This window comes from Crinia signifera, chromosome 3 (assembly GCF_055691185.1).
Source record: "Crinia signifera chromosome 3, ASM5569118v1, whole genome shotgun sequence".
NCBI lineage: Eukaryota > Metazoa > Chordata > Amphibia > Anura > Myobatrachidae > Crinia > Crinia signifera.
Genome location: NC_139219.1, coordinates 190,498,960 through 191,075,675, shown reverse-complemented (window position 1 = coordinate 191,075,675; position 576,716 = coordinate 190,498,960). Strand labels below are relative to the sequence as shown.

The 576,716-nt window shown below is 43.3% G+C and overlaps 4 protein-coding genes across 10 annotated transcripts; 2 read left to right on the top strand and 2 right to left on the bottom strand.

The window, feature by feature from the left end:
* Positions 1–248,785: 248,785 nt before the first annotated feature.
* UBE3D (ubiquitin protein ligase E3D) lies at positions 248,786–430,454 on the bottom strand. Of its 4 annotated transcripts, XR_014471739.1 has the most exons (12): positions 430,160–430,454; positions 417,723–417,919; positions 396,122–396,212; positions 364,285–364,510; positions 361,521–361,590; positions 360,169–360,238; positions 357,359–357,467; positions 352,045–352,211; positions 351,000–351,132; positions 347,045–347,150; positions 321,175–321,313; positions 248,786–249,901 (listed from the first exon to the last, which is right to left on the bottom strand). XR_014471739.1 is itself a non-coding variant. In XM_083177138.1 (10 exons), exons 1-10 carry the CDS (start codon positions 430,312–430,314, stop codon positions 249,881–249,883), a joined length of 1,245 nt encoding a protein of 414 aa, XP_083033264.1. In that variant the 5' UTR covers positions 430,315–430,433; the 3' UTR covers positions 248,786–249,880. The 4 variants fall into 4 exon arrangements, 2 of the variants coding, with proteins under 2 accessions (XP_083033264.1, XP_083033265.1); XR_014471740.1 differs by lacking the exon at positions 347,045–347,150 and having other exon boundaries at positions 430,160–430,449; XM_083177138.1 differs by lacking the exons at positions 347,045–347,150; positions 351,000–351,132 and having other exon boundaries at positions 430,160–430,433.
* Positions 430,455–430,464: 10 nt separating this feature from the next.
* On the top strand, positions 430,465–508,911 carry DOP1A (DOP1 leucine zipper like protein A). Of its 4 annotated transcripts, none has more exons than XM_083177134.1 (38): positions 430,465–430,754; positions 444,149–444,339; positions 456,228–456,409; positions 456,528–456,698; positions 457,405–457,594; positions 460,523–460,621; positions 461,258–461,357; positions 468,312–468,394; positions 468,964–469,072; positions 469,721–469,841; positions 471,008–471,127; positions 474,156–474,270; positions 476,090–476,119; positions 478,547–478,780; positions 481,301–481,922; positions 482,711–482,985; positions 484,503–484,655; positions 486,690–486,790; positions 487,525–487,781; positions 489,217–491,179; positions 491,423–491,534; positions 491,826–492,008; positions 493,384–493,509; positions 493,811–493,945; positions 496,591–496,646; positions 496,963–497,067; positions 498,257–498,323; positions 499,701–499,845; positions 501,844–501,926; positions 502,020–502,129; positions 502,706–502,855; positions 504,354–504,415; positions 504,612–504,764; positions 505,091–505,227; positions 505,686–505,741; positions 505,875–506,039; positions 506,864–506,993; positions 508,439–508,911. In XM_083177134.1, exons 2-38 carry the CDS (start codon positions 444,202–444,204, stop codon positions 508,742–508,744), a joined length of 7,344 nt encoding a protein of 2,447 aa, XP_083033260.1. In that variant the 5' UTR covers positions 430,465–430,754; positions 444,149–444,201; the 3' UTR covers positions 508,745–508,911. The 4 variants fall into 4 exon arrangements, with proteins under 4 accessions (XP_083033260.1, XP_083033259.1, XP_083033261.1 ...); XM_083177133.1 differs by having other exon boundaries at positions 468,285–468,394; XM_083177135.1 differs by lacking the exon at positions 476,090–476,119 and having other exon boundaries at positions 468,285–468,394.
* Positions 508,912–524,217: 15,306 nt separating this feature from the next.
* Positions 524,218–546,347, bottom strand: PGM3 (phosphoglucomutase 3). Its single transcript, XM_083177137.1, has 13 exons — positions 546,218–546,347; positions 541,071–541,275; positions 540,806–540,990; positions 538,074–538,141; positions 537,280–537,413; positions 536,680–536,875; positions 535,596–535,753; positions 534,803–534,886; positions 533,930–534,028; positions 531,037–531,153; positions 530,724–530,846; positions 525,852–526,025; positions 524,218–524,510 (listed from the first exon to the last, which is right to left on the bottom strand). Exons 2-13 carry the CDS (start codon positions 541,272–541,274, stop codon positions 524,421–524,423), a joined length of 1,632 nt encoding a protein of 543 aa, XP_083033263.1. The 5' UTR covers position 541,275; positions 546,218–546,347; the 3' UTR covers positions 524,218–524,420.
* RWDD2A (RWD domain containing 2A) lies at positions 546,166–567,224 on the top strand. Its single transcript, XM_083177140.1, has 3 exons — positions 546,166–546,431; positions 553,477–553,714; positions 565,893–567,224. The coding sequence occupies exons 2-3, from the start codon at positions 553,514–553,516 to the stop codon at positions 566,559–566,561; spliced, it is 870 nt and encodes a 289-aa protein (XP_083033266.1). The 5' UTR covers positions 546,166–546,431; positions 553,477–553,513; the 3' UTR covers positions 566,562–567,224.
* Positions 567,225–576,716: the final 9,492 nt, after the last annotated feature.

The following is a 576,716-nucleotide window of genomic DNA, read 5'->3' as shown; positions in this document are numbered from 1 at the left end:
CAGCAGGAACATTGAATTCCAGCTGTCGTGTTACTGTCAGGAAAAAAACGAAAATGGCCTGGGATTCTGACTGTTGTGATGTTCCCACAGTTGGAATCCTGCATTGAATACCCCCCATAGTCATCTTTAACATCCACTGTTTTATTTAACTGTGAGATATTATCCGAAATTAAACTATTAGGGCTCTCAGATCTATTGTATATGTAATGTACATATATAAGACACAAGCTTCCTTTCTATGTATACGCAAGCATCAGGAATGTGTAAGACTTCCTTCTGTTTTACCAGATCAGTCCTGAGAATTATTAATTCACAATACTTCCCCATGACTTATATTTCTGATGAACCCATCGCAACATGACATATTAAAATAAGCTTCTTTAGCTTTATCATTTTTGAGACATAAAAGTCATGTATAAGTCGATGTTATAACCTGAATGAATGCATATAATCAAAGCTGGGTTGGAAACTGTTCGAACATTTTTATTTTGCAAAAGTGTCAGCTAATTACTTGGCATAAAACTAGTAAAAGCATCCATTTCTGTGACATTATTTTATATTTAAACCAAATTATTTTTGTATTGTTATTACAATATGCAGATATGTTCCTGCAATTTGTATGTGTTGCATATTCAGCCGCCATAGAGACCATTCATAAACTCCACTTTAAATATCTACACAATCAGTTTCTCACAATTTGCTGAGAGAGATGCAGAAGTCACCAATCTACTGACACTGATAGCTCACTGTGTTGGGAAACACTACATAACGGCAAGATACAATGCTTCTTGAAAATTCCATTATATAGCTGTCATCAAACAGTTCATTCCTTAGATGTATTACCCATACTCTACATGTCTTCTCACTTATCACCCATGCATTCCTGTGACACACTCTGTTTCTCAACACCTCAGTGTGTACTGTATCTCATTTATTGCTTAGAAAGTAGCTGTAAGTAGGGATGAACTTAAGATTCCTTTTTTCCTATTAGAGTTTTATTATGGATGTCGGGCTGAAACTGCAAAACAGAATACAAGTACTGCAATGAAAACCTCAATACTCTAGCTCAGTGACAAAACTTGTGGGTAGTGGGCCCAGGTGTAAAAATAGAATTTGGGCCCCCCTCCTCCATCCCCAACCGAAGATCACACTATGCTACACAGCAGTGGGTGACAGGGGGAAGCAAAGAGTGACAGGAAAAAAAGTGGGTCGGAGGAAGAGGATGGCAGGATCAGCAGTGGAGCCCTTGGTCCTTAGGTGCCCCGGTGCAGTGCATCTGCTGCCCCAATGGGTGGTCCGCTTTTGCTCTAACTGTTTCGGCACATGCCAAACTTTCTTGATTTGACCTATGAATAAACCATCAGTCAGGCGGTAAACCATGCATATGTCCAATCACGTGAAGGCAATCTACCAGGAATGTTCAATTTTTCAAAATTCATTACATTGGAGTGCAACTTATAAGGTAAAAATTATTACTGATTTTCCTTTTTTTTCTTGTGTCTGTGTCAGCCATGCTTATTGCATGTAATTGAAAATGTAATTTAAACCTGAGCTTTGTCTTTCAACAAGTGTATCTATTAACTGTTAAAGTATCTCTCTCCATATGTCTATTTTTTATATCTACAGAGTGAACCAGCAGGGACAACACCAAAAATAGCTGTTCTGATTAAACTACAACATAATCTTAGTATGCAGCTGAAAATGGTGTGGCTATCTGGGATCTGGGCTGTGACAGATGCCATCTGATACAGGAAAAGATTGAACACAGATTCATCTTCACAGATCTCTGGTTGATTTCAGCACTGTGAGCCTTGCACAAAATTCTGGTAATACCCACATATGTTTTAGGTGTACAGAATTGCTAACATTTACTGAGGATGATGCAAACGGTTTGCTGCTGTGCAATAAATGCTTTAGTGGAGAATATATGAAGTAGAGACATTTAACAAACAAAATTTAAAAATACAATGGTGGCATTCAGGAAAACGTTTTCAATGACGTTGTTCTACCCAAGTCTATGATAGAGGCTAGTGCTAATCAACGTCTAGCATATTGTGAAAAAAAGAGTAGCATGTATGATATGTCAAAAATCAATATATTTAGTGAGCTGTACACAGAACAGCTCATAGCCTGGAAATGACCAAGCATAAATATTTAACATTCATAGGGCCAGATGCATTAAGCTTCAAAAGTGATAAAACGGAGAGTGATAAACAACCAACCAATCAGCTCCTGTCTGACATTTTTCAAACACAGCCTGTGACATGGCAGGTAGGAGCTGATTGGCTGGCTGTTTTGTCACTCTCCATTTGATCACTTTTGAAGCTTAGTGCATCTGACCCATAGAATGGCAATGAAAGAAAATGCCTCCTCATAAATAGATCCATTTACCCCATCAAGTCCATACAATGAAATCAGTTGCATTCACATTTAATAAATTGGTCTATTTATCCCTGATCTGTCCAAACAATTAATAGCATACACACGTAGGTATATTTATAATGGGTGTAGGGCATGCAGGCAGAGCATATCTATCTGGTGGCAAGTTGGTCAGCCCTGCTATGTGGTGCCATCTTCCCTGTGACATCTAAAAAAAAAATGGTGTTGCACAGTAAAATCAATCAAAGATTTTGGCACCACGCCAGAGCATTTGATACCTTGTGCGCATGTGACATTTTCCTAAATATCACTGGTAAGAAGGAGCCACAAAGGTAACAAGGACCTCCTTGCCAGCACTAGGTACATTGTGGTGAGGTGTGGGGGAAGATAAGGACACTGCTAGATGAGAGGAGTCCATTACGCACAGGCCCCTGAGGCATTAATACACCCCTACATGCACATGTACTACAAAAACAACCCCCCTCCCCCCAGGGCCAGATTAACAATGGGCCTGATGGAGCTACAGCTCCAGGCCCACTCTGCAAATAGGCCCATTTTGTAGATGATGACTGAGGCTTTCCAATGAGCCCAGCCCTGTGTTGCTATCCCCCCGGGAACCGGAGATACCGCCAGGCAAACTAGGAACGTTTTCCCCATAGGATACCCTGGGACAGGCTAATTCCGACCCCCACCCAGTTCCTCCCCTGGCATCACAGAAGCTTGTGGTTGATCTCATTCAAACCCAAATCACTGGGCCTTCAATTCAGGCTAACAGGCTGGTTCATATGGATTAATTGGTTCCAGAAATTTTGCGGATAAACCAATTTTTTTATTTCTGAAATGTAATTTCATGTCTGTTCTTGTTCTTTGAGGGCAGATTTCTCTGGAACCAAAATAGCCCAGTTTCATGGGACCAAATCATTCGAAGCCCACTTAAAAGTTCTTCAATATGATACTGGTCCCATGTAAATGGGTCAGTTGGATCCGAAGATATAGCTGGTTAATCCATATAGCCGGTTAAAAAGGGGGGAGGGAGGTGGTTGTCTCTCCCTTTCACACCAGAAAATGCAGGGACTAGGCTGGTTTAAAAGTGGCCAGCCCGGGAATGTCCCCTCATGATCGTAGGACCATATTCCTGGGTAAATCCCTGCATTTTCTGGTGTGAGAGGGCTATTATTTCAAATAGCTGGGACCTGTAGTGCTCTGAATATAGTCGGGCAGCCCCCCTGCTCTCTGCCCGGCTGTCAATGCCTGTCACTTCTGCCCTGCGGTGGTTGTCCCCCAGTTACCGTGAGTATGTATGCCCCCTTGGCAATGAGCATGTAATCCAACATGGCAATGAGCATGGAACCCCTGACAATGAGCATGGAACCCCTGGCAATGAGCACGTAGGTAAGCAGCACTTATGTAGCATACATTATGGTGTTTGGCATAATGCATAATGGAAATTATGGTGTGTGGCTTAACATGTAATGAGCATTATGGTGTTAATTTTGAATGCGCACCTTTAGCGTGCAATGTCCCTGTTTGTGAAGCATATTGTGAATTTTGGCTCAATCCATGTGGCAAAATGTGAATTTTTCCCTTAATCTGTGTGGCATAACGTGAATTTTTACTCAAATTGGTGTGAATTTTAGCTCATTCCATGTGGCATAATGTGTAAGAGGCAAGTACAGTATAAGGGGGTTACTATTGTGTTGCATGATTTGTATAAGGGGTGTATGGTGTGGTAAATTTAGGTGACAACATAAAAGGTGCTGAAATGTTGTCTACCAAGTTTTGGCTTTCAGTATTTTTTTTATGACAGGAATGCTGCCTCATCCAGCAAGTATTTTAGGACATCGGCGTCCTGAAGGAGCACCTTTGGTGGGCACCCGGCAATATATCTCCCTGCATCCTGTGAGTGTCAGAATTTGTATATATATATGCATTAAACTGCACCAGCACTTTTCTTAACAAATTTGGAGCCTTATGTGTGCTGCCTACTTTGCTTCGGCCACAGGCCCTAAGGGGGTAACCCAGATTTGGGACACCGGAGTGCCGGGAAAGATACACACCCATGAGCAGACCACCCAACCACAACATTGGTCACGCACCCACATTATTAGGTGCTGACCACAACCTGTATTATTGTGCTATTATGCCCTTAATAATTTTCAGCTCCAGGCCCATTTAGACCTTAATCTGGCACTGCCTCCCCCATTATAAACCTCCTACATTAGTTAATAGTTCAAATCAACCTCAGATTACATTTATAGCCACACACACACTCACTCACTCACTCACTCACTGTGGTTTTAATGTGAGAGCATCCATAAGTCAGCAGAATTCGGGGGGGTGGGGGGGGGGGTTAGGGGGGAGCAAAGCATGATAACTGTGCATAATTAATATAATCTTCTCCTTTTTTAATCCAGATATTATAAAATGTTATTGGTATTTTAAATATGTAAATGGTCACCATTTACATATTTAAAATACCATGAACATTTTATAATATCTGGATTAAAAAAGGAGAAGATTATATTTATTATGCACAGTTATCATGCTTTGCTCCCCCCTACCTCCCCCCCCCCCCCCCCCCCCGAATTCTGCTGACTTATGGATGCTCTCACATTAAAACCACAGTGAGTGAGTGAGTGTGTGTGTGGCTATAAATGTAATCTGAGGTTGATTTTGCTGTGATACCATACCTAGCATTTACTGAATGGATCCTGCATCAAATTGTATACAGTTTGCACTAAATTGGGTGTGCTACCAAAGGACAAATAATGAAATAATGTACCATATTACAAGAAAGAGGTGCCATGGTGTGGTGCACCTGAAGAAATTTAAATGTAACTTTTAATGTTATTATTATAATGCATTAAAATTTTCACAGTATTTACAGAAAAGGAAAGTGCAAGAATATAGAAATAGTGAAAATAAAATACAGTAAGAATAGGTGGCCCATGCAAAAATTTGGCATGCGAATGGGCCAAAAGTCAATGTTTAACTTTGATTTTTAAACAAGCAATACAATGTGCAATTCTAAATGAACTTTTCGTCTGAAGCAGCAGAGAACTTAATCTTTACCTCATTTATCAATTTTGGTTAAGTATGAAAGGTGAAAAAAGGATTGTCACCAAAAATCACCTTCTAGAAATAATATATATAATTGCTTGTGTCGTAGTGGCAGAGCATATTATTATTCTCATTGAATGATAAACATATATGAAATCGAGTCGATGGGATGTTTCTATGGGCAACCAGATACTATCTATTAACTTCTAAAAGGATCTAAATAAAAAAGAAGTACATTCTGATTGGTTGCCTATAGCAACATCCCTTGTGAAACTCTCATCTTAGTAAATTTCCCCCTTAGGGCAGTATTCAACTGCACGTCGAGCGCAGGGCAGCGTACGCGGTTTTGGTTACGCCGTGTGCTCGCCATGCTTCCGCATTCCTCCCTGTCCACCGCCATTCCTCCCTCTTACCCTATTCAACTCGTGAGGGGCTCTCTGCCCCTGACGGCGAAAGTGATAAATTCCGGCGCACACAGCAGCAGGGGGACATCGGAAGGCAGGGGGACGACGGCAGGCAAATGAAGGCCTCCCTGCAGTGCATGAGGCGCTGGCAGGGAGGGGGAGCGGCCAGCTCAGAGGATCCAGAAGCTCAGTTCCCGCAGACCTCCGGTTCCTGCTCTCGGCAGCCCCAGGTTAACCCCTGGCAGAGAACATGTTAACCCCTGGCAGAGAGCATGTTAACCCCTGGCAGAGAGCATAACCCCCTGGCAGAGAGCATAACCCACTGGCAGAGAGCATAACCCCCTGCAGAAAGCAGGTTAACCCCTGGCAGAGAGCATGTTAACCCCTGGCAGAGAGCATAACCTCCAGCAAAGAGCAGGTTAACCCCTGGCAGAGAGCAATTCAACCCCTTCTGGCAGTGAGCATGTTAACCCCCTGGCAGAGAGCATGTCAATCAAATGCATAATTGGAGGGAAAAAAATGACAACAAAAAAATAAAAATATATAAATGTGGCGCTTGTAAAGAAATAAAATAATCAATATCCTTCAAATAATAAACTGACTTGTAGACAGCAAAAAAAGAATAAAAAACAATTATTTTATAAATACAAATTTCAGTTCACCTAAAAAAGATGTCGAGAGCAAAACGACGAACTTCACCAAAGGGAAAAAAAAAAAACACGAACACTTTTGGCGAACTATGCTAAATTTCCCATAGAAAAACAAAAGAGAATAGCGTCGACTAAAAAATAGCGAACAGGCCGATGTTCGCTGTTCACTTTTGCCGAACAGGGAGTGCTGAATACAGCGCTGTTCATTTTTGGCGAAATAGTTCTCCATTTTGCCAAAAATCAGCCCTGTTCGCCAAAAAAAATGGAGATTGAAGATCATTGAATACTGCCATTAGTCTTCTTTGAGCCACATGTGTTCACAAATCCTCTGCAAACAATATGAAATGTATCAGGTAGGTCACACACACTGATCAAGCACTCTATGTACTCATGTGAAATACAGTATAAGGAGATTTAATTCATGGGAATAAATAAAAACAATTATAAATGACCCCTTCTCTAGTCCTGCATTATCTCTCTGCATGCTTCCAAACTAGGAATGGCTGTCAGCATTCTGCTGGATAGCTCCAAACATCCACCAAACATACTGTAGCTCCAAACATCCTCCAAACAGAAATCTGACAGCCATACCGTGTCTTACTGCATCCTGGAAGGCAGGTAGAGAATTTTGCCGGGCCTCTATTAGGTGTAATGCACTTGCATGGGATGCAGATAACCTCTCACCCAACCCACTTGAAAGGCTCCTAGAATCATGGGGCCTGGAGCATCTGCACAGTTTGCCTATCTGTAAAGATGACACTGATTTTGAGGAATGGAAAGAGTAGGATACTGGATGCAGGTGTTGCCAGACGCAGGTGGCACATGTGCAGCATGCCTCTACGGCCATTTGCTTATATTCTGTCAGGAACAGGAAGCTCGCTCTGAAGAGGGGAAAAAAGTGCGGCAAAGGGGATTTCTTGGTGTCCACCCCCCAAAAAATCAGACAGGAAGAAAGCTGTAGATTAAATGAAAATGTAAATACTATATAGTGTAGTTTGTAAATTACCTTTAATCATACTAATTATGCAGAAGTAAGTTTTGGGACCATGGCAAAGTGTATATCTTCTATAAAAACTGGATGAAATGCGAAGATCCTCAAGCTAATTAGTGGGCACACGTTTTGGCCCTCAACGGATTGTTATGCAGATTGCCATTTGTGCAGATTCAATTATAGTAAACACCCCCAGGAAATTAAATCGTATGGGTTTTATGACACAGACCTTTGTCATTAACAGAAATTAGGTCAAAAATAATCTTCAGATACTTGTTTCATGCATCATGTAAATGTTATTTCCTCCAGGGACTTTTGTATGAAACACAAATATTTTATTTTGTTGGTGGTAAATAAATGTATTTGTTCAGTAGAATATTATCTCTTCCAATATAACATGACTAAATGAAAGTCCTTTCTACAGCATACATATACCGTAGAGTAGAACGTATAGTAGACCATTGTTTACACAAATTATGTTCTGTTTTACAATGGCAAAAATTATTGGTGCATCATGTCACTACAATATATAATGGGAATACATATTATAGCAGCGCTTATTGCACCAGTTTAGCACTTCCTGCTTCCGAGGGGAAGCAGGAAGGGACAATGACAAGATGTATTAACATCGTACACCGGAATGTGGGACAACTCCCCCCTCTGGCGATGCCTACTTGTGTGCACAGTGCATCAGCACATGCTAACATGCTGTCTTTGCTGGCCCGGCCACCAGTGGTCCCATCTGACAGTTCAGCACCGGTGGGTGCACAATTGCTTGCTGCAACACAAGTGGTGGTACCAGGCAGGAGCCATCATGTCTCCTATTGGGGATACGGTCAAAAAGTCGACTCTATTAAGGTCGACCTGCATTGGGTTGACCATTGAAGGTCGACACCTGAAATAGGTTGATATGGCTAAGGTTGTCAGGGTCAGAAGGACAACACAAGTATTAGGTCGACAATGGGAAGGTTGACAGTCAAAATGTCGACATGAGCCGACAGGCTGTATTTCATGCCCTACCATCCACTACAATGTGGTAGGAAAATAAAATGGTGTGCCAAGCGAGGGAATGCGGTACACTTAGACAGTGTCCATGTCAACCGAATGCATATGCCGACCTTCCGATCCTGTCAACCTTAGCCATGACCTATTTCAGGTGTCCACCTAAGGCCTCTCGACCTAAATTATCCCATACCCCCCTATTGCATGTGTCAGTAGGGCCAACTAACTCTGCAGCAGTGGGTGTGCCGTAGATCTCCACTGGAAGAGCATGGCACACTTGGATCCACATAAGTTCTGCTCTACATGCAGGTGCCCTTTCAGGGCTTGGAGCCCTAATGCAGATGACTCCTTTGCCACTGGGAGTTATGCACATGGCTGAGATAAAGACAAACTTGTAGATCATTTAAACTGCAAACGATGACAAAGCTGCTTTTCAGATATTTTCTTATCAGTTTTAAAACTGATAGATGTATTAATGTGCTAGATTGCATAAATTGCTAATTTTCAAAGTTCCACATGACATATCGTCATCGCAATTTTTTATATGGGAGGAATACAAATTGTGAAATCTATAAAGCTACAGTTTGGCAAATTGCTATAAAACCTACCAGGAGTCCAGCCATTTGCATGTGATGCCTGTATCAGAAGGCCCCAGATCTGTTTGCAACTGTTTGTGGGTGTGTAAATAATAAATATAGTATTTATTGGGAACTTCAATGTCACTAAAACAAGAGTCAAAATAAAAATGAATACTAGAGAGCCATTACTTTTTATTTAAGAAAAAGTAGTCATTCTGAAATGGGAGTGGTCACCATCTAAACGATTAAAGAACAACTATTTTTAATTAAGGGTGGTTGTCATCAGTTTCTGTTGGTATGAGTGAAGTAAAAATAGTGGTGTGAACTTAATTAACAAAACTTACATAAACTATATATAAATATATAAATTAATACAAGTATAACCTTATGAGGTATAACATAATTAAAAATAAAATAAATAAATAATAATAATAATTCAGCATTCCTAGAGCAAAGATGTATTCCGTAATTATGGAATCAATTCCATAATTCTAATCAAATAGATATAAAGAATTCTTTCCCACCAAGGAGTTGGGGTGGAAGAAAGAGATAAGAACTTGGCGGGAGAGATAGATGAGATATAAGGACTGGGGGGTTGGAGAGAGAGAGAGATGAGTACTGAGGGATAAATGGGGAAAGTGATAAGGATGGGAGGGAATTGAGTGTAGCCACTGAGTCCTGCTGCTGTCTACCAGTACCACTACCATGTAAATCCCAGGATTTCAAAACAGCCTTGCATTGGCCACCCTATGTAAGATATTTCCTAAAAAATGCAATCATAATTTTGAGTATAGGTAAATATTGGCCATTAAGACAAAAAAAATCAGTCAGAAGTTCACGTTATATCTGGTTGACTTGATTACGGATCTGAATTTCCCCCAGCATAAAGTGTACTGATGGAAAATATGGACTCCCACTTATAAGCAATTTCTTGGACAATATTAATGTTAATTTTGGCAGAGATCTGTTGAGTTGAGACATCTGTTCTTCCTCTTCTCATCACACTTTGTCTCTTTAACTTTTCTGAAAATCTTCCAGTAGCAAATTCACGTTAAATGCTTTAAGACCTAAGAACATTAGCACATTGCACATCTTTTAGTTGCAGAAAATAATATTCTCTTTCAGACTCCCAGTCTCCGCTGATATCCAAGTAACATTGCTGTATCATTTCCTTTACTCCTAAGGAATAATGTGATGCAACAAAGCATGTGGTCAAATGGAGAATCTCACCAGTCCCCTGCATGAAACAGTTCATTTTCTACACTCTGACTTATTTTCCCTTGCTAGCATATAACCATCTGGTGTGAAAGAGCCTTAATGAGGGTTGGAACGAACAGGTTAACAAATACTGCTGAAAGTGGAATAAAACTGTGCCAGACTTAATGATGCTATGCCATAATATTCAGATATACCAATAAGTGAGCTAATGAGAGGTGCCTCATGCAGTGTCCTCCAAAAACAGTGCAGAAAATTAACAGTCTGTGAAAAAAGCCTTTGTACCTAATGGTTTAAATTAAACATATTGTACTAAAATAACTAAGAATGGCAAAAAATCAAGGCGTCTGCATTTTAATGACAAGGTTTAAAGATTTAGATGCTGTTTAAATGCTGAATATTCATCATCAAACAAGTGGACGTGTATTGCATTTAGCTATGCCAGACATAGCTGCTTCTTTCCAGCAGTTGAGGCTTCTTGTTTATGTAGTTTTTAGTTTGTAAGCTGAAAAACTGATACCCTTTTAAAGTCAAATATTATTAAGGCCTACATACACTTATGCGAATTCACCCCATTAGAAACGGAACGGGCTGAAAAATCGGGGGTGAAATCGGGCAAAATGTGTTTGATGTCCCATCCAATCCGAAGTGCAGTCCCATACGCATAGGATTGAATTAAGAGGTTGGACCTGCCTGCTCGTCAAACCTCGGACTTGGACACCCTCCCAGTATTGGGGTCACATGCGATACATCACATTTACAAAAGGAATGCATGCCATATATTGCAAGCGATCCTGCCATCCGTGGCGGCTTATGGAGGATCGGATGGCCATACACTGCTGCAAACAGTTACATGGATATTTTAATTTATAACCTGGGAAAACCCCATATACATAATACTATAAAATACATCCGAGATGTTTCACAATAATGAAATGTTTTGTCATATACCTAATGCATTTTGGTAAATTTTTAGGGATTTCCCAATTAATTTGAGGTATTATTTATATTTTCCATGTATTCTAAATAAATGTGTTGATGCTTAATTGAACAGAAACTGTAGAAGCTGAATCTGAGGGGTAAATTTACTAAGAATACAAATTTTTCGTATTAATACGAATGAATACGACTGCATACGGCTGTTTTAACCGTATGCAAATTCGTGTTCCGGAGGGTAATTTACAAAGCAGTCAAATACGACTGCTTTGTAATACCCGATGGAGTATTCATTCCTATTAGCGGCCGTATATACGGCCGCTACTACGAAATCGTATAGGTAGTCTGCACGGATCAGTCAGATCCGTGCTGACTGCAGTGTGTAAAAAAAATAGAAAAACAAATAAATAAAAAAACGTCCGGGGCTGGTATTAAAAAATCAGGAAACCGGCCAAATAGGGACTCCGCTGATTTTTTAAGACCAGCCCCAGGCTCCAGGGCCGGGTCTGGTTCCCAAAATACAGGGAACAAAATGACTAGGGTTCCCCCGTATTTTAAGAACCAGCCCCAGGCCCAACCAGCCAGCAGGGTAATGCCACAGCCGGGGGGGACGGGACGGGACTTTTTATACAAGTCCCCCCGCCCAAAGCATTCATCCCTACCGACCAGTCAGCCTGGCCAGGGGTCCTGGGGGAGTGGGGACCCCCCCAATAAAGGGGTCCCCTCACTCCAGGACTTACCTGGCCAAGCTGAAGCCTGGTGCTGTCCGACCTCAATGCCCCTGGGCGGTGGGCATCGAGCTGATAAAATGGTGTAAAAAATAGAATTCAAAACTATTGTCTTATACTGTGGAACTATGAGTCCCAGCAAGCCTCCCCAGCAAGCTGGGACTTGGAGAACCACAAGTCCCCGCATGCAGGGCATTAAAGGGCCCACTGGCACTTGTAGTTCCACAGTAAAATAAATAGTTAAATAAACACACACTGACACCCATAAAAATTAAAGTTTAATACACACATTACACATATATACTGAAACTTACCTTTCTTGAGCCCGTAGGTAGGTCCCTGGGTCCGGGGTTCCATGATCCGGGGTCTGGGGTTCCAGGGTTCCAGGTTCCAGGGTCTGGGGTCCAGGCTCCAGGGTCCGGGGCTCCAGGATCCAAAGAAATCCATTTGGGGACCTGTGGAAGAAAATCCTACTCACCAAGATTCTCCAGCGAAGATCACGACCTCTTCATTCCGCTGTAGTCTGGGTCTTCAGAAAATAAAAAAACGCAAATGTCCCGGCCGGTACCCTCGCACTAACAGGAGAGACGCTGGAGTTTCATCTTTGAACTAACGGGAGAGACGCTGAAATTTCATCAGTTTCATCGAATTATTGTATTGGCCGCCTAGCGGCCAATCAGGAGCCGAGAAATTTGGCTCCTGATTGGCCGCTAGGCGGCCAATAGAATCATGGAGCCCCAGACCCAGGGACCTACCTACGGGCTCAAGAAAGGTAAGTATCAGTATGTACGTGGCTGGTTTTAAAAAATCAGCGGAGCCCTATGTCAATGGTTTCCTGATTTTTTAATACCAGACCTGGCTCTTTCAGCCTGGTGCTGGTTACGGCTGTGGGGGGGGGGGACCCCACGCGGTTTTTATTTATTTATTTTTCTATTTTTTTACACACTGAAGCCTGCACGGATCTGACTGATCACAAAAAAGATAGATAGATAGATAGATAGATAGATAGATAGAGTGGGTCCAATGGTGGCACTCCTATGCATGTAATAATAGTCCCGGTGCCAGGTCCATAAAGCAAGTAATATAGTACACTTACCCCCCATGGCATGGAAGGAATCAGAACCAACACTCTGGTATGAAGACAAACATGGTTTATTCCATGAAAATAGAAAAAGGTAGCAGCAGCAGCTGTTTCAACTGAACTCTGTCAGTTTTCATCAGGGGTACAGCACATGCTCAGACTACAGTTTATATACACACAAATTGTTCCAAAAAAACATGTAAATTCACCCCTATTAACCTCTACTGCAGGCATTCCCAACCAAGGTCCTCAAGGCACACCAACAGTGCAGGTGATATCCAGGCTTCAGCACAGATGGATTAATCAGAATCACTCAGGTACTAATTAAGTCACCTGTACTAAAGGCTGGATATCAAAAACCTGCACTGTTTGTGTGCCTTGAGGAGCGTGGTTAGGAATGCCTGCTCTACTGTCTGCCTCTATCATACACCAGAGGGCAGGGAGATCCCAGCATCCAAGACTGCAATAATAAAACAAGGACTTTACCGCAATAATAAATCGAGGACTTTAATTCGTACCAATGAGTTATTACAAATAATTTAATTGGAAAATGTATCTGGTTTACATAGGTCATTAAAAACGAAAAAAAAAATAACCAATAGGAACCAAATATGTAGCAGCCAGATATAAAAAATTAAAAAATGTAAGATAAAAAGACCCTCTTTGAAAACTGTCTGTTACTAAATATGCAGGAGCGGTCAAAAGATTCATAAAATCTTACCTAAAGAAGAACACCTGGCCTTAAAACAGCTAGCCCAATATAATGACTTTATAATAATTCAGGATTGCAACATCTATATAAAAAACATAAATGGTATCCTGAGTGATACTGGTACATATCAGCAATAGAGACATCACCCTGTGGAGTCATTTAAGAAAGATCTGGATTGAATCTTATTAGAAGCTTATTCCAGTAGCCACTTAAACAAAATAACATATACATCTTTAATTAAAGATTTTTTAATAACTCCTGTCCTTTATGCAATACCTAAGCTTTATAAAGATGCTATCAAACCTCCACTTAGACCAATTATATCAGCAGTGGGTTCATTATTACATCCAATCTCATAACTACGAATTTCAATGCTCAGACTTACATAAAGAAACATCCAAAAAGGAATAATACAATTATTAAAATAAATTAAACAATTTGCAACAAATTCCAAAGGAAACAATATTATGCACATTGGATATAAAGAATCTTTGGTACTTGTTTCCTAGCACGGCGCCCATCTCTTTGATTGTATGCCTTAAGTTTAAGGTACTTAAGGCATACAATCAACGCGATAGACCCGATTTTCTGTCAATCACCAGCTAATTTGCCGGTGAAAGAGAAAATCGCGTTGATCGCGTCCATCGCGGCCCTTAATAAGGGGCCGCGATGCGACCGACGCGATCAACCCGATTTTCCCATAGGGAACAATGTTAAATTATTTTTAAAGTGAAAATCGGGTTGATTGCGTCGTTCGCGGGCCATTATAATGGCGCGCGATGCGATCAACCCGAGTTTACATAGGTGACAATGTGAAATGGGCCAATATGGCCCATTTCACATTGAATATGGTTAAAAAGTATGTTTAATGCCCCCATTGTTAACGCCACCCCACTATTGACGCCAACCCGAATCGTGGCGAGCGCAGCGAGCCCGTGAGGGGCGGCGGTACGCGTCCTCCCACCTTTTCATACCCCTACTATCCACGTTGGCGTGGAGTTGATTTTATAAAGTGTGGCGAGCGCAGCGAGCCACCGAGTCTGAAGCGTGGTGAGCGCCGCGAGGGGACGCGTATACCTGTAAAGTTATGCGCGTCCGCTCGCCACGCTTCAGGCTCGGTGGCTCGCTGCGCTCGCCACACTTTATAAAATCAACTCCACGCCGACGTGGATAGTAGGGGTATGAAAAGGTCGGAGGACGCGTACCGCCGCCCCTCGCGGGCTCGCTGCGCTCGCCACACTTCGGGTTGGCATCAATAGTGGGGTGGCGTTAACAATGGGGGGGGGCATTTCAAACATGAGGGGGGTTTGGTATTAAAATGGGGGTTTTGGGCCTTTTTACATTAAAATCAATGTAAAATCGGGTCTCAGAGACCATTTTACATTGATTCGAATGTAAAAATCGGGTCGATCGCGTCGATCGCATCTCATGCGATTTGGTTGGCATGCGATGCGATCAACGCGATTTTTCCGACCCGATGGATACAATTAAAATCGGTGGCGCCGTGCTAGGAAACAAGTACCGAATCTTTTTTCAGTGATCCCTCACTCTAGTGGACTGAAACCAACGTAGACTTTTCTAAAAAGCAACTGTATTGATACAATCCTCATACCATTATATTTAGTTATTGGAAATCACCTTAACCCCAAATTAATTTATGCATAATGGTGAATATTACATCCAGAATATTGGCTTTGCTATGAAATCTCATATCATATGTTCCAACATGAACAAATTTTTTTTTATTCCCAAATCATTTGTATTAATATTTTATTATACACATTGATGACCTTCTGTCATTATGGACTGGTCCAGAAGAAGAATTTACTACAATAATCAATTATATCAACCAGAGAGATCATCCCATAAAATCTACACATGAAATGAGCAAAATCAGTGTAGATTATTTGGATGTAACAATCAAAATCGACCATGAAGAGATAAAAACATCACAATTTACAAAAAAACACGGATCGCAATACGATTTTATTCAATAGGGCATGCCATCCCCCTGCGTTGAAACAGGGGTTACCAAAATGCCAAATGTTACAAGCATCGAGAATTTCAACAGATAAATCGGAACTAATGAAGGTATTGGACAATATGATCATTACGTTTTCTTCAAAGAGGATATCATTATTTTGCACTACAAAAAGAAAAAAAGAAAACCTTTAGCATTTCCACGATCACAGCTATTGATACAAACCAACAAAAAGACCTCACAATTAAAGATTCCATTCGTGATCACATTTACTCCCACAAGTCCAGTTCTACCTCAAGCAACCAAAGGCCCTTTGGCCAGTAGTAGCAAGTGGTAAAGAACTTCCATGTTTTAGAAATACTACCTTAATGAGTTACAAAAGAGGTCGTAACTTAATATATATATATATATATATATATATATATATATATATACACACACACACACAGTCTATAGAATCAGGGCACTCACCAAGCAGCAGTAAGACAATGCTTTTTTTAATTCCATTACTCCACACAAAACATAAGCCGACGTTTCGGACCTATCCAGGCCCTTAATCATGGCGTCCACGATCCCACAAAAAAGTACAACATTTTTCCCTTAGCATAAATTTATTTTTTTACACTAGACCGACTTTATAATATTAGGTTAGCACTAAGACTTCACAAATTTTGTAATAGTGCGCCCCAGTAATACTGTATATAGACAAAACTGTTGACAAATTCCTATTGTGCTAAAATTCATATTGTTTATACCTTTTCTACCTCTATATAGTAAAATTCTATTCAACAGTATATGTACATACATTTTCAAATATTGAGAGCAAAATTAATTTTATTTTTATTTATATATTTATATGTATTATTATCAATATGGACAAAAAATCCACCAAATGAAGGGAAGGAAGCAAACCAGAAAGAAAAATAAAGAAGGCACAAACATAAGGAGGTCAGACATTATTAAGTTCGATATTATCATTAAGGTCAGCTGTAAAAAAGTGTGCCCAATGAAAATATCCGAAAAGCTTCTCATGCACATAACCTATCAAATCTAGCACCACCTCTAAATGTTGGGATTACATGCAGGGGTGCCGAGAGGGGGGGGGGGGAGCAGGTACAGTTTACCTGGGCCCGGGCCTGTCAGGGGGGCCCTGGTCTGGAGACACAGTTTTTTTTAACTAGGTGGCGAGTGCAACAGGTCTGAGTGCGCCGGAGTCAGCTGTTCAGCGGTGGCATTGAGAGTGCGGATGTAGGCCAGTGTGGGGGCAGCAGCATTACATAGGTCCTTCTGAGCATTTTTCCCCTCTCAAACTCCAGGGTCTGCTGAGAGCCAGCCACGTGGCTTGGGAGTTTACCGTGGCTTGGCGACAGGAGGATACTTAGGGTAGCTAGTCCCTGGGTGCCGGGAGGAACTGGGTCAAAAAGAGGCCACCTTCTGCAGGAGTACCACCCAATCCGCAGAATCCAGTCTGCCCCGCTCCCCACATTCCCATCCCAACCAGCAGTAGCAGGTGCCAGTGCCATATCTCCAGTCTAGCAGTCCCAGACCTGGTTCCCCTCCCATGTCCAGGTCACTGTGTTCCAAGGTGGAAGGTGGGTGGCTGGTTGTTCTGTGTCTGCTGCCTCCCTGTATGCTGCTGGGGCTGAGATCCAACTCTGGAAGTCAGCATGTAACCCCTGGCAGAGAATGTTAACCCGTGGCAAAGAATGTAACCCCTGGCAGAGCATGTTACTCCATGGCAACGAGCATGTTAACCCCTGGCAGAGCATGTTAACCCCTGGCAGAGCATGTTAACCCCGGACAGAGCATGTAACCCCGGGCAGAGCATGTAACTCTGGGCAGAGAATGTTAACCCCTGGCAGAGCAGGTTAATCCCATGGCAATGAGCATGTTGACCCCCTAATATGCAATGAGCATTACGGTGTGTGGAATAACATGTAATGGGCATTGTGGCATGTGGTAAAATATGTAATAGGTATTATGGTGTATGGCATAATGTGTAATGAGCATTGTGGCATGTGGTATAATATGTAATGTATGTGTGATGTGTAATAGGCATTACGGTGTAAATTTTTGTCCCTGTATCCACCTTGGAAGCAGTGGCGTAACAGGTCCGCGGAGTGTGCAAGGAGCTCCATCCATGGGGGCCCCATGAAGTTGTTGTACCGGGGCCCAGGATTTCTCTTGGCGGCCCTGATAACATGCTCAATTACTTGGATTTTTTAAACTTTAGGATTGCCTTTATGTTTTGTTTTTACATGTTTCGATAGAGAATGGTTTATAACGCCTTTAATTGTGTTCTTTCGATGCTCTAAGAACCTAGTATTTAGGGTTCTAATAGTGCAGCCTACATACTGTGACCCACGAGAAAAGAAAGTGGGCGATTGCGCTAATTAGTAATAAACAAATAAAATACTTAAATTAAGTAGAAATGGTCAGGTGTGGATAGTAAAAAATATTTAATTGTAACATATAAAATATTATAGGAAATATAACATTAGACATATATATATATAAAAAAGAAGAAATATTTTTTGGCAAGGAATAAAAAAATATTAAAAGATGGACAATGAATCAATAGTCACCCTTGTATGGAGAGGAGTATGCCAATCCTTTTAGGCCACAGACACAGGTGATCAGGTAAACTACATAATTTGTTTGGAAATTTGTATGACTATCACATAAAATAACAGAATTATATTTTTCAATCAGCAAACCTAGGTACATCGTATGTGAGGAAAAGTCATACAAATTGCAAAACAAATTATGTAGTTAATCCAAGTGATTAAACATGTAATCCCAACATTTAGAGGTGGTGATAGATGTGGTTATGTGCACAAAAAATATGGACGATAGTGTGTGTGTGTGCGTATATGTATATATGGTACTTATATGTTAGTTGGGCGCCCACTATAGTTAGTATGCTCATTCCCCCACTATCCATGTCGGCGGGGAGATGATTTTGTATAGTGTGGCGAGCCTGAAGCGTGGAGAGCGTAGCGATTCCCGCGAGGGGACGCGGAAAACTAAGCAAATAGCTTAGTGGGCGCCCAACTAACATATAAGTACCATACACATATATATATATATATATATTTAATTTTTTATTATTATTTTATTTTTAAATACATCCTGAGGTTTATTTTAGTTGTTTCACTATCAGAGGAAGATAAACTGCCAGTTTACCTATGCAAATAAAAGGTAAAATTATTTGGGAAGACAGGTGTACAGGATCGCTCCCATGTTATTACTTCTGTTTGTGGAAATGCAAATTCCACGTCTTTTAACAAAACATTTTACATTTATTTTGAATATTTAAATGAAGTGAGCACAGAATTGTTTTTAGTTTTCATCAGACATATTTTTAAACAGTAAATGTCAGGGCTTTATTACATGTTAACCAGATGGACTGTGACCAAACAGGAGCCCTGGGGTGATCAGCACCCCAGCCCACATTTGTCCTTACAGCTCATTCCCTTGTTCACTGGTTGGTTCATAAATGTGTACAGTATGTCTCTATGGCTACAAGTGCTGCCCTACATGCTGAGCAGTGGCTGTATTTTAAGATTACAGTGTTGTATTTAAATCATGGCTTTGAAAACCATTTGACCAAAATGTATGGATCCATGCAAGCCCATTACAAATCTAATGCACAAAAGCCATTGTGGAAAATGCCTGAATTCCAGTTCTCTACTCTAATACCCCTTTCACACCAGAAATGCAGAGACAAACCCGGGAATTACATTCCCGGGACAAGCAGGGACATTCCCGGGTTGGGACCCATTCACACATGCTTTTGAAGCAGGGACAACCCGGGTCGGCACCTTTCACACTGAACCCGGGATGACCCTGCATTTCTATGAGAATAGCATTGAAAATGGCCTTTTTTAGGATCACATTAGATTATTGATTATTAATAATTAAGACACAAAACATTTGTAGTATTTCAGCCTCTGTTTACTTGTGTAAAACAAATTAAAAGGCTTATGAAAGCATCTTCACCTCTAATGATTAATAGCTCTCTGACCTCCTCATTTGTCCAAGACATGGCACACATTGCAGGCTTTCAGGGGTTAAAATGCACTTCTGGGGTATGTCGTGCTACAGAACATGCACACTGTCTCCCTGCACGCTGTATGCTGCCTCTGGGCAAGTCTGTGAGCGTCACCACAACAGGAAGTTGCCCTGATAGCAAATCAGCATTAGCAGAGGCAACACGGGAAGCAGGGACATGTTCCTGCACCTTTCACACCAGCCAGTAACCCTGGAAGGACCCGGGAGCAACCCTGCTACCTAGCAGGGTTGAATTGCCGGCAAATTAACCCGGGAATTTGTCCCTGGAACCTTTCACACCAGAGCTAGTCCCGGGTTGTTCCCGGACTCAACCCGGGAATTTAGGCTGGTGTGAAAGGGGTATTAGTGCCTGAGCTATAGTTTTCTAGTCTGGTAGTGGCATCCCTGGGGTCAGTGACACCCAGTGCATCAAATAGACCCCCCCACACACACACACACATCCCTCCAGACATAGGGAGTGGCATCCAACCAAAAAAGAGTGTGGCCTTATGCAGTGGTTTAAGTGGGAATTTTAAAGTTGGGGTATGGAATTTGAAAGGGATTTAGTGTTCATCCTATAGTGAACTACAATGCACCGAAGGGAAAAATGGGGTGTGGCCATTCAAAAGGGACAGTAGGGAGCAAACAGGCAAATGCCGGGTAATAGAGAGACAGGGGTAAATTTACTAAGATGGGAATTCTATCGAAGATGGGATGTTGCCCATACCATCCAATCAGATTCTATTATCTTCTAGAAGGTACTAAATGAATACTGTAAGTAGAATATGTTTGGTTGCTATGGGCAACATCCCATCTTCAATCATCCCATGTTAGTAAATTTACCCCCATAAGAGGAGGTAGACAGGGCATAGTGAGATTCAGGATGGTAGGGAGGATATCGTGCGATGCAGCAGGGGCACACACGGGCAAGGACAGAAGCACACATGAGCAGAGGCACACATGGTGAGAGGCACACATGGGCAGGGACAGAGGAACACACAGGCAAGGACAGAGGCACTCATGGGCAGGGGCACAGAAGTGCAGGGACAGAGGCACACATGGGCAGGGACAGCGGAACACATTGGTAGGGACAGAGGCACACATGGGCAGGGGCACACACAGGCAGGGACAAAGGAACACTTGAGTAAGGGCACACATGGGCAGGGACAAATGCACAGATGGGCAGGGACAGAGGAACACATGGGTAGGGACTAGGGTGACCAACTCATCCCTTTAATCCGGGACACATATTAATTACACAGGTTCTGTGGCAGTTTAAAATCAGGTGAAAGCCAGCCACAGAACCTGTGTAATAAATATGTGTCCCGGATTAAAGGGATGAGTTGGTCACCCTAGTAGGGACAGATGCACTAATGAGCAAGGGCACACACAGGCAAGGACAGAGTAACAAATGGGTAGGGACACATATGGGCAGAGACAGAGGAAAATATGGGCAAGGACAGAGGAACACACAGGCAGGGACAGAGGCCCTCATGGGCAGGGGCACACATAGTCAGGGGCAGAGGAACACATGGGTAGGGGAGGGGCACACCTAGCAGGGACAGAAGCACACATGGGCAGGGGTGCACATGGTCAGGGGCAGAGGAACACATGGGTAGGGGAGGGGCACACATGGCAGGAACAGAGGTACACATGGGCAGAGGTGCACTTGGGCAGGAACAGAGGCACACAAGAGCAACGGCACACACAGGCAGGGGCAGAGGCACACACGGGCAGGGGCACACATGGTCAGGGGCAGAGGAACACATGGGTAGGGGAGGGGCACACCTGGCAGGGACAGAAGCACACATGGGCAGGGGTGCACATGGGCAAGGACAGAAGCACACATGGGTAGGGGAACATATGGGCAGGGGCAGTGGCACACATGGGCAGGAGCACACATGTTAGGGACAGAAGCACATATGGGCAGGGGCACACACAGTCAGGGACACAGGAACATATGGGTAGAAGCACACATGGCTGGGACACTGGCAAACATGGGCACGGGCACACATGTCAGGGACAGAGGTACGCATGGCCATTGCACAATGCTCCTCTCCTCTAGCCCTGCAGCAGCCCCCACCACAGCAGACATAACCACACTGACCTCAGTGTAGGTGAGACGTAGTCCAGCCTAATGGGGAGTACAGGCAGAGCCTCTTGTTACCAGCAGAAAGGTTGAGATGGTGCAAGGACCGGGCAGAGGCCGGCATGATGTTGGCATTCTGCAAGCAGAACTGTGGGGGTACCCTGTATCCGGGCCCAGAATGCCACTGGGAGGAGAGATACAGGTGTGAAAAAGAAAGGGGTTCCAACGGCCTCTCGTTCACTGCTGGCCACAGGGATGAAGGGTAATTTAAAAAATAATTCAGTGCTTGAAGTGGCTGTATGCAATACAGGCGTATACTGGCCCATTTTGAGCACTGGCCTTATGGTAAATGGCATTGCATGATGGGAAGGGCATAGCCCAGAGGCGGGCCTATCATTGGTGCAGCAGGTGCATTGCACCAGGACTAAGGGTCCCACTGCTGCCAATCACTTCTTTGTTGCATATTGTTAGCTTGGGCTGGAGTGTGAACGGGGGCCCAAATTATATTTTTGCACCTGGGACAGCCATTCACAAGTTCCACCACTGGCATGGCCTTATGGCACACCCCTGTTTTTATAATGTCAGAGGCATGTCTAGTATTGCCAGAAATGTTGCTCTGCCCCTAGAGACTCTGCCTGAACTGCCAGCTCCTCTTTAGTGACAGTAGTCGGGCGCTGTATATAATGTCACAGTTCAGCGCTTGGCTGCCAATCACAGGGGAGGAGCCAGTGCTTTAATGTCACCCCCTAAGAGGGTAATATCTGGTGCAGTGATGACTGTCCTATTGACACCAGTGCAGTTTAGGCATAGTAGTTTCAAAATAATAATCTCCATGGCGTTTTTGGTGGCAGATGTTGCTACCACATCTTCTCTAATTTGTGCAGAACAAGAGGCTCTATGTACAAGAGCATATAAGATGCCAAACTAGTACTGTATAACAGACTTTATGCCGAAGGATAAGGAGCACTTGTCCAGCAAGAAACATTTAGCACCAGCATGGGATGTTGTATGAAATGTTGAAAATTCTGAATGTCTACATGGTCTGAATATATGCATTGCCGTTATGTCAAAATGTCAACATGGTCATCATAATGTATACAGTGTACATGCCGACATTGTGCGTTTTTACAGTGTTAGAGCCCTATCCCTTAGAGAACCTATAGAGACCTTACCATTAACCCCTTCCCGACATTTGACGTACATTTACGTCATGGTCGGGATGTACTTCCCGACACATGGCATAAATGTACGTCATGAGTTCAAACTGTCACCGCGTCTATAGACGCGGTGACAGAGGGACGATGTCTGCTGTCCCTGACAGCAGACATCTTCCCTCATTGCCCAGGGGGGGCAGCGATGCCCCCCGCCATTGGCGATCGCTGTGATTGGCTGTTCAATGTGAACAGCCAATTACAGCGTTTTCTGTGTACCAGCGAATAACGTTCGCCGGTGACACAGGGATCGTTGGTGATTGGTGCTGTTAAGTACAGCACCAATCACCACCGGGTGTAAGGGTGACACTGGTGTCACCCCACCTCACCCCACCTGCCCCCAAAAGGCTGTGATTGGTCCGTCGGAACGACGGACCAATCACAGCCATTACACCACATAGAAAATACCAGAGACAGCTCTGCAGCCGCCATTCCGGTCAGGAACAGCGTGCAGAGCGGTCTCCGTGCCCATCTGTGCCCTATTCTTACCTGATCAGCGTTGGTGGCATCCGTGCCAGCTCCTGTGACTTCCTGCTTCTTGTGTTGCTGCTGCTGCTGCTGCAGCAGCGTCATTGTGTCAGAAATTGTGTGATATCATTTTGTATCTGCTGCCCCCTGCTGCCCCCATTTTTTTTTTTATATATATACCCTGTCAGGTTGCACCCACAGTTGTGTGCCTGCTGCCCCTCACTGCTAATCAGTTGCATCACTGATCAGCAGTTTTTTTTTTTGGGGGGGGGTGTTGTGGTTTTTTTTTTTTAATTTTTTTTTACACCCACTGTGATTTTGTGGGTGTCCTGTGGCCGCAGAGCGCTGATCAGTGACGTACATCACTGATCAGCATTTTTGGCACAGGGTTGATCTATTTTTTTTTTTTTGATCAAATTACTGTTGCCTTTGACTCATCAGCATTTTTTTTTTATTATTTTTTTTTGGACGGTGCTGTGGAGTCTTTTTTTTTAAAATTTTTTACACCCACGGTGCTTTTATGGGTGTCCTGTGCCCGCTGAGCGCTGATCAGTGACGTACATCACTGATCAGCATTTTTGATCTAATTTTTTTTTTTTGGGTCAAATTCCTGTTGTCTTTGACTCATCAGAAGTTTTTTTTCATTATTTTTTTTTGGAGGGTGCTGTGGAGTCTTTTTTTTTTTATTTTTTTTACACCCACGGTGCTTTTGTGGGTGTCCTGTGCCCGCTGAGCGCTGATCAGTGACGGACGTTACTGACCAACATCTGTGCTCAATTTTTGGCGCAGGAGTTTTTTTTTTTTTCTTTTAACTTACACGTGTTAAAGCACTACATACACACTACATACCCCCCGTGTTGAAATAAAGTTTGTACCCCCCCCTACACTATACACGTGTTGAAACACTACACTTAAAAATAATAAAAATGTCCCAATCATCGCAAAGACTGTTTTCAGCGGAAGAGGCATATGCCCTTCTTGCCTCTGACACTGACACAGCCAGTGAAGTAAGCAATGAATTGGCATTTGTCTTAAGCTCCTCTTCCTCCTCTAGTGATGAGGGTCCCCCTCAAAGACGCCCCCGTAGAGCAGCTGAGACCCCCCCCCCCAATGATTGATCTCGTATGGACCCCACCACCAGACAATTTTGAGCCCCAGGTTCCTGAGTTTTTGGCCAACCCAGGAATCCAATTTGATAGTACAGGCCTCAAAGAAATTGACTTTTTCAAAGTCTTTTTCTCTGATGATTTTATAAATTTAATGGTGGACCAAAGTAATTTATATGCCCAGCAGTTTATTGCCCAAAACCCCACGTCATCATTTGCTAGGTGGACCCCTGTAGATGCAGTAGAGATGATGACGTTTTGGGGTCTGGTGTTACATATGGGCATAGTTAAAAAGCCAGAAATTAGGCAATATTGGAGTACAGATGTTCTGTACAGCACCCCACTTCATCGTATGGCCATGACCCGGACTCGTTTTGAGACGATCCTTAAATTTTTGCATTACAACGATAATGCACAGTGCCCACCCAGAGATGATCCCACCTTTGACCGGCTATTCAAAGTCAGGCCGGTCATTGATCATTTCAGCGCCAAATTTGCTGAGATGTACATCCCCCAAAAATTAATTTGTGTAGACGAGTCACTTATACATTTTAAAGGAAGGGTTAAATTCCGCCAGTACCTTCCCAATAAGAGGGCAATGTATGGCATAAAAATGTATAAGCTGTGCGAAAGTACCTCAGGGTACACCCACAGGTTTAGGGTATATGAAGGGAAGGACACAAGAATTGAACCGCCAGAATGCCCCCCCTCCCTCGTAGGTGTTAGTGGAAAGATTGTCTGGGATTTAGTGCACCCCTTCCTGGATAAGGGTTATCAACTCTATGTGGATAACTTTTACACCAGCATCCCCCTGTTTAAGGCCCTTGGTTCAAGAGGTACAGCAGCTTTTGGTACTGTGCGCAAGAACCAAAGAGGCCTCCCAAAAACGCACGTTGCCCAATTACTGAGAAAGGGTGAAAGCAGGGCACAATCCACCGAAAATATGTTGTTGGTCAAATATAAGGACAAGAGGGATGTCCTTATACTGACAACAATTCACGGAGACAGTACCACCTCCGTCCCTGTACGATGTACCAGTACCCACACCTCAAAACCTATTTGTATCCTAGATTACAATAAGTACATGGGCGGAGTGGATCTTTCAGATCAGGTACTGAAGCCGTACAGTGCCCTGCGGAAAACAAAAATATGGTATAAGAAGCTGGCCGTGTATATCATCCAGATGGCACTGTATAACGCTTACGTACTATTCCGTTCTACCAGCCAGACGGGGACATTTATGCACTTTCAAGAGGAAGTCATAAAGGGCCTAATATTTGGGAACCAGCAGGCAGAGGGCCCCAGTACTTCTAGTACTGGCCCCAGTACTTCTAGTACTGGCCCCCGTATTGTATCAGGGCAGCATTTTCCTAACGAAATCCCCTCCACTGGAAAAAAGGGCAGGACACAAAAAAGGTGCAAAGTTTGCTATAAAAAGGGAATACGAAAGCAAACTATTTTCCACTGTGAAACTTGCCCCGACAAACCCGGCCTATGTATGAAGGAGTGCTTTAAAATATACCACACATCTATGGATTATTAGGTTCATCATTTCACCGTGCTTCGGGGGTCTTGCTAATGCGACATAGCACCCACCATTCATTCCACCAGAATGTGTGCTGCAAAATCCAAATATCACTCCTTCCCTTCTGAGTCCTGCCATGCACCCAAATGGTATTTTTTGGTCACATATGAGGCATTGCCATACTCGGGAGAAATTGGGGCACAGATTTTGGGGTGCTTTGTCTCCTTCATTCCTTGTGAAAATGAAAAATTTTGAGCCAGAACTGCATTTTTGTGTAAAAAATGTAATTTTTCATTTTCACAGCCCAGTTGTACCAAAATTGGTGAAACCCCTGGGGGTTTGAAATGTACACTATACCCCTAGATGAATTCCCTGAGGGGTGTAATTTGCAAAATGGGGTCACTTGTGGGGGGGTTCCACTGTATTGGTGCTTCGGGGGTCTTGCTAATGCGACATAGCACCCACCATTCATTCCACCAGAATCTGTGTGGCAAAATCCAAATATCACTCCTTCCCTTCTGAGTCCTGCCATGCACCCAAATGGTATTTTTTGGTCACATATGAGGCATTGCCGTACTCGGGAGAAATTGGGGCACAGATTTTGGGGTGCTTTGTCTCCTTCATTCCTTGTGAAAATGAAAAAATTTGAGCCAGAACTGCATTTTTGTGTAAAAAATGTAATTTTTCATTTTCACAGCCCAGTTGTACCAAAATTGGTGAAACCCCTGGGGGTTTGAAATGTACACTATACCCCTAGATGAATTCCCTGAGGGGTGTAGTTTGCAAAATGGGGTCACTTGTGGGGGGGTTCCACTGTATTGGTGCTTCGGGGGTCTTGCTAATGCGACATAGCACCCACCATTCATTCCACCAGAATGTGTGCTGCAAAATCCAAATATCACTCCTTCCCTTCTGAGTCCTGCCATGCACCCAAATGGTATTTTTTGGTCACATATGAGGCATTGCCGTACTCGGGAGAAATTGGGGCACAGATTTTGGGGTGCTTTGTCTCCTTCATTCCTTGTGAAAATGAAAAATTTTGAGCCAGAACTGCATTTTTGTGTAAAAAATGTAATTTTTCATTTTCACAGCCCAGTTGTACCAAAATTGGTGAAACCCCTGGGGGTTTGAAATGTACACTATACCCCTAGATGAATTCCCTGAGGGGTGTAGTTTGCAAAATGGGGTCACTTGTGGGGGGGGTTCCACTGTATTGGTGCTTCGGGGGTCTTGCTAATGCGACATAGCACCCACCATTCATTCCACCAGAATGTGTGCTGCAAAATCCAAATATCACTCCTTCCCTTCTGAGTCCTGCCATGCACCCAAATGGTATTTTTTGGTCACATATGAGGCATTGCCGTACTCGGGAGAAATTGGGGCACAGATTTTGGGGTGCTTTGTCTCCTTCATTCCTTGTGAAAATGAAAAATTTTGAGCCAGAACTGCATTTTTGTGTAAAAAATGTAATTTTTCATTTTCACAGCCCAGTTGTACCAAAATTGGTGAAACCCCTGGGGGTTTGAAATGTACACTATACCCCTAGATGAATTCCCTGAGGGGTGTAGTTTGCAAAATGGGGTCACTTGTGGGGGGGTTCCACTGTATTGGTGCTTTGGGGGTCTTGCTAATGCGACATAGCACCCACCATTCATTCCACCAGAATGTGTGCTGCAAAATCCAAATATCACTCCTTCCCTTCTGAGTCCTGCCATGCACCCAAATGGTATTTTTTGGTCACATATGAGGCATTGCCGTACTCAGGAGAAATTGGGGCACAGATTTTGGGGTGCTTTGTCTCCTTCGTTCCTTGTGAAAATGAAAAATTTTGAGCCAGAACTGCATTTTTGTGTAAATTTTTTTTTTCATTTTTCACAGCCCAGTTGTACCAAAATTGGTGAAACCCCTGGGGGTTTGAAATGTACACTATACCCCTAGATGAATTCCCTGAGGGGTGTAGTTTGCAAAATGGGGTCACTTGTGGGGGGGTTCCTAACTTTTAGCATCTTATGGTGCCTAGAAACCTACATGGTGCCTAAAAAATAATCTCATAAAAAGGAGGCTCCAAAATCAAGTAGGTGCTCCTTCTATTATGAAGCCTGTGGTTTGGTCAACGTGCACACTAGGGCCACATATAGGATATTTATGAAAACAAAAGAATTGGGGGAATCAATTTTTAGTCACATTTCTCTAGTAAAATCTACTGTGTTCCTTAGAAAAATGTATTAATATTGAAAATCTGCAAAAAAAATGAAATTTTGAAATTTCACCTACACTTTGTTTTAATTCCTGTGAAACACCTAAAGGGTTAACAAACTTCCAAAATGCTGTTTTGAATACTGTGAGGGGTGCAGTTTTTGAAATGGCATCATTTATGGGGGTGTCTCACATACAAGTCCCTCAAAGTCACATCAGAACTGAACTGGTCCCTAAAAAAATCAGTGTTTGAAATTTTCTTGAAAATTTGAGAATTTGCTATTCATATTTTAAGCCTCCTAGTGTCCAAAAAAATTAAAAGGAGGTTGAAATAATGATGGAAACATAAAGTATACATATGGTCTATGTTAGTTAATAACTATTTTGAGTGGTATGATTATTTGTCTCACAAGCAGAAAATTTAACATTTTGCAAATTGCTAAATTTTCTATTTTTTTACAACATTTTGGTATTTTTCACAAAAAAACACAGACTGTATCGACCAAAATTTACCACTAACTTGAAGTACAATGTGTCACGAGAAAACAATCTCAAAATCACTGGGATAAGTAAAAGCAAAAAAAAGTTATCCCCACTTAAGTGATACATGTCAGATTTGAAATAAAGGGCTCTGTCAGGAAGGCAAAAACAGGCTGCGTCGGTAAGGGGTTAACCTAAGGGCAGCCTAACCCTAAACGTAAACCAAACTCTAAAGGCAGACTATCCCTAAACCTACTACAGTATAACACTGTCAGAACTGTCAACATTGAGACTGTTGTTGATATTCACAATGTCAGATAATGAAAATGTTGGCCTTGTTGATGTTGATTTTTTTTCTCTATTAATATTTCAACCATGTCGACATTCAGACCATTTATTAACTTAGCCATTCATGTTAATTTATCAAATCGCTAATTGCTTCCATAAACAAAACGTCTCTTAAGCCGCCCATCCACTACACAGACATATCTGAAGCCGTAATTCTCTTCAGATTTCCCTTGAACTGTTCCCAGGACAGCTTCAGATCAGAAGGATCTTTGGTGCAGCATGAAGATTTTTTTTGTTAGATGGATCTGAGACTCAGCCGCACATCTGATCTAAAGGGAGTTCAGATTCGTCCTTTTTTCGTCAGATGGGTCAGTCAGATGCATCTGAATCTGAAGAAAACAGGCCAAATCTGACTAGTGGATGGGGGCCTTGAGGGGATGTACTCATGGTGTAATGCACTTTCTATTCTATCCCAACTGAATCGGGATTGAATCAGGATTGAATTGCACGGCGCAATGTACACATTCAATTTAGACTATATAGTACATATCTGTCTGCACGGTCTATTTTTCTATATGATTTCGATGATGCGGGCCGCACATTGGTATCAAATCGAAAACGAATGTGTTAGATTTCCGTTCAATTCGATTTTGCTTATATAGGCAAAATCTCATAGAAATCTAGACAAAATCGAACAGTGTGTACACCCTATTAATCCAAACCACGAGGAAGCCTTGAGCAGAGTACTTTGCTTTTTCAGAATTGTCCTATATTAGCATGTTATTTTGTGTAGAAACAGGAGTGTCGATTATTGCATCCATTTATTTAATGATATTGGTTCCTCCCTGCCGATGTGAGAGGTATTTATCTGTGGAGCAGGCTTCGAAAGCTTTTGTTTCTTTGTTGTAAATTAAATACTGTAGATCCACTTAACAATTTACATCCTGTAACACTAATTATGCAATATCATATGCTAAATAAAAAATGACTCTAAATCATTCCAAGATTGCAACGTAAATTGTAACTTAATTGACACATCAAGCATTTTAACTATGTCACGTATTAAATAAATTGGTTTGCAAGTCATTCACAACAACACCTATACCTTACAAATTGGGATCAGCTTTCCACTGCACATAAACAACGTTCAGAGCTGGAGTGTGTATAATAGATACAATACATTAAGTAGTCAATTTACCACGGAAAATGGTAGCGCAGTGACAGGTTTATTACTGTACTCTTATTCAAATCTGAGATCGCTGTGTCTGTTCTGTGTTCTTTTTGCTAAAAGAAAATCAAGAAAGCAGCAGATTAATAAATGGAAGTGCAATGGTATTTTGCACCTCATATATCACTCCAATCACAAAAAAAATAGAGAATCAATTAACTAAGTTCAAATAGCTGTAACACTGTGGCAGAAGAAATAGCTCTTATTAAGGTAAGTCAGCTCTATATAAATTCATGGGTCATCAAACCTAGTCTGAGTTATTCCACTTCCACATTGCCCCAGGCATTCACTTATACTATTTCAAAGTTTCCTTCAGATACATCAAATTTATATATATTTTTTCACATGGTTTTGTGATCTCAATAAATTTTAATTAATTGAAACTATTTTCCATCTGTTTCATTTTGAGCAGGATAATGTTACATTTTTAAAAGTCACTATAGAAAATATCAAACTCTAATGTTGAGGACAATTTGTTATTAAAAATATGAAAAAAAGTATGAAAAACACACACATATACATACATATTCATATATATATATATTTTTATTTAGCAGGTCACCATAGCAACCATGACAGGGATGCACGGCAGTCCCGATGAGGTAATGACGTTGCGGAGAGCTGTCAGCAAGGCGGGCGGATTGTTGTGTCCAGCTCATTGCTATAGTAACCATAGGTGCCGATTTATGTTTTCGCTGGTGGGTGCTCAAGCCAAAAATGTAGGGGAGTGGCTTCATGGGAAATGGGCGTGGCCATAAAAGAATACTTATTTATATTACGTATCACAGTTGTCTCCAATATTCAAATTATGGCAACAGTGCCAAATACATAAATGCCCACACAGTGCAGGTACAAAAATCCCCCCCCACAGTGCCAAATACATAAATGCCCCCACAGTGCCAAATACATAAATGCCCCCACAGTGCAGGTACATAAATGCCCACACACTACCTGTGCCAGCGACAAGGGAGGCGGAGTGCAGTGGGACACGGGCGGGTGGGCCGCTGCTGAGTGGGTGGATGCTCATCAATTTCCGTGGGTGCTCGGGCCCTCAAGCACCCACAGAATCGGCACCTATGATAGTAACCGGCACTGATTAAGCACGTCACTGCTATGCGTGCTAACTGGGACCGGAAGCAGGCGGCCTGCAGCACGTGGGGGTGAGTTGGTTTGTTTTTATAAATTTGGTTTGTGTACACTGCATTATATATCCTGATGAAAATGCAATAAAGCATCGAAAACGTTTGATACTAGCTGCTTTACTTTGAATTATTTTGCCTCTGGGTGCTGTCCTCTACAAAATCCTTGCATATTGGACTACACAGTCGTTTGGACGGGCACCGGAGCAGGTTTACAAGCTATGGGAAGTGCTACCCTTATTCTTCTTCTACTTTGGTGATAGCCCATATGTGCAGCAGGGGTATGTCTTGGGTTGCAGCACCCCTATTTTGAAAGACGATTGTAGTATTACTAACTACATCCCTCTCGCATCAGTACTTTTGTGATTATGACTGAGACGGAACATGATGATGTACTTGGATGTATGGATAAAGAAAATCTTGCACTGTTAACGCAGTTGAGCACATTAACCTTCTCGGAGGCCGAGGCGGAAGCCATATTATTTAAACAGCAACTCGTGGACGATTCTGAGCCGATCCCACTTAATTATCTTTATAAGGAGTGGATACGTTTAAAGCAAAAAGAGATTGATTTTCTCTATCACAGGATCACCTTGAGCGGGTACCATAAAGATAAGAGGATACCTAGAGGGTTCCGCATAAAAAATTCTCCCACCATCGGCCGGTTTAACTCTGTGTTTTGTAAAAGGTAGATTGCAGTGCTGAACAAGTGCAGCTTTGATTTAATACTCCTGGTAATTGAAGAATCTGCACGCGAACTTGCCATCGCCAAAGAGAAAATTATAACCTTTGAGAAACAATATCTGCCCGCCTTTCAGCAGGACAAGTCCCAGGACTGGTCTGATAAATTACAAACACAGATCGCTAAGTACAAACAGGACTTAATCCAATTCAAGAAAGAGAAACTCACCAAGATCATTGCTGACTATGACCACAACAGGGTCTATCAGTGGGCCTCTAATAGCGACTGCCAAAGAACACGATATAGGAGACCCAGAGACTATCAGCAGTTGTGGCAGTCTGATTCATCTCAAGAAGTGGGCACCAATAGTGAATCTGAGGGTACTAGTGAAGCTATACCAACTACCAGTATGACCCCTTTAGGGGTTGGTTCCCGCCACAGACGCGGTGGCCAAACAGGCGTACCCGCAGAGGAGGGGAGAGGAAGAGGTCGAGTAGGGAGACCCCTGCTGCGACCAAGGACCTGATATTCAACCTGTCCAACCATCCCTTGACAACCACTGAGGAACAAGTCTTGCGTAGAGGTATGTCATTTGTGCTGACTGTTAAATTTGACAACATGCAGTGGTCGATTGAGAGATATAAATTGGGACGTCAACTTAAACTACATGAGCATTTCAGGGGTACCAAAGCAATATCTCGTGTCAATTTAGAGGACAATAATGTACCCTTACCTACAGCATTAAAAAAATTGCACAAAAAATCGCATTTTGATCCTCTGTCTAATAACCCTTCCATTAAAACTTTCATTCGTCTGCTTAACCACAATGTCAAGGTTTCTGTGGAGGAAGATTGTCTCCAAACTGCTGGCTACAATAACATGAGCCAATCGGAATTACGAGCATTACATGATCTTTCTAAATACACTGATATAATTATACGCCCCACCGACAAGGGCGGGGCGATTGTAATACAGAATTTATCGGATTATTCTGCCGAGCGCAATCGACAATTTAGTGATGACAGGGTTTACAAACAATTGGATCGTGACCCCACATTGGTCTTTGACAAACAAGGCAGGACAGACTCCAACTGGCTGTCAGTCAAGGTGACATTACACCAGCTTTGAGGACTGCCCTCACCAATGATAAACCCACGGTACCCATTATCTATTCATTGCCAAAGATTCACAAATCTTTGATAAATCAGCCTGGACGGTCGATTATATCAGCCAGAAATGGACTTTTTCACAAAACTGCTACATATTTGGACACAATTTTACAACCCTGTATCCAACACCATCCTAGGTATCTATTGGATATGACGGCATTTCTCAACAGACTACAATGGGTCGGTGATATCCCTGACGGTGCTCTGCTTTGCAGTCTTGACATTTCCAGTCTTTATACCATCATACCGAATGATGAGGGACTCAGGGCGGTTCGCTGCCTTATTGAAAATAATCCCCACTACACTGGGCCTGATCTGGGACTGGTAATTGATTTATTACAAATGGTATTGTCATGCAATTATTTTATTTTTGACAGCATGTTCTTCCTTCAGGCATCAGGGTGTGCGATGGGGTCCAATGTGGCCCCATCGTACGCCAATGCCTACATGTTTCTTGTTGAGGATGAGGTGTTGATGTGTAATCACATATAATGTACTTATGTACGAGCGGTACATAGATTACTTGTTTCTGGTCTGGAAAGGCAGCCAAATGCTATTGGAACAATTCATTTCTACACATAATTCAACTGGGCCAATTTACATTTAACATTAGTCATGATATCATGAATTAACTAGATGTGCAGGTTAAGTTGGAGGGAGGTCAAATCAGTACAGAATTATTCCGAAAAGCGACAGACCGGAATACTACCCTTCATGCGGCCAGCTTTCACCCCAGTAAACTTAAGTACTCTTATTCACAGTTTTTGAGAGTGATTAGAATTTGCTCTAGTCATGAGATGGCCAACAAACACATTGATAGAATGATTGAGGATTTTTTGTTGAGAGTGTATAGCTTACAGCAGCTCCAACAAGCTAAATACAAAGCTTTGGGGATGTCAAAGAGAGGATGCTTTGAGACCACAGATCAAGAAACCCCTCACTAATCGTATGCCCTGGGTAAATCATTATCATACATCTAGTGGCCAGATACAAAAAATTACCAAGCAACTATGGCCTACTGTAAGTACGGATCCTAAGCTTAACTTGAGAGACACCACTGTCATGACATGTTATAGTCGGGTAAAAATATTCGAGATTGGGTCATGAAAACTGACATAACAGGAATGCGACAAGCAGATTCCACACAAAATCCTTTCATGCAATTAAGGAAATGATGTTTTAGATGTCTTAATTGTGTGGTCTGTCGCTCTTTGGCCACAGGTACTGATTTTCCGCATCCCCATACAGGACAAAGAATTCCTATACGTCATCGGGTTACTTGCACCACGAAGTATATTATTTATCTCATTACATGCCCTTGCGGACTTGGGTACATGGGCAATACCGACCGCATCTTGAGGGAACGCATTGCTGGCCACAAATCCACTCTGAGGGCCGCGTTTGCAAGTGGTCATAGTGACCAGCCTGTGGCTCGTCACTATGTCAACCATGACCATGCCATTGCGACTTTAAAATACACCATTGTTGATCATGAACCTGCTAGACTCCGTAGGGGTGACGATCCTTACGCCTCCTTCAGAAGGAAGCGAGATGGATACACCGCCTTGGCACATTGGCCCCACGAGGCCTCAATGAGGCAGCTGGACTTCATTGTTTTTTGTGATACAATGTTTTATTGTGTGGCATGTTTTCCTTAAATTACCATAGCTATATACAAGTTGTCATTGGCGCTATTTCCACTAGCCTCCGTATCTGGTTTTGTTTTGTTTATGAGATGTGTAACTCTTATCCATACGTAATCTGATACATTGTGTAAGTACCACTAATTAGCGCATATTATGTACATGAGTATTCAAGCCTTTATTACATTGTTTATATGAAGTTTCTCAGTCATGCTTTTTCTTTCTTTGTTTTTATTTAGCAGGTCGCCATAGCAACCATGACAGGGATGCACGGCAGTTGGCGGTGACGTAATGACGTTGCGGGGAGCTGTTAGCAAGGCGGGCGGATTGTTGTGTCCAGCTCTTTGCTATAGTAACCGGCGCTAATTGAGCACGTCACTGCTATGCATGCTAACCGGGACCGGAAGCGGGCGGCCTGCAGTACGTGGGGGTGAATTGGTTTGTTTCTATAAATTTGGTTTGTGTACACTGCATTATATATCCTGATGAAGCATCAAAAACGTTTTGTCTCTGGGTGCTGTCCTCTACAAAATCCATATATATATATATATATATATATATATAGCAGGGTGATCCGATGAACGGAGGAGATGGAGCGGCACTCAAATGGACTCAAAAATCACAGGATACAGCAACAACGTGCGACCAACGTTTCGGTTTATTAAACCTTTGTCAAGATCGTTCAAATATTGAAAAAACATACCTTTTATACCAGACACCGTGTGTTACCCAGCGTCTCCTTCTTCCGGGTCCATCGACGTCACCAGCCGGCGACGCACGCTGCGGGGTGCACGTGATGACACTCACCGCTGTGCTGATGCACAGACAGGGACTTCCGGAGTCAGGGGACAGGTTGCGTAGCAACCACACTACAACAAACAAGACAAGCAAATGTGTGAATACATACACTTAAAATACATGTAAAAATCCAATCACCAGAACATGGAACATGCGCTGCGGGACAGAAATTAAATAGTATGCGCGGCCAAAATCAAAAAATAATCCTGTGGCCAATACACGTGAGGGGCGCAACGAAGCACCACTGATACAAAGTATACCAGTGTGCATATAGCAACATGCGACTATACATAATAGCCAGTGTCTAAATACTATGCACTGGGGCTGTCCACCAAGAAAAAAAAAAAAAATATGCAGGCAAAGAACTCTAATCAACTGGAAAAAGCAGAACCGTGTCCAAAAAAAGACACGTGATGTGCCTAACTGGCAGTAATCAGATAAATTGAGTAAACAAAAACACATAAAAAGGGCATAATTCATAGAAAGTAAATGGGGGTACAAGGATGCGGGTCCTCAGCAGAGTAAATGCAAAACACTAAATGGATGAGCATAAAGTCCAGGCATGATCACAAAAAGCACGATAGGGGTAAGTTCTCATTCAGACCCTCTGGAGCTACGGTTCTTAACCTGAAAATCCACCTGGATTCGTGTTGCAAAAGGGTTTTGGGCCTATTCCCTCCTCTGATTTTTTTGGGCACCTGCTCAATGATTTTATACCGTAGAGTGGATAAGCCGTGGCCACACTCACGAAAGTGGCGTGCCACCGGCTGTTCGGTGTCGATTTTTTTGCCACTTAATGACTGGCGTATCGAAGAGCGATGCATCGCCATCCTCTCCTTGAACTGCCTTGTGGTCTTACCGATGTAGTATAGACCACAAGGACAGCGAAGGAAATAGACGACGTGCGTCGAAGTACATGTCACCACCTGCCTAATGGGAATTTTGATGCCCGAATGTGGGTGGTTAAACGTCTCACCCACTTCCATGAAGCTGCAGCAAGTGCATCCTGTGCACCTGTAGCAGCCAGGCTTTTTGGTGAGGAAGTTACCAGGCTGGGGTGCTTTGTAAGCAGAAATATCATTGTGCACAAGCCAATCTTTGAGGTTGTGGGTACGAGCATAGCTGGGCATAATGCTGTATTCACCGAGGCCTCTGATGTCTCTATCAGAGGTTACCATGGGCCAAAAGGATTTGATCTTGGTGTTAATATCTTGACTACCCGAGTGAAACCTCTGAACAAAGGGAAGTTTTTTGCCCGTACTGGTTTGTCTACCCTTAGGTTTGAGGGCCTGTTCTCTGGGTACAGATAATGCTTTGTTTTTGGCCAAAATGAGATCATTCAGATGATATCCGCGTACCCGAAATTGGTCGATCATAAGATCAATTTCTCTTTCGGTGTTCAGGATATCATCCGAAATCCTATGAACCCTTAAGAATTGCGAGTAAGGTAACCCTTTTTTGGTGGAAACCGGGTGAGAGCTCTGATAGTGCAGAATCGTGTTGCGATCCGTTTCTTTCTTGTATAAACTGGTATGTATGCGGTTCTCTTTAAGGGAAACACACACATCCAAATAATTAACACTGGTCCTGCTCATACAATATGTGAACCTGATCGGAGTGTCCGATAGGTTGACTTTTTCCATGAGGTCCCGGAAATCAGTCTCGCTGCCCACCCAAATGAGCAGCAAATCATCTATGTACCGGATGAAGGATGGGATCTTGGTGGCGACATCCGGGTCCGACAAAAACAATCCATGTTCCACATCAAACATGAACGTGTTTGCGAACGCCGGCGCCACACAAGATCCCATTGCACACCCCTGCAATTGGATGTACCATTTGCTATCGAAAAGGAAATAATTCCTTTTAAGTGTGAGTTCTAGTAATTGTATAAAGAACTCGATCTTGGGGCCCTTGTACAAAGGATGGTTCGTTAGCAATCTGTGTGCCGCCTGTACACCAGCATCATGAGGGATACTGGTGTACAGGCTGACCACATCCAGAGTGCACAACCAGCAGTTGTCAGGTAAAGAAGGTAACTGTTGAAGTTTTGTAATCAGGGTAGTAGTATCCTTGAGGTAGGTTGCCTGAGACTGCACTACTGGCTGGAAGAATGAGTCCAGGTACTTAGAGATAACATAATAGATTGAATCCCTGGCTGCTATAATGGGCCGCCCCGGGGGTTGGACGGGGTCCTTGTGCAGCTTAGGCAAGGTGTACAAAACCGGGGCCACTGGATTTTCCTGGAACAAGGCTCTACGGGTGTTGTCAGAGATAATGTCAAGGCTAACGGCCTGTCTGAGTAAGGTGTCTAATTCCATGTTGAACTTGGTAGTCGGGTCTTCTGGGAGACGTCTGTAGACGGTTGAATCATCCAGCTGGCGGTAGATCTCTAAGCGATATTGCTCAATGTCCTGTATAACAATACCGCCCCCCTTGTCGGCGGGGCGTATCGTTATAGATTGATCCTCACTAAGTTTCTTCAACACTTGCATATCTTCTTTGTTGAAGTTGCTGCGTTTAGTAGGTGGGGAAGTAACATTCCCTTGTTGTTCCACCATTCGCAAAAAACATTTGAGAGAAATATTGTTATTGGGGGGATCAAACGTGGACTTTGGTCGAAAAAGATTGTATGGTTCATCAGTGGTGGTCAGGTTATTTGTGGCAACAGAAAAATGTTCCTTGAGGCGAAGGTTACGGCCCAATCTGTAGGTGTCTATCTTCCACTGAAACTTATCAAGTGGGCACGAGGGCACAAAGGACAGGCCCTTGCTGAGGATGGTCATCTCAGCTTCAGACAATGTTCGTTTAGACAGATTAAATATTATTTCGTTTTTTTGCCCCTGGCTCTGCCTCTGCCAGAGCCTGCGGTTTTGGCCGCCTCTGCGTGTCTGTCTTTGGCGCCTGGTACCCGCTGTGCGCGGGTTCGAACCCCTTCCAAGTTTCAGTGGAAGATAGACACCTACAGATTGGGCCGTAACCTTCGCCTCAAGGAACATTTTTCTGTTGCCACAAATAACCTGACCACCACTGATGAACCATACAATCTTTTTCGACCAAAGTCCACGTTTGATCCCCCCAATAACAATATTTCTCTCAAATGTTTTTTGCGAATGGTGGAACAACAAGGGAATGTTACTTCCCCACCTACTAAACGCAGCAACTTCAACAAAGAAGATATGCAAGTGTTGAAGAAACTTAGTGAGGATCAATCTATAACGATACGCCCCGCCGACAAGGGGGGCGGTATTGTTATACAGGACATTGAGCAATATCGCTTAGAGATCTACCGCCAGCTGGATGATTCAACCGTCTACAGACGTCTCCCAGAAGACCCGACTACCAAGTTCAACATGGAATTAGACACCTTACTCAGACAGGCCGTTAGCCTTGACATTATCTCTGACAACACCCGTAGAGCCTTGTTCCAGGAAAATCCAGTGGCCCCGGTTTTGTACACCTTGCCTAAGCTGCACAAGGACCCCGTCCAACCCCCGGGGCGGCCCATTATAGCAGCCAGGGATTCAATCTATTATGTTATCTCTAAGTACCTGGACTCATTCTTCCAGCCAGTAGTGCAGTCTCAGGCAACCTACCTCAAGGATACTACTACCCTGATTACAAAACTTCAACAGTTACCTTCTTTACCTGACAACTGCTGGTTGTGCACTCTGGATGTGGTCAGCCTGTACACCAGTATCCCTCATGATGCTGGTGTACAGGCGGCACACAGATTGCTAACGAACCATCCTTTGTACAAGGGCCCCAAGATCGAGTTCTTTATACAATTACTAGAACTCACACTTAAAAGGAATTATTTCCTTTTCGATAGCAAATGGTACATCCAATTGCAGGGGTGTGCAATGGGATCTTGTGTGGCGCCGGCGTTCGCAAACACGTTCATGTTTGATGTGGAACATGGATTGTTTTTGTCGGACCCGGATGTCGCCACCAAGATCCCATTCTTCATCCGGTACATAGATGATTTGCTGCTCATTTGGGTGGGCAGCGAGACTGATTTCCGGGACCTCATGGAAAAAGTCAACCTATCGGACACTCCGATCAGGTTCACATATTGTATGAGCAGGACCAGTGTTAATTATTTGGATGTGTGTGTTTCCCTTAAAGAGAACCGCATACATACCAGTTTATACAAGAAAGAAACGGATCGCAACACGATTCTGCACTATCAGAGCTCTCACCCGGTTTCCACCAAAAAAGGGTTACCTTACTCGCAATTCTTAAGGGTTCATAGGATTTCGGATGATATCCTGAACACCGAAAGAGAAATTGATCTTATGATCGACCAATTTCGGGTACGCGGATATCATCTGAATGATCTCATTTTGGCCAAAAACAAAGCATTATCTGTACCCAGAGAACAGGCCCTCAAACCTAAGGGTAGACAAACCAGTACGGGCAAAAAACTTCCCTTTGTTCAGAGGTTTCACTCGGGTAGTCAAGATATTAACACCAAGATCAAATCCTTTTGGCCCATGGTAACCTCTGATAGAGACATCAGAGGCCTCGGTGAATACAGCATTATGCCCAGCTATGCTCGTACCCACAACCTCAAAGATTGGCTTGTGCACAATGATATTTCTGCTTACAAAGCACCCCAGCCTAGTAACTTCCTCACCAAAAAGCCTGGCTGCTACAGGTGCACAGGATGCACTTGCTGCAGCTTCATGGAAGTGGGTGAGACGTTTAACCACCCACATTCGGGCATCAAAATTCCCATTAGGCAGGTGGTGACATGTACTTCGACGCACGTCGTCTATTTCCTTCGCTGTCCTTGTGGTCTATACTACATCGGTAAGACCACAAGGCAGTTCAAGGAGAGGATGGCGATGCATCGCTCTTCGATACGCCAGTCATTAAGTGGCAAAAAAATCGACACCGAACAGCCGGTGGCACGCCACTTTCGTGAGTGTGGCCACGGCTTATCCACTCTACGGTATAAAATCATTGAGCAGGTGCCCAAAAAAATCAGAGGAGGGAATAGGCCCAAAACCCTTTTGCAACATGAATCCAGGTGGATTTTCAGGTTAAGAACCGTAGCTCCAGAGGGTCTGAATGAGAACTTACCCCTATCGTGCTTTTTGTGATCATGCCTGGACTTTATGCTCATCCATTTAGTGTTTTGCATTTACTCTGCTGAGGACCCGCATCCTTGTACCCCCATTTACTTTCTATGAATTATGCCCTTTTTATGTGTTTTTGTTTACTCAATTTATCTGATTACTGCCAGTTAGGCACATCACGTGTCTTTTTTTGGACACGGTTCTGCTTTTTCCAGTTGATTAGAGTTCTTTGCCTGCATATTTTTTTTTTTTTTCTTGGTGGACAGCCCCAGTGCATAGTATTTAGACACTGGCTATTATGTATAGTCGCATGTTGCTATATGCACACTGGTATACTTTGTATCAGTGGTGCTTCGTTGCGCCCCTCACGTGTATTGGCCACAGGATTATTTTTTGATTTTGGCCGCGCATACTATTTAATTTCTGTCCCGCAGCGCATGTTCCATGTTCTGGTGATTGGATTTTTACATGTATTTTAAGTGTATGTATTCACACATTTGCTTGTCTTGTTTGTTGTAGTGTGGTTGCTACGCAACCTGTCCCCTGACTCCGGAAGTCCCTGTCTGTGCATCAGCACAGCGGTGAGTGTCATCACGTGCACCCCGCAGCGTGCGTCGCCGGCTGGTGACGTCGATGGACCCGGAAGAAGGAGACGCTGGGTAACACACGGTGTCTGGTATAAAAGGTATGTTTTTTCAATATTTGAACGATCTTGACAAAGGTTTAATAAACCGAAACGTTGGTCGCACGTTGTTGCTGTATCCTGTGATTTTTGAGTCCATTTGAGTGCCGCTCCATCTCCTCCGTTCATCGGATCACCCTGCTATCCAGTAGCCGACCGGGCTACAGAGAAGGCACCAGGGCCATTACTGCTTCATTACTGGAGTGCCGGGTCATCACCCCATATATATATATATATATATATATCCTGGAAGCAGCCCGGCACTCTCCCACCTGGGTGCAGATAACCCCGGTTCCTTCTGGAAACTGAAGATAGTAACGAGGAAAACAAACAGCGGCACTCGGAGGAAGTTTTCAACATCTATTCAAAAAATACCATTCCAACGCTTCGGGGCCGGTGTGCCCCTTTGTCAAGGTGTAGGTGAACCAACACTTAGACAAAGGGGCACACCAGCCTCGAAACGTTGGAATGGTATTTTTTGAATATATGTTGAAAACTTACTCCGAGTGCCGCTCTTTGTTTTCCTCGTTACTATACATACATATATATATATTTATATATATATATATATATACGCCGTCTAGGCTCCGGCACTCCTGCTGCCCGCCCCCCTCGGGGGTATCGTGCTCCCGTGCCTTCCCAGGGACCGCGGTCCTGATATACACCAGACAAGACAAATGAGGCGGCACTTGGAGACTTTGTAGAAAGGTTGAAGCAGTGTATTTCAAATAACAAAGTGCATCTACGTTTCGGGGAACGCACTCCCCGTCATCAGGATACATACAAAATAAGCAGTGAGACTTATATAGTGTGTCTTACCACACGTGAAGGACAAACCACATTGAGCCAGAGAACACAGCATGGGTCTAGTCCAGTGGTTCCCAAACTGTGCGCCGTGGCTCCCTGGGGTGCCTCGGGACACATGCAGGGGTGCCCTGGGTTGGTGGTCCAGGACCAACTCAAATTATTAATGGTTAATTATTTATAAGCAAAACCAGTGCTGGTGGCTGCCAATCATAAAATGTGTACAAACAGAAGCAACCCCTGCCCTTTTCCACATAACTGACCCTAAGTATCACAAATAAACCCAATCTAATTAAAATAAATTTGGCCTAGGGGTGCCGTGAAAAAAAAATCTGCTACTCTAGGGTGCCATGATTAAAAAAAGATTGGGAACCCCTGGTCTAGTCCATTAAAGTATTCCCAGTTTGATAGGGGGACCTATACAGATAGAAATCCATCTTTTGTTGAGGAGTCAGTCCTGGTTTTTAATATGTCTGTCATTTGTCCGTTATTTCTATATCTACCTATGTTTGTCCAGTTCTAGCACTTGCTTTTTTATCTTGGTACAGCAACAAAATGTTATCATGCACAATGCACTTTAATACCCTTGTCCTATTTTCAGGGGTTCTTATGATTGTATGATATAGTTTTTGCACAGGTTTTCACCTGTCCGTTGTTGTTGTCACAGGGTTGCCAAGGCAACGCCGCCGGGCGCGCCACCATCAGCTGAACCGGAAGTGGAAGGCCAACGCCGGTCACAGACGCGACGGGGCCGCGGGCGGCGAGGCACTGGACCTGATGTCCTTCACGTGTGGTACGACACACTATATAAGTCTCACTGCTTATTTTGTATGTATCCTGATGACGGGTAGTGCGTTCCCCGAAACGTAGATGCACTTTGTTATTTGAAATACACTGCTTCAACCTTTCTACAAAGTCTCCAAGTGCCGCCTCATTTATCTTGTCTGGTGTATATATATATATATATATATATATATATATATGTTAACCTTGGATGAGTGGCGCCACTTTATGCTTAAGTAGATATATAAAAAAACAACAATATTCCCTTATTTATATAGGGTGTCAGCCCGTCTTAAAATGACAAAGTACCGGTATAATACTTATAGAAAAATGTGCAGGGAAGGAATAAGACCTTGGCGACTAATTGTTGTGAGAAGTAATAAATAGTATATAAAATATATATATAAAAAAATTATTTATTTGTAACAATATAAGACAAATACACAAAAGCGATCAGAGGGGTGCAGACTGCTAAGATATCAAGCTTAAAATATTAGGGAGTCAAGGATACATAAAAAAATTTTATGAAAGAGGTTGTTATATATATAAAATGGGGGGGATGGGATATATAAAAAAATACAAAATACAATGGATAAAAAGTAGAATAGTAATAGCAGCAAATTCAATAAAGAACGCTTATCTTTTTGAGAAGGTAGGAGGTCAGATACCCGACGCGTTTCGTCTATGTGACTTCTTCAAGGGGTAGGGAGCAACTGAACTCAGGCCGGTTTTTATACCTGTATGCCTGTCAGATACTCAGTGACATCACTTCCTGTGATTCACTGGCTTAATTAGTGGTGTAAAAAATCAAAAGGAGATATTAGGGATAGTAGGGGCTAAATGAACATATGAGTTTATACATGAATATAATGTCCAGCTAAACGCTATATATAGAGGGATAAATACGTTTTCAAAACATAGTAAATAACGTATATTAGATGAAGTTGCGGCACTTCCGCCACACTTCCTGTGTCCTTATAGTGCGACTGCGCATGTCCGGCTTGTTATAAGTGATTGCTGAGCGACGACCTCCTTTCTGTATGCGCATGTGCCAGGAGGTCCCGTTCGGAGATACGGGCGTCTCATCTTCACATCCATAGCTCTAGTGGATGTGTCTGAAGTCGCGAGTGCCGGCGGCCATTTTCTTGTGGATCACGTATAGGAGAACATCGTAATTTGACTGGCGGCCATCTTTTCGGGGGTATTTCTTATCGTATGAGGCATATATACAATGATAAGAACAAAGAAAATAGTAACTAAAAAATTCTGGGTTATATTTAGCAGCAGAACGAACGGGGATAATTCCCATATTATCACTATGCGCTGATAGTAAACAAAGTATGAATAATAATCAGAAAGACGTATTTGAAGCATTTGCATATAGAAAGGTGATTTTAGATACATTGATTGACGCAACAGAATAATCTGTGAAAGTGAAGTGCTAGTGCTAATATAGGTATAAAGTGCTAGTGCTAGTATAGGTACAGTAGTGTCAGAATCATTGGTGACACATTTTAGAGAAGTATTAGAAGTGACAGGATTAATAGAATTTATTAGATATCTAATAAATTCTATTAATCCTGTCACTTCTAATACTTCTCTAAAATGTGTCACCAATGATTCTGACACTACTGTACCTATCAATCAATGTATCTAAAATCACCTTTCTATATGCAAATGCTTCAAATACGTCTTTCTGATTATTATTCATACTTTGTTTACTATCAGCGCATAGTGATAATATGGGAATTATCCCCGTTCGTTCTGCTGCTAAATATAACCCAGAATTTTTTAGTTACTATTTTCTTTGTTCTTATCATTGTATATATGCCTCATACGATAAGAAATACCCCCGAAAAGATGGCCGCCAGTCAAATTACGATGTTCTCCTATACGTGATCCACAAGAAAATGGCCGCCGGCACTCGCGACTTCAGACACATCCACTAGAGCTATGGATGTGAAGATGAGACGCCCGTATCTCCGAACGGGACCTCCTGGCACATGCGCATACAGAAAGGAGGTCGTCGCTCAGCAATCACTTATAACAAGCCGGACATGCGCAGTCGCACTATAAGGACACAGGAAGTGTGGCGGAAGTGCCGCAACTTCATCTAATATACGTTATTTACTATGTTTTGAAAACGTATTTATCCCTCTATATATAGCGTTTAGCTGGACATTATATTCATGTATAAACTCATATGTTCATTTAGCCCCTACTATCCCTAATATCTCCTTTTGATTTTTTACACCACTAATTAAGCCAGTGAATCACAGGAAGTGATGTCACTGAGTATCTGACAGGCATACAGGTATAAAAACCGGCCTGAGTTCAGTTGCTCCCTACCCCTTGAAGAAGTCACATAGACGAAACGCGTCGGGTATCTGACCTCCTACCTTCTCAAAAAGATAAGCGTTCTTTATTGAATTTGCTGCTATTACTATTCTACTTTTTATCCATTGTATTTTGTATTTTTTTATATATCCCATCCCCCCCATTTTATATATATAACAACCTCTTTCATAAATTTTTTTTATGTATCCTTGACTCCCTAATATTTTAAGCTTGATATCTTAGCAGTCTGCACCCCTCTGATCGCTTTTGTGTATTTGTCTTATATTGTTACAAATAAATAATTTTTTTATATATATATTTTATATACTATTTATTACTTCTCACAACAATTAGTCGCCAAGGTCTTATTCCTTCCCTGCATATATATATATATATATATCCAAAATAATCTAAGTATTTGGTACTTAGACACAGGAGAGTACACACCTTCAGGAGCCAGCAAGGTCGTATTGGACCGAATCTTTACTCCTGTGAGTCACAAGAGGACTTTATATTCCTTGGTATAGTTCACCCCCTAGCTTCATCTAGGTGGAATTACACCTTAAAAACTATATTAGGAGACGTGATTACAGTCCACCCATTAATGGTACCCACAAAACCAGAAGAGAAATAAAAATAAAATAGAGGTAGCCTTCAAGCAGTTATTACAGCTAAAACTTGGGCCCAATATCGGACCAGTTGATATCAAAATCAAAATCTGATAAAAGTTTTTTTGATGTAAAAGACCCTTAAAGATCTATTTCACTAAAACTATTCACACCTGATGAAGTCTCATAAAGAGACGAAACGCGTCGGGTATCCGTTGTGATCCATAATCTAAGGAATACACCTTTGTCACAAAATCCTATTCCAAGAAAAAGTCTGGTTTATTTGATTTAATTGTTTTAAATAAATGTTTTATATTTCAAAACGTTGTATGCTGATTATGGTACTATAAAACTAAGGAAAGACAGGAAGTATCCTGAAAATTTCATAGGGCGCTATATAACACTATTGTTTTGGATATTAGTGTTTGGATCTCTCTAGTAGGGGATCTAGTGTTATTGAGCGACCAATTTAGCTTAGCGCAAACTCTAGAGATATTGTGTATATATATATATATATATATATATATATATATATATATATATATATATATATATATAACAAATAATCCGGGACCCACAATTTGAATATTATATAACCTGTGTGCCGTGCCCTTGTTGTATTTTAAATAGGGGTTTTTTTTAATTACATTTTTTATTGAGGATTGAGCATAGCATGAATATTGACAGTTTACAATATGGTCCTGCAGAGCAGGGAACAAAGTATTAAAAATCAATTTAGCTAAAGAACAATTGCATATAGTTTTAACAGGTGTTTCACATGTTACTTTCGTCTGTAGGTCTTTTTGGATGGACGCGACTGGAGAATTACATACAATTAGGGCCGTGTACGGACGGGTCTCATCCGTTTTCACACCGACATCTTCCGTATATCGGTGTCTGGCCTTTTTTCAATGGAAAACTCAGCGTGTGTCACCGATCGTGAGAGTGAGCGTACGTCCATGCACGGTGGCTTACCCTTCACATATATGGCACTGCAAATCTTGCCTTTCAGCAATAATTAAGACAATTAATTAATTATTCTAATTGTTATTCAATAATTGTTTTCTATTAACTCAATTGTGTACCTTAATAAACACCCTAATAAAACAACATTTTAAACCTCATTTCATGCATATTTATTATGTTCTAATGTTGCATTTTAATCACTATCTATGTGTCCCCACATTGGTTTTACTTTTAAATAAAGTTATGTTGGTGTTACAGTGAAAAAGTTGACACATGTCGACTTCTGTGAATTGAGTGTAATGCTTGTAAAGTATACAAAAACACTTACTGAATGGGTGTAGATGGTTATAAAATAACTACCTTGGCATATATAACCAGGTATTAGAATAAATCTTACCTAAAATTAAACCAACCTTTACATGTAGAGAAGTGTAGAAAGATACGCTTCCAATGTGTTTGAGGGCTGTGTGTGGCTTGCAGGTAGTGAAATAATGGTTTTCACATAATAGGCTGCAGCATTGCTTATTACATTCAGGTGTAGTAATCAGCGTTAATTAGCAGACCCATGCGTCCGCTCTCATGCAGTATTTCTAGGGGTGGTCTGGAGCTGTCTTTGGCATCTTCCTGTTTTTGGCCCAAAATGCTCGGTGCGTTCGCCGATCGAGCGGTTGTAGCAGCGTACATTTTTTGTGCACACCCCCATGTACGCCCATGTTTACGCCCAGTTTTCCTCATTATTCCGGCAGCTCTCCTAAAAACGCCCCGATGCCGCCCACAATGACCGTACTCTAGCGGACAGGTTTTTTCGCACGTAGAGACCAGTCCGTGAGCGGTGTGAGGTCGCCGCACATGTGCATTGTGAAAGCTACGCATGCGCAGATGAAAAAAAAAACCTGATCCGCCCGTATACGGTCCCACCATATCGAGCAGAATAAGGCCCTTAGTTCTAAAGTCAGCTAACCTGAAGAGCAATTGGTGGATTACCTGAAACAAATTGGGTCTCATACCATTGCGTTGAACCAAGACATTTATATATTTGTGTCTTGAGCACAGTTGATTAAATAGGGTTTTTTAAAGTCAAATATTTACAGTATCACAGTATAATGATATACGTTACATGGCATGCATGGATTCCCATTTCAATTGCAGCACTTCATCCATTCTCCGAATGCTTTGTTTCAGAGCTCCTTGCTCCTTTCTCCAAAATGTTAGGCTGACATGTAATACCCCATTCACACCACAAATGCAGAGACAAACCCGGGAATTAAATTCCCGGGACAAGCAGGGACATTCCCGGGTTTGGACCCATTCACACATGCTTTTGAAGCACGGACAACCCGAGTCGGCACCTTTCACACTGAACCCGGGATGACCCTGCATTTCTATGAGAATATCATTGAAAGTGGCCGTTTTTTGGCCCACGTGAGGTAATCAGGGAGAGGGGTAAAGGGAGAGAGGGAGGGTGGGTCTTTGCAGACATTGCAGGCTTTCAGGGGTGAAATAGCGCTGCTGGGGTCCTTTGTGCCACAGAGCTTGCACAGTCTTCCTGTATGCTGTGTGATTGCCAATGCAGACATTCTTGGCTTTCAGGCTGTCAGGGGTTAAATGGCACTTCAACGGGTGGTGCCACAGAACATGCACAGTGTCTCCCTGCACGTTGTATGCTGCCTCTGGGCGTGTCTGTGAGCGTCCAACACAACAGGAAGTTACCCTGCTAGCAAATCAGCATTAGCAGAGGCAACATAGGAAGCAGGGACGCAGCTTTCACACGAGCCAGTAGTCCAGGAAGGACCTGGGAGCAACCCTGCTACCTAGCAGGGTTGAATTGCTGGCAAATTAACCCAGAAATTTGTCCCTGGAACCTTTCACACCAGCGCTAGTCCCGGGTTATTCCCGGACCCAATATCTTTATTGTAAGATCAGAAGAAAATTAACACATAAGGTCCATGAAACATGCATATAAAAGCATCCACATCTTGATTTTAATCACATTTTCAAACTTTTTTTGCACATCTATACTATATTTTTTACTAAGAAGGTGCAAACAGTCACCTTTTTTAATGAATGTTCGAATAAAAGTTACATTTTAAAAACAAGTAAGGTACTTGTGTACTTTCACGGCTCCCATCGCATGCCATCGCATGCCATCGCATGCCAAATGTAGTGGCATGCGATGGCATGCGATTTTTGCAGGTTTTTTTTAGCATTTTTGAAAAATCGCATGCGATCGCATCGCATTCGATTTTTAACAGAAATGCATCCAAATGCATTGAAATTAGTATCAAACATGTTCAATGGCCCCCAAATGTCATTTTTGAGGCTGTACCACCCCCACTATCAACGCAAACCCGAAGCGTGGCGAGCGCATCGAGCCCGCGAGGGGGCGGCGGTACGCGTCCTACAACCTTTTTATACCCCCACTATCCACGTCGGCGTGGAGTTGAGAATAGAAAGTGTGGCGAGCGCAGCGAGCCACCGAGCCCGAAGCATGGCGAGGGGACGCGGACACCTGTGAAGCCCGCAAGGGGACGCGTATACCTGTGAAGGTAGCCGTGTCCCCTCGCGGGGCACGCTGCGCTCGCCACGCTTCGGGCTCGGTGGCTCACTACGCTCGCCACACTTTCTATTCTCAACTCCACGCCGACGTGGATAGTGGGGGTATGAAAAGGTCGTAGGACGCGTACCGCCGCCCCTCGCGGGCTCGCTGCGCTCGCCACACTTCGGGTTCGCGTTGATAGTGGGGGTGGTACAGCCTCAAAAATGACATTTGGGGGCCATTGAACAAGAGGAGCGTCCCTGCTGCCCTGCTCATATGAGAAATATGAGCGGCTGCAGGACGCTCCACTTCCGCCCACACTGGCACCTAGCTTTTGCCCTTTTGCTCCGTCCTATACCCCCGAACCAATACGGGGATATTATAGTAAATCCACACTATCCACCTAACCAATTACGATCCAGTTCTTTTCCGTGGCACATGACCACTATCCACCAATGAAATATCTCTCTTGTACCACTACATTATCATCTATTTTAGCAATGCTATTCAGCAAAATACTCCTGAATAAACGTGAATTACATGCATATGTTTTCTTCTGCCTCCTCTTCATATTTTTATTATGTTTTTTTACGGATTGGACCGATTATGTGTTTTACTGTGTACCATGTGACCAAATCTACTTCCTGCTTAGTCTGGTATAAAAAAACCTCTGCCACACCACCCCATCACCTTTGATAAAGCCGCTGAGTCGGCGAAACGCATCAGTTGTTGTTTACCCCCACTTTTGGACTGTTCCAGACCAGCCTTGGACCTACTTGGATTTACCTAACCGTGGACACTATACCATCTTGAAGGACCCCAGCACCATCTTTGGGAGTGTCGACTCTAGGTGTCTCCCCTACTCTGGACGGTGACTCGGCCCCAACACCAACTCGGGCCTTGAGTCCCAGGGAGAGAAACTACACACCCCAGCTTTGTCTACAGGTGGATGGTAATCCCTATCCAATTGATTTTGCATTTGCACTTTACATGGTCCTGACCCCAGGCCTAATAGGAATGCACAGTCCCTCATTGTGACCCAATTTTCCCCAAAAAAAAACCTTTACAAAGTACCAGCACAATTTGGTCATTTATTGAATAAAATGTATTATTGTTTTTAATTGTACAATCAGTCCAATCCTTTATTAGTTTTTCATGTTATTTTAATTAACCATTTTAGCGCTGCTACCCCCCTTTTTTTCCATATTTGAAACATGTGCCACTTACCTACATGCTCATTGCTAGGGGGTGTTGCTCGATGCCAGGGGCATCATGTTGGATGCCAGGGGCTTCATGCTGGATGCCAGGGGCTTCATGCTGGATGCCAGGGGCCTCATTCTGGATGCCAAGGGGGCTTCATGCTCGTTGCCAAGGGGAAATACATGCTGGTTGCCAGGGGCGTAACTAGAACTTGCTGGGCCCCATAGAAACTGCAAACATAGGAGACTGCAGGGACACCATGGGGCGCTCAGCTAATAAAGAGGAGAAGCGCTGTAAGCAGCTGTGACAGCCGGGCAGAGAGCTGCATGCTGCCCGGCAGTATATTGAACTGAAAGCAGGTCCGCGGCTATTTTGAATTCTCCCGCTGGACCGAGAGACAGTAGGAGCTCGCGGCCAGCAGCCAATAAGAAGCCCCCATTGCCGCTCCTTATTGGCTGCCGGACCGCAAGCTCCTATTGGCTCGTGGTCCAGCAGCTGCAGTAGCATTCAAAATAGCCATGGACGGTGGCAGACCTGCTTTCAGTATACAGCCGGGCAGAATGCAGCTCTCTGCCCGGCTGTCATAGCTACTTCAAGATGTTCAAGTACCTTGTCAGCGCTCCTTAGCCACCGGTTATGCAGAACCGATCGTATATTAGGTATCGGTTCTGCAGAACCGGTGCGAACCGGCTGAATCCCACCACTGGTGCAGGGTCTCCGTCTGCATGTGGATGGAGACTCTGCACCCCTGTGGCGCAGCCCCGTCTCCCATCCGTTTCTCTGTGCCTGCCGGCCCCGTCTCCTGCTCCCTGCTGCGTTAATTGCATTCAAAATTTGAATCGTAGTTAATGTGCTTGTGCCAGTGCCAGATTAAGGTCTAAATGGGCCTGGAGCTGAAAATGATCAAGGGCCTATTATGCGCAATAATAAGGGTTGTGGCCAGCACCTAATAATGTGGGGGGGCGTGACCAGTGTTCTGTTTGACAGGGTGAGGAGGCATTCCAGTCATAGAAAAACACTGAAAGCCAAAACTTGGTAGACAACATTTCAGCACCTTTTATGTGGTCACCTAAATTTACCACACCATATACCCCTTCTACAAATCATGCAACACAATATTAACCCCCTTATACTGCACTTGCCTCTTACACATTATGCCACATGGAATGAGCCAAAATTCACACTATAACACACAGATTGAGTCAAAAGTCACATTATGCCACATGGATTGAGCCAAAATACAAACTATACCAAAATGATTGAGCCAAAATTCACAATATGCTTCACAAACAGGGACATTGCACGCCAAAGGTGCTCATTAAAAATGTACACCATAATGCCCATTACAAGTTAAGCCTATTATAAAGTATGCAACGTAAGTGCTGCTTACCTACATGCTTATTGCAAGGGGCTCCATGTTCATTGCGAGGGGTTCCATGCTCGTTGCCATGTGGGATTACATGCTCAATGCCAAGGGGAATACATGCTCGCAGTAACTTGGGGACAGCCGCCACCAGACAGAAGTGACAGCCATTGACAGCTGGCAGAGAGCTGGGAGCTTGCCCAGCAGTATTGAGAGCATTGCAGCTCCCGGCTATTTGAAATAATACCCCTTTCACACCAGAAAATGCAGGGACTTACCCGAGAATATGGTCCCAGGATCATGCAGGGACATTCCCGGGCTGGCCCAGTTTACACCAGCCTAGTCCCTGCATTTTCTGGTCTGAATTGGAGAGAAACCCACCCCCCTTCCCCCCTCCGTTAACTGGCTAAATTGGATATATCTTTGGAACCAACTGACCCATTTACATGAGACCAGTATCATATTGAATAACTTTTGAGTGGGCTTTGAATGATTTTGGTCCCATGAAACTGGGCTATTTGGTTCCAGAGAAATTTGCCCTGAAAGTGCATGAACAGCCATGAAATTACATTTCAGAAATAAAAAAAATAGGTTTTCCCACAATATCTCTGGAACCAATTAACCCATATGAACCAGCCTGGTATCAGATTGAAGGCCCAGTGATTTGGGTTCGAATAAGATCTTTTGTAATGCCAGTGGGGAACTGGCAGCCGTTGGAACTGGGTGGGGGTCAGAATTAGCTGGTTCCATGTTATCCTATGGGGAAAATGTTCCAGGTTTGCCGGCGGTATGTCAATGGGGCTAGCGACGTAGGGCTAGGCTCATTGGAAAGCCCCAGTCCTCATCTACAAAATGGGCCTATTTGGAGAGTGGGCCTGGAGCTGTAGCTCCATCAGGCCCATTGTTAATCTGGCCCTGGCTGGTGCGTTAACGCGATATTAATGCGTTAACGTGCCTAGCACTATGAAAAATACATTCAACATTTTCAAGACCTCTGAGTACCATTGCATTTATGGAAGTAGATACCTAGATAGATATATAGATAGATAGATAGATAGATATACTATATATATATATATATTTATTGATGAGTGCAAATCCAGTTCTTAATACAATATGTGGCAGATCAGGCTTGAGTGCTCCCTGCTGTGTCATTCAGCATCTCTCCCCAACGGAACAAGAGGAATACATATGAATGTTGTATTTATTCACATATCAAGTCTCGTTTGGAATATCTTAGAATATTTTACAATAGGTGTCAAGAAACAGAAATATATCTTACAGGTAGTGATGGATTACCATTCTATTTGAGATATTTTTTACATATTACAGGTTTTTTTATTTCCATCAATTGCCACTGAGAAAATCATGTCTTGCAAGTCAAAACAACATTTTGGGTTGTGATATTATTTTTGTCATATTCATCACAGCAGTTTCTGCTCTTCTCCAAAATCTTAAGAAAAAGTTTTGGCAGATTTAGACAACTTAGTGAAACAATACAGTTAGATAAAAGCATTGTTATATATTGCAATATTGTCACTCCCTTATTTCCTATGTACAGTATATGATATACTGTAGAAGACTACAGGAGGTTGGTTTGTGGCCAGAAAATAATGTGAATTACATTTTTATGATATAAAACATTGGGGATTGGTTTTAAACCTTTACTCCATAACATCCTGGGGCCACTTTTACCATTTCAATACTGTAGCTTCAATATCTTACGCAAAAAATTGTTCCATTTTTCTTTTTTGAGTAAAATGATAATCTGGAGGCAGTTAAAGAATGGTAAGTCAAATATTAAAGAATGGGCATATTTAGTTGGCCTTTTCTCTGCACAAAAAATTGAGGATTAACACAAGGAGGTTCAATGATTATGTGTAAACTGGGAATCAATGGTGGTTCACCATCGTGAACCCCCTGATTGTGCCATTTTCTAATGGGGATTTTCTAGTAGCTCCTGAAGCTGCATGGAACAGTAAACCCTCAGGGATTCACACATGGGTGATTCCCCACTAATTGGATTGGAATAGCACAGTAATTACCAGCAGGGTATTGAATATGCCCCCCAAAATGTGAACAGTTATAATGTCATGAACTAATGTTCAATAAAAATGTCTTTCCTTGGTGGCATTCTAGTGCATTATAAGTAATCACAATGAACAGTGTTTATGTCTTCAGTCAACCAACAGTTATTATGCAAGTGTATCTTTAACCCTTTGAGTGCCAATGTTGCTGTGAGATCCTCAAAATATCTGCTAAAAATGCCAGCATCACTCACAGCGACTGTTTTTTGTGTGTGGGTGCAATATTTAACTAAACTTCAATTAACTGACTTGGCTGTATTTGTATTAATTTATACTAAGAGATTAGTCGCTGTGAGCGATGCTGGCATTTTTAGCAGATATTTTAAGGATCGCTCACAGCAACGTTGGCACTCAAAGGGTTAAAGTCAGGGCACCAAGGGCACAAGGTAGAAGGAAAGGGTGTTTGAATATAAAAGGACTGGGAGTTTGGATAAGGGTAACTAGAATGAAAGGGAAGTGGTGGGAATGGAGTGGACAGGAATGGGTGAACGTGGCAGTCATCTATGGACACACATATTGGGGGACTCCACACAAACATTACCTCCTGGTTAGCCGCAAACATTACCTCCTGGCTAGCCCCAAGCAGTGTTGCAAGACATCACATCATGTATGCTGCTGAGAACATTGCAGACTTGTACTACAGTGCAACACTGACCGTAAGGGGTATAGTGGCAGCCGGTGTGTGAATAGGAGATCCATTCTATTGGTGGGAGTCTGCACAACATTGTTGCCCTGAAGGCCTTATTCCGGCCCTGGTGGGGAAGATAAAGCGGAGTCAGTGGTGTAAGTTCGTAACAGTTGCCCGGACGCAAGATAAATATTGGTGCCTCCCCAAACCACCTTATATAAATATATGCATGCATGTATGTATTTTATGATTAAAATAAAGAGAGTGTGACACCTATGGTCCTGCTAGGTGGGAGAGTCAGCCACAGAAGTGATAATGATGGCATTCAATTAACTGATTTGAACTCGCAGTGGAAGAGAGGTGCCCCCTTGGGAGCAGGAGCCCGGCGGCAGATGACTCCATTGCCTCCCAGAGTTACACCTCTGAGCGGACTGGCTGGGGTGACCCGACAGATGCTGGGTCCATTTATTTATTCATACAGTAAATACATCTGTTAAAAGTATAAGAGCATGAATAAAAATGCACTCATGGGCCCATGTTGTACTATACACCCATCTGCCATTGTGGATACTCTTCAGAACTTCAGCTTCTTCCTTGTCATGACCTTCGTCACTTGTTTTCCTACTGAGATTCAAACAGTCTAATATGAATTATGTTACTAAATGCTACTATGTGAATAATACTACTTATTTATCATTATAAATGAGACACATTGAAGAATATACTTTTTTAGATTATGCTCTTACTATATATCTTTATTCTTGTCGTTTCAAGTGAATAGTCGGTAAATTATACAGAACAAGTTCTGTTATTGGTGCATTTAATATAGATTACCAGTCTAAGTTTACAAAAAAATTATGTATTTTGCTGGATTGTTGACAATATAATTCAATTTAGTCTTCTAACGTGGTTACGCTACAGATTATAAATCTAATTTTAACAATTCCATAGTCAGTCTCTGACGCTTAAATAGCAGACACAATCTATCAACTGAAATATCCATCTATGAAAAGCAGAGAATTGGGACACAGAGTACTTTTTCTCTGGAGTGTATTTGATAAATCATCTCCTTTCGTAGTCTGCATGTGAAAGTACCTGCAATCTGTCTCTTGAAAATCCTTGGTTTTTCACAGCATGTAGTCAGTCGCTTGCACTAACTGCATTGTGTTGTAGCATCCGTCTCTTATATTACAAGTTTTATCAGTTATATGTCTTACATTGAGGAACATTAAAATGCAGTCTAGATGATTAGGTATTAATTACCGTTCAGATTTTCTTGTAGATAGTACACTACAGAAAAATAAAAAATTTGGTCTGGATTCAATTAACCGTGATAGGAAAAGAGTGGTATTGTAAGGCTTTAACGCCCGGGGCTATTCAATTGTAGCCCTTTCCTTTGCAATACAGTATAAATTACTTGCTGGGCAACCAATAGAATCTTGGCTAAATTCACAAATCTATGGGTTAACCTATTCCCAGGAAACCCAGTATCAGGGCATTTAACTCAGATTTCTACCTCCCTCAGACTTCAATAAAAATCTGTTAAAGGCTGTACACACTGCGCAATTGCATTGCTATTCCATCCCAGATCGATCCCAATCAAATCAGGATCGAATCGCACAGCAAGGCAAATGCATTCGATTTGGATTATATAGTACAGATCTGTACTATATAGTCTTGCCTGCAGTCTATTTTTATATTTGATTTTGATGCAGCGGGGCTGTGTACCGGGATCAAATCTAAATTGAATGCATTCAATTTATGTTACATTTCAATTCAATTTTGATTACATTTTGGTTATATAAGCAAGATCAAATAGAAAAATAGTCCACATCGAACCGTGTGTACCGTCATTAGTGCTTGGTGCAACAGGCTCTAACTGAATAGCCCTGGAAGATCAAAAAGTCCATGGTAATTAACCCTGGCTAATAAATCTGTCATTTTATTGTCTTTCTCTGACGGATTGAAATACATTGCTTACATTGAACACCATATCAACATAAAAATCAATTTTAAAAAGTGTATTTTATTCCATTCTAAAATAAAATGTAGAGGTTTGCATCTAATCCAGTGGTTCCCAAACTGTGTGCCGTGGCTCCCTGGGGTGCCTCGGGACACTTGCAGGGTTGGTGGTCGAGGACAAATTATTTATGATCAATTATTTATGGACAAACCAGTGCTGGTGGCTGCCAATCATAAAATATGTGTACAATCAGAAGTAAATCCTGCCCTTTACCACATAACTGCACATATAAGCACATTTAAACTCAATCTACTTAATTTTATATATATTTTTGGGGTTTAGGGGTGCCGTGGAAAAATTCAGATACTCTAGGGTGCCGTGATTTGAAAAAGATCGGGAACCCCTGATCTAATTAAAGGAATATCAGTGCAATGTTTCTTCTGAGTGTTCCAGTACTTTGGCTCCAGGTTCCAGTGTGCTATCCTGCATTCCTGTGTCATGCAATGTGCTATCCTGCTTTACACTCTCCCAAAGCCCCAGCTATCACAACTAGCCCAAGGAGTCCTGAGCCGAATCCCTAGCCTCCTAGGGTGTCATTACTAAGTGTAGACTGCATTTATAGAGGACACATGGTATAGAAAGTTATGAGTCCACTTGTTCCAGACAATAGGAGGAAGATGTATCCAATTTTGGAGAAAATGGTGGGGAGAAAATATTGAGGAGGGGATAGAGAAAGTACAGTAGGGGAGAATAAAGGAGAGAGATGGAGTGAATAATAGAGTGTAAAGGCCAAATTTGTCCCAGTCCCCAATGGTGGGGGTCTGCGCATGCGCATTTGGAAACTCCCACAGCGTGCGCCTTCGGGGAATTTTTTATTTGCTGGGGCACTCGCTGCCTGATTGAGAGGCTGGAGGCGTTCCAGGGAGGGCACCAGGCGTTTCATGGGCGTGCCTACAAAAATGGTGGGAGCGCATATAGAAACGCTGGGCGGGCCTGTCAGAACACATGCTCCTGTCTACTCGGGGCGGGCGGCTGATGTCACATGACGTCAGCGCCACCTTCAAATCAGCCATCAGAGTTCATCTAAACTGTAAAGCTGGCCATACATCAGAAAGATCGATCTTAAGATCGATTGCGCTCATGATTGTGTACAATTTCCCTTGAAATCCCAGGCAGTCCTTGGTGGTTTTTGGACACACAATCTACTCACAATCCATCATACTGTACAATCAGTCATACAATCCATCTGCTGCATGATTATGTACACAAGATGTGCACACAATCTGCATACAATCCATCATACAATCAGTCATACAATCCATCTGCTGATCGATTGTATGATTGTGTACACAAGATGTGCACAAGATGTGTCTGCATACAATCCATCTTACAATCAATTGAGATTGTATGATTGGGTACAATATCTTTCTGATGTATGGCCACCTTAAGTCCTGGCTTACTTTCTAGAGTGAACACAGGAAAAATCACTTGATGGTGAGTGTGGGCACATGTGAGTGGATGTGTAGGCGTACACACCCACTCGCAGCGTAGAGCATGCAATTTCGGACGGTGGGATGGGCGTGCATTCGGCGAGGTGGCATTTACCTGCATTTACCTGCTCACTAGGCAAAACAATCATAATGAACTGTACAATCTAACATGGTTCCTTGTACAAATTTGGTACCACAGCATGATTACCTCATCCGGTGGGACCCTTACATCCCAAATAATGGCCATTTGGACAAATTGGTTAAATCCGTTTAATTGAACACATTTATCTAAACAATCATTTTAGTCTGTTCCCCAACATTTGTTATATGCTTCCATACTGTAAATTAGCAGATTTTTGTTCCCACCAGACATTTTGTACAGATAAACCTTTAGGTGTGTACCCAGGTTTATAAGGTAACACCTGGATGAGAAAATACATGTGTTATTTTGATTTAAACATTGGTATATCTGTTTTTGTTTTTTTAAAGAAATGTTGTTGCTGAAAGGATATTAGAAGATGATGATCTTGTTTTCATAAATCAAACAATAGACCTCAATTTTCAAGTTGTTACAGATAAGACCATATTATTATCAAGATGAAAAATAATGTGCACTGATAGGAATAACTTTGTATAACTCCGACTAAAATCTTATTGTGTACTTAGCATGTACTATATATTAAAGCTTTCTAATCAATTCAACATGATGACTAACTTTCAGTGGCATAACTAGGGCTCTGCAGCCCTAGCAGTGGCGAGGGGGAGCCAGCATCACATGGGCGCAGTGTCAGGACAGGAGACTGCCGGGGGCTGCAGCCAGAACCAGCTCTAGCTGCTCAGCAAGAGCTGCTCCCTTGCTCAGATATGGTGCGCTGTCACTGCCGGGTTGCCCCAGCCTATGTCTGTCTGTGACAGCCAGCAGGGCCAGCTTCATAAAGATCGCAGTCTCCTCTGCCTCAACCATGCTTGATTTATATAGACTGTGGCAGACTTTATAATCAATCTAAAATCATTACAGTAAAGCACATTACAGTGAGGCTTTAGATTGATTATAAAGTCTGCCACAATCTGAGTGAGCTGAGTGCTGAAAGAAGCACATGAAGTTCCCAGCTGTGTGCAGACACCTGGTCCTGGAGCCTGCCTACCACCCACCACTGGCATGTCAGGTCCAAAATACTTAGTTGTACAGTATGTTCAATGGCACAGGAGGCATAGAAAAATAATAGTTTTTTTTCAAGCGCTGGAGGGATGAGGGTGGGCGGGTACCGTAGTAGGAATACAAGGTATACTGATAGGAGCAGTAAGAAGAATAGGTAGAAATAAAGGTAAAGCCAGAAAAATTAAAATACAAAATAAAATAAAAATAATTATAAATAACAATATATTTTAAAAACAATACAAACAAACTAAAATAAATGTATCAGAATGAAAAATAATAAATGGTACTCTTTACCTAGAACGGCGCCAGCGATTGAAATCGCGGTCGTCGTGGGTAAAAATCGCGGTCATCGCGGTCATCGCGGGCATCGCGGGTAAATCGGGATGACCGCGATGCCCGCGATGACCGCGATCACCGCGATTTTCCCATAGGGAACAATGTTAAAACGGCAGATTGACCGCGATTTTACTGTTAAATGCCTCAATGGACCCGATTTGGGGCCAAAAAGGCCAAATTAACCCTTAAATGTCCCCCCAAATTTTTAACGCCACCCCACGATCCACGCCAACCCGAAGCGTGGCGAGCGCAGCGAGCCCGCGAGGGGCGGCGGTACGCGTCCTCCGACCTTTTCATGCCCTACTATCCACTAGGGCGTGGTGTGAGAATATAATAGTGTGGCGAGCGCAGCGAGCCACCGAGCCCGAAGCGTGGCGAGCGCAGCGAGCCCCGCGAGGGGACGCGGATACCTTCACAGGTAGACGCGTCCCCTCGCGGGCTTCACAGGTGTCCGCCTCGCCACGGACACCTGTGAAGCCCGCGAGGGGACGCGCATAACTGTGAAGGTATCCGCGTCCCCTCGCGGGGCTCGCTGCGCTCGCCACGCTTCGGGCTCGGTGGCTCGCTGCGCTCGCCACACTATTATATTCTCACACCACGCCCTAGTGGATAGTAGGGCATGAAAAGGTCGGAGGACGCGTACCGCCGCCCCTCGCGGGCTCGCTGCGCTCGCCACGCTTCGGGTTGGCGTGGATCGTGGGGTGGCGTTAAAAATTTGGGGGGACATTTAAGGGTTAATGGGCTCTGTGGCCCATTTAACATTGATTCCTATGGCCAAATCGGGTGGATTGAGGCATTTAACAGTAAAATCGGGTCCATCGCGCCTTTTAACATTGATTCCTATGGGAAATCGGGAGCATCGCGTCGCGGGCATCGCGGGTACATTTATGGCCGGCCGCGACGCGACCGACACGATTTTCATGTTTAACATTGGTTTCAATGGGAAATCGCGGGCATCGCGTCGGTCGCGTCGCGGCCATACATAAATGTACCCGCGATGCCCGCGACGGGCGCCCTTCTAGGTAAAGAGTACCTAATAAATAAAAAATAAAAAAATAAAAAAATATAAATAAAAATAAAAATAAAAATAAAATAATAATAAAAATAAATATAAATAAAAAATAAACGTGACCAAATAAAATGTTTACACTCCTTCTTGGAGTTTATAGAAGCAGTCCAGTAATAGGAGAGAGTATGAGGCTGGCTTACCCTGCACTAAATTCTGTACTGCCGCAAGACGCAGGCTGAGTACAGTTCTGCCGGAGTTCCGGAGTTTGCAAGTGACGTCACCTGCCGGCTTCTGCCTGGCGGGCGGCTTGCTCTAGGTCTCTGTCTCCGTCTGGGGGGCTTCCTGGTTCATCCAACGCGTTTCACACATCAGTGTCCTTGACAAAGCACGTATGCAAAGCAAAGTATGAGAAAGAAACCAAGGCAGACAAAGGAATTACTCCTGTTCTGAACACCAGATTACAGAGTCACACGGTGACCGATTATTAAAACAATGCGCATGCGTACGATTCGTAGTACGCATGCGCGAGGCTTTTTCTATTTGCAAGCCGTCTCCAAGGGGATTAACAGATAATAGGGGCCTGTGGGTGGAAACCGGCCATTTATTGGGAGTGCTAAGAAAAACGCAGCTGTGCCTGAGTGATATAAGGTAGGGTGTGTGACATCTCTTGCTACTCGGATACCCCTTTCAGACATGCTCTAGAATCCAGGGTTTTTGCACATGAACGTGCGTTGACCCGGGATTTTGTACCGTCATTTGCTGGTGCTACAAATGATGGTGGCTCCATCTGTATGTCTGAAATGGGTATGAGCCTGCAATGACTTGTGCCCGGTGTAAAAATCGTTCACTGGCGAGCCTGTTATGATGGGATTTGGACATATACGCTCAGCTGCGAATAGGTTTGTAGCCATACACATCCATTTGCACAGCGAGCACATTAATCTGCAAGGTGGGATTTCATTCTAGCAAGACGGCGGCTTAATTTAAAGCTGGCCACAGCAAATTCGCGGCCATGCAATCCAGTCTGAATCGGCCACATAGCTTTGTAGCATAGCTTTAAATCATACTTGCCTACTCTATGGGAATGGCTGTCATTCTCCCAAAAATCATGTGGACCTCCAGGGCTCCCTGGTGAGGCTGACAAGTCTTGTGCATGTCCCTGGAACCCCCTTACACACACACACACATACACACACCCAACCACACACACGCCGCATGTGTCACTGAATTACTGGTAAGGGGAGTGTCTCATGAGCTCTAGAGGGTTCTGAACGGCTTCTTTCAGTTAGTTGTAGGTAAAGGTATTTTATGTTAAGCTGTGATAGAAAACTTGCCATCAAATGGAATAATATCTGTGACAGCCACATTTCTCATAAATTCTGGGGAGTCTGCTTTGACATTCACTATAAAAATTAGTAGTGAACCAACCCTCAGGCTAATATCACATTGTGTCTCCTCACTCTGTAGATTTAGCCTGGGGAATTCAGTGCTTCAGCTCTGTGTTTTAAGATAGATAACTAGCAATTTAATCATTGAGTTCCTGTCTCACACATTCAAAAATATGTGCTGTGAACTCAGTCGGCAGCATTTATATCACATTTATATCAGCATTTATAGCAATTCTATTTATAAATCATTTCAGGACCTTGGCTAAAATACACTGACACGGATAGCATCTGTGAGTCATTAACCTGGATACAACGCTTCCTCTCATCCAGGAACCTCTTGTAGAATATTCTCCTTAAGGCCTAAAAACTACAACTTTGACATGTGGAAAATGTCAACACGTGAAATGGTTGACTTGCACTAGGTTGATATTGACAAAAGGTAGACAGGAAAATAGTCAACAATTTAGACCCAATACAAGTACTTTTATGTTTTATTAATGTAGTATTATAGATGAATTTATTGTATTCTTTGTGTACAACTGGTTGTAATAATTTTCAGTGTACATTTATTGAATAGGATCGCTCCGTGTGTTTGCCCTGTAAAGCGATGTCGATGTGCGGTCTCGAGCGCCGCTATTGCCCGCAGGGAAAGGTTTCCCCTCGATTGCGGGGCATTACCTATTAAAAGTAGGCAAAGCCCCGCTCAGCATGATCGCTCCGCGCACAGCACCGCGGAGTGCATTGTGGGCGCACCACGATGTGTGCTGAGCGATCTTTCTGAAGCACATCGCTTAGCTAGTTGGCCAGGTCGCCCCAGGTGTACGAGGCTTGTCAGTATATAAAATAAAGAAATACATCTATCTTTTTTTATTATATGATTAGTCCTGCGGTACTTTCTGCACATGTCAGACTTCATGGTGACAAAGATTAGCACATGCTCTCACTTACTTGTAGTTCTCTTCTTATACATCAACCATCAGAATGATGGCTAGAATAAAATTTGCTCACAGGCTTTTTTCTGCTGCTGTGATTGGAGATACATGTTTTTCAATATATGATTAATATGTTTGTATCAACCAGTAGGAAACGATCAACAAAGGAAAAGGTTGACTTTACCATTCAATTATAGTTGGATAGTAAAGTATAAAAAAGTTATGTGAAAAACTCATGTCGACCATTGCCACGTCAACATATTACATGTGTCAACCTTTTGCCAAGGTTGACCTAGCGTATGTCAACATTTTGATCATGTATTTAACCAATTGATGTTAGTTTGTACCCTCTAGAAGGGTTCTCGGCAGGGCCGGATTTATGGGTCAGGCCGCCCCTAGGCACATCATTTTTGGCCACCCCCTGGACCTGGAGGGAGGTCCCTTTTGGCATTTTTAAAATAGGTCAGAGTGGAGGGAGATCAAGAGGCTGATCCCCGGAGTTACCTCTTGCACTTCTTCAGGCACCGGCAGCCAGGACACCATGCTCCTCCTCCTCCGCAGTCACAGACAAGCGGGCAGGGGGAGGACTGAGACACCCGGGCGGCAGAAGCAGCGGCAATAGCTGTGGTGGTGAGCACCAACTGTAACACTGGCAGCCCGGTCACCATGCTCCGCAGCAGCAGTCACTGGTGGGCAATAGCAGTGTTGGCGTTGGCGGGAGCAAGGAGCGGGGTCGCTCAGCCTGACAGGACTGAGGGAGGGGGCTGCAGCCCATAGTGCGTGTACAGGCAGACACTCTTGGAGCCCAGAGACCCCGGCAGCACTGACCCCAGCGAGTGCTGTTGGGATGGATGGCGGATGACAGCGGGAGTGTGTCTGTGCATGCAGGAGGAGGGTTGCGGGCTCACAAGCTACAGCAGCTGTTGAGCCACATATGATGCCGCTCGCTCTCACCTGTCCAGCTTCCGCTCCCTGGACATGTTAGTCAGGCTGCTGCCAGAGCCTCCCAGATCACCAGCTCCTCTCCGGTCCGCAGTAGCCCCGGATCCAGCGCAGCTCTTGGTCTGTGTGCAAGCAGCACCACAGCCCGCTGAGGTGCTGTAGACCGGCGGGATGCTGCTCTGGGATGAGCCGTGCAGCTGCACAGCTCGTTACCGGTAAAAAAGTCCCTGCTGGCTGCCGCCCCTAGGCCCGTGCCTCACGGGCCTAGTGGCAAATCCGGCCCTGGTTCTCGGTTTAGCTTTCCGCCGATAACATACCACAGTAGACTATTGTGTCATTAATCACATTTTCCTGTGGCATTACTGACTACTGTGCTATTTCATTATTCCTGCGGAAACAGCCAGATTCACTAAGTTTCAAAAGTGAAAAAATGGAGAGTGATAAACAACCAGCCAATCAGCTCCTACCTGTCATGTCACAGACTATGATTGAGAAATGTCAGACAGGTGTTGATTTGATGGTTATATCATTTTATCACTTTTGAAGCTTAGTGCATCTGGTCCTTTGTGTTAGTCTGGTCCTGTTCCAGAATCCGACTGTGCAACGCATTTTGCCAAGCTGCTAATGAACACAGCAAATTTCTAAGTAGATGGAGCGATTTTATTTTCTAATGGCACAAAATAAAATAGGAAATTGTATTCCTGGCACTACTAATGGGCCGTCTGGGAATAGAAGTTTGCAGGTCTTCTATGATGGTTCAGCCTTGCGGGAAATGTAGCTGTCATGACTCCAGAAACCATATCCCCAGATCCAGGGCTGGTTCAAGGCACCTAAGTGCCCCAGGCGGGAGGACGCCCCGGCACTCACGCTTCACGGGGGGGGGGGTGAGGTGATGCGGCCACTGCCGCCGTGTCGCTCCACAAGAGGGGGAGGGGGTTTGGTGCTGGGTGACACTGCGGTTGACCAGCAGGGGGGGGGGGGCGTATTACCGCTGACCCGCTTGGTGGGGCAACGGGAGCCAGCCGTGGATTACCGCAAGCTCGCTGACCAGCACTGGGGGGCTCCAGGGGGGGTGTCGCTACCCCGCACATTGCCGCTGATGATCAGCGGGGGGGAGCAGGCAGTGGGTGCCACCCGCAGATTAGCACTGATCCGCGGGTGGGCTCCAGGGGGGAGCGGGGATACGGCTCACCTGCTGCTCCTTGCTAGGAGGATGAATAGTACTTGGGCGGGCTTGGCAGCTGCTTTCTTTTTCCTGCTCTCCTCTGGTGGGAGCTTTCCTGCTGCTGCTGCTCCTCCAGCAGCTTTGTGCTAAATAAATAAGACGTAGATTCTGATTGGTTACCCATAGAAACATCCCATGTGGAATATAACTTCCATTTTAGTAAATTTCCCCCTAAATCTTTATTCAGATAACCAATATTCCCTCAGTAATGATGAGCAGACTGTGGACTTGTGACTTTGTATTTTGTTCAATTAATTAAATATTGGGGGGGGGGGGGGTTGCCATTGAGACAGATAAGCCTGCATGCTCCATTGAAAAGTAGATATAATCTGCAACTACAGAATAAATACAGCAGGTGCTGATCTGAAAATGAGAGGGTGGTGTCAAACCGAGTCGTTGCCCTGGGTGACAGAAAGCCTAGCGGCATCTCTGTGTACTATACATATTAGTGATTATTCTGGTTGATTCGCAAGGCTGCGAATGCGCAGCGCCTTGCTAGTCTACCAGACGCCGCCCTGCGAATGTCGGAACCCCCCCTCCCCGCACACCGAGTACATATGCCCTGACTGCGAATGGATGTTTAACATAAATATCCATTCCCGGGACATGGGGAAACTCCCACATCATTCGATGGTTTGCTGACCATCGAATGATGTGGTGAGTGCACACATATCTAAAGTGACTCTCAGGTCACATAGATATGCGTGTAAACTCAAGAGGAAATATCCATGGGAATGCCCATGAAACGCTGGGTGTTCCCATGTGTGCGACTATTCGCCGCTGCTCCATGCCCCCCCCAGCCTGCTGTCTTGGGTGTGTGCACCAGGCAAACAATATGTTCGCCGTGTCCGCAGGCACGCGGCATATTCACATGCACAGAAATGTGCATATACTGAACATCGGTCCCTGAGCGAACGTACGGTCCGTGCAAACGGACCAGAATAAGGGCTATTGTCCAGAAACTCAGACATTTCACTTGTTAACAAACAATGACAAATAATTATTATGCTAATCTTACCGTTTTCTCTTAGAGATCATTTGCAAGGTCTAGAGGATGGAGCAGAGCCACAAAGCTGTGAGCAGCACAAGGTAATGTCAGGTCAGGTAACTAAATACTGCTGCTGCTGTCATTACGCACGGCACAACTGGGATATTTAATACAATGAACTACAGGAAAATGATGATGATAGAAAGAGTGTATTATCACTTAATGTTTAACAAGTGAGAAGACTGAACTGCTACCACACTGTATTTACTGCTTAGTAGCTGATCAGGTGATGACAAGAAAACTCTATGTACCCACATTATATTTACTAATACTTAGTTGTACAGTATGTTCAATGGCACAGGAGGCATAGAAAAATAATAGTTTTTTTTCAAGCGCTGGAGGGATGAGGGTGGGCGGGTACCGTAGTAGGAATACAAGGTATACTGATAGGAGCAGTAAGAAGAATAGGTAGAAATAAAGGTAAAGCCAGAAAAATTAAAATACAAAATAAAATAAAAATAATTATAAATAACAATATATTTTAAAAACAATACAAACAAACTAAAATAAATGTATCAGAATGAAAAATAATAAATGGTACTCTTTACCTAGAACGGCGCCAGCGATTGAAATCGCGGTCGTCGTGGGTAAAAATCGCGGTCATCGCGGGCATCGCGGGTAAATCGGGATGACCGCGATGCCCGCGATGACCGCGATCACCGCGATTTTCCCATAGGGAACAATGTTAAAACGGCAGATTGACCGCGATTTTACTGTTAAATGCCTCAATGGACCCGATTTGGGGCCAAAAAGGCCAAATTAACCCTTAAATGTCCCCCCAAATTTTTAACGCCACCCCACGATCCACGCCAACCCGAAGCGTGGCGAGCGCAGCGAGCCCGCGAGGGGCGGCGGTACGCGTCCTCCGACCTTTTCATGCCCTACTATCCACTAGGGCGTGGTGTGAGAATATAATAGTGTGGCGAGCGCAGCGAGCCACCGAGCCCGAAGCGTGGCGAGCGCAGCGAGCCCCGCGAGGGGACGCGGATACCTTCACAGGTAGACGCGTCCCCTCGCGGGCTTCACAGGTGTCCGCCTCGCCACGGACACCTGTGAAGCCCGCGAGGGGACGCGCATAACTGTGAAGGTATCCGCGTCCCCTCGCGGGGCTCGCTGCGCTCGCCACGCTTCGGGCTCGGTGGCTCGCTGCGCTCGCCACACTATTATATTCTCACACCACGCCCTAGTGGATAGTAGGGCATGAAAAGGTCGGAGGACGCGTACCGCCGCCCCTCGCGGGCTCGCTGCGCTCGCCACGCTTCGGGTTGGCGTGGATCGTGGGGTGGCGTTAAAAATTTGGGGGGACATTTAAGGGTTAATGGGCTCTGTGGCCCATTTAACATTGATTCCTATGGCCAAATCGGGTGGATTGAGGCATTTAACAGTAAAATCGGGTCCATCGCGCCTTTTAACATTGATTCCTATGGGAAATCGGGAGCATCGCGTCGCGGGCATCGCGGGTACATTTATGGCCGGCCGCGACGCGACCGACACGATTTTCATGTTTAACATTGGTTTCAATGGGAAATCGCGGGCATCGCGTCGGTCGCGTCTCGGCCATACATAAATGTACCCGCGATGCCCGCGACGGGCGCCCTTCTAGGTAAAGAGTACCTAATAAATAAAAAATAAAAAAATAAAAAAATATAAATAAAAATAAAAATAAAATAATAATAAAAATAAATATAAATAAAAAATAAACGTGACCAAATAAAATGTTTACACTCCTTCTTGGAGTTTATAGAAGCAGTCCAGTAATAGGAGAGAGTATGAGGCTGGCTTACCCTGCACTAAATTCTGTACTGCCGCAAGACGCAGGCTGAGTACAGTTCTGCCGGAGTTCCGGAGTTTGCAAGTGACGTCACCTGCCGGCTTCTGCCTGGCGGGCGGCTTGCTCTAGGTCTCTGTCTCCGTCTGGGGGGCTTCCTGGTTCAGCCAACGCGTTTCACACATCAGTGTCCTTGACAAAGCACGTATGCAAAGCAAAGTATGAGAAAGAAACCAAGGCAGACAAAGGAATTACTCCTGTTCTGAACACCAGATTACAGAGTCACACGGTGACCGATTATTAAAACAATGCGCATGCGTACGATTCGTAGTACGCATGCGCGAGGCTTTTTCTATTTGCAAGCCGTCTCCAAGGGGATTAACAGATAATAGGGGCCTGTGGGTGGAAACCGGCCATTTATTGGGAGTGCTAAGAAAAACGCAGCTGTGCCTGAGTGATATAAGGTAGGGTGTGTGACATCTCTTGCTACTCGGATACCCCTTTCAGACATGCTCTAGAATCCAGGGTTTTTGCACATGAACGTGCGTTGACCCGGGATTTTGTACCGTCATTTGCTGGTGCTACAAATGATGGTGGCTCCATCTGTATGTCTGAAATGGGTATGAGCCTGCAATGACTTGTGCCCGGTGTAAAAATCGTTCACTGGCGAGCCTGTTATGATGGGATTTGGACATATACGCTCAGCTGCGAATAGGTTTGTAGCCATACACATCCATTTGCACAGCGAGCACATTAATCTGCAAGGTGGGATTTCATTCTAGCAAGACGGCGGCTTAATTTAACCCCTTCCTGACAGAGCCTGTTTTTGCCTTCCTGACAGAGCCCTTTTTTTCAATTCTGACATGTCTCACTTAAGTGGGGATAACTTTTTTTTGCTTTTACTTATCCCAGTGATTTTGAGATTGTTTTTTCGTGACACATTGTACTTCAAGTTAGTGGTAAATTTTCGTCGATACAGTCTGTGTTTTTTTGTGAAAAATACCAAAATATCGTGAAAAAATGGAAAATTTAGCGATTTGCAAAATGTTAAATTTTCTGCTTGTGAGACAAATAATCTTACCACTCAAAATAGTGAATAACTAACATAGACCATATGTCTACTTTATGTTGACATCATTATTTCAACTTCCTTTTAATTTTTTGGGACACTAGGAGGCTTACAATATGAATAGCAAATTCTCAAATTTTCAAGAAAATTTCAAACACTGATTTTTTTAGGGACCAGTTCAGTTCTGATGTGACTTTGAGGGACTTGTATGTGAGACACCCCCATAAATGATGCCATTTCAAAAACTGCACCCCTCACAGTATTCAAAACAGCATTTTGGAAGTTTGTTAACCCTTTAGGTGTTTCACAGGAATTAAAACAAAGTGTAGGTGAAATTTCAAAATTTCTTTTTTTTTGCAGATTTGCAATTTTAATACATTTTTCTAAGGAACACAGTACATTTTACTAGAGAAATGTGACTAAAAATTGATTCCCCCAATTCTTTTGTTTTCATAAATATCCTATATGTGGCCCTAGTGTGCACGGTGACCAAACCACAGGCTTCATAATAGAAGGAGCACCTACTTGATTTTGGAGCCTCCTTTTTATGAGATTATTTTTTAGGCACCATGTAGGTTTCTAGGCACCATAACATGCTAAAAGTTAGGAACCCCCCCACAAGTGACCCCATTTTGCAAACTACACCCCTCAGGGAATTCAGCTAGGGGTATAGTGTACATTTCAAACCCGCAGGGGTTTCACCAATTGTGGTACAACTGGGCAGTGAAAATGAAAAATTATTTTTTTTACACAAAAATGCAGTTCTGGCTCCAAATTTGTCATTTTCAGAAGGTATGAAGGAGACAAAGCACCCCAAAATCTGTGCCCCAATTTCTCCCGAGTACAGCAATGCCTCACATGTGACCAAAAAATACCAGTTGGGTGCATGGCAGGACTCAAAAGGGAAGGAGTGATTTTTGGATTTTGCAGCTCAGATTCTGGTGGAATTTTGGTGGGTGCTATGTCGCATTAGCAAGACCCCCCAAGCACCAATACAGTGGAACCCCCCCACAAGTCACCCCATTTTGCAAACTACACCCCTCAGGGAATTCATCTAGGGGTATAGTGTACATTTCAAACCCCCAGGGGTTTCACCAATTTTGATACAAGTGGGCAGTGAAAATGAAAAATTACATTTTTTTACACAAAAATGCAGTTCTGGCTCAAAATTTTTCATTTTCAGAAGGTATGAAGGAGAAAAAGCACCCCAAAATCTGTGCCCCAATTTCTCCCGAGTACGGCAATGCCTCACATGTGACCAAAAAATACCAGTTGGGTGCATGGCAGGACTCAGAAGGGAAGGAGTGATTTTTGGATTTTGCAGCACAGATTCTGGTGGAATGAATGGTGGGTGCTATGTTGCACCAATACAGTGGAACCCCCCCACAAGTCACCCCATTTTGCAAAGTACACCCCTCAGGGAATTCATCTAGGGGTATAGTGTACATTTCAAACCCCCAGGGGTTTCACCAATTTTGATACAAGTGGGCAGTGAAAATGAAAAATTACATTTTTTTACACAAAAATGCAGTTCTGGCTCACAATTTTTCATTTTCAGAAGGTATGAAGGAGAAAAAGCACCCCAAAATATGTGCCCCAATTTCTTCCGAGTACGGCAATGCCTCACATGTGACCAAAAAATACCAGTTGGGTGCATGGCAGGACTCAGAACGGAAGGAGTGATTTTTGGATTTTGCGGCTCAGATTCTGGTGGAATTTTGGTGGGTGCTATGTCGCATTAGCAAGACCCCCCAAGCACCAATACAGTGGAACCCCCCCACAAGTCACCCCATTTTGAAAACTACACCCCTCAGGGAATTCATCTAGGGGTATAGTGTACATTTAAAACCCCCAGGGGTTTCACCAATTTTGATACAAGTGGGCAGTGAAAAAGAAAAATTACATTTTTTACACAAAAATGCAGTTCTGGCTCAAAATTTTTCATTTTCAGAAGGTATGAAGGAGAAAAAGCACCCCAAAATCTGTGCCCCAATTTCTCCCGAGTACGGCAATGCCTCACATGTGACCAAAAAATACCAGTTGGGTGCATGGCAGGACTCAGAAGGGAAGGAGTGATTTTTGGATTTTGCAGCACAGATTCTGGTGGAATGAATGGTGGGTGCTATGTTGCACCAATACAGTGGAACCTCCCCACAAGTCACCCCATTTTGCAAAGTACACCCCTCAGGGAATTCATCTAGGGGTATAGTGTACATTTCAAACCCCCAGGGGTTTCACCAATTTTGATACAAGTGGGCAGTGAAAATGAAAAATTACATTTTTTTACACAAAAATGCAGTTCTGGCTCACAATTTTTCATTTTCAGAAGGTATGAAGGAGAAAAAGCACCCCAAAATATGTGCCCCAATTTCTTCCGAGTACGGCAATGCCTCACATGTGACCAAAAAATACCAGTTGGGTGCATGGCAGGACTCAGAACGGAAGGAGTGATTTTTGGATTTTGCGGCTCAGATTCTGGTGGAATTTTGGTGGGTGCTATGTCGCATTAGCAAGACCCCCCAAGCACCAATACAGTGGAACCCCCCCACAAGTCACCCCATTTTGAAAACTACACCCCTCAGGGAATTCATCTAGGGGTATAGTGTACATTTAAAACCCCCAGGGGTTTCACCAATTTTGATACAAGTGGGCAGTGAAAAAGAAAAATTACATTTTTTACACAAAAATGCAGTTCTGGCTCAAAATTTTTCATTTTCAGAAGGTATGAAGGAGAAAAAGCACCCCAAAATCTGTGCCCCAATTTCTCCCGAGTACGGCAATGCCTCACATGTGACCAAAAAATACCAGTTGGGTGCATGGCAGGACTCAGAAGGGAAGGAGTGATTTTTGGATTTTGCAGCTCAGATTCTGGTGGAATTTTGGTGGGTGCTATGTCGCATTAGCAAGACCCCCCAAGCACCAATACAGTGGAACCCCCCCACAAGTCACCCCATTTTGCAAAGTACACCCCTCAGGGAATTCATCTAGGGGTATAGTGTACATTTCAAACCCCCAGGGGTTTCACCAATTTTGATACAAGTGGGCAGTGAAAATGAAAAATTACATTTTTTTACACAAAAATGCAGTTCTGGCTCACAATTTTTCATTTTCAGAAGGTATGAAGGAGAAAAAGCACCCCAAAATATGTGCCCCAATTTCTTCCGAGTACGGCAATGCCTCACATGTGACCAAAAAATACCAGTTGGGTGCATGGCAGGACTCAGAACGGAAGGAGTGATTTTTGGATTTTGTGGCTCAGATTCTGGTGGAATTTTGGTGGGTGCTATGTCGCATTAGCAAGACCCCCCAAGCACCAATACAGTGGAACCCCCCCACAAGTCACCCCATTTTGCAAACTACACCCCTCAGGGAATTCATCTAGGGGTATAGTGTACATTTCAAACCCCCAGGGGTTTCACCAATTTTGATACAAGTGGGCAGTGAACATGAAAAATTACATTTTTTACACAAAAATGCAGTTCTGGCTCAAAATTTTTCATTTTCAGAAGGTATGAAGGAGAAAAAGCACCCCAAAATCTGTGCCCCAATTTCTCCCGAGTACGGCAATGCCTCACATGTGACCAAAAAATACCAGTTGGGTGCATGGCAGGACTCAAAAGGGAAGGAGTGATTTTTGGATTTTGCAGCTCAGATTCTGGTGGAATTTTGGTGGGTGCTATGTCGCATTAGCAAGACCCCCCAAGCACCAATACAGTAGAACCCCCCCACAAGTGACCCCATTTTGCAAACTACACCCCTCAGGGAATTCATCTAGGGGTATAGTGTACATTTAAAACCCCCAGGGGTTTCACCAATTTTGATACAAGTGGGCAGTGAAAAAGAAAAATTACATTTTTTACACAAAAATGCAGTTCTGGCTCAAAATTTTTCATTTTCAGAAGGTATGAAGGAGAAAAAGCACCCCAAAATCTGTGCCCCAATTTCTCCCGAGTACGGCAATGCCTCACATGTGACCAAAAAATACCAGTTGGGTGCATGGCAGGACTCAGAAGGGAAGGAGTGATTTTTGGATTTTGCAGCACAGATTCTGGTGGAATGAATGGTGGGTGCTATGTTGCACCAATACAGTGGAACCCCCCCACAAGTCACCCCATTTTGCAAACTACACCCCTCAGGGAATTCATCTAGGGGTATAGTGTACATTTCAAACCCCCAGGGGTTTCACCAATTTTGATACAAGTGGGCAGTGAAAATGAAAAATTACATTTTTTTACACAAAAATGCAGTTCTGGCTCAAAATATTTCATTTTCACAAGGAATGAAGGAGACAAAGCACCCCAAAATCTGTGCCCCAATTTCTCCCGAGTACGGCAATGCCTCATGTGTGACCAAAAAGTGGCAGGACTCAGAAGGGAAGGAGTGATATTTGGAGTTTGCAGCACAAATTCTGGTGGAATTTTGGTGGGTGCTATGTCGCATTAGCAAGACCCCCCAAGCACCAATACAGTGGAACCCCCCCACAAGTCACCCCATTTTGAAAACTACACCCCTCAGGGAATTCATCTAGGGGTATAGTGTACATTTAAAACCCCCAGGGGTTTCACCAATTTTGATACAAGTGGGCAGTGAAAAAGAAAAATTACATTTTTTACACAAAAATGCAGTTCTGGCTCAAAATTTTTCATTTTCAGAAGGTATGAAGGAGAAAAAGCACCCCAAAATCTGTGCCCCAATATCTCCCGAGTACGGCAATGCCTCACATGTGACCAAAAAATACCAGTTGGGTGCATGGCAGGACTCAGAAGGGAAGGAGTGATTTTTGGATTTTGCGGCTCAGATTCTGGTGGAATGAATGGTGGGTGCTATGTGGCATTAGCAAGACCCCCGAAGCACGGTGAAATTATGAACCTAATATTCCATAGATGTGTGGTATAATTTAAAACACTCCTTTATACATAGGCCGGGTTTGTCGGGGCAAGTGTCACACTGGAAAATAGTTTGCTTTCTTATTCCCTTTTTATAGCAAACTTTGCACCTTTTTTGTGTCCTGCCCTTTTTTCCAGTGGAGGGGATTTCATCAGGAAAATGCTGCCCTGGTACAATACGGGGGCCAGTACTAGAAGTACTGGGGCCCTCTGCCTGCTGGTTCCCAAATATTAGGCCCTTTATGACTTCCTCTTGAAAGTGCATAAATGTCCCCCTCTGGCCGGTAGAACGGAATAGCACGTAAGCGTTATACAGTGCCATCTGGATGATATACACGGCCACCTTCTTGTACCAGATTTTTGTTTTCCGCAGGGCACTGTACGGCTTCAGTACCTGATCTGAAAGATCCACTCCGCCCATGTACCTATTGTAATCCAGGATACAATTAGGTTTTGAGGTGTGGGTACTGGTACCTCGTACAGGGACGGAGGTGGTACTGTCTCCGTGAATTGTTGTCAGTATAAGGACATCCCTCTTGTCCTTATATTTGACCAACAACATATTTTCGGTGCATATTCCCCTGCTTTCACCCCTTCTCATTACTTGGGCAATGTGCGTTTTTGGGAGGCCTCTTTGGTTCTTGCGCACAGTACCACAAGCTGCTGTACCTCTTGAACCAAGGGCCTTAAACAGGGGGATGCTAGTGTAAAAGTTATCCACATAGAGGTGATAACCTTTATCCAGGAAGGGGTGCACTAAATCCCAGACAATTTTCCCACTAACACCTACGAGGGAGGGGGGGCATTCTGGCGGTTGAATTCTTGAATCCTTCCCTTCATAAACCCTAAACCTGTGGGTGTACCCTGAGGTGCTTTCACACAGTTTATACATTTTTATGCCATACCTTGCCCTCTTACTGGGAAGGTACTGGCGGAATTTAACCCTTCCTTTAAAATGTATAAGGGACTCGTCGATACAAATAAATTTTTCAGGGATGTACACCTCTTCAAATTTGGCACTGAAATGATCAATGACCGGCCTGACTTTGAATAGCCGGTCAAAGGTGGGATCATCTCTGGGTGGGCACTGTGCATTATCGGTGTAATGTATGAATTTAAGAATTGTCTCAAATCGAGTCCGGGGCATGGCCATACGGTAAAATGGAGTACTGTACAGAACATCTGTACTCCAATATTGCCTAATTTCTGGCTTTTTTACTATGCCCATATGAAACACCAGACCCCAAAACGTCATCATCTCTACTGCATCTACAGGGGTCCACCTAGCAAATGATGACGTGGGGTTTTGAGCAATAAACTGCTGGGCATATAAATTAGTTTGGTCCACCATTAAATTTATAAAATCATCAGAGAAAAATAATTTGAAAAAGTCAATTTCTCTGAGACCTGTGGAATCAAATTGGATTCCTGGCATGGCCAAAAACTCAGGAACCTGGGGCTCAAAATTGTCTGGTGGTGGGGTCCATACTAGATCAATTATTGGGGGGGGAATCTCAGCTGATCTACGGGGGCGTCTTTGAGGGGGTCCCTCATCAGCAGAGGAGGAAGAGGAGCTTAAGGCAAATCCTTCAAATTCCCCGCTTGCATCACTGGCTGTGTCAGAGTCAGAAGCAAGCATGGCATATGCCTCCTCCACTGAATACATTCTCCTGGATGATTGGGAGGACATTTGGGAGGACATTTGGGATGCCATTTTTATTTTTGTGTTACCGGTAGTGAAATGTTTCAACACGTGTATAGTGTAGGGGGGGGCACAAACTTTATTTCAATCCGGGGGGTATGTAGTGTGTAGTGTGTATGTGGTGCAGAAAAAAAAAAAATACTTTATACCAATAAAAAAAAAAAAAAATGAAGGGGTTAAAAAAAAAAAAAAGGAAGGGGTTAAAAAAAAAAAGGTCCTGCGCCAAAAATTGAGCACAGATGTTGGTCAGTAACGTCTGTCACTGAACAGCGCTCAAAGGCAACAGGAATTTGATCAAAAAAAAAAAAAAAAATAGATCAACCCTGTGCCGAAAGAGATGATCAGTGATGTACGTCACTGATCAGCGCACAGCGGCCACAGGACACCCACAAAATCACAGTGTGTGTAAAAAAAAAAATTAAAAAAATACCCCACAGCACACACACAAAAAAAAAAGGTGATCAGTGATGCGACACTGATTACCAGTGAGGTGCAGCAGGTGCACAACCTTTGGTGCAACTGACAGGTATATATAAAAAAAAAAAAAAACCTCTGTACCCCCAAAAAAGTTGCTGATCACCTCAGATATAGTGATCAGCACAAAAGGCGGGGACAGCAGACACAAAATTTAGCACTCTCTATCACTATCTCTCTCTATCTCTCTATCTCTCACTATCTAACACTATCTAACACTCTATGACACTGCAGCAGCAGCACTCACAGGTATATCTATATATAAAAAAAAACCTGCGCCCCCAAAAAGTTACTGATCAGTTAATTTATACTGATCAGCACAAAAGGAGGGGGCAGCAGTCAGTTATATAAAAAATATATAGCACAATCTGTCACTATCTCTCTCTATCTCTCTCTATCTCTCTCTCTCTATCTCTCTCTATCTCTCTATAACTATCACACTGCAGCAGCACAAAATATAGCACTCTGTCAGTAGGCCTCTCTCTCTATCTCTCTCTCTCTATCTCTCTCTCTCTATCTATAACTATATCACACTGCAGCAGCACAAAATATAGCACTCTCTGACACTATCTCTCTCTCTATCTCTCTCTATCTCTCTCTATCTCTCTCTATCTCTCTCTATCTCTCTCTCTCTATCTCTCTCTATCTCTCTCTATCTATCTCTATCTATCTCTCTATCTATCTAGCTAATACTAATACAGTGCAGCAGCACAATATCACAGTATGGCACAATTATTGCACAGGATCCAGGAAGCAATCAGCAGCGATCAGGTAAGTATTGCAGCAAGTATTTCTGGTCAGTATGGCGGCAGGGGGGTACGGTGACCGCACTGCACGCTTTCCAGACCGGAATGGCGTCTGCAGTGCAGTCACCGTTAGTTTAAATCTCCCTCCTTGGCTGTGATTGGTCCGTCGGTCCGACGGACCAATCACGGCCTTTGGGGGCGGGCGGGGTGAGGTGGGGTGACACCAGTGTCACCCTTACACCCCGCGGTGATTGGTGCTGTACTTTACAGCACCAATCACCTCTGATCCCGTGTCACCGGCGAACGTTATTCGCCGGTGACACAGGAAAACGCTGTGAATGGCTGTTCACACTGAACAGCCAATCACAGCGATCGCCGACGGGGGGGCGGCATCGCAGCCCCCCCGGGGCATGCACGGACATGTCTGCTGTCAGGGACAGCAGACATGTTGAAACTGTCACCGCGTCTATAGACGCGGTGACAGTTTAAATCCATGACGTACATTTACGCCATGTGTCGGGAAGTGCTTCCCGACCATGACGTAAATGTACGTCAAATGTCGGGAAGGGGTTAAAGCTGGCCACAGCAAATTTGCGGCCATGCAATCCAGTCTGAATCGGCCACATAGCTTTGTAGCATAGCTTTAAATCATACTTGCCTACTCTATGGGAATGGCTGTCATTCTCCCAAAAATCATGTGGACCTCCAGGGCTCCCTGGTGAGGCTGACAAGTCTTGTGCATGTCCCTGGAACCCCCTTACACACACACACACATACACACACCCAACCACACACACGCCGCATGTGTCACTGAATTACTGGTAAGGGGAGTGTCTCATGAGCTCTAGAGGGTTCTGAACGGCTTCTTTCAGTTAGTTGTAGGTAAAGGTATTTTATGTTAAGCTGTGATAGAAAACTTGCCATCAAATGGAATAATATCTGTGACAGCCACATTTCTCATAAATTCTGGGGAGTCTGCTTTGACATTCACTATAAAAATTAGTAGTGAACCAACCCTCAGGCTAATATCACATTGTGTCTCCTCACTCTGTAGATTTAGCCTGGGGAATTCAGTGCTTCAGCTCTGTGTTTTAAGATAGATAACTAGCAATTTAATCATTGAGTTCCTGTCTCACACATTCAAAAATATGTGCTGTGAACTCAGTCGGCAGCATTTATATCACATTTATATCAGCATTTATAGCAATTCTATTTATAAATCATTTCAGGACCTTGGCTAAAATACACTGACACGGATAGCATCTGTGAGTCATTAACCTGGATACAACGCTTCCTCTCATCCAGGAACCTCTTGTAGAATATTCTCCTTAAGGCCTAAAAACTACAACTTTGACATGTGGAAAATGTCAACACGTGAAATGGTTGACTTGCACTAGGTTGATATTGACAAAAGGTAGACAGGAAAATAGTCAACAATTTAGACCCAATACAAGTACTTTTATGTTTTATTAATGTAGTATTATAGATGAATTTATTGTATTCTTTGTGTACAACTGGTTGTAATAATTTTCAGTGTACATTTATTGAATAGGATCGCTCCGTGTGTTTGCCCTGTAAAGCGATGTCGATGTGCGGTCTCGAGCGCCGCTATTGCCCGCAGGGAAAGGTTTCCCCTCGATTGCGGGGCATTACCTATTAAAAGTAGGCAAAGCCCCGCTCAGCATGATCGCTCCGCGCACAGCACCGCGGAGTGCATTGTGGGCGCACCACGATGTGTGCTGAGCGATCTTTCTGAAGCACATCGCTTAGCTAGTTGGCCAGGTCGCCCCAGGTGTACGAGGCTTGTCAGTATATAAAATAAAGAAATACATCTATCTTTTTTTATTATATGATTAGTCCTGCGGTACTTTCTGCACATGTCAGACTTTATGGTGACAAAGATTAGCACATGCTCTCACTTACTTGTAGTTCTCTTCTTATACATCAACCATCAGAATGATGGCTAGAATAAAATTTGCTCACAGGCTTTTTGCTGCTGCTGTGATTGGAGATACATGTTTTTCAATATATGATTAATATGTTTGTATCAACCAGTAGGAAACGATCAACAAAGGAAAAGGTTGACTTTACCATTCAATTATAGTTGGATAGTATAAAAAAGTTATGTGAAAAACTCATGTCGACCATTGCCACGTCAACATATTACATGTGTCAACCTTTTGCCAATGTTGACCTAGCGTATGTCAACATTTTGATCATGTATTTCCCCAATTGATGTTAGTTTGTACCCTCTAGAAGGGTTCTCGGCAGGGCCGGATTTATGGGTCAGGCCGCCCCTAGGCACATCATTTTTGGCCACCCCCTGGACCTGGAGGGAGGTCCCTTTTGGCATTTTTAAAATAGGTCAGAGTGGAGGGAGATCAAGAGGCTGATCCCCGGAGTTACCTCTTGCACTTCTTCGGGCACCAGCAGCCAGGACACCATGCTCCTCCTCCTCCGCAGTCACAGACAAGTGGGTAGGGGGAGGACTGAGACACCCTGGCGGCAGAAGCAGCGGCAATAGCTGTGGTGGTGAGCACCAACTGTAACACTGGCAGCCCGGTCACCATGCTCCGCAGCAGCAGTCACTGGCGGGCAATAGCAGTGTTGGCGTTGGCGGGAGCAAGGAGCGGGGTCACTCAGCCTGACAGGACTATAGTGCGTACAGGCAGGCACTCTTGGAGCCGAGAGACCCCAGCGAGTGCTGTTGGGATGGATGGCGGATGACAGCGGGAGTGTGTCTGTGCATGCAGGAGGAGGGTTGCGGGCTCACAAGCTACAGCAGCCGTTGAGCCACATATGATGCCGCTCGCTCTCACCTGTCCAGCTTCCGCTCCCCGCTCCCTGGACATGTTAGTTAGGCTGCTGCCAGAGCCTCCCAGATCACCAGCTCCTCTCCGGTCCGCAGTAGCCCCGGATCCAGCGCAGCTCTTGGTCTGTGTGCAAGCAGCACCACAGCCCGCTGAGGTGCTGCAGACCGGCGGGATGCTGCTCTGGGATGAGCCGTGCAGCTGCACAGCTCGTTACCAGTAAAAAAGTCCCTGCTGGCTGCCGCCCTTAACATCTGCCGCCCCTAGGCCCGTGCCTCACGGGCCTATTGGCAAATCCGGCCCTGGTTCTCGGTTTAGCTTTCCGCCGATAACATACCACAGTAGACTATTGTGTCATTAATCACATTTTCCTGTGGCATTACTGACTACTGTGCTTTTTTATTATTGCTGCGGAAACAGCCAGATGCACTAAATAAGTTTCAAAAGTGAAAAAATGGAGAGTGATAAACAACCAGCCAATCACCTCCTACCTGTCATGTCACAGACTATGGGGGAAATTTACCAAAATGGATTCGTAAAAAATAGGTGTATTCGTAGGCAGAAATACACCTATTTTTTACACATTTGTATTTTCGGGATTTACAATCCCGAAAATACAACAATTCATATTCCTAAAGATGGAACATTCGTATTTGTATTTACAAACGGGAGCCAGCCGTGGATTACCGCGAGCTCGCTGACCAGCACTGGGGGGGCTCCAGGGGGGGTGGCGCTACCCCCGCACATTGCCGCTGATGATCAGCGGGGGAGGGGGGGAGCAGGCAGTGGGTGCCACCCGCAGATTAGCACTGATCCACGGGCGGGCTCCAGGGGGGAGCGGGGGTACGGCTCACCTGCTGCTCCTTGCTAGGAGGATGAATAGTACTTGGGCGGGCTTGGCAACTGCTGTCTTTTTCCTGCTCTCCTCTGGTGGGAGCTTTCCTGCTGCTGCTGCTGCTGCTGCTGCTGCTGCTGCTCCTCCAGCAGCTCTGTGCTAAATAAATAAGACGTAGATTCTGATTGGTTACCCATAGAAACATCACATGTGGAATATAACTTCCATTTTAGTAAATTTCCCCTAAATCTTCATTCAGATAACCAATATTCCCTCAGTAATGAGCAGACTGTGGACTTGTGACTTTGTATTTTGTTCAATTAATTAAATATTGGGGGGGGGGGGGGGGGGTTGCCATTGAGACAGATAAGCCTGCATGCTTCATTGAAAAGTAGGTATAATCTGCAACTACAGAATAAATACAGCAGGTGCTGATCTGAAAATGAGAGGGTGGTGTCAAACCGAGTCGTTGCCCTGGGTGACAGAAAGCCTAGCGGCATCTCTGTGTACTATACATATTGGTGATTATTCTGGTTGATTCGCAAGGCTGCGAATGCGCAGCGCCTTGCTAGTCTACCAGACGCCGCCCTGCGAATGTCGGAACCCCCCTCCCCGCACACTGAGTACATACGCCCTGACTGCGAATGGATGTTTAACATAAATATCCATCCCCGGGACATGGGGAAACTCCCACATCATTCGATGGTTTGCTGATCATCGAACGATGTGGTGAGTGAACGCATATCTAAAGTGACTCTCAGGTCACATAGATATGCGTGTACACTCGAGAGGAAATATCCATGGGAATGCCCATGAAACGCTGGGTGTTCCCATGTGCGCGACTATTCGCCGCTGCTACATGCCCCCCCCCCCTCCTGCTGTCTTGGGTGTGTGCACCAGGCAAACAATATGTTCGCCGTGTCCGCACGCACGCACCCGGCATATTCATATGCACAGAAATGCGCATATGCTGAACATCGGTCCCTGAGGGAACGTACGGTCCGTGCAAACGGACCAGAATAAGGGCTATTGTCCAGAAACTCAGACATTTCACTTGTTAACAAACAATGACAAATAATTATTATGCTAATCTTACTGTTTTCTCTTACAGATCATTTGCAAAGAGTCTAGAGGATGGAGCAGAGCCACAAAGCTGTGAGCAGCACAAGGTAATGTCAGGTCAGGTAACTAAATACTGCTGCTGCTGTCATTACGCACGGCACAACTGGGATATTTAATACAATGAACTACAGGAAAATGATGATGATGATAGAAAGAGTGTATTATCACTTAATGTTTAACAAGTGAGAAGACTGAACTGCTACCACACTGTATTTACTGCTTAGTAGCTGATCAGGTGATGACAAGAAAACTCTATGTACCCACATTTATTTATGTTATTATTTATTAAGTTTCTTATGCCCCTTTCCCACTGCAGCTAAAAAACGGTAAATTGCCGATTTTCAGTGCAATTTACCGTTTAAGGCTGCAGTGGGAAAGTGCCAGAGTTGAAATACCGTTTAAAGCTAAATGGTATTTCAACCCGTTTTTAAAGCAGAGTCCTACACGGCTAGGTTTCCAGACAGGTTCCCAGGTACCTCAAAAAACAAGGTGTTTTTTGAGGCACCTGGGAACCTGTCTGGAAACCTATACACCGGGATCAGCTTTTGGAGAACCTATGCAGGGGTCCACCCGGGTTATTACATCTGACCCCCCCATATGCTCCTAAACCGGCCTTTGGTGAAAGGCCAGACACGGTACCAGGCTTTGTTTGTTCTTATATTCTTTATTGTGTGTTTTTTATTAATAAATTGGTTGATTACGCTATGAGTGTTTCCCTTATATATCTCTGAGGAAACGAGAGAACAGGACCTAAAAAGGAAATTATTCCCTGAATCTACCAAGTGACCCCAGACCTATGCTTGATTTCTTGGCCTAAAGGAGAGGCCCACACATGGTACGAGTACCCTCACTTTTACGTTATTTAATGTCGTGTGTGCACTAAGTATCCAGGAAAATCTGCACCATTAGATTATTTTCTTCTTTTTCTGAGGTGAACCATATTGAAGAATTCAAGCTAAAGAATAAGACTTATCCATTACAAAAGAAGACTACGGAAAGGAAAATATCTTCTTTCATTGATTCCGTTTACCCCAATAGGAAGCGCAGGGTTCCCATCCCCATTTATTCTTCTAGCATATATCTTGTAGTAGGTGGTACTACTGGGTGCCCACCATCTTAGTGGACGCGCAGACTATTTTCTTTTTTCGATTTCTATTAAACGCCTAGCGGCCAATCAGGAGCCGACTTTCTTGGCTTCTGATTGGCCGCTAGGCGGCCAATAGAAATCATTCTGAGAAGAGGCGCAGAGTATGAAATATCTCTGCGTGTCTTCTCAGTCCAATGCGGAGAGTGTAGGGAGCGCCGGCAGCTTGAAGAATACCTGGACTACGGTGGATCAAGAGAAGACATCTTCACCACAGGACCAGGTGAGTAGGATTTCCTTCCACAGCTCCACCATGGATTACTTCGGACCCGGACACTGCCATGGACCTGGAGGACGACATGGACCGCCGACATGGACATGGAGGACGACACAGCACACCGGACACCAGGACCGAGGGCTCAAGATAGGTAAGTATCAGTATGTGTGTAATGGATGTATTAACGTTTTATTTTCATTGTGTCAGTGTGTATTTATTGTACTATTTTTATTACTGTGTAACAACAAGTGCCAGCGGGCCCTTTAATGCCCCGCAGGCTGGGCCTTCCGGTTCTCCAAGTCCCAGCTTGCGGGGGAGGCTTGCTGGGACTCATAGTTCCACAGTTTTAAACAATAGTTTTTCATCTATTTTTTTACACTGAAATCAGCCCGGTGGCCACCGCACAGGGCCACCGGGGACAGCACCAGGCTTCAGCCTGGTCAGGTAAGTCCTGGAGGGGGGGGGGCCTTTATTGGGGGGGTCCCCACTCCCCCAGGGCCCCTGGCCAGGCTGACTGGTCAGTAGGGTGATGTTTTGGCCGCGGGACCTTATATAATAAGTGTCCGCCGGCTGTGGCATTACCCTGCTGGCTGGTTTGGCCTGGGGCTGGTTCTTAAAATACGGGGGACCTCTAGTCATTTTGTCCCCCGTATTTTGGGAACCAGCCCCGGACCTGGAGCCTGGGGCTGGTTGTAAAAAATCAGGGAACCCCTATTTGTCGGGTTCCCTGATTTTTTATTACCGGCCCGGCTCCTTCAGCCTGGTGCTGGTTACAGCTATGGGGGGAACCCCACGCTGGTTTTTTATTTATTTTTTTTTTCTATTTTTTTTTTACACCTTGCAGCCTGCACGGATCTGACTGATCCGTGCAGACTGCCTGAAAAATTTGTATTAGCGGCCGGATATATGGCCAGCTAATACGAATTAATACGACATAGGAGGGTTACAAAGCAGACGTATATGACTGCTTTGTAAATTCCCCTCCGGAACACGACTGTGCATACGGCTGAAACAGTCGTATGCAGTCGTAGGTAAAATACTAATACGAAAAACTAGGTTTTTCATATTAGTAAATTTCCCCCCTTATGTGTAATTGGTATTACAAAGTTCGCTAAAATGTGCAATGGGCATTACGGTGTGTGGTATAGTGTTGGGCCGAACCCACTTTTCACTGCGCAGGAGCCTCACCTACTACAAATTGGGGGGGGCCGCGAAACATGCCCTTGCTCCGGGCGCCGTGGCAGCTAGCTACACCACTGGGGGTACCTGTGGAAGAAAATCCTACTCACCAAGGTTCTATGGCGAAGTTCACGTCCTCTTTTTTCCAACGTATTCTCTCGTTTTTAATTCCATTAAAATCTAAGAAATCTATTTCCGGGAACTGGAGATATCTGCAGTCAAGCAAGCTATCCTCCCACCAGAAAATTCTGAATAATAAGCCCACTCCACTATACACCCCTCCTCTGCATATTAAACATCCGCTACCACCCTGGAAGTTATGTATCAGGGCCCCTTCATTCAGCCCAATGCCCCCTTCTCCCACTTCATCTCCCACCATCTGTGCAGTAAAGGGGTAATTAGTGGAAATTACTGATCCAGACCCTACATGCTGAGTGGTTGATATAATACCCCGAGTCGCCCATGAGAGGTTAGAAAGCACGGCTCCACGCGGTGACGTTACGGAGCTCCATGCGGCTACCCTGGACAGGAGGACAGGAGCGTGGGTGTGAGTCAGCGGCGTCAGTTAGCAGCGTGGTCCAGAGTGAGTGGCGACAATGAGGGGTTTGGGCTCTACCTGGAGGCATGCTCCTGATCGGTGCAGAGGCATGCCTCCAGCGGTGACAAAACTGGACCTCCGTGCGTGTTCCCCAGGCAGGAATGTATTAAATGATGTATATGGCACTTGTGCAGGGCCGGTGCAAGCCCACCACCCCAGGCAAAAAAACCCGCGCCGCCCGTCCGCTGGGGGGGGGGGACATGGGTGCGGACGATACTGCGGCACGGGAGGGAGGGGGTGCGGCGGGCGATACTACCCCCCCCCCCCCCCGAGTATAGGTGGTGCCGCGCTGAAATCCCCCCAGCAGGGAGCGGGGAGCGGGCGGCGCGGGGGGAGCAGGGACCATGCCAAGGGCGGGATAGGAGAGGGGAGAGGGAGGATGGATCACACAGACTTACCTGCTCCCCGCTCCCTGCTTTCGGGTACCTCTTTATGGTACCTCAACGGCTCAGTACCGCCCTCCAGCAGCCGGCGCCCTAGGCAAATGCCTAGTCCTGCCTAGTGGTGGCGCCGGCCCTGCACTTGTGTGGCGGGCTGCTCCAGCTATTCTCTTTGTGCAGATCATGGTTCCGTGCTCTGGTGCCCTGCTGCAACTATACTGTGACTGTGTATGACTCCGCCCAGCGTTATACACACAGTCACATAGTGACAGTTCTGCGCTATTATATTAGAGATTAGAAACAGTGCAATTATATGAAAAATGCAATTATTATGAACTATTACAAAGAAAAAGAAAATGGGCCATAATTAAGGCTTTCGGTCCTGCTTTAGCCCCCCTTTCCACCTTTACCCAAACCATTCCTGGTTCTCACACTCCTACGTGAAGGAGTAGATGGAGACGTACTGATTGGGGTGGTGCATACACTACTGATTGTTGTAGAGGCAGGAATAATTATGTTTTCGGTTTGGGCTGTAAGGTGTGTGTCGAGACACTAAAGCAGTTGTTTGGGCCATAATGTCTTGTGTTTGTGCACCACACTTTCATTTAGTGTCCTAAGGGAATCAGTTTGTGCCCTGACTGATAGGCAACTATAGTGGCAGCCATGCGTATTTCTGTCCCAGCAGTTACACGGGTGCCGTTTGCTACCTTGCGCAATTACTGGCACATATTTCTAAGGTACCCTGGCATTGTTTGCATTTGACTAGTTTGATTAGCCATGAACTCAACCTGTTTGGTTTAGAAGCTGTCTAAAGATCTTGCCAGATCATCAGCCGTAGGGGCTGGCTGTGTTACTGGTGTGAGTTGGGGTGCCATGATGCTTGGTGGCCTTTGTGTGATTGATTGTTGTGTTGGTTCCTCCACAGGATCAAATGTGTCCACTGTCTCGAGAATAATTTCTTGTTCGTGAAACATCCATCCATACACACACAAACATCATTCAATAATACTTAGCAAGATATGATAAATACACTAATGCTCCAGCCAATCAGCTCCTAATTGCCACATGTTTGAAAAATTACAGTTTGGAGCCGATTGGCTTGAACACCATTTACCATATGCAACAAGTTTTACATTGCTATAACTTGTTGATAAATGGGCCCTATGTATGTAATGCTGGGCATACATACATTCAGTTTCCAAGGCTTAGTACATCTGCCCCTTTATCTGGCAGCCTCAGGTCCTGCAGATATTCTGGACTTTTAAGCGGCCAGATGCGCCAAGTTTCAAAAAGTGATAAAGTGGAAAGTGATAAACAACCAGCCAATCAGTACCTGTCAAACCCAGCTTGTAACATGGCAGTTAGCGGCTGATTGGCTGGCTATTTATCACTCTCCAATTTATCACTTTTTGAAGCTTGGTGCATCTGGCCCCCTGTGAGATATCTCACAAGGGGCCAGATGTACTAAGCTTCCAAAGTAATAAAATGGAGAGTGATAAACAGCAAGCCAATCAGCTCCCAACTGTCATGTCACTGAGGCAGGCAGAAGCTGGTTGGTTGGCTGTTTATCACTCTTCATTGTATCACTTTTGAAGCTTAGTGCATCTGGCCCAGTGTATGGCCATTATATTTATGCCCCTACCCCCGAAGAGGCGATCATTCCCCATTCTTTCCTACAGTATATGAAGGAATAGGAGAAATATCCATTAGTCGGCCATGTCAGGTCATACACTACCCAATGCAGCAGACCTTTTACTGAGAAAACATTGAATCAGACAGACAGGCTAGATGACACGGAATGGCCAACCAGTTTATATTTTTGGATCAGTTGCCGATATGCACGCTACAATTATCAGAGCAATTCAGTGATATCAGGTGATTTGGCCAGCTACTGTAATTGTGAGAGAGAGAGAGAGAGAGAGAGAGAGAGAATATATAGTCTGCAAATAGCACTGTGTACTGTAATGGGAGCCCAGACATGAAGATACATCTATTTCTATGTACAGTATTAGACCAAAGTTAATACTTACAAATTAGATGCATGAAGTGGAATTGAACACCTGGTCCTCATGTGCTTTACAGGTGTAGGATGTGACTATATTTAGCTTCAATGGTAATTAGAATCAATGCTTAGTTATAAATACATACAGCTAGTATACTAACATAACTTCAACAGCTGTGTAGCTATGGAGCATGGTGCAAACAAATTGTGTTACATACTATATACAAACTTTGTATTCTAAAAAAAAAACAATGCATCCTGAAGGGATGTAGTCAAATGAATGACCATGAAAATATTCATACCACAATGTAAACAGTTATGAAATGTCGACATTGTCAGAATGTCAACAATAGGGTTAGGCTGTGGATGGAGGCTAAGGGATAGGGGTAGGCCTTGGTGTGAGGTTAACTTAGGCTGCAATAGGGTTATGGTTAAATAGTATATAGGAATGGTTAGGGGCAGGTATTAGAGTGTGGGATAGTTATTATTATTATTATTATTATTATTTTAATAATATTTTAAGTGTTTCGCAGCACCGTACAAAGAAACAGTGCAGGGAGACAAAACTTGGCATAACATTGAATAAATAACAAAAATAGAGTACAAATAAAGAGCACCACAGTTCAATACACATTACAGCTTAAATATAATTAGTGAGGACTCAATCAACATACTATAAGAGGTTTGAGGCCAATGATGGAGATGAGTATGAGGACAAAGGTGGTTGCTGAGTGTTTGAGAATAGAAGAGCTGTGAGTGAAATGTGAAGAGAAGTGGGCTTTAACAACAGGAGGGAAGAGGGCCCTACTCGGAGGAGCTTACAATCTAGTAGGAAGGGGAGACAGACAGATTACAAGAGGTGCAAGTAAGTGGGTGGTGGCTAGATAGCAGGATGTAAACAGGCAAGGGGTCGGAGAACCAGCTAGTTTATGCAGGACTAGTTCACACAGTGGAAGGGTACGCTCTGATGAATAGGTGAGTTTTCAATGCCCGTTTGAAGCTTTGCAAGGTCGGGGAGGGTCTAATGGAGTGAGGGAGTGCGTTCCACTGAAGGGGGGCAGCCCGGGCAAAGTCCTGTACTCTAGCGTGGGAAGCAGTGATCAGGGTGGAGGAGAGACGACAGTCGTCGGCTGACCGTAGAGGGTGGAAGGGTGTATGAATGGAGATGAGGTTAGAGATATATGGAGCAATGAAATTAGAGATGGCCCAGTATGTGAGTGTGAGGTGTTTGAAGAGGATTTTGTAGGGGATAACAGAGAAATACTTACTGGTAGGATGTGTAATCATAGGTCTGACATGGAAGCGACGGTCACATGATTGCCGGGACCCACAGGATGCAGCTGGAGCCACTAGGTAGGTAACAGCTGGGCTACCTACCTGCACGGATCTGAGTGATCTGAACAGGCTAAAGCTAAATTCTCCTGGAAATTGAGTTTTATTTTCCAAGCGTATTTTCGCAGCAATTAGCAGCTGTATATTATACTACATTCGGTCGCTTAGTAAATTAGGAATCTGCATTCAGCTGAATGGTGATTCCTACTCATATTCTTTCAATGGCTTATGCATTCATATTCGTAAATGTGAATACGATTGTGCCATGAATACGAATTGGTGTATTTATAATACATATATATATATATATATATATATATATATATGCATACGTATAGTCATATTTGCCTATGAATATGCCAAATCCAGGCGTATTTAGCTTATTAAATTTCCCCCTACAGCAGGGGCGGATTGGGACCGAAATTCAGCCCTGGACCGAGGGGAGGGGGGGTGCTGACGCTACAGCCCGGGGGGGGGCTGACGCTAAAGCCAGGCGGGGGATGCTGACGCTACAGCCTGGGGGCGGGGTGCTGATACTACAGCCCAGAGGGGGGGGGGTGCTGACGCTACAGCCCGGGGGCACTACTTACTTCGTCCGACGCACCGCCGCGCTTCAGGCTGCTCGGTGGTGACATCATCCGAGAGCGACCAGAGGCCGCAGCCTGGTCACAGCATACAGTGCAGCATAGCCCAAAACAAATATGGCCGCCACATATGTGCATATAATATATGCATATATGTAGCACCCATATTTGTTTTGGGCTATGCTGCCATTTGTGACCAGGCTGCGGCCGCTTGCATCCAGGATGACACCAGCCCAGGAAGCACAGTTGGCGGCCCTGCCAGAGGGGAATCTGAACCTGGATTGCAGATGTGGAGTGTATGGTGCTGAGTGATTTAACAAATGAGAATTACACTTACCTGTATTTAGATTCAGTTGAGGGGGACAAAGGTGTGGTTTAGGAGGAAAGTGAATTGTGGGGGAAGATAGGAGAAGGGGGTAGGGTAACAGAAGGGATGCAGAGAAAGATGGGATAATGTGACAAAGAGAAAGTGACGGCGATCAGTAGCACATATGGTGGGGAGGGTATAAGAGGCTCTCATGGGGACGGAACAATTTAGAGGTGCTTATTGGAAGAGGCCAGAGGCAATCATGAGAAGGGGGGCTGTGGTACACATGGGAATGTGAATGAGGGGCAATAGCATACATGGGAATGTGAATGAGGGGCAATAGCACACATGGGAATGTGAATGAGGGGCAATAGCACACATGGGATGTGGAATGGGAGTCAGAGACACTCATGGTGAGAGAAGATTCAGATAGAATCATGTAGAGGGCAGGAAGGATAAGCTCTCATAATGACTATCAGTCTTTCAGAGACTATCGTGGAGAGTGCAGGGGTCAGAGGCACTCATGGGAAGTGGAGGAGCCTCAGAAGTAGGTGGTGTGAGGCAGAATGTGTAAGGGAGGAGACAAAAACAAAAGAAAGGCATGGCAGTGATCAGCAGAGCACAGGCAGCGATTATAGATGGATTTATTTATCTATAACCACTGCCTATGCCAATGCACTGATCTACAGGGCACAGGTAGCAGTTATCAGTGGCACTGAGTGGGTGGGGGGGGTTAGTACTCTTTACGCAGACAGGGGGCTTCCTGCTACACCCCCTCCCCACACTGCAGGTGGACTTTGCGAAGGGAGAGAGAGGACTGGGTGCTGCAGAAGCCTCTCTACCCAGCCCAGCACATGACACAAACTGCTGTATGCTGCACTGGGAAGAGATGCAGAAGCAGTCAGACCTCTCTCCCCTTGCATGATGTGCAGAGGGAGTGATTGTACCTGCCCTCCACCACCACTTCCCCATCATCTGCTGCTGCTTTCCTAGGAAGGGAGTTCTCAAAATACCTCCCCCCACTGGCTAAGCCACCTTCCATTACCTGAGTCTGGCAAAGCTGTCGGCACTCCTTATCTTATAGATGACTTATCTACACCCACTGTACTCCTTTTTGGGTTTGCTCCTTGTTATTCCCTTAACAGCTAATGCACAGACACCAGTGCCCCCATTGCCTCCAGTACCACAATTGCTAGGGACACTATGATCCAATTATTAAGATTTGGGGTTTTTTGTAGTTTCCTTTTCTATTTAATAAACAAGTGAACTACCCTCAAATGTATGCCACAATGCATATACTGGACAGATACTTTGGGGGAAATTTACTAAGAATACAGTGGCGCACGCAGGGGGGGTTCTGAGTCCCATCCAAGCCTGTTAATTGCTCTTCCCAGTCAGATATTTCAGGTTCTGTCTGACTTAGAGTTTTTCTGAAGGTATATTCAAAAAGCTGGGACTCTCCCCCTTTAATGACACTAGTAGCTTGTCTTTACTTTTCCCAGAACCAGAGATATCAGCCTTCAAGCAGCTGGTTACTGCTCCAGCTCCACACACCTGGTATGTAGTTTTATATTCTTGTTGGCAGATTGCTCTGCCTCCTGAACTCTGATCCCCTAGTCCCCAGTACCATTTGGTAGGTGGGATTCTCTAGTCTTTAATTGAATTAAAATCTAAGAAATCTATTTCCAGGAACTGGAGATATCTGCAGTCAAGCAAGCTGTCCTCCCACCAGAAAATTATGAATAATAAGCCCACTCCACTATACACCCCTCCTCTGCGTATTAAACATCCTCTACCACCCTTGAAGTTATGTATCAGGGCCCCTTCATTCAGCCCAATGCCCCCTTCTCCCACCTCATCTCCCACCATCTGTGCAGTAAAGGGGTAATTAGTGGAAATTACTGATCCAGGCCCTACATGCTAAGTGGTTGATATAATACCCCCTACCACCTGCGGGACATCAAAGCTTCGGCTCATAGCACACCCCCCCCCCCCCACACCCCTACCACTGGAGGATCGGTAGGGGCCCTAATACATTGCTATGCTCAGGAGTCTACACTGCTGTTGACCCACCCCCTGTATGTATATATATATATATATATGTATATATATATATATGTATATGTGTGTGTGTGTATATATATATATATTTATATCCATTTGGTCTATCTATAATACTTTAACTGACCCGGCATATACTGGGTCACCTAAGTGTCCATCTCCGTGCTTTGCTCCGCCCCTCTCTGGAAACCCCCTTCTGAAAATCCTGCGTTTGCCCCTGGAATAGAAATACCATTGGTTGTATTCGTATTCTTAATACAAATGTTTTAGCCATATGCAAATTCGTATTCAGGAGGGGAATTTACAAAGCAGTCAAATACGACTGCTTTGTACTCCCCAATGTTGTATTCATTCGTATTGATTCATATTAGCGGCCGTATATACGACTGCTAATATGAATTCGTATAGGCAGTATGCACGGATCAGTCAGATCCGTGCAGGCTGCAGTGTGTAAAAAAAAACAACCCATGGGGTCCCCCCCCACGGCCGTAACCAGCACCAGGCTGAAAGAACCTGGCTGGTATTAAAAAAATCTGGAAGCCAAACATATAGGGGTTCCCTGATTTTTTCAAACCAGCCCCAGGCTTTCGGGCCGGGGCTGTTTCCCAAAATACGGGGGACAAAAGGACTAGGGTTCCCCCGTATTTTAAGAACCAGCCCCAGGCCCAACCAGCCAGCAGGGTAATGCCACAGCCGGTAGGAGACTTTGTATACAAGTCCCCCCCGGCCAAAGCATTAACCCTACCGACCAGTCAGCCTGGCCAAATAGGGATCCCCCCCTCCAGGACTTACCTGGCCAGGCTGAAGCCTGGTGCTGTCCTAGATGCCCCTGGGCGGTGGGAATCGAGCTGATTTGAGTGTAAAAAAAAGAATAATAAACTATTGTATTATACTGTGGAACTATAAGTCCCAGCAAGCCTCCCCCGCATGCTGAGACATTAGCATATGGGAATGCCCAGCATTCTTATGCTAATGGAGCCATGACGGACATTTGGGGGGCGGATAGCTGACATCACCGGATGTCAGCTGTCCACCCACTTCCCCCCGAGCGTACATGCATATGTAAGGTTGCTCAGAACAACCTTACATATGCGTGCACATTCCACATCATTTGATGGTTGGCGACCATTGAATGATGTGGGTGTTCCCCCCGCATTCTGCGAATGGATGTTTATGTAAAATATCCATTCGCAGCTTGTGCAAACGTATGCGCCTTGCGAATGGTGGGCCAGCATACTCAGACTCTAATGCTCATGTGCAGATCTCTGGAAAAATGGCATGCCCATTTTCCATTGATTTCTGTAACACTACTGCATTGTCACTGGACTCTGGAGGGTTAATACTTTTTGTAAAATGAGTGTAAAGTGTGCGGTGTAAGCCACCTTGGACTCAGGGGCCTGTGTGCTCAGCACGCACTGCACCCATTTATATATGCCACTATATAGAATGTACTTGATAAATGCTACCCTTACAGCTGATTGGTTGTTATGGGCAAGTTCTGGCACTCTACAACAAATAATATAAAGACAAATACGTGTCAGCATACACAGCATAAGAGTTTGTGCCTAATCTATATATAAAAGGTTAACTGCTCCTCATCTTTATGAGGTGAAGTACCACCCCTGAATTTATGGAAAAAAATTACTCCTTTGTGGGCTAAAAGATGTCATAACAGTAAGTGAAAGCAATTTTTGCAGGGCCACTTACCTGTTTCAAACTTGCTGGATATGGAGAGAGGAAGCTGTGAAGACAGAGATTTGAGGTATAGTAGGAGCAGATAGGGACTGGGGGTGGGATGGAAAGTTTGTGGGCTAAAACTGTCACAGCTCAAAGTGAAAGTACATTGCAGAAGCCGTCATTTTGATGGGCATTTAACTACTATATACTATAAATTCACCAGCCCACATTAAGGCATTTCCTCTAGTTGAGCCCCTAACCTTTGTAACAAAAAGTGTAAAAATGTAATGTACTGTAAAGTGTACAGCAAGCATAAAGAAATGGGTCTGACTCACTCATGCTGCTTTCCCACCGCAAAATCTGCTTAGACGCGGTATTTAAAACGTTTCTCAAAAGGGTCCATGCAGGTTAATGTCCCTTTCACACTGCACATATTACCCGGTATTATACCGGGTATAAGCAGGTTTGCGGTGTGAAAGCACGGGGCCACTGATCGTCAATGAGGCCCTCTACCTGAGGTAAGGTTTCCCCAGGAACATGGCGGAGTCCGGCAGTGGGGAGTATGGAGGCAGGCCCCCATTGGAGCTGGCTAGTGGCGGTGACACTACGGGAGTCCGGGGGATCTGGCAGGCAGAAAGGGGTGTGGAGCGGCTGGCGGGCTCCGGCACACTTATCACCACTGAGGTCCTGCTCTGTGCATATCTAATGAGCGGGTCCCCACCCCCTGCATATGGAATGAGTGGATCCGCTCATTCCATATGCAGGGGGCTGGGAACCGCATTTATTAAATATTCACTGCACTGGGTCCCGCTCATTAGATATGCACAGAGTGGAATCAGCTCAATGCTCACTACTGCCAGAGTCCTAAATATCATTTCAGACTGCAAAAAAAAAACAGGTCTGAAATGGGTAGGACCCTGCATTTTTACCGTTTTGAAATACCATTTTTTTTTAAAACAGTAAATTAACTCTGGACCTTTCAGACCGCACATATTACCATTTTGAAACAGTTAAAAAATGAAAATATAACGGGTAATACTGAAAGTGCGGTCTGAAAGGGGTATCAGGGGCACTACTTTTAGTTCAACCATTATTTATTTTTGCAGGTTTAGCATAATCTGTGATAACATGCTATTTACTGTTTAAATATGTTCTCTAATACCCCTTTCACACCACCGGCCCAAAAATCATTTTGCCGGTAAGCCTGATCCGAATTCACACCAGAAGCAAATTACCGGGTTAAAGCTTTTCAACCCGGTAATTTGCTGAATAACCTGTGTTTTTCTTTGACGTGAAAGGGTCAGCCCAGGTCTTAAATCCCAGGTCACCGACTCTGGTAAAGAGCAGGGTCAGCGACCTAGAATTTAAGACCCGGGTTGACCCTTTCACACCAAAGAGAAACCCAGGTTATTCAGCAAATTTCCGGGTTGAAAAGCTTTAACCCGGTAATTTGCTTCTGGTGTGAATGGGGTATTAGTTGTTGTTAGATTTGTGAAAATTATAAAATGACTGATAAATGTTAGGCAGTTAGGGGGATTCTTTTTTTAATCTTCATTATGCCAAAGTGCAAATCACAGCCAAACTGAGAATTACACAGTTAGTGTGTATATTTAATAAGCTTAACAGAGATAACAAGTGGACAGAGATAAAGGGCCTTATTCTAGTTCACTCTTTCTGACAAAATCATAGAAACATAGAATTTGACGGCAGATAAGAACCACTTGGCCCATCTAGTCTGCCCCTTTTTTAAACATGTTACCTCAAACCATATTTGATCCTTATTTTTTTGTAAGGATATCAATATGCTTATCCCAAGCATGTTTAAATTGTACTACTGTACTTGTGTCTACCACCTCTGATGGTGGGCTATTCCACTTATCTACTACTCTTTCTGTGAAGTAATTCTTCCTCACATTTCCCCTCACAAATCCTTCTTAGAAGGACAAAACCATGTGCACTGCAGGGGCGCAGATGTAAAATGTGCAGAGATAATCAGATTTGGGTGAGTTATTTTGTTTCTGTGCAGGGTAAATACTGGCTGCTTTATTGTTACACTGCAATATAGAACTCACTTTGAAGTAAAATCCCACCCAAATCTAATTCTCTCTGCACAAGTAACATCTGCCCCACCTGCACTGCACATGGGCCCTTATTCCGATCTAAGCGGTAACGGCCGCATGCGGCCGTTCCGCCGATGTTTTCGCTCTGCGCATGTGCAGAGGGCACTCTGCGCATGTGCAGGCGAAATCGCCGCACAATTTTTTTTACCGCCGCAAAGGGGGTGGATAGGGGCGTGAGGGGCTACTTAGCCTCATTTCCCTATGCATACGCCCCGCGTTTCATGGGCGTTCCCATGCAAACGCGGGGCGTACGCATGGTAATGAGGCTGTGACGCATGTGTTGGGGGCGGGCATCTGACATCGCCGGATGTCAGCTGCCCGCCCCCATACATGCTTTCACACGGACAAGTGTCCGTGAGGTCTATGGTTGCGGGAGCTGGTGGAGCGTGCGGCCCTGCCTTCGATGGTCGGCGACCATCGAATGCAGGGGGCTGCTCCAAGATGGTGGAGGCGTATCCCCCGCCATTTTCATGCGGACCGCCACATGTCCGCGTACGGACGGCCGTGGCGATCCGTATGGAAGGCGGGGATTCGCCTGCACGGTCGGAGCCGCATATGCGGCTCCGGCCGCACCAAGCAGAATAAGGGCCATGGTTTTGTCCATCTAAGAAGGATTTTGTCAGAAAGAGTGAACTAGAATAAGGCCCAAAGTTCCAGTCATCCAGCTCCTAACAGCTTGTAAACATGTCAGTTAGGAGCTGGTTGGCTGGTACTTTATCTCTGTTCACTTGATCTTTTTCCAAGGTTTAGTAAGTAGACCCCCTGGTTTCGTATGCAATGTAACATTAATGTTTCAGTAAGGATTTATATTATTGGTATCCTGAGTATGCAGCTGCCGGGATTTCATATTTTATTGCTTAGCGATGCTTTAAATGTGGGTTCCAAGAATTTCAGAATATGAACCGTTGCTAATTACCAAAGAATGTCAGACAAATGTCAACAGTATCCAGCTTTTATCTTTACCCCTGGCATATAAATAATTAGAAAGAAAATGAATGAAATTGTATTACGCCCATTGTAACATTATAATTACAAGCTTTGTTCCAAATTGTATGGCTCAAGTATATTTCTTTAATATAAATATGATTACAGTATTAATGATTGTATTAATGTTTGGTCTAGCTCTCAGACTTACAATTATTTCTATTTCCTCAGTGAAAGATCTGCATAACCTGGACTTTGGGGGCCATGTGTGACTAGGGCCCTAGGGGCCTCTTCTTACTAGACATAGAATAGGCAGCAATTCTATATTTGGTAATTGTAACAAGCTATTGTAATCTCCAAGGGCTTTGGGTACATAGTAGGTGAATCAATCAAAAGTTCACATATGTCAAAAAAGTACAAAAAAATACATAATTAACAATAAATTGGTATTCAAGTAAATACCTTTCTGAAGGTAAAGTATTTGCTAAACAAAAATCAATGTTTACACTATATCTGTGAGTAAATACTTTGGTAGACACTAATCAATTGTTTTTGCTACAAAATATGGGGCATCAGTACTATGCATTTTAATTTATGCAAGCCGCACAAGGTGCTAAACTGCTATGACCGAGGCGAAGATATACTATGAAAAGGAAAATCTGCAATAGCCAATAACATGCATTTAGGTTAAGACTATCTAGAGATGACCATACAATATATTTCACACAGGTTTGAAGATCCGATAAAAGCAAATTTCATCTTCCACTTTTGCTTTGCCACAAACGCTCATCGCTATTATTGTATATACTGCAGTCGTTTACAACAACCGTTACAGGAAGATTTCTCTCTGGTGCGCTTGGAATTTAGCAGCAACAAGATTAATTTCCACAAGAGAAATTTGCTGAATTTTGGGGTTTTATCTTAATGTGTCTCTAACCTGATAACTTAAACCTGAATATATAATGGTGTGGTATGACTGCCTGACAATCGGGATCCCGACAGTCAGTATACCGACATCGGAATCCCAACTGCTGGTGCTACGACAGGGGGGCAAGCAAAAAGAAGCCCATTGCAGGCTGGGTGGTTTGCTCGCTTTGCTCACCACAGGTTCTATTCTCCCTCTATGGGGGTCATGGACCCCCACAAGGGAGAATAACCTCTGTTAGTTGGGATCCCCCCTGTCAGAGCACCTCCAGTCAGGATTCCGATGTCAGGATACTGTTGTGATTACGATTGTCAAGCAGTCACTGACAGCAGGGCTGCCAAAGGCAGAGGAGCAGCAGCTGCGGCGCCTAACATTACACTACGAAACGGAAGGTGGGCACCACTGGCACCACATTTTATTAACCATTGTGCTTTCCTGCTCAGTTGAATCTAAGCTAATACCAATGTAAAATTACATACTGTAAGATATATAAGACTACACTCACCACATGACATACAGTACAACACTACTTAAGTATTCCGACATCTGTATTCTGACCGCAAGTCAATAGTCTGTACCCTATTGAGGGCACTATAATGTTACACAATAAGGACTGGGGCACTGCAATGTGGCACAAAATGACACAAAGGCACTATATTGTAGCATAATATGAACTGGGGCACTGTAACATGGTATAATTTGAAATGGAGAGCACTCTACTGTTGCACAGGACACTGTATGTTATCATGTGAATTAGGGATACTGTGTGGCATAATGTGTACTGGCAGCCCTAATATGTGACATCATGTAAACTAGGAAACACTGATGGCTCATAAAATGTACAAGGGCACTACTATGGTTCAGAAAATGAACCACGGCACTATTATGGGGCATACAATAACTGTTTCGGAGAGATATCTCTCATGAAGCATTAGGACAGGGGCCCCTTTAGTATGTTACTATATGACCCACAACATTCTGGTTATGCCCCTAGAGGGACCTACTGCCTGAGGGCTCAGCTCCTTCCTCTAGGGGGTCAGTAACTTGGTGGGTAGGATCATATATGAAGTTGGGTGTTTGGTTTGGTTCTATGAAAACTACACAAAGATTAGCCCTCCTGCCAATTAAGGTGTGTGGTCCTGACGCAGCCTGTCCCTTCCTTTATAAATAGGAACTGTTCTTTGTATGTTCTCTCTGATGATTAGCCAAGCCTTTGTGGTGGCTGACTACACCACATGATGGCTGGCCCCACCTGTTACGATTTGGCCACTGCCACTGCATTCCCTGGTTGCCATTTATGCCCCAGACCTCACTAGTTCTATTTTATAATGGGCTTAACTGGGCTCCAAGCCTTTCACCAGTTTAGTCTTTATGTACTGCATGTTCCCAGGGCAGGCGACAGGGGGGGTCAAAGGGGACACTCGTACCGGGCCCTAACCAGTTAAGGGGCCCCAAGGCTTTGAGGGACTATGGGGCTGTAAGCATGGCTGACTAATCACCTGTCTGGCTACTCACACTAATGAGTTTAGTGACATCACGCAAAGCACCAAACCACACGATACACAGTGCTGTGCCCTCCAATCTGCCCTTCCCTATTATATTGCATAGTAAATATTAATAATCTGTTTATTTCTAATAATAAAAAAAAATACATTCAATATGCAATGTAATAACAATACGCGTGCGGTGTTGAGGGGGGCCCAGAGATATCAGTGATCCGGGCCCCAAGATTTATGTTGCCAGCCCTGCATGTTCCTGGTTATTTCTGGAAAGATCATCCCCTTCCAATTGTTTATGCTACGCCAACAGTATCTCAGATTCTCATATGTTTCACAATAACAATATAATTTCATTAAAAAAAATTGTGTGAAATGTCTACTGTCAACTAATTTCTATCATTATCATTATTCTATCATTATCATTATTACCTTCTAGAAGGTGCTAAATAACTAAGAATTAGAATCTGATTGGTTTCTATGGGCAACATTCCACCTTCAATACAACTCCCATCAAATGTACCCATATGAGTTTATTGTGTATTCCACAAATTCAAAATTGAATTTTGAAAACGAAACTATCTAAAGTGCTATTTCCAGGAATTTGTATTACTGTAACAATGTAAACTGTGGTATTGTTTTGCTATTTTTGGAATTGTGCTTATATATGGCTGGAACATTGCTGGTGAAATTTCCCAGGGATCTACTGAGTTATTGCTAGTATATATTCCAATATATGTTGGAACAGTGCATATGATGAAATCTGCAGCTAATATACAGTGTAATAGAAGTCTTGTAGTATAAAACACATTCATTTTCTGTGTTTGTAACCAAATGTATACTCAACATCTTAAGACTCAACTCACGACAAAAAATAGTCATAAAAATAACTAAAATTGAATAAGTAAATTAGTAAGTAAAAATAAATGACTGTGTATGTGATGTATCTGATAATAATGTCATGGAAGGGGGTTTGAGGCATTTAACTGTACTTTATAAAGACAGCATCAATTGTATTCCATTTCTTCAACCTTCTAAGTCCCACACTAAATAGTAGTATGGACCGCTCGTAATGATCCAAATTCATTCCCAGCCCGATGGTCTTGCATATGTATTTCTTTGCACGTTCAAATCTCAGCACTGAATGGTTTCAGCGAGTCACACACTCCCCAGGCCATTTGTGGTGGGGAGTGCGAACGGGGAGGAAACGAGGCTGGAGCGGGGAACACAGGCAGGCCGATGGCTAGCAGGGGTGGGCAGCTGATGCCAGAGAACATCAGCGCCCGCCATGTCTTCGCAATTAGTGGAGGAAATCAAAGTCAGATCAGACTGACTTTTTTTTCCGAAGGCAGGAGAAATCGATGGCTGGTCGGCGACCAATGAATGACTTCTCCTGCTAGCGGCCGCATGCAAGGGGATGTGTTAGCGAACACATGCCCTTGCATGGTACCGAGGGGATTTGGCAGTGGTGTTTGGCCAGGCAGTGTTTTGGGGCACAGTAAGCAGCTAACAACCGCTATTTAGCGAGCCATGCGAAATCAGACCCTAAGTGATATTTTAAACAATATCGCTAATTTCGCAACTTCTGAGCGATATTGTTTAAAATATCGCTTAGTGTGTATGCTAAATACCAGCATGCATACACGCTCTAACAGGTGTTCAGTGATGCACGCCATCGCCCTGCTTGTTCGAGGAGGCAGCGCATTGTTCACAAGGCCACCCCGTTCCTCCTTCCCCCTGGCATTGGCAAGTGTGTATGCATTTGCACTGCGCCTGGTCGCCGCCAATTTCGCAGGGTACATATATCACATAGCGTGTACCCAGCCTAAGACAAAGGGGAAGTAAAACACACCCCTGCGATCTGAAACTTCTGAGGGTATAAGTAAAGCTTTCTGCTCCTAGGCTAAGAAATGATATTCTGTCAGGAGTTTGTGGAGGGAATTGTTGTGTGGAATTGGATTACAGAAGTGCGGGTAACTGGCTCTCATCCACCACCATCCCTAAGTGATTTTCAACCCGTATCTTCACAGCCATGATGCCTCAAGTGTATCAAAATGACCCGCACCACCCATTTGACATACAGTGGTAATTTTATTAAAAAGTGTGACTTGCATGGGGACATCCAGCATTTCCTGGACGCACCCACCCTGGCCGCCTCCATCATGCCCCCCTATGCGAAGCCTTAGTGACTAAAATGTCAACCTGATAAAAGTAGACACATGACAAGGTCAAGTTTTTCATGATTTCTTTTTTAAACTGATTTGTTCCCGTTTTGTCATCCATGTCGGTATAGAGAGAGAATATATTAGTGTGACAAGCACAATGAGCCATGGGAAAAACTTTTGAAAAACTCCTGTCGACCTTTTCATGTCTTCCTTTTCACCCTGTCCTCCATTTGAGCCTATCCACCTAATGCATGTTGACCTATTGGGGTCGACTTATTGACAGTCTATCTAGACCAGGGATGGGGAACCTTTGGCCTGCCAGCTGTTGTTGAACTACACATCCCAGCATGCCCTGCTACAGTTTTACTATTTGGCCATGCTTAAACTGATGCTGGGATGCGTAGTTCAACAACAGCTGGAGAGCCAAAGGTTCCCCACAGCTGATCTAGATACTGTGGGGAAAATTACTATGATGGGAGTTCTATTTAATATGGGATGTTGCTGTGGGGAACCTTTGGCTCTCCAGCTGTTGTTGAACTACGCATCCCAGCATCAGTTTGAGCATGGCCCTCAGATTTTTTAACACAGCAAAACGTGTATTGAGAAAGCAAGCACTTCAACGTTTCGGAGAGAGTTTCCCCTTCATCAGGAGGCATCCTGATGAGGGAGGAACTCTCCCTGAAACGTTGAAGTGTTTGCTTTCTCAATACACGTTTTACTGTGTTAAAAAATCTTTGAGTGCCGACTGATCATTACCTACTGTTACTGGGTTCACCATAGCCCTTCAGGAGGGCACAAACCCCATAGAGGGTGGCAGGAGTGCCGGAGGCTGCATCGATTCATTTATATATATATATATATATATATATATATATATATATATATACTGATCAGCCTGATGTTTTATGTATTTTTAATGTTAGCACTGATCCGTGTGAGGGCGGCAGCAGATACTGACAATGGGCGGAGTCACGTGCCGGGTTAGGTGTCTAGGAGATGCACGGGCATTGTTGCCGCGTCTCCTTGGTGACCGGCCCGGATGTGACGTATCGCAAGCCGGTTCTGGTATCTGGGGCTGACTGTGTTGTTTACACGTCACATGGGGGACGGTCTGCTTCCGGTGAACCGGATTGGCGTGCACATGGTGGGACATGGGGATATAAGGTGAGAAATGTTTATATGTTTTATGCCTGATGACAAATAAAATTCGAAATGTTGCATAGCAGAGATTGCTGTTTATGGTCATTTGATTCAGAACTGTTACTGCCTTGAGCGGCAGTGTACATATATTTTTATATATATATATATATATATATATATATATATATATATATATATATATATATATATATATATATATATATATATAATATATATATATACACCTTAATTGTCTTAGTTTTGTTGCATCTCTAATGCATTTTACCAAAGACATTGACTCAGTAAATGGATATATTTCTACTGGGATCTGAGTAAACTGCACATTTTACGAGGACAGTGGGTTCCAGTACTCTACTTAATCAATGATGTCTAAATGTAGCAACACAGTCCATTAGATTTGTCACATACAGTGTTGGACTTTCTAATTGCTAGTAAAGTCTAGAAGGATTAGAAGGCTCATTGCACAGAAAAACTATTAGTAAAATAAATGTTATGACAACATGTTCCCAAAACCTGTTGTTTTTTTTTTCTTTTACAGAAGGCTGAATAACTGTCTTATAAGGGACGAAGGAACGGCAAACCTGTCTAATGTATGATAACTTATTGCCTGATTCAGGGCTGCCATCCGAAATTGTGTTGTCACTGGCGGAACTACTCCACCTCTACATTGCTTCAAGGGAAATGTGAACTTTATTTATGACAAATTATACTTTTTTTTGCATGATATTTTTATTAGCATTAGAATACAAATGAAAGGTTACAACAATGGGAACATTTTCTTTTCATTTTTTAAAAGCTCAATCTTATACAATCTCATCCGTCAAACTGAAGAAAGTGCTGTTATCAAGTATAAAACAAAAATATGACATAATGGGTGGCCTTACATTTGAGTATAGTTCCCAAAATACATTTTAACAATAAACTTGTTTAACAAAAGATATATATCAGCAATACATTGTGAAGGAAAGAGAAGGGGGAGAGAAAGAGAGAGGATAGAGGGTAGGGGGAAAGGAAGGGTGGGGGCAGGGCAGCCGAGAGGGGGGGGGGGGAGTGGGTACTATTTACCCGGGCCCAGGCTTGCTGGAGGGGCCCAGCAGGGGCCCTGGTCCAACCCCTACCTTCCCCTTCCCGGGTAGCAACAGCAGCACACACTTCTACAGCATGTGCTGTGCTGACAGCAGGCTCAGCATGAGTGTCTCACTGACAGCGTGAGAGGTCATGTTGAGCCTGCTGTCAGCACAGCACATGCTGTAGGTGTGTGCTACTGCTGAGATTACAGATTTTAGAGTTTTCTTTCACCCTCCTCTAAACATTTTGGGGGCGTGGCTTAAGTGTGGGAGGTGCCAACACCCCCCACACTTAGACCACGCCTCCAAAATTTTACCGGGGCCCGGAATTCTTCTCGGCTGCCCTGGGTGGGGGAACCATCAGTAACGTCTAGAGGAGATTGTGCTGTTTTCTGTTGGTATTCTTGGGCTCAGGATGGAGGTTCGTGCTTGTTAGCAATACTTTTATATTTGTCTGTTTCACAGAATTCTAGCCAAGGGAGCCAAATCATGGAGTATGTTTGGAATTTGTCAGGTGTGGACGTTATAAAGTCATCCATTGTTCTGTAGAGCTCTATTCTTTGGAACCAATTTAAAAGGGATGGTGGGGATAACCTTGAAATGGGTTTCTAGAGTAAGTATGTTTGTGGAGCTGCCCCATAACTTCTCAAAGATTTTTTTCCACTGTGACTCACTAATACCCCTTTCACACCAGCCTAAATTCCCGGGTTGGGTCCAGGTACAACCCGGGTCTAGCTCTGGTGTGAAAGGTTCCAGGGACAAAGTCCCGGGTTAATTTGCCGGCAATTCAACCCTGCTAGGTAGCAGGGTTGATCCCGGGTCCTTCCAGGGTTACTGGCTGGTGTGAAAGGTGCAGGGACATGTCCCTGCTTCCCGTGTTGCCTCTGCTAGTGCTGATTTGCTAGCAGGGCAATTTCCTGTTGTGGTGGACACTCACAGACACTCCCAGAGACAGCATACAGCGTGCAGGAAGACAGTGTGCATGTTCTGTGGCACCACAGACCCAGAAGTTCATTTTAACCCCTGAAAGCCTCCAATGTGTGCCATGTCTTGGACAAATGAGGATGTGAGAGAGCTATTAATCATTAGAGGGGAAGGTGCTTTCATATGCCTTTTAATTTGTTTTATACAAGTAAACAAAGGCTGAAACACTACAAATGTTTTGTGTTTTGTGTCTTAATTATTAATAATCAATAACCTAATGTGAGCCTAAAAAGGCCACTTTCAATGCTATTCTCATAGAAATGCAGGGTTATCCCGGGTTCAGAGTGAAAGTGCCGACCCGGGTTTTCCCTGCTTCAAAGGCATGTGTGAATGGGTCCCAACCCAGTAATGTCCCTGCTTGTCCCTGGAATTTAATTCCCGGGTTTGTCTCTGCATTTCTGGTGTGAAAGGGGTATAAGTGTCAAATTCAAGTCACTCTCCCAGTTTGTGGAAAATTTTGGTAAGGTGGAGAAATGATTTTCTATTAAGTATTTGTATATGTGTGATGTAAGATGTGTTTACATGTTCTGTGAAGAAACTAGTTGTTCAAAGAGTGTTAAGTCTCTGGAGCCTGCCAACCTCATTTCCTTAGACTGAAGGAAGGAAGTGTTTAACTTGAAGGTATCTCCTAATGTCCCTATTGGGGAGAAACCATTTGGTCTGGACATCTGGAAATGACAACACACCCGAAGAGTTGTATAATTGGCCTATTTTCGAGATACCCACCTCATACCATGACTTGAAAGCCATTTTGGAGCATCCTGGTATGAACTTCGGATGATCAAATAGTGGTGTCATAGGGGAGTATGTTGACGAGATGTATTTCTTAATTCAGTTTTGTTTCCATATCCCAAGGGTTGGGCCTATGGTTGGGTGTAAGATATTGGGTATGTGAGGAAGCCATGGCACAATCCCCAGGGGGGCTTTATTAAATGTGTTTTCTATGGTCACCCATTGTTTTGTTGTTTTTGGATTGGCCCATTCGTAAATTCTACTTATCATCGTAGCGTCATAATAAGTTTCAAAATGTTGAAAGCCTCCCAATTGCTTCCTTCTATATAAGTAGTCATGTCTGAATCGGGGAGATCTTCCACTCCACACAAAATTTCGGACCACCCGGTGAAGTTCTACAAACCAACCCCTAGGGATTAGGACTGGTAGCGCTTGTAGTAGATAGAGGATGCGGGGTAAAACATTTCTTTTTATTACATTGATCCTCCCTAACCATGATATGCCTTTGGAAGATCATGAGGAGGGTTTGTGTCGGAGTTTGGTAGTTGTCGGGTTAAAGTTTAGAGAGCAAACCAATGTAAAGTGTTTCGGGAGCAAAACCCTTAGATACTTGATGTAAGTGGTGTGCCATCTAAAGGGGAATGTCTGTTGTAGATGAGTGTGCGTATCTGAGTAGATGGTGAGGTTAAGAGCAATCAATTTATTATAATTGATTGTAAAATAGGATAAGTCTCCAAAGACTTTGAACTCCTTCATTAGATTTAGTAGGTAGATTTTTGGATTGGTGATAATTGCTAGGAGGTCATCAGCAAATAAAGCTAACTTGTATTCCGTGTCAGCTATCCACAAACCTGTAATGTTAGGGTTTGCTCATATGGATCTCGCTAGGGCCTCCATGCATAAAACGAAAATCAAGGGGGACAGCGCACAACCGTGACGTGTTCCTTTAGAGATAATTACTGGGTCTTATAAGCTTCCATTGATCTTAATTCTGGCTGAGGGATTTCTGTAGAGTGCCAGTGTACTATGTAGGGTAGTGGGCTTTAAACTTATGTGTTCTAGTAGGCCTTTCATAATTCTCCAGTTTACCCGATCGAAGGCCTTTTCTGCGTCGGTAGATAATAGTATTGTATGAGCGGGGGTCTTGGTTGACTGGTGGATTAGGTTTAACATCTTGGTGTCACGGGCTTTCCGACCCAACACATATCCCACCTGGTCAATATGGATTAGAGCCGGTAATAGTAGCATTAGTCTATTGGAGATTAATTTGGCATATCATTTTAATTCTACATTAAAAGGGAGATGGGTCTATAGCTGGGGCAGAGGGAAGGATCTTTATCTTCTTTAGGGATTACGGTAATATGGGCTTCTAGTGACTGTCCTGAGAAAGGTATTTTATCGGTTATGGCAGTGGTTCCCAAACTGTGTGCCGTGGCTCCCTAGGGTGCCTCGGGACACATGCAGGGGTGCCGCGGCTTGGTGGTCCAGGACCAACTCAAATTATTAATGGTTAATTATTTAGGAGCAAAACCAGTGCTGGTGGCTGCCAATCATAGAATGTGTACAAACAGAAGCAAATCCTGCCCTTTACCACATAGCTGCTGCTAAGAATCGTATAGAAACCCAATCTAATTATTTTCTTTTGGACCTAGGGGTGCCATGAAAAAAAATCTGATTCTCTAGGGTGCCGTGAATCAAAAAAGATTGGGAACCCCTGGGTTATGGCATTAAAGGCTTGGAGCATAATGGGTGACAAAGATTCACTATAAGTTGCTATCTGGTCTAAAGCTCACAGCAGACTATGCTTTTAAAGGTGAGGTACCTTTAGCAGTAAATCATAGTCTGCTGTGAGCATTAGACCAGATAGCATGCATGGAATCATACATTAATGTTATAGCTATATGTATTGTAGCCATTTTGAGCAATATTGTTAGGACCTGCAGAAAAGTGGGGGGCTGCAGGCTTAAATGCATTGATCAATTCATGAACTAAATCTCGACTATTTATTAATATCAGTTAATGTAGTGAGTGCAGAGCCACTACAATTTCTGTTTAAACAATGTGATAACAAGCCATAGGGCACCCCAAAACTAGGAAAGGTGAGTGCCGATGTTTAGTGTATAATATATATGGTAGAGCTGCTACAGGATTGGCCGAGGCTGAGCGTTTGTAACCCGCAGCCTTCTAATGCGACCTGTCCTGAATATATATATGTGTATCACAGAATGTCCACTCTGTGAAGGCATCAGTTGGAAAGTGGTTTATACGTGTTCTGAGAATACGATGCTCTAACAAGTACGTATGGATACTGGTCACATTAATCCTTTGGTTTTATCCATATTGGGTTTTCTTATCGTTTGAAAAACTAGTGATATACTGATACCCCGTTACCCCTGAAGAAGTCCCGTATGGGACGAAACGCGTAGGGTGATTTCAGGAAAACAATGGCTTTAAGTGGTATCAAGCTCTGGACAAGTTGATGTTAATACCTTGTATGAAATACTTGTGTGTGTTTTTTATATTGCTATATGGAATAAATTTTATATATTTTATACTGATGTGTATTTGTTCCTGGTGGAACATCGATCAGCACACTTCTATACCCATTCTTTTTCATCTTATTATGTACCTTTATTAACAGCGAGGTACATAGAAGTGCTGCTACCGAAACAGCGCAGGGAAGGTCACAAACCCCTTTTTTTTCTCTCATGTATATATATATATATATATATATATATATATTTGTATGCAAAAGAACAGGACCCTGACGAAGTCCAGAAGAGACGAAACCGGTCGGGCGTGTTTCTGCTGTGACATACTTGGAGCTGGGAGTCTGTTTGATGGGACGTCGGAGGCTTTGCGGCTTCAGCGCTGTTTGAGAAGGAACATCCACCTGTTGCTCCTTGTGTATACATGCTGGCAAGCTGTTTATCTTTTACCTAATATGTACGTGAGCTGCTATTTCTTTATAAATTTTACCTGAATATACTGCTCATTGTGCGCTATCTCTTATTCTTTTGCATACAAAACTCTATCTGTGGGATCGGTTTATTGGAGAAGCTCTAAGGACTAGCGCAGCCTGTCTGTTTTCCTATATATATATATATATATATATATATATATATATATATATATATATATATATATATATATGTATGGAAAAAAGCATGAACCTCTGCGCCAAGTGTCAATCAGACAGATTCAACAGTCAAACTTCCCCTAGTATGACCACATAGGGTTAATGTGCACCAGAGTCCATATAAGACCCGCAGCTGCTTCTCTCACTGTAGTGAAGGTCTCTGGAATCCACAGAGGAAATATTATCTAGAAAAAGGCAGAGAGAAGGCGCCTTATGGTGCAGTATCACACATACAATTTATTGTTCAACAATAAAATCCAAGGTACAGATCACATAAAGACTCGTACCATAATAAAAAGCACTGTGGGCTGGGTACCACAAGGTTTAAAACAATAGCCAGGGGCTAAGCTGCTCACACTTTGCGCAGATACTGGAGTCCACAGGAAAACGCCGCCGTGCTGGCATGCAGGGAAGCGTCCAGGGATGACCAGGATCCAACGTCAGCAGTGAGGTGGGCGGGAGCGTAGTAGGCCACGTCCTGACGCGTTTCGTCGTAAGACTTCGTCAGAGGGCGTGGCTACTACATACGCTCTAGGTGTTTAAATAGCACTGGCGCTGTCACTCACACTAGCGCTCGGCTATTCCTATTGGCCGCTAAGTCAGTGTGGGCGTGGGTCACGGCAACATCACATTGACCGCGGCAGCCAATAGGTATACGGGGGCCAAAACAGAGGGTGTAGCTGCAGTGGAGACGGCGTCAGAAGGCACGTCCCACCTGTTGGCACGTAGCACCCATGACGTGTGACGCGTCCAATGACAGGGTAATACCGTATATGCTGAAAAAGGCGGACGTGTACCCTGTAAATACATCAAAAAGGGGTGCGCACCTGTGCTCAAGTTCCCAGCTAATACCGAATGGGCTGTATAATAGGAAAGCCTCAGAATATAATGAATGACCAGAGGCACGTAAAATAAAAGTTTTACCGTAAGCACAGGTGGTCACCCTCACTAGCTTTATATGGGCATTGCATGCACCCGTAGTTTTATATACACCGGGCAGGGGATGGAGTCTTATTGGGCTGCCCATAAAAATGAAAAGGTGAAAAAATGTATTAAAAACTGTATACCCAGACAATGCAAGGCACAAACTAGACAAATCCAGCCAAATGGGGAAAATAAAAATGGGAATAAAAATAGTAATAGCAAAGTCAATGGAAAAAATAATAATGGAAAAAAGAAAAATTATTAAGGGGACCCTCGTGGTGCCTGATGTGCTGTGTTTGAGCAGTTCCGCCCCGGACTTTACAAATACAATACTAGACATGCATATAAAAACATTTTTTTCCACTCATATATATAAAAAAAAAAAAAATTCTTATAAAAGAGGAAGCATGCAAAATAATACACAAACTTTTTAAGTGGTGAGGTTATATTACTGGTTGATGAATGGGGTTATCTCGTAACCTTCATTTAACCCAACAGGGGTCAGGGTATTAAGTCTTAAAATCCATGTTGTCTCACGTTTTAATAAAAGTTTTTCATGGTCCCCTCCCCTTTTGTTTCTATGTACTAGCTCGATGCCCTTAAAGGTGAGCGACCTTGGATCACAGTTGTGGGCCTCCTTATAGTGCCTCGACACACTATGATTGAGCACCCCATGTCTGATGTTCCGGAGGTGCTCTAAAATTCTAATTTTTAGGCACCTCTTTGTTTTTCCTATATATTTTAACCCACAGCCACATATTAAAAGGTAGATTACCGACACAGAGTTACAGTTAATAAAATCATTAACCTTCAAATCTGTTCCATCAATGGACGGCCCTTTTCTCATGTGTGGACACACTTTGCAATGCGTACAGGGAAAGCATCCTTTTAGGCTTAGAAAGGTTTCAGAGGGGCCTCTTGTCTCGATGTTCTCTAATTGGCTCTTTGACACAAGGGTCTTGATGGTTTTGGCCCTTCGAAACACCATTTTGGGTACATCAGAAATGTGCCCCTTCAAAATGGGGTCTAGCTTGAGAACACCCCAATGTTTCCTAAAAATACCACTTAGTTCTTTTTCATGGGTACTGTACTGGGTAATGAACATTGCATCACTATTGGTATTCAAGGCGACAGGTTGTTCAGCCCTTTTTGGTTGAAAAAGTTGTTCACGATTCAGGGCACGTGCCCTTCGAAGGGCCCGCTGAATAATACCTACAGGGTAACCTTTTTCAATGAATCGCTTCACATAGACCAGGGATTGTTCTTCAAAGACCAGTGGACACGAACAGTTTCTTCGAAGCCGTAAAAACTGTGAGTATGGGATGTTATCCTTCCAGGCCTTAAGATGGCAACTGGAGTACTCAAGATAACTGTTCGCGTCCACCGCCTTGAAGAACGTGGAGGTCTGAATTTTCCTTTGGATAGGGAAATCCTTCACATTCAATGTGATATCAAGAAATTCAATCTTGGTTTTATTAAAAGATGATGTAAATTTCAAATTGTAACAGTTGTTGTTCAATTTATCAACAAAGGACTCAAAAAGGGTTTGATCACAATTCCATATGATGATAATGTCATCAATGTACCTCTTAATTAGAACAATGTTACTAACCATGTCACCATCCAAGGTATTGGTCTCCCATTCCGCCATGTATAAATTGGCAAGACTTGGCGCACAAATGGTGCCCATAGCCGTGCCACAGGTCTGGAGGAACCAGTCCCCCAGAAACTCAAAATAGCTGAATTGTAGCACGAACCTCAAACAATCACAAATGAACTCCCTTCTGGCACTTGAAATGTTTGCATCGAGGCTCAAAAATTTCCGCACTGCTTCGATGCCCATGTCATGAGGGATGCTAGTATAGAGGGCTTGCACGTCAATGGAGGCCAGGCAAAAACCCTCTTCCCACTCCACACTGTCAAGTATTTGTAGTAAGTGTGAAGAATCGCGGACATGGGTTTCGATACTCGGAACATACTTTTTAATAAAAGTGTCGACATACTCTGAGATACGACAAGTGAGTGAGCCCACCCCGGCGACAATGGGTCGTCCGGGGGGGGGGGGGGGGGGCACCACTCCTTTGTGTATCTTAGGCAGATGGTAGAATGTGGCCAGGTTGGGTGTAGTGTTAAAAAGATATTTAAATTCATTACTACAGATGATTTTGTCATTAAGCCCTCTCTTTAGGAGTACTTCAAGCTTGGTCAGGTACTCATTGGTTGGGTCACTGGCCAGTTTTGTATATGAATTTACGTCCAAGAGCAGTTTATAGGCCTCTGCCACATAAACCTCTCGGTCAAGGAACACCACCCCTCCGCCTTTATCTGCGTTCTTAATAACAATGGATTTGTCTTTAATGCGACCATTTCTTTATGGCTCAGATTGGGGTTTTTTATATCTTTTTCATTTAATTTTGAAAGATCCTTTTTAACTAATTCTGTGAACAGATCAATATAAGGCCCACGTGACTCCAGTGGATAAAACATAGTTTTAAGTTTAAGGTTTGAATTTAGGGGGTCAATCTCTTGGCTATTTATCTGCTCGCCACCTGTTTTTCTTAAAAAGTGACATTTCAGGGTAAGCTTACGTGAAAAGAGATTTAGGTCAATTTGGAGATCAACCTTATTGGCACCTTTTGTCGGGGCAAAGGATAATCCTTTTTGGAGAACGGCAATCTCATGTATACTTAATTGACGTTTGGAGAAATTAAATATCCCCTTGGTTTTTTCCAGCTGAGGGTTGGGGCCTATTTCAACAGAGGTAACAGTAGAGTTTAAGGTTATTGGACCATCCTCTGTTTTGGCTCCCTTCATGGAAGTTCTTTTTCCTCGGCATCCACGAGTCGTCTTTTTACTCATATGGGCGTTCTGTTTGGAGTCGACATTTCCAAATTGTTGCCCTGACCTACCCCTAAAAAATTCACGTTATCGGGGCGGATGGCATCAAATCTATTTCTATAAGACCGATTATCGGGTTGGTTCCGAGAGAACACAGGTTCATCCCAATAACGTTTTGGATGTTAGTTTTTATTACCATAATTGGACCTCCTATTCCTATATGGCACTTTCTACCAACCCTCATTTTGCCTCAACAGGTTTCCCACTACGTCTATTTTGATATATTTACAGTTTCTTATATAGCGCAGCAGATTCCATTGTTCTTTACAGTGGTAGACAGTGATAAAACAAACTGGGTAACGACAGACAGACTTGCAGGTTAGAGGGCCCTGCTGCAAGCTTACAATCTATAGGGATATAGGAGGGAAACACAAGGACAGGCATCAGTAATAGCATAGCAGTCCCACCAAGTTACAAGTCCAGGAGGGAAGCTAGATAATACAGTAGTGCCTCAGAGGGTTATGCGTGTAAAACTTAAATATGATAGGCTTGCATGAAGAGGTGAGTTTTCAGGGAACACTTGAAAGTTTGGAGGCTAGTGGAGTCTTATTGTGCATGGAAGGGCATTCCATAGGATGGGAGCAGCCCAATGAAAGTCCTGTAATAGTGAATGGGAGCTAGTGATCCGTGCAGAAGAGAGACGCAGATCATGTGCAGAGCGGAGTGGTCGAGGTAGGAGATATTTTGTGATAAGTAAAGAGATATAAGCTGGTGCAGTATGGTTAATAACGTTATATGCGAGTAGAAGTGTTTTATATTGAATACGGTAAGATACAAGCAACCAATCAAGGGACTGGCAGAGCGGATCAGCAGACGATGAGCGTCTTGTAAGGAAGATCAGCCTAGCAGCAGCATTTAAAATGGATTGCAGAGTCTGTTCTTGGGAAGACCAGTTAGGAGACTATTGCAATAATCAATGCGGGATATAATGAGTGCATGGATAAGAGATTTGGTAGTGTCTTGTGTGAGATAGGGTCGTATTTTGGATATGTTTTTTAGATGCCTGTAACATGATTTGGAGACAGATTGAATGTGGGGAAGAAAGGACAGTTCAGAGTCGAGGATAACCCCTAAGCAACGAGCTTGTGGGGTAGGGTGGATTGTCGTGTTGTCAACAGCGATGGAAATGTCAGGATGGTAACTGTTCTTAGTGGGCAGGAATATAAGTAATTCCGTTTTGGAAATATTAAGTTTGAGTTGGCGAGAAGACATCCAAGATGAGATGGCAGATAGACATTCAGAGACTCGGCCCAAAACCACTGGTGACAACTCTGGGGTTGATAGATAGATTTGAGTATCATCCGCATATAAGTGATACTGAAATCCGAAAGAGCTGATTAGTTTGCCAAGAGAGGAAGTATAGATTGAGAAAAGCAGACCTAAGACTGAGCCTTGCGGAGCTCCGACTGACAGAGGTAGTGAAGAGGAAGCAAACACTGAAAGAGCGTTCAGATAGGTAAGATGTGAACCAGGAAAGGGCTGTATCATTAAGACCTAGGGAGTGTAGTGTTTGTAAGAGAAGAGTGTGATCCACAGTGTCAAATGCAGCAGAAAGATCTAGAAGAATAAGTAGTGAGTAATGGCCTTTATACTTAGCAGTTACCAGATCATTAGCCACTTTAGTCAGTGCTGTCTCAGTGGAGTGTTGAGAGCGAAAGCCTGACTGAAGCGGGTCTAAAAGGTTGTGAGAGTTAAGAAAGTTTGTGAGGCTTGAAGAGGCATGGGAGCTGAGAGATAGGATGATAGTTAGAGAGAGAGTTAGGGTCAGAATTGTGTTTTATCAGAATGGGAGTTATCACTGCATGTTTGAGCAGAGAAGGAAAAGTACCAGTAGCAAGAGAGAGATTGCAGATTTTAGTTAAGGTTGGAATAAGCACAGGAGATAGATTTTTAATGACTTGTGCAGGTATAGGATCAAGAGGGGAGGTAGTAGAGTAGGAGGATAAGAAGAGTGTGGATACTTCCTTTTCATTTGTGGGCTCAAATGAAGAGAAAGTGCCAGAGGGTTCAGGTGGGGAAGAAAGAGGGTTAGAGGTTGTGGAGTATACCATTTCATCTCGGATGTTATCAATCTTGTCCTTAAAGTAGAAGGCAAGTTATTTTGCACTGATGGTAGCCGGTGGGGGAGGAGGGGGAGGGTACAGAAGAGACTTAAAGGTGTTAAAAAGTCTCTTAGGGTTGGAGGCATGAGAAGAGATGAGAGATTGGTAGTATGTTTGTTTGGTAGTGTCCAAAACATTGCAGTATGAGTGGTAGCTAGTCTTATATGTGAGGAAATCAGTCATACTACGAGATTTACGCCATTTACGTGACTGATTTCGTAGTTGTCTGGTTGTTTTGGAGAGCCACGGTTGGCATCTAAGCCTACGTGGGTAGCTGGAGCCACTTCATCAAGGGCTGTTTCAAGAGTCTAGTAGAGGTGGGAAACTCCAGAGTCAGGAGAGGTAAATGTTGAAATTAGTGAGAGCTGTTGTTGCAGGAAGGTGGAAAGTTGTGGAAAATGAATAGCATTAGTATTTCTGCGGGTTAGAGTAGGCTTGCATGATTTCTGTGTCAGTAAGCTTGAGATAATGGAGGAGAGTGAGAGGGTAATGAGATTGTGATCAGAGAGAGGGAAGGGAGTGTTAGTAAAATCAGAGACTGAGCACAGCCTGGTGAAAACAAGGTCAAGGCAGTGGCCTTCCTCATGAGTAAAGGCGTCGGACCACTGGGATAGGCCGAGAGAGGAGGTTAGAGAGAGGAAATTGGAAGAATGCAAAGATGGTGGACTGTTAATAACAATATTGAAGTCACATATAGTCATATATATGGGGTATGGGGGTCATTAGGTCGACCCATATTAGGTTGACATGCATTGGTTCGCCCACTGAAGGTTGACATGGCTTATGTGGATACATGCAATAGGTTGACATGGCTAAGGTAGATAGGGTTGGATGGTCAACACAACATTAAGTTTACAAGGGCAAGGTCGGCAATCAAAAAGGTCAACATATGCATTTCGACCTTCAGTGGTCGACACAATGCATGTCGACCTAATGACATGTGTTTGAATGATAAAAACACCCACTTACAGTACATAAATACACCATTACTATATCTGGGCTGCTTTTGCATGCTGCTTCAGATAAAAGTGACGGGTCTGCATACAGAATTAAATATAAACTTTATTATAGTGGGCTTATCAAACAAGTAATTATCCGCTCAGAATACATCCCTACATCTCCAGAATATTGCTCTAGCGATGTGTAAATCTGCCTTTGCAACATGTGATATTAGGTATCGCCACTATTGTCTACCACTGGACACATATGTGCAGGTACCATAGTATTGTGGGGGAGATCCTCTAAAGCAAAAATGCCGTAAAAACCCCATTATTGGGGTTTACCGCATTTCTGTATGCTCTGTCTCCCCTCCGCAGTGGCAAAAGCTGGCGATTCCTGCAGAAGCCTATGGGCTTCTTTCCACAGCGCTGTCTGATCACGGATCCCTCCCAGCATGCCCTGCGGCCAGCGCCATGCTCTGCACATGCGCAGATGGACTCCCGGGTCTCAGACCCAGAAGTCCAGCACCGGTGCCGAGCTGCCTCTTGCATTAATGATCGCATATGTTAGAGCATATGCGGTCATTAAGAATGCGGTGGCCGGCGAAGGGGGGGGCAAAACAGGGCTGCGGATGTTAGAACATCCCGCCCTGTGTCTGGTCACAGCAGTCTACACTAAGTACAGTAGGACAAATTAAAAGGACAATCGAACCACAGAGCCAATGTGATGCTCGCATTGTTGGGTCTGATAAAGGTGTTAAAAAGGTAGGTTGTCCGATTTACTATTGATTCCTATATCTTCTAGACCAGTGGTAGCCAACCCTAGCCCTCGAGAGCTACCAACAGTTCACATTTTCCAGACAACCCAGCTGCTGCACAGCTGCACTCATTAATCACTGACATATTATAAATGAGCCACAGATGGAGCTAATTAGCTCACTTGTGATTCTGTGAGGAGACCTGCAAAACATGCACTGTTGGTAGCTCTCGAGGACTAGAGTTGGCTACCCCAGATCTAGACCTTTCAATCACCATATGCATAGAACTCATATTAGTGAGCTTTTTCCATTAACATGGTTGGCAGGTACTTTATATAAAAGTCCAAAGATATAACTAAGAAAAAGAAGGAAAGTTATGGGCCAAATGTAATAAGGTGTGAGAATCAGAAAGTGAGAGATTTTGGCAGAGTTTAAACAATTTTTTAAAGCGGCAATCAATTAAATGGCAAAATGAACCAGGTGAAAAGGATTGCTGTTTTAAAAAAAAAAAAAAGGGAAAACTCTCCTAAAATCTCTTACCTTCTGATTCTTCCACCCTATTACCTATTGGCCTATGGTATTTAAATGGGAATGATGAGGGATGGGGGGATGGGTAAATAACAATGCTGGTTTTCATGCTGTAAAACGTTAATAACAGTAAGAGCACTACATCTGTGTACCGTGGGTAACCTCACAGAATGCACTCAGCTTCTTATGAGTGCTTTGGAAAAGGTGATGCTATAATCTTGTTATGTTATTTTATTGGCTTTTGTTATTCATGCTTCCTATGGTTCTTACTAAGAATATTGAGATAGAATATTCAACCTGCTTTACTCCAGGGACAGGAAACCAGATTTCTGTTAAGTGCAAATTGTCCTCATTAGCAATTTTGCTTGTTACATACACCGCGTAATCTTCTGTGTGTGAGCCAAGACACTCAACTAAGTCCCAGAAAGCTATACTAAATACTGCAGAGTATATATTGATATTGTGCCTTGTGAATAATATTCATCCTTTTTAGATGGTCATGTCACCTTTGAACTCCTTATACATCTTTTGTCAGTATTACATCTTGGTTCTGGAAAACTATGATCTGAACATACACGCCTGGATAGGTGACGTTATATCTGCAAAATTGTATAGAGGTCAAAGGCCTAGATTCAGTAATCATTCTCTGTTAGCAGTGCTGCCATATATTTTCTTTTGTCAGCATAACCAACACTCTCACACTTCAGCTCTCTTTATATTGAGCTTCCGAGCAGTCAAATTGAAGTTTGCAATATCCAATTCTATCTGTGCTATAAATAAAATAACAACACCTTACCTATTTAGAAGATTATCTTTTGACTCAAGCTGTTCCTGGGCTAACACATTATTACTAGACAGTAATGATGGCCCCCTTCAGCTCTGGGCCCCATAGCAGCTGCACCCCTTTCACCTATGGCAGTTACGGGATATTAGAAACATAGAATTTGATAGCAGATAATAACCACTTGACCATCTAGTCTACCCCTTTTAAAACATGTTACCTCAAACCATATTTGATCCTTATTTATTTGTAAGGATATCAATATGCCAATCCCAAGCATGTTTAAATTGCTCTACTATATTTCACTCTACCACCTCTGATGGGAGGCTATTCCACTTATCCACTACCCTTTCTGTAAAGTAATTCTTCCTCAAATTTCCCCTGAATCTTCCTCCCTTCCACCTATATTCAAATAGGTGTGCTAGTTTTTCAGCAACAAAAAAATGGACAATTTTTTGACGGGCTGTTCAATTATAGAATTTTGTTTGGCAAAAAAAGTCCCATTTTCATGCAATCACATAAAGGGTCCAAATAACACATGGCTGTCGGAGCTAACTGGATATCTCCGTCAATTCCATAATCCGCTGTAATTTATCCAGCTATTGAACCATCATATTTCATCTTGGTACTTTAGCCGTTTATTTTATTTATTTTAAATAATTACAGAAACAAAAAGATTTATATATGAAGTCAAATATGGAGGGAAGAGGTACATATACGAAACAGTTTCCAAATAATAATGGTTCGTCATTTTTTCAGGTTTTGGATTTAGGATTCTATGTTCTTGGTGAAGAACTTAGATATTACCCTTTAGATCCTATCTTCCTGTGGCTATATACTTAGGGTGAAATGTAATAGGGTGTGATTTTCTAGATACAGTAGCTAAAAATATCATACCATATTGCACATGTAATAGGGTGCAAATTCTTAGACAAAGAGGGTTATTCTTGTTCACTCTTTCTGACAAAGGGCGAGATGTATTAAAATACATCGCCGCCCTTCGCGCCCCCCCGCCGCGATGCCAGCGCATATGTACTAACATATGCGTCTGGCATCGCGGTGCGGTGACGGAGCCCCCCCGCGATACCCGTACTCTGGTGTGCGGGGGTCTCCTCCTTGCTGCCTGGCTCTCCCCTCATGCCGGGGACAGCTAAGCAGGCTGTCCCCGGCGCCTCCTTCTCCCCCCTGCAGCCGGAAGGATGTCCGGCTGCTTCACTAGGGGGAGGAGGGGTTTACCTTCCAGGGTCCAGGAGGACCCTTCAGGAAGGTAAGCCAGAGGGGGGGTCGGCGAGGCGGTGGGTTTGCGTCAGCGGCGGCAGGCGGCGAAAAGAAGCCCATAGGCTTTTATAGGGTATCGCCACCCAAAGGTGGCGATACCCTTCATTGCGGTATCATGTTTGATACATTGGAAAATGCGGTAAACCCGGGGTTTTATCGCATTTTCCGTTTGATACATCTCACCCAAAATCCTTCCTAGATGGGCAAAACCAAGTGCACTGCAGGTGGGGCAGATGTAACATGTGCAGAGAGAATTAGATTTGGGGGGGGGGGGGTACTTCAAAGTGAGATCTATTTTGCAGTGTAAAAATAAAGCAGCCAGTATTTACCTTGCACAGAAACAAAATAACTCACACAAATCTAACTCTCTGCACATGTTACATCTGCCCCCCCCCCCCCCTGCAGTGCACATGGTTTTGTCCATCTAAGAAGGATTTTGTAAGAAAGAGTGAACTAGAATAAGGCCCAAAGTCAGAAGTCACATGAGAGGTCTGGCTATTTTTTAGAAATGTGAATGTGCAATTTGTTTTTGTAAAAATATGGTTTTTACAAAAATAATTGCAACTTGTTCCACAGCCTAACCAAATGTTACATTTTTATTCTATGTTTTTACCAGAAAATAATCAGCCCGGTGACCACCGCCCAGGTGTCCATCATAGTGGCTGCCGCAGCCGTCATTTGCATACTGATGCCATGATGCCGCTATAGTGGCCGCTATTGAGACCGCCCCGCAGTTTACATTATTTCCAGGCAGCGCGGCCGGCCACCTTACAGCTAGCGCCGCCCAGCCCCATCTTTACACGTCAATTGCCCTGCTGTAAGTCTGCACAGCGCAGCGCCCAGCCCCCATTACCAATACGTCATGACGTGGCGGCCGGCGCTACCGAGCCTGCCCTGCTGCCTCCTATCTTGGCCACACTCTGGGCTGCCCCGCCCGGCATTAACATTTTGGGGAGCTGGGAATGTGGGATTGCAGCAGGAGTCCTGCTGCGGTCCCTCATACATACATTCAGGGGATACTTAATATGCGGGTCCCTCATACATACATCCATGGGATACTTTGCGTTTAACCCTGAAAATGGGTCTTTTTGGGGAATAAATGGGACACTTTGGCTTTATGCTTCCTGGCTGGCACTGTAGCACAATTTATATAAAGTAATGGTTCCATCAGTAAGTTACTGTACAATGGCACAGCAATCTGGCAGTCACCTTAAGAACATTATTCATCACAGCACATCAGGGCAGGTGATAGCCGACAAGCATGGAATAAATTATGCCTTTATTTTATTCCTCGGCTGTCACCTGCAAAGCGCGCCTCACAGTCATGGTGCCTTAAGCTGCAGCCTAATCAGCCTTTTGGTTAATCAGGCACTGCATGGGGGGTCTAGAGTGACACAAGGATTCTTTCTATCTTTCCTTTACCTGTGTTGTGCCTGTTGCTCACTTTCCCCTGCCTTTACTTTCTCCATCTAGTGCACCAGTGTCTGTTGCCCACTTTACCCCTTGTCCCAGTGCTTCTCAGTCTCTGATGTCATGCAGAGAGGTGGCATAGGGATGTTTAATAGTATAGTGTGTAGGGTATAGAGGGGAACACTGGACCTTATTCTGATTGATTCACAATCTCCATGGCAACTCCAGCAGCATTCCGCAGGCTGTTTGCCCCCTGCAGCCACCATCCCCAGGGGTAGGTTGCCCCCTCTGCATGTTTGCGCGCTGTCAATTTAAAGAGTGACAGCGCACTTAGCAAATAGCAGCACACAGACTGCTCACAGCAGTGTATAATACGCGATCATTACCAATGCAATTCAAGAGTAGATGCTTAACACCTCCTGCCTGCATTTGCAATCGCAGTTCAAGAGGAACATCACAAACCTCAGTTGCAATGCTCCTCTGAAACTACAGCCTACTGTACATGCCTATTGCATGGCAGTTTACAATGCCAAGACAAAGGCACCTCACGGAGCAGTTCTTGGCCTGGCCACTTCAGGAACACCAGGGAGATGCAGAAACACAAGGCACCCTTGCCCCTCTCCCTCACCGCTTATGTGTCTGTTTGACAATCAGGCAGAGGCATTGGCTATTCTGCACTGCTATTGCGCATTTCACAACCAATGGGAAAAATGCAGGTTTGGATCGCTTATGTGGTCCAACCTGAATTAGCCCCATAGTTGTTACCACCAGGCTCTTGATTGAGTTTTGCAATGACTGCCTTTCAGTAGCGCACGCAGGGGGGGTTTCTGAGTACCCAGAAACCCCCCCCCCCCAGGAGTCTACGGGCCCTCAGCTGAAAGCTGAGGGTCCCCTCTTTCCATGGGTATAAGAATTGTCAAAATCAGCCCTTGGGAACCGGAGATATCTGACTTCAAAGCAGTGGTCCCCATCCAAGCCTGTTAATTGCTCTTCCCAGTCAGATATTTCAGGTTCTGTCTGACTTAGAGTTTTTCTGAGGGTACATTCCAAAAGCTGGGACTCTCCCCCTTTGAGGGACACTAGAAGTTTGTCTCTACTGTGCCCAGAACCAGAGATATCAGCCTTCCAGCAGCTGGTTACTGCTCCAGCTCCACACACCTGGTATGTAGTTTTATATACTCGTTGGCAGATTGCTCTGCCTCCTGAACTCTGATCCCCTAGTCCCCAATACCATTTGGTAGGTGGGATTCTTTAGTTTGTGATTCCATTAAAATCTAAGCAATCTATTTCCAGGAACTGGAGATATCTGCAGTCAAGCAAGCTGTCCTCCCACCAGAAAATTATGAATAATAAGCCCACTCCACTATACACCCCTCCTCTGCATATTAAACATCCTCTACCACCCTGGAAGTTATGTATCAGGGCCCCTTCATTCAGCCCAATGCCCCCTTCTCCCACCCCATCTCCCACCATCTGTGCAGTAAAGGGGTAATTAGCGGAAATTACTGATCCAGGCCCTACATGCTGAGCGGTTGATATAATACCCCCTACCACCCGCGGGACATCAAAGCTTCCCCCACCCCTACCGCTGGAGGATCGGTATGGGCCCCAATACATTGGTATGCCCAGGGGTCTACACTGCTGTTGACGCCCCTGTATGTATGTATGTATGTATGTATGTATGTATGTGTGTATATATTTTTTTTATTATTTTTATTATTATTATTATTATTATTATTATTATTATTATTATTTATATACATTTGGTCTATCTATAATACTTTAACTGACCCGGCATATACTGGGTCACCTAAGTGTCCATCTCTGTGCTTTGCTCCGCCCCTCTGGAAACCCCCTTCTGAAAATCCTGCGTTTGCCACTGCCTTTGGGTACAGATGCGTTTGCAGAGAGCAGATAGTGGCGCTGGAGCTTGCTGCTGCTGCTGCTGCTTCTCCTGAGATTGTGCCTGGTAGTTTCATTATCACTTGCCAGGCTGGCTGCTGTTCCTGCTCCTCTGACTTGGCTATGGCAGGTGGGAGATAGGAACACACCTGGGAAGAGCCAGCGCAGTTTCTCACGTAACGATGTAGCGACATCGTTCGTATTAGCGCTGTTGGGGTTAATAACTGTGGGGTTGAAAATCGGGTAAACTAGATTTAATAATCTGCTTTCAATTTTCAAATTCATTATAGTTGTATAATCATCAACTATCTAACAGTAGCTCAATAGTCTGCTATAGCTAAAAATGTGATATGATCACTGTTCCGTCCTCCATTAACCCTTTGAGTGCCAACGTTGCTGTGAGAGATGTGCAAAATATCCGCTCAAAATGCCAGCCTCGCTCACAGCAACTGTTTTTTGGGGATGCAATATTTAACTAAACTTCATTTAATTGACTTCAGATCCTTTTCTGGCAACAACTAAAGTGATTTATATTCCTTGACTACGGCCCTGGCATTTTTAGCGGGTATTCTGCACATCTCTCAGGAACGTTGGCACTCAAAGGGTTAATATGCAATGGGTCACATGCAATATCTTCCGGTTGGCCATGCTATATGGCCGACTGGAAGATATAGCATGCGATTGCAGGAGCATCCAACAATGTGGGTACACATTGTACAATCCACCGAATACGCCATTCCGATTCAACCAGAAATGACACACAGCGCTCAGGTGTGCTTCCGCCATATGCATTTATAGAGCTACAAAAGGCAAAAATGGCAAATTACATCTGATATCTCTCATTGTCTCCCTGCCCTCCTTACATTAGCTACACATTTCCTCTGTAGCCCAACACTCTGATTGACAGTTTGACATTATGGGGGTAGTTTAATAGGATGAGAGATTCAGAAAGTGAGAGATTTGGTAAGAAATCTCCATTTTTTTTTTTTTAAAGCAGCAGTCATTTACACTGCAAAACTAGTTTGATTTTGCAGTGTAAATGATTGCCACTTTAAAAAAAACCTGGAGATTTCTTAACAAATCTCTCACTTTCTGAATCTCTCATCGTATTAAATTTCACCCTTTATCTTCAGAACATACACATGATAGTTCACTAATAGCTCTTATATGAGTTAAAAAGCATAGAAGATAAGGTACTATAAATCAGGTAGACTGGTTGAACAGTGGTAAGCATTGCTGTCTCACAACTCGGGGGCCATGAGTTCAACTCCCAAAAAGGACACTGCAAGACAAATTTACTAAACCTTCTAAAAATGAAAATAAGTGATGTTGCCAATAACAACAAATCAGATTATTTATATCATTGTTCTATTGCAGTCTAGAAAATGATAGACAGAATCATATTGGTTGCTATGGGCAACATCACCTCTTTTCATTTTTAGAAGCTTTGGTAAATTTACCTGTATGAGTGAGGAGTTTTATGGTCCTGTTTTGTTTGCATAGATTTGCTCCAAAACAAACGGTAGGTTAATTGGACTGTGATAAAATGAACCTGCATTTTACTGTAAATTCCAAACGGGCAAAGACTGATATTTCTTATTTATTAACAGTTTTTTATATAGCACACACATATTCTGCAGCGCTTTACAGAGAACATTCTGAGAACATTCACATCAGTCCCTGCCCCAGTGGAGCTTACAATCTATATTCCCTACCACATGTACATGCACACACAGACATTCTAGGGTTACTTTTTTTGTGGGAGCCAATTAACCTACCAGTATATTTTTGGTTTGTGGGAGAAAACCAGAGTACCTGGAGGAAACCCAGGCAAGTACGGGGAGTATATACAAACTCTGCACAGTTAGGATAATGGTGAACCCATGACCCCAGCGCAGCGAGGCAGTAATACAAATAATAATACCATTACACCATCCATGCTGATATAAATGACAGAGCGATAAAGTGACTGAAGATGAAATCTCAACTTACCAACTCCTGTCATTTTCAAATACAACCTTTAACATGACATATAGGAGCTGATTGGTTGGTATATTATATACTTTTACTTTATCTCTCTCCAATGCCTAGACCCCTTAATTTCCACTGAGGTATACTGTAGACTGACTGAATGATTAAATATTTTTATGTAAAGTGCAGTGTGATATGTACTGTATATATCACAATAAATAAAAGATATGAAAGTAGACAATGCACATAGTGTTTTTGGTCTATACTATCATTACATATGTTTAGTTGTCAGTTTTGCTTTCTTTTTATATTATTGATGAGATAGTTCAAGTCACGAAGTTGTGTTTTTTTCCACTAATAATTATCCCTTTTAATCTCCAGACATTAGATGTTAAGGGCACCAGATGTAAAAGAAACAGATAATTAGGTCCCATCTAGCACTCCACAGTGAAATCCCTATAATGACACAACTCCATTGGAGGCCTGTACTTCACGAGCTAGTCTAGTGACAGTACAGTAAATAAAATAATTACAACTGCTTTATAGGCAAACTGTGGGAACCCTGATGAGCTGTGCTTATTAGTGTTCTCTACTATGGCGGTTAGCTGAGAATAACTAACATTTACATGAATATACTTCAAGATGTTATTTTGAAAAACTGCCATTGGTAAATTATATCAAACCTGTACTCAGGTTATTATTTATTATTATTATTATTATTATTATTATTATTATTATTATTATTATTATTATTCTGTTTGTCTAGATTTCCATAAATTAGCTTGTCTATTGTGTTAGTAAATTCACATATATTTTGTTAGGTGGGTAGTTTTTGAAGCTGAATTGTTTTTCTTTCATATTCAAAGAAGACACAGAGGCAAGTCCATTGTCACTTGACTAGCTATGGACCAGAGGAGAAGCAATGAGTTCCAGCATTGAAACCTGAGTATTGGAGTCCCTTGATTTAATGTACTTGAGAAGGTTTTTGTTAAAAACTGATAACCTTCAACCAAGTGCGATGATTAAAACCTGAATTCGGATAGAAAAAAAACATCTTCCTGTTATCTGCCATCTCATTAATAGAAAAGCATTAACGTTGCTAAGTAACCCTGTAATCATACTATTCACCTAACACTAAGCACATGAGTTCAACATTGGTCTCCAAGCTCATTCTCAAATAAACAATGATAGGGTACATATCCTCCTCTACTTTCTAAATTTGCTGGTTATAGGGCCTGATTCAGACTTGGCAGCAATTTTGCAAAACTACAACCACTGGCGGTAGTCTGCAGGGGGGGTCCCAGCACAGGGCAAACAAGGGTCCCTCCCTACAAAAATTTGAGGGAACATTGCTATTGTGCATGACCGGCAGCTACTTGGTACGTGGCCTAGCTGCAAAGCCAAGCTGGCCATGTTCCAGGTCAAGCGTCTGCGTATGACATCACGTAGCTTATCTGGCCTCCCACCGAAGTGGCCCCGGCACATCTTTGCTTTCTGGGCCACTCCCAGATAAGGCCACATCCCACCCCCGCAATGCCGCTGCGCCACCCCAGTCACAACTTAAACTGAGGTCACAGCAAGACCGCAGTTTCAGTTCTTGAACGTTGTGCGCTCCAGCGAGTACATGCAAAGAAGTGCGGAAATCGCTGGATATTGTTTATGAAACAAAACAGGTGTACAAAAACATAAATGGAAATATCCTGATTATTCTAAGCTGCACAGTTTTCATCATAATTAGAAACCTGTGTTGAAGCAGAATGACAAATGTAATAGTTTTAGTCTTCAATTTATAAAAAAAACACATAAGAGGTTTAAAGCAATAATGAAATGTAGGTTTAAGAGTACAAAACAAACATTTAATTTGTAATTAAATACAACACAGTAGGCAAACAAGAGAGTAATCATTTATTAAACAAAAGTATTGTCTTCACTAAGACAATAATTTATTGTGTATGAAAACAATTATTTCCGTGCCTTTTATAAGGTTATTTGAACAAGAGCAGTTTTTGGAAACAGGTTTTCCAGTATCTGCCAAAAGCCTTGGGCCACTCGTATTTTATTTAGAGCAGCTGGATCACCTTGCCTTTAACACATCTTTCAGAGCATTTTTCAAGCCAATAGAGGATTTTAGAGCTTAATTTGCTATATTACTGTATTTCTTTTGTAAACATTTGGATAGCATTATAATAGATGGTAGCTGCTATAAATCTAAATGTTTATTAGTATTACAAATACTCTTTTTAAAGTATCTCTTAAACAGATAATATTATTTTAATAATACAGCAACCCTCAAAAATAGATAGATAGATAGATAGATAGATAGATAGATAGATAGATAGATAGATTACAAGAAAGTAATATAAACTTGCCAGAATTAAATATATTTAAAGCAAGAAATTACTCACTGTCCCTTCTTAAAAACCCTTACACCTTTTGTGTACAAAAATGAGATGTTTTGCCTCTGACAGGCCAGTTTTTCAGAAAGAAGCAGATAAAGGGAAGTTTTCATCTAAAATGAGATTGTGGTAAGAAAGTAGTGGACCATGCATTGGGAATAACCAGTACCATAATTCTGTGATTTGGAATTTATTAGTGGCAGGGAAAGTGATAAGTGAAAGTGAAAGACATATGCTTGCCTACCCTCGCATAATGGCAGACAGACACCTAAAAATTGTGTGGCACTTCCAGCCCCCGTAACCCTTCCTCAGCCATTCCAAAAGAGAGTACAAGTGGGTGGTCCCAATGACAGAATTCACACTTAAGCAGATCATTGTAGCCCCGCTCCAGGCTATACAGGCTATACATGCTATACAGCAATGCCAGGTTTTTGCCACTGTCTAGAGGGGACAAAAATGCCTAACTGTGAAGTTACAGCAGGGTTGCCGACCCTCCCGGAATTTCCGGGAGTCTCCCGAAAATCGGGTACCCCCTCCCGGCCCCCGGAAGGGTGGGCAACCCTCCCGGATTCAGGGGGGACCCCCGGATCGCGGCATTAAAATGCCGCAATCCTCGGGTCTCAGAGGAGGGGGCGGGACTAAAACGGCACAATCGCGTCATTTTAGCCCCGCCCCCTCCATGGAGATCCCTGAATTCGCTGCTTTTAACAGTATGGGGGCGGGGCTTAGTGATGTCACTCGTAAGCCCCGCCCCCTGAGCGGCTGCTGAAACTCTCCTCTCCGGGCTTCTCCCGGAGAGGAGAATGTTAAAGTCGGCAACCCTGAGTTACAGACTGTTTGAAAATGACAGTTAGGAGCTGATTGGCTGGTTATAAAGTACCAGCCACTTTATCTCTTCACCTAACTTAATAAATTTGCCCCAGTACCTTGTTGACAAATTTGTTAAGCCAGGCTTCTGGTCAGCCGATCAGTCCGGCCTCACCCCCTATCTCCTACTGTGTTGCCCCCTCGCAGAAGAGGAGTCAGCAAAGTAGGCAAGTATGTTATAATATTATATAATGCACATTATAGGCCATTGGAAATACTGCAACTAAAATAATGAGTACAATTCTGCAGTCATATATTAAAAAGGAGCAGAACTAAGTTTTAGTGGTAGAGCTTGGCTACCAATGTCACATCGCCATGAATGTAGGGAAGTGTTTAGTGATGGAGCACTGAAAGGTACTCTTTACCTAGAACGGCGCCCGCGATTGGCATCGCGGGCGTCGGGGGTAAAAAATTGCGGGCATCGCGGGTACATAAAAAACGGGTGCGACGCGATGCCCGCGATTTTCCCATAGGGATCAATGTTAAAACTGTGATTGGACGCGATTTTACTGTTAAATGCCTCAATGCCCGCGATTTGGCCATAGGAAACAATGTTAAATGGGCCACAGAGCCCTAATAGTGCCCTTGAACTGTGAAATGGCCCCCACAATTGTTAACGCCACCCCACGATCAACGTCAACCCGAAGCGTGGCGAGCGGCGGCGGTACGCGTCCTCCGACCTTTTCATACCCCCACTATCCACGTCGGCGTGGAGTTGAGAATAGAATAGTGTGGCGAGCGCAGCGAGCCACCGAGCCCGAAGCGTGGCGAGCGCAGCGAGCCCTGCGAGGGGACGCGGATACCTTCACAGGTAAACGTGTCCCTTCGAGGGCTTCACAGGTGTCCGCGTCGCCATGGACACCTGTTAAGCCCGCGAGGGGACGCGTATAACTGTGAAGGTATCCGCGTCCGCTCGCCACGCTTCGGGCTCGGTGGCTCGCTGCGCTCGCCACACTATTCTATTCTCAACTCCACGCCGACGTGGATAGTGGGGGTATGAAAAGGTCGGAGGACGCGTACCGCCGCCCCTCGCGGGCTCGCTGCGCTCACCACGCTTCGGGTTGACGTTGATCGTGGGGTGGCGTTAACAATTGTGGGGGCCATTTCAGACTTCACGGTGACTATTTGGGCTCTGTGGCCCATTTAACATTGTTTCCTATGTAAAAATCGCGGGCATTGAGGCATTGAACACTAAAATCGCGTCCAATCTCACTTTTAACATTGATCCCTATGGGAAATCGCGGCAATCGCGGGCATCGCATCGCACCTGTTTTTTAGTGCATTCGATGGCCGCGATGGGCGCCGTTCTAGGTAAAGAGTACCCACTGAAATGTACCCTGTACTTGTCCTCTACTGTATTCAGCTGTAAGGCACTGTTGCTTACAGTATTTGTTTATGTACTCTGTAAATGGGCGCAGCAGATCCCTTGTGCCGCCATAGAACTAAAGGATAATAATAATAATATGTATTAGCAGATGTGTGAGGTCAGTGCTGACAGGCTTTCCTTTACATGGATAGGTAATGTGTTAATCATACATGGAAGTTAAGGTTAGGCCGGGATTCGGGAATACATGTGGCAGAGCAACTCATCTCATGAAAGTAACAATACAGTAGATTACAGTTGTGGAAGTCAGTGATTAATGACTGATGCTTCAAGCACTTCTACTATAAACTTACTTCAAAGGGGTGCTTACAGTAAGCGGGAATGCATGCAAATATACAACTGTGTGGGGATCGATTTAAAACACACTTATGTACAGAAGATTTAAAGTGAATGATCATTATTACAATGATTACTAACCATCAATGTTTTCCTTATAATGGCAATGGACCATCAATTACATTTACTGAGTTGCAACCATCTGCTGCTTCATTCTGATGCCTGCTTTTTCTATGCTTAGTGATGTCACCTCTGTATGTAGTATGTACACTATATATAGGAGAAAATCTGTGTCATAACAGGCTTCTTTGCTTATGCACAAACTGTATGTGTCCATGCCAACTAGCATACAGATGTGACCTCATGCTGTATACCTATTATGTACCAGGTAGTAATTTCCATACTGTTACTTAGGGGCAGATTTATTAAACTCGGTGAAGTGATAGAGGGGGAAATTTACTAAAGGAAATTTGTAAAAAATAGGTGTATTTGTATCCAGAAATACACTTATTTTTGACATTTACTATCCCGAAAATACGGCAATTTGTATTCATATTGATGTGCTATCAATACGAATACGAATTGCCGTATTTTCGGGATTGTAAATGTCAAAAATAAGTGTATTTCTAAATACAAATACACCTATTTTTTAAAAATTTCCTTTAGTAAATTTCCCCCAAAGTGTCTGGTGTCACAAACCGTGGGTCTCAGCCCCGTCTGAGACCACGTCCATTACCTTCCTGGTGGTCAGCGTTGAGAGTAAGGCCTCTGGTCGCTGTCAGTGTCTGGCGAGATGTCCCATGTTTGGCTGGTGCTGACCCGTGTAATCGACATGCCGGCACGCTGGACTCCGCGCGTCATGGGCGCCGCCATGACACATGCGCTCAGCTGACCAGAGGGTCCAATCCCGCTGCTCAGCCAGGGTAACCTCTGACCCATACACCTGCATACCTCTCAGGTATGCTCACTCTTTCCCTGTACTGATTGGTGCTGCTGCAGCTAGCCAATCAGTACTCAGCGAGGGGGATATATTCCGGCCTCTAACTCGCAGTCATCGCCTTGAATATGTGTTCATCTGACCTCAGTACCTCCTGTGTTCAGCTGTTTCCAAAGGCTCCTGGTTATCCGGTCTCCCCGTGTACCTCTCGCAGTATCTACAGTTACTACCTGGTTTGTCATCTCCAGATGACTCCTGCCATTCCACTCTGCAGTCGAGTAACTATTCCTGTTACCATTCTCACCTGGCATACCATCTCCAGAAGCCTCCTGCAGTTACCATCGTGCAGTTGAGTGATCCCATCGACCCTGCTGTCGACATCAGTGTTGACACTTTCCTACTGTGCCTTCCAGAGACTGTTTCACCTACCCGTGTCTCCAGTGACATTACTACTCTCAGCCTACGTCCAGAGGGCCAGGGCAGAGGGCCGCGACCTGCCTGTCAGACGCAGCGAAGTCCATATCCCCTTGCGGGGGTCCCTGGTGAATACCGCTGGCAGGTTAGACTCCGCGCCTCTGTTTGTGGTCTCCGCCAACACTCTGGTACGCAAGGCCTTGCTTCCGTGCATGTCATTCATCAGGCCTCCAGCCTTCCGATACACAGCGCCCTCCACTGGTCCACCACGGTCAGGGTCGGGAACACAACAGACCCCAGACCTGACAGTATATTCAAGGCCGATGGACTCGGCTCAAGACCCAAGTGTGGGACCAGCGGTTCTTCAAAATGTTGCTGCCAGAATGGAGACCCAAGAAGCTACTCAGCAGCAGGTGATTAAATTCCTACAGGATGTGTCCAGTCGGTTGGACACCCTGCAACAGTCCCTGTCGACTTCTGTGTCAACCTCTCCCGCAGGTTCAGCAACACCAGCTCTACCTTCTCGTCTCCACCTGCCAGCACCCACCAAATACGATGGTGACCCCAAGACCTGCAGAGGGTTTATCAACCAGTGCCAAATTCAGTTTGAATTGATCCCTCATAACTTTCCTACGGCCAGAATCAAAATTGCATACATGGTGTCGTTATTGACTGGTTCTGCCCTGAAGTGGGTATCTCCCTTATGGGAAAGAGCAGATCCTCTGCTGGCAGACTATGACCAATTCATCCAGACCTTCCGCCGCATATTCGACTTGCCAGGTCGACCCGTGTCAGCAGCTACCGACATCCTCCAGATTAAGCAAGGGTCCCGCCCTATGGGGCAGTATGTAATCCACTTTCAAACTCTCGCGTCTGAATTACAGTGGAACAATGAAGCCCTGACAGCTGCCTTCTGGTTAGGAGTCTCTGACCGGATTAAAGATGAGTTGGCATCTCGCGATCTTCCTGACCAATTGGAAGATCTTATATCTCTCTGTGTCAAGATGGATCTACGTCTTCGTGAGTGAGGACTAGAAAAACACAAGAAGTTAATTCCCAAAGTTTCCCCCAAGATTCGTTCTGAGTCTCCTACACGTGAAGAACCAATGCAAGTGGGTAGATCACGACTGACTCCCGAAGAACGTACCCGTAGGCAGCGCAATCGTCTGTGCATATATTGTGCTGCTCCTAGCCATTTCATTAACAATTGTCCCGAGCGTTCGGGAAACGACCGAGCCTAACCTGTAAGGGAGGAGTCAGGTTGGGTCAAGTGGCGAAATCTCCTCCAGAATATGACTTTGTTTTGCCCGTATCTTTGGATACCCCTGCCGGTGCCCATTCCAGCACCGCCTTGGCAGATTCCGGTTCAGCCGGGAATTTCATTTCTCAAGACCTGGTTACTAAACTGAGGATTCCAATGGAACCATTAGTTCCACATCTGGCTGTTACAGCAGTTGACGGCAGCAGAATCCCAGGCAGTGAGGTTCGTTTCTGTACCAGCCTCCTTACCCTTAGAGTCGGCATGCTGCATCAGGAGCAGATCAAATTTCTCGTCATTCCCAAATCTTCTTATGAAATCGTCCTCGGTCTTCCCTGGTTTCGTCTTCATAATCCCAACATCAATTTGAAGACGCTACAGATCGAGCAATGGAGTTCTCATTGCCAACAGCAATGTATCAAGTCAGTGGTACCCAGCCAATGTAAAAATTCTTCCTGGGCTCCCTGAAGTCTACAGTGAATTCACTGATGTGTTCTGCGAGCAGTCTGCTGATACTCTTCCTCCTCATCGTAATTGGGACTGTAAAATTGATCTCCTCCCAGGGAAATTCCCTCCTAAAGGTCGAACTTATCCATTGTCCGTTCCTGAGACCCAAGCCATGTCTACATACATACAGGAGAATCTTCAGAAAGGCTTCATCCGGCGCTCAAGTTCCCCAGCAGGCGCAGGTTTCTTTTTCGTAAAGAAAAAAGATGGAGGCCTTCGCCCGTGCATCGATTACCGAGGGTTAAACAATATCACAGTCAAGAACAGTTACCCGCTTCCGTTAATTACCGAACTTTTTGACCGAGTGAGAGGTGCCCGAATCTTCACCAAATTGGATCTCCGTGGGGCATACAACTTGATAAGAATTTGTGAAGGTGACGAGTGGAAGACCGCATTTAACACCCGGGATGGTCATTACGAGTACCTGGTAATACCTTTCGGCCTTTGTAATGCCCCAGCAGTATTCCAGCAATTTGTAAATGAGGTCTTCAGGGACATGCTCTACGTTTGTCTTGTGGTATACCTCGATGACATCCTCATTTTTTCAAAAGACTTATCCTCTCATCGAACTCAGGTCAAGGAAGTATTGTCTCGTCTTCGCCGAAACAAACTATATGGCAAGATTTCCAAATGTACCTTCGAAGTTCCTTCCGTGCCCTTCCTGGGTTACATCATTTCTGGTTTTGACTTACGTATGGATCCAGAGAAGTTGGAGGCTATTAATGGGTGGTCACAACCCACTTCCCTCAAAGCAGTCCAACGCTTTATAGGGTTTTCCAACTATTACAGGAAATTCATTCGAGGCTTCTCCACGCTGATTGCACCCATCACCGCACTCACCAAGAAGGGGGCTAATCCAGCCAGCTGGCCTCCAGAAGCCGTCGCAGCCTTCCAGTTTTTAAAACAAGCCTTTGTCACTGCTCCTATCCTGTCCCAGCCTGATGTCGACAAACCCTTTTTTCTTGAGGTAGATGCCTCTCACATAGGAGTCGGTGCTGTACTATCCCAAAAGAACAGTGATGAAAAACTCCACCCCTGTGGGTTCTTCTCTCGCAAGTTTCTTCCAGCAGAAAGAAATTACTCCATTGGAGACCAAGAATTACTGGCCATCAAATTGTCCCTCGAAGAATGGAGATATCTTTTAGAAGGTGCCAAGTTCCCCGTGACGATCTTCACAGATCATAAAAACCTGTTATACCTCCAGTCTGCCCAGTGTATGAATCCTCGACAGGCTCGTTGGTCCTTGTTTTTCTCTCGTTTCTCTTTCAAGTTATTATACTGCCCAGGCACTCAGAATGTGAAAGCTGATGCTTTATCTCGTTCCATGCAAGACGATTCTGACCTGCAGGAGAATCGGCCCATTCTTGACCACATCGCCTTTGCTCCCACGCAAGTGTCGCCTGTGCCTCCTCCTGGTAAAATCTTCGTCCCCACTGAACTGCGTCAGAAGCTTCTCTCCTGGGCACACAAGTCGTTATTCTCTGGGCATCCTGGCGCCCAGGGGACATTAAAAATTCTTCAGAGATCCTATTGGTGGCTGCAGATTGGCAAGGAAGTGAAGGAGTTTGTGGGCTCATGTCCAGAGTGTGCACAGCACAAAGTGTCCCGACAAGCTCCAGCCGGCCAGCTCCATCCTCTGTCCATTCCATCTCGTCCCTGGACTCACATTTCAATGGACTTTATCTGCGACTTACCCAAATCTCAAGAGTATAACACCATATGGGTAATAGTTGACAGATTTTCCAAGATGGCCCGATTCATCCCATTACCCGGGCTACCGTCCGCTCCCACTCTGGCTCAGCTGTTTGTACAACATATCTTCAAAAGTCATGGCTTGCCTAATGAAATTGTGTCCGATCGTGGGGTACAATTTGTAGCACGGTTTTGGAGAGCCCTGTCTGATGCATTCCAAATTAAATTAAAGTTTTCCTCAGGCTATCATCCCCAGTCCAACGGTCAGACAGAAAGAGTGAACCAGGATCTGGAGACCTTCCTACGTCTTTATATATCATCCTCTCAAGATGACTGGTCGAGACTCCTCCCGTGGGCAGAATTTGCTCATAACTTCAGGTACCACACTACCACTACTGGTCATTCCCCTTTCTTTATAGTATACAGACAAAATCCCCGGGCCCCCAATTTTGAAGCTTTGCCTGCGATAGATGTACCTGCAGCCGCAGCAGCCGTTAACCATTTCTCTCAAATCTGGCGAGAGGTTCATTCCAACATCAAGAAAGCTTCAACAAGGTACAAATTCTTTGCAGATCGCAAGAGAAGAGCTGTCCCTGAGTTGCGTCCAGGGGATAGAGTTTGGCTTTCTACACGAAATCTCAGACTAAGAGTCCCCTCTATGAAATTTGCTCCCAGATTTATCGGTCCTTACACTGTTCTACAAAGGATCAACCCTGTGGCATATAAATTGAAGTTACCCAAATCTTTACGCATTCCCAACTCATTCCACATCTCTTTGTTACGTCCTCTCATCCTGAATCGCTTCCATACTTCCTCACCATCATTACCCAAAGTTCGAACCAGCAGGGGAGTAGAATTCGAGATAAACAAAATTGTTAATTCTCGTCGGAGGTATGGGCGTCTCCAGTACCTCATTGATTGGAGAGGATATGGTCCTGAGGAGAGGAGTTGGGCAGATGCAGAAGATGTGCATGCCCCCCGTTTACTCAAAGTGTTCCATGAAGAGAACCCGTCCAAGCCTAAAGGGTGTTCGGTGCCCACCCTAAAAGGGGGGGGGTACTGTCACAAACCGTGGGTCTCAGCCCCGTCTGAGACCACGTCCATTACCTTCCCGGTGGTCAGCGTTGAGAGTAAGGCCTCTGGTCGCTGTCAGTGTCTGGCGAGATGTCCCATGTTTGGCTGGTGCTGACCCGTGTAATCGACATGCCGGCACGCTGGACTCCGCGCGTCATGGGCGCCGCCATGACACATGCGCTCAGCTGACCAGAGGGTCCAATCCCGCTGCTCAGCCAGGGTAACCTCTGACCCACACACCTGCATACCTCTCAGGTATGCTCACTCTTTCCCTGTACTGATTGGTGCTGCTGCAGCTAGCCAATCAGTACTCAGCGAGGGGGATATATTCCGGCCTCTAACTCGCAGTCATCGCCTTGAATATGTGTTCATCTGACCTCAGTACCTCCTGTGTTCAGCTGTTTCCAAAGGCTCCTGGTTATCCGGTCTCCCCGTGTACCTCTCGCAGTATCTACAGTTACTACCTGGTTTGTCATCTCCAGAAGACTCCTGCCATTCCACTCTGCAGTCGAGTAACTATTCCTGTTACCATTCTCACCTGGCATACCATCTCCAGAAGCCTCCTGCAGTTACCATCGTGCAGTTGAGTGATCCCATCGACCCTGCTGTCGACATCAGTGTTGACACTTTCCCACTGTGCCTTCCAGAGACTGTTTCACCTACCCGTGTCTCCAGTGACATTACTACTCTCAGCCTACGTCCAGAGGGCCAGGGCAGAGGGCCGCGACCTGCCTGTCCTCCCTGGTGAATACCGCTGGCAGGTTAGACTCCGCGCCTCTGTTTGTGGTCTCCGCCAACACTCTGGTACGCAAGGCCTTGCTTCCGTGCATGTCATTCATCAGGCCTCCAGCCTTCCGATACACAGCGCCCTCCACTGGTCCACCACGGTCAGGGTCGGGAACACAACAGACCCCAGACCTGACATCTGGTTTTTAACACCGGTCAATCACTACCTGTGAAGTTACAGGCTTGGTTTGAAAGATGACAGGTAGGAGCTGATTGGGCGTGATAAACAGACACTTTGTTATGATTATATCTATATCTTTCAGTTTTGTACTAATTAATATCTTTACAGTGGGTTCTCCAATTCACATTTGAAACAGAATTTCAACATGAAATTGGGGCTTGTAAACCTGAGATGTGGCTGCTGCTTGTTTTTGGCAGTCCGTGTACAAACAACTTAGCAATTGTAACCATGGAAATAGTAATTGTTGTCCACAGTTTACTGCCATGATTACAGGTTTCAGATATTCATAGATCTGCCAAATGGCACGGTTGAATTTTGGGTAGTAGTCTTATTTCGTCTATTGTCCTATTCAAATATTTGATCATCATCTTTGTAAGCTAGGATCATCATTACTTTCTGTATTAGGACTGAGTACCGGAAAGTTAAGCTTACGTGCCTCGTGGGTCATCAGAACATTAAAAGCAATTCAATTTTGCCCTTTTTTTGCAGTTTGTAAATAACTCTCATTCAGATAATTTTGTCATACTTAATTTTTAGTTAATAACAATAGGGTCGTCTCCATTTATGGATCATTTTTGTACATTTTTAATTCATATTACCCGTATGTTTTGAAATCAGAGTCAGACAAGTCTGCATGTGCAGACTGGGGAAGCCTAAGCAATAAACCTGACATTTTAAAAGGCTAGGTTCTGGTCACAGCTCTTCTGAAATCCAATAGAGAGCTCTCTGTAACACAAACACTCAAAACAATATCCAATTATTGTACTATTATAAATGCTTCTGGAATAACATGCTGTGGACAATGATCTCATTTTCATAATACATCTGAAAAAAATATAAATATAAATGCTTTAACCCCTTACCGCCGCAGCCTGTTTTTGCCTTCCTGACAGAGCCCTTTTTTTCAAATCTGACATGTATCACTTTATGTGGGGATAACTTTTTTTTGCTTTTACTTATCCCAGTGATTTTGAGATTGTTTTCTCGTGACACATTGTACTTCAAGTTAGTGGTAAATTTTGGTCGATACAGTCTGTGTTTTTTTGTGAAAAATACCAAAATGTCGTAAAAAAATTGAAAATTTTGCAATTTGCAAAATGTTAAATTTTCTGCTTGTGAGACAAATAATCATACCACTCAAAATAGTTAATAACTAACAAAGACCATATGTCTACTTTATGTTGCCATCATTATTTCAACCTCCTTTTAATTTTTTTGGACACTAGGAGGCTTAAAATATGAATAGCAAATTTTCAAATTTTCAAGAAAATTTCAAACACTGATTTTTTTAGGGACCAGTTCAGTTCTGATGTGACTTTGAGGGACTTGTATGTGAGACACCCCCATAAATGATGCCATTTCAAAAACTGCACCCCTCACAATATTCAAAACAGCATTTTGGAAGTTTGTTAACCCTTTAGGTGTTTCACAGGAATTAAAACAAAGTGTAGATGAAATTTCAAAATTTCATTTTTTTAGCAGATTTTCAATTTTAATACACTTTTCTAAGGAACACAGTAGATTTTACTAGAGAAATGTGACTAAAAATTGATTCCCCCAATTCTTTTGTTTTCATAAATATCCTATATGTGGCCCTAGTGTGCACGTTGACCAAACCACAGGCTTCATAATAGAAGGAGCACCTACTTGATTTTGGAGCCTCCTTTTTATGAGATTATTTTTTAGGCACCATGTAGGTTTCTAGGCACCATAAGATGCTAAAAGTTAGGAACCCCCCCACAAGTGACCCCATTTTGCAAACTACACCCCTCAGGGAATTCATCTAGGGATATAGTGTACATTTCAAACCCCCAGGGGTTTCACCAATTTTGGTACAACTGGGCTGTGAAAATGAAAAATTACATTTTTTTACACAAAAATGCAGTTCTGGCTCAAAATTTTTCATTTTCACAAGGAATGAAGGAGACAAAGCACCCCAAAATCTGTGCCGCAATTTCTCCCGAGTACGGCAATGCCTCATATGTGACCAAAAAATACCATTTGGGTGCATGGCAGGACTCAGAAGGGAAGGAGTGATATTTGGATTTTGCAGCACAGATTCTGGTGGAATGAATGGTGGGTGCTATGTCGCATTAGCAAGACCCCCGAAGCACCAATACAGTGGAACCCCCCCACAAGTGACCCCATTTTGCAAGCTACACCCCTCAGGGAATTCATCTAGGGCAGTGGTCTCCAACCTTTTTTGGGTTGGGAGCTACTCGCGACAAAATAAACCGCCCGAAGAGCTACTAAAGTAAAAAAAAATTAAAAAATCTGCATAATATCCCAAAAAATGCCCTTTACACATAATGCCACAAACTGTAATGCCCCTGACACATTATGCCACACACTGCAATGCCCCAAAACATACCTCCCAACACTGGAGGCAGAGGAGAAGAGTCATCTGCGCGTGCCGAAGGCACGCGTCAAAAATTAGAAGGTTCAGCTACTACCGTGGAACTCCTGCGAGGCTACATCCCCATTTTTTCCGCTATGGGGGCATAGTCAGCTCTCTAAGAGCTGTAGCCACATGGGGTGCGGCCATGGAAAATGGGGGTGTGATACACATATGCCCCCAATAGTGCAGTCCAGATATACATATGCTCCCACGGTGCCAGGTATGCCCCCACAGTGCCAGAAACAGGAATACCCTCACATTGCCAGGTATGACCCCATGGTGCCAACAATGCCCCCACAGTGCCGGTTATGCCCCCACAGTGCCAGCAAGTATGCCCCCACAGTGCCAATAAATATGCCCCCACAGTGCCAATAAATATGCCCCCACAGTGCCAATAAGTATGCCCCCACAGTGCCAATAAGTATGCCCCCACAGTGCCAATAAGTATGCCCCCACAGTGCCAATAAGTATGCCCCCACAGTGCCAATAAGTATGCCCCCACAGTGCCAACAAGTAAGCCCCCACAGTGCCAACAAGTAAGCCCCCACAGTGCCAATAAGTATGCCCCCACAGTGCCAATAAGTATGCCCCCACAGTGCCAATAAGTATGCCCCCACAGTGCCAATAAATATGCCCACACAGTGACAATAAGTATGCCCCCACAGTGCCAATAAGTATGCCCCCACTGTGCCAATAAGTATGCCCCCACAGTGCCAATAAGTATGCCCCCACTGTGCCAATAAATATGCCCCCACAGTGCCAATAAGTATGCCCCCACTGTGCCAATAAGTATGCCCCCACAGTGCCAATAAATATGCCCCCACAGTGCCAATAAATATGCCCCCACAGTGCCAATAAGTATGCCCCACAGTTCCAAGTATGCCCCCACAGTGCCAATAAGTATGCCCCCACAGTGCCAATAAGTATGCCCCCACAGTGCCAATAAGTATGCCCCCACTGTGCCAATAAATAAGCCCCCACAGTGCCAATAAATATGCCCCCACAGTGCCAATAAATATGCCCCCACAGTGCCAATAAGTATGCCCCACAGTTCCAAGTATGCCCCCACAGTGTCAGGTGTTCCCCAGCAGCACACTTACCATTGTTGCTGCTGCCGCCGGGGAGAGAACTATTCGGCCATCCGGTGCCCCCTGTGGTGCTGCTGGCACTGTCTGTGTCCGGCGGTGTCCTCCTGTGTCGGCGTGCTGCTTCCCTTTCAGGGGAGGAGAGCACAGCGCAGCACGCATCTCTCCTTCCCCTCACTTCCTTTTGACTGCGCCGTCTGCCAGTCAAAGCTCGCAGGCCGGCTGCTGATTGGCTGCCGGCCCGCGAGCTCTGGTTGGCGGACGCCGCAGTCACAGGGACCTGGGACGCACAGGGAAGGGTAGGAGAGAAGCGCAATGCTCTCTCCTCCCCTCAGGGAAAAAGGGAAGCAGGGGCGGACGGCGGCGGATAATGGAGGGGCGGGCGGGCGGTGACAGAGTGGTCGAGCTACCCCGATCGCTGCCGCGAGCTACTGGTAGCTCGCGAGCGACGGGTTGGCGAACACTGATCTAGGGGTATAGTGTACATTTCAAACCCCCAGGGGTTTCACCAATTTTGGTACAACTGGGCTGTGAAAATGAAAAATTACATTTTTTTACACAAAAATGCAGTTCTGGCTCAAAATTTTTCATTTTCACAAGGAATGAAGGAGACAAAGCACCCCAAAATCTGTGCCGCAATTTCTCCCGAGTACGGCAATGCCTCATATGTGACCAAAAAATGTCAGGACTCAGAAGGGAAGGAGTGATATTTGGATTTTGCAGCACAGATTCTGGTGGAATGAATGGTGGGTGCTATGTCGCATTAGCAAGACCCCCGAAGCACCAATACAGTGGAACCCCCCCACAAGTGACCCCATTTTGCAAACTACACCCCTCAGGGAATTCATCTAGGGATATAGTGTACATTTCAAACCCCCAGGGGTTTCACCAATTTTGGTACAACTGGGCTGTGAAAATGAAAAATTACATTTTTTTACACAAAAATGCAGTTCTGGCTCAAAATTTTTCATTTTCACAAGGAATGAAGGAGACAAAGCACCCCAAAATCTGTGCCGCAATTTCTACAGAGTACGGCAATGCTCATATGTGACCAAAAAATACCATTTGGGTGCATGGCAGGACTCAGAAGGGAAGGAGTGATATTTGGATTTTGCAGCACAGATTCTGGTGGAATGAATGGTGGGTGCTATGTCGCATTAGCAAGACCCCCGAAGCACGGTGAAATGATGAACCTAATAATCCATAGATGTGTGGTATATTTGGTACTTGTTTCCTATCTGGGCGCCCACGATCAAAATCGCGGTCATCGGGGGTAAAAATCGCGGTGATCGCGGTCATCGCGGGCATCGCGGGTAAAATTGGATGGTCGCGATGCCCGCGATGACCGCGATCACCGCGATTTTCCCATAGGGAACAATGTTAAAAAGGCTGATTGACCGCGATTTCACTGTTAAATGGCTCAATTGACCCGATTTGGCCATATTAACCCTGAATTAGGCCCAATTAACCCTTAAATGTCCCCCCCAATTTTTGACGCCACCCCACGATCCACGCCAACCCGAAGCGTGGCGAGCGCAGCGAGCCCGCGAGGGGCGGCGGTACGCGTCCTCCGACCTTTTCATGCCCTACTATCCACTAGGGCGTGGTGTGAGAATATAATAGTGTGGCGAGCGCAGCGAGCCACCGAGCCCGAAGCGTGGCGAGCGCAGCGAGCCCCGCGAGGGGACGCGGATACCTTCACTGTGAAGGCCGCGAGGGGACGCGCATAATTGTGAAGGTATCCGCGTCCCCTCGCGGGGCTCGCTGCGCTCGCCACGCTTCGGGCTCGGTGGCTCGCTGCGCTCGCCACACTATTATGTTCTCACACCACGCCCTAGTGGATAGTAGGGCATGAAAAGGTCGGAGGACGCGTACCGCCGCCGCTCGCCACGCTTCGGGTTGGCGTCGATCGTGGGGTGCCGTCAAAAATTTGGGGGGACATTTAAGGGTTAATGGGCTCTGTGGCCCATTTAACATTGATTCCTATGGCCAAATCGGGTGGATTGAGGCATTTAACAGTAAAATCGGGTCCATCGCGGCTTTTAACATTGATTCCTATGGGAAATCGTGAGCATCGCGTCGCGGGCATCGCGGGTACATTTATGGCCGGCCGCGACGCGACCGACACGATTTCCAAGTTTAACATTGGTTTCAATGGGAAATCGCGGGCATCGCGTCGGTCGCGTCGCGGCCATACATAAATGTACCCGCGATGCCCGCGACGGGCGCCCAGATAGGAAACAAGTACCGTATATTTTAAAACACTCCTTCATACATAGGCCGGGTTTGTCGGGGCAAGTTTCACAGTGGAAAATAGTTTGCTTTCTTATTCCCTTTTTATAGCAAACTTTGCACCTTTTTTGTGTCCTGCCCTTTTTTCCAGTGGAGGGGATTTCGTTAGGAAAATGCTGCCCTGATACAATACGGGGGCCAGTACTAGAAGTACTGGGGCCAGTACTAGAAGTACTGGGGCCCTCTGCCTGCTGGTTCCCAAATATTAGGCCCTTTATGACTTCCTCTTGAAAGTGCATAAATGTCCCCCTCTGGCTGGTAGAACGGAATAGTACGTAAGCGTTATACAGTGCCATCTGGATGATATACACGGCCAGCTTCTTATACCATATTTTTGTTTTCCGCAGGGCACTGTACGGCTTCAGTACCTGATCTGAAAGATCCACTCCGCCCATGTACTTATTGTAATCTAGGATACAAATAGGTTTTGAGGTGTGGGTACTGGTACCTCGTACAGGGACGGAGGTGGTACTGTCTCCGTGAATTGTTGTCAGTATAAGGACATCCCTCTTGTCCTTATATTTGACCAACAACATATTTTCGGTGGATTGTGCCCTGCTTTCACCCTTTCTCAGTAATTGGGCAACGTGCGTTTTTGGGAGGCCTCTTTGGTTCTTGCGCACAGTACCGCAAGCTGCTGTACCTCTTGAACCAAGGGCCTTAAACAGGGGGATGCTGGTGTAAAAGTTATCCACATAGAGGTGATAACCCTTATCCAGGAAGGGGTGCACTAAATCCCAGACAATCTTTCCACTAACACCTACGAGGGAGGGGGGGCATTCTGGCGGTTCAATTCTTGTGTCCTTCCCTTCATATACCCTAAACCTGTGGGTGTACCCTGAGGTACTTTCGCACAGCTTATACATTTTTATGCCATACCTTGCCCTCTTATTGGGAAGGTACTGGCGGAATTTAACCCTTCCTTTAAAATGTATCAGTGACTCGTCTACACAAATGAATTTTTCGGGGATGTACATCTCAGCAAATTTGGAGCTGAAATGATCAATGACCGGCCTGACTTTGAATAGCCGGTCAAAGGTGGGATCATCTCTGGGTGGGCACTGTGCATTATCGTTGTAATGCAAAAATTTAAGGATCGTCTCAAAACGAGTCCGGGTCATGGCCATACGATGAAGTGGGGTGCTGTACAGAACATCTGTACTCCAATATTGCCTAATTTCTGGCTTTTTAACTATGCCCATATGTAACACCAGACCCCAAAACGTCATCATCTCTACTGCATCTACAGGGGTCCACCTAGCAAATGATGACGTGGGGTTTTGGGCAATAAACTGCTGGGCATATAAATTACTTTGGTCCACCATTAAATTTATAAAATCATCAGAGAAAAAGACTTTGAAAAAGTCAATTTCTTTGAGGCCTGAGGCCTGTAGTATCAAATTGGATTCCTGGGTTGGCCAAAAACTCAGGAACCTTGGGCTCAAAATTGTCTGGTGGTGGGGTCCATACGAGATCAATCATTGGGGGGGGGTCTCAGCTGCTCTACGGGGGCGTCTTTGAGGGGGTCCCTCATCACTAGAGGAGGAAGAGGAGCTTAAGACGAATGCAAATTCATTGCTTTCTTCACTTGCTGTGTCAGTGTCAGAGGCAATAAGGGCATATGCCTCCTCCGCTGAAAACAGTCTTTGCGATGATTGGGACATTTTTATTATTTTTGTGTTTGTGTAAGTGTAGTGTTTCAACACGTGTATAGTGTAGGGGGGGGTACAAACTTTATTTCAACACGGGGGGTATGTAGTGTGTATGTAGTGCTTTAACACGTGTAAGTTAAAAGAAAAAAAAAAGCTCCTGAGCACAGATGTTGGTCAGTAACGTCCGTGACTGATCAGCGCTCAGCGGCCACAGGACACCCACAAAATCACCGTGGGTGTAAAAAAAATTAAAAAAATAGACCCCACAGCACCCGCCCAAAAAAAAAATAAAAAAAAAAACTGCTGATGAGTCAAAGGCAACAGGAATTTGATCCCCAAAAAAAAAAATTAGATCAACCCTGTGCCAAAAATGCTGATCAGTGATGTCGTCACTGATCAGCGCTCAGCGGCCACAGGACACCTACAAAATCACCGTGGGTGTAAAAAAAATAAAGTAAAAAAAATAAAAAAAAAACCCCCACAGCACCCTCAAAAAAAAAGAAACTGCTGATCAGTGATGCAACACTGATTAGCAGTGAGGGGTAGCAGGCACACTACTTTTGGTGATACCTGACAGGGTATATATAAAAAAAAAAAAACCCTGCACCCCAAAAAAGTTGCTGATCAGTTAATTTATACTGATCAGCACAAAAGGGGGGCAGCAGGGGGCAGCAGAGACAAAATTATATCACACAATATTATATTCTCTGACACAATGACGCTGCAGCAGCAGCAGGAAGCAACAGCAACCACAGCAACCAGGAAGCACCAGCAGCTGGCCAACCAACGCTGATCAGGTCAGTATAAGGGACAGATGGGCACGGAGACCGCTCTGCACGCTGTTCCTGACCGGAATGGCGGCTGCAGGGCTGTCTCTGTTATTTTCTGTGAGGTGTAATGACTGTGATTGGTCCGTCGGTCCGACGGACCAATCACAGCCTTGGGGGCAGGTGGGGTGAGGTGGGGTGACCACCAGTGAGCCCTTTACACCCGGTGGTGATTGGTGCTGTACCTAACAGCACCAATCACCACCGATCCCTGTGTTACCGAGCGAAGTTATTCGCCGGTACACAGAAAACGCTGTAATTGGCTGTTCACATTTGAACAGCCAATCACAGCGATCGCCGATGGGGGGGGGCATCGCTGCCCCCCTGGGCAATGAGGGAAGATGTCTGCTGTCAGGGACAGCAGCCATCGTCCCTCTGTCACCGCGTCTATAGACGCGGTGACAGTTTACATTCATGACGTACATTTATGCCATGTGTCGGGAAGTACATCCCGACCATGACGTAAATGTACGTCAAATGTCGGGAAGGGGTTAACCACAAAATAAAAAAGTTTAGAATGTAGTAAATAAATAGATAAAATACAATACACTTGTGTACACACGGTGAGATTCCTTTGCTATTCGACTTGCTATACAATCTTTGCTAACTCATGTGCTATTTAAAGCGCTGCGGAATATGTGTGCCCTATATAAGAAACTGTTAATAAATAAATATATTTACATACAATTCATGCTAACTGCTTTAGATTTGCACTATATAGTCATTACTGCCCTGTCTATCTGGGTTTCCATTTGTGCTGTCACGGGAGCACGCATCTGGATCGCAAGGTAAAAAACCTGAGCGATCTGCATCTGATTTTGACTATATAGTCAAAATCTCATGCTGGATTGTACCGTGTGTACACACCATTACATATAAATTGGCCTGATAGGATGAATCTTATGCAAAAACGTTTATTATTTTTTGGAAAGTCAGTACAGATCTTACATCAAACAACTTGGTAAAAGCAGTAGAATGAAGTGGACAACAAAAAAGTTTTAAAAAATAAAAAGACAAACCTTTGAGTAATGTAATTTTTTAGTTATGCTGGCAATATATTGGTTGGCGGTGCGGAATATTGATTGGCCTGTACCCAGGGCCGGTGCAAGGCTACTTGACACCCTAGGCAAATATTCTGCTTACTCCCCCCCCCCCCAATACCTTCCTTATCATAGTGCAAGGAGGTAAATCTACTGAGGTGGGAGTTCTATTGAAGATTGGATGTTGCCGATAGCAACCAATCTGAATCTGTTATCTTGATTGGTTGCTTTGGGCAACATCCCATCTTCGATAGAACTCTCATCTCAGTAAATTTACCCCTAAGAGAGAGATGCTGGGCACACAGTAGTAAATATATCTAGAGATTGATCAGGCACAGTATTTGCTTAACACACTGCCCAATCCATCAGGACAGGCACATCTGCATTGAGCTGTTATTCACCGCCGGCTGTAGTGCATGTGTAAGGGTGGTTGGCGGATCAGCAGTCAGGTAAGTATACCCCTGCCCCCCTTACCCTAAACCTACCTCCACACAGACTAACACTCCCTGTTAGTGCCTAACCTTCCTACCCCATAGCCTAACCCTCCTGCCCCGCAACCTAACCCTAACCTTTACCCCTTCCCTGCAGCCTAACCATAATTCCTCAGCTAGTGCCTAAATTAAAACCACACCTAACTCTAACCCAGACCACACACTTAAGTTGGGATTCTGGCACTGGTCCTCTGGCTACATGTTGGGATGCTGGCATCAGTTTTCAGACTGACAGTATCCCAACAGCTGGAATGTTAACTTCATTTTATATATATATATATATATATATATATATCTGCCATTGCCTCTCCAGAGCTGTGGTGACATTAAGCACAATCCTAGCAGAGCCATCTGACATAACAACATTCAGCATTCTAATTATTACAGTACCTCTTCTTGCAGAGGTGAAGGACCACAGCACCGTGTTCCACACTGAACAGGGGCCATCACTGCTGTGCTGCAGTCTCCCTCTCTAGTCTCTACAGCTGTGTGTTACGTGGGGGAGACCAGCCTGTGCGGCACAGGAAGCAGAGGAGGATCAGTGCTGCCGGGAGCGCACTTCCTTCTCCTGGGTGCTCACCGTGCTTCCCGCAGACAACTAGCAGGGGGGGTTGTTTGGGCGGCGGGTGCCGTGGAACATCAATGACCAGCTGGAGGTGGGTGGCGGCATCCAGGGTGCAGATTGCCGCTGACGACCAGCGGGGGCACGGCGGGTGCCGCAGATTAACGCTGATCCATGTGTATGCTCCGGGGAGGGTGGGAAGCGGGGGCGGGGGTACGGCTCACCTGCTCACTGCTAGTATTTGGCAGCTGCTTTGCTTTCTTCCCCTCTCCTCAGGCAGCAGCTGCTGCTCCTCGCGCAACGGGTGGCTGTAGCTCACTACTGCCCTCCAGTGGCCGGCGCCCTAGGCAAATGCCTAGAGCTGCCTAGTGGTGGCGCCGGCCCTGCCTGTACCTGTCAATCTCAGGAAACATTTATTTCTTGGCATATATTGTAACATTTAGGGGGAAATTTACTAAGAATATGAATACGATATATCGTATTTGTATTCTTAATACGAATGAATACAACTGCATATGGCTGGGATATTTACAAAGCTGTCAAATACGACTGCTTTGTAAACCTCCGATGTCGTATTGATTCGTATTAGCGGCCATATATACGGCCGCTAATATGAATTTGTCTAGGCAGTCTGCATGGATCAGTCAGATCCATGCAGGCTGCCGTGTGTAAAAAAAAATAGAAAAAAAATTAATTAATTAAAAAAAAAGTGTCAGTGTGTGTGTTTATTTTACTATTTTTAATACGGTGGAACTACAAGTGCCAGCGGGCCCTTTAATGCCCCGCATGCTGGGACTTGTGGTTCTCCAAGTCTCAACATGCGGGGGAGGCTTGCTGGGACTTATAGTTCCACAGTATTAAACAATAGTTTATTACATTTTTTTACACCAGTTAATCAGCCCAGTGACCACAGCCCAGGGTCACCGGGGATAGCACCAGGCTTCAGTCTGGTCAGGTAAGTCCTGGAGGGGGGCACCCCTTTATTGGGAGGTCCCCATTTCCCCAGGGCCCCTGGCCAGGCTGACTGGTTGGTAGGGTGAATGTTTTGGCCGCGGGACCTTATATAATAAGTGTCCCCCGGCTGTGACATTACCCTGCTGGCTGGTTGGGCCTGGGGCTGGTTCTTAAAATACGGGGGACCCCTACTCATTTTGTCCTCCATATTTTGGGAACCAGCCCCGGCCCTGGAGCCTGGGGCTGGTTTTAAAAAATCAGGGAACCCCTATTTGTCGGGTTTCCTGATTTTTTATTACCAGCCCGGCTCTTTCAGCCTGGTGCTGGTTACGGCTGTGGGGGGGACCCCACGCCAATTTTTTTATTTATTTATTTTTCTATTTTTTTTTTATACTGAAGCCTGCACAGATCTGACTGATCCGTGCAGGCTTCTACCAAATACGACAGGAAAATAAAGTGTATTTTCTTGGCCATTCGCTCGCATTTTAAGCCAATTAGTATGGCCGCTTAGTAAATCAGGAATCACCATTCTTTTGAATGGTGATTCCTGTCGTATTCTATCGATGGTGTATTCATTCGTATTTGTAAATACAAATACGAATGTCCCATCAATACGAATACGCAAAATCTTATTTTTGGCATAATAAATGGCAAAAATACGAATATGCCCCAAATAATTTTTCCACAAATTCATCTTAGTAAATTTCCCCCTAAGAATCAGAATCAGTTTTATTGGCCAGGTATACTTGCGTATACTAGGAATTGGATTTGGATTGCTGTGCAACAGCCGATTAGGTGACAGTGACAGTACAGATATACATAACACATACTGTACATAAATACGCTAGATGTAGACTGGGAATTACAGATGCAGGGAACATATATTCGCTGAGCTGCACAGCGCTTAGGCAGCCATCATTGCAACAGCCAGGTAGGCAGTGGCGCACGCAGGGGGGTTTCTGAGTACCCAGAAACCCCCCCTGGAGTCTAAGGGTTCTATCCTGAATGCTGAGGGTCCCATCTTTCCATGGGTACAAGAATTTTAAAAATCGTCCCTGGGGAACCGGAGATATCTGACTTCAAAGTAGTGGTCCCCATCCAAGCCAGATAATTGCTCTTCCCAGATGTTTTAGGTTCTGTCTGACTTAGAGTTTTTCTGAGGGCATATTCCAAAATCTGGGACTCTCCCCCTTTGATGAACAATAGTAGCTTGTATCTGCTGTGCCCAGAACCAGAGATATCAGCCTTCCAGCAGCTGGTTACTGCTCCAGCTCCACACACCTGATGTGTAGTTTTATATACTCGTTGGCAGATTGCTCTGCCTCCTGAACTCTGATCCCCTAGTCCCCAATACCATTTGGTAGGTGGGATTCTCTAATTTTTTATTCCATTAAAAGCTACGAAATCTAGTTCCAGGAACTGGAGATATCTGCAGTCAAGCAAGCTGTCCTCCCACCAGAAAATTATGAATAATAAGCCCACTCCACTATACACCCCTCCTCTGTGTATTAAGCATCCTCTACCACCCTGGAAGTTATGTATCAGGACCCCTTCATTCAGCCCAATGCCCCCTTCTCCCACCTCATCTCCCACCATCTGTGCAGTAAAGGGGTAATTAGTGGAAATTACTGATCCAGGCCCTACATGCTGAGCGGTTGATATAATACCCCCTACCACCCTCAGGACATCAAAGCTTCTGCTCATAGCACCCCCCACCCCTACCGCTAGAGGATCGGTAGGGGCCCTAATACATTGCTATCCCCAGGGGTCTACATTTGGTCTATCGTTAATACTTTAACTGACCCGGTATATACTGGGTCACCTAAGTGTCCATCTCTGTGCTTTGCTCCGCCCCTCTCTGGAAACCCCCTTCTGAAAATCCTGTGTTTGACCCTGGTAGGTAACAGATAAGCAGAGACAGTACAGTTATCAACAGAGAACACATACCTGCTGAGCTGCACAGCGCCTAGGCAGCCCTCAGTGTCGCCACTGGTCAATGCAGCAGCCAGGTGAGCAACAATATAAGCAGAGGACAGTACAGATATAGATTGCTGAGAAATGTACGAGACAGGGGAGACACGGGGGTACATATGGCGGAGTGGCACAGTTCCTAGGCAGCCATTTGCGGCGCCTTCTTATCATGCTGCTCACAGGGCAGCAGTGAAAGGGCTCAACAGAGGTCGTCCTGCTGTGGGGCAGTGGGGGGTGGGGGTGGCAGCATGTCAGCGGCCCTGGTTGGAGCCACATCTGGAGGGAAAGCCAGCATGTGGGGTGGAGAATCAGTGAGGCCTAGGGCCGGAGTTGGGCCCTCTATGGGTCGAGGTCCACCGCTGTTGCCCCCCAGTAATGAAGCCATACCTCCTCCTTGTGGCTTCTCTGGGGAGAGGTGGGTGCCATTGGGTTCAGCCTGGTGATGAGGGCAGCTGGGATCTTCCACCACCAGAGGTAATTTTTGGCCAGGGCCCACAGGCCAGGAGTCCGATGTTTTGGGGTCTGAGTGTAGCAGTCGTGGCCAGGGTTTTAGACTTATTCTTATTTATTTAGCACTTTTTAGAAGATAATAGAATTGCCTTGCTATTTGCCATGCCATATCCCATCTTCAATAGAACTACCATCTTAGTAAATTTAACCCGTAGTACTTTTGTATCTTTCATCATATCTGCCCTCCACTGTTTTGGTATGTAATAAGACACTGTAGATAGCAAAATAACTTAAAATAACTTTTATTGTATTCCCATTTGTAATACATTTTCAAACTGTTCAAAAATGTGTGTGTGTGTATATCTATATATATATAGATATATATATACATATAGATATATGTATGTAGAAGTATAGGTGGCACTCACGGATTTCATGTGGAATAAATTAGTGCAGATTATTTTATTAATCCGACATGTTTCAGGCATGCGCACGTCCTCAGTGATCGATCCACATGCATGCGGATTGGCCCACTGGGAAACCGGGCCATTTCACGGTGGGCTGGCCCAAAACTCATTAAAATGGGGCTGGCCACGCTCCCTCCTGGGCTGGCTGGGCTGTGGGCAGTGGCCGCAGCACTTTGCCCAAATCCAAAATGGCCGCGGGAGGGCTGCTGCGCATGTGTGCACAGCACCTCCCAGGCTCCCAGCTCCCATTCCCCCTCAGCCCGGCCAGCAGAAAAAAAGAAGAAGCAGCAGCAGGTGAGCCGCCCCATCCCCTCCCCCCGCTCAGGTGCGCATTACATACCACCGCCGCCACCCCCCCCCCCCCCCTGCATGCATTACATACCGCCGCCACCCGCCGCTCCCAGGCCAGATTCAAGTCCCAATCCGCCCCTGCACAGACTCATTTGCAAGTGCTGGCAAGGTACCCACAACATATGGTACCCACCCAGCACACCACACAATTAGACCGCAGACACCCTTTTGGTGCAGCGGTAATTGTGAGACTTCTATCATCTCCCTTTTTTTGCAATTTCACTTGTACTTTACGGCATTGTGACCAATAAAGAGTTTTTTTTGCACTAAGACATTATTGTCCTTCATCCATTGTAGCCTATAGATTCTGATAGTGTCATACTGTCACACACACACACACGTCCATCAAGCGCAGTTCTCCATTATTCCATACACGGTACAAGATCACATTGCACACAGCCAGAGGGGGGGGGGGGATGCAGGGCCAGCCACCCTAAGCAGCACAGACAGTGGCAAGGCAATCCCGAGAATTTTTGGGGTTTGCCAGTCTGGGCACTGGAGCATAGCACAGAAAATATTTAGGAATGCCAGAAGAGGGGTTAAATAAGAGTATGAAAAGCATATGAGGGAAGAGGGCCCTGCTCGGAAGAGCTTACATTCTGTCTTCCAATATCAGGGAGTTAAGAAACAATTGGGACTAGTGAATAACATATTGGGAAACTCAAGTTTCTTGTTGAGTCGTGTCCTTGCATGACATTTATCAGATTTGAACCTTACTTTCCAGTGTATGCATTCCAATAATCTCTGCATTACAGACACCTCTGTATTCTCCCGCATCTTAGGAACAGTGTTTCAATGGGATCTGATGCATGCCACGCAGCTGAGACATTCATTTGAGTTGTTGCGAAATCATTGGCACTGCCTGTGTACAGGGCCGGTGCAAGGCACCGGAGCGCCCCAGGCGAGTCGGGCTGGGGGCGCCCCGGTGCCGGGGGGGGGGGGGGGTGACGGTACCTGGCGTTCGGCGCTGTCTAAATCTGGCGGCGGAGGCAGCGGGGGTCCCTGCAGTCTATTAAAAATCATGAGCGCTATCCGCCGGGCTATGCGGAAGCGCTTCTAGTGTGAAAACACTGGCAGCACGCTGATTGGCTGCCAGAGTTTTCACACTAGAAGCGCTTCCGCATAGCCCGGCGGATAGCGCTCGTGATTTTTAATAGACTGCAGGGACCCCCGCTGCCTCCGCCGCCAGCTTTAAATAGACAGCGCCGTAGCTAGGTCAGGTACCCGGGCGGCATTTTCCGCCCTCCAGTGGCCGGCGCCCTAGGCAAATGCCTAGGTTTGCCTAGTGGTGGCGCCGGCCCTGCCTGTGTATGAATCCACCAATACACCGTGCACTCCCAACAAGCCAGTATGCTTCAGTTAGAGAATCTAAGTAATATTTGCCCTTTCATAGACTTGAAAATTAGTGGTGTTACTTGATCTTTAAGATCCAATAAATAGTGCCAGGTTCCATATCTCGGTAATCTCAACATGACATTAGAGGTAAAGTACCTCTCTGATCCTCCCCCTTCAGGTCAGCAGTCTGTGTCACATTTTCCACCACTTCAAAGAAACGAGTATATTTAGGAAATGTGCCAGTACATTATGGTTGTCCCTTTTATAGACTTTGTGCACAGCTATGAACATGCTCCTCTTTCCAGGTTTAATTAATCCTTGTGCTGTAGAAGTAAAAATGATTATTTCATACGAAGATAGATGAGCTACCTTGTGCAGGAACATGGAGTGAAAACAGATTCCCACAAGGCTTTTTGCCCAACATAACCCACTGTGCAAGTCATAATAGCAGCACAGAATAAGTTTGTTTTGCAGATGGTAATGGTGTCTCGGTTTCATAGCCAGTGGATTGTCTCGGTGTATGAAGAGACCTGGAATGGAAGCTTGGAATAATCACAACGTCTCTCGTTCTCATTTGTATCTACAGTGCCCACAGGGTATATTTCTTCTACCATTGCCTGTAATACTGGTCTGCTTCCAGATTATAATACTGTGCCTGGAGGAAATAAACTAGCTTTTTACAATTTCTTGTAATTAATTTCCTTCGTTCCTTCACACTATAGAAAATGAGCCCGGTGTAAGTTACCAGTGGATCAGTTCAATTAGCTGTGCATGCACTGGAGAGCATTTACTGTTCTAGGTCCCTGTGTTCTATGAAGCTCATTTTCTCATTGTAATTTATGGATGCATTCACTGTTCACAGCCTCAGCGCATAGATCATTTTCATCTTTTCAGTGGTTTGTTGTGATTTTCTACCAAAGTAGAGATTAATAGCAGATCCAATATTGTGACATTACCGAGTGTTTATATAAATTCCCTGGCTATCGTGTCAGTAGTTAAAAGAAAGTAACAGACAGAGTGAGAGACTGGATAGCTTTAATAAAAGTGGGTGGAAAGAAGAGGAAAGATCGAGTCCAAGTCCAAAACCACTAATTATATACAACATCTAAATGAAAAATATGATATAATCATCAAAATAGTAATATTTATAATGGAGCTTTTATTTCTTTCAGTAAATTCTCAAGGATGACTAAAATGGCAGCTATTAATATTAACTGTAGATCCTAATCACTGCACATGACTAGCGGTTTGGAACAAGCATATTTAGAGTTTAGAAATGATAGTTCTCTGTCTACACTGATTTCTGGATGTCAGGGCTAAAGTGACTTGTATAAATAGTGTCTTAACCAAGCCTGGCTGGGATATTAGCCTAGGACTCAAAGGGCTATAGAGAAACCTCCTATAGTACAGCCCAGTGGCGTAAGTTCGTCCCAATTGCCTGGAGGCTAGATAAATATTGGTGCCCCCCCACACACACACAACCTTATATAAATATATGTGTGCATGTGTATGTATGTATGTATGTTATGGATATTATGTTTAAAATAAAGAGAGTATGATGTCTATGGTCCTGGTAGAGGGGAAGTCAGCCATGGGTGCTATATCAATGGCTTTCAATTAACTGATTCAAACTCACAGTGGAGGAGAGGTGCCCCCTTGGGAGCAGGAGCCCGGCGGCAGATGACTCCATTGCCTCCCAGAGTTACACCTCTGGTACAGCCCCAATCATTGTAGCATGACAGAATGGAGATGAATATGGGATCATTGCCTGTTTGTCCCAGACTTTTCTACAGTAAATTGATTTCTGAATAGCACTAATATTGGGCCCTGATTATAATCCGTTCAGTACCCCGCGTATCATCAGTATAGTGCATGTGCAGGGCTTCTGTGCATTGTTGCCGTGGCGCTCACACAAGGGGTGCGGACGGGGGTAGTGGTGGCGTTCTGACATGGGAATGCCCAATGTTCCCATGTAAATGTGGGAGTGACAGGGTGTGCCAGGGGCGGGTGGCTGACGTCACAGCTGCTCGCCCTGTCTTCGGGTCCAGAGCCCGCAAATATAAGTCAGTCTACACTGGCTTATTTTTGTGAGCCCTGGAGAAATCATTGAATGATTTCTACAGCAGTGGGCACGTGGATGTGTTTTCATAACACATCCCATCGCATGGTTGTGCAGGGGATATGGCTGTGGAGGCGATTCGGCGGGGCAGCGCAACAACTGCTCGGTAAGTTGTGAGCTTATCAAGCAGATAAGGATCAGGGCCATGGTCTAAAATGGTGATGATGACATTTATTACTGTATGTAGTCCAAGTGCCAGTGATTAATAGTAAAAATTTGTGTCCGTGTATAATAAACATTTTTATTGATCTTAAAAGATTGTCCAGACTTCCACTGTTCCTAATCAGTACACCAAACCAAAGAAAGCTCATTGCTGCCCAAGTCCTTAAGTACAGCCAGCCCTACATCAGTATGCATAGCTGTGTGTAGTGTTAAGGTGCCCATACACTGATGCGACCGCGCATCGGACCCGACGGCATGTCAGGGAGGGGCGATTTAATGGGCCAATTGGTCGCAATCGGCCGAAATCCGACCAAATCGCCTCAGTGTATGGGCACCTTTAAGCTCAGCCAGGGCTGCATCTGAGACACCTATGACAGGCTATGAGGATGCAGCAGCATCCACATTACACCCACTATAGGATGGTACCCTTGTACCGCCACTCCACTGGAATGGGCCTCATGCTGGCAATGCCTAGCAGTTTCCTGTTTCTTTTACTTCATAACTGTGGTTTGTTACAGTGGTCTTGTTGTACTCTCCACTGTCAAAATAAAAAAAATAAAAAAACTTCAAACATTGCGGATCAAGTAGCCTGTGTGCGATTTCTAGAGTTCAGAAATAGGCGACCACCAATAACCCTGAAGCATAATCATAAAGAAAAAAAATCAAGCAATAAAAATAATCATAGGCACTACATGATTATGTGAAAAAAAGTTTGTGTATACAATACGCTCCTCTTATGTAGTATGGATCATCTACATAGTTGTGTACTATGGATTTGTTTGTGTATACAACACGCTCAGTTTATATACTATGGATCATATACTTGGTTGTCTACTATGGAATTCATCCGTCAAATTTCACCTCCGAATAAATGTGTAGCCTGCACCAATAAAATATAAAAAAAAATTGAAAAAACAATGGACGAGATGTAAAAGGGTGCATTTTTTTTTAAAATCGCTAATGTAATAGGGTGTGATTTTTTTAGACATGTGCGATTTTAGTACTGATAATGTGCAATATTTCGACATGAAAGTGTGCGGTATTCCTGTGCTTAACCAGCCCCAGGCTAAAAAAAAAAAAATGTTAACATTCTTTTTACAGGTGAACTACTGTACAAGTCTAAGGGGGCCCATTAATGTCCGGCATGCTGGGACTTGTGGTTTGACTGTAAAAAGCAATATTAATTATTGTAATTTTACACATATCAGCCCGGAGGGGTGAAGCCTGAGGGGTTACCACTCCCCCCAGTACCCCATCCCAAGCTGACCAGTCACGGCCAGGGGACTTTACATAAAAAGTATCCCCCCGGCTGTGGCATGACACCACGGGCTGTTGGAGCCCAGTGCTGGTTCCAAAATACGGGGGGGATCCCCAGATTTTTTTGTCCCCTGTATTTTTAGAACCAGGTCTGGTCCAAGAGTCCGGGCTAGTTTCAGAAACACGTGGGACCTCTATGCTCTTTGTCCCCCACATTATTGGAACCAGGTCTGGCTCAATGAGCCCAGGGTTGGCTATTCTCAAGAGGGGGACCCCACGCCATTCCTAGCATGGTCCCTGATTGATTACATTTGCAGCCATCTTCGTGAAAAAGACCAAGTCATTTTTGGATATACCCATGCATAAAATCTTGGGAAAGAGCCGTTTCCACTGCATTGCATTGTTTTTACGCTAAAAACCCTGCTTGTTACCCAGGAAACAGTCCCTGGGATTTTTCCCTGTGTTTTTTCGGCAGTGGAAAAGGGGAACTAGATAAAAATTAGAACAAGAGAGCAATACAGCATTCTGTGTAATTGTGCAGGTGCATTGATAAAACATCATTTAGTTAGTAAAAAAAACTGTAATAAAATTAAATTGAATAAAATAAACATTCTAATTGACTAAAATGTAGAATAAAACACAGTTCCTACTATAAGAACCAAGTGGATTCTGGGAGCTTCAACTAATGTTCTGTCTGCCCCACCCTAAACAACTCTTGCAAGGTGAGCCAGGCAACTATCATATCAATCGGTCCTTCCAGCTGTGAGCACCCATTAGCCACAAAGCATTACTCATTTTAATCAAATGAACCTGTAGTAGTAAAATCATCTCTTTGGTTTGCAGTTACTGTAAGTGCACCACTTTATCTGACATACAAAATCACTGACTCAGACAGTTAATTACTATAAGCAAACATTTAAAAACGTATAGCATGTATAAATATTCTTTGGGTAACTTAGCTGCCATAGAGAATTTACAAATCATATTGGCAACCAAGCATTAGCTTCGTATAATTATTCTTTAATTTTTTGACCACTAGAGGTCATCACAGGAAATATTACATTTACTGTCACAAAGTAGCTGACAAGATACTATATAAAGGCACGCTGTTAAATCTAATTTCCTTGCTCAGTGCCCAAAATATCCATCTATGATAATTAGCATTTTTGACCAATGAAATATTAGATGATATAAATAGACATTCTAATAATTAATAAATGCAGCCTGCCAAAAGAGGAGAATCATTTTGTAGTTTAACTGTATGAGTGCTGTCTGCCACCACTGACACGGGCACTGTGATAAAATGTATAATCTTTCGTATTGTATCTGGAAGAATGAGTATTTTAAAGAATGCATTGATTCTAATCAGCATATACAATGCAAAATGGCTTCAAAATGCCTAATGCTATTACACATCTATTAAAAGATTTTAGCAATTGATCAACTTCAGCCTGTGGTCTTTGTGTCCCTAACTGCAATTACGAAGATCTGCAGTATAACAAAAAGACAATTACCAATCAGAGCGCATATATTGTGCTGTTTTACAGCTCCGCTAACCTTTTGCTTCTGCGTTCCAATGTATAACATGACATTTTGCTTCTCCTCCTCACAAACATGTCTCTGCACATTTCTAACAGAAGACACTATTGGTACATGATGCGAATATTGATTTTTAGAAATGTTCACTGTCAGAAGTACAGATTGAACTAAATAAAACCAATTCCTAACACTGTTAATCTGTGAGATGAATTAGTAATTGTATTATGTGAATCCTTAGCAAATATGTTCTGTGCAGGGGAATACTTGGTGGGTAACAACCATGTGCGCACCCCCCCCCCCCCCCCCCCCCCCTTCCTTTCTCCAGTAGTGACACCCTAGGCTGGACTGGCCATCTGGTAGATGCCAGAAGGTCCGATGGCCAGTTGGACCAGTCTGACTAGACAGAGAAACGGGCTGGCTGAGCAGTGCAGCCTCCCAGCGCTCTGGGGTATGGGAATAGGTCAACATGGCTATGGTCGACACAAGCATTAGGTCAACAGTGGGAAGGTCGACAGTCAAAAGGTCGGCATGAGTTTTTCAACTCATTTTGTCCCGAATGTCGACATAGTCTACATGGACATCTTCTAAGTGTACCTCGTCCCTGCGCATGGCTTGCTGCCCTCACCATGCTTTGGGCATGGTGCCTTCCCATGCTCAGCACACTCTTATATTCTACCACCACACTGTAGTGGATGGTAGGGTATGGAATACCACCGGTCGACACAAAACTCATGTCAAGCTTTTGACTGTCGACATTCCCATTGTTGAATCCTAATGCTGGGTTGACCTTCTGACCATGTTGACCTTAGCCATATCGACCTATTTCAGGTGTCACCCAGAGCCATGTTGACCTCCAGTGGTTGACCTAATGTATGTCGACATTCATAGAGTCGACCTAGTGGTCGTATCCCGCACACTGCTGGAGATGGGGCTGTCTGAGCGCTCTGTTAGGCCAGTGAGTATACAGAGGCATGAAGGTGTACCGAGAGGCCAGACCCCTGTGAGAAGGGACCTGGCATTTTTCTCACACATGCAACATCACATCATTGCCAGGTCTCGGTGACAACCCCAGTCCCTCCCTGTTGATGCCATTGGTCCTGCTGTAAAATCTGGCGACCCTCAGGTGACCCTTTGTTTGAATCAGTGACCCCAACAGGTATTTGAGTTATCACTAGTAACCTCTATGACTACAGGATCACGGCAGGTCTGTTTCCTCAAATTGGCGGATGGATCTAGGTGCTCCCAAATATGGAAAACAGACACAAATTGGTCCTACAGACAAATTAGTCAATTTAAGGCCCATACACACTAGAAGATATGAAAGATGAAAGATATTAGTGAACAATTTCCCTTGAGCTGATCATGAAAGATATTGTGCATCCACACTGAACACTGGGCGCAAACGGCAAACGGCATAAGCAACATTGGCAGAATTACTTGCATGTCCGGAAGATGTCAATATCGTTAAAAATGAGCAGGGGGGGTACGCATTGTTAAAGATATTATACATATACATAGAAGCCCCTTTCTTAACGAGATTGCTGCCAATATCTTCTAGTGTGTATGGGCCTTTATGCAGATTACTGCCTTTGTCCATTTTTTAGTGTTTGGGAGCAAACAGTCGATTGTAATTTGTTCCCAGAAATTTCCAGATTTTCATTCCAACCAGCCAGATTGGAAACATAGTCTTCTAGTGTGTATGGGCCTTTATTGCAGCAGTCCTACACAGCTCGTCATTGCAAGTACCATCTTTCTACTACCAGACACCGATCAGAGAATCATCGCCGTTACCATTGGTAACTGTCATCACCAGGTGTACTCTATATTGTGCCTGTGTTATATGTGCCTGACTTGAGAAGTGCAACTTTATCTATACTTACCAGCGGACTCCCTTTGGAAGATACTTACCTCCATGCCTAGTCACACCATCGATAATCGAGATGACATCCATTCTTCAGTTCCCACTAATTCCTCATTTTATAGCAGTTCCATTTCGGCCAACAGACTCTACTCGGTTATTACCGAGTCACAGACTATACAATTATTACTAATTATTTTCCTGCTGAGTCAAAGGGGTAAATTTACTAAGCTGGCCATATATGATCTGAAATATGAATGGAGAATACAACAAATTTACAAAGCTGTTGCATTCTCCTCATTACATTTTTCTGATGTCGTAGCCGTTTGTATTCGTATTCATTCTTATATGTCTTTGGCGGCCGTAAAATAAGTACGAAGCAGGAGCATCACATGGATTAGTCAGATCCTTGCAATGCTGTCCTGTGTATAAAATAGAATAAATAATAAAAAAAACAGCATGGGGTCCCCCTCCACCGACATAACCAGCCCTAGGCTCAAAGAGCTGGTCCTGGTTTTAGAAATTCAGGGGCCTAAAGAAGTTGTGGGTCCCCAGGATTTCTAAAACCAGCACCAGGCTCATGGGATGGTCCTGGTTCCCAAAATATGGGCGACAAAATGAATTACGGTTCCCCCATATTTTGACAACCCGCACCGGGCCCAAACAGCCAGCAGGGTAATACCAGGGGAACCTTTTTATACAAGTTCTCTTAAAACCCCTAACTGGTCAGCCCGGGCTGGGACCCTGGGGGAGTGGAGTCCCCCCAATAAAGGTGTCCCACCTCCAGAAAACCCCAGCCTGGAAGACAGGGACTGTCTTTGGTGCACCAGGGCGGTGTGCACCAGGCCTATTTTCAGTGCAAAACTAAGAAAATAAACTATTGGATACTTGTGTATTATCACGGCGCCCATTACATAGTTTGCATAGTGGTGTATTGAGAATACAATACACCACTATGCTGGCTACGTAAAGTACGTAAATTACGTAACTTACGTAACTTGTTCAGGAGCTGTGATAATACACAATGGTTCATATCCCCACTATCCACGTCATACCTCCAGTATCCACGTGGGCGTGGAGTTAATTTTATAAAGTGTGACGAGCGCAGCGTGGCAAACAAAGTGAGCACCGCGAGGATAGAGGGGATATGACGTTGTTATTGTTAGTGTGTGTGTGGTGCTTTATACTTACATGTCCCCGGCGGCAGTGTTGCGCTCCCCCTACTGCGCTTGTCACTCTGCCCCTAGACCAGTCACTGTGCGCTGGTGCCAGATCCCCGCTCCCCAATGTACGCAATTAGTGTAGTGCCGCTTGGGGAGCAGGGAAACCATGTCATGCTCCCCCTGCGGCACTACGCTGCATTACGTACATTGCTTGCTCCGTGTGCTGCTTTCCCATCCTGCAGTCTCCCATCCTGGTGTGTGCCCTTGAGTGTCTCGCCGCCTGCCCTTCAATGCCCAGCCACCTGCCCTTTAGTGCCCCGTCGCCCGCCCTTCAGTGCGCCGCTGCCCGCCGAGTAAGTATAAAGCACCATATTACCAGGTTGCCTGGCTAGGCTAGGCCTAGCCTAGCCGGGCACCCTTTTAATACATTAGTACCAACTATTGTGTTTTGTCATAGAACAACAAATCCCAGTAAGCCTGCCCCACATGCAGGGACTTGGAGAACCACAAATCCCAGTATGCACGGCATTAAAGAGCCTGCCACTAAAAAAACACACATCATTCATACATACTCACCTATGGATTCCAACGTAGGCCCGTCCTCTTCGCCAGTAGAATGCGATCGTGTACATGCAGAAGGAAATTATACTTACCAAGGCCTCCGGCATAGATCGTGTCCTCGATCCATAGTAGGTATCCAGGGGTTTAAAACAACAAAGCGCATTACACAGACCATAGTATGGGAGCAGCTGTAAGTGTTTGCTTACACTGGTGCTGGTTTTAAGAATACGTGGTACACTATTTTTTGTCCCCCTGAATATCTAATACCAGAACAAGTTCAATGAGCCCGGGTCTGGTTATAGCCATGGGGAGGACCCCACAGCGTTTTTTTTTATTATTTATTCTTTTTTTTACACTGAGAAGCCTGCATGGAACTGACTGATCCATGCAGGCTTCAGTCAATTGCAAATTAAAAATATGTTCTATTCGTATTTACTGGTAAATTCGTATTCGAATTCACCAGTACAAATTGTAGTAAATTTGTCGATACCATTGAAATGGATGTGGTTTTACAGCCATATTCTATCAATGTTGTATTCATTCGTATTATTATAACTTCTAAAAAATCTGAACACAAAAAATACCTTATTAAATTATTCAATGTGTGAAATATGTGTGAAATATGTCCGTATTTCACATTGAATGGGTATGAATATGACCATTCGATCTTAGTAAATTTCCACCAAAGACTCAAACATTCATTACAGTGTTCCACCTGTCTCACTGTTTCAATAAAACACAATTGTATTTTACTTCGTTTCCCCCATCATTGGTCACGCCTTCGGGCGCCGGACTCTGGCCCTCCACCTCTGTTTCCTACACATGCGTGCTAAGTTCCTAAGGGAAGCCAGCTTCCATTACATTCCAGCTGACAAACTAACACAGACCTCAGTGACAATCTGCTTGTTCAAAGAGTTGTCATAAATATTAGCCATGTACCCAGCATTGCCTACCTCCCGGAATGGCCAGGAGGGTCCCGGAAATCGGGTCCTCCTCGCAACCCTTCCTCAGCGTTGTCAGTCTCCATAAAATTGCCCCTCGATGGAGGGGGTTCCGTGGGTCAAACAATGCGAATCGCGTCATTTTAGATCTTCCCCCCACAGTGCAATGCCTAATATACCAGCACTCTCTGACGGGAAGCGTGGCTAAAATGATGCAGTCACTCTTGCCGCGCCCCCAAACAAGTCAGCCCTCCTGTGGCTCCACCCCCCACACGCCTATTTTTTTCTCCCAGCGATGGCCCCACCCCCCTACCTCGCTGAGCTGGCTGCCCTCTCCCAGAGAGTGTAGCCAGAAAGTCAGCAAGTATTCATGTACTGGTGCAAGGCATCACTCTGCAATAAGATATCGCTATACTTATTGGCTTTCTCCTCACGCTCAGCAGGGACGTGCAGTCAGGGGAGGCAGGGGAGGCAGTGCCTCCCCTGTCATTAATGATTAAAATAATACAAAGAAGATACTTATGACACATATTCTGTGTCATAAGTATTTTCTTTATATTAATTTAATCCTTGTCATTGTAGCATAATGTGTGGAAATGATTTTGGAGGCACCGAAAGCGGTGCCTCTAGCTGCCCCTTATAAAAAGCTGGAAGCCGGAGGTGAGCAGTGGGCGGGGATAAGCAGTGGGCTGTAAAAGCCCATTTGAAAAACTAATAAAAGCGGCACCTTTCCAAATGCCTCAGTGACAGGGTGCGCTTTCAGCCAATATGAAGACATGCCCCTGTCACTGAGGCCATCGAACAGCCCCCCGCCCCCTTCGCCGTCAGTGCCCACCCTGCACGGCACCCTCACATACCTTTAGCAGCCGGCGGCTGCAGCAGAAGCCGTGTCCCATGTTGGAAGAGGGAGCCCACCGCCGGTAACAGCAGCCCGGGAGGGTCGGGGCGCTGGAGTCTTGTGCCCGGTGTGCAGGTCCTATAAACCTCTTGGCGGGCTGGTCCGGGCTGGCTGACAGGCAGGGGGCTGCTGCTCCGCGGCCGCTCGTGGAAACCGAAAGCTGCTCCGGCTATCCGGGACTCAGGAGCAGCAGTACAGCAGCAGGGGAGAGCGGATCGGCGGCCGGGCAAGCAGGGTAAGTAACTGCAGTCACAATAACCCTGCTGACGCCCGGTCCCATCCGCTGTGGAACCGCTGTGGGGGGAGGGGGGGGGGAGGGGGTTTGCGGGTGCTGCAGCGAGAAGGATCCCTGTGAGAGAGGTGGGTCGCCGGGTGCTGCAGTGAGAAGAGAGCCTCAGCCGCTGTAGATGGGAGGGGGTTGCTTCATGGATAAAGAAGCCACTCTTGGGAGTCAGAGTGTCAGTATATGTATGTATGTATGAATGAGAGCGTCAGTGTATGTATGTATGAATGAGAGCGTCAGTGTATGTATGTATGAATGAGAGCATCAGTGTATGTCTGTATGAATAAGAGCGTCAGTGTATGTCTGTATGAATGAGAGCGTCAGTGTATGTGTGTATGAATAAGAGCGTCAGTGTATGTCTGTATGAATGAGAGCGTCAGTGTATGTATGAATAAGAGCGTCAGTCAGTGTATGTATGTATGAATGAGCGTCAGTGTATGTATGTATGAATGAGAGCGTCAGTGTATGTATGTATGAATGAGAGCGTCAGTGTATGTATGAATAAGAGCGTCAGTCAGTGTATGTATGTATGAATAAGCGTCAGTGTATGTATGAATGAGAGCGCCAGTGTATGTATGTATGAATGAGAACGTCAGTGTATGTATGAATAAGAGCGTCAGTCAGTGTATGTATGTGTGAATGAGCGTAAGTGTATGTATGTATGAATGAGAGCGTCAGTGTATGTATGTATGAATGAGAGCGTCGGTGTATGTATGAATGAGAGCGTCAGTGTATGTATGTATGAATAAGATCGTCAGTGTATGTATGTATGAATGAGAGCGTCAGTGTATTTATGTATGAATGAGAGCGTCAGTGTATGTATGTATGAATGTATGAATAAGAGCGTCAGTGTATGTATGTATGTATGAATGAGAGCGTCAGTGTATGTATGTATGAATAAGAGCGTCAGTGTATGTATGTATGAATAAGAGCGTCAGTGTATGTATGTATGAATAAGAGCGTCAGTGTATGTATGTATGAATGAGTGTGTTTTTTTATGTAATGGGCATCACCATGTGTGGCATAATGTGTCATGGGTATTATGGTACAGTATGTGGCATATTGTGTCATGGGCATTACGGTGTGTCATAATGTTTAAGGGACATGCCTCTATTGTTATGTAGCCGGTCCATCAGCTGTGTGTAACCACACACCCTCATGACACTTGACCACGACCATTTTTGGTACCATGTAAGAAAAAATGTCTTCTTGCACCACTGCTTACAAACTAGGGTAGTTATGTATTATCTGGACTCCCATGTTAATTGCACCCCATTTTTTTATACCCCTACTATCCAACTACGCATGGAGTTGATTTTATATAGTGTGGCGAGCGCAGCGAGCCACCGTGCCCGAAGCGTGGTGAGCGCAGCGAGCCCCGCGAGGGGACACGGTCTCATAAGAAAAACGGGAGTCCAGATATTACATAAGTACCCAAACTAGTGCCTCACTAGCCACTGACCTCACCGCACGTCACTGACGCTCAGTACTGGACAGACAAACAGAAGTCTTAGCAATGTATATACATTATATTGAACACCTAATGTAAGATATTCTATTGTGATGGTATAACAAACAGTTGCTATGGTAAAGAAGTTATCTTTTATTTTTCAAAGAGTGTGTCGCCAACCTTTTATGTGGAGAGAGACAAGTATACAGCTGCAGACAAGTGCCCAATAATACTTGACCCCTTTGAATGACTGACTTATCAGCAGGTATACAATGTAAGGAAATGGTATGCAAAGGGAATGTGAGAAATTTCATGACTAAATTAACCTGGCAAGTAATGTAAAGCTGATAGAATAAAATGGAAATTACTCCAGGTGTTGTTGATAAATGGCAGCAAATATGCATCTATTAATTTAATGTTCTCTAGACAAATCTTTTAGTTAGTAGCTTATCAGCCGTTTCTGACCCTCTCGTAGCAGCCTATTTCGGCTCCTTCCCTGAAATCTGGGGTATGCAATCCCCAGGAGCTAACGACTCATCGGGCAATTACTGCAGCGGGGGTGGGGACGGAAAAGGGGCGACTCCATAAATTTGATGGACATTCCCCTGGGAACGCAGGCATGGCGTTGCATGGCAAGCAGCTGACATCCTGTATTCGGCGATCAGCAGCGGTAATAAAAGTCAGTTTAGACTGACTTTTATTACCGAAGAATGATTTCTCTCCCCTTCAGCTGTATGCTAACGGATGTGTTCGAGTACACATCCCCTCACATGCTAGTGAGAGGATTCGGTGGGGGGGCACACATTCGGCAGGGCGGGACTTACCTGTTTGCTAGGCTGCGAGTACACGCAGCCTAGCTAACAGGTCTGAATCAGGCCCTTTATTTTTAATCACTCAAAAAAAATTCATCATTTTAATTTAGCAGATGATGCCCTAGGTTTGGTAGTAGTCCAGACTGAGCTGTAGTAGGTAGAATTTAGGTTTTATACTGTATTATCCTCAGTCCCTAGTCAGTATGAGATTGTTTAAGTACTGTATATTCACCTGGCTTACCACAGACATGGAGCAATAAGCCTAAATAATATACATTGTTGTTGACTGAGCTAAGCGACAGTAGTGGGCAGCATAAACACTTGGCTGTTCAACTTCAAACATGGCGTCTATAAGGCCCCACACACTGTAACCAATTATGTTTTAATTAAACAAGAACTAGATCAGAAGAAAGGATTGATTTGTAAGGTAATTTCATTTACTTCTTTGATACTAAGATATTTAATCAAAGGGGGACATTGGAGATGGTATTAAACATTTAACAATTATTGCCTTTTATCTTTTCATGTAAAATTCTACAGCTCTCAAATGAGACTTCACACATGTCCATTTTAATCAATCATTTTAGTGTTCTGTTATGGGCTTTTCTCTGTTGCTGCAAAATAATAATTTTAAAACTATTAAAAAGACATGCACAGTTAACCAATCAAGCATTTCAGTGACAGTGACTGCCACTTTTGTGGCTGAAGTGCTTGGTTTGTTGGACCCCACAAAACTATTGGGGAGGTTGATGATGAGAATCTTAATTACCACAGATTAATATTAATTAGTAAAAAAAAAAAATCATAATGTTACCATAAATTATATAAAAGGGAGGAAGTGCCCAAATGGTTAATGCCCCCTGGCCCCTGGCCTGATGGTGAAGACATCTGCTTCATTTATGTGGCCAAGAGTTAGTAGACATTCACTAACAGGCCAGAGGCAATATATATATATATACATATATATATATATATATATATGTATATATATATATCACTACCCAGAATCTGTACCTTCTGGGTAGCAATATATGTAACCCAATATGGACTGTTGCATTGGTCTCCTTCAAGACAGTCAGCATTTTTGGGGCATTTTCAGCAGATCCCATTGGAACGGCCAGACCCATTTAAATCTGCAGAGATGATGTGCCCGACAGCTGAGGATCTCCAAGTCACAGCTTGGGTGGCAATGCCATTATTATGCCACTGGAGGGGGGCAGGTCCTGTGTATGCCTCAAGGGAGTGGCTGTGAGCAACATGCAGGGAAGACCCAGGTTCAGTGTAATACCCCTTTTCCACTAGAAGAAATAACCCGGTAATCTCCGCGGGGACGCGCTTCTACCCGGGTTTTTCTGCTAGTGGAAATGCTCCCTGTCAAATAACCCGGTTTGGATTCCCTGGCAATCCTACCCAGGTCATGATCAGGGTAGCACCCGGTTAGCACCCGGATTCAAGGGTAGTGGAAACGCTCCCTAACCGGGTTATTTGACTGAGCATGTTAAAATCTTCACTGATTGGTGCTGCTGGGGCGCTGGTGAGTGATGTCATCACTCAGAGCCCCGCAGACTGCGCACATAGCATGGAGGACAGTGTTCTGTGCGCATGTGCTGCATGTCTGTCCTGCTGACTTTCCCCTGCTGCATAAGAGGCTGCTCCAGCAGCCACCTTCCACTCTGCCGTCAGCACCAGATTTAATTTTTGGTAGTAAAAAATAAAAAAAAAAGTTATTTTAAAAGAAATGAGTGTGGTCTCTTCTTCTAATATCGTAATATTTTTAATGGTGGCCCTTTTGGTGTAATGGTGGCCCTATTTTGTGACCTCCCATGGTAAAGCCCTTTAAAAAGGCTTTTTCTTATGTAATCTATAGGGAAAAAAAGGCCTTACCCGGGTTAAGTGTAAAAGGGGATGATCAGGCAATTTACCGGGTAGCACTGTAGTGGAAATGTGCTTCTTACCCATGTCCAACCCGGGTTCGAACCGGGTACAATTTACCGGGTCCGACCCAGTTTGCTCGTGGAAAAGGGGTATAAATGTGGTTGACCTTGGAATAACATGGGTCCAAGGTGCAGTGTACATGGCGTCTGACCCAGGTAGGACCTGGGTTGGAACCGTGTCAAGAAATCTGGGTGACTGCAGGTGAGGCAGGTGTAAAACCCCACCCAAATCTAATTATCTCTGCACAAGTAACACCTGCCTCACCTGCAGTGCACATGGTTTTGTCCATCTAAGAAATATTTTGTCAGAAAGAGTGAACTAGAATAAGGGCCTCAGTTCCTGCTGAAGCCTGCTGAAAAACAGCCCTGATTATAACTCTGGAGCAGCTCAGTGAAAAATGGTTAACTCAGGTCCAGTGACCCATGACTCAATCCCAGCAAGCTTGCATGATTTTTCCCTGGCAGGATCCGGGTCAAGGTGCAGTGTACAGTAAATAGGTAAGTCAGGTCAATGTGACCTGGCACCCATTTACAGCATAGGGAAAGCTAGTGATAGAAGATCATCCCATCTGAAAGCATAGCCCTGGTCATGTGTCCAGTGATGTTGCTGGTCTGGCAATAAGCTGAGTCCAGCCGACACTCTGACAGGAGTCCCAGCTGGATGGCATTTGTGATGGAATCATGTACAAATCCTGAGTGAGACTCTGCATTTTAGTGTAAAATGGGTATCAGCTGATCATCAATCCAGGTCTCATACCAGCTAGCGTGCGTGCGTGCGTGCGTGCGTACGTACGTATGTGCGTTGCTCTTGCACCTGTCATTGTCAGTCCATTTAAATATTCAGGGGTGGGTTGAAGTATATTGCGCTGCTGTTTTTTAGAGAATAAATTGTAATACACTGATTGGCTGGGTACAAATGAATGTTGGACACACTGTTGTATTTTTAAATTTTATATAGAAATATAGAAAATTGGCGATATATATACATACATTTATTACCTAAATATGAAAAATAAAAGTAAATATAAAAATAAAAACAAAAGGTATATATATATATATATATATATATATATATATATAAAAAACAGCAATTTTAAAATGTCGCATGAATTGGGATCCCAAATAATAATTTGTGCCGTTAATTGCAGACCTTAAATAGCAACTTGTTTTAATATAATGATGCAGTCAATTTGTACTGATATCAGGAGGAGGTTTTATCCAGATCATATAATGTTGTATAGAGTGTATCAATTAAATTAATTCGCAAATTATTGAGATGCAGTCACCGATAAGGTGGTATGCTCACCCTTTCTTGTGGCACTTGCTTCGTGCTGATTTTGATGGAGAATATGAAGGAAGGGGGGAATTTCTTCCAGCAATCGGGTTCAGATAATAGGAGATTGATGGCTCCCTTGCTTGTATACCTAACACTCCTCTCGGCACTAAGCCGGTGTGGCCTGCATGCGGTTTTACGTATGTATTCACCACACTGACCGCAGCAGTGAAGGAGTGAATAGGATAATTAATCAGAATCACCGTTTGGTGTGGAAGTACTGCTCCCCTGTTGTAGCGTGGAGAGCGGCTGTTTGAAGTAGCTGATGGCCGGCAGCGGGGGGATTTTGCTGCACTTCAGCTGAAGCTGGAACACGGAGTCGGTGGTGAGCCGGCAGATGGAACTGCGCTTCCAGTGAGATCACAGTCGGCGTGTTGCGGCTCAGATACCGGCAGCGTGGAGCAGGTGTCTTTCTCCTGAGAAATCAAGTTGAGGTCTGCTAACGTGGATCACCAGTTCAGATAAGTAATGACGTCAACGCGTTTTATCCCCTAGGTCAGGTGGGAACTTTTTCAAGACGGACGGATTGATCCGTCTTGAAAAAGTTCCCACCTGACCTAGGGGACGAAACGCGTTGACGTCATAACTTACCTGAACTGGTGATCCACGTTAGCAGACCTCAACTTGATTTCTAAGGAGAAAGACACCCGCTCCACGCTGCCGGTATCTGAGCCGCAACACGCCGACTGTGATCTCACTGGAAGCGCAGTTCCATCTGCCGGCTCACCGCCGACTCCGTGTTCCAGCTTCAGCTGAAGTGCAGCAAAATCCCCCCGCTGCCGGCCATCAGCTACTTCAAACAGCTGCTCTCCACGCTACAACAGGGGAGCAGTACTTCCACACCAAACGGTGAATCTGATTGATTATCCTATTCACTCCTTCACTGCTGCGGTCAGTGTGGTGAATCCATACGTAAAACCGCATGCAGGCCACACCGGCTTAGTGCCAAGAGGAGTGTTAGGTAAACAAGCAAGGGAGCCATCAATCTATTATCTGAACCCGATTGCTGGAAGAAATTCCCCCCTTCCTTCATATTCTCCATCAAAATCAGCACGAAGCAAGTGCCACAAGAAAGGGTGAGCATACCACCTTATCGGTGACTGCATCTCAATAATTTGCAAATTCATATAATTGATACACTCTATACAACATTATATGATCTGGATAAAACCTCCTCCTGATATCAGTACAAATTGACTGCATCATTATATTAAAACAAGTTGCTATTTAAGGTCTGCAATTAACGGCACAAATTATTATTTGGGATTCCAATTCATGCGACATTTTAAAATTGCTGTTTTTTATATATATATATATATATATATATATATATATATATATATATATATACCTTTTGTTTTTATTTTCATATTTACTTTTATTTTTCATATTTAGGTAATAAATGTATGTATATATAGCGCCAATTTTCTATATTTCTATATAAAATTTAAAAATACAACAGTGTGTCCAACATTCATTTGTACCCAGCCAATCAGTGTATTACAATTTATTCTCTAAAAAACAGCAGCGCAATATACTTCAACCCACCCCAAATCTTTTTTTGTTTGTGTGAGTCGAGGCAGACTCACAGAAGTGCATGCTGCAGCTGTATAAAATTTAAAACTATATAACAGAATTTGTCTAAAATATTTTACAAGTACTGCTAAGCGCCAGGAAGTGTGTCTTAGGGTGATCCCACTTGTCGGAGTCACCCTGCTACACACCCACCCCCCCAATACATTTAAATATTCAGTAGAAAAAAATTGGCTTCTCCCAGAGAGGATACTTTGAAAGTAGGCAACTCTGGATTTACCTGGAAGAATATCACACTTTATAGGTACCTACTTTCTTTTTGCTTTCTTTTATTATAGACATTTTGGCAGTTAACTTCTTATACCATGTAATTAACATAGATTGAGTCAGGAATGCATATCACCACTGAACAAAACAAGTTAATTCGTAATGGAAAATACTAGAATACTTTTTGCTCATTCTTCGTTACAATATTTCTTGGAGTTACATCAGAGCGGATGGGGACTGGTAATAAACAGCAGTTTTGTATTAATTCCAAAAAAAACAGTTGACGTTCCCTTGATAATTGACTATGTGAAAGATGATATGCCTTCTGGAGCTGACTGAGAGAAACAGCTCCAACTGTGCCAAGGTCAGATAACAGAAGTAATATACCGTATTTATCGGCGTATAACACGCACAGGCGTATAACACGCATCTTCATTTTAAGAGGGAAATTTCAGGAAAAAAATTTAAATTTCTAAATAAAAACTTTAATTTTATCTGTTAAATTGTTAGTTCGTTGTTGCGCCGTACACAAAACCCCACTTTACTTCACTACTTTACTTGTACCTGATGGGTACAAGTTCTCCTACCTCAGACAGCGAACTCTCGCAGTGCAGAGCGTTGCCGTGGTTACGCTCCGACGGCCGCGAGAATTAGACGTGAGGAAGGCGCGGCTTGCCGTTGCCTACTGATTGCCTCACACTCCACACGCTGCTACTGATCCACGCTGCTGTGCGGTATGTACGAAATATTACCGGTATATCGGCGGTGTATATGGTAAAAACATGGCTTCTTAACATTATATCGGCGTATAACATGCATACATCATTTGCCCCCTATTTTCAGGGGGAAAAAAGTGCGTGTTATACGCCGATAAATACGGTAAGTTAATATGAGTAGTATCAGTAGACAATGAGGAAATAGAATATGGAGCAGAAATCAAAATAAAAAGAGAATATACAGTAGCATAATACAAAATTCATGGCCTTTTATATAGAGCCAGGAAGCATAGATGTTTCTAAAATCTGCAGGGGGCTCACAATCAGAGGCATAGGGAGGGCGGAGCCACCAGAGCTCATGCTCCGGGCGGAGATTGGTTGACTGGCGCCGCCGGCCCGCCCCCCCCCTCCGCAAATGATCCCGGCGCCTGCAGTGCTGCCTCCTGCCCTGCTCGCCCGGTCCCTGCCGCCAAGCGTCACGGGCGGTGAGGCCGGGCGGCGGGCTGACACCGAGTCGTACCCTACCCCTAGGCTATGTCCTCCGGCTCCTCCAGGCTCCTGTCTCTGAATTGCTGCTGCTGCTCGGTCCGGCTTCCGGGCAGCGCAGGCAGCGTAGCAGCACTGTCTGACAGTGACACACTGTACAGACCCCTCCCAGTCCCAGCGGCAGCCAGAGTCACCTGTCTCTGACCCCCTCCATGGCTACAGCAGCGTCACTCATCAGCCTTCCCAAGCGCTGGCTGTAGCCTGGAGGAGGAGAAGGTGTCTTGCTGGCTGCCTCCCGTACCTTATCCTGTTATTGAAGGTGGAGTGATTTTTATTTCTTTTAAAGCTAAAAAAGTTCTTACAATAAACCTAGAAATATGCTTGTTTTTTTGGTGGATTCGTGGAGCCCGAGGGGGGTGGGGGGGAGAGTGAATCTCTGGCTTCTGCTGCTGCCCTGGCCTGCTGTGCTGTATATATCTTTATTTATGCTGTGTATATCTATCTTTATGTATTTATCTTTATTTACAGCTGTCAGCATGTTATATAGCGCAGCAGATTCCGTTACAGTGTCTTATATAGCGCAGCAGCTTCCGTTACAGCGTCTTATATAGCGCAGCAGATTTCATTACAGTGTCTTATATAGCGCAGCAGATTCCGTTACAGTGTCTTACATAGCGCAGCAGATTCTGTTACAGGTTGTCATATAGCGCAACAGATTCCGTTACAGGTTGTTATATAGCGCAGCAGATTCCGTTACAGCGTCTTATATAGCGCAGCAGATTCCGTTACAGTGTCTTATATAGTGCAGCAGATTCCGTTACAGTGTCTTATATAGCGCAGCAGATTCCGCTACAGGTTCTTATATAGCGCAGCAGATTCCGTTAGCCACGCCCCCAATTAATTACCGGGGGGGTACAAAATATGCCCTTGCTCCGGGCACCATGACACCTAGCTACACCGCTGCTCACAATGAACACACTGCACCTATGTTTTCATACTTAATTTTCCAGACTTCCATGTCAGGTGCTGCACACGTAAAAATTGCAACCAAGATGCCAGACGCCCATTCCTGGTAGTGAAATTAGTCTCTGGACTATGGAGAGCAACCATGTTTCCAGAGATCTGCACATGCACAGTAAGGGCCTTATTCTGGTTGGTGCGGCCGGGCCGTATGCGTACGTTCCGGGTTTTTTCATGATCTGCGCATGCGTACATTCGCTAATGCGCAGGCGCGAACACTCCACAACGCTTACGGACGGGTCTCTCCGTGCGAAAAAACCTGTACGCGAGAGTACGGGCATTGGGGGCGGCATAGGGGCGTGTTGAGGGGAGCGGCCGAAATAATGAGGGAAAATGGGCGTAAACATGGGCGTACACGGGGGTGTGCACCAAAAATGAACGGTGCTACTACCGCACGATCGACTAAAGCACCGTTCATTTCGGACACAAAACAGGCGGCCGCCAACCGCCACCTCAGACCACCCCTACAGATACCGCATGCCAGCGTGCGCCTGGGTTTGCTAATTTACGCTGATTACTACTCAAACACATACACCTGAATGTAATAACCAATGCTGCAGTCTATTAAGTCCAAACCATGATTTCACTACCTGCAAGCCACACACAGCACTCAAACACATTGGAAGCTTATCTTTCTATACTTCTCTACATTTTTTTAATGTTTGTTTAATTTAAGATAAGAATCTTTTTAAGACCTGCTTATATATGCTAAGGTAGGTATTTGTTAAACAGTTATACACATTCACTACGTGCTTTCATAGACTTTACACAGTAGCACACTCAATCTACACAAGTCGACATGTGTCAACGTGTTCACTCTAATACAAACATAGGTTTTGTATTTATGATACAATAACATAAACCACATCTAACACCTACAAAGGATGTTTCAGCAATGTTTTAAGCCCATGCCCACTATTTTGCACATTAATTAATTCAATCAATTAATTAATTTTCATAATTATAGTTGAAAGGCAAGATTTGCAGGTCCATATATGTGAAGGGTATGCCAGCGTACACGGACGTACGCTCACTCTCACGAGCGGTGACATAAGCTGAGTTTTCTATTGAAAACAATAGGGACCCGTCCGTGCAAGCTGGCGTACGCTCAGATAGCCGCAAGAAGTCGGTGGGAAGACGGACGAGAGACGTCCGTAAACGGTGGCGTACGCTCAATTGTACGCCAGTTGTCGGAGTGTAAGGGCTGGTCCGTCCGTATACGTTGGCGTACGCTCAATTGTACGCCACTCCCCTTCGACGTTGTTTCTGCCCGTACGTATGCGGCTGATTTGTGGGTGGACTTAACCCCAACGGCCGCGTACGGATAGCGTACGTTAATAGCGAACGTACGCACGTTTGGCCGCTACGATCAGAATAACCTCCTAAATCTGGCACAATGCCAGATGCCAGAGCCTACCGAACCTTGGAGTTGGCCCATTCTGATTAGGCACACGGGCCCACTTCTCTGCTAAAACACTTCTGTCTGGAAGTCTTTAATGACAAAACAAATGATCAAATAAAAAAAAATATTTTTGAAGACTCACATATAACATATGTAGAACTAGTGGTTGCCACAAGACGAAAGATCTAAGATTAGGTAAGTTTTTGGAAAAATCTATTGGGACAGCTACTATGCTGTATGTCTTGCAAATTGTTAACTGGCATCTTTTAGCTCAGGGGAATGTATGGTGCCAAAAGATGTATGGGCAAGTGGTGCAGAATTTGTATCTAAGCTTAGTAACGTACTAATCTTAGTACTAAACCAGCCTGTTTCTTCTCAATGCTTCATGGAAAATGGTATAAGCTGAGCAGAACTTAGGCACAGGGGGGGAGATTTACTAAGATTGAATAGACATGAATGCACCCATTCATACCAATTTGATCTAAAAAATTACCGGGACCCGGTGCCTGGATGATTTACTAAAAGCTGAATTCGCTTGACTTGCCATTTTTATGAATGGCAACTTCAGCTGACTTCAGCTGTACGAATGAATACACCATTGATAGAAATCAGTTGTAAATGGCCATGAGTTATAACCTCAGCAAAAAATATGAATGGAAAATTCGACAAATTTTTAATCTGTATTTGGCTGAAGTGGGAATGGTTCATGAAGATCTGTGGAGGCATCTCTGTATAATAAAAAATAATAATAATAAATTAATAAAATAATGTGGGTACCCTACAAGTATAACCAGCGGGGAAAAAAGACATAGTGTGCCCCTGTATTTCTATAACCAGCACCAGGCTCTTGAACCCCCCGCCTCCAAGGCACCCCGGGCTGAAGCCTGAGGGTGTCGCCGGCACTCCCAGCTGATGGTATCAAAATAAAGGGCAAATAAAAGAATAAACATAAGTATTGGGTTATTTGTACAACTAAACCACAAGCACACTTAGTAAACCACAAGTCGCAGCATGTTGGGCATTAATGGGCCTGCTGGGACCTGTAGTCCCACTGCAGAATGTACACCCCTACAAATAAAGAATAACACGTACTAGTTGAAGAAGGCTCCATACATACAGATGGAGCCTCCAAATAGCCTTCTCTGTAGAGCCATGGTGAGCCATGGCTCACCAAGGCTTATTATCATCTATTGTTCTCAGCTGCAATACAATACAGTAGGGGATCAGCAAAGGATTAAGTCCGACAGCTCTGGCTCACTTAATCCTAGTAAAGGGCTAGATGAGGATGGCTCTATCTGTACTTACCTAGCTTGATCCCGTAGGTTCAGTCCAATTGGCGGAGATTCTCTAAACTAAACATGTGGTAAACACCCCGTTATCAGGGAAATGCCCCATAGAAGCCTATGGGCTTCTACCGCGACCCACCACCTCTCCGCACCGCCCCCCCCCCCCCTCACCTTTGTTCGGGCAGCACAGAGCTGTGTTGCCCGGGCCTGTGACCTCCTCCCTGCACTATGGTCCTCTTCCGGGTGCAGGGAGGAGGAGAGTCCGGCGCAGCAGCAGTGCCGGGTAAGGGAGGGAGGGGGGAGCCACCGGGACCCAATGGGACCCGCTGACTCACCGCAAAGGACAGCTCTTAACACAAGAGCTGTCCTTTTCCATAATTATGGCATTTATTAGAGCATATGCGATAATTATGTATGCAATGGGCGGCGAAGGGGGGCAGAGCTGGTGTGCGGAAACTAAATCCATGTGCCCCCAACGCGTTTCAAGAATAAATTTCTTCCTCAGGGCAAATACTTTTTGTTGTAACATAAATTGACAATTTCATTGGAGGGTGGGTTGCAACGAAAAGCACCCAGGCAGCTACGACACCATTAATGCCATTGCAAATTCCATAATACTGTACTTCAATAATTTAGTATGCAAAATTAGCAGATCTGTATACAACTTTTAGAAAATTACTGCAGTTAGGCATACAGAAGTTTAAATGTAGTGCATTATGTTTTATGATTTTATAGGTTATTTTTCTATTAGTTCATGCATACAGATTATTCATTAATAAAATTGATAGCTACTCTCTACAGTATACTGTAGGTTACCTTATATTTACATTTCTGTATTTCTGGTGTGATTGTATTGACCTCAGATATATTTATAGTTACAGTATTAAGTAGGTCACCTCTAAGGTGCGTTTTTGCTCACAGCTAACAAACCTAGTTTTTATAACCTTCCCTTTTAATCTAAACTTACCATTAATTTTATTGTGCTAGCTAACCTCTGAGCTCTCGGGAGTCTCCTATATCTGTCTTACAGCAAGGTTCCCAGAACTGATGATGATATTCAATATTATTATTTCAATCCTGTGCATTTCATTTTCTTTTAGGGGCTGATGCACAGTTGTACAAATGCCAATATACAGTACTATTTTTCTGGAAAAATAGGTCCAGGAACTCAGGGTCTGGGGGTGGATCAGTTAAATAAAAAATATACATACAATAGAGAGAGGAAGGGAGAGATAGATGTATATATTGTATTTAGAAACAAATGCACTCACAGGTGACTTTAAAATAAAACGTATCTTATGGAAAGTACATTTTCAGTTCCTGTATTTAATTAGAGGTTCAGGAACTGAGTTCCTGCTGGTTCCTGCTGAAAAATAGCACTGCCAATATATATACGTTTTCACACTACTCAATTATGCCCTATTCAAAGTTGTGCGTATTTCCTTTGCATCACTTGTGACTAAAGGGATGTAACTGAGCTTAAATAAGGGTGCTCAACATGTCCTCTCTACAAAGTGCAGAGAGGGTGCTTCAACGGAATTGACAGGTGATATTTTAAAGGTGAATGGATGCATATCGCCATTGTATCTTAGGCACCAAGTATAGAATGAGCCCAAGCTCCAGTATGGTGCTCCGGTCACATCAGTGGCCTCATTGACTTCATCAAGAAGGACACATTCTGAGCCTAGAGCCAGGAAAGTTTCCAGTGACTGCACTGCACATCTGATGTCCATCTGCTTTCAGCAGATATGTGAGGAAATATGCCATGATGATGATGATGATGACTATTAAACTATAAGCATGTAGTTAGGGGTGGTCTGTCTACAATGATGAATACAATTTTGTGACTATACATATTTTGTTCCATGCACCCAATATAGGAGAATTACAGCTACCTCTGCACCAGTTTGGTAATAAATTGGTCTTTAATAAGGAGCAGTCCCATACTGTGGTGGGTGGAGCTAAGTTAAAAGCGCTGGACCTCTTTGTGCAATACTGTAGACAGGCAGTGAGAATAGGGGATGGCCCGCTCCAGGGCAGTTACACTGTGTGCCAGGTACCAGCATCTCATACAGAAGCATATATGTGTATGAAAATTGTTCAAATACACTGCACCCATCACCTATAGGAAAGGAGCTCGGACAATGTACCCTCTGATTCTACTATATGCACCTCAGACTGAAAGCAGTAAATAGGGAACAGCCATAGAGACTAAGGGGCTGAATATGCGCTTTTGCAAACGCCTTCGGAGAGTATCACACTTGCTGAGGCATTCGCACAGTAAGGGGAGGGCCGGGGGAGGTATCATGGGAACGGCCAGCATTTTATGTATCCCCCCACATGTCAATGCATGACTGGGGTGGGTTATGTCACATGATGTCAGCTACCACCCTGAATTCAGACTGCAGTAGCCAACTGAAAAGTTTCAGTTTTCAGAAATCATTCGATGGTCAGTGACCATCAAATGATTTTTCTGTCAGGCGGCTGCATCCTAGGGGATGCTAGCATGCGAGAAGATTCGAGCAGTGGGGGGTGGATGGGGTTTGGCGTGGTGGTGGGCAGGGCTTACCAGTTTGCTAGGCTGTGAGTATCTGCAGCCTAGCAAACAGGTCTGAATCAGGCCCTAAGTATCACTTTGGAGCCCTACAGTAGGGCTAAATGATTCCGCTCAGGCTATATATTTGGATTATAGAGCCCTTTTACTGAATAGTAGCCAGCTACCTGGGGGCTAAATATAATATGTACAGAGAGAGTTAGATTTGCGGGAGTTAGATTGTTTATGTGCAGGATAAATACTGGCTGCTTTATTTTTACACAATTTAGATTTTAGGTTCAACACACCACACCCAAATCTAATTATCTCTGCAAATGTTACATCTGCCCCACCTGCAGTGCATAGGTTATGCCCATTTTGAGAACAAATTTGCCCTGCTATCAAATCTGAATTAGGCCCAAAGTTTATACACATTGGATGTACTGAAGGTCACCCAACATTCTCAGTATGCAGGCGGTATGTGATGAAAGCATGCACATTATGTGCTCGATTGTGAGTTGCGTGCATCTGCAGTTGCTTTCCATCCAGCCTAAGCAAGTTACTTATTTCTTTATGTTGATATTAGAATCCACCTGTGTATGCCAAAGATCTAAGCATCTATACTGCCCACATTTTTTTGTGTGTCTGTAGCCAAAACAGTCATCATTAGTATCTGGACTTGCACCCACTCAATCCTGGGTGCAAAATATTCAACTGAAATAGGCATCTAAATTCCATCCACATGTTATGATCGAGCATGGACGTTGGCTTACATGACCACTGCACTTCAATGACACTCCCACAAGGAAAATTATGTGATCAGATGCTTGATACCCACCCAGTTATATTTCTTAAATGTCCATTTCACAGAAATTGCGGTCTGTAAATAGATGGATCAATCCGTACACACTAGAAATCTATGCCCACATGTGAATGCATTATCTGGCACAATGAGGATTATTCTGGTTGTGTTGTAAAAGAAAACTCCTTCTTAAATGGACAAAACCATGTGGACTGCAGGTGGGGCAGATGTAACATGTGCCGCTCCTCATGCAGAACCAGTGATTTTGCTTAGGCTGGTGTTGGATAGATGATGAGAACAAAGAGTGAGGGGTGCCCCTTATTTTTATCTTACCACTTCTAGGCTTGATAATTCAGTAAAAACCACAAATTGTTCACCTCCAGAACTTAGCCACAAATTGTCGGACGCAATTTCCTTGGGCAATCCATGCAACAGAAATACTTCTGAAATAAACATTTGAGCCAACTTAGGATCAGAGGGAAGGCCCTTCAGATAAATGAAATGAGCCATTTTCGAGAAGCTATCTATGATGACCCAAATAGTGTTGAAACCCTGAGAGGGTGGGAGATCGGTGATGAAGTCCATTGACAAATGAGACCATGGAGATTCCGGAATAGATAGAGGTTGAAGAAGTCCCGCAGGAGACTGATGTGAGGACTTATTTTGCGGGAACACTAAACACAGGATGAAATAAAATTGACCACATCGGACCTCATGGAAGGCCACCAATACGACCTTTTGATGAATTCAAACGTTTTCTTGACTCCAGAATGCCCTGCAAAAAACGAAGGTCTGAGATTATGGTCAACAAAAGTCTTATCCCGGGGAATGGATACTACTTTAGTTTCTGCAAAAACTGTGGGGCTGAGGACTGGATTTACAGTTTGATCCTCTTGAGAAGATGAGAAGGATCTGGAGAGAGCACCTGCTTTACCATTTTGAGAACCAGGACTAAAGGCTAAAACAAAGTAAAAAGTAAAAAAAACTCCCATCGAGCTAGTCTTGGATTTAGACACTGAGCCTTTTGTAGATAAAGCAAATTCTTATGATCCGTAATAACTGAGACAAGAAATTTGGCACCTTCTAGGAGATATCGACACTCCTCAAATGCAAGCTTGTTCCCTGATAGGATAGTTTTTTCTGCCGGAAGGAACTTTCTGAAGAAGAATTGGAGCTGAAGTGAAGACCAGTTTCAACTTTTGGAAGACTGCTACAGCTTCAGGTGGCCAAGAAGATGGATTTTCCCCTTTATGAGTCAAAGCAGTGATAGGGCTGATAATGGAAGAAAAGTTCTTGATAAGTCCTGTAATATTTATTTTTTTTATTAACAGTTTCTTATATAGCGCACGCATATTCCGCAGCGCTTAATAATTGGAGAAGCCAATGAACCGTTGCATGGATTTATGCGTAGAGGGCTGTTTCCAATTAAGGACTGCTTGAACATTGGAAAGATCCATACGAAGCCCTGTTCCAGAGATTATGTAGCCCAGAAATGTAACGGAGGTCCTCTCAAACTCACATTTCTCTAGCTTGCAATACAGTTGATTAGATCTTAGGCATTGGAACACCTCCTTAACGTGCTGGTGATGTTCGTGAAGGTTCTGGGAAAAAATCAGAATATCATCAAGATATACCACTACTGAATAATACAGAAGGTCACGAAAGATTTAATTAATAAATTCCTGAAAGATGACTGGGGCACTGCAGAGACCGAAAGGCATGACTAGATATTCATAATGGCCGTCTCTGGTGTTAAATGCCATCTTCCATTCATCTCCTGCCTGGACGCAAATTAAATTCTTGATGTAAAGCCTCAACTTGAATTTTCAAAGGACCGGTTTGGTGTGTGATGGAACCTTGAGGAATGAAACTCCCATCCACTGCCGACAATTGAAGTTTATGTGAGTTCAAATGATAGAAAGACAGGAACTGTGAAGATACGAGATTCCCTGCAGCACTGGAATCCAGAAGCGCCTGCACGGTAATAGGGCCATTGGACAAAAAAAATTGTAATGTAAGTAAGGAGTATGATTTGATTGGAGAATTATGATCTTCTCCTAGATTTGCTTCTCCAAGGTCACCTAGGACCAGTAGTTTAGCGGACGATGGGAACAGCTGGCTAGAAGATGACTTGCCTCCCCGCAGTATAAACATAAGTTCTGCCAATGCCTTCGCAGACATTCTTCAGGGGTTAATCGAGCTCTGTTGATCTGCATAGGTTTCTCCTGAGAAGCAGCAGAAGGTGGTGGAAGAGGACAAGGGGCAGAGAATTGTTTGACCCGTTCTTGACAAGACTTTTCAGACTATGCAATGTAGGATGATGTGTAACATTCAAACGTGCCTTTCCCCCGGCAGCCTGAATACATTTTACAGCCGGTTCAATCGGCCGGCAAGCAATATGTCAGCAAAAAAGTGGGTTGGAAAAATATATGTAACACAGGCGCTTAGGGTCAGATGTTTGAGAATAGCAAACCAGCCAATATTTTTAATAAAAAGATTTATTTCTATTAGGTTGTATTTTTAACAATCCTAATTTTTCAAAACCTTTAGCAAGAAAAACATAGACAAAAAATATATATATATATATTTTTTTTTTAAATGGAAAGAATCACTCACAAAAACTCAGGTGAATGTATCAAGATCAGTCCGTCCCATATGATTAGTTCCAGGATATGAAGGGTGAATCTACACCTCCCCCTGCCTGTCCTCACGCTTCTTTCAATTGTTCATGTTGGAATGTAAATGTGCCGTCTGACTCCCCACCAGTTACGACGGGATCTTTGTCAAGGCCTTGACAAAAATCCCGCCGTGGATTGAAACACATTGGCACGTGGACATGGTCACTTTTTACCTTCTAACCATCCATTTAAAACGGTGCCGCAAGCAGGGCCGGCGCTACCCTTTTTTTCAAGACTTCTCAGACTGTCTTTCACAATTACAGGGATCCAATTTGTTGCACAGGGATATTACCCTGGGGGAGGTGGGAAGATCCCGGGTAGCCAATTCATCCTTCATACGTTCGGACAGGCCTGCCAGGAAGGTAGAAACTAGGGCCTCTTCATTCCACCGTAGTTCAGAAAACAAGGTTTGGAAATGAATGACGTATTGTGCTAAAGTTCTAGATCCCTGACGAATCCGCAAGATTTCGGTAACTGCACAAGTCACTATTTCCGGTTCATCAAAGATTCTTCTAAACTGTGTAATAAACTCAGTATACTTGGATAGTGGAGGATCATGCCCAGTGCCATCTTTACCATTGGGCATAATGGGCAGTTGCCCTGGGGCCCAAGTGTTCTAGGGGTCCACCCCAATTGGAAAGATGGCACTAGGGGCAGTGGCTGGGAGGACGTGGCTGGTGGCAGATGAGCCGGGGAGCAGGTGAGGACAGTTCAGGCTGTAGTAACCCTATACACCCACCCGGCACTGTGCAGACATATCTCCTTTGGGAGCTGCAGCGGTGGGTGGTGAGCAGCACCACAGTGGGGATAAGGGTCAGTGCCGCAGCAAGGATTGGGGCAGCGATGGCGGCTCGGGGCTTGTAGTAGTCCGCAGTGTCCTGAAAGTCCCAGGGAAGATATAGCTGCACACTACTGGGTGGGTGTATAGGGTAACTACAGCCCAGAGTGTCCTCACCACTGCCTGGACTGCCTGGACCCCACCCTGCACAGGTACCACCTGCCTGCCCCTGTATCCATCACGGACTTGTGGGGGAATGGGGGTGGGTAAGTGAATTTTTTGTCCTGATTTTTATTTTCATCAGAGAATGCCGAAGAAGGGGCTGGCGCTGATGTCACATGACGTCAGCACCAGCCCCTTCTTCGGCATTCTCTGATAAAAATAAAAATCAGCTTAGACTCACTTTCATTACCAAAGGGGAGAAAAATGATTTGATGGCCGGGGACCATCAAATAATTTCTCTCCCCTTCAGTCGCACGAGAGGTGGTACTGAGGGGATTTGGTGGCAGGGGGGTAGACGTTTGGCCGGGCAGCGTTTATGGGCACTCTAGGCAGTGCTTAGTGAGCCAAACCGAATTAGGCCCTTAGTTTCTAGACACAATTCCTATCTCTCCAGAATAATATAAAATATCACCATTGTTTGCTATAACATATACTTGTGAGTTCAGCATCATTGCAGGAGAAAAAGGATTCAGACTTTCCAGATAATACAGTGAATCACATAATCATTGACTCTGTTCTGCTGACTAGCACATGCATGCTATGTTCCGATGAAAGGACAGCATTTGTATCTAGAAAATCAAGTGATTAACACACTATGTTAGTATTAAATCCAATATCCTCTCCACCCTTTAATTAGATGTACTACAGAACAAATTGCAAAATGTAATTATGCTTCAGCTGTTCACGCAGATTGCTATTACATATAAATTCATTTTACACAATTTTGCTGTGCCGCTGCCATAACATATTACACATTTTACTTCTGGAAACAAGAATTTCATTTAATGGGCAAAGTCAAGATGTCTAGCTTACCAAATTGTTTAACTGCAGCATAAATAAACTCATTGAACAGACAAATGATATCATTTCCTAATACTGTTTATTTAAGTTCTAGCTATAGGAGGTTAGACATGCCTACTGATATATAAGGATATTAGAAGGAATTAGAAGTCACTGAGGATTTATGGTGAACATATAAAAGTACAAGGCTGAAGGAGAATGCTTTACATAAGCAATGTATCTTCTAGATGATGTTTATTATTCTTATATTGCCAATAATGCAACATACAGTAAGCCAATAGTTTTGTTTCGCCATTAATGATGCCAGCGATTCCATACGTAGCAGCATCTGGAGTTGTATACGGTGTCGGATTGTGGCATGAAGTACCCACCTGTGGAACATAATCATGGGGGCCCGCTAAAGGATGTGGACAGTCTATGGAATGGGTGTGGCCAACTACTAGAGAGGAGTGGCCACCCATTATAAGAGCATAGTGTGAATGGTGTGAAGAATGGTGGCGCATGAGGACATATTATAGCTTGCATAAGTGATAAAAGTGGACATCTATATTCTTCCACATTCGGCCACACAGATGTACAAAAGGAATTGAGTTTGTAATGCATGACAGGTGACTAACAGAAATGCTAAGAGATTTCCTTTGTGATAAAAGGACTTCCAGGTCACTGGTAGGGATCTGATTGGATCCCACATAGGGCCTGATTCAGACCTTTTTGCTAGGCTAGCGAACAGGTAAACATCGCCTGACCAAATGCCCGTCAACCACCCCTGCCACTCGAATCCCCGCATTTGCATGCAAGGGGATGTGTACGCTTACGGGTAAAAAAATCATTCCATGCAAATAAAAAACCTTGACCCTTGTCATGTCGACCATTTGAACCTGTCACCCTTTTGTACCTGTTGATATTAAGCATAGTTTCCTGGCTGATTTACATGCCACCAAAAAATAGGAATCCTAAATGATAACGTTTCTGTATGAAATAAAACCCAAGTTCTAGAACTTTTTAGAAGGCTAAATTACGGATATACTGTTATTTAACAATTTTGCTGAATAAAAATTTTGTTGAATTATTTTATTTTATAATTCATTAGCACTGCCTGTAATCAGTTCTCAGTACTTATCGTAGTATTTTCCCTTCCAACACCAACTGTCAAAAGCAATTTTCAAGAGAAAGCATCTTTCTTTTTAGGTATTTATTCTGGCTGTAGGTCCGTCTCACCCCCTATGCATTCGGGAGGGTGACATAACATTATTTAAGAAAATTAGGTAATATGCAAATATAGTAAATTATCACTGCACACTCAATAATAATTGGTTATAAAGCACCGATTAAAAACATGTTCCGGTAGCATTAAGATGTGGTTAAACGGCACTTTTCTTGTAAAACTTGATTCTAGTCCAGCTTTGTTTGCTTTAGGTCAGTTTGTATCAAATTCATTTACTCACAGCTGTCTTCATATTTTATTATGTAGTTCCAAGAGAACCTTGGAGAAACTGTACATTAGAAATATATGACACTCCCAATTTATTTTTCTAAGGACAAAGATAAAATATCATGGAGTGTAGTATATCAACAGTCAAATGCAGAGCTTGGAGAGAATCCAAAAACATATTTGCTATATTAGTAGATAAGGACTGCCTTCTAAAAGAGCAAATGTGAAAGAGATGAAATTCAAAGTGTTAGCACTATTTAAAGCAAATTGGTTTTCATACCAGTAATTAATCACTGTTTGTCACCGCTCAGCGGAACGTTTAGAGCGTCTTCTGGGAGCTATGGCAAGCAGTCAGATTTCTGGGTTATGAGTCTAATGGTAATGTGGTGACTTTTCCATTTGATGTGCTTTCATTTTACCAGGTAATTAAAGGGCCATAATTATAATGCCTAATCTATCGAAGGTAGCCCTGATTATATCTCAAACTTTTCCACAGAGGGATATGTTGTAAACTGCTGCCAATGTAAAGACCTTTTTCTATTTCAGATTTGAATACTAATGTCCTCTATTTATAAAAATTACACAGCTCTGTGTACAAGCAAGACCAAACAACCAATCATTGTGAAAAGGGATATCTTCGCAGGTAGAAGATAGAAATTATTAACACAATGCACTTGTCAATAACATGAGGCTACAAAGAGCTGTACTCACGCAGAAGTTGTATGTAAGAAAGACCAATGACTGAGGACTGCTTGTGTAGTACTGTGTCCTAAGGGACCAAACTAGCTTCTACCATACATGAATGCAACTGTACGGTGTTCTGGAGACATGGCACCAAAGAAATGACTTTTCTAGACCTGCCTCATGCCTTCAATCTGAGCAATATGTTATGTTGCTGTGTCCCACACACTATAATCAAGTGATTGCTCTGCTAATTGCTAATGCCACGAGATGACAAGAGGGCTGACTGGAACAGAAGAGTGGAGGCTGGTGTGATCCTCTGGGATACTGAACTGATTGTAAAAATAGTCATTAGACTATTGGGGCACACATTGTTCTAAAGGCTTTCAGTGCAGTATTATTGTACATACTGTACATCAGTGGTCCTCTACCCCTCAAGGCACACCAACAGTGCAGGTTTTATGGTTTTAAGAAGCATGGGAATGATTTTCCCTCTGCGCATACACAAATCTCTAGGAAATGAGAGGGCATATAATTTTCCTGTGATTTCTTCAGCACCAGACTCCAGAGAGGGACGCCTGTATATGTGCTTTGTGAACGGAGGATGCACACTGGACCTGACTGTGTGCACCACACCTCCTGCAACCATTATAGATATGTCTATGCAAGTATTTGTTTCCCCTTACAATATTTTAGAAGCAGCTGTTGGATAGAGTGGCATGTTAATGCGAAGATGCACAGTAAAACTGATGTTTTATTCAATACTATCCAATACAACAGTGTCAATTGTAAATATAGTCCTCATTACCACAGTATTATTTATTTAAATAGCAACAATGTATTCCCTATAAACTGAACACATTTATATGGAAAATGGTAACACAGACCATCTTAAAAGCGTGTTACTAGAGTGTCACTGGCATGTCGCTGAAAGCAGTTCCACACCTAGATGCTCAACCACTCACTCAGAAGGACCCACTTGGACCTGCCAAGTTCTGATGGCGCAATCTAAAGATGCACCAGTTGGTAATTCCGCATCTACAGATGCTGACAGCGGCATCTTAACTTACTGAGTTTCAAAGCCCTACATGACCAAGACCCAAGGTACCTCAAGCAGCTTTTGATTCCATACTCTCCCATCTGATTACTGCAATATGAAGATGAAGAACTTTTAGCAGTACCTAGGATCTCCCGTAATTCATCTGGGGGTCGAGCTTTTAGCCATTCAGCTCCGACTTTATGGAACTCACTTCCGCACAGTTTGAGAGGCACCCACTCTAGAATGCTTCAAAAACTGATTCAAGACTTTCCTATTTACTCTAACATTTCCTTCACTCCCTTAAGTATTGTTAATGAAAAGATTTTCTGTACTTCATTGTTTCTGTACTGTATTACATTCATTCTATCTGTTAAGCACCTATTGGAGAAAGAGCGCTATATAAATAAAATTATTATTATTATCTCATTCCTTGCATATGTCTAACTCAGTAAGTAAAAAATCCATGGTTCCCCCCTGCTCACTGAATGGTATTAGTAACCAGTCTAGAACACTACATGATAATATAATTCAGAGATATTGGTTACATATATTTTGCACAAAATTATGTGTATGCCCCCAAGCCAACGTCAAGGCTTCTCTGTATGTTGGGGGTCCCTAGCGCTATATCTAGGTGCAGGGTGCGGCACCACAAAAAAACAAGCATAAGCTAGAAAGCCCAGAGAAGCCAGTGTATATACTAAAGTGTTAATAGAGATTAGTAAGAGGAAGCCAAAGCTATAGAAAGTTAGACAGAGAAGAATTTTTTTTTTAAAATGTCAATAAAATATTAAAGAAATAGAGTTAGTGAGAAAAAAAAGGTGGTAAGTGTTAGAATGTAAATGTGTGCCACACTAGAGCCACCCAGCTTAACCAGTCCAGGGGCATCCCACCCCACACCACTGTTGGGCTGCCGCACTAGGGACCCTCAATATACAGAGAAACCTTGACATCCAGCTCAAAAGCCGTCCAGTGTTTATGGGCCAGTGGTGAGAACTCATGCGCGCTCCTGCATCATCACTGGCCACCGCCACTCAACTACCAGCAGATGAGAGAAAGGCGATTTTCAGCCCAGCGACTTTCCCCATCATTGCTGTCCATACATGCTGGGCAAAATTGCCCAGTGGGTATGGACCTTTAGACTACTACAATGCTATCTACATATAGTAAAATATTTGCACCACCTGCAGTGGGTTCAAAATACAGCTGAAACATAGCACTCTAGTACTCTGAAGCACTGCCTTCAATGGCTGCCTATGAGATGGCAAATATATAAAAAAAATTGGCTTATTGTTATTCATAATTCTGCTGATAATTGCAACAAATAGATAAGTAGAGGTTAATATCAGATTGTTCTAAATATCAATCCAGTCCCTTCAATCTTCCATCCCTAATCACATCTGCCAATGTCTCAACTACAGTGTTTTTATAAGATCACATTTGAGATGGTTAGATGATTGAGCAAGTCAGTGGGATGAGTAGCATTAATAAAATCACAGCAGAATTAGCTATTGGGGGGGTGGGGGATTGGATGTGGTAAGTTCTTCTTACTGTTCTAGATGGCTTTTCAGTGCATTCGCCTCAGGACTAGCAATTCCTTTCAGCTCTCCATGATATATTTTATATTAATCCATATTAGCTTTGATGCAAATATATGGTCAGCCCAGTAATGGATTGTTTATTAAAACCTATTTAATCATATATTTAAGCAACTTTTAAATATTTGACTTCCTCTTCATATATTAATTTTAAAATTACTGAATGACATCTTATCTCTCTCTCCAACAAGAAAATGAACATTAACTGTATGAATCTATTATTACACTATCAAACTAACAAGTTGCAATGTTTGTGTTGCCGAATGTGGCAAATAGAAAAGCGTGCCTGATTTAAAAAAAATAAAAACTCTAATATAACAAAGGAAATAAAAATGGTTATATAAACAGCAACATACAGTAGATCATAAAAATGAAAAGGGTAACACTTTCTCCAGTCCAACAAATCATGTAGGGGCAGATTTATTAAGCTCAGCGAAGTGTCTGGTTTTTATCACCGGCCAATCAGCTCCTAACTGTGAAGTTACAGGCTTGGTTTGAAAAATGACAGGTAGGAGCTGATTGGCCGGTGATAAAAACCAGACAGTTTATCACTTCACCGAGCTTAATAAATCTACCCCTTAATCTTTTACTTCCAACAATAATAATCCTTCTTTAATAGCACGTGGCATTCACTTACTTTAATAAAAGCACAAATAGATATATGTAATGGTGTTATGTTTAGCTGGTTGCAGAAAATAATCTATAAATTTATATTGTTCATCATATATTTTTTTATATGGCTTCTAAACTGAAAGTTTATGTTAGTTCCATGAGCCAGACAGGTGGTGACAGAAGCTATTTGGAAAGTAATAATATGTGTCAGTTCCAATTTGTTTCCCAATTAAAAGTATCCATCCATTGAAGCACACATGCCATAACTTTTGCACTATTTGTCATATAAGCACTCCCTGCCTTCTAATAAAGTATTTTACTTACAGACAAACACAAAAGGCGAAAGCTAACAGTCAATGTGGTGAATATGTTGAAGAAATAGCTCATTAATCATTTAATATTTGTTCATGTGGACCTTTATCAGCAATGAGTTGTTTAGCGAAGGAAATTGTTTTAATGGATTTTCTCAAGGGTGCCTGCAGTCTACACCATTTATAATTTATTAGAGTAATATTATTTAGCATATGTATTTGGGAGTTTTCAGGACAAACAACTACAAAATTGTTGATGTAGATGTATTGATTGTTTATTATGATTACTAATATTTTTCATACCTTTGCATTTATAATGCATGGATAAATACACAGCACAATACAAGCAAACTTTTTCTAACAAATAATTGCATGTATTTGCTATAAAATTAAACTCCAAGAGAAATATATCATTATAATTAGTCCTCCAATGAAAAGGCACTCCAATTGCAGATAAAAAACTTTTAGTAATTGAATGTCGCCGAATACATTGTATTTTCGGGGTCAGCGCCCCTTCTTCAAGGTACAATCCAAAACTGGAAACAGCAGAGTAACAACCGTCACCCCCCCACCACCCCCAATAAATACCTGTAACTCCATGTGTCCACACCTGCCGCCCGGGCCACCTTCGCCGGAAGTGACAGCCTGAACTTCCTGGGTATCGCGGGGAAGGATCATCTGTGCGCACTCCCTGTGCGTTCCAGATGCGCTCCACGCATACTTCCGCCTCCCCGCTCATCAGGAAGTCCTGCACTTAGGTATAACCAACGGGACGCCGGCGCGCAGCTGCAGAGGAGAAACAAGCTTCATTATACAGTGCAAGAACACACACAAGAACAAAATACATACAGAGAATATGGAAACAAATACATACAGAGAATATGAAAAATACATACAATGACTAAGGATGCATATACAAAGACGAAAATGGACACATAGCATATTATAGATAAACGGAGAAGCATAGGTATGATTTACACCAGGCTGTTCCAATTTATCTTTTCGTTAAGTCCCATAGGATTAATGGTGTTTAATCTGAGGATCCATTGAGACTCTCTGATTAAAAGAGTCCTAGACCTATCCCCCCTTCTCAAGTTTACTGGCACATGATCTATCATGTAATAGCGCAGGGATTCAAGAGTGTGGCCAGCAGATTTAAAATGCCTAGAGACCGGCTGATCGATATCTTTACCCCTAGATGTAAGGGTGATTGCCGATCGGTGGGCTGCCATTCTCTCCTTGAGTTTCCTTGTGGTCTGCCCTACATAGAACAGACCACAAGGACAGACTATGACATAGACCACAAAGGAGGAATTGCACGTGAGCACGTGGCGGATGTCATAGGACTTGTCTTGGTGTGGGTGTTTAAATCTTTTGCAGGTTACCATAAAAATAGTGGGATATATCATTATAATTAAATATATATTTTTCTAACAAATATAATATTAAAGAGAAATAACTGTAATTAGTACTTTCATGGGTTTTTTCCAACATATTCCAGTGGACTGCAAAGTTACCATGTGCAATCATAGCAGCCCAATTTGTTGAGTAGTGTATTTAATGGTTTGGTGCACAACTATATCAAACACCAAGTATTGCTACAAACAACCTACAAAAGAAAGTTAGTAATCAAATATCTTATCAATGCAAGGTTCAGCATCTATGGTAAAAAAAAAATAAGTACCTTAATTTAAGGTACATCTTTTGAGTGTTCCCAGTTTTTTTGTCTTTTATATGTAGAAAAAGTTGAGCAAGCACATCCAATGAGATTATCATGCTAGTACCTGAACTGAAAAGGAGACTCCTATTCTGTGAATGTTGTACAGTGTTTCTTCAAACAGGAAGGTGGTGATTTTTGCCTATTGAGTTCTTTATAAGTAAGTAACATAACCTTATTTGCATATTTCCCCAGAGTGTTACCACTGGGAGCTATGGAGGGTATTGCAAGAGTAATTATTGGTAACCCATTCCTCTTCCTTCCTGGGCATCATTGTCATGTGCTGTAGGAGTCCAAATTCTTGGACTAATTTTGGTGGGAGGTGTTCTTAGACATACTGTTTTAAAAAGGTCTGCATGGCTATTAATGATGATTAAGGTCTGCATGGCTATTAATGATGAGACTGACAATATAACACACTTACAGACTCTAAGGGGGCAAATTGTGGGAGGGGACAGACAGGTTGGTGAAATGGGGGGTGTCCTCACAATTGGTAGGCCGTGCAGGGGCATGGATGTGTGCATCATTGCAAGTGGCATGGCGGCACAGCAGACGGGCAGTACAAGGGATGGATGTCTGTGCACATCATCCTAGTCCTGCCCCTCGCTATTCAATGATAGATTACCAGCATTTTGAATCGCCTCATTGGCCTTCCAGTTTGACATCTCCAGGGGGACTTGGGGACTTTGGCCAGCTCCAGACTTACCTTCCTTTCCAGAAGGCCGTGAGTGGCATCTGATTTTCTGGCCAATCCAGGACAGTGAGCAAGTATGACAGTGGCATAACTATAGCCACGCAGCCCCTGCGGTGGTGGGGAGGCGCTGAGGTGTGGGCGCCGGGGGGTCTATGGGGCTATAGTTACCTGCTGCCCTCTGCCCCTGCCACCAGCCAGTACCCCGAGCCCTCCCCGTGCACAGTACCTCCTGTCGCGGCCGGAACTTCTGTCAGGTCCCGGCTCCTGCACAAAATAAAAAGTGGCTGCCCCCATACAGCAGACCGCCTACTTTAGCATCCTCAAAAACTGTCTTCATTATGGGGGCAGCCATTTTCTGAGAGTCACTTTTTATGTGCTGCATGAGCCGGGACCTGACATAAGCGCTGGCCACGGCAGGAGGTACTGTGCACGGGAAGGGCGCGGGGAAGGGGGGTTGGAGGGGTATTGTTAACCCAAAATGGGGGGGGCGAAAATGTTATAGTTATGCCAATATCCAATACTGTGATATCCTGCGTACCTTATCAAGGTCCACTATTGTTTTAAGTTCAACATTTCTGCTGTAGTTTTTAGACTTTTTGCCAAAAATGTGATGCACCAATTTTACAAATGATAAAAAATATGCTTTAAAAAAAAATCTTACCAGAAATACCCACTGTAACTTTACAATTTCATGTAAGACAGTCAAACAGTACACATTTTGTTCAATTATGCGTAATATGTATTGTGTCAACATTAAAAATTAAATAGGTTTTGCAGCCCTGCACTTTTGAAGGAGACATTAATTTGCAATGTAAGGGCATAGAAGAAATAGGTGAATTTCTGCCATATTTGTGAGATTAAAAGTAATATACAAAAAAATAAATTTTTAAAAACTTGCTATCATACTCAAGCGCAGCGAGCCACCGAGCCTGAAGTGTGGCGAGCGCAGAGAGCACGAAGTGTGGCGAGCGCAGCGAGCCCCGCGTGGGGACGCGGAATACATGTTAAGTCATCCGCGTCCCCTCGCCATGCTTCAGGCTCGGTGGCTCGCCACACTATCTAAAAACAACTCCACGCCGACGTGGATAGTGGGGTTATGAAAAGGTCGGAGGACACGTACCACCGCCCCACGCGGGCTCGCTACGCTCGCCACGCTTCGGGTTGGCGTTGATAGTGGGGGTGGCATTCACAATGGGGGTGCATTTAACATTGTAAGCACCCATCTTGGTGCTTGTACATTTAAAAATCTCATTGCATGCCACTATGCGATGCGATGAGATGTATAGGATGCTGTAAGATCAAAATCGTGGGCGCCGTGCTAAGAAACAAGTACCACTAAATGCATTGTTTTATTTATATACATTACATCTGTATCACCTGCAGTGAAACATGCTTTTTGTATGACATTCAAACATGATCCCGGCCCATCCTCCCCTCTGTGAAACTCAGACACTGCTTGGAGCTGGGGGAGGGGCCACACTGTGGCCAGTAGTACCTCAAAACACAGTTGAAGGGGAGGAGCTATACAAACTGTCTCATGTTTATTTCCAGCACCAGACCAGAATGAAAGATCTGGGACTGGTCACTGAGCTTTTCTTTTATTGGGGGGTAAGGGCATGGATTTTTAGTTTTAATTAGATAGTGCCTCCCCAGGAATTCACTTCTCCACACATCACTGGTCTGTTCAAATGTCATTAGAGGGTCTTCAGAGGGTCGAAACCCCAGTTGATATTAAAAGTAATCTATGTACATAACTTAAAAATGTGTTCCAAATATACAAAATGAGACATGTTATGCTGTTTTTCACACATATGCATGATCAGGTGTTGAAATATATTTACCTTAATGACAGAGTATTTCACTCCAAAGGTGCAAACTTCACAAAGATCTGGTCCAAGTAACATCAGTCTTAATGGCTTTAGTGATAAATTCCTCTGTTCACCATATGCATGGAGATAGTTTTTAGATGCAAGCAAGCAAAGACACAGGATTGGTGCAGTACCTTTGATATAACATAAGGATTTTATTAACACCTTGCTCTTACATTAGAGAGATGATTAAAAAGCATTGATAAAATCCCTAGTGGCAAAACAGCTGTAGTTGTGGTAACCTCCCTCCAATGCACCTCTCTGGTTGTGGTAGAGACTCCAATGCCAGTCTCTCTAGGAATAGGAAGAATCAGATGCAGATGATATCACAACGTGTGAAATGGCAGTCACACTTTGAACCTTATTCTGGTCCACACGCAGCCCGCCGCCCGCAGTGAGCGCCCACAGAGACCTCTGTGGTGTCTCTGATCTGTGGGCACCCTGTGTGAGAAACATCCTCTGACGTCAGCTGTGTCCCGCCCCCCCCCCCCCCCGCGCATCATTGGGGAATTTCCCTGGGAACGCCAAATGTTTTCATGGGCATTCCAGTTGCGTTTCGGACTGTTCTAGTTCTTCATCAGAAGTGTGACTGACTATAGTCAATATGGCTCTATTTATACTGATGTGATCAGTTCATATCTCCCTTCTAGCTGCCACCATAAGTTCCGCAGTCATGATGACTTCCGGTCTGGCCGGTTGCAGTATGGCCGCTGTCCCGGAGACAACCTCATGCAGCGGATGTGATGTCGTCATTAGTCGGATCCAATAGGCCGCCGATCAAATCCATAGGTTCAATCCTGCGTTCCACACACTGACAGGTCATGTTTCATATTTCCATTTGCTTTATAATTCCATATAGTCCATTCGTCATCATACACATAGTAATAAATAGAAATATATAAGAGATAAATATGTGCGTTGAATATAATTTACCAGTACAAAAATTTATGGTAAAAATGAATCAAATAGAGAGCAGAACTATACCATTGTTTATGAGAATGTCCCATAATACGGGGTTTTGGGGCCCAATTGAGAAAATATAATACACAACAATTAGTTTCTGTATTGCCATTGACTCCCGAATGGGCATTGTTTGGCATTATGCTGGAGGGAACCTGTATGACACAGGGAGTCCTCAAACTTTTCATTATTTTGTCTGCATTTGCCAAAAATGTATTCTTCAATTTTGGTTACATCCTACCGCTCCCCATTCTCCCTTTTCTAAAATAAAGTATTCCACATTTTACTTTGTCTCTTACACTAAAAGAACAGGCATGGAAGTGTTTTAGACACATGCTGTGGTATGAAACAAATGTGCATGCAGGATCCCCCAATCTCACTTGACACTATTTGATCTTAGACACATGCTTCACCCCAAGAAAAGGATTGTGGTCTGCAATCCAGGAACACTGGGTGATGGGGGGGGAGTGTCCTCCTTACGTGTTTCACTACACCTGGTAACTTTATCAAAGCTACCCCCCCAAACCCAGTGTTCCAGGATTGCAGCCCACATCAACCCTTTTCTTGGACCTGCCACCACTTACCAACTTGGTTCAAGCAGATACCCATCTGCTGTCATTGGAGGTTTGAGGACTTACAATCATACAAAGGAACTGTGATAGGAGTTGGTTATTTGTGCCACCTTGGGCCACTCCTAGCAAAATCTTCATCTCTTTTTCTCCCTCCGGATGACCAGTTGGGGATTCAACTTACCATCTATGAGCTCATAAATACGGTCTCTCCAGGACACTTCAAATTCCACGGTTGGTGGGACTACACACATTTGAATGTTAACTCAGTATTTTATTCTTATATCTTTTCTTGCTGGCTACTTAGTAAATTTTTAGTGGATATAATAAATACAATTGTGATAGATTAGTCTTTAATTATTTTAGCACTGCTTATTTTTGTGTTTTCTATATTATATTGTGCAGGACTGACCCTCCTGTTGTAAAGCAGCAGCTGGGTAAAAAACACCCTTATCAAAAGCCCCCGCTCCAATCTCACTAGTGAGATTTGGTCCACACAACCCAGGGACCGCATACTGCTAGTCCAAGGGTCCCATGAGGGACCTCACTGTTAAGACTACTCGCCCATTGGATGCTGGCCCATATTGTTTGGCCAAAAAATATTTTAACAATCACATTAAATTGCAGAATTTATTATAATTTTTTTTTTTAATTGAGTATTTTTATTGATTTTGCAAAAAAAAAAGAAAAAACTCCCAGCAAACAAAGAAAACAAGAAGAAACATTAGCCATTGCGATGCATATACATAGGATACAGAAAGGACAGTATAATACTGATACATATAATTATACATTAGGCAAATATTAGAGGAGCATAATTTAGCAGACGTATTGCTGTAGGCTAGCAAATCGCATGTCACACAGGAGAAATGTAAAGCCTATACCTGAAGGCGCCATACAGGTACATGTTCAAAAATGAGAACGCCCAAAGCCAGACCATACATAGCACATTATCAGGACACTCCATCGTATTGTTACAAAGGGAAAATTTAAAACAATATTGCATCGCAGCAGCATCATAATATAGAATCCGGATACGGGAAAAACCCAAAACAAGCCAGATTAGTACTTCCAAAATAAAATCCCAGAGAACCCCAAATCAAACCTTACCATAACCCCCCACCCTGTATGACCTGACCCCAACTGTGGTATACCTGGATCCCAAATAACTACCCTTAACTACCCACTATGCTAACTAGACTATTCCTATTTCCCTCCCTCCCTACCCCACCCAAATAAAAGGATATCAAGCGGAAAATATCATGGGCTTAAAGAATAGAATATTCTTGGCTAGTTCAAGGTCAGCCTTCCCGCATGTAAATGGTGCGTATTAGTGAATATATTCAACAGGATATAACAATTGACAGCTTCAGACGTGCTTGGAAAAAAAAATTCAACAGAGACAAACCCTCAGATGTCTAGAACTAGACCATACTGGCTCAGTCACTTCTTATCAAGACTGTTGAGTACCCTATTACAGATAAAATATATGAACAAGGTCACTTGTAGCCAAAGACTACTTAGAAAAAAAAAAGGAAACAACAGACAGTAAAAAAATAAAAATTAAGGTATAGTAATAGAAGACATATGCAATGTTGATACATGTTTATGATCAGCAAAAAAATAAAATAATATGGGTAAAGGTGAGTAAAATCCACTCTTCAATTTAGAACAGGTCGCTAGTCCGGCCAATTTTCAGTTCCCTGATGGAGTAAAGTCATCATCCTGTATGGATTGCCAGTCTCATGAGAACTATTCAAGGGATATCCGGGGCGTAGTGAGATCAAAGACCAGGAGCAATGTGTGATCGTTGGTGATATAGGAAAAGGATGGATACTAAAGATTCCACCAGCAATATGCACAGGGTTAATGCACCAGCAGGACTCATATTTATATAGGTCAAGAGAAGAGTATAAGGCCAGGTTGATGTTCATAGCTGCAGCTTGATAAACCAAACAGGTAGAGGAATTAGCAATATCGCCTACAGCTCCAGAGTCACCTCTTTGTAGAGCCGGATAGATGATTGTGACTCCTCTCTGGACATCATCCAGGTGACGAGAAATTCTAGTAGAGGAGGCATATATAGCATGCAGGATTTTTGCAACACAGAATGCCATATCTATCCAAAAAGCAAGTTCCACAGGAGGTTCAAAGTTGCGCAGTTAGAGTACACTTGTCGGTCACTTGAGAGCAGCGTGTAATTCTAAAGGAGAACTAACATATAGCTCCGGGCACCGACCAACATCCACCGAAGCTTTGGCAGCCATGTATGAGCACCACCTTGCCCGATAACCAGGGCAAGATGGCGCCGGACCCCCCAGTGCGGTCAGCAGCAGCGTGTCTCGGTCGAGACCGCTTCCCGCTTCCTCCGCTTAAGCTTGCTGGAGAAAACGGCAATCCTTACCCCCCCCCGGCACACCAGGCCACCTTGAGTAGGGCTCTATGCAGCAGAGTATTATGTCCAGCGCTAGGGAACTCGGCCTGCAGATCCCCAGCGCCCGGGAACCGGTGGTACAGTAGGCCGCAGGTAGTGCGGCGCCCGGGGTAGCACAAAAAGTCTGTCACTGCTCACCAAATGCGGCTCTGAGTGTTCCTGCATGCTGTCACTCAAATTATACGGGTGTCCGATCTGTCAGCGGGGTTAAGAAAAGGATATATAGCAGGATTTAGTCAGGAGCCCCGGGAAGCTGCTGCCTTCCTCTAGCTCGTCCAAGCCACGCCCCCTCCCAGAATTTATTATAATTGTTCTGATTACTAGTTCTTCATTTTTTAGGTGTTTATTTTGTTTTTTTTATTTTACTTTTCTGCTTAAAAAAACAGGTTTAGACCAGTTGCACCAGCTGTGTTTCTTTCAGTTGCACAAAAAAAAACTGGGTCTTGTGTGTTCTCTAGACAGCTGTGCATTACCATCTACCCCAGGATATGGCACCTGTTCCCCTAACCCTGTTTTCTGGCTATTACACTGTCATCCACCAATCAATCTGTGGAGAAAATGGTGACTTGTGGAAGGCTCTGGCCATCCATCAATAAGAAGCAAATTAGCACAACCAGGTGGATTCCACATGCCCATGCCTACTGCAGTCAGAAGACAGGCAAACATAAGATGCCCTACACATCTGTATATCTATTATTGTGTCCCTCTCCCAATATATTTCTCATTATTGTGCCCTCATCTCTTTTTATTTTTAACATCTCTCCATTTGTATACCCAGTATTAGCGTGCCGCTACCACATCTGTATACCCAGTATTGTGCCCCCCCCCCCCCCCCCATACACATATTTATGCCCATTACTGTGCACTTATCCCCATCTGTATTTCTGTTACTATGGGCCTTATTCTAGTTCACTCTTTCTGACAAAATCCTTCTTCGATGGACAAAACCATGTGCACTGCAGGTGGGGCAGATGTTACTTGTGCAGAGAGAATTAGATTTTGTCCATCGAAGAAGGATTTTGTCAGAAAGAATGAACTAGAATAAGGCCATATGACAGTTGTATATATAATGCTGCGCTTACCTGATTTTTTCTCAAGTTCTCTTTGTCTCATTGCTGCAGCGACTCCTCAAGTCCTCCTACAGAGTACTCAGCAGAAGCTTCAGTCTCACTCCAAAGCGAACTTCCACAGGCAGTCATATGAAACATTGCAACATCATTTAGGACAACTGTGGTGTTGACGGTAGCAATAGGCACCAGCTGTGGAGAGCAATGTTAGACAGAGAATCCCTTAGGGTGGTGGAATGGCCAGGTACTATTGGGACAAGGGCAAGTATAATGAATGACACTCATATGGGGCCCTGGATCATGTAGCACCATCCAAGTCACATGTCTGTCAGGAAGGAGACATTCAGAGGATGCTCAGTTTTGTTACAAAAATATTTACCATATTTGATCACCCTGATTGGACGCACTTATAATCCTTGTGACATAAACTTACAACAATTTATTTTCTGCCAAATTAAATGCAGATCTATCTTTTTACTATTGATTTATGCCGTACACATTTCTGAACTAAATTTATTGTATGTTAAATTATTTGTATTCTTTTTATAAAAAAAAAAAAAAACATAAAACAAAAAGGTATGCATTTAAAAATGTTATCTCTACTCACTACCGCCCCCCCTCTCATCTTCTCCTTCTCCAAATAATCCTCATCTGACTCCAAATAATCTTTCCTTCCAACCCACTCCCCTGGCCCCACCCCTTTTTTTCCCTTTTTCTCTTTCACCTTTCTTGGCTACTTCACATTTCACACTGCGGCTTTCCTTGACCTCTTCTAAGAGCCATTCCTCTTTAGATACCCCTCAAGCCATGTTTCCCTCAGTTTTTCCTTTTGGTTCTTATGTGTGACAATATTTTAGCAATGCCCACTTGATGGCTACTATATTTCTAGCTCTTACTATAATCTGTAATTGCCATGTTATTACTGGATTTTTGCTATATTCTGTTTCTATACTCCAAAAGCTCTAATGCTGCCCATACACGCTGCGATCCCGGCGTGCGTCGTGAGCTTAAATAGCATCCATTACATTGCATTGCATGCCTTGTGCATGCAATGTGATGCGATGTGATGAAAAGCAAGTACAAAAAGTATGTGCAGCACATACTTTTTGTACTGTGCGATGAGGTGCCGCGGGAGCGCGCACCTCAAAGCCCACATCGCACCGCCGGGAAACGCAACGTGTATGGGCGGCTTAATAAACATATATGATTAAAAAAATTAATCTCTTAAGGACACTATGCAGTGCAAATATTACTGTGGTGACAGAACGGAAAAACCACTTTATGTGTATTCAAAATCCGAAAAAATGCTATGGGTTTAATCAATGTATAGGACATATAATGCGTTCATATTTTATGGCAAAGTATAAAAGAGGAAGGGCCTGATGCAAAATTCAATGTACGTCCAAATGCACAGAATACCTTACGTATTTTTGCACATGCTCCAGAACCGAGTGTAAGTAACTATGGGACGCAGAGGCATATGCATTCCCGGTGCATGTTCACTTGCCACTTGTTTCAGATGTTTCTTCCTGGTGCACTGATAGCAATAAGCAGCATAAAACTGTGCAATCAGGTAGATGGCCTGTTTGCGAAGAAGTGTACAACTGCATGTTGAAGTTTTGCATTGGTTCACAAAAGCAGGAGAATGTACGGCCAAGGAATGTTGGGCTCTGCACCAGGTCCATGATGTGGAGTAGGGAACAGCCACTGGAATAGAAATGGAGGAAGGTTCCTGTATGCCACATTTTAATTTTGTTTCACTAAAACTTGTAAATGCAGTTACTTTTGTAAGCATGCAACCAAATAACCCGATGCGTGACAACAAATTAAAAAAAGTAAGAAGAGAACACAGAAAAAGACAGATGTTTGAGAAAGTGACCTACACGAACAGCTTCCCATCCAAGGAGATCTACTATCAATGGATATCAGGGATTATGAGTTCTGACACGGATTGCTCCAAAGTGAATTGTCATTGAGCAATAACTGACAGATTATAGTTCAGAGATTTATTCCATCAGAAACATCTCCTATGCAATGCCAGGTATATCTGCAAATGGACAAGTAACAGACTGCACAACACTCAGCCTGGTGTGCATTTTTATGATTGCAAATCAGTTTTCTTTGACGGAGCCCATTTTTCATGGCAGCGTCTTGAACTCCCTGCTGGTCCTGCCAAATGTTATAACTTCATCAGTGCACGTGGGAATACACTAAGAAAAAAGTGTCTTTTGCTAAAGCAGTTTTACTTGAAAGAAACCTGTAAATTGCGACTAAACCATTAGATTCACATATATTGCACAAATACATTATTATATCCCTTTCAAACATCAACTGTAACAGATATTTTAAGATTTAAAATCCTTCTGCTGTTCTATATGTTCTGATGCCTGACAACAACTTTATGTGCAATTTTGTAGTTAATAGGCATCTGGTTAACTCAGTTTAGACCAGAGGTTCCAAAACTCTGTCATTACAGTAAAGTTTTTTATGCTATCCATACCTAATTCCAGATTGTTTAATCAAATTGACTCGGGTACTAATTAAGTAACCTATGCTCAAGAATGGATATCCTTAAAACCTGTGCTGTAATGGGAGAGTTTGCGAACCTCTGGTTCAGACCATAGGTTCTCAAAATTGTCCCTCAGGACCTAAAAAGTGAATGTTTTCCCAATCTCCTCAAAAACACAAGTTAAATAATTAGCTCCACCAGTGGATCTTTTACAATGTGTCAGTGAGTAATGAATACACCTGCGCACCTGCTGGGTGACCTGGAAAATAGACCTGTTTGAGGTCTGGAGTAATGAGTTTAAAAACCTATTGTTTAGACTAGGTATTCCCAAATTCGTTCCTCAAAGCACACTAAACATACAGGTTTTAATTATATCCATGTGTAAACACAGGTGACATAATTAGTACCTCAGTAATTTTGGTTTAACCATCTTTACTGACGCCTGAATATCAAATCACTAAAACCTGCATTGTTGAATGGGCCATTTTTAGTTTAGTCCATAATTTCACAAGGTTATCGCAAGGTATTGCGGATCCTTTTGGAAGTGGTGAGGAAATGCATTCTTCAGCAATGGATGCATTAAAAAACCTAAAACCGAGGGGGCGTGGCTTGGCGGCCATCGGGAGCAGGCGACTTTTGGTGGAGCTCTCCCAGCTTTGCACCCATACTAAGCCTACCCACCCCTCTTCAGTGCCCCAAAGATATCAGAGACAACCGGGGCCCTTCTCTCACCTGCTGCTGCGGAGGGGGTAGTCGTCGCGGAGCCGGGAGGGACCTCCTGTCCCTCTGCGGGTTGCGGCCTACCCGCTTCCTTGAAGCCGGGGCCTAGAGTAACCGCCGAGGCCCGGACGTCGGACCGGAGGTTGCCGGGAGTGATCCGGGACCCGAAGACGCCGGCGTCCACACTGACTGACAGCTGGAGCCGGAGCTGACTCTCCTCGGCCGGACCAGAACGCTGCCGCCCACCTCGTCGCGGTGAGTACAGCCGCATGCTGTGCGGGGGGGGGGGGAGAGAGGACACAGGAAGATGTGCTGCTGGAGCTAAACGGCAGCTGCGTCTAGAACACTGAGGTGGGCAGCCCTGAGCTCCCGCCGTACGGGTCACACAGACCCCGAATAAACAAATAAATAATTATCCAAGGCTGCGAAGTACCCCTCGCCCCCCTCCCTCCTACGGCAGACATATTGTTTAACACTGTCCCATCTAGCGCCCTATGGGAGATTCCCCAGCAGCAGGCAGCCCCATGCAGACTCTGTGCCTGTTTTAAAGCCTAAGGGAACATAGGGGCAAGCTGCACCTCAAAAGGTGATGCTGCCACCGGGGGAGGCACCTATAGAACATTTCAGGGTGCATTGCTGGGGGCGGTGACCACCTGAGGTCACTACCAGCTGTACTAATCCAGCTGATTAAAATACCAGATTTATACGCCTTCCATAGAACATAGACCCCTTGGACTCTAAGGGTCTAGACCTGCAAACCTCAGCGCGTCTTTTGGTCTGCTCCCCCCCCCCCTCGCCCTGGGGATCACTGGGACCTACGGCTAAAACCACCTGTCTTCTTAAGACGACTCCTGGGGTTGGGCACCACCCACTCCCTTTAACCCTTATAATGGGCAAGTAATGGCTCCAGACATGTGACCGCCAACCTCTGGGGACCAGCGATAGACGGGGAACCCTCTTGAATGAAGCAGTGATACTGCTACTATCTAATACCACGCACACTGTATTTATCTCTGCTAGCTGGCGCAATTTACTGTGCAAATCTTTCCCTGCATATCATGGGCAGAACAGGGAAACCTGCTCAAAAGAAAGACACCCATCCACATAAGGGAGAACCCACCCAAACAAACTTGAGGCCTTTCCTCCTCACCTCTCCCGTGAGTCAAGAACCCACACAACCTACCCCAGAGCCCCCCCAACCCAGCAACCCTCCACCAGGCCCTATAATGGCGGAAGACTCGGCGTCAGCCCCAGTCTTCAAAATGGGCAATGATATCTCTGAAATTCAGACATACATCAAGACCCTACCAACAATGAAAGCCATCCATTCCGCTATCAGAGAAGAAATGGCATCGGTCAAACAAGATATTTCGATTCTAGCAAACCGTCTCGAAACGCTTGAAGACAATCAAGAAACTACGGACAAAGCTGTGGCGTCCTTGACAGAGATAATCTCGTTGCAATCAGCCGAACTACAGATCCTCAAAGCCAAAATGGAAGATTTGGACAACAGAGGGAAGAGGAATAATATTCGCATCAAAGGATTACCGGAAGAAGTCACAAATTCCGAAATATTGGGCAACGATCCAAACGACGAAATCACATTTGACCGAGCCCACAGAGCCCTAAGACCCCGCGGCTCCCCCTCCGATCGACCAAGAGACGTCATCTGCCAGCTCCATTATTATTCTCAAAAAGAGGAAATTATGCGCAAGATCCGTCACCTAAATGGAGTCAACTTTAATGGCGACACAATCCAAATCTACCAAGACCTATCCTGGTCCACCCTTCAGCAACGCAGGGCACTCCGGCAGCTTACTGAGGAACTACGCAAGAGGCAGATCAAATACAGATGGGGCTTCCCGTTTAACATCCAAGTCACACACGCAGGGAAAACGCATTCCTTGCATACACCATCAAACCTCTCCTCCTTCTGCTCGACCCTGGGCCTCCCGAACATTGAAGCACCTGACTGGACTGATCCACTATCTCAAGCAGTCAACTCAATACCCCAGAAACCATCAAGTTCCTGGCAGACCGTCCGAGGTCCTGGAAAACGCCACAACACCCCTCCCGAGCGCTCGACCTCAACGGACACGTGAGACTTTGTAACTTGTCCCAATGGATACCACTATGGTTTTCTGTAGGATAACCCTTGCTCTCCCTAAGCTAACGGATTATTACCCACGTTAGGTAATACCCAGGGCCTATTGTCTCATTACCTCTAGATACGCCCCTAGTCGAGTGGGTCTGTACTGATTACAATAGCATATTTTGCATTTCCTTTCTAGGATAAAGCCTAGGTCTCTCACATCTTATCATAATATTCGGACACTGCACACCCACTGAGAGACTCTATCACCTTATTTGATATTGTTTTGATATGTATACTTCGTACCAAACTAGAGGCTTAGCCCCGATAGTATTTGACTACCTCCCCATATTACCTGGGAGTTATGATAGCTATAATAAACTGTCTTGCTCTTCACGTTAACGATTACTTAGGTTTACCGTAAAGTATTGATTAGTGGTAAATATATGTACTACTTTTATGCATGTCTAGAATTGCAAATTGTTTAAAACGATTATTCACATATGTTACTTACGACACAATTTTTCCCCCCTGAAATCGCTGGTCCCCTGTACCCCACCACCCGCACCTCTCTATGTTCACTGTGACATCGGTTCTATGTTCCCTTACCGATGCTCCAGTTGCGGGCAATTTCAATATTATGCTATGTTATATTTCTATCTTCCTTCACCCCCCCCCCTCCAAAACTCCCACATCCCCTCACCCCAAGGCCACACTGCACGATTTTCTAGGAATCCACCATGACTACCATAGAGACACTTAAATCGTTTCCATCAATGCTAGAGGTCTGAACCAACCCGAGAAACGTTCCACCCTTCTTAGAACCCTTTGGACAGAAAGGGCTGACATAGCTTTAATTCAAAAGACCCATTTTAAAATCAGCGCCCGAACCCCTTCCCTTGCAAACAAATGCTTCCCTACTGTTTACTACAACAATACCCCAGATAGCAAATCCAAAGGTGTCGCCATACTATTCTCTTCCAGACTTCATGTCACCGAAATTACATCCCACAAGGTGGTACCGGGCAGAATGCTCCTGATAAATTGCTTGATTTTTAACCAACAATATACTATAGTTGCAATCTACGCCCCTAGTCAAGATCAACCCTCCTTTTTTACACGTCACCTACCACCTCTTGCACCTCTGCTGAAGGGCAGTGCCGTCTTTCCCATTGGGCACGATGGGCAGTTGCCCGGGGGCCCTAGGACCTAGGGGCCCCCGGCCCAGCCCAATGGGAAAGATGGTGGCCGGGGTCCGGGAATCCGCTCACCCTCGCTGGGGGATCCGGGCAGGGGGATCAGGGCGGTGGCGGCAGAGGCGTAGCGAGGGCGGTGCCGGTGGAGCACCAGCTCCGGGCGATGGAAGCTATCCTGGCGCCGGAGCCGTCCCAGCACCGCCAGCTCGCCCACTCCATCTCCCCCGCTAGCTCCCACCGCGGCTCGCTGTGTGCGGGAGACGTTATGCTATTTAAAATTCACGTCTCCCTCTGGACCGCCAGCCAATAGGCGCTTGCGGTCCAGCAGCCAATCAACTGGTGGCTGCTGGACCGCGAGCGCCTATTGGCTAGCGCGGTCCAGCGGGATATGTGAATCTTAAATAGCAGGCACAGCAGCACACACTAGTGCACTGTTACAGCTGGGACTGGGAGCGCCTGGGCAGCGGACAGCTGGGGGGTCCCCACTGTCAGATGTCGCACGCAGGGGCGATCCGCGGCACTGCTCCCCTCTCGTGACAGCCATCACAGCTGCCGCAGCTAACATCATCATCCCGCCCACCCGGCTCCCAATGTGCTGGTAAGTTGTGGCCATCAGAAGGGGGACCATGCTCGAGCTCCAGTATAACAAACCTAAAAGAGGTCCAGACTCACCACCCTGGTGTTGGATGGTATGGGTATGTTGGGGACAGTGAAAGAGTAGGGTGTGTAATTGGGAGTGGTGTAGAGGAATAGGGAGTGAATGTGGCACAAACAGGGGGACTAGGGTGTATATGTGAGTAAAGCTTTATAGGGGGTCTGTGGGTGGAACAGGGTGTTTGTGGTGGGGATAGAGGGTTATGGGGTGTATGTTGGGGGACAGGGTGTTTGTGGTGGGGATAGAGGGACATGGCAATGAGGTCTCTCCTCTTATATGGAATCAGTATGGGAATTCTGTAAGGGGCAGTAATATGGGCAATGTTTAAGGGGCACTACGAGGGGAATTATGTGTAAGGGACATTACGCCGGAAGCTGACTGGCTGCCACACGGAGCCAGAGAGGTGAGGGTTGGGGAGGTGACTGTGGGCTCCTGGGCAAACTAATTTGGGGGGGGGGGGGTCCAGTGAACTAGGTTGCCCAGGGGCCCTTCCTAATGTTAAGACGGCCCTGCTGAAGGGGACTGTTATCTGTGGAGGAGACCTTAACTGGGCCTTGAACCCACAGATAGATTCATCAAACTCAACACCTCGATACTCCAATTTGAAACATCGCCAGGTTAGAAAGGTTTTCCACGACCTCCAGTTAGCAGACTCTTGGAGGGCCTTTCACCCCTCCGACCGAGACTACTCCTTTTATTCGCACCCACACCAGGTCTACACTAGATTAGATTATTTGTTCATTAGCCACCACCACCTCGCCTCGATAATTCAAACAACAATTGGTATGATCACATGGTCAGACCACGCCCCGATCTCCTTAACACTAAAAATTTCCCACAGAGCTAAAGGCCAATGGTCATGGAGGCTAAATTAATCTCTACTTCAAGACCCATACTGCAGGAGGGAGATAGAAAAGATCATTCAGGACTATATTGACACTAACATAACTGACGATGTCTCTAGGTTGGCGATATGGGAAGCACATAAATGCGTTCTGCGGGCCAAGTTTATCCAGTTGGGATCTTACATCAAGAAACAAAAATGAGATCAAATCTCTAAGCCTGGGGTTCCCAATCTTTTTTGAATCACGGCACCCTAGAGTATAAGAATTTTTTCACGGCACCTCTACGCCAATTTTTTTCTAATTAGATTGGGTTTATATGCGATTATTAGGGTCAGTTATGTGGTAAATGGCAGGATTTTCTTTTATTTGTACAAATTTTATGATTGCTGCAACCAGCACTGGTTTTGCTTATAAATAATTGACCATTAATAATTTGAGTTGGTCCTGGACCACCAACTCAGGGCACCCCTGCATGTGTCCCGAGGCACCCCAGGGAGCCACGTCGCACAGTTTGGGAACCACTGCTCTAAGCTCTTAGAAACTATACACTCTCTCTCGAGTCCCAACACAAGGCCTCGCTAACAGGCCCACACCTGGTAGAGCTTACGGAGGCACGAGACCGACTGAACAGACTTGTGTCAGATCGCGTTAAATTCTCTTTACATAAATGTAGAGGCAAATACTATCAATGGGGCAACAAACCTGGGCGACTATTGGCTAATTTTCTTCGAGCTCAAAAGTCGGTATCATTTGTAGGTTCTATGAAGAGCCCTTCGGGTACCATGTGCTTCCAAACCCCAGAGATAGCTTCTTGCTTTCATAGCTACTACTCCGCCCTATATAACTTGAGACACCTTAGCGCGGACCCTGATGAATCCCGACCATCACTGAAAGCGATAGATAAGATCTTGAAACACCCTTCACCCAACTTGAACTAGATAACGCTATTTCCTCTAGCCCCCGGGTAAAAGTCCAGGCCCGGATGGGTTCACGATCGCTTACTATAAGATGTTCAAAGAGAAACTTGCACCTATCCTCCTCACAGCCTTTAATTCTATCTCTAAAAGCTCCCCTTTCCCTTCTCAAGCACTCGAGGCCCACACTACCCAAGCCAGGCAAGGATCCGGCAGAATGCTCCAGCTACAGGCCGATTTCCCTACTAAATGTCGACCTCAAGCTTTTCGCTAAACTAATAGCAAATAGGCTCAACAAACTACTGCCCATGTTGATTCACAATGACCAGGTCGGTTTTGTCTCGGGCCGAGAGGCCAAAGACAACACCATTAAAATCTTGAACCTTGTCCATTTAGCATCAAGCAACCGAATTCCTACAATCCTCCTATCTACAGATGCCGAAAAGGCTTTCGATAGAGTTGACTGGGGGTTTATGCGGTCTGTGATGGAGCGCATCGGCCTGGGACCCATAGCCTTACACAGGATTCTGGCCCTATACAATTCCCCCACTGCCAGAGTCCGAGTCAACGGCTCCCTATCAGCCTCTTTTCCCATAAACAACGGTACGAAACAGGGGATGCCCACTGTTGCCCCTGATCTTCGTGCTATGCATCGAAGCCCTAGCTAGGGCGATTCGCGCCAATCCCGACATCTCGGGCATCAAGGTGGGAGATGAGAATTATAAATTGGCAATGTTCGCAGATGACCTCCTGGCAATACTGACAAACCCAACCACTTCTCTCCCACATTTGGTGCACGAGCTGGGGACGTTTGGCCGTCTCTCTAATTTTAACATAAATATGACCAAATCATATGCTCTTAACATCTCTACTCCTCCCCACATTGCAACAGGCCTCAAAAGTTATTTTCCTTTTTCCTGGAGCGACACATCCATAATTTACCTAGGAATAAAAATCCCCAGGGACCTATCTCAACTCTTTCCCCTGAACTTCCAACCGTTAATTCGAACACTCCGCTACGACTATAGCAAATGGCACCGTAAACAACTTTCATGGATTGGTAGGATGAATGTAGTAAAAATGAATACGCTTCCCAAACTGCTGTACACCCTCCAGGCCCTCCCGATTGATATACCGGATTCCTGGTTCCGCGCTGTTAAACTCCTAATCCAGCAATTTGTCTGGTCCCGCAAGCGACCAAGAATTAAACATTCCACACTGATCAGGCCATCAAATCAAGGTGGTTTCCAACTGCCGGATATAAAATTATACTACCAGGCGATCATCCTTAACAGGATTTTAGACTGGACTAGAAATAGGACTTCTAAACAATGGGTGGAACTGGAGGGTGTATGCCTACAACAATTCCCCGAGATATTTACTTGGCTGCCCAGGTTACCCAAACCCAACATTCCACATCCAACGATTTCCCTCACTCTCTCAGTTTGGAAAAACCTGAGAAAACTCCCCCACATCTCCTCTGAAACTGGTCCCTTAACCTCTTTCTTGGCAAACCCTGACTTCACACCAGGCTTCCATTTGAGAAATTTTCACAAGTGGGCCTCCGAAGGTCTCTTTAGAGCCGGCAAAATGGTAAACGCCTCTAAAACCAAACAATTTTGGGGATAAGTGGAACATCCCATCATCTGACTTTTGGAAATATCTTCAGGTGCGCCATTTCATAGGCTCAGGGACCATGCTTTCACTGGCCTCCCGAGAACTCACATCATTTGAAAAACTATGCATTACAACAGGGAACCCCACTCATATAATATCCACTCTTTATAAACTACTTTTAAATAACAGCTTCCAATCCCCGACCTTAGCCCAACAAACAACGTAAAGCCTAGGACTCCCTCCTTCTATTTTACCCTACGCAAAGTACTCTGTGGCCCCCCTCCATCACCCATCCCCCTTCCCTCTCCCTGCTTTTCTTCCTCCCCCCTGTTTCAAATGACAACAGAATACGTTTAATCAGAAAAAATACAACTTTTATTGTATACTTGGAAATGTTGTTTATTCATACTGTTTCTGTACCATGTTAACAAACTTGTTGTCACTTTACTGTACGCTACAATTTCAATAAAAACAGAATATACAAAAAAAAAACCTAAAACCTGCATTGTTTAAATTATTTAAATTATTTGTGGATCACATTGTATTAATCCCACCACCCAATTTATACAGGGTCACAGTGGCATAACTACAGAGTGGCTAGACTGGCAATAAGTCAAGGGGCCCACAATGTGAAAGGGGAGCTCTAGCATCCGGATAGGCTGCACAATGGATTTCCGGACCCCTGGTTCAATGTCTACCATGACTACACTGACACTGCTGAGCCAGTCTGAAACCCCACTGCCTGCTGCTTGTGTGAGGAGGCTCCTCTGTCATTGGGGTCCACTTGTGGAGGTTGGTGTCTTGTGGGTTTTCCTGTGGCTGCCTGTTGAGGTGTCTATCCCCTGGAAGTGCCTTTAGCCAGCACATGTATAGCTCCCTTCTCATCTGCCTATTCCCTGTTTGGCTCAGTTAATACCTGTACATATACACCTTAGGGCAGTGGTTCCCAAACTGTGCGCCTAGGCTCCCTGGGGTGCCTCGGGTTGGTAGTCCAGGACCAATTCAAATTATTTATGATCGATTATTTCTGGTCAAAACCAGTGCTGGTGGCTGTCAATCATAAAATGTGTACAATCAGAAGCAAATCCTGCCCTTTACCACATAACTGACCCTAATAAGCACATATAAACACCATCTACTTAATTTGATATATCTTTTTTGGGGCCATGGGGTGCCTTGAAAAAATTCTGATACTCTAGGGTGCCGTGATTAGAAAAAGATTGGGAACCCCTGCCTTAGGGTTTATAGCCGTCGCACATGTAGACCTAAGGGTTTATAGACATCAAATAGGAGGCACACCTTTAAAATTTGTCAGGAACCTCCAATCATCTAGTTATGCCACTGCAATGACAAGCAATGGAATAACCAAATCCCAAGGTATAATATAAATTATTCAAAACCATAGTCCATATTCATAGTTCATAAATTCAAATGACAACAAGATGAACTTATTTATAAAATTCAGAGCCGTCATTTACCCCAGAGAAAACAGATGAGGCTTTGAGTAATCTATGTAGCAGGTGGGTGTGCCTTTGTGGGAGGGGTGTGGCTACATGGCTATAAAATAAGTGGTGTGCTGCCTTGGGAATTTCGTTTCATATTAATAAATTTGTTTTTTATTTGTTTAATCAGTTTAATTACAGTTCCTCAATATACCCAAACAACATGTAGCTCTTGTTGTCTTACACAAACTAGGCATAAAGTGATTTCCAGTTTATTGACTGTAAAAAATAGGAGTGTTTCCACAATGATAAATTCCATGTCTTCCTTAAAACAAAGAAGTGTTGCAGTAAGTCTCCCGGTATACAGTATGATATGGCTCAGTTCTGGTACGCTGACCAATGATAACAAAACTGCGACTTGCTTGTCCCGCTTTGTGCTGCAGGTTATAATGAAGTTGTTTGCTGTGGTAATCATTGTTGGCTGTTGGTCCCCAGTATAGTGCCGTGTCGTTTATGTATTCAGCAGCATACAAATTCGCAAGAATATGTATAGAAATGTTCAGCTTATTTATTTGTTTTGTGCATTGTCTAGTGTAGTGTGACCTGTATATTGTTATAGAGGGCTTGACCACACCATCCATGAATTGGTCATGCCCTGAAAAGTTCCTAGCCCTGACAGTACACTGTATAGTGAGACCTATGTATTGCCATTGATGTGTGCATTGTGTATTGTCTAGTGTGACCTGCATATTATTTTACAGTAGATGTATATGTAATGGGACCTGTGCATTGTTATTTATTTGTTAGTTGACCTGTGTATTGCTGTAGAGATGTCTACTGTACAATCTATTGTGACCTGTGAGCCATTCTGTGCTATTCTATTTGTAGTACGACTGTGTATTGTTATAAGGTTGTGTGCCGCATGTTGTGTGACCTTCTTATTGATATAGGGATGTGTGCTGTATAGAAGCACAGCACCAAATAAAATGTAGAGTACACTGTCACACTCACACTACACAGGGTTGTGGGTCCACCTGGGTCGGCAGTAAAAAGGTTGATAGTCACTAGGTCAACCACTTGACACACCAAAAATGTTGACATGCATTAGGTTGACATAAACAAAGGATAAAATAATAACTGGTGTCTATATCGATAAGAATGCTTTGGCATGGTTCCCCTCTGCACTTGGCACGTTATTATATTCCCATCCTTGTCCACTGGGATGGTAAAGCATTTGTTTATTTATTAACAGTTTCTTATATAGCGCAGCATATTCCGTTGCGCTTTACAAAAGGAGACAGTGATACAACAAACTGGGAATTTACAGACAGTCAAAAGGTAGGAGGGCCCTGCTCGCAAGCTTACAATCTAAAGCATGAACAAGTTCTTTTTTGAAAGAAATTGTGAAAAACTTATGATGACCTTTTTTCATGTTGACCTTTCCATGTCGACTTTTTTGCGTGTCAACCTTTTTCTATGTCAACCTAATGCATGTCAACCTTTTTTGTGTGTAAACCTTTGGCATGTCGACCTAATGACTATTAACATATTTACTGTTGACCATATGACCGCATTCACCTGCACAGGATAACACCAGGGCCTTCTTAGCACATGGGCTTGATGGGCAGTTGCCCAAGGGCCCCATAAACTTAGAGGCCCAATGCCCAAGCCTCCCCCCCCCCCCCCCCCAGATCTGCGTCACTGTTCATAGTTACAGATGGACGAGTCGTGTAACTGCACGGGGCGCCGCACGAGAAAGAGGCAGGATGCAATGAATGAACAGGAATCTTCTACATCATAAGTCAAAGGATCCCATTTAACATGTATGAATACCAGAGGGCAGTAGTACTTGGATTGCCAAATCGCTAAGAACACCTGGTCTTTCACTTTAAATTGCTTTATTAAGTCTTTGGTATATTCAATCAATTTAATTAGACCTTATAAGTAAGACATTATCTTTAAACAATGTATGATTTCAAGAATGTTAACACTCACTCTATGGCCAGTTCTTGTTGCTAAGAGGGTTATAATCTGGACTATTTCTAGGAATTTAATAGTAAAACAACTAACAGGAGAACCTGGATTGATATCGCTGCCAAGAGGGGCTATAATAGGAGATCTCGCAAGGAAAGATGAATTACTTCTGTCGCTGCATTGATTAATTATTTACTCATTCATGTACAGCTCTCCCCTCCTAATTTGTACTAAATTAGTAAACTCTTCAGTTCATTGAAAATAATATTATTTAAACACTGTACTGTATTAAACACTGACTTTCAATTAGGCAAATATGTGACATTAAACGGAATTCAATTAAAAATTAAAAACAATTTACGTCAATTAATATTCAACTGTAAATCCGAAATGAGAAAACCGCTTTACAGCTGTGTGATCACAATATAGCAACAAAAAGATTTTATAATGTCACCAATCCAACATCAAGGTAAATGAATACAGATAACCGATTGTATGGTGTATATCATAGGATTTTCGCAGTGCTGCGTGTTGACTAGAATAACCCCCATTATTTTGTAGCATGTAAAATACTCTCTTATGTCTTACATGTGCTCCTCCTTCATCACCTTTCCTTTGTTATCCACCCTCCTCATTATCTGCATCCTGGTAACCCATTCTCCTTCTCCACATGCTGTCTTTTCTGCCTCATCACAAGCTCACATGTTATATAAGGCATTTATATTTGTCCAGACCACCCTTACAACTGAGATACCTGATAATATAACATGTGAAGACTAGAATCAGTGCACCTGCCATCAGCCATCTAAACTTGTCTGGGAGGAGGACCACCTAAGAAACATCTCTGCCTTTTGTCCTGCCCTTCCACAAGTAAGGGCAGGGCCATGAAGTAGGGATGGCCAACAGCAACCACTCCATCAATGGTTACCATCTGGATTTAGCAGAAACTATGAGCGGTAAAAAACCATGTAGCCTCCCACCAATCAATGGTTAGGCTATCAAATGCTCGTCTATGCACTGAAGAGGCTTTGCCATAGTGAAGTCAGAAGAAATAGAGCAAAAGTTTCACTGTGCATGTGCATCATCACAAGAAGATGGCTGCTGCTGCTGGGTTTTAGTAATTTACTTCTGCCACTCTTCAATGTCAAGCTTAATCAGCATGCAGCAGCCACAGTACTAGTCTACATAAGTCTATCCAGCCATCCATCTCTGATTCCTGACAAAGCCATATACAAATTCACAATAGCTGTGAGCAGTGGCAGTTGCAGAGGTGGGGTTGCAGTGCAGTCCAAAATTCAAGAAAGGTAGCCATATTAACTGCCACCCCAAACACTGCTAAACCACTGCCATTGGTGTGACTCCCCGATTTTAAAATTGTCAAGGAACACCATTATACTCCCACCGAGTAAAACACATGGGCTCTCAAAGAAAAAAATTTGGACCCCATATGAAAACAGAATCACACTGTTCCCAAAAGGTGTGCCAGGCTTATCTGCTTGCAGAACACAAGAGAGACCTTATGCCAATGCAAATTGTTTTCTGTGTGTAGTGCCCCAGCTGTAGAGTTCAGAATGCCCTCATTTAAACACCATATGAGTCCCTGTCCAGCTGCCATTATGCTCTCCTAGTGGGAACAGTATAGGATCAGGACACCCAAATAACTCCTGATCTAGATCCGTGACTGTCTCCTCTAAATCTGATTCATGACCTATTAGAGATGTGCAGGCTCTGATTTACTCTGATTTGATTTCAAAGCAGGATCTTATTGGCTATCAACTGTCAACAACTGTCATGTGATTTGGGATAGCCAATAAGATCCTGCTTTGAAATAAGAGAAAATCAGAACCTGCACATCTCTATGTCCTATGCAGTCTCTGGGCAGCTTCTTAAGAAACAAGACCTTGAATTGGGATCCTGGAACTGACACTGACACTATTGATGTGAGAGAGGGAGCAACAACAGCCATCTCCAATCAATGGGGATTATCAGATGACAAGAGGAGGATATGCCAGCATTCAGATCTTCTATGTCTACTGATGTCAGAAAAGGATTGTCTCATATGCCCAAAATACACAGACAGGACTGAAGTATGAAGAGACCAGTGAAGTATGAAGAGACCAGTGAATAACACTTAAATGGGTGGTGGTGGATGTAACTGGTGTAGACATCACCAGCTCTGTGGACACACTAGAGAACAGCTCAAGGCTTACTACTGTGCCATGGCACAGTGGTTAAAATATGTTGGTGAGGAAATTCAAAGGCTTACTATTAACAGAGAGTAGCTGGACTGACACAAAGTGTGCCTGAAGTGGAGAAAAGCACAGGAACAAACAAGGAGCAACAAGACAGTGGAGCTGCAGCTCTGTGTAGTCTGTAAAAATAAACTATTGACCACATCCCACAGTTGCCATTGATGATGCCAACCTAGCTGCATTGTCACTATCTATGAGAAGACCATCAGAGGTACAGTTTGAAACTACTGATGGTCTATGCCCACCCCTACACCTTGAAGCAGTTAGGTCCATCAGAAATATCTCCAACTTTTCACTGGGGCAGTCAAACCCAGAGTCCTGCAGAATGTAGTAATCATTGTCCAAATTCTACAGCACTCACAAGATACATGACTTAATACTGGGTCAGTGGCTCAGCCTATGTCTAATTGTGTCACAATTGCATCAATATGTCTTTACTGTACTCCACCAATGCTGGTCTACCCGGTCCACAACCTTACCAGCTGTATAGGCATAGGGGTATGCTAGTCTATATGTCGATATATATATAACTGCATTAGTTTGGCCACTAATAAAATAACATGTTACTGGTGCCACAAACTTACAGCCTGCTGTCAGCATAAGATCAATTTGATCTTGTTGTAAACAAGATGGTAAATTGTATTTAAATACAAATAATAACCCTTCATTCACACAACTGAGCTCTTTAATTTATAAAATAAATATTTAGTAACTCATCTAATAGTCTAAACTGTAGCGTAAATTAAGTAGGAGTTTATTTAACTAGGTCACAGTCAGGCAAGAGAAGCTTGACAATAAAATGCTTGTGGAGGATTGCTTTGGGGTCGACAAACCTCTGAAGTTGCCTGTGGCCTTGTGAGGGTAGAGGCTAGCATGCTGGTGTGGTTGAGTTCGGGGGGTAGAAGGTGACAGGCTTGTAATGTGGAAGTGTAAGGAGGCCACCTTTTTTGGACATTTTTCTGGAGCCACTTAAAATTCCCAATGCTCCTATATTTCACCAGGAAAGGGCATTGTAGTGTAATTAGCATAAAGCTACAGACACACTTGCAGTAAAAGACTCAATGATGGCTAAAAGTTTGTCCAACTCCAAATCAGGCCATATGAGTAGGCATCCTTCCCCTTCAACTGAGCGCATTCCTCCAGCAGACCCCATCTATATGAGGGCTGCTTCCAGAAATGGTTTTCCATTCCAATCCATGTACTAAGATTACTGTCATGGTCTCGGGCTCAGAACAGCGAATGCCAGGCTGGGGATTGACTGGACCTAATGCAAGGGTGCAGAATCTTACAGTGTCATAGATTTTCGCCAGTGACCCCTTCAATTGGGATATGGGCTTTGCTGCTATGAACAGGCTGGTTGCGGTCCCCTGATCAGGTTCCCCACATGGTGCTGATAACCGCTGGTAGTCCAACAGAATTTTTTTTGTGGCTGACATGTTTAGGCTCAGGGGTCATGGAAGCAATAGACTCAGGCCCGGAGACCACGGAGGCAATGGAGACAGGTCCAGAGGCAATGGAGGAAGCAGACCTGAAAACCATAGGGCAGGCCCGGAGGCCATGGAAACAGATCCTGAGACCACAGAGGCAGGCCCAGAGGCCACAGAGACTGACCCAGAGGCCACGGAGACTGACCCGGAGGCCATGGCACACAATTCCTCATGCCCGGAGGCAAGGGCAGATGGGACCTCATGCCCAGAGGCAAGGGCAGATGGGTTTTCATACCCTGAGGCAAGGGAAGATGGTCCTTATGCCCGGAGGCAAGGGAAGAACCCCCTCTTGGGGTTAACCAACAGGACACCCTCTTGGGGCTTGATACTTGGACTCCCCTCCTGGGGCTTGATACTCGGACTCCCCTCCTGGGGCTTGTGACCATAAACCCCCTTCCTGGGGCTGGACCTGAACTGTACAGTTCTTCATCAAAGAAATGTTGGTCCTAGGAACCCAGTTGTATACACAGGATTCCCTCTGGTCAGGAACAGAATCTATCACTTTATTTCGGGTCCTACGTAGGGAACATTCCCCAATGATTTGAACCTTAACTCCACAATAAAAGCATAGGATGAGGGACCCACACCGCTGGCGCTCCTCATCAGAGAGCTGGGGATGAGGCAGACTCAGGTACATGTCCTTACAGGACACAGATGCAGATGTCACTGGAATGCCCAGAATAGCGTCAGAGGGCCTTGCAGGCACATGTGATGGAGTGGAAGGTACCTTGCTCCTGGAAAAGCTGTCCAGCAAACAGATAATTAGGGACAAGAATTCAGTCAAGATTTCAAGTAACTGCTGGATCAGCTGCACAAGCTTCTTCAATGTTTCTGAATCGAGTTCCACAGGGGTTAAAGGAGGTGAAACAACGCTCTTCTGCTGTAACAGGGTCTGTGAAAACTAAATGATCATAGCCTGATCCAGCTTCTGCTTGCTAACCCCAGCAAACGGTTGCTCCAATAGCTCTTTGGTTAGGCCAGAGTATTTTGTCACGGTCTCGGGCTCAGTATAGCAAATGCCAGGCTAGGGATTGACTGGACCTAATGCAGGGGTGCGGAATCTTACCATGTCATAGGTTTTCGAAAGTGACCCCTCCAATTGGGATATGGGCTTTGCTGCTATGAACACACCGGTCGTGGTCCTCTGATCAGGTTCCCCATATGGTGCTGGTAACCGCTGGTAGTCCGACAGGGTGAACTCAGGCATTCTCGTGGTCATCATAGATGGAAGAGTCAGGTACATGTCAGGTCATGCACAACATGTCCCAAGAAGCGGTACACAGGGAGCAGGCAGGAGAATGATCACAGGACTAGCCAATGTCATACACGAGATATCACAGATGTAGTACACAAGGAGCCAACAGTAGAATAGTCACTAGGATAGCCGAGGTCATACACTGGAAATCACTAGACACAGTACTGGAGGATCAAGCAGGAGACTAGTCAGGAGAATAGCCGGAATCATACACTGGAAACACAGGATATCAGACCAAGCATTGGGACCACTGAAGCAGGTTAGTGAACCTATACTCTGGCAGGGAATAACTGCCAGGAAGTGCCTTTTATAAGGGGCTAATGAGCTCAGCTGTCAGACACTGGGCTATTACCTCAAAGGTTTCTAATCAAGGAGACTGTTCAAGGTCTCACCCAGGTGCTGCAATCAGTCTGCAGTATTCACACTAAAAGTGGCCATACACACGCAGATTTATCTGCAGATCTGTCTGGTTGGAACAAAAACATGGTTATGGATGAGAGCAAATGACAGTTGACCATTTGCTTGGAAATGCTGGAAAACTGACAAACTGTCACTCATCCATAACCATGTTTTTGTTCCAACCAGTCAGATCTGAAGATACATCTTACTAGTGTATGGACACCTTAACACAGACCTGTTTAGCAGCATGGAGAAGAGGAAGGCAGAGCAGAACCAGCAGGATTTCACAAGCAGGTAACACTAAAATACTGAATATTGTGACAATTACATTGACGGCTGCTTTGCAAATAAGGATTTGCTGCTTTACAAGTAAGAATAGATGAGCTACAATCACATACAGAGACAACTAGTGTCTTACATGATTAGTGCATCTAGTCACTCAAATGTTCAGGTCTTAAAGTGTTCAGCAGATGGACTGCTTGAGCAAAGAAACTTTTGAAGCTTCTGGTAGATCTGATGGAAACAGCCCTGTATCATCTGCTTGGTGGCCGCAGGTTAAATATGCCTTGGACAGGATATAGCTGGTCTTTTACTATACTTGTTGCCTGCTTTTTTAGCTTTTGACAGGTACAGGCCCTAGGACAGGGGGAGGGTCCGCCCGATGATCTTTTCTGCAGTGCTGGTGACCTTTTGGAGCCTGTCTTGCTGGTGGAGGCATACCAGACAGGTTTCAAGGAGCACAGTACAGACTACACAATCGCAGAGTAGAAGAGGAGCAGAAGCTTCTGTGGGATGTTGAACTTCCTAAGTTGCCTTAGGATGAACAGTCTCTGCTGCACCTTCTCAATGATGGCATCAGCGTTGGACCCCCATTTAAAGTCCTGAGTGATTGTGGTCCCCAGGAACTTATACAGTATGATTTTATATTGCCCATAAATTAACCAGATCATTGACTATGCTAATAATGATTCTGCTTAATCTTACTGTGCTTTACATAGTTCACAAGTGTATCAGATCTTGAATTGTGTTGACTATGTTGCTGCTCACTATTAAATCAATTTACAAAAATGACAGAAATTCATCATCGTTTATGATCTACTCCATGCACTTTTGAATGGACTAATTTGAACAAACTTGTTTGAGGTTTAGGACTTACTTAAATTGATTGTAACTCAACTATTTTCCAAAAATGATTGAAATGTTGCTAAAATGCTACAGTATCTTAAGCAAAACTTAAAAAAAATTGTTTAATGACATTAGAATAACATTATTAGGGTAATATGTAAAATTCTCCAAAATTTTTGCACACAGTTGCTAGTACAATGATCATTATAGATACTGTTTTATTCAGCATGTTCTTTTCTGTTGCATTGTATCGTCTGGTGTCAGGTTTGTAAGAATTCCTTTTAACTTCCTTCACTTTGATTAATATCTCTAAGAAAATTGACAAAACCCATTTTAGGTGCTTTCACTTTAATCTGATCGTGTTTGATTGATCGACCTAAATTCAACCATATCACTGTGAAGTAGCAATAATACCGGCTCTTCCAGCTCATTTCCCTGCTCAGTGGTGTATCGGTTTGACTTATACAGTCAGCAATAATTTACACTTTTTTCCTGTACAGTATGTGCTTTTTTTTAGTGACTTTATTTTCTATGTAATGTATATACAGTATGTCTCCTTACATATTATTTGTATTATATTTTATTACATCATATTATTAGTATTAGTTTATAAAAGTGCAATATACCAAAGCGATATCTATATATACAGCCAGTTTTTAAACGGTTAATATTTTTGAAACAATATTTATACAAAGAGATAATTGCAAAAACAAAAGGTTATTATTTTTATGCATTAGAAGCATAATTGTGCTATATGGGTTACTTTCGGAGATACAGTGGGGGAAGGTGCGGAGTTATGGGGTGCACACACGGTTCGATTTGTACACGTTTTCGTTTAAAATCAAAATCAACTCTAAACTGAACAGAGTTAACTGCCTTTGATCTTGATTTGATCCCGATGCCTGGCCCCACAGCACTGGGATCAATCTGGAAGATCGAAGGCAGTTAACTCTGTTCAATTTAGATTTGATTTTACTTTCAGAAGCAAAATCGAATTGAAAACGTGTACAAATCTAACCGTGTGTACATCCCATAACTCCGCACCCATCCGCCTAATAGTGAGGACTTTCAACATCTCCTTATTTCCTCCAGTGGTGTCACAAGTCTCAGACCCAATGAGAGAGAGTTGCACTTTATTTTCAAATATTATTTATTCCTACAGTATAACTATTTTATTTTCATGCAATGTTTTCTTTTTTTGTACTATTTTGTTTGCTGTGTTTCAATCAGTGTAAAGTTTTCAATAGTATTTTATGCTGTCTAGTATCTCAGATAGCAAATTTAATGTAACATTTATGGTCGCTATGGGCCTTATTTTGGTTCACTCTTTCTGACAAAATCCTTCTTAGATGGACAAAACCATGTGCACTGCAGGGGGCACATGTTACTTGTGCAGAGAGAGTTAGATTTGGGTGGGGTTTTACTTCAAAGTGAGATCTATATTGCAGTGTAAAAATAAAGCAGTCTGTATTTACCCTGAACAGAAACAAAATAACTCACCCAAATCTAATTCTCTCTGCACATGTTACATCTGCCCCCCCTGCAGTGCACATAATTTTGTCCATCTAAGGATCTTGTCAGAAAGAGTGAACCAAAATAAGGCCCTATGTTACAATGTCTAATGGCTAAATACCAAATTGTTCTTATGCATGACTGTCTATGAACTAATTTAATATTCTTGTCCCGATTTGTCATTTTTATTGGAAATAACGGAACTGTACAATATTAATATTTACATAATGTATTCATTTTGCATCATACAGTGTCTTTTTAAAAACTTTTTTCAAAAAGGCAACAAATATTTTAGATAATATAAAGTGGAGAATTTAACTAAAATGAATCATATTGGTCAATGTACACATAACCATTACTGATCTACACAAAAACAGCATCACAAATATCACATGAAACATTAATGGAGAATTCAATTAGCCACAGCAGGCTAATTGATCCCCTGAGCCTATTTATTTATACCCACTAGCAGCACTTATTGGGGATTTTTTTTACAAGTGCAATTGAATAGTCAGGGGTGTTAAAGTCCAAGGATGTCTTCCATTTTCACTCCCGATAGCTTAATGTGGCGAATTTAACTCCCCACTATATTTGTTATGTATTCTTATTCATTTGTTATTATTTATTTAGTTATTTATATAGCGCACACATATTCCGCAGTGCTTTTCAGAAAATATTTGAACATTCACATCAGTCCCTGGCCCTCCAGCTGTTGTTAAACTACACATACCACCAAGCCCTGCAACAGGTTTAGCATGGCTAAATAGCAAAACTGTAGCAGTGCATGCTGGGATATGTAGTTCAACAACAACTGGAGGGCCAAAGATTTCTCATGCCTGCATTACACAGTCCCTGCTGCCCCAATTTAGTATGAGTTGTGGCAGTGGCTAGCAAAGTACTGAAGCAATTCAGCATTGCTCCAGCTGCAGGACAGCTGCTCCAATAATTATCTGTCCTGCCAGATTACTCACTAACAAACCAAGTGCCCAGCATGTATCTAAAGGGCTCACTGCAGAACTGAGTGGGGTCTAATTTTGTCAGCTGGTCACCCAGGAACCAGACAAACTGTGTTTTTTTTTTACAACCAGTACTTCTATACTTGGCCTGGACAGTGTAGGTGGACTAGTCACAGGGTTCATTTTTTTTATCACCCCCACACAGGAATGGCTCATGAAATAACTAAACGATGAGTAATTTATCAATGACTTCCTTCTCCAGCCAGAACACAATTATTCAGCATCACCATCGAAAGGGGGGGGGGGGGGGGGTAGCAACACCTGCTGTGCCCCTCTAGCAGGCCTGTATAGAGAATACGACAGCCCTCTCAGCGCTCCTGTATAAAATGCATGTTATGAAGGCTGATATACTATATTTTGTGTTGGGGCTTAGAAGCTTTTCAATATGACATCAATGATGAAGGATACATTTAGTACTAAATTCTCAATGAACCTTACGCTATAGCTATAAAAAGCACTTCTACAGCACATACTATATCAAAATGTATTCAGATGCTTTGTTTTCTTTAATGACTGGCTACACTATAGTATAAAATATGGGGAAAGAATTAATTTGACTGAATTATGAGTTTATGCTAACAAAGGGAGACTATTAATACTGTAATTGTCTGCTTTATCTCATTAAACCACATTTTTATGGGCCAACGTGGTATTATCTCCAGGTTAATAGCATTTCTTGAATCTCTACTGCTGAAAAAAAGAAGCCATCCAAATCACAAAGTTTGCAATTAAATTACAGAGATTAATGAGCTACCTTTGAAATATCACAATAACTTTTCACAACTTGACTATTAGTTGTAAAAAGGTGAGTGGGGTATTTTTTAAATATGTTATCTAAATCAAAGAATATTACAATTTTATTTAAATACATTTAGTAAAATTATTTTCTTGAGTAGGTGTAAACAGCCCTAAAGTAATGTATATGTGATACTGGGTAATTACATTAACAAAGTGATTCTTCCTTTACCCACATACAGGTAGGCTTTTTTTATTAACTATATTTTAGATGGATTTGTGAAAAAGAACATCAGCTATACAGAAAATAAAGAAAATATTTGCATTAGATATGGACAGCAAAACTACAATGTCAAACAAGAATAATCCTGGGGAGAGCATAATTAAACTCAGTTAAAAACAGGATATGTTGCCTACTAAAAAATGTAATAAAAGTATGGGGGGGGGGGGGGTTAATTTGTAAAGAGCAAGATCAACAGAGAGAGATGGGGATACGTAAACCAAGGGTTGGCCAATTCAAGTGGCAGAATTTGTAAATGGATTGCATACAGGTGTCCACAGACGGTGCAATGCGCACTGTGCATTTTAAACTAGATCGCATCACAAAACGCATGCAATGTGCTGAAGCACCCTGCCTATTCGATGCAATCTAGTTCAAAAAGTATGAGCAGCACATACTTTATGTGCTGGGCGATGGGATGTGCCCGGGAGCGCACCTCGCATCGCACCCGTACATCGAACCATCTATGGGCACCTTAAAAAATTCAGAGGAATTGGGGTAGAAAATAAAATGTAATACAAGTTATGTAAATACTGCAAATGGAATGCAACAACAACATCATCCTCTCAGGAGTATTAAGACCACAAACATTCATAGAAACTATAATCAATGCCATTTTATCAGATAATACGGGAGGTATCAGAATAGGGTAAAGGATGAGGGAAGAAAGGGGAAGGGAAAATAATGATTAGATGGATGATCCTCAGGAATAATTAGTACCACCTGTAGATCTATTGGGTTTGTTCCTTAATTAACAGCATGTGCTCCAGCTTGAAAATCAGTAAAACATGCAGTATAAAGCTGGGTACACATTAGGTGATATAGTTAACAATTTCCCTTGAACTGGTTGGAACTCCCTGAGCAAACAGTATAGTGCATACACATTAAGTGATATTCAGATATATTCTTAACGATAGGGTTAAGTGGCCACATCCAGGAGCATGCTATTGTTGATTATATAGTGAGGATTTTATTGCATATACAGATGTTAGAGAGGGGCGTTAATGACCAGCAGATGGGAGCAACATTATTTATATAGTGCATACACATTAGCCTACACGAACAAAAATATTGTTAACAATATCTTTATTGTGCACATTCTTTGTAAAGATCGTCTAATGTGTACCGAGCTTAAGGGTTCCATGAGGACCAGATTTGAAAAACACTGAATTCCAGCAATTTTTCCTGAATGTAAGCAGCTGATGAATGTCAATCAATCTGCATAAAGAACCCGAAGTGCAACCATGGCCACCACTACATAGCTATTTTTTTTTGCTATTTACTTCAATAACAAACATTACACCTAGGGATATGCAGTAAAAATGCTACAACTCATTAGGCTAGATTTACTAAAGTTCGAAAACAGATGTCTCATTTTCTACAATGCAAATGAGAAATTACATCTAGGGCCAAATGTAATAGGCTGTGAGGATCAGAAAGTGAGAGATGTTGGAAGAGTTTTCCCAAGTTTTGTACAGCGTCTGTAGAATCTGTAATACTTCTTGGTGCATGTTTAGATGCCAATGCCACTCACACCATGAAAAATGTCACCAGCCCTGTTGCAAGTGGAGACTTTCATATGTGAATGATTGAGCATCTGTGTATGCAAACACTTGAGCCTGATGCCCGCTACATGTCCAGTCACCTTCCAGTACTTTCTAAAGACATTTCTGATACTGTGCAACTCAATTGCAACATTGCCTTTGTGTGAACACACTGTGTAACATACAGTATGTGCCTAGCCTTGTATTAAAAAATATGTCACAAACCGAATTCCATGTCCCAGGTTTTCCTCCAGACTCCTAGCATCCTCGCCAATACAGCTTTTGACTATTGCTGTTGGCATGGAATCCTTCCCATTGGTTCCCTTGCTGTCGGACCATGGGTGCTACCTTTTTAGATTGATGTCATTCAGCCATCTAACCATTCCTGAGAAGGCAGGTCCTGATAACATGACCAGCTGTGCAAATAAGAAGCAAGGGTGTCCTATTTAATTCCTCAGGTGCTGGCAACAAATTGTCAGTACAATGTGTCTCTCCTAGACCCTCATTATTTGGCTCTTGGTACCTACAGATGGAGCCATACTTGTTTGGCAAGCTGGCACACCACAAATGGGGTGTGCAAGAGTCTTACATGCACGCGCACCACGGTGCAGCATGAATGAGCATGGCTCCATTTGTATATAGGATCCTGTTATGCTATCCTGCTAATATACGCTGCAATACTGACATTTTTCTGGGCAATCCTTCTTAACCTTCACTGTGCAATACCATTATACCACTTTGCAATCCCAATATCGTGATGGGCAACTGTTAAACATTCACTGTGCAATCCTGATATCCTGCTGGGCATTCCTGCTAGTCTTCACTGTACAATCCAATTGACCTGCTGGGCAATCCTGCTAAAACTGCACTATACTATATCCTGACAGCCTGCTATGCAATCCTGATATCCTCCTGGGACATCCTGCTAGACCTGAACTGTGTTATCCTAATTCTCCTAGATTTGTAGTAATCAAACCCTGCACTATGTGTAAAAGCAGCTCAAGTAAAATACATTATTCCATGACTAAAAGATACTAGCAATATGGGCCTAATTCAATAGTGATCAGAATGGGGCAAATTTGTCTCGTTCCGATGGTGGGGGATCTGCACACTCACCAAGCCTGATGACTGCCAGTCAGTTGGGATCACGATGGTCAGTATACTAACATTGTAATCCTAACTGTTCAACTGCCGAAGTCAGCATCTCGACTGACCAGGGCTATTCTCCCTCGTGGGGGTCCACAACATAGAGGGAAAATAGAACCTGTGGCAAGCGCAGCTTTTTTGCGCTAGCTCACGTAAGAGTACCAGAGGTCAGAACACTAACCGTCAGAATCCCGACCATCGGCTACTTATACCACACCCGATTCAAAGGAGCAATTCCATGAACTTTCTTTTATTTTTAACATTAATCACTGTGACAACCTATAATTAAAATTTTTCTTGATTTTCTTCATCTAGCCAAGGATGGATACAGGTGTGTGATATAGTGTGTGTATGTGTTCAAGACAATGCCCCCCCCCCCCCCAATATTGTACAGTATCTCTTGTGCCCACTACTCCTGGCTGCCAAGTAGCAGTGCCGCACATCAGAAAGAAAGAGAGAGAGTGAGTAGATATTTCACAGTAGCAGCAGCATCCCTGTTCATACAGCACAAGTTGTCGGCCCCAAACGTGTCCGGGAACAGGAAACGTAGCTCCAGGTGCAACCTAAGAAAAAGCCAAGGTGGCTTTGCAGGTATCCTGCAAGTCAAACACAGATGCCACCCTTTGACTGATCAATGGCACCACCCTTTGACTTTTTGCCTTGGCCTGAGAAGGCAGGTCCAGACCACGTGGCAACCACACAGTCACTTGAAACATAGGGCAGTATTCAATGTAAAAAATCGCGGTGTGCAGCGAATCCTGTTTAGGATTCGCTGCACACTCGCTGTGTTAAAGGAGGGCTGGCTGCCACTTGCTCTCCCAGTATTCAACGTCGCAGGGGCTCGTTGCCCCTCGCGGCGAATCTTAAGCCCTGCAGCGGACGAGCGTCCGCGGCAGGGAGCTGTGGGACGGTGGTAGGCAGGGAGATTGAAGTCTCCCTGCCTGTCCAAGAATGTATGTGGAGGGGAGGAGGGCTCCCCGGGACCCAGGCAGCACAAGCTGCCCCCCCCCCCCCAGAGCCAGCAGGGGACCGGGTATATTCACTGCTCCCGATCGTGCATATGTAATGATCAGGTGCAGTGAATATATGAATATCTAATGAGCGGCTCTCGGCTCCGGCCCCCTGCTGGCTGTTATGTGTAAGCACATGAATAAAAATAGCATGCCCCTTCACAGAATAAAATTCCTGTTTTTTTTACACCAAATGTAAAACAACAACAACTTTATTTTAAAAGTTCACTTTCCACTTCACCATGAAAAGATGGCAATTTGCTACACGGTGAGGGACGGCGAGAATCACTTAGAAAGGCGAGAAGTGCACGTTGAATAGGGTGATTCGCTTTCTGACCCCCAAAAAATCACCTTCCAACGTGAAAAGAGCACAAATTCGCCGTGAAACAGGGCGAATTATCCTCATTGAATACTGCCCATAGGGTGAGATGTACTAAGCCTTGTGTTAAAAAGTGATAAAATGGAGAGTGATAAACCACCAACAAATCAGCTCCCAACTGCCATTTTCTCCAAACAAAACCGGTGTTGTGGCAGTTAGGAAATGGTTGGCTGGTGGTATATCAGTCTCTATTTTATCACTTTTCAAGCTTAGTACATCTGGCCCATAATAATATGCATGCTCTGTGAACTATTAAATTCTCATCCATCTTCCTCTCCCTGCTGTTTTCATGCGTTAGAATGTCAACTATACTGTACCTTGGAGATTAGAAAAAGAGATAATCATTTGAGAATAGCAAAAAACATTGATTATTAGTTGGATGCTTTAAAGCTTCATAAATTGCTATTTGAAGAAAAAAAAACATAAAAATGTGTTATTCTTGCAACATGCAGTTTTAAGTTACATACAGTACAACTATTGGATTAATGTGGTGAAGATACAACATAAGAATACAAAGCAGTAATAAGAGGGCATGAACTAACCTTCCAGGATTGGCTATGCCAACCCAGTACCTGGGCCCCGCTCAGCTCTTGGTGGCTCTGTGCATAAGAAAACCAATAAAGGAAAATAGCAACTGTCTGACTAACTTATCTTAACCAAGCTAATTAGTGTAATCAAACTGAGCTAAGCAGAATGTAAATATTTCTGGTCTCATGGGGAAAGTTAGAGAAACTGACTAAATGTTTCACTAAGCTCCTGGCATACTTCTAGCTTCAGTGAGTTAATAGATCTGGAATCACATTCTTTGTGCTGGGGTCACAGGCATAAAAGAAAATAGGTTAGAACCAATTATTGTAATTAATGAGGGTGTAAGCAACACTTCTGTAGATTTTGGTTCTTGTATTTATTTGCACTTCTGCGTTAACTAGGACTATTAATATACAGTATGAGATTTCCATCTTAAACGGACCACTACTTATTGGAAAATCTTCACATCTGACCTTTGTCATTTCATCTAACAACAACAAGAAATAGTAGACTCTGGATATTTGTATGCTGAACAGAAGTAGGAAATGAAGTGTGCAAGAAATGTGTCTTGACATTTTAATGTTAAATCCGGATGCATCTCAAAACGTGTCCATCTAAAAAAGAAAAGCATTTGCGTCAGACATTTGCTATGTGTACAAGAGTGTATATACCTACACCTCCAACAAAAGCATAGAGGTTTGGCTTTTAGTATCAGTATTCAATGCTAAAATTGCAGCACCATATTTGTGCACAATTTAATAATGTTACAAAGTGGCATATACACATTTTCATGACAGTTGTTTACAAATGTGAGTCATATTTTAAATATAATGTGTAAGCAAATACTAGCACCTCTACGGATGTGGTTTGTCATTTTAATAATCACATCATGGAAATTTTCTTTCAGTAGGTAAAATGGAAATGTAAAACAAATAATGCAAATAGATGGATGTGATGTAATATAGGGGATGCGGTCATTTGTTCTACAGCATTATGGTTGACAGTCATTAGGTCGACACCATTAGGTCGACATGGGAAAAGGTCGACTTGGTTCTAGGTCGACATGGTTCTAGGTCGAAAGGTCATTAGTTCGACTTTGTCTAGGTCAACAGTCAAAAGGTCGACATGGAGTTTTTCACAGTTTTTTAAGCCAACATGTGCCGACAGGCGGCATTTCATGCCCTACCATCCACTAGGGCGTGGTGGTAGAATAAAATAGTGTGCCGAGCCTAGCGAGGCAATGTGCCCGACACATCGCGAGCACAGCAAGCGATGCAAGGGGATGCGATGCACTTTAAACTCTGTCCATTCAGGTAAAAAAAAAACAGTGAAAAACCCCATGTCGACCTTTTGACTGTCGACCTAGACATTGTCGAACTAATGACCTGTCGAACTAACGACCCTTTGACCTATAACCATGTCGACCTTTTCCCATGTCAACCTAATGACTGTTGACCATCATGCCGTAGACTAAATGATCCCAAACCGCAATATAGGATATCTAATGAACAAAGTACTTTATTTATGAGAGTTAAGGATACTGGTGATGCACTTCTGATACATCTCCCAAATTTTGATATTGGGCCTGGTAATTCAGTCCTCTGCTTCTGATCATTGGCATAGTACACTATGGTTAAGTTGTACCTTTTTCTGGTGTAGTGGGAATGGGCAGAGGTGGACAACTACTGAATGTATTTAACTCCCCAATAAAAAGTTAAATCCAGCCACTTGTCATAGTCTGCAAGGTGTACCATCTAAAGTTGGCCATACTCAGGTTCGACTTGTCTAAAGAGAAAGTTGGATCCCATTTCCTTGAACGCTCCTGGCAGCTCCCCAGGAGGAATTCCATACGATTTGGCACTTGATATGCCATTTTTATATGCGATTTATCGTATGTAAAAAGGACTACCAAGGACATGGGAACATGTTTTGAAATCTCCAAGCGCCAGGAAATCCGCAAGTCAAGGCCTCCACGACACCAAGCAACACACTGTGTGCAAGCCCAGCACCCGGGAAAGCTGCCGAGCTGCCCCAGGCATCTATTCTCCTTCTCCACAGCTCTGCCAAATTGGAAAAAATGTCCTGTGTAGAATTGCCAGTTAACAGAACTTGGGTTATTTTTTTACCCCATTTACACCATGCCTTGATCTGGGTTGACTTGGCAACAACCCAGGTTATTGCTTTGGTGTAAAAGTAGTATAATAAAGCAACAGGGTCAAGCAGATGATGGTCTATAAGTTTCTTGAGCCTTTCTACAAGTAACTCTTGACTAGGTCATTCAGTGTCTCACGACACTCCATGGGACTGGTTTGGAACAGTCCCGGTTTGTTAATTTCCAGAGGTCATGCAAACATTGTGGCATAAATCTGTAAAGTTTTGCTCCAGGACACTGCATCCTTAAGCCCCAGTTTTTACACGCTGGGGCAACATTGGTCTCTGATAGCTGCTTGGGCTTGTCCGTCTGAGAAGGCCCTGGGAATGTGTATTGTTGCTTGAGAGAGTAGCAGCTACGAGAACTCCAACTAATTTGAAAACCCAGAACCACTACCATTCCAAACATGCAGATATTCAGAGTTTGCAATATCAAAGCAATGTTTTCCAGGATATTCAGAAAGGATTAAAAAGGTGACATGAAATAAAGACCACGGCATTAATACTGGTCCAAAAAGGTCAATTTATCTACAGACTGAAATGCCACAGCTAGTGATATCTACAAAATATATTTTTTTCTGTATTAAGGGTTGGATTTCCTAGAGGGCCTTTCTCGAAAATAAATGATAAGTGGCAATAACAGATCACCAACCAAATGCATTAAACATTTGTTTTTCGGAACCCTGACAAAAATAGCAATTCATTTGATAACAATCAATTCTTTGCTTGAGCATACGGAGTGAACGTATTAATGCAGCACAGTGTAATATTAAACAATTTTGCATTGTATTATGTGATATTGTTGATTTTTATACCATGTTATTACACAATCCCATAGCTATGGTGGATAAATTAATTAGTGACCTGACATTCAGTGGAGACGGAACAGTCCTTATTGTTGTCCTTGTGGTCTTATCTACAGTAGGTACATGAACAGTCAGTGAAAAGCACAAGGAGCATTAGATTTGTTACAGCTGTGTTTACCAGTTGTAATGATAGCTACTATTTAATTTAAGATAAGAGGCAATAGCCTATGAATGTCTGTCTGAACATGTAATTTGTAACTTTGTCATTGTAACTTAAGTTATGCTTTGAAACTTTATAGAGTCACTGCAAAATCAAGGGAAATAAAACCTCTTCAGCTACAAAGCTTTCATCTCTGCCATCTGTTTATTTATTTTTTTGTGTTTGAGCGAGATAATCGCCTTTTATCTTTTGTGGCAAAATAGAACCTATAAATTATTTCAGAGGTTGTCTCAATGTATATATACAGAAAAAAAACCAGCTCTATCCTATTCTTATTAGTCCGATACAAATCAGTCTATTAAAGGGCACCCTCGCTAAACAGGGAAAGCAGATTCCACTAACCACACAAAGGAATCATTGTGTATGTCACATTAGCCACAGATAAACTGCACTGGTCTGACAGTGGACACAGAGGAACGGGACAGCGAGGAGCTATGATATGCCAGGAATTAGCAATCCATGTCTGTTCCTCTATTTCACAAACTGGTGACATTGGAGGTGATAAGCTTGTGATTGAATTTCTATCATTCAACTCCACTCTCAAATTGCTGAAGTAATACAAAAGCTTTGAGTTAGCAGCTGTCTAAACTTTAAGTTTTTTCCTTTCGCAAAGTTTCAGTTCTACTTGCCAAAACCAAACATATCTTTTTTACCAATTGTCAGTATCACAATGAATTTCTAAACGTTTCTAAATGCAAATAATACACGTTATATGTAAATTCCAAAATAGAAGTGTGTATCTATGAAATTTACATTACATGGGAATTATAGATAAATGATGTCAGCGTGAAATAGAATATATACATATATACACATTATCAGTTATTTATATAGCGCATGCATATTACGCAATACTATCTATACATTGACCACATAGAGACAGACGACTGATGTATCAACATTTCAAATGTATTCCATTTGTCTTCAGGATATTTGTATCCTCCAAGAGCTAATAAGAGTCATCCAACCTGGAGTCCAATCAATGAAACAAGATTGGAGGTGTTGGTTAAAGTTGCCCTGCACTATAAAAACAAACACCAGTTTTGAATTTATTCTTCTCAAGAAGCATTGCCTGATGTGAACCATGCCTTGCACAAAAGAGCTCTTCAAAGACCTACGATTAAGAATTGTTGACTTGCATAAAGCTGAAAACTGTTACAAAAGCATCTCTAAAAGCCTTGATGTTCCTCAGTCCATGGTAAGACAAATTGTCTATTAATGGAGAAAGTTCAGCAATGTTGCTACTCTCCCTTGGAGTGGTCATCCTGTAAAGATGACTGCAAGAGCACAGCGCAAAATGCTCAATCAGGTGAAGATTCCTAGAGTGTCAGCTAAAGAGTTACAGAAATCTCTGGCACACGATAACATCTCTGTTGACGAATCTATGATGTGTAAAACACTAAACAAGAATAGAATTCATGGGAGGACACCATGGAGGAAGCCACTACAGTCCAAAATAAAAATTGATGCACGTTTGAAGCTGAAAAAGAGCACCTATATGTTCCACAGCTCTACTGTCAAAAGCCTCTGTGGACAGATGAAACCAAAATTGAATTGTTTGGAAGGCGAACACACAACACTATGGCCCTTATTCTGGTTCACTCACAAGGCTGAGAATGTCACCCACTGAATGCCGGTACACCCCCCCCCCCTCGCACGCAGCGTTCGTTCACACAACCTGCGAATGGATGTTTAACATAAACATCCATTTGTAGGCTATGTGGAAACACCCAAACTGAACAATATTAGTACATCTCACCAAAAGCCTGGCCAATGGATTTAAGTACATTACACACAAACCACAAACTCTGTTTTGTCACTTGGTCCTTGGTACATGCCTGCAAGTGCAACAAGCCCACCATGCTTTAATTATGGGCATATAGGCTTTCTTTGGTGGACATTTCTACCTCACCCCCGTGATTATTGCTCACTCACAAATACCTTTAGCTCTGCTAGGCCATATATTTGTGTCTAATTCAGTCTTTAAGACATTCCAACGGTTCAGGTTTCCTAGGATATCCATGATTGAGCACATGTGAATTACTGCTTAGCCATGGCTATGCTTACAACCTGGACCATTGGGGTGCACTAAAGACCGCATTTGGGAACCACTGGTTTAATTACTAGTTTGGGGGAATGTATGGATTTCATGGGGGAATATGTGTTGAACAATCTGATTAAGAGAAAGCAGGCCATAGATCAATACTCCCAACATCTATGTTAGATGAAATCCTTAGAAAAACTCATTAATAAGGTTCAAAAGTTTTTCCAAATATAATTCATTAAATCTGAACAGAATGAGTTTTAATAGTTTGTAATCATAATTTTTGAAATAACACAATTAAATTATCTAAACATTTGTTTGAAAATTACAAAACCATTATCAACCCTAAATTACAGGCATTGAATGCAACCATATTAATATGCTCAATAGTTGCCTGAAAACAAATTTCAGTCTCAAACCCAAATCAAGAGTTTTAAGTCTATAGGTAAGGTTAAGGTAATGTGAACGTTTAAAACAAAGTTTTTGTCTGAGTTGTTTGTATCCCAAAGGTATCAGAGCTATGGGTATTGTGAAATGCCAAACACAACCTGAGTTCCGAGAGGGAGGATCCGGCACCCAGGATGTGGCTACGAGGAGTCCCTGTAACTGCTGTAGGCAGCAGAGAGAGTTCTGATGTATGGCAAACCAGCTGTCTATACTTATAGGCAATTTAAAGGAGTGTGTCCATTTGTGTTTTTGAACTATCCCCTTATTTATTTAAGTACTAAGTGGTGTAAAATGTACAACAGCGAAAGTGGAGAGACCTTAATAATGCTGAGGCTGACGAGACACATTCCTGATCAGTGTCAGCGCTCTCCTGATAACAGTGTGTTTAAGGAATGCATTTGCGTAACTAAGAACTGCACCAGAGGAAAATATATAATAAAGTGGACTTTATTTTAATTCATAAGCGAGACTTATGCCAAGTATACTTTTACTGTGCAACAATACTTGTGTCAACTGCACATTAGCTTTCTAAACCTGAATTATTATTTACAGACTGTACATGTCTCAACTATGTTTTGGCTATGAATATGATCTACATACGTAGATGTCAGACCTATTACCAACTGGTGGTACTTTTGCAAGTGAAACAGCATATACAATAGATGCCACAGTATGTATTTGCACATGCATGCAATACGCTATTGCTATACTGTGCAGACCATATGCAGCTGATATGTGCATGTGTTACATGAATCTGCAAATGCACTGAGAGCAGAAGCAGCATGGAACCTTTTCCTTTTATTTTAAAAGAGGTTTCTAGTGTGTGTGTGTAATAAAATCCCAGTAAAATCTCCAATACTTTAACCTGTTCCAGTATTACAAACCAAGAGTTACAGCATAATCATTTGCTGTAACTCCTGTTTTTTTCTAATGTTAGGCTGTTATTAATTTATGTATGTTACGCATTTTTATTTTTTTATTTGTTCTTTTGCATGTTTATTGTTGTTTGTATGTATATTTGTATTCATTGTTGGACCCTCCTTTCTCCCTGTCTGCAGTGTAGTGCCGCCGATGCAGTAAGCTATCCGACTTGGAACTTTCTGTCCTGTGGAACGCAAGCAGGGTAGTTGCCTAGCAACACCCGGCTGCCAATTCCCAGAAGTTAGCAGAGCGGACGCTTCCAGTTCTAGCGGTGCGGAATGCAGCAGCGGCAGTTTACGGGGGAGTCCTATAAATGGTATTTAAGTGGTGAGTACACTGATATTCCTTGCTGTAGAATTGTAACCTGAAGAAGGGTGTTAAACCCTGAAAGCTTGTATACTTTAATACAATCTCTTTATATTGCTGAGTTTGCCTCTGGAGTGCCATTATTGCTGGATTTTCTATATATAGATATAGAGGTACCTCTTGTACCTCTATATCTATATATAGAAGTTTAAAAAAAAGAAAGTGCAATTTATTGGCACCGTTTTGGGGACAACTGCAACTTTCTCAAGCCTCACAAATGGCAGTTGTCCCCGAAACATTGACAATAAATTGCACTTTTGCACTTTCTTTTTTTCTAAAAACGTCTCTAAGTGCCGCCTCTTGCACCTCTACATATTGGCTGGAAGCGAGTTCCTGACCTAGAAAGGCCCTGGGGCAAGTAAGCAAATTGGTTAACCCATATATCTATCTATCTATTATTTATTTAAAGTTTCTTATATAGCGCAGCAGATTCCGTTGCGGTTTACAATTGTAAACAGAGATACAACAAACTGGGTAACAACAGACAGACTTGGAGGTAAGAGGGACCTGCTGCAAGCTTACAAACTATAGGAGGGAAACACAAGGACAGGCACCAGTAATAGCATAGCTTGTAGGTCCAGAAGGGAAGCTATATAATACATAAGTGCCTCAGAGGGTTATGCATATGGAACTTAAATATCATAGGCTTGCTTGAAGAGGTGAGTTTTCAGGGATCGCTTGAAAGTTTGGAAGCTAGTGGAGAGTCTTATTGTCCGTGGAAGAGCATTCCATAGGAGCAGCCCGATGAAAGTCCTGTAATAGTGAATGGTAGCTGGAGATCCGTGCAGAAGAGAGACGCAGATCATGTGCAGAGCGGAGTGGCTGAGATGGGAGATATTTTGAGATAAGTAAAGAGATATAGGCTGGTGCAATATGGTTAATAGCTTTATATGCTAGAAGAAGGGTTTTATATTGAATACGGTAAAACACAGGTAACCAATGGAGGGACTGGCAGAGCGGATCAGCAGATGATGAGCGTCTTGCTAGGAAGATCAGCCTAGCAGCAGCATTTAGAATGGATTGCAGTGGCGAGAGTCTGTTCTTGGGAAGACCAGTTAGGAGACTATTGTAATAATCAATTCGGGATATAATAAGTGCATGGATAAGAGATTTAGTAGTGTCTTGTGTGAGATAGGGTCGTATTTTGGATATGTTTTTTTAGATGCATGTATTTTGGATATGTTTTTTTAGATGCATGTAACATGATTTGGTGACAGATTTAATGTGGGGAACAAAGGACAGTTTAGAGTCGAGGATGACCCCTAGGCAGAAAACTTGTGGAGTAGGGTAGATTGTGAAGTTGTCAACAGTGATGGAGATATCAGCACGGTAACTGTTCTTAGCTGGTGGGAATAGAAGTAATTCCGTTTTGGAAAAATTGAGTTTGAGGTGGCGAGAAGACATCCAAGATGAGATGGCAGAGAGGCATTCAGAGACTCGGCCCAAAACCACTGGTGACAACATCTATCTATATCTATTAGCACAAAATGTGGCACTCCCCGGACTTAAAAAAAAAACGACACCTGGAGACTTGGTACCAGTACCCCGTCTCCGGGTGTCATTTTTTTGACGTCCAGTGAGTGCCAACTTTTGTGCTACTCTATTCATGGAACTTAGTCCATCTGTAATTCCTAGGAGGGAACGTGGAGCCGGTCTTACTCTGCATATTTATATATATATATATATATTTTTTTTTTTTCAAATGATGGTTACACCACACGCCACATAAAGATATTCCAAGTCCAGTAGTGTAATATGACCTCCAAGTTGATCACTTAGGGTTTTCAAGCACCAAAAGAACAAATAAGTCCCAGCAGCAACCTTTCTCAAACGATGGGCCTCTGGGATCCACAGAGGAAATTTCTATGCAGCAAAAGAGAAGAAAAAGGTGCGCTCCATAGTGCATTAAAAGTGGTTATTTATTGGAAATAAAACAATTCCCGGGTACATCACAATAAAAGCCTCGTACCGAATGAAATAGCTCTGTGGACTGGTTACCACAAGGTTTGTACATACGGGCCAAAGCAAAGCTGCTCACGAGCACAGGTCTGGACCCTCTGGAACTCCCTCTGAGACGCCGCCAGGCTGGCTTGCCGTGCAGTGAACGGGGGGGAATGCACCAGAGAAGACAGACACCTGGACAGTGTATAGTAGGTAGGGTGAGCAACGTAGGCCATGACCTGACACATTTCGTCACAAGACTTCGTCAGAGGGTGCCCTCTGATGAAGTCTTGTGACGAAACGCGTCAGGGCGTGGCCTACTTCGCTCACCCTACCTGAGCGATAAGATGAAGATTCCTAAAATATTAAAAAACCTGTGTTTTTATTTTAATATTTCCTTTGCAGGGGGCTATAGGTACTGGCGGGTCTTTAATGCCCCACATGCTGGCACCTGTGGTTCTACCAAGTACCAGCATGTAGGGCAAGCTTGTAGTCCTACTGTAAAAGACAATATTACTGTTTAAACAAGCTATCAACCTTGCACCCACCGCCCAGGGGTGCAGGGAATAGCCTGGTCCCCAAAATATGGGGCACCCCCACTCACTTTGTCCTCCATATTTTGGGAACCAGGACCGCTCCAAGAGGACAGGGCTGGTCATGCTTTTCTTTACATTAATTATTTTTCTCTTATAGATAAAGAAGATGACCCCCCCCCCCCCCAGGCTTTATTCAAACCCGTTATTTACATTTAAAGACTTTTTGGTACTTGTGTATTATCATGGCACCCATCGCATTGCATACCATAAGGCTTAATATGGTATGCAATGAGATGAGATGCGATGCAATGGGATCCGATCTTATACAATTTAAAATTGTATACCATTGTATATGGCATACAATGAGATGAGATACGATTTTAAATTGTATAAGCACACTAATTGTTGCTTTCATTGTTAATTGGCCCCCATATAAGATTTTTAATTGTATAAGCACCCTAATGGGTGCTTACAATGTTAAATGCACCCCCACTATCAACGCGAACCCGAAGCGTGGCAAGCGCAGCGAGGGGCGGCGGTACGCGTCCTCCGACCTTTTCATACCCCCACTATCCATGTCGGCGTGGAGTTGATTTTATATAGTGTGGCGAGCGCAGCGAGCCACCGAGCCCGAAGCGTGGCGAGCGGCCGCGAAATACATGTAAAGTAAAACGCGCCCCTCGCGGGGCTTGCTGCGGTCGCCACACTATATAAAATCAACTCCACGCCGACATGATTAATGGGGGTATGAAAAGGTCGGAGGACGCGTACCGCTGCGCTCGCCACGCTTCGGGTTGGCGTGGGGGTGCATTTAACATTGTAAGCACCCATTAGGGTGCTTATACAATTAAAAATCTTATAGGGGGGCCGATTAACATTGAAAGCACCCATTAGTGTGCTTATACAATTTAAAATCACATCTCATCTCATTGTATGCCATATACAATGGTATACAATTTTAAATTGTATAATGCTGTGTACACACGGGGACGATAGGGGCTGAAATCGCTGGGAATATGGTCGCTGAGTGACCATATTGCCAGTGATTGGAGTGTGCACCAGTGATAAATCGCCGGGTGCGCGCTCCCGTTTTCAGCCCCTGAATGGTCGCTGGAGCATTCTCCTCCGACCAGCGACATCCCCTGCCTCTTCACCCAGCAGTGTTTAAATTTTCATCTGCGACCATCTCTGGGCAAATGAACAAGTCACCAGATGTAATTGTCCGTGATTTTGCAATGTGCTGTAAATATATAAAAAGTAATCAAATCAGGGGCACAAATGTCCCTACCCCCCAAAAAAGAGGATTTTAACCCCTTACCGACATTTGACGTATATATACGTCATGGCCGGGATGTACTTCCCGACACATGACGTATATATACGTCATGACTTTAAACTGTCCCCGCGTCTATAGACGCGGTGACAGTTTAAACATGTCTGCTGTCCCTGACAGCAGACATGTCCCTGCATGCCCAGGGGGGGCTGCGATGCCGCCCCCCTGTCGGCGATCGCTGTGATTGGCTGTTCAGTGTGAACAGCCATTCACAGCGTTTTCCTGTGTTACCGGCGAATCAGACGCTCGGTAACACAGGTGTCAATCACCGTCGGGTGTGAGGGGGCATGAGGGGGTCATCGGTGATGACCACACCTCACCCCACCTGCCCCCAAGGCTGTGATTGGTCCGTTGGACCGACGGACCAATCACAGCCAAGGCGCGTCATTTAAACTAACGGTGACTGCGCTGCAGACGCCATTCCGGTCTGGAATCGCGTGCAGAGCGGTCACCGTGCCAATCTGTCGTGATATACTGACCTGATCCTTGCCTGATACTTACCTGATCACCGCTGATCACCGCTGGTAGCGTGCTGCCAGCAGCTGGATGCTTCCTGGATCTTGTGACTTCCTGTGTGCTGCTGCTGCAGTGTCATAGAGTCACAGATCGTGAGAGATAGGGACAGAGAGTGACAGAGAGTGATAGAGAGTGTTAGAGAGTGCTATATTTTGTGTCTGCTGCACCCCTTTTGTGCTGATCAGTATATCTGTGCTGATCAGCAACTTTTTTTTTTTTTTATATGTATACCTGTCAGTGTGCTGCCTGTGCAACTTACTGCTGCCCCCCCCTTTTTGTACTGATCATTTTCAATTAATTTAGATCAGCAACTTTTTGGGGGTCCAGGTTTTTTTTTTTTATATATATACCCTGTCAGGTTGCACCCACAACCTGTGTGCCTGCTGCCCCTCACTGCATCACTGATTTGCAGTTTTTTTTGGAGAGTGCAGTGGGGTTTTGTTTTTACACCCACATTGTGGGTGTCCTGTGGCCGCTGATCAGTGACATCACTGAACTGCATTTTTGGCACAGGGTTGATATAATTTTTTTTCTGCAGTTTTTTTAAATTGTTTTTTTTTTTGGAGAGACTGTGGTTTATTACACCCACGTTGTTTTTGTGGGTGTCCTGTGGCCGCTGATCAGTGACGTACATCACTGAACAGAATTTTAGGCACAGGGTTGATATAATTTTTTTTCTGCAGTTTTTTTAAATTGTTTTTTTTTTGGAGAGTGCTGTGGTTTATTACACAGACGTTGTTTTTGTGGGTGTCCTGTGGCCGCTGATCAGTGACGTACATCACTGAACAGAATTTTAGGCACAGGGTTTATATAATTTTTTTTCTGCAGTTTTTTTAAATTGTTTTTTTTTTGGAGAGTGCTGTGGTTTATTTTTTTTTCAATTTTTGCTTTTGTGGGTGTCCTGTTGCCTTTGAGCGCTGTTCAGTGACGGACGTTACTGACCAACATCTGTGCTCAATTTTTGGCGCAGGACCTTTTTTCTTTTTTTTTTTTTAACCCCTTCAATTTTTTTTTAATTGGGATCAAATTCCTGTATAAAGTATTTTTTTTTCTGCACTACATACACACTACATACCCCCCGTGTTGAAATAAAGTTTGTACCCCCCCTACACTATACACGTGTTGAAACATTACACTTACAGAAACACAAAAATAAAAATGGCATCCCAAATGTCATCCCAGTCCTCCAGAAGAATGTATTCAGCGGAGGAGGCATATGCCATGCTTGCCTCTGACTCTGACACAGCCAGTGAGGCAAGCGGGGAATTTGAAGGATTCGTCTTAAGCTCCTCTTCCTCCTCTAGTGATGAGGGACCCCCTCAAAGATGCCCCCGTAGAGTAGCTGAGACCCCCCCCAAATGATTGATCCCGTATGGACCCCACCACCAGACAATTTTGAGCCCCAGGTTCCTGAGTTTTTGGCCATCCCAGGAATCCAATTTGATAGTACAGGTCTCAGAGAAATTGACTTTTTCAAATTATTTTTCTCTGATGATTTTATAAATTTAATGGTGGACCAAAGTAATTTATATGCCCAGCAGTTTATTGCTCAAAACCCCACGTCATCATTTGCTAGGTGGACCCCTGTAGATGCAGTAGAGATGATGACGTTTTGGGGTCTGGTGTTACATATGGGCATAGTAAAAAAGCCAGAAATTAGGCAATATTGGAGTACAGATGTTCTGTACAGCACCCCATTTTACCGTATGGCCATGACTCGGACTCGTTTTGAAACAATCCTTAAATTTATACATTACACCGATAATGCACAGTGCCCACCCAGAGATGATTCCACCTTTGACCGGCTATTCAAAGTCAGGCCGGTCATTGATCATTTCAGTGCCAAATTTGCAGAGATGTACATCCCTGACAAATTTATTTGTATCGACGAGTCCCTTATACATTTTAAAGGAAGGGTTAAATTCCGCCAGTACCTTCCCAGTAAGAGGGCAAGGTATGGCATAAAAATGTATAAACTGTGTGAAAGCACCTCAGGGTACACCCACAGGTTTAGGGTTTATGAAGGGAAGGATTCAAGAATTGAACCGCCAGAATGCCCCCCCTCCCTCGTAGGTGTTAGTGGAAAAATTGTCTGGGATTTAGTGCACCCCTTCCTGGATAAAGGTTATCACCTCTATGTGGATAACTTTTACACTAGCATCCCCCTGTTTAAGGCCCTTGGTTCAAGAGGTACAGCAGCTTGCGGTACTGTGCGCAAGAACCAAAGAGGCCTCCCAAAAACGCACATTGCCCAAGTACTGAGAAGGGGTGAAAGCAGGGGAATATGCACCGAAAATATGTTGTTGGTCAAATATAAGGACAAGAGGGATGTCCTTATACTGACAACAATTCATGGAGACAGTACCACCTCCATCCCTGTACGAGGTACCAGTACCCACACCTCAAAACCTAATTGTATCCTAGATTACAATAAGTACATGGGCGGAGTGGATCTTTCAGATCAGGTACTGAAGCCGTACAGTGCCCTGCGGAAAACAAAAATATGGTACAAGAAGCTGGCCGTGTATATCATACAGATGGCACTGTATAACGCTTACGTGCTATTCCGTTCTACCAGCCAGAGGGGGACATTTATGCACTTTCAAGAGGAAGTCATAAAGGGCCTAATATTTGGGAACCAGCAGGCAGAGGGCCCCAGTACTTCTAGTACTGGCCCCCGTATTGTACCAGGGCAGCATTTTCCGAACGAAATCCCCTCCACTGCAAGAAAGGGCAGGACACAAAAAAGGTGCAAAGTTTGCTATAAAAAGGGAATAAGAAAGGATACTATTTTCCACTGTGAAACTTGCCCCGACAAACCCGGCCTATGTATAAAGGAGTGTTTTAAAATATACCACACATCTATGGATTATTAGGTTCATCATTTCACCGTGCTTCGGGGGTCTTGCTAATGCCACATAGCACCCACCATTCATTCCACCAGAATCTGAGCTGCAAAATCCAAAAATCACTCCTTCCCTTCTGAGTCCTGCCTTGCACCCAACTGGTATTTTTTGGTCACATATGAGGCATTGCCATACTCGGGAGAAATTGGGGCACAGATTTTGGGGTGCTTTTTCGGTACTCTTTACCTAGCACGGCGCCCACGATCTTGATCGTGGGCATCGTGAGGTAAAAAATCGTGTCGGTCGCGTCGTATGCGGGCTAAAGATGCCCGCACGCGACGCGATGTCCACGATTTCCCATTGAAAACCATGTTAAACATGGACATCGTGTCGGTCGTGTCGCGGCCGGCCATAAATGTGCACACGATGGCCGCGACGCGATGCCCACGATTTGCCATAGGAATCAATGTTAAAAGGCCCGATGGACACGATTTTAATGTTAAATGGCTCAATGGACCCGATTTTACCATAGGAAACAATGTTAAATGGCCCTTAGAGCCCAAATACTTACCCTGAACTCTGAAATGGCCCCCCCAATTGTTTACGCCACCCCACGATCAACGTCAACCCGAAGCGTGGCGAGCGCAGCGAGCCCGCGAGGGGCGGCGGTACGCGTCCTCCGACCTTTTCATACCCCCACTATCCACGTCGGCGTGGAGTTGAGAATAGAATAGTGTGGCGAGCGTAGCGAGCCACCGAGCCCGAAGCGTGGCGAGCGCAGCGAGCCCCGCGAGGGGACGCGGATACCTTCACAGCTATACGCGTCCCCTCGCGGGCTTCACAGGTGTCCGTGGCGACGCGGACACCTGTGAAGCCCGCGAGGGGACGCGTTTACCTGTGAAGGTATCCGCGTCCCCTCGCCACGCTTCGGGCTCGGTGGCTCGCTGCGCTCGCCACACTATTCTATTCTCAACTCCACGCCGACGTGGATAGTGGGGGTATGAAAAGGTCGGAGGACGCGTACCGCCGCCCCTCGCGGGCTCGCTGCGCTCGCCACGCTTCGGGTTGACGTTGATCGTGGGGTGGCGTAAACAATTGGGGGGGCCATTTCAGAGTTTAGGGTAAGTATTTGGGCTCTAAGGCCCATTTAACATTGTTTCCTATGGTAAAATCGGGTCCATTGAGCCATTTAACATTAAAATCGTGTCCATCGGGCCTTTTAACATTGATTCCTATGGCAAATCGTGGGCATCGCGTCGTGGCCATCGTGTGCACATTTATGGCCGGCCGCGACGCGACCGACGCGATTTCCATGTTTAACATGGGTTTCAATGGGAAATCGCGGTCATCGCGTCGGTCGCGTCGCGGGCAGACATAAATGTACCCGCGATGCCCGCGATGGGCGCCGTGCTAGGTAAAGAGTACCGCTTTTTCTCCTTCATACCTTCTGAAAATGAAAAATTTTGAGCCAGAACTGCATTTTTGTGTAAAAAAATGTAATTTTTCATTTGCACAGCCCAGTTGTATCAAAATTGGTGAAACCCCTGGGGGTTTGAAATGTACACTATACCCCTAGATGAATTCCCTGAGGGGTGTAGTTTGCAAAATGGGGTCACTTGTGGGGGGGTTCCACTGTATTGGTGCTTTGGGGGTCTTGCTAATGCGACATAGCACCCACCAACATTCCACCAGAATCTGTGCTGCAAAATCCAAATATCACTCCTTCCCTTCTGAGTCCTGCCATTTTTTGGTCACACATGAGGCATTGCCGTACTCGGGAGAAATTGGGGCACAGATTTTGGGGTGCTTTGTCTCCTTCATTCCTTGTAAAAATGAAAAATTTTGAGCCAGAACTGCATTTTTGTGTAAAAAATGTAATTTTTCATTTGCACAGCCCAGTTGTATCAAAATTGGTGAAACCCCTGGGGGTTTGAAATGTACATTATACCCCTAGATGAATTCCCTGAGGGGTGTAGTTTGCAAAATGGGGTCACTTGTGGGGGGGTTCCACTGTATTGGTGCTTCGGGGGTCTTGCTAATGCGACATAGCACCCACCATTCATTCCACCAGAATGTGTGCTGCAAAATCCAAATATCACTCCTTCCCTTCTGAGTCCTGCCATGCACCCAAATGGTATTTTTTGGTCACATATGAGGCATTGCCGTACTCGGGAGAAATTAGGGCACAGATTTTGGGGTGCTTTGTCTCCTTCATTCCTTGTGAAAATGAAAAATTTTGAGCCAGAACTGCATTTTTGTGTAAAAAATGTAATTTTTCATTTTCACAGCCCAGTTGTACCACAATTGGTGAAACCCCTGGGGGTTTGAAATGTACACTATACCCCTAGATGAATTCCCTAAGGGGTGTAGTTTGCAAAATGGGGTCACTTGTGGGGGGGTTCCTAACTTTTAGCATCTTATGGTGCCTAGAAACCTACATGGTGCCTAAAAAATAATCTCATAAAAAGGAGGCTCCAAAATCAAGTAGGTGCTCCTTCTATTATGAAGCCTGTGGTTTGGTCAACGTGCACACTAGGGCCACATATAGGATATTTATGAAAACAAAAGAATTGGGGGAATCAATTTTTAGTCACATTTCTCTAGTAAAATCTACTGTGTTTAAAAATTTACTGTGTATTAAAATTGCAAATCTGCAAAAAAAATGAAATTTTGAAATTTCACCTACACTTTGTTTTAATTCCTGTGAAACACCTAAAGGGTTAACAAACTTCCAAAATGCTGTTTTGAATACTGTGAGGGGTGCAGTTTTTGAAATGGCATCATTTATGGGGGTGTCTCACATACAAGTCCCTCAAAGTCACATCAGAACTGAACTGGTCCCTAAAAAAATCAGTGTTTGAAATTTTCTTGAAAATTTGAGAATTTGCTATTCATATTTTAAGCCTCCTAGTGTCCAAAAAAATTAAAAGGAGGTTGAAATAATGATGGAAACATAAAGTAGACATATGGTCTATGTTAGTTATTAACTATTTTGAGTGGTATGATTATTTGTCTCACAAGCAGAAAATTTAACATTTTGAAAATCGCTAAATTTTCCATTTTTTTACGACATTTTGGTATTTTTCACAAAAAAACACAGACTGTATCGACCCAAATTTACCACTAACTTGAAGTACAATGTGTCACGAGAAAACAATCTCAAAATCACTGGGATAAGTAAAAGCAAAAAAAAGTTATCCCCACTTAAGTGATACATGTCAGATTTTAAAAAAATGGCTCTGTCAGGAAGGCAAAAACTGGCTGCGTCAGGAAGGGGTTAATTACCTACAGCAGTGGTTCCCAACCCTGGTCCTCAAGTACCCCCAACAGTGCATGTTTTCCAGGTCACCCGGCAGGTGCACTCATTATTCAGGCACATTTGAAAAGATCCACAGGTGGAGCTAATTATAGCACTTGTGATTCTGTGTGGAGACCTGCAAAACATGCACTGTTGGGAACCACTGACCTACAGTACCAGTAAATCCTTTTCTCGAAGTCCATATGGGATACTGGAATTCTCAATACATTGTGGAAGAAGAGGTTCTCCGAAGGAGACATGCACATAAAACTTCTTCATAGTGGGTTTACTGGCTCCTTCCCTCTACTTCCCCTCCCACAAGCCCGTTAAGGAAAACTGTGCCCGAGGAGAATGAACGTATGTGTATATGCAAATGTGGTGAGATTCATACAGCACACCCTCAAACAATAATAACTGGTAACTACACAGTTAACAGCTTGTTGAACTAAACAAGCAAATATCACTTAAGTGACAACATAGGCAACAAGCCAAAATGTCACAACATATCAGTGACAACCAGATGCAGTATAGAACTCCACACTGAGGCGGGCGCCCAGTATCCCATATGGACTTCGAGAAAAGGATTTACCGGTAGGTAATTAAAATCCTCTTTTCTCTATCATCCATATGGGATACTGGGATTCTCAATACTTTGGGGATATCCCAAAGCTTCCAGAACGGGCGGGAATGTGCAGAGTCTGCTGCAGCACTACCTGCCCAAACTGGGTATCCTCTTTGGCCAGAGCGTCAAATTTGTAAAACTTTTGTTGAGCCAACCAAGTAGCAGCTCTGCTGAGCTGCACAGCTGACATATCCCGAGCAGCCACCCAGGATGTGCCCACAGCTCTCGTGGAATGTGCCTTCATAGAAGGCAGAACCGGTAGGCTGGCCACTCCACATGCCTGACTAATTGTAGCACAAATCCAACGTGCAATTGATTGCTTCGAGGGCAGCAACAATTTTTCTGGGCATCTTACAGTACAAGAAGACAATCAGTCTGGCACAGCCTGGCCATTCTACCGACATAGGCTCGAAGCGCCCGAACCACATCCAAGGATTCAGGAATACTAGAAAGACCCACACTTGACGGTTCAGATGGAAAGCCGAAACAACCTTCGGCAAAAATTGTTGCTTTGTTCTCAGTTCAGCCCTATCTGCATGAAACACCAGATAAGGATTCCAGTAAGACAAAGCACCCAACTCTGACACTGGCCTAGCCAATGCCAGAAGTACCACTGTCTTCCACTACAGATACTTTAACTAAGTCGACTCAAGCGGTCCAAACCAAGATGACTGCAGAAACTTCAAGACCACATCTAGGTCCCAGGGTGCTGTAGGCGGCACAAAGGTCGGTTGAATCCTCAGAACCCCTTGGAGAAAGATTTGTACTTCCGGAATGCCTGACAATTTTCTTTGAAAGAAAATGGAAAGAGACGAAACCTGTACCTTCAAGGAGCCCAGACATTGGCCCAGGTCCAAGCCTGACTGCAGGAACTGCAGAAAACTGTCCAGTTTAAAATATGCAGGTGGAAAGGAATTGGTTTTACACCAGGCCACATACCTTCTCCAGATCTTATGGTAATGGAAAGCCTTCACTGGCTTCCTTGCCTGGGTGATGGTGGTAATCACAGCAGCATGAAGACCCTTCCGGGCTAAAATCTGCCTCTCAACCCCCAGGCCGTCAAACAAAGCCATCCTATGTCCTGGTAAATGAAGGGCCCTTGAGTTAGCAAGTTGACCATGAGAGGTAGATGGCACGGGGACTCTAAGACCATGGCCTGAAGATCCGCGTACCTCGCCCTTCAAAGCCAGTGCAGAGCCACCAGAATTGCGTCTACTCCTTGGCTTGAATTTTTTTTACACCCAACTTATCAAGGAAATGGGAGGAAACAGATACACCAGGCCGTACGACCAATTTGTCTGTCTTTAGTGCATCCACTGCCTCTGCCTGAGGGTCCCTGGACCTGGAGCAATACTGTGTCCACTTTTCTGTTGATCCTGAACGCCATCAGGTCCATCTGTAGTAATCCCCACAGATCCACAATGCATGCAAACACCTGGGGACTGAGACTCCACTCTCCAGGGTGCAAGTCATGACGGCTGAGGAAGTCCCTCCCCAGTTGTCCACACCCGGAATGAAGATGACTGTTATCGCCAAGGCATGAGACTCCGCCCATGAAAAAATCTTGGTTACCTCCCATATGCAGGTCCTGCTCTTTGTCCCCCCATCAGTTGATGTAAGCAACAGTCGTTGCATTGTCAGACTGAACCTGAATTGCGGGGATACGGTCATTAGGTCTACAGCAACTAGGTCGACAAGCATTGGGTCGACAACACTAGGTCGACAGGTCATTAGGTCAACACAAGCATTAGGTCGACAGTCAAAAGGTCGACATGGGGTTTTTCACTGTTTTTTTGAGCCAACATGTGCTGACAGGCGGCATTTCATACCCTACCATCCACTAGGGCTTGGTGGGAGAATAAAATAGTGTGCAGAGCGTAGCAAGTTGTAGACCAAACAATCTATACCCAAATCACGTGGTTCTGCAACAGAGGGGCAGCCTAAAGGAGAGCATAATGGGGTGCACTCCAAACTGTGTCCATGTCGACAGTTGGGTTAAAAAACTGTGAAAAACCCAATGTTGACCTTTTGCCTGTCGACCTTGCCCATGTCGACCAAATGCTTGTGTCAACCTAGATTAATGTCGACCTAGACCCATGTTAACCTTGACCCATGTCAACCTAGTTGTTGTAGACCAAATGATCCACACCCGAATCGCCTGATCGACCTGACTGAAAGTCGACATGGGTTAGGTCGACAGGGTCATTAGGTCGACAATGGAAAAGTCTACATGGTTATTTTTTTCCAACTTTCTTTTTCATTTTGTCAAGCGTCGACACAGTCAACATAGCACCTCGTCCCCTCGCATGGCTCGCTACACTCGACACACTATTTTATTCTCCCACCACGCCCTAGTGGATGGTAGGGCATGAAATGCCGCCTGTCGGCACATGTCGACTCATAAAACAGTCAAATGACCCCATGTTGACCTTCCCCATGTCGACCTAATGACCCTGTCGACCTTATAAAAGTCAACCTAATGACCCTGTCGACCTAATGACCCTGTTGACCTAAGTCATGTCAACCTTCAGTCATGTCGACCTAAATGCAGGTCGACCTTAATGCAGGTCGACCTAGTGGTGTAGACCTAAATGCTGTAGACAATATGACCGTATCCCGATTTCAGAGGGAACCAGTATAGCGTACCAAACTCACAAGGAAGCGTGCAAAACCATGTGTAGAAAGGTTTCTTTACAAGGATCACCCAAAGTGTGGGGTTCTTAGATCTGCAGTAGATGCGTACCGTACTTACAGTGTGTCAGATAGTGGTACTCCTATAATTGTATCTTTTACCAGACGGCCCTCAGAGTGTCTTCCATTCTGTTTGCTCATAGGTTGAGCAGTATATGAATGTAAGAATGGAGACCATCTCGGTATCAAACAATTTAATAGCAATAAAAACAAGTTTTAAAATCAAAATAAAATGAACAAGTGAATACCTGTGGAGCGACCCTTGGGGGGCTGGGTCACATGACAAGTACAATGGATATCAGTCACTCAGGGAGAATCAGGAAATTGTTGCCCAGGGAGCTCTGTCCCTGCTCTGAGTAAGCCCCACCCCTTACAATGGCGCTGGTGCTATTACTAATGTTTATACTGGTGCATCCGCTATAGTTAGCAAAACTAAATAACACATGCCCTGGTGGTCCAGTGGCAGTGTAAAGCATCCAGTGTGAGCAGGGGGGAAGGGGGGGAGTGCGGACATCACCATCTTGCCGCACAACAAACCTGGGTACCCCACTGAGGGGACCGCAGGTAACACTCTCCACAGACGTCTTCGGACTGAGCCAGGGGTGTGCGAAAAGCTGGGGGTGTGAAGCACTGCAACGTGATGCTGCCACGACAAGCACCCACTCAAGACAGTGGTCCTGCAGCTGGGACCGTTCAGTACCTTGTAAGGCCTGCAACTGAACCCTTCCCCTGGCTTCCCACGAAGCAGGGAACTGTTTAAGTCCAAAACAGGCTCCCCAAGATAACAAATAAAATAAATGAAGAAAAACTCTCTGGAGCTTTCATGAAGTGCAGCCTCTTCGAGGGCAATTTTTCTAAACTGGCTTATGGGAGGGGAAGTAGAGGGGAGGAGCCTGTACACACACTATGAAGAATTTTTATGTGCCTGTCACCTGCGGAGGACCTCTTCTTCCCCAATGTATTGAGAATTCCAGTATCCCATATGGATGATAGAGAAGGAAAAAAAACAGCATTAGGAGTCACCAGCCAGACTTTATGCCAGTATAGCAGACAAATGACTGCTCTTCTGAGACAGACCACTTACATGCAAATTTTAATTTTACTTACAAAAGTATAATGAGCACCTCTAAGAAACTTGCGGATGATATTTTTAAGAATTTTCTCTCTTTGATTTAGTGTAGGATTATAATATGTAATGGTTGCAGAATACCTTTTATTATATATGTAAATTTTCTACATAATTCAGGGTTTCTATAATTGCACTATAGCTGTTGTTGTATTTAATTCATATGATAAGAAACCGTTGAATGCTACCATATTTAAATTGTATTGTAAATATACAGTATATGTGTGGGTAGCATTCTAGTGTTACCAGCACAAGGCCGTTTTTTTGGGGGGGAGGGGGAGAAAAAGTTCTCTCACAGTCCCGATCCCTCTGTGTTGACTTACCTAGTACTGGTTGGCACTTTTATGGGTAGAACCCATGCGGTGTGTTCTCCTACTATAGTAGCAAAAGCCCCCCAGCTGGGTTTGATTCCTACCATTGCCCTACCTGTATTTTCCCTGTGCTTGCAGTGGTTTCCTCCCAATTTCTAACAGGATTTGTGGTGACATATGTTTTGTTACTTTCTTTAAACATATTCTCAGCCGGTGTCAAATACTGTATATGTGTACTGTAGCTCTCTTTGTTTACTGTGATGGGTCTAACTGTATGTGGTATACTATAGTAAGTTCACTAGTAATGTAAAAACACTAGTAACATTTTAGTACTGTGCATATGTATATACAATTTGCAACTGTATACTGATTAAAAGAATGTCTTATGTGGAAAGTATGTATGTATATGTTCAGTTACATAGGTACACTGTCAGCATGTTGAGTTTTAGGAAGGGAGCATAGAAAATACATTGCAATTATATAGAAAGTGACAGACATAGAGCAAACATGCAGATCTTTCCGAGGCAGGTCTGAAGACTCAGCATATATCCATGATAACATACGGTATAGTCTTTAAACATTACCATTATGCTTCTATAAATGGCAGCCCAGTGGAAGCTATACTCCACTATCTAACCATGACATTTACAGGCAAAATTAGAGCACAAAAACAAGAATATACTAATATATACGGTCACAGAACCCCCTAAACTTTATCATTATGTGACTATAAGGGTAGCCCATAAAACATATAGATAATAAGGATGAAAGTAATAAAACAAATATTGTCACAGAACTTACAGTGGCACCTAATACACAAATATTCTATATTACTTAAGGCAATATCCTATACTGATAAAAACAATTGTGTAGAAGTAGAAAAAAACGCAGTAAGATATAAAGACAACGCACACAGGGTGCGTTGTCTTTATATTAACATTTATGTCAGTGTCAATCTGTAAAACATGTCCTTATGATAGAACTGATTTTCAATATGTGTTTTCAGCTTGTATTTGTTATTCTAAAACCATGCCACACCATTACTATTTATTTTAAGATGTTTAATATTAACGTTTTGCTTTATTGTATACAGAAAAATGTACAGTATCATTAAAAATCAGAAAACATTAACAAGATGCCAAAGAGACAATCAACTGACAGCTATAATTTATTTATATAGCTGAAAAAAATATGTGCCCTTTAATTAACCAACAATTGCACCAGTTTTAGTTTTTAAACTGCCTGGAAAGTCTTAGTGGGTATTTATCAAAGTCCAGAGAGAGATACAGGTTACAGGCTGTGCTTGAAAAATGATAGATACAGAAGGAGCTGATTGGTTGTTACTTTATCTCTCAAAATTGTATCTCTCTCCAAGCAAATGGGTACCCAGGGCACTTAGGACATGTATATACTTGTGGTTATGGATTTCAATGTTGGTACCAAGCATTGCTTCACTAATTCCATGTGTGAATACTGTAATCATGATGCAATACAAACATCTGTATATATAGAGTTGATGGAGCAGCGCTGAAACTGGAGATATGCAGTAGTAATTTGTATGTCATAGTCGTACAGAGGCATAGGAGTATATTTAATATTGCTTGGGAGAAATCCAGACATACCTATTCAATGTGACCGATTTTGGCTGGCTTTTCCACCTAGGCAGGTTCATCTTTAAATCTGCATTCACGGAAAACAGTTGAAAACGGATGCATTTACAACTAAAACACGTGGATTAGCAAGTAATTCGCTGACCCGTGTGTTTTATAACCATGCAGTTTTAACCAACATTCTGGAAAAAAAATCGGCACTTGAATAGGTCGAAAGCAAAAGTGCAGATTTTTCAGACTGTCGTAAAAATTGCCACGGACTGAATACCCCCCTATATCTCTTACTAGAGCTATCGTTGATTTAAGGCAACATCTGGTCTCTATGGTGGTATGGATGTTTTTGTTATGCCTTGTTTCAAGGTAGTGATCATAAAGACTGAATAGAATACACTATACAGTATGTGCTTGAGATCACAGTCACTTGTCTACGTTTCACATTAGGACACAACTGTTATACCATTTAGGTCATTTATATTCTTCCAATGATTTGTTTACTTGGAGAACAGCCATATCCAAATTATAATGAGTATGGTGTGATTAGTTCCTCATATCTTCAAGTAGGCTACCTGCACAGTAAACAAAAAAGACACAATAAATATGACATATAGATAAAATACAAAAATTAATATTGACTTACTTAAAACAGCAATATTGACTAAATATATTGCCAAATTTATGAGTCTTTGTACACAAGCTCAGTTTATTAGTAGACTGTAATAAGAACTTGGTATAACAGAAAAAAAGCATTGCATTATTATTATTGTTTTTATACAGTATAGTACCACACTATTCCATTGTACAATTAGGGAGACAAACTAGGTTGTGAGGAGGGGATAGTGAGACACAGGGGTGGTAGGAAGGGGAGATAGTGAGATGCAAGGTGGTAGGGAGGGGATAGTGATACATTAGCCGGGCCGTAAGAAGGGAATAAGAAGATGCAGGGCTGTAGGGAGAGCGGGTTGGATCGTTCGGTCTACAGCAACTAGGTCGACAAGCATTAGAGCGACAGGCAACAAGTTCGACAGGACATTAGGTCGACATGGGCAAGGTCAACAATCAAAAGGTCGACATGGGGTTTTTCACAGTTTTTTTCACCCGAATGTCAACACTGTCGACGTGGACACAGTTTGAATAGCACCGCATCCCCTTGCATTGCATTGATCGCTTTGCTCAGCACACAATTTTATTCATTTTTATTTGAAAAGGAAGGAATGTCACTTCTGTGGTGCACTTCAGGAGAAAAAAAGATTTAAAATGTAACTTTTAATGACAATGTTTAATAAAATGTTGCGAAATATTGACTAAAATCAGACATATAGGACACAGACAGTGTAGTAAAAAGGATACTAAATCCTCGCGCAGTGATCCCCGCTGCTAAGCCATCCCTAATATGCTTAATTACAATTCTTTAATGCATGCGTCGCCAAAAATATTAATATACTGTGAATCTCATGTATATCATGGCTGACATATAGCGTACTAAGGGGAACTGGTCCTTCTATGATCAATCGGCTTGTCAGTTTATAAATGACATGTATTTGACATATACATGAGAGGCAGATGTTGTTTTATTCATGAGAAAATAATGGCAATAGGTATTAGCCCGGAGCCTGTATGTCGAGGATGCGGGCGTTAGTTATCCGACGTTAGCTGAGTCTCACTGTCCCGGCCAACTCCACGTGCGGACAGAGGTACCAACACTGGAGTATTCAGCCGCCTCAGGGGACCAATCGTTGCCGGTGATCGCCGCTCAGGTATGGACTAAGCACCGGGGTGTCAGAGCATAACACCGCCGGTCAAACACAACTCTGCACGGAGCTGCGGTGAGTGGCGCCACTGCACCGCTTCTTAGGCTCCACGGACTCAGTGAAAACTGACGTCCGTTGGCGACGCTGCACTAATTAAACTAAACAGAAATCAAAATGCATTCAAGGGGGGAAGGGGAAGCAGGGAGGCATACACTGCGGGCGCAGTCGGTCTGCGTACGCTTCGCAGGTAAGCTTCGTTAGGACCAACCTGACACTTGGACGGAAGCCCTTTTGTACCCATACAGGTCATGCATATTCATGAGAAGGTGTCCTGTGGGTGTTCACGCCCATATTGAATTGGGTATGGAGAAAAAGGAGGTGATTATCATATGTATTTTGATGTGTAGTTGGTTATAATTCAGTATTTGCTGCAGTTTTTACGGTATGGGACAGACAATGTTGCTTGTGTTGTACGAAACTTGATATGTAGTTCAATACATCGGAAAATTATTAAACTGTTTAGTTTTTCAAGTCTCTTAAAAAATCGTCACGTGTGGACGGGCCCCGAATATTGGATGAGTATTTGGACATAAGTTATTAGTATATCATTTCTTGACATACAGAGTTTATTTGAAAAAAGGGGTATATGAAGTTGAGCTGTATGCTCACTATGGAGCTTTAGAAAGAATATAAAATATAAGTTATTTCTATTCATATGCAATCTGATGATTGGTATTAAGTTGAAACACCAGTGTCATCCACTGTTTCGTAGAAAGATATTTATTGCTTTCAGACTCTTGTACGTTCAGCAGTGATGATTTTCATGTCTTGAGTATTTTAGATCGTTTGTGAGTACCGATAACGATTCATACAAAGAAAAATGGGAGAAAGAGGTATATTGGGATTTATATATGGATTGGGACCGGGAAAGATTTTCAAATTTCATCACCATAATTAATTTGAATGTCCATAGATACATTGAATTATTAACATTCGGAAAAATAGTGATCTGATAAAAATATAAAAATAGGTGATAGGCAAATGCCATACTAATTCCTTAGTGGGGAGGACGTCGGTGAGTGCAAATTGGGATAATTTCCTGTGCGTGATACCACTTTGTCAAGTGGAAAAGTGGTGCTGAAGTTGGGATCCGGTTTGGACGAGTGACAGTGCTCCCGTCACTATAATTGAAGTGAGGGGTCTGACGGAGGAGCTAACACATGTGACTCTCCGATATGTGTGAAAAATGTGTAAGGTGTGTACTCCGGGAGGGGGGGAGAAAATAAATGTAAAGAAAATACATGCAGAGGGGTGTAAAAAACAAAACTGCAAACCAGTGAAAATAGGGGAGTTGTACACTAAAATTGTATTGGACAATTTTATTCTCCCACCACACCCTACTGAATGGTAGGGCATGAAATACCGCCTGTTGGCACGTCGGCTCGAAAAACAGTGAAAAACCCCATGTCGACCTTTTGACTGTCGTCCTTGCCCATGTCAACCTAATGCTTTTGTTGACTCAATGACCTGTCGACCTAAACCCATGTCGACTCCCCGGGATTCCGGGGAGGTAGAGAGCATAATGAGACACATGGAGGAGATAGAGGGACTCAGGGCAGTAGGTAGGGCATAGTGAGAAGCAAGGTGCTAGGGAGAGCATATACTGTAAGCTTACTGGGCATCCAGTAAGCTTGAAGATGAATGTTTTCAAAGCAAACTAAAATTGTGGCTATTAGTCTAGCTAGCTAGGTGGTGCTACTCAGGTCAGGGCCGGCGCTACCCACTCAGCGAGGGATGCAAAGCAGGGAGGCGCCAGGCTAAAGAGGCGCTGTCCCTCCCCGCTCTGCATCCCCGCTGATTTCTGCTCAGCTGTTCTGCTGGTTGCTGCTGCCTGTCAAAGCGTAGGACAGGCAGCAGCGCCGGCAGCTAGGAAATCCTCCCGCCAGTCCCACTCCCGAGTCCCTTTAAAAGCATTAGAATAGAAAGTCAGCGCCGCTGGTCCAGAAAATGGGCGGAGCTACACTGGGCATAGGGGCGTGGCTAATCGGGAAAATGCGCAGAGCTACACGGGAGAGCGTTTCCTTTGTCACATCGGCAGCCAAGCAGCTTTATTAAGTAAGTGGGGACAATCAGTGAGAGAATGAGTGTGTGTGTGTGTGTGTGTGGGGCATTATTTGTAGAAGTGCTGCAGCTATTGGGAACATTGGGCCTGATTCTGGTTGACACGCAAAGCTGCAAAATTTGCAGCTTTGTGGATCCTCTAAGCGCCGCCGTGAAACCGCACGAATGTCTGCCCGCCCTCACACGCCGAATTTCCCCGCAGGCATGCGAATGGATGTTTTGCATAAACATCCATTCGCAGCCTTATGTGCGGGAGCAAAATCATTCGATGGTCGCTGACCATCGAATGATTTTGCAAGTGCTCGCAGATGTTAGACACCTCTCTGGTGTCTTACATCTGCGTGCGCCCTATTCGGGAACGGGTGGGTGGCTGACATCAGCTGCCCACTCCCTGCACACGTGTCATGGGTGAATTTATATGGGAGCGGCCATAAAACGCATGGCGTTCCCATGGGCATGACGATGGCCTGCTGCCCCCCCCCCCATGTGTGTGAGTGGCCCGCGAATAATCAATTTGCCATGCCCGCTCACAGAGGCTGCACATGCGCAAAAATACTTATGCGTGTTTGTAGTCTCTAAAAATCGCACCCCTGTGCGAACGCGGAGTGAAGCGATTCAACTAGAATTACCCTCATTATGCGTGTAAGCAGTGCTGCTACTAGGGGCATTATGGGTGTAAATGGAGCGGCTGATATGGGCATTGTGCGTGTATATGACGCTGATACTGAGGGCATTATGCATGTAAATGACACTGCTACAATGGGCATTATGTGTGTAAATGACGCTGCTACTGAGGGCATAATGTGTGTAAATGTGCTACTATTATGGGCATTATGTGGGTAAACGGCGCTGCTACAATGGGCATTATGCGTTTAATCACCGCTGCCACTATGGGCATTATGCGTTTAATCACTGCTACTACTATGGGCATTATGCATTTAATCACCTCTACTACTATGGGCATTATACGTTTAACCACCGCTGCTACTATGGGCATTATAAGTTTAATCACCGCTGCTACTATGGGCATTATACGTTTAGGTACTTGTATACCTTCACGGCTCCCATCGCATGCCATATGTAGTGGCATGCGATGTGATGCAATTTTTCCGGGTTTTTTATGCATTTGTTATAAAAATCGCATGCCATGCGATGCGATTTTGATCACAAATGCATCCAAATGCATTTAAATTAGTAGCAAACATGTTAAATGCACCCCAAATGTATTTTTTCACACTATACCACCCCCACCCGAAGTGTGGCGAGCGGCGGCGGTACGCGTCCTACGACCTTTTCATACCCCCACTATCCACGTCGGCGTGGAGTTGAGAATAGAAAGTGTGGCGAGCGTAGCGAGCCACCGAGCCCAAAGCGTGGCGAGCGCACGCGGATACCTTCACAGGTATCCGTGTCCCCTCGCGGGATTCACAGCTATCCGTGTCCACTCGCCACACTTTCTATTCTCAACTCCACGCCATCGTGGATAGTGGGGGTATGAAAAGGTCGTAGGACGCGTACCGCCGCTGCTCGCCACGCTTCAGGTTGGCGTTCATAGTGGGGGTGGTACAGTAACAAATGCCCTTTGGGGTGCATTTAACATGTTTTTAACACGTCAATGATTTCTGTGAAAAATGGCATCGCATCGCATGCGATGCAATGCGATTTTTTCCTATACTATGCCCATCGTGGGAACCGTGATACTACACAAGTACCTAAGTTTAATCACCGCTGCTACTATGGGCATTATACGTTTAATCACCGCTGCTACTATGGGCATTACACGCTTAATCACCGCTGCTACTATGGGCATTATACGTTTAATCACCGCTGCTACTATGGGCATTATACGTTTAATCACCGCTGCTACTATGGGCATTATACGTTTAAATGGCGCTGCTACTGCAGACAATATGTGTGTTAGTGACACTGATGCTACTAGGGGCATGGTTTGTAAGCCGTGCTGCTCCTGCGGACATTGGGCCTGATTCTGGTTCATTTGCAAAAGCAAATTCTTTTTCTAATGGACAAAACCATGCTGCACTGCAGGGGAACTGTGGTGTCATAAGAATCAGGGGCACTACGTGTTGTGTAATGTGAATAAGATTTTGCTACCATGTGGTGTAATTTCTAATGGGGATATTATTGTATGTGTACATCTATTTCTTGTGAGACTACACCCTTTTTTCAGTGCGCGCCTCTGGTGTGCACTCTCCTTTTGTAAAGTATGGGAGGGCGCAAATTTATATTTTGCAGGAGGGCGCTGAACACCCTAGCACCGGCCCTCACTCAGGTAATATGGTGCTGTTTGGGATAATTAAAAACATTTGCTTTGTAGAAAGCTACAGGGGTAGGGAAATATTTTGATAGTAAGGGCAAAGGGTAAGGGCAAATTTTTACTGTTGTTTAGACAGAGGGTGCTCACAATTAATTATACTAACGCTACATACTGCCACCCATCACATCCCTCCAAGTTAGTGAAGAAACTCTGCTTTTCTCACTTGACCTGTTTATGGATTTAGCTGCTAAGATATAGAAATATAATCAGCATCCTTCCTCACTAATGGTGGTAAGGAGGAATACATATTTTGTTCTAAAACACTACAATATTTATTCCTTGGTTGTTATATTATTTAAGGTATACATCATTTTCTGTTCCTAGTTAAAACCATATGTTCTCCTGCAGATGCCCCCTACTCACACAATCTACTTACTTTACATAACAAAAGTAGTTGCCCCAGCATCATAATAGCCCAAAGGCATTTATCCTTTGAGTATGCTAACTTTCAGGTTTTGCTTTGTTTTCTGCCCTGCCTGACCAAACATATACAGTCAGATTTCAATTGGCTGCTCAACTTGCACAAACTAAGCAACAAAAATGACATCACTGGTGACGTACAGTATATAGAGAAACACAGGAGTGCATTGTGGAAACGTCAAATGCAAGAAAAAAAAATATAAAAACTATTTCTAGTTAATCTTTTTTTTAATAACATTTACTTTTTAGAAAATGTATAGCAGATGTATGAATGTAGGGTCCCCATATAACAGGTTTATTAATTGGTGTCAATTCCATAATTAATCAACTATTCTGCCTAACTCCATGATCTGGGTGTTGGATTTATATTACAAAGACAGCCGCAGTGAAGTATCCCTGAGCAGGAGAGTGACACACTGTACATGTTTTATGAATGGTTAACATTTATCATTGCTATACTTGGGAGTTAACTGAAGAATTAGCATAGCATCATCTCTCCAGTCATTGCTACTGGGCAAAAAATTCTATAGAGAACAGGATTCAAAATATCAATATAGAACATATCACTCTAAAACCACACAAAACAGTTATTTTTATTTTATTTTTATATCTAACAAGAGATTTCAAAGCAGATATAAATGTTTCCAATCTCTGCGTACCACACTTGTTACTGAAGCAGCAATCATGAGGTGCAGGATAATAACAAAACCCTACAGCTGATGTGCTGGTAAGAAATTGATGTATTACAGAGATTGTGCCCATGTAGCATTGTCAGGGTGGGAGCAATCTCAGTGTGAAGGCATATAGTGGATGATGCACAAAAACAAAGGACAATTACAATTGTCAACAGGATTTGCTGTACATTTATCTTACGGTAATATCTACTGCATAATCTCTGCTTTCAGAATACACAAATATAGCCATGCAATCAGGCTTTGATCTCAGATAGATTATGCATTGGAAAGAAAATAACATACAGTTGCTGTCTGATTTATTGGATTTTCAAAAATACAATGAGCCCATCAATAATTCAAAATCTCAATAGTCATAAACAGGAAAATAAACAATCCTGTCAAACGTAGGCTAGGCATCATCCTAGTTATTAGCAATGCCCTAAAATGATCATGTAATCACTCAGATGTACACGTGCGTGAGTGTGGACATATTTTGTGAGTGTGTGTGTGTTTATATATATATATATATATACATACACACACATACATATACACACACACATACATACATATATATATATATATATACATACATACATACAGTATATATCAAGCATAAATGAAGGTAGACACTATATACTAGAAGTACTTGAGCAGTTTTTTAATCATTTGTGCCTGGAAGAAATACGTCCTCTTTATTTACTCCCTTAGCCCGGAGGACTCGGTTTTTAAATTAAATCTTAAAGAACATTGGGGGGAAAAAAACACCCAAGCAAGCAGAAAAAAATAACACACAAAACAGAAATTGTCCTGGAAAACAGGATAAACCAATCTAATCTGAAGTGACCTTTATTTGCAGAATGCATAGGGCAAATCTTGGATAGGACCATTCATGATTAATGTGAAAATATATTACATTTAAAATGTGACAGGTATTTTAGAAGTCAGATAGTCAAAAAGTGCTTTCAGTGCACCATAATATTACACCTACTTTACACTGAAAATATGATATACAGTAGTACAATGGTTTCTAATGACATGTATGCAAATGCTGAGGACAGTATTCAAACTAATTCAGAGAAATGGCCTGGGTGACCCCCAAGAATTACACAAACTATATCAGGGGCCTGCAGGGGGTAAAATCGAATGCTTTTAGCAGAATTCGATGCAGATGCGATCCCAATGCACGTAAACGGATAGTGGACATCGAAAAGGAAAATAGTCTTGCCAGGCAAAACCCTATAGTAGAAATCTAATGGCATATCAGATAGAATGCCACTAACCTTGTGTACGCACCTTTACCCAACATTTAAATGCTGAGGACTGCTGCACTGGACCCTGTTCTCTCTGCTAGGCAAATTACCGTGTAAAACAGTTCTACCCGGTAATTTGCCTTTCAACATGGGACCTTCTGCAATGTGAATAGGTCAACCTGGGTCAGCATACCTGGGTCTCCAACCCAGGTAAAAAGTGGGGTTGGAGACCCGGGAATTTCGACCCGAGTTGCGCCGTTCACACTAAACAAAAACCCTGTGTTGAAAGGTAAAATACCAAGTCAACATACTTGAACCGGTAATTTGCGTGGCAATGAGAACGTGGTATTAGAAGCTACTCCTATTATAAATAGCCTCATTCATAAAATAAACTTCATTCCACAAGTCTTCATATGTGTAGTAGCATATTAGACATGGTTTTATGAAAGTGTTGCTATTTCCCAACTACCCAGACACATTAGAACACAGCTGTGTATAGTTTAACTAGCTCTCTAGAGATCTTCTGTGACAAGAGCCTAGCTACATAATGACAAACAGCTTTACAGAGGTGCTTATTAGCGGTGGACTGAAGGCGAAGAGTATGATTTCCTCCCTGTATTGAGTCTCACTCTCAAACACTCACTTTTGTAAAGAAGGTAATGTAAAAGCTTGAATTAACTGACATAACATTCAAGCTGAAAAGCCTGAAGACAATTTTTTTTTTTTAGTGGTATCTGTTCACTCAACCATTTTTTCATCGGTCCCTCTTCCTTTTACCTGGCAAAGATTGTAAACTTATGAAAACATACATGTGACATGGACATAAAGAGGTCGCATGTGATATATCACATGTGAAAGGATCACTAGGTGCCAGATGGCTCGTGGGGGATCGGATTGCCATACACTGCTGCAATGCATCGCAGTAGTGTATGACCAGCTTAAGTTATGGTGACAGGGTATTACCAAACTAATTGCACTGTATATTCAGAAAATTCCAATAGGCTAATTAGGCTGCAGCCTGGGGGGTGAGGTGGGGGGTTGCAGTGCCAGTACAATGGATTGTGCTGGGATGGAAGCGCTTCCTGGTGCTGCTGGAGCTGGGGGCAAAGCAAGGTCTTGTGAGATCTCCCCCAAGAACTGGTGGGAGCAGCAGTACCTGCTGGGATTGCTGGCATCACCGAGACAGGGATGCCAGGAAAAGGAAATCCTGTGAGAGCCGTGGCTGGCTCCCCTACCAAGGCTGTGATCAATACCACTGCCACTGTTGCCAGCACTGCTAGGGCGGTAAGTGGCAATATGAATGCAGCTGAGGTCTGAGCCTGTTACAAATTTTTAGCTGAACATGAGCAATAAAAAAATTGGTGGTGGGGAATGGGGGGAACCCACTTCTGTATTAGCCTAGGGTGGCAGGAACCCTTAATCAGGCCCTGGAGAAAAGTCACTGTGGGGAGGGGGTTAAGACATGGCTATAAAAGCACAGTATACCTTTGATTGAGGGTTTCCAAAATGTTACGTACAAATATGATAAATGTAACAAGCAGTACACATCATTTAAAATAAATAATAGTAATAACAATATCATTATGAAAAACGTGTATTTTTTTTTTTTTAAAGAAGAAACTTTTTAAAATACAATGAAAAAGCTGGAAGAAATGTGTGTACAATATCTTAAAAAAAAAAAAAAAAAACTATATCCAAAAGCCACTGAATCATGGTTGAGCTGGTAAGCAGAAGTTATGCATATGATTTTATGAATTACAATGCCAAGAATAAACAGCGTTCTGTAGGTATTCAACATAATGGCAGTATGGATTGGGGAGCTTTCACTTGCTGGAGGCAATATGGACTAGGAGCATTTCTGCAATACTAATTTTGTATGCTTCATGCAAGTGTTTTATTTTTACTGAAATCTCTTATTAATATGTATTTGTACACCGCGTACATTTTATGCACTGCATTCCAGAGAATACTGAATCATTCCAAACAGCTCCAGCATTCACATCCACTATATCATGTTTTATTCCCTACAAAGGGACTAATTCAGCTTGGGTTGTAGTTTTGTGAGTTATCCTGTCCAGCACAGGACAAGACTGCCTCACATGCCAGTTTCTACCCACCAATAACATGCTAGTGCTTTGCTATGCAGCGAAGTGCTCGCATATGAAGGGTACAGTAGCTCCTTGCCTGCGCAGCCTAGCAGTGAAGGTAGGCACTGGGCCCCCATGTTCAGGGTTGCAGTGCCTGCTAGTGATGTCGCACAGCCACCCTGGCCCACCTTGCAAAAGGTCTTGACATGCCAGCATTGTCTGGACTGAATCCCCACAATGCTCCCCACCAACCGTGTAGTTTCAGGGTCAATGCATGCATGCTACGAGATATTTGGCGATCAGTGATATATGCTGAATCACCACAATGATTGAAGCAACTTAAAAAAAAAACCTGAAATAAATTTAAAAAAGCACTGAGTCCCATAAAACACATTCTAGCCAAACGTCAGCACCATCCATACAAGACAATCTGATGCTCTGAAACAGGCTAGCCAACTGGCCACCAAATAAGCAGAGGAAGATGAGAAAGCTTTGGAGAGAGTGACTTCCCTTTGGCGGGACCCTGCAGTATTATGGTTAATCATTGGAGAGTTTTTACCAGGTATCACAAGGACTACACTGAAGATATAAAACATGGTAGTGATGTGGACCGTAGGCTTTAAGTGCAACACGTACGCCATGAGCAGGGTGAAGGTACTGGTCACTGACCTGCATTGCAAATGTGTGAGAACACATAGGACTGTGACAACATATAGTTACTGTGCTTGTGTGCAGAAGAGAGTGATGCCATATACAATGTTTGTGGGTCGGTTTGATGGTCATTCTAAGGAGCATGTGGGGTGGTCTGAAGGCATAGTGTATGTGGCAGACTGTGGGGCATTTATCTGAAATGTGGTGAGGTCTGAGAGGCATTTAGAGGCACACTGGCAGATTTGATGGCTTGAAGAAGTCTGATGCATGCATGGACATCGTTGTGAATATTGCATTTCAATTAATTACTGGCCGCCACTGAGTATGACTGCAATAGTTGTTTGCGGTCTGCCTGATGCGCGCCACAAAACTTTTCAAATTGAGCAAGATAATGCAGAAATGTCTCTCTTTCTCTCTCTCGATCTGTATAGATAGATAGTTAAGTATCCACAGCTTCACAATCTCACCCAACATGAGTCATCCGCTGGTGTGCAATTCAGGATTAATGCTGCAAAACAGTACTCAATAGTAGTCAGAAGAATCCCCTAAACAGGGATAAAATGGCACTTACCACACTTCTAATACAGTAGTGGAAAAGTTCCAGGTTTAATAGCCAATTGCCTGCTGAGGTTTTATTCTCCACATTTTTGCACTTGATGTTGATGCAGAGTTGGATTTCTTTCCCTTGATAAACGGACCATTAAACCTTGGCCCTTTTAAACTACTTATATTGGAAGACAAAAAAAAAAAGAGAGCCTGAGACAGAGAGACCACCACTCAATAGCCTTCTAGTAACCTTAGACGTCAGCAGTCTGTACACCTCTACCTCCAACGAAGAGGGTACAGCTGCTGTACGAGTGATTTTTATGGAAAGTCCCCATTATACAGGTCCACCGACTGATTACCTCATTTTGCTGATGAATCTTATATTACATAAGAACCTAATTATTTTCTGTTCAATAACGCATTTTTTTTGCAGCTATCAGGAACATTGATGGGGTCAAACATGGCCCCGTCATATGCAAACTTATTCATGTACAGCTATGAGAGGACTTTCATTATGTCAAATCCCACGTTTTCAAAATACATAGCATTTTACAGTAGGTACATCGACAACCTTTTTTTGATTTGAACTGGTAGTCAAACCCAATTGGAAGAGTTTATTGATCATCTAAATCACCTACCCGGACAAATTCTATTCACACAAAAATGTCATCCTACAACTATGGACTTCTGTGATGTTACAGTAACAGCTACACATGACAAATAGGTTACTAAAATCTTTACCAAGAAAACTGATAAGAATACTTTGCTAGCATTTTCAAGTTTCCATGCAGCACCGTTGAAGATGGGCCTATCCTTCTCCCAGTTGATCAGAGTGACTTGTATCACCTCGGAGAAGGAGGATTTACAAAGGGATCTGCAACTGATGGCACAAAAATTCTTGGACCGTGGCTATGATAGAGCTGAAGTCGATATGGCTTTTAAAAAGTGTCTTGACCTGGATAGAGAAACACTCTTGACTACAGGTTCTAAATCTAAACATATGGACAGAATGGCATTTCCCACTACATACTCAACAATGTCAGGTACAATTAATAGAATAGAATCAACTTTATTGGCCATGTATGCTTGCGCACACTAGGAATTTTTTGTGGATTTACAGTGCAGCATCAACCAGGGAGGGGGGGATGGGGACGACATACATACATTAAATTGAAACATTATATGCGGGGAACACATGCCCATTGAGCTGCACAGCGCCTAGGCAGCCATCAGCTGTGCCACTGGACGTTGCAGCAGCCAGGTGGGTAACAATATAAGCAGGGACAGTACAATATCACACAGGGAACACATACCCACTGAGCTGCACAGCGCCTAGGCAGCCATCAGCTGCGCCACTGGTCATTGCAGCAGCCAGGTAGGTAACAGTATGAGCAGGGACAGTACAGTTATCACATAGGGAACAAATACACGCCAAGCTGCACAGCGCCTAGGCAGCCATCAGCAGCGCCACTGCAGCAGCCAGGTAGGTAACAGTATGAGCAAAGACATCGCAGTTGTTGAAGCAGCCATTATGAAACACTGGCACATCATTAGCACAAACCCTGTAATTGGAGCGGACTGTGGGCAATTGCCTTTGATTAGCTATAAACGTAGCCCGAATATTAAACAAAGGATAACACATTCTGATATCAGTCCATCAACTAACACTAATAGGACTTGGCTTAGAAGACCCACAGGAGCATACAAATGCACTGTTTGTGCTAACTGTTCATATCTAACTATTGGTACACACTTTACTCATCCTATAACTGGATTATAATATAAAGTATTCCATCGACTCAATTGTGAATCCAGGTTCATTATCTATGTTATCTCATGCCCCTGCGGAAAAAATCTATTTGGGGAAGACCATTAGAATGGCCAAAGAGCGCATAGCGATGCATAGGTCTTCAATTAAGAAAGCCCTCAATGGTGTTGATGCTGTAACACTCCCGGTTGGCATGACATTACCATAAAGCTGGACATTTCTTGATGGACTTCACCTATATGGTTATGGATCATATACCCCTGCTGAGGAGGGGGGAGATAGGCACAAATTGTTTATGTTTATATATTTTGTACAGTGGTTATGATTTTTGTATATTAGTTATTAAGCAACTGATCTTCTAAGGGTTGGACTTCTGCATTTATTTGGACTGCCCTGTGTCTTGGTGCAGCACTTCCCATCTATTTATGAAATATGACCGCATTAGATATATGAACTTATGCTCCATCATTGGTCTAATTTACTGATTGAGGTCCCCCATCGGGTAGTTGATATGGCATGCTTACTTCTGTGCCCCGATGATGCCCGTCTCTGTTAGCGGTACAGTAGTACGCTGGCGGGATGCAGTGCAAATCCCAGCGCTCAGGATCCCGGCGTTCAAAATCCCGACGCCGAAATCCCGACACTTTCTCCCACCGTGGGTGTCCACGACACCCTCGGAGGGAAAATAAATTAGTGTGCCGAGCGTAGCAAGGCACCGGTTCCGCTGCGTGGCGAGCGCAGCGAGCCCGCAAGGGGGGGCGATCCACACCCCCCCTTGTCGGGATTTCGAACACCGGGATCCTGACCGCCGGGATTTAATACTGAATCCGCGCTGACAGTTGCTGCGGGTTACCAGGGTGATATACTTGCGTGGCCACGTCACTCGATGGATGGTGCCAGATATCTGAGACGGCAGTTTCCTGGCGCAGAGAGAGCTGGTGCGCATGTGCGATTGCTTCACCACTGTACGTGGCTTCAGCGTTTGGTTGCTAAGCCAGCAGTAAGCTCTGACGCGCACACGGAGGTATGCTGTGGCTGGGGCTCTGTTATTGGAGCTCATTCCGGATACTCCTTATATGAAGATCCGGTGGGCGTCCTTATGCATTAGTGAACCCTATGATTGATCAGTTTGTTTTTTCACACAGTTGTTATTCAATTTGGTGACAGCTATATACTGGGCTGGTGCACTCATTTACTGTGGGTCAGTCCAGGATGAAGGCTGGATAAGCCGAAACGTAGGCTTGTAGACTGCCATACAGTATATGCTGAATATGACTATGTCCCATGTTTTCTAAACGCTTGATACTGCCATCAGTTGCATCCCAGTCTAAGTATGGTCACATGAAATAAAGTGACTTTGCTTTCTAACAAGGAGTGCTGCCTATTATATCCTTTGGATATCATGTCTCTCTCTCTCTCTATATATATATATATATATATATATATACACACACACACACACACATATACACACTCACGCACATACATGCACAGTGCCTAGTGCCACTTTTGGTCAGCAGATGGTGGCTCTGGTAATGCCGGGGCGCTGGTTAGTATAAGCATGTATTGTATTTGGGTGTCTCTTTGCTGTAGGTTGGGGCTGAGGACTGGGTTGATACCCTGAAACGTTCCCTATGTATACCTAATACACACTTTTGAGTGCCGTTTATTCCTGCAGGAGTTGGAACTGTGTATTATTTTTTTCTGGCACCGAGAACTAGGTGTATTTGTATTGTGGAGTGCCGGCAGCATTAGATTAGCAGGAAACATCATCTTTGGGTTGCAAAATACATAGGCGAGAAACCAGGGACAAACATATATCTCATTTATCACTTTACCAGTGATTGCCAGCGTGCCATCCGCTGTTATCTGGTGGATGGTGTGCGCTGGCGGATGTGGACGCATGAGCATCTCACAAGCTTGCACATCCATTGCTGAGAATAGAGAGAGCAAACATCTCTGACATGTTCACGCCCCATTCGGCAGATGGTGAGGGCTGGTGGGTGTAGATCGGAACGTCGGGAGCTGCTTTGACAGGAATAATATGGAATAATATATATAAAAGATATGGGAGGGAAAATATAAAACCAAAAAGGAGCAAATCAGCAATAAAAAGCAAGTAAAAAATATACATATATACAAATAATCGCAGTGGACAAAACAAAAGGCAGGGGCAGAGCCGGCCGACCACCCAGGCCGAAATAAACCCCATCTACAACCTGTCTTAATATGAGCTATCACCTATTGAGCAAGGGACTTTCATTTGTACCTTCTTCACAGTTCGATCCATTTCAATGGAACATAGAGAAAAATGCGTTGCATAGAAAATTAAAAAAACTCAGAGTTTTTTCATTCAAGACCATCTGTGACTTGAAAAAGTCAAGCATCAGCACCATCACCTCTCCCAGACAAATGAAAGAAATTTGCACCGCCATCTACCTTTGTCCCACTATCTAACAACTTCAGCATCAAAACGTACATGAGGATGATCGATCAAGATGTCATGGAGTATATGAAGACACCTCAAGTACAACATCCCAACATAACCCCGCTGGAAAGGGCAGCCTTGAAATCACTTTCACAGAATAAAAGGTTGATTAATAGACCTGCAATAGACAAAGGGGGCGGGATTGTTTTGCAAGACTACCGTTTGGAAGCGGAAACTCAATTAAGTGATACAGATGTATATCAACTTCTGCCCCGTGATCCAACATCTCTCTGTACAAAAAAAGTTTATAATTTTGTAAAAAAAAAAAAGCTGCAGCAGTGGATCTCATTTAAGAAGAATGGATTAGCACATTAGTACCTGACCATCATATGGTACCACTCTTTTATACAATCCCGAAGATCCACAAGAACTGTGAAAAATCCCCGGGCATCCAATTATTGCCGCTAGAGGCTCCCTCTACTAACCAACGGCAGTGTTTTTGCAACCGCTCATTGTCCAGGAATCTAGCTTTTTGCTTGACACAGGACATTTTTTGTCCAAAAATTAAAAAAGATATACCCATCGCTGCTGATAGTGACTGGCTCATAGAGGTAGACGTTGTCAGCCTGTACACGTCTATCCCTCATGAGTTCGGTCTATCAGCAGTATGCCAATTTCGGTCTATCACAGAATTGTTAGAATTAATACTATACAATCAATACTTCTTGTATGATATGTTTTTCCCGCATACATGGGGCTGCGCTATGGGATCTATCGCAGCGTCGTGTTATGCTAACATTGTAATGTTTGTCGTAGAAGAAAGTGTATTTTATTCTAACCCTAAAATGTCATAAAATATCATTATGTTTGGTCGATACATTGAAGACCTGTTTCTAATATGGCGAGGGTCCAAAGAAAGCTTTGAATAAGCTTTACAAGAATACCACTCACTAGCAGGTCCTATTAAATTTAATTTTTCTATGAGCCAAAAAGAAATACATTTTCTAGAGGTCAGTCACCATTTCTGAAGATCGGTTAAATGCTACAGTATTTACAAAACCCACCGACCAGAATCAGTTATTGAAAGCTAGAGTAGCAGTTGCCATCCTACTGCATTAGAGGGCTACCCTACTCTCAAATGGTCCGTATTATTAGGATTAACTGTGACCATGCCAATGCAGTATTGCAAATTTGTCATCTTATTGACAAATTGCTAGGAAGAGGTTATTCCTTGAAAACATTACTCGAGTCAAACAATAGGGCTTTGCAGTCATATCGCAATTCTTTGTTAGGATCTTAAGGCACCCCGCAAAGAGAGGAGCTAAGATCTGTATTTCCGTAGGTTAACAAATACCACACAGAATCCACCAATGTACATAAAATTGCTAAAAAACATTGGCTGCTTATTACCTCAGATAACACATTGGGCTTAGCCGACACACGGCTTTATGCCTTGTTATTCAATAGGTAAGAACCTTCTAAAAAGTTCTAAAAGGTCCAAATCATTTCTGCCAACAGACCGTTTTGGCTGCTTTCGTTGTGTTTGTGTGGCTTGCCAGTTTTTACTGGCTGGAGACACTTTTCACCACCCTCACACAGTGAAAAAAAATCTACCTTCGTGGTGTACCAGATTATCTGCCCATGTGGCTTAGTGTACATCTGCAAAATGGAGTGTAGATTCAAGGATAGAATGGCAGCACACAGGTTGGCTATCCGAAATGACATTGAAAATGGTTCAAGCGAGCAACCAGTAGCTCGCCATTTTGCAACTCTAAGGCATCCACCTAATTCACTACGGTATCGTATGATCGATTTTATACCCCCATCCATTAGGGGTGGCAATCGAGGTTTGAAATTTTTACAATGTGAAAGTAGGTGGATTGCCAGACTCAATGCAAATCGCCCCTAGGGGCCTTAATGAAGGCATCTCATACGGATGTTTCCTTCAGACTAAATAATCTGATTTGTATAGTGTATGTTATTGTTATTAATACATTATAAACCTATTTTTTCAAAGCATTTGCAGAGGCCACTGTTAGTATATCCTCATTCTTCTCTTTATTAGGTCCTCTGTATTGCGTTACTTTAGCTTGGGGTAATTGTTTAAAAACCCCTTACTATATGCAGATTATACCAGCATGTCCACCATGTCGTTTTATCCGCTGATTATTTGTTTTATACACTTATTCTTTATGCACTTATGTAAACACGGTGTTGTTTGTCTGCAGCACATCCATCACCTAGGTAACGGCTGCGTAGAGGCGATGCTGGGCTAACGGAGTGACGCCATCCCAGGGCGGGACGGATGGGCGGTCCCCCAATGACGAGCACCTCCACAAAGCAGGCGGCAAGTTGTAAGTATAAATGTCTGTCATTTTCATGTATTTATGTAACTTGAAAACAGTTTTTGGTACTTGTGTACTAGCACGGCGCCCACGACATTAGGTCGCACGACATATAATCGCATCACATGCCATCGCATGGCATACACCCGATGCACTGCGATGCGATTTTAAATTGTATAAGCCCCCTATGCAATGTTTAATTGTATAAGCACCCTAATTGGGGCTTACAATGTCAAATGCACCCCCACTATGAATGCCAACCCGAAGCGTGGCGAGCGCGAGAGGCGGCTGTATGTGTCCTACGACCTTTTCATACCCCCACTATCCACGTCAGTGTGGAGTTGATTTTATATAGTGTGGCGAGCGCAGCGAGCTCGAAGCGTGGCGAGTGCAGCGAGCCCCACGATGGGACGCGTAATACTTTACATGTATTCCGCGTCCGCTCGCCACGCTTCGGGCTCGGTGGCTCGCCACACTATATAAAATCAACTCCACGCCGACGTGGTTAGTGGAGGTATGAAATGGTCGTAGGACGCGTACCGCTGCCGCTCGCCATGCTTCGGGTTGGCGTTGATAGTGGGGGTGCTTTTAACATACTAAGCACCCATCACATTTAATAGAGGGCCACTTTTAACATGGAAAAACCCATTAGGGTGCTTATACAATTTTAAATCGCATATCATTGTATATGCGATAGAATGGTATACAATGCCATACAATGCGATGGTATAAAATTTAAAATTGTATAACATCACCTTCCATCGCGTCGCATGCCTTATGGTGTGCGATGCGATGGGCGCCGTGCTAGTACACAAGTACCCAGTTTTTCATAACCTGAAACGTTGTTGAACGTCTCCGTGCAACTGAATTCCGAGAGCCGCACCCGTGCGCCATTTATATACAAATAATCCTTAACTTGGTAGTAAGGTGAGGTAGAAGTCAGAAGTTACCCAAGGGTAAGGCCCTTTGGAATGCAATTCCTTTTTCTTGCATAAATTATATTGAATTGTAAAAAAAGTTATACTCATATCCTATGTGGAAACATATCTATTTTAATAAATAACTGCTATTCCAATGTCGAACCACACACTTTCTTTTTGAAAAATATGAATATTTAAATCTGCAGTGAATTGAGTCTTGCACAGAGTTAATTAGCAAGCTACATGCATCTATCTCCATGCAAAACAGAAATGATTATGGCTGTAACATACTGTAGTTGGTTCCATTTCTTTTATCCAGTGGCATGAAAATATCACAGGGCATAATTGTCATGCTGGCATAAGCTTCAAAGTTTGCACTTCTCTTTTAGCAATTTCAAACTTGGCTGATCACTGTTTACACAGATTTGATAGAGTGTTGAATCCATTTCATATTCTGCACAGTTTATCAATACACTAATAAGTGCTTTGAATGAGAGATGCTTTGTATAGCCCAGCAGAGTAGAAGAACAAAACTAATTCTTTGTAAAAGCAAAAGCATGTTGTATATATCTATCTAGAAGCAGGTCCTTCGTAAATTTAGCTGAATTTAGCGGTTTAACCCTGTAGAATGTAAACATTTGTAAAAGCAGACTGAATAAAATTATATTTACTATAATAAAAGCAAAACAAGTTATTAGAACATTACAATGTGGAATACAAAATAATATTGAACATTGGAACAAATCGAACAGAAATGTACTTTGTGGACTCAATAGAAATCGGTCACAGTGAAAGTATCAAAGTGCTCTAATAAAGAAGTATCACACAAGGGAAGAAAATCATATTGTAAATGGGAACAGACTGTCATACTAACAGTCGCAAAAGCACCAGTCAACCACAAAATAAATCTTTAAACAGCTGGATTAAAATACGTTCAAGGTACAAGCTCAAACACGTACATACATACATTTTTTTTTTTTTTTGACAGTTTGAGGTTTACCAGACAGCATCTTTGCTGCAATGGGAACCAGAGAACCAAGAACCTTGAAGAGTGGGATGAGTTAACGTTTACGGGAGGGCGCAGGAGTTAACTAAAAGTTGAAATCAGGTGACTTGGCTTTAAGGTTTAGTCAAAAACATCATTGAAAATCTTAGCACCTCATGCATGTGATGGAAATGTTTATACTAAATATACATAGCTATGGAAACAAGGAATACAAACAGTCGATGATCTACCCATATGCTTAACACAGGCTTACTAACACACTCGTGTTTCTTCATCAGAAATTTTTCAAACTTCAGAAAACTTGTTTACTACATAACCAGATATTTTTATTATTGGGAGAGCCCCTATTGTTCTCCATTTAAAAAAAGCTTTCAGGCCGGTGAGATCTTTCACAAAGTCTTTCTGGCTGAGCCTTTCCCATTCTATTAAACAAGGACAACTGTGCATCCCATAATTGCTGCATTAGCATGGCAACAACACAGGACTCTTACATGAAAAAATACTTTAGAGACTTTACTTTTTTGTTGGAAATGGAACTGGAAACCCAACACCAGACCAGTTCTCCCATGCAAATGTATTCAGGACTGTCTGCCAGCATGTATGGCCAAGGAATTCGGTACTATACAGCTCCAGAGGCTACATTATCTTTTTTTTCTTTTTACTTTTCATTGAAGCATCAAGTGTCACATACACAGACATTGTACGGATTAAAGGTACATTTGACAAGGACAGTGATAATCACAGAGAATTATGTATTACATAGAATATATAAAGTTGATAATCAAGCAATAAACCATTAGGTCCCCTGCCGGGCCCTATTCAATGCTGTCTTCCTAGACAGCATTGAGCAGGGTTTCTCTGCAGAACGAGCCCGACTTCACTAGCTGTCGGGCTCGTTCTGCCGAGAACGGGCGGGAAGTGACGAGCTGTCGTCTGCAGCTCGCCTCTTCCCGGCCGCAACTGGCGACCACGCCCCCTTCTCGGTCCCTGGCAAGCGGGACATTGAATCCCACCTGCATGTTCTCGGTCAAGCTGACCAAGACCGAAACAGGGTCACAGCGGTCGAGCAAGCTCGACCGCCGTGACCTAAACATTGAATACCCCCCTTAGTCTCCATCATGTAGATCTTGGTTATAATAGCACTAAGAGATAACAGAAAAAAAGGTTCACCCCCATCTACCCCACCCCAGCCCTGAGAAACTCAGCCAATAATGAATGAAGTTCAAGACTAAAGAACACATCAAAATTGTATAGGGAGATCGTTGGCCACAATTTGTAACATACACCATGATTAATTCTGTAAACGGAGGTGGATTTGGGAATTCGTTGGGGTAAAAAGTGTAGCTATTTAGTTCCTACATAGGATTTTTTTTCCCCGGTTTTATGTTCTTTGACTAACTCGGACCAAATTCATTCTAATCAATTAATGCAGTTTAGCTTTATAATGTGAAAATGAAAGGGAGAAAATGCAATTAAGTCTGTAAAATAGTGTTGCAGACATAGGGCGAGATTCTCTATCACAGAAATGCGTTATCGGGGTTTTTACCGCATTTCTGTATTCTCTAACCCCCCTTCGCAGTGTCAGCGCTGCGGAGGGAATCGCCAGAAAAAGCTGGCGATCCCCTTCAGAAGCCTATGGGCTTCTTACCGCAGCGCTGTGTGAGGGATCCGTCACGGATCCCTCCCAGCATGCCCCGCGGCCGGAGCGTCGGTCTGCGCATGCGCAGACGGACTCCCGGGTCATAGACCCGGAAGTCCAGCAACGGCGCCGCATCGCAAGGGACAGCTTTTACCGCAAGAGCTGTCCCTTGCGTTAATGACCGCATATTTTAGAGAATATGCGGTCATTAGAAATGCAAATGCCGGCGATACTGGGCTGCGGATTTTAGAGAATCCCGCCCAGGGTATTTAGGGGTGCCAAATGTTTGCTTATATTTTTATGCAGCTTATTTATCCCAGGCAGTGCTTTGGCACACTAACCACCTTTCACATACAGTAGGTTGATACAGATAGAATTGGACTTTGTATATCAAAGATCTCTTTTCTCCTATGGAATCTTTGTCCGTGAAGACCATTCTGTAAAAGGGGTATAACTGGCCAATTTATCTATTGAATAGGTATGAACCTGATGTCAAAAGCCATGGATTATTGGACATGTCTAAAGGCAGTGCTATAGGTATTGAGTTCTACACTTATTGCAATTAGGGTTTGGTGAACTCATATCAGAAATCTTCTATGTGGGGATAATAAGCCCTATATAATATGTGTAAGAATACGAAGGATAGGGTGAGATTGAAGTAGATCAATTGGAGAGTCGAGAAGCCCAAGGGTAAGACTCGCAGAAGAATTTTCAGGTATGAAAGTGATGCTGAGACCAGGGTAAATTGTTTAAGTCGCTCTACCTGTTAGGGGTAGACTTTGTAAGGGTATCTAATGGATTATCCCAGTATGAGGACAAGAGAGTCCGCATGACGGAGATAATGTTGGGATTGCAAAAAGTCAAGGAGGTACTGTAAACTGCAAATGTAGCATCCTGGAACATGAAAGGGCCCTTGGTGTACTTTTGGACAAGTGAGCCCACAGTACCCACCTACTGTGTGCACCATATATTAAAAGAAGCCTGTCCGTTTTAAAAATCTGAGTTAGATAGAAAGGTATGGTGAAGAGATTTATATGTGTTCAACCCAAATTTGTGCCACCATATATACCATACAGTATCTTCTGTGTGCCAAAGGATTTACTGATCATGAGTATGAAGGAAACATAAGTACAACTGGATGCTGGGAAAATGAATCCCCCACTGGCTTTAGTCTGTTACCATTTTTTTTGATCAATGCTTGGGTGTTTTCTATTCCAAAATAAGCCTAAAAGTGGAATGAGCTACTTATCTTTATTAGAGAGCAAGAGGACGTGGATGGGGAAAATCAGTTTAGGAAATGAAATAATTTTAATAAGACACGCTACAATCCTCCAACTCCAAATATACATATTGACCGAATCAGAAAGGAGAAATTAAGGTTATATAAAAGGTGTGGGTTATGAAAAATCTGCACAGTAATAAAACAATAATTTTATTTATACAGAGCTTTTCTCCAGCACTACTCCAGACAATAAATAAATATAAAAAAATAATACATATATATATATATATATATATATAAAAATTTTATAATACAGCAAGTTATATATTACAGCAAGTAAAGACCAAAGGAAGAACACATAGTGAGCAAAAAAGGCATAATGCAGACAGATTAGACAAAGGCCCTTATTGACGTTGGCTCAGACTGCAAACTTCGCAGCCTGAGCCACCGCCAGGCCGAATACCCACGCTGGGTGTTCCCATTATGGCCCTGGCCCTCCGTCCCTACCGCAAATGGCTCGGTGAATGTGTAACTCGCCAAAGCATTTATTTGTTGGGGTTTGCACATGCGCAAACTCCGACCATCTGAACCAGGGTCGAATTCGGATCACTATGAGCGATCCTGAATCGGCTCCAAAATATGGTAGCGCTTGAAGTAGGGTAATAACACAACAGTCTGACTCATCCAAGCCAAGGTGGGCGCACTATGAAGGTTACACTATGGTAGAAAGTCCTATATGGGAAAACTGACACATGTGCGATAGGATATGCTTTATATCAGGCATTGGCAGGCAGTCATCAGGGAACACCAACAGCCCAGGTTCCCAGTGTTATCCATGCCTTCATACAAGTTACCTAGTATCTCAGTTATTCTGTTTTAACCATCTGTGCTGAAGCCTGTATACCATAACAACCTGCACTGTCAGGGACCAGACTAGAGACTTGGCAACAATAATCCTACATACAATTGGGGAAAAAGGAAGACCAGATAAAATGAGTACTTGTATGATTCCTCTCCATCCCAGCAAGTGGAAGGGGTTAACAAAACAATGCAAAACAAAAGTACAAGGTGGGGGGTTTGGGGAGTGAGAAGGTGAGCACCAATAGTATAATTACAGTAGACACAATGCTTAGACAGTAGACACAAATTTTTAACAGTTTCCATAATCAAAGAAATTGAGGGCAAGTTTCACAGCCAATATGGAAACGGCCAAAAACATTACAGCAACATACAATGGGAACAAGAAAAACAATGAATAGCCTATCCAAGCTAAAAGTGTGACAAATAGCAATAAGAATAGAATGTAATGGTAGGACCATAGTGATTAGGGCGACCTAGCAACACCGAGACCCTGGGCGCGACTACGTTTTCAAATTCAATATGGCAATACGAGGTTTGTTATCGCAGACACACACTAAATGGACCTCTATGTTTCCAGTCATTTTAATGCGATTGCATCAGATTATTCTTTTTGCATTGCAATAAAAGAAATGTATACACATAGTTTATTAGTCTCCAACTGGCTCAACAAAGAATGGAATTTTACATAACCTTGATGTGACAAACGCCCCCAATATTAAGAGACCACTTCATTTATTACTTGTTCTGGTAACGACATAACTTGCCATAATCCATATGTTTTATGTGAAGCTGCATACATGCCCTGACACCTGCACTGAAGGTGTTTCTGTAGTCTTGGAGAGCGACTTTGATTTGGAGCACTGACAGCAATGAAAAATGATGCTTCTTCTCAGAGTTACAATACGCCGGAGTCGGTAAAGGTCACACAGAACATGGGATTTCACAGATAATAGATACTTACTCTTTCCCCGGGACTTTGCATTTGTTATTTTAGTTTGCTGACCTCTGCATGTTCATAGTCTGTCACAGAGGAATTCCAGCAGAGTCCTGAAGTACTGCTTTGAGGCTTGTTAGTGTAATCCTTTCAGATATCTGACATACAGTAAGTGTAACCATTTCTCTAGGACACATTTTCAGCAGAGAACAAGAAGCAAACGATCTCACTACTCATTAACGGAGCGACTTCCTAAACCCACTTAAAACTAAATGTTGCACCTCTCAAGAGGGTATTTGCTTATTATCTTGGGTACCAGTCACTCTCTCAATCCATATAACCCTGACACAGAAATGTGTTAGTGTATACAAAAAAATAAAGAGGGACAGAGAGTGAAAAGTCACATCCCCAGGAGAACCACCTCCAGGCAGGTGTGCATTAATTGGGAGGCCAAAAGTTTCTCTGCAGGAAAAGTTTTAGGGAACGTAGCCATGAAATTGACACACAAATACCTAGCTGTTTGCAGAAAGCAGAATAAAAAATCCTCTGTGTGTCTGCGGTGCCTTAGGTAAGAATAATAATATCTTGCAAAATCTGGTTTTAAAGTTTGAAAATAAATGTATTGTTTTACAGAAATGCAGTATGAAAGCGGCTGCACATAACCCAGTGTGTGATTTTTAGTAACGTTATGCTAGCTGTCAGCGCTCATAGGCATTCTGTGGGAAAGAGCTGAATCAGGCAAAAGACAGGTGCTCCTCAACTGAGGGCAGAGAAGAATGGCAATGCTCTAACAATTCAGTGATGAAATATGGTGATATAATCTTCATAAAAGCAAGACAGACTAGCTGTATGTATGAATAAATAATGAACAAAATAGCCTGCTGTGACAGACTTAACTGTATATTTTGCTAGGCCCATCTTACAACTATACAGGGATTTCACGTGTTCAAGATAGTTAAAAGACAGAACCAATGATATCAGACAATGGCCAATGTTTCACTAATGTGCAGGTGTCCAAGTCATATTGCGCACGCATCCCTTTTGTCTAGGTGGCAATTGGGGGGTGGATTGAATCAATAGGCACTTCAGTGTCAAATTCTGACAGATCGATATTCTGCGTAACCATAAGGTTCTTCCAAAGTCCAATGGTGCAGCCAATGTCTGCGTCTTTGTGTGAACCATGGTGGTAAAGCTGATGGGCGTCTCAATACTGCTGAGTAAGAACAAGGGGGACTGCACAGCGCTCGGAGGGTGGAGACCCCTAGCGGCCCGCACTCCTTGGGGAAAAGTCTCGGTTCCCCTGTAGGTACAAAGGCAAAAATAGAAGGGTGGAGTGCTGGCGCTCAGGGGTTTTTTGTGGTTGGTTCGGTGTATTGTCAAATACTGGGAGCTAAAACTGTGGGCTGGGTGTTCTGCTGGTGGAAACAGGGGGCAATAACTGTGGGCTGGGTGTTGGTGTTGAAACTGGGAGCAATAACTGTTGGCTGGGTGTTGAAGATGAGAGTGACGGGAAGGCGATCTTTGACTAGATGATTGCAAGCTGTCCCGCGGTGAGGCAATGCCTGTTGTCTCCCCGATGGGTGATGGTGTTAAGGTATCTAGATCCCTTCACGTCAATCCTGGGGTTGGTGTATGTACCTCCGAAGACAACGTAAAACGGTTCAGGGTATGCAAGTTGTGTGTTGAAACGGTGATAGTATCTTACCGTGAGATTCCGATGTATCGGTGGATGTCGATGGTGTGTGCCTTCCCCAATCCTGATGCGTTGACACGGTTCCAGATTTTAGTGTGTCCGTGTAGTGGGTGGAAGGGGACTTATGGGGGTGCACGTATACAAATGAAAGAGGTGAGCTGGTGTATTTACAAGGTAAATTTATTGTGACTATTTACAGATAGAGTAACAATAAAGTTAGCAATGATAAAATTACCAGTAGCAACTGGAATAAGGAAGCATATATTGAAAAAGAGCAGGTATTACCATGAGTAGTGTAGCCAAACGCGTTTCATCCTTGGTGAGGACTTTTTCAATGGCAGACTGGTGCTGTGGTGTCCCAGGGTTTAAATAGGGTGGACAGTGATTGATACAGCTGAGGAGTCTGGTGTTCTTAATTAATTAATTCCGGGTGTGAAGGGAGTAATGCACCTGTGCAAACAGGCTGGGTGCTAGAGCCCGATGTGTGTGATACTGATTGCATGCACTGCGCAGGTGCAGGATATCAGGGATGGCGCCCGATTGTAGGTGATTTGAATGGGAACCTGGGGGTAGAGGAAGGAGCGGGAAAGGAGGGGGGGCGGGGGCGCGGAAAGGGGGTTGGAATCAATGGGCTGTGGGAGAGGGATCAGGGATTCAAGCTGAAGGAGGCAGAAAAATATATATATGAGGCAACTAGGGGTCTATGTTTAGACCTTGTGGGATCAGGGTTTGCATGTTGAATATCCACCTGCTTTCGACATGATTGATCCTCTGGATGTGATCTCCTCCACGCCAGAGTGGGGTGACTAGATCAATAGCAATGAATTTAAGTCCTTGGGGGTCACTATTATGCTGTAATCTGAAGTGCTCTGAGACACTGTGTTGTTGTCGTCCATTTTTTATATTGCGGATGTGTTCACTGATTCTGGTGTGCAGTTTGCGTATAGTGCGGCCCACATATTGTTTTTGGCAGGGGCACTCTAAAAGGTAGATGATGTTTTTGGTGTTACAGGTGAGGGTTTTGTTGATGGTGAACTGTTCTTTTGTTTGGTTTGATGTAAAAGTGCTTGTTGCTTTGGTTTGCCTGTATTGGTGTGTTTGGCAACTGTGACATTTGCCGCAATGAAAGAAGCCTTTACTGATGGCCTGTCCCTCTAGGGTGGTTTGTGTTAGTGTGTTGTTGGTTGTCAAATGGTTTTTGATGACTTGTCTCCCTATGTCCTTGGCTTTTCTAAAGACGATGTCTGGTTTTGGTGGGAGGAATGTTTGTAATTTTTCCGTCTAGGTGTAGGAGATGCCAATGTTTGTAAATGATGGCTTTGAATTGTGGTGCTGCGTCAGTGTAGCCTGTTATCAAAAAGACTTTGTCATTGGTAGATGGGAGGGGATGTTTATCTTTGTACTCTAGGAGTTTGTGTCTATCTTTTTGTTTCAGGTCTTGGTAGGCTTTATTGACATTGGTGGCATTATATTTCTTTTCCAGAAATCGTTTTTGAAGGTCCTGTCCTTGTGTCTCATAATCTGTTAGGGTTGAACAATTGCGTCTGATGCGTGTAAATTGACTGCGTGGGATGCCGGCTATCCAACTTGGGTGGTGATTGCTATCTGCCCTAATATAACTGTTGACATCAACATTTTTATGGAATGTTTTGGTGTGTATTAGGTTGTCGCGGATGCTGATTTCTAGGTCGAGGAATTCTGCTTGGGTGTGACTGTAATGGGTGGTGAATTTAAGGTTCTTGTTATTGTTATTAATGTGTTCAAGGAAGGTTAGCAATGAGGGTTCGTCACCACCCCAAATGAACAACACGTCATCTATGTAACGGACCCATAGGACCAAATTCGCCTCCAGCTGCGCCCAGATGTTGACATTTTCCCAGTGGCTCATGAAGAGATTGGCGTAGCTGGGGGCGAACTTGGTCCCCATGGCTGTCCCGTGGCGCTGTAGGTAGAAGTCGCCCTCAAACCACATGTAATTGTGTTTTAATATGAATTCTATCCCTTGTAGGATGAATGTCTTTTGTGGTAATGCGAGTGTGGAATCCTGATTGAGAAAGTAGTCTATGCTCTCTAGGCCTTGCTGGTGATCAATAGCTGTGTAAAGCGAAGTGACATCACTGGTTGCTATGAAATAATGTTCTTGCCACTTGATTTGATTGAGAATGTTGAGTACTTGTGTGGTGTCTTTGAGGAAGGCCCTTTGTTCTGTCACGTATTGTTGTAGGAAGTGGTCGATGTATTGTGATAGGGGGGCAGTCAGGCAGTTTATTCCTGACACTATGGGTCTCCCTGGCGGTTTTGTTTGGTGTTTATGAACCTTGGGCAGGTAGTAGAATACAGGTGTGACTGGATTGGTGGGACTAAGAAAGTTGTGCTCTGCGGTGGTTAGAATGCCTATTGATTTGCCCTGGTTGAGTAGTTTGTTCAATTCAGTCTTGAAATGTGGTAGGGGATCGATCTTGAGTTTTGTGTATGTTTTGGTGTCTCCTAGGATATTGAGTGCCTCTGCGATGTAGTCGGTCTTGTCTAAAAGGACTATACCTCCCCCCTTATCAGCTGGTTTGATAACCAGTGACATGTTGTTACTAAGGTTTTTCATGGCTATGGACTCTGCTTTTGTTATGTTGTTTTTGGTCCTGGGGGGTGGATTGAGTGCTTTGATGTCTCTCATTACTGCTTCTTCGAATGTATGTATATGGTTGCCTTTAAGATGTGATGGATTAAATGTAGATGGAGGCCTAAACGGTGTGTGTTGGAATTCACTTGGTGGGGTCTGTCGGATGTTTTGGTTGGTTCCCATGAAGTACTTTTTAAGTGCTAATTTCCTAGTGAAATTTTTGACATCTAAGTAGGTATCGAATTTGTTTAATTTATTACTGGGCGCAAATTTTAATCCTTTATTTAGGAGTAGGATTTCTGGTGTGCTGAGTATGTGACTGCTTAGATTAAAGATGCCTTTTGGTTGGGTGTCATTAGTTTTTTGTGGTCTTGGGTGTTTGCGTTGTCCTCCTCTACATCCTCTCCAACAACATAACAAAAGCAGAGTCCATAGCCATGAAAAACCTTAGTAACAACATGTCACTGGTTATCAAACCAGCTGATAAGGGGGGAGGTATAGTCCTTTTAGACAAGACCGACTACATCGCAGAGGCACTCAATATCCTAGGAGACACCAAAACATACACAAAACTCAAGATCGATCCCCTACCACATTTCAAGACTGAATTGAACAAACTACTCAACCAGGGCAAATCAATAGGCATTCTAACCACCGCAGAGCACAACTTTCTTAGTCCCACCAATCCAGTCACACCTGTATTCTACTACCTGCCCAAGGTTCATAAACACCAAACAAAACCGCCAGGGAGACCCATAGTGTCAGGAATAAACTGCCTGACTGCCCCCCTATCACAATACATCGACCACTTCCTACAACAATACGTGACAGAACAAAGGGCCTTCCTCAAAGACACCACACAAGTACTCAACATTCTCAATCAAATCAAGTGGCAAGAACATTATTTCATAGCAACCAGTGATGTCACTTCGCTTTACACAGCTATTGATCACCAGCAAGGCCTAGAGAGCATAGACTACTTTCTCAATCAGGATTCCACACTCGCATTACCACAAAAGACATTCATCCTACAAGGGATAGAATTCATATTAAAACACAATTACATGTGGTTTGAGGGCGACTTCTACCTACAGCGCCACGGGACAGCCATGGGGACCAAGTTCGCCCCCAGCTACGCCAATCTCTTCATGAGCCACTGGGAAAATGTCAACATCTGGGCGCAGCTGGAGGCGAATTTGGTCCTATGGGTCCGTTACATAGATGACGTGTTGTTCATTTGGGGTGGTGACGAACCCTCATTGCTAACCTTCCTTGAACACATTAATAACAATAACAAGAACCTTAAATTCACCACCCATTACAGTCACACCCAAGCAGAATTCCTCGACCTAGAAATCAGCATCCGCGACAACCTAATACACACCAAAACATTCCATAAAAATGTTGATGTCAACAGTTATATTAGGGCAGATAGCAATCACCACCCAAGTTGGATAGCCGGCATCCCACGCAGTCAATTTACACGCATCAGACGCAATTGTTCAACCCTAACAGATTATGAGACACAAGGACAGGACCTTCAAAAACAATTTCTGGAAAAGAAATATAATGCCACCAATGTCAATAAAGCCTACCAAGACCTGGAACAAAAAGATAGACACAAACTCCTAGAGTACAAAGATAAACATCCCCTCCCATCTACCAATGACAAAGTCTTTTTGATAACAGGCTACACTGACGCAGCACCACAATTCAAAGCCATCATTTACAAACATTGGCATCTCCTACACCTAGACGAAAAATTACAAACATTCCTCCCACCAAAACCAGACATCGTCTTTAGAAAAGCCAAGGACATAGGGAGACAAGTCATCAAAAACCATTTGACAACCAACAACACACTAACACAAACCACCCTAGAGGGACAGGCCATCAGTAAAGGCTTCTTTCATTGCGGCAAATGTCACAGTTGCCAAACACTCCAATACAGGCAAACCAAAGCCACAAGCACTTTTACATCAAACCAAACAAAAGAACAGTTCACCATCAACAAAACCCTCACCTGTAACACCAAAAACATCATCTACCTTTTAGAGTGCCCCTGCCAAAAACAATATGTGGGCCGCACTATACGCAAACTGCACACCAGAATCAGTAAACACATCCGCAATATAAAAAATGGACGACAACAACACAGTGTCTCAGAGCACTTCAGATTACAGCATAATAGTGACCCCCAAGGACTTAAATTCATTGCTATTGATCTAGTCACCCCACTCTGGCGTGGAGGAGATCACATCCAGAGGATCAATCATGTCGAAAGCAGGTGGATATTCAACATGCAAACCCTGATCCCACAAGGTCTAAACATAGACCCCTAGTTGCCTCATATATATATTTTTCTGCCTCCTTCAGCTTGAATCCCTTATCCCTCTCCCACAGCCCATCGATTCCAACCCCCTTTCCGCGCCCCCGCCCCCCCTCCTTTCCCGCTCCTTCCTCTACCCCCAGGTTCCCATTCAAATCACCTACAATCGGGCGCCATCCCTGATATCCTGCACCTGCGCAGTGCATGCAATCAGTATCACACACATCGGGCTCTAGCACCCAGCCTGTTTGCACAGGTGCATTACTCCCTTCACACCCGGAATTAATTAATTAAGAACACCAGACTCCTCAGCTGTATCAATCACTGTCCACCCTATTTAAACCCTGGGACACCACAGCACCAGTCTGCCATTGAAAAAATCCTCACCAAGGATGAAACGCGTTTGGCTACACTACTCATGGTAATACCTGCTCTTTTTCAATATATGCTTCCTTATTCCAGTTGCTACTGGTAATTTTATCATTGCTAACTTTATTGTTACTCGATCTGTAAATAGTCACAATAAATTTACCTTGTAAATACACCAGCTCACCTCTTTCATTTGTATACGTGCACCCCCATAAGTCCCCTTCCACCCACTACACGGACACACTAAAATCTGGAACCGTGTCAACGCATCAGGATTGGGGAAGGCACACACCATCGACATCCACCGATACATCGGAATCTCACGGTAAGATACTATCACCGTTTCAACACACAACTTGCATACCCTAAACCGTTTTACGTTGTCTTCGGAGGTACATACACCAACCCCAGGATTGACGTGAAGGGATCTAGATACCTTAACACCATCACCCATCGGGGAGACAACAGGCATTGCCTCACCGCGGGACAGCTTGCAATCATCTAGTCAAAGATCGCCTTCCCGTCACTCTCATCTTCAACACCCAGCCAACAGTTATTGCTCCCAGTTTCAACACCAACACCCAGCCCACAGTTATTGCCCCCTGTTTCCACCAGCAGAACACCCAGCCCACAGTTTTAGCTCCCAGTATTTGACAATACACCGAACCAACCACAAAAAACCCCTGAGCGCCAGCACTCCACCCTTCTATTTTTGCCTCAATACTGCTGAGTGCCCACTTCTCATTTAAGCCAACAGGGAGTAGGACATGGGAGGGATAGATGAGAATAAGATGAATCAGGTAGCTGGATAGAGTAACATATGCGATTGAGTTGAGAAGAGATGCAACTCGGGAGAGTTTGGGAAGAGTGATAGAAAAAAAATGACAAAGCACAATCAGTCTACACTAGACAAAATCCTTACTGGTAGCGGATATGCTGTATTAATCTAATCCAATGGCTGGTGTACAGAACAGTCCCTCAAGTCTTGTGGCTAGTAAGCTTAGCATATTGTGGTGGTTGAAGAAATCTTATTATCACTACAATTAAAATGTACACTGTGGAAGCAACCAGCAAACACATAAACATTAGGAAAAGTTGGTTCTCAAAAAATTTGACTGTAAAATCAAGCAATACAGTGGGAATGTGCATCTTATCCGCATACTGGTGTGCACTAGATGCATTTTCTGGGGAATAAGATGATTGGTGCTGGCTGAATTATATGGGAAGCGGCATCTTTCATGTGTTATGTGTACCACGTGCGGAGGACAGACCAGAAAACATCTGTATATGGAAATACCAGCATTATTTCCACCAGCTGATCTCTCTACTACTATAAATGCAGATTATTATATAGTGACAAATGTTGGCAGTAGGCTAAAAACAATGGTGCAAACCTGATACATTAAGATCAAATGGACTTCTTATGGTGGAGAACTTTAGTCTGAACCCATTTGAAAACATATATCCAAACTTTTATCTTTAGATGTCAAAAAAACCTTTCAAACACAAACCCTCAATAAGTTTGGGTTGTCAAATGAGTTCACTAAGGTCTTGAAAATAAAAGGCAAGTCTGACCCATTTACTGTCTGTAATATAAATGTCAGAAAATCAGGAGCATTCATATTCCTGGAGACTGACTAACATTTTTCAAACACTAGATCATTTAAGATACTGTAGATCAGGGGTGGCCAGACTTTTGTGACTCCGGATCTACTTTTCGTTCATGTAAGTAGCGGAAATCTACCAATTGAGTGACAGGCTCACAGACTGGTAGTAGGCATCCCATGAAATAAGATAGTGGTGGTGTCCCGAGAAAACTCTTCCAGTGTAGGAGGCACAAAAGTCTCTAACAGATGGCAACAACTTGCCGTGGTGGGGGAGAGTTCGTATGTTATGCTCCAAGGTCCAATGTAAGGAATTCTCTGTATTCTGACGCGTTTAGTCACCCAAACTGGCAAATTTTTCAAAGGGATCGCTTTGACCTTGGATCATAACATATGACCTTGGAGCATAACATACGAACTCTCCCCCACCATGGCTTACAAAGTTGTTGCCATCTGTTAGAGACTTTTGTGCCTCTACACTGGAAGAGTTTTCTCGGGACACCACCACCATCTTATTTCGTGGGATGCCTACTACCAGTCTGTGAGCCCGTCACTCAATTGGAAGACAGCTACACTATAACACAGCGGCAAACTTCCCAGCGTGGTTTATGGATACCCATTTCTTCAATTCCCAGTAAAGAACTAAGGAGGGCAAGTCTACACAGAATTAAACACAAGCGGGAGACTACAATAAGCAGGGCTATTTTTCAGTAGGCTCCAGCAGGAACTGAGGCCCTTATTCCAGTTTACTCTTTCTGACAAAATATTTCTTAGATGGACAAAACCATGTGCACTGCAGGTGAGGCAGGTGTTACTTGTGCAGAGATAATTAGATTTGGGTGGGGTTTTACACCTGCCTCACCCACAGTGCACATGGTTTTGTCCATCTAAGAAATGTTTTGTCAGAAAGAGTGAAGTAAAATAAGGGCCTCAGTTCCTGCTGGAGCCTGCTGAAAAATAGCCCTGACAAGTATATTGCCCGGTCCACTTTTTATCTTTGAATTTTATCTTTGAATTTTTATATTTCTTTTTTTTTCTATTGTTGATAAGTAATACATTTATCCAAGTGTATTGGTCAATAACCTATTGGCTATATTATGTTATTAGATGTAAAATAAATATTGTTATATTTTGTGATACCCAATTGATAATAGCACCAGTTTTATTTACATATATAATTTTTAACCTCTAGCGCTCCACTACCCTTCTTGTTATTAGTCTACTATTATTAGTGTTGAATTTAGGTTTTCGGAATACCTGTTGGGAGCAGCAACTTGCTTCTTAATTGTAATACACAGTAATTATTCAGAAAATATAATAAGTGTGTATATATTGTATATAAGAGCCTTTCTATTACGTAAATTAGTGCCTGATTTTTCTTATTATTGTGTATTTACAGCAGTATTTACCCTGCACAGAAACAAAATAACTCACGTAAATACATTTTCCCCACATGGTTTTGCCTATTTAGAGAACAAATTTGTCCTGCAATCTTTGTTTCCTGTACAAAATTATTAAAAATCCTGTATAAATATACCTTTAGACTGTGTATAAGTAACATAAAAGCATTTCATTTCTAGACTTGTATCCCTCTCATTACGGTACTGTATGCAAATATACCAAAAACTGGAAAAATCCATAATCCAAAATACTGCTGGTCTCAAGTATTTTGGGCCTGGGAGACTCTTCCTGTAGGGTATAGTTAATAAAGTATCAAATGGCAGATAAAAGGAGGTTCAACCACAAAGGGTGATTTCCAAATATTGACGATTGTGGACCACAAGTAATTGGCTCGCTAGAGCAAAGGTGAAGCAAAAATCCTCTAAAGCAGACCGTGTTTTCCAGCGGAAAACACACAAGTTTCACTGAATCTATGTGTTTTCAGAAGAACATGGGCTTTTATTGTGCGATCCTATTTTAATAGCCCGATAAAAAATATTGTTACATTATTGGGCTAATTGGATACTGCCCAAAATGTGAGATTCAAAGAGAACAAACTCTCCACATATCCTTAGAGGTATCATGTCGTTTAGAGATTATATGTTCCATTCAGTAAAACATCCATATAGAGTTAATCATTTAGAACGTAAGCGCTCACGAGCAGGGCCCTGTCTCATCATGTGCTTTTCTTAGAATATATCTCTGCCAACCCTGATAATTGCATCAGTTTCCTGTCCCTTGTTGCAACGGTCTTATTACCATGTACTTGTCCTAAATTGTATTGCACTGTAATTCATTATTTTCTTGTTTTTCGCTCATCTAAGTATTGCCAGGCGCTTCGGAACCCTTGTGGCGCCATATAAACAATAATAATAATAATAATGGTAGCCAGACTAGAAGGGTGTTTGTTTTACCATGAGAGGGTATTTGGTTGCATTTAAAATATGCTTTATCGGTTTCTGTATAGGAAGGAGAACAAAGAAAAGGGCAAGAAAGCAAGGAGTAAAAGGGAGATCCACTAACCTTTAATCCAGCATTGTCTTGAATAGGATCATGAATTTCCCTCCAATAACCTTGGATAAACTGGCAGAACCACAACATGAGCAGCACAGTGCTTTGCTGACCATGCAGGCATTAATATACAGTATATCAAATGAGGTGCAGTACCTGGAAGTCAAGTGCGACTGGTTGGGCTGCCGCAATGGAGTTTTAGGTTTAGGTGGTTAGGGTACATAGGGAGTCCGTCAGGATTCTCCCAATGGGGTGCCCGGCTTGGTCTTTTGTCAGCAGGAATCATCATAAGGGAGATATTGAATGTATCCCTCCACTTATCCCCTCTTTTCAATGCTAGATACTTCAACCTCAATATTATTTGTATTTTCTGTGCATTATACCGTGTTCCTTCCTAGCAAGTTTTTTATGTCAAACTTTTCTTCTCTCTACCAATATGTTTAGTAAAGCAGAGATTATACCTCTCCTCTTCAATCCACAATACCACAACCTATAAAGCTTTATTTAACTATATCTCTATGTTTGGATATCACAAAAGTACCATTACAATTTTTTGATAATTACTGTATATGCAAAACTATTTGTGCATAGACCTTGACAGTATTCTTAAACATTTTAAGCATTCCCATCCGAAATAATTGCTCTACCCTTCCCTGCACCACTCTCACATAATTTATCTTATTTTGTACACATTAAAAGATAATAACGTTATACCAAACCGTACCAATGTTTACCACTCTATACCAAAACAAACTAATGCCTGTAAAAATTAAAATGACCACCAAGCACAGCAACAACTATAGTATAGTAGGCACAACCACTACAGGACCCCTAGGTAAGGGGGTCCATCTATACAGAGTAAACTCCCTCAGGGACTGGGTGTGGTATGACTGCCCGACAATCGGGATCCTAACAGTCAGTACACAGATATTGCAATCCCGACTACCGGTGCTACAACAGGGGGGCGAGCGCAAAGAAGTCCCTTGCGGGCTCGCTGCGGCTCAACACAGGTTCTATTCTCCCTCTATGGAGGTGGTGGACCCCACAAGGGAGAATAGACCCTGTCAGTCAGGATCTTCCCTGCCGGAGCACCAGCAGTCGGGTTTCCGATGCCGGTATACTGACTGTCGGGATCCCGATTGTCGGGCAGTCATCTGGCACCCCAGGGACCCACGCATTGCTCTCAAAAGAACAGACTGGACATCAATTCAACATACTTCAATTCAAACCTTGCTATAGCCCCAAATGCTTACAAATATATCTTCTGTTGTATTAATTAATAAAATAGCAATATGTGATTTAAATAAATAGGGGCTAAACTTTAGCCCCTAATCATTTAAATCACATGCTGCTATATTAAAAGGATCTGAATGTCTATGATGCATGTACCGATGACAGGGTACAAACAACCCTCAGTTAATTACTAATAACAGCTACCTAATATTTGTGAAAAATAAAAAAAAATGTTTCTGGCTATGAACTAGAACTAGGACCTAGAAAAGGCTATATTTAGAAATAAATGATGTAACACTTTGATGACATGTCCCTTTAAATCAACACCAAAATCATGATATATGGTATTTATGCTGTGCTGGGCTTATATGCTTCTGTGCAAACACATTTGGTTTCTCTTTTTTATAATCGCTTTTGCTATATTGAAGTTCTTTACTGAATAGGTTTTCCCAAACGCATGACTATCTTTAGACAATGCACAAATAGAAAGCACATGCAGAATTGATGCATCAGCACTCTAAGGAGATATATTACTCACACTACTAATATTGAACACTCCGGGAGCCACTGAAGTGTACTGAACCCATAATGTCACAGAGGGAAAGCTAAATAATTTGCTGCATGAAAATGAGGTCAAAGGGAAACATACACAGGGAATATATATATATATATATATATATATATATATATATATATATACACACACACACATACTGTATACATGTACATATTACATATATTAGAAACATCTATTAACTTGCTCTCTAGTGACAGCGCTACAAAGTACAGCAATGTCTTATATGCAAGGAGACAATATATGTGAAGGCTGCGTTTTAAACAACTAAAATGAATAACACTAGATGTAGGACAACAGAAGAAACACCTGCTTGTTCATTAACAGTAGGTGATTTATTTAAAGATCACTAGAAGTTATTATTATAATTTTATTTATAAGGCGCCACAAGTGTTTTGCAGCGTCGTACAAAGGAACAGTACAGGGAGACAAAACTTGGCATTACATTAAATAAATAACTAAAATAGAGTACAGGTAAAGAGCGCCACAGTTAGATGTTCAGCACACTTTTTGAAAATAAGACCATTACTTTGACAAGTACACACCATGGATTTTTAGTGTGGGAGGTGTAGATATCTTTCTGTAGCCATAATGCACCTGGTTGACCGACTATGGCATTGAATTCACAAAATAGGCACACAATTGCATGATTAAGAAGACCAGCAGAAAATAATGCGGTAAGCACGATTAACTGGAAATAGGACTGGCTGGGAAATAGAGCAATTACATAGCTACAGGCTACAGCAAATGGGCTATCATACAGAAACATATACGGTGTTAATGTATATATCATTGAGAAAAAATGCAGCACGACAGAACAATAACTAGAAAATAGGACAAGTACAATTTTTCTACGTCCAGTATGTATGCTGTTATGCTTTCAAACAAGAAGCAGCTGATGTCAAACTTACTTATCAGCCCCTTAACCAAGACGGACCATGGAATAATATAAAGGTTCCTTTTAACTATACATGGACCCTCTTTAAATGATATTGTGGATATTTTGCGGTCTTAAATGTGAACCCATTAGCACTATACAAATTAACATTCTTTAAGACAGTTGTCAATTACTATATTATATACATATATATTTACACAATGGCCCTAATTCAGATGTGATCGCAGTACAAATTTGTTCTCAAAATGGACAAAACCATGTGCACTGCAGGTGGGACAGATGTAACATGTATAGAGAGAGTTAGATTTGTGTGAGTTATTTTGTTTCTGTGCAGGGTAAATACGGGCTGCATTATTTTTACACTGCAATTTAGATTTCAGTTTAAACACACCCCACCCAAATGTAATTCTCTCTGCACATGTTACATCTGCCCATTTTGATAACAAAGTTGTACTGCAATCAGATCTGAATAAAGGCCAATATCTTGAACAAGCGTTTAATGTAATCTATTTTTTAAATATATGATATATGATAATATGATAGCCAACATCTTTATAAATATGACCTGCTAAATACATTTGTGAACCCAATTACCTTTCTACCTAAATGACACCTTCTATTCAATATTTCTCACCAATGCAACACTCCGAATACTTAGCTTTGGTTTATTATTTATGTAACATTTATGGGCCATTCGAAGGCGCTCAGTGTGTATGACCCCCGGTGGCGGCGATGCATGGTCCTGCATGTCCCTAACGCTTGATTAGAATTATACTGTATGCAGTAAATATCTAGTCATCGCCAGTCAATAGAGAACACTGGCCGTGACAGATCGCTCAGCACACATCACTGGTGCAGCGCTGTGTGCTGAACTAGATTGCTTAGCACACTGCTCCCATCGCCCCATGAGTATGGGGCATTACTAACACTTTACCCTCTTACTGGTATGATGTCTTGGGATGGATGGTCTGTGTTGATCTGGTGGGTCCCATACTCTGGACTTGAACCTAAATTAGTGTTTGGGACCCACAATATGAGGTCCCCTGGGCACGGTTGGTGGGTCAATATATTTTTGGTAAACAATTATGCAAAGGTTATGCTACTGTATGTTAGATTGCATGGTTTATCATTCTCTGATCAGCAGTGCTTAGTTCTATAGAGTGCGCATCTGCATGTTCTTTTTCTGTGTGGAACAATAAGTGTCAGCATGATATCACCTCTTATTATGTTTGGCAATAGGTTGTGCATTCCAAGGTGCACCCCATACTGTATACTCTATATTGTGTAGATTTTGAAGGCAGAGACTCCGTACATACAATACATGTGAACAATTTGTCAGTTTTAAAGGTGCGATTTGGTCACTATAATATGAAGTGTCAAATCGCATGTGTTTCAGATATCGATTCAATGCGTGATCCTACGCACACCAGATGAGAGCTGGAGATCGCAAGTCCTGCATTATAGATTGGATCCTGCAATCCTTGCTGGGATCGCATAGGATACATCATATGCAAAGGACCGCATACGACCCGGGAAGCTGCACAAGGAGGATCCTATGTGAATTCTCCCCTCAGAAAAGTCGCAAGGTGTATGAGCACCTTTAGGGATGAGTATGCATCCTCTTTTTTTTCTGTGGTCTCATCAGAACACCTTATTATGGTTGGAATTAGGGTGTGCAGGCCAATCCTTGAACTTTTCTGTAGTGTAGGGAACATCAGTAGAGTATTTCATTTTAGCATAAAAGTGCGGTTTAGTGTCTTCCTAGAAATAGGCTTGTGTTAACAAGATTCTGCTTCATGTCAGTGTAAACCGAGACATAAATATAGGAATTCCAAAATTGGTCTGTTTTAATCTATAAGCAGGTATTCAATGTGGAGAATCGCGGGCGGCAGCGAATCCTGTGTAGGATTCGCTGCACTTTCGCCGCAATTCTCCCTGTATAGCAATTCACCGGGCACCCGCCCGTCCGCCCTATTCAACGCGTCAGGGGCTCTCCACCCCTGACGGCGAAAATTACCCCCTACAGCGAATAGCGCTCTCGGCTCTCTCTCCTGCTTCTGCGGCTATACTGCCACTGCAGGGGATGGAGCGGAGTCACGGCGGGGGAGCCCGCTGATGCCGCCAGGTGCCCCCGCACAGCCTCAGGTCAGGGACGGATCCAGCAGCAGCAGCAATAGCAGACCTCCGGCTCCAGCAGTCCCTGTGGAGTGCTGACATCTGCTATCACCGCGCTGGGCTGCTGGAGCCGGAGGTCTGCTATTGCTGCTGCTGCTGGACCCGTCTCTCCCTACTGTCAGGTCAGTGTCCAAAATGTTGCCTTCTGGGGTCGGGGAGCAGTGCGGGCTGTGTGTCGGATCCCGGCTGAGAGGTGCTCGGGCTGCTGAGCATCTTCCTCCAGGTGCTCCCACTTTCCCCTCCGCAGCGGTCCGCACTTTACTGAACGGGCGGGGGGCGCCGTTGATCTGACATAAGGGCTGCAGGGACCCCCTGTCCGCTGGTGGGAGGCATGCAGCAGGCTCTGGCAGGATGTCCCTGCGGTGTATGTGAGATCAGCGGCGGGGTCCCTGCAGTGGATGAGAACTACTAGTTCCCATCCACTGCAGGGACCCCGCCACTGATCTCACATACACTGCAGGGACCTCCTGCCCGCCAGCGCTACCTGACATGACCATGCGCTGCCAGACCCCACTGCATGCCACCAGCCAGCGGGCAGGGGGTCCCTGCAACCCTTATTTGAGATCAGCGGGGCCCCCCTGCAATATGTAAGTGAATCAGCAGCACAGCTGTAATGTAATGTGACCAGCCGCAGCCCCCTGCTTATGGTATGTAAATTAAAAAAAAAATGAAAAATTAAAAATATATTTGTGTTACTTGTCCAGTTAAAAAAATAAAAAGACTCATCAAAAAATTAAATAACTGATTTTTTTACACCCCCCCCCATCATTTTAAAGGATCACATTCCAGTTCACCTAAACAAGATGACGAATGTGAAATTGAGAATCATGGAAAAAAACAATGGAGAAAGCAGTTCTCCATTTCAGCATTGAATACACTCCTGGCGAATTCCACTAAAAACCCCATTGAAAAACACCGGCACATTGTGGCGAATCGCAAATGGCGAAATCGGCAGTAATTCTCTCTTCATTTGCAGCGAATTCTGTTCATTGAATAGGGTGAATTGTTTTTTCTGAGAGAAAATGTAAACCCGGCGAATTGCCTGATTCGCCAGAAAATACGGCGAATCAGAGGCATTGAATACTGGCAATAGAGATTAATAAATCAGTGAGATTTATGAGGACCTGATATATTTGATAGTTTCCCATTTTGAGGTAATGTGTAACACTGAAGAACTCATTATGGTTACTTATTTTATGAAGAAATGTACAGTAGCTTGCAAGAGTAAAGTCATGATATCAGGGGGGAACCCAGAGGCGTAACTAGATATTCGTGGGCCCCATAGCAAAAGTTTGTCAGGGCCCCCTATATATTAACTGATGGTGATAAATGTATGCAAAACATATTAGTTTGACTGCAAAGATGGGCCCCCTTCAGCTCTTGGCCCCATAGCAGCTGCACCCCTTGCACCTATAGTAGTTACGCCCCTGGGGGAACCCACAAAAGTTTTAGAAACTAATTGAACCAACAGTCAAGGCTATTTTGATTCCTTCACAGTGCCTGTTTTCCAAGGCTGGAACTAAAAAAAGAGTAAAACTAAAAAAAAATAGATAAAAAAAAAATACTCTTTCCACAAGGTACATATTATGGATCCCACCATTTGCATATATCCAGATTTTTCTTCCTAACATGTTTGATTATTTTGTCCTAATTTGTTGTGAGCTATTGTTACAAACCAAGTAAAAAAAAAAAAAAAGGACCAGATTCAATTTGTAGCACCAATCATTTGCAGTCTTATGCAGTGGCCAGGGATATTCAATTGCAACCTCCTGAATGAACGTGGCTATGTTTGAGTCAAAGGGAGGTTCAAACAAAAATCCATGTTAAATGTGCCCTTATTATGGTGCCACAAATATGTTAACACATACTGTAGCCCCAGACACTTTTCCAGAGATCTATGAAAGAACACGCATTAGCCATGGTTTAACCATGTAAGGAAAAGGGCTTATAATTAAATAGCTTTGGACTTAAGGCCCCCATAAATTATGCGATTTGGGCCCGATTTCACAGCAAAATCGTCCCAAATCGCATGTTTTGACACCATCCGACCCGATGCGCGGCGGATCGGTGTCAGACAGTCGCACCGGCTGCACATAAGATTTCCTAAATCTTATGTGCAGTCTGGGCAGGGTCAGTGGGCGGCGGACGACGGGGTACTGCAGGGTGAGCTGATAAATAGTCAGCAGGCGGGGACGCAGGTGAGCCGGGCATGGGGAGAGGCTGGGAGCGGACACATAGGCAGCGGGCGGGGGGACGCCAGTGAACCGGCGAGAGTAACCGGTCACGTGCTGAGCAGGAGGACCAGGCAGGCAGACGCAGCTTCAAGGAAGAAAAATCCCAATACAAAGTATGGGCAGCCAGCGATTGGCTGAGAGCTCTCTCAGCCAATCACTGGCTGCCCATTCGTTTGTATTGGGTTTTTCTTCCTTGAAGCTGCGGCTGCCTGCCTGGCCCTCCTGCAGAGCACGTGACCTGTTCACCAGCGTACCCCCCACCCGCTGCCTATGTGTCCGCTGAACTCCGCTCCCAGCCTCTCCCCATGCCCGGCTCACCGGCATCCCCCGCCTGCTGACTATTTGTTAGCTCACTCTGCCCGGCACTTCCCTGCAGCTCCCCGGGAGTTGCATATGATAAATCTCCTGCAATTTATCATATGCATATCTTGGCACATCAAGTGCCTAATCGTGTGTTCCCCTCCCGGGGAGCTGCAGGGGAAATCAAGTCCGACTTGTCCCTAGGACAAGTTGGACTAATGTATGGGGGCCTTTAAGAGTCAGTGGCTACTAACACTTTTCCTAGTGTGGTAATTGCTGTTATTACCACACTAGGAAAAGACAGATTGGAGGTAGCAGTTGTAATTTTGATGATAATAATCTTTAAAGTGGTTTCTTCCAACTCAATAGTTTTTATTGGTGCTTGTTTGTTGTCAGTTTCTCATAAGTTTCAAAAGCTGACGCTTTAATAAATTTGGGGTTTTTATACTTCTGTAAAAAAAAAAACATTGATCGTGAATTGATGCTCAATTGTGTTCAAAAGTCTGTATTGATGGCGTATTGGTTTTGCCTTTAATAGATCAGTGGATTACAAAACTTCAAGATGTTGTATTGCTATTCGATAAGAATGTAAAGATATATGAACACAAAATAATCCTATCAATGCAAATGCAGCGAAAACTCAGCTAAACATCTCACTGCCACGTGCAAATGAAATCTCAAGTTTTACTTCATTTTACCAAACTTTTTATGAGATGCGTTAAAATATTTAATGATGGCTCACTGGGAATGTAAACAAAAATGAACAGCAGTCAGCCATGACTATCTGTTTGCACTGCTTTAAAGTCAGAAATAGCTTATGCATGCTCAGCAAAAGCAAAGCACATCCATTGCTTCTTATTAAATTGTCAAGTTGACAACAGTTTTTTAGCACATTTTATTGGTGCATACAGAGAGAACGTCTTTTTCTGTGCAGAAGAAAAAGATATATTCAGAGCGCACAGTATGAAGACAACTTATGAAATTGCGATGGTTGAAATCTCATGCAATAAGTGACAAGAGGGGAAACTAAACTGTACAGTCTGAGGATGTTTAATGTAACTTCTAGCTGTATGAATTTACTTAACCAGAATAATAATTCCGAAAGCAAACTGCCAGTCACCATGCAGGTAACTACATCAAATGCAGATGGCTAGAAAATCTCTATTACATCCATCTAAAAAAATATTTTTTATACAATGCAATATTTTTTATACAATGTTTTGTTAGCCATTAAAAGGTATCATAATTGCTAGATTGCTATTTTGTTTTTCTCACTGAGGAACAATAAAACTTTTCAATGTCAAAGTAAACATGCCCCTACACGGCGGAACAGGTTTTTTTACACAATGGGGGCGAATCTGGTTCACTCGCAGTGAATCGCAATCGGCCCCGCCCGGATGATTGAGGTTTGGGCATGTGTAAACCCCGACAGTGGCCTCGGCAATTTAAATGGTCATTGTGTTGTTCGAAGCAGTGAGGGAGGGGGATGGGACAGTAGCAGTGCTGGGGCATGAGACCGCTCAGCGTTTTCATGGGCGTCCCCATTAAGATGGGTTTAAAATTTTTTTTCTTTAGATAATCGAATTCTAATAGAGCGGAAAAGTTGCATCTTTGGACCAGTTAAACATGTAAAAATTTCAGCTTAATCAGTTAACATGTAACACTAATTTTGTCCCCGAGGCACTTGATTTAGAAGTTTCTGTCTTTAAAAGGGGTTATTTGTGCTCTAAATGAGAGAGGACATTACTTTCTGCTGATTTTCTGCTGCTAGAACAGTTTGATTTAAAAGATATGATTACCACGTGTGCAGCTCTTCGGACACTTTTTGATGTAACAAAGTGGCCAAAAATCCACCATGCGGAGGTAGCTGAACTTTGGGTTTCATTTGTTGCTTTCTTTATCTTAGTTGATTAGACACAAATTCAAAGTAAAATATTTCCTTATTCCTTATTTGTGACCCTGAACCTACCAAGGGAACCATTGGTCAGATCTAATCTGAAGTTAATACTATTTGTGCATCTATTAGACAGAGACCTACAGTAAGAATTAATCCATAAATGTCTTGAAATGCGTAGGATAAAAATTAAAGGATTAAATCAAAGAACCTTTGACTGGAGAAAATGCTTCCCTTTTGCCTTTTAATAAATTGTTTTCAATACTATTTTCATAATCAAATTGTAAAAGGGTTTCAAACTATTTGTAAAACAATATATGGGCATTACTTTTGCTATGGATAACATTTAAAAAGATTCCTAATTTAGTAAGGTTAGATCTTCATTTTTACATTTTATCCAGAATGTATTAGATCAAGGGTGCTCAAACTATTTTGCTTTGGGACCCCGTCAGGCAATAAAAATTATTACAGGACCCCACCAAGTTACTACTGAATGGCTGCCAAATGTGTGGTCAGTGAAGTAAAGTGACCGCTTTTGTGACAGGGAGGCAGTGGGTAACGGGTGGGAATGGAAAAGCATGACAGGAGGATGGAAGAGGGAACAATAGGTGTTTATTTAATCAGTTATACCCTGTCCCCCCTCCACAGACACATTAGCTGAGGTGGTCGGGATCCACTTTGGGGTCAGGACCCACAGTTTGAGAACCGCTGTATTAGATCAACCAATGAAAGTGCATCTTTTTAGATCTATCTTTCCACACACACATATATAGTTTTTATGACATGATTGAACACACTTGATAACATGACCTGCATTGTTTCCCAATGATCTTACACCTTTCAACATTACCACTGCACAATCATGCCCTACTGACAGCAGCCACCCCTGCCTCACTTATGGCTGCACATCCTCGCTTCCCTGTCAGACAAACATTTCTGAGAAATATTTTTTTAATGTCAAAATACTCACAGGGAGCAGAATGTACCAAGCCACTTATCAGTTACATGCTCGTGTATTGCCAGTATCTACCAATAAATTCACAAAGGACAGCTCTCCCAAAGAGAGAGTAATAAAAGGAATTCTAGGTTTATGGCCAGGGAGCCCTTCCATGCATGCAGGTTTATGATCTCACTCAGGGAGTAGTGAAAAGAAGCCAACAGTTGGCATTACCTACTGGGACCAAGCTCTGGAGTGCTTGTACAGTGGTTTGCCTGACAAGTAATCCACTGGGAGCAACCCACACTGCCCACTGCTGACATGGGTGGAGAAAGTAATGGCATTAATCCTACAGGTGTTAAGTGGAACCCTGGAGACAGTACACTACTCCTCTGCTACACCTTAATATAAGAAACACATATGGATATGCATACTGCTCACTTCCACTCCACTCCAAAGTACTGTGGATATTGCAAGTTGAGAGGAGGGGGTACTCATAAATGAAAAGCCTAATCAAGGGGTACAGGAGAGAAAAAAAAAGTTGCTGTACATCCCACCCAGGTTCTACCATCAATTGCCACCAAAGATGACTGGTGCAATGATGTGATCTGTTCGAAAATATACAGGACTGTTTTTTCCCTCCTACTCTGTATCCATTTCACCCTACATCATCTCACATAGAATTATTTTGTAACAACAGGGACCATTATAAAAGATAGATATACCACTCTTAGGGTAGTGCGGTCCCTTCGGCATCATATATGGTTGAGCTTGCATAAAGTCACGCTTATTCGAAAAGTTGTTGTTTGCACAAAACACATTGTATCTAATCTTGACAAATCTTTATTAAGAATAATGTACTGCAGCCAGTAAATAATAAGTAAAGTAGATGGTATTTGAACAAAAGCCATCAGTGAATTCATTCAAATGTGATGAAAAAACAACATGTATGTACAGCCTCCAATTAAGATGTGGCTGAGGTGAAGACAGTAAAGCAATCTAAACATGCTTGGGATAGTCATAAGAATATCCTTACAAAGACCTAAGGAACAAATAGAGTTAAAGTTGCCAAATTGAAAAAGGGGGCCAAGAGCTGCCGTCAAGTTCTAGGTTTCTAAACATAGAAAATGGACATCAAAATGAACATAGTTCTAAATGGACATCATGTAACAGACAATACCTGCAGCCAAAAATACAGTAGTAGAGTATATACTGTCCATGAACAAAGTTCTGCATTCAACACTAAAAATGTAATAAATTAACTGTAATAAATAGCACCAAACAAGCCATGACCTTTTTTTTTACCTGAACAAATTAAATATTTTGCTTCATCTCTTCACGAACGTGTGTATGGCTTACAGAGCATCCATATTTACATAGGGAATGGAATCTTGGTATGTTTGCCACAGCCTAATGAAAACAAATCCCTGTCACGCTAAACATATTTGAATACATTTATCTGCTCATTTTAAAATGCATGTATGTGCTCTCTTTATTAATGTGTTACTTTCTTCCTTAAAGAAGACTACTCCATGTTCCTTCCCATGCTCCCTGCATTAAAGAAACATGGATAGGTCAGCAGTCAATGAATAATTATCATGCTGTGAACTTGTGGTGCAGTAAGGGGGAAATAACTGCATTGCTTTCTATAATGATACGATAGTCTGAGGGAGGGGACCCCGACCTCTTCCATCTTATGGAGTGGGATGGTGCAATAGCTGCATAAGATAACAAAAATGACTTTTTCCACTAAATCTTCAATTTCAAAACCCTAGTACAATGCTCCATACAGGAGGACTCATCTTTTCTTGCATTTATCTCTTTTTTTCCGCTCATCAGCGAAATACCGGCAGATGAGCAGCTTTGAGGATGGCTTTGCATAGCGATGCGCTATGCAAAGCCATCCTATCCCCACTGAGGGCACCGGGCAGGGGGAAAGCGGCTTTCCCCCCAGCGATGAACGCAACCTTATGTTTTTTGTATTTAGGTTTTCACTTTTTTTCCTTAAATCACTTTTACTTCATTACACATTTGTTCACATAATACTATAGCCTGGGATACCATATAGAGATATACACATGCATCAGTAGCGCCACTTGGTCATAGCAATAGCCATATAGGTAACAAGTAAAACTGTGACAGTACAGATCTATGTAAGACGGTGAACAGCTTGGTCATAGCTACTTCCAGAGCAGCAGCATGGCCTACGAGGCTATTTTTTGCTATATTTGAGGCTATTGCAGCCTGGGATGTTCTCCCCACTGGGGTCTTGGTCGGGGGCATGCAAGGCATCCTCCATCTTTAGAGGGGGTGGAGGGTTCCTCCAGGCTGGGATATTCGCTGCCAGGGTCAGCGATTCTGCCAACTGGGACACTGCCCCGCATCCGTTGTCGGGGCACTGCGCCATCCTAGCCACCTCAACGGCAAGGTCGCCAGGGGTTTTGCTGCTCACTGCATACCAGAGCACCTCTTCTCCGGGGCCAAGGATGTGTTCTTGCAAAGTCACGCAGCTACTGTGACTTTTGTATATATATATATAGATATATATATATATCAGTTCACACTTGCGTATGCTGTCTTGAAAAAAATTCCTTTTGAGAATTGAAACGTCGACTTGTTTGCATATGCTCATCAAACTGAATTAAAACAGTTATCTTTTGTACTAAGACCCCTGGAGTGACTCAGATACTTTCCAAATATCTGCATCCCACTGCAGGCACCCGGGGCATTTGCTCACTAAATTGAGTGCCGGTTCAAAAACCAACGATATCCACAGGACCATTGGTCCAACCGGAACAAGGCACCGATTTCACCAGATACCAACTCTTCTACCAGTGTGTACCCAACTCCAATCGGAGCAACCTAGTGCACAGCATGGAACCAGCACCAGCCCCAGGCTGCCGGACGATGCCTAACACAAAAGGCATCCTTCACAGCTTCAATGAAGCACAAGCCGAGAGAATCTTATTTGACACAACAGAGGATGAATTAACTCCTGTTACCACACTAGAGGACATCGCTCACCAATTATTCCAATTGAGAAAAAGGGAAACAGACTATCAACTTCATGGATCTTCATTATCCAAATACTTCCGTCAGCAAATGATCCCGAGAGGGTTTCGTATCCGTAATTCGCCAACCATCGGCCACTACAATCCTGATTTTTGCTTGAAATGGGTCGGAATATTGAATAAGTGCAGTAATGATTTAATCTTACTAGTAATTGAAGAATCGTCTCGAAAATTGACAATCATCAAAGATAAAATCTCCACGTTGGAAACAAAATTTGACATACCAACAATCCGCACCACCAACCCTGACTGGATTCAAACTATCGATCAAAAAATCAATAAATACAAACAGGACCTGCTGAAATTTAAAGCTAATAAACTTAGCACTGTAACGAGGGATTATGAGGAGAACCGGGTGTACCGTTGGCTAATGGGCGGCGATACTCAGCCCCAACAACAACGCAGTGGCAACTATGGGTACCGGCGCAGAAGAGAGAACCGGACCAGAGATACCCCCACATCCAACTCTGACAGCAACTTCAGGTTAAGAGACTCTGATGATCCTTCCCAAAGATCTGCGGTCCCTTTAGAGGGGACACAAGATGCCCCCAAACAAGGTCGAGGCAGAGGTCGTCCTCCCGTAGGGGGGGCCAAAATGTGCGGATCAAGAGAGCTACGGGTCCTAGCCCTGAATTAATTTACAATCTGTCACAGCATAATCTCACCGAAACCGAACTCAAGGTACTCAATCAAGGATTATCATTCCTTCCCACCAATACACATAATGAATTCCAGTGGCAAGTGGATAAGTATAGGTTTGAACGCAATCTCAGACTCAAGGAACATTTCCAATATCATCAACAGTCCGAATCTGCTACCGATATACAATTAATTCGCTCACGATCTTCATCCAACTTCGACCCGGCCTCCACCAACAAATCCATCCCCACATTCTCGCGACTGATAGATGCTGCAGTGGTTAAATTCAACGCAGCGAGGCCCACGATTAATCACAACATGACGAGAGAAGAAAGGGATGCACTGGCCAGATTGTCCTCTTACCCACATATAATTATCCGCCCGGCGGACAAAGGGGGTGCAATCGTAATCCAGGACCTCATGGATTATAAGAATGAATTGGGAGGTCAATTATCTGACACTAACACGTATATCAAACTATCCAGTGACCCTACAAAAATGTACAAACAGGAACTGGACTCCATATTAAAACAGGCGGTAGCCAGTGGCACCTTGGACTCGTCCTTAGCAACAGCTTTAACCCAACAACACCCTAAAGTGTCACTCATCTACACGGTTCCCAAAATACACAAAAGCATCACCAAACCCCCTGACCGACCCATAATCTCCGCCAACTCATCACTATACCAACCGGTTTCGAAGCTGCTGGATTTCATTCTTCAACCACACATTCAATTACAGGAGACATACATAAAGGATACTACAGCATTCCTCATGAGGCTACAGCAATTGGACGATATCCCTCCCAATACCATCTTGGTCACAATGGACGTGTGCAGCCTGTACACTTCCATTCCACAAAGGGCAGGAGTGGCAGCGGTGGCCCACTTTCTCCGTCACAACAATATTCACGACATGGACCAAGCACTGTTCACACAGTTGCTAACGCTTACCCTGGAACGCAATTATTTCCTGTATGACGGCAAGTTTTTTCAACAACTTACTGGGTGTGCCATGGGCAGCCCAGTAGCGCCGAGTCTGGCTAACGTATTCATGTTTCATGAGGAAAAAGAAAAATTCCTTGATCTTATCAGCTTTAATCAATTCGTCCTGCTATTCGTCCGCTTTATCGATGATATTTTCATGTTATGGACAGGCCCCATAACTACATTAGAAAAACATGTGGCCAGTATCAATGCTAGTGACACTCCTATAAAGTACACCATTAATATCCGGAGGGAAAACATTAACTTTCTGGATGTAGTGGTGAAAATCCACAATGGCCACATTGAGACAGGGGTGTATACTAAAACCCCGGACCGAAATACTCTCCTTCTAGCGTCCAGTCACCACCCCAATCCACTGAAACGGGGATTACCCAAGTCCCAGTTTATGAGAGCCGCCAGAATCTCCAGTACCCAAGAGGCAGCAATAGAGAGCACAAACAACATTGTGACCAAATTTCATCTCAGGGGATACAATCTGCAACAGTTGCAAAAAACCCAACAAGAGGTGTTATCCATCCCACGGACAGAATTACTCACCACCAAACCAAAATCCAACAAGCAAGTAATGCCGTGGAAACAACAATTCACTACTACCAGCCAGGTGGTCCAACGGGCTACCACAGCACTGTATAGTTAAAACCGATCCTTCTCTTCCCTGTTTCAAGACTGTCCGCCCCATGTCTTGTTATACTAGGGGCAGAAACATCAAGGACTTTGTGATGCGCACAGACATCACGGGCTTTTCCAACATCATCCAAAATACAACACCTACTGCAACCTTTTTACAACGGCCACCGGGCTGCTATAGGTGCCTAAATTGCACCACCTGCAAAAACATTGTAACCAGCCGTACTTTCAAACATCCTCATAAAAACCAACAGTTCACCATTAAACATGTTTTAACATGTCTATCAACTCACGTCATATACCTTCTGTATTGCCCATGCCAACTCTATTATGTTGGGAAAACCGTCCGCACCGTACGCGAACGCATGGCCCTTCACCGATCAGCCATCAATAGTGCCTTGTCCACTCGCAAATCGGACCAACCGGTGGCGCGTCATTGGCTTGAAAAAAATCATTCATTAGCCGAATTGAAATTCATCATTATTGACCACGTCCCGGTGTCGACTCGAGGGGGGAACAGAGATGGCATTCTATTAAAACTGGAGTCAAGATGGATATTCAGGCTCCAGACTGTACGCCCCGGGGGCTTGAATGAACGGTTTTCGTGGCACACTTTCCTGTAATAGACTGGTTTCCTTCTGTCTCGTGTTTATTCCGTGTTGATTCCAGCGGTGTCGACAAAGGCTCACTCTGATGCTCTGTAGTGTTGGTGACGGCGTCCCGCCTAGTTGCCTGGCAACATAGCGGACACTCACGTCAGCAGTGAGCGCCCCCATGCAGCCAGCGCTCTCTGCACCCAACTACTAGTAACATCAGGAGCGCAATTTGCATCCCCAGTGCCTTTTATGATATTACCCTGTTTACGTTGATAAATGGTTCTTCGTGCTGTGCACCCGGCTCGCTCTGTCCGTTACTACGGCCGGGGACGGCGTCCCGCATAGTTGCTTGGCAACACAGCTGGGACTGACGTCAGCAGCAAGCGCCACTCCGTCTCGGAGTGAACGCATGCAGCACCCGGCCGTGGATACGTTCAGGAGCTGGTAAGTATTGTATATATTTGTCTGTACGCCGCCGAGCGTTTATATGTATCCCCGCCGCCGAGCGGGTCAGTTCACACTTGCGTATGCTGTCTTGAAAAAAATTCCTTTTGAGAATTGAAACGTTGACTTGTTTGCATATGCTCATCAAACTGAATTAAAACAGTTATCTTTTGTACTAAGACCCCTGGAGTGACTCAGATACTTTCCAAATATATATATATATATATATATATATATATATATATATACACACACACATATATACATATACACACACTCTGTACAGATAAACTTAAAGTGACAAAGGGAAACTGAAGCATAACAAATTTGTTTAGAATGATGCACTAGAGAGAGGTTTGCCGTGGGGTGGCATAACAGCAGAAAGCATGAGTGACGTCTGGCAGGTGACCAGCTACTTGCTTACGAGCTCCCACCTCCTTAATTTTATAGATATCTGAAGTTAAGGGCAGGGTGATTTGTTGGAGGAACAAAGTACTTGTGATAAAAGGGAGACACGCTGTTTAGGAAAACACTGTGACAAGTATTCAATGCCGGTGCGAGCGGCCGGCGAGGGGGTTAAACTGCGAGGATCACAGAAAACCAGTGATCCTCACAGTTTAACCCCCGCGCCGGCCGCTCGCACTATGCAACGTTCCGGGGGAATCCTCGCAGTCACAGAACGGCGAGGATTCCCCTAAACTGCGAGAGCCGAGGCAAGTGCAGAAAACTCGCTGTAATTAGCCTCGATTCTCGCAGTTTTTGGAGGCACATTCGCAAATTCCCCCTCGCTCAAAAAAATGGAGCGAGGGGGAATTTGCGAATAAGGGGGGTCAGTTGAATACTGACAGGGTGAGCGGTGACTGCGAGCAAAAAGTCCTGCTCGAAGTCACCGCTTGCCCACGGCATTGAATATATGCCATTGTTTAGGAAATCATGTCCTAAAATAAAGACCATATATATATTTATATTGAGACTGAAAGGAAAACAATAAAAAGACACTTACAAAACAGGAAAAAGTAATAATGCAGGTTTCATTTTTCATTTTACAGATTGGAATTTAAATCTACTATACAAATAAGAACCAAAATGTATGAAATTTGCAGAAATAGCAAATATATATACTATTATTTTAGAAGCACCGCACAGAAGCAATAAATGTAAAAATAAAAATAGGCTATATCTTTAGTTATCTTCCCCGGCAGCTCATTGCTCCATTGATGGCTGCAAGGAATATTAAGGACTAGGACTTGGAAACAACCTAGCTGTTCTCACTTTAGGGTATAACTAGTTTAATAAAAGAAAGAGCAAAATTAAGGGTGGCAGTAAAATCAGCAGTAATATAAATGAGATGCTACTTCTTCCTGGGTTTACAGTGGTGAAACATGTTGGATGGGAATTTACCAACACATTATTTTGTCTACATCCACAGAGAATTTCAAGAAACTGTGCACTGGTATTATTTGTGGAACAACCTCTTGGAAGACATGCAGGGTGGGGGGATCAGGAGGTACTAAAGTGGGGTTCAAGCTAATACCCACAACTGCAGTGGAGTGGTTAGGAACAACAACACTGAGGGAAGGATGTTCTGGAACTCGCTCACACCTGAGACAGGAAGTACATGTGCGGCAGCCTTATGGTGCCCATACACATATGCGATCAAATGCGATAATCGCAATGTGATGTCCCATCACATCCGATTGCATCTTATGGTGCCCAAGAGCTTTTTTTCCAGCGCCTGATGTCACATTCCACCTGCCATGCTGCATGGGGTGCTGGAAGAAGGCTGGCTGCGGTTACATGGAGTTCTATGCAGGAGTACAGACATGCAGAGGTAGTCTGTATCGGGCGGCAGAAATTGAAATGAGTTTCAAAATACCGGGCGACCCTCTGATCAGGCCACCTAGTCTTATTTTTTCAAAATCTGCTGCTGGCAGCTGACTACCGCTGCATGCCAGCCCTCCTGCATATCGCTCTGCGTAACCGCCGGCTGCTGCTAGTATTGCAAGCGATCACATGTGGTTAAAAACACACGCAATCACTAATACAATTCGATAAATATTATGTGCAGCACATAATATCAATCAACGCAACATTCAACTGGTGGGCTCATGCATTGCGTTGGGTGACACATTTGATGTGCATACAATCCTTCGATTTATCACACAGATGCGGTTGATAGTGAAGGATTGAATGCAATATCGCTCTAGTGTATGGGCAACATTAGAGCGTGGACTGAGTACAAAGGTATGTACTGAGAGGGAGGACTGTCCTAAGGTAGAAGAGAGAAGCAGAGCTATGTAAGTAAATAAAAAGGCATCTATATAAGGTTATAGCCCTCCTCTTTGTCTCAAACTGAGCTTTTTTTCAGATGTGCAGTATATGGAATGGAGAGAAGCCTCTGAAGAATAGTTATAAATATAGGTTTCTTAACAGGAAAGATAGCATCTGCTTGTTCCAGTAAGTCAGTGCTAGCCACAGCTATCAGAGTGTTACAGGCAAGGCTGTAATTAGTGGGGTGCAGAGTGCTCCACTGCATAAAGCACCGAAGGGTAGAGGGCGCAGCTGGCAGCACTTGACTTATCTATATAAATTGCTTTCACTTGTAACTTCTTGAATGCAGCATGTCTACGTCTTTCATCCACACGCATCACTTGCTCCCATTCCCGATTGCAGGATTTTCTTCAGGCTGCTCCCACTCTGTGGAATACTCTCCCACAAACAGTAAGACTTCAGTCTCCAAACCTACAAACGTTCTCTGAAAAGTCCCCTCTTCAGGCAAGCTTATCAAATTCCAGAACCGCACTTTTTTGTTTTTATTTTGCCAGCAGCCAATTAACCTACATGCATGTTTTTAGATTATGAGTGGAAGTCAGGGTTCCCACAGGAAACTGACAGAAACAAGGGGACAATATACTGCTTTAGGTTAAGCCATTACTAGAAATTGAACTCATGACTTCACTGGTTTGATGCATTAATGCTAACCACTATGACAACCACGCAGCCGAATCCCACGATAAACAACCAAATTACCATTAAACTTTATGAGAACTGGTAGTTTGTCATCGTATTTTTGGGTCTTTTTTTCTTATGTTGGAGGAAAAACTGGTGAAAAAAAAAAAGAAAACCGTATACAGTGGTCACAAGAACATAGACGACTGTCCATGATACTTTAGGCATGCCTTCTACCAATCACATGTATTTCAAGTTATATTTCTGACTCTTTTCAAAAGCTTGCTTGCCAAGGCTAACATTTCTTTTTTTTTATCACAAAATTGGTAATAGAAAGTCAAATGATTATTTTTTTTTACATTTATTGGTTCCTTCCAATGCTGAAAATGTGGCCTATGTGGTAAATTTACTAGTGCTGGTTACAAAATGGAGGTTTAGACCTTAGCAACCGATTAATTCTAGCTTTCATTATCTGAAATGTACCAGAAAACGGTAGCCAGGATTTGAATGATTGCTAGTGTATTGGCAACACAAAGTAATCCAGCACTTTAGGAAATTTACCTCATGTCTCTATGAACACACAACAATTGGATCCAGATTGATGGGATTGAGCCCTAATCGTTCTGGTGTGTACCCTACATAAGAGGTGTATTAATTAAAATTCCCTTAATTCAACAGTTTATCTAATAAAAAATATCAATATTACTACTTGTATCTTTTAGTGCCCTAATAAATATATACAATACATTCAAAATTCAACACATTAATTCCCTGATCTTATTTCCTTAATTCTCAATATGTGCCTTATACAATCTTGAACAGTACCATCTATCCCATCTACTGTGGAATTCATATAGTGCATTTCTAGTTTGATAAGTATTTTTCGTGCCTAATAACATCATTTACAAGTGCTCTCCATGTATCCACCTCTGGTGATTAATTCGACAACCATACACGTGCTATGAGCACTTTCGCCAAAGTGGTCAGACATATAACATATTGATATATGTCCGTAGAGCATGTACTCTCTAGCTCCATAGCATACAGGCATGATCTACTGTTAGCATCATGAAGTGAGGGAATTGTATATCATATATCTGCCCATACTTTTTCCCAGAATCCCTTTATCATTGGGCATTGCCAGAGTAGGTGCCAAAACCCTGCCTCTTCTATCATACATCGTGGGCATTTCGTATCCTCACTCAGCCCAGCTCTATACATTGATACAGGAGTATAATAATTCCTATGCAATATGCAGTAGTAGACTTGTTGGTATCTCGCAGATGATGTTGCCCATCTGCTAGTTCTCATGATTACTTTCCGTTGCTCACTCGTTATTGGGCCTAGGTCCTCTTCCCACATTTCTCTCAAATGATCCAATGTATCTGGGCTCGTATTTATATTGGCATAAACCCTAGAAATCTGGCCCTTACTACCCAAGTCTTTCAATAACATTTTAACAGGTGAGGAGGAAATAATTGGCCCTACATTTTCAAACTGCGATTGAATGGCATGTCGCAGTTGCATATATCTATAAGAGCAATTTTAGGCATATCAAATTCATCTTGCATTTGCTGATAGGACTTGAGAGTACCATTATTAAACAGATGATCGATGTTACTTATTCCCTTACCCTGCCAAACATGATCCTTTGAAATCTTAATTAATTCTGGATATGATGAATTATACCAGATTGCCATCTATATCAGTCCAATCCACTATTCTATGGGCCTGTCTCCACACCAATAGTGCCTGCCTCAACATCGGGGGCATTTTGGATGCTTTTCTTCCTGATAGAAGAAACTCCAAAGGTGAGCCTCCCTCTATTACTTGTTCCAGGAAGAATCTTTGAAATATTGGTTCTGTATTACTAGATACCCAGTCTCTTAGATATACTAGTTGTGTAGCTATATAGTAATTTCTAAGATTTGGCAAACCCATTCCGCCTTCAATCTTTGACCTACACAGAGTTTTAATTGCTATTCTATCTGATCTATCTCCCCAAACAAATGATGATCCGGAACCACACTTAACCTTCATATACCATTCCTATCCAATCACATCCCCACTGTACAGGCCACACACATATTCTCTCTTTCTTTTACACATTTTCCATACTCCTCCTGACCCATGGCCAAACTGCTGGGTCACCGTATCTAATGGGCCCTACACACATGCCGATGTGTGTAGGGCGACCTAGCTATGCTAGGTTGGGCCGTTATGCTCCTCTGTTGGTCAGCACACAGAGCTGATAGCCCACACACAGAGCGAGCTGACAGCACCAGTGTTCTCCGGTGAGAGAACCCTGGTGATGCCGATATTGATGGAGCGATGCGCGGGGACGCGCATTGATGTCGCTATAGCCCCTACACACACACACACACACAAACCAAAGTAGTGGCCTTTTCTAAGCGACTTTGCCAAACTAAGCAAAGTCGCTTGCAAAATGCCTTAATATCGGCATGTGTGTAGGCCGTATTACAGCCCACCAAGTACATCTGCATTCTGGTCCTCATGCAATAAAGAATATCTATAACTTTGTATCAGTGCTTATTTCCCTATAGATTGTAAGCTTGTGAGCAGGGCCATCATACCTTATGACTGCCTCTAAATACCCAGTTTGTTGTACCACTGTCTCCTATTGCAAAGAACAACGGAATCTGCAGCGCTATATAAGAAACAGTTAATAAATAAATAAATAAAATAATAAATGTAATTCCCAGTTGCTCCCCTGCATCGGCAAGATTGTATGTTCTTCCTGATGCAGGGACCCAACACCCAAAGTATCAGCAGGGTACATCACTCAAGTATAAAGTTTCTCAAACTCGGTCCTCAGGATCCTGCATGGTTCATGTTTTCCTGTGGGTTTTAAAATGTGACAATTGGTGATACACAGTACTTCTGCCAGGCGATCTATTAGCGGTCTTTGAGGACCGAGCTTGTGATCCACTATGCATAACAGGCTTTAGTCTTAGTGAGTGGTAAAGTGTAAGGTAAAAATCAGTTCCTAACTGCTATGTTACAGGCTTGGTTGAAAAATGAGTTTAGAACTGATTGGTTGGTACTTTATCTCTCTTCAAGGCTTAGTACTGTAGCTCTGGCCCATGATGACGTACATGCTGATTAGAGAGAATGGAAGTAGATTACCAGTTGCTTGAATGGAGACACCAAACCACGGTAGAAGAAACAAGTAGCGACACCTACTGTATATTACTTATAAATACAAAATAAACCGCTTAAAGCATAAAAGAATAAGGCGTTATGCTGTAACATAAATCAGCCTCTTCTTCTTCCCCCCTGACATCACAGGACATACTGACAGTCAGACAGGCAGTAACTGACTATGCAATACAGTACATGTAATAGGCTGCCAGTTGTACCCAGTGGTGTTCACTTAACATTTATCACCGTAAATTAACTGAAAACCTCACTGCAACAAGAGGCTGTTATATTTCCTCCTATAAAATGTGTTTTGTGCCTCCTCTGTGACGACATCGCTGTCCTTCTCTCTCCCCTGCCATTACAAGACATGCTGACAAGTCTATACTCAGCCTTAAAGGCCTGAAGATAACAAAAGCTTGGGTAAAGCATCATTATCACCCAAAAAAAGTTATTTTAAAATATGCTACAGCAGAGAAAACAAATTTATGATTAAAAATGACACAGCATAGATAAAATATACTAATGTTCTGCCATAACGAAACGGCAATGTACAATGACCAATTCCCAGACCCTTAATGGCATTACCAGGTTTACTCTCTAGTACAGAAGTGTAGTAAAATGAGGTAACATGACATTTGGGGCGTCAAAACCACAAATTCAAAGATATAATGTTCTGGTTATTGCCTTATGGTGCATATACACTGGGCATTTTTGCTTAGCGTGTATGCACTGTGAAAATCGCTCAGAGCATGCACACTGAATGATATTCGACCGGCCCAGCAATTTTCACAGGGGGTTGGACGGGTTTCCATAACAGGATGCCATGGAAAGCCATCTAACTCAGCTGGTATTGCCAGCAAATGAGCGGCGATGGCCGGCGATGATGCGGGAGAGCGCATCAGCACTGGCCCATACAGACTGGGTGGCTTTTCAGCTGAAAGCAAAGAAAGACAGTATAAGTGAGCTGCTTTCAGCTCAAAATCACACAGTATGTATGGGCCTTTAGGGCTGAACTCTCCCTCACCCTTGTACATTACTGCAAACACATAGAACTCCAATAAATAAAGTCTGTTAATATTTTTTTCTTGACCTCCACCTAGTAGTTGTCAGCATTGCGAAGGAGAGAAACCATTATATAATATATGCAAATGTGTTTGTAAAGGATACACTTTTGGATATAATTTGCATTGTGCTATGCAAATTGCATATTAAAAGACACATGCTAGGGAACACAGACTGTAAGCTCCACTGCAGAAGATATGGATGTGAATAACTAAATACAATGCAAAGTGCTAGGTAAGCACTAGATACAAAAACTGTTAATACCCTTACACCTATGTAAATTATGGTGTCTGTACCTGTAATAGGACTTATTTTGATTTGTTATGCGATTCCACTCTGTTATTTCTCAATGAAAATTATATTTAAAAAACAAAACGGTTAATAATACAAAAATAGTAGCATTTAAAGAAAAGGATCCCCTCCCCCCCCCCCCTTTTTTTAATCAGTGGTTTATAAATAAAGTAAAAGCCTTATTATTTAGATACCTTTAAAAATATATTTTTTTCTCTCAAATGGACACTGCAGATGAGGCAAATATAACATTTAGAGTTAGATTTGGGTTATGTTTTATATTTCTGTGCAGGGTATATACCTGTCTTCTTTATTTTTACACTGCAATTTCAACACACCAAACCCAAATCTAACTCTCTCTGTACATGTTACATTTGCCCCACCTGCAGTGTAACTTGGATTTGTCCATGTCAGAAAAAAAGCAGCTTTGCTAACAGGTCTGAAAAGTCAGTCAGTCAATAGTCAGTCAAACATTTATTTTAACAGGATTTTTTTTTTCTAAAATGACAACCCCTTTAAAATTTCAGTAGAAGTAAAATAAATTCTTCATGGCACCCCTAATATCAATTGCATCATTTTGATGTAAATTACCACTGAAAACATTTTTTGGGGAGCCACCTTTGACAGGAACCACAAATTGCTTATGACTTCACAAGACGAGCTAGGACTCTTGAACAGGAACATACTCTGCCAATAGTGCTCTAATAGACAGGAGGTTCAGCATTTCACAACATGTCCTTACATTTAGCATGGCATGAGTTGGATAAATTAAATTCTTTAAATGGGCCTGCCATTTTGAATGAATAATTTCAGATTTAATAACACATTTACAATCCTTATATATCAAATATGGAATTTTTTCCTGAAATGTTCCATCCTTTTCCCTCTTCATTATCAATGTGCAGTATTGCGACATGGAAATTCCACTGGGCAGGATTAGTGTATGTCCTCCCTTTTGTCTCTACCCTGGGCAGGGCTAGTGTTTGCCCATTAGTTTTTGTTACTCCTCTTTGTAGGGCTAGCATCTGCCATCTCTTTTGTCTTTCCCCTCGGCAGGGCTAGTAATCACATATCTTTTTTGTTACTTTCCTGGGCAGGTCTGGTATTTGTCCTTGTTCTGGTTACTCACCTGGGCAGGACTAGTATCTGCCCTTGCTTTTGTCATTCCCCTGGGCAGGGCTAATGTTCGCCCATTCTTTTTGACAATCCCCTGGGCAGGGATAGTATCTGCCCTCCTTGTCACTCCCCCCAGGCAGGGCTAGTGTTTGCCCATTCTTTTTTACACTCCCCTGGGCAGGGCTAGTATTTTCCCTCCTTGTCACTCCCCCAGGCAGGGCTAGTGTTTGCCCATTCTTTTTTACACTCCCCTGGGCAGGACTAGACTATGCCCTCCCTTTTGTTACTCACAAGGCAGGATGAGAATTTGCCCTCTATTTTAGCCTTTGTCAAGGGCAGGACTAATATTCCCACATACTTTCTGCCACTACCCTGGGCAGGGCTAGTATATTCCCTCCCTTTAGTCACTTCCATGAGCAGGACTATTGTTTGCCGATCCCTTTGTCATCGCTCCCTTCTCCCTTAAATTGTCTGAGCCACATTTTGAAAGTTCCCTACAAATGAGATGGACAGGTTGAGGCTATTAAGTTGCTTATACTTGCTATGGGTGCTCTGAATAGACTTCAGTGTTACTGCAAGATACATAAAATTAGAAGCAATAAAATTGCTATTTTACTAAATGTTGAAAAAAGAAAAGAATTGATGTTGTCCTTGTGCAGCCATTTTAAATAAAATATTTAAACCAACAGCTTCCAACTTTTTAATTTCACCAATATTCACTCACTGTTCATATGTTTTTACATTTGTATATCTAATATTGTATAGTGCAGAATGTATTTAAGAATGAATATCTAAAGAAGAAAACAAATCAAACAGTAATTCAGAATTCTTCTCTGTAGTGGGTTCAAATTCACAATAATATAAATTGTAGTACTGAGACATGGCCTTCCAAGCGTTAGAACATTTCCCTATACACATTAAATTCAAAAGAACAATAACTGAGCCCTATGACCTTACCAGTCAGTAACCAGCATGGAAATAGAAAAATGGACATTTCGGTAATAACAGGAAAGATCAAATGGAAATGCTCTAATATTACACCGCTAAATACACCCAGACATCATCATAAAAATCAAATACCTTCAGAAAATCTGTATACCGGCAAGCCATGCACAGAACGATGAGGTTAACAAAATAGAACACAGATTATGTGTCAGTTTAAAGTATTTCTTACACTAAGTGATTTTGTACAGTTAGCAGAAAAGTAAGACTGGTGTCAGGTCGCATCTTGAGATGAGCTGTAATGACTGAGCAACCCAGTGATACAGTGCACAATTCATAAAATATATGCAAGTGAGCATTTGACAGCTGAGAAAGCACAAAAAGAAATAAAGCAAGCATTAAAGATCATGCCACCATATAATTTTATTACTCCAGTATATAATTTTCTCTTCATAGACAGTAAGGGTCACCAGTCAACTTCTTGAAAATAACTCACGTTTCTTATTTTCCATTCTTATAGATGCTAGCTCTCCATAAGTAGGAGCTTAACTACACCTTAGTGGTCCCCACAGCAAAAAGTTTTAAGGGCCCCCCAACCCAGTTAAACAATTTTCACATAGCATAAATATCCCAGGTAAGATCTGGGCTATTGCCGGGTTGACGTGCAGTGTGAAAGCGTTACTAGTCAATAACCTGGGTTGATCAGCTCGGGATTTTAACCCAGGTAAAAGAAAGGTTAAACCCGGTTCATTGTGTAGTTAAAAGCTACAGACCTGGGATATTCGACGGGTCTGTGAAAAAGGATGTTGATTGGCAGTTTCTGTTTCCATGGCACCAGCCTGAGCACATGTGCATTTCCTGTACAGAGCACACTGTATTCAGAGAGCACAGCAGAGGCATAACTCTGGGAGGCAATGGAGTAATTTGCCACCGGACTCCTGCTCCCAAGGGGGCACCTTTCCTCCCCTGCAAGTTTGAATCAGTTCATTGAAAGCCATCAATATTGCTTCTGTGGCTGAGTCCCCCTCCTAGCAGGACCATAGATTATTATTATAATTTTATTTTTAAGCGCCATAAGTGTTTCGCAGCGCCGTACAAAGGAACAGTACAGGGAGACAAAACTTGGCATTGAATAAATAACAAAAATAGGAGTACAAATAAAGAGCACCACAGTTCAATACTTAAATATAAGTAGTGAGGACTCAATCAACATACAACTAGAGGCTTGAGGCAAATGTTGGAGATGAGTATGCAGACAAAGATGGTCACTGAGTGTTTGAGTATAGGAAAGCTGTGAGTGAAATGTGAAGAGAAGTGGGCTTTGACAACAGGAGGGAACGGGCCCTGCTCGGCGGAGCTTACAATCTAGTAGGGAGGGGAGACAGACAGATTACAAGAGGTGCAAGCAAGTGGGTGGTAGCTAGATACCCGTATGTAAACAGGCAAGGGGTCGGAGAACCAGCTAGTTTATGCAGTGGAAGGGTACACTTTGATGAATCAGTGAGTTTTCAGTGCCCGTTTGAAGCTTTGCAAGGTCGGGGAGAGTCTAATGGAGCAAGGTAGTGCGTTCAACTGAAGGGTTGCAGCACGGGCAAAGTCCTGTAATCTAGCATGGAAAGCAGTGATCAGGGTGGAGGAGAGACGACAGTCGTCAGCCGACCGTAGAGGATGGAGATGAGGTTAGAGATATATGGAGCAATGGAATTAGAGATGGCCCTGTATGTGAGTGTGAGGTATTTAAAATAAATAGATGCTACCACTTTATTTTAAACATAACGTACACAACATATATACATGCACACACATATTTCTATAAGGTGCTGTGTGTGTGTGGTGGGGGGGGCACATCAATATTTATCTTGCCTCCAGACAACTGGGACAAACTTAGGCCACTGGAGCACAGTATAGTGATTTTCTAAAAAACATGAAAGAAAGCTAAACCATGTGTTTGGAAATCACGTGCTCAGCAAAGGTCAAATTACTTGCGCATTGTTTGCAAATGCTGCCTGATCGCTGCAGCTAACAAAACAAAGGGTTAAGGGCAGGACGCTGTTGGGACCGGCCAAGATTGATCTGTCCCACGTCCCAATGCGTCTTTGCACCCTCATAGTGAGAGGCGACATTGACATGCAGAGCAGGCAGCATCCTTGCAGCTGCTGCAGTGTGACTGGGTGCAGGGGTGGGCACTTGCACAACACTGCAGGTGGAAAGGGGTCGCATGGTTCGCAGCAGCCAGGACATATAGGGGAGGTTAGTGTTACGATGCAGGGGGGTATAGGTTTGTATATATTTTATTTTTGCCAGTTTATATGTTCACTATTTAATTATATAATTTATATATATTTATTAAATCTCTGCAATATATTCAGTCTATTCTGCACTCCAACCTTTTTCCTCCCCTTTATTATATTTCATCCTTAGGTTTAGCAACCCTTAGGGATAAAGGAGCAGCAATTGTGATTGAACATATGTTTTGAACAGTGTTCTTTTATTTATGAGGTAAGGGTTAGGTTGAGTGGGAGGGTGGAGGGTTAGTGTTAGGCACTAAGGGCCAGATATATCAAGCTTCAAAAAGTGATAAAATAGAGAGCGATAAACAACCAGCAAATCAGCTCCTACCTGCCATGTTACAGGCCGGGTTTGAAAAACAACAGGCAGGAGCTGATTGGCTGGTTGTTTTTCACTCTCCACTTTGTCACTTTTTGCAGCTTAGTACATCTGGCCCAATGAAAGGAGGGCAAGGTCTATGCACTAAGGGGGTACAGTTTGGTTAGGCTGCACGGTGGGGTAGGGTTAGGGACTAGGGGGTGTAACTGCAAGTAGAGAGGCTTAGGTAGGTAGGAGTGAAGGGTGAACATCTTCCCTAGCAGGTGTCAGGATTATATGTGTTGGGATGCCGCTGTTGGTCTTCTTACCAGTGGCATCCCAAGCACTGGGATGCCTATACACAGGGCCGGATTAACAATGGGCCTTATGGAGCTATAGCTCCAGGCCCACTCTCCAAATAGGCCCATTTTGTAGCTGAGGGCCAGGGCTTTCCAACGAGACCAGCCCCGCGTCGCTAGCCCCCCGGGAACCGGAGATACCGCCAGGCAAACCTGGAACGTTTTCCCCATAGGATAACATGGGACCCGCTAATTCTGACCTCCACCCGGTTCCAACTGCTACAGCATCACATAAACTCGAGGTTGATCTCAGTCTAATCCAAATCGCTGGGCCTTCAATCTGATACCTGGTCCATATGGGTTCATTGGTTCTAGAGATATTGCAGGTAAAACTATTTTTTTTTTCATTTCTGAAATGTAATTTCATGGCTGTTCATGTTGTTTGAGGACAGATTTCTCTGGAACCAAACGGCCCAGTTTCACTGGACCAAAATCATTGGAAGCCTACATGTAAATGGGTCAGTTGGTTCTGAAGATATAGCTGGTTGTTTAAAGGGGGGTGGGGGTGGTTTTCTCTCCCCCTCACACCAGAAAATGCAGGAACTAGGCTGGTGTAAAAGGAGTTAGTCCGAGAATGTCCCTGCATGATCCTGGGACCATATTCCCTGCATTTTCTGGTATGAAAGGGGTATTATTTCAAATAGCCAGGACATGCAGTGCTCTGAATACAGCCGGGCAGCCCCCTGCTCTCTGCCCGGCTGTTAATGGCTGTCATTTCTGCCCGGCGGTGACTGTCCCCCAGTTACCGCGAGCATGTATTCCCCCTTGGCAATGATCATGTAATCCCACATGGCAACGAGCATGGAACCCCTGGCAATGAGCATGGAACCCCTGGCAATGAGCATGGAACCCCTGGCAATGAACATGTAGGTAAGCAACACTTATGTAGCATAATTTTTAATAGGCATTATGGTGTTTGGCATAATAAGTAATGGAGATTATGGTGTGAGGCTTAACATGTAATGGGCATTATGGTGTAAATTTTTAATGTGCGCCTTTGGCGCGCAATGCCCCTATTTATGAAGCATATTGTGCATTATTGCTCAATCTGTTTGGTATAGTGCAGGCATGTCCAAACTATGGCCCTCCAGCTGTGAAACTACAAGTCCCATCATGCATTGCCACAGTTTTGAAATTAGGGAATGCTAAAACTATGTCAAGGCGTGCTGGGACGTGTAGTTTCACAACAGCTGGAGGGTCACTGTTTGGACATGCCTGGTATAGTGTGTATTTTTGCTCAATCCATGTGGCAAAATGTGAATTTTGCCTTAATCTGTGTGGCATAACGTGAATTTTGACTCAATCTGTGTGCTATAGTGTGAATTTTTGCTCAATCGGTGTGAATTTTGTCTCATTCCATGTGACATAATGTGTAAGAAGCAAGTACAGTATAAGGGGTTACTATTGTGTTGCATGATTTGTATAAGGGGTATATGGTGTGGTAAACTTAGGTTACCAAATAAAAGGTGCTGACATATTGTCTACCAAGTTTCAGCTTTCAGTATTTTTTTATGACTGCAGTGCCGCCTCACCCCGCAAGTATCTTAGGACATCGGCATCCTGCGGGTGCACCTTTGGAGTGCACCCGCCAATATATCTCCCTGCATTTTTCTTATGCAAGCCCCCTTTTCCAGACATATATAATTAGTTGAAAGTATTTACACAAATAGAGACACACCCATGAGCAGACCACCCAAACAGAACACTGGTCACGCCCCCCACATTATTAGGTGCTGGCCGCAACCCCTATTATTGCGCATAATAGGCCGTTGATCATTTTCAGCTCCAGGCCCATTTAGACCTTAATACCTCTACATTCCCAACAAAAACAATACAAAACAATGCAAGCTTCAATTAATTGGGTAGACAAGAAAATAACTTCATCTTATTTTTATCTAACATTTCACAAAATGCACAATTTGGTTTGAACATGAATTGGAGTAAACTATAAAATCAATATGCTGTTAGACAAATGCCAATTACTGTACAGTATTTCAGACAAAATCTAGTGCTCGGTCAAAACGGCTTTACACTCAACATACTGTAGATGACATTTCAAGCTATTTTGTCTCTTAAAAGTAAGCAAAAATAAAAAAAGAAGATTTTTTGTACATTGTTAAGTGGTTTCGTGGAATGTCACGTAGGAAAGGCCTCACAATCTTAAGGAAGGCAATAGACAAGAGCCAAAGAAATAGTGACACTGTAACCACACACACACACACACACACACACACACACACACACTTATAGTACTTGCATGCCACCTTACGGTAATGAAATTCAAAGAATTGTAGATATTACACTTGCTTATTACCTTATAAATATTTCATACCATCTTAAATATTGATTAGCTGCTGCTATGTAACAGTCACCACACATATACTTATTGTGTTAGCAAAGCTCGGAGACTGCACACAAACTACAGTAATGAACAGTCAATAATATGTGTAAGATTTACATGGAAAAGCTTATAATAATAACATGTTATTTCCTAACACAATGGGGAAAATTTACTAAGATGGGAGTTCTATTTCACATGGGATGTTGCTATGGGCAACCAATCAGATACAATGGGGTATATTCAATCAGTGTCGAAACTGCCGTCTTGCCGAAAAGACGGCAGTTTTCGACACGAATACATCGGAAGGGGGTTCCGATTTATTTAATCTTTGCATTTTTTTTCCGGCATACCGAAATGTTTCACCATGCCGAAAAGCAGGTGGATTGACGGAAGAGCCGCTAATTCACCTGGTTTTGACGGATACACAGCCCAAACTGCTGTGTTTCCATCATTCTCAATCCGGCATAACAAAATGACAGATTGAGGCAGGGAGGACGGCGCCGGGTGAACAGCAGCAGCTTATACAGCGCCGTCCTCCTGTCCGCCGCAGCCCGCACCCTCACGCCGCCGCCCGCACCCTCCAGTACATACCTGCTGCCGAGCCGGGTGAGAGCAGCTCACCCGGCTCCATCCAGGCTACCTCTCCAGTTCTCACCGTCTCCCGCTGCCACGCTCACCCGGGTGAGTGTCAATCATCGGCCAAATCCGACATCCGGATTTGGCTGATGAATTGAATAATGGATGCCGGATCCATTCCGGCAAAATGGATCTGGGATCAACTGAATATTGGGTACTTATGTATTATCTGGACTCCCATGTTAAATGCACCCCATTTTTTCATACCCCTACTATCCAACTACGCATGGAGTTGATTTTATATAGTGTGGCGAGCGCAGCGAGCCACCGTGCCCGAAGCGTGGCGAGCGCAGCGAGCCCCGCGAGGGGACACGGTCTCATAAGAAGACCGGGAGCACAGATATTACATAAGTACCGAATATTGCACTATATATTATCTTGAACAAGGTGCTAAATAAATAAGTAGATTCTGATTGGTTGCCCATAGCAACATCCCATGTGAAATAGAACTCCCATCTTAGTAAATGTCCCCCAATATATCAATACCAAAAGCTGTCAGAATGCTCCGTGTTCTAGCAAAGCAGTTTAACAACCAAAACTGCACATTTATATTGATTCTACAGTCAGACAGATTCTCTCATGATAATTATATGGATAAAGATATCTTTGCTAAGGCTTCCAAGTAGGGAGAGAAACATGTGAAACCTTTACTGTGGGCCACGCATTGTGAGCAAAACCCTGTGAAAGCGGAAAAGTGAAAGCAATGTCGGAGAGACGCTAATTATATAGAAAAACAGAGACTCATCATTGTCGGATATTGGCGGCAGAGAGACTCTCTCTGTGGAGCAGATTTATTAAGCCCAGGGGAATTATTAAATGGCTGGTACTTTATTGCAGGACAATCAGCTCCTAACTGTCAATTTTCAAAACCAGCCAACTTGAGAGTTCACCGGGTTTAAGAAATCTGCCCCTGTGTGCAGCGTCTCCTACGGACACAATTCAGCCACTTCAGCATTGACTGATTTCGCCAACAGGAGCCATGACATTCAGCCCCTTTGACAACAGGAGAGGTAATTCGCTGCAGACGGCACATTGTATACGTTTCCTGCAGGGGAGAGGGAGCTTCCTACCAGATAGTAAGAGCCGTGTCCAGCCAAATCATTTATTCCGAATATATCTTTTCAACAGGGATAATACATTGCTACAAAAATGGTTTTAATTTAAAGGTATTATATGTTTGCTTACATTTAAAAACAGAGGTCTTTTTTGATCCAGCTCTCTTATTCAACATAATTGCAGCCTTACAGTAGAGATCATTTTTAGTATATTCAAATTTTATGAATTTGTAGGTTATGATGCAGACTGATTTTATGTAATAAATATGATCTTTCTTTCCCCCCCATATATGTGGTTGTATTGTGTATACATATCAGCCCTGTTCAATTCTAACAGCGCTAAGTCCATACAATTATAGTACTTTTGTAGTCTTATAATCAGGCGAGCTGATCTGTGTATGCCACCACGAGCATACTGATAGTAGTCCTCAGCTAATAAGAACATTGAATCTCACTGGGAAGACCCAATTAAAATTTGTAACCAATATCCTTGGTATTTATAGATTCTGGCATTACATAGAAAATTTAATGTGCCTAAGGGTATTGGTGGGCTAATATTGGAATCTACATTCTCTAAATGCCCCAAGTAGCCTCTGTCATCCTTCCAACCCTACTTTTATTAAACATTTTGAGGCACGCAGTCATACACCACTGATATAGGGGAGAATTGTCTTGTATGTATGAGCTTAAGATATATACTACTGTAGGCTGATATGCTTTACATAAAAATAATTCCAGGCTTAAAAGGAGATTTATAGGCTTATTTATTATCATCTATATATATATATGTTTAGTATCTGTGAGTCTCCAAAACACTGCCATCTGCTGGCACAAAGTGAAATTAGGTACTTGTTTCCTATCTGGGCGCCCAGGTTTTCTACGTACGGCACCGTAATGAAATCGGATCGCATCGCATCGTACACATACACGATATTGAACGATGCGATGCGATGCGATTCGATTTCCCATAGGAAACAATGTGAAATGGCTCAATTTAGCCAAATTATCATAGGAACAATAGTAAATGGGCCAAAAACACCCCTGAACATTGAAATGTCCCCCCAAAAGTAGTTGACGCCACCCCGCCATCAACGTGAACCCGAAGCGTGGCGAGCGCAGCGAGCCCGCGAGGGGCGGCGGTACGCGTCCTCCGACCTTTTCATGCCCTACTATCCACTAGGGCGTGGAGTGAGAATAGAATAGTGTGGCGAGCGCAGCGAGCCACCGAGCCCGAAGCGTGGCGAGCGCAGCGAGGGGATGCGGATACCTTCACAGTTATACGCGTCCCCTCGCGGGCTTCCCAGGTGTCCATGGCGACGCGGACACCTGGGAAGCCCGCAAAGGGACGCGTTTACCTGTGAAGGTATCCGCGTCCGCTCGCCACGCTTCGGGCTCGGTGGCTCGCTGCGCTCGCCACACTATTCTATTCTCACTCCACGCCCTAGTGGATAGTAGGGCATGAAAAGGTCGGAGGACGCGTACCGCTGCGCTCGCCACGCTTCGGGTTCACGTTGATGGCGGGGTGGCGTCAACTACTTTTGGGGGGACATTTCAATGTTCAGGGGTGTTTTTGGCCCATTTACTATTGTTCCTATGATAATTTGGCTAAATTGAGCCATTTAACATTGTTTCCTATGGGAAATCGAATCGGATCGCATCGCATCGTTCAATATCGTGTATGTGTACGATGCGATGCGATCAGATTTCTCTACGGAGAATAGCATGGTGCGCAATTAACTTAGCGGGCGCCCAGATAGGAAACAAGTACCTGAAATTACATCTCTTTCTCACACATGAACAAACACAGAAGGTAGCAGACTAGCTTTCAAAGCTTTTTTTTCAAGTGAGTGTATGTATATATATATATATATATATATATATATCAGCTTAAAATTAATTTTCTGTGCCATCCTTCACATATAAAGGAAAGTGTCAGATGTACAAGACGAAGAACAACAACATACTTTTTGATAGGGCCAAACTTTGTCAAAGCAGATGATAAACAGAAGGACAATTTGGAAATATGGAAGTTTTCAATGACACAAAATATTACTTATTTAAAGAAACAATAACTCGAGCATATATATATATATATGTTCTTAAGTCTTCTTAGATCTTCTGTATACAAAGACTGATAAACAAAAAAGATTATAAGGACAATGCACAACTTGGACTTCAACAGAATCTCCGGTTCTAAAAGTGAGTTTGTGTCAACAAATGCAACATTTTTGAATGGCATATTTCGGCCTGTATTCAATGTGGCCGGCGAGGGGGTTAAACATCGGGGATCGCCGTAAGCAAGCATCCCTCGCCGTTTAACTCCCGCGTTCCAGGGAATCCTCGCTGTCAGAGGACGAAGAGGATTCCCCAAAACAGCGAGGCTTGCGGCTAATGCAGGGAGCCCACTAGATTTAGATGCGATCCTCCCTGTTTTAGCGGCCGCACACACAGCTTAGAAATGCTACGAGCTAGAAATGCTCCTCACCAAAAGGCTATGTGGGCATTACTAGATGGCAACTGGGCGTTTGCATGTAATCAAAGTGTAGAGTGGGCATCTTGTGGCATTTTGCCGGAGCACTGTTACCTGACAAGCTACTATTCTACTACAGGCTATGATAAATACATTTTTCAAAGTGAATGCTATGACAAATGATAAATATAACACTGGATATATATATATATATATATACCTGCCAGTTGTTCATGAAACGAAGGGAGTGAGGTAAGGCAGCATTGTTGAGCGAGAGCAGCAAGAGAAGTTCTAAGCAGGTACTTGATGGGAATGTCAGCACATGAGCCCCAGTTTCATTCATCCATTTATCCACAAGCCTGGAAGGGACACACATTATCATTAATTGCAACATCACGCTAAGTTAGCAGCAATCAAAGGAACTTTATATGATGCTCGCCATTATCAAGCTTCATTAGTAACACCATAAATTGATTAGTGAAACTTAGCTCACAAATGACTTTTTAATATGTTCTCGGAGATAAAACAATTTAAGTTTGCATTGCATTAGAAAATATGAAGGCTTTATTATGTTTGAGGCTTATTAGTGCTATTGCTTTACTTTTCTCTCTGGTGTCCTCTAAATATCATAGTGAGAGACTAGCCATCATTAAATGATCAGACTTCTATTTTTGCATGATGTTTTTAGTAAAACCACTGTATCTTGATAATTATATGACAGGCATTAGAACCATGCATTCAGTAAGTCCATACTGCTGCAGGATCTTCTTCATGTCACCAGAATACAATGGTGGGAAATAACAAAACGTCATCAGCACCATGAGATGATAAATACATTCTGTTAAATTCTAATGACAGGTTATATTCATTTTTATTTTCAGGGCAAATTATTCATAGGAATGCCCAGAAAATTAAATGCAAAACAATACAGCACCTTCGCAAAAATTCTCAAATTTTACGACATTAAACAAGCAGCCCGAAGAGGATGGGATTCCCATAGCATGTACCATGGATGATGGACAGGTGTCTGGTGTGTTATATATCCTCTCCCCTATCTACTGTTTTCATGTCAGCCAAGAAAAAGGTGAAGGGATGGTTGAATGAATTATGTGGGAGGACTTGGTGGGGAATAAATAAAGGGGAGAAAGCAGTCAGGTGGTGGACAATTAATTAGTAGGGAGGGTGTTTAGGGAAAAATAGTTATTTAAATTTGTATTTTACAGCTAACGTCAGAAGCTTTTCAGAGCCAACATGACAAAGTTACAATGGTGGGTGAAGATAGAAGGGAAAGAAGAGAAATCGGAGGTGGATGACAGGAAGGGGGAGAGAGTGACAACTTGCATGACATATCTGGGTGATATGTACTGGGATGTGGTATGTTCATACAAATAAAAAAATCTATTTCAAGTCAGACATGTCACATTCTCACACTTACATCCAGCTTAAAAAGAAAATAATGGCATTACTTTCAAATACATTTTACTTGTTTTGCTGTATTACAGTGGCATTGCCAACAGCTATAGAAAACCAATTAAAAAAAAAGGAAGAAAACAAGACATTTCTTTTCCAAACTCAGCTTCTAGGATTCTGTTCAATTAAATAATTTGTAATGGATTTCATCTTGCAAGTACTGTATAAATAAACATGTTTCTGTTCATAAAACATTTAGTAACTAGGAAGTCTATAAAGCTGGATACACACTATAAGATTATCTGTCCAATCTTTCTTGCTGAAAAGAAAATCTGGTAATGTGTGGGGAAAAAAGTACAAATGACCATTTGTCTGAACACCAACTTTTGTTTGTTTGGGAGCAAATTTGCTTCAAACAGAAAGATAGGACAGATAACATTATGGGGTGTACAGACGATGCAATATCGATGGCCGCCAGGACCTGGCGGGTTGCTGGAATCTAACAGGAGGGACGGAGGGCGGCGGGAGGATGGCGCACAGAGGGAAGGCTGCATTGAGTAGCATTGAACTGCCTTCGATCTGTCAGATCGAACTTGAAACAGACTTGCCAGGCAAGTCTATCTCTGCTTTGGATCCTGATGCAGCAGGATAAAGTCCTGCTCCTCCGATTCCCTGGTGTCTTTTTTTCCTGTCTCCTTGTTTAGTTAGAGGCAGGGAGGTTACTTTTGTTTGGGCTCACTTCTTAAGACACAGGTGGTCACTTTGGGGTAGAAGCAGCATGGGAGCATGGCCCTTTAAGGTTTCTGTCCAGGTTATCCATGGTAAGGAGCCATATATAAGTAAATCTCCAGCTTCTAGAATTTGTACCTGTAAGGATTGCAGTCTTCTGGCATGCTTGTCTCTCCAGTGCGGAGATGCTGGAGCTGCGACGGCTAGGAGAGGCATGTGTAGTGGACTACACTGTCCCGCTTCCAGCGGGCAGCTCTGGCCGGGTCTATAATACAACTTCCAGAGTGCTTTGAGCCTATTGCGCACTTCCTGCCAACGGCAGAGTCTGTACGCTGCCTAGACGAGCTCTGCTGATATTTAAAAGGCTAAAAGGAAGCTGCAGGACAGGTGGAGGCAGTGGCAGCGTGTGCATTCTTTTCTCTGTGAAAGGTAGGACATGGGTTCTTTTCCTATATACTTTATATGTTGCCTTGTTACATGAACATACCTTATTAAGGGCCTTATTTTGGTTCATTCTTTCTGACAAAATCCTTCTTAGATGGACAAAACCATGTGCACTGCAGGGGGGGCAGATGTAACATGTGCAGAGAGAATTAGATTTGGGTGAGTAATTTTGTTTCTGTGCAGGGAAAATACTGACTGCTTTATTTTTACACTGCAATATAGATCTCACTTTGAAGTAAAGCCCCACCCAAATCTAATTCTCTCTGCACAAGTAACACCTGCCCCACCTGCAGTGCACATGGTTTTGCCCATCTAAGAAGGATTTTGTCAGAAAGAATGAACCAAAATAAGGCCCTAAGTTTTGTGTTCATACAGGTCCTGATTTTGTAAATGGATCTGCCTTCCCCCATTAGAGAGGACAGTGCCCCTGTGAGATGAGCCCTGTGTGTTTTTCTAGGTAGGATTAGATGTTGTTATTTTCAGTATAGTGACATGCTTTTTTCTTATTCCATAGTGTGTCTTCTGGAGCTAGGAAGAAGTCTGTTAAAAAGAAGCATAACAATCTGTGTTGTATGGCCTGTGACAAGATATTTGAGTCTGTGCAAGGCAAAACTGTGTGAGGATTGCGGCCCTCAGCTTACGTCCAGTGACAGTCAGTCAAAGATATTGAAAGATCTCATGGACTGGATAAAGCAGTCCTTTGTATCTAAGGATGAATTTATGGAACTGCAGGGGACTAAGATCTAGAGACCAAGCAGGTTTTTGTTATGAACAAGCAAATTCTTTGGATGATACATATGAAGTAAATTACTCTTGAGATGAGCCTGGAGAAATGAAAGAGGATGTAAGAGCGTTTAATTTTGAGACAGTCTAATTGATTCTGAAAAATATATATAAGACTATGAATTATAAGGAACCAGTTGTTCCGGTGGAGGAGGCAGATGTACTATTTGAAGATAGATCCAAAAAAGGCAGATCTTTCCCTGTTCATCGTGTCAAAGGATTCTATTGTTAAAGAGTGGTCGAACTTAGAAAAGAAACAGGGTAAATTATTCAGTGTGGATCGGATTTATCCTATAAAAGATGATTACATTTAAAAAGTGGTGTGGTTTACCAAGAGTAGACGCAGCAGTGGCGGAGGTAACATTCCGCACGACATTGCCACTGGAGGACAGTGCCTCGTTTAAAGATCTTATGGATTGAAGAATGGAGAATTCATTAAGAAAATGACATTTTTCTACAGCAGTATCCTTAAAAGCAGGGGTCTCTATGGCATCGGTGTCTAGAGCATTGAGAATGTGGTGTACGACCCTTCACACTGATGTTGGAGAAAAGATTTCTAGGCAGTACGTTTTGAAGAGTTTGAAAGTCATTTAGAAGTCAGTTGAATTTTTATGCGAAGCATCTCTAGATGTTACGTCTTTCGCAGCTAGAGCTATGTCAGCTGGTGTTGCTACAAGAAGAACACTGTGGCTTAGTGCCTGGTCTGCAGACTCTCATTCAAAGAATCGATTAGTTTCGTTACCATTCGAAGATTATTTTCTATTCGGAACTAAGTTGGATGCCCTTATCAACAGACTTACTGGAGGTAAATCGCTTAGACTTCCAAAAGACAGGAAGAATCATTTTCCGTATCCTATATCGTCCAGGCACCAAATCATAAAGAAGCCAAATCATATAAGCCTGGTAGGCCATACAGTCAAAGAGGTATGTTTGCCTCCTCTCGTCAGTCCTTTTGTCAAAATTTCAGACGTGGAAGACAATGACGGTCAGCCATTCCCTCCAGGGGGGCCCGCCTGTTACAATTTCCCATTGTATGGGACGCTTCAATTCAGGATAAGTGGGTACGGAAAGTGGTTCGCGAAGGTTATCTTCTAGAATTCATTCAGGCATCTGTCAACAATTTTTTCATAGCGTAAAGGAGACCAAGATATACACTAGAAGGAAAGGAATTGATGAAGATTTTAGTCGGGATGCAGTTAATATCACGGCGGTCGGGATCCCGGCGTTCAGAATCCCGACGCCGGAATCCCGACCGCCGAAATACTGACATTCTCCCTCCGTGGGTGTCCACGACACCCCTGGTGGGAGAATAAATTAGTGTGCCGAGCGTAGCGAGGCACCGGGCCCGCTGCGTGGCGAGCGCAGCGAGCCCGCAAGGGGGGGCGATCCACGTCCCCCCCTTGTCGGCATTTCGGCTGTCGGGATTCCGGCGTTGGGATTCTAAACGCCGGGATCCCGACTGCCGGGATTCAGTACTGAATCCATTTTAGTCACCCTACTGTATATCAAAGCAATAGAACCGGTACCGACAAGTCAGATAAGAAGGGGATTTTACTCCAATCTGTTTCTGGTGGAAAAGAACCCTGGTTGGTTCAGAACAATTATAGATCTAAGACGTTTGAGCCAGTTTCGTATGGAAACCATGAATACCATCACGACAGGAATAAGAAGATGGGACTTTATGGTGTCCCTAGAATTAAAAGACGTTTATTATCACATACTGATTCATCCTCAAAATCGAAAAATTCTCAGGTTCTCCATAAAAGGGAGACATTATCAATTCACATGCCTACCTTTTGGACTCAACTCTTCTCCAAGGGTATTCACGGAGATGCTAGTGACTTTAGTGGCAGTTCTAAGGAAGAAAGGTATTCTTCTGTGGCCTTATTTAGACAACATCCTCATAGCAGCTTCATCCAGGCAAATACTGCTGGAACATCTACAGACTGTTATCAACTTCATGCAAGCACACGGCCCGATACTGAATCCGCAAAACGAGCCAGTTAAACCCACTCAAAGAATCAGAGTAGTGATAGATTCAGTGAGATTCAATATCTCCCAATCAGAAGAGAGATGCACGAATATAAGAGACCTCTCAATCTCATTGACAAGAAGAAAGCCAACATCTTTGAAAGAATGTTTGAGACTTCTGGGAATGATGTCTTCCAATATTGGGATTGTTCCATGGGCCCAGTGGAGGATGAGAACCTTACAATGGGCAACTCTACCATGTTTAAAGAAATACATTGCCAAGAACAGGAAGATAAGTCTATCAATCAGAGTAAGAAAGTCTCTATCCTGGTGGACAAAGACAGCATTAAAGAACAGAGCAACGCCTTTACAGTCACCACAGTTTCTGGTCATCACAACAGATGCAAGCCAGTCAGGTTGGGGGGCTTACTGCGAAGGAGAAACAGTTCATGGTTTTTGGTCAAGGGAAGAGAGAGTATGAACTCATCAAATTTGGCGAGAAACTGAAGCGGTTTGGAGAGCAGTCAGAGCGTTTTCTCAGAGAGTCAAACAGTCACATTTATGAACCTTTACCGACAATACGTCGGTAGTGGCGTATATAAATTATCAAGGAGGCACCAGGAGCAAGTTACTCATGATGGTGGTCTCAAAAATCCTGACCTGGGCAGAAGAGAACTTAAAGTCTTTGACAGCTATATTCATGCCAGGAGAGCAGAAATTTCTAGCAGACTTCCTCCAGGTGAATAGGAACTAAATGGACAAGTGTTCAAGGATTTGACTATCCGGTTTGGAGTACCAGATGTAGATCTCATGGCAACTCATTTGATCAGAAAGGTGAAGACATTCTTTTCCAGACACTATCTTCCCCAAACTTCAGCGGTAGACACCTTCTCAATTCAATGAACGTGTCGATTGGGGTATGTGTGCCCCCCATTTCCCCTAATTCACAAAGTCCTGAAGAAAGTGATGGACGACCGGATAGAAGTAATAATAATTATTCCCTTCTGGCCTCAAAGGACCTGTGGTTTGCGACCGTTTTGAGATTGGCAGTACAATGGCCCTGGACCGGTGGTGCCGGATCTATTACTGCAGGGACAAGTATTACACCCAGATCCAGCAGCCTTAGCTTTAACAGCATGGAGATTGGGAGGAACTCCCTAAAACAGAAGGGTCTTTCAGATCAAGTCATCTTGGTCTTGTTTCAAGCATGAAAGAAAGTGTCGTCTGTATCATACTACAGAGTGTGGCGTACCTTCATTAACTGGAGAGGGTCACAAGAGTCGATACAAAAAGTTCCTATTGCTGATGTTTTACAGTTCTTATGTAAGGGATTTGCTGAAGGTCTGGCCAATTCAACCTTGAAAGTCCAAATATCTGCCTTAAGTGTTCGACTAGAAAGAAAGCTGGCAGAAGAACAACTTATTATCAGATTCTGTAACACAATTAAAAGAATGAGGCCTCCAATAAGATCCTTAGTGGCTTTGTAACACTTGAATTTAGTATTGAAGGCCCTGATGAAACCTCCTTTTGAGCCACTATCAGAAGTTTCTCTAAAATATCTAACCTGGAACACTGTATTTCTGGTTGCCATAACTTCCGCAAGAAGAGTTAGCGAGCTTCAGGCTTTTGGGCAGAAGAACCATATTTGAAGGTGCTGCCGGAAAGAATTGTTCTAAGAACTAATCCCCATTTTCTTCCCACGGCCATCTCGGAGTTTCATCTCAAGCAGGAGATTTCATTACCAACATTTTATCCTGAACCTAAGGATGAGGACGAAGAATCATTACATAAATTAGATGTAGTAAGAAGTATTACTACTTACAGTAGGAGCAAGTTTCATCTTTGCTCCTTTGGCCATGGCTAGCCATGGCTATTCTATTGGTCTCAGCTGCAATACGTATTGTATTGCAGCTGAGAACAATAGAATAGCCATGGCTAGCCATGACCAAAGGAGCAAAGATGAAACTTGCTCCTACTGTATATGCAAAGGATGGAAGAAGTCAGGAAGTCAAGGCGTTTGTTTGTGATCCCAGAAGGGGCTAGAAAAGGGCTGACTCCTACCAAACAAACCATTGAGAGATGGATAAGAGACATTATCTCATTTGTTTACAAAATGGAAGGCAAGGAAGTTCTGGCGATCATCACGGCACACTCTACTAGGGCTACTGCAACATCATGGGCTTTGAAGGCGAAGGCTTCGGTCAAGGATTTTGTGACGCTGCTACATGGTCCTTAATACATACTTTAAGACATTATGAATTAAATGTGTTTGTACCTCAGTTCGGGGGTCAAGTCTTGAATCAATGTAAGAGCATGAGCATTGTGTCCCTCCCCTTTGTTAATAGCTTTTGTATTTCCCAATGTGAAGGCTGCCCTGGGATCGTAGAAGAAAACATCAGATTATACTCACCGATAATTCCTTTTCTTCTTAGAGACCCATGGCAGCCATTATTTGCCCTCCCTTGTGTTTCTTTTTGGAAGGCGACACTCAAGAAGACACCAGGGAATGGGAAGAGCAGGGATTTATACCGGAAGGGGAGGTCCCTGAGAAAAAGTAGCGAGTCTAATTACAAGGAAAGGGGATGAAATCCCAATGTGAAGGCTGTCATGGGTCTCTAAGAAGAAAAGGAATTATTGGTGAGTATAATCCGATGTTTTTGCATGGAATAATTAGTCTCTTTGGGTAAAGTGCCCACAACATACACTGTATTCATTGCAAACAATGGAATAGTATACGAGAGAGAGAAAAAGTTTGTCAAGGTGTGGTGCACCTGCAAAAACTGACCTCAATAAAATGTAACTTATTTGAATCACAAAAATAAAACAGCGAAATATAGACCCATAACACAACAAACAAGTGAATAAAGTGCATGTTAAAAAGCACGTGTGGGGTCTCCGTGTGTCTTTTGTTATCTCCTTTTAATATAAAGCTGCTGGGCTACTTGTTTCATAGGTTATCAATGGATGGTTAAACAATGGAATAGTTGAATGGTTAAACAATGGAATAGACCATGCATAAAAATATTCCCTTAAAATACACATAGCAGAAATTGACAACAGCTGGAAAGATATTTTTATTACATTGTCACTTATACACTATACCTCCTAGAAAACTAACAGCTATAGACACATCCGCAATACTTAGGAATGTATTTACCATATATACTCGAGTATAAGCCTACTTTTTCAGAACAGTTTTTATGCTGAAAAAGCCCACCTCGGCTTATACTCGAGTGAGGGCCCCACTTGAGTCAATAAGTTTTCCCAGTTTTTTGTCGTAAAATTAGGTGCCTCTGCTTATCTTCGGGTCGACTTATACTCGAGTATATACGGTACTAAGATTTGAGTTCTATTTCAGATTGGATTTTGCTATAGACAACCAACTAGAATCTAGTTAACCATTCTCCTAAACGATTCCTGCTTTCTCTAAAGTCCCAGTCATCTGTAATTTAAGGCATACTATTTATTTTCAGGTAATTCGGGTGTGCGGAAATCAATACAATATCCATTTTAAGGCTGTATTTGATCTTTGGTCCTAGAATAAATTTAATCTGTGACTATAAATCATCAAAATTGCGGAAGTAATGTCAGCCATTGCTTTAAAACTTTTGAATTATGACTTAACAGGAGCAAATGAATGAAAAATCACAACATCTAACTTCAAGCCCAAGAAACACGATCTAATATGCAGTTAGAAACTGGTATACCGATGAGTTACCAAGGGTTGCCACATGTTTGATATTCAAGTGCCATTTTACAACAACCTGCTAAAGATTCAGGAGTCATATCAACTGACTTGCAGCTATATGCAGCGGGATCGCTGCATTAGCCACAAACCTCCCCGTCGTGATTGCGAGGATTCCCCCGGAACATAGAATAGGTTGAACGGTCAGCGAGGGAGGATAAAACGGCGAGGATGGCTTGTTTTCGGCGATCCTCGCCGAATACAAGCCACCCCAGCCATAAACCCCCTTGCTGGCCACAAGAGCATGGGCTCTACATGTTTGTTCTTGTTAACAAGATATAGGATGCACATTTTAAGTATGTACTGTATTGAAGCTCTGCCTGGACCCCTTGGCAGAGTTGTGCCATAATGTATTGTAAATAATCTATCAAATGGTGGCACCATTCTTCCACAAGGGTTATACACGGTAACAATCATCAGTAAATTTACTGAACACCAATAACAGATTTACATTTGAAATCACTGAAGAAAAAAATAGTTGGCAGGAAAAATCATCCCCAGCCTGCATCCACCGCAGCACAGCTGCCAACTGACCTGAGGAACTCTACATTGGAGATACCATTTTTCAGAACTAGATAATATAAGAAAATGTGTGCTACATCTTACATCTATGTGTATTCTCCTAATTTAATATTTATTGAAGGAGTATTTAAAATGCAAATGATAGGTCCGATTCTGCTTCTATATACATTTAAAAAAAAAAAAAAAACATAAAAAACGGTTTGTAAAAAGAAGCTAAGCATAACAAATCAGTCAGTAAAAATATATATTTTTTAAATGTTGGCACACCACAGTGAGAAGGCCAGGTCTGGTCATGCCAAATGAATACTCACGTTACAATTAGCTGCTTTTACAACAAAATCAACTCTTAATCGCTGTAAGTCACAGCCATACACATAATAAACAGAGCTGGCACTGAGAGTGCGTCTGTTTGATAAGCTTTGTGTACAGTGACAGAACGATCCCAAACTGAAGGTGGGAATTGGCTTTGTGATCTGCAGAGACGTAATACACGAAAGTGTGTTGGACAAAACCTTTACATAAATAAATTATTATAATGAAATTTCTTCAGCAAGCCACCTATTGATTTGGAAAAACACATCCAGCTTCACAAGCTAAAAATAAAACCTGGTCTTTTTCTAAGTCTTGTTCAAAGCTTGTACTAATGAAATATTCAGCAGACACTGGAAGAAAGACCAAAACAAAATTCCCAATCTCAGCACGCAAAATGGATTTTTCTATTTACAAAAGAAAGAAAAACGACTGTATATTTATATCACTTTTGTTTCTTTGCATTCTTTTCCCAAGTCATTACTGTGAATTGTAATGGAGAAGACTTTATAATGTTTTTCCTATTATCATACTTAGCAGCAGTACTGTATTTTGGTATATAATTGCATTAAACCATCTACAATAAAATCAATTTTTTTATATAACTGTGACCTCAAAAACTTACTGTATAAACTCCCTCAGCCATCCCTTCACAAGATAATATACTGTATTCTGCCTATGTTCATATGTGCTTCCTCACACAGTCCAAGTCTAAGCTCCACTGGGGAAAGCAATGGTGAGTGGCTGAACATTTTCTGTAAAGCATAATATTGGGGTAATCCAATTACATGTGCTACTTTGTCAGCCAGAAAGAAAAAAACGGACTATAATCGCCGGTGGTCATGATCAGGCTAAACAAGTCTAGCGTTTTATATGCTGCGCTATATAAGAAACTGTTAATAAATAAATAGCGGAAATCCATATTCTGTGATTTCCGCACAGCCCGGAATGGTGTAGCAAAGTTCATGCACTTTAGCAATGTGCCCGCAAAATTCTGCAGGCACACCACGGGGAGGCACCTGGCGCGAGGGGCAGCTTTGTCCGTTGCTGGGTTTCCCCCCACAGTCTAGCACTGGATATTGAAGTTTTGCTAAATTTCACAAAGTTGCAACTTAATTAGTCTGAATCGGGCCCCATCTTGGCACTGTATATGCTAATAAAATATATGGGTATTAGAAACAAAAGTAAAAGCTACCCCATTCCTTTAGATAAAAGGTTTTAATAAAACACATTTTGTAAATGGCCTATCCGTTTTCTGGTTAGGAATACAGGCTACAGCTATTTGTGCCTTTTATTTTATGAATATGAAGATAAAATGAAAGACAGAATTGCACAGTGTAGTATGTCTCCTGGGTATTATTCTTCAGGTGCTACAATTCTCTTTTCTTGTACTTCGTTAGTTAGCACAAAAGGCAGCAGGTGGACATGCAGAGCACTGTAACTGCAAGGTAATTACACATCCGAGTAAGTGAAATGTTAACATATTTATGTTTTGATAAAATCTGTTGCTCTTGTGTTCTTGTCAATTCAATTACTATTTCAATGAACCACGACTCACTAACGGCTGTCGTAAGCAAAAGAACATTTAGCAAAAGGAGGCATGCTGTGATCATATTTCAAGTACTGTACAGTACATCCAAGATAGTGGTCAATTATATCATTATGGTGACCCAGGAGGAAAGCAGGTGTCTGAGCACAAGATAAATGACATGCACCATGGTAGCGGAGAAAAGATTCCAGCTCAATCTGTGCCAGACAATTAACTATTCCAACAATCACTGATTTTTTTTTTATTTGCATTAGCTTGCTAGTCTGCATTTCTATATTGATTACTTTGTAACACAGAATTTCCTCAAATATAAACCACCCATAAATACCTTGTGGTCTACACGTATAGAAGAATAAAAAGGTAGAATTTCCAAATACCAGAGTTTCAGCCATAACCAGTAAAGCCTTAATAAATAAAGGGTTTCCCACCTGCTCTGTAATCATATCTACTCCATCTGCTCTCATTTTTAATCAAAGTCACAACAGGGAGTAAATCTTTATCTGGACAGGCAATTTATACCGGAAAGGGGCAGGCTATAGCACAATTGCATAATGTTGGCCTGCAATGTATAGTAACGGTCACAATAACAGTTAGAAGTGAGGAACATGTTGCACATTTAAGCCCCTAGAGCAGTGGTTCCCAAACTGTGTGCCATGGCACCCTGAGGTGCCCAATGTTCCCTCTAATTTTACGAAGGCTGTGTGCGGCTAAAGATTTTGGCTGTGCAACTTTGGAAGGAAATTTAAATTTTTGTGCGTCACATATATATAACTGGAAAGTGAAGTTCAGCATTTGTGATACTAAATTATACTAAACATTTAAACATTCAAAACGCAGCACACAATGTAGTTAATGGGTGAAACACACATTTAATTGAGTCCACAACTGCAAAAAGGGACCACTGCTGCTTTGTGCGCTCTGTTGTAAAGTCTGTGCGCACGCTCGTCGAGTTGTGTGCGTGTGCACAGCTTAGAGGGAACATTACTCAGGACCCTTGCAGGAGTGCTTTGGATTGGTGGTCCAGGATCAATTCAAACTGATTATCGTCAATATAATTGTATACCTGTACTTGAGGCTGCTAATCATCAAGTATGTGGACAAACAGAAGCAAATCTTGTCCCATACCACATAACTGACCATAAAAATGACATATTAACACAATTTCTCAATAAGAAATGTTTGGCCTAGGGGTGTCATGGATAAAATTCTGATACTATAGTGTGCCTTGATCTAAAAAAGTTTGGGAACCACTGTCCTAGAGTCTTTACAACGATGTACAATGAAAATCACAGGCGTAGACTTGTTTAAAAAAAAAAAAAAAAAAAAAAGGTCACAACTCAACTGTGTTGGACTCGCCACCTCCAAAAATTCTCCTGAAAAAAACGCAATGGCTCTTAATCAAACCACATACAAATTTACATTGGGATGCATGTACAACTGACAATGGCTCAACTACACAAACAATGGCATTGCGAGCACTTTGTGTCCACCTGTGAAATACTATGCTTTCTTCATTTAGGGTAAATACTAATACTGGGTAGCTTTGTTTTTACAAAAGCAGAATTAAGTAAGGACACCCTTGACAACAAGAAGGACAAAAGTTACTAAGGTTCTAAATCCCGGGAGTTATGTGGTGGTTTTACAACCCAATGATTTACAAACTTGAAGACCGCCAAGAAAGCAGACTTTAGAATAGAATAAAAACAAATAAATGACATGCCATCATTGTTTTAAACTGTGGAATAAAGTAGAATAGAAAAGAAATTGGAGGGTTTAAAAAGGCCACCAAACTCACGAAAGTATAGAAATAGTTACAAATGTACCCTGGACCACTGAGACTGGCCTGGCATTGTAAAACATGGGGGAGGGGCTTTTCCCCTCATCTGTTTTCCATACCAGACATTGCTCAGAGGTCCAGGGCTGTTTTTTGACTTGGAAGGAGGATCTTACACATTTTTTATGTTTTTTTTTACCCCATTATTTCTATTTTTGTACACATTGGGCCTGATTCAGATTTGTTTGCTGAGCAGCGTATATTTGTTGCCAAGCGAAGAAGTAAACGCTGCTCGCTGCCCAGCCCCACTCTGCCACCCAAATCTGCTCACTAGCATGCAAGTGGATGTGTTCGCACACACATCCGCCTGAATGCGGCTGCATGGCAGAAAATTCCATTAATGGCAACTCATCACCAAATGATTTTTCCACTCTTTGTAAAGAAAAGTCAGCCTGGACTGACTTTGCAAGCGGACGCTTCCAAACGAATTCAGGACAGGCGCTGACATTATGTGACGTCAGCCACCCGCTCATGCCTGCGTCCACAGGGGTAAGCCCCACTTTACTAGGGGCACGCCCAGTAAAGTACCAGGCACTTTATCTTTTCTCCTCCCTTATCACTGCTTCATACATCGACCCCTGTACCTGTGCAGGTGTTGGCCACCACCTGCAATACAGTCCAGCCCTATGAGAGGATGCTCTACTTCTGAAATAAAAGATCTGATCAACGCTCGTCGGACAAATGGGCTCTTTAGGTTTGTATTGTAGGGTTCTGTGCACTGAGATTCCTACGTTTTGCCTATAAACATTGAGCCAGCATTAATTTTTTTACTTACGGAATCGACTTGACTGTTCACTCCATCAAACCTTCTACATATGTTAAAGCACGATTTTTATCTTGTTCTAATTTAGCATAACCTTTTATCCGTACAGTCTTACAATTCTCTCTACATTTTATCAAGAGTAATTCGCTACCTTAATTATTCTCCTGCAGGAATTATGTGGACAAAGTGCCCTGTTATCTATTGTAGCTGCTCATTAACATAGCAGTGTGCCAAGTAAAAATTATTGGTGTAATTCCCTAGCATGAAATAATTTGAAAATCACCCAGCAGTGAACCAATATGCCTCGCTATTATAAAAGTTGAACAAAATTATTCACATAGCAGCTGAGTGGGTGGTGTTTGAAAAAAGCTTACGTTTATGTTTTAATATTGCAATGGCCAGCTATGAGCAAGCATGTTCTGGCACAAAAGGTTGCATCGCTCTTACTTTGTGGTTATTAACACAATCCATCAAAAACTGCTGCAGGTGTTGAGCTAACAATACTTCCAAAGTTCTCTAATAGACATTGAGGTGATATTGCTCGGCTCTGCTTAATTCACTTCAATACATATTGTAGATAATTTGGTTGCATCTAGCAACTGAATTTCAAAAGTAATCTTATGATTTCTCTAGAAACTGCAAAACTATGGAACCGAAGGCTCTATTAAGAAACAAAAAACGGTTTTGTGTATTTACTGAAAAATGTACAAATATAGCACATGTCAAATAGTCTTCTATGTGGTGCAGCTTTATGGACACACTTTTGAAAGTATCTGCGAGACATTTTTCTGCCACCAGACTAACAAATTAATACTCAGATGAATGAAGCATATGCGTGCTGTGCTTTGTGGGGGAAATTTACTAAGAAGGCGATTAAGACTGATCCCATGTAACTAGGGTTGCCACCTCTCCAGGATTACCGGGATTCTCCCGGATTTGGTGGCAACCCTGTAGGAGGCTTTTTCAATCACCTGGATTCTGAGATTCTCCCGGAATCCGGGTGGACTGGAAAAGCCTGGACATCCTTTCACTGTGGCGTTGCTGCTGTCTGGACTGCTGCTGCCTGCTCATACCCAGGCTCCAACTATAGACTGTGCAATGCTCCCATTCCCAGTGATGCCTTGCGGCATCGGTCTGGTCCTGGCAATCAGTGTGCCGCTGCGTAATGACGTCTCAGTCTGCCTTCCCCCCAGCAAGAGGCATTGCTCTGCCAGCAAAAGCCGCCCGGCCCCTGCTGAAAATCCCACTTGCCCGGCCTTCTCCCTCTGCGAGAGGCGTCACTTCCCCAACAGAAGCCGCCAGACACAGATCACAGACAGCATGCCCTTTCATCTAGCTGCACTGGCATCTGCTCCACATAGCATAGCGTCAGGAGCTGCTACATCGAAGCACCCAACAATTACAGAGGTAGTTTCTCTACCGCTGCACAGAACTGTTCTAACTTTAAGGACTTCTCACCCCTGTCCTCAGTGGAGTTGTATGCTTTTTTTTTTCAAAGTATGTTTATTGAATTTTCCAATAAAGTGGTACATACATGTGGAAAGTAATAATCTAACATAGTATTAAATGAACATCGGTTAATAGAATCATGCTACCACAGTATCAGCAAAACACTTCTTTTTCTCAGTACATATATTTCACAAGTGTCTATACATTTGAGTATTTCAGTAACCGAGGTGATGACGGGCGTCTTCAAATTGATCTGATCACCATTTCACAACCAACACAAACAAATTTAGAAAACTTTAAGTGTAATACCTGGGGGGTACATTCGTACCCATTCAATCTTATTAAATTTCCCCCTGTGAATCAAATGACTATGTTCATGTACAATTATTAATAAGCGGCAGCTTCTGCAGTCTTAGGGCAGTATTCAATGATAAATTACGCAATGTGCAGCGAATCCTATTTAGGATTTGCTGCACATTCGCAAGGTTCCGGAGGGCTGGAGCATTCGCTGCCAGCCCTCACCGTCATCCTATTCAACACCGCAGAGGCTCGCTGCCCCTGATGGCGAATTATAACCCCTGTGGCAAACGGCGGCAGGCAGGGAGATAGAAGCCTCCCTGCCTGCCCCAGAATGTGTGGGGGAGGAGGGCTCCCGAGGACACAGGCAGCAGAATCTGCCCCCCCCCACCCCAGGGAGAGCTGGCAGGGAACAAGGTTAGGGAGCAGTCTGAAGTGAATATATGAATATGTAATGAGCGGCTCCCAGCCGCCTGCTGGTGAATGTGTAAAAAAATTTTTTTACATTTTTTTTATTAAATATATATTCATGTGCTTCAAGCACATGAATAAAAATAGCATGCCCCTTCACAAGAAAAAAATCAGAATTTTTTGACACCAATAAAACAAACAAAAAACCCCTTTATTTTAAAAGATCATTTTCCAGTTCACCTTTAAAAGATGTCAAATGCAAAACAGTGAATCATGTCGAAAATCATGCTGAAAGCAGTTCTCCATCCTAGCATTGAATACACTCTCGGCCAATCCCAGTGAAAACCCCATTAAAATACCCCAGCGAATTGGAGCGAGCATGAAACGGAGAACTGGCCGGCATTCACTGTTCACTTTCGGCGAACATTGAACATTGAATAGGGTGAATCAGATTTTCAGTGAAAACGATTCACCACAAGGAGTGAAAACAGCCCGATTCGCCGAAAAAAAACGGTGAACCGGGAGCATTGAAAACTGCCCTTAATCGAGGCATCTGTCAATTACTTGATTCACATAAAAAAATACAGCTGTAGAGGAGAGGATCCAAAGTGATCACCTCTACTTTAAATGAGGAATATGAGGACAGTGATGCTGGGTTTGTTTTGTAATATCAGACAGCCAAGCACTGGACAGCCTGATTACTATAAAATAAAGTAAACAAAATAAATATAGCCAGAAAGCAAAAATCATAATAATTGTTAGTTACTTGAACAAAATACAAACACTAATCACCTCAACACAAGCATAGAGACTACACATGTAGATTTTACAGTTCTCCTAAGGTTTCTGTTTTCAGGGAAAATTGTGTTGGCAGAGAGGAGATGGAAGAGAGAATGAAGCAACATGAATGAGAAGAAAAAAACGTGCAAAAGTCTACGGGTTTGAACTGACTAATAGCCCTTTCATACCAAAACCCTGGGTCCAGCCAGGTCAATGCAGTTTGAAACGTGCACACACCGCAGGCTCAACTCAGGTTATTATAGGGATTTGCAAGTAATGGGGGGTGGTGACCTTCGCACATACTGTAGTATGTTTGCACAGAGCTAGCAGCCACACTTATGGGTAGACCTCCGATATAAGTGGTGAACATGAAAAAAGGTAGGTAGTGCTGTGCTCAGCTGCTTGGTGGGTGTTTGTGAATAATGATCAACAATGTGAGTACGAAGGCCAGGTACACTTCAAAACAATGTAGTTCCCTGTCATTACAAACTGAAATAATGCACAGCAAGGCCATATATCTTTCAAAACTGCATTTAGAATGCATACCGTTTGTGGGCTGCTACTGGGGTTTAGATATATGCTGGCCTTAAGGTGATAGTTTGAGACGTTCTGCTTCTACTTTATGTAGTGGATCCCCTTAAGGCTTTTTATTATGTGCTTTTGATTGGAGCTAGTATGACAACATTTTAACCCAGATTTTAGAGAGTTTTCAAAGCCGGATAGGCATATTCTCCCCTAAGCTTATCACCCCAGTTCCCTCCGTATTACCGATCCATCATTTAAGCTGTTATCCGTCCTAAAGTCTGTTATCCTTAACTCTTGCTGTAGTTTGCCATCTCAAAAGCTGATGCTTTGCAGTGCACATGATTCTTTTCAGCTTATTTAGCCCAGGGGATTACAAAGCGGAAAACATATTTCCCTAAGAAATGGGTGACCTGGCCAGGCTTCACATTTGCTTTTACTGAGGCTTCTTTATTAATAAATGATGTCTGAAAACCACATATATTTACTAATAAGAATTTGGAGGAGGCACTTTTCTCTCAATATTTTCCTATAGCTTTGTTGCCATTCTCCCCCTTTTATTCAGCTAAATATCCTATGACTTTTGGAAAATGGCTGCCCCCATACGAAAGACAGTTTTTTTAAACAGGTTTTCCTATGGGGCAGCCATTTTCTGAAAGACACTTTTTTTCATAAGTGCTTCCGACCATACTGAACTGCAGTGCCGGGATCCACAACGGAGGTACCGGCTGCACGGGGGGTAGGTCGACACGGGGGGGGGGGGGTAGGTCGACACGTGCGGGGGGTAGGGGTAGGTCGACACGCGCGCGCGCGGGGGAGGGTGGAGCTGCACGGAGGGGAGGGCTGAAGGCTGCACTGGCTTTGACCCTGTATTTGGAAAGTTTCCAAAAACGGGTCTGCCAGTGTCAAAAAATCGGCACTTAAACGGTAATATACCGTTTAAGAGCTGCGGTGTGAAAGGGGTTTTATCTGGCAGACCCGTTTTTGGAAACGTTTTCAAATACAGGGTCAAAGCCAGTTATGCGGTCTGAAAGCAGCATTAGAGCACTGTGATAGGCTGTCCCTTGTCTTGTGTCCCTTCCCTGAACCAGGAAATAAGCTGTGGGTAGAAACGTGTTCAGAGGTTAAACGGCTTGACTGGTGATGTGAATGGTACTTAAACTGTATTTTTAAATGGTAATCTGCTGCAACATGAACACTAGACCCGTTTAAAATACCATTTAAAATTACAGTTTTTCAAAACGTTTCAAAATGTTTTATGTGATGTGAAAGCTAAGGAGTGTTCATTCTTGAAAGTTTACACTCTGTAGGGAAATAGGATTTCATACACAACAATAAATTCTCTGTTGGACAGATAAAGGCCCTTATTCAGATCTGATTGCAGTACACAATTGTTTGGAAAATGGGCAAAACCATGTGCACTGCAGGTGGGGCAGATGTAACATGTGCAGAGAGAGTTACATTTGCGTGGGGTGTGTTGAAACTGAAATCTAAATTGCAGTGTACAAAATAATGCGGTACTTGTTTCCTAGCACGGCCACACCGATTTCCATCGGGGTGGTCGTGTCGGAAAAATCGCGTCAATCGCATCGCATGCGATGCGACCGACTCAGTTTTTTTTATTGAATCAAATGTGAATAGGGTCCCTGGGACCCGATTTTACATTGGATTCAATGTAAAATATTCCCTAGACCCCAATTTTGCAGCGTAAACCCCACCCCACGATTGACGTGAACCCGAAGCGTGGCGAGCGCAGCGAGCCCGCGAGGGGCGGCGGTGCGTGTCCTTCGACCTTTTCATTCCCCTACTATCCATGTCGGCGTGGAGCTGAGAATATAGTGTGGCGAGCCACCAAGCCCGAAAACGTGGCGAGCCCCGCGAGGGGACGCGTATAACTTCACAGGTATACGCGTCCGCTCGCCACGCTTCGGGCTCGGTGGCTCGCCACACTATATGTTCTCAACTCCGCGCCGACGTGGATATTAGGGGAATGAAAAGGTCGGAGGACGCGCACCACCGCCCCATGCGGGCTCGCTGCGCTCGCCACGCTTCGGGTTCACGTCAATCGTGGGGTGACGTCGGGGCCATATATAATGGGAAATGGGTCATATTGGCCCATTTCACATTTTTTACTATGTGAGATGGACTTAATCAAGTCCATCTCATCTTGTACCATTATAATGGCACAAGACCGACGCGATGCTCCCGATTTCAATGTTAAAAAATATTTTAACATTGAAGCCTATGGCAAAATCGGGGGCATCGCGTCGGGGCCAATGTTAATGGTCCCGACCGACGCGATGCCCGCGATTTTCCCTTTGACGGCAAAATGGACCTGATTTCAAAGGAAATCGGGTCCATCGCGGCCATCGTGTACCTTAACTTAAAGGTACACGATGGCCGCGATTGTGGCCGTTCTAGGAAACAAGTACCAATAATGCAGTCAGTATATACCCTGCACAGAAACAAAATAACTCACACAAATATAACTCTCTCTGCACATGTTACAACTGCCCCACCTGCAGTGCACAAGGTTTTGCCCATTTGCCAAACAAATTTGTACTGCGATCAGATCTGAATAAAGGCCTAATGCTGGCCATACACGCTGCGATACGTGCGTGCGTTCGGTGCTTAATTAGCACGCATCACATCGCATTGCCTGTGCATGCAATGCGATGCAATGTGATGAAAACAAAGTACAAAAAGTATGTGCCAGCACATACTTTTTGTACTGTGCAATAAGGTGCCACTGGAGCGCGCACCTCAAAGCACATAACGCACAGCCCACATCGCAGCGTGTATGGGCTGCTTATGTTTGAGTTGATGATATGACATGCAAGATGAAATCTTAGAAAGAAAATCAGTAACATGGGAAAATGTGGATGGTAAGAAACCTGGAGAGGATGTGTCCTCATACATTCTTGCTACAGGAGATAGCGGGCGAGATTTAGTGGAATTACCTTTTTTTGAAAATGCGATTTTTTTCCCAATTCGCCCTATATCGCACTTTTTAAAAATCGCACTTTTGCTGTGAATTTGCATATTTAATGAGATGGCAGGGGGAGTGGGGACCCCCCCAAAGAAGAGGTCCCCCCTCCAGAACTTACCTGCCCATGCTGAAGCCCGGGGCTGGCCTCGATGCCCCTGGGCATCGAGCTGATTTTGTGTAAAAAAACAGATGAAAAACTATTATCTTATACCGTGGAACTATGAGTCCCAGCAAGCCTCCCCCGCATGCTGGGACTTGGAGAACCACAAGTCCCAGCATGCGGGGCATTAAAGGGCCCGGACTCTTCGGCCCTGGAGCCCCGGACCAGCCCCGGAACCAAGGCACCGGACCGGACCCAGGGACCTACCGACTGGCTCCAGATAGGTAAGTATCAGTATGTGTGGGCTTTGTATGTATTAAAGTTTTATTTTTAATGGGTGTCAGTGTGTTTATTTAACGATTTCTTTTACTGTGGATCTACAAGTGCCAGCGGGCCCTTTAATGCCCCGCATGCTGGGACTTGTGGTTCTCCAAGTCCCAGCATGCGGGGGAGGCTCCATAGTTCCACGGTATAAGATAATAGTTTTTCATCTGTTTTTTTTACACAAAATCAGCTCGATGCCCACCGCCCAGGGGCATCGAGGACAGCCCCGGGCTTCAGCATGGGCAGGTAAGTTCTGGAGGGGGGGGCCTTCTTTGGGGGGGTCCCCACTCCCCCAGGACCCCTGCCCATGCTGACCGGTCAGGGGGTGAATGCTTTGGCTGGGGGGACTTGTATAAAAAGTCTCCCCCCGGCTGTGGCATTACCCTGCTGGCTGGTTGGGCCTGGTGCTGGTTCTTGAAATACGGGGGACCCCTACTTATTTTGTCCCCCGTATTTTGGGAACCACTTTTTTAATTTTACGATTTTTTTTTAACACCAGAACCATACACAGATCGCGATGATCTCTGCATGTTTCTGACAAATTCGCCAGTCAGAACCTGGTCTATTTTCTGGCGTTTTTTGCACATTTTTTTGGCGATTTGCAAATTCGCACCCCATTAAATTTGCGAATTGTATGTTTTTCAATGGGAAAACATCTGGATACGAATTGGGAAATCGCCACTTCAGAATGTGCGAATTTGCGGCAAAAAGTGAGATTTTTGCCGCAACTCGCATCTCATTAAGTTGGCGATTTCGGAAAAACAGCCGATTTCGGACGTTTTTGCGCTAAATATCGCCAAAAAAAACCCCAAATCACTCCCTATTAAATGTCACCCGGCATGTCCCAGTGCTGCCGCAATACGTAGACTGCTGCCAACAGGTAGTATTCTGCCTCATGCTAGCTGTGCCCTAATGTGTGCACATCACTGGCAACCAAATATAAGGTTATATCAGCAGAATTGAGTATTATTTGCATACAAATTATACTGAAATCTGAAAGGACTAATACGTTTCCCAAGATATAAAAAATAAAAACAGTACTGAGCATTACATTACTTCAACTGATATAGGAAGAGAAGAGGATGTGGACACAGATAAACAAATACTGAAAGAGTGATCAGATAAAAGGAGAACCAAGATGGGATGATGTCCTATAAACTTCGGGATTGTAGTGTTTTATGTGAAGAGGCTGGTCAACAGTGTCAAAGGAAGCAGAAGATCCAGAAAAATAATGTGCAGTATCTGTGGAGTGTTACCCCTTTGAGTGCCAAGTGAATTTGTCAAAATAGGTGTGAAATTGGTTAGCAAACATTTTTATTCATCATAATGACCTGTAAATGGTATCTACACACTTGTACAAAATCTCATCTGGATAGAATGCAGATCGCACAGATTTTAACCCTTGCGATCCCGATGCAATCACGATGCACGCTCCCGTATCGCAGCCAGAAAGTCTTGGCTGCATAGACTATATAGTCCAGATCTGCACTATATAGTCTAAATTGTATGCAGATAGTCTAAAATGTATATATAGTCTAAATTGTAATATAGTCTAAATTGTACAAGTGTGTACACACCTTAAGGTTTACTACACATGACATATTTTACACATTTTTTTATCTGCATTTATATAACAAATGTGTGAGCTACGCTGGCATTTTTAGCTGTTATTTTGCCCATCGCTCACAGATGTTGGCACTCAGTGGGTTCAGAACGAAAGCCAGATTGAAGTGGTTCAATAAAATGAGAGTTAAGAAAGTGTGTGAAGCAGGTGTATGAAAGTCTCTCAATTAGCTTGGAGGGAGATGGGAGTTATAGGATAGAACTTTATGCTCAGAACTATGTTTTTTAAGAATAGGGGTAATCATTGCCTGAATAATGATGGAAAGATACCAGTAGAGAGCATGAGAGAGATATTACAGAGTATGCTTAGCACAGAAAGACAAACTCTTATTTGTTAGAATATAGCAGAAGCACAGTAGGGAGATGAGCAGAGTAAATGCTTAATTTTCATTTGTGGGTTCAAATGATGACAAGGTGCTGGAGGATTGAATGATGGTAGTGAGATGATTGCTGGCTGACTACAAGGATGCCATTTCATTTTGGATCATATCAATGTTGTCCTTGAAATAGAATGCAAAATCTTGGGCACTGATACTACGTGGTGTTTTGGGTGTTAAAGGCCCATACACACTAGAAGATTTTCGTTTCCAAAGACTTTGCCAAAATCTTGGATAGATATATCTTTCACCAAAGTAGTGCATACACACTGAGCTATTTTCCCCAAAGAGCGAGAGATTTTAAGGAGGCAAAAGACTTTGCTGAAAATCTTTCATTGAAAAAGCTTTTTACATAATGGGCTGGGTGTAATTTCCAAGGGTGGGAGCAGAAGTCATTTTATTCCGCGCATTATTGAACATTGGTGGCTAGTTACTCCGCTAACGCATACATCGATGGGGCAGGCCAGCGATGTATACATTAGCGGCTCATTTTTTAACATTGGTGACCAGTTGCACCGCTAAAGTATATGACCTGCATTTTGTTATCATTCAGTGGTTTGCTGTCACTACCAGCATAATATAGAAAACATTGGTGGTCAGTGGTTTGCTGTCACTACCAGCATAATATAGAAAATATTGGTGGACAGTGGTTTCACTAAAAGACTATTTAAATGCATTGGTGGCCAGTGTTGTTAAAATGTGCACAGTCGCACATTCATTGTGTACTCACATCATTGTATGCAGACTGCAGAGTGCTCCGTACAGTGGGTGAGCAGGATGGGAATGGAAGCAGGGGCTGCGGCGCTGTCACAACAACCAGGCGAGTGAGCAGGACGGGAACAGGGGGTGGGAACGATGGGCGGAGGCAGGGCCGCGGCGCTGTCACAACCACCAGGCCGGGTGAGCAGGAAGGGGACCCCCTCTGGAGCGGTCGACGAGCAGGGTCCGCGGCACCAGCACAGCAAACCGACCGGGTAAGCATGACAGGGAAAGGGGGCGGGAGTGGGATCAGGGGCTGCGCCGCCATCAGAACACGCAGGGGCGGGTGAGAATGACGGGGGACAGGGGGAGGCAGCATAGGGAGGGAGCAGGGGGAGAGAGGCCGGGCCAGTAGCTGTTCATCTTTTAGCCATCATCGCTCGGTGTATACACACTGAGCGATGATGGTTAAAAAATGAACCATGATCGTCAGCAATCCTGGTTTTACCAGCAGATTAACCACTTTACTAGCGATGATGCGGGAGCGCGCATCATCGCTAGTCGGGGATCTCTGGTCCATACACACTAGGCGATTTTCAGCCTGTTTTGACCGATTTTCAGCTGAAAATCGTCAAGTGTGTATAGGCCTTAAGAGTTTCTATAAAAACTCTGGCATTATGATCTTCAATTGCTTAAATTACATTAGGCTTTGATACTCATTACTGTCCCAGTAATTTCTATAATGAAGAGCTTAATTTTGTTGTGTTGTGTCTAGGTTATTTTTAGTATGAAGGGGCATACAACACGGGGTGATTTCACCCCTTTTCTAAGCTATTAGAAATGGAGCACTGATCGCTCCGTGTGTATGCCCTGCAGCTATGGCAATGCGCCGCGCGATCGCCCGCAGGGAAAACCAGTGCTTGCACTGGCTTTCCATAGATTGTGGGGCTTTACCTATTAAAAATAGGCAAACTCCGCTCAGCAAGATCGCTCAGCACACAGAATCGCAGATGCACCACAATGTGTGCCGAAGCACACGCTCAGCAAAAGGGCCACTTCGTGTGTACGGGGCTTTATACTGTTAAAATTCAAATCTATTTGATAAATTGTTATTGTGAATACTTGTTTGTTGTTTTTTTCATGTTGTACAATATATACTATTCAATAAAAAAAAAATTAGGTTAATATGAAGTGCAGTGTGTTCTCGGAGACACCTTATGTTTTTACATGCTTTAGTAAATTTGGTTAAAAAAAAAAAAAAAATAAAGCAAAAGTTATTCTCTTTTACGGTTTAGGAATATACAGACAAAACAAACTTTCTAATTGTACATGGGACTATCACCCCAAAATTAGTGTGCCCCATAAATACTGGAAAGATGGAACATGTTTCTTTTAGTTGCAGGATACATAAGTTTGTGTCTTATGTCCTGTTGCCATTGATATACAATAGAAGGAGCATGATTATTGGGGTGCTGGATGACTGCCCAACAGTCGGGATTCCGATGCTCAGTACGCAGACATCGGAATCCCGACTGTTTAAATGCCCGACAGTTGGGATCCAGACTGACTGGGGCTATTCGCCCCTGTGGGGGTCCATGACCCCCACAGAGGGAAAATAGAACCTTTGGCGAGCAAAGCAAGCCACCAAGCCCACAGCATGGTGAGTGCAGCAAGCCCGCAAGGGGCTTCTTTGCGCATGTCGGAGCACCGGCAGTCGAGATTCCGATGACGGTATACAGACCGTATGCATCCCGATTGTCGGACAGCCATACCACACCCTGATTATTGTTCTACTATTTAGTGCCTCTGAATTGTATGGGTTAACAGATTGAGCCACTTATTTACGAGGAACATGATTTACAGTTACAGTAGGACCATATATATTAGGACAGTGACACTTATTATTTTGGCTCTGTACGACATTACAATGGATTTCAAATCAAACAATGGAGATGATTTGTTAAAGTCTTCTCTTTGTAGTTGACTTGGATAAAAATATCCCTACTGCCTGGAGAATATTATACCCCTTTCACACTGCATCTCTAAACCGGGTTATTGCTGGGTTGGTGATGTGCTGACGAGGTGCATGAAAGAACCAAAATGATAGCTCAGATTTACTAACCCAGCAATTCAACCTGGGTTATAAAGAAGGGTTAAACCCGGGTCGCCCTTTATATAATGGGCAACCTGGGTTTAATGTGAAAGTGCACATTACCCGCATTGCGATGTGAAGGGGCATTGCGATGTGAAAGGGGCATTAAACAGCTATCATTTTTAAACCCTTCCTCTAACTTGGAAGTGAATACCATCAAATTAAAACTGATATACTGCATTTTAAATAAATACTTCTTTTATATTATAACTGTAACTTTATTGTGTTTGGGGTAAACAGCTAAAATTACAAATATATGTCCAGATATATATCTGGATCTAACTGTATCTGTATGAAAAATTATTTACATTTTGTTTCACCTGCCTCCTGTAGGTGAAACCAAAACCTAGAGAGCAGTGTTGCGGCTGATGAAAACACACAGGCTTCACTGAACCCGAGAGAAAAATGCATGGCCTATGAGAAAAGATATATATTAGTGAAACATCTGGAAAAATCATGAAAAACTAATGTTTTTCACAGCCAATGACTTTTCACCACTAACTGGAAGCTCCACATAGATGCAATTAATTATATGGTAAAAACCCCAACAATTCTGGTGTCAAGTTTCAAAGTGAAATCTATATTATAATAATAATAATTCTAACACCAACAACAACAATTGAGGATAGCTTGTCCTTAATGGTGTGTACACACAGTACTTTTTGCCTTCCGATGTTGACGATATAGTCAACATCGGATCGGAATCGGATGCAGATCGCAAGGGTTTTAACACTTCAGATCCCGATCCGATTCCGATGCGCATTCATGTATCTCAAGGCAGAAAGTCTTGTCTGCCATGACTATATAGTGCAGATCTACGCTATATAGTCAGACTTGTATGCAAATCGGATGTGCCTTCAGATACTATCCACGATCCGATCTGATCGTGGATAGTATCTGAAGGCACATCTGACCGTGTGTACACACCATTAGAGTGAAATACAAAGCTTATGACTCCCACCAAAGGATAAATAAAGAGAAGGAAGTCAGGTTCACTTCCAGGGTAGGAGTATCGGCAGGGTGGAGGTTGAGCCGAGATCCCTAGACATAGCAGTTACCTGATACAATTTACCAGTTGATTACATCAAAACAACCTGCTCATTTACATTTCTTTAGGAAGGGGAGGGTTTGTCACAGGCTGTTAATGGTGGTGGGGGATCAATATGACATGTAGGAAACCAACATCGTGCTAATTGGGGTGTGATATAGCACGTATTTAAAGTTGGTGGTGCTCCCAAATAAGTTCAGCAGGATAAGCTGTACAAAGGGGTTTATGTCCAAGAGGGACAACGAAAGGCAGAACCAGAAAGGTTTTTTGGGGCACGCTTGAATGAATGATATTTAAGATGAATAGAATAATGATAAGGTTAAAATATAACTTTTATTACACTTGTTTAAGATAAAGGCGTCAAAAGAATTTTTTCGTCACAAATAATTGAAACTAACAATGCTGAGTATCAGGAGAATTATTAATAATTCTAGATATTATAACTACAAATATACATGTGAAGTCACAAGCATAATAACTCAATGTTTCTTGCGAAAATGTTTGGTTCTCCGTGGACCAACCCCCGCACCCTGGTCAATTAGATTAAATACAACTATTGACACTTCATGTGGTGGGTGCGATTAACTAAGGCGTCATTAGTTAAGAAAAAGGTGCAAAAGATGCTAGAAGGAATAGAGAGGAGGGAAAATGCCCTCATGAAAACCAGATGCAGCTATATCCCAATTAACTATACAGCACCGAATATTCCCTACTGGTCACCCAGTAGGTACTGATCCGGCTTCACTCGTGAACAAGCCTAAGTGCGAAACACGTGTCTTCCTATCCGGGACCACCCCCCTGACGTCATCTCATCACTTCAGTTACCGGCACCTAACAGCTGACCGCACGGCGATAAGCCGGTCTCCCGGCCGACGTCTAACGGACTCTAGTGCCGGCGCATAGATTCCCTCCTCACAGCGGCATCATACATAGCTGGCCGCACGGAGCTAGCCAGCCTCCCTGCTTCCGTCCAACTGACACTGGTGCCGGAGCCTCTCACAGATCCTGCTCCAACGTCACCTTTAATCCCTGCCGAGCACTTACGCTGATCATCAGCGCTCCGACAGCGCTAGCAGGTACCTCTGTATCTAAACCGGGCATTCGTACAGCTGTTGTATGCATTGACAATCTGCGATATTTATGCTGTAATTTTTTCTGCATCCAGAATCAGTATTGTGTATACCATTACCTCTCTGCTGTACCTATAGCTTGCACCAATTATTTTGTCACCCTTATTGAGTTTATGACTTGCGCTAATCTGGCTTTCCATATGAAGTATCTCTAGTTTCACTGATTGTAACAACCTGATGTTATATTACTTGATAATTGTGATCATTAGCCCGTTGTTAGTTCACCTTGCAAGCGAACTCAGTTTATTCTCTATAAGGTGTGTCAGCCCGTTATCCTTTACATTAGATACTTATGTTAAATTCTCTTATGTGGTCCTGCTACATATGTATATTTGAGCCATAAGTGACTCTACACGCTGTAACAACCTCAAACATCATTGTTCGGTAATTACTACCAGGGAGGTGACAGGGTCACATTGATTCCTGTTGAACTTTGTTTCCTTTTGTCAATACAAAGCAATACTTTAACCCCCTGTCTATACAGTTGGTCAGTCATCATCAATACTGACACAAGTGAGACACCAATACGGGGTACATTCACTTTATTTTCCTCTTTTTCTGACTCTCTCTCTGTGGGGAGCAAACACAGATTATCACTCTCAACCTCCATCCTATGTACACCATGATGGTAGGACAGCAGAAGGGTCTGTGTATCGCATAAACCACTTGAACTGCAATCTCCTATATCTGTCACTCTCTCATCCATCCGGGCCACCAGTCCCCCCCTGCAATGTCATCTATGTCAACAGGGAGACGACCTTTCTGACCCTCTGGAAAGCAGAAGTGCCCTGCAGTCCTGCATGTCAGCCACCTGCTTCAGAACCCATTACGGATACGATCAAACTTCACTGTGCCGCCTGATTCCGTCCGATCTCAGCAGCTAAGCAGTGAGAGGCCGGATCAGTACCTACTGGGTGACCAGTAGGGAACATTCGGTGCTGTATAGTTAATTGGGATATAACTGCATCTGGTTTTCATGAGGGCATTTTCCCTCCTCTCTATTCCTTCTAGCATCTTTTGCACCTTTTTCTTAACTAATGACGCCTTAGTTAATCGCACCCACCACATGAAGTGTCAATAGTTGTATTTAATCTAATTGACCAGGGTGCGGGGGTTGGTCCACGGAGAACCAAACATTTTCGCAAGAAACATTGAGTTATTATGCTTGTGACTTCACATGTATATTTGTAGTTATAATATCTAGAATTATTAATAATTCTCCTGATACTCAGCATTGTCAGTTTCAATTCTTTGTGACGAAAAAATTCTTTTGACGCCTTTATCTTAAACAAGTGTAATAAAAGTTATATTTTAACCTTATCATTATTCTATTCATCTTAAATATCATTCATTCAAGCGTGCCCCAAAAAACCTTTCTGTTCTGCCTTTCGTTGTCCCTCTTGGACATAAACCCCTTTGTCATTTACATTTCTTAAAGATACTTGAAAAGGTCTGTACTGTATTGTCTGTCTTAAGAAAACAATAAATAACAGAATACTTGCAAAAATGTATTTGTATTCAGTTTCTGTTTATTAAAGAAAACATAAAAAAAAAGCGCTATGCAGTAGTAGATTCTGTTTTTAATCCATTTAAAACTTCTGTGTTTTTTTTTTTTTTAAACACCAGGATGAAGTTTGAGTGTACTTAAGAGGCATTAACATCATGCATAAGGGATTTATACAGGAAATGTAATAACTTATCTTATTGATCTAATGATGCTGTAGGGAAATATCAACACTTCTGCCAGCTAGAAGTCTAATGCCGAAGTTTCATAATCCCCATTATTAATGGAAAGTCCCAGAAGGCAAAAATAGACTATTATCCTGAAGTTGTTGAATGTGTCTCTTCCAAATAATTATCTAAATCAGAACATTTTACCAAATATATATTATTTGATGCTTTTTTTTTTTTGCATTTTGTCAATTCCGTCTTAAGATAATCTTTTCTTTGTGCTGCCAACCATACAAGGAAAATAGTTTACATTTCATAAGGGTTTAAATAAATAATCCCAAATCCCTATTGGCCTCGTTATAGTAGCCTCATACAAATTTCCACTTGTATATGAAGTCAAATAAAAGTGTCTACCTTGCAATTTGAGCTCCTGCTGACTAGTTTAGCCTTAAGGAAGTATTGAAATTCACGTTGCTCATTATTCCAAGCAGTTTTAAGCAGCCTATTGTGATAAATCATTGTGAGGCTTGTCAAACTAAAGATTCTTCTGAAATGAAAATAAACCCATTTTGAAAACATACATTTTGAGAGAATGCTTAAACTTTTAGGTGGAAGAGGTTTTTTTTTTGTCACACTGACGGCCATTGACTCGAAATAGAGCTCTCGAACACTGATAGCAGAAATAGAATTGAGAGCAGACCAATTCAAATGGTAATTTTGAGAAAGCCAAGCAAAAAACACACAATTATGAGAAAAACAGAATTTACCTAGCTTCCGTCTGTCACTAAGTTTATTTTCATTTTACTCATTATTGTGCAGTAAAATGCAGCTTTACATCTGCAAATATTTCCTATATAGCCAAATATGCAAAAATCATATTTTACAGCAAATGAAAGGTAAGCAAAAAGGCAACACTTTAAAACAAAAATGTTTTTTGCACTGTTTTTTCCAGTCAGTAGTCCTTTTTATCTAGTGTGTTGTAAAAAGTGTATTGTATCAGTAAATAGTATAGACAAGGCTATATTAACATAGGACAAGCTAAACATAACCCAGGATGCCTTGTTATTATACTAAATTAATGTGCATTGAATGTTATTCAAGTATTGGTAAAACGCTGATCACGGAAGAAACTTTTTATAGTAAAAGTTTCTTTTAGCACAGCGGATGTTTCAGAGCAAATTAGTTTGATTTTTTTTCTGCTGTAAGTGCAAATTGTTTTAAATAATATGCCAATGTTCATCTGAATTGAAATTAAGAATTTTGTCAACTTCTTGGTTGTAGGAAACACAATCAAATTTTAAGTAGAAAATGGAATAAAATTACTCTAGAAAATCCAAATGGAAGGCCATTGCCCAACAAAACACAAAATAGACAGTTTAAATAAATAACATCACACTGCATTATTTCTATCCACAATAATGAAGCTCTAAGTAAATAATGATAAACAAAATCTACCCACTCTGTGTTGCTTCGGTAAATGCACGGCGTGTACAACACCCTTGCCACATTCCGGACTCCTAAGGCGTCTGTTGAGTTGTTGGATGTATTTCCAGAGAAAAAGTAGGAATTGCCTTGTCCACATTTTGTTGATTCCACCAATAATGTGTCAATATTTAGCAACCAGAGCTATAGGGGGTAACAAACATTAATTATATGAAAACATTATATATATATATATATAATGCAATATAATAATACAAATACAGTATGCTCAAATAGCAGGTAAGCTTATATGTGGTACAGCGAAGAATGGTATCCAAATACCCACACCTGCAGGAGGATGCTAAGTACCAAAATTAAAGATTTATGGAGTTTGAGAGGACAGTGAGGCATTTAATCTGCGCTGGTTTTTCTGACAGTCGGAAAAACAGCAGTTTCCGAGGATTTTCGGACAAATTTATATCCATAAGGAGATCAGAACAACTTTCTGTTGGGGCATATAATAATTTCTTTGGACTCCCTAGATTTATTTATACATTAGGATATTTTGGGATCTTATTGAGCTTGTGATTAAGTCAATTATACACTAGAACTCTAAAAGTATCAAAAATCCCTGGGCGACCAGCATGCAAACAAGGTGGAAGCACATTAGGAAAAGTCCCAACTTTTCTAATGTAACTATAACAAAATGCCAGATGAAAAAGGTTTCAGAACTTTGATGACTGCAATGTGTGCAAGCCTTACTGTAGAAAACAGGCTTAAGGAAAATTATTTATTTAAAAGAAAAAAGCAATTGTAGCCAAAATGTGCTTTAATTGCAGTAGCATATTTACGTTTCATACAACAGTTGTTCTTTTCAAATGTACTAATGGGTGTTAAGCAGAATCTATCTTCTACACACAGCGGAAAACTAATTACATAGACTCTTTCAGTTTTCAAAAATGCACTCGGTTGCATAAAAACAAACAGGAAACAAAATTAAAAGCATACAAAACATAATTTTCATAATAAATTTGGCAAAGGTACAGAATATTGGTATTATGAATAGAGTAAACTAGTATCACCAAGTATCAATAAATCTTAAAATGTAATTTAAAATACAGTACCTGCTCTAGTAGAAATGAAAACTGGGACACACAGCAACCAATGAGACATTTTCTATATATTGAAAGTGGAATAAGGGTTTAAAACTCTTATTCTGTGCGCCACCTTTTTTTCTTTTTTTAATGCACATTATGTTTTTTTGTTTGCAAATATCATTTACTTTCTAAACACAGTGGGCCGGATTCTCTAAGCTTCAAAAGTTATAAAATTGAGAGTGGTAAACAGCCAGCCAATCAGCTCCTGTCTGATATTTTTCAAACACTCTGTCTGTGATATGGCAGGTAGGAGCTGATTGGCTGGCTGTTTATCACTCTCCATTTTATCACTTCTAAAGCTTAGAAAATCTAGCCCTGTATTGTTTATAAGGGTTACACATGGGAACCTTATGTACACCACCTTTGCTATTCTTGATTTTTTTTTTTTTTTAGCTTTTAAATGTTTTGTTTATTGAAGCAATTCAGCATTGCATTAGTTCAATGTTGTTTCTGACCAAATCGAAACATCATATCTGTGGGATTGTACAATGTGTACCTGTAATATGCACACTCTCACACAATATTTTCCAGTCGGTCATGCTATACAGAAAAAGGAAGAGACCATGCAGCTTACACTCACATGTACTCTCAAGGGGCGCAGTTGTGCTTAGCACAATAATAAACAACGTTGTTAAATAATAAAATGTATAAAAAAAGGAAGAATAAATTCATATATAAACGCAATATCTGAGAATTCACATAAAATGAATTAGAAGTGCACGTCATATAAAATTACACATAAGACACTACAAGACATACAACATAAAACATACAGAGGCTCTCTCTTATATTCAGGTATGAGGCTTGGAATGGCTTTATACAGGCATCAAGTATTCTATTAGTTTAGGCAAGGCATAATTTCATAGTTACCAGTCCCGCACAGGAATTGATGATAGTCTCCTTATTAGTAATTGTAATGCATCACTGGGGATAAACACCAATCTGAGTAATCACTAAACCCTCCTTTTCCAATTTGAGGTGAGGCCCCCGTTCTTCAAGGGGATAGCTGAATCAGCTGGGCAGCCTGATGATCTGCTGCTGTGAGAGGGTATTTTTCGGCGGTAATTCACCCACGTTGCGGGTGCGGTAACCAGATCAGACAGCTGGATTATAACAACAAAACGCATTTCTCTGCCTGCGTGTGTACCCACATCAGCGGCTTCCTCAGTTGTGCCACTATCACTTACTATCTGGCTATTTGTAGCAGTCCCGTTCACAGGATTTCAATATGCCACACTTCCGGGTTTGCGGCTCAAGCCTCGTTTTCAGTGCCTGGATTTATAGTTTATCGTGGCCATCTTTGATCCGCGTTCCAAGCCTCATTCACATTTTTTTTTAAATGTATTTATATCTTATCGTGGCCATCTTTAGTCCATATTCCAAGCCTCGTTTTCAGTTCTACTGTGCCCAGCCATCTTTTGGGACACAGTCACTTCCTGTATTTCAAGCCTCATTTTGAGAGCCGTTATAGGGCTTCACTTTTCCAATATATGCCTGCAATTATACTGATGCTCCTATTTAACGCCTCATACCAAAGAGAGCCTTATAGACAAACCCACATACATGACATAAACATAATCATAATTTGCAATATATAAGAACAACCATATACAGCCTGCTGTTCCTAGCATTTACCACCAGATGGCATGATATAACTTTTTCTATGTAAACTGCATTTATATATCTGTTCTCACGTCCCATTTACAATATAAAGAGCGACCATATAGAACCTATTGTACCTCATATTTGCCACCAGAGGGCATAGTATATATATCTGTTCTATGCTATGCTATACATCCGACCAGAAGATATTGCATGCAAGGCAGTGATAGTAATAAGGGACAGAACAGTGATTGTGTAGTCTTTCATTAAATCTTCCTGGTATGCATGAGCAATCAGGTATGGTCTTTATCAAAGTGAGTTTGGCCCATCCATCAGACAGATTGTTTATGTGTGTGCACAACTAAAGGTGTTTTTTCCATTACTATCCGTGTCAAAACGTTTCACCATCACCAGTTAAGATGCAAACAATAAGGTTTGTTTTTAGATCTGTAATTAAAAATGCTATTTCATTTCTGAAGGCATGTAAAACAGATTAGACAAGATCTTGAAAGTAAAAAACCCGGAAATGTCTAAAGCTGTAGATAACAGCACCTTATTAACTTGGGACAGATCAATACATGAACATACCGACTTATATATCACTTGGCAGAATAAAAAAAGAAAGAAAGTAAGGATTGGCACAGTAAAATTGAAACCATTTATATGAAGTTTAGGAGGAGCAAATAGTTGCGTGAGGTACAACTTAAGTTTTTCCATCTTGGGAACCAATGTTACTCTTGGAAAAAGTTTTCTATTAATGATCAAGCAGAGCTAAGGAGGAGATGTCTATATTTACTCTACTTTCTGCTACTTAGGTTTTATACATATAATCTTCACTTTAGGCTATACTGCACATTTCTGTTCTTTACACCTGAAGACCTGGGCCCTGGGTTGACACTGTCTAGGTAGACCAACAATGGGTGACTAAGGTGACTAAGTCAACACCTATAAATAGTTGACACTAAACAGAAAATTTACACAAGCAAAAGGTCGAACCATGACAATAAAAATTAATCCACAAATCCAAAACCTCTAGAAACTGGTGTTGTGTTACACCATAGTGACACCGTACTTTGGAGGTTATTCTGGTTGGTGCGCAAATTTCCGAATTATTTCGAAGCGGACCGCACGCCACGCTGTGCGGACATCGTACGAAGAAACGCCCACCGGTCCTCCGCATTCGGACGGACTCACACTTTAAGAAGAGGGCGTGTTTACGGACGACATCCAAACCTTGCATGTGCAGTGGACACACACATATTCTGCACGGTCTTACAGCATCAGAACGGACGGGAACCTGCCCGTACGCACCGATGCGGTGAATTAACGCAAAACTCACGACTATTATCTAAACTCATAAATCGGTCACATGACACACTTATGCAATTAGGCAACCTCATTAAAAAGTGTTTGTTTGTAATTGGAATCAATTAAATCCTAAGTTCTGTCCATTGCTTGCAGTGTAAATGTGTGTAAAAAATGCTGCCGTGCTTTCAGCATAGATTTGTGTGTTTTGTAATGGTCCATTTAAGCTGCAATGGTTCCAATTGAAGCAATGACAAGAGTGTAATTAATGAGTAATGAGTAGAGGAGTGGTTTGTATTGTGTTCAGCTGACATTGGTTCAGGTGCGGGCGTACTAATTGGGCGTTCCGAATGCCTAGCGCATGACCGAGTGGTGTCCGCAAAGCAATACTTGCTTATGGAGACCGCATATTTTCTGCCTTTTGGTTCGTTTGCAGTCAGTGTTCAGTCCGAATGCACGCCTACCAGAATTAGTGCACTCCCTCGTGTACGCCCATGTTTACGCCCAGTTTAGCCCACTTTGAAACTACGCCCCTGTGTAGTTCCGAATGACGAACATATTACGCCCATATTTCCCGAGTGAATGCGGTGCACATTTCTGTACGGTATTAGTGAGAATGAGTACGGAGACTGTGCGTGGCACATGCGCATAGCGTTGCCCACGCATGCGCAGACGGCTAAAAAACGCCATCTGAAAAAAAATCGGAAAATTACGCATCGACCAGAATAAGGCCCTTTATGTCAAATACAATAGATCTTAAGAAGCAGTGATTTCATGAACACTTGCAGTCAGGGGGATTGAAGTACACTCTATTAATCACGACACCTTAATAAGTGTTAAATGGACTAGAAAAAGAATCACCCAAATGCATCAATCACAAGTCCAAATGCTATCAGGTATATAAATATTGCAAACAAAGGCTTTCTTTTCCATACCGAAGCTTTTACTAGTATTAAAAGGATAGTAAAATGTATGTAGGTTTTTTTGTCATGGAGAAAGACCATATAAAAGAAGAGGAGGCTGTTACAACAGCCTCACCTGCAGTGCATATGGTTTTGTCCATTAGAGAGCGATTGTGCCTTTGCGATTGAACCAGAATAACCCCCTGTGTGTAGATGAAAGATGTGCCATTAGAGCTCCGATAAGACAAAACAAACTCAGGTAGCTGTGTAACCACAACAGAATTGTTACATTTAAATCTATTTTACTCTTATATAGAATAAAAAAAAAAAAACTCTGTATGTTTTCTAACTTTTATACATGTTTGAACAGCATTAATTTTCTTACCAAGAGGAAGAGTTTGCCATCTTGTCCTTGAACACAGAACCTGAAGGTGCTTCTAGATGCTGAGAATTCCATAAGGAGCTGGACTATCATACGCTCCACAAACTGATTCCTGTTGAAACAAAGATCAGTCTTCACAGTGTGTGTCCACCTTAACTATCATTGAGAAGACAAGCAAGTTAATGGTAAGTGGTCATTAGGCCAAAATAAACCCTCTAGATTATCCATTTTCCTTTATATGCTGTCAGCACCCTACTGGATACTACAGCAGCCTTGCTAGCTAAGGATAGTTAACAGGTAATGAAGATACCAGTGTTATATATCATTTTCAATTTTTAAAAATACAGGGAATTCTCATTTTCAGAGCCAATAATTCATTGTCATTACCCAGAGCATTGTAACTCACCTCCGTAACCGCAAACGTCACACTTGCTCTAAATTAGCAGAGCATGTTGTCTTTACATTTAACCATTGCAGCATGAAAATAATTCATATACATTGCTACGTATATACTGTACTGTGAATTATGTAGTGCACACATTCCTTCTCACTTACATGTAATTGTATATCAAAATACAGGATTTGTTTTAGAAACAATTGAACATTACTTTAGTGCTAAAACATTTCTGATATTTTTCTGCACATACTGGGGGTATTCAATCCAGGATCACGGCTGTCCATCCCTCCGACAGCCGCGATCCTGGCCCGTTTGTGGTCTGATCGACTGCCGAACGTCAGGCGGGATTCAATGTCCAACCTGCCGAATGGTGCAAAGGGGGCATGGTTGTGAAACCGGCCATGGATTGCCGATCGGCGGCCGGGATAGCGAAAATCCATGGCCATAATAAATACCCTCTCCTATCCATCAGCGAGGTCCGATATGGTCTCATTATTATTTCCCCAGGTACAGATTTTATAATGATTCCTACAAGGGCATTCGCTGGCGTGTATGCATGATCACCAGAGATTAACTTCTTAGAAGACACATTATTTAAAAGAAAGAGCCAATTCTGGAGAGATTGCAGAAGTATTTACTGGATTGCAAACATGTATGCTGTGTTTTACCATGGGAGGATGCTTAATGAGGTCTCTGTTTTCCTAAAATGATGACCATACCAAGATCCAGCCATGTGGACCAAGTGACAACAATAATAATAAGTCTTCAATTAAATATTTTATATTGCCCCCAATTAAATAGACTCAAAAAACAGCCAGAGCTGGCACCCACTGACAAGCAGCAGAGAGAAGAAGAGAAAGGGTATATACTGACACCATAAAGCACAATAAACATGTAGAAAAAGCTTGCTTAACAGGTGAATTTATAGCCTTCTGCATATCGACATTTCCCACATCATATCACAACAATGCCCTGTTACATTATTTATGGTTTTTGATTTGAATGTAATTAAAAGGACTATTACAAAACTGGCATGTGTCATCACTGCACACTTCTGTGTCAATGGCTGCACAACTGTCAGAACTACAGATCTACTTATTATATGCTCTGTGCAGATAGGTCCAGCACGTGCACTGGAGTGGGTACCTTAGTAGCTCCAAGAGTATGAGCAGTGAGCCTTGATGTCGGAATAGTATCTGCAACTGCAAGTAAACTGCCGGATGGCAGTGGTAAGGAGCTGAGGGGTAGATTTAATATAGCGGTGCTAAGAGCGCCGCTATAACAGTTCCTGCTTCGCCTCATTAGCGAGGCGAAGTAGGAGGGGACACCGACAAGATCTACTAAGATCTACTAAGATCTTGCCGCCGTAGCGGGGGAGCGCTAACTCCCCCCTCCGGCGATGTCCCCTCCATCTGACAGCGTGTCAGTTAACACTGACGCGCTGTCTGCTTCTCCCCAGCTGGCTGACTGCGCATGCGCGAGATTTCGCTACTCACGCGAGATCCCAGTGCAGCTCAGAGCCAGCAGCAGGGACAGCGGTGTCCCTGCTGTGGGCAGAGGGCATGGCCGCCTGCAGCTGTCGAAGTCGATATCTGCAGGTGGTGGAAGGGTCAGCGATGCTGACCGTTCATAAATCAGGCAGGAGGAAGGGGCGCAGCACGAAATATCTGATTTTTTTACACCAAACTACCCCCCCCCCCCAAAACCCTTTATTTCAAAAGATCACTTTCCTGTTCACCTAAAAAAGATGTCGAATGCAAAACGGCGAATCATGGCAAAAATCATGGTGAAAGCAGTTCTCCATCCTAGCATTGAATACACTCTCTGCGAATCCCAGTGAAAATCCCATTGAAATACACCAGCGACTTGCATCGAGCATGAAACGGAGAACTGTCCGGCATTCACTGTTCGCTTTCGGCGAACAGTGAACACATTTTCAGTGAAACAGATTCACCGCAAGGAGTGAAAACAGCCCGATTCGCCAAAAAAAAAACAGATAATTGGGAGCATTGAATACTGGCCTATGCCAGCATGTGGTGACGCGTCCCGGGTGGTGGGCGCGCACCATGTTGCTAGGATACTGGCCTATCAGTGTTGTGAATATGAGGATTGTGGTGACGCTCATCGGAAGGGGTTTGTGCGCTCCACAGTGAATGGAACGCAAAAAGTGATCGAGACAAAATATATCTGGAGGATGCGGCAATATATCTATAAGCTTGATACAGGTAATACACTTGATGTAAGGTGATGGAGCTTGTATTGTCAGATAACACATGTAGATTCCTGATCAGTTTGTATATAAATATGTAATAATAAAACAAAGAGGGGGAGTGATTAATAGCACTTCCTGCCTGTACAGGTGCATTAAGTTTGTTTGATAAACACACACACACATAAGGCAATGTGTTATGCTTACCTTGAAATCATTGTGTAAGCTTGAAATGATGGAAGAATCATTACTTCAGTGATGTAATACTTAACAGTGTCTAAAATCCAAGAGTTAAGAACAATGAGAAAATACGCCTATTCAAACATAATCTATAACATGAACAAGGACACTTTCTTTTGATTCTTTCAAGCCATTAAAATAACATCATGTACCGTAGTCAAAATCTAGTCAGGCGATGGCCACGAACAGGACTGCACATTGCCATCGTTAGGGGGCATACATACGGAGCGATCTATGCTTAATTTCTAAGCAATCTAGTCAGTCTATTTAGAAAACAGCTTCAAATAGTCCCATGTGTATGCCCCTTTAGATTTTTTGGGTGGGGTGTGTTCACAATGAAATATAAATAGCAGAGTAAAAATAAAACTCTTTATGTGTGGGCTAGATGCAAAAGCAGCCAATATTTACCCTGCACAGAAAAAATATAAATGTATTTGCTTCTCTTACATGGCAACATATTCTTTTCCAGACACAAAGTTACTTGCTTTGTTTGTTTTACTTAGAACTCTGTATCAGGACCAATATGAAAAGTAATAAAAAGTAATAAAGATAAAACCCAAAAATCACAGCAACAGTGAGGAGCCTTTAACTAACATGGTGCAAAGAAAAGAAAAAGGATATTTTGTGTGTGTGTGTGATGATATATATATATATATATATATATATATATATATATGTCATCAAACTCTGTGTGAGACACCATGTCACACAGAGGGCTCTCCATAGTGACCAGGAAGCAAACCCAATATCGGATGATGGGATTATCCACTCATTAGTGGGTATCACTTTTTTTTTAGAAAAGTGTCACTTCCATTTAAGTATTCAATTATACACTCAGTTAGCCAGAAATAATTTGTATCTCCAGGCTGGTTTCATGAGAAACAGATGTTGAAACACACACACATAAAATACATATAAATATTATACGATCTGCAAAACCAGAAAGAATACAGAAAAACTACAAGACTGGAACCTACAAATGTACCGGAAATATAATCTGGGTCAGCAATGCCCTTGACAATGACAGTGTGAATTTTGCTTCATTCGAAATTCAATGCATTGATCAATCATTCCAGCAGCACTCTCTGGGGTTTAATTTAGAAATAATGAGCCATTTAGAAAAGGTATGCAATGTACACGACTGTAACAACAGGAAGTATCTTGGTTTTACAGGAGTAGGAAAACTTTTCCTTATCTTTCCTTCACAATACAACAGGTTTTGTAAGAAACAGCAGCACGTGCCCATAAACACAATGCAAAAGTATCCTTCAATACGTTTATGGTCAGGCTGGTATTAGAGATGCTTCTGGTTGACATACCTGATGACACAGTCTCTCCCAGTATTGCTTTACAACGCTTGCAAACGACTTTGGTATTTTCCTTTGATTTCTGCAAGCCAGAAAAAATGTCACTTAAATGTCACCTTACACGTTTAGTAAAAGAATGTATCATTTTATATACCCTCTCTGGAGGACAGACAACTTATTTTGCTTTGCCTTTAATGTTGACATTCAGCGACATCTATCTTTTTGAGAGCACACTTATCCAAGCTTGCCAAATAACAGTGGCATAAGAATGGAACATTAATATAATGGCTATAAAACTGGTTTGTGCTACAGTATGAGTGAATATAAACATGCAAACCCCTAAATTTATGCTACAGCTGGATGGAGTTGGGATTAGAATTTCATCCCCAGCCCCCCAAACACTCAAATTTTCCAACATAATTGGTTTACATTTCATTTTAATTATTTTGCTGCTGCTTCTACCAGGGTCTAAACCACCGGCTCTCGCAGGCTGGATTCTATCAGTTTCTTAAGGCGCAGGCGTGATTTTAGCAGCTGCCAGCTGTAATGTCGACTGTCGACATTAAGACCCTGATGAAAATGTCATTATGTTTCTATTCATTCAATCTTGTAGACATTTGCATCTTAACTGTCAACCTCATGATCGTGTTTACTCTTTGACCATGTAGTGTTCATTTTAGCACCCGCTATCTTTGAAAACCCATGCAGTTTATCTTCCCTGCCTGGGGTGTCGCTGTCTGCTGTAGTGCTTCTAGCACAGTGTGGTCTGTATATTAGCACTGATATGCAAACCAGATTTGTGCTAAAAACACCACAGCAGACAGTGACACCCCAGGCAGGGAAGATAAACTGCATGGGTTTTCAAAGTTGGTGGGTGCTAGAATGAACACTAACCATGTTGACATTTTGGTTTCAATATTTTGAACAATCTACATTTTGACTACACCCTATTGTGTAAACTGTGCTGGTAAAATAAAAATACAATCTTACTGTGACCATTCAAGAATCTATGAGAAAGAGGGAGGGTGGTGTAATTTAGCTGCAAACCTAATTATAGTGTTGCATACATTCTTGTGTAATCTATAGTACACATTGTATATAGGGTATTTGCTGTTTCAGTATAGAAAATGATTCATATGCCCTACATCAGTGATGGCTAACCTTGGCACTCCAGCTGTTGTTGAACTATACATCCCAGCATGCCCTGCTACAGTTTTACTATTTGCCATGCTAAAACTGATGCAGGGCATGCTGGGATGTGTAGTTCAACAACAGCTGGTGTGTCAAGGTCAGCCATCACTGCCTACATAGCTAGATATGCTAGAGCAGGGGTGGGCAATAAGCAGCCCATCAGCTGTTGATAAACTACACATCCCAGCATGCATTGCCTTAGTGTTGCTATGTGGCAGTGCTAAAATTGATGCAAGGCATGCAGGGATATGTAGTTTATCAACAGCTGGAGGGCCGCTTATTGCCCACCCTTCTGCTAGACTATACCTATAATGTGTGTAGTTTACTATTCAATACATTTGTGGAATAATAGGTTGTGGTAGGGCTATAGCTTACAGTGCTTTTTGGGACTTTTAGTTCCATAATGGGACCATAAACTATTAACCTGGCACCCACCAGGGGCCACAAGGAGATTTACATCAATACAGGGCTATCTCGCAAAATAAATCTATCTCCTATCTCTAGAGGTCAAAACCACGTGCATTGCGGGGGGGCTGATGTGCAGAAAGAGTTAGATTTGGGTGGGGTTTGTACTTCAAACTAATATCTATACTGCAGTGTAAAAATAAAGCAGCCGGTACTGTATTTACCCTGCACAGAAACAAAAATAACACCCACATCTAACTCGCTCTGCCCATGTTACATCTGCCCCTCCTGCAGTGCACATGGTTTTGTCCATTAGAGAGAGAATTTGCTTTTGCAAATGAACCAGAATCGAGCACTTAGTGTGAATTCATTTTGCAATATGTATTAATAGTCCATGGAGGAAATTTACTAGGATGAGAGATCCAGAAAGTGCGAGATTTGGTATGAAACTGAACTGATTTTGCAGTGTAAATGATTGCCGCTTTAAAAAAACTGGAGGTTTCTTAACAAATCTCACACTTTCTGGATAGCTCATCCTATTAAATTCCCCCTTTAATTATTGATACAAAACAGTAAAGATCATTTAGACAGGTAAAGGATTGTATCACATAATGATATTGCAACCCATTAATGGCGCATTGAATAAGAACTGTGACATTTTAAAAGCAATTTAAGCATGTAGTCTTAACAATTTTGGATACACAGTATCCAGTACTTTAGATGTTATTGGTTGATCTAAAATTACTTTATTAAAATTGATCTAGACTATTTGTCTTCAAGATATTAATATCACAGTTCAGGGATACATTACATTACCTTTTAAAGCACTTTTGAGACCATGCACTTAGCCCACGTCTGTATCATGTATCTTTCACCAAACCCATGACAATGCTAGGGAAACTGCCAAAGAGAGCAGCATCTGCCTTAACCCTTCCTGTGTAAGAGCAGAACAGATGGTACGCAGCAGGGCCACCACCTCTCTAACCATGACCGTAAGACATTATCTACTGAAAATCTACATTCAATTATATAAAATGAATTCACATGGTATTTGACAAAAATCTCAGGAAATATAAGGAGCCCCCCTTCTGCCTGAAATAATCCTCCTTTGATGTAATAAAGTTATACTGGTTAATATAAATGTACCAATTAGTGGATATCATTAGCTCTAATAACTTACTGAGACATTAGCATCAACTGGATGAGGAACATCTGACACCTCATTAGTCTCCCCAGGAGAAACTAAAATATTTGCTTTATTCACCAAAAGGAAAGTATCTCCCAGAAAGCAGTCGTTAACCTTGGGAAGGCAACTTCGATTTGCAAAGGGATCAGGGTGGCAGCACCATTCTCCAACTAGAGAGCTCCAGTTCTCACTAGGCAATGGGAGCACTCTGATGAACTTTCTGAAAAATGTGTAACGGAAATACAATGAACATTTGAAGAAGATGGATGCATGTATTTGAAAGAAGTATAAATTAACATTAAAGTACAACATTTCATTAAAGTACCACATTTAACAATAAAGGTTTTAAATGTTTGGCATTATTTGCAAGCCCTGCACTTTATTTGTCTGTACATATATAGTAAAACATACAGGAGAGACAATTAGCTGCACACCAGCATATAGATAAATGTAGATTGTTCCGCTGAGGTACAGTATGTACTGTATGTGCACACTCCAAAGACACATCGGAGTAGAATCAGTTTACATTACACTTTAATGTAAACTGGATTTAAATTAGATTGTAATTAATCTGTTTTCATCGTTGTTCAAAACCAGATCTCATTTAACCCATTCATAACAAAATTTACAATAAATATTAACTGTTTTAAACTGCAAAGGAGTAGGGATGATGGAGGGATTGTGATCCTGCATATTATCACTTTCACCAGTTCTGTCTTTTCTTGTTATATTAATGGATGGCTCCTAGATCAGAATGATTACATCAATTTAACTCTGGAATTCAATTTATTTTGCCCTTTTTCTCCTGTTGCTTATTGCATCTTCCTACAGGTAGATCTGCTGTTAAAATATTTATGCCAAATATCTTACTGTACTTAAAGATACTAATAACACAAAGATTATCAACACAGTGTTGCAGAGGTCTGGAAGGTCAACTTAATATACAGTATTAGTTATGGGGCAAACCAGATGTTTTCCTAGGGATAGAGAAATGCTTGGAGTGGAGGGAATTGCTTCTATCAAAAATATATCATGCAAAGCAATTCTTTCATTCAAATAATCTCTATTAAATATATATATATATATATATAAAAAAAAAAAAGAATACATTTTTGCAGGCTTGCCATTATACTACAATACTTCCATTATCTGGACCCTCCAAATAATCTATGCAATTACCTACCCTTAGGAAACAATACCTATACAGGGTCTGTCCGAAAGTAATGAGACTTTTTCACACTACGCAGAACAGGTGTATGGCAGCGCTGTAGGGCGGTATGGGTGGCTCAGCTACACAATCCAGTCTGCGGCAGTTGCCTTTGAGCCTTTACAGTGTATGGATCAAGCTCTAAATGAAGTGTCCTTTTTCAACTCGGTCGAGGTTCGAGATGGAGTGTAGCATTGAGCAATCGTTTTATTAAGGTCCATATACACTAAGTGATTTTGCCCAGCATGTATGGACAGTGATGATGTGAAAATTGCTGGCCTGAAAATCACTCAGAGCATACACAATGAGCGATTTCGCCATGGTCAGCGATTTTCACAGGGAGTAAATGGCTTCCATACCAGGATTTGCAATTTTGGTTGAATTGCGCACTCGCTATGTAAATACTGGTAGTGGACCTCTTATGTTACACTTGTAAATACAAAAAGATGCTGGTAATGATGTACTGCACACTGTTGTTACTATTAAACAATAAATGCTTTATTTTGACACTTGAACACTGGGTGGTTGTCAAAAAAGATGCTGGGTGTGTGGGGGTTGAATAAGTCTCAAAGACCTCCAATCTTGCAGATCTCACAGTGTGTCTTCTGCAAATTGGGTTCCGGTATCCTGTCTTAGCACACCTCTGTGGTTTGGCAATGCACAGGGTTTACTAATGTGGATGGGGCTGGGTGGGATATGGTGGGGTGTGATGGTGGGGGGGGCTGCTCGCAGCTGTGAATGGGCACTTGCAAGGCTGAGTGGCAGCGGAAGTCTCCTGTTGAACAAAGTTATGGTGGTCAAGGAAAGTGTCCGGTGGTACCGGTGGGCTGGCGTCCCTTACCCTCCGGTGGTGCACCGTTTACTTTCCCGATACCTGGTTCTGTTGCTGGCAGGGGATGCTTGCCGCGTCGTTCCACGTATCTTCACCGGCGTCCTCACTTGCTGCGATAGCCGGCTGTCAGGTCCGCACCGCTGATGCAGTATTTCACGTCACTTCCGGGTTTAGCTTGACGGCGTTGCCCGGGGTGACGGAGGTCCTGCTGCGGCGCGCGCTCAACTCCTTGCGGAGGAGACTTTGGGGATGCTGTGTGGGTGCAGGGCTTCTGTCCTGGTGTCCAACGCGTTTCGGCACGTGTGTGCCTTTATCAAGGATGGATTCCATACCAGGATGCTATAAACACTATGGAAAGCCATTCAGTTTGCTGGTAAAACCAGAAGACAAATGGCAGCCGGCAGCGACGATGCGGGAGCGTGCCTCAGGGCTCACCAGTTTTTGAGTTGAAAGCAAATCAAAAAGCCAAAAGTATTCTGCTCAAAATTGCCCAGTGTGTATAGGCCTTAAAACTCAGGAAATTGGGTACCAAGATGCTTGCCATGCTCGAAAGGCCTTCTGGGAGGAATCCTTGTCCGAGGCGCAAGTTTACCGTGATTTCAATTCTTAAAGGAGGGCAGAGAAGACGTTTAGGATGAACCATGCTCTGGACGACCTTCAATAAGCCGGAATGAGCAAACTGTGGACAAATCGCAATGTTTTGAACACTGATTGTTGTTTGAGTGTTAAAATGGTAGCGGAAAAGTTGGGACTTCGAAAAACTACTGTGCAAGAGATTGTTACAAATGAATTGGAGATGCGAAAGGTGTGTGACTGATTGGTTCCTAAGGTTTTGACTCCTGATCAAAGAAACAAGCGTATGCAAAGTGAGCCTAATTTTTTTTGACAGATTGATAACAGGTGATGAAACTTTGATCTTTGAGAACAATCAGGAGACCAAAAGGCAAAGCACAGTGTGGCACACAGCATTATCACTTCGTCCCAAAAAGGGCCGAATGTGCAAATCATGACCAAGCCCATGCTTTTAGACTTTTTTTTTTTTTGACTCGGGTGTGATCCACAAGAAATATCTTCCTACCGGCCAAACTGTTAACGGTGCATTTTACACAGGAGTGCTCAATCGCTTGAGAAACAGGGTCACTGCATCCACAAGGAGATTGCCTCTACCTCTAATGTGAAAACGCTGCCTAAACCACCCTACAGTCTTGATCTGGCCACGGCTGACTTCTTTCTGTTCCCCCGGATCAAACGCAGCCTGGAAGGACAATGTTTTCAAACTGTAAACAAAGTGGAAGCGGCACCAACAAGGGCACTCAAGGACCTACCGGTTATCACCTTCCAGGAGGTGTACCAAGCTTGGCAGACATGCTGGCAACAGTGAATTGATGCTCAAGATACTTTAAAGATTATTAACCTGGTGTATCTGAAAGTTCAATACATTTTTCCCCATTTTAGTCTCATTACTTTCCTGACAGACTCTGTAAAATCAGGAACTATAAGTTAAGCTCAAGACACATCTGAAACATCTGGGTAACAACAGACAGAATTGGAGGTAAGAGGGTCCTGCTGCAAGCTAACATCTATATTTTAAATCCAGAGGATTATTGATCTTAAGGTGCCCATACATGATACAATTATTGTATACAATATCGCATTGCATAGGTTTTGCAATGCAATGAGATGGGATGAGATCTAGTACAAAAAGTATGTGCAGCACATACTTTTTAAGCTGTGCGATGAGATGTGTGATGGGTGCGAGCATCTCATTGCACCCAGCAATTGTACCGTGTATGGGCACCTTTAAAAGATCTTCAAAGATCACGTTTTTTTAAATGAAAAAAGGAAGAAAGTAATTAACCGAAATTAATCCTGAGTGCTTACCACGGCTGGTATACAAAGGAGATGCTGCTTATAGGAACTAGTTGGTTCCCCAAAAGGTACAAAGCAATGAACAAAAAGAAAAGCAGTGCTCCAAAAATGAAGAGCCCTGAGGAAGACCTGCGAAGCGTACGCCGGCCGACCCAGCCGTGCGCACGTTCCTTGAGCACTACCACCCTGTTTGTGTGTATGAAATGTATTTACTAGTCCTTTTCAGGACTCTAATGTATTCAGCAGCCTAAACGTCATTAGTCCCCCTAAGACCGCAGCAGCAGCAGCACGAGCTGACAGCGGTACAGGGAAGGACAACTGACCCATGGCAATCCGATTGCGGCATTTGTCCCTACACAGGGAGTGCCAGCAGATAAGCTACCTATTCGGACGATAGTACCGGCGGTCTCCCTGTTAACCGTAGTGCGACCAGCGTGAGTGGTCGGCGGTACGGAGTGAGACTGACCACGTCCGGCAGTTTGTACTGTAGCACTCGCCTCCCTTATAGGGAGTGCTTGTCCCGATACTGGGTCAAATTAAGATAATCCGGTGAATCAACAGTCTCCCTACGACCGCAGTGGTACCAGTACCAACTGACAGCGGCGCAGAGAGAGACAGCCGGTCTACAAATAACCCGCATTAAAGCACTCATTTCAAGGCGACAATCACAGTCTCCCGGCGATCACTGTAATATCAGCATAGCTGACGGTGACGCAGAGGAGAGACAATTGAGACTTAATAAGCCTGTATCACAGCACCTTTTCCCACTATAGGAGGTGACTGTAAATAACGGGGCATCATATGATCCAATTCAAAACGCCCAGTTACCAAGACTAATGTGTATCTGATTCAGGAGTGATACATATCAGGCAGATTGCAAATACTCTGATACCAAATTAACAAACTACAGATGGGTCAGGTCCCATCTTGGCAGGGGATGGCGCTAGCGTCGCCAGCCGCCATCCCCCGCCAGCGCCATGGCGATGGTGAGAAGGGGACGCGCGCGCACGAGAGGCGCGCGCGTCCCCTTCCGACGGCGCTTCCATCCGTTCCCCCGGGTCCCCGCCGGCTTGCCGGCGGTAACCCGGGGTCCCCGCCGCTGCCCGCATCCCCCCCTAACACTGTCCGTCTCCCTGAGGCGGAGACGGACAGGGTTTCCGTCGCGCTGGCGACGAAGACTGAGATGCGTGTGCGTCTCTTAGTGTATTCGCTGGCGTGGCTGCTGGCGGGTCGCCAGCGCAGACGTTCTGTCGACCCGCCAGCCAGGATGGGACCTGACCCATCTGTAGTGTATTGTAACTAATTGAGTGCAAGGCGACATCCTACAATTATCAACACTGTAACCTAATGGTATTGAATTGACACCTCCCACCTGAACAATTGTTTTATGATAAGAAGGAGTATTATAATGGTGTCACTGATAAATACTTGATTAAGGTAGTTCCTCCTTGAACCCGCACGTGCCTTTTAAACACACCTGTTTTCACTTGTGTATATGTTTTGTGTTGTATGTCATATTTTGCGTTCCTTTTTAAGTGATAACCAATAAAAGGTATATTTTATGACTCAATTTCTTATAAATGGTGCACCACCATATGACAATTCTTTCTCTCTCTTCAAAAAAGTATTCTACCAATACTGTCTGTGGTAGCACACCACTAGGAATACTACAATTTGTACTTATCCTCACAAGAGGGGGCCAATCTCAAATAAACCCAATACCTGTCTCCCTTCCTGTGCAACAGATCAACAAGCCCCTATCTACTTCGTAGACTCAGTGGAAAAGTTCTGTGGATGATGAAATTGGTCTCTATTCAAAACTCTACTTCCAAAGCAATTTTAGGGTTGCCGAATTACAGATTTTAGAATAAGTTCTGCCATTCATAAACCTCTTTTTTTGGGCACCAGTTGAAAAAAGGTCCAATATCCATGTTATGTGGATATTTTGAGATCTAGTCCTCTTTTTCAACCTAAGACCTTGAATTTTTTTAGGAGAGCTAACAAATAAAATAAAAATGTGCAATAAGCCAAACTTTATTTCCTGACAATAAATAATTACAATAAAGGTTATATTCCTTTCAAATATTTACACTCTTTTGAGTGACTGAGTTTAGGGTGTCGCGTGGTTTCCTTTAGGGTAGCTTGATGGATTGCTAGTCCACTTATCCTAACTTTCCCTACCTGGATCCAGCTGTACAAAATTTGTACCACACACAGCCATAAATGGTAATCATCATCATCAATGGCTGCCAGGCTGTGTGTGGTACAGCCATTGATAATGTGACATCCAGGCAACTATTCGTGTCAGTAGTTGAAGATATAGTGGTTACAATTAACCCTTGGAGCTCCAAGCAAACATCCACAAAGCAAACGGATGGTAGGAAAATGTAGGATGTTTAATAAAGAATGAGGTACACAGGACAATGCAGGAAAACAACTGGGACAGACTTTAGTGCTCACCAAAAATCAATGCAGGTAACAGACTGGGGTGCAAAACATAATGTGAAGTGACGGGAGTGCAGGACTTTGGCAGAGGTACCGGATCTTTGGCAGGAACTTTGGCAGAGGTGCAGGAACTTTGGACATAGGCTGAGGTACAGAACAAAGGCTGGAAACAATTCTTTCAACATCAAGGACAGACAAACAATGACCAGCACTGAGTGCTGGTATCAGAGGGAATAAATAGGCCGCTCACAGGTGTCCAATATGAGCTGATTGCCTCTAATCACCAGGCACCTGATTCCCCAGAGTATAGACACAGGGTAACAAGTCCAACAGGTGCCTGATGACCCCTGGTGGTGAGATACAGAAACATGCAGACAGGCCTAACAATAGTGACAGTCTGTGAAAAATTTTTCCCCTAGACTAGAGATGGGTATACCTTGACAGGTGCCTATAACCAGGCATAGAAACTCTGTGCCGCAGCGGCAGTACAAACTGACAAAGATGGCGTAGCAACTAGTCGACTCTACTGAAGAAACATGCAGACTTGGAGGCAGGTACCAGGGCATCACGCAGAGAAGAGTGTTATACACAAGGGCCTGTCAGGACCTTGTACACTATAGTACTGTAACAAACACAGGCATGCATATAGAAACTTTATATAGATTCTATATGCAATGAAATTAAATTCCTGGGGGTAATGGATGGTCTTGTTGCCGAGACACAGCAAGGCATGCGTATAGATTCATATGCATGCCCAGCTGTGTCTCGTCAGCGCAGCCGTCCATTATCCCTAGGAATTTCACTCTTTCCGAATTTGGTGTAATTTACTCCTGTTCCCTGACCACTGGTTTACAGTGTGTGGTTCTAGATTATGGGCACACTTTGATGCTCATGTTAATAGACTGTACATACTTGTCTTTCTCACATCTTTTTGGATGTAATTGGATTTTATAGCAAATCAGTAAGATTCTCTAAATGGGTTCAGCTAAAATGTAAGATTCTGGCAGGTTACAGTATAATTTTTATTTTCTTATGAATTTACATGTGGGATTGTTGTTCATAATGTTCAATATTGTCAGGACATATTACTTGAGTCAATGTTATCCATGTTCTGCTCGCTAAGTCAGAGAACAAGGTCCTAGTACAATGAATTCCATAAATCAGGTATAGGTTAATGACCTGGCCCACCACTATAACATTCTCAGACACTTTAGTTACTGTATATAGATTCAAGTTCAAGTCATGGAACATGAAGGGACTGAACCCTCCTCTTAAGAGAAGAAAGATATTGCGTCACCTAATGATATTTTGCCCAGATCTTGTGTTTCTACAGGAGATACACTGGAAAATTACTGACACTAATACTCTGAAAGAAAACTGGGTCAAAGAGGTCAGAAGTGCATCCTTTACTACGAAAATAAGGGGTTTTCTAATTTTATTTAACAAATCTTTAAATTATGTTATTGGAGATGAACAGATGGATCCAGACCCATTCAATCTAGCATGTATATATGCATGCTGCCTTTTTGTCAGACATTTATCTACAAAGCTGAATGGTAGGCCCTCTAATACTTGGTGGTGATCTAAAAGTACCCATAGACCCTTACTTAAATGTTTCGGGTGGGCCCAAGCAGTCTAGATGACCCTGTTGTCATTGATAGATGACTTTATTATTTTGGACCCGTGGTTACATACAGTATATACCACCTTCAGAGAACACTCCTTTTTCACACATCCCCATAACACATTCTCTTGTTTGGACTATTGGCTGTTATCTAACGCAACACAAAACTCAGTAACTTTACACATAATTTATAATACTGCAATTGCAGATATTCTTATATCAGATCATGCACCCATTAGGAGAACATTAACACTATGGAAAAGATCTAAACACAAACCCTCTTAAACTAGGTCAATGACAACTCCATTCATGTTGAAGGCATAAAGTTATTTTGACAGGTGTTTAAACCAGTTTTTAGAGTTCATTTGATAGCATTTGTAGCATCCAAGAAGAACACACTTCAAAATACATTTTTACAGGTGTCCATAGCAGTCACGATGACTCACTATGCCATTATAGCACATCCTGCAGATGCTAACAGCATATCATATGTAGACGCAATGGCTGTTTATGACTCCATATGCACTGAACAGGCTCATTTAAATTTAACCTAACAAAAAATGTAACACTTTTGATGGGGCAATCGCCCCGGGGAAATTGTTGACCAATTAAATATGACACTCTAAAATGAATAGCCTAAATATATCCTATAGAACTACCCAGGAATGTATTTCTACACAACCTACACCGTTCAAAAGGTTTTTAGAACTAAATCTCCACAAACTCTCTGCGGAGGACAGAAAAAGCCTTACGTCCCTTACCTTAATGTCAACATTGATTGAATAATAAAATATGGTACTTGTGTAGTTTCACGGCGGCACCTTACGCTACGCTGTCAGCGTAGCCCAATGGCAGCCTAGCATAGTCAGCATAGTGTCCCTGTCAGGCAGCGTAGTCACCATACTGTCCCCGCGAGCTGCAGATCTGTCCCCGCAAGCTGCAGCTCTCTCCCCAGCATCCCTGTCAAGCCTAGTGAGCGTCTCTCACACAGCGCCAGTAACCACCAGATCCCCTGTTTTGGCGGATGCCGGCGGAGAGGCGTTCCATCTGCCTGAGACGCACAAGTGTCTCATACGCTTGTGCGTCTCAGTAATTCTTGCGGCAGGGTACCGTAACCCTGCCCGTGTCCGCTTCAGGGAGATGGACAGGGTTAGGGGTTTGGTAGCGCGTGCATTTCGTGCACAAAAGGTGGGTGTGGTGCGCAATTGTGTCTCATGCACAATAAGGATGCATTTGCCAGTGCTCCATGTTACATACTGGCAAAGTGTGGTGCACACAGAAAGCCCCGAGCCTGAAGCATGGCGGGTGCAGCGAGCCCCGCAAGGGGCCGTGAAATACACATCAAGTGATATGCACGCGCTCACGCGCTTCATTTTACGCGTGCGCTCAGCACGCTTCGGGCTCGGTGGCTTGCTGCACTCGCCACACTTGCTGACGTGGAAAGTGGGGGTATAAACAGGTCGGGAGGAGGCTCTAGGTGTGCTTTGATGGCAGACATTAGGGTCCTTGCGTCACAGCTTGCCACTGGTGTGATGAAGCATTCACTGGTGTCACGCGATATCCTACCGAAGAGCAACTGCTGTGGTAGGACGCGTCCAACGTGGCACTTACCCTGGACAAACAGACTTTCATCCACCTCAACGATTTTGCCAGGTCTGCTAATTCGGCGTTGGGGCTGGGACATCAGTTCGAGGGTACACACCTCCCGCATCAGATTGTTATATATAACTGCAGTTTTGTTCGAAATCTTGAGGTGGCGCTCACAAAACTGAGTGCTTGTCAGCTCCTCTGTCCACGAAAATATGAAGCGCAGAAGGGTCAGAAAACCATTGTGCGGCCAGGAGACTGAGCTAATTCCCACAGCTTCTTATGTGGCAGGGCCACATATGCTCCTTTACATATAGCCTCATAGGATGCCCGTTAACACAGGTCTGGGTCTCTGGCAGTAAGTGGTGGCGTTGGAAACACTCCGACTCCTCCTCCGTCTGCGGCGCTTTGAAAATGGTTAATGGCATCCATAACTGACACAATGTAATAAGTTGTGACACAATGCTGGAGAAAGAAGGCACACACAGGAATCGGAAGGACCAACCCGCACCTTCACAGTGACAGCCAAGAACATCTCGTGGAGCCGTCCGGAAGCCGAACCTAGTGCCCGGACAGGGTAAGTAGGAGGGTACGAGCGAACAGCGAGGCAGGAGAAATCTCGGCTAGAACAGGCGAGACGGCGCCCGCGGCCATACTGTCGGCCGAGACGCCGGTCCACCGAGTTGAGTTTCTGCAGCCGCCAGAATCGGGCAGTGGCTGGCACATACTGCATCCCCACACATGTGCGATGCCGGTCCCCCTAAACTGCACCTATCGCACACCCCTCCAAAAGCCCACAGAAGTAACATCAGGCTGTTTATCTGAAGAATTCCACCTGTATATCTAACCAGCTGGACGACACATTCAGATACAATTCTAAAGACTTAAAAAGACCTAAAACAGTGACCATTTCCCAATTGGGACCTATTAGACTTTTCTCAGTTTCCCTATTCATCACACCAATCAGGAGACTGTTAATGTCGCCTGGCGCACACACACACCCAAGGTCCGGTGCGCAGACGGTCCAATCATACAATAACCACCAACTGACACTATTTGTGTATATTTTAATACAAGTTTATTTTAAGTAAATACATTTATAAATATCCTGAGTCAATCCTCATTTCCCACTATAAATGTGACAATCCAGTTAACCTGTAATTTTCCTAACAGTTACTATATCCTGACTCCCACTTAGAGGTTGCAGCACAACAATAACCATTTAGAGCAGGCATGCCCAAACTATGGCCATACAGCTATTGTGAAACTATAAATCCCAGCATGCCTTGTCACAGTTTTTCTATTAGGGAATGCTAAAAGTATGGCAAGGCATGCTGGGATGTGTAGTTTCACAACAGCTGGAGGGCCAGAGTTTGGACATGATTTAGAGAAACCGCTCCATCCAATTTGATTGGGTGCACGTTTTTTTCAACACACCAGAATTAGCAGAAACAATCAAAGACAGAGCGCAACACTAATCCCCAAAATTCTATAAGTTCTAACTATAGGATCCTAGTCAGATCCATAAGTGTTCACAGCTAGTCAAAAACTCCAAACTCAGTGCGCAGGTACAAAAACAAAAATTTTACTAATGCTGACTGACTACACTAACTACGTATGCTCAGGCTAGCCATGAACGTACTGACTAGGGGGACTACGGGAACACAATGCTGATACGGACAGGGACGTGGACTATGCTAACTACGCTGACTGCGGGAACACAACACTGATACTGACAGGGACGCAGACTATGCTAACTACGCTGGCTGCGGGAACACAACGCTGATACTGACAGGGACGCGGACTATGCTAACTACGCTGGCTGCGGGAACACAGCGCTGATACTGACAGGGACGCGGACTAGTCTAACTACGCTGGCTGCGGGAACACAACACTGATACTGACAGGGACGCAGACTATGCTAACTACGCTGGCTGCGGGAACACAACACTGATACTGACAGGGACGCAGACTATGCTAACTACGCTGGCTGCGGGAACACAACGCTGATACTGACAGGGACGCGGACTATGCTAACTACGCTGGCTGCGGGAACACAACGCTGATACTGACAGGGACCTGGACTACGCTAACTACGCTGGCTGCAGGAACACAATGCTGATACTGACAGGGACGCAGACTATGCTAACTACGCTGGCTGCGGGAACACAACGCTGATACTGACAGGGACGCGGACTATGCTAACTACGCTGGCTGCGGGAACACAACGCTGATACTGACAGGGACGCGGACTATGCTAACTACGCTGGCTGCGGGAACACAGCGCTGATACTGACAGGGACGCAGACTATGCTAACTACGCTGGCTGCGGGAACACAACACTGATACTGACAGGGACGCAGACTATGCTAACTACGCTGGCTGCGGGAACACAACGCTGATACTGACAGGGACGCGGACTATGCTAACTACGCTGGCTGCGGGAACACAACGCTGATACTGACAGGGACGCGGACTATGCTAACTACGCTGGCTGCGGGAACACAACGCTGATACTGACAGGGACGCGGACTAAGCTAACTACGCTGGCTGCGGGAACACAACGCTGATACTGACAGGGACGCGGACTATGCTAACTACGCTAGCTGTGGGAACACTACACTGATTCTGACAGGGACACTACGCTGACTACGTTACTGCCGCCGTTAAACTACACAAGTATTATTATTATTATAATTTTATTTATAAGGCGCCACAAGTGTTTCGCAGTGCCGTACAAAGGAACAGTACAGGCAGACAAAACTTAGTATTACATTGAATAAATAACAAAAATAGAGTACAGGTAAAGAGAGCCACAGTTTAATACACATTACAGCTTAAATATAAGTAGTGAGGACTCAATCAACATACAGTACTACTAGAGGCTTGTAGCCAATGATGGAGATGAGTATAAAGTATGTGGACAAAGATGGTCACTGAGTATGGGAGAGCTGTGAGTGAAATGTGAAGAGAAGAGGGGCTTTGACAACAGGATGGAAAAGGGCCCTGCTCTGAGGAGCTTACAATCAAGTACCTAAAATATTTACCTACTGGAAAAACACCTGGCCCTAACTGTTTTATGGCAACTTAATACAAAATACTTTCCACACAAATTATGTTTTATCATTTCATTCTATTATGGAAGGAAACCTAGCTCCACTAGATTTTAACACTGCATGGGTCATACTGCTCCCTAAACCCAAAAATGACCCTACATTAGTTTCAGCATACAAAATATTTACTAAGATAATAGCATCTTGCCTCAAATTAATTCTTAGCAAACTTTTTTATCCAGCACAAACTGGATTTCTTAGGAATAGGCATTTTGTACATAACATTAGAACACTTTTAGCTGCTATGATAAAGACACATGAAGCAAAGGAAAATGTTATTCTTAGCTGTGACACAGAAAAAGCATTTAACAGAGTTTCCTGGGCTCATTTGCCTAGACTATTTAAAGTTCAGGAGTTTGGCTTGACATTCACTCACGTTTTTCAGATGATACAGTATATCATTGTACCATGGCTTTAATCACTATAAATGCTTAAATACCTGCTGCTTTGCAGGAGGCAGGGATGACAGTTGCCTCCACTCTTATTTAATCTGGCCCTGGACCTCTAATTTCTGTAATTTTGCACATAAGGAGATGGAAGGACATTCACTTAGCTCAGAATGAGGTAACATTTTCGGCCTTTGCCGATTATATTTTTCGGCCTTTGCCACATGTGACTAATCTGCTGGAAACATTAAAATATCTGACTCGGTTTACTATTAATTACACACAAAAAAAACAAAGAATTAGCCTTTTTTTAATGACGCTAAACGTGGATGCGGGTCCTCTTTCACATTTACAGTAAATGGACTGTAACATATCTAGGAATTAAAATCCCTAACCATCAATCCAAATTGTATGAAATTAATTATGTTCCCTGATTTCTATTTTTTTTTACAGTCTTTAAGGAATGGACACACCTACCAAAAACTTACACTGGCAGATGTCACTTATATAAATATATATATACTTCCCACATATTACAGATGCTCCAGATTATACCAAGTAAAAGGGATCTATTACAACTGAAAAAAGAATTCTCAAAAGTCATATAGGCAAATAAAACACCCTAAGATTTTTTAAATTAAATTACAACAAACACAGAATCTTGGGGGATTAAAACCTCACAATGGATTGACGGTTTATCTATAGGTGGCTGTTGTTGGGGGGAGTGAGCATGGCTCAGCTATCCACTGTTTATATGGTGGACGTAGAAGATATCTGCTGTCCTAGTCCCCCACACCTTAGTTCCTGTTTGTAGGCCTACAATTGCAGGAAAATCTCAGTGTGGGTTCCAGTTGGATGAGAGTATCCTGAGGGGTGAGTATAGAAAATAAAATTTGAATACCTACCGGTAAATCTTTTTACGTAGTCCTGGGATACTGGGATTGTCTCAAGACATTGGGGTATTAGAGGGTATCCGCAGGAGACCGGCACATCTATAACTTTGAACTGGGTGTACTGGCTGCTCCCCTTTGATTCCCACCCACTAACCGGTTTAGAAAAATGTATATATGATATGTCAACAGCGACCTTGTTGATAATGTCACTTTGAGCAGCAGTATGTCGGTTTCACGCTACAGACCAGGTTAAAATGCTGTATAAATTGTTTTAATGCTGTTGACAGTATAACTTGAAACATGCTTTGTTGAGAAACATCTGCGAATTATACTGAGGTTTCTCCAATATTTTCTTTGGACTACAAAAAACAAAACAAAACATTTTCTTACAAAAAGACACTGGGGCAGGAGAAGCACAAAGCCAGGTAGGCCAAGACACGTGCCGGCTTATCGAGGAGTAGGCAGGAACGAAACAATTGGGCACAAAATACATAGTGGCTTATTGAATTCCCTCCCATAGATTACATAACCTCAATGTCCAATAACTATACTGCACAGTTACACAGGACATTTTCCCCTTTTTGCACCAGGTGAATATACATTTGAATTTCCTATGTTTTTGTTTAGAATTAACATTTCTACTGTATGTATGTACAAATGTGACTGCTCGTTCAAAACAGCATTGATGTTTGTTTGACACAGAGAAAAGATCTTGGATTCTAACTCCAGTTCTCTTTGAGGATATGTGTCACCATGGTATGAGAACATTTTATTGCAACAAACCCAGTTTTATTTATGCAAAAACTATAGAAACAAAATGTAAAAAAGAAATTAAATAAAGCACACCCGCCAAAAAGACCCAGTGGGAATGTAATGGCGTCATCAGTGAAAGTATACACAGATATACTATAAAGCAAAGAGCTTATCAGCAACTCTGCCTGTGTTAAACACGCCTGTACCAGTGAATCCTGTGACTGGAGTGCCTTGGAGGAGCCAGAACGAGCTGCACACTGTTCCTCTTGCAGGAAATGGCGCAGAGTCACTGCTGGTCCTGCTCTGAGGTAGCTCTGCCCCCTGTAGAGGCGACGAAGCTACTATGAATATTCATACTGGCAAATTACATAAAAACTTGGTAAAGCTATGCCACAAGGCAACCCTTAACCTATTCGCTGCCAGTTTGCGCACGGCGGTTATGGGATCACCCATGAGAGGGTTCGTATGCCAACCTGCACGTATATGCTGCACTAAACAACCAGGGTACCCCCCCCCAGCAGGGTCCCTGGCCTTCTGCTCACCATTCAGACGTCTTCAGACAAGTTAGGGGTGTGTGGCATGCTGCGGGCATGTGTGCCGTGGCGCGATGCCAGGTGGTACACTAACCCTTCCGAAACGTGTTCCATCAGCGGGGATTGGAGCAACACCTATAGAGGATGTTGCCCCACTGGGCAAGCATAATAAGTTGCCATCTGCATAATGCTTTAATTTCTGGTATTTCTTGAAAACCCTAAACTAATTTCGAACCATACATTAATCCATGTATGCTCATAGGAGATTGTAGCCCTGAGCCATAGCATTGTGTGGGACTTGCCTTCCAAAATCACAACCAACTAGTGACCATGAACCAAAGTATATTATAAAAGTCATGGGGTCTGGGACACCTGCAAAATAAGTTTAATCCTAAATGGATGGTTTCTTTAAACAAACTCCTCAGGTTACCAGTGTGGTCTGTAAGAATCAGATGTTTATATTAAAAGACAGGTAGATATTTGGTGATAGATGGGACTGAGAGCTACAGCTATACATATAAATTCCACTCACTTAATCCTCAACCCTACATTCTAAGCTTTCTTATTACAATGATATCAAAGTAGACGTCTGGATACAGATTTACAGACTCAGATGATAAATAAAGGCATGAAAGGCTGCAGCAGAGCTGTTCAACTGAAGCGGTAGTGCTTACATTTTAACAGTATAGTAATTGCTATATAATATACACGATGCATTGTTTACAGTACATTTATTTTAAGGTGACTGTATTGTTTGTATTAAGCAATTCATTATTACAAAAGAGAAATTTATGCTGGTTAAAGTCTGTTAATTCTCTGAAAACATTGGGTGAGGTGCTCCAAACAAAAAATGCCGTAAAAACCCAGTTTTCTGGGATTTTACCACATTTTCATATGCAGCAATGCCCCACCGCCAGGGCTTTGCTGCGGTGGTTATGCCAGTTCTAGATGGGTAACCCCATGGAAGCCTATGGTCCTTCGGATCCTACGCCGCCCCTGCACCGCACCCCCCTCACCTGTGTCCGGGCAGCCTCCTGCTGTGCTGCCCGGACCACTTACCTCCTCCTCCCTGCACAGCTTCCGGGTGCAGGGTACCTTCTAGGTGCACACCGCAGGGTAAGGGGTCAGGGAGGGAGCGGAGACCTGCTACACATCGCCTTTGCATTAATAATCGCATATGTTACTGCATATGCGATTATTAACAATGTGAAAGCCGGCGATGTGCGGTGGGGGTTATTAAAGAATCCCGCCCAATAACTCGAAAAGTAGACTGAGGCCTAATACACAGTGGTGTTAATTGAAGAATTTTACACACATTCTAAATTGTTATTTAATGCATTTAGTCATATACTGAAAAATAAATTAAGCAAATGACTAAATGGCAATCTTAAAATTCTTATATGGCCTTTTGAAAGGTACTAATATTCCCAAAACATTTAGCCTCAATATGCCACACAGCGCAAAATGCCTGGTGCAAGTGTGCTGCCTGGTCCCTTACAATTCTGCTGCTGTGAATTCGGGCCTATCTCAGCATGAATCGCTAATGAGAGAATTCGCAATCCGGTCGATTATCCATACGCATAGCAGTCTGATTGACAGAAAGTGACAGAAAGCGAGCTATTAAAAGTGGAAACATGGCATTTTGTGGGTGTGTTTGTGAAACCCAAGCATACCCAGATGTTTTTTCCGTGGGTCTTTGACGTCAGTGATGACCGCTTCCAGTCCGGTTCTTCAGCAGATTAGTGGAATCCCTAGACTAAGATGTCTCATGTGGCTCATGCCAGGTTGACCCATCAGTGATGTTGGTGTCTGTGTACACACTTTGGGCAGTATTCAATGAGAAAAGTTCTCCGTGTTTTGTGGAGAACTTGTGCTTTGTTCGCCTTGGACGGAGCATTTTGCTCTCCAAAAGCGAGCAACCCTATTCAATGTGAAATTCTCTCCGTCTTTCTAAGTGATGTTCTCCGTGTCTCTCCGTGTAGCAATTCTCCATCTTTTGATGGAGAGCTGGAATGTGAACTTTTAAACTAAAAGGTTTTTTTCTTAAATTTTGGTGTAAAAAAAAATCAGTTTTTTTTTCTGTGAAGGGGCATGTTATTTTTATTCATGTGCTTATAGCACATGAATATATATATTTAATTAAAAAAAAAAAAAAAATTTAATTTTTTTTTTTTACACAGTGCAGCCAGCAGGGGGCTGGAGCGCTCGAGCCGCTCATTACATATTCATATATTCACTGCACCCGATCGATAGTATGCACGAACGGGTGCAGTGAATACTGGGTCCCCCGCTGGCTATAGGGGGGGGCAGCCTGTGCTGCCTGGGTCCCGGAGAGCCCCCCTCCTCTCCACATTCCTCTGGAGCAGCCAGGGAGACTTTAATCTCTCTGGCTGCTTCCGGCTCCCTGAAAGCTCCCTGAAAGCTCCCTGCAGGGGTTAAGACTCTCCGCGAGTGGCGGAGAGTCTTAACCACATTGAATAGAGGGAGCAGGAGTGGCAGAGAGCCCTCCGGAACACGGAGAGTGCATGGAGAGCGAAATAAAACGCTCTCCATGCACGGAGAACTTTGACATTGAATACTGCCCTTTGTCTAATGCGTACCCAGACTAGGTAATATAGTCATGTTAGCCCAAGTTTTATATTGTTTATGTACACCTCAAGGGACACTCGACTATTGAGTCATTTAAGGTACAATGGGTCCCTTTGTTGACTCCTTAAAGTGAGCTACAGTATGCCAGACAGTAAGTCCAAGCAGGGTGTCACCTGAAAAATGACAGATGAGTAGTAGTGATTTTGTTTTGTTTGCTTTTTAACTCTCCTGGGGAGAGCATTCCCATGGGAGGATAAGGAGTGTGATAAAGGTGGGCTTTTGGAAGGACTGGAGAGTTGAGTGACTGAGAGCTAAAGCTCTGACAGAGATCTTCTGTACAGCCCACTATATTGAATGACTTAGGACATTGATCCAGGATATTTATCTCGCTGGAGGACCTTATAATAAATCTTTAGACATGTTGGTTATGTATTGGCAGTCTGCATCTAGCCCTGCAGTGTTATTGGACATCTTCCTTCACATATTGAATTGTTCAGTGTGCCATGCTGTATTCAATTCTGTTGTCAAAAGAAAATTAATTTCTAGTTCTTCACCTGCTCTAGAGTCCGAGTGACCTGCGGATACTTAGGCATGAATGAATTTAGTTCATAACACGGCACTGCAGGGTTTTCCAATGAATATAAAAGGGAGACAAATCATCTGTTTCACGTAATTTATATAACTGTCCAATCTCTTCAAAGTGGAAGAAGCCTGGGCCTGCCCCAAGGGAGATGGGACAGCCTATGGATAGGAGGGCCAGATGCTGGGTTACGTATGAGAGTGAGGTACGTATGACAGTGGGGTAAGGATGCAATCAGTAAGTTTTCTTTTAAAAACCAGGACAGATAGAATTATCAGTATTATCTGTTGTAATGTAAATTTCTATGTGTGGGGAACAAGTACATGGGAATTGCTGTTAATAGAGAGCGTGTCTGCTATAGGGTGGCCAATCCCGGGATCGACGGTATCCCGGGATTTGGCCACAAAATGTCCGGGATTGGAGTATCCAATCCCGGGATAAGACTGCATGCGCAGTGCCCGGCTGTTCCCAACCCCGGCCTGCGCAGCGTGATTAGGCAATAGGTCACGGTGCGCAGGCCGGAACCCTCTTGCAGCCTGCTTCCGGGTCCATTTAAGAAGCTCAGCCACCCAGCACCTCACCACCCAGTGCAACACCCATCCACTGCCTCCACCTGGCTCCTCCCAAGTAAGTTAATATGGTGGATGGGGGGTGTGGGGGGGGGGTCTAGTTCAGTGGGGGCTATGTTCTTACTGATAATTTGGTTTGTGAGTAGTAACAACAAATAACATTCATTCTGAATAAAGTGAATTATAAACCACTCTGCTGAAAATGCAGTTCAAATCATTGTAAAAATCAATAATACAGAGTACATAGCTAAAATCAGGAAGTGGGAGTAAATAAAGTGGTGGAGAAAGTACTATCCTTTTATTGCTACAATTAAAAAGTTTCTGTGCTTCTTAAAGTGACGTAATAATTTAAAGTTATGTTCAAACAAGTTATATAAAAGCAAGCATGAAGTTTGCAATACATGGTTTACCATGCTAACGGAATAAAGTATTGAACAGATACATACACGCACACATTGCTAATCTATTCAAAACTCTGGAGAGATCTATTAACGGGATGCAGTCAATTTACCGACAGTCAAAATACTGACAATCAAAAAAACCGACAACCATTGGCAGGTAGTCAAAATGCCGACATGTCAAAAAGTCAACATGACATTTTATTTTAAACGGACTTGTTCTTACTTCACGACTAATAGTGTGCTGAGGAGACCCGGTACACCTATATGGCGTCCGTGTCGACCTATGTCAACAGACACCAAAAAAGGCTACTTTTTGACATGTCGACATTTTAAATGTCAGCATTTTGACAGTGGTTGTTATTTTTATTTATTTACAAAATGCCTGTAGAGTGCAAGGTATTATTTGTAGACCGAGAAATAAACTTATCCTGGGAACACCTTTTCCCCATAGTGTTTGGTGCTTTCTCATCAACTGGATAGAATAAAAAAAATTACAATAATGTTCAGGACACTGGGGAAGCTTCTCATGTTTTAGGAAATGTATCCACTGTAATCATGTCGACACGAATATACTGATAATTCTGATGAAACGGCAATGCCAATTAATAAGCCACTAATAGTTAAAATGTCCAATTATATGCACAACAGCAATACTAAATAATATACTACCACAGTAATGTACAATCTAATTTTTTATTAAAAGTTATTTATATAATGCACACATATTCCGCAGCACTTTACAGAGAGAAAATATTTGAACATTCTCATCAGTCCCTTCCTCAATGGAGCATTAACATTTTAATTACATAGTAATGCCCAGTAACGTCATCAGTTACAATAATGGGCATCAATTAACATTATTAGCAATGTCTCCCAATAAAATGCTAGCAATAAAAGCACTATCATGAAAAAGCCACCAGTAGTGCAGGTGTGACCAGTAATGTGCTGTCAAAGCTATAATCCACTACTGATCAACACTGATCCATCACTTCCGACACAGCCTCCTCATCAGTTAACTGGCTTCTAGTAGTGGGGCTCCTCCATAGATCCCTATTGCAAGTTAGGGCTGCATCTCTGATACCCCTTTCAGATCACAAAAGCAGGGTTGAACCCAGGTTTTGAACACGGATCAGACCCGGGTCCGAGACATTTAGAACACGGGTTAGTGCAGGGTTGGTGCATTTTTACTCAACCCGGGTCACCCATGTTCAAACCAGTGTGATGTCATTTTTAAAGTACTTCATTAGTCTCTGAGGTCTGAACAAAGGAGGGGGTGATGTCCATACAAAGGAGGGGGCTGGGGAATATTTGATGTTGGGTCCTAATAAAGCCAGATGCTGCTTATATTTTACTGATATGACCTGACTGTGCCTGTGATTTGTCTACAGATTTCCTCCTCACCCCCGATCTGCAGCAACGCCATGATTTCTTCATCACTCCAGTTTGACATTGCTGTACAGTGCAGTACAGTAGGTAGAAAGTACAGTGCAGTACAGTACACTTCTTGCTGCCAAATTTTAGCTATTATGCTTGTCCTCACTGTGCAGTACAGAAAAATATAAGTCCTACCCCTGATCCCTCCCAGGGTTCACTCTGTCTTTTCTACCTTATATTCACCTTTACCTTGTGGTCCTTAACCCCACTTCCAGGATTCACCCTCTCCTTCCATAGGTCTCTAATCTTGAGAGTATGGTCCACCTCACCTCATTCCTTTCTACCCCCTTCCTAACCCTCTTCAACCTGGCTTCCATCCCTTAAGGTGGGCATACATTGAGCCAGATTTATCTGACCACAAATCTGACTAGTTTTCCCTTGAAATTCTGCTGCCTCTCCCCTGGGAGGCTTTATCCGATTTTGCTTTTGATCTACCTTTTATTCACATGCGATCTGCATGCGATTTGATCGCATGGAAATCGCATGTCCCTGATTTGGGTGGGCGCCTGGCAAAATGCAACTATATGGTCCCCGTAGCTGCTAGGGGTACGGGCAGCAGATGCTGGTGGGGGCGGGCAGCATAACCTTGCAAGAAACAACGGCGGCGGCTGGGAGCTACGGTAGCGACATTTGCCGCGAGCTAGGGCGGATGCAGAATTTTGAAGTGACTGGCCTGATGTTCATTGGCTGAGAGAATTCTCTCAGCCAATCAGATGGAAGGCATCTGATTGGCTGAGAGAATTCTCTCAGCCAATAAACATCAGGCCAGTCACTTCAAAATTCTGCATCCCGCCCCAGCTCCCGGCAAATGTCGCTACCGTAGCTCCCAGCCGCTGCTTGGAAGGTCCGCTGCCCGACCCCGCCGCCATCAGCTGCTCGCCGACTGCCACTAGAAGCGGATGCCACACCCGCAATGTGCCACTGATGTGTCCGATTGCGATGGATCTTATGTCCCGCCGGTCCGATACGCACAGGACCGCGCATTGGACCCGACGCCATGTCATGAAGAAATGATTTGGTCCGATTTAACGAGGCGATTGATCGAAATTGGCCCAAATCTGCTCGATGTATGCCCACCTTTACAATCCACTGAAAATGCCCTCACCAAGGAAATGAATGACCTTTTCGCGGCTAAATTTAAATGTCACACACTCTCTCTTCATTCTCCTTGATGTAACTCAACATGGTCAGGTTTAAACTTACAGTTTTTTCCCTATTGCAGAGCCCTTCTTCCTCTTCCACTCTTTTGATAACATTACTCTTTTAATAATATCATCTATTGGTCCTTACTCTGTACATTCAGGGGTAAGCTTACTAAGCCTTCTAAAAATGAAAAGGTGATATTGCCCATAGCAACCAATCCGTTTATGTCCATCATTTTCAAAAGAGAAAATGATAGACAGAATCAGATGTTGATTGCTATAGGCATCATCTCTTTTAATTTTTAGAAGCTTTAGTAAATGTACCCCTCAGACTCCAATCCTGCTGCATTCACCAGAGTCTGGCTATTTCTTACCCCTAATACCAGTAAAACGCTTATTCGTTATCTTATTTTTCCTGTTTTGTCTTCTTCCTCCCTCTCTCCACTTCAATCTATTACCACCTCTGCTGATCTCATTTTGCTCTTTAACCATAAGGCTGTTGTCAACTCCTTTGCAATATGCTTAATTGGCTCCCTATCTCACTCAGGGGCAGATTTATTAAGCTCGGTGAAGTGAGAAAGTGTCTGTTTTTTAACACCGACCAATCAGCTCCTAAATGTGAAGTTACAGGCTTGGTTTGAAAAATGACAGGTAGGAGCTCATTGGCCCGAGATAAAAACCAGGCACTTTATCACTTCACTGAGCTTAATAAATCTACCCCTCAGAATCTACATAAAACCTCTCACCTTAACTTTTAATGCCTTAAACCACTCAGTCCTACATCTCCAACCTAATTTCTGTATACACTTCCTCACTCTCTACACCACATGTGAGCAACATCTCTCCTCCACCCTGGTTTTGCTGATGCGTCCTCATCCTCTGGAACACAGACTCTCTATCAGCCTTCAGAATTATAAAGGCTTCCTTTAAAGTGCACTTTTTTTTATTTAAGTGTATCTGTTCTACCCAAAACTAACAGCCGCCTATTGACAACAACTTCCGAAAATAGAAATTGCCATCAATTGACAGCGGTTTCAAACTCACATATAAAAATGACATTTGCTAAGTGGTGGTTTTCAAAAACAACATAAAATTGAACTTTAGATAACACTCTTAAAACATCCCTAACTTCATTTAATTCATTGTGTTGATTTTTATTTTCTATTGAGAAGCATTTCCCATGCTTCTCACCATGGGCCTTATTCACTCTGACAAAATCCTTCTTAAATGGACAAAACCATGTGCACTGCAGGGGGGCAGATGTTACTTGTGCAGAGAGAATTAGAGTTGGGTGGGGTTTTACTTCAAAGTGAGATCTATATTGCAGTGTAAAAAGAAAGCAGTCAGTATTCAGTATTTACCCTGCACAGAAAATAACTCACCCAAATCTAATTCTCTCTGCACATTTTACATCTGCCCCCCCCCCCCCTGCAGTGCACATGGTTTTGTCCATCTAAGAAGGATTTTCTCAGAAAGAGTGAACTAGAATAAGGCCCCATGGCCCTTATTCTGGTTGGTGCGGTAATGTCCGCGTGCGGTCGGTCCGCCGATGTTTTGTGTCTGCGCATGTGCAGAGGCGTCTCTGCGCATGTGCGAACGGGACGCATGTCCAAATTCCGCATGAAATGTGTACACTACGAACAGGGGTTGGAGAGGGGCGTGAAGGGCTGTTTGGGCTCATTACCATATGTTTACACCCCGCGTTTCATGGGCGTTCCCATGAAAACGCTGGGCGTACGTATGGTAATGCGGTCGTGACGCACGTGTAGGGGGCGGACATATGACATTGCCGGATGTCAGCTGCCCGCCCAGATCCCTGCTTTTGCACGAAGAAATGCCCGTGTGGTCTGAGGTTGCGGGAGCTGCCTGACCACTCGGTCCTGCATTCGATGGTCTGCGACCATCGAATGATGGGGGAGGTTCCCTGAGATGGAGGAGGTGTATTCATGAGAAATACACTTGCGGTCCGTTCGGACAGCTTCTTACCGCATTCGGACGGAGTGAGCGATCCGTACAAAAGGCGGGGTTTAGGACGCACTGTCCTGGCCGCATATTCGGCTCCGTCCGCACAGACCAGAATAAGGCCCCATGTGAGGTAGGAAAAGAAACACAAACATAGCTTATTCATTACTTTATTTCCTACACGGCTCCCACTTTGGCAAGCGTTGCTGTACATTAATATAGCTTTGAGATGACAACAGCCATGGAACAGAACACCGCAAAAAAGGCATAAATCTTACAATTGATACCTTTTGTTTTTAAACATAAAGGACTGTTTATTTGATTTAGCAATTTGCACAAGAGTCTAATAAATGTATGCATGGTGGAGCTGTAAAACCAGTGCATGAGCTTTAATACAGAAATCTCAGATTTGCTTTTCATTGTGCTGCAAACAAGAAGTATATGGAAATATACTTACAGAGGGAAATTCAATTGAGGGGAATCTTTTCGCCCAGCCAAATATTCACGGCAGCCAATGGCAGCGGGAACTATCTAAAAAATATTCAGTACCCCACTGGGTAGCGAGCACGTGTGAGCAAATCAGAGTGCTCAAAGGGTTCAAATGTTGGTTGGGTTTCTGGTGTTTAAATGCAGCAGCAATGGCAATTTGTACCTTTTGTCATAAATGTAATTCCCCTCACTGATTGAGAAGATATATCACCTGTCATAAGTGCTGCTCTTTGAGGGCTATTTATTATTCACTGCCTACAAAATTTAAGTTGATCTTTTGGCTGATCCAAATCATGTACACTAAAGCAATTACATTTGGAGAAGTTATCCCTCAAGCCTACCACAGCTACTTTTTTTTAGTAATTAGTAGCAATGAAAAAAATTAAATGCCTTGTTCATCTGGTGAGCCAAACAGACCCCACTACTCAAACTGAATAGACTTCAAAAGCTGCATGCGAAGCACTAAAGATCAGTGATGTCTCATATTTTACCAAAATAATGAATAGCTATATTGAAAAACGTATGTGGGAAAATAGGTTTCCACATGAAAAATTAAATAATGAACAAGGAATATATGGCAACTTAAAAGTTTATATGTTAGGACACCAACTTTTAAATTATAGAATGTGTTTAAATACCTCAAAATTCATTTCTTTTAGGGTTGACAGTATTTCACAGACCAGCTCTAAATAATAAATAATAGTAAAATGATTATTTACTGACATAGACATTAAAACTGCTTGCCAACATTTATTTATATAGTGCTAGCGTACTCCAGAGCTCTTGATTACATTAGAACATGATACACCTAGCAGAAGCTCCAGTTAACCTATAAAAACAGTACAATACCTATTCAGCTGTCCTTTACAGCTCAAGATGCGCTCTTTTCCCAGAGAGCATGACCCTACCAGCGAGGGCCTAATCTTGCAGGTCCCCTGCTTCTAAAAGTGACCATACATTGCTTCGACTTCTTGCCAGCCAATACACCTGGACCTTCCCGGCCGGCAGGATCGCATGTGGTCCTATGACATGTGATATACCACGTGACCCCGTTCCCCACTGCCGGGAGGGGGTTCAGAGTTGAAAGTAGGTCCTGCTGCAGGACCTATCTCCAATTCAGAAGTGCACAGGACCGCGCATCAGATCCGATGTCAAACACATCCAATTTGGCCACTTTTAACCCAATTTCTCGGCTCGATTTCTATCGGAATCGGGTAAAAAGTGGGCAAATCGGACTAGTCTATGGGTACCTTTAGTGTTTGGGACTCTGCACCTAGCTCACTAATATAGGTGCCAGACTTGTTTATAGAGACCAGCTCTGCTCCAAAGGACACAGTGAACCCTAGTTGTAACCTAAACCTCTGCCTTCTTGCCAGCAGCTGGAAAAGTCTGAACTTGCTTCTGCCGAATCAACATCTCCTCTTGGTCAGCTGCACAGGCTCCTTGCATGGACACCTTGCTATATACAGACCTGGAAGCAACTGGGGGACAGTGCGACCACAAGGTACTTTGAGCGTCTCCTCTACCGTAGCGCAATGAACATCTAGGGGCATATGTAATAACTCCCGAGTTTGCCAAAGGTGTGGAATGCCTGCCATTTTTTGTTTAAGGTGCCACTCTCCCCATTAATGATTGTCTTCTACATGGAAGCTATACCATGGTCTGTTAGGCTTAACTCTTATATCTCTGGATTTTGTAATAAACTTAAATTCGCTCTTACTGTAGATGTTATTAATACTAATACTGGTCTCATTGTTTATTCGGATGAAGAAGTTATTATTTTAAAAGTAATTATATAAACTCTCCCTATGTACTCACTTGTAGTAAAATGCCTTAAGATTTTGTACTATTTTTTGCTGCATAGTTGGCTCAGTTGGGTAACTGGTTACACATGGTTATTACTGGAATCTCCTGTTTTTGCCGTTACATTTTCTGCTGGCTCCTACCTCTTTGCCCCCCCTCTTTTTTTCAACAAGCTCATAGAATTTAGGTGGCGGTTGGGGCTCTTTTGGGAAGTTTAACTATTGATCACCGATCTCCTATGTGGATGGATATGTCCTTTGCTGAACTTCGTATTCTGGAAGGTAGTCCGGGCTAGGTGTCTCTAGGTGTCTTCGCAGTGGGTCAGTTATTCGAGGAGGGGGTTCGCCACTCTTCTAAATCTTTGGCTACTACATATGGTATCAATAGACATTATTTTTATCGCTACCTCAACTACACCATGCTGTGAATGCGCAGAAGAGGAGGGGCGGTGCTCCTCAATTTACTGAAACATCTGTAAATACATTAGCAGGTATTATAACACAACACAAAAATGTTTTGGTTCTGTACTCCTCCCTACTCTCCTTCTCTGGGACAAATGGTTTGTGTGCACTGGATGATAAGTGGGTGCTTGATGTGGGTGTACTTGATGATGAAGAATGGGATTGTATTGTTAGTTTGCCTAAGCGTGTTACGGCATATGCTAGGTTCCAACAAATTAAATTGTACATCCTGCACATAGACTGCTTCGAATTGGAGGCCTATCATCAGGCACTTGTCCTAAATGCTCAGAGGCTGCAGCTGGCTTCTGGCACCTTTTGGGGCAGTGCCCTTGGGTGGTCTCTTTCTGCCAAGCTGTGACCTCTAGTGTAGGAAGCACAGGTATATCTATTCCCCATATGTCCCCTCGTATATGTGTGTTTGCTTTGGACTCTACCTATCTAAGATTATATGTAAATAATCTGCTGACCCTAACCCATGTATTACATGTACCTGGATGAGCTCTGTGCCACCCTTCCATTTCTCCTGGGTTGCGTTAGTTAAGGTTACCCTCTCCCATGAGCGTTTTATGTATTCAAAATGCAAATACACCCAAAAGTATGACAAAGTATGGGATCTCTGGCAGAATTCACAGTTCTTTCTTGACCCGGTTGACAGATCTATCCCGGTTTACTTGTTTTTTGACCCCCACCTAGCTGTCTGCATGCTTACTTATATTTTATCCACATAATTTTTATCTGCATGGAGCTGCTTTAATCATATTTTCTAATTACAGTATTTGAATCCTGCTGATTGTTTTTGACCTTTTAAAGTTTATTACTTTGTGATAGGGTTGAATTTCAATACAAATGGTGTACTTAATGTGACTTGCTACTGTTCCGTATGTACCACTATTTGCCATCTGAAGCTAATTTGCTCATTGTCTTTCTATCTTAGGAAATACAAGAAATTTTGTTATTTAAGGTTTCTTTATTTTATTGCATTTTGTTATGTTTTGAAAAGCATTAATAAAAATACTTGATTAAAAAAATGACTTGGATCTTCTCACACTAGCTTTGGCATCAGTCTTGCTTGAAGTACCAAGTGGTGGTCATCACCAGAGAACTGGGCTCTCTGTTCCAGGTACATTTCAACCATCCTTTAGTTAAACCATTCATTGATCACCAATCTTGACAAGTTAAACCCTTCTTTTGTTTCAGGGGGTTCATGGCCCTTAAGATGAACTGGTTTCCTAAGATCTTAGATGAAATTATATGGGACAGAAAACACTGCCTCCTCTTATTCCTACTACACTATAGGCTATTCCCATACAGATTACATTTACATTGATCCTGGATATACTGTCTCTGAATACAGCCTTTATCTAGAGTGGAAAGTGCTCTTGATAAAAACTAGATATACTTTACGAGAAAAATGGACAATGTTAGAGAAGCAGGCTATACATAGTCTTAGGACTATGGTTAACAGACTTGCTTTGGTTCTCATATTCTATTATTATTCCTACTATTAACTGTTTGAAATTCCTTTAAAGCATTAGTCTATTGTCCTCTACAACCTTTCATTTGATTTATTTTGCATTCCAAATTTGTACTGGGTCCTAACGTTGAGGCTTTTAGAAACTTGTAAATTTTCTGAGTTGGACAGCTGGTGAGAAACTGCACCCTTTTTGTAATTCAATGGTTGACGAAGACCGTTATCATCTGCAGAATGAAGATACATGCAAATACAGCACTCTAAGATCTTGTTAACTGTGCTTGATGGATTGTAAAGAGTTATTGCACATTTAGAGCAAATCTCCGCGGTCTAATATGCCCCTACTAACACCATCTTCTAGATATGGAAGATCTCTCTTAAGGATCACCTTTCTGATTTACTGTCCTTTACTAAAGCCAGATAATTGAAGATGAGGGGGAGACTTGCGGAAAATAATGTTCAGTTGGTCTTCTTAGTTCACCTTGTTACTCAGGCATATAGACATAAAATAAATGCCCTGACACACTGTGCAAGATGTACACAGCTGTACACCTACTGGCGATGCTCCTCTGTCCATGGTTCCTTATTTCTCCCTTTTGGGATACAATGTTAAGCTTTTCTGACTCCCCTTCCCCCCCACCACATACAAGCTTGACTTTTTATATCCAATCTTTTTTTATTCATCGTACATTACATTTTTCACTAATGGCTATTCAATGACCTATGCATTTACCATTATTAACTGGTCTTGCATGTATGCGTTTACATGAAAGATAAATGAGATGCTTTATTTTCCTAGGAAATTCTATAGCTGAGGTTCAGAAATTCCTTCCTACCTTACTAGAAAAGTGCCCAAAAAGCAATCTTTGGAGCTGCATTACCACACATTATTGGTAATGGTACTCCTTTGGGACCAATACATTTCTAGTCTGTACACTTATGTGCTTTGTAAATGTAGTCTTTAAATTGCATTTCAAGCAACTTCCTTATTAATGGAAATTTGGAGTGTACAAAAACATTTCGCTAGAACAGAAGTGTTCTGTATTAATCATTTAATTCTCCATAAATCACAAAAACACAAATGCATTTTATACTTAAAGTTAACATTATTGCCATTTACAGTCTACAAAAAAGTAAAAATAAAAAATAAATAAAAGCAAAACATATAAACAAAATTAGAATAAAATAAGAAAAACACTGTACATAAGAATAGCTGTGCAATGCCCAGCGTTTGGTTTGCTGCCTCTGGTTGCCTTTGTGTTTTGTTGTATTAACAGCACCACCTCCTTATTCATTTTCATCCATATATTACCAAGCACAACATCTGTCAGTACTGTATACTCTCCGAATCGTCTTTAATCAAAACAAAATCGAGTGTTACAAAGCAAGGCAGACTCCCTCTGTAATGGCAATGAAGTGATGATTCAATTACTCTAACACTGGCCATAAATCAACATATCTGAAGAAGTTTTACAAACTGGATTACATTTAAATTATCAGTCCAAGCAGCAGAACTGACAATGACAAAGACAAGTGCAGAGTGTTCTCTGGATCATACCAGCTGCTGTACAGTCTCCTGGAAAACATGATTTTCTGTATTCACTCATCCCTGACATAACACCAACGCATCTGGTAGCAATGTACACAACTACACTGCCAAGTCATAATGATGGTATTCCCAGTTCTGTATATGTGTAACACACATTTATAAACACACAATATAGCAATTATTTTGTATTACAGACATAGGGCCTAAATCCGTATCGATTGCAAACTATTTCTCTAATGGAAAAAAAACATGTGCTGGGGCAGAAGGGGTACGGCGGTCAGACAGTCGGGATTCTGATGGTCAGAATAGCAACATCTGAATCCTGACTTCCAGTACTATGACAAGGTTGCTAGCATAGTGAAGCCCCTTGCGGGGCTCGGAGCTTGCTGTGCTCACCACAGGTTCTAGTCTACCTCTATGGTGATCCAAGAGGTTGAGTAGCCCCTGTAAGTCGAGATCCCGACTGTCGGGCATTTAACATTGGAGATTCCGATGTCAGTATACGGAGAATACCAACTGTCGGGAGGTCATCCGGCACCCGGTGGGCAAATGTAACATGTGCAGAGAGAGTTAGATTTGGGTGAGTTATAAATACTGGCCGCTTTATTTTACACTGTAATTTAGATTTGAGTTTGAACACACCCCACCCAAATCTAACTCTCTTTGCACTTTCAACCTGAAGTGCACACAATTTTGCCCATTAGAGAAAGATGTTCATATTGCAATCCAGGCCCATAAGCCTTAAATTTTGAGCTTACTTTATTAATAGCTACCCAATAGACGTCCGATATTCACAGTGATTAATTATCACACAAATAAATAAGGATAAGAACCTAGTTCGAGTTTAGAAAATAGTGTAGTACCTCTTTTAGACAAAGGACATTGTAATATGCTGGGGAAAGCTGGGTCAACCCCAGTGCTTTCTCTGTTTGAAAGGGGGCAAATTGATGGGGATTTAAGCCTTGTATCAACAACAATTGAAGCCCAGCCAATTGTGACCCGGGTTAAGCCAGCTTGCCCCAGCAAATCCAAATGCTTGCCCTGGGATTTTCATCTCCTGTGTGAAAGGGGGTACTGAGCTGGGACTGGGATCCTACTTGTGTTCCAAAATCCCTTCTGCCTGAAATTGGTATACTTCACATTACAAAATGAGCCTTTTTTTCTCTAAAACAGTGGTTCCCAACTCTGGTCCTCAAGTACCCCCAGCAGTGCATATTTTCCAGGTCACCCAGCAGGTGCACTTATTATTCAAACACATTTTAAAAGATCCACAGGTGAAGCTAATTATGTCACTTGTGATTCTGTGTGGAGACCTGGAAAACATGCACTGTTGGGGGTACTTGAGGACCAGGGTTGGGAACCACTGCTCTAAAAGACTGTAATAACTACATTCAGCTATATAGCTGCATATTTTATGGCTAGATGGTCTTAATGAAAATGTACTATTCCATACCCAAACACAACCAGGACACTACAGTAAATAAGGCACATGCAAACTATGGCCCTCCAGCTGTTGTAAAACTACAAGTCCCATCAAGGGTGTAACTACCATAGGTGCAGGGGGTGCAGCTGCTATGGGGCCCAGAGCTGAGAGGGGCCCACTTTGCTTGTTAAAGTTACATGTGCTGTATACATTTTTCAGCATTAGGTGATAAATAGGGGCCCTTCCAAACTTTTGCTATGGGGCCCACATGTATCTAGTTACGCCACTGAGTCCCATCATGCCTTGACAAAGTATTAGGGAATGCTAAAGCTATCGCAAGGCATGCAGGTCCCACTTTCAACTCCGGTCCGATGCGCACGGGACCGTGCATCAAACCTAATGGGATGTCAAACACATCAGATTTCCCGGCCCGATCCAATGGGATCGGGCCGGGAAATCTGATGTGCTATTTATGCTGAGAACTTCACACTACCATAGAAAGTAAGGTTTGAGTTATCTTGCTGAGCTCCACTACTATTGCTCCCAGTGTATTGAAATTGGTTTCCAGGTCAGTAAGTATTGCAAACTGTAGTGCTTCAGGAAACATTACACATACACTTAAATAACATTTCAAAAGTTTAAACATCTTTAAAACAATTAGAAACATGTACCACAGCACTGAGCTCAGCTGTGCTAGAGTACTGAAATGTTCTTACTGTTGCTGAATAAGGACATCTCCACATGACTGGCAGTAAAATGTGGTTTTGTCATCACACTTCAGGATTTCCTCCAAAGTTGGAACCAGTTCTGTAAAACATTTAATACCAAAATCGATTAATTAATTTAACACCTTTCAAAAGAAGACTAAAAAAGACAAACCAACTTGTGGTTTTCATTTAAACAGTGTATTTCTGGTACACAGGAGTTTTTATAAAGTCCCTGCACTAATTACAAGCTGGGAGAAGAGGAATCAAATAGGGATGGAACATCGCAAGAAAGCATTGGGAATACTACACATTTAAGCCCTGATTCACAGCTATGAGCCAAGTAAATTTTTATAAGAATTTTGGAAGGTAACAGGGTGGCCAAAATTAATGCACACTGTGACTGTTTTAGGGGCATGTCTATGTGTACAACTGTGAACCAGTATGTACAAAACGGGCACCTAAATTCCCATGACCACAGAGTTATTCAGGGAGTTAATTATGGAAGGATCCCAAACTATGGGGTCGATCCTATTAGACGCGGATGATTCACACTCTTGAATCATCATGGCACCGGGCGCACTTTACGGTGGACTAAATTCGCTTAAAAGTGCTCGCACCTCCACATTGGCACTCAGTGGTGAAAAAAAAAAATACACACACATTGGGACTCATATGCATAAAATGGAAAGATGTAACTAGACCAGGATAGAGATGACAAGGAAAGGACCAACACAGAGGTGACAAAATCAGGACAGACGTGACAGGTACATGACAGAACAAGGGGGCAAGAGTGATGGGTGACAAAAACAGAACAGTGATGACAGGACAGAGACACGGCAGTGGGAACAGGAGAGAGGATGGCAGTAAAGAGGTGAAATTGTCAGGACAAATGTGACAGGGTCAGGATAGAGCTGATAGGGAGAAGGTAAGGACAGATTTGACAGGACCAGGACAGAGTAAATGGGTGCCGGACGTGATCCCAACAGTCATTTACCTGACGTTGGGATCCTGACTGTCAAAACGCCAACAGCCGGGTGCCCGACGGGCACCCGCTATTTTCCCTCATGGGGCTCCACGACCCCCATAGAGGGAGAATAGAATAGGTGGCTCGCATAGCGAGCCACCGTGCCCGCAGCGTGGCGAGCGCAGCGAGCCCACAAGGGGCTTTTTTGTGCTGGCCACGCTGTCTGAGGCCGGGCAGTCGGGATTCCGATGTCGGGCTAATGACTGTCCGGATACCGACTGTCGGAACCCCATACCACACCCAAGGCAACAGGGGTGGCAGGGACATAACAGTGGGGACAGGCAAAAGACAGGGCATGGCAGGGTTAGGCTGCAGAGGGGGGGGGTTTGGATTAGGCTGCAGGAAGGTGGGGTTTATGTTGGGCTGAGGGGGTTAGGTTCAGGCACTAGTGGGGAGGGATAGGGGATAGCTGGCTGAAATCTGGAGAGGCGCACGGGGAGCGGGTGCTTAGAGAGAGCACTGGAAGCAGGAATCTCTCTGCTGCTTCCGCGCGCCCGCGTGAGATGATGACATCAGCATCATCTCACGAGTGTCTCCCGGGTCTCTCCTCTACACTAGGCTCGGACCGGGCACAGTCAATATGGGGTCCCTGCGATACTCCACTCCCTCTCATAAACCCCTATCTCTACTGGCATAACTATGAAAGTGCGGTGCAGTGAGGGTGCTTAATGGGCTTTGCTAGTGGCAGGGCCCCATAGCAGCTGCATCCCCTGCACCCTCCATAGTCACGCCACTGCCTACCACTAAGGGCAGTATTCAATGAGAAAAATTCTCCGTGTTTTATGGAGAATTTTTGCTTTTTTCGCCTTGGACGGAGCATTTTGCTCTCCAAAAGCGAGCAACCCTATTCAATGTGAAATATTCTCCGTCTTTCTAAGTGATTTTCGCCGTCTCTCTCAGTGTAGAAATTCTCCATCTTTTGATGGAGATCTGGAATGTGAACTTTTAAACTAAAAGGTTTTTTTTTTTTAATTTTGGTGTCAAAAAATCAGGTTTTTTTTTCTGTGAAGGGGCATGTTATTTTTATTCATGTGCTTATAGCACATGAATATATATTTAATTTAAAAAAAAAAATAATATATATATATTTTTTTTTTTTTTTACACAGTGCAGCCAGCAGGGGGCCGGAGCGCTCGAGCCGCTCATTAGATATTCATATATTCACTGCACCCGATCTTAATATGCACGATCGGGTGCAGTGAATACTGGGTCCCCCGCTGGCTATAGGGGGGGGCAGCCTGTGCTGCCTGGGTCCCGGGGAGCCCACCTCCCCTCCACATTCCTCTGGAGCAGCCAGGGAGACTTTAATCTCTCTGGCTGCTTCCGTCCCCCGGCTCCCTGAAAGCTCCCTGCCGCGGATGCTCGTCCGCTGCAGGGGTTAAGACTCGTCGCGAGTGGCGGCGAGTCTTAAATACATTGAATAGTGGATCAAGTGCCGTGACGGAGAATCTCCAAACATGGAGAATCTCCACAAAAACACGGAGAGTGCATGGTGAGCGAAATAAAACGCTCTCCATGCACGGAGAATTTTCTCATTGAATACTGCCCTAAGAGGGAACCATTCATCTGATTTTTTGGCGAATCGGGCTGTTTTTCCCTCCTTGCGGTGAATCTTTTTCACTGAAAATCTGATTCACCCTATTCGATGTTCACTGTTCGCTGATAGCAAACAGTGAATGCCGGCCAGTTCTCCGTTTCATGCTCACAGCAATTCGCTGGTGTATTTCAATGGGGTTTTCACTGCGATTCACCGAGAGTGTATTCAATGCTAGGATGGAGAACTGCTTTCATCATGATTTTCGCCATGATTCACCATTTTGCATTCGACATCTATTTAAGGTGAACTGAAATGTGATCTTTTAAAATAAAGGGGTTTTTTTTGGTGTAAAAAAAAAATCTGTAATTTTATTATGTGAAGGGGCTTGCTTTGTGTATTCATGTGCTTGCAGCATATGAATATATTTAATTTTTACTTTTTTTTTTTTTTTTACACATGACGCCACAGGGGGGCGGGAAGCAGCTCATTAGATATTCACTGCGCCTGGTCCCGCTCATTACATATGCAAGAACGGGACCAGTGCAGCGCTCCCCTCCACCGCCTCCCCTGCCAGCTCTCCCGGGGCTCTCCCTGTGTCCCCGCCATTCCGGCACAGGCAGGGAGGCTTCTATCTCCCTGCCTTCCGCCGTCCATGGCTCCCTGCGGCATTCGCCGGGGGGTGTGTGTGTGTGTTTTAAAATTCGCCACCAGGGGCAGCGAGCCCCTGAGGCGTTGAATAGGGGGAGAAGGGCTGGATGCGAATGCTCCAGCCCTCCGGAACCCTGCGAATGTGCAGCGAATCCTAAACAGGATTTGCTGCATATCGCAAAATAAATCATTGAGGCAGGAGCAGAAGTCAAAACCGCGACAGCTCAAAGTGTATATAAAATAATAAGGGCGGGATGTATTAAAATACATCGCCGCCCTTCGCGCCCCCCCCGCCGCGATGCCGCCGCATATGTACTAACATATGCGGCTGGCATCGCGATGCGGTGACGGAGGCCCCCCGCGATACCTGTACTGTGGTGTGCGGGGGGTCTCCGTCACCTCCCAGTCGGCTCCTGATGCCTACACGCCAGGGACAGCTAAGCAAGCTGTCCCCGGCGCTTCCTCCTCCCCCTGCAGCCGGAAGGACGTCCGGCTGCGTTGCTAGGGGGAGGAAGGGCTTACCTTCCGGGGTCCAGGAGGACCTGCAAGAAGGTAAGCCCAAGGGAGGGGGGAAAGGGGGGGTCGGCGAGGCGGCGGGTTGCGGCGACGCGGCGGGCGGCGAAAAGAAGCCCATAGGCTTCTATAGGGTATCGCCACCCAAAGGTGGCGATACCCTGCCCTGCGAAACCGCTGCGAACGGGTTTTAGTACATAGGAAAATGCGGTAAAACGGGGGTTTTACCGCATTTTCCCTTTAGTACATCCCGCCCTAAGAGAGCTAATGGTAGCGAGAAAACATTGGAACCATATAAATGCAGGGTACAGCATCAAACATGAGAAACAAGCCATTAAGGTTACCATGATAACCATCAGCATCTGGTTATCATTTATCAAGTACAGTTTAGAGAATAGCTAGAAGCTGACTAGTTGCTATAGGGCAATTTCTCCAAATGTCCTCCTTAGACAGTTTGTTACACCTCCCGAAATGTCCAACCAATGACTATTAACCCTCTGAGTGATGTGCAACATATCCACTAAATATGCCAGCGTCACTCACATTTGTTATATAAATTTAAATAAAAGATGTGGTGTAAAAAAAAGATTACATTTCCTATATAAGGTAACATTACAGGTCATTATGATAAATACAAATGCTTGTTTTGCAATTTTCACACCTATTTTGTCAAATTCACTTGGTACTCAAAGGGTTAATGATAATATATATATATATATACACACATACACATACACACACACACACACACACACACTTTACAAACTTATAAATAAAAAGTCCGCAGTGAACATGAGCTGCCCACTGGGTGGCTTTGGGCAGATGACAATTTTGTAAGAGAAAGGCATCTTCATCTTACCCTGGTTCTCAATGTAAAGAACACAGTGAGGCAGGGTGGGCATGGCAAACAGTGTCTGTATTTGGGAGCAGACATGGAAGACTTTACTATATGCTAATGCTACAATCCATTGATTCCACTAATGCAGGGGATCATGCAGAGCAGAACCCAGTGCTGCCCAGTGACTGTCAGAAACTGGCTTCACTTCTCCTTCACATGACTCCCATGATACTCGCAGCGTGGCTCTGTGTGATTGCTTTACTACAGCAAAGCTCCCAGATTCTCTCCCAAATACGCCCTATGTCAGGGAGAGACTGATATGGAGAAGTTATGTCAATTTCAGAATAGCACATACATGTGGTATGAAAACGCTTAAAGGCAGAGATGTAGGACCCGACATTAGTATACAATGAACAGTAATCACATTTAAAGTAGAGTTCCCATTATATTAGAATGAAAACACGGACAATGACATAAATTGGAACAGGTCATAAAATATATACAATACTTTAAATTACAGTAGATGCTAGACAAAGTAAAACAGTTATCCCATCTTATTCTGTCCTTCTGGGTGCAACAACTAATGTATAAATTATAGAAACACAAGGTATGGGCAGGTAGCAGATCTGAGGAAATATGCTAATGCAGTAGCTGCCTTTGTGTGCACAGCAGTGCCCACCGCCAGCAGCCCCACCCATTGCTTACATACACAAGACTCAACATCTAAAACCACATCACAGCATCAAACTTATGAGCAACCCTTTGGTTGCTCAAAGTATCTGTCTCAACTAAACGCCCATGCACACAAGGCGATTCTGAGCTCAAAGTCGGTCACTTTTGTGGTGAGCACAACGAGCCATGTGAGGGAACGTGGTACACTTGGTGTCCATATCGATGTTCGGGACAAAATAAATGAAAAACTCATGTTGACCTTTTCACTGTCAATCTTCCCATTGTCAACCTAATGCATGTGTCAACCTTCCAACCATAGCCATGTTGACCTTCAGTGGTCGGCACAATGCATGTCAAAACCTACGGTAATGTAGGTCGTTCCAATGACCCATACTCCTCAGCACTACGTGCATCTCAATATCATGCCCAGTGTTGGATAACATTTTGGTTTCTGTGTTTCTATATTGGATTTAGTAAAATGAGCTATTCCCAAGATTAGCTAAAGATATAAAGGAAAGACGGGAAGCTACAATAACAGACTCCGCACACTAGATGGGAGGCATTGTAAGTAACAAAAATAGAATTACAGGATTACATTTCATTGTGATTATGACTTGTTATGAATACCAATCTTTAATAGTTTGTTTAATATTCTGATACAAGAATGCACTTAAAACCAATTTTCATACATCTAGTAAACAACCAAAACATAATAAAATATCTTATTTGAAGTAAACAGAAGAAAGGTAATTAAAATAATCTCTAATATTTTTTTAGCTTGAAATGAATTAACATTTGAGAGGATTAAAAAAATGTAGCAAAACAATGTGTGCGCCAAACAAATTAGACAATATGAGGACAACAGAAAGCGTATAAATAATATAGATTAAAGGAAAGGATGACAGTTTATGTGGTTAAGGTAACACAAGTGTATGTCCTATAACATTTGAAGCAGGAGAGCTGGAGCTAAATCACATGGTGCAGCGGTGGGAGCACAGTGGATCTGAGGCCAATAAGTTTTTAAAACTATTAAACATTTCTTTTGCAAGTGTAAAGGGGCCAAAGGGATTCATATTATTTTCAGCAAAGATATTGTCTGAAGCAGTTGTTCAATAGCACCTTTCTCTCCGTGATGCTCATTAGGAGAACTGTAGGTTGGTAAAATGATTGATTTTCTTTGCTCCTGAAACAGCACAGCATTAGAAATAGAGCAGATAAGCCTGGCGAGGAAATACACATGGAAACAGTGCCCTCAGCTGGACAAATTATACAACAGAAAACTATGGACATTACAGTACTACTGAAATGTGTTCTATTGTGAAACCTTAAAAACGATTTCAAATCTTATAACATTGTATGGTACTTATGTAGTATCTGGGCTTCCGATTTAGAAATCGGATCGGATCGCATCGCATCGTATCGCATCGCATGCGACCAAATCGTATGCGATGCGATGGTCAAGATTTTTCCATAGGATTCAATGTTAAAATGGTCTGAGTCCATTTTAACATAGAATTCAATGGGAAAAAGGGGTCCTTTTCCTTTCCCCACTATCCAAGTGGGCATGGAGTTGGATATAAACCTGTGGCGAGCGTAGCGAGCCACCGAGCCCGAAGCGTGGCGAGCGTAGCGAGCCCCGCGAGGGGACACAGAATACTTTTTAAGAAATATGCGTTCGCTCGCCACGCTTCGGGCTCGGTGGCTCGCTGCGCTCGCCACGCTATATAAAATCAACTCTATGCCCACTTGGATAGTGGGGAAATGAACAGGACCTTCTTAACATTGAATCCTATGCAAAATCGCATCGCATCGAATCGCATCGCATCGCATCTGATTGTATGCCTTAAGGTAAGGCATACAATCACAAAATCGGCAGCCCAGATACTACATAAGTACCCATTGTATTTACTTATAAAATGATTTTTACAGAAAACTATCACAAAAATATGAGTTGTATAGCAAGAATAATAATAATAAAAAAACAAAAAAAAAAAAACAGGCCATCACATATCACCAGCATTTACAGTAAACCTCCCCGTCTAATAATACATAAGCACTTAAATGTCCAACACATTCTCAGATTGATAATATCACTAGTATACTAGCACACTATAATTATACAATCAACATTTCTGTTAGCATCGTTGAAACATCACTCGCAGCACAAAGAATTGGGCTTCTTCTGCCGAGTGTAACATTGATTGCCTTGTATCGTTAATATTAATCTGTGCAACAGCCACATATACATAAGGAGGGGGGAGTTAATTACACATGTTATTGATGACTCCACTGCACTGTTTCTCCCAATGCACCTAATCAGAACAGGACTTTTATGGGGGTATTCAATCTCCCGCCGCTATTCCCAATGGGGGAAATAGCAGCGGGGCCCTATTCAATGCGGTCTTTCCCAACAACATTGAACAGGGATCTCGGCAGAACAGACCCGACTTTGGAAGCAGTCGGGCCCATTCTGCTGAGAACGGTCATGGATTGTTGAGCTACCGGCTGCATTTCGACGATTCACGGCGGTATCTCGTGGCCACACCCCCATTTCACGTCGAGCCAGCCGAGAACGGGACAGGGTCACAGCTGTCGGTATTAAAAAAGAAAACTGGTGGGTCGTTTTAATTCACGTCTGGTGGGAAATATATAGATAAGTTGTCTTATAACAGTAATAAACATTGCTTTTCTATTATCAGAATCATGTATAATGTGTAAATTTAAATTTTTTCTACTTAGAATCCCAGAGCACTGAGTAGTGCTAGTAGCAGAATAGTGCTTTAGCACTTTAAAAGAAAGAGCTACAGTATGACAACCAAAATACTCTAAACCAGGGGTTCTCAAACTGTTTGCTCTGGGACACCGTCAGATAATAAAAATTATTACAGGACCCCAGCAAGTTAACAAAGAATGGCCGCCACATGTGTGGTCAGTGAAGTGAAGTACCCGCTATTGTGACAGGGAGGCAGGGGGTAATGAGGGGATGGAAAAGGGGGATGGAAGAGGGAAGCAGAGGATGTTTACTTAATGAGATATCCCCTGCCCCCCCCTTCACAGACACATTCATCTGATGGTCAGCAACATGGAGTCGTGACACCATTCTGAGGTGGTCGGGACCCACTACTTTGGGGTCAGGACCCACAGTTTGAGAACCACTGCTCTAAACAAACAAGATATCAACATATGCTCCCCATGGGCTTGAGGTAGTTGTTAAACGTAGATGCACTCAGGAGATTCCACTTAATGCTTTACTCCCAAAAAAAAATTCTAACAGTGTAGCACCGTCTAATAATAGGAGGATAAATATCATAGGCGGGACCCTTGTGCGGCGAAAAGGGGGCATGGTCTCATGGAAAGGAGGCATTACACTGCCCATTACACATTCTGGAACACACCATTATGCCCATTCCACATAATACCACACACCGTAATGCCCATTCCACATAATGCCACACACCGTAATGCCCATTACACATTATGCCGCACACCGTAATGCCCACTACACAAAATGCTGCACACAATAATGCCCATTACACAAATGCTGCACACCGTGATGCCCATTACACAATATTCTGCACACCGTGATGCCCATTACACAATATTCTGCACACCGTGATGCCCATTACACAATATTCTGCACACCGTGATGCCCATTACATATTATGCCACATTGCTACATGTAATCACCCCAGTAGTCCTGCCTATAAATTTAATGCCACCATTAGTGCACCTGACGTTACACAATGCCCCCAAAAGTGCCACTGACACTTACATTTTTGCTTTTGTGATGTTGGGGATGGGGGGGGGGGGGGGGCGCTTCCCCGCTCCGCGCTGCTGCCAGTGGGGTTGGAGCAGAGGGCACATTCTCTCAGGGGGGGTGTAGTGGTGGTCTGTGTGATCGGCTCCCAGCGCTGGCAGGTCGGTGAAGGGCGGGATGGGGAGGAGAGGCAAGCAGCTTCCGCCTCGAGAGGAAGGGGGAAGGCCTCCGTGCACACAGGAAAGCGGCTCCCTCCTGCCTGGCTGCCCACTAGTAAGGGATCCCTCCTGCCCAGCCGCCGCAGCATGTGTTCGCACACAGTCAGTGCAGCGGCTCCCTCCTGCCCGCCCACCTCAGCATGTGGGCTGCAAAAATCAGCCCACTAGGCCATCAGCCCTTCTGGCATTTTCCCGAAGGGCCAGATAGCCGTTGTCCATACACCACAGCAGGGACAGTAAATTTATTATTCCTATCAATAACTTAAATAACACTTTTGTAAACTAAAAGGATGTTCCTAATTTTTCATTTTAGAAAGTGACTGATAATAAGTTTCTTTTTATGAAGAGATACAGCGTCTTGCGGGACCAAATATTAAAGGGAGTGGCCACTTGCTTGGCACTCAATTACTGCTGCCAGTCTCTGTCCTAAGCGAGTGGTTCCCAAACTTTTTTGCATCACGGCACACTAGATTATCAGAATATTTGTCAAGGCACCCCTAGGTGCAAATTTTGCTACCGAGAATTTCAGAAAACAATATTATATTAAATAAGTTGTGCTTATATGTCAGCCTTAGGTCCAGTTATGTGGTGAGGGACAAACTTCACTTCTGTTTATCCACATATTTTAAAACTGGAAGCCACCAGCACTGATTCTGCCTATTACATTGACCATAAATTATTTGAATTGGATTTGGACAACCAAACCGAGGCACCCCTGCAAGTGCTCCGAGGCACCCCAGGGAGCCTAGGCGCACAGTTTGGGAACCACTGCTCTAGGCAGTTTGCAGAGAGATAGTTTTAAAAAAGTGCTAGCTTCACAGTTCACCAACCTGGTAGGAAATAATAAAAAAGCTCTATTTTATTGTACTTATAAACAAGTCTAGCTTTAAAGCATTCTGGGAAAAAAACCACAGTACAAAAAAGCATGTGGATATATAACTACTGAATGTCATTACATACAGAAAAAATGAAATACTTCAACAATTAGATGCACACAGCGATAAGGGTAAAGCTTATAGAAAAGTTTACTGGCTACACAAACAAAATGTTTGTTTATATACACTACAGAATATTACATAAAATTAAACTACAAAATAACAACATTCTCCTATTATACAGTGCAAAATATACACAAATGTTCTGCCGATATAATGGTGTATTGTGCTGTGTGCAGACCGCCTACACAACTGCTGCAGAGGCTGCCAATGACTAGCATCGCAGCACATTGGGTTAAAAATCAGTAAGTGTGTATCGATCATCAGAATTATCGGCGGATCAGCCTACTGTGTACCCGGCATTACTCTCAACATCTGATATTGTGTGGTGTAGTGCAGTGGATGCAATGCAGTTTTTTATGAAGAATAATCTGGAAGAGCAGTCCAATCTGTATTATTTTACAGGATGACGCAGCTAAACTACAGTCTCAGATAAGTAGGATATCAGTATCTTTTACGCAACCACTGTCTCCAAGGTCCTCAGAAAACATAGGGAAATATGGACCTAAATCAGACATGATCGCTGCACAAATTTGTTCTCAACATGGGAAAACTCAGGCTGCACTGCAGGTTGGTCAAATGTCACATGTACAAAGAGAGCTAAAGTGCAGTGTAAGAATAAAGTAACAGTATTTACCCTGCACAGAAACAAAATAACTCCCCCAAATCTAATGTGGGGTACACACCAGAACGTCGTTAGACGATGGAGAAACGGTTTCCCTTAAACTTCCCGGCAGTCCCCAGCTCATGATTTGCAAATAGTTTTTTTTTTTTTTTTTTTTTTTTAAGTAATCTTTATTCAAGTTTTCCATTCATATACATATAAAGACATGACAAACTTTAAAAACATTCCAATTACCTTCCATTATTATACAAAAAAAAAAAAGAATTATTCCTGCACACATTACCTATCTTCCCTGTTCGGTACCACAGTTTTAAACTCTTTATCGTCTTTTATCTTTGGAGATCCAATCACCTCCTCGCCTTTTACTCCTTTATACATGGAAAATCATCAACCGCTTTTTACTTTTAGTTATTCTACCTATCACGAAGAGGGGGGGGGGGGGGGGGGTGAGGGGGATAAATTTAAACAGAGAAGATATTTTCTTTTCAATATTCCGTTCAGGTATATACTTTTAACTGACCATTATCTCCAGGTGTCTTGGGCCCCCTTTTTTTTTTTTTTTTGGACATTTTTAGGATCTTTTGCAACCTCATCTGTGCATTTATTTATTATTTACTTGTGTCCGTGTATGTCTATATACCCTCCCATTCCTCCCTCCACCCCCCTTCCCTTACTTAAATTTAATGAACTGTGTTATAACTTATATATTAAGTGATTTATGACAACACACTAATCTATGTGTATGAAGCCCTCTTTTTTTTTTTTTTTTTTGGCTTATTATTCTTTTTTATAGTATTTTGTTTTGTGCCAGCCCTCCCAAGTCTCAAAAAATCTTTTTGTGTTATTACGTGTGTTACTAACAAATTTTTCGTGTTCAAAAGTGAGGTTTACCAGATTGATCCATAATTTCACTTCTGGGCCATTCTTTGCCATCCATGTACGTGCGATAATAACTTTAGCTAAAGAGCTCAAATAAATTGCCAGTTTCCTTTGACCCTGCGTCATTTGGACATTTTGCCAAACTCCTAGGATATAAGCAAGAGGGGAGGCATTTTGGATGGGTATACCACTTTGCTCCATTATGAGCTTAATTTCTTGCCAATGTCTCTGGATCTTTTTACATTCCCAGATTAAATGGAAGAACCCACAGTCTCTGTTTTTACATTTTGGACATTTATTCGGAGAGCTCGGTGAAAATTTGCTAATTTTTTCAGGGGTCATGTAGGCTCTGTGTAGAATATTAAACTGAATTTGCTGTGTTCTAATAGAGTTTGTGGCTGCTATAGGGGATTTAAGAGCGATTTCCCATATCTCTCTATCTAAACCTGGCAGATCTCTCTCTCCCATTTTAGCCTTAGGTCTTCTAGGTCTTCCCCTTGGGTGGTGTCTAGTAAAAATTGATAGCACTTCGACACTACTTTCTCCTTTCTTAACCTATTTATGAATGTTTTTGCCGGTGAGTCTACAATACAAAACCCCTGCTCTTTGTCTAGGTAGGAAAGTACGCTCCTCAATTGCAGGTATCTAAAAAACATTTGGTTAGGAAGTTCAAATTCTTCCTGCAACTGAGCAAATGACTTAATTTGATTGTTTACATACACTTGCCCTATCGAAGATACTCCATACTGGGCCCATATTCTAACCCCTTGGTGTTTTTTAATCTTTTCAAAGTGGTTAAATGAAAACAAATATGTGTCTGGGTCAATACCACCCGTTCCCATGATCTTACTTGCCCACTGCCAGATTTTCTTGGCTTGCATCACCATTGGGGGCTGGGCTTTAGGTTTAAACTTGGTCAATAAAACCTGCAACGGCGTATAGCCAGGTGCCACACACGCCATTAGCTTACATAGCTCTAAGGGACAGTCATTTGCATTTAGCCATATTTTCAATTGCGCAATTTGTGATGCGAAATAATAGAGCCTAAAATTAGGCAGGGCCATTCCCCCCTTTCTCCTCGCTCTGGTCAGTGTGGCCATCCTAACCCTAGGCTTCTTATTTCTCCATACAAACGATGAAATAATGCCATGGATCTTCTTAAATACCGCCTCTCCAATATAGCAAGGTGCATGTTGGAGTACATACAAGGTTTTGGGTAGGATAACCATCTTGACCAGGTTGACCCGCCCTATTACAGTGAGGGGTAGTTTTGCCCAGTTTTTACATTTGATTTTCATTTCCGAAATTATGGGCTCCAAATTATTTACTACATACTCCCCTGAGTCCTCCGACACATATATACCCAAATATTTAAAATGTTCTACTCTTTGTGGGTATTGAGCTGAGAGACTTAGCCTATTAGGTTCTCCTCCAGTGATTAACAAGTGTGATTTGCTTAGGTTAGTTGTCAACCCCGAGAATTTCCCGTATTTCTGGATAATTTCAAGTACCCCATCTAAGTCTCTCTGGTAGTCTGAAAGTCCAACCAGTAAGTCGTCGGCATAGAGAGAAATAATATTGTAGGTTCCTGGACCCCCTCTGGATTCTAATGCAGCTCTTAATTTACAGGCAAGGGGCTCGATCGCCAGTGCAAATAGCTGTGGCGACAACGGGCACCCTTGCCTGGTGCCCCGAGAAAGGTTAAAGGGTTCGGAAACGTACCCATTAATGAGTATCCTTGCGGAAGGCGATTGATAGAGCAAAAACACTCTTTCAATAAACTTAGGTCCAAAACCAAAGGTGTTTAACACCTGCCGCAAGAAAGGCCATTCTATTGAGTCAAAAGCCTTATTGGCGTCAAATGAGGCAACCCCTACACTTTTTTTCATTACCCCTGCCCATTGCAGATATGAGAACACTTTCCGGAGATTAATAGTTGTTGATTTCCCACAGATAAAACCGGTTTGATCCGGGTGTACCATTTCCTGGATCACTTTACTTAGTCTTACTGCTATAATTTTAGCATATATCTTAGCATCTGCCGAGATAAGTGAAATTGGCCTGTATGAGTCAACACTTAGGGGGTCTTTTCCTATTTTAGGGATGACATTAATAACCGCCTCAGTCATTGAGTGGGGTAACCTACCCTCCGCTTCCATCCCCCTGAATGACTGAAGCAGATGCCCCGCCATGTTCCTCCCAAAAAATCTAAATACTTCTCCTGGCAAACCATCGACCCCTGGGGCTTTGCCCAGTGGCATTGTCCTAAGGGCCTCTTCCACCTCCTCTAAGCTAAAGGGTTCTTCCAGTTTTATTTTGCTCTCCTCTGATAGGGTTGGCATTTTGGGCTGGTCCAGAAAACTTTTTATTATCTCCGTTTCTGTGTCCAGTCTAGCTCTATATACCTCCTTGAAATGTTTAACGAAAACTTTGGTTATTTCCGGGGTAGTAGTTACGATATCGCCACTATCTGTGTATATTTTTGTTATAGTACCTGAGGGGGTATCTACCTTGGCAGGGTCGAAACTAGGGTTTCTGGTGCCCGGGGCAAGACATTCATTTAGTGCCCCCCCCCCCCCAAAAAAATAATAATTATATATATATATATATATGTGTGTGCTTACAGACAACAGAAGGGTGATATTAAACCAACAAACAAGACAATATATCATATATTATTATTATATATACTGTATTCTGAAATGAAATATATATTTATAAATTATCCCTCAGCTGGTCCACTTGCATCAAGATACATATATACTAGAAACTATATGAACCGTAAAACAGGTATAGTGCGCGCCGAAGGCGCGCGCTAAAAATTTAGGGCATGTTTTTTTTTGGGGGGGGGAGAAGTGGTGTGGTCACATAGTAGTATCAATTCACATTATAGCACACACCGTAATGCCCAGTACACATTACAGCACACACCGTTATGCCCAGTACACATTCCAGCACACACCGTAATGCCCAGAGCACATTACACCACAAACCGTAATGCCCAGTACACATTATAGCACACACCGTTATGCCCCCCCAGTACACATTATAAGCAATGGTTAATTGCTGCTGCCACCTGATAGAACACTGTCCCTGAATGATACACAATATGCCACAAAAATACATCCCAACTCTGGAGGCAGAGGAGAGGAGACATCTGCAATTAAGCAATTGCCAAAAATTAGATGGTTCACCTACTACCGTTGAACTCCTGCGAGGCTACATCCCCCATTTTTTCCACTATGAGGGCATGGTCAGCTCTCTAAGAGCTGTAGCCACATGGGGTGCCCCCAATAGTGCAGTTACAGATACACATGACCCCAAAAGTGCAGTCCGTGATGCCCACTATACCTATGCCGCATACTGTGATGCCCATTATAAATATGATACGCACCGTGATGCTCCATTATACATATGCCGCACACCTGGATGCTCATTATACATATGCCACACATATGATGTCCATTATACATATGCCCCACAACATGATGCTCCATTATACATATGCCGCACACCGTGATGCCCATTATACATATGACGCACACTGTGATGCCCATTATACATATGACGCACACTGTGATGCCCATTATACATATGCCCCACAACATGATGCTCCATTATACATATGCCGCACACCGTGATGCCCATTATACATATGACGCACACTGTGATGCCCATTATACATATGACGCACACTGTGATGCCCATTATACATATGACACACACCATGATGCTCCATTAAACTTATGCCACACACATGATGCCCATTATACATATGCCCCACAGCGTGATGCTCCATTAAACATATGTCACACACATGATGCCCATTATACATATGCCCCACAATGGGCACATTGACAAACACATGGCATGGGCACACACATATATTATAGACCAGGGGTGTGCATTCCCTCTCCCTCCCAAAGAAGAATACCTCTTTGCTGAGCTGCCGTGCCTGCCTTGTGAGTCCTAACAAGTAGCTGGACTGGGGAGTACAGGAGCAGTCAGAGGGCAAAGGAGCACTGCTTACAGTATACAGTATGATATATCTGGCACACTAAAGTTGGAGACTGTGCCTGGCTTGTACCTGTAGAGTAGACATTGCTGCTTCCTTCCCCTGCCTCCTCTGGCACGTTCATCCCAGGCCACGCCCCCGCCCGCAGTCCCATTGGACAGCCCGCTCGCATTCCCTCCCTCCCATTGGACAATGTTTTTTTTTTTAAGACACTGACAGACACAGTGTCATGGCCGCGCCCGCGCTGACTCGCCTGTGATCAGCGAGCGCACGGGCAGCGGCAGACGACAAGTTCAACACGCAGGCAGTGTAGTGAGTGCGCCGGCCACCGGGTGGGTGCCGGCTCTCGGCGCACACGCAGCCCGCGCCCCCCCCCCTCCAGCGCCCGGTGCGCGTGACCCCCCAGCCCCCCCCTAGTTACGGCCCTGACCTTGGTCAGGTATGATAGAAATTTACCTGCTTTATCACCATTCAAGTAATATTGGTGGGAGCTTTTTAGAATTCTACAACTGGCCATTGTCTGAAGATGCTCCAGCCATTTTTGCTGGTCACTTAACCATACTCCTTTGGAAACCTCACTTTTGTTCGCCAAGTATCGCTGTTCCGACCCAACCATTTCCGACTCTAAAATATTAGCTATTTCACGACATTTTCTCTTCTCACCAGCTATTTCTTTCATAAGAATGCCTCTGAGAAAGGCTTTAAATGTCTCCCATACCACTGTATCACTGGCCGTAGCCGTATTTTGGCTGAAATACTCTTCAATTTCCCCTCCCATTACATCCCCTCATTTGAACCTAGACAGCCAACTTGGGTGAAAGCGCCAGTAGGTAAATCCCTTATCAAGGTTCAGGTCTATTTGCATGATTACTGGTGAGTGGTCCGAAATGCCACGTGCTGCGTGCTCTATCTTTACCACCTGATTTGCTAACTCAGCTGAGATCAGCATCATGTCAATCCTAGAAAAGGAGTTGCATGAGGCCGAATAGCATGTATACTGCTGGACATTGGGGTGTCTCTCACTCCATATGTCTCGCCATCCCAGCTGTTTAACAAATTCTGCTAACCCATTATTTTTTGTGACTTTACTCGCTTTCATCTGTAATCGGTCTAATTTGAAGTTGATGATTGCGTTAAAGTCACCCAGGCAAATGACTTGTGCTGCTGGCCGCTCCGCCACAAAGTCAACCACCTTCCTGAGAACATCATAGGAAAATGGCGGGGGTATATATATTGCCATTATGCAAAATCTACATGATGCGATATACGCATCCAAAAAAACAAATCGCCCCTGTGGATCTATTTTACTCGATATACATTCAAAACCAATACCTTTTTTAATTAACACCGTAACCCCTCTAGAGGATGGAGAAAACTGGGAATGGTATACTTTTTCAATCCATGGTCTCTTTACCGTTGCTATTTTATCCCCAAATAAATGAGTCTCTTGCAGGCATATAATATCTGCCGTCACATCTCTACAGTACTTCAATACCAATGCCCTCTTAATTTTTTCGTTTATCCCCCTCACGTTCCATGTTAATACATTAACCATTTCCAATTTTCTCACTTCTCTCCTCCTTGACGCTAAGGTGATGGTTCTCCAATTTCGCTAACTGTTCCGGACAGGGTTTGCAGGATTTACAATTAATACACAACATACAACATAAAAAACAAACACTCACCCCGCCCCCCTCCCCCCTCCCTGTATAACCTATCCCTTTAGGCATACCTATATCTACCCAACCTCTCTTACACCCTATTTTACACTAACCACCCTTTGAAGGCTCTTACACTCTGCCACTAAGGTTCTGTCCCTTTTTCTTAGGCGTGCTCAGCTCCCCAAAAAAGAACTACAGGATATCCTGTTCTCCCCTGTCACATAATTTCAACACTTGACTTAAAGCTTTCTGACAGGGTACTATATTTTAACCTCCCTTACACCCCCCCCCCCCCCCCCCCGCTCAAGGCCAACACATATTCACAGTCCGCAGCAAATTTTGTCCAGCTGTTTTTTTTTTTTTTTCCTTAAGTGGGCAACTGAGTACGGCCCGGATGGACCTTGTTGAGCCATTCGGCAGCCTCTTCTGGAGAAAAAAAGAATTTGGTCTCCTCTTTATGCTGCACACGGAGTTTAACCGGATACATCATAGAATATTTTATGTTTAGGACTCTCAATCTTTCCTTTATCTCCTTAAATCTTGCTCTTTCTTTCTGGATTGTATATGGTAGATCAGGAAAGAACGAAATTGTTTGCCCATTAAAGCACACGTTTTCACTATATCTAGCAAGTTTCAGTAAATTGTCCCGATCTTGATAGTGTAGAAGTTTTAATAGCATAGTGCGTGGCGGACCTCCGGGAATAGGGGGTTTAGAGGGTACACGATGTGCTCTCTCTATTGCAAAGAAGGGAGTAAGGGTCTCCTTCCCGAATATTTGGATGAGCCATCCTTCCATAAATTTTTCAGGGTCTTTCCCTTCCGCTCTCTCCTCTAGGCCTATCACCCGCAAGTTGCTTCTGCGAAGCCTCCCCTCCATATCAGTGACTTTATTCTGTAAGTCCGTAATTTTACTTGAAGATATGTGTATCTGCTTTTGCATAGGTATCATAATGTCCTCCAAGCTCGAGATTCGGTTCTCAGCCTCAGTTACCCTGTCCCGAGTCTTTTGGGCATCATCTCTCAACAAAGTTATGTCAGATTGTAATTTATCCATTTGCCCTGATAGGCGAGTTTCACAAGAGCTGACTGCATTTAGTACCTGCTGTAGAGTGACTTCATTCTGAGGCTGTTCCCCACCATTTTTAACTGGGGTTGTATGTGGAGTGTTCGAAGTTGAATTACTTGCACTCTGTGCCTGTGCCCGTGCAATTTTCTCTTGCCGTGCTGCGGCCGCTGCCCCGGTCTTTACCATTCTGGTGTATGGGACAGTTGTACTGGGATTTTGCACACCGAAGACCCCACTCGCTGTTTCTCTGCTATGCAATGTATGCCCTTTTGACTTTGCTCCCCCTACTGTGTTTAGTCTGTGTTTAGTCTTGGAGGGCACTCAGTATACAGGGTTCATAAACTTTTAACAATATCACAGTCACTGAGTCTTAAAAGACAATTTTACTCACACAGTCTTCAGCCTTTCCTCGGACGATATTCTTCCGTCCCAATTCAGCCTCTACCTCCTCTATGCTGAGGGGGGAGGGTACTCTGACTTTAGGCACCTTTGCCGTCGGGAGGCCTTGCTTATCTCTCAGCTTGTTTCCCTAATTGCAGGGATCTGCCTGCTGGGTTGCGTCCTTTTCCTTTTTCTCCTTCTCCTGCGTCTGTGGATGTCTCCCAACTGCTAATAGGGGTCACCAGGAGGGGGGAAGCTGGGTCCCCAGCCCGACGCTGGATGCCTGCGTCTTCAGCTCAGGCTGCACTGGGAAGCATCTGGTGTGCAGGAGACAGCAGCCTTTGGCGTCTGATGCCAGGTCGAGGAACAGTATCGGGGACAGTACAAACAAATTGTGTAGCAGCGCTGGCGGGCTCAAGTGGATGCTCCCGCTTCTTAATCTCTGCAGCCTTTATCCTGCACTTACTGCGGTCAGCGTCCGTACGTGGCGGGGGAGCAGAATCAGCAGGCGGCAGACAGAGGGAGAGACGCTGGATGAGATGCCCGCCTCCGGCGTCTGTGGTCCACACGGACAGGCAGCGGCCGCACCGAGTGTCAGCGTCAGGAGGTGATACAGCCGACGCTTCAGTAAGTGCTGCCGGGATTTGGCTCGCGCGCCCTCCCGTCAGCGTCTAGCCTTGGCGGGGAGAGCAGGGGTCAGGGGACGGCTGGTAAGGGAGAGACGCTGGGGAGCTGAGACTCACTTCCCCTCACACGCACGCCGTCGTGGCTCCGCCTTTGATCAGTGTGTTTTTTGTGCAAAACGATCTCAATCCCATCCGGATGCGACCACGATGGTCGGAACATGGTCAGATTGTGGTTTGCAAAGTACCACATGCGACCGTCGTCAGCTTGGCCTTTGAAATCTAAAATAAGGGGCTGGACTAGCTGGGATATAAATACCTGCAGCCATTTTAGGCGGGGTCGCATGAAAAAACCCCCCACAAATGCAGGAGATGGCCACCCGGTCGGAATCAGATTCAGGGATCCTGACTGCAGCAGGTAGGGTCCCCAAAGCGACCAAATGAGCGGCAGGGACACATATTTAGGGCTTGCGCCCATTGTCGGGGGCAATATTTGGCATATCCAATATTGTCCATGATGACTGCTAGCTCTATTCGTTTATTTTACTCTCTTACACAGGAAGGCACAGCAACAAGTACTGTACCTCCATAACCATTAGGGGGTGTTAATATATAAAAGGCAAAAAAGGAGACTGAGTAACTCATCATGAAATCTCTTAAACCACAAGGCCTACAATCTTAAAACTTGGCAGGTAGCTTCTCTTTAGGTCCAGGTGCTGGCTAAGAATCGGTTTTACAAATTTCACTGTCCATCCATGGAAATCGATAAAACTGGATGTGTATGTATGTATGTATGTATGTATGTATGTATGTATGTATGTATGTATGCATGCATGTTCCAGCATAACGCCGGAATGCCTTAAGCAATTTTCACCAAACTTGGTACACATATGACTTACAATCTGAAAACAAATACTGTGGGGGTAAGGCACCCCTAGGCATGGGACAGAAGCACAGAGTACATCAGGAGACAGCATTAATCAGGAATGGCTGGAGGAATTTACACAAAACTTGGTACGCATAGGACTCCCTATCTGTAAACAAATACTGTGGGAGTAAGGCACCCTAGGCATGGCACAGCAGCACAGAGTATGTCTGGACATGCATGAGATGTCAGTGGCGACAGGGCTGCATGTGACCGGGGCAGTGAAATGAATTCAGGTAGCAACAACGCACACACTGAGTTATTCAGTACAATGCCAGTACCACGGTCCCCGAGCAGAACAGAGAGAGTTTATCAGAAGATGCCCAATGTGCTGCGCTTTATAAGAAACTGTAAACAAATAGATAATTTCACAAGGGCACAGACATGATGTGGGGAAGGGAATGGAGGCAGCAAAAAGCCACAAACAAGAGTTCTATAGTGGGAAGAGCATGGTGCCTTGGGGGCCAAAAAAGGGGTCCGGCCACTACACAAAGTGGGTTAGGGAAGCAAGAGGGAGAATAGCCGGTGGCTGTGGAAACCAGTCTGTCAGTGTTTTAACAGTCGGGATCCCGACGTTGGGTAAATGACTGTCGGGACCTCGTCTGGCACCCTTCAGAATCACAGTGCAGGACACATCAGGGTGTAGTTGGGCGAGGGCAGTGCGAATTAAATGGCGTCTGCTTAACAGGGTGAGGGGCACTCTTATAATGGAGACAAACTTGTATGACTGGGCAGGGTAAAAACATGTGGAACAAAATAGGGAATAAAAAAAGAATAAAATGGCACGCAAATAAAATATATGCAGTCCGTGATAGAAAAAAAAAAAAGAGATAAAATGGGCGTGAGATTAAAAGAGGGGAATAAATGGGCGTGATAAATAAGACAACTACAGCAGATTAGACATCTAAAGAAAAAAACATTTGAATAGCAAACCCGACCATTATTTTAAAAGACGTCAGATGCGTGAACCTGAAAGGTGTGATAAACATGACGCCCAAAAGTAAACTTTGAATACCCCCCCATAGTATCTTTTGTCATAATACCATGTGGCAAACTGGTACTATAAATGGCACAAGTGGGAAAAATCTGGGAAAACTATTTAAGTAAATTATCTCATGGGTTATAATAAAATCTATCTCTTGGCATAAATTTCAGGACAAACCTTTGTAAATCCACTTGCTACTCTCACAGTTTCCCCCATTCTTTCATACAAGTGATGCTTTGTGCCAATACCTGTAGTACAGCCAACTTCAGCCTTTAACCGTACATGTAAACCTTCTCCAGAGAAGTACTGTACATATCTGCATGTGGAAGGAACTAGTTTGACCTCCTGTGGTAAATGAAGCTCCTCGCAGTTATCAGGAGACTGGATCTGCAAGGACGACTGAGTTACAGAAATGTCAATTGGAAATCTTTTGCCTTCCAGACTCCTAGAAAACAGAAAGACACAAACATAAACCACATTTAACAAAGAATAGTTTGTTGATAAATATTCTGCTCAATTTCTTTTTGCACTGCAATATATGAAAATAAAAATGCCCCTAGCACACCGTGTAGTTCATAATGAATACATCCAGTTAAATATAAAAGTTAAAATATTATATTTAATTGATACTATACTCAAGCAAAATATGAAAGGAAATGTTAGAAACAACCAGAGGGAAATCAAATTGATTTCCAGTTCACTTCATTCAGTGCGGAGAAAAAGTAAATGGAGGGTTGTTCTTTATCTATTTTCAATTATTTGCATTTTACAGAAAATTAAAGCTGCAGAAATACAGACTATAAAAAAGAATTGCTAACACTGTGCTTTCCAAAAGTAAATAAAGATCATAATTTGCTATATAGTTAGCAATTTATCTCATAAAAGTGGGTGTGGAAGGTAGCTTGCTCAAATATATTTATTATTTTTGGTGTTAACATATGCATTTGTAAAAGTGTACAGCTGTTCCTGATGTTTACAGATATTACATGTTGTAGGGGAGAATCAACAACAGAATTGCATTTTCTAAAAACGGATTGCAGCTTTACTTGAGAATTATACTATACCTCTTTTACACCAAAATCCCAGATCCGATCTGGTATTTGGAACACAGTTCCAAGCCAGGTCGAATCTGGTATTTTCTCTATTTACACTGCGGTGCTGACCTGCAGTGTAAACAGGGGCTATGCTAGGAGAGGACATCATTTCCAAGCGCCAGGACCACCATGCTGGGGCAAGCCGAGCAACGTAAGCTGCTGGGCTGCCCCCAGCCTCCGTGCACCCCCCCAGCCCGCGAGGTGAATGGATGCCGCACACAGGCATCCATTCACCTCCTCCCTGCCTCTGCTGCTGTCTGGACAGCAAAGCAGCGGAGGCTGTGTGAGTCCCCAGCCCAACCTTCATCCTGACCGCATCCTGATGCTGCGGTCCAGAGGTTTGGCTCCCCCATTGCTGTAAACAGGAGCGGGGTCGGATGACCCGGCATACCCATTTAGCCTACCCCCAACCCGGGTCCTCACCGTATTCCACCCTGGTCAGGACCAGGGTAGGATTTTCAGGGCATAGAAAAAAAGGGGGTTATTGTGCTCCGCGCTACATATATTGATTACCAATAATTACAAACACTAATGTAACATTTTTTGATGCACTATGTCAATAGATTTTTAATAAACAAATACCATTAAAAATAGTGGGTGCATTAAAATAAAATTAGTAAAAAACATTTTAGAATTGCCTGATGGGGAATAACTGAAAAAGAGTCCATACAGTACCGTATTTGATTCTCTTTGGTTGTCCAGATCCGTTCCTATAATGTCTCCTTACGAAAGTCCATATCTCCAATTATGATCCAATATGTAAACAAAATGGTATGGGTTAGAAATCTCCCTTTCCTGGGGGTCCCAATGTTGGGAGGGGAGGAGTTCACATATGGGATTGAACTCCTTGGCTGGTCTTGTGAGCTCTACTCCACTAATAGATCCACCTCTTTAGTTTCTTGTGGAGGTTTGATCACCTTGATAAAGCCGGGATACCAACAGTGATGTAGTGGGAGTACACTATTGGAACTCATTTCCATACAGAACCTTGCAATATTCCAGAGACCGGACCAGCCTTAACCCAATACCAACGATCCAGTTTATGGCACAAAAACTTCCACAAGAATCTAAAGGAGGTGGATCTATTAGTGGAGTAGAGCTCACAAGACCAGCCAAGGAGTGCAATCCCATATGTGAACTCCTGCCCTCCCAACATCGGGACCCCCACGAAAGGGAGATTTCTAACCCATACCATTTTGTTTACACATTGGATCACAACTGGAGATATGGACTTTAGTAAGGAGGCATTATAGGAACGGATCTGGACAACCAAAGAGAATTCAAATACGGTACCGTATGGACTCTTTTTCAGTTACTCCCCATCAGGCAGAAAAATATTGGAATATTGGTAGGGATCTGTTAGTAGTGTTCCCTCTAAGCTTCTTTTGCAGGGTGCTGCACCCTGACCATTTTAAATACCTCCAAATGCACGTTTAATAGGCGTAATTCTAGTGCAGTGTGCAATTTTTATAATTTTTTTTTTGTTTCTAATGTCAATTTCTAATATAAAATGTGTCCATCTGATTGAACAAAGTGCCTTGCCTGGTGATCAGCACCCTGAGGTCATCATAATGGGGCAATGTGGTGGTGGTGTGGGGGAGGGGGGGGGGGATTACTTAAGGTCAGGTAGAGGAATATTGTGATAAGAATACCATAGATATTTTCTGACAGTGTTGTTCTGCAGGCTGGTTATATATTCCATTTTAGCAAAAAAAACAGTTCCTATTTAGAAGTTGATGATTAGAGTTTAGAACCTTCCAATGTCGAGCAATTTGATACTTAGCTGAGCAGTAATTGTGAAGAAGGAGTTTGTTAGTTTCCTTGAGAGTTTGATCTAACGGGGCACATAATAGATTAGCAGCTGTGGGAGGTGTAAGGAGAGCAATGAGAGTTTGATATAAGTGTAAATATAACGTTTCATATAAGTGCATTAGACATGTCCACCATATATGGCCTTGTAAAAAACAATTTCTCCAGCATAGGTCAGAAGAGTTAGAATACATTTGATGCAGATGGCCTTAGGTCCTTATTCTAGTTCACACTTGGAGTCAAATTCCTTCTCAAATGGACAAAACCACGTGCACTGCAGAATCTAATTCTATCTGCACGTTTCATCTGTCGCCCCCCCCCCCCCCCCCCCCAGTGCACATGGTGTTGTCCATTGGAGAAGGAATTTGCCTCTAAGAGTGAACTAGAATAAGGCCCTAAGTACCATCTGGTGGAAAGTTTGTAAAAGTTTTCAAATACTGTGGAAGCACCTGAAGCGAGCAGTTCATGGGAGGAAACCCACCAACATAACAGCTAAAGCTGCTTTGTATGGAGGAATGAGGTAAAATTCCTCAAATCAGGACTAACAGAAATGTTTATATGCAGTTATTGTGGTACAAGGGGTTCATATCAGATACTGAAAGTAAAGGATCACATACTTTTGACACTGAGATATGTGATATTGGATCATTTTCCTTAATAAATAAAATGAGCACACCAAATATTTGTGTCTCATTTGTTTTATTTGGCTCACTTGACCTACTTTTACTACTTGCGTGTAAATCAGAGGTAGTTTTAGGCCAAATTTCAGCAGAAATATAGATAATAATTTTGAAAGGTTCACAAACTTTCGAGCACAATTGTATATTTAAGAGAGCATTAAGAGATATATGTAAGTGGGGTGTGGCTTGGCAGTAGCGCACGCAGGGGGGGGGTTCTGAGTACCCAGAACCCCCCCCCAGGAGTCTAAGGACCCTAGACTGAAAGCTGAGGGTCCCCTCTTTCCAAGGGTATAAAAATTTAAAAAAATCGGCCCTTGGGAACCGGAGATATCTGACTTCAAAGCAGTGGTCCCCATCCAAGCCTGTTAATTGGTCTTCCCAGTCAGATATTTCACTTTCTGTCTGACAGAGTTTTTCTGAGGGTATATTCCAAAAGCTTGGATTCTCCTTCTTTGATGGACACTAGTAGCTTGTCTCTACTGTCCCCAGAACCAGAGATATCAGCCTTCCAGCAGCTGGTTACTGCTCCAGCTCCACACACCTGGTATGTAGTTTTATATTCTCTTTGGCAGATTGCTCTGCCTCCTGAACTCTGATCCCCTAGTCCCCAATTGGTAGGTGGGATTCTCTAGTTTTTAATTCCATTAAAATCTAAGAAATCTATTTTTGGGAACTGGAGATATCTGCAGTCAAGCAAGCTATCCTCCCACCAGAAAATTATGAATAATATGCCCACTCCACTATACACCCCTCCTCTGCATATTAAACATCCTCTACCACACTGGAAGTTATGTATCAGGGCCCCTTCATTCAGCCCAATGCCCCATTCTCTCACCCCATCTGTGCAGTAAAGGGGTAATTAGTGGAAATTACTGATCCAGGCCCTACATGCTGAGCGGTTGATATAATAACCCCTACCACCCGTGGGACATCAAAGCTTCCGCTCATAGCACCACCCACCCCTACCGCTGAAGGATCAGTAGGGGCCCCAATACATTGCTATGCTTAGGGGTCTACACTGCTGTTGACTCCCCTGTATGTATATATATGTATGTATGTATGTATATATATATATATATATATATATTTATATATGTGTGTGTGTATTTTATATATATATATATATATATTATTTATATACATTTGGTCTATCTATAATACTTTAACTGACCCGGCATATACTGGGTCACCTAAGTGTCCATCTCCGTGCTTTGCTCCGCCCCTCTGGAAACCCCCTTCTGAAAATCCTGCGTTTGCCACTGCTTGGCCAACTATGGAGTAGGCAGCAGCACTCTGGAGCTCCCTCCAAATATCCTTTATTATATCCTGCTTTGCTGCTGCTGAGTGCCCTGATCCCCGAAACGAGTATGGGATATCCTACTTGAACACTCTCCCTCTCCACTGGTGTGTTCTGCTGGAAGGATTTTGCTGCAAACCTGTGGGAGTTAGCAGCCATGGCCTGCTTCTACATTGAGACCCAGGCACCGTTGATCTCCTGCTGCGTTGCTGTGTTTTCGCTCTGGCGCCACGATGCAGCAGACTAGGGGGATGACCGCCGGTGGCTCCCCGTGATGTTGAGCAGTGTGAGCAGGACGTAGTGCCACGGTCCGCGCGGTGGTCCCAGCACCATCTTGCCTGTGTGTCCCCTGGGTTGTGGCGCCGGTGTTTAGCTGCTGCTGCATTACTAAGACCCACCGGGTCTTTTAGATCCTGCATTGCACTGGTGGTCTGGATTCTCTGCAGGTATCCTGTTGCCCCTTACCACGGCTGTCTGGTGACTCCGGTTGTGACAGTGGGAGGTGGATGTGGGTGCGGCTGGTATCGGGTGCCGACGCTATCTTTCCTGACTGGATACCTACACAAGATGCTTGTGGCTGAAGTTGGCTGCACATGATCAGTATTTCTGACTATCCTGATACTGTACTGATCGGATGACCTAGGTTGCTTCTAGGTGTGGAGAGCACTTTGCTGACAGCGTGTTTTATTTGGCTACCGGTCCATTGTATTCCCATGGCAGTGTGCTAGCCACTGCCATATTGCTTTGAGATGATCCTATTTCTAACGGTTTGCCTCTCTAGATCTGTATATTACAATGGAAGCTTCTGTTCACCATATACTAAGTGTGATATATGCCTCTTCCACTCGACTTCTCCTTCGGCTGGATGAGATACAGGTGGATGCCACATCCTCTCCTTGTGTTCCTGAGAAATATACAGTCGACCAGGATGACATATTTGTGCCTAGAGGCCCTGCACCCTTTTCTGTTTTTATATCAGTCTCTGCTTTGGACATGAGTGTCTTTGGAAACTTGCACAAAGTTGAAGATATTGGCTACACTATACCCGTAGCCCTAGACCGTATAATGGTTTTCCCTCAAAATCCTATTTTGTTACTCATAATTATTATGAGCTCCTAGAACTGGATCATTCCTACTCGCATATCCACTTGTGTATACTTAGGTTGTTCTCCTGGTAGTCCTCCTGGGGATGGATTAATTATGCTCACCATGCTTCTCAAGGGGACTGAGAACTGGCCGGACTGATGTCGCACACTGTATTTCACTTTGGGATTATGTTTGTCCGTGGATTATTTTTCTTAGTATTGAAATTCTATATCCTGATGTAGCTGTTTACACCTTTTATTATTTTTCTTATCATTCTGTGTTTTAAAACCTTTTTTAAAAAATCTTAAAACTATGTACCACATTGTATTTAGAAGTATCCCCTACTCGTATTATATACCTTATCCCCTTTGATATTCTTAAAGAAGCTAATATCCGCTATAGATTTTTTTCTCTTGCTCTTATTTTGCAAATGTCAGTTCAGTTTTTCATGTGCAGCCCTACATTATGTGTCCTTACACATCCTTATTACCAAGTGTAATACATTAATATATTCCTGTGGAATGGCTCACCTATTTTGGCTGGGTTTAGGGTCACATTTGCATAACCCCTGGCATATCCTTTTTTCGACATCCTGTATTTATATGGGGGGGGATTACTTATTTAATGGATAGGAGTTAACACTAGTTAGAGTAGTTAATAGGGTAGAGCAGGCATTCCCAACCACGGTCCTCAAGGCACACCAACAGTGCAGGTTTATGTGATATCCAGGCTTGAGCACAGGTGACTTAATTAGTACCTGAGTGATTCTGATGAAACCATCTGTGCTGAAGCCTGGATATCACTAAAACCTGAACTGTTTGTGTGCCTTGAGGACCGTGGTTGGGAAAGCCTGGGGTAGAGGGTAGTTGTTATGGGCTCCAGGTATACCTTAATTGGGGGTAGTGTTAAAGTCGAATTGCATACACGCCATTTTAGGATAGTATGGCCGCCATTTTGGTTTGCAGAGTTGCGCAAATAAAGTATAATACCCGAGTCTGTGTGACAAAGTGGACCATAAGCGCTAGCCATACTAATACACATAAATTCATAATATCATACTTACACCAAATAAAATATAGTTAATTAAAGGTTTAGTGCACTACACATAGTTTAACCAACAATACACAATTATTCCTGTTCATGTTTAGTATCGTTATGTTCCGTGTCTCATGCGCAGCACTCCGGTCGGAGCGAAAACTTCGCAAGTCCTATTGCCAGATAATTACGGACAAAATCCATATTCCATGGACTTTTTCAGTAAGAACTGTGTAAGACAAAGGATTGAGCTATAACCGGTTCTTGTTGTTGATTTACAACCCCGACGACGATGTCAACAAACAAAGGACACCAAAGTACACTCCGCCTGCACCAATCCAACTTGAGTGCAGTACTTTGCTCCAATCCCTGAGGACTTGACTTTTGAACCCTTAACCAATGGAAATGGCCTTTGACCCCCCTTTGTTTGGACACTATAAAGATAGCTATTCCTGAGCTGGCTCGGTCACTTCGGCACTGCATCTCCCCCTTCATCCTGACCGGGCTAAGTTCAATTTGAACCTAGCGAGCTCGACCGGACTGTGCTGCGCATATTGATGAGACGGTAAACGGTTGCATTCCTTGTGCTTACTTATATTGTTATTGGCTGATTGTATTCTGTATTCTGTATCTGTTTTCTTTCCCCTAGTAGCGTTTGAATTTTACTAAGTATTGTTAAACTAACTGTATCACGTGTTATACTGTGTTTCTTCTTTCTGTACCCCCCTGCTGTCCGCTAGGGACTAATACATTATTTGGAGAACCTATCTCCTTACTTTGAGTTATATCCTTGTCTTGACTCTTATTCGCATCTAGCGATAAAAGCGTATTACGGACATTGTCCTTAAAGGTATTCGCAGTTTTGGGTACAAAGAACTGCGAAAGGATACCCTATTACAAGTATTGGTCTAAAGTGTATAATACACTAGAAAGGTTCGCTACGCTGTGCTATGCTTTGTTCGCACGTAGCTAGGAGTAAAAGGTATTAGTTTACGAACATAGTACGTAAACTGCGCACTTCACTTATTAAGCATCTGGTCATATAAATATCGGTATTGATAGTAGGTTATACAGGGTGGGGGGTTTTGGGGAGGTTTTGTTTTTTTGGGTTTAGTTTATTTTTTTTCTGATAGTTAGGTGTATATATTTCTTATTCTAGTCCTATATGGTTACTGCAGTGGCCCTGGAATATTCTATGTGCATTCTCTACCAAATTGGAGGGTAATAAATACTCCAGCATATAACTTATTTGATTACACACTCTGTATTGTTTTTGTATGATCGGTTCCGAATGGTGCCTTCGGGTATCAAAAATGCATCTACCCTGTAGAGATATTTTTATGTCAACGTGCTGTGTAAGCCCTGCCTATACATATATATAAAACCATACTGCATATTTCTGTTCTATTCACTTCTGATTGTTAATGCTTTTGGATCAATGTTGTGGCTATACTTATATATGTTTGGGGTGTTGTTTTCGTTTTGCTGCAAAAATTTCAATAAAAATTATTGAATCTAAAAAAAGAAATATATGTATGAGATAGAGAAATTAATCTTATGATTTTATTTACACTAGGTGATTCTTCTTCACACCGTCGTAAGGGGCTCCGCCCCCTTAACATGCAAACGCCTTTATTGTGTGAAATATGGTTTAAGAAACGTACCGTGTTAAAATGTCAATGACCTTCCTACAGCCTGTGCTCTATCACACTGACGCACTCTCTCACCCTGCGGCCTGTGTTCTATCACACTGACGCACTCCTTTATCCCATGTCCTGCGCTCTATCACTAACACACTTTCTAACTCTGTGGCCTGCGTTGTATCATACTGATGCACTTCCTCACCCTGTGGCTTGTGCTCTATCACATTGACTCACTCCCTCACATTACGTTTTATCACACTGACGCACTACCTCACCCTACGGCCTGTGCTGTATCACTGACGCACATTGTGGTCTGTATTTCAACACTGATATGCAGACCAGACCTGTGCTACAAGCACAAATGCAGAGAGTGACACCCCAGGCAGGGAAGAGGAACTGCACAGGTTTTCAGAGGCAGGGTGCCAGAATAAACACTAGTCACATCTATATATAATATTAATTAGTAGAAGTCACTGGAAGGTATGACTTCTACTTCCCTTCTTTGAATATTTAGTTATATGATTATGGGGGAGATACATACTGTAATTGTATTCATTCTGACCTCATAATGTACTTTCTAGAATATCTGTTTTTTTAATCATGGCACCCCCTAAAGCAGGGGTGTCCAAACTTTTTGGGACGAGGGCCAGATTTGGTGAGGTGAAAATGTGGGAGGCCGACCATACAGCCTGACATTCTTAGAAGCATTAATCACATCAGAATGGTCCCCCACTCTGCCCCCAGCCTTCCCCTTCACTGTATTTCCCCCAGCCTGCCCCCATTCACTGTATGTCCCCCAGCCTGCCCCCATTCACTGTATGTTCCCCACTCTGCACCCATTCACTCTTTCCCACAGCCTGCCCCCTTCTCAATGTCCATCAGTGCCTCCACTATGTACCCCACTCTGCCCCCATTCACTGTATGTCCCCAAGCCTGCCCCTGCTCCCCCTTCTCTGAATGGCCATCACTGTATGTCCCACACTCTGACCCTCCCTTCTCTGTATGTTTTCCAGCCCCTTGTGTAAGCCAGGGGACGGAGAGGCAAAGCAGGCACTGTAAGGACAGGAGATGCTTGGGCTCCAGCTGCTGCCCTCCTCCACTCTGCATGTTACGGGAGCAAGCTTCCCCCTAGCTGCCCCCCTCCCCAAACACTGCTGTCACTGTGATTGTGGAGTAGGGTGATATACGATTGCAGCAGCAGGGGTAGGACGCCAAACACATCTGACTGTGGTGGCTACAACCTCCTCACTGCAGCAGACAGCAAGGTAAAGGCGCGCTCGCCGGGGCCCCACTTTTAGTGTCCTGTGCTGTATTTTCCACATCGGATGCGCTTCCAGCTGGAGGCTGCGGGCCACTTGAAACGACAGCGCGGGCCGCAATTGGCCCCCGGGCCTGACTTTGGGCATGCCTGCCCTAAAGTATACAAAAAAAAAAATTATATATAATATATATATATATATATATATATATATATTTTTTTTTTCACAGCATCCATACATCCCTTGGTCATAAGGTTCTTTCTGAGAAATGTAGAAAAAAAATATATAAAAGCTAAGCAGTTTGGGTTTAGGGGTCATTCTTAGGTTCAGAAACATTGACTATAATTTGACCACCTGGTACACCAACACAGGGCATAGTTTGGGAACCACTGCTCTATTGTATTTAAAGTTGAATGAGGTCTGCATAAATGACTAAATCCATTTCCATGTGTTAACTTAGGGCTCGACAAACCCCGGGCGACAGGGCGACCAGAATTTCCTCACTGGTGTCCAGATACTGTGAGGGGTGTGGCCTGCTGAGGAGATAAGATGCAGCAGCAGTGTCTCAGTTCCTGCCTATGCCTAAAGAGGCCACATAGCCGCTGATAATAGTGTGACCCCCCCAGGCAGTTTTTCTGAGATCCGGACACCCCCCTCCAGCATCGTGGAGATCCTTCTGAGTGTCCTCTGCACTGTAGCATGAAGCCACGGATGTCAGCACAGCTCCAGCCGTTCCATCTGCCTGCAGCCCTGCTGTGTTCCTGCCCATCATCCCCCTCAGTGCGGCTGTTGGTGAAAGGGTGCTAGCTAAGTGTAAGTGCGGCGGCCGGCTATTTTAAGTCTGCTCCCCTGTCCTATAGGTCTGCCGCGTCCTCAGTAGCAGGAAGCCCTGCTGTGTTCTTGCGTCCCCCTCATTGCAGGCTTGCAGCAGTTGGTGAGAGGGCACCTGCTAAATGTAAGTGCAGCGGACGGCTATTTTAAATCTGCTCCCCTGCCCTATACCTCTGTACACCTGCCATTTACCCCTGGCAGACCATGTTAACCCCATAGCAACAAGCATTTACCCCTGGCAGAGCATGACAAACAAGCATGTTAACCCCATTGACAACGAGCATGAAACCCACAGCAACGAGCATGTAGGTAAGCAGAACTTATGTGGCTTAATATGTAATTATGTCATGTGGTATTATATGTAATAGGCATTACAGTGTGTGGAATATTTGTGTAATGAGCATTACGCAGTTTGGTATAAATGTGTAATGGACATTATGGCGTGTGGTATATGTAATGGGCATTATGGCGTGTGGTATATGTAATGGGCACTTGGGTGTCAGTATATCTGGCTCCTACATTTTCCTCCTGGGTCCAAGATTTTAAAGAAATGTTGTTGAGCTCTGTTTTAGCGTTACTGTAAGCAGATGAGCCTGGAAGAACAGGGATCCATTTATCAGCATATGACAAGTGGTGCTCCAGCCAGTTACCAGCTGTAATTTTTCAAACACATGACAATTAGGAGCTGACTATCTGGAGCACCGTTTATCACTTGTTGATAAATGAGCCTCCTGTCCTAGTTTGCACTAAACAAGATAAACCAGTAATACCCCTTTCACACTAGCAAGCCGGGTCGCACCCAGGATTATGTGCCCGGCTTGCGAGCACTTTCACCCTAACCACCTGACCCAGCATAAAGCCGTGCGGGTGACATCATCAAGAGGGGGAGCCGGGGCAGCACTGGGAGATGACAGCATCTTCCAGCGGGACCTTTACAGTGCAGTGAATGGGACCTGGGTTACCTGTTTACACAGCCCCTGGACGCGCAAGCCTCCCGGTCCCAACCCTGATCAAGATAATCTTTCAGGACCCTTTCACACGGACCAATTTCCCGGATTGTTATGTGTTCATGTGCTATAACCTAGGTAATATTGGTCAGTGTGAAAGGGATATAAGCTTCTAACGGACTAGTGCCAATCATACCCGCCTACTCTTGTGGATAGTCAGTGAGGTTCTCAAAAATCATGTGGTACTCCTGGCCAAATCTTCACATCCAGCAGGCACCCCATGCTCACCCCTTTACTGCATGAAAGTTGGAGCTTGATGACACAAATTTGTATTAAATCATGTCATCATAGCTCCACTCCTTGCTTTACAATTCCTAGAATATTGGCATTGTAAAAAAGGCGACGGGTCTCAGTGATGCAATCGCATCCCCACACCTTGGACCGCTCCACTAGTCATCCATTTTGGTCCCTTGCTGTGTGACTAGGCTTCACCCTCCTGTAATGAATGCCAATGCAGTTTCCCATGGGTTGTTGCCGTCGAAGGTAAAATGGTAAATGACAATTGAAGTCTACAAATTATTCCATGGATAACAATTGATGGTTAAACACACCAATGGTAATCCCGGTTTTACTGGGGGCAGGTCTTTACAAGTGTAAAGACCATACTACCCTATGAGTTGCAAAGTAGAAAACTATGTTGCTAATTAGACAACTGAGGAACGTGTCTTGTGCGTGGTGTAGAGTAGTGCACGGGTAGTCATTCTATCCAGCATTTGGTACACAATAAACAATATTTTGCAGTTAGTAAAGATAATACAATTGCTGAACATCGACATTATGCCATTCTATCAACTTAGACATGGGAGGCATACCGCTACATGCCCACTCATTTGTCAAACATACTGTACGCGGCAATTATATTCCATGCCACTATACAGAGCAGGCTGCATACTGGGCAGAGCATCGGTTTCCATACAGTATATACAGATTAAAGACCCCATTACCCCAACATGAGACTGGCGCTCTGCATGTGCTTCCGTATCTCAAGCCGCACGGTGGAGCCCATGCCCAGCGATGCAGCCTCTGCGCTTTGCCTGTTGCTGCCCGGCGTGTACAGGAAGCCTTCTGCCCGGCGCTGTGTGCCAGCCATCTGCATCATGTGCAGCCTCCTTCTCCGTCACACTCAGACAGCGCTGTGACGTCATTCTTACGTCACAGGCGGCTGCAGCTTCCGCCGATTGAGCCCACTGTGCTCAGCAGCATGGCAGAGTTGTATTGTAAATACGTAACGAATAGCACAATATTCAGCCAGCGCTCTAGTCTGCAGATGAACTGCTTCTAGTTCTGAAGTCTTACAGGCCGCACCTGGCTGTGTGGGAACATACTGCTTATTCACAACACAAAAACACAGAGCGCGATCCGGGTGACAAATTCCCCACGCTGTACCTTTCCAGTAACAAAGATGGCCACCCAGCGAAGCCGTTTCTTGTCGCAGTCTCATGATGTCACTCATGCGCCTTCCACTCCTGGCTTGTTTGGTTTCCAGGTGCATGCCGGGAGCTGTCAGCCGGGTAGCGAGCGGCTCTGCAGTCTGTACAGGTGAGAGGGAGATCCCGGGTGAGACGGGAGCGGGCGCTGCGGCTTTGCGGCCTGTAGGGCCGCTGGGTACGACGGGGTGGCTTCGGTAATGGCAGCTAGTCCGTGTCCTCACCTTGTCGGGTCGCTTGGATCAGGAAGTCCGAGTACAGGGTGTATCACATCTGCGGGTGTAAAACTCAGACGATCCCAATCAAAGGAGGCGTATGTATGTAATGCCACATACATGTGACATGCGCTGACGTCACACCCGGCCACATCCATCCTGAGATAAGCGTGACCTCAGAGACTAGTAGCCAGGACACACTGCTGCTACACACGTGTGACTGATACACACACACATATACACTGTAGATATGTTACAGAGAGACACACACTCTGTCTGTGTTACAGCCTGAGGCCAGAGCTCGGTATGCAATACTACACACATGTGACAGGTGGAGATACAAGTAACATATAATACAGGATACATAGCAGAAACCACTTGTTATGTGCATTATTTACTACTGTGGTTCATGTGCAGGAAAATAGCCCCATGCTCAGGATCCTTATTGCTTCATCAGGTGATGTGGTTACTGTAGCATACCCTCCAACACGACCCATTCCATTAGGTACAAAATGCTCTGTTTCTGGACTTCCCTGCAAGTGGCAGATACAGATGTGAGCCTGCAGCACAGTCCAATATTCAAAAGGGGGAGCCACACCTACTTCCACCCCAAACATCACTGTCCTGGACTCACTGACAGTTGATGTGACTCCCCCCTTTTAATATTGGACTGTGCTGGAGCCTCACCTCTGTAACTGCCACTGGCAGGGAAGTCCAGGAACAGAGCATTTTGTACCTAATTGAATGGATCATCTTTCCTTCCACCTGCCAGAGCCAAGCCTCTTCCAGTTGATTGTCACTGCATTACATGTGTTGTTCGTTAAGTTTTAATAAATCCTAGAAGCCAGGCAGAAAATTAAACCCCAGGGTCCTTAGTATGATTTGGGCCCTAGAGAAATGCAGTGAAAAGTGTCAAGTCGTATGTGTTTTATTTCCGATTCCGATCTGATGCGTGGTCCAGTGCGTATCAGTTCAGAGCCAGGGATCACAAGTGCTGGGGTATGGGTAAAAACCGGACCAAGACAAAACCACCGGACCGGACATCAACCTCTGCATTTTGGAGCGTGCAGCATGTAGGACACCGGAGGTGTCCTGTCCGGGGGGCTGCCTGTGACACCTGTCACCAGGTAAAGGAGGAGGGGTAGAATAAAGCCTCCCTGTATGGTCCGGGCATGTAGGAAAAACCGGACGGTCCGGACCACACGGGGAGGCTGTAATCTCCCCTCCCCATGTCCCTGATGATAGCTATCACAGGGACCCCCCCGGACTAGACACCCGTCGAACCGGACACTACAAGCTCCGGACTGCAGATTTTAATGTCCTGTCCGGAGTGTAGTCCGGGTCCGGTTTTTACATTGTCCGTAAGTGCTGCACTTATCGAGGTAGAAGTCGAATTAGATTTACCATGAACCAAAGGAGACCATGCGATATATCGCATGTGGTCCATTTGCATGTGATATATCGTATGCGATCCCTTTTGTTGCTCCTGAAGGCTGTCCAATTCGACAGATCCTTCATGCAGCAGGACCGACCTCCAATCCCATTCGCAACGGATCAGATGTCAACCACATGCGATTTGGCCACTTTTCACACATTTTTTTCTGCCCAATCTGTCGGAATTGGGTGAAAAGTAGCCAAATCACACTAGTTTATGGCCAGCTTAAGGATTTGTCGGATTCTGCAGTACTTTCTGGGAATGCATATAATACATAATTTGCAAAAGGACCACACAGAGTATCGTATGTGATCCTGCAGCCCGGGAAACCAGCGGACGGTTCAAGGGGGATCGCGTGTGACTATTCTCCTTCGGAGAAGTCGCACAAGTGTATAGGGGACGTCACATATATTATATGTACTACCTTTCTTTTTAGTATCATTTTTTTATTTGTTTCTCTGCTAAGCATTCTCCTATTTGGTTAAATTACTTCAAAATGTATATGTGATTTTTATAAGCCTTTGGAATTCTTGCGTTTAACATAGACATTGCAATTAACAATATCAACCAATAGTGTTCATTCTAGCCCCCTCCGGTATCTGCAATGTTGACTTAAAAATATTAACACAGACAAAATGTCGTTAACCAAAATGTTCACTGAAACAACATTTCAACACCAATTTTAAGCCTAGCCCTAATTTTTATGTTGTAGACTTTCTAATCATGTCCATATAAGTGTGTTGGCCTTTTCACTGTCAATATTGTGATTGTCGACAACATACAGTAACTGCATGTCCATTTGTAAACATCGTATAATGAAAAGTCCCACAGTAAGTAATACATTATATTTAGCTGTTGATAAATTATTCTTTATAGCATATTGGTTTACTTTATGGTCAAGTGACAATGATGTAAATATTGCCATGTCCGAGCCTGCCCATGACAGTAGTATAGAAAGTAGTATATACAGTATAATGACATGATTTTCTGTGAAAATAAAAGATTTATGAGGCAGAGACATGAATTGTAGGTGATTGATATGGAGTAAGATCTGCATGCAGAATTTATACAGCCTTTATTCGAGATACAGTCATTCGGTCTACAACTAGGTTGACAATGGGTTTAGGTCGACAGGTCATTATGTCAACATGGGCAAGTTCAACAGTCAAAAGGTCGACATGGGGGTTTTCACTGTTTTTTGAGCCAACATGTGCCGACAGGTGGTATTTCATGCCCTACCATCCACTAGGGCTTGGTGGGAGAATAAAATAGTATACCAATCAGAGCGAGGCACCATGCCCAAAGCATCGCGAGCGCAGTGAGGGGATGCGGTGCACTTTAAAATGTGTCCATGTTGACAGTGTCGACCTTTTAACTGTCAACCTAATGCTTGTGTCGACCTAATGACACTATCGACGAGACCCATGTTGACCTTAACCCATGTCAACCTTCCTGCATGTGTCGACCCAATGCTTGTCGACCTAGTTGTTGTAGACCAAATGATCCACACCTCTTTATAAAACCCATCTTGGGAGAAGTTCTACAACATGAATAATTGTATGCAGTTGATTCTTAAAGGAGAACTTCTAAAAAAAATATTGATTATACCTTACCTGGGATTCAGTACTTCTCCCAAACTGTTATGTCCCCCTGATATATTTGTAACTGTCTGGAACGCCACATCTGGGAGCCTGTTTACAAAGCTTTGCCCTCATAATGCAAAGTACAGTAGAACCACTATTTAGCACAAGGCATGTTGTGTGTTGCACTTAATATTACTGCTGTTTAAAAATTGTAAGGTCAAATCAGCCTCCCATTTCTGACGTTGGGCCACCATTGGTTCAGAATGATGTTTCGAAAGCAGAAAGGAGTAGGCCATAGAAATACTCTTTTTCTGTCCCAATTTTAAAATAAACATTTTCAGAGGTGAAGGTACAATATTAGGGGGGATATCCTTAAATTGGGCTTGTAGGGCATGTCTCAGTTGTAGATCTCGACAGAAATAAGCACGAGGTAAGTTAAATTCCTCCTGTATTTGTTGAAAGGTCTTCAAAATACCAGTATTATATAATTGTCCCAATGTTTCAACACCCATACCTGCCCACCCGAAACCTTCCCCATTATCTGAGGCCGACGGGAGTGCCAGAGAGAAGTGTCTGGGTCATAATCACAAAATTTAAACAAGGCTTGGGTGTCTCTCCAGATTTTAAGCACCTGTGTTAGAATAGGGGATCCTCGGATAGAGGTTTCTCCACTCAAAAGTAACTGTAATGGAGTTCTACCGGACGCTGTATGTTATATAAAGGCCAAAGATAAAGGATCTGGAGATTAAACTTGCAACCATTGTTGTAGGTTGAGAGGCAAAGTAATAAAACTTAAAGGGGCAGATTCTCTAAGCTTCAAAAGTGATAAAATAGAGAGTGATAAACAGCCAGCCAATCAGCTCCTGCCTGACATTTTTCAAACACAGTCTGTGACATGGCAGGTAGGAGCTGATTGGCTGGCTGTTTATCACTCTGGATTTTTATCACTTTTGAAGCTTAGAGAATATGGCCCAAAGTGAGGGAAAGCTAGCCCCCCATCTAACCTAGTTCTAGTAAGATTATGAAGCTTAATTCTTGGGCGTTTGTTTGCCCAAATTATCGAGGAAATCAAACTATTTAGTTTGCGGAAAAACTATTTGGGATAAACACCGGGGATTGCTGCACCACATATAAAACTTTCAGTTGTATAACCATATTAATTAGCTTCTCTTTTATGCAAAGCCTGAATGTGCATATAGAGTTTCCTAATATTGACACTTGTCGATCTGCCTGGCATGAAGCCAGATTGATCCGGATGCACAATAGATGTAATTACTGCATTCAATCTTGTAGCCAGAACCTTAGCCAGAATTTTCGCATCAGTTGGTATAAGAGATATTGGCCTGTAGGAGTCTGGGAGCACCGGATCCTTTCCTGGTTTAGGTATTAATATAATAAATGCCTCTGACATTGAGGCAGGGAAAATGCCATTAGCGAATATCTTATTGAACAGCTTTAAAAATCGAGGAGCATGCACCTCCAAATTGGTCTTATATAATTCTATTGGGATGCCATCAGAGACAGGAGCCTTACCCCCTGGAAAGGACCCAATGGCCACCTCAACCTCATCAACTGTAAACGCAGCATCCAGACTATCTCTAGCCTCCTCTGACAGAACAGCCATGTTTATTCCATTTAAATATAACTTCAGATCCTCCTGTGTACAGGTCAAACGTGAACTATAAATTTCTTTATAAAAAATACATAAAGATATTCACTATATCAGGTGTAGTTATCAGGTGTGGAAGCCTTAGGATGGGTGGAAATACAAACATCCTAAAATTCAACATTACTCTTTTTTTTCTAAAACTCATCAGTCTTTTTCACACATAGATCTGGCCCTAGTGTCACCTGCACTTCTCCCTAGCATTGTAACGGTTTAATATGAGTCCAGCGGGGTGTCCGATCATTCGCCCTTGTCCTTGACTGTTGACGTGGAGTGTCAGAGAGGTCAATCTCGCCTTTTTGGCATACACAATTAGGGTCTCTTGCTGAGCGAGAGAAGTTATGGGATGAATACTTTGATTATAACGAGGGATCAGCTTTGCATGCTACATGAGCACCCAGGGTGACATTTAATAGGAGTCAATTTGTGTTTTTTTTGCGATATTTTCACATTAAAACGGCGATTTCGCATTTTTGGCCAAATCGCACATTTAATAGGGTGCGCAACGGACCATTTTTCGCATTTTTTGGCGATAAATCACACTTTCTAAAAATGCGTAAAAAATCGCACTTAATTCGCATCCAGATGTTTTCGCACATAAAAGTATACAAATCGCTTATTTAATAGCATGCGCAAACGGAAATCGCACTTTTTTGGTCTATATAATTCGCACTTTTTTCAGACCATGGTCTGATGTGCGAATTGGTCAGAGACATGCACAGATCATTGTGATCTGTGCATGTTTCTGGTGTAAAAATAGAGTTAATAACCAGCCCCGGGATCTTCGCCAGAGGACCTGGGTGAGTAGGATTTCCTTCCACAGGTCATGGATTTCTTCGGATCCAGGACCCTGGACTCTTTAGCCCTGGAGCCCCGGACCAGCCCCGGAACCAAGGCACCGGACCGGACCCTGGGACCTACCGACGGGCTCAAGATAGGTAAGTATCAGTATGTATGGGCTTTGGATGTATTAAAGTTTTATTTTTAATGGGTGTCAGTGTGTGTTTATTTATTTAACTATTTATTTTACTGGTGAACTACAAGTGCCAGCGGGCCCTTTAATGCTTCGCATGCTGGGACTTGTGGTTCTCCAAGTCCCAGCATGCAGGGGAGGCTTGCTGGGACTCATAGTTCGACGGTATAAGAAATTCGCCACAAATCGCACCATATCGCACTTTTTAGCTACATATTCGCATCCCATTAAATATGCGATTTAATCATGAAAAATGAAAAAAAAAAGTGTGATTTGCGGCGATATGGTGCGATTTTAAAAAGTGCTAAAAACTCCCGTTCTATTAAATGTCACCCCCAATGTTTTACACTTGCTGTATCTACACACGTGCTAAAATTCACCTTTTCTTTCCTGCCTGGAAGGTGAGGCATGTGCTGTTGTGGAGAAGATAAATAATCACAAGTGTCAGGGTACAAAACTGCTGTATCAGATGCCCCTGGTGTGGGAGGTGTTGACAGGTGTCTGCCTGTCACACCCTCAAATATACCACAAGTTACTGTTGTACAGGGTGGCTTCTGATTACTCAGAATTTAGACTACAAAGCTAAAAGTGTTGGTCTGCTTAATGTTAAAAAATCTGAATTGCCCAACATCTGGGCCCTGATGCACGGAGGTCTACTGTGGCATTCCCAGCAAATGACACAACTATTTTAATTTTTTTTGAGATATGTGAGTAGTTAATCAGGAAAGTAGACTTCAGCCCCATACACCCTCAACGATATTGACTAGTGTATACTAAGGGGTGTATTCAATGCGCCCGGCGAGGTTTTTTAAAATTTATTAACAGTTTCTTATATAGCGCACACATATTCCACAGCGCTTTACAGAGAATAGTTGAACATTCACATCAGCCCCTGCCCCATTGTAGCTTACAATCTATATTCCCTACCACATGTACACGCATGGGTTAATTTTTTTTTTCTTTGAAAGCCAATTGACCTACCAGTATATTTTTGGATTGTGGGAGGAAACAGGAGTACCCGGAGTAATCCAACGCAAACACGGGGAGAATATACAAACTCTGCACAGTTAGAGCCGTGGTGGGGATCGAACCCGTGACCTCAGTGCTGTAAGGCAGTAATGCTAACCATTATACCATCCGTGCTGCCCATGGCAAGGATCACTGAAAATAAGCCATCCTCGCCCTTTTACCCCCTTGCCAGCTGCTTGCCCTATTCTATGTTCCCGGGGAATCCTCGCCATCAGAGGATAGCGAGGATTCCCTTGAACGGCGAGGTTCGTGGCTAATGCAGCGAGCGCTCTGAATATAGCCCTGAGCCAACCCGTTTTGACAGCCATTTCTACCTGGCTTTTCAGAAATAGTGAGGTGGAAACAGCGAGTGCCGGGGGTCATTTGAATACCGAGGGCGGGCTATGACAGGGAGCAATAGGCATTGCTCGCTGTCATAGCTCGCCTGATAGGCATTGTATACACCCCTAAATATCAGTATGTATGAGTGCTCCCACAGGTCATTAACAATGCCTCCATTGTCCTGCATATACAGACTAGGGAGTGCATTGTTAATGAGGCCCCGCACCACCCTCTTCTTCGCTCCCTACTGCTGGCATCAGCAAATGTGTATCCACTTACCTATGCTGGCAGTGCACTGGGTCCCCGTCTCCACCAATATTGCAGGGTACACACACAGGCCTTTATTCAGATCTACAGGTGGGGCAGATGTAACATGTGCAGAGAGAGTTAGATTTGTGTGAGTTATTTTGTTTCTGTGCAGGGTTAATACCAGCTGCATTATTTTTACACTTCAATTTAGATTTCAGTTTCAACACACCCCACCCACATTTAACTCTCTCTGCACATGTTACATCTGCCCCACCTGCAGTGCACATGGTTTTACAAATTTTGAGACCAAATTTGTACTGCGATCAGACCTGAATAAGGGCCAGAGCATAGTATGTACCTGGCTTTACAGAATCGCTACATCTGGGAAAACCATCATCGATGTTTTATTACACAGGAAATATATTAAATACATTAGATTCATAGATATTAAAAACACCAAGGTTACAAACAATTTATTACAAACATATTGTGTTAATGTCTATTTCTTTGAACACTGCTACAGATGGAGCGGGTCTCTTTGCAGGGGATGGTGATGGCGACGCCAGCCACCACCCGCCATCTATATATGCGAAAGGGGACGCGCACGCATGAGATGCGCGCGCGTTCCCTTCCAACGGCTTCCCCCGGGTCCCTGCCGGCTTGTCGGTGGTCACCCAGGGTCCCCACCGCCTCCCCGCACCCCCCCCCCCCCCTAACCCTGTCTGTCTCCCTGAGGCAGAGACAGACAGGGTTCCCGTCGCCCGGAAACTGATGAGATGGAGTCAGATGGACGCGGGGCTGCTGGTGGATCGCCAGCGGTGATGTTCTGGCGATTCGCCAGCAAGAGGGAGCCCGGCTCCATCTGTAGCTTCCTTTTCTCCCTACAGAGAAAAGGAAGCAAGCTCTTCCTCAGGAAAAACTCTGTTGTCCTAACTGTATTAAGTTGATTTCCTTTTGCTCTTTGATTAAATGCAAAACTGAGCAATTAAACACAATAGTTGCATTGCTCTGAATTTTTGACCTCATAAAACACAAGAAGGTGCTGAGCAATTGGTGCGACAATTCTCCTCAACTGCCTCTCTCCTTTTCAGTCACCTTAATGCTGTTGCTAGACTGATCTTTCTTTCCTACATAATCTAATTTAATTCCCTCATGTACAAGCCTCTTACAATATCCTCTCATACATATTCAACCTCGCTTCCCTCGACGCTCCCTCCTGCCATCTTCAGTCAGCTGATTACCACCTCCTACCTCCAAAATTTCTCCTGCACTGCCCCTAAGCTGCTGAATACTGGGCCCGATTCAGACCTTTTCATAGCGGGCCGAATTCCCCGATGTTTGGGGTTTGCGCATGCGCGTTTATGTGCATGTGCAAGCCTGTGAGCAAATGGCTTTGGTGAGTTTTGCGCTCGCCGAGCCTTATACTCCAGAATGGGCGGGCAGGGGAATGCCCAGCGTTTTATGGTCGTTGCCTGCTCTAGGAGGGCGGCTGATGTCATATGATGTCCGCTCCCTCCCCATATTTGGTGATGAGCGGTGGAAATAGAAGTCAGAATTAGCTCAATTTTATAAAGATATATTTAAATACAGTTATTGGTGCAGATATGTAATAAAGACATTAGCAACATGCAATTCAATTGACAATTAAACAAGAGCAACTGAAAGTTTTGAGCTCTTAACCCTTTGAGTGCCAAGGGAATTTGTCAAAATAGGTGTGAAAATTGCCAAGCAAACATTTTTATTCATCAGTCTGACCTTTTATTGGTTACCTTATATATGAAATAAAAAAAAAAAAATTAAATAACTTCTCTTACAGAGATCTAACTAGGTACACACACAAAGATTTATCTGTCCAATCTGTCTGGTGGGAACAAAAATCTGATTGTTTTCATATTATCAAGTTTTGTTAAGACCAACCCTTCCCAGTGACTTTACCACATCCATGTAACAATAACCTGAATAACCAGATTGTGTACTACTGTAATATCCTGTTTCTCAAGCTGTAATCAGGCAACCAAATTTGGTGCATTAATGCTTTGAAAAAATATATTCGAATTAGGATTAATTTGAAAATTGTATGGTGAACCACTGAAAGACGCAATTATGTAACAGATAATGTGCTACATGATTATACTTCTTCATTTCGCTCACTTTTTTTTTTTTTACATTTCAGTTTATTTAAGAAAGCAACTTTTTAATGCATTTAAATCACATCTTTACCCTCCCCACCAGCTAATATCAGTGCGCAAGAGCTTGCTTCCTTCTTTAAGGAAAAGATTGATAAAAATCCAAGTTTTCCTGAGCCCTTTGCGACGTTCTCACTTGACCCCACAAGTGAGGATGAAGTATCAAATCTCTTCTCATCCTCCTACTCCACTAACTCCCCTCTTGTTCCTATACCCTTACAAGGCAGTAAAGGTCTGTCTCCTGTGCTTATCCCAAGCTTAACTAAAATCTCTCTCTCTTCAGTCAGGCTTTCGCTTTCAACACCACAGAGAAAACACTGACTAAAGTAGTCAATGATTTGGCCACTGCTAAATCTAAAGGCCATTTCTAGATCTTATACAAACAATACAACCCCTAGGTCTTCAGAACACAGCCCTTTCTTGGTTCTCTTCCTACTGTACCTATCTAATCGCTCTTTCAGCGGCTGTTCTCAATCTATACCTCCTCTCTTGGCAAACTAATTAACTGTTTTGGATTTCAATATCATTTGTACGCTGATGATACTCAAATTGATCTTTCCTCCCCGGAATTGTCACCATCAGTATTGCTCTGTGTCTCTGAATGCCTTTCTGCCATTTCATCTTGAATGTCCTCTCGCCACCTCAAACTCAACATTTTCCAAACAGAATTGATTATATTCCCACCAGCCAAGAGTAGTTACCAACCTGATATTTCTATCACTGTTGAGAACACAACAATGAATCCTACTCCAAAAGCTTGCTGCCTAGAGGTCATCCTCGACTCTTAACTGTCCTTGATTCCTCACATTCAATCTGTCTCTAAATCATGTTACATGGTCCAAAATGTGTCTGTTCCTTACACAAGACACCACAAAAACAGTAATCCATGCAGTCATTATATCACGCATTGATTATTGCAATAGCCTCCTTACAGGTCTTCCTAAGAAAAGACTTTCACCACTACAATTTATTTTTTTAATGCAGCCGCAAGGCTGATCTTCCTGGCTAGACGTTCATCGTCTGCTGATCCGCTCTTTCAGTCCCTCCATTGGTTGCCTGTATATTACCGCATTCAATATAAGATACTTCCACTTGCATACAAAGCCATTACTCTGACTACATGCTTATCTCAAAATATATCCCCACCTGACCCCTCTGCTCTGCAAAAGATCTGTGTCTCTCATCCACACTCATTACTCGCTCCCACCTTCACTTGCAGGATTTGTGTCGGGCAGCACCCACCATATGGAATGCCCTTCCACACACAAGACTACCTCTAGCCTCCAAATGTTCAAGCGTTCCCTGAAAACTCACCTCTTCAGGCAAGCTTATCATATTCAGGAATCCCTACAAAACCTCCAGTAGCATTCATATCTAATTGCATCCCATCAGGACTGTCTTGTATTCTGGTGGGACTGCCATGCTATGGAATTCTATCCTTATGTATCCCTCCTATTATCCCTATAGATTGTAAGCTTGTGAGAAGGGCCCTCCTACCTCCATGTCGGTTTGTTTCTACCCAGTTTTTTTAATCACTTATTTCCAATTGTAAAGCGCAACGGAATATGCTGCGCTATATAAGAAAATGTAAATAAATTAATAGTGTGCTCATTATATACTAAATAATAGCTTTACCCTTCCATACACCCTACATCAGTGGTGTATTTAAAGTTGGACTTCAGCAGTGAGTGTAGTTAGCATTTTGTCCAGGCTATTTGCATGCTCGTTGGGTAGATTAGTTTTAAGGTCTCCATTAAAGATCAATAGTTGCCTTTTATTTTCAAATTTAATGTTTTAACTCAATGTTTAAAACTACTTACCACCCTTTGACCATGCATGGTAGTGTCTGAAATGTACACTATAAATAGTGAATGTGTGTGCTGTGAAAAAATAGCTGTTGATAACATCCTGCAAAACCAAACAATAAACCTGAAATTAACTCCACAACTATATATTATTAGTAAGCCTGCTTGAAGCAAAAGCTTGGAAAGCAAGTCTGCTACCTTCTGTGTTGAGAGAGTCACTCATGGACACTAGACGTATATATTTATTTATTAACCGTTTCTTATATAGCACACACATATTCTGCAGCACTTTACAGTATAGTTGAACAATCACATCAGTCCCTGCCCCAGTGGAACTTACAATCTATATTCCCTACCACATGTACAGGTACACACACATTCTAGGGTTTTTTTTTTTTGGAAGCCAATTGACGTACCAGTATATTTTTAGAATCTGTGAGGAAACTGGAGTACCCGGAGTAACCCACGCAAACACGGGGAGAATATACAAACTCCGCACATTTAGGGCCATGGTGGGTATTGAACCCATGACTTCAGTGCTTTGAGGCAGTAATGCTAACCATTACACCATCCGTGATGCCCCAAATATATATGTTCGGACATATAGAATCCAATGCATTGAACAGAATTCTGCGGACACTAATGCTGGCCATACACTAGACCTGGGGTAGCCAACTCCAGTCCTCGAGAGCTACCAACAGTTAATGTTTTCAAGATCTCCTCACAGAATCACAAGTGAAGTAATTAGCTCCACCTGTGGCTCTTTGAAAATGTTTCAGCTAGTAATGAGTGCACCTTTGCAGCAGCTAGGTGGTCTGGAAAATGTGAACTGTTGGTAGCTCTTGAGGACCGTGGTTCGCTACCACTGCACTAGACCAACTTTTGTCAAACCATCCAACAAGTTGGTTGCTTGAACTGATAATCTGGAATTGTATAGGAGCAAATGACAATTAGCAAATTGCTCACAAACCCAGGGAAATGGACAAAAACATTCAGTGAAATTGTTTAACTCAAGTCTGAACGACTCCAGATTTTGGGAGAAAATTACTGAATTACAAATTACCTGTATTTCCATCCAGTACCAGATTTTTATTCCTTCCAACCAACTAGTTGGATGAAAATGTAGTGTATTGCCAGCATTAACCTTGTATGGGTACTGCCAAGCCTGATCCCAGCTCCTTCATACATGGCTAATGTATAGTAGTGTATATTGATTAGTAATAATAGATTTGGTAAAATGGTAGCACAACAAAATTTCCGCCATCACCACATAAATCAACAGGTTTCGTAGATGGGCTAAATGTAAAATATATTTATTTCATTAAAACTTAAAATGCAATTAAAGAATATATGACATTTCAACCTTGCTGACTCTGGGGAAGATGTATGAAGCAGTGGTAAGAGAGAAGTTGCCCACGGCAACCAATTAGGTGCTCTGTATATAATTTTATAGTATTCAAATTATAGATAATTATAGATGTTACTTTAGTGCTAATTGGTTGACATGTGCAACTTCTCCACTGGCTCACTTCTCCCCCCTTATCACTGATTCATACTGTACATCTGCCCCCTCTGTGTGCTAGCTGTTTCTCCTGATGCTGTTTGAACCAGGGGTTGCCCGAGCCCTGCCTGAAGGGTCCCATAGTTTCTTTCACCATGAGGGAAATTCAGAAAACAACCTAATAGAACAACATACATTCTTTATTGCTGCATGTTGTTTTGTAATGTTTTTGGTCACTTTACAACTTTCTAATGCTGTGTACACATGGTGAGATTTGACGTTAGATTTTGACTATATAGTTAAAATCGCATGCAGATCGGTTTTTTACCTTGCGATCCTGATGTGCACTTCGGTGACAGCACAAATCAAAACCCAGATAGACAGGGCAGCAATGACTATATAGTGCAAATCGATTGTAGATTGAATGAATTGTATGTAAATAGCAATAGAATCTTAAGTCGAGTAGCAAGGGAACCTCACTGTGTATATACACCATAACAATTGGCAATTGTGTATAATCACATGATGTTTGTTGTTTTGCAGGTGATGGTTTCTGCTGAGCGTAGAGCTGGTCTCTAGTGGTACGTTGAGGGAGAATGAACACAGAAGAAGTGGAGTTACTGAGTGACTCCAAATACAGAAATTATGTTGCAGCCGTGGACAAAGCACTGAAGAATTTTGAGTATTCCAGTGAGTGGGCTGATCTTATATCTGCACTTGGAAAGTTGAATAAGGTAAGTGTACATTATGGGCAGAACACACTGTACGATATGCGACACTGCCGATATCATTAATGATATGTGCACTGACGCAAAACGAATGACCCCACAGGTAACCAGTGATCGATAAGATCGCAATGTCATTCAGAGACGTCAAGTGGACCCCTGCCAAACATGAAGGCACTGATGATATTGTCAGGTTTGACTATAGTGGTCATTAACGATCGGATATAGGCCCTTATTCTGGTTGACTCGCAATTTTGCAGTCTCGCAAGTCCACCAAATGCCACCCACACAGCCTTCCACCCCCCCCCCCCTCCTCGGACGCCACGATCCCCTGCAGGCATGCAAATAGATGTCTTGCATAAACATCCATTCGCAGCCTAGTGTGCAGCGTCAAAATATTTTGCAAGCGCTTGCAGTTCTGAGACACCTCTGTGGTGTGTTAGATCTATGGGCACCCTGGGCGGGCAGCTGACCTCAGCACCCGACACACACACACACAAGTCATCAGGGAATTACCATGGGAATGCCCTTGGTCCTATCGACCGGGCACACCCCCGACCGCACTGTTGTGTGCGAGCGCCCACGAATAATCTATTCGCTGTGGCCGCTCGCACACAGCAACTGCACCTGCGCATAAATGACTATGCACATATGCACATGAGCAGTCGCGTAAAGGGGATTTTTGGTTCTTACCTGTAAAATCCTTTTTTCATAAGTTAAGGTGGATACTGGGAACCGTGGGGTATCCTCTGGTCTGTAGGACCGGCACCAAGGAAACGAATATCTCTGAAGAGAGAGTGCAGCCTATAACTCCTTTCCCATAACCCTTCCTGTCTTTAAATACCAGTTTAAACTCAACAAGCCGAGGAATAGGCATAGGAGAAGAAGACTACTAAAAATACAACAGATCACAAACAAACTGGCTAACATAGTTTGAACATACACAAACGAAACCAGAATAGTACCCATCTATGTATAATTTAATATATAAGGTACATAGAGTGTGTGATGAGTGGGCGCCCAGTATTCACCTTGGCTTACGAAAAAAGGATTTTACCTGTAAGAACCAAAAATCCCCTTTTTTCTATCAGCCTGTGGTGGATAATGGGAAATGTGGGATGTCCCAAAGCTGTCCCTTGAGGGGGTGGTAACGCTGCACTCAAGACGCCTCTACCAAAAACCGCATTGGCTGAGGCAAAAATGTCAAACCTATAGAATGTGATGAAAGTATGAGCAGAGGACGATGTGGCTGCTCTGCAAAGTCACTCCGCAGAAACCCCCGCTCGTGCCGCCCACAAAGCACTAAACAAACTGGTTGAGTGAGCACGCACTGAGATCCGAAATGGCCGCCCAGCTAAACGGTAGGCATGCCTAATGGTGGTTCGCAACCAACGGGCCGGGGTTCATTTAGAAGCAAGCCATCCCTTCTTTTGTGCATCAAAGAGGATGAATAAGGAATCAATCTTGCGTAAGGTCTCTGTCCTAGACACATGAACTCGCAATGCCCTAACTACATCCAAGGAAGTTACGCCAGATAAAGATGATGACGGAGAAGGAGAAAAGACCAGTACAACAATCTCCTGGTTAATGTGGTAACCAGAGACCACCTTGGGTAGGTAGTCCAGTATGGTACACAGTACCGCCCTGTCTTCGTGGAAGCTTAGGAATGGGGATAGGCACGAAAGGGCTCCTAAATCAGACAGTCTATGTGCTGATGCAATGGCCAATAGAAACAATATCTTAAAGTTGAGCCAAGACAATTCCACTGACTTCAACAGTTCAAAGGGTGGTTTACACAAACGTTTAGGAACCAACGCTAAGTCCAAAGGATGTTCTCAGTGGTAAAACTGGTGGTTTCAAGTGCAAAACCCCTTGTAGAAATGTTTGAATGGTAGAAGACGCGGCAATCTTCCTCTGAAATAATACTGACAAGGCTGATACCTGGACCTTTGAGGAACCATGACAAGGATGGCTTCCTGGCCGCTATCATAGTGTTTAAGACTCTTATAGAAAACCCCCCAGCTCTCAGGACTTACTTTTAAATAGCCATCCCGTCAAAGCTAACTTGCAGAGGATGGGATGACGATACGGAGGCCACAGAGGGGCAATGGATAGATTTAGAAGGTCTGGATACCACAACCTTCTCAGCCAGTTTGGAGCTACCAGGATCACTATTACCCTTTCTCTTTTTAGACGTCACAGAAGACGTTGAAGGAGTGGCACTGAAGGAAAGACCTACTGTACATCATTTGAATAGCCATGGAGCTGAGAGGGTGCCCACAAGGCAAGCTAATGGACCCGTAGATGGGAAGCTTCTTGTTGTGATGCAACGTCATCAGGTCCAGGAGGGAGAAGACCTCAAGGTGGAGCGACCATTCCCCTGATTGAATCTGCTGGCGGCTCAGGAAGTCAGCCTCCCTGGAATTTATACCACTGTCAGTGAGTGAACGTACTTCTCTGCCCAAACCAGAATCGGCGTTACCTCTCATTGCAGCCTGACTTTTCGTGCCGCCCTGATGGTTTATGTACGCAACGGCCGTCACATTGTCCGATTTTGAGTTCTAACTGTTTTTCCGTGAAGTGTGAAATCTGCTTGACATAAAGCTCAATAAATGGCTCTCAACTCCAGTATATTTATAGGAAGTTTCGATTCATGAGTCGACCGGCGACCCTGGAAGGAGTGGTCTTCCACTACTGACCCCCAACCCTGGAGGCTCACATCTGTTGTTAGGGTACCCATGTGTGGTTGGCAAAGGAGCGTCCATTGGAAATATCTGACGACTGGAGCAACCACCGGAGTGAAAGACGAACCTCCTGAGACAACAGAAAGAAATCTGTTGTGATGTTGAAATGTGAGCAGTTCCATCATGCAAGGAGCGCCAGCTGAAGGGGACGGGAATGGAACTGACTAAATTCCACCATGGGAAAGCATGATACCAACTTCCCTAGTATCCTCGTACACTGATGTACTGATACTCTCCGATGTTGAAGGAATGAACAAAGCATAGATCATAGTTCCTTCTGTTTGTCTTGGGGTAGAAAGACCCTCTGAGAAGACGTGTCTATCCGTGTCCCCAAGTCAATCATTAACTTGAGACTGGTCTAGTATTAAGAGGTCGTCTAGATAAGGAAGTAAGCGAACACCTTGCAGGTGAATCTGAGGCGCCATCACCGCCATGACTATTGTAAATACTCTCAGGGCTGTGGAAAAGTCTGAATGGAAGGGCCTGAAATTGGACGTGGGTGTCCTTCACCTTAAAATGCAGGAAGCATTGGTGATGTTCCCAAATTATGATGTGGAGGTGTGCATCTTGGTTGTCCAAGGACGCCATGTAATCTCAGTCTAGGTTTTAGGGACTGAAGAATCAATTGCAGGATTGCACTTGGAATTTCGGGACCCTGAGAAACAAGTAGAGTTTCTTCAATTTAGAATAGGATGGAAAGATCCCTCTGGTTTGGAAACTAGGGAAAGTTTTAAGGAAAAGCTAGTGCCTCTCTGAGCGAGAGCTGTGACTTCAGAAGTGTGGAAATGGCTAATTTAAAAGTGGTGGCCTTCCGATCTGTAGGGAGCCCAGTTGAAAAGAACTGAACCAGAGGTCTTGACTGGAAAAATAAGTAAGTAGCCATTTGAGACTACTTGTAAGACCCAAGAGTCCAGAGTTGATGTTTTGCCAGACTCCCTCAAAATTAAGGAGGTGATCCCCCCGTGCCGAAGCCACAGGTAAGCTTATGTTGGCGTCAAGCTGTTGGCTTTTCAGGCTGTTTAGGAGCCTGACATCGACCGGTCCAACCTTGTTTGGACTTTTTTGAAAGGAAGGCTGAGGACATTGAAAAGACTGGGATTGTGCCTTACCGGTTGGACGAAAAGTCTGAAAAGCATTCTGCCTAGGTGTTTGTGGACCTGAGGACAGAAAGGCTGACTTTGATGCTGCAATATTTGCCACTATCTTGTCCAGTTCTGGATCAAAAAGTACTGAACCAGAAAATGTAAGCGCCTCCAACACTTTTTTAGATTCATTATCAGCTTTCCAAGATCTAAGCCATAAGGCACGATGCCATAAGGCAAGCTCTCCAGAGGGTTGTGCGATCGGCAGAGCGTACCATCCGTTTCCAGCTCCCAGACCTGGACACTATATACAGCAAGCGATGCCAGACCAAAGCCAGGAAGATAATGAATGACCTCAGCCATCCCAACAATGAACTATTCTCTCTGTTGTGGTCAGGGAAACGCTACCGCTCATGGAAGGCAAACACAGAGCGCATGAGAAGGAGCTTCTTCCCTCAGGCCATTAGAGCCCTCAACCAGACCTCCTAGTACCGGGTCTTTCTTTCCTTCTGGACCTACCCGACACATTCTCTCTCTACACTCTTCCTCAGCCGATGTAATGTAGGACAGTTGTATAAAAAAAGCATTTCACTACATATTGTACTGTGTATGATTTTTGTATGTGACAAATACAATTTGAATTTGAATGTGCCGCCACCGATGATGCTGAAACCTTGGAGGCAAATATACCCCGGTCCAAAACACATTCAATCAAATGGTACCCTCCTTTTCTAGTATTGTCCACAAGGGTCAACATATCTGATCTGCGAGTACTGGATTGCAATAACATTACAAGTCGGCCCAATTACCGGCCGCCATAGAAGTCCAAGCTGCGGCATAGGCTGGACAAATGGCAGCACCTGCATTGGTATAAATTGATTTTTAAGAACTATTCAATTTTCTTGTCACCCAGGTCTCGGAGTGAAGTCACATCCAGGATCAGTAATGTGGTAGGCTTGACCAAGCTAGTGACATGGGCATCTAGCAGATGTGGTAACTCCCATTTCTTGTGATCCTCTACTAATGTATAATAAGCAGAAATCCGCCTGGATATTAGAAATTGTTTGTTAGGATGTTTCCATGCCTCTTGGAAGAAACCATCCGGCTGATCCAATTAAGGAAAAACTGCCTGATCCTTCTTTATATGTTTGACTATAGGAACATCCGAAGGAGGTAGTGAGTCTGGATACTTCATGTTTAAAGCCATTCTACTGGCTTTAATCAAGGAGTCCACTCTAGCTTGAGTCATATAAGACTCTGGAGAAGCAGACGATTCCTCTACCTTTTATTTTTTCCTCTGAATCAATGTGTTAGTCAGTGAAATCCTCTTCTTGAGAATCCACTATCTGTCTAGACATGGAAGTCTCCCTGCAGGCGAATCTCTGAGAATGAGGTGCGCCCAAAACCTATTGTAGAGAGGAGAAGAGTTGGACTAATCCTTGAATGGACTGGGTCAGGCCTTGAATCCAGGGCATTTTTGTAGCTACGTTGGTTACAGGCACCTGAGGAGCTGCGGGTCTAACAGCTGCCAGATGAGAAGCCAGCTTTTTCATGGCCTAGGATAGTGAAGCCGCCCACTCTGGTTCCACAGGGGCTGTGCCAGAGAGGGTTGTGCAGCTGGGGGGCCTGCCAAGCAAAGGTCACTGATGCCAGTATGGTCCTGCTCAAGGGGAAACGGTCATCTGTCAGACCACACTTAGGTCGACAGTCATTAGGTCGACCCCGGAAGGTCGACTGGCCCCAAGGTCGACAGGGTTAAAGGTCGACATGTGTTTAGGTCGACAGTCATTAGGTCGACATGAGTTTTTCACAGTTTTTTGAGCCGACTTGTGCCGACAGGTGATATTTCATGCCCTACCATCCACTAGGGCGTGGTGGGAGAATAAAATAGTGTGCCGAGCGTAGCATTGCTACGGCTGTGGTTCAACTCCAACTGTGTCGACATTCAGGTATAAAAACAGTGCAAAACTCATGTCGACCTAAACCCACGTCGACCTTTAACACTGTCGACCTTGGGGACAGTCGACCTTCCGGGGTCGACCTAATGACTGTAGACCTAAGTGTGGTCTGACAGATGTACCGCTTCCTGCTCAAGGCATGAAATATTTTCCTTACATAAGGAACGTTGTGTTTACGTGGAGCACTGGAGAAACGCCCTCCTTGCTCCTCGCCGATGTACCTTTAACAGACATAGTGTGGGTAATGACTAACAATCTCACACACAATTACACAGAATGTAGTGAGAAAAAGAAATATAGAAAGCACTGTATTCTAGCACTAGTAAATAAATTAATACTGCGGCTGTGAAACACACAGCGTGGGTCTGTTAAAGAAAACAGCAAAATAATAAAATATTGAAAATAATAAATACAGAAATACACTGCAGTGTATATATACAACCCTTCTAACAATGTATAGGCACATTCCTACACAAAGGAGTGAGATGTGAGGGTAGTTTAACCTGAATCTGAAGACAGATAAGATATGGGGGCGACTACACAGCTCCTCTCTGTCAGAATGCATCTGAAAATAGCTTCTGTGTTCACCTAAGGGGGAGAAGAGGAGCTTCCCTTGGCAGGAGCTGTGCTGATGTAAAAAAAGGGGTGTGGCTAATGCCCATCCTGTCCTGGAGCCAACAGTAACTGATAACTAAAAAACCATTGGCAGTTCAGTGTCTAATTCTTTATGGGGTTGGCACTGCTTAAAAACCCTGGTGGCCTAGCGGTTTCCACAGCATGAGCTAAATATAAAAGCTAAATCTGTTGCGAGCTGTGCATCTTTGCTAGGCTCATTCCAGCCATATAGAAACTAGAGTCTACTTTCCAGAAGACTAAACAATGGGTTTTAAAGCTATTTATTTTTGTTGACCTTACTCTTCTTTCAGTATTCTTAAATTACTGCCTAGTCATCCATAGCGTCACAAAATAGCATTTTTCTTTGTGGAACTCATTGTCCAGTTCATTGACTGGCATTGTTATATTGGGTTATGTTATTGCTCATGCTTTACTGCCTGTTATGAGAATGTTCCCTGCAATCTAGCAGTCCATAGTTACAAACCTAATCTTATGATTTAAAAAAAAAAATTTGTCTTGATGAAATAGCTTCAACTTTTTGATAACTAATTTAAATCCCATATTTGTAAACTATTTTGGCTCCTAAAGGGGGTATTCAATTAGTTCGTTTTTTTTCCTGCTTAGGTGAAAAACTGGTCTATTTTGGCTCCTGTGTATTCAAATACGGGCATTTTCTTAAAAAAATTTGCCTATGCCTGTTTGTCCTTTTTTTGTGGGGGTGAAAAGGTATGGGATCAAAATGGACTAGAAACCGTCAAAATACGCCCGTAATTTCAACTGAAAACATCTTAATCTATGTGTTTTTCTACCAGGACAAATTTACCTCAAAGGCGAAAAATTTACTTTTTAATTGAAAAGGTCGAATTGCAATTCAACCTAAAAAACATGAAAAATTGGCACCAAATAAATACCCCCTATGTGGTAAATATTCTATTAGGTCAACTACTTACAATGTAAACAAGCTGAAGAAAATAGTCATGTGGGGTGGGAGGTATTCAATTTGGCACAGAAGCCACCCTAGCAGCTTCCAGCAGTTTTGCCTCATAAAAGGCTACGGGGGTATTCAATGTCGGGCGCTATTTTCGCTGGGGGGAAATAGCGGCCACCACCTATTCAATGTTGCCGTCTGGCAGCGTTGAAGGCGGAGTTAGACAAAACGGATCTGACTTTAAAACAAGTCGGATCTTTTTTGTCGGAAAAGGCCACAGATTGTCAGATTCGCCACTGCTTCTCGACAGTCCGTGGCCGATTTTGCTGACACTCCCACTTTTTGACACTTGGCAGGTGGAACTTTGAGTTGCAGGTGAGCTGAAGGAAAACGGCCTGGGATTCCGACTGTCGGAGCGTTCCCACATTGAATATACCCCTTATTCTGCATACAATCTATGGCGTTTTGAGCAGAAACAGCATACACAAATGGTCTGGGACAATATTTTAATCTCTACAATAATGTAACAAAGTTGGTGAATAATCCGAACAAATTTCCTTGGTTAAAAAAGCACTATACAGATCTGTTCATTGCCAGCTCCCCCAACATGCCAGAAGCTCAACATGCCTGTGGCTCTATGACCAACCCTCCCACCCCCCTGGACTCTCATTGCGGGACAAAATGGGGACAGCGATGAGAGGGACTACAGTCTGTCTCCTATCAGAAACCAGTGCTACGGTGTTCCATCTGCAATGCTCCCCACCAAAGCATGCCTAATGTCCCTGTCCGTTGTGCCCTGCCCACAAGAACAGAGATCAGAAAGAATATGCATAGATAAGAGAGAGACCAAGGCGGGAGGATAGCGTTGAGAGAAACAGTTGAAAAAGAAATCAAGATGGAGAATAACACACACACACAGATAAGTGAGACCACTGACTGGAGAATACATTGGAAAGTTGTGAAGGTGCATATAAGATGTGCTGCTAATTGTGCCATCAGATTTATAGGGCACTTCTTGGGCATAAAATGCAGCACACATATATATATATAGTGATAGAAAGGTACATCTAGGGCTTCTGTTCCATGGGTTCCTTGTAAATTTGCACATTTCAGCCTTAAATGCTCCACGTATTTGGCAGCACCGAGTAGATCGGGTAAGGGCCTAATTCAGACTTGAGCAATGACTAATTAGAGAATCTGCAAATTGAGTGATTACCGAGCGATACATGCATTCCTTGCGCATCGTGCTCGTGTGAGGGGCATTAGTGACAGAAAATACTAGGTTATCACTGCTAAACGCCAGTTTCCTGTCAATCAAATTGCAAGAGGATTATGCTATTGAAGCCTAATCCTCTCGCTGTTTGATTGACAGGAAGCTGGCGTTTAGGGGTGATAACCTGACATTTTCTGGGTTTTGGGGTAAATGCAGGAGTGTCCAGGCATTTTTTAAGTGAGTCTGTGTCATTAGCCATGACCACTACCACCCTGTCCTTTCCTATTGTTAATTTTTACAGCTGCCACATTCTATTCTGTATTACTTTTAGCTGTATTATGATCCTTGTTCTGTAAATGATGAAATAAGTAATGTTATGTGAGGAGCCCGAGCGTTGTGGGAATATATTTAATTTGAACACTAAGATCAATTCTCTAAAAGTACTGACTTGGCTATTGGCAGTTTCGCTATGTACACTACCTGTACAGAAACCATGGCTCCTGTGGGTACTAGTTTCATTTACACTGTCTGTCATTCATTTGAGACAATGCCAAGTCATCATTTCTGTCTACCATCTTCTATCCTGGGATGGCTTGTTCTGTACTTCATTAAAATGAGCCTACTCAGGTGTTCAGGCAGATGTGGCACAATAATATTTTTACTTGTAAGGTGTCAGCAGGAAGGTGAATGGCAGATTTTCTGCTCTTAATTAACCTATAGCCTTGTCCAGCTCCTCTTGCCAAGTCTGTAATTCAGGGTAAGTGCTGCACACTGTAATTGGCACATAAGTGGCATAGGATGAATATGGAGCAGGTGACATTTCAGACTGTTGAAAAATAGAAGCATTTTAACTACAGTATTGTATAGATATAGATGCATATACTGTATATGTATGTGTGTAAAGGGTTGTACACTCAGTGTAATTGCCTTGCGTTTCGATCCCAAATCGATCTAATTGCACTGCAAGCAGAACTCATTCGAATTGGACTATATAGTACAGATCTTGTCTGCAGTCTATTTTTCTATTCGATATAGGGAGCATGCGGCTGGAAACCATTCAAATTCGATTCAGTTTTGACCAGGGCTGTGGAGTCGGTAGATAAATGTTCCGACTCCGACTCCTCGTACTTCTGACACCGACTCCGACTCCTCTGTATTAATATGCGAATGTATTTGATACATTCCTTGAAGGAAAGAAAGGCAACATACATATTATTACTACAGAAACTAAAGGCTGGGAAGCCAACAGTCTACTGTATTGAACAGTTTAAGCAAAGGACAAACACAATGAAAACAAAGCTTTATTAATTTTTTTATTAATTAATTAAATGGCTGGATAGTAGCAGTAGGCATAAACATCAGGAACAGGAACTTTACCAGTTCAAAGATAAAAACCACATTATTTAGTTGTTTTGGGAACAAAAACAATAGGAAAGGTTCAGAAGTGTGGAGCATGAGTTACGCTTGCTTTGTGACGACAACAAAAATCAAGGAGCCACAATCTCCGCTGGTTTGCTTGCTCGTCACCGTTCAATTCATGGATACAAGGAACGATTTCTTTACCGAATCGTTACTGGCGACGAAAAATGGTGCCTGTACATCAATATGAACCAGCGTAAGGAATGGCTTAGCCAAGGTAAACAAACGACCCCGCTCATGAAACAAGATCTTCATCCGCGTAAAAAGATGTTGTGCGTATGGTGGGAGAGCTTGGTTGAATGAATTTTTCGAGTCTACACCAGGTGATTTCTACCAACGAGGTATTGAAAACCTTATTGAACGTTGGAAATAAGTTGTAAACTACAAGGGAGAATACATTTATAAGTATTGGTGCTCCGAATTGTGCGTTGCGTGCCATATAGTGAAGCACATGAAAAGCATGCTTTTTCACGGTCACTTAACGTGTTCGTTTTGCGGTTATGTGAGGCACTGCATGCATTGGTCTTTATTCTTACAGTAAAGAAGTCATTAATTATCATTTTCAGAGTCGGAGTCGGTGCATTGTTTGCCGACTCCGACTCCAGGTACTCAAAATTTCCTCCGACTCCACAGCCCTGGTTTTGACTATATAGTCAAAATCAAATTGAAAGTTAGTGAGAATCGCACTGTGTGTATGGTGCATTATAGATACATGGGTGTGAGGCCGTGCTCTGATATACTGATACATTCTTTGGTGTGCCGTAAACTACCCAAGATGTGTGTATATCAGAGGACAACCATGCCCCAGAGTGTTATATCTGTCTTCTAGATGGCCTCTGTTGTGACAAAATAAGGTGAATAGATGCAGAATAGGCGGGAAAAGGGTGCAGATTGTGCAATTTAATTTTTATGTGGCACAATTATAGATAAAATTTAATTAAAAATATATTTTAATGAATAACTGGAAAACTAACTGGTAAATTAATAAAATAGTTAAAAAAAATTCTGTCAGAAATGTGTAGGGTGATACAGAACTGAAGGGAAAATAGAGCCCTGTTCAAGTTCTTTAAAGAGATCAGATTTGATTAGGATTGAGGTCAGGTTGTTGGAGTTATGTAGTAATAGACATTTTTGTGGACAGTGATGTGCTGTTGTTCTGTGAGCAGTGTCTCTCTGGTGCTGTTGTTTACAGTTGTGGAGTGATCCTGCTGTGGTTCTGTGATGAGGTTTAGGTGACAGTTTGGAAGTAGTTCAGGCTGCATTTACGCTAGGAGGTGTGGGGTAGTTGGAAAATAAAGCATGCATTGGAATATATGTAATGAGTGCAGGGTGTATGGTGCACACGGGGCCCCTCCACTCTTAACCACCCCCTTAATGTACGGTTGTGTATTCAATCTTGTTAGTGGGGTTTCTGTCATTAAGGCAACATTTTATAAATGTATAATAATCTAAAGTATGTCAAGGGCTTGGAGCTGTACCTGGTAACTGGGCATTAGTACTTGCTAATACAATTAACTTTGCTTTGCAATAACAACCAGTGATGCTGCCTTTCGTTTCATATGGAATATCTGCTTTGTATGTGTGTAATAAATATATATATATATATATATATATATATATATATATATATATAGTATATAGAGAGAGAATGTTTTTAACATTTTCTAGAAAACCTCTTTAGCAAGTGAGTGTTCCATTAATTACAAAGTTATCACATACAGTATGTAATATTCATAATAGAAGGGTACTCGCCAATCCAGATAAAAGTGGGAGTAGCCTTTATCCACCTCATGATAGTTGAACAAACATGGTCAGTGTTTCGATTTAGTGAAAAACTTTTATCAAGGATTTGTTACAAACATTTGCACAAATAGCAAACTATAGTCATCTGTAAAGTGCTTTGTGAAGTCTCATTAAATGGGTTTCTTCTGTTGGCAGGTATTACAAAATAATGCAAAATATCAAGTTGTCCCTAAGAAGTTAACTATAGGGAAACGTCTGGCGCAATGCCTCCACCCAGCATTACCAGGGGGTGTTCACAGGAAAGCTCTGGAAACATACGAGATCATTTTCAAAATTATTGGACCAAAGCGCCTAGCCAAGGACCTCTTTTTATACAGGTAAGGGATCTCTCATGCAATGCACCATATTCTTAGAATGGATTGTTTTGCAAACATGTTGTTGGTAGTTTATTCTTATTTAATGTTAAGTAACATCTTCTTATTATGTGTTTTTTAGTGCTGGCCTTTTTCCTCTTCTTACAAACGCTGCTATGTCTGTGAAACCAGTATTACTTAGTCTGTATGAAATGTATTACCTACCTTTGGGCAAGACCTTAAAACCAGGCCTGCAAGGACTTCTCACTGGTATACTTCCTGGCTTGGAGGAGGGCTCTGAATATTATGACAGGTTAGTGACTTATTAACTGTCAATGTCATTATGAATGAGCATAGCAATTCATGACCTATATCTCTGTTCCACCCCCCGGAGCCAATAACTACCCATATGTTTATGGCAGGTCATTATATAGCACATCATTGTAACAAATGTAGATTAGATTTGGTTTCAGTATTTAAGTTTTTTAGGGTTCACATCAGTTAGCTGTAGTTTGCCTCATGGTAAAAGGTCAGCCATATGCTACAGTTCTGGGAGCCCTGTACTCGCATAATTTTCTTTACATACCTACAGAGCTCCGTACTAAAATCTGCAAGTCTGCAGTGAGATATGGGGGGAAATGTAATAGGATGAGAGAATCAGGAAGTGAGAGATTTGGTAAGTTTGGAGTTTTTTGTAAAGCGGCAATTACAGTGTTTACCAAATCTCTCACTTTCTAATTCTCTCGTCCTATTACATTTCCCCCATGGTATCATTGCAGCAACACTTGGCCCCCTAACCCATAATTGAATTGACCCCTTACTGTTGTGTGTAAATAGGGATACAAGATGTTACTGGTAATATAGCTTTCCTCATTACTTGTGGTACACTTTTAACAGTGCAATGGTAATGCCTATCATTATTTACCTGTCTTAAAAGTTGTGTTGCCTTTTTTCCCGTATACAAGATTTTGCAGTGCTAGTAAAATGATTTATGCCATTACATGCCTTACACTTTGCAGAACTAACACCCTCCTGGAGAAGGTGGCCTCAGCAGTGGAACAATCTGCCTTTTATAGTGCTCTCTGGGGCAGTCTGCTCACCAGTCCTGCTGTACGACTGCCTGGCATCACATATGTCCTGTCCCATCTCAATCGGAAGCTGTCAATGGAAGACCAGCTGTACATCATTGGAAGTGACATTGAATTAATGGTAATGTGATCTGCAAACCTGCTAAGGTTCTGACAGCTCAAGGAAAAGAAAAAAAAGGGTACTTGTTTCCTAGCACGGCCACCACGATTTCTATCGTGGTGGTCGTGTCGGAAAAAATCGCGTCGGGTGCATACCAAAACGCACACAACGCGACCTACGCGACCTACGCGATGTACCCGATTTCTCCATAGGCTTCAATGTTAAAATAATTTAACATTGAAGCCTATGGAGAAATCGGGTCCATCGCGTCTCCATAGGCTTCAATGTTAAATTATTTTAACATTGAAACTGAGTACATTTAACATAGAAAAAAAAAGTAAATGGCCCAGTATGGGCCATTTCTCATTGGCTATGGCCCCGGCATGTGTGTAAAAAATAATGGCCCCCCATTGTGGCCGCCACCCCCACGATTGACGCGAACCCGAAGCGTGGCGAGCGGCGGCGGTGCGCGTCCTACGACCTTTTCATTCCCCTACTATCCACGTCGGCGTGGAGTTGAGAATATATAGTTTGGCGAGCGTAGCGAGCCACCGAGCCCGAAGCGTGGCGAGAGGACGCGGATACCTGTCAAGCCCGCGAGGGACGCCCGGGCGTGGGGGTGGCGGTCACAATGGGGGGCCATTATTTTTTACACACATATGCCGGGGCCATACCCAATGAGAAATGGACCATATTGGGCCATTTCCCATTTTTACCTGTTAAATGCACTCATTTTCAATGTTAAAATATTAACATTGAAGCCTATGGATAAATCGGGTCCATCGCATAGGCTTCAATGTTAAAATATTTTAACATTGAAGCCTATGGAGAAATCGGGGGCATCGCGTCGGACGCGCATAGGCTTCAATGTTAAAATATTTTAACATTGAAGCCTATGGGGAAATCGCGGGCATCGCGATTGTGGCCGTGCTAGGAAACAAGTACCAAAAAAAGAAATCCACTATCCTCCTTTCATTTCTGCATGTGTTCTATATTTTGATAAGATATAATCATTTGGAAATATACTTGCACGAATGTTTATCATTTTGTATTTATTGTAGTTGCTAAATATATTTACTAATGTCATTTTTTTTTGTTTGCCTGTAATGTGGGGTTTATTTTAAGGATGTGTATTGGGATTCGGCAAAACGCAATTGTTAATAGTTAAACACAACTCAAAGTTTGGAAAATGCTGATGGTATAAAAAATAATATATCCAGTAATGTAAATGGACCCGTGGCCCTACTGTATTTTCTGAAAAGCTTTACCAGTTTACAAAATCAAATGGTGTTGTAGAGGGGAACTGAAGGGGGTGAGAACAGCATTTATTGCTCTGTTAAAAGCGAGAATAAAGGGCCTGATTCTAGTATGTATGGTATAGCACAGCTGCAATATCGTACAACTAATCTGCTAATTCTGCATCAGAAGTCAGTAGAAAAGGGTACCTCCTCTCAGCATCTGTGGTCCAGGTACTTGGTCCAAAGCTTACTCAGACTGGCCATGGGAACTTATTTTACCAGGTCAAGGAAGTATACAACTGACAATGCAGATCCAGGGCTCGGCACATCGGTGCCTGTCACTGTCTGCGCTCTGGCCCCCTAATGTGCTGCGGCTGAAGATAGACTGCGAGCTATCATACAGGACTTGCAGCAGAATGGGGCTTGTGCATGTGCAGTTTCCCCACCATTGGATTTGTATGTTAACCATTGGATTTATATACTAACCTGAATGAGGCCACAAATACTCTGCTTTCTGGAAGCTTTTTTATGATGGTTGCCAATGTGCCGGGAAACCACCACATATAAAGAATCATTTTTGTTTAATTTGTGACATTATTAGTGTGTGTGTCTGTGTTTGTTTTTTGATATATGTTATGATCATTATAAAGTTGTGGTATCTACAGTATCTATTGTATTGATCAATTGGCCACTTTTATTGTTTCAAAATGTTTGTTTAGTTCTATTATATATTACTGTATCTTACTGTTTTGTTTGTTTGATACATGTTCTAAAGACATTCTAAACTAATTTAAAGAATGGATAAAGGCCAGGAGGATTAACCCTTTGAGTACCAACATCTCTACAAGAGATGTGCAAAATATCCACTAAAAGTGCCAGCGTCGCTCACATTGGTTTATATAATAACAAATACAAAATGTTGTGTAAAAATGATGATATTTCCTATACAACGTAAACATTACAGGCCACTATTGTAGCTTTCACATCACACTTTTAAAACGGTATATTGCCGTTTTTTTGCCTTTTAAAACGTTTAAGGCTGCAGTGTGAAAGTGTCATAGTTGAAATACCATTTAAAGTTAACTGGTATTTCAACACGTTTAAAAAGCAGAGTCCTACCCGTTTTAAAGCCAATTCAGAGCCGTTTTTTGTGCTGTCTGAATGGCACTGAAATGGTATTTAGTAAAAAATAAAGGTTAGAGCACTGTGATAGGCTGTCCCTTGTCTTGTGTCCCTTCCCTGAACCAGGAAATAAGCTGTGGGTAGAAACGTGTTCAGAGGTTAAACGGCTTGACTGGTGATGTGAATGGTACTTAAACGGTATTTTTAAATGGTAATCTGCTTCAATATGAACACTAGACCCGTTTAAAATACTATTTAAAATTACAGTTTTTCAAAACGTTTCAAAATGTTTTATGTGATGTGAAAGCTACATATGATGAATATAAATGTTTGGCAATTTTCACACCTAATTTTGACAAATTCAATTGCCACTCAAAGGGTTAATATGATCTATTGATATGTAAAGACCATGTTCACTTTATGATCTACTGATATCTGTTTGTACCAAAAAAAAAGTAATGTTGTTCAACGTTGGCTTTAACCCTTGTTTATATTTAGATGCATATTGGCATCCTGTAATACATCTTGTGTTGATATATGACGTGTTACATGTTCTTTAAATATGCTTTTTATAACTGTTGCACTTCAGGTGGAGGCCGTGAGCACATCCGTGCAAGACTCCAGTGTGTTGGTTCAGAGGAGTACGTTAGACCTCATCCTGTTTTGTTTCCCCTTCCACATGAGTCAGGTACTGTACTAGGGTTAATCTAAATATCTATTTTCAATAATGTTTTTCAGGTTTTTTTTTTCACTTATGAATATTTAAAACATCTAAAATATCTGGTGATCATGTAATTGGGTCCATACATAAGCAGCAGCTTATTCCTCGATACGATCTCCTATTCAAACACACTGGATGCTGTATATAAACGATCAGGGATTCAGCTGATGCTGTTTTCATCAGTATTTTTTTATAGAAAAATCAAAGGGCAAAGTAGAATTAATCCTAACACTGCATCTATTCAAATATGCCCATATTGTGCCCTCGGAATATAGGTGTATTACTACCTGGAGCTATGGATCTCCTCCTGGTTGATGCCACAGGGCTGCTTCACGCAGACGTTTGTATGGTGCATGCATTATTTCTCACGCTGTGTCTGACAACTTGGGCTGTAGAACATAATGTAGGCTATTGCAGCTTCTGCTTTCCCCCACCTTCTGAAGACCTTTTTCTGTCGTAGTGCAGCTTTTAAGTTACATTTTGACATCGTATAAGTGTGTTGTGCTTTTATTGAAATTATCCATGATATTAAGGTAAATAATATATCTATTTAAAGCAGCCCATTGGTAACTGTTTATTACCCCCACTTCCTTCCTTACATAGGCGACTCGACCTGACATGATCCATATACTGTCCGCTGCACTCCGAGTTGTCTTGCGCAGAGATATGTCCTTAAATAGGCGGCTTTATGCATGGCTTCTGGGTAAGTCTATTATTTTATTTAGCTGAAATGGTGCGCTATATATTATTTACAATTGTCATGTGGTTTTCTTACTATGTCACTATACTAGTGTTCATTCTAGCACCTGCTATCTTTGAAAACCCATGCAGTTCCTCTTCCCTGCCTGGGGTGTCGCTGTCTGCTGTAGTGCTTCTAGCGTGGTCTGTGTATCAGCACTGCTATGCAAACCAGACCTGTGCTAGAAACACCACAGCAGACCGCGACACCGCAGGAACTGCATGGGGTTTCAAAGATAGTGGGCGCTAGAATGAACACTACTATACAGTATATATGCATGATCTAATAATGCTTGTTTGAATTAAGCCATTTGTATGCAGTGAGTATTCACTGTATTAGTAAAATGTAACATATTTGTCACAGTCAATAAATGGGATCTCTGATTAAAGGATTATTTGATTAAACCTGGTAAGGTTGATTGATTGATATATAATTGGTTGCTTACTCCTGCAAGTTTAGTGTCCAATAGTGGATGTGTGTAATTAACTTGCACTTTGGCAGCACATAGTTTACATACGTGTATACAACTTATCTTAACCTTATCAGATGCAGTTTATACCTATGTCTCTCTCTCTCTGTTGTAATGTCTACAAAACTGACAACCAGCTTCTCAGACAGGATTGTAGGTAACATAAATATGAAACTTTTATGTTTACATGGGTAAATATTTGTTATTCCATCATCCTGAAAGTTGCTCAGGTAACTAAACCAATTTAACAGAAATGGAAAAATGCAAGCACATTATGTGGGCAATTCAATTGTTCTCGCACTCCCCTGCATCTGTGCCTGCCTGCTAGCAACTATTTGGGTGTTTCTGTCGACAGGTGCACTAACTTCTTCCCTGCTCACCGCTTCCTGAGTTATACCACTTTCAGACCGCACTTTTTACCTGGTATTTTGCCGTTTTTTTACCGTTTCAAAACTGTAATATGTGCAGTCTGAAAGGTGCAGAGTGAATTTACTGGTTCTACAAAAACTAGTATTTCTTAATGGTAATAAAGCAGTGTTTTACCCATTTCAGTTTTTTTCATCTACTGTTTTCTATGGGTTTAAACGGGTTCAATACAATAAAATGTAATACAAACAATGGCGCTGAAAAAGGCAGCACTAACCTGCCCAGGGGTTACCTTCCCTGGGTAATGGATAAACAGTAAAATACAAAAAACAGGGAAAGCGCCCACAATTAGGGGATAATGCTCACGTTTGCACTTCCTTTTCAAAGTCCAAAAGAGTTCTCTATTTCTTTCTCAGTGGGATATATGCAAAAAAACACAAAGGGGAGAAAAAACACACAATGTGTAGTCCTGTTTCCAAATACAGCTGTAATTTTCAGGTTTATGGGCCACACAATATTTCCTCTTTCTTTCCAGTGTTAGTATATCATTATGGGTTCACCACCTGTCGTCTGATTTGTATATAAGCTGTCGTACATGTATGATTACATATATCAGGTGCTTTAAACACACATCAAGGTATCTCTGTGACAAGTGTTATTATGTAGGATACTCAAATAAATCAACAGTCCCTCTTGTATATTCATGTTCTCATAAAGTTCCACACAAGGTAATACCCTATGTGTGTAAGGCGAGATACAGGTTACAGGGCAGTACGCCCATATATGGACTTCCGGTCCGGATTTCCGGCCACTTAATTGATATGTTTGTACAAACTATGAAATTATGTTCATTTCAGAATATGTGCACATCTGTTTAATGTGTTCATCTGCAGAGTTTGTTTTTGCATCAATGTATTATAAGTATGATGTTTTATCAAAGAGTTGTATGCCTTCCACACCCACCTATGACAAGGGGTAAGGGGAGGGGACTTAGGGTATTTAAACCCTGCTTGGACCCATATGCAGCACCACCTTGATAAAGACCTGAGGGTCGAAACGCGTTGGTGCGGTGCTGCTGTTTTTTAAGGTATATCCAGTATATGTTCTTTGCATTAGACCCTTGATATTGGTGAGCATTCCCGGGTATATAACATCTTTTTCATGACTCCCAAACCTGGGCCATAGAACAATCCATAGTAACTGGTATACAATTTTAACAATTGGAAAAATATTCTTTTTATGTATATATGAATTCACTTTTTTTAACAATAAAACTGCGTGAAAAATCTACTGGAGGTGTGTCCTTGGTCAGATACCTTGATGTGAGGATCCCCACATAGTTGAATGTAAGCATACAAGTAAGAACACTTGTCACAAAGATACCTTGATGTGTAAGCATACATGTACGACAGCTTATATACAAATCAGACAACACGTGGTGAACTCATAATGATATACTAACACTGGAAAGAAAGAGGAAATATTGTGTGGCCTATAAACCCGAAAATTACAGCTGTATTTGGAAACAGGACTACACATTGTGTGTTTTTTCCTCCCCTTTGTGTTTTTTTGCATATATCCCACTGAGAAAGAAATAGAGAACTCTTTTGGACTTTGAAAAGGAAGTGCAAACGTGAGCATTATCCATTAACTGTGGGCTCTTTTCCTGTTTTTTGTATTTTACTGGTTAAACGGGTTCCCATGTTGTGAAGGGACAAAAATGGCATTAAAATACCATTTAAGGACAAAAACTGCATTGAAATACCGTTTAAAGATATGCGGTGTGAAAGGGGTTTAACTTGCTCAGACCCGTTTTATGAAACGTTTCAAATATTGGGTCTAAGCAGGCTTTGCGATGTGAAAGCAGTATTTGTGAGGAGAAATGTGCAAAAGATATCAAGTTGGAGGCCCAAACGGAGCATTTCGCATACTGCCCAGTACTGTGGTCAGGTTTAGCTGTTTTACCTGGCTTGATCTGGCACTGCTGGCACAATCAGTGCTATAAAACAATGGGTGCCCAATTGATGGGGGAAATGCGATTTGGTTCCCCATTAAACAATTGAATCATCATTTTTGACTTACAGTAATTTCCTTTTTTATGTTGATAATGATGATAATTATTCTTTTATTTCTAAGACATTAGAAAGACATGTTCACAAATGTATATGCAGGGCTATTTTTGTGCAGGCTCCAGCAGGAACTGTGGCCCTTATTCTAGTTCACTCTTTCTGACAAAATATTTCTTAGATGGACAAAACCATGTGCACTGCAGGTGAGGCAGGTGTTACTTGTGCAGAGATAATTTGATTTGGGTGGGGTTTTACACCTGCCTCACCTGCAGTGCACATGGTTTTGTCCATCTAAGAAATATTTTGTCTGAAAGAGTGAACTAGAATAAGGGCCACAGTTCCTGCTAGAGCCTGCACAAAAATAGCCCTGTGTATATGTGTGTGTGTGTGTGTGTGTGTGTGTGTGTGTGTGTGTAAAATATATATAAATTAGCATTTAGAAAGCCAGCAACATCTCATTGAAAAAATGCAAGTTTATTATAGTTAGCAAAAAGTGGCATAAGTGCAATTCAGACAGATAAAAATCAAGGGAAAAATACTCAGCATCTTGTAGCAGCAACAATAGGCATTCTAGTGCTTTTAAAAAGTATCATCCCTTCAGGAAGTACATCACGCCGACAGCTGTTTCGGTGCGTGTTACCGCACCTTAGTCATGGGCCCATGACTATGGTGCGGTAACACGCACCAAAACAGCTGTCGGCAAGATGCTGAGTATTTTTCCCTTGATTTTTATCTGTCTGAATTGCACTTATGCCACTTTTTGCTAACTATATTAAACTTGCATTTTTTCATCGAGATGTTGCTGGCTTTCTAAATGCTAATTTGCATTTCAACGTATATTGGTTTCAGCACTCCCTGTTGTTTGGATATGAGTGTGTGCGGTATTGGTCTCATGGTTTCAGTGTGTGTGTGTGTGTGTGTGTGTGTGTGTGTGTGTGTGTGTATGTGTATATATATATATATATATATATATAATGTGTATACAAGGGGGGGAATTTGAAGTGGATTGCGCTGCTGATTAAAAAAGTTTTGAAAACAACACACTGGTTGGCTGAGAGAAGATGAATGAGATGCTGGACACACTGTTAAATTTATAATTTTATATGGAAAAATACATCAATAAAAATACATACACTTGATACATACAAATAATTAATAAATTTATACTAAAAATATCTCATAAAAAGAATCCCTAGGTTAGAAGGAAATATATCTGTAGCTAATAGATTCACAGCCAAGTAGCCTGTTTTATAAGGTTATACAGTATAACCAAAAAATATATGGAAGGTGGTGGTTGTGATGGTAAATGGAGAATAGAGTCCAGTTCATATACAGTCAAGTGGTCATTAAATTTGTAAATATAAATCGCAGGTTGTAATCTTATTGCTCACCCTTGAAGATATTACTTGCTCCGTGCCAGTATTTGGGGGTATCCAGCGAGCGGTCTCAGTTGTTAGAGGATGGTGGTTCCTTTTCTGATGCGACTTACACTGCTCTCGGCTTCTCGCCGGTGTAGCCTGCCTGTAGTCAGGTACGGATTCACCGCACCGACCACGGCGGTGAAGGAGTGTGTCGGACAGTTGGTGAGATGCTCCGCTCTGTGTGGAGCCCCGGCTCTCCTGATGTAGCGTGGAGAGCGGCTGGATGAAAGCAGCTGATTGCCGGCAGCAAGGGGGGAAGGCTGCACTTCAGCTGTGCGGCAGGGTGTGAAGACGGCGGTGAGCCAGCGGGTGAGCTTGTGCTGCGATGCGCTTATTCAGCGTGAAGTGGCTGGAATACCGGCAGCATGTAGTAAGCTTCTCCTTGTATGAAACAGGCTGGAGGCTGACGGGTAGAACACCTAACCAGGTGTGTGATGACGTCAACGCGTTTCGTTCCCGTGGTCTGCTGGGAACTTTTTCAAGACAAGACACTTGTGGTACACTAGCACATAGGCCAGTATTCAATGCTCCCGATTCACTGTTTTTTTTCGGCGAATCGGGCTGTTTTCACTCCTTGCGGTGAATTTTTTTCACTGAAAATATGATTCACCTTATTCACTGTTCGCCGAAAGCGAATGCCGGACAGTTCTCCGTTTCATGCTCGCTGCAATTCGCTGGTGTATTTCAATGGGGTTTTCACTGGGATTCGTCGTGAGTGTATTTAATGCTTAAATGGAGAACTGCTTTCTCCATTGATTTTCGTCATAATTCTCCATTTTTACATTCGTCATCTTTTTTAGGTGAGCTGGAATGTGATCTTTTAAAATAAAGCGCTTTTTTTATTTTTTTGGTGAAGGGGCATGCTATTTCTATTCATGTGCTTGCAGCACGTGAATATATTTTCAATTATTATTTTATTTTTTGAAAAAAAAAATTTTTTTAAAACATTCGCCAGCAGGGGACGGGAGCCGCTCATTAATATTCATTACATATGCACGATCGGGACCAGTGAGTGTAGCGGCTCCCTAACACAGCCCCCTGCCAGCTCTGGGGGCTCTCCCTGTGTCCCCGACAGCCCTCCTTCAACCCCTCAGTGTCCGGCGCAGGCAGGTAGGCTTCCATCTCCCTGCCTGCAGCCGTCCCCCAGCTCCCCGGCGGCATTCGCGGGGGGGGGGGGGGGTTAAAATGAGGCGTTGAATAGGGTGGAGGGGTGGCTGCCGGGCGAATCTCCCCGAAGGGAGAATTGCGGCGAAAATGCAGCAAATCCTACACAGGATTCGCTGCCAGCCGCGATTCTACCCATTGAATACCTGCCATAGTATAGAGTTTATCCAGTGCCTTTTGCAATATGAATGACTGTGTTTGTTATTCACCTATCCAAGTATGATAAGGGTCCGAGGGGTACATTTATTAAGCCCTGTGAAGTGGTAAAGTGTCCGGTTTTTATTACCGGCCAATCAGCTCCTACCTATAATTTTTCAAACCAAGCCTGTAACTTCACAGTTAGGAGCTGATTGGTCGGTGATAAAAACCAGCCACTTTATCACTTCACCAAGTGTAAGAAATGTGCCCCCGTGTTATTTGGCATTTCCAGCTCCTCTCATGTAGGGCCTGATAATGAGCTGGCTCTAAAGTAAAAAAAAGAAAGTAACTGTGCACCTTGGCATAACCAGGTTGCACTGCAGGTGTGGCAGATTCTGCTTTAGCATTGTGGAAACTTTTTTCCCCAAATATGCTCAATTTGTACAAATTGGATATTTTCCAGCCTGTTGTAAAAATAACATGACACAACTGAAAATTAAGATGTGAACAACCTATTATGCTATTGTTTTTGTAATTTTATCATTAATGCACTTTTTTAGCTAATTGGACAATCTAAAGCAGGGGTAGCCAACTCCAGTCCTTGAGAGCTACCAACAGTTAACGTATTCCAGATCTCCTCACAGAATCACAATTGAAGTAATTAGCTCCACCTGTGGATCTTTTAAAATGTGTTAGTCAGTAATGAGTGCAGTTGTGTATCTGTGAGGTGAGCTGTAAAACGTGAACTGTTGGTAGCTCTCAAAGACTGGAGTTGGCTACCCCTGGTCTAAAGCATACTTTTATGTATCCCTATTACCTAGCAACCAGCATCACTATACCTTGGGTCATTTGCATGGACAATGCTAGATTTATACAGCCAGAATAACGGAACAGCAATTTTCATGTTCGTGTGTTTTTAAACACAATGTCAACTCCTCATCATTCTCTAAACTCCAATTTCTGGGAAATCTGCTTATTTAATAGTTTATATTGAGGGGGATGCAATTTTACTCTCTGTTTTTGCATGTGAGAAACAACTGGGTATATGTCAGAGCTATGTAAGTGTATGTGACAGGACACAGGTAGATGATCTTGCATATGAAGCTTAGTAAGTCGTTCTGTTGTTAAACTGTGTTGTGATCTTTTTTTGCGGTCATTATGGGGACTACACATTTGGTGAGTTACCAGTGCCTGTGTTCCTTGTGTCCTTGCGATCATAGTTAATGGACGTTGTAAATGTGCATAATGTATGTGTTTCTTCTAGGATATGACAACAATGGGGCAATTGTAGGACCAAGGAGCGTGAGACAAAGCAATCCAGGGGAACATGCCTCTTTCTATTTCAGTACTTTTTCCAAAGATCTCTTGGTGCAGGTGTGTATCACTAAATTTACTAATTTTACACTGTGCCTTCTTATTTGTCACTGCCAGTGGTTACTTCATAATGGGTTAATTTCATAGGTTCATAAATATCTACTAGGACTGCATTGCACAAATCTCTCAGGGGTAATGGAAAGTTTCTGCATACTGCGAAAATGAAGTAGTGGCAATTTTGCATATACCCATCTAAGTCGGGCACACCTTGGCCAAATCTAGCTTTCCGTGATAATAGTCACCGTACAGTCCTGGACCTAATTGCGTGGGACCACCCTGCCTAGTAGGAGTGTTGTGGGCATGTACCAAAAGCTGTGTGTGATTCTGGGCCTTGTACACGGGGAAGGGGCCTGTTCTGATAGACTCCTTGCACCTAGCATGGGGCTGGTGCCATGTGCTGAAACTAATTATGACGTTTGCGGCGATCGGCATAAAATCACTGGGCGGCATTAATGTAGTAAAGCAGGCTTCCACGGTTGCCCTTTGCATGGTACTCAGAATCAGTTTGGCATTTTTTCATTTATGTACTTTTTATATACAAAAATGTGTGTCCCTGTTTGTCATTTCAGGCTATGGTGGGAATTTTACAAGGAAAAGAACTGAGCCGGGAGAATTCACTGATGCAAGACCTAAAGCCATTTCGCATCCTTATAAGTCTGCTGGACAAACCTGAGCTTGGTATTTCTCCAGTTATGATACAATACAGTCATATACTGTAGCTCTTTTGATTAGATTTGGTTATTTCCCAACATCCACTCTTATATTTTCATTATCAATAACAACTCTCCTATAATTACTTTCCCTACCATAGCCATTTTCTGTAGTCTCCTCTTCTGTAACTTCTTCTTCCTCCTCCTCCTCTTTTATGTATTCTATTTCCTGCTACTTCTCTTACCTTGTTATACAAACAGGGGTTAGAGGAGAGGGGTGGCCATTGTTGGCGTGACACACCATTAATAGACGGTGGTCGGGTAAATTGTGGTGAAATCCCCTTAGTACTGAGCATGGTCTGTGAAATGTATCCTCCTCTATTCACTGATTGTGTTTGAGGTGAGACACACTGGGGGAAAGGGGGTACATTACATTGGTAGAGGAGAGCAGGGACAGACAGTTGTCCAAATATTCTCGGAAGGCAGTAATCGCATGTACTGTAAATGTAATCAATTAGCCTTCCTATCACCTGTGACTATGTGTGCCTTTGTGCCCTGAAGTAGACTATAGGTCTGCATGACCCTACGTTCCTTCAGTATAACATATATTAAGCAAAGTAGATGTCCCTGGTGTGTGTATTGCTGACTTATAGATATGCAATTGTGTTGGTGCCAGGCCCTGCCATTCTGGAAGATGTACTAATTGAGGTGTTCAGAACATTATACACACAGTGCAAAGCAGAGCTTGATCTTCAGACACAGACTCCGTTCAGTAAGGACCCTGCACAGCTGAGTAGGTAAGTGATACTGGGTATCTTCATGTAGATACGAACATGTCTCTAACACTGGGGAAAGAATGATGATTACTCAATTCGCATTTTGGGACTGTACCACTATTATCCCCCACAATGTATACAGGACCCTCTTCTGTTCATTAATGTTCTGCTTTTGGGCGTTTCCTTTGCTAGTAATATATAGAAACATTTTCTTTGTTTTATCCACCTAGTCCCTAATACGCAACCTAGAAAAGCCATTTTGTTGTGCAGACAAAAAATAATATCAGACCGATCTCTTTAGTACTCTCTTTCTTTTCCAAATAGCTGTAATTCCGAGTACACGCCTACAACACGCCCTCAGTATACTTTGCCTATATGCAAAGGCAAAGCCTATAGCCAATTTAGGTGTATTTGTGAAGAGCGCATTAGCCGTCCAACTGTAAAATAATGTCAAATCAATGTCATAACTGGGGTTGAGGAGATTTTTGGGAGTGCCAGTTTCATGGCTCAAAAATGTAAGTTCTCATTTGTGACCATCACAGTTCTCATGCATCACAGTTATGCGTAGGCATGTGTCACTGTAGGAAAATCAGGTGATGGTGTGCTGCTGGGAAGAGCAACAGCACTATAATAGGCTGGACAAAGTGAGAAGTATCATGCGCATAAGGTTACAGCATGTGCCACTTACAGGAGCAATATAAATAAAGGTACATGTAAGGGTAAAGGTCCTGGTAGCATTGGAAGTATTTGGGGTATTTCCTGGGATTTAAGAAAGTGCTAAGAGATTATATTTTCTTGTGAAATCCCAATTTTGGTGCCACCACCACTTGCACCATTTAGTTCCATGTCTGATTTCCTCAAACACATGCCGCAACACATGCGTGTTTTAGCACATGGTATTCATCGCCACTGTAATGATGTTTTGACTTGTTCTCCCTTTTCCCTAATTTTGAGTTTCCAGTGTGTGCTTATTTTCCAGCTCAATATAAGAATTTAGTCAGAATTTTAAATAATCGTTTGCAGGAATTGCCATGATGTTTCATAACATAATATGTACATACTATGTATATTTCCACTGATGCAGTATTTGTCCTTCGTGTTAAGAGAACATGTCCTTGTACCTCTGTAATGGCTACTTCATTTATAACCTAAAACAATGACTGTGCCTTTTGTTTGTTTCTCTACAGTAAATTAAGGGAAAACAAGAGGACCGCAGAGCTCATTAAAACAGCCAACCTTTTGTTTAACTCCTTTGAGCCTTACTACATGTGGGATTACATCGCACGTTGGTTTGAAGAATGCTGCAGGTAAGAAAAGGAATTCTGTATTGAATAAAAAGCTGCCAATTTTTATTTAATACCACTGAAGCTTCACAAATGATTTATTACAGCCTAAGTACTTTTGGTCCTGTGGGCAAGTAATCGTTTGCTAACGCAGCAGTGACAAATGTCCTTTGCTTTAGCTGTGGTGCAGACTACACACTGATGACATTTGTCACCTGTTTCTTTTTTTTCCCCTTTAAATGCCATGTATTTTTATACACCGTATACATTGAATGTGGATTATAAATCATAAAAGTTGTATTAGACTCAGATATGATATTGGGTTCCAGTCAGGATGTAGACATTCATTATGCAGACCCCATAATGTCAACATGCCTACAATGTTGACAGAAAACATGTCGACATTCATGATGTCAATACATGTAGTTAAGGTAAGGCTACAATTAGATTAGAGTTGTTTGTACTCTAAAATATCAGTGCTGACATTGTGAACTGTATGTCAACATACATACATAAATAGCGGTATTCAGTGCCGCTGGCAAAGGGGTTTGTACGGTGAGGATAGTTTTTCCTCGCCAAAAATAAGCCATCCTTGACACGAAAACCCTCACCAAATTTTCTCCATGAAAGCCCAGCAAGGATCCCCTTACACAGTAATGTTTGCCGCAAATCCAGCCTTGCCATTTTAATGGCCACACTTGCCACTGCCACCTCACCTTGGAACATGCGAAGAGGCAGATGGTAAGTGAACCTTGTCTCAGGGAAAAGGCCAGGAGTCATTGAATACCCTAACGGCGAGTTATCGGCACTTCTATGTACCAATAACTTCTATGTACCAATAACTTGCCGTCAGGGCATGGATACCCCTCAAATGTCAGCGTTTGTAGATAGCAGCATTCTGAACATGTAGTCATAAGGACGACAAGAACAATTAAACGTTCTTTTGACAACCTGAAGTACCAACATTGAATGTTGTTACTTCACGTGTCATTATCGTGTTATGCTGTAGAATAGGGAGATTAGGGCTAGGCTACTGGGGAAGGGATACTGTTAAGCACTAGAGGGAGAGATGGGGGGAGAATTCTTACCAGAATGCCGCTGCGTCAGATGATTCAGACGGAAGTGACTGCCAATAACTGGCAGTTGCCACAAAAGCAGTCGGCAGCAGATAAGTCACAGCTGGGTGACCGGGGACAGCATGATGACATATCATGACATATCACACCACACTCCATGTAGACATCATGAATGTCAACATTAATCTACATAATAAATGTTGACATATCATACCACACTGATGACAATGTACCTGTCTAGAGCCTATGACAGGATGTTCATCTTGTGTGTTAAAAACTGGACTTATCGGTGCAAACGGCAGCGGAATGTCGAAAAATATGCCAAATATCTGCTGAAAATACCAGCGTCGCTCACATTTGTTATATAAATTCAAATGAAAAATGTTCTGTAAAAAAGATTATATTTCCTATATAAGGTAAACATTACAGGTTATTATGATGAATACAAATATTTGCTTGCCAATTTTCACACCTATTTTGACAAATTTACTTGGCACTCAAAGGGTTAATTCTAATCTACCATTCTGCGGTAACGTGTTTAATCTTCAGGTGTGTACTTTATGATCAATGGTAAATCCTTCAGCTGATCTGAATACTCTCCGTACCCTCTGTGAAATTAAATGCAAGCTGCAGTATATGCGGCCTCATTGCATCCTTGGAAATAAATGCAGATGTTCCCCTGGTTTCAGACACTTAGGGCTAAATTTACTAAGATGGAAGTTCTCTCAAAGATGGGAAGTTGCCCATAGCAACCAATCAGATCCTACTTATTTTCTTAGCACCTTCTAGAAGATAATAGATAGAATTTGGTTAGTTGCTATGGGCAACATCTCCTCATTAATACAGGGGGAAAAGTGTTACCCGTATCACATAACATGCGCTGATGCCCCCAATCCCCAAATCCCTGTTTCATACATCTCCTGAATTCACTACATGTGTCAGATATCTTCAATTAATGAAGCACATGTTTTGTTATATAGTGTCCAGCAGTGTGTTCAATTGTTCATCGAACAACAGTGTACACAGAGCTGTCCTCATGCCTCTATTGTTTTTTGGCCATATTTCTTTGCCCTATTTTGTACTTTTTCCCTGAAATGTAGCATCTTCTTTGCATCATGGGCACATAACAATCTGTTTATAACCTACTAGGTACTTAGGATTTGTATTTATGTCACAAAGGAATTTTTTTTAAAGCATCATGGTGCATAGCAGGACTCAGGCGTTTTTATGCAGGTTAGCCTCTGAGTCACACACAGCAGCTACATAAAATGCCAGCACCAGTGTCCAGGGCGGCATCCGGACTGGTCTTACACAGACTCATCATAGACCGACATATGGTTGACCACTAATGGTCGACAGTCAAAAGGTTGACAGGGTCAAAAGGCCGACAGAGTTTAAAGGTCGACACACAATAGGTCAACAGGATTAAAAGGTTGACAGGGTTTAAAGATCGACAGGCAGTAGGTCGACATGGTCAAAAGGTCGACATGCATTATTTTTTTGCTGTTTTCAGCCGGCATGTGCCGACAGTTTGTATTTCATTCCCTACCATCCACTAGGGAGTGGTGGGAGAATAAAATAGTGTAGCGAGCCATGCGAGGAGACCCGGTACACTTAGACAGTGTCCATGTTTACCTAGACACCCTAAAAACATTAAAAACAGCATGTCGACCTTTTGACCATGTCGACCTTCTTCATGTCAACCATTTAACCCTGTCCACCTTTTACCCACCGACATTTTGACCCTGTCCACCTTTTGACCCTGTCGACCATTAGTCTGTCTATGATTTATACCATCACTGTCCAGCGATGTGATACAGACACCTATTTTGTGGAAGTCTCTGGTAATAAGCATTGTGTGGCAAATGGGGCTATTTGGGGATATGTGTATGTAGACACACCTGTACTTCTGAAATCGTTATTGCATCAAAACAGCACAAAAATCAAATGATACTTGTAATTGCATTTTTCTGTAGGAGAACTCTACATGCAAGGCTCCAGTCTTCGCCTAATGACGGCAGTAATCCACCAGAGTTACCTCTTATCAATTTTTGTTTACTAGTGGATTTCTTACTGGACATCGTGTCTTTGGTAAGATCCTCTTTGGATAATTTAACATCGCTTCAAGCACAGATATAGATGCTCATTCCCTCTACCAGCATTTCCACATTGTAAGTGCAGGATGAAATAAAATAATACAGGGCAGCCTTAATAGCTTGACAGATTAATTACAATAGTTTCCTACAGTAGGAGACCTCAATTTAAGAGGAAATGAATGTTTGTGAGAGAGCTTATATAATTGTACATTATATAAGCTCGTGTTTTCATAACATGAGCTGCGTCTAGATTATATGCTGCAGTTATTATTACAGAGGACCTGTCACATCTGCGCTCCCTTGTTATGTACTGGCTGTTCAGAGCCAAGAGAGTACATAGAGCTTAATTTCTTGGGCTATTTATCATGCTAATTAACCTTAATAGCATCCTTAACCTAAAGACCAGCGGCTACTATAAGTTCTGCTACCAACGTGTTCCAAATCGGCACTCTACATCTGTGACATGACCAGATCCTGCATGTTTTCCTTTCTTGCTACTGGGACAAGGGAGGGGGATAATAACTGTTCAATTCTTATTTCTCTTTAAGTCCAAATAATGCTACTTCTAAAAATAAAAGTTTGTTTTATGCTTGTGTCTGGCCCTCTGTGCACTCAGCCACATGTACCCTCGTATCTCCCCTGTCTTGTGCACTGCACAGCAATGTATATCTGTACTGTCCCTGCTGTATTGTTACCTACCTGACTGTTCTGGCGACCAGTGGCACCGCTGATTGGCTGCCTAGGCACTGTGCAGCTCAGCAGGTATGTGTTCCTTGTGTGATAACTGTACTGTACCAGCTGTATTGTTGCCTGCCTGGCTGCTGCGGTGACCAGTGGCGCCGCTGATGGCTGCCTCGGTGCTGTGCAGCTCAGCAGGTATGTGTTCTCTGTGTGATAACTGTACTGTACCAGCTGTATTGTTGCCTGCCTGGCTGCTGCGGTGACCAGTGGCGCCGCTGATGGCTGCCTCGGTGCTGTGCAGCTCAGCAGGTATGTGTTCTCTGTGTGATAACTGTACTGTACCTGTTAGTTTTTTCCGATCTGGCTGCTGCAACGACCAGTGGCACCGCTGATGGCTGCCTCGGCGCTGTGCAGCTCAGCGAAATATATGTTCCCTGCATCTATAACCCCCAGGGTTCAGGCATGTTTGGGCTGTGGCCCTCCAGCTGTTGTGGGGCTGCAGGTCTCATCATGCCTTGTCACCATTTTGATATTAGGGAATGCTAGGACTGTTGCAGGGCATGCTGGGATGTGTGGTTTTGCGGCAGCTGGAGGGCCATATTTTGGACATGCCTGATCTAGCCTATACCTGTATGTGTATCTCTACTGTCACTGTTTAACTGTTACCTAAATGGCTGTTGCACAGCAATCCAAACCAAATTCCTAGTATGCGCAAGTATACCTGGCCAATAAGGATGATTCTGATTCTTTATACACCGACTGTGTAAACCACAGTCAGTGTATGAGGATAAATCATTCTGTTGGCCACCTTAAATTAATGAAATAGGTTTAGTAAGACATTTGCAAAATGCAGTTGTTCTTCAGGCCATGAAAAAACATCACATCTTTATATAGAAAACTTATTCCATCAGCTCCAAGCCTTCTAAGTGAATTGTTATGAATCTGTGATGCTGGCAGCATTGCTGCTGACATTTTGCTTTACTACTTGTGCTATTTCTCTAACTGCTATTGCAAATCCATATTTATAATGTGTTTTGAAATGTTATCGTGATTCCTTCTGTGCATTGTGAATTACAAATAACTGCTGAACCTGTTCTTTCCATTTTTTAAATCTTTTGCTTTCCTTTCCCAAGCCTACTAGAAGTATGAGAGTGATTTGTCAGGTATTGTATTTTACTTTTCCTTCAAACCCATGCTGACACCAACACAATTGCTGTATGTGTTACTTCTACATAAGATGAGGGAGGAAGGGACATTGCAGCCAAAAGGATTGCGAGAGGAGTTAATTGATTGGGACCAGTAGTAATTGGGATTTTTCTGTATTTTGGAATAATTGCATATTATAATGAGATCTCTAACCACAGAATGCATTTGTGTGTCATATATACCTTACACTCACAGCCTGCGGATTCACAGATATGTGACATACAAAAATGGCTATTGTATTTTATTGTAGTCGTTGTATTGAGGCAAATTGTTCTATCTTTATCATTGATATGCTGCTGTTACTGCAGAGGGGTGTTTGTTAGCTAGGACTGATCTTACATCACAAGTTAATGCCACAGTATTATAGTCCTTGTAAGTAGATAGCTACTATATATACTGGTGTGTGTGTGTGTGTGTGTGTGTGTGTATATATATATATATAATTACAAAAATATAATCATTTTGTGTGGAAAATAGAAATGCAGTATTATTATGTATGATTTACGGCAGACCATGTGGCCAGCTGGTGATCATTATGCTGTCATGATGTGGGATCTATTTTTATATGGAGGCCTGGAGCTGCAGCTCCATGCACCCCATTGTTAATCTGACAACTATGGTTGGAAAAACCAAACCAATCGGGCGCAATGAGTGACCTCACCTTTTATAGAAAAAAGGGGAGGAGAAACACGGATGGTATTTAAAGAGGGGAATTGCACACAACTTATTAGATTCTTAAATGGTATTGATACCTATATCAATGAATATAGAAGCGTAGTTGGCTGCTCCCAATTACAAATTGGATGGTTTGTAGGGGGACAAGTATAATAGAATCAGATATATGTGATCACTCACATATATCTAGAGAGCGCCACACCAATGGATGTAATCAATATAGATTTATTACTTTTAAAATTATTATAAATCTCTCAATAAAATGTACAATTTAATAAGTACTCACAAAAAAATATAAAAACACAATGGAATAACAATAGATTTGCATACACTCCTGATAAAGTCAATTTAAGGACTGTGTTTAAACAGTAGTATGTCCTTTGATTATCCCTTGATAGGGACTTAGAGCTTTTTAGACAATGATAGTTTCATTAAGGGTGATAGAACAGACCTCAATTTCTTTTTCTATAGCCGATGGAATGAATTGATGTCAATCTCTATTCTGTGTGATTAACAGACAGCTCAAGCTCCCCTGTCAGCGGTCGCCGCCTGTTGACGATCCGCTGATGTGATGTTTGTACAGGGGGCGAGCCGTCCGTCTCCAGCAAGCTGTACAGATTAGCTGTATGCCGGGAATCACAATTAGTGACACGGTGCGGGACTCACCCAGGTTGGTGGAATTACCAGTCGGACGCCGGCTGTTGGTATATGCTGGAAACACTGGGGAGATCACCGCAGGAAGGCAGAAGGAAAAGCGGCTTGAAGATGAAGAGGTGTAGAGCTATACACCTCCTACAGCTACTACTAAGTGATAGATACAACCACCTGCCTCCACAATCTTCAAGCCGCTTTTCCTTCTGCCTTCCTGCGGTGATCTCCCCAGTGTTTCCAGCATATACCAACAGCCGGCGTCCGACTGGTAATTCCACCAACCTGGGTGAGTCCCGCACCGTGTCACTAATTGTGATTCCCGGCATACAGCTAATCTGTACAGCTTGCTGGAGACGGACGGCTCGCCCCCTGTACAAACATCACATCAGCGGATCGTCAACAGGCGGCGACCGCTGACAGGGGAGCTTGAGCTGTCTGTTAATCACACAGAATAGAGATTGACATCAATTCATTCCATCGGCTATAGAAAAAGAAATTGAGGTCTGTTCTATCACCCTTAATGAAACTATCATTGTCTAAAAAGCTCTAAGTCCCTATCAAGGGATAATCAAAGGACATACTACTGTTTAAACACAGTCCTTAAATTGACTTTATCAGGAGTGTATGCAAATCTATTGTTATTCCATTGTGTTTTTATATTTTTTTGTGAGTACTTATTAAATTGTACATTTTATTGAGAGATTTATAATAATTTTAAAAGTAATAAATCTATATTGATTACATCCATTGGTGTGGCGCTCTCTAGATATATGTGAGTGATCACATATATCTGATTCTATTTTACCATTGTTAATCTGGCCTGGTATATGGCACAGTGACTGAAGCTTGGCTCATTCCGTTCCCCCCCCCTTGGATGGATCCTGTGTTTCTATTGCGTAGTGTATGGCCAGAGTTACTCTTAAGATGTACTTTATAATGGATAAGTATAAGCAGGAACTCTGTGTAATGATCCTCTTCCAGTCCCATACTCTGTCTCCTCCGTTCGATAATTGCTTTACTTTTCTGTAACAGAGGGTTCTATATTTGTTTTTGTTTAGGAGACATATATTGAAATACAGACAGAACATCTTCCTCAGCTTCTCCTCCGGATGATTTCTGCTCTGACCAGCCATCTTCAAGCTCTGGACCTCAAGGAATTGACGGATTCACTAAGACTTTGCTCAAAAATCCTCAGCAAGGTCCAACCCCCCCTCCTGTCTGCAGGCACTGGAGGTGATTTTCAGCTTCCTAGTGCCCAAAACGGCTCTAGTAAAGAAAGAGAGGATAGGAAGGTAAGACTTGTGATGTGAACTAGAGATGTGCAGTCATACACCTAGCATCTTTATGCCTTACAAATGGCCCAACCCGGGTCATCTGGCCGAGGTTATGTGTATAAGCGACTGATTTGCTGTGTTTGCAGAGGTCTGGCTCAAAGGAATGTCTGTGAGTGACATGCAGGGCAGACAAAGGTTCATTGTAAACAGGGCCGAACCGGGAATAACCCAGACACAACAACATGCCCCCCTCATACCTAATTGTATTATTTTTATTGGAAACTACACTCTATTCAAGATGGAATATGGTACAGTACAGTGGATATTTTACTTTTACTGGTACATTTCATGCGTACAGTACTATCAAAAGCATCCAAGTGCTGCCCCTAGGAACGTGCCTAATGAGAAGTTCAGCACTGCGTTTGCTGCATCATAACTGATGTTTAATATTAATCCATTGCTTTTATTGTTTGTTTTTTCTTTTGAGAAAAAATATATTTGTTATTACATTCAAGCCAGTGTTTTTTAAGAAGTGTTGGCCAATTTCCTAGTAGTTACTGTACCGTATGTAGTGCTGCATAAGAAGCTACGTAAGTACAATTACAGAATGTATTCATTATTTTCTCACCTGCATAAAGTTACTGGTAAAGAACCATGATTGACACTAGCTTTTTATGCCTAGTATTCATTACAGTGTGTTTAGTCGTTCAGTGAGTTGTTTTAGCAACACAAAAAATTGCAGACTATACTAAAGATAGTTGATTGTTCCTTTTCTATTTCTTCTCCTCGCAACTTATTGTCGTGGCAAATTTGCAATGAGAAAGCCTCACAGGATTGTAATGTGACATAGGGCAGTATTCAATGAGAAAGTTCTCTGTGCATGGAGAGCGTTTTATTTCGCTCTCCATGCACTCTCCGCGTTTTAGTGGAGATTCTTCGTGTTCCGGAGCCTCCTGCTCCCACTATTCAATGTGGCTGATGCTCGCCGCCACTCGCGGCGAGTCTTAACCCCTGCAGCGGACGAGCGTCCGCGGCAGGGAGCTTTCAGGGAGCCGGGGGACGGAAGCAGCCAGAGAGATTAAAGTCTCCCTGGCTGCTCCAGAGGAATGTGGAGGGGAGTTGGGCTCCCCTGGACCCAGGCAGCACAGGCTGCCCCCCCTATAGCCAGCGGGGGACCCAGTATTCCCTGCACCCGATCGTGCATATTAATGATCGGGTGCAGTGAATATATAAATATCTAATGAGCGGCTCGAGCGCTCCGGCCCCCTGCTGGCTGCACTGTGTTAAAAAAAAAATAATAATTTTTTAAATATATTTTTTTTAATTTAATATATATTCATGTGCTATAAGCACATGAATAGAAATAACATGCCCCTTCACAGAAAAAAAAACCTGATTTTTTTTACACCAAAATTTAAAAAAAAAACCTTTTAGTTTAAAAGTTCACATTCCAGCTCTCCATCAAAAGATGGAGAATTGCTACACGGAGAGAGACGGAGAGAGACGGAGAAAATCACTTAGAAAGATGGAGAATATTTCACATTGAATAGGGTTGCTCGCTTTTGGAGAGCAAAATGCTCCGTCCAAGGCAAACAAAGCACAAATTCTCCATAAAACACGGAGAACTTTTCTCATTGAATACTGCCCATATACTTGCATGTTTACTGCAGGCATGTCCAGCCCCCACCACCCTACAGCTGTTGTGAAACTACAGGTTCTAGCATGCTATGCCACAGATTTGCTATTGCTAGGGAATACTGACACTATGGCAGAGCATGCTGGGATGTGCATTTTCCCAACAGACAGGTTGTCCATGCTTGTTCTACTGGTTAGGAGCCTTGCATAATGGATACAAATTGCTGTATGTGTTCTTGGCTTTCCATTCATCATTCATTCAATCATTGGGTAGTCATTCTAAATTGTGTTCCTCAGTATTTCAAATGTTTGTTCCTGGAAACTTGGTAGATCATTGACAAAGCAGCCAGCCAGCCATTATATGCAATCTTACAGACAGTGGAGCTTACAAGCCAAACGTGTGAGCTATGGCATCCTGTTACTAAAATCATTCATCGGATCTAAGCATTATTAGATGCTTATAAATATATAAAGACAATTCTCTATTAAAATGATGAAGCACAATTGTAACATGTGACCCAATATGCTGGCACTAAATATATGTATATATAAAAGGATAACATCTCCTCACCTCTATGAGGTGAAGTACCGCTGTTGACCAGTAGAGGTCACTCTATATCAAATTACTCCAAAGTGAAAGCAGTCTTTGCAGGGACACTGATCTGTTTACAACTTGCTGGATATGGAGAGAGGGAGCTGTTGAGATTGAGATTGGAGGAAGGAGCAGATAGGGACAGGGAGTGGGATGGAGAGTTTGTGGACAAAAACTGTCACAGCTCAAACTGAAAGTACATTGCAGAAACCATCATTTTGAGGGTTTTTTAACAAGTAAATAAATAAATGTTACATCTATTGTATCACAAAAGTGTAGTAACTACTGAGTGCTATTTATTTATTTCTTAGCTGTCCTCAGGCACGCCAGAAAATCCAGGTGATGTGTTTGAAGATGGTGAGAACCCTCCAAGCAGTCGATCTTCTGAGAGTGGCTTTACAGAGTTTGTGCAATACCAGGAAGATAAAGCTGATGATATTGACAGGGTGCAGGGTGATGGCCAAGGTGCAGCTGGTCTGCCTTTAGGTAGCACTTCATCAGAAACTGAAACGGCATCTACTGTGGGTTCGGAGGAGACGGTGGTGCAGCACAGCTCCAGGAGTGCACAAGGAACCGCTACATGGAATTTAAAGGCAACACAGAAAACATCAATGCAGTGCTGCCTGGAGTATTTCCAACAGTTCCTCACTAGACTCATCACTCTGTATGTTATCCCCAAGAATCCAGCACCTAAAGCACTTGCAGTCAGTCTACCAGGGGAATCCCCTGGGGGTGAAATAGACAATATTAAATGGGAGGCACCTGCAACCGAAAATGTTAAAGAAAATAAAATAAGCAAGCAAGTTGCACCAAAAGATTACCACCCTGCCTTTATCGCTGCCTGCCAGCTGTTCCTTGAATGTTCCAGCTTCCCTGTGTACATTGCAGAAGGCAGTCATACTTCAGACATTCATTCTGGGAAGGCAGAAGTGGGTAAGCAACCTGGACAGCATTTTCCTCTTTGTAAACAAATATTCACCAGTCACTTAAGTGGTAAAATATAGCATGTATGATCCACATCACCCGTGACATGGTACTGTAAAACTGACTCTCATACTCCTATAGATAGCTAAATATTTAGAACTGTTACTATTTGCATTAATTGCAGATGTGCCCTTATACATCTAGCCTCAATACGCCACACAGTGCAAGACCTCCAGGTTCCATGCAGCTCTGCTAACTTCAGGCATCTTTTGTATTGAAATTGTGTCTTAGGTGCAACGCAGTGCGAATGTGTACATACTGTAGCTACATTAATCTGCCAGCTGACCCTTGCCCCAGGAAGAGCTTTAAACAGTCAGTAACTCCCGCAGCCAGACTCTATGCCACCAGTATCATAGAAAGTAGAGCAGCGCTGATTAGTCTGACGACGCATGCTTTATCTTTACCCATGTTCCCCAATACTGTTTTTTAACTAGGAAATGTTGGCTATGTAAGAGGTGCAGACTTCAAGATTGTTAGGTTATCTGGTAGTACAGGGAAAGGAGGTCCAGATGTCTGGGCATTGTAGGACAAGTCCTGCACCCAGAAATGAAGAATGCTATTAATTCGGAGAAAGCTTTGATACAAGCATGGTTCATTCTTTCAAATACTTTTTATTTTCCTGATTGAATATTGCCTTACAGTACATAATGACTTCCATGCTATTTGGTAACTAGAGCCAGTATGTATTGTAGGATTTGTTAACTTTCATTATATAGTTTTTCTCTCTTTTCCCTTAGACTGTGAGAAAGTGCATCCCCCTGTATGGCTGCAGACCCTCATGAATGTGTGCAGTGCAGCAGTAGACTTCAGCATACAGAGTGTCGCCATATCACTAGTGATGGACCTGGTGGGCCTGACACAGTCTGTTGCTGTGGTAGCAGGAGAAAATGCAAATGGTTTGGAAACCTCTCAGCCTTTAAGTCCAAACCAAGGAAGGGTGTCTGTAGTGATTAGACCTCCTCTTACTGAAGGCAATTTGAGATACATGGCAGAGAAGACTGATTTCTTCAAGGTGGGTAGATTGTCACTTTTTTAATAGTTTTTTCCCCACACACATTGGGGTCGATGCAACTTAAATAAACACATATGTGGATAGCGGGGTTTGTGTAAAGTCTCTGTGTAGCTACACTTGTAAATGGCAAGGTGGGAAGGGGCAGGGACTGTACACAGAGCTCATACATACATACAGATCATGCAGACCAGTGTGTAATGTGTATATATGCTTGTTAGGAGGTGTAGCTCTTGGACTACTACTCACTGTATCTACAAGACCCTTCCTTATTCTTGAACAGAAATCCACATTAAGTGAAGCCTATGGGCTGTAATTAAATAGCCTGGCAGACAGTTAGAGTCTGGCCCTATATCACACCGGTTCCCATGTTGTATTAGCAAATCTGATTTTTGATGGGCCCACTGGGTTTATTTAAAGCCACTTGTCTGATAGTGTTATTATATTTTAATACCTTTTGTGGCATATGTACATCTCATTTAATTTCTGTACAGTTTTTTCATATTGCCACATCATTGAACTGTAAATAAAGTGCTAACACTGCATTTATTTGCAATACCCCTTTCACACAGAAAATTAAAATTCAGGGCTGTAGAAGTTCCGGGTGAAGCAGTTAAACACACGGGTCCTTTTCTGTGTGAAAGGATTGATCTGGGTTTTAAACTCCAGGTCTCCGACCCTGCAAAAGACCACGGTTGGAGATCTGGAGTTTAAGATCCGGATCAACCCTTTTACACAGGAGAAAACCCAGTTTAATGGAGCAACTCTCTGGGTCTAAATTTAAGACCCGGAGATTTTCTCTCCTGAGTGAAGGGGGGGTCTGACAGCGGCAGCTGAATTACAGAGTTTCAAAGACCGGGTAATTGCTGCTAATTACCGGGTTATTTAGCCCTGAAAATGGTACAATTAACCTGTTGGCTTTTACCGCTCTGGTGTACGTTAGACTATAAAAGGAAGTTACTATTTTGTTGCTTTAATGCAGGGGTCCTCAAACTATTTTGCTCTGGGACCCCATCAGACAATACAAATAATTACAGGACCCCAGCAAGTTACCACAGATGGTCATCACATGACGTGTATTCAGCAGACCGCACATCACATGGCAGCAATGATGGGAGCACTCTAACAACAGACTATTCAACAGATTTTTCAGACTCCTTGAATCATTGACTGAGATTAGAAAAGTCATCAGCCTGATGGTCAGCAACATGGAGTCGCGACCCCATGCTGATAAGGTCGGGACCCACTTTAGGGTCAGAACCTACAGTTTGAGGACCACTGCTTTAATATATGTTGGTAGATAGCTTGCTCTTACTTTATATTTACTGTATTTCATTGTGTTAATTATTAATAGGTAATAATAATTAGCGCAAAATACATATACTGAAGCGCATCTTATCTGATGTATCTTGTGGGGTTTATTAAGCATTTGCATGTAACTCAGTGTATAGTATTCTGATTGCAGTAAGTTGCCACATAATAAATCTAATTTGACTATGGTTTTTTCTCGTGTTGTAAAGAATGTGGCGATGACTCTGTGGGAACAGTTGGGAGATTGGACGCCACAGCACCATCAGAGAAGTGTGGAACTGTTTTATCAGCTACACAATCTGGTCCCGTCCTCTAATATTTGTGAGGACGTTATCAGCCAGCAGCTAACACACAAGGACAAGGTATTGTTACAGCAATTATTTAAACCATGGTCTACATGATCAACTCTGCTTATTGTATAGTGTAAGTAACTCTGCAGCACCATATGAAATTTTACTGGGAGCTTAAGCAGGACTAGCCAATTCCCAAAATATCATCTTCAGCTTTAAACAATATTTATTAACAGTTTCTTACATATAATCCGCAGCGCTTTACAGAGTACAGTTGAACATTCACATCAGTCCCTGCCCCAGTGGAGCTTACAATCTATATTCACTACCACAAGGGTTTTCAAACTCAAATTCATCGGGGCCGCATCAGCAGTTTGGTCAATCTCAAAGGGCCGGTTGTATCTGTAGGACTATGTGTCCACTCTTTATTATCATAAATTATTGTCACTGCATTCAATTATTGTATACTCAGCAGTAGCATTTCCCTCCTGCTATTGCTGTGAACTGCAGTGCATTAGGGCACACGCTGCCTGCACAGGGGGGCAGCACTCAGTCTTAGGGCATATGTCCTGCTTATTATCATGGGACACAGCAATTAATGATGGGCTGCAATGTGCCAGTGCACACACACACACACACACACACACATAGGCAGAGAGTTTGACACTTACCCGCTCTGATGCATCCACTCCAGTCTGAGCTGCTCCACCACCAAGGACACAGCTGCGCTCTCACACAGGCGCATTTCCCCCTCCCTCCTGTGAGTAGCGCTCCTCGCACTATCTATCCAGGAGTGGGGGGCAGCGTGCTCCCGGTCACTGTGCAGTGCACACTCAGCAGTAAGTGACCTGGAGCGCACAGCAGCAGCAGCACCATTCACCACGACGGACCTGCTCTTTCCTCTCTGGCTCCTATACAGCATGTGGGAGCGGAGGAGGGGTTGACGACCGGCGGCACTGCGCTAGAGGACAGACATTCTCTGGCTTGTAGGCTGCCGCGCATGTGCTGAAGAGGCGCTTTCTTGTTTAAAAAAAAAATCGAGAATAAAAGGTGAAGGCTGGCGGCAGCTGCGCGGGCCACATGAAGAGGTTTGGCGGGCCGGATTTGGCCCGCGGGCCTTGTGTTTGACACCCCTGCCCTACCACATGTACACGCACACACAGACCAGAGTTAATTTTGTTGGAAGCCAATTGACCTACCAATATGTTTTTGGATTGTGGGAGAAAACCATAGTACCCGGAGTAAACCCACACAAACACGGGGAGAATATACAAACTCCACACAGTTAGGGCCATGGTGGGATTGAACCCATGACCTCAGCGCTGTGAGACAGTAATGCTGACCATTACACCATCCATGCTGCCCAAACATAAGAAGTTTAACAAGTTCTAATTTTGCACTGCGTTCAGACAGGATTTACGACGTTATTTTTTTAATGCGGGATTAGATAGAACTTGAGAGCTAATTGAAATGTCAGAAATAGAAACATAACAATGACATTGAGGAAATAAAATAATAACACATAATATTAAAACATAAAGGGAGAACCGGTCGTGAAAAAGCAGAGTCACAAAATCATTATGCACAAAGATTTAGAGGCAGTGTGTTGGGGAGGAGTCCAACAAGGAACAAACCCCAAAATGGGAGTGAGTGGCACATGACAAGAATCTCTGATCGTGCAGACTGGAACGATTAGAGAAAGGCAGGATTTTAAACAGAGTCTTGAGTAAGAAGCAGAATTTGTTTTAGTGCAAGAACTCCCAAAGTGAGGAAGAGCAAAGTTGGAGATGGAGAGGGGAGGACAAAAAAAAGGAACAAGGTTAACAAGGTGTGTGTGTGCGTGAGGGAGAGGGGGTTGGGGTTGGTGACAGGTAGAGGACTTGCCGAGTGTGAAAACATAGAACATATTAAAATAATACATTTTTTTTTTTTTTTGCAATAATACTACATTTGTTTTTTTAATATGCAGATCAAAACCACAATATACATAGCCCAGGCAATTTTGGTTCTACAGAATTATTAATGGACTTGCTTCTTTGGTGGATCATAGTATAGAATGTTATTGTAGTAGTAGTTTTATTTTTAATATGGTTTAATTTGTCACAGAAAATTAGGATGGAGGCTCATGGGAGATTTGCAGTCCTGTGGCACCTTACCAGAGACCTTCATGTCAACAAGTCTTCATCTTACGGTCGCACATTTGACAGGTTTGTCACATTTACCAATGTGTTTTTCATATAAATAGCTTTACTTGTGATGTAATGCGATTTAGACCCTGGTATTTTTGCATTTTACTGAAAACAATCTTCAGTAAATCTGTGTTTTTGGATCATGGAAACATGAAAAAAAATTACACAAGGCAATCAACTCATTGGCATTGAAGCATATTTTTATTTTCATAATTTACTCGTTCACTTTGATAACAAAATTTGATTAGATGGATTGATTGTGTTTGCATTCTAATTTATAATGCAAATAAGCACACATTTCACTTACAGCTTCGACTGTATGGATATGTTTTACTGAGAACACTTTATCCCAGTGGTCTCTTTTTTACTCTATAAGGTACAAATACTATAAGGTAGTAGCTCTTATAGCAGAAATTATATCATAAAGGTTCTGCAAACACAGAGGCAAAATAGCTGTGTGGTTTTACTTCCAATAAAAACCTCATAACCCATAGTGGCATTGGGGCAGATGTATTAAGCCTTAACAAGAGATAAATGATGAGGAGAGATAAATGTCCAGCCAACCAGCCTCTGACTTTTTTCAAACACAGCCTGTAACATGGCAGTTAGCAGGTGATTGGCTGGACGTTTATCTCTCTTTATCACCCTTGCATTTATCTCTTGTTAAGGCTTAAAACATCTGCCTCTAAATCACATATATATATACCTGACATTTATTTGGTACCGTTTCCAATACTGCTCTACTATTGTAGGTCACTGTTCATTATGCTGGACAGTCTGAACAGCTTGGATGGTTGCACATCATCTGTCGGCCAAGCCTGGTTACATCAGGTGCTCCAGAGACATGACATAGCAAGAGTCCTTGAACCACTGCTTCTCCTACTCCTTCATCCAAAGACTCAGCGAATATCTGTGCAGCGAGTCCAGGCTGAGAGACATTTGAGCAAATCCATTCGACACTTGGAAGAAAATAGAAAAATGTTTAGCAAGACCTGTAATGGCAGTGATGGTGTGTATCTTCGAGATAATGTATACTGCTAGCTATGTGTGTGTGTGTGTGTGTTAACTAGAATTAACTGGTTAGTTTATATTGTCTGTTTTTAACATATTTTCATATTTAATATTAGGTACTCTTTACCTAGAACGGCGCCCATCGGGGTGATCGCGGGATCGCGGGCAGTACATAAACGGCCGCGACGCGATGCCCGCGATCACCGCGATTTTCCCATAGGGAACAATGTTAAAAAGCCAGATTGACCGCGATTTTGCATTCAATGCCTCAATGCCCGCGATTTTACCATAGGAATCAATGTTAAATGGGCTACAGAGCCCAAATAGGCTCAATTAACCCTTAAATGTCACCCAAATTTTTTGACGCCACCCCACGATCCACGCCAACCTGAAGCGTGGCGAGCGCAGCGAGCCCGCGAGGGGCGGCGGTACGCGTCCTCCGACCTTTTCATGCCCTACTATCCACGTCGGCGTGGAGTTGAGAATAGAATAGTGTGGCGAGCGCAGCGAGCCACCGAGCCCGAAGCGTGGCGAGCGCAGCGAGCCCCGCGAGGGGACGCGGATACCTTCACAGTTATACGCGTCCCCTCGCGGACTTCACAGGTGTCCGTGGCGACGCCGACACCTGTGAAGCCCGCGAAGGGACGCGTTTACCTGTGAAGGTATCCGCGTCCCCTCGCGGGGCTCGCTGCGCTCGCCACGCTTCGGGCTCGGTGGCTCGCTGCGCTCGCCACACTATTCTATTCTCAACTCCACGCCGACATGGATAGTAGGGCATGAAAAGGTCGGAGGACGCGTACCGCCGCCCCTCGCGGGCTCGCTGCGCTCGCCACGCTTCGGGTTGGCGTGGATCGTGGGGTGGCGTAAAAAAATTGGGGTGACATTTAAGGGTTAATTGGGTCTATTTGGGCTCTGTAGCCCATTTAACATTGATTCCTATGGGAAAATCGCGGGCATTGAGGCATTTTACATTAAAATCGCGGTCAATTAGGCTTTTTAACATTGTTCCCTATGGGAAAATCGCGGTCATCGCGGGTACACGATTTTGATGTACCCGCGATTTACCCGCGATGCCCGCGATTTTTTACCCCCGACGCCCGCGATTCTGATCGCGGGCGCCGTTCTAGGTAAAGAGTACCTAATATTATTTTATATAAATTTCAAATTTGTATTCCCATTTTTGTCTTTTAAGTAAGAAAATGTAAATAAGTGAAAAATATAATTGTCCTGGTATTGTGGGTCCCTGTAATGGTATCATACCTAATTGGAGAAGTAGACAATTTATTTTCTGGATTACTGTTAGAAGAATTTTAGAACATTGTTGTCTCCCGAATCCTGAAAATCTACTGCAATGGTCTTTATGAGTCTAGTAAGTGTATATGGAAGGATATGATTTTATATTTACACGACATTTCTTCTTTACATTCATGCAGTGTTCGCCAGTGCACAGATCTGTTCTGGGACCACAACATCTAAACAAGGTCTTATGGACGAGATGGAGAATTTTAGCCTTACAGTGAATCCTTTGAGCGATAGACTTTCCCTCCTGAGCACCAGCAGTGAGACCATCCCAATGGTGGTATCAGACTTTGATCTCCCAGACCAGCAAATAGAGATCCTGCAGAGCTCAGACTCTGGATGTTCTCAGTCTTCAGTGGGAGATGAGGTGGATGCAGAGAGTTTAACTGCTCAAGATAACTGTGGGAACTCAAAGGAGGACACGGTCGATGAGATAGTTCAACAGCTTGTTTCTGACTTGATTTGCACCGTTCTTAGAAATGTTGGCGAAGATCCTGAATTAAATTGCTCATACATTGATCATGTAGATACTTTTAACAAGATAAATCTATGCAGTTCAGCAGTAGATGAAACTGGTAATGAGGAGGAAGTAGCTCAAGGGAGTGAGCGTAACCTCTCGGTCAGAGAGACATCTAATTTCCTGCCAGTGTCTGCGGAGGATGGCATTGAAAGCTTGGCGAATGCTATCTCCAGGAATTTATCGGCTCCCTCAATTATGCATCATCAGATCCATACCGACTTCAGTTCGGATATGATGGGCGGGCACCACAAGAAAAGGAGTCACAGTAACATCCAGTTTAACTTCAAAGGGAGGGGAACAGAAAGGGACTCAAATGGCAAAGAGGGGGGTAAACCAACGGGTACAAAACCTAAAGTTAAAATGCCTAGAAGGAAAGACGATGACAAAAAAAGGGCACAAAATGAAAAATTAAAGCAAACCAACGTTTTCTTCAGTGATGGATTAGATTTGGAAAATTGGTATAGCTGCGGAGAAGGCGAAATCTCAGAAATTGAAAGTGATGTGGGTTCTCCTGGTATACGGAAATCTCCGCATTTTAATATCCACCCTCTTTACCAGCATGTTTTATTATATCTCCAGCTGTATGACTCTTCAAGAACATTATATGTGTTGTCTTCTATAAAAGCCATATTAAAAACCTGTCCAACAGTGTTTGTCAGTGCTATCTCCACTACCAGCGTAAATAATGCGTACACTCCTCAGCTGTCTTTGCTCCAGAATCTTTTGGCAAGGCATCGAATCTCTGTGATGGGAAAAGATTTTTATAGCAATATTCCACTGGACTCCAACCACAATTTCCGGAGTTCCATGTATATAGAAATCCTTATTTCACTATGTTTGTATTTTATGAGAAGCCACTACCCAACTCATGTTAAAGTGTCGCAGCAAGATCTCATAGGCAACCGCAACATGCAGATGATGAGCATTGAAATCCTGACTTTGCTGTTCACGGAGTTGGCAAAGGTCATCGAAAGCTCAGCTAAGGGCTTCGCTAGCTTTATCTCCGATATGTTGTCCAAGTGCAAGGTTCAGAAAGTGATTCTCCACTGTTTACTCTCCTCAATCTTCAGTGCTCAGAAGTGGCACAATGAGCGCATGGCTGAGAAGAATGTAATGGCTATTGAGGAAGGCTTTTCTGAGGACAGTCTCATTAACTTTTCCGAAGATGAGTTAGACAACGGCAGCACATTACAGTCCCAACTATTAAAAGTTCTTCAGGGACTTATTGTTCTAGAGCATCGTGTGTTAACCATTCCAGAAGACAGTGAAGCAGGCTTTGATTTCGTCATCACTGATCTAGAGCAGATCAACCCTCAGCAGCCAATGACCTCCCTCCAGTATATGCATTCCCAACCAATCACATGCCAGGGAATGTTTCTCTGCGCTGTTATCAGGGCTTTACACCAGCATTATATGTGTAAAATGCACCCTCAATGGATAGGTCTCATAACATCCACCTTGCCTTACATGGGGAAAGTCTTGCAGAAAGTTGTTGTTTCGGTGACATTACAGCTTTGTAGAAATCTTGATAATTTAATCCAGCAATACAAATATGAAACGGGATTATCTGACAGCAGGTATGTTATTCTGTTTTTGTCTCATTTATCATACTTAAAGAGGTACTGTAGATTTACTAAAGCTTTTAAAATAAGTAGTGGTGTAGTCCATCGCAACCAATAAAATTCTGGATATCATTTCCATGTGCATTCTAGAAAGAGATTAGTTGCTATGGAAAACACCCAATCGTCTACAATCTCCCCCAATGTTTTTGTCCTTTTAATGCTGTTACCATAAGAGGTTAATTGTACTGTGTGTTCCAGGCCTCTGTGGATGGCATCCTTTATCCCACCAGACATTATCCTGACGTTACTAGAAGGCATTACAACAATCATTCACTACTGCCTGCTTGATCCCTCAGCTCAGTACCACCAGGTAAATCAACAGCGTACTAGAAGGGTTATTTTTTGTTGTCTTCAAAAAGATTATTTAGCCAAAATGTTTTATAAAGGAACATGTAGTTCATAGAGCAATTTTTTTTCATTCATACAATCTGGGTTAATACAATTCCAGGATTTGAAACTCCTGAAAGATAAGTATCTTGCCCTCTTTACTACCTGAGAATTCATAGGAGCACCTTGTTTTGTGTGATTTTACATTAATGTGTTGTATTGAACACTAATTAGTGTTTCCAAGTTCTATGTCTTACACTTTATTATCTTGTAGCTTATGGTCAACGTAGACCAGAAGCATTTACTGGAAGCCCGCAGTGGAATCCTGTCTATTCTGCATCTGATAATGTCATCAGTCACACTGCTGTGGAGTATCCTACATCAGGCCGACACTTCTGAGAAAAACTTTACAGCTGCCGCTGCCTCAGTTACTACTATCAATCTTGGGTCAACAAAGGTAAAACAAACTAAATTATAAGTTTCCGCTTTCATCCATACTGGGAGACACTGCCATGACATTGGGTATTGTGGGTTGACTCAGGAGATCAGACATTAACTGGGAAAAAACGGCACACCATCTAACGGCAAACACATTAACCTACTGCGATTAGATATAACCCCGCTACAGCAAAAGTCTCCTTTTCATTTGGACACACCTTATAGTATTTTATTAGATATGTCTGGGGGTTTAGTACTGTATAAGTTAGTCCAGGGGGGTTATAGGACAGCATGCCTTTTAATTTGTCTATAGAAGTATATTAAATACTAGTATATTTGAAGCTGCAACTGTCCTGCTACACTTATCTTGTGCTAAGCATCTGCCCAAATGTACTCTAATGTTTCTGTGTGTATGGTACAGATAGAAGGTGAGTTAATGCCATTTCTCTCTACAATGCTGTGTAACATGATGGTGATATACCATATAAATCAGTGATAATAAATTGCTTATAGTTGGCTACCTAAAAGGAACCATTTTGCTGTTGATACAGTATGTGTAAGCTAAGGGAATTGGGCTTATTTATTTATAGAACAATATATGATACAGTGCTCTTCATTATGGTTTAAGGTTCCCCCCGACAATTGCATTCTTCCTATGGTTTGTGCTATATATTGTTGATATATTGACCTTTCTCTGACACCTTACAGGTCATTAAACTGGCTAACATGACATGTAGAAATATGGCCTTTTCCTTTAAACAAAGAATTGTCTGTATTGTGTATTATTGTAACACAGTGCTAACTTGTTTTGTTATAGCGTAGCAAAGCCTTGAAGACATGGCTGATGGGATCAGAGACTGGTACATGTCTGTCCATTCAGGCTGTGACCTGACATGACATATTTTAATGGTTTTTACTTGCAGTTTATATTGAGTAGTTTTATTCATTTACATATTTAAGCATTTTGAAGATCTGGTACTTGTTTAGTTTCACGGTGGTAGCATGGCCGCGCGCTACTTCCGGGTCTGTGTCCCCTTGCGTGGTTTGCTGTGCTCGCCCACACTTCGGGCTCGGTGGCTCGCTATGCTCGCCACACTATATCTAAAATTAACTCCACACCATCGTGGATAGTGGAGGGATGAACTATCCATGTTGGCATGGAGTTTATTTTAGAAATTGTGGCGAGCGCGAGTGGACGCCGACCCCGAAGAAGCACTCGGCCATGCTGCCGCCGTGAAATATAGTATAGTACAACACACAATAGTTAATATATAATTCATTAAGATTATGCCATTTAATAAGCAAAACTTTTTTGGGGTACAGTATGTATATAAACGCAGAATGAGAAAGTCACATTTTGTAATTGTTTGTTTAATACTAAATGTGATCACCAGAACCTGAGACAGCAGATTTTGGAGCTATTGGGTCCCATTTCCATGAACCATGGGGTGCACTTTATGGCTGCTATTGCATTTGTTTGGAATGAAAGAAGACAGAACAAAAACTCTGCGCGCACAAAGGTAATGCATGCATTGTAATGTGGGGACAGGCAAACCATGTACAGTGCTCTCTGGAGTACAACAAAATATATATGTATACATATCTGGGGATCAATAAAGTAGGCTGGCACCACTGTGTGATGGCTGAAGCTCAGCAGAATAGTTACAGATTACATGTTGTCAATGGCTGTTATAGTTCTCTCCTCTAGTAAAATATTAAACCTATTCCAGTGCATCATTCTGTAATGCAGTACAGCAAAACCTTTTCCACCAGCGGACATGTACACCTACAGTTACTCTTATTTACTTACTATATGCAAAGGTTATCCCGTCAGCAAGTGAAGAACAACTTCTGCTTGTTGAGCTGGTTCGCTCCATCAGTGTAATGAGGACAGAAACCGTTATACAGACAGTAAAGGAAGTATTAAAGCAACCACCTGCCATAGCAAAGGACAAGGTATATGAATCCCTTATTATTTAATTTGTTATTTTGCAGGTTTTATTTGTTTTTTGTTGTTTTTAGCATTGCACATTATTGTACATTGCATATACATATTGTCTAGAGCATCGATGGGCAGCAGGCCAACAACCATTGAGCCTTATCCTGCAGCCCCTTGTTCTGATTAGTTCAGGTGTGACAGAACAGACGCTGCATCATGTGACCATTGTGGTACAGCACAGCAGGGGAGTGAATGCAGTATGCTATGCAGAATGTGGTATGCCACAACGCCGCACACCCGGGGAGCGAATGCAGTGTGCTATGCAGAATGCGGTATGCCACAACGCAGCACATCAGGGGAGCGAATGCAGTGTGCTATGCAGAATGTGGTATGCCACAACGCCGCACACCCGGGGAGCGAATGCAGTGTGCTATGCAGAATGCGGTATGCCACAACGCAGCACATCAAGGGAGCGAATGCAGTGTGCTATGCAGAATGGGGTATGCCACAACACAGCACATCAGGGGAGCGAATGCAGTGTGCTATGCAGAATGTGGTATGCCACAACACAGCACATCAGGGGAGAGAATGTAGTGTGCTATGCAGAATGTGGTATGCCACAACGCAGCACATCAGGGGAGCGAATGCAATATGTGGTATGCCACAATGCAGCACATCAGGGGAGCGATTGCAGTGTTCAATGCAGAATGTGGTATGCCACAACACCGTACATCAGGGGAGCGAATGCAAAATGTGGTATGCCACAACACAGCACATCAGGGGAGCGAATGCAGTGTGCTATGCCACAACGTAGCACATCAGGGGAGCGAATGCAGTGTGCTATGCAGAATGCGGTATGCCACAACACAGCACATCAGGGGAGCGAATGCAGTGTGCTATGCAGAATGTGGTATGCCACAACACCGCACATCAGGGGAGCGAATGCAAAATGTGGTATGCCACAACACAGCACATCAGGGGAGCGAATGCAGTGTGCTATGCAGAATGTGGTATGCCACAACACAGCACATCAGGGGAGCGAATGCAGTGTGCTATGCCACAACACAGCACATCAGGGGAGCGAATGCAGTGTGCTATGCAGAATGTGGTATGCCACAACGCCGCACACCCGGGGAGCGAATGCAGTGTGCTATGCAGAATGCGGTATGCCACAACGCAGCACATCAAGGGAGCGAATGCAGTGTGCTATGCAGAATGTGGTATGCCACAACACAGCACATCAAGGGAGCGAATGCAGTGTGCTATGCAGTATGCGGTATGCCACAACACAGCACATCAAGGGAGCGGATGCAGTGTGCTATGCAGAATGTGGTATGCCACAACACAGCACATTAAGGGAGCGAATGCAGTGTGCTATGCAGAATGTGGTATGCCACAACACAGCAAATTAAGGGAGCGAATGCAGTGTGCTATGCAGAATGTGGTATGCCACAACACAGCACATTAAGGGAGCGAATGCAGTGTGCTATGCAGAATGTGGTATGCCACAACACTGCACATCAGGGGAGCGAATGCAAAATGTGGTATGCCACAACGCAGCACATCAGGGGAGCGAATGCAGTGTGCTATGCAGAATGTAGTATGCCACAACGTAGCACATCAGGGGAGTGAATGCAGTGTGCTATGCAGAATGTGGTATGCCTTAATCCTTGGTAGGCTCTAAACCATGGGTCCTCAAACTGCGGCCCTCCAGATGTTGTGAAACTACAAATCCCAGCATGCCTCGCCACAGTTTTTCTATAAGGGAGTGTTAAAACTGTGGCAAGGCATGCTGGGATTTGTAGTTTCACAACATCTGGAGGGCCGCAGTTTGAGGACCCATGCTCTAAACTAAAGCTAAGCATTTTTACTATAGAGTAGACCATGCGTGAAGACTTATTGTGCGGTCTGAGTGACTTATGGAAGGACATGTATGGAGGACTGAGAAACGTGCCGGAGTTGTGATGTACATATGAAATGGAGGGTTACTGGTGGTCTGAGAATTTTGCAGGGGCATTTTACTTTAATGGGAGGTCTTAGTGTCACGTGGGGCATGATATGGAATATGCTCAAGGGTAATGTCACTGCTTTTGATGGTTGTAGGTCAACATGTGAAATGTTTCAGTCTGCTCATCATTGGTCTAGACAAAAGCTGTGTTTATTTCATGTTTATTTTTTAATTAATAAATAACTCCTTATGATTGGTTACATTTAGATTCCTTTGCATGGTGATATATTCAGCACATCCTTATGATCATTTTCTAATTATGTACAGTACTGTACAGGTCTATTATGAGATCATGTATTTGTCTCTTGTCAGTTACAAAAATGTTTTCTAAAAAGCCCTGATTACAGTCACTGATATGCTGTATATTGTTTTATGGTGCAAAATTCAATGACCTAGTAAATCATTGCTAAATAAGCCATTTTGGTTGCCTTGATGATTAACACAATAATCAGCATCCAATCACAATGCATCCTTCAAAGTGATTTCTTGTTTGCATTTTGGTTGGCTGCATCTGGTCTATGTGATGCTGCTGCTGTACTGTAGAGTTGCAGTATGTGCTTTGAATGTCTTTGCAGTACAGTGGCACACAGTGACTACATAACTTGCTGTGTTATTTTGCTACTAAGTACTTTCCTCTGCTTTAAATTTTTTTAGAAGCACCTTTCACTTGAGGTCTGCATGCTACAGTTCTTTTATGCCTATGTTCAGAGGTAAGACTAACATTAAAGTATTACTTTCCTGTCTGCTGCCTTTTGGATTTTACGTTACTGTCTGTACCCAATATATGTATATAAAATGTTTCTGTAGTCGTATGCTGGTGGCTTAGCCAGTTTTACAGAATACAGTACAGTGGAACAGAGAACTGTAAAATTAGCTATCCTAGTTTGTTACATAAATACATCAATAAACCATTTACCATATACTGAGATAAAGCGCTTTGTGTTTTTCACCTTTAAAAAGTCACTTCAATTTAAGTTTAATCTGTGTTCATTCATTCCTCACATATATTTGGTGGTGTCCTCACAGGGTTCCCGTGTCTAATCTTGTGGACAGTTGGGCTTCTTTTCTTGTTCTCCTGAAAGATTCAAACCAACTCAATCTTCCGGCTCCGGGACAATTCCTTATACTAGGGTAATTCTTCTCTGTATTGTGTGTGTGTGTGTGTGTGTGTGTGTGTGTATCACCACTCTCTCACAGAACAAAATATTTTTACTGCTTAGTCAATTAAGCAAGTGGTGATGTTTTCTTTGTGTTAGGTTCTTTGGGGACTATTCCGTTAGTGGCAGTGGTCAGGTATCCAGTGGTCACCAACAGATTTTTCTTTTCAACCCATATGGGTATATTTAATGCTCTTTAGTGAGCTGTGACAGTGAGCAGTGCTGATTGCTCACCGTCACATCTTGTAGGTCGGTATTCAACTAATCAATGATGGCACTGGCACCCCTGTGATTACTTTACTATCCTAAAGAAGTTTGTCTCTTATAAGTGTTTTGCATCATACATATTGTATTTAAAAGTGTCTTATTTCTCACAGAGATATTCCTAGACCAAATATAATGCATAATACAGTTTATTCTAAGGGATTCGGTATGAAAAGCCGGTGGTCGGATTCCCGACAGTCGAAATACAGACGCTGGAATCCCGACCGCCAAAATGCCGACAAGGGGGGTCGTGGATTGCCACCCTTGCGGGCTCGCTGCAGGTGGCTGCTAATTCAACAATCTACTTCTCTGCATGTATAGTTAAAGTACTTGTAGGAGAAACCTTTTGTTCTTCGTAGGCACAGCATCAGCACCCCCAGGAAGCACAGTTTTGGGAGTACACTAACAGAGAAGCTGATTTTGGTGTGAATATATTTACATACTTACTGCTTATACCAGTGGTTCACAATTTTTTTTTTAAACAACGGTACCCCAGAGTATCAAATAAATATTCAAAGAAATAGGACAAAAGTTTGTTGGAGAAATTCAGAAAATATTAAATTAAATAAGTTTAGTCATCCTTGCATTCAGTTATGTGGTGAGGGACAAGCTTGGCTTCTGTTTGTATACATATTCCCATACGGTTACATCTATCACAGATGTTTGCAGTCAGCGTTTCCAGTTTTTAGCTCACCAATGTTTTATACACTCTAAGAGATTTTAAAGCAGCAGTTTATATTAAACCCACTGATGTGTAAAGACTGGCAGATTCAAGCATTTTAAAACGTATTCTGTGCCAAAAGATCATCAAAATATATGTTGGGGTTTCCTGTTTATTGCTTTTTATCCCTACAGCTTAAGTCATTAAATGTGTTCTCTTCCTGACTTTGACTTTTCAGAGTTTTGAATGAGTTCATTATGAAAAATCCAACTCTAGATAACAAGAAGGACCAGCGAGATTTGCAGGTAAGGTGCTAGGCTGCAGCGTAAAACTGTGAACTGCTAATAGGAGAATTGTTACTTATTTTTGTTCATTGTTTAAAAACACAGCTAAGCAGTGTCACATTCATATACCATTGGCAGAATAATGTGGCATTGACGGCCATTAAAAAATGGCCAAATACTTTAGTTATTTACTTGGTACTCTTTACCTAGAACGGCGCCCGCGATTGGAATCGCGGGCGTCGGGGGTAAAAAATTGCGGTCATCGCGGGTAAATCGCGGGTACATAAAAATCGGGTGCCCGCGATGACCGCGATTTTCCCATAGGGAACAATGTTAAAAAGGCTGATTGACCGCGATTTTAATGTAAAATGCCTCAATGCCCGCGATTTGGACATAGGAATCAATGTTAAATGGGCTACAGAGCCCAAATAGGCACAATTAACCCGTAAATGTCCCCCCAATTTTTTAACGCCACCCCACGATCCACGCCAACCCGAAGCGTGGCGAGCACAGCGAGCCCGCGAGGGGCGGCGGTACGCGTCCTCCGACCTTTTCATGCCCTACTATCCACGTCGGCGTGGAGTTGAGAATAGAATAGTGTGGCGAGCGCAGCGAGCCACCGAGGCCCGAAGCGTGGCGAGCGGACGCGGATACCTTCACAGGTAAACGCGTCCCTTCGTGGACTTCACAGGTGTCCGCGTCGCCACGGACACCTGTGAAGCCCGCGAGGGGACGCGTATAACTGTGAAGGTATCCGCGGGGCTCGCTGCGCTCGCCACGCTTCGGGCCTCGGTGGCTCGCTGCGCTCGCCACACTATTCTATTCTCAACTCCACGCCGACGTGGATAGTAGGGCATGAAAAGGTCGGAGGACGCGTGCCGCCGCCCCTCGCGGGCTCGCTGCGCTCGCCACGCTTCGGGTTGGCGTGGATCGTGGGGTGGCGTTAAAAATTTGGGGGGACATTTAAGGGTTAATTGTGCCTATTTGGGCTCTGTAGCCCATTTAACATTGATTACTATGTCCAAATCGCGGCCATTGAAGCATTGAATGTAAAATCGCGGTCACCACTAAATTTAACATTGACCCCTATGGGAAATCACGGTGATCGCGGGCATCGCGTCGCGGCCGTTAATGTACTGCCCGCGATCACCGCAATGGGCGCCCTTCTAGGTAAAGAGTACCATTTACTTATAGTATTTATTCCCATTTTCTGTGTCTTCACATTTGCTATTATTGTGTCACAGCCCTCTCATTTTAAATCTGCATCCAATGTTTTGTTCCACACTGCAAAATATGTGCTCTCAGTAGAAATCTGAATAATAGTAGTAGTAGTAATAATTCCCTTTTTGCTTAATTTTTAGTATTCTAACACCTGCAATTATTTCTGGTTTGCCTTAGGATGTCACTTATAAAATCGTAGATGCCATTGGCGCAGTTGCCGGTTCATCATTGGAGCAGACCACATGGTTAAGGAGAAACTTGGAAGTGAAGCCTTCCCCTAAAATAACTGTAGATGGAACCGTTCTGGAATCTGATGTTGAAGGTATTGCCATCCTTACAAATACAAAGCAAAAAAAGGCACCGGAACCAGAGAGATAGAGAGAGAGCTAGATTTATGTTGTATATCTGTGTAGGATAGAAGTTTTCACTGTACTTTTAATACTCTATGGAGTCTACTTTGTGGAATAATGAAGTTAGTATAGGTAGTGAGTCCTGGTAGACCTTCTCCACCCTTCACCTGCTAGTTACAGTCCCTCCACAGTCCCTGCTCTCCACAAACAGCTGGTACCATTTCCTTGTTCAGAGTCTAGAAGTGAGCAAGTTCATGTAGCCAACGGCTGAAGGTGCAGATTAAGCACATATCAATTTATTATCCTTATTTCATGGGTCTCATGATACCATTATTTGCAAGTTAGGTACTCTTTACTTAGAAGGGCGCCCATCTCGGCCATCTCGGGCATTGAATGCACTAAAAAATCAGGTGCGATGCGACAGACGAGATGCCCGAGATTTCCCATAGGGAACAATGTTAAATGTCTCAATTGACCCGATTTTCCTGTTCAATGCCTCAATTGACCCAATTTTTCCATAGGAAACAATGTTAAATGGGCCACAGAGGCCAAATAGGCACCCTGAAGTGAATAATGGCCACCCGAATTGTTAACGCCACCCCACGATCAACGTCAACCCGAAGCGTGGCGAGCGGCGGCGGTACGCGTCCTACGACCTTTTCATACCCCCACTATCCACGTCGGCGTGGAGTTGAGAATAGAAAGTGTGGCGAGCGCAGCGAGCCACCGAGCCCGAAGCGCGGCGAGCACAGCGAGCCCCGCGAGGGGACGCGGATACCTTCACAGGTATCCGCGTCCCCTCGCGGGCTTCACAGCTGTCCGTGTACCCTCGCGGGGCTCGCTGCGCTCGCCACGCTTCGGGCTTGGTGGCTCGCTGCGCTCGCCACACTTTCTATTCTCAACTCCACACCGACGTGGATAGTGGGGGTATGAAAAGGTCGTAGGACGCGTACCGCCGCCCCTCGCGGGCTCGCTGCGCTCGCCACGCATCGGGTTGACGTTGATCGTGGGGTGGCGTTAACAATTTGGGTGGCCATTATACACTTCAGGGTGCCTATTTGGCCTCTGTGGCCCATTTAACATTGTTTCCTATGGAAAAATCGGGTCAATTGAGGCATTGAACAGGAAAATTGGGTCAATTGGGACATTTAACATTGTTCCCTATGGGAAATCTCGGGCATCTCGTCGGTTGATTGCACCCGATTTTTTAGTGCATTCAATGCCCGAGATTTTTTACTAACGATGCCCACGATCAAAATCGTGGGCGCCCTTCTAAGTAAAGAGTATCGCAAGTTATTGCTGTTTATTTTTTCTGCTGTCTTATGGTAGAAAACTAGCTCTTAAACTTTTAAAAACATCTCTGTAGCTCTAAGAGCTTTTGACCAATACTGTTTGTTAAATGCATTTTCCAAGTGTTTGTCATAGGTGTTACCTATAGAAACCATGGTTTATAGTGTCACTATAACCCACCACCTAGCATTGAAGAGACATGTTTTCCAGTGTTAGGAATGCATTGTACACCACTGTTTACAGTGACTGCACTGGTGAAGTGGACAGTGAGCACTTAAATGCTAATGGCATGTGTGACATGCATGTTTGGTAGCCTCAAAATAATTGTCAAACAAGGGATTGTTTTTTGAACCAACATGATATATTTATAAAGTGTTCTAGGTGTAGATCCCTACTGACTGCCCACAATGGTCTATGTTGAGCACATTTGACAGATATTTGCTTATTTATCCTGCACATACTTTTACCAGTCAACAACTGGACAACCCCTTCTCAAAAAACAACCCCATCCTGGACAATAACTTTGGGTCACCTTACCACCCTTTACCTGAAGCCAATTGCTACATTGTACAAACGTTCACCATATGGCATTGATAGCACTGTAAAGGAAGGGTATAGAGGAGGTACAATCTTTATATGTAGATGTTCTCAAATACATTTGTTCTGCTTCTGTCCCTCAGACATTATGCTGTCTCCAGCTATGGAAATCTCACACATCACCCCTTCCGTGTATAGTGTACATGCACTGACGTTACTTGCTGAGGTAAAAGACGTACAGTATTTGGAGAAAGTGCCGTGGCTCTGTGTTACCCCGGATTGGTTACATTTAAGCATTTTTATTTATGTATCTTGCCAGGTTCTTGCCCATTTGCTGGATATGGTGTTTTACAGTGATGAGAAGGAGAAAGTTATCCCTTTACTTGTCAATATCATGCATTACGTAGTACCCTATTTACGTAACCACAGGTAATGGTACACCGCCTGCTCCATTATTACTGCTGCTTGTCGCCATTTGTGCTGGTGAAATAAAAAGGGATTTGAGACCAGTGACCCACAAATGATAACCTTCGGTTTATGTCCTTGTACAGTCTGTGATATTTAATAAAGTACATTTAGTTCTTGAAACTTTTGGGAAAGAATGGTGACCTTAGCACCTGCAGGACGTTCACGCCGAGCTCTGACAGTGTTATGTAGCCTCTCCAGCCTACAGAGTCTGCATTGACGTTAAGGCTCTTCACAACGGCAGATGTTCCTTGCTGACCGTAGCTTTCTAAGATGATGCTGAGTAGACCCTATGTCTACAGTGCAAGGCTTCACGTCTCCCATTAGGTTGAGTGTTCCAGAGTAACCTACAGTAGGCAAAGAGCTCAGCAACCTATTATATTGTGTTGGCTTCAATGTAACTTTTGCAGTTGGATGACCTCTGTGGTTTTATGCACATTTATATCTGCGCCCCAGAAAACTCTTCTCTGAATGAAATGAGGTTGTCCAATCATTGTCCTAATAATAATATGCTGTCATATCTGTGCTTTACCATTGCAGCGCTCATAATGCTTCCAGCTACCGTGCTTGTGTGCAGTTACTAAGCAGTCTCAGTGGCTATCAGTATACCAGGCGCACATGGAAGAAGGAAGCCTTTGATCTCTTCATGGATCACAACTTCTTTCAGATGGATGGCTCCTGTGTTAGTCAGTAAGACTCTTTCCATCCTTCTTATCACATCCAGGTGTTACAGCTTCATGTATGGTGGAACTAGCCCTTCCTAATGCGATTGAATATATTTGTAATTCTTACATTATTTTGTAAAGTATAAACTAGGGAAGCCAATCCCGGAGCATTTTTTCAATCCCGGATTTCGGGATTGAAAAATGCCCAATCCCGGGATTCCCGGGATTGGCTTCCCTAATTTAAAAAACGCACCCCGGCCGCCCCACATATTTACTTACATGTGGGGTGGGGTGCGGTGCGGCCGGGTGTGTGGATGGGCAGCCGGCCGGGTGTCTGTGGAGCCGGGCAGCCGGGTGTGTTGGCGGGCGTCAGGGGATCCGGCGGGTGGATGGGCTGGGAGCCGGCGGGTGGATGGGCAGGGAGCCGGCCGGGTGGATGGGCGGTGAACCGGCCTGGAGGGTGGGTGGATGGGCGGGTAGCGGCTAGCAGGGCGGGCAGCGAGCCGGGGGTGGGGGGGCGGGCTTCTGGGGAGCCAGCCGGGTTGGTGGGCGGGGGCGAACGCATGCTGCACAGAGCCACACTGGCTCTGTGCAGCTGCTTGGCCTGCGCAGCGTGACCTCTGTACTCGTCACGCTGCGCAGGGATGCACTGCTGGGGAAGGGAGAAGCCGGGCAGCGCCTGAGCACACGCTCAGACGCTGGCCGGCATTAGACTGCGCATGCGCAGTCTAATCCCGAAATCCCGGGATTGGAAACTCCAATCCCGGGATTGAAATCCCGGGGTTTTAGGGGCCAAATCCAAGGATCCCGCCGATCCCGGGATTGGCCACCCTAGCATAAACTCTTGTGCAGAGGACCTTATGTTCCTATGTTTATAAATACAAGATTTAGTCCATTAATTATTCATCTATAGATGCAATATTTATGTAAGATCTATCAGGGCAGCATGGACAGTGTAATGGTTAGCATTACTGCCCCACAGCACCAAGGATTTGATTCCCACCACGACCCTAACTGTGCTATGTGTGTATATTCTCCTTGTGTTTGCGTAGGTTTCGACCCACAATCGAAAATTGTACTGGTAGGTTGATTGGCCCCTGGCAAAAATTACCTTAAGACTAGAGCACACAAGCTGTGTACACACGGGGGGATAGGGGCTGAAATCGCTGGAAATATGGTCGCAGGCGACCATATTGTCAGTGATGGGAGTGTGCCCCAGCGATAAATCGCCGGGTGCGCGCTCCCGTTTTCAGCCCCGTTCTAATCGCTGGTCGCAGGAGCTTGCTCCTGCGACCAGCTGATTACCTCTGCGGCACCGCCGGCAGAGGTTCCCTTTTATCAGCAACCATCTCTGGTCGCTTGATGAAAAGGAGACACTGAGCAATATATTGCTCAGCCATATATTGCTAGCAATATATGGGTAAGCAATATATCTCCCCCGTGTGTACAGGGCTTTACTCCTGATATACTGTTTATTGCACATTCTTCTTTTAATAAATTTATTTACTTATCTCTACATGTAGCTGGAGGGCAATCATGGACCATCTGATGACACATGACAAAACCACATTTCGAGACTTAATGAGTAAGTTGTTTTCGCTTCCCATTTTAAATCTGTCCTTTCTGAACCTGGCATTAGTATCCTTGTGTTGGAGCACAAAGCTTGTGTATAGTCTGACCATGTGAATGGTCTGACTGCACAGGGTAGTATGAACGTTCTGCAATAAGGATTGTGAATGCAGTGTTTGTGCCTTCTTGAATTCCTAAATGCTATTTTGCAGCACGCGTCGCTGTGGCGCAGAGCAGTTCTCTCAGTCTGTTCACTAACCGGGACGCTGAGCTGGAGCAGAGAGCAATGCTACTAAAGAGATTGGCCTTTGCTATCTTCAGCAGTGAGATTGACCAATATCAGAAATTTCTTCCCGACATACAAGGTGAGAGGATTCATCAAATATGGATAATTATTATGTGTCTGTATTACAATTATGCCTCTCCATAAGCTGATGTCTTTTTTCTCATGTTATATTGTAAGACAAAGCTAGCTGCTAGATACTCATTTACCCTCACCTAGAACTGCATACTGCTTTATTTTTGTCATTTGTAATATTTTCTCTTTTTTTTTTTTACATACGCGTGATATAAGCACAGTATATAGCATTTAACATGTTTGGGGGTTAACACTTGTTCATTTAAAATCAATAAGAAATGGAGCCATGTGCTAAAACAGTACATAATACACCTGTGTCGCTTGGGATTACAGAAAGGCTGGTGGAGAGCTTGCGGCTGCCACAAGTGCCCACTCTACATTCCCAGGTTTTCCTGTTTTTCCGAGTATTGCTCCTCCGGATTTCTCCTCAACACCTCACCTCCTTATGGCCAACCATGATCACTGAGCTGGTGAGTAACTGGGGTTCTCTGCTTGTCATTTGTCCTAGCATCTTATCCGAAGCATGCTGATTAAGTAATAGCTATGTCCTGAGCTGCTGCACCTACATTCTGTATAAGGCTCCCCCTCCCTCACTACAGCCAGTGGCACTGACCGACACATGCTCTGTGTTACCCATAGCACTCATTAGCCACTAGTTCGGTCAGTCTAGCCATGTGCAAAGTAGAATGATATAAGCTAGTATATCATTACAGGTTGAGTATCCTTTATCCAAAATGCTCGGGACCAGAAGAATTTTGGATAACGGATTATTCCGGATTTCAGAATATTTTTAGATTTCAATAATTTATCTATGTTGTACATCAAACACATGAAATACACACAAATATATTTTATTTGTGCATACAATTAGACATGAGTAACCCAATGCCTTGCTTAAGCAGTAATACTGTGTACATTATTTTATTAGGTACAAGTGTTTCTGCTAATGGAGCAGGAACTTACAGCAGATGAAGATATGACCAGGTATTTGTATTATACTTGAATGTCCAAGTAATAACTGCAGACAGTTGTACACCCCTGTTGTTGGTGTTGATGATCATGCTGTATGTAACCACATACTTTGCAGTAACAATATTGTTACTCCATCTTCCTGTAGGATTTCTGGCCCTTCCGTTGCTGGTCTGGAGACTACATACACCGGTGGAAATGGATTCTCCACATCCTATAACAGCCAGCGCTGGCTAAACTTCTACCTGTCTGCATGTAAATTCCTAGACTTGGCCCTGGCATTGCCTTCTGATAATCTGCCTCAGTTTCAGATGTAAGGTTCTTTTATTTCTATTACTCTGTATATGAGTAAACCATATACTTGGACCCAGTGTTTCATATGATTATTGCAAATTTAGTATAATGGAAAAACACACACTAATACTAGTAGCAATATCTGCGAAAGACTAGCCACATTAGACCACAACATGTCACTGCCGTCTGACAGCCTGCGCCAGCACAGGAGATCTGGCAATGGAGCAGGCTGGCTGATGGCTGCTCTATCTGTATGTGCTTCAAAAAGATGAGGAGAGATGGAACAGGTGGTGTAACAGATTGAGACCAATAGATCACCACGTGGAAAAAAATAATGCTATAATAAGAGGAACAGTCCTGTGTAATACTCTAATAGAACTGATACAGGACAAGTACACATCCTTATTCTGACAAAAAAATCTAGCAAATAACACACAGTGCACACCTCATCGCTGTTTTACTCTGGAGAAAAGGCTTTTAGGTGCAGCAGAGTTTATGTAGGCAAGTCTCTGCTTGCTTTGCCCTTCAGGACACTGACTTTTTTACCCATTTTTGTTTTCATTGTTGCTTGATCTCCATTAGGGATGCCAATTCTGGGGCATTTTTTCAATCCCAGGAATTGGTTTTGAAAAATGCTCAATCCCAGGATTGGCATTTATTGTAAATTGCTATATGCTTGTATTACAGTTTCAACTCGTAGTCTTTTGGCCACCTACTGTAGTGTACAACATTCAAAAATGAAAGTACAGGAGTGATGGTATTTATTTGTGTTAGTAAGAACTTTTCTCTCAAGTGCTTTAAATATTTTATTGTTTATAATAAAAAATGTTCCATTATTTTTAGGTACCGCTGGGCATTTATCCCAGAAGCCTCAGATGATTCAGGGTTAGAAGTTCGACGGCAAGGCACCCATCAGAGGGAATTTAAACCATATGTCGTTCGACTAGCAAAACTCTTAAGAAAAAGAGCAAAGGTACTTTTTTCTGTTAAGTGATTTTTTTGATTAGAAGGAAGTATTAGGCTAATGCATGTTGGGATCAGTATCAACTATGGACAGGGATACCTAGCAAATGAATATGCAATGTTAAAACCGCATTTAATACAGAGGGTAATGCATTACAATATTTGCTAATTGTTTTAGTCTTTTCAAGCCCACAAATAGTTACTGTAATGTCAAACATGGATTTATGCAGTGTTTTAGCTTAGTATAGATTTCTATTACTTTTACTGCTCAAATATTCTGCAGTGCTGTAAATATGAGAACATTCATTCATTTTCCTATATCTAAAGTATATATCTAAATCAGGGTTGCCTACCTGACCCTCTCCTCCTATCTATCGACCTAGGTCGGTATGGAAACCGAGTGCACACGTCCCCTCGCATAGCTTGCTGCACTTGGCACACTATTATATTCTTCCACCATGCTGTAGTGGATGGTAGAGTATGAAATACCCTCTGTCGACACGTTGGCTCCAATTTTTTTTTTTTTAAACACGTCAGTCTTTTCCATGTCGACATTTTTAATGTTAACCTTTTGACCATGATGACCTAGACATTGTAGATCTAATGACTAAATACCGTTCTGGGTGTCTAAAAACCCTGCCTTTATTTCCGAGGAGACAGCTGGGTACTTATGTATTATCTGGGCTCCCATGTTAAAGGCACCCCATTTTTTCATACCCCTACTATCCAACTACGCATGGAGTTGACTTTATATAGTGTGGCGAGCGCAGCGAGCCACCGCGCCCGAAGCGTGGTGAGCGCAGCGAGCCCCGCGAGGGGACGCGGTCTCATAAGAAAAACGGGAGTCCAGATATTACATAAGTACCGACAGCTGTTTAAAAGCTTAAGGGGGATATTCAATCACCTGCGAGCATCTCCCGTCGGGGGAGATGGCTGCCGGGCCCTATTCAATGCTGTCTTACTCGACAGCATTAAGCAGGGGATCTCGCAGAACAAGCCCGACTTCACAAGCAGTCGGGCTCGTTCTGCAGAGAACGGCCCGGGAATTGCCGAGCTCACGGCCGCAGCTTGACTATTCCCGGCCACGCCTCCCTTCTCGCCCCGCGGCAGGTGGGACATTGAATCCCGCCTGCTTGTTCTCAGTCGAGCTGACCGAGAACGGGACTGGGTCACGGCTGTCGAGCCAGCTCGACAGCCGTGACCCGCAAATTGAATACACCCCTAAATGTATGCAAACTTGCATAACATTAAATTCCTCAGAATGTGCCTTTTGTTTGTTTCAGCATTGTCCCCAGGCCCCGATATTTGTGGTCGGTTGGAATAATTAGCCAACAATGTTAATCATTAGCAGGAACAAATTGAAATTTATAATTTTGCTCTAATTATGTCATTAATTGGTAAAAACATTCAGGGAAAACATTACCTAATAACAGCGGTTTTATTAATTCATTCCAGAAAAATCCAGAAGATGACTGCTCAGGGAGAATATTGGACTGGGACCCGGGACATCTGCTGCTTACATTGTCCACCATCCGCAGCATGGAACAGCTGTTGCCTTTTTTCAATGTACTCAGTCAAGTCTTCAATAGCAAAGTCACAAGCAGATGTGTTGGAGACTCGGGTAGCCCAATACTATACCAAAACTCTTTTCCCAACAAGGATATGAAGTTGGAGAACCAGAAAATGTTCTCCAGCAAAGCACGGCAGAAAATAGAGGAGATGTTGGAGAGAGACTTTTTAGAAGGCGTACTGAAGAGCTGATCGGCTTCATGCTACCACTCACTCCTGGTTTTACTGACATACCTTGTTTTATATGGGCTTTTTTTTTTTTTTTGTATGTACTGTAACAAATCTGTTTCTGACTTAAGTTTTGAATATATAATTTAAATATTTTTATTTGTAAATAAAAGTGAAAATTCTGGACGTGACCTACAGTAATCTTGTTAATGTTCTGTTTTAACATCATGCTGCATAAATTGTCTTATGTTGTCGATTTCTCAGAAACAACAAAAAAATACAAATTTAACAATTTTTCTTTTTGGCGTAACCTTTCTTTATTTGTATATTCGGTCAGGTGTTGGTTCTAATGAGCTATTTTTCAGAAAAGGCATGTGCTACGTGTACAAGGAAAAGATTTATTCAATTTGAAAAAAAATCTTTCTTGACCATAAGTCTCCAAAATAAGAGGTTATACTCCAAACGTAGTATTTTTTCAGCAATCATAAAATTCTTATTTACTCATATACTGTACTGTATCTAATGGTGCATACACACTGTGAGATTTACTTTATATTAGACCACTATTAGATCTGTATCTGGATCTGGGTTAGTTACAAGTCTTACAAGAGTGTTCACATTCGATTTTAATATATATAGTACAGATCTGTATTATATAGTCTTGCCTGCCAAGACTATTTATCTATTCGATTTTCTATTCAATTTTGCTTCTACAAGCAAAATTGAATAGAAAAAATAGTGCATATCTCACAGTGTGTACCCTCATATCCAGACCCAGATCTAATAGTGGTCTAATAGAATGTAAATCTCACAGTGTGTATGCACCAAAAGCTATTCAGCAGTAGCAACTCAGTACTTAATTTGCTTTGAATCTGACTGACCTTAGTAAACCTTACAATCAGTACTGAATTCAGTTTGTTAGAACTTAGCTCTAATGTGCAGTTGTGATAAAGCAGGTGCTAATATTACAAAAGGGACACTATTTGCAAGAGATCTTTTGAAAAGCAATTGAAAAATGTTGCAGTCTGTAATAAATCTATGCCTGCTGATGAGGATTCTGCACTTGCTGCCTGTAGTTTCTCCAGTTCAGCCTGTAATTAGATTTAAAAAAAAGAGAGAGATAAATGCAAGGGTAATAAGGGGATTTTTGTCCTTACCTGGAAAATCCTTATTTCTGAATCCTTTGGTGGACACTGGGACAGTGGGAAGGGGGCGGAGCCATGGCGACAGGCACCAAGTAGCTAACACTTTAGTGGTGCAGCCCAGGCCCCTCCTTCCCCACACTCCATCCTAGGTCAGTTTAGACTACCACCGGACTTAGGAGCACAGGAAAGGAGAGAATGAAAGAAAGAAAAAGAGAGATCTTGTATTACCATGAACAAGAGCATTCCTTAAAACCAACCCATCAGCCGATCAGGGGCGTCTGGGCGGGCGCCCAGTGTCCACCAAAGGATTCAGAAATAAGGATTTTCCAGGTAAGGACAAAAATCCCCTTATTTCCTTCATGCCATTGGTGGCCACTGGGACAGTGGGACGTCCCACCGCTGTCCCCTCACGGGAGGGAACGCTCCTGAGCTGCAGAAAGAACGCCACGGCCGAACGCAGAGTCGACCTCGGTGAAAGTATCAAACCTGTAGTGGCGTATAAAAGTGTGCATGGAAGACCATGTGGCTGCGCGGCACAGCTGTTCTGCGGAAACTCCTGAAGCCGCAGCCCACGATGATCCTACCGAGCGAGTGGAATGGGCCGTGAGCCCTGCTGGCGCCGGCCTATTCGCCAGAAGGTATGCCTGCTGAACCGTAAGCCGCAACCACCTGGCAATGGACTGTTTAGATGCGGGCCAACCCCGCTTCTGATGATCATAAAGAACAAACAAAGCTTCTGTCCTTCTAATCTCCCTGGTCCTATCCACATAGATGCGAAGGGCCCGAACCACATCGAGAGCCCCTCCACTTCTTGAATCCTGGAAAGCAGGAACCACGATTTCTTGGTTTACGTGAAACCTGGAGACCACCTTTGGCAGGTAACCCAACCTGGTACGGAGGACTGCCCGATCTTGGTGGAAAACCAAAAACGGTGGCTTGCAAGATAGAGCGGACAAATCCGAGACCCGCCTAGCTGACGCAATTGCCAGAAGGAAACACACCTTCCATGAAAGCCAACGCAACTCCACTGACTCCAGAGGCTCAAACGGAGCCACCTGAAGAGCTCTCAGAACCAAAGGCAGATCCCACGGGACTACAGGACTCCGAAAGGGAGGAGTCACGTGCATGACCCCTTGGAGGAAAGTGCGAACCTCCGGTCTTGTCGCAATGCGCCTCTGAAACAGAACCGAGAGCGCCGAGACCTGAACCTTCAAAGTGGAATGTCGAAGGCCCAAATCCACTCCCGACTGTAAGAAGGCCAAAACCCTGGGCAACGAGAACCTCCTTGGATTCTTCTCGTGCTCTTCACACCAGCGAAAGAAAGAACTCCAGATTCTGTAGTAGACTTTTGCTGAGGACGGCTTCCTGGCCGCTATCATGGTTCTTATCACCGAATCTGAGAACCCCCTGTCTCTTAAGATCTCCCTCTCAAGAGCCAGGCCGTCAAATCGAGACGAGCTAGGTTGGGATGTTGACAGGGTCCCTGAGACAGAAGGTCTGGCCGGAGAGGTAACCGCCACTGAGGTTCCTCCGCCATGAGCCGGAGATCGGCGTACCAGGCCCTGCGTGGCCAGTTTGGGGCCACCAGGATTACCCTTACCCGTTCCCGCTTGAGTCTTCTTAGGAACCGAGGAAGAAGAGCCACTGGCGGGAAGGCGTACACCAGATCGAACGGCCAAGGTGCCGACAGAGCGTCGACCAGAAATGCGCCTGGATCCCGAGTCCTGGACCCGTAGCAAGGCAACTTGTGATTCCACCGGGATGCCAGGAGATCTATCTGAGGCCTCCCCCAACGGAGGGTTAGAGAGTGAAACACCTCTGGATGAAGAGACCACTCTCCGGAGTGGATCTCTTGGCGGCTCAGAAAGTCTGCTTCCCAGTTTTCGACGCCGGGAATGTACACTGCCGACAATGCCAAGAGGTGACGTTCTGCCCAACGAAGAATTGGCTGTACCTCCAGAAAAGCTGCTCTGCTCCGAGTTCCCCCCTGGTGATTGATGTATGCCACCGCCGTGGCGTTGTCTGTCTGTACCTTGACTGCACGAGAGCAAATCAGGGGGGCCGCCTGGAGAAAGGCTAAGTAGATTGCCCTGAGCTCTAGAATATTGATCGGCAACCCCGACTCCTGGTGGGACCAAACTCCCTGGTAGGATCGGTCCTCCACCACCGCTCCCCAGCCCCTGAGGCTGGCATCTGTCGTCAAGAGTACCCAGTCGGAGACTAGGAAGGGCCGTCCCATGGACAGGTGACGTGGCTTGAGCCACCAGAGCAACGATAGTCGAACCTCCTGAGAGAGTACTATCTCCTGCCTCTTCAGAGCCTGTGGTGAACGGTTCCAATACTTGAGGATCTGGTGTTGCAACGGACGAGAGTGAAATTGGGCAAATTCCACCATCTCGAAGCACGAGACCATCTTGCCCAAAATCTTCATACATAGATGAAGAGAGACTCTCCTGTGCTTGAGAAACCCTCGTAAGAGGGCCTGCAAAGCCAGCCGCTTCTTGTCTGGAAGATAGACCCTCTGGGCCTGGGAATCCAGACGCGCTCCCAGATGTATCATCTCCTGGGAGGGTTCCAGGCTGGACTTGCGCCAGTTCACTAGCCAACCGTGAGCCTGGAGCAGGTCCAGCGTAATGCCTAGCTGTTGTAGGAGTAGTTCTCTGGACTGTCCCAAAATCAGAAGGTCGTCCAGATAAGGCAGAATCCGCACTCCCTGGAGGTGAAGGAAGGCTGCCATAACTCCCATCACCTTCGTAAAGACTCTTGGTGCTGTAGAGATTCCGAAGGGTAGAGCCCGAAATTGGACATGAAGATCCTTGGTTGCAAACCGGAGGTACTTGCGGTGATCCGGATGTATCGGAACATGCAGGTATGCATCTCTGATGTCCAGAGATACCATGAAATCCCCCGGCTCCATTGCCTGTATAATGGACCGGAGGGACTCCATGCGAAACCGCGGAATGTTCAAGTAACAATTGAGATCCTTGAGATTCAGGATTGGTCGGAATGAACCATCCGGCTTCCCGATCAGGAATAAATTGGAGTAATAGCCGTGGCCCCTCTGCTGAGGAGGAACCACTTCTATCACCCGAGACTGGAGAAGAGTCTGAACGGAGGCGCTGAGAGCCTCCGCCTTCAGAGGACAGGCCGGGCGGCCCGTGATAAAGAATCGGGTCGGCGGACGCCTGTTGAAGGAGAGATAGTATCCTTCCGACACGATACTCAAAATCCAATTGTCCGATGTCGTCTCCCTCCATCTGTTGGCAAAATGGAGGAGGCGAGCCCCCACCGGCAGGGAGTCGACCTGAGGGGTCCCCGAGTCATTGGGAGGCCTTCTCCGGGGCCTTAGGAGGCTGACGTTTGCCAGACTGGGACTGTCTGCTCCTACCAAACGACTCCCTCCTGGGAGGACGGCTTCTCGTTGAAGATTGTCCCCTCGGCTTTCCCTGCGGCCGAAAGGAACGAAAGGACTGCTTCGGCTTAGAGGGTGCCGACGGGAGGAAGGCTGTCTTGGAAGTGGCTACCGTAGTCACAATTTTGTCCAGCTCCGGACCGAAAAGCATATCGCCCACAAAAGGAAGGGCCTCCAGGGCCTTTTTGGATTCTGCATCCGCATTCCAAGTGCGGAGCCACAAGGCTCTTCTGGCTGCAACCGAAGACGCCGAGATCCTAGAGGCTAACGTAGCCGTGTCCAGGGCCGCCTCGCCCAAATATGTGGAGGCTTCTCTGATATGGTCCACCAGAGAAAGCAGCTCCGACCTGCGTATGCCTGACGAAATGTTCTCCGTCAACATATCTGCCCATTTGCCTACCGCCCTAGCCACCCAGGCCGAGGCCAAAGCTGGCCTATTAAGCGTACCCGCATGAGTAAAGATAGATTTAAAGACATGTTCCATCTTTCTATCCGTGGGGTCCTTTAGAGCCGCCACAGTGGGAATAGGCAAGGTAGTAGCCTTTACCAGCCGGGCTATGTGGGAATCCACCTGAGGCGGGCGTTCCCATTTCGTGCGCCCGTCTGCCGGAAAGGGATAAGAAGAAACCATCCTTTTAGAAATTGTAAATTTCTTATTAGGAGCAGACCAGGCCTTTGCCAGATCTCCTTCCAGCTGCGTTGAAGATGGGAACACAGCCGGATCCTTCTTCTTGCGCTTAAACGAGGGTGCCTCCTCCGCAGGGGGTTGGTCTGGCTCCTGTATGTTTAAGCAAGAGCGGACCGCCTTCACCAGCGCATCTACCCTGGACTGGGTCATAACCTCGTCCTGGGAAGTAGCCTCCTCGTCAGGGTCGTCCGGGTCATCCAGGTCAACAGGGTCATCTGTGTCCGCCTGGTCGTCCTCTGAAGTATCCGTCCCCGTAGAGTCAGCTCTCTGGGTGCGGGTTCTGGGGTTCTTGCGCTTGCTAGCGGCACCCAGCAGGTTCTGTAGAGAGGAGGAAACCTGAACCAGTCCCTGCACTGAGGAAGAAAGGCCCTGTACCCAAACAGGCTCAGGCACCAGCAACTGAGGCTGGGACTGCGTGAGCGGGGCCGGTTGAGCTGGTGGAAGAGTCGCCTGTGAAGGCTGACTCAGCACTGGTGGGGGCTGAGGGTGTGAACGGGAAGCGGCTAGCTGTTCAGCAAGGTCCCTCATGGCCGTCGTCAGGGCCTGCGCCCAACCCGGTTCGCCGGAATGGGATGCCTGTAACGGGGCCGAATCCACAGAGTCCCCACCATTACAGCGTGTACACACACCCCCATGGTCTGTCGAGGTGGAAGAAAAATTCTCCTTGCACCTAACACACTTAAAGGCCCTCAGGGCAGGAGCGTCCCCTGACCGCGAGGGTCCTGTGGACTTTGAGCCTGACTTAGAAGTCATGGCTATGCTCTATTGCACTTCAATACAAGACAGAGTGAATAGAGAGATTTGCACAGAAAAAACCCCTATATAGAGAGGGGTGTGAAAACACAGCACTGAACACCTCAAGGGTGCAGTGTCAATGTAATACAACCTGACCCGTCTGAAGACTGGGGAAGGAAGGGTGCCACAGTGTCCACACAAAAGCTGCTGCTCCTCTGCACCGATGTGTGACCGAGTCAAGCCTCCATTTAGGACAGGACGCTGGCAGTCCCCGGCGGGAACTCATATAGAGGCTCCCTGCCGGGGATTGGGCGGGGAGGAGGTGAGGGACCTCCCCCCCCTCCTGGAACCTTGCCAGGGCTGAGAAAAATATGGCGGCCCCCACCGCTACAATAATAGCCCTGGTGGTCTAGTGGCCTCGGTTTCCCCTGTGAGGACCGAGTGTCACTGCCAGGAAACCGCCGGGAGCGCACCCACCCCCGGCGGCTACGTGCGCTGGGTTCCCTCCCTCCGGCGTCTCACCATCCAGACGCCGCTGCGAGACCGAGCGTCTCGCGGTCACCGTTGCGGGACAGAGTCAAGCTTCCATCGGGAAGCGTCTCTGTCTCGCGTCTCATTGCGGTCACCGTTGCGGGACAGAGTCAAGCTTCCATCGGGAAGCGTCTCTGTCTCGCGTCTCCCCCAGCCGCGATACCGCTGCGTGCTGTGGGGAGGGAGGGGGGGAAGTGCGGCTTACCTGCTCCGTGGCGCACGGTCCCTCTGTGCTGGGACCCAGCCTGCAGGTCCGTGGCAGTTCACGACGAGCTGGCTCCGGAGCAGGTGAGCAGCCTGGGTGGTCCACCCGGCTTGCTCACCGCAAGTGTAAAAAAAAAAAAAAAAACTTTTTTAAAAAACGCTGCAGAAAACTGCAGCAGCTACTAAAAAACGTGCCTGTGCTCCTAGGCACCAAGAAAAAACTGACCTAGGATGGAGTGTGGGGAAGGAGGGGCCTGGGCTGCACCACTAAAGTGTTAGCTACTTGGTGCCTGTCGCCATGGCTCCGCCCCCTTCCCACTGTCCCAGTGGCCACCAATGGCATGAAGGAAATAAATGCCCAGCCTATCAGCTCATAACTGTCATGTTATAGACAGTGACATTTAGGAGCTGGTTGGCTGGAAGTTTATCACCCTTGCGTTTCTTGCTTTCACTATCCATAAGGGATACTAAATATTCACTTAATAAAATGTGGTCCAAAGGAGCCTGTACACATAAAACTTCAAACAGGGTGTGCTGGGTCCTCCCCTCTATACCCCCTCTAACAGCCCAGAAAAATGTGCCCTCAGGAGAGGATGCACACTCTGGAGCTCCAGAGGATTTTCTTCATTTTGTTTAAACTTTTGTTTCTTGGTTATGCTGTTTTGACATGCTCCCATGTTGCAGGCATGCTGCATGGATACCAACTTCTTCAGGTGCTGCTCCGATCCCCGCTGCCAGAACCCCTTTACAGAAGGGTTAGTGTACCACTTGGCATGGCGCCATTGTGCACAAGCCCGCAGCATGCCCCTAATTTGTCCGAAGACGTCAGACATACCCTCTCTGGGGGATCCCATAACACCCCCCCGGTGTACACTGGCAGCGGTTAGGTAAATAAGGCTTTGTGGCACATATTTACCAGATATATCATATTCTCAGTAGCTCTGGCGCCATTTCAGGGGGCAGAGCTACCTCAGAGCGGGAACAGCGGCGCCTCAGCACCATTTTCCAGCAGAGGAACAGCGTGCAGCTTGTTCTGGCTCATCCGAGGCACTCCAGTAACAGGTTTCAGTGGTACGGGGGTGTTTAACTGGGGGAGAGTCACTGAGGAGCTCTTTTACAGCTTTGTATCACAATTATAGCGCACCTACATTTACTGATCGCGACATTACATTCCTGCTGGATCTGTTTGGCAGGTGTGCTGGTTCCCTCTCCTCTGGGTTCTTTACACAGCTTGGGCAGGCTTGCTTTTATTCCTTATGTGTGTAAGTGGGTGACTGTCTCCTATCATCATGGTGAGAAAGTGCACTGTGTTTTCCAGGTTTTCACCCTCCCCACTGACACCCTCATATGTGATCAGTGCAGCCAGCTATCACAACATAGTGAAGCATCTGGGGGTGATATTGCAGAACCACAATGGCTGAGTTGAATGAAGGCTATGAGGACACAAATCTCTCAGCAGATAGCTGCTACACAACACCAGACTCAACTGTTACAGGTATCTGTGGAAGGTCTGCAGAAAAGACCGACTGGTGGCTTCATCCTCAGGTTTAGATGCACCACGTAAGCACAAGCTCTGACTCCAGTGAGGAGGAAGGCGAGGATTTGGGGCCTGTTTTGGAAGATGTATATCCAACACAGAGCCTGGGGCTTCTTATTGTTGCCATTAGGGATGTGTTGCATGTTCCTATTGAGGATACAGAAACACAGCAGTACTTTTTCTTTACACAGTCAAGGGCTAGTGTCCCCTTTCCTGATTCAAAGGATTTGGATGCCTTTTAGGAAGGCCTGGGTTTCCCCAGGTAAAAAATTCCTGATCCCCAAATATCTAGTGTCCTTTTATTTCAAAGGGCAGAGGGATTTGGGAACAACAGCCGGCAGTAGATGCCTCAGTTTCTCATCTGTCTCAAAAATACTGTTTTGCCGGTTCCTGGGGCTACTGCCTTGAAGGATCCAGTTGATAGGAACATTAAATGTTGGCATGTTAAAATCTATTTATCCTGCGGCAGGAGTTTCCCAGAGGCCTGTTAGCGCAGACACACGCCATTCATTCATAGGAGGGTCTGTCTGGTTGCAATGACAATGTTGGTTAAGCACATTCAAGACACAAAAATGTGTGCTCTGTGATATCATTAAAGAGGTTTGAGTCATTAACGCTAGAAACTCTACTATGGCGATTTCGGCATGCAGGTCCTTGTGGCTGTGAACTTGGATTGCTAACGCGGAATCTAAATAGAGTGTTGAGGCTCTTCCCTTTATAGGGGAATGGTTGTTTAGAGGGGAATTTGATGCTTGGATTTCCAAGGCCATGGCTGGAAAGTCTACTTTCCTCCCTTCTGAAGCTCCACCTGTTAGACGTTCCTTTCTGAATCCTCCCCTGCAGTGTTTTTATGGGGACTTTTTTCTGGGGTATGTTCAGGGGCGCCTCTAATGCCGCTAGGGTCAATAGGGAAAAGTTGCCTAAGCCTTCCGCAGTTAGCTCCCAGGAGCAGAGCACCGGCTCTGCCTGCTCCAAGTCTTCGGCCTGACACCATACTTCCAAACCTTGGCAACATGGAGGGGGGGGGGGTGTGGTTACAGTTCTTCAGCCCCATCTGGATATCCTGGTATTCCTGCCAGGATACCCGGGTGACAAATGTTCTCTTTCAGGGGTTCAAGCTGGAATTTTGTACTTGCCTGCCTCAACGGTTTTTCAGATCAGGTCTGCCGTCCTCCCAGGACGCTAGGGATGCGCTGCTAGTGGCATTAGATGTTGGTTTGATCCAAGGTCATTGTCCCGGTCCCTTCTCAGCAGAGAGGATAGGGTTACTACTCAAACCTGTTTGTTGTACCGAAACCAGATGGTTCGGTGAGACCTATTTTAAATCTAAAATCATTGAATCCATACCTGATGGTGTTCACGTTCCAAATAAAATCCTTGAGAGCAGTGATCTCCGGCCTGGAATTGCAGTAGTTCTTGGTCTCTTTAGATATAAAGGATGCGTACCTCTACATTCCAATTTGGCCACTCCATCAGGCATACCTCAGGTTTGCTCTCTTAGAGGATCATTATCAGTTCCAGGCTCTGCCTTTCAGACGGTCCATGACACCGAGGGTATTCGGCAGAAATTATGTTGCTGCTGCTTATGCAGGGGACAAACATTATCCCGTACTTGGACAACCTTCTTATAAAAGGCAGGGTCCAGGGAACAGCTTTCAATCTGCATTTGTCAGACCACCAAACTGTTGTCCCAGCACAGATGGATTTTGAATAACCAGAAATCTCATCTGGTACGTACCCAGAGACTCCTTTTTCTGGGAATGATTCTGGACACTGTGGCCAGAGTTTTCCTTCTGCCAGACAAGAAAAAGGTGCTCCAGGACATGGTCAGGGAAGTTCCGAGACTGGACCAGGTCTCAGTACATCTTTGTATTCGCCTCCTAGGGAAAATGGTGGCATTGTACCAGGCCATCCAACATGGATGATTCCACGCCAGGAGTTGGATCTCCTAGACAATTGGTCAGGTTCATATCTGCACATGCATCGGATGATTTGGCTCTCCCCTCACGCCAGGATTTCACCAGTGTGAGGGCTTCAGTCATCCCATTTGTTGGTGGGATGGTGGTTCAGAATCCAGGATTGGATCCTTCTCATGACAGATGCAAGCCTGAGAGGTTGGGGAGCTGTAACCCAAGGGGTGCAGTTTCAGGGCAGGTGGTCAAGCCACGAAAGTCCCTCCTCCCAATAAACATCTTGGAACTCTGGGCGATTTAATAGGCTCTGCTTCAGGCCTCACCTCTGCTCCTGTATCAGGTGGTTCAGGTCTAGTCTGCCATAGTGTACATAAATCGTCAGGGAGGAACAAGAAGCAGGACCTGCATGAGGGAGTTCTCCTCTGGGCTGAAAAATGTGTAAAAAGGCGATATCGGCCATTTTCATTCCGGGCATGGAAAACTGGGAGGCAGATTTCTTCAGTCGCTACGACCTGTACCCAGGGGAGTGGAGTCTCCATCCACAAGTATTTCAACTGATCATGGACCAGTGGGGCTGTTCTGGCCATAGTTCTGATGGCATTCTGACTCAACAAGAAACTTTGGTTGTTTTGTGCCAGGACCAGAGACACTCAGGCGGCAGCCGCAGAGGCCCGGACAATGCCCTGATCATATCAGCTGGTGTATCTGTTCCCTATGATTCGGTTGCTGTCACAGGTGTTCAGAAGGGAGAGGGTGCAAGCAATTCTGATTGCTCCGGATTGGCCTCGAAGAGCACGGTATGCCAAACTTCTAGCCATGTCGATGGATGACCCTTTGCCTCTTCCGCACAGAATGGATCACCTTCAGCAGGGGCCCTTCGTTTATCCGGACTTACAACAGCTTTGTTTGTTGGCTTGGAGGTTGAATGGCTGACTTTAGCCAGGAAGGGTATTCCGGGCAACCACCATCATCTTATCGGGAAGAGATATGTGTTGTGGTGTGAGGAGAGACTATTCTCTGACCGTTTTCTGTCTGGGTCATTTCCTGTGGTTTTTACAGGCTGGCATGGATATGGGTCTACGTTTAGGCTCAATTAAGGTGCAGATATTGGGAAGGTGGTGCTGCATCTGTCTTACCATGTTCCCGCGCGCTCTGGAAGCTTTGGGCCATCCCCATCGTATTAAGTAAATCCCCAGTATCGCTTATGGATGATAGAGAAAATTGGATTTTTCCTTTTCTCGGAGTCCATAAGACATATTGTGTGTCTACCTCAGTGATTCGCTGTCCTGCAAGTGGTGTTACAGTTTTACAATGTTTTTTTGTTTTCGGTTATGAATGGTGTGTTGGTTCATTTGTCTCACCACTTGTATCTTAGTTTCCGCCTCTCAACTAGGTCTACCTCCTTCAGGCACAGCTTTACCGAGACTGGGCTGTGAGATGGAGCATAGAGGGGAGGAGTCAGCACACCCTGTTTGAAGTTTTAGGTGCACAGGCTCCTTTGGACCCCATCTATACCCCATTGTATTAAGTGAATCCCCAGTATCCCTTATGGACTCAGAGAAAAGGATTTTTCCATACGGTATTTAAAATCCTATTTTTTAAGGTTTAATACATCTGCCCCACAGTCCAGCATTGCCGCGGTATAAAGGCTTTATTTCCAAAGCACAGCATGGATTTAGTATATGGTGCAGTTTCTTCAGAGCCTGGTTTAAAAGTTTTTTAAAAATCTATTTTGTGAAATTTGGGAATAATCAAGGGTTTTTGTTTGGGGCTGGGGTAGTTAATAATAGATGATAAAACGGAAATAAGGATGAATCAGCTCAAAAGCCCTTTAAAAAGCACCATACAACAACCACCTCCCCAATGCATGAAGTTCAGTCTGACTAGGTCATCAGTGACAAAGAGACCAAATGAACTATATTGGCTATGCAACTAGTCGGTTTGTATGTATGGGGCTTAAAGGAGATTCACTATTTTGGAACATTTAAAATGGGAAAAGATCTACATGCCATTTCAATAATGCAATAATTTGAGGCTTTTTTCCTATTTAAATTTATAATGGGAAGCATTATTTATTTAGTTATTTCACTAGCATGGTTTATTCAGTTTTTTTGTTAGTTTTTACAGTACCTTTTGACTTCACATAGCAGGCAGTGAAGCCAGACAAGACGAAGGGACCCATTGTAGCAAGTATTATTATTATTATTATAATTTTATTTATAAGGCGCCACAAGTGTTTCGCAGCGCCGTACAAAGGAACAACACAGGGAAACAAAACTTGGCATAACATTGAATAAATAACAAAAATACAGTACAAATAAAGAGCGCCACAGATCAATACACATTACAGCTTGGATATAAGTAGTGAGGACTCAATCAACATACAACTAGAGGCTTGAGGCCAATGATGGAGAGGAGTATGCAGACGAAGATGGTCACTGAGTGTTGGAGTAAAGGAGAGCTGTGAGTGACATGTGAAGAGAAGTGGGCTTTGACAACAGGAGGGAAGAGGGCCCTACTCGGAGGAGCTTACAATCTAGTAGGAAGGGGAGACAGACAGATTACAAGAGGTGCAAGCGAGGGGGTGGTGGTTAGATAGCAGGATGTAAACAGGAAACAGGCAAGGGGTCGGAGAACCAGCTGGTTTATGCAGTGGAAGGGTACGCTTTGATGAATAGGTGAGTTTTCAGTGCCCGTTTGAAGCTTTGCAAGGTCGGGGAGAGTCTAATGGAGCGAGGGAGTGCGTTCCACTGAAGGGGTGCAGCACGGGCAAAGTCCTGTACTCTAGCATGGGAAGCAGTGATCAGGGTGGAGGAGAGACGACAGTCGTCAGCTGACCGTAGAGGGCGGGAGGGTGTATGAATGGAGATGAGGTTAGAGATATATGGAGCAATGGAATTAGAGATGGCCCTGTATGTGAGTGTGAGGTGTTTGAAGAGGATTCTGTAGGGGAATGGAAGCCAGTGCAGATTTTGTTGAAGGGGAGTAGCAGAATTAGAGCGGCGGGAGAGGAAGATAAGCCTGGCTGCAGCATTGAGGACAGATTGGAGAGGAGCTAGTTGGGATTGAGCAAGGCCGGTGAGAAGAGCATTACAGTAGTCAAGCCGTGAGATGACCAATGAGTGGATGATCAGCTTAGTTGCACTCTGTGAGAGAAAGGGCCTGATGCGAGCAATGTTGCGTAACTGGAGTACTCTTAGTATGACAGGTAAGGCTTATTGGTTGTCCATGGAGTATTGGTCAGGAGATCAAACAAGTGGAACAAGACTAATACCACAGCTGGAGATGAAGGAAACCCTACCATTCAGTTGCACTATGCATCGCTCCACCTTAACTGAACTGACCCCTTCATGCACATGCTGCAGGCAAGTCCCACTCATCCTTCACACTAAAGATTTTAAAAGTCATGGGCTAGGCCAGGTATCCATTCATGATCGCAGATATCTCCAAACTCAATCCTCAATGTACAAAAACTGTGCATGTTTTAGAGGTACTCATGTGTGAGCACAGACTGTTATTTCAAAATAACAGAGGCACTAATTAAGTCATCTGTGTTCAAGAAATGTCTATCCTTAAATCCTACACTGTAAATGTGCCTGGAGGATGTGGTTGGGAACCCCTGCATTATAGTGTTTATGTAATCAGTTTAAATAGGGTAATGTGGAACCTTGATGTACAGTATAAACACAGGTTGTTTTTTGCTCTCTTTCAAACGAAAACCCCCAAAACTGACAAAGTAAAGTTTTTTTGGTTTAAAAAGTAATATTTTGTATGTATTAAAACATATCTATATATATATGTGTGTGTGTGTGTGTACCCGCTAGTAGCGAGATGATACAATTCCTCTTGTATTAAGTTAATTGTCTCCTATAAAGGCTAACCTCTCACTAATTTACTATACTTACAATGTGGAGGTAATAATGAGTAACAAGAGCACTCGTAAGACTATAATTTGAGGGTTTAACTTTTAAATCCTATAGAGCGCCACCATCTTCAGTACAGTATATAATAGACTACCAAACAGAACACAGACTGTAGGTCAGGTACGTAAATTAATCTTGTACAAGTTTCTTACCTCTGGTTCAGGATCAATACAGTACCACTGCTTTCTTTATAGTGTACAGCTGTACAGTACCACTCAATGCTTGGTGTATTTATTACCATAGGATACATCCTTTTTTGTATACTACATAACCACAGAATGGCAAAATGATTCTCCACCATCTCTCATATAGACGAAGAAACATTAAAGCCCCGTACACATGGGGCGATTCTAACCTATAAATCGACGGGGATATGGTCACTAAGCGACCATATCCTAGTGTGTACAGGATGGCCTAGTGTGTACAGGATGGCTGTCAACGGGAGTGCGCTCCCACGACCAGCCCTGAGTACTGGTTGGAGAAGCATAATCCTGTGACTAGCAGCTCCCCCAGCAGAGAGTCTCCATTTTATCAGCGACCATCTCTGGTGTCTGATCAAAAAGGGACACTGAGCAATATATTGCTCTGTGTGTACGGAGCTTGAGGGCTAGATGTAATAGTTGCCAGTGGTACAGGATTTAATTAAAGTCTGCCCGTTTTTTTAAAGCAGCAATTATTTACAAAGCAAACAAGGTTAACCTCTAACCCTCCTCACTGGTACATAACCCTGTAGTATGTCAATATTTTGTATGAACATTCTACAGATGCCAACAGGTTCAATGTCAGTCCAACAATTTTGACATAACAGTCTACATTATGGTATCACTGTAAAAGTCAGAATTATGACTACATTCCATACAAGTGTTCTCAATGCAGTATTTGAATATACTCTTATGGTGCCAAGTAGTTTGTATACAGTCTATGGCAGTATTCAATGCCGGGGGCGAGCTGTGACAGCGAGCAGGTTCAGTGTTCAACTGACCCCCCCCCCTCGACATATGCAGATTCCCCCTCGCTCAGTTTTTTGGGCAAGGGGGAATCGGCATATGCGGCTGCTAAAACAGTGAGACTCGTGGCTAAATGCAGCGGGCTCCCTGAATTAGCCACTAGGCTCGCCATTTGGGGGAATACTCGCTGTCCTCAGACAGAGAGGACTCGCCCGGAACGTAGAATAGGGTGAGTGGTCGGCGCTGAGGTTAAACAGCGAGGATCGCTTGTTTTCATCGATCCGCGCTGTTTTAACCCCCTTGCTGGCTGCATTGATACGGTCGTATGTAGTTCTCTCGCTCTCAGAATGTCCCAAAATCTACTGGTCAGTTGCAATCAATATGTGGACATCCCTTTAGTAGGCTAATCTGCAATTATAAGAATGAACAATGTACAAAAAATGAAAAACACAAGAGTCCAAGTAAATTACAAAGTAGTGTATTACAGGTTAAATTGACTTTATAACTGTATAAGCTTTAGAGGGCACTGTAAGAAAAAAATATTACTACATATACTGTATCAGACAGTCTGCCACCATAATTTTAAACCTTTTAAACCCCAGTTCCAGAAATGTCCAGGTAAAAAGAGCTTTCATACAAGCATTCAGAGTAACCATTGGCACGTTTCATCTTAGTGGCTTTGGTTGATCGCCAACTCCTCCAGCAAGGTGAAAGACAGCCAAGCATACCTCATGTGCCAAGGCATCTGCGTTTTCCTGTCAAAGTGGAAAAATGTAAATACATGTATACTGGCCGTGTGAATTAAACATAAAGAGAAAGGCTATATACAGCGAGGCACTAATATCCACAAAAATGACATAATATTAAAATGAATTATTGGAGTGGGTCATTCTCTTAAATGATGAGCCAGTTTATGTAAAATTGTACTTTTATAGCGAAATAGAAAAAGAAAGATATCCACCTGACCAGCAGGGTGAAAGGAGGCAGGGCTAGTGTTAGCATGCCTCTAATCCTGCCCATAAACAGATGAATCACAGACAGGACCTTTCCCCTAAACTAGGTTTTTGGTATAAAAAAAAAAAAGGAGTTTAAAATAAGAAATGTACTGTATGTCTGTTCTTAATCTATAAAATGAGCAGGCTTGAGAAACTATTACGTGCTGGCCCCAGGAAGTGAATCACATTAATAAAATACTGAGTGGGTGGGGCCAATGCATTACATTCCCATTGCAAACGTGAATTTATTTGAAGTCACAAAATGTTCTTTAGTACATGTAGAACTGATGCGATGTGAGCCTGGCAAAACCCCAAAGACTAATGCAATATAGTTAAATATTTAAAACGGAAACGGTCATTCACTTTTAAATACAGTAGAGGTTGAGTATTCCTTATCCAAAATGCTTGGGACCTGAAGAATTTTGGATAGCAGATTATTCCATATTTTGGAATATTTTTATATTTGAATGAGGTATATGTTGTATAAGCACAACACACACATGAAATACACACAAATATTTTATTTGTGCATGAAACAAAGTTTGTGTACTATCTCAGAAAATGAATTTGAATGCCAAGCAATGTCCTTTCACATATTTAGTGTCAGTTACATGTCATTTCCCCAGTGGTGCCAGATACAGATGTCCCCAGTAGGTTTTAGCAAAAAAATAAAAAATTAAAGTACATTTTCGAGACTATTGTTTCCAGAATAATTTAAATAACTGATATTTGGATAAGGGATACTCAACCCGTATATATATGTCAGTTGTCCTGTTATTAATAAAGGAAAACATTTACTTGACATTTTATTTCAATCTGTGATATTGATCTAGACCAGTGGTAGCCAACCCTAGCCCTCGAGAACTACCAACAGTTTACATTTTCCAGACAACCTAGCTGCTGCACAGCTGCACTCATTAATCACTGACACATTTTAAAAGATCCACAGGTGGAGCTAATTAGCTCACTTGTGATTCTGTGAGGAGACCTGCAAAACATGCACCGTTGGTAGCTCTCGAGGACTAGGGTTGGCTACCCCAGATCTAGACCTATGATGTGTACAGATGACCTGTGACAGAGGTTTATGGTACAACATATCACCTGGGTGTCCGCCTCAGCATAGACACGAACTACATCCTCTGTGCCTGAAGGACGAACAAATGCTCTGGACATACTGTAGGTCTTGACAAGATCATCAATTTTCTCCTGCAGCCCCGGCGGCTTTACCGTGCGCCTCTCTGCATCGGTTGTTTCAATTACTTTTCTGTCTGCAACCTATGCAAAAGAGAATTTCAGGAAGCTGCATATGTAAGACAGAAAAGTCAGACACAAAGCAAACAGGATAGACATTTGTATTTTTTTTTAAACAAATTCTTAATTTAAAACTACCCCAGCCTCATTCACATAAATGTATGTACCGTATATGCCGGCGTATAAGACGACCCCCCAACATTTCCACTCAAAATACAGAGTTTGTTATATACTCGCTGTAAAAGACTACCCCCTCTTCCGCACACCTTCCACAGACTGCTGCTATTGACATGGAGTCAGGGAGACAGGGAGGGCAGACAGGGAGCAGGGACCAGTATTATAGTACCGTACCATATATTAACCCCTTGAGTGGTGGTTTTTGCTGGGGCAGGACAAACCTATCAGGGCAGGTTTGTCCTGCCCCAGCAAAACCCACCACATAAAGTTTTAAGACCCCCTCATGCCGCTGTCCTCCCCCCCCCCCCCCCAGGCATAAAATATATTGTAGGGTAGCTCTCCTCAGCCCCCCCACCCCCCTTCTTATGCACACGGTACCTTGAAATAAGAGTATCCAGGTATGCCAGCGCTGCTCCCTCCGTTCTGCCTAACCGCCGATCACGTTGAGCATTGAAGTCGGCGGCAGGCTCGGGTATTTTCGGCGCGGCTCGGGGGGACTCGGGAGCGCTCAGGCACACAAGTCCTCCCGAGCCGCGCCGAAAACACCCGAGCCTGCCGCCGACTTCAATGCTCAACGTGACCGGCGGTTAGGCAGAACGGAAGGAGCAGCGCTGGCATACCTGGATACTATTATTTTAAGGTACCGTATGCATAAGAGGGGGGTGGGAGAGCTACCCTGTAATAATTGTATGACGCACCAGGAAAATAATAATACCAGTATGTCACGCCGTGCACCCGGCGTATAAGACGACCCCCCACTTGGAGGCATTTTTTTCTGGGGTAAAAAGTCGTCTTATACGCCGGAAAATACGGTACATATTTCCACCCAAAAGACAGGCAACCTGCCTGACAGCTTAGCAGCAGCAGCCCACAATGCTGTCTTAGAAGTTTGGTTTTAGTCATCAATGAGATGGCCTGTGCTAAATGATACAATAATTTGACTATTATATCCATTTCCTAACCATGATGATTTCCACGTTGAGCGATATTCTCAATACACCTTATCCATATAATTTTATATCAGATGGATTCCAAATGGCAGCACAAATCTGTATTCTCAATGGCAATTTCAGTAGCTCCTTGTGCTTTGATAATCCACTGATGTCCGGGATGTTACACTCCAAATTAATCAGTTAAGTAGAATTCTAACAGGAGGGGCTTACTAGTGCAATATATTACCCAGATATTCTGCTACCCTGCAGTAAGCCACCCCAGAACCCATCTGGCTCGAGAGAATAGCAGCAAAGCCACCTCATTCAATCGCTCACGGACGCTTAAGCGTCCCTGGCTATTATTTTATCAGCGTAGGCTGCCGCCGTTAAACTACACAAATAACTACCGTACTGTTGTCGGCGTCCCTGGCAAGCCTACTCAGCGCCACTCTCACACCGTCGGCGCCAGCATGATCCCCTCTCTTTGGCGGAGAGGGGATCATGCTGGCGCCGGGGGGGGGGGGGGAAGAGGCTCTCCACCTTTTTGACACACAGGAGCGTCAATGAGACGCTCCTGCGTCTGAGTGGCTATGACGGCCTGGTACAGCAACTCTGCCTACAGGGATAGGGGTTCTGTAGCACCTTTTCAAATCCCCACTATCCACGGCAGCCCGAAGCATGGCAAGCACACGCGTTCAGCATCCTCATATACCTGTGAAGTTATGCGCGTCCGCTCGCCACGATTCGGTCTCGGTGGCTCGCTGCGCTGGCCACACTTTATCAAATCAACTCCACGCCGACGTGGATAGTGGGGGTATGAAAAGGTTGTAGGACGCGTACCGCCGCCCCTTGCGTGCTCGCTGCGTTCGTCGCGCTTCGGGTTGGCATGGATAGTGGAATTAACAAGGTCGACAGCTGTTACGTCGACTAGTGTCATTGTGAACAGGTTTTAGAGTGTTTTGCACAGTGCACCCCTATGTACCTCTACACCCTAGTAAATCTAGACGCTTTAGCGTCTAAATCCAGATACCCCCCTTCTTAGAGGCTTGCAGGGAGTATGGATTCAGACGCTTTAGCGTCTACATGGGGGACACCCCCTTTGATAGCGGTGTGCCGGGGTGTGTACTTTAGAAGCCCCGGCACGTCAGCGGTGTGCCGACTTTACATGCCCCCATTGTCAGCGGTGCGCAGGACTGCCTATTTCACTGTGGAACTACAAGTTCCACAGTGACCTGTCAGCGCCTGGGCAGCGCACTGCTGCTGCTGCCGCCGCCCGGCGCTACGCTGATAACGTAGCTTACATATGGAAAGCAGCCACGCTGGGAACAGCTAGAGCGGCACGCACACAGTTAAACAGAGGGTCTGGCAAGCTGCCAAGTTTCTGAGACAGACTGTGCGCGCGGCGGCGCCGTGAAACTACACAAGTATCGTTTCTTTTTTACTATGTTTTTATTTATTTATTTTTTGTACTTTAGTCTTTTATTTCGTATTTGAATTTTTTTATTTTTACCCATGTTCATTTATTTAAAATCAACAAACTAAATTTTTTGGGCACCTGTTTTATTTAGTCTTATATGGACTTTTTTACTAAGCCATAATTAAGGCTATGTTATGGCACAAATTTCCCTTCAAATGGTAGGTGACCATTTCCAGGATAGATGACCACATCCGGTTACCTAAACAAGGTTTTCCTATAAAAATAAAGAATTTGCAAACTTCATTATTCTGAAAAATTGTGTTTAATGCACAAAATGTGCTGATCCCCATGGAGCACCTTCAAAGCCGCCTGTCCGCTGTCCCTTTTCATCTAGCCACGTCCATTATCAGGAGAACAGCTGACGCTCACAACTGAGACTTCCGGAAATAAATGGCTGCCTGGAAAAAACACAACATACCTGCGGGACTGCATACCCGACTGAACTACGTGGCTCTCACACCTCTGGGAAGATACAGGAGCCTCCTTACTCATCTTCGTTAGAGGTAGGGACAGGCTAGTGTGGCTTTCATATACATAAGGACTTTCACATTCCCAAAGGAAGCTGTAACTATTCACTCTTTTTACAGGTGCCAATATAATTTTTATTCTGTTTTACATTTATTCATATTTGTTTTGTTTTATACATAGACATTTCTATTTTAATTTATAAACACAAATACATTTTTACAAGTATTTGTATATATCTATTTTTGGTTCATTTTTTACATATCCTCTTGTTTTGCTAGAACGTTTCATCCCCAAATTTTACTTCCTTCATTCACGATTACACCCACACTCAGAGTCAGCATCACCTAATCTGCAAGTGCTCATATTTATTCTTATAATCTTGCCTAAATTTAATGATCTACTCACATACACGGAGCGCAGTACTTTATTATTATTAATCAGGCAAAAGGACAAATGGAGGGACTGGAGATAGCACAGAACTCCTCAGTCTTGCTCGGAAATAACACTGCTACACCAGCTGTCTATACCCACACATGAGCTGCTGACACACTGGTTTGTGTACGGTTGCACTGCACCTCCTTTAGGGCCAGATGTATCAAGCTTAAAAAAGTGATAAAGTAGAGCGTGAAAAACAACCAGCTCCTACCTGTTATTCTTAAAACCCAGCCTGTAACATGGTAGTTAGGAGCTGATTGGTTGGCTGTTTATCACTCTAATTTTATCCCTTTTTGAAGATTCATACACCTAGCCCTTAGGGTTTAACCGAAGCGGGATGCAGCCATGTGTGTGACACTGACAATTCAGAACTTGTAAAAGGGGGGGGGAGCATAAAACCTCAGGATTAATGAGAAGACAGACAATTGTGAAGAAATAGTATTTAATTACAACCCCTTCGACCCACCCCCCCCCCCCTTTCCCCGGGCGGACAGTTTTCTATAAGTTCCACCATCCAGCGATTTGGCAGGAGCATGCATCAGCGTTTACCGATCATTGTCCAGCCAGCCATACATACTGGACAGCTTCTGAGCAGTAAAACTGAGCTGCTTTCAACTCAAAAATCTCCCAGTGTGTATGGGCCATTAACCCTTTCAGGACCAACGCCTAGTCAGGCTCAACAAGCCCTAAAGCAGCCCATACACGCTGCTTTGAGAGCTGACCCGATGTGTGCTTTGAGGTGCGCGCTCCCGCGCACCTCATCGCACAGTACAAAAAGTATGTGCTTGCACATACGTTTTGTACCTAGTTCTCATCAAATCGCATCGCATTGCATGCACAACGTGTGCACATGCAATGCAATGCGATTTGATCCGTGCTAGTACAGCACAGAAAGCACGCCCATAAAGCAGCGTGTATGGGCTGCTTAAGGCTAGTAGCAGATCCAATAGTGAGTCACTTTAAAATAAGAACATTAACATGGTTTACCATTCAATGTAGACCATTTTTGAATAAAAAGGATTAATCCTCCCTTACATTGTATTGTGTAGGAACAATAATCAATATATACTGTACTGCATTACACCATTTGCACTACTCAGTAAATAAGGGCCAAGTATGTATAACAGATGCGGCTCACTGGTCACAAACACAAGCCTGATGATCATTTCAATCCCTTTTGTTCTAATGTTGGTCTTATTCGATCAGCCTTGTCGGTGTGACTTATGTACTAACCGTTACTTTCATCTGGCGATTTGGAAGGTCAGTGTAAATGGCATCCCACTTCTTCACAGTCATATCCTTGAGGGAGAGGATTGCTTCAATGACTAACAGATCAGAAATGGCATCTCCAACAGTCTGGAAAGACAATATAACATCACCCTATAAACAAACCGTACAGTATGGAAACAAATGCACAGCTGGAAGGCACTTTTTAAAGTGAAAGCAAAGCGGAGTTTTGTGGGCATTGGTAATCTTGTTTAATGCTGGCTGTCTCACTGTAGCTGCGGATTCATGTGGTTTTCATTCTCAGTGCAATCAATCTTACCTGGTTAATTAGATTAATGAGATGTTCTAGCATCTGAGCTGACTTTCTGGTTTCCTCATTGGCTCCCTCTTTAGTCAGCCGTTTTATTTGTTCTTCAGCTGTTTTACTAAACAGTACCTGTGAGATTGAGACAAAATAAAAATGCAATATCCATTTCTCCTGCTGCAATACTATAACTGACAAAGTCTAAACTTAAGTAATAAGGACTTCTAGTATCAGTCATGTTTCATATACAGAAACACGCAACATAAATGCAAGTGACCATTTAGCCCTTATGACCCAGGCAACACTGATTCATCTTTTATTTCATGCACAATGAGAAGTACTTAGCAGTCACAATGACAGATAGCAGGCTGTTTTCTGCCTCCAGCTTTTATTCATTTTTGCCAAGTAAATGAGACCCTAGTTATCCTTTCTACCCAGGCTATAGAGGATATTGCTAATAGTATTTATTTGGATCCACTGTATAGCTTAGTATGTTCATAAATATACAAGAGAGTTTGGGTAGTACAAGAACTGTAACCTGGTTAACCATTTATACTGAGTCGTACCTTCCTCTATGCATGGATTCTGTAATTAAGGAATATCATTACCTGCACAGGCTAAGAGGCATGTAGTCTGGAAATTCTAGGGGTGCATTTACTAAAGAGTTCCATAGCAGGACACTATGGGAAGCCATCCACCCTGTCACTCATGTGCTGGTAATACCAGCAGATGAGCGGTGGCGGCCTGGTGATGATGTGGGAGCACGCAACAGCGTTTATCACCGGGTCCTTCAAACTGGCGGCTCAAATGGCAAAACTGACCTGCTTTCAACTCAAAATAGCCCAGTGTGTATGCCTTTAGGTTTTAGAAGTGAGAGATGTTGCCCTTGGCAACAAGAATACAGCAGTTATCCACTAGAAGGTGCTAGATACATGATAAGCAGAATATGGTTTGTTGCTAGGGGCAATCTCTTACTTCTGATAACTCACACTTTAGTAAATTTACTCCCACATGTCTAAATATTTCGGCTAGACTACCCATATTAAAGATTACTGCGCTCGGGCAATAGGAGCATATACATTGTCCATAAGATATGTATTCCACTTATCTGAATTGTAACAGGGGTCAGAGTCGTGTGCAAAATTGATTGCTACAAGGGTCTTGGAGAAGTAATGGGCATCTATTAAAAAGCAGAGCTTATAATTTATGTAGGATGGGAATTTAAAAACCAGGTTTTCCATGATTAACCCTTTAGTATCTGTATCGGACTTTACTGAGGCTACGGCCAGAATTCAATTACCCCCTGATCATTGATTGGGGGATAATGATCTCGATATGGGCCATTCTATGATCCCCAATGAGCTGGTGTGGTATAGTGATGCCATTTACCTTTTACAGCCACATAGAAAACAAGTAAAGAAAAAGATTTGTCCTGGTGTGGTGCACCAACAAGAAATTGTATACATAAAACTTAACTTTTATTTTTTTTATTAGAAGCAAGCTAAAAATTGTAAAAAAAACAACACAAATAAACAAACAACAGATAGTGTGTGTTAAAACTAGGCACGTGTGTGCTTCACTGGTTTATATACAATATCAGAAATTGGACAAGCTGGGTTCTAGCTGCTGCTCAATCTGGGAGTTTATGAGATACCTTGTTATATATGGCAATATAACAGAGCTTAGTGCAGTGTAATCAATCTGGACAATTGATACACTCCATACAATCTTTATATTTGTTGCCAATCATCCTTTTGAACTGTAGAACACAATGTTTCGAGTGCTTATTTAGCCAATATTATAATAAAAGTGTCTGTTCCAAGGTATCTCATAAACTCCCAGATTGAGCAGCAGCTAGAACCGAGCTTGTCCAATTTCTGATATTGTATATAAACCAGTGAAGCACACATAGCGCGCTCGCACGTGCCTAGTTTTAACACACACTATCTGTTGTTCATTTATTTGGGTTTTTGTTTTACAATTTTTTGCTTGCTTCTAATAAAATAAAAGTTACGTTTTATGTATACAATTTCTTGTTGGTGCACCACACCAGGACAAATCTTTTTCTTTCCTTGTTTTCTATGAACACAATACATTTGTCAGTGGTAGCACACCCCTATAAGATAATCTTCCTGTACAGATTTGCCAACCAAATATAAGGGGGTCTAACAGATATACGCCATTTGATTACAATCCACAAGTCTTGTGCGTTTGCACCTAACCTCTGCAGCTTTTACAGCCACAATATAGTATATAATTGTAAAGGCACGAGTGGGTTTGTTCGTTCAGAAGGGATATAGAGTTTGGGTTGTTGTTTTTTTTTTTTTTACAAGCGTCCAAATTGGATAGCCCAAAGAAGAAAAAAATAAATAAATAAACAAACAAACCTTTTGGAAAATTAGCAAAAAATATCAGTTTTTCACACCAGATGTTTTTATCAGCCCTAACTGAATGTCGGCCTAAGGGCTCAATAGTCAGGATCTGGAGCAGTGGACAAACCCACTCGTGCCTTTACAATTATATACTATATGGTGGCTGTAAAAGGTAAATGGCATCACTCTTCCAAATTATGATAATAGTATTTGGAATAAAAGCCAGTGCCACACAAATTTGGTTGCATGCCTGCATTGCTCACATTGTATTGTGATGCTCATTTATAAACATTGCTCACAGGAATAAACATGTTCTTAAAGCATATATGACAGTTGCTTCTATTGTTTAAGATGCACTAATCCAATATATATTGTACGATAATGAATTGGTTGCCATGATTTTAGAGAAATTTTGCTCCATTGAAAAGAAGAAGGAACGATGTCACTAATTTCTATGTTACTTAGTGATCATTCTTCATAAAATGATAAAAAAAAGGAAATCCTGGTATATTAAGTCTGCTATATTTTGAACTTACTGTTCCATGACCATTTGCCTCGAAATAAACACCAATGTCAAACTCTTGTGCTTTATGGTGCAAATGTTTTACACCTGTTTTTGCACAGAACACAGGAACCTATTATAAAAAAAAAGATATACATATTGTGATGTCATCATTCAAATTATTATGTATATTACTCAATATCTGCTATTATAAAAAACAAAAAACAAACAATAGCAGGTAATGACACTAAACAATATAAACAGATTGCCGCTACATGTGCTGCTATTGGGGAGGGTGGACCTCTACATTAATTCATGTATAGAACAAATAGATTAAATAAAGAGACCATATATCCCCGATGAAGCCCCATGAGGTGAAACGCATTGGGTTGACTGAGGGCAGAGACCACACCACAAATCTGCACATGGATCTTGTTTGCCGGAAAACTTTTACCTCAAAGGAATGAATTTACTTGAAGGTATATACTGTACTTCTTTGTTTCTAAATCAAAATGGATCATCGTAACTTGGAGACACTACTTTTGTTGTGGGATAAACTCAGCATTTGCTCTAATTTTTATATACAATCGTTTTAATTATTTTTTTATGTAGTCTTGTCACCGGTTACCATAGTACTAATAAATATCTTGATAGATAGAAGTTTATTTTACATACTGGACTTCACATAACAGAATAATCCCTCTAAAAAGAGAAAAAAAAACACTTGCCAACTCATGGTTTTGCAATATAACTTAACCTTTATTATCCAGTAGTTACTTAGCTGTACAAAAAGGATGAATCCTGAACAGAAGAGTGAAAACATTAATTTGTACCTCTCAGCAATCCCAATTCCTAGTAAAAAAATCAATAATCAGAGACTATTTAAATAACAGAAAATTCTAGTTACCTTCATAACCTCTTCCAAGTAACGAGTAGAGCTTCCATTGGCATAGGCTGTCTGCACAACTGCCATTTTTACAGATAAATCCACCTGTGCAAGTTAAAACTAAACAGTTAAATATAATTTTTAGTGATTTTTTTTCTGGCATATATTTTCTCAAAGATTTTAAGATTTCGAGTGTGGGGGGGGGGGGGGGCTATTTAGCAATACTTTTAAAGAGTAATAGGGCCTACACACATAGCGATGCTAGATCGCTCAGCACAGAGTGCTGCTCAGCACATACACACAGCTATGAGTAGCGCTGTATGCTGAGCGAGCTGTCAGCGCCAGTGTTTTCCGGTGAGAGAACACTGGCGATGACTAGATTTATGGTCTCTGCTCATTCTTTATTTTACCGCTGCTGGCGCCTACACACACACACACACACACACACACAGCAATGTCAGATTACTTAGAAAATGGCTAGAAATAGCTATGTATGTAGGCCCCATAACAATTGTAGGAGAAGTATCAATCAGTCAGCTCTTGTCATTTTTCAAACATAGCATGTAAAATGTTAATTAGAAGCTAAGTGGTTAGTACTTTCTTTTACAATTTTAGTTCTCCCCCCAAACTTTGATAAATACCCCCATGGAAACAGTTCCCCCATTCAGATATATGGTTCTCAGGTGACCCAGATATTTTCAGATTATCCCATATATACCCATAATGCATCCACAGTAACAATTTTTCACACCCAAAAAGGAAAATCTGGGTCCCCTAACAAAGAATGTACACACATGCTCAGTTCACACCTTACCTTTAATAAGAGTTCTTTAATAAAAGTGCTGATTAATGTAGCAATTTTATCTCCATCAAGAAGGTGAAAGCAATTTGTATTATCATTGTAGTAGTAAACAATACGGTCAGCGTCGCCATCAAAGGAACAGCAGCGCTCTCCAGGTTTCATGTCTAAACCTAGAGACAAGTAAAATATAGCCATACTGTCTGTATGTAGATTCTCATGTTGGTGACAAATCACTTCAACCTGACAGGATCAACACATGGGGGGGGGTACGTCCGACATTTGGGACCCTGGCCCGTCTTCAGTCCACATGCCAGTTTATCGGCAGGTGGGATTCAATGTTCTGCCTGCCGATCTGCAAAAAGGGCTCATGTCTATGAAACCAGACACGGACAGCAAAACAGGCTCGACTGCATTTAAAGAACTGTCAATTCTGCCGAGATGCCTCTTCAATGCTGTTGGGAATGACAGCATTGAATACGCGCCCGCCGCTATATTCCCTGACGGAAATGGCAGCAGGGATTGAATACCCCCATGGAGTAACTGGCTGCAACACTACATGCAGTAGACGGAAGATATAATTTACGATAGACTACAAGCATTTATCAAAGCATACAGAGGGATACAATTGTGAGAGATAAAGTACCAACCAATCAGTTCCTGACATTTTTCACACCTAGTATGTAACATGCAAGGTAGACGTGGACTGGCTTGTACTCGCTCTCTCACATTGTATCCCTCTCAAGTAATACATTCATCCAGAAAAGTAACATTACAAAAAAATGTGCTTAAGTCACATGAATTCAACACACACACACACACACACACACACACACAATAAAACCAGAAATGGAGGCGGTATATCAAAGGAGTAGGAATCCAGGTGTGCAAGATTGCCTTTTAGAAACCAGACACGCTTTAGGTGGATGGAAGTATGAACAACCTTTTGAACAATAGATGCAGGAAAACTAGCCAGATTGGGAAGGATGTGCAGTCGGTTTTGGGTCAGACTGTAATAAGCAGCACAGGACAGACAGAGCAGCCAGCTTCCGCAGTAAAGAACAGAATAATTGCTGGGTGTATGAGAACATATTCTTACCCTCAGCAGGCTTTTGCTGGACTTTCACATAGTCTGCTCCACACATACTGTTCAGTTTCCCTTTGGAGCCATCATTGAAAAGCTTGAGGGAGAGCACAGGCTGAATGTACTGCTCAAATTCCTTTAACTTCAAAGCCCCAATGCCATTAGCGCCATCCACATTCAAACAGCTGCGTTCAGCTCCACAACTGTCAGTCTAAGGGAAAAAGATAGACAGTCAGTATATATCAGTTGGAGGTAGGTAAATTTCACAACAGAATTTGAATTCCAAGTATGATCTGAACTTCCGTTTTAGTTTAAAAAAAAAAAAAAACTCTCCACTAGGGTGGCCAGATCATCCCTTCAATAAAAGGGAGACCTATGTATGGCACAGGTTCTGTGGCTGATTAATACCAGGTGAAATGGAGACTTCAAAAAAGTGACTCACAGAACCTGTGGAAAAAAAACAGATGTTGTTCGTCCTGAAAACAAGGTTCTCACATAACTACATGGTTGGAATGGCCTCTCTTAAGCCTCAACACACTCCAATTAATGCTGTCATTTATTGCTTAGATGGTTTCAATGTACAGTCTTTATTTTAGAATTTAAAAAGATAGTTACCTCTTTGACTAATTCATTGAATGCTATTGACAGTTTTTGGTAATATCCTTCAACAGTTGGATCCCCATATCCTCCGTTTGTGTTGCGACAACAGATAATATAGTGCAGCTGGGGTGTAGTCACTAGACCATAGTCTTAAAACAGAGACATGGAAGACTTAATATTCTAAAATGACAGCTTATTTAAACATTATTTAACAACCTCATCCAGGACTACCATCTGGGGTACTGTTGGGCCTAGAGTCAGACAGACAGGGGGGCTGGGGTGGCAGCGGTGTAGATTCAGGCTACTAGCTGTAATCACTGTAGGCAGACCTACAGAGACAGTGCTGGCAGCATTTCAAAGATGAACAACAGCCAATCAGGAGAGGCTGCAACTCCTAATGGTCTTCAAGCTCCGATTGGCTCAGTCGGTTCCAAATTAGAAATGTAAAATGGCACCGGCATCACTGCAGGTCTGCCTTCTGGCAGCTGGTGGTACCAATCTACACTGCTTATCAAGCCCCCTCTCTGCCAGGTGAAGAGAACAGCAGCAGGAGCAACTCAGGAGTGAGGCAACAAACCCATCAACCTGCAAAATCTGCCTCTTGGGCTCCAAGCAGTTGAGGGGCAAGGTGTAAAGAGCGTATCCATGCCCCCTCAGGCCCTACCATGCCCCAACACACTCCATTATATAATGTCTCTATGTCTTCCCCCATGACCTGCCTCTATGCGCCCCACCCGCCCTGCACAAACACACAAACACACAGGACATATAATGCATTGCCAGCTAATGTAGTCTACATAGTTACATACCATGGTATTTGGACTCAAGAGCAGTCACTCCATCTATTACTGCACAGGAAAGGATTTCACTGCTTGGCCTGTGGATATAATTACATATTTAATACAAAAGAAGAGTGAATAATGAATTTATAATAGTTAAATTAAAAAGACAGCGAAAGAGTTTCGACTTAGAAATGACAATACTATTTGTGAACTATGAACTATTACACCAAGTGTCCACTTTGGTCAGTATCCCAAGTAAAACACATTTCGGTACTTATGTAATATCTGGGCTCCCGTTTTTCTTATGAGACCGCGTCATCAAAATCAACTCCATGCGTAGTTGGATAGTAGGGGTATGAAAAAATGGGGTGCATTTAACATGGGAGCCCAGATAATACATAAGTACCCACATTTCTGATGTTACAGCACAAGAGTCTTGCTAATTAGAGAAGTGTGAGGCATCATGGATCGTGCTGCCTTTGTAGAACTGACAAAGTTGGACTTTTGACATCAAACTGTCCACTATCAGCCTCTGCAAATTGGCACCATCTTGACTTACCCAACTTCTCCTTTTCTGTCTCCACGCCTATACCTTCTTCCTCTTTCCTCCCCTGTTGGAGTCCCCCAAGGTTCTGTCCTTGGTCTACTTCTTATGTCCCTACATACTACTTTCCTCAGAAACTCTTTGGCCCACAAAAACACATGTGCATTGACATCACACAAATCTACTTGTTGGTCATCTCCTCACAAATGACCTACTGACTCGGACATCATCTTTCTCTCACTAAAGTTCCCTCCTCCTGATGTTCACCATCTGCATGTCACTCTTGACTCTGTCTCCCTGTTCCTCTTTCAATTCTGCCACTTCCACAACATCTTGAGATCAGGCCCTCCCTCTCAGAGGCAACCAAAACACATCCACGCCCATCATAATTTCTCAATTACAGACATGTCCTCATACTGTTTTGCTGCTCTCGCACCTAACAGCCCCTCTATGAACGCAATCTTAAACTGAATACACTCTAAGATTTTTTTTTCCAAGATGAGTAGCTGGTATGAAAATCTAGTAATTTCTGGGAGCATATGGCAGTTTGAAATTGTCATTCAGACAAATTGGTTTAAGCCTTTAGATTTAATCAATTTATGCAACTGACATTTTGTCCATTTTCCAGCATTTGGGAGCAAATGGTTGATTGTAATTTGGTCCCAGATATTACCAGATTTTCATTCCAACCAGTCAGATTGGAAAGTATCTTATACATGTTGAGTATTCTGTATCAGAATATCCAAAAAACTTGTTTTTTCTGGAATATTTTGGTTTTAGTTTATTTTTATTTATTTTTTCCCCTGCCCCTTTTGTGATACTTAACACATCCCCCGGCATCCACGACGGGCTTCAGGGTCCTCTTCAGCTGCATCTCTGGTCCCAGGGGTTCATTGCGCGAGTGTGCCGGTGACGTCATCCGCCCGACTGCAAACTCGCACAATGCACCCCTGGGACTGCAGAAGAGGAGAATCATGAAGGCCACCGTGGATGCCTGGGGACACCTTGGACGCCTGGGTATCATCGGAGCACCACCAGGGGACCAGGTAAGTATTTAAAAAAAAAAAAAAAAAAAAAATATTCCCAAAACTGGAAAAAACCCTTATCAGAAATGCTCGTGGTCCCGAGCATTTCGGATAAGGCACGGGTCCTCAAACTGCGGCCCTCCAGATGTTGTGAAACTACAAATCCCAGCATGCCTTGCCACAGTATTTCTATAAGGGAGTGTTAAAACTGTGGCAAGGCATGCTGGGATTTGTAGTTTCACAACATCTGGAGGGCCGCAGTTTGAGGACCCATGGAATAAGGGATACTAAATCTGTAGTGTGTATCCAGCTTTAGACACAATTCAGCTATACCACACGCACACACACACACACACACACACACACACACACAAGGCCTACTTAACCTGACCATACATCAGAAATTTGCAAACCATGATTTGAAGATTTTGAAATTTCTTCCACAATGGAAAAATTGTAGGATTGCCAAAATGATTGCACAAAAGATCAATTGCCATCATACATTAGCAATTGTAAGTCCAACCGATTGCAGATTGACCAACATGTTTGCAATCTGCAGTGGCGATTGTGATCACTTTTTGAAAACAAAATCATGGTTACACACTGAACGATATCGATCAGCAACTTCACCAGGTCCCCCCCTGTGCATGCAGTCGCTAGCAATATAGTCAGATGAGCTGTATGCACATCATGGGGTACATTTACTAAGATAGGAGTTCTGTTAAAGATGGGATGTTGCCCATAGTAACTAATCAGTTCTATCTATTATCTACTAGATGGTGCTAAATAAATAAGAAGTAGATTCTGATCCCATCTTCAAAAGAACTCCCATCTTAGTATATTTACACCTACAAGTTTTTGAAACAATAAATGTTCACGAGTCCGTCTAAACATTGGGTAGTGTGTATGTAAAACTTTATGAAGGTAACAGATACAAGGGGAGATTCTCTAAAGCAGAAACGTGGTAAAAACCCCGTTATCAGGGTTTTTATCGCATTTCTGTATGCTCTGCTTTTGTTTTCAACCAAATATATATATATATATATATATATATATATATATATATATATATATATATATATATATATATATATATATATATATATATATATATATATATATTTGAGAAGCAATAGCATGATATACACAAGGAAAGCTAGCATCAACTTACAAGATCACACTGTGCTTACCGAGTATCTCTGCCAATGGCTATACAAGATTCTCCTTTCATATTAATAGATTCCTGTTTTATTATGTTCATCAGCACTGTCTGTAGTTCCTGCTGCTCTGCATTAGCCAAGTTTGTAGCATACACCTCCCATTCCTGAGCCAGCATTTCTCCCATGGGGTCCACTAACTTCACTCCATTGTCTTCCTAGATCAGAACATTTGAACGTCAGGATCTGTTGAATTTGGTAATTTCTGGCATAAATACAATAGATTAACCGCACTAACCTCAGGGTTGTGGGAGGCCGTGACCATAACACCAATTACAGACTTGGTAATCTTTGACCTCAGGACTGCCAACAAGCCCATGCGATACATAACATGGTCCAGATGTTCTGCTTTAGTGCGAAATCCTGCCGTACCATACTGTAAAGCGAGTCCTACAGGCTTAGCGTGACGGGCGGATGACGTCAAAACAGCTTCTAAATGCATCCTACAATAAGATGACATGCCAACAATATATTATATAGGATGTATGGAATTTGTGCTACCAGGATACCATCAACATTATCATTTATCTTTTCTTCAAGAAGTATGAAAATAAAATGTATATCCTATATTTATAAGAAAAAGTTTTCATATATACAGTGTGTGTGAGTAACTAAACACGGAGATATCAATAACTCCATTAGAAAGGTATTAAGCTATAAATAACATCTTTCTGCTTCCATACAGAATTATTAAGAACCTAATAAAGCTGCTCACACACGTTAAGATTATTTTAAACGATATGGCCGTTTTTGACCATTTGGAATGACCAATCTGATGAAAAATTTCCATAATGATGCAATTGGCGCACCCGCCAGTTCATCTACCTAGCTGATCCCTTCAGCATGCAGAAAGATGATTGAAGTTGATGAAGTTGCGGCAATGATGTGTATATGATTTGCAGTCGTTAAACGACCCATGTAATCCTTTGATTGCTTACACCAGTGGTTCTCAAACTCGGTCCTCAGGACACCACACAGTTCAAGCTTTTCAGGTCTCCCGACAAGTGCACTCGTTACTCACTGACATTTGGTTGGGCTAATTATTTCACTTGATTCTGTGAGGAGACCTGCAAAACATGCATTACACAATTGTTCTGCCGGGCAGTGTAATGCCTGGCAGAGCATGTGCAGTCTAATGCCGGGCAGTGTCTGAGCACTTGCTCAGACGCTACCCGGCTGTTCCCTGTGCCCAGCCTGCTCTCTCTGTGTGATGGTCGGAGGTCACGCTGTGAAGGACTCACAGTCGCTTCAACCATCCGTGCACAGCCTTGATTCATCGCGCCCTGACCCTGCTCCAGCTGCCGCCTGCCAGACGTGCCTCCACAACCAGGGCCGGCGCTACCCACTCAGCAGCTCCTGCAAAGCAGGGAGGCGCCATGCAGAAAAGGCGCTGTCTCCCTCCCTGCTCTGCTAAAGCTGCCTCAGCCCTCACTGTCGCTGCCTCTTGCACGCCGCCCGCAGCGCCTGTCTGACAGCAGGCGGCAGTATAAAGAACTGCTCCCTGCACCGCGCACACACTGTCCTCCTTCTGCGACCTGCCCTCTCTTACTCACAGACACTTGCGCTGAGGCATGAAGCGCTGTCTGCGAATGCCTGGATGACATGTCATGTACGGATCTGCCCCCTACCCATTGCTACCTGCGTCTGTCAGCTGTCAAACAAATGACGAACAGGCAGCAGTGCTGCCCTTCCTTCCCTCTTCTCAGTGTGCTGTGCCAGTGCCACTGCGATGTGTTGTGCGCTCCTGCAGGCATCGCACAGTACAAAAAAGTATGTGATGCACATACTTTTTAAACTGCTTTCAGATCGCATCGCACACACATTGCATGCATGCCGTGCGGTGCGATGCAATGTAGCACATAACGTATATGATTCTCGCAGCGTGTATGGGCACCTTTAGTGCCTGCAACATTTTGCGGACACAGCACTGAGATGTACATGCACAGGAGATCCTCCATAGGATTGCATGTTGCATATGCTCCCACAATCGGGCTGCAGCTTGTTGCAATGGCAATGTGAAAGGGCGCAAAATGTATGGTTTGCAGGAGGGCGCTGGACACCCTAGCACCGGCCCTGTCCACAACTCTGCCCGGCCCGGCTCCCAGAAGCTCTGCCAGCCTTACAGCTGCCCACCAGCACACCTCCTGGAGGCTCCCACCTGCAGGTAAATATGCGGGGCAGCCGGAGCATTTTTCTTTATTAGGAAAGCCAATCCCAGGATTACGGGATGGGGCATTTTTCAATCCCGAATTCCGGGATTGAAAAAATGCCCCAGGATTGGCATCCCTAATAAAAAGGTACTGCATTGTACGTCTGAGCAAGAACCAATTCCAGTTTTTCAGTATGTTTTGTCAACAAGGATTCAATAGACACTATAACATCAAAACCCAATTTTCACTTTAATCCTAAAATGTTGTATTGTTAACCTTTTGACTGTCAACATAAGTACAACAATCTGGCTATGCATTTTATTCTCCCGCCACAGTAAATTAAATTCTGGTCAGCCAGAACAAAGTCGGAGGCACTTATGCACATTGTTTAAAAGCACAGGTCATAGATTTAGTATCATCAGCTGCCAGTCAAATGGCGAGTACACACTATACGATCCTCGCTGCATGCACACTTCACAATGCTACGGACAATAAGCATTGGCAGGGGTGGAGTGGGGACCATGCTGCAGTCTAAGACATGGCCCTCATTAATGATCTGCTCCCTCATCTGTTCATGCACAAACGATGGAGGGGGTCATTAACAACCCGCAGGGGAAAGCATCACCACTGAGGGAAGTATGGAAACAAGTACTACAGCCACTGGAATGGCAAAGTTTGCTGCAGGGAGCAGGTCCCATTATGGCTTTTACTGTAACCCTAACTTGAGGGTCTATGTCAGGCATTCCCAACTATGGTCCTCAAGGCACACCAACAGTGCAGGTTTTGTAGATATCCAGGCTTGAGCACAGGTGACTTAATTAGTATCTGAGGGATTCTGATTAAACCATCTGTGCTGAAGCCTGGATATCACTAAAACCTGCACTGTTGGTGTGCCTTGAGGACCGAGGTTGGGAATGCCTGGTCTATGTGCTGTACTAAGCCTTGCAGAGAGATAAAGTGGAGAGAGTAGTAGGAGTACGTTTATTTATAAGGCGCCGCAAAGTGTCCGCAGCGCCGTACATAGCCAACAAACAAATTACGGGGTAACGTACAGGGTGTGTTGAAAAATACAGTATAAATAGGGGTATAGCTGGTAGAACTAAAATCAGCATCAGTTCAGAAGTAGGTGTCAAAATTGTCGAAGAGACTGAAGATGAAGTAGAGGAAGGGAAGAACAGGACAGGAGGACAGGTGAGGTAATGAGGTAGGGTGAGTACGTGAGGAAGGAGGGCCCTACTCATAAGAGTTAACATACTAAAAATAGGTGGGTGGATGAACGAAAAACAATAGGATAAGTAGGAACGGAGGGGAACGGAGGCAGGATAGGAGGATCAAAAGAGGTTAGGAGGAGGGATAGGCTAGTCGAAAAAAGTGGGTTTTGAGGGAGCGCTTGAAGGAGGTAAGGGAATCAGAAAGCCTGATGGGTGGCGGGAGGTTGTTCCAGTGCAGGGGGGCAGCGCGAGAGAAGTCTTGGACACGGGAGTGGGAGGAGGTGATTAGGTGAGAGGTCAGTCGGCGGTCAGTGATGGAGCGAAGAGGACGGGAGGGAGTGTGGATAGAGATCAGTGAAGAGAGGTAAGGAGCTGTGGAGGAGGAGAGAGCCTTGTAGGTGGTGGTGAGGAGTTTAAAGAGAACTCGGAAAGGAATGGGGAGCCAGTGAAGAGATAGACAGAGGGGGGAGGCGGAGGTAGAGCGGCGGGAGAGGAAGATGAGCCTAGCAGCAGCGTTAATGGATTGGAGAGGTGCGAGGCGGGTGAGAGGTAGCCCAGAGAGAAGGATGTTGCAGTAGTCAAGGCGGGAGATGACAAGAGAGTGAATGAGAATTTTGGTCCAGCCAGTTAGTTACTGATACCCCTTTCACAACGCACCTATACCCCCAGATATTGCAAAGACAAGGTACAGTGTGAAAGCTCCAAACTGAATAACCCAGGTCGATCAACTCAGCAATTCAACCCACCCTGTGTATAATAGTTGACCTGTGTTCAGTGGGACCCAGGCTCCAACCCAGCTCAGCAATCTAAAAGTGGTATACCTGTCATGTTATAAATTGAGCTTCAAAAATGTGAATTAAGACCTAGGGCCCCATTTACAATGCGATCTGGGCGGAATATTACCACCCAGGATCGCATTGTAAAATGCGATCATTTCACCCCAATGTATTACCGGCCAGGGGGCAGGGACAGGGCTCCGAAAAGAACCCATCCCTGCGATGCCCGGAGCCTGAAGTCTGCGCATGCACGGTTATGCGCTAACCCCCCCCCCCCCCTGCGCGTGAGGCCGCTGCCGCTCGATGTGGAGCCATAGGCTACAATGGGCTATCGCCATATCAGAATGGCGATAGCCAAGGGGTGCGAAGCCGGGCTGCCCGATGTTGATAAATCGGGCAGCTTCGCATCCCCTATAGAAAGCTATGGGGGATGCGGCCGGCGGTGCTGCAGTAGGGGATTGTAGCAGGGATCGGAGATTCCGGAGATACTTAATGTTTGCGAAAACGGGTGCTTTCTGGGATTTAGCCGCAAATAGTGGGGCAGATGTATTATAGCGGCGCTTATCGCACCGCTATAATACTTCCTGCTTCGCCTCATTAGCGAGGCAAAGCAGGAAGGGACATCAACAAGATGTATTAACATCTTGTCTGCCGAAGCGGGGGAGCGCTAACTCCCCCCCCCCTCCGGCGGTGTCCCCTCCTGGAGATAGCGCAACAGTTTACACTGATGCGCTGTCTCCTGTCCCCCAGCCAGCTCAACTGGGCATGCACGGGATGGCCTGCTATCATTTAGATAGCAGCGCCGATATGGACAGGGGCGCGTCCTTTACAGCACGCTGGCTCTATCATACATTGGGGAGAAACGGTATCAGTGCACATAACGTGCCCCCATAACGATCTGCCCCAGTATTTGATAAATGCAGCCCCTAGATTGGCTGGTACTTTAACTCTCCAAGGCTTAGTACATTTACCCCAAGTAAGCATCACTCCTTTTTTTATATTTTATTAGAACCTTAGCTACAATACTGCCCCTTATACCTCTGACATATTCATTTAAAACATGTCAGACATAGGGATATTCAAAAATAAAACAAATGAAAACTAATGTTCCAAACTAAATGCATTAGGAAAAATTAGGTGACTGCGTGCTCAGCCTGCACCAGTTACTCCGATTCGCCTTTCACAGGGAATGAGTACTACAGAAGCCTCCTGATAGCGGTACACAGCGGGAGCTTCCAGCCCCCTTACCTGCTGCCTGCGGGTTCCCCCTGGTGACGTTGTACAGAGAATGGATGTGCCCCCGCCGGAGACACAGACAGAGGCCGGGCTGTGACGTCTCCGCTTCCTGCAGCCTCCCTTTGCTCACAGCTGCAGTGTAGGAAGCAGGGAGAAGGCAGAAGCCAATCACAGTACAAGAGGCGGGACTTGACGTGGCTAAGCTGTGACATCACTGATGCAGACGGTGAGTGAGTGACCTGAGAGCGTAGCGTGGATCCTGTACACTGTAGTCACTTATGTTACACATTCTCTGTCAAGTCTGATTCTGTCAGCGGTAGAAGTATTTATATTTCTCCCATATATGATTCATTTTTAAAGATGGGAGAGCGCACTGTATAACTGTGTGTTTAAGAGTCCATATGTCACGTCGTGAACTCCCCCCCCAAGGCTTAGTACATCTCGCCCTATATAGATAGTGCCAGAAGGGTTCTGAGACGCCTGACAATACATAAAATTAGCAAAAACCACAAAACAAACACTTGTGGGGCATATATACACTGGAGATTACAGACCCATTTCTAATCGATCAGGCTAGGTTGCTTGGAAATAAACTGGATCGCTCCATGTGTATATGGCCCCCAGCGAAGTCACTGCAGTCCTGCGCATCGCCTATAATAAGGTAGAGACTAGATCCCATGCAGTATAGGTTACAGGATGTGACGTTCAGTGAGGGCGGAAGTTGTTAGATGCCCTCACAACGTTTTTTAATTTATGTGTAATTCATGTCGGTGTCGTTTATTTTGTTTTATTTTTGCACCATTGTACCCTCGCGGGCTCGCTACGCTCGCACGCTTCGGGCACGGTGGCTCGCTTCGCTCGCCACAGATTTATATTCCCCCTCCAGGTATACGTGGACCCAGGGCATTATGGGAAAATTACCAGAACTGCATGGGATCTAGACACTACCATCGCTATAACTAGATTTACACTGCATCTCTCTTCCATCACATGCCATTCAACTGCTGCTTTGGCCTTGGGTAATCACTGACTCTGCCTTCAGCATCACTCCTTACTGTTTATGCAGTTCCCTTTTCAGTTCTCCTAATTTCTGCCAAAGCTCATTTTGTAACGGAGGACTGGGGCTTTCCAACGAGCCAGTCACTAGCCCCTGGGAATCGGAGGGGATGCGGTCATCTATTAGAATGAACTTAGGTCTACAGTCATTAGGTCTACCCCACTAGGTCGACTGGCAGGAAGGTCGACCTGACTTAAGGTCGACATGGGCCAAGGTCGACATGACTTAAGGTCGAATTTGCATAAAGGTCGACATGAGGAAGGTCGACTGGTCATAAGGTCGACATGGGTTTTTCACTGTTTTTTGAGCCGACATGTGCTGACAGGCGGTATTTCATGCCCTACCATCCACTAGGGCGTGGTGGGAGAATAAAATAGTGTGCCGAGCGCAGCGAGGCACCGTGCCCGAAGCATCGCGAGCGAAGCGAGCGATGCGAGGGTCCGATTCTCATTGCCAACTGTGTCCATGTCGACTGTGTCGACATTCGGATAAAAAAACAGTGAAAAACCCATGTCGACCTTATGACCAGTCGACCTTCCTCATGTCGACCTTTATGCAAATTCGACCTTAAGTCATGTCGACCTTGGCCCATGTCGACCTTAAGTCAGGTCGACCTTCCTGCCAGTCAACCTAGTGGGGTAGACCTAATGACTGTAGACCTAAATGCAGTCTGACGAATGATCCCATTCCAATCGGAGATACCGCCGGGCAAAGCTGAAACGTTTTCCCCATAGGATAAAATAGGACCAACTAATTCCTACCCAATTTTTAAGGAAATAAAAAGACTGTCATGAGTGTGGCACACTCGGGAGGGAAAAGATTAGTAAAATATAACTTTTATTCTTTATATCTAAAATGGCGACATATAAGAACACATAACATACATGGGTAAATGACAAGGGGGGGGGATTCTCTGAGAATCTTCGCCCCCCTTCGCCACCCATCGCATTTATAATTATCGCATATGTTCTAACATATGCGATAATTATAGCAAAGGACAGCTCTTGCGTTAAGAGCTGTCCTTTGCGGTGAGAGTCGCCGGGTCCCGGCGGCTCCCCCCTCCCTCACACACCCGGCGCTGCTGCTGCTGCGCCGGGCTCTCCTCCTCCCTGCACCCGGAAGAGGATCAGTGCAGGGAGGAGGTCACAGGTCCGGGCAGCACAGCTCTGGGTACTTATATACTATCACGGCTCCCACAATGGGCATCGTACAGGGAATAATCGCATGCGATGCGATTCCATTTTCCTCAAAAATCATGGACATGTGTTAAAATCATGTTAAATGCACCCCAAATGTCATTTTTCACACTGTAGCACCCCCACTATCAACGCCAACCCAAAGCGTGGCGAGCGGCGACGGTACGCGTCCTACGACCTTTTCATACCCCCACTATCCACGTCGACGTGGAGTTGAGAATAAAGCGTGGCGAGCGGACGCGGATACCTGTGAAGCCCGCGAGGGGACGCGGATACCTGTGAAGGTATCCGCGTCCCCTCGCGGGGCTCGCTGCGCTCGCCACACATTCTATTCTCAACTCCACGCCGACGTGGATAGTGGGGATATGAAAAGGTCATAGGACGCGTACCGCCGCCCCTCGCGGGCTCGCTGCGCTCACCACGCTTCGGGTTGGCGTTGATAGTTGGGGTGGTACAGTGTGAAAAATGACATTTGGGGTGACATGTTTACTACTAATTTAAAGGCATTTGGATGCATTTGTGAACAAAATCGCATGCCATCGCATCGCATGCCATGCGATTTTTCTCACAAATGCATTAAAAACCCTGTAAAATCGCATTGCATGCCATCGCATGCCATTACATATGGGAGCCGTGATAGTATACAAGTACCCAGCTCTGTGCTGCCCGGACACAGGTGAGGGGGGAGGGGGAGATGCGGGGGTCCGTGCGTGGGCGGCGGGGGGTCAGCGCGGGGCGACGGAGGGTTGCGGTAGAAGCCCATTGGCTTCTATGGGGCATCGCCAGATATGGCTGTGTATAGTAGCTGTGTTTACTGGATCTAATACGGAGGAGACAGCTGCCTGTTGATGTGGTTACCATGCCAGCAATTGGCATGCTTGCAGTCGAAAACCTGGTTTTGGAATCCCAACTGGCAGGGAATCGGTACATCTGTCAGACCAGACTTAGGTCTACAGTCATTAGGTCGACCCCGGAAGGTCGACTGGCCCCAAGGTCGTCAGGGTTAAAGGTCGACATGACTTAAGGTCGGCATGGGCCAAGGTCGACATGGGTTTAGGTCGACATGAGTTTTTCACTGTTTTTTTTCCCCGAATGTCGACACAGTTGGAGTTGACGGAGTTGCTTTGGGCACGGTGCCTCGCTACGCTTGGCACACTATTTTATTCTCCCACCACGCCTTAGTGCAGGGCTGGGCAACACCGGCCCTCCAGATGTTAATGAACTACACATCCCAGGATGCCTTGCATCAGTTTCAGCATGGCCACATAGCAAAACTAATGCAAAGCATCCTGGGATGTGTAGTTCATTAACATCTGGAGGGCCGGTGTTGCCCAGCCCTGCCTTAGTGGATGGTAGGGCATGAAATACCGCCTCTCGGCACATGTCGGCTCAAAAAAAAAAAGTGAAAAACTCATGTCGACCTAAAACTTTGTCGACATTGGCCCATGTCGACCTTAAGTCAGGTCGACCTTGACCCATGTCGACCTTTAACCCTGTCGACCTTCCGGGGTCGACCTAATGACTGTCGACCTAAGTGCAGCCACAACACTGGCATTGGATTTCCAACCCCCAATGAGTGACAATAGGTGGGGCTAGACACGCCCTTTGGCCGGACATGACACGCTCCTCAGCGGCTTTGCGCCACACATTCTGCTACCACCTAGAATCTCCCTGAAACTAGTTTTTGAAAGTAGGCAATTATGGGTGTACATCAGTGTTAAGGTGCCCATACACATTACAATTATTGTATACAATATCGCATCTCATCGCATCCCGGTTTTGCAATGAGATGAGATCTAGTACAAAAAGTATGTGCAGCACATACTTTTTGTACTAGGTCTCATCTCATCGCAAAACTGAGATGCGATATTGGGTACTCTTTACCTAGCACGGCGCCCACGATTTTGATCGTGGGCATCGCAGGTAAAAAAATTGCGTGCATCGCGGGCATTGAATGCACTAAAAATCGGGTGCGACGCGATGCCCACGATTTCCCATAGGGAACAATGTTAAATGTCTCAATTGACCCGATTTTCCTATTCAATGCCTCAATTGACCCGATTTTCCATAGGAAACAATGTTAAATGGCCCACAGAGGCCAAATAGCCACCCTGAAGTGTGAAATGGCCCCCACAATTGTTAAAGCCACCCCACGATCAACGTCAACCCGAAGCGTGGCGAGCGCAGCGAGCCCGCGAGGGGCGGCGGTATGCGTCCTACGACCTTTTTCATACCCCCACTATCCACGTCGGCGTGGAGTTGAGAATAGAATAGTGTGGCGAGCCCGAAGCGTGGCGAGCGCAGCGAGGGGACGCGGATACCTTCACAGGTAAACGCGTCCCTTCGCGGGCTTCACAGGTATCCGCGTCCCCTCGCGGCGCTCGCCACGCTTCGGGCTCGCTGCGCTCGCCACACTATTCTATTCTCAACTCCACGCCGACGTGGATAGTGGGGGTATGAAAAGGTCATAGGACGCGTACCGCTGCGCTCGCCACGCTTCGGGTTCACGTTGATCGTGGGGTGGCGTTTTTTTTTTTTGTGGGGCCATTTCACACTTCAGGGTGCCTTATTTGGCCTCTGTGGGCCATTTAACATTGTTTCCTATGGAAAAATTGGGTCAATTGAGGCATTGAACAGGAAAATCGGGTCAATTGAGACATTTAACATTGTTCCCTATGGGAAATCGCGGGCATCGCGTCGGTCGCGTCGCACCCGATTTTTTAGTGCATTCAATGCCCACGATGGGCGCCGTGCTAAGTAAAGAGTACCCGATATTGTATACAATAATTGTAACATGTATGGGCACCTTTATGCAGTACCAGGTGGTGAGCAGAATCAATTCAAAGGAATAGCCAAAGTCAGAACCAGGAAATCACTAGGAGCAGTTTTAGGGAAGGACCTTCTTCCCAGTGCTATTAACATCATGTTGTACTGAATCAAGCCCAATGTTAATATTAAGGGTACTTATATGTTAGTTGGGCGCCCACTATAGTTAGTACGTTCATACCCCCACTAACCATGTCGGCATGGAGTTGATTTTATATAGTGTGGCGAGCCCAAAGCGTGTCGAGCGGAAGCGGAAAACTAAGCAAATAGCTTAGTGGGCGCCCAACTAACATGTAAGTACCGTACATTTCATAAACACACAATTCTTCCACCAGATGGCAATGTTGCTCCAACTAATCAGCAAAGCTTCTTTTAGTATTTTTGATCTGCTTTTGTGGCTTATTGCCCTTTTTGTTTGAAGTTACTAGAAAGCTCATTACCTAGTATAAAGCTAACTAACTAAATATATTTGGTAATGCAAGTGTGCTTATTTGTTCACAAAGCACATTCCATGCTGCCCTTGCTTGTACGCCTGAAAATGTATTACAGTGAAAAGAGTTCAATTCCGTATTATTATTATTATTATAATTTGGTACTTGTTTCCTAGCACGGCTCCACCGATTTTGATCGTATACAATTGCATCGCATCGCATGCAATATAGCGGCATGCGATGCGATTTGATTTTTAATTGTACAAGCACCCGGATGGGTGCTTAAAATGTTAAATGCACCACCATTGCCAACTCCACCCCCACTATCAACACAGTGCCCACAGTGCCCAGTTGTGGGCATCTCTACCACAACACAGAGTTATTAGCATATTTTTGTAAGTCTGCTATTTCCATCTATGTGCCCCACTCAGGGCCGGTGCTAGGGGGTTCGGCGCCCTCCTGCAAACTATGAATTTGCGCCCACCCAAGCTTTACAAAGGGACAGCGCACAACGAAAGAAAAACGTGTGATCTCACAAGGAAGGGGAATGGGCACACAATAGTACTCTCACTCCAAATTACACCACATAGTAGCACAATTTTGGTGCCATGAGTTAAAAAAGAGGGAGAGTTTGCGCCGTAGGCGCCCTAAAAAATGTAGGAGCGTGGCTTCATGAGGAAGCGGCATGGTCACATAAAAGTACCAATTACACCGTAATCCCCATAACACATTATGCTTCACACCTCAATGCCAATTACACATTATACCACACACAGTAATGCAAATTATACATTGTGCCACACATCATGATGCCCCTTACATAATATGCAGCACACCATAATGCCCATTACACATTATGCCACACACCGTGCTGCTTATACACGTGCCCACACCAGTTGCCGACATTAGTAGCGCTGACTATACACGTGCCCACAATAGCTGCCGACATTAGTAGCGCTGACTATACACGTACCCACAATAGTTGCCCACATTAGTAGCGCTGACTATACACGTACCCACAATAGTTGCCGACATTAGTAGCGCTGACTATACACGTGCCCACAATAGTTGCCAACATTAGTAGTGCTGCCTATAGACGTGCCCACACCAGTTACCGACATCAGTAGTGCTGACTATACACGTGCCCACAATAGTTGCCGACATTAGTAGCGCTGACTATACAAGTGCCCACAATAGTTGCCGACATTAGTAGTGCTGCCTATTGAACATGCCGACACCAGTTGCTGACATTAGTAGCATTACACTCACACTCTCCTGGCAGCTGCTCATCCTCTCCTGTGTCTTCAGTCTTGCACCCTCATAGCTCCGCCCCTTCTGTTCCGTGTAGCCCCGTCCCTCCGTCCGTGAAGCTCCGCCCCTTTTCGCACGTACAGTACTATTGCTGCTGCGTGCTGCTGACCTGGCCTCTCATTTGATGTTTAGGACAGGTAGGAGCCTGGAGGGAGCTCTGTGCCTCGGCGCTGCTTCCTGTCATCAAGTGTGACAGCCAGGCGCAGCAGCCGGCAGCCACAGACACAGACAGCAGGGGATGCAGAGCAGGGACAGTGGCGCCTCTCCTGCCCGGCGCCTACCTGCTTTGCATCCTTTGCTGAGCGGGTAGCGCCGGCCCTGGCCCCACTAATGCAGGCCCTTAGTGCAGACTGCAAAACATAGTTTATTTATTTGTATATCGGACTCCAGTCAATGTGCGCACCTTTCTATGTGTGATCTAACTTGCATTTATTTTGTTTCCTTTGGTAGAGTTGGCGCTACAGTACTCTGCTGCCCATTTATAACTATGAGTGACATCACCAGGGAATGCCTTAAGCTTCAGCTCTTAGAGATGGAAATGCTCTTCTCTATGTTTCCTAACAGAGAAGATATAATGCTGAATGATGTGAATTGCATTTCCCTCATACAGAAATATTTAGAAGGAATCAATGAACCCTTGCCACCATCAATAGAATTCACAGTTTTTGTTATTACAGAGGATCAGAAGGTAAGTTTTTTTCATACAATATTTTTGTTTGTTCTATGGCTTTTTGAAAATTGTTCATATGTATAATTTGCAGCAAGTCTCCCTAATCTGAGACCTGTGAACCACCACCCATTTCCACCTGGTTCTGATAACACATTACAATGTAATCAGTAATAGCATGGTGTAGAGTGAGTTTGCCACAGTGCCACCTACCAACAATTCGAAAAATATGACTATAACTTTCTGGACGTGAATTACGTTTGTAGAATCCAGACAAGAGGATAGTAGCCAGGCGCTGATCTTATTCTATTAGGTATGAGTCCATGTAGGGTTTTACTTCCTCTTGGACTTCCACCAAATTTTCCTTTAAAACGTTCTTTTTTGAAAATTCACGCAGACCCTCAGTGGACCACACTGACCTTGGTGATGGTCCCTATATGCACATAGCGTTTTCTTTGTTCCTTAAATGTCCTATCCAGGGTCATCTATCCCTCCAAAGACCAAAGGTTAATGTTACTGACCTGGGTGATGGTCCCTATGTTCACGTAACAGTTTCTTTGAAATCAGGATTCCCCCCGGATCAGGACACCAAAGAGAGTAGTGGGTATTTTTCTTTCAGCGGTTTATTTCCACAAATATTAAAATCCAAAATCCGAAACAAGATAAAAATAGTAATGGTAAAAATAGGAGCTATTGCCAGGTAAACCAATACAACATTAGAATCCCCTCACCCGGGATGAGTAGGATGAAATGTTCAGATGGAAAAGGCAGATATTGGTCCCCTCTGGCTCCAGCGTCCTTCTACACCAACGCGTTTCTGACGGTATTGTCCTTCCTCAGGGTGTAATTACATAATGGTGGTTAGGGGTTTTTATACCCAGAAGCAAGGATTTAGGGGAGGGTTTATTGCCTCCTCCCTGCTGGATGGGCAAAAAACCCGGCATCCACCCATCAATTAAAATAACATCTATTCTTACTATATTGCTTGATCCCCCATGTACATCAATTACACATTCTTTTAAAAGCATAAAAACACAGAAATACATAAAACTGCACCAATGTACACAAATATAAATAGCTTGCTCCGTGACTGGATTTCTACATTCCCTAATCAAACAGCGCGCCGTCTTGCAGCCTATCACATCAACCTCCGGAAATGACAAATTTGACAGAATGTCCTGGTTACTGACACGCATACCCGGAAGCGTGTATACGGCTGTGATCCGCACGTCGTCCCTCAGCATAGTTGGATGAGACGCCGGAAGCACGGCGGTTGCTGATATCCGGCTTATGGAGCGCAGCTGAAATTGAGGTGGAACGCAAGTAGGAGTTTGCTTCCCCGGAAACATCACTTCCGGTGTATGACCCGCATGAAGTGGAACGCAGTTCATTTCCTGGGATCATCAGGAGAGTGATTCTCACTCGTTTTTCAATATTTAAAAGAAAAAAGTAAAAAGACTCTAATTAGCATTTATACATACAGACAGAACAGGCACTTTTAATCACATCTATAGATATCGAAGCCCTATATAGGCTGACAGAAAATATTTTTGTAACAATATAATAATATAGTAATATAATTACATGACACTCAATATATCCAGACCCTCATAAGAACCACTTAAGTTCGAAATCCGCATTGAGTCCTCGTGGATCCAAGGTCCTCAATGCGTATATCGTTTTCATTTCTGATTTGGCTAACACAGTGTCTCTGTCACCATTCCTCCACTGAGCTGGAATCAGTTGAATGCCACAAAATGATATCAAATGATTAATATCCTTGTTATGTGTGGTTTTGAAATGCATGGAAACATTATGTGTCTCCATGCCAAGTCTAATGTTTCTAGCATGTTCTGCGAGTCTGGTTTTAAGCATGCGGGTTGTTCTGCCCACGTACTGGCTCCCACAAGAACATTCCAAAAGATAAATACAGTATTTTGAATTGCATGTAATGAAGTCCCTTATTTCATAGGTCTTTCCTGTCTGATTGGACTTATAATGTGTTTTTTTGGATACATCACTCTTGCACAGTTTGCACAGACAACATGACCCACATCTATAAAATCCTTTTGATTTTACATTTCCCATGAGATTTGGGGTGTTGATGGCACTCTGTACCAAAGCATCTTTGATATTGTTGGCCTTACGAAATACAAATCTAGGTTTCCCTTCTATTTGTTCCTTCAGTAAGGGGTCTTTAGTTAGTATTCCCCAGTGCTTTCTAAATACAGTCTCAATCTGTTTATGGTGATTACTGTACTGAGTAATGAATGGTATATTACATTTTCCACTCTCTATAGGGTCTTTTTTTATCACATATCATCCTTGACCTGTCCTTATTTCTACTAATTTCTCTAGCAACCTGTACAGTAGATTTCTCATAACCTTTTGCCATAAGTTTATTTTCTAGGATGTCGGCCTGTTCTTCATATGTTGTAATTTCTGTGCAGTTACGCCTAATGCGTTGAAATTGGCTGTTAGGGATGCTCTTGAGCCAATTATGGTGATGGTTGCTAGTGGCTTCAATAAAGGAATTACAATCCGTTTTTTTGACGTAATTACTAGTTTTCAATTTATTATCCTGCACATATAGAGTGAGGTCCAAAAAATTTACCGCCTCCTGGCTGATATCAAAGGTCAATACAATATTTAGAGAATTGGCATTAAGATGATCACAGAAGGACTGCAAGGACTCTTCGTCCCCATCCCAAATAAACACCACGTCATCAATATAGCGCCGCCATGTCACCAGGTTTGCCCCAAGACTATGCCCACTCCACACCTGGTTGGTTTCCCACCATGCCATGAAGAGATTTGCATAGCTTGGGGCTACCCTGGTGCCCATGGCGGTCCCCTTTAACTGCATGTAAAAGTCATCCTTAAACCAAAAATAGTTATTCTTAAGAATAAGTTCCAAACCCTCTAATATGAAATTAATTTTCTCTCCATGAAAATGTTCCTTCTCAAGGAAAAAATTTTTGTTGCCTCTAAACCTGCTTTTTATAATTGTATACAGAGAGGTCACATCTGCTGTGACCAATCTGTAGGTGGGCTTCCATTCAAACTCCATAAACAACTTTATCACTGAAATGGTGTCTTTTAAATAGGATGGTGTTTTATGTACTAATGGTTGTAAGATGGAATCAAGGTAGTGAGACAAGTTTGACAATACAGACTCGGTGCCGGCCACTATCGGACGCCCAGGTGGTTTTTCCTTATTTTTGTGGATTTTAGGGAGTACATAAATAACCGGTATAGCCGGATGTTTAATCTGTATGTACTCCCTAACCTCTCTGGATATAACCTCCTTGGATAAATATAATTCCAACAGAACCTCCAATTTTTTATTGATGCCAGCAGTGGGGTTACCTCTCATCTTTGTGTAAGTCATCTTATCAGATAATTGCCGTAGGATTTCTGCATTATAGTCGTCTATGTCTAGGACGACTATACTGCCCCCCTTATCTGATGGCTTAATAACTATATTTTTATTTTCCTTGAGGCTTTTAATGGCTTGTCTCTCTTCTTTACTTAAATTATTATTTCTAATAGGTTTGGGGCGTATGTTTTCCAGGTCCTCTTTGACTAATTTTTCAAATGTTTCTACATAGCAACCTTTTTTATGCATAGGAAAGAATGTAGATTTACGTTTAAAAACATTGAATGGGCCTGCCGATTCTATAGTATCACATCCCTCCATGGTCTCTTTCTCCTTAAAAAATCTTTTGAGTGTTAATCGTCTGATAAATTTCTGTAAGTCGATGAATACTTCGAAGTCTCTGAGTTTGCTAGATGGTGCAAACTTTAGGCTTCTTTCCAAAACTTTTCTCTCATACTCAGTCAATACATAGCTGCTGAGATTATATATTATGGTTTTATAAATGGTTGCGTTAGAGTCGTTAGGGGGATCTATATTGTCTTTTATCATTTTGTTAGACTTCTCTACGGTCCTCCTAAGTTTTTTCATCCTTTTTTTATTTATGATGTTACCCCCACGTTTCCCTCTACTGGTTTTATTGAACTGCCCACATTTTATGGTCGATACCTTAGTTTTGGACGTTCCCCCAAAAAAGAGGGAGAGGGGTCTCTTTCACTCAAAGGTAAGTATCTATTTTGATTTTTTCTCCAGGTTTGATGGTTGTCTTGTCCTCTATTTTGCCTATACCTAAATTCCTGTCCCTCCTTTGGGTATGTATGCTTTTTATCTCTTTGGGGTTCCCTATAGTCAGTTCTTAGGTGTGGGCGATACTCCTTTGGACCTGAATCAGTCCTATTTCTTGAGGGTATCTCCTGTTGGCTATAGTTTCCCCTAGAATTAAATCGTCTCCTGGGGTTCCTAACAATGTAACCCGTATTTCCTTGTTCATTCATTTTTGGGGGATTTATTTCGGGGTTTTCATATCTTTCATTGGCTCTACTACGGTTATATTGATTCCTCATTTTTGATGTAGATTTATGTTCAATATTAGATGTACCTATTGTATATTTTTCCGCATAATTTATCTCTTTCCTAGTTATCTTTACCGGAGTTGTAATCCTCCTTATCACGCCAATATTTTTTTCATTTTTTAATTTTTAGTTCTCTTTCGTTCTTTTCAATTTTAGAGATTATTGCCTCCTCTATCACCTTATATTCTTTCTGTTTTGAATAAGGGTTAACTAGGGATTTATACGTGCTAATTTCTAGCTCTACTTCCTTTAATTCCTTTATTCTTTCCTGAATAATGAAATCCATTAGGGCCAATGAGCAGGAATCCAAAATATGGAACCACGCTTTCCTAAATTCCTCTGTTGCACTCACAAATGAGGAAACTTTATCAAGGCGGAGCCCTCTGGGTATTAATTTCTCAGCTTGATATTTTTCAAGACTGGCGATTTCCCACCAGATGCGTCCTTCTTTGAGTAATTTATTTGGGATGGGGACGAAGAGTCCTTGCAGTCCTTCTGTGATCATCTTAATGCCAATTCTCTAAATATTGTATTGACCTTTGATATCAGCCAGGAGGCGGTACATTTTTTGGACCTCACTCTATATGTGCAGGATAATAAATTGAAAACTAGTAATTACGTCAAAAAAACGGATTGTAATTCCTTTATTGAAGCCACTAGCAACCATCACCATAATTGGCTCAAGAGCATCCCTAACAGCCAATTTCAACGCATTAGGCGTAACTGCACAGAAATTACAACATATGAAGAACAGGCCGACATCCTAGAAAATAAACTTATGGCAAAAGGTTATGAGAAATCTACTGTACAGGTTGCTAGAAAAATTAGTAGAAATAAGGACAGGGCAAGGATGATATGTGATAAAAAAAGACCCTATAGAGAGTGGAAAATGTAATTCATTACTCAGTACAGTAATCACCATAAACAGATTGAGACTGTATTTAGAAAGCACTGGGGAATACTAACTAAAGACCCCTTACTGAAGGAACAAATAGAAGGGAAACCTAGATTTGTATTTTGTAAGGCCAACAATATCAAAGATGCTTTGGTACAGAGTGCCATCAACACCCCAAATCTCATGGGAAATGTAAAATCAAAAGGATTTTATAGATGTGGGTCATGTTGTCTGTGCAAACTGTGCAAGAGTGATGTATCCAAAAAAACACATTATAAGTCCAATCAGACAGGAAAGACCTATGAAATAAGGGACTTCATTACATGCAATTCAAAATACTGTATTTATCTTTTAGAATGTTCTTGTGGGAGCCAGTACGTGGGCAGAACAACCCGCATGCTTAAAACCAGACTCGCAGAACATGCTAGAAACATTAGACTTGGCATGGAGACACATAATGTTTCCATGCATTTCAAAACCACACATAACAAGAATATTAATCATTTGATATCATTTTGTGGCATTCAACTGATTCCAGCTCAGTGGAGGAATGGTGACAGAGACACTGTGTTAGCCAAATCAGAAATGAAAACGATATACGCATTGAGGACCTTGGATCCACGAGGACTCAATGCGGATTTCGAACTTAAGTGGTTCTTATGAGGGTCTGGATATATTGAGTGTCATGTAATTATATTACTATATTATTATATTGTTACAAAAATATTTTCTGTCAGCCTATATAGGGCTTCGATATCTATAGATGTGATTAAAAGTGCCTGTTCTGTCTGTATGTATAAATGCTAATTAGAGTCTTTTTACTTTTTTCTTTTAAATATTGAAAAACGAGTGAGAATCACTCTCCTGATGATCCCAGGAAATGAACTGCGTTCCACTTCATGCGGGTCATACACCGGAAGTGATGTATCCGGGGAAGCAAACTCCTACTTGCGTTCCACCTCAATTTCAGCTGCGCTCCATAAGCCGGATATCAGCAACCGCCGTGCTTCCGGCGTCTCATCCAACTATGCTGAGGGACGACGTGCGGATCACAGCCGTATACACGCTTCCGGGTATGCGTGTCAGTAACCAGGACATTCTGTCAAATTTGTCATTTCCGGAGGTTGATGTGATAGGCTGCAAGACGGCGCGCTGTTTGATTAGGGAATGTAGAAATCCAGTCACGGAGCAAGCTATTTATATTTGTGTACATTGGTGCAGTTTTATGTATTTCTGTGTTTTTATGCTTTTAAAAGAATGTGTAATTGATGTACATGGGGGATCAAGCAATATAGTAAGAATAGATGTTATTTTAATTGATGGGTGGATGCCGGGTTTTTTGCCCATCCAGCAGGGAGGAGGCAATAAACCCTCCCCTAAATCCTTGCTTCTGGGTATAAAAACCCCTAACCACCATTATGTAATTACACCCTGAGGAAGGACAATACCGTCAGAAACGCGTTGGTGTAGAAGGACGCTGGAGCCAGAGGGGACCAATATCTGCCTTTTCCATCTGAACATTTCATCCTACTCATCCCAGGTGAGGGGATTCTAATGTTATATTGGTTTACCTGGCAATAGCTCCTATTTTTACCATTACTATTTTTATCTTGTTTCGGATTTTGGATTTTAATATTTGTGGAAATAAACCGCTGAAAGAAAAATACCCACTACTCTCTTTGGTGTCCTGATCCGGGGGGAATCCTGATTTCAAAGAAACTGTTACGTGAACATAGGGACCATCACCCAGGTCAGTAACATTAACCTTTGGTCTTTGGAGGGATAGATGACCCTGGATAGGACATTTAAGGAACAAAGAAAACGCTATGTGCATATAGGGACCATCACCAAGGTCAGTGTGGTCCACTGAGGGTCTGCGTGAATTTTCAAAAAAGAACGTTTTAAAGGAAAATTTGGTGGAAGTCCAAGAGGAAGTAAAACCCTACATGGACTCATACCTAATAGAATAAGATTAGCGCCTGGCTACTATCCTCTTGTCTGGATTTGTGTATTGTGGTAGAGGAGTGGTGCTCCTTGGATAGGAACTGGGCAGCAGATCTTAGTGGCGCGGTAGAGTGGGGAATCTCTGTTTTACAAGTACGTTTGTAGAATGTTTATCACAGTAAGCATGTAAACGCATTTAAAACATTTTTACATTTGTAGAAGAAAGCTATATGGTAATTTTATAAGAGTCATGGTTTTTGCCAGAAAAATTCAGTTATAAGTGTTTTGAATATTAAAAAAGTCAAAGTAAAGGAAGACAGAGAACAACAGGTAGTAAGGAATAGTATGTGTATAGATACAAATGGTGGTACTAATTGTATACATAAGAACAGAGCTGATTGTTAGGAAAAGCTTTTAGTAATCTTTGGGGTCAAATTTGTTATTCAGTATTTGTGGGATACCTGACAATTTTAAGGATCCTCAGGATGTACAATGGAATAAGATCAGCAGATATTTCCAATATTTCTAAATACAAATTTATTGTAATCAGCAAAACAAGTTTTACAGATGAAATGTCATTGTACTAAAACACAGCAATCCATTGTAAAACAAATATATATTCGATTTTTAAATTATTATCCTAAAAAAAAAAACATCCTCTAAAATTTACTCACATATTAAACGTGTACTGCGGATGGAAGGAAGCTAGGTACTCTTTACCTAGAAGGGCGCCCATCGCGGTGATCGCGGGCATCGCGGGCAGTACATTATCGGGCGCGACGCGATGGCCGCGATCACCGCGATTTCCTATAGGGGTCAATGTTAAATTTAGTGGTGACCGCGATTTTACATTCAATGCTTCAATGGCCGCGATTTGGACATAGTAATCAATGTTAAATGGGCTACAGAGCCCAAATAGGCACAATTAACCCTTAAATGTCCCCCCAAATTTTTAACGCCACCCCATGATCCACACCAACCCGAAGCGTGGCGAGCGCAGCGAGCCCGCGAGGGGCGGCGGTACGCGTCCTCCGACCTTTTCATGCCCTACTATCCACGTCGGCGTGGAGTTGAGAATAGAATAGTGTGGCGAGCGCAGCGAGCCACCGAGGCCCGAAGCGTGGCGAGGGGACGCGGATACCTTCACAGTTATACGCGTCCCCTCGCGGGCTTCACAGGTGTCCGTGGCGACGCGGACACCTGTGAAGTCCGCGAAGGGACGCGTTTACCTGTGAAGGTATCCGCGTCCGCTCGCCACGCTTCGGGCCTCGGTGGCTCGCTGCGCTCGCCACACTATTCTATTCTCAACTCCACGCCGACGTGGATAGTAGGGCATGAAAAGGTCGGAGGACGCGTACCGCCGCCCCTCGCGGGCTCGCTGCGCTCGCCACGCTTCGGGTTGACGTGGATCGTGGGGTGGCGTTAAAAAATTGGGGGGACATTTAAGGGTTAATTGTGCCTATTTGGGCTCTGTAGCCCATTTAACATTGATTCCTATGTCCAAATCGCGGTCATCGCGGGCACCCGATTTTTATGTACCCGCGATTTACCCGCGATGCCCGCGATTTTTTACCCCCGACGCCCGTGATTCCAATCGCGGGCGCCGTTCTAGGTAAAGAGTACCGGAAGCTATTATGCAAATGACTTGTGTGTGTCCTCAAGCTTCTAAACCTCTTCTAAGAAGGGTGTCTATCAAAAAATGCATAAAAGGAACCTTTATCCAATAAAATATTCCTAGTTTTCTTTAAAACCCTGAATGATTAGCAGCCGCACTCAAATGATTTTACTTGCAGTACTAACTATGCTCTCTAAAGCACAACGCTCACTGCAGTGCAATTGCCAAACCAAACAATGATGCCAAATGCCAAAATACTTTCAATCAAGCACCTATGAAAATGTTTCATAGTAGGTTTGCTCACATCTGCAGCCTTTAGACACTCCAGAAAAAAAGAGGCGTTGTGATTTTTTATTTGAGACATTACTTTTCTAGACCATGTCAGGTTTGCCAACACCTAAATACCTATAAATATCACTGACTCTTCTAGACCAACATGCGCACCATTAATAGCCACTGGAAATATCGGCTCTACATGCTTCCTTATAAAAACAACCAGCAGTTCCTTAGTTTTCCCTTCATTTGAATATTGAAGGCTCAGCTTACTTACTGGATCCCCGGTTGATGTCTTCAGTTTATTTACCGGAATCCCCGGTTAACGTCTTCAGTTTATTGATCGGAACTCCTGATTCACGTCTTCAGTTTATTTACCAGAATCCATGGTTACGATTTTCAGTTTATTTATCGATATCCCTGATTCAATGCTTCAGTTTATTACCGGAGATCCTGCTTCAAGTCTTCAGTTCTTTACCGTTCTCGGGTCAAGCCATCATTTAATTTACTGGTATTTCCAGATTTAGTTTTTAGTTTCCCACCAGTATTTCTGATCCATATATTCAATCTGCATCCTCTAGAGCTTCTTGTCTGAGTTGCTGTTCTTACAGCCTGCTTACATCCAGTCTGGTGTCATTCCCACAGTCTGCTTTCATCCTCTCTAGCGGCTCCCAGGATGTCATGAGCAGGAGGCAGCGACCTGCCCTCCAGACGCAGCAAATTCTAAACCTCCTAGTGTGAGTCCCCGGGGAAGACCGCTGACTGGTTCGACCATGGGTCCTCAAACTGCGGCCCTCCAGATGTTGTGAAACTACAAATCCCAGCATGCCTTGCCACAGATTTGCTATAAGGGAGTGTTAAAACTGTGGCAAGGCATGCTGGAATTTGTAGTTTCACAACATCTGGAGGGCCACAGTTTGAAGACCCATGGGTTAGACTCTGTGCCCCTGCTTAGGGATCCTTGCCATCTACCAACTATAACTTGGTTGATGAAAAGGCAGTAAATTCATCCAGCTTCTTTCCTTAATACATCTATCAAAGCAGCTTCAAAGTTAAATCTAGAGCTGGATCCACAACCCTCGACCAGTGTGACATAGCATACAACAAATAATAAAGTAGTAGGGCTTCCTATTCCCTAAGTAAATAGGGTATTTGCATGAATTTTTACAGTATCAATTGTTATGTAAGATATACAGTTACTGTTGATGATTCGTACTATACTTAACTTTAAGGGGCAAATGTACTAAGTCTGTTATATAGATAAAGTAAAGAGAGATAAAGGGGTAGATGTATTATTTGGTGAGATTAGATTTTAGTGGTATCAGGTCACATAATGTATGAACACTCAGTGCTGCTGATCGTTCCAACACCTGTGGTTATCGATTTTGAATGCTGCATGTGTGGGTGCCCTATTCACAGCCACTGTAGTGACTGCTGCAGCTGGCGGGCTTTCGGCTGAATGTGAGATCTTGTGCATGCCCAGTGTAACTTTGTAACATGCCGGGAGAAGAGACACTGCACATCTGTGGTCTCTGACGGGGCTCACTGGACTACCGCGAACGAGCTGCTAAAACATTGTGCAAGTACTGCTTCCTGCTTCCCTGAGGTAAAGAGGCAAAGCAGGAAGCAATATACTAGCATGATCCTTGCCACTATAGTACATTTACCCCAAGGCCTGTCCTCCCCTAATTGCCATTTTATAGGCTGTGTCTGGAAAATGACAGGAGCTGGTTGTTGTTATGGTACTTGAAAGTAAATGTATGAAGCAGTGGTAAGAGTGCAGACATGTGCCAGTGGAGAAGATGCCCATTGCAACCAGTCAACATTAAAGTAACATTTATCATTTGCATACAATGTACGGTACTTGTTTCCTAGCACGGCCACAACGATTTAGATCGTTGTGGTCGGAAGATAAAAAATCGGATCGATCGCATCGCATGCGATTTGGTCGCATGCGATGCGACCGATCCGACCGACCGATTTTTCACCCGATTTTTTTTTTTTTTTCACCTGATTATTTTCAATTGCCCCCCCAAATGTTACTAAGTGGGCTAGACCCCACGATAGACGTCAACCCGAAGCGTGGCGAGCGCAGCGAGCCCGCGAGGGGCGGCGGTGCGCGTCCTCCGACCTTTTCATTCCCCTACTATCCACTAGGGCGTGGAGTGAGAATAGAATAGTGTGGCGAGCGCAGCGAGCCACCGAGCCCGAAGCGTGGCGAGCGCAGCGAGCCCCGCGAGGGGACGCGTATAACTTCACAGGTATACGCGTCCCCTCGCGGGGCTCGCTGCGCTCGCCACGCTTCGGGCTCGGTGGCTCGCTGCGCTCGCCACACTATTCTATTCTCACTCCACGCCCTAGTGGATAGTAGGGGAATGAAAAGGTCGGAGGACGCGCACCGCCGCCCCTCGCGGGCTCGCTGCGCTCGCCACGCTTCGGGTTGACGTCTATCGTGGGGTCATGGCGGGCACATAAAAAATGTGAAATGGGTCATATTGGCCCATTTCACCTTTTTTATCATTTTTCCCTATGTGAGATGAACTTAATCAAGTCCATCTCATCTTGTGCCATTATAATGGCACAAGACCGACGCGATCCTCCCGATTTCAATGTTAAAAGATTTTTTAACATTGAAGTCTATGGAAAAATCGGGTCAATCGGTCGGTCGCATCGCGGCCGATTTTAATTGGTCGCGACCGACCGATTGACCCGATTTCTGTCATTCAAAGGGAAAAAATTGTAAAAAATCGGCCACATCGTGAGGATCGTGTCCCTTAATTAAGAGCCACGATCACTCACGATTGTGGCCGTTCTAGGAAACAAGTACCCAATGTACTATTGTAAAGCGCAACGGAATCTGCTGCGCTATATAAGAAACTGAAAATAAATAAATAAAATAAAATGTGCACACCTCCACTTTATCACTGCTTCTTAAATTTACAGCACTATCTTCATTTACTTTATCTATCTCCAAGTACATATAGTATTCCCCCATATCTAATCATTCTGATATTTTTCTTCAGGAGAAAGCAGAGATGAACGTGTACCTTCCTCACAGTTATCCCACAAAAGAACCTCAGTTTTTTGTACGGTCTGGTGGTTTGGACAAGCATCAACACAGCATACTAAACAAATGCCTGGCGTCCTATATCAGTTCATTGGATCGGGGGGAACTCTGCGTCACAAATGCTGTACAGTGGCTGAAAGAAAACATATCTTCATACATGCAGAGTCCCAAGCATACCAATGAGCCTGAATTAGCTGTAAGCACAATCGCTGGTACTTTTCATCGTAAGTGGATCTACAGCCACCATATATACCGCCTGGAGTTACGGAAAAAGATCTTGGACTGTGCTGCACGACTCAACTTGACTGGCTTCTGCTTGACAGGTAAGCCTGGTGTGATATGTGTAGAGGGGATGAAAGAGCAATGTGAGGAATTCTGGCGTGATATCCGCTACCCTAACTGGAAACACATCTCATGTAAGCACAGCGAGAGCAAGGATGTGACTGGTTCCGTAGATGACTTGCGCCTCTTCTCTTCCTTTGAAGAGTTGACATTTGCTGCACATGGAGACTATGGACTCCGGAACGATTACCACATGGACCTTGGGCAGTTTTTTGAATACCTCCGACAGCACCATAGTGAGCACATCTTTCAGATTTTATTTGGTATTGAGGGGAAATCGTAATGTGTCAAACTAGGTGTATACTTATTGTAACGATAATAAAGGTAAGAACTGCAGGAAAGCCAAATACACATAAGTGTTTTATTGTAATTACATTTTAACTATCCCAAATCTCAGTTTTCAGAGACAATACAACCCTGCTACCAACAGAGCTGCTATACGTAGACTGCCTAAACCTAATATCATGTGGCAATTACTGAACCTCTATCTACTAAAAGTGTTACTGAAAATATTTGTTCTTATTCATCCCAACTCATTGACAGTTCTTATTTATCCCTTACTTGGTCCATCCAGACACTCGATAGACCTAATCTATACAATTAAACAGCAAAAACATCCGTATTTAGTTATTACCCATGATGCAAAAAAGTTATTGTTCTAGATCGCTAAGGCATTTACTCACAGGGAAATTCTTAAACAGGTTCTCCACTTTCAACCAACAGAAATAATTAGTTATTGATTAGCACCATGTTCTTATGCTCTTCAAACTGGAAATAATTTGCTCCCCTGGTTACATATTTGATCATTGTTTAGGTAATACATAATGTATAAATAATTTTCAAAAAGTATTATATCTGCAATCTGTGTTTTGATGAATCTGTCAGCCCCTGAGTTATTTTTTGGAAAGAAAAAAGTTTGAAAAATGCATTGAAGTATGTTTTTTTTTATTGTTACTCCATTTGTGTACTATGCTATCCTGTGTGTGATGGGCCCAGATCTATACCTATTAGGTGTTTTTTCTGGGGTTGCCCCTGTTAGCTGAGATGGGGGTGGCATAGCATCATATTTACTAAAAATAGTATTGTTACAACGATTCTATTGACTGGTATAGGATAACAACAAATGCTTGGGTGCCTCAACAACCCCTTTTGCAAATACCCTATAGTATTAAAAGTCACCTCTTGATATGTACAGTAGAGGATATAAACACAGTAATTAAACGCAAAAAAAATATATCTTCATCCCATAAAAACTCAAACCAGACATAGAGGAAACCTGCATTACGGGAGGGCTGGAGAGGCAAATGTCTTTCTGCTTCTTACCCCGTTGTCCCATGGTATTGCGATACTCTTTACTCGGCATCTTCCCTACACTATTTTACACCCTGTTCTGGACCCAAGGGGACAATATGTACTTTACTAGATATTCAAATTTATGATACTAAATTGACCCTACTCAGTATTTACACACCCAACAATGAATTACAAACTTTGTATTAGACTAAAGGTGAACATCTTTATAGCAGAACTAATTATAACTTAATATTCAGTGGGGACTTTAATACAGGCTCAGACCCCTCGTTGGATAAATCTCCTATACCCACATATCTAAATGTCATCAATGGCACCAAATTTCTCACTTATTAACAGACTACTCTTTAATGGATCCATGGAGAATCTTCAATCCCACTGACAAATCCTACATGTATCACTCTGCCAATTGTCACTAAAAATTCTAATTTGCTATCCCATAAAATATTAAAAAATATATATGATTCAGTATGAAGGCAGCTATATTGGGCTATATATATACATTATATATTGTATATACACTGCTCAAAAAAAAATGGGAACACTTAAACAACACAATGTAACTCCAAGTCAATCACACTTCTGTGAAATCAAACTGTCCACTTAGGAAGCACAGGTGGAAATTATAATCAATTAGCAAGACACCCCCAATAAAGGAGTTGTTCTGCAGGTGGTGACCACAGACCACTTCTCAGCTCCTATGCTTTCTGGCTGATGTTTTGGTCACTTTTGGTGGTGCTTTCACTCTAGCGGCAGCATGAGACGGAGTCTACAACCCACACAAGTGGCTCAGTTAGTGCAGCTCATCCAGGATGGCACATCAATGCGAGCTGTGGCAAGAAGGTTTGCTGTGTTTGTCAGCGTAGTGGCTAGTGCATGGAGGCACTACCAGGAGACAGTCCAGTACATCAGGAGACGTGGAGGAGGCCGTAGGAGGGCAACAACCCAGCAGCAGGACCACTACCTCCGCCTTTGTGCAAGGAGGAACAGGAGGAGCACTGCCAGAGCCCTGCAAAATGAAGTCCAGCAGGCCACAAATGTGCATGTGTCTACTCAAATGGTCAGAAACAGACTCCATGAGGGTGGTATGAGGGCCCGACAACCACAGGTGGGGGTTTGTGCTTACAGTCCAACACCGTGCAGGACGTTTGACATTTGCCAGAGAACACCAAGATTGGCAAATTCGCCACTGGCGCCCTGTGCTCTTCACAGATGAAAGCAGGTTCACAGTGAGCACATGACAGACCTGACAGAGTCTGGAGACGCCAAGGAGAATGTTCTGCTGCCTGCAACATCCTTCAGCATGACCAGTTTGGCAGTGGGTCTGTAATGGTGTGGGGTGGCATTTCTTTGGGGCCGCACAGCCCTCCATGTGCTCACCAGAGTTAGCCTGACTGCCATTAGGTATCGAGATGAGATCCTCAGATCCCTGGTGAGACCATATGCTGGTGCGGTTGGCCCTGGGTTCCTCCTAATGCAAGACAATGCTAGACCTCAAGTGGCTGCAGTGTGTCAGCAGTAGAAGAAAACAAGTAGCGCCCCTAGGGGTTGATGCTGGTGAATGGGTATATGCACAAAACAAGAGAAAACAGATAGCAGCGCTGATTTTAAAACACTGGAGCCAATTGGACTGGTTTCACAATATAAAAAAAACACAATTTATTAGTGTACAGTTATCACATGAATTAAAATCAATTAACTTTAAAAGGTAAGCAGTAGTAACAGTAGGCTGTATACTAGAGTAAATTGATAAAACAATGGTAGTGCACTAGACTTTGGGTCCCGTAATTCCTGGTATATAGCTTTAATGTAAGTACTTATGGGGTCTGTCTGTTCCTATTAAGCCCTTTAAGTAGATCCCCAAAATTGGGAAAAATGTTTTGATTTACCGTCCACTCTTGGGGCACAGTCCTGCGCAGTTGGTAACCTCCTCAATGGTGGTATGCTGGTCCGGGCAGGGTATCCAGTTTTACTTTGGAGGGTGGAAAAAGTTCAGAACTTGTGAGAGTTTGCTCCTGTGCTGGAGATGGCAAAGAGTTCAGGATAGGGCTGGTTCGGATAGATCCCAATTGGAGATGGTGGTATATTCTGTTACCAGGGTTCAACAGGGTCTGGGTGGCACTCCTGACACATTTTGCTGTAGTCCACAGCTTTATCAAAGGATAGGGTGTGCTAGTTCCCAGAGGGGTATTTATACGTTTTCTATGATACCGGTGCCCCCCAAAGAGTCCAAGTATATAGAGATCGGTTGAGGGGGTCATTATATCAACCAATCTCTATATACTTGCACTCTCTGTTAAACCCTTGCATTCAGCAAACATCGACATACATTAGGGATACTACAGATTTGCTTAATGGATTGCGGAGTTTGAGGGTTGCACCAATAGATACAATATTGTGCAGCGCCGATGTTGTAAGTCTCTCTCACCTCCATACCCCATGATTTAGGGGTGGAGGCTGTAGAGGAACTTTTGCTGGCCAGCCCGCATTATAGAGGTCCCCTTATACCTTTTTTCTTAATATTGCTCAGACTAATACTTACCCGAAATTATTTTTATTTCGATGGTAGGTATTACCTACAGAGGCTTGGCTGTGCGATGGGGTCCAATGTGGCCCCATCGTACGCCAATGCCTTCATGTGCCAACAGGAACGTAGGATCTTTGCCAATCCCTTGGTTGCTGTCAGAATGATATTTTTTGTGAGATTTATTGATGATCTCCTCATTTTGTGGTCCGGCAATTCTGCTATGTTACAGCAAGTGCTGGATACACACAATGCTAAGGGGGAAGCCATTCAATTTACGTTTGACATTAATACCTCTGTGATAAATTTCCTTGATGTACAGATACACATAGACAAGGGGTTAATTACCACCAAGTTGTACATCAAACCAATTGATAGGAACACAATTCTGGTCAATGACAGTTTCCACCCTCTTCCATTGAGGAAAGGATTGCCCTTCTCACAGATGCTTCGAGTGAGACGGATCACCAGTGAGGAAGGGGCAACCATTGATGCATTGAATACCATGGTCACTAAATTTGAGCAGCGTGGTTATCCTCGTAATGAGTTGTTAGCTGCTAGGGACAAAGTCATGCAGATTTCCCAGGAAGAATGTCTGTCCTCTAAACCAGTGAAAGACAAGGACAGGAAGATCACCCCTTGGGTGAATCAATATTCCGTAGCAAGCAGACATATCACTAAGAAAATTAAGAATTTATGGCCGATGGTCAATGCAGATCGTGAACTTCCCATGTTCCAGGGTTCACGGCTAATGCCGGCGTACAGTAATGGCAGAAATGTAAAACAGTCACTAGTAAAATTGGATGTCACAGATCTAGGGGTTGGTAACAAACCAGCCCATTTTCTAACACGTAAACCTGGCTGTTATCGCTGCACAGGACTGCACAGGATGTATCACCTGTAGTGCTATGACAGCCAGCAATCATTTCCTCCACCCGCATAGTGGTAAAAAATTCAGCATCCAGCATATACTTACCTGTACAACTAAATATGTGATATACACATTGACCTGCCCCTGTGGCTTAGTCTATGTGGGGAAGACCAGCACCACTTTCAGAGAAAGGATGGCCAACCATTGGTTGGCCATACGATCAGCATTAATGTCTGGAAGCAGCGACCAACCGATGGAGAGGCATTGCGCCACATTTGGGCACTCTGTATCAAGTATACGTTCTAAATTAATTGATCACATACCGGTTCTAAAGAGGGGAGGTAACAGAAATAAACTGTTACTACAATTGGAATGTAAATGGATTCACAAACTTGATACCATTGCCCCAAGAGGGTTAAACGAATATCTAGGTCTTTCATGTTTCTTGTAACAATAGAAACAAATAACTTTGTGTCCTAGGTCTCTATGAACAAATATATAAATTGAATATGTCTAGATCTTGAAATTCTTGTATATTTAGGGGTGTTTATTATTGTATTTATATACGTTATTGATAAGAAATGTTTACTTTTATTATATACATACAGATGGAGCCGACCTTGTCTTTGCAGGGGATGGCGGCAGAATCGCCAGCCGCCATCCCCCGCCAGCCGCCATCTGCTCTGCGAAAAGGGATGCGCGCGCGTCCCCTTCCGACGGCGCTTCCCCCGGGTCCCCGCCGGCTTGTTGGCGGTCACCCGGGGTCCCCACCGCCTCCCCGCACCCCCCCCCCCCTAACCCTGTCCGTCTCCCTGAAGCGGAGACAGACAGGTTCCCGTCGCCCCGCCGCCTGGAAACTGAGACGCACGTGCGCATGAGACGCACACGCGTCTCAATCAGATGGAGCGCCGGGCTGCTGGCGGATCGCCAGTGGTGACAGTCTGGCAATTCACCAGCAAGAGGGAGCCCGGCTCCATCTGTAATATTAACCACTGTATACTGAATAATGACCTATATGTAACCAGGTATGCTTTTGTTTTTAATATTTATGCAATTCTTTGTATGTTTGTATAGATTTTTGGTACTCTTTACCTAGCACGGTGCCCACGATGTCCATCGCGGTCATCGGGTGTAAAAAATCGCGGGCATCGCATGCACTACAGTAACGGGTGCGACGCGACCGACGCGATGCCCGCGATTTCCCATAGGGATCAATGTTAAATTTTTCAATGGACGCGATTTTTCAGTTCAATGCCTCAATGCCCGCGATTTTGCCATAGGAAACAATGTTAAATGGGCCACAGAGCCCAAATAGGCACCCTTAGCAGTGAAATGTCCCCCACAATTGTTAACGCCACCCCACGATCCACGCGAACCCGAAGCGTGGCGAGCGCAGCGGGCCCGCGAGGGGCGGCGGTACGCGTCCTCCGACCTTTTCATACCCCAACTATCCACGTCGGCGTGGAGTTGAGAATAGAATAGTGTGGCGAGCACAGCGAGCCACCGAGCCCGAAGCGTGGCGAACGGACGCGGATACCTTCACAGGTAAACGCGGCCCTACGCGGGCTTCACAGGTATCCGCTGCGCTCGCCACGCTTCGGGCTCGGTGACTCGCTGCGCTCGCCACACTATTCTATTCTCAACTCCTCGCCGACGTGGATAGTGGGGGTATGAAAAGGTCGGAGGACGCGTACCGCCGCCACTCGCCACGCTTCGGGTTCGCGTGGATCGTGGGGTGTCGTTAACAATTGTGGGGGACATTTCACTGCTAAGGGTGCCTATTTGGGCTCTGTGGCCCATTTAACATTGTTGCAAAATCGCGGGCATTGAGGCATTGAACTGAAAAATCGCGTCCATTGAAAAATTTAACATTGATCCCTATGGGAAATCGCGGGCATCGCGTCGGTCGCGTCGCACCCGTTACTTTAGTGCATGCGATGGACGCGATGGGCGCCGTCCTAGGTAAAGAGTACCAGATTTTTAATCACGCATTGAGGTTACTATGACAACTACCGTTTGTGAACATTTGGGTCCGACGCTGCTAGCCTCTGACATCAGGATTGGACGTGGAGGGGATCGGCATGTCGGGACCCAGGTGTGATCTGTTGGGGTTAATGATGGGAGGTGTCTTGATTGTGGTTGGTGTATATATATTTGCACTTGTTGTATCACTGTTTGTCCCTGACGACGGTCTTTGCCCGAAACATATGTCGGTATAAACTACGCTTTTTCACTGCAAATGAAGACTGCCGAGTGCCGCTTTATCACCTTATGGTATATATATATATATATATATATATATAATCATTTATATATGTCTAGTGTCTGTACGGCACCGAAACACTGCCATCTATTGGCAGCGAGTGAGACTACATCTACTAGCTTTTGCTTTGAGCAGACTTGCACTGTCATGGTTGTGAGGGGATGCAGGGGGGGGGGGGTGGTTGTATTCGGCATGGCGGCCTTTTCTGAGACTCGGTAAGCTGTGAGCTTTGCAGCTTATCGAGTCAACCAGAATGAGGGCCGTAATCACAACTGGCCAATGTTTTGTCTGTTGCACATGTGTCTGTGCGCACAGCACATGTGCCACAATGGTCTTTGAAGGTCACAGTGTGCCTTTTGCAGCAGCATATTCCCTTCCCATGATTAATGCATTTATGTAACATGTTTAAAATAACCCATTATTCCTTTTGGCTGATTTAGTCTCAAACTGTTCCAAAAAGCTATTTAACCGTTTCATTCTGCCAATGTATCACCACTGGGTATGGAGTCTGTCTGAAATCGCCAAAAGTATGCCTTGTGGCTTATTACTCTATGGCTAAATTTGTACTTTAAACAATATTTATCATCTCTAAATATGTTTGTAACTTGAAATAAAATCCCAGCAGCAGTCCAGCTGTCAGATTTTATACTATTATCGTTAGCAGACTGAAAGTTTAGCAAAATGATAGGTTTTGTAGAGTGAAACTCTTGGCATTACCTTACAGTAATTACAGAGGGTTGGAAACAGTGATACAACTGCCATGACCAGGAGGCTGTAACGGTATAACCCAGGTCTTAATTGGGACCCTGTCACTTGCCAGGCTTGGGAACCTAACCTAACTCCCTGTGAAACGTGGCGATCTTTTAAAGACATACTCAACCAAATGATTAAATTAGCAAGTTTGTATTCTTTACTATATCATCTGCAGAGTGACTTTATATTTTATTGTTTATATGAGTATCACACATTAGTAGTGATGATAATTTATATACACTATATAGTAACTGTATTGTCCAAGTCGTGTATCAGAGAGACTATTTTGGTACAACCCACACCATGGACCTCATAAATAAAACACTCAATTTAATTCATGTACAGTAATTACAAAATCATAGTAATATATTTTTGTTATGGAATGTTCCCTCTGATTTGACAGCATAATAATTTCCAAAATGTAATTTCAAAGTTGTATCATAATGGCATTTTAGTATAATATTGTTCCTGACATACTGTAAGTGACAATTCTGCTGAAATGAGTCCTCCCCTAGGTCCTTTCCATTCAGGTTACAGGTACTGACAGCTGTCTAGAAGATCAGTCCCTCAGGGTGATTTACTTTTTGTTTTATACACTGGTAGCCTAAGGAACGTGAAGTAACTGAAGGGTATTGCAGAGTGTAGTGTCAGCCTGTGATGTCATAGATAGCACACCTGTGATGGTCTTGCAATTGTCAATATGTACACACCAGAAGATCAAATATAAACTATAGGTCACCATAGATCAGTGGTAGACCACTTACATGTATTGGTAACTGTGACTGGAGTAGAATATACTGTAGTTGGATAATTTTTACATAGGTTTGAGGATCTGATTTAGTGTTAGAAATTGAATAACAAAATCTAATTAGTTGCACATCCTTAGCTTTTTATCAATATCCAAGGCACACTTTTTCTTATTAATCTGATTATGAATATCTTGCCTTAAAAACTGCTTTACATTTTATCATGTCTATGGCTTCCTGGGTGACTCCAGGTCTTGGATACTGGTGGGTCTTACATGGTTGTCCAGGGAAAGCCCTGCAGTGACACTGAATATCACAAGTTCAGAGCTTATGGAATTAGGGGTGTCACCAGGATCTGTGTTTTGTATGACTCCGCAGCTACAGTATATAAACCCTGAAACTTTAGTATTGCCAGATTATTATGTAATGTATTATTATGTCCTTGAACCAATGTTTAGAATTTTCTATTACCAGCCCGACGTCAAGTGTACACACCTTTGGCTGTATATCATACTTCATTTCAGACTGTACAGTTGGCTGTATGCATACCTTGGTCTCTGGGCATATACTGTTCCCAATGGTATTAAATCTCTGGTATTAGCCCTAACCATAAGTCTTGATAACTTTTTGGCTTCCAAGTTCCTAAACATCCAGTACTAAACCAGGTTTCTTTATATTAGCTTCAGAAGGGGGCATTGGAGTACTTAATAAATGTTGGCCAGATGCAGAGATGTGCACTGGGTGACATTAGAGTAAGCAATGCCTCTTATCTGAGGCTTACTTGGATGTCTAATGTTCTTGCAGATGATCTGATACTCTGTCTTTGGGTCATCCAGCAGCAGGTCAGAGAAGTTATAAGGAGGTGCTTAGTTACACAAGAGGAGTCCTGCGGCATTAACATACTTTCATACAGCAGCTTCATCCAAAGACATTGCAGCTGTATGAATAGCGAACTTCTCTGAATAAGGCCCTGTGATCACAGCCACTGATCCCTGTGTCTAATAGCAACTGAGATGCATTCAGGAACATAAGAACATCACAAATAAGTAGTAATAGCTAGTCCGAACACAGTGGCGTCCATGGGGGGGGGGGGGGGGGGTGGTATAAGGATAGCCGAAGGGTGACACCAAAAAGCTGGCTGTTGCTTAGTTATAGGAGCTGTGTGCTACACTGTAACATTACTGCATTCACAGCACTCCAGAGCCCCTGAATGCTAAAAATGGGATTGGGCTGTGAGTCGATACCCCTCCCATGAGGACATGCCCCGCACACAAAACCATGCTCCCTTTTTGCAGCTGCCCACACTGGGTGTCATCAGGTAAAGTAACGCCCCTGTCCCTACATCCTATAGAAAGCATGTTTTACAAGCCATGGCCACCTGTAATACTAGCATTCCAGCGCAGTTTAAGGCTACCATAGATTGCCGCAACCTGTTATTCACCAGGCAAAAATGTTCATTTCTGTTTTTAAGACATTTACTTTTCCATACCCATCAACCAAGTACCTGGAAAGAGGCCTAGATTAGATGCATACATTTAGCATTTGACAGACATGTATGTAATTTCCATACAACATGTGCAACATCCCAACTCTACATCAGCCCTGATATGTGTGCTCTTTTATAATATACAGGTTGAGTATCCCGTATCCAAAATGCTCGGGACCAGGAGAATTTTGGATAACGGATTATTCCGTATTTTGGAATATTTTAATATTTCAATGATGTATTTTGAAGTATCTTGCATTTATGCTGTATAAACACATAAAATACACACAAATATATGTTATTACAACATAAAATACACACAAATATATTTTATTTGTTCAAAAAACAAGGTTTCAAAACAGGAAACAAAATTTGTGTACTATCTCAGATACTGAATTTGAATGCCAAGCAATCATTTTCTTGCACATATATATTGCCAGTTACATATCATGTCACCAGTAGTGCTGTTACAGATGTCCCCAGT

What these genes read in the sequence shown, in the direction of transcription:
- UBE3D (XM_083177138.1), bottom strand. Translation starts at nt 430,314, where the DNA reads ATGATGCAGATGGCTGGCACACAGCGCCGGGCAGAAGGCTTCCTGTAC. An exon ending in AGCGCCAGTCTCATGTTGGG is followed by an intron (nt 417,920 to 430,159) that starts GTAATGGGGTCT and finishes TCTGTTTTCTAG; the next exon opens with GAGTCTGGAAGGCAAAAGAT. An exon ending in ATGGCAAACTCTTCCTCTTG is followed by an intron (nt 352,212 to 357,358) that starts GTAAGAAAATTA and finishes TACCCCCTATAG; the next exon opens with CTCTGGTTGCTAAATATTGA.
- DOP1A (XM_083177133.1), top strand. Translation starts at nt 444,202, where the DNA reads ATGAACACAGAAGAAGTGGAGTTACTGAGTGACTCCAAATACAGAAAT. An exon ending in AGCTAACACACAAGGACAAG is followed by an intron (nt 484,656 to 486,689) that starts GTATTGTTACAG and finishes AATTTGTCACAG; the next exon opens with AAAATTAGGATGGAGGCTCA. An exon ending in CCCTATTTACGTAACCACAG is followed by an intron (nt 502,130 to 502,705) that starts GTAATGGTACAC and finishes TTACCATTGCAG; the next exon opens with CGCTCATAATGCTTCCAGCT.
- PGM3 (XM_083177137.1), bottom strand. Translation starts at nt 541,274, where the DNA reads ATGCATTTAGAAGCTGTTTTGACGTCATCCGCCCGTCACGCTAAGCCT. An exon ending in TCAATGAATTAGTCAAAGAG is followed by an intron (nt 536,876 to 537,279) that starts GTAACTATCTTT and finishes TTTTTCCCTTAG; the next exon opens with ACTGACAGTTGTGGAGCTGA. An exon ending in ACTTGGAAGAGGTTATGAAG is followed by an intron (nt 534,029 to 534,802) that starts GTAACTAGAATT and finishes TTTTTATAATAG; the next exon opens with GTTCCTGTGTTCTGTGCAAA.
- RWDD2A (XM_083177140.1), top strand. Translation starts at nt 553,514, where the DNA reads ATGAGTGACATCACCAGGGAATGCCTTAAGCTTCAGCTCTTAGAGATG. An exon ending in TTATTACAGAGGATCAGAAG is followed by an intron (nt 553,715 to 565,892) that starts GTAAGTTTTTTT and finishes ATTTTTCTTCAG; the next exon opens with GAGAAAGCAGAGATGAACGT.